The 536,228-nt window shown below is 39.7% G+C and overlaps 6 protein-coding genes, 1 non-coding gene and 1 pseudogene across 13 annotated transcripts; 4 read left to right on the top strand and 4 right to left on the bottom strand.

Annotated features, from left to right (window-relative positions):
• Window positions 1–3,610: 3,610 nt before the first annotated feature.
• RNF152 (ring finger protein 152) lies at window positions 3,611–14,357 on the bottom strand. 2 transcript variants are annotated; one of them, XM_053467172.1, is made up of 2 exons: window positions 14,169–14,357; window positions 3,611–4,664 (listed from the first exon to the last, which is right to left on the bottom strand). In XM_053467172.1, exon 2 carries the CDS (start codon window positions 4,527–4,529, stop codon window positions 3,918–3,920), a length of 612 nt encoding a protein of 203 aa, XP_053323147.1. In that variant the 5' UTR covers window positions 4,530–4,664; window positions 14,169–14,357; the 3' UTR covers window positions 3,611–3,917. The 2 variants fall into 2 exon arrangements, with proteins under 2 accessions (XP_053323147.1, XP_053323148.1); XM_053467173.1 differs by lacking the exon at window positions 14,169–14,357 and adding an exon at window positions 13,153–13,477.
• Window positions 14,358–100,279: 85,922 nt separating this feature from the next.
• Window positions 100,280–205,962, bottom strand: PIGN (phosphatidylinositol glycan anchor biosynthesis class N). Its single transcript, XM_053466434.1, has 29 exons — window positions 205,882–205,962; window positions 197,652–197,910; window positions 197,218–197,339; window positions 194,396–194,494; window positions 194,019–194,125; window positions 193,277–193,401; window positions 187,659–187,789; window positions 185,583–185,699; window positions 185,043–185,083; window positions 180,662–180,721; window positions 180,180–180,272; window positions 179,848–179,903; window positions 164,676–164,754; window positions 159,822–160,004; window positions 154,177–154,316; window positions 151,489–151,588; window positions 150,961–151,053; window positions 149,150–149,241; window positions 136,546–136,657; window positions 125,103–125,211; window positions 124,180–124,282; window positions 123,327–123,429; window positions 120,729–120,815; window positions 116,513–116,568; window positions 115,364–115,439; window positions 113,684–113,757; window positions 109,174–109,216; window positions 104,736–104,788; window positions 100,280–100,494 (listed from the first exon to the last, which is right to left on the bottom strand). The coding sequence occupies exons 2-29, from the start codon at window positions 197,870–197,872 to the stop codon at window positions 100,371–100,373; spliced, it is 2,799 nt and encodes a 932-aa protein (XP_053322409.1). The 5' UTR covers window positions 197,873–197,910; window positions 205,882–205,962; the 3' UTR covers window positions 100,280–100,370.
• Window positions 205,963–217,540: 11,578 nt separating this feature from the next.
• LOC128498565 (small nucleolar RNA SNORA35) lies at window positions 217,541–217,670 on the top strand. The gene has a single exon (XR_008354779.1). It is a non-coding gene; the product is annotated as a small nucleolar RNA SNORA35 (small nucleolar RNA).
• A 19,390-nt stretch (window positions 217,671–237,060) lies between these two features.
• Window positions 237,061–284,936, top strand: RELCH (RAB11 binding and LisH domain, coiled-coil and HEAT repeat containing). 5 transcript variants are annotated; one of them, XM_053466141.1, is made up of 30 exons: window positions 237,061–237,592; window positions 243,282–243,371; window positions 245,966–246,037; window positions 246,151–246,206; window positions 248,668–248,781; window positions 249,558–249,746; window positions 250,161–250,252; window positions 250,942–251,247; window positions 252,155–252,230; window positions 254,282–254,377; window positions 259,059–259,171; window positions 259,816–259,906; window positions 260,552–260,623; window positions 260,903–261,043; window positions 261,320–261,484; window positions 261,920–262,067; window positions 265,943–266,099; window positions 266,773–266,896; window positions 267,020–267,068; window positions 267,892–267,971; window positions 268,750–268,856; window positions 269,278–269,377; window positions 271,850–271,932; window positions 272,582–272,645; window positions 273,076–273,214; window positions 274,278–274,394; window positions 277,277–277,365; window positions 278,995–279,065; window positions 283,483–283,599; window positions 284,004–284,167. In XM_053466141.1, exons 1-29 carry the CDS (start codon window positions 237,073–237,075, stop codon window positions 283,595–283,597), a joined length of 3,636 nt encoding a protein of 1,211 aa, XP_053322116.1. In that variant the 5' UTR covers window positions 237,061–237,072; the 3' UTR covers window positions 283,598–283,599; window positions 284,004–284,167. The 5 variants fall into 5 exon arrangements, with proteins under 5 accessions (XP_053322116.1, XP_053322115.1, XP_053322114.1 ...); XM_053466140.1 differs by lacking the exon at window positions 283,483–283,599 and having other exon boundaries at window positions 250,164–250,252; window positions 284,004–284,936; XM_053466139.1 differs by lacking the exons at window positions 271,850–271,932; window positions 283,483–283,599 and adding an exon at window positions 272,285–272,367 and having other exon boundaries at window positions 284,004–284,936.
• Window positions 284,937–298,101: 13,165 nt separating this feature from the next.
• On the top strand, window positions 298,102–331,260 carry TNFRSF11A (TNF receptor superfamily member 11a). Its single transcript, XM_053467578.1, has 10 exons — window positions 298,102–298,531; window positions 312,011–312,095; window positions 319,784–319,909; window positions 321,073–321,216; window positions 322,350–322,443; window positions 322,642–322,727; window positions 326,939–327,037; window positions 328,480–328,532; window positions 329,513–330,143; window positions 330,430–331,260. The coding sequence occupies exons 1-10, from the start codon at window positions 298,451–298,453 to the stop codon at window positions 330,831–330,833; spliced, it is 1,803 nt and encodes a 600-aa protein (XP_053323553.1). The 5' UTR covers window positions 298,102–298,450; the 3' UTR covers window positions 330,834–331,260.
• LOC128498159 (uncharacterized) lies at window positions 309,523–309,641 on the bottom strand (annotated as a pseudogene).
• Window positions 331,261–386,516: 55,256 nt separating the features above from the next.
• On the top strand, window positions 386,517–413,216 carry ZCCHC2 (zinc finger CCHC-type containing 2). Of its 2 annotated transcripts, XM_053467647.1 has the most exons (14): window positions 386,517–387,364; window positions 395,925–396,030; window positions 396,885–396,961; window positions 400,755–400,826; window positions 401,254–401,366; window positions 402,185–402,276; window positions 402,917–403,000; window positions 403,209–403,254; window positions 403,834–403,969; window positions 404,504–404,559; window positions 404,811–404,899; window positions 407,135–407,263; window positions 410,982–412,457; window positions 412,899–413,216. In XM_053467647.1, exons 1-14 carry the CDS (start codon window positions 386,702–386,704, stop codon window positions 412,964–412,966), a joined length of 3,207 nt encoding a protein of 1,068 aa, XP_053323622.1. In that variant the 5' UTR covers window positions 386,517–386,701; the 3' UTR covers window positions 412,967–413,216. The 2 variants fall into 2 exon arrangements, with proteins under 2 accessions (XP_053323622.1, XP_053323623.1); XM_053467648.1 differs by lacking the exon at window positions 407,135–407,263.
• Window positions 413,217–434,184: 20,968 nt separating this feature from the next.
• Window positions 434,185–493,744, bottom strand: PHLPP1 (PH domain and leucine rich repeat protein phosphatase 1). Its single transcript, XM_053466213.1, has 17 exons — window positions 492,114–493,744; window positions 467,798–467,994; window positions 465,135–465,260; window positions 459,205–459,371; window positions 455,254–455,400; window positions 453,926–454,156; window positions 452,029–452,231; window positions 451,622–451,682; window positions 450,550–450,645; window positions 449,100–449,255; window positions 443,724–443,924; window positions 442,985–443,147; window positions 440,466–440,596; window positions 439,830–439,949; window positions 438,416–438,610; window positions 437,389–437,617; window positions 434,185–436,443 (listed from the first exon to the last, which is right to left on the bottom strand). The coding sequence occupies exons 1-17, from the start codon at window positions 493,132–493,134 to the stop codon at window positions 435,247–435,249; spliced, it is 4,641 nt and encodes a 1,546-aa protein (XP_053322188.1). The 5' UTR covers window positions 493,135–493,744; the 3' UTR covers window positions 434,185–435,246.
• Between the last annotated feature and the right edge of the window lie 42,484 nt (window positions 493,745–536,228).

Raw genomic sequence — 536,228 nt, 5'->3', positions numbered from 1 at the left:
AACTGACTGTGAGCGAGGTAGTTTTTCATCTGTATCAATATTGTTCAACTAGATAAAAGTATAAGTAGATAAGTAGACACTAGTAGACCATTAGTCCTGAAGAATCAAAATTATAAAGAAGGAGTTTAACCCCTCTCCTCTCTTGCCTAACAGGAAAAATCTTGGCTCAAGCCAATGCTGGCTTGTCCAGCTATATGATTTACTTTTTAAAAAGTAATGCTCACAAGCTGGACAAATATTATTCACATTAGGTCAGTGGCCAATCTAGGATGATGGGTTTTTTTTCTTTGAACTACAAGAACTAGATTTCACAGACCTTGGAAAACAAGTATAGTCATACATGATAGATGAATTACTGTACATATTACAGTTTATTTTAAACCTCAGCTTTAACAATGCTATTTTATTAGAGAAACATGGATTCTTAAGAACGGCAAGCAAATGTCAAACGTACAAAGATTATTTGTCTTTTATTGTTTGGGTTCCGACTTTGAAATAATTAAATTATTATTTTTCACATTGTTTACTAGTCCACTGCCTTTTAAACTATGGCATTATTTAACAAACTCTTAACTTAATTGTCACGGATCTGGATAGCCTGACCGACTACCTCCGCTGACTTGTGCTCCCTTAGCCTGGGACAACACACTCTTTCTCCGGTTTCCCAGTCACTAGCCGAGACTCAGTGTAGGGTATACCCAAAACGAAGACTGCTTTTTTTCATACACAGGGCTGGATATATCCAGCAAATCACACATTAGCATAAAACAAGATATTGGGATACAAACCACCCCCTTAACCTGCCTCCCAGAGACAACAGGGGCAGTAAAGGGATTAACAATACAATAGGGGTCCCTACCTCCACTATCTATAACTGGCCGAAATCAGTTCCAGGAATTGGCCTGGGTAAATGTCTGTAGTGGTGAAACTGGGGGACAATATTGTAGTGCATCATGTGCCTGACATTAAACTGAAACAATGGTGGTCACTCCCTGGTTGCGGATCCTGGCTGTCTGCCAGAGATAATCCCCTCAGCAAGTGATGAGATGATATCCTGCTGGGGGTAGACACAGAAGTCTTTACAAAGTCAGGGCCCATAGTCAATAGGGAGGAGGCTGGCTGTCAGGCCTCTCCAGTGGCCCCAGTGATGGAGAGTTCTGTCACATTAATAAAATTGCATTAAAGGCATACCCCGCTTTAATAAGAGTGTTGCAGCCAATACCGTTTATGTACGCTTGATTGGTGAGATCAGACACACAACTGCATGACGCCTGCACGTCAGTTCATCTTATAAGTGTCTTTTCTGTCTTATGAGCGTTTCATGTTTTGTGGTGGAAACGATCTGACGATTGCAGTGCACTCCACGCATTAAAAAAGCTAAAAGGGTAGTGCTTAACTTTAAGTACATTTTCGTCCTCATCACTTGGCTGTTAACGCTTAGGATGATTGAAGATTAGACATTCATTCCATAAATACTTGAATTGGACTCAACAGTTTAAGCAGAAACAGAAGACGCATAATATTTTTAAATATTTATACAAGTACCTCCAAGAAATATAAAAGGATCTATGTGCTTGGAATAGTTATCTAAGATTCTGCATGAAATGTGGTTCTGTAACCCTTAACTTCTGGAATGAGACAAAAATACTGAAAGTGCTAAAAGCTGCATTGACATATAGTGTACTCCAATAAATAAATAAATATGTAACCAATTAATGTTTTAATTAGACTAATAAACATGTAGATGAGCAACTGCAGATCATGGTCTTTTTAAAGAAAGATTTTATTTAAAGAAACAAAATATAATTAAAAGAACCAAAATATTGACAAAGTATCACGCCTGCTACAAAATATGTAAGGAGTCACAGCTTCTTCACACAGTAAGATCTGGTCTTTATAGCTTATAGCTTTCTCAGTAAATGTTATTTTTATTTATACAGGTCCAACACAAGTTTATCTGAATTATGAATATTCATCAGTTCTCATGAGCTGAAGCTGTTGGATTTACCTTATTTCTTATGGAATCCTGCATGATTTTTAAAGTTGAATTCTATATTTTTGGGAGATCCTTTTAATTAAGCATACCTAATATTCCTGAAAATAAACTACATTACATTGCTGCTGGCTTTACTATTTATTTGGATCAGCAAACATGAAATTCATGAACGCTTTAAAGCACATTCCATATAGTAAATGTTGTAAACCATGTATACTCTACATGTGGTCTACTCGTATCTCAATACAAGGCTAAGTTAAATAATTCTGAAATTCTTTTTTTTTTTTTGCTGAAAGTAACGGAACACGGATAATTAGAATTCTCAGATTATACAATATAACATGATTAAGACATGAAAGCTGAGAACTTGCAAAATTTTACAATTTTATTACAATGCTTAAAAAAGAAATACAAATGCATGAGAACTTCGTTTGCAAGCAAGACATTTATTATCAGTCCATTGGTTGAATAAAAAAAGTGAAAGCATTCATGCTCAGGAAAAAGTGTATTTTGTATGTAATTATATAGTTAAAGAAATATAAACTTATATATGAAGAATCATTAACTACAAATATGTTGATGTTTTCTGTAAGAACCTTAAGCTGTCAATGGCAATGCTAAAACAATTGATACAATGGGGGTTTCCTCCTTCTAAACTATACAAAAAGGTACCAGATCACCCCAATACATGAGGTCACTTAGTGTTGGCCCCTGTTCTCTGCTATCTATGTTAACGAAAGGTATGCATATTCAATGCATAAAAATGTAAAGGTAGACACATAGCTCATATGGAAAGCACGGCATCTCAAATTGAATAGATATACCTTCAAACGTGCCCCTAAAAGTTGGTCTCATCAGCCTTCTGAGGCCCTGATGAAAATTTCCTGCAAAATGAACACATCTATTAAAGTAAAAATTGAGAAATGTGTATATTTTAAGGCTATGATTTTTGTGTGAAGTCATATACGCTGTACTGGTCCAAAATATATTATTATGGCCATGGACCCATAAATTCTATATTTAGACAAATTACTGAAAATACCACCTCTAACAACCTAAGTGTTTCCATGTTCTTTATTTTAAAGTCCACAACATAGAATCTTTATTGTAACATTAACATAGTCATTTTATTGCAATGAGATGGGTACTTAACCATCAGAGGTTAACAGATGTGGTTAAACATGCTTCACGTATATTTAAACATTGATAGACTACAAAAAAATGAAATTACAACTTGGGATCAACCTTATTGTCCAAGACATTCCACCTCATCTATTTCATAGGCACCTGAATACAGGCTGTTTAGAAAGAAATACACTGAGGTTATTTCTGAGCAATAAAACATCCAGAGTACCACTTACAACGGATCATCAGCATACAGCAACCATGTGGATTATTAAAACACCTGAGAGGTAGCCAGATACATATCACTGTGTGTATCAGATAACCATTATTTTTAACACATCTGTTTAGCCCCATCTTTATTTGCTTATAAACAATTCAAAATCTATTCTGGAAACATCTGTCTGGAAATGATCTAGGCCCTCTCTTTGAATTCATCTAAAACTAAGGGTGGCATATAAACATTTTGGGCTTTCTAAAGACCTAGTCCAGAAATTGGTGTTCATGGCCATAGCATATCCTCAAAGAATAAAGTCTTTGCTGCCCTACCCATCGAAACTATCACACAAGTCCTGTTTGCGTAGAAATGATGACTGTGCATGCAATCTTCATTAACGCTAACCACACTGCTTGGTGTGGAGAACCCACTCATAGGGCTTATTACCTAATATGGAAGTTAACAGGTCCCCACCCTTGTTTGGGTTGGATTTGCCCCCCAGTTTACAAGACTGATGTTTACATTTTACTTTGCCCTATTTCTAAAAAACAAATATGGCACAGAAGATAAATGGAGTCCAACTCAGCCGCAGGAAATCACAGTGAAGCGCTTTGAAATGCAAGACATGTTGTGAAGAACAATGCCAAGAAGGAAGACCAACACACATGCAACCAGAATCACAGTGCAGACTCCCGACCAGGTAGAGCTTTTAACCACCCCTCTTCTTTCGTGTTCTTCTTCCAACATATCTTGTTGAAGGCTACTTTGCAATGGATGCTGTTCCATTGGCATAGCCACAACAGTGACTGGCTTTTGTTGATTTCCTGGTAGAAGCCGACATCCAATGTCACCTGGCAGCAATGCTCTTTCCTTGCTGACAGGCAGTGGCCACATGTAGCACCCATTACTAGGCAATTTAATGAACACTGGTGTGTTTTCTGAAGTGTGAGGAATCGCAATCACAGCAACAACATCAGGGTCATCTGGAAGCTGAGACACAGAATATCCTGGTGGCAATTTTGTAACGCCTCTGCACCAAGGGCATCTAAGGTCTTTCTGGCTAGCTCTCATTTGCTGCAGGCAGATGGAACAGCATGTATGTTTACAATCAAGCAGCTTTGGCCTTCTTCGAGGGCTGTAATAATTGAAACAAATTTGACATTCCAGTAGAGAATCTTGTGAAAGTGTCTCCATTCTCAGGTCAAGCAAAGTTGTAAGGCTGTTTGGATACTCAGATAAGATTATCAGGGCTGTGGTAGAAAGCTGTAGTACCTAACTTTTTGCGGTATGGGATTATTTCAATAGTTGAGATGTACATCCAGGTAAGGTCTATAAAAAAAAAAATGAAAAAAACTGTTACTTTCGCATTCATACAGAAACATAGCAAAATCTACATTAAGAACTAAAAAGAAAATATAATCAAAATAAGAAAGTGTTTATAAAGTCCAACTTTATAATTCTCAGTTTCAGATTTATACAAAAAAATATTTTAATGATGTTTTCCTGTGGCATTTATTCTCTATTTCTTTGAGATACCGGATCGTTAAAAATGAAAAAAATTCCTCAAAATCGAAGACTTGAACTCTCTCTACTTTTTTTTACGGTCATTGACCAGGCCAAAATATTCTCTACGTTAATTAGCTGGTTGAATAGATATACAGCGAAAAGCTTTCTAAAACATGCTGTATAGTATGCGGTTTAAAACAAAAAACAAAAAAATTCACTGAAACAGCTGGAAAAATGTAACAAGGAACAAATTGAAAAGACAAAAAGCAGATTTCTATTGATTGCGATAATAGGTTAGATTTGCAAGTTACAAAGAAAAAAAAATTTTGTGTGCAAAAAATCTATAAATAATAGTACGATGTTGATCAACTGGAATACACACAGTACTTTTATTTAGTGAACAAAATAGTTGAAACACTGAAATAATCTAGTTGTTTTGGGGGGGGTCTTATTAATAACAAAAATAAATATGATTAAATCAAACTATGATTATTTCAAATTGAAAGTTAGTTACCAGTTTCCACAGCACATTAATATATGAAATGTACTTTGCTACAACTATTTGTTTGTACCAAAAGAAAAAAAAATGAAGGATATAGGTTTCTGTGTCTTTTACTTGAGTGAATGTGCTCTAGCAAATCTTTTATACACTAAGACATTACATACATATATATATATATATATATATATATATATATATAGCACAAGCAGATTATGTAGCACTGTTACAATCAGTGGGATAGTTTAAAGTCACACACAAAAAAAATGGTACAAAAGGAGAAGAGGGTCCTGCTCTTGCAAGCTTACAATCTAGTCAGTGGTAGAGGGGGGAGTGAAACAGTGGAAGAGACCTGCTTGAGTTCATAGGCTCTGGATGATCTGTTGAAGATGATCATTCAGATGACTTGATTAGGATGATGGCTGAGAGTATTAGGAAAAAAAGGTTGTACTCTTCTCGAAATAGGTGGATTTTCAGAAAGCTTTTGAAAGTCAGGGAAGGGAAGGCGTGCAGGAGGAGTGAAATCCTGAATATGGGAGAGAGAAGAGGTAATGACAGAGAAGACAGATACCAGGTTTTGAACCAGTGTTGTATGTCTAAAAAAAAAAAAGGACATGGTTTTAAAAACTGTATTTAAGATAAAATAAATAATACATTGGGAAATCAATATAGCCATAATGTCAAGCATGTGAAACATTCATTCAATAAAAAAAATTGGCATAACTAACTTTGATCTTGGTTCAAATTCACGTCAGTTAGTTGCAAACTCTTCTATTTGTATACCCTATCCTCAGCGAGCTGCTGCACTACTGTCATGGGGTCACATAATGCAATCACCCTTTTTGAAATTTGAGGCATAAAGAGGTAAGTCCGGGACTCCGGATTTACCTCTTTATCCCGACTTGTGAAACATGCTTCTGGCATCCCGTCCATGGGTGTGGACTCTATGTATATCGAACACAACCAATATCACGCTTGTATTATTTTCTGGGGTGACAAAGAATCATTTTATTTCACTTCAAAGCTAGTGTTTCTAATTCTGTAGAGTCAAAAAGTATAAGGCAACAGGACAGTTCGATGACAGTCTCATCATTCATATATCTTTTATAAGCAAATCTAGAGGTCACTGGACCTTAAGTGGAATCTATTATACCAAGTCTAATTTATTTCCTAATGAATAATTCAGTACACATTGCAATGGAATACATATTTAATTAGACCTGCTCTTGTAGCATCAAGGTTTACTTCTTACTTCCATAACTGTTTTTCACCCTTGAAAAATATACCCTCCAAATTCTTTAACTGTTTCTCATGGTCAAGCAATTATGATTATCAAATAAAACAAAGAGATACAAAATAGATTAACATAACTCATTTGGAGAGTGAGTAGTGCTAAACATGTTTATGCGTGCATGATAGATCAGATATTTTGTTGTTTTGGAAGTGGATATGCACTTTAACAATTAGCCTACCGCCAACCTATGGCTCTTCTGACCTATGTACACATACTGCTTGTGAACCTGCCAGCGGGGGAGGGGCGCAATTAGCGCAGCCTGTTTCCAATGCTATTTACCTTTCTTCGTAACTGCGCTTCTGTGAAGGCAGACCTTCCAGACTTGTTGACCTAGAATCTGATGTTTGTATATAAACCTGCAACATGTAACCTGACTCTCAACTTACTTTTTGCCTATTTATAATTATAAAATACCTGATCTTTGTAGTTTTTGACCACTTGTTACATGAAACTTGAGTTTCATTACAATGTCATGCCGACACCAATTCCCTATGGGGCTGCTGCTCCTCATTTGGCCCATCCCAGTGAGTAGCGAATTATATAACTGAGGTCACATTTCTTTCTAGGGCAAACCTCCTACGATTTCTTTAAACTATTTACATAGCAGATATTTAGTTTACGGACCTGCCACTTTTCCAAAAATACTACAAATCAGCTTACCTAGTGGCATTTACAGATTGCAAACAAAAACGTATGTACTAAACCCAGCCTTGTGGATACCATGAGTACACAACCGTAACCTCCTGTCCTCAGGAACGTGATTATTCCACCCAATTATTTTGTTCTTCTTTGTCACATTATCTGTTGATTACCAAGAATAAACAACTATATTTACTGTTTGGAAGACGAGAGTAAGTTTTACTAATGCTATCTGTTTGCAGTTAAAATGTAGTATGCACTACGTAAAGTGCTTTAGGTGCACAAGGAGATTAAAATTCCATTGCTTCCCTGGGCACAAAAAAAAAAAAAAAAATATTGTTCAACCATAATCCCACATTCATTGCAAAACCTAAACCTTATTTACATAGTCAGGAACTATATGTCAGCCTGACCCCCCCCCCTTGCTTGAAGGAGGTTAAAACTTAGTAGGTAGAAAGGAGGCATGAGCTTGGCAGGGCCCAGGGATTGGAAAAAAAATGACCCAAGGTCCTAGGGAAACAGCACAACTTCCCAGGCCTGCTAATCTATTTTGTCAGCCTGCCTTACCACGTTGGCCACTGAAAACCTATGAATTCTACCACTACAGATCTCACCTTAAACCAATAGTCATTTAAGGTCATGGTTATATTTTACACATGTGAAAGGGTTTTGCGTTTGTAAACCATGCTCACATACCACTTCATTTATTACCTCACCCCAAGCACCACAAACCATTTCAGTTTGTAGAACAATAGAAAACAGAATCTCTCAACAAACTCATTTCCTGCAATGTTCAAACATACCACCTGTTAAGCGTGTAGATTTCAAGTGAGTTTAAGGCTTTAAATGACTGAGATTTCAACTAAAATAAACTTGACATAAATGAAGCACAAAAATGGCTATGTATTTATCGTCCTTTAGTGTGGCCGGACGCTGCAAAAGCATAAGTGTGTGGCAACGTGGGTCCACCAGATGGCATCACATACATCATTTATAAGCCACTGGTCTTAAAGCGCCAGAGCCGATTTGAATTTTCAATCTGTTCCTGTTTGCTAACACGCCATAAGGCAGTTTTCTGAGATGTTTATAATAAAACATTTCAACCAGACTGCCACAAAGCTCAGCTTCCTTTGATCCATTTCAGCATTAATCTAAACCACCTCTTATTTATAAATGAGCTGACATTAAGGAAAGCAGAGGTCAGTTATTTGCTCATATAACTCATCTTCTCAAGACAGGAGAGACATGTTAAGGTATTTTTATTACAAATACCAAAAAAAAACTAACTGCAATATTAGGAATGTTAAGGGATACTGGCAGTTGTTATGGTCCATGGAATAATGATACATTTATTGCACTTTGAGCAAATAAGCTTTATAATATATGTCACTGTATTTTTTCCCTGCAATTTTTTAAAAAAGAAACAGAAATGTAATAAGAATTTTCAGTTTATGTGGCAAAAACATATTGGCGTCTGCTTTTGTGTCACATGACAACTAAGTGTCTGCAGCAAAACATTAATGAAAAGGCCAAACATTGCCTGCAGTAAGAGGAAAGTGACCCAGGGAAGCAGTGCCTTAACTGGAAACTCCGGGTCAAACCCAGATAGTTGCCAGGTACAAACACGAGGATATGTTGGGATTATGGGATTTATTTTTTAAAGTAAAAACACTAGGATATGTTGGGATTATGGGATTTATTTTTTAAGGTAAAGATCAGCTTCAATACCAATATAGTGTGCCCCATTGACCCACTACCAAAGCAGGTACACACAAGAAGTCACTTTAGTGAAGCATAGCCTGAGGTCCTTGAGATCATATAGCCTCTGGTATGATAAGTAAACGTACAATTAAAACAAATGTTGATGTTAAAAATAAGCATAAAACTATTATTAGAAGAACTATAACATAATATAGAATCCAGAAATCAATGAGTTTTTATATTTTTTATTTAATTCTAGTGCAGCTTTTTGATTATGAGGTGCTCTGTGTGCCAGAGAATAAGTCCCTGTAGTCCATCTAGATCTTCTGATATTAATTAGATGCCTCTGCAGAGATCTTGAACACAGATTCATAACATACTGAATATACTTTATATGCCCACATTCCTGGAATCAGAAGACAAAATTTTTCCCAGAAATGCGAACACTGCAAATGGAAAACAGATTAAAAGCAACTTCAACCCAAATAGAGAAATGTCCATCACTTTCCTATCCAGAAAATAAAAAGATGAAAAATATAGATAACCAGAAGAGGTAAAGAGAATGCTTTTTGTTTTTGTGTATTTCTTTGTAAGACATCAGTCTATATATTACACAATCCAGCCCTAAACTACAAGACAGCTGAGACTGTGATTAGAATGTGCTCACAGACCACTTCATTTATTAGATAATCCTTACGTTCCGCAAACCATTTGAGATTACAGATCTGGAATAAATACTAAGGGTGTAGAAGTTGCAAAGGACCTAGATCATCATGCCAACAAACGTGTATATAATGATAAAGACAATAACTGTAAGCGTGTCCAATACATCACCCCATTGTGGCGGAGGTTAATATAGAGGTTGTCCGTGTGCCACTGCCAGGCTTTGTAGCTCTGCAGAATCTTATACAAACTATCTTTAATTTACAAAAGCTACCATATAAGCAAATGTGACCTCATTGATAGGGAATTATATTATTAGGTGAAAAAGGTTACGAGAAGCGGCCAGTGCAAAGGATCAGTACTGCGCAGCACTGTACCGTGAATGGAGGAATTACGTTTCTATGTATTAGACACCCCAGGTCCCAGAAGAAATACATACAGGTTCTGCATTATCTGCGCAAGACACTAAATACCTACGTGTTCTCTGTTGCACATACAGTATATAGTCTGCTAGACGAGATTAACACGCAGCTCCTGCGTGTCTAGCACAGGTGTCAAACTCTAGTCCTTGAGGGCCACGGGCAGACCAGGAATTATGTGTTTTGTTGCCTAAAAGGAATAGTTTAATAAATGTTTTGAGATCAAGGAGACCTGCGTTCAAGGTGGGATATCCAAAACTACGGCCTTTTTTGTGACCTGGAGTTGTACACCACTGGTCTGCGTAACACTTAACCAGAATTTATCCTTTCTGTGCCTCTCTTTTTGGGCGTCTTCCCTTTCTGTACAAGCAATTTAATACTTATCTCGTTATCTTTCTGACGTGTTTTAGAGTGCTTTGTAACTAGGCCACTAGACTGGACAGCCCCCGGCATGAATGTTGCCGACTTCCTGCTCCGTGTATTTCCTCCATTTGGTAAACACCCCGAAGTTAATACATTCCATTCCCACTGCCTCGGGGGAGAGGTGGGGTACAACAATTTACTGTTTCTTTTTTTTTCTTGGCTCTGGCAGGCAAAAGGGAGGATTTGTTTCAAACAATTTGAAATGGAGATTTTCATTTAATGATCAGTACTAGAATTTGCAGAAGACTTTTTTTGTAAGGCTGGGTTTTAACCTTTGCTCAGTACCGACTCTGGTGTAAAAATGGATTAACTATACACATCCACTTGGACGTTGACTTGTTTTAATAATCTATATTGACACATTGTCATTCTTACTAATCTTGTCTTCTGAGCATAAAGTCAATAAATATATGTATAAAATAATAAAAAAGTGTTAAAACCTACCAGAACAAACTTTGTTACAGCAAACAAAACAAACAAGACCTATTTAAATGAAAAAGGCACTTCATTGTTGCCATTTTTATTACAAAACAAACTTTTTTTTGTTTTGGTGACATTCACTTGTGTGATTTTCTATGTAGGTCAGCAAATTGTACTCAACAATAGCTCCAGTGGAAATTTACTTTGATCTACACCTATCTCAGATAAATAAAGCTATATCGTTGCAAATGGTGACCCACTTAACAGCCTAGCATTATCTCCAGATTATTTGAGGAGGAGAATGCAGCTGGTAACAATGGAATTAATTTACATTTACCAAGGGTTTTCATGGTTTTTGTTTTCGATTTCTTTTGGTATGCCAATTTGTCACCGAAGAATGGACGTTAAAGTGATTTTTAAGTATTTATGTTAATATGCATTCATTTGCTGAAAGAAAAATAAATAAATAAACCACTTACCTTTAGGAGAAGCTGCAGCACCACAGTTGCAGCTCACCAGCCCTACAGTGGTACAATTTTTGCACTAGTTTTGGCTGCTTGAAACTGGCAGGAAAACAGGATTGCTTTCTGTGCAAGCAAGGAATGGTCTCACTTGGGCCCCCTCAAACTCTCATGACAGTGCGGGGGCTAGCCGGTGTTGGGTATAGCACAGATGTGGGGGGGGGCAGAGAACAAATACAAATGCATGGGGGGGGGGTCTGCCAAATGTGGTAAAGGGGTCACTTAGATATCATATGCATTTAAGTAAATATAATGGCTTGAGAATAAAATGTAAGTATATAAAAACATCAATACCTGGATTCACTGAAATATTATTACTGGTTTAATTTCATAATGTATGTTATGTGGTCTAATTATATTATATTATATATATATATATATATATATATATATATATATATATATATATATATATGAGAATATTGATTATTTAGTGAACAGGCTGAAATTGAGTTCCCGTGTTTAAGCATGTCCAGTGAGGAAAAACACGCATCCATCACTGATGCATGCTCCAGCAGGCTAAATGAGACAATAAATTGTGTTTTGCAAAACAATGGAACACTAATGGCTTAGTAGTATGTATGGTTTAGGAGGACTGATCTGATGTCTAGCTAATTATTGGATTATGAGCATTCTTAACTGAAATAACCTCTGTAGGAAACACTCAAAGTTCTTGTATAATGACAGGGAAAGCTACCACAGCTGACCTTGCAAAACTAATTGCAGATTTTGCCATTCATCTTACATTAGCGATGCACCCCGGAAATAATCCCTACAATCAACCAGCACATACAGTGGATGACCTAAAAAAAAAAAGTGATCCCAGCTTGACGAACGCTAAACGTGTATTTAACAATCTATACCAGCAAAGTCTCCTTTTCTATAAAGACATATTTCTTATAGAAATAAATCCCTCTAATAGCTAAACAGAATAGACATAATCATATGGTAAATGTTATCAACACAAAAACAGAAAACAAAGAAAAATATGCAACTATAGCAGCTACCCACACTGCACCCATACATGAAAACAACATTATTTTATTCCCCAAAACTGTAGGGTTATTCAAAAGTGGACCATAGGGGCAATTTGTCAGTCCTAGCCTACCAAATACATTTAACAATAACATCCTCAAACATGTACATGGTTGCAACAACAGGAAGAATAACCACAAAAACTCCCATAATATGGTAAAGCAATATTGAGCAAGAAACCGATGACAGGCATAGAATTTAAGAGACTGGCAGCTTTAACACAGGGGGTGAAACAAACAAATGTTCTCATCTCCCATGAAAGTGCATGGAAGACTTTCCCTAGGCTGATTGTGTTATTGTATCACACACAACAATAGCAGAATGCCATATGATCAGCATTCATTCACAAACAAAAGCCATCCGGATGTATTTTGGCAATAAGATGTACACAGAACAAGCCTGTATATCTTTTACTCTAACCAAGAAAATCCCTGCTGAATTCTTCAACCATGAGATCATACAAACCCTCCTTCGTTTTTTTTTTCTATGATAGACCCCATATGGAAACGGTGACATTCCAACAAGCCACACTCAGCAACTAGAAAACGTATACAAGCCCCCAACAATTTTTAACATAGAATGAGACTATTTGTCTATTTCAAACAAATATATATTAAAAAAAAAAAAAACACATCCTGAAATGGCTGGATTTTGCTGCCTGCTTATGATTGCCCCCTTGATTTATAGCAAACATTACCTGGATGTGTCAGTAGCTGCTGCTTGGCAGTGCCTGCATGATGATATCAGCTGGTAGTGCAGGCAGGAGGCGACAAGCAGGAAGCCAGGGAGGGCTAGTAAACGCTTTGTTCTGCCTGCAGTGAATCACAGGCAGACAGCAAGCCCAATCACAACATCCACCTCCATGCAAGTAAATATTCCTTGATCTGGTATACCCTCCCTTCTGGGGTGTGTAAGCAGACCACCCATCGGCACAAACGATCCTGTTCACCCCTAAATGCAACAAGCACTGGCAGGGAAGTGGCATCTGCTTTCAGTATGCAGTGAAAAGAGTTACATTGCCTTCCCCTTCTTCTAAAGCATACCTTACCATATCCTAACTGCGGTAAACAGATGAGCAGAAGAGGAGATACCCAAACGTACACATAGCTTTGCTAGGAGTGCCATGGGCTGTTATCATAGCGGATTTTAGGTAAAAGAGTAAACATGCCGGTGGATGAAAATACAGGCAAGCTACCCTCCAAGGGCAAATGTATAATTGTATTACCTCGACTTTGACAAGTACTTTTTATTAGTTGTTGTGAAAGGTATCTTGAAACACAAGCTGGCCAAAAAAAAAGCATTCCAGAGCTTGGCTCACTCCAGCTGCAGGGGACTGCAATTCCCACAATGCTCAGCCACGGCACAGGGGTTGTGCACCGATGCCCATGCCCTTTCCAGATGTGCGGGTAATTATTCCAGCACTGATCAGATCTGCAGAAGGAACAGGCGAGTGTGTGTGTATGATCAGGAACACACATAGGCTAGTGATCAGAACAGACCAACAACGAGGCTAACACCAATCCTGCCCTGTTTTAGGGTATTAGGAGGAGGATGGACAAACTGGTGCAGCACAACAAGCTGGAAAGCAGCACAATTGCTCCAACACCCCCAGCCAAACTCTGGGCTTCAGACCGCCTGCATAATACAGCACTTTACACGCAGGGCTGCTGATTCGGATTATTAGAGGAGCGATGGTTGTTAGAAAGCACTCACCTGATTGTGAAATAACACCCTCAAGCCCAGCACTATGGCAGGCTCCTTGCACCGAGCTCCCTGCACTAAGCTCCTCTTGCTCTGGGTTGTGTCTGCCTGGGCTGGTCCCGTCTTCGCACGCTACAGATTATGTAGAGGAAAGGGGTGTTGCTTTTTTGTTGGTTTTGTTTTGCAAACTTACAGAGTAAAACCAGTAATGAGAAGTGCATTCAGAACCAGATCGTGTCCCCCCCCAGCCCTCCTCCTCCTGCCTGCCTGCTCGCCACAGCTGCACTTCTACATATTGTCTGATGATTTGCTTGACAAGCCGCTAACCGGTATTTTAAGGTTATGGATGTTCATAACGAGGAAGCAAAGCATGTTCTGCACCACACCCTAATATCTGCTAGTAACCCTTAATTAGCCTTGCATGTGCTTAACATGTGCTTAAGGGCAAGGTAGTCTCAAAACAAGACAGTTATGGCGGGTCATGCAGAATGCTGCACTGCTTTTCTCTTACCAGTACTATGGTGGATGAGATCTGACATTTGAAAATGGGACACTTATGAATCCTACAGGCAGCAATTATCAAAGACTGGCCTGCGGTATGGACAATTCAAAATTGCCAGTTTTAAATGGCTTTCCTGGCAACCTTAGAAGAACTTGGGTATGCCAGCTTTTCACAGCTGGGTACTTGTATGTGTAGAGAAGGAAATAGATAAGGGAGAATAGCAATTAGAATCACCAATCTGGTTTTCGCTCCACGGCTACTTTTTCCAGTGGACATTTGCCCAGAGCCATCTCAGAGGGAAACCTGTTAAACCTACCATCTATTTAGACAGGACTGGGTGAGCAGTTATTTCTTAGATGCAAAGCTTCAAGATCTTAGCATTTATTGTTCATAAAGGGACGGTCAAACCTGGAATGGGCCAGACAGCCATTTGTGAACAATGTGAATTTGTGTGTGTAAGTGAGTGTTAGCATGAATATGTGTGTGCAAGTCTGAGCATGAATGTTTATTTGTAAGTGAGTGTTAGCATGAATGTGAATGTGTGAGCATGAATGTGTAAGTGTGTGAGAGGGACTATGTGTTAGCTTGAGTATGTGTGTTAGTGCAAGTGAGTGTGTAAGTTTGTGTAAATATTTGTGCCAGTGCATATAAATTACCAGGGGGCTGATGGGGCCATTTGGCTTTACCTGCCCGATTGGACAGAAAGCACCAGCCCTCCCCAGTATGTGTATTTTTAAAGATGGTTCTTATGCAAGGCCTTTCGGCTGCCAAGAGAGGTAATGTCAGACCAATGCTCAACCTTTTTTAAATTGCATAGATCTGATATATTTCATTGTCTGGTTTCCACTAGCTATGCAAATATAGTAGCAAGCAAGTTTTCTGTTGCACATACCACATAATAATATGCTTCCATAAGCGCTCAACCAATTTTTGTGAAATTGGGAGATTTCAGGGGTTAAGCAGGACTACCAGCTTGTTATTAAAGTGGTCAATGGTGGCTTAATGTAACCATTATGTAGGGTGTCACGCATATATCAATGTGAAAAAGTAAAGTAATCAGCAGACATTCTATTGAAAAACGCCAGGGGATCCTTTATGTGCTCCTTTTATGGAATTTTTTAACAAATATGCATTAGGACTTGATTGTGGTCTTTGACCTCCTGCCATTGTTTGCCAAATGTTTTGGGATTCTATATTATTTGGCCTCTATTTTGGGCTTTGGGCACCATGGACTGAGTGTTGCACTGAATTGCACCTTTTTGCTACTTTGCATAAGAATTGGCCATTTCATACAGTGGAGGGCTGGTATCATTCAGCCTGGGGTAGAAGTTCAGCCAGGTTGGCCAGTATTCAAAGCAGCCAGAACCACGTTTGTAAAACAACAATGCCCTTTGTTGACTATTCAGTCTGATCTGAAAAACATTAACCGAAAGAAAATGCATAAAAACAAAGAACAGATATAGTCAGTTAGTAAATTCTCTTAAATGCCTTGTTACTCTTGTGGCAGTATGCGGAATTCCAGGTATAACACACAATAAAGCGTAAGGCAGTGATCCAACATCTTTAAATCAGACCAGCTGAGAGGGCAATTGCTCTCTGCCACTTTACCAGCCCTTCCCTTGTTTCACATGACTCGGATAGAACCATACCTGGAGATTGCCGGGTGAAGCACCGGTTCTCCGGGTCGCCCCGCTCCTCGACCATTTTCCCTTTAAAAGGGGGTGTTCCCCTCCCACTGACATCAGTGGGAACTCCCACTGACATCAGTGGGAACTCCCACTGACATCAGTGGACAGTCCTGGCCGCGTCCCGCAAGGGAAGTCTCCGGGTAGCCGGAGATCAGAAGTTCCCAGGTATGGATAGAACTCGTTCTTACTGCCATGTAAATGATTTTATCCCAAGCACCACTGGAGCATCAGAGTGTTTGACGTTGGCCAGTGGCCCACCAAGCATGTGCCCAGTGTGCCAGATGGTCAGTCGGGCCTGATTGCAAGGGTTACAGGGGATAACATAAATATGGATCTTAGGCCTCATCCTAGGCTCTCTTGTGTTCTTTAAAAGGGCATGATACTTAATAACCATCAAACCACAGTACCTTTTCTTGTTTAGTTTTTAATCATTTTATGTTTGGTAAGAGCGTGCATGTCAGTATGTAAAACAAGTGTGTTAAAAGCACATTCTGTTTATGGTAAAACACAATTTTACCTGTCACAACAACATGTATAAATTTACTCCTTTGTGTGTGTGTGGGGGGGGGGGAATTAATCATCTGACCTGACATACAGTAATTCCTTCGATTTAAATGGTTGTAGATGAAATTGTGATGAAAGCATAAAAATTCTCTTTATTTTTTGTAAGTTTTATTTTTAATGACAAATGGTCTTTGTTTGGTACACCATCTAATCAAGCATTATTTCTGCATAGAGCACATAGTTTACCATATTATTTCATTTGTCCAAATCGGAACAGCTTTGTTGGGGCATGGTTAAAAGCAGATTTGAGACTTGCTTTGGAGTAAGCACGTAGGTGAGAAACACATCAAGTGTGAGGTCTGATCTGCAGAAGCCTTTGTCCTGTTGCTGTCTAAGGACGCAAATAAAGTTTTTCCTCTTTTAAAATTACCTCACCGACTGTTGCATTTATGTCCGCTTCTTCCGGATGTCCACCCACCTACCTTACCCATCCACTAACCTAGGGGTGCTCTGCTTCAGTGCATTCCAAGGAGGCCAGATAAGAGACCACTGACCTCTATCGATTTTACAGCATAGTGGGACAGTAAGTGGAGATCGCCAACCAGGCACACCCACCGGAAGGTCACTGTAAGGACAGGAGAGACTGTTAGCAATCACACCCCTATCATGCCAAGTCAGCCAGTACATGCTGAAACCTAGCTAGCTGCCCCCCTTGTGTATTGATGCTTCCAGCAGTATGGGGTCTGCACATCACTTACAGCCACCCTGTACCAGAATGTACTGGCTGACTTGGCATGATAGGAGTGTGATTGCTAACAGCAAGCACAGTCCCATCATGCCTAGGTACCAGCATTTACTGGCCAAGTCATATTGCTATTTTTTTTTTGTCCAATTGTGGTGTGTTACCTACTTTTATTAAACATGTGGAGGTGTCATTTTCGGTTTTGGCTAAGTGAACTGTGAATGTTTTCGTCCAGAATTTTCATTTTGGTGGATCCCTAGAATAAATAGAACTATTTTGTTTTTAATTATCCTGAATTTGTAGTCACAAAACTTTCTAGGCCCAGAAATCATTGAGAGGAAAAGTAAAGGTTTTGTATCATTTACTTTATTTTAATCTGCATATTTTATTAAAGGCCATATTTTCTCACAGTGAAAAATGAGTGCGGCCCTCGCACATATACAATTCTGATGAAGTGGCCCACTGCAGAAAAAACTTGGACACCCCTGGTCTAGACCCTGCTGGTGTCTCTTATGGCTCCCCCTGGTGGCTGATTGTGCACAGTGAGATCAGCAATGCAAAAAAAAAGTGACATGACTGGCATCTGTAAGGTATAAGAGAGATCCCCAAACACTCTATCCATATTACACTGGAAACAATGTAGAAAAAAATACCGTATTTGCTCGATTATAAGACGAGCCCCCAAAATCTGAATATTAACTTAGGAAAAAAGAAAAAGCCTGAATATAAGACGACCCCAAAGGAAAAAAGTTTTACCAGTAAATGTTAATTCATGTAAACTATTATTTTTAATAAAAGCTATGATTGAGAAAAATATTTTTTTTGTTTTTATTTCTTGTATTTTCCAACCTGTCCCCCAGTTACGCACATCTGCCCCCAGGCTTGCCACTCCAATATGGCACTGTGGCCCATGATATGCCTTTTAACCCTCTATATGCCACTGTGCCCCACGGTATGCCTTTTGACCCCCTATGTGCCACTCTGCCTCCAGAAATGCCTTATACCCCTATATCCCATTCTGGCATTTAGGGGGTTAAAATGCATATTATGGGGCAGAGTGGCATATAGGGAGGTATAAGGCATTTCAGGAGACAGAGTGCTCTATTAAATGCCCCCTTAACGCCACTCCAGAAATGCCCTATGCCCCCATTTAACACACACACACACACACCCTATACCCCCATTTAACTAACACACACACACACACACTCTCTCTCCCCCCCCTTCCCCCTCTCTCACCCCTCTCTCCCCTCTCACCCCTCTCTTACTGGTGCTTCCAGCCGGGGCAGCGGGTTGACGTCGCCTTCCACTGCAGCCGGAAGGAGGTGGAGTTGGCAGCGGGGGTTTGTATGCGTCCGTCGCGTATACTTTCCCCGGCTGTCAGAGATCAGAGTTCCCCGCACCGGTGCGGCACCAGTGCGGGAAAGTCTGATCTCTGACAGTCGGGGAAGGTCTACGCGACGGACGCAGACAACCCCCGCTGCTAGCCACACCTCCTTCCGGCTGCAGCGGACGTTGTCTACGCGGATCGCGTAGACGTCAACCCGCTGCCCCGGCAATACCGCAGGAAGCACCGGTAAGTGTGTGTATGATGGGGGAGGGGGGTGAGACAGGAGGATCCAGGTCCCCTGCAGCGGTGCGGGGGATCTGGATCTTAGTCTCCTAATCAGACCTCTATTTGAGGTCTGATTAGAAGACGACCCCGATTAGAAGACGAGGGGTATTTTTCATTACCCTGAAACCTCTTAAGCCAGTAGTGTTAGAAAATATAATTTAGGGTATTATGTAATCAGGGGATATTGCTAATCATAAATTGGGTCATTGTTAAGCAACAGCACCTACTGTGTAGGACACTGTATGGTAAAAATGTTAAAAAATGCCGGTCATTATGGTATGTAAAACCTCCAGTCCTGAAAGGGTTCATTTAACTATATCTGTATCTTTTACCGACAACATCTGAATGGGTCTTGAAAACGTACATCTTACTCTATGAATGTTGGCCCATTATAAGTATCACAAGCATCCTACGTTTTTACAGTACTCTTGAAAAAATGGTTTCTCACCAGGGACCGTGGTTTCTTGTTACGCCGCTGGTTGAGAGGGTTCGGATGATGTGTAGAGGTTGTTGATCGTTCAGATGGCTTGATTAGGATGATGGCTGAGAGTGTTTTCAGAGAGCGGACAGATAACAAATGGGGTTGTGAATTGTGGGGATGGGATGCCTTCAAATGAGGAAGGAAAGGAGAGAATGGCATGTGAGCTGAGGTATGGTGATGGCAGAAGGGAGGGAGGGAGAGATCTTGACTGTGGAGGGGTTGTCAAGAGGAAAGGGAGATGGAAGAGGGGAAAAGAAGAGTAAAAACATGTTGGGGTTCAAAGTAAGGATTAGGGCGATTGGGACAAGCGATTAGGTGAGTTACCTGTGGATTGCACAAGGTGACGGTGTTGCAGTTTCCAAAAGTTCAGCTCCAGTGTAACTCTTATCTGTCCGCTTATGAAGAGTCTACCAAGGATGAGGCCACTGCAGCTGTAATTCCAAGTGAGGCCTAGGAATTTATAGGGCTACCTTACAAGTGATCAGATACAGGGAATTATATTTAGGATGCAGATGTTTCAAACGTTGCCTTAACAATTGCTATTAAACTATTATTAAACTACAGCAGAGTATGAAGACAGGCATGATAGGGACATGCCAGGTGAAGACAAGGGGTTACAGCAGGAGATGAGGAGTTCAGGGGCGGATTAGATGCATTTAGATAGTTATACCTGTAAGAGAGGGAGATGGTTGAGATTAATACAGATTACTGGTAAATAGTTGGATGAAAGCATGAAGAACAGGCATGGATGTCTGGATAGTCCAGCATAACTCTTATTTGTCCAATTATAGAGTCCACTTGGCATTTCTAGTCGCCAGGGTGACCTGATGCCAAGCCGCAGCAGGTTACACCAAAACAGCAAAGTTGTTTAAGTTGCAAAAGTCCTGCCCTATGTAAAAATTAAGTGGACACTTTAAGATCCTCTACTCACTATGCACTACCATGTGGTCCCCATGAGCAGAGAGGTCAGATCCCTGCTGCAGATAGTCCCATGCTGGATAAATATTTAGGCAGCAAGTATAAGGAGACTCACTAGAAAGATCCGGCTTCTGACAGTTTTAAAACTAACACCTATTTCACAGTTAAACTAATGTTTATCAGGCATTTTCACACATAACTATAAAATGACTGTTACCACAAAAAAAACCCCAATAATATCAGTGTATAGGACATCCGTGAGAAATAATGTAGTCAGCATGAAGAATCAGCAATTTAGTGTCCTATATGTAAAGTTTAGCTTCTGGTCTAAGGTATCAGCCTGTGGGCAAACAATGCTTTTTTTCTCTAGTGTTAAACATCTGCCAAAAATTAATTCATTCTTAAATATTCTAATGCTCTTTAACGCAAGATCCTAAATTTACACATCTCTGTTTGTAAAAGCAAGATAATTAGGCTTATCATTAAAATTCATATGCTGAAAATTCTAAGCTCATTCCTCAAAAAAAAATCAAATGTTGCCAGAGATTATAAACACTTTGTCAACTTTTCCATTGAGGAATTTATTTACTTATTTATTTTGGAAGTCATTAGCTATACAAATATTCTCTCACAACTTCTTTTTATGTTTAAAATCCCTCTAGGACAAACGAAGTTTAGCAGATATTTCCCAACAACTCATGCTAAGAGGTCACATCCAGATGTTACACTGCCTCTGGAGATGTTCCTTGGGCTACTAATTCTGTAGCTGGCGGCTTGTCAACAAAATAATGAAAACCATCTGGGATTCAGTGAGATATACTTCACAATCACTGCCTAGTGAAGCTGGGAATCTGTATTGTTGTTGAGTGTCTGTCATCATGAACATTTTCCCAGATATCGCAGTCCCTGGGGAAACGGAACACAATGCTATCTAATGTTGTCCTTTCAAAAATGACAACATTTAGGTTGGCAAAGTTACATACAAATAAATTAAATGAACTAGGTTCTGAAGATTTCAAGGTCACAAATTATCTTACCATATGTGATTTCAAATTTTATAAATGTTCAAATTGCTGATACAGAGGGGTAATAGGATAAGTAAGTAATAGCTAGGTGTTATGTATCCTTGCTTTGAAAATAGTATAAATCATTTTAATTTTGATGCTCGTATTAAAAAAATGCATCATGTTTATGGTCCTCAAGGACTGGAGTTGTGCGCCCATGTTCTAGAATGTCATTGGCCAAGGTGTAATAATACTGAGAGGTTGATTAGTAAGTGGAATAGCCTTCCAGTAAAAAAAAAAAAAAAACACTTTTGTTAAAGACAAAGCTAAGGTTTGATATTTTACAGCATGACGACAAATGGGCCTACAACACAGGCTGGTAATGCATAACCCCCAATTTTCTTTTTTTTAAAGAATGGTACTACAATGAGATATAAAAAGGGAATAACACAACTGGAATGATTATGCTGAATGTTCTTAGTATACTTGACTTAATGCAGGTTTGAAAAACCGACCAACCATAACATTAGGACCACCTTCCTGATATTTTGTAGGACACGATTTTGCTGCCAAAACAGCCCTGACCTGTCTAGGGATAAGACAGATAAGTGACGCACATAAACCCGGCCATCCACGTCATGTAAAAGAAAACGTGATTCATCAGACCAAGCCACCTACTTCCATTGCTCTCCGTGGTCCAGTTCTTAACCCCTTAACGTCCATTGCCGGGTCAGGCACGTCATGCAAAACAGTCACTTAACGACCTATGACGTGCCTGACACGTCATGGGACTTAAACAAGCTTAGAAAGTGATCAACGATCACTTTCTAAGCTTAAACGGTGTTGCTGTAATGCCTCGATGTCGAGGCATTCAGCAACACCGAGATCGGCATGATGGGCCATGTCTGGCCCCTCCCCGGGGCGTCAACAGCCGCCATACATTGTATGGCGGCGGACGCCCGTTTTAAAAGCGTTTAGGAGGCGATCAACGATCACCTCCTAAACGTCAATGGTGTCGCTGGAATGCCTCGATCAGGAGGCATCCAGCGACACCAAACACTTACCTCTGGGTGGGCTGTGACCGCTCCGGAGAGCGGTCACAGCCGCAGCTGCACGTTGTCTTCGCCATCCGCAAGATGGCGGCGGCCCGGGAAAAAGAATAATAAAGTTTTAAAAGTTGGCTAGACGGTCTCCAGACCCTCTAGTGAACTCTGGCTCCACTTGCAGGTTGAATACAGGTACTGCATTCAACCATACAAGTCAATGGAGCCCAGCTTTCTAATCACTATGTGATTAGTAAAATATTATTAAAAAAAAAAAAAATATTAAAAAAAAAGGGAAAAAAAGAAAAAGCTTAAAAAAAACATGGTAACATTTAAAAATTATTATGCTTTAGAGGAACTATCCAGTTCCAGCAAAATGAAAAAAAAAAGTCCAAAAAGAGTAAAATAAATAAAATAAAAAAATAAAGTTTATTGTTATGAGCAAGTGCTAAAATTAGCGCTGTATCTTCCCAAAAATCCTGACATGGAAAAATTTAAATAAAAGCATTTCAAATACCCAAGGGGTGTCTAATTTAAAAAAAACTAATGGTTTGATGGGGTAAATTGGAGTGGCCGGGCTCAAAGATAGGGCATAGGCACAGACTGACCGAAATGGGGGAAAAAAAGCGCACTTCCAAAATGTGGCATTTTAACCCCAAACACCAGACAAACCCATACATGTGGGGTATGACTGAACTCGGGAGATGTTCCTGAACACATATTAGGGTGTTGTTTGATAGTGACGTATACCTAGAGCTATAAATTTATACCCAAAGTACAATTTGTGTGAAAAAAATACAAAAAAAAATACTACCACAAAGTGTGGCAAAGGCTGGTGGTAGAATCTGATGCATGGAAAGGGTTAAATACTACCATTTTAAGTACCTTGGGGTGTCTAGTTTTCAAAAATATATGGTTTTATGAGGTAAATTGTAGTGGCCAGGCTCAAAGATAGGGCATAGGCACAGACTGACCAAAATAGGGGGAAAAAAGCGCACTTCCCAAATGTGGCCTTTTAACCCCAAACAGCAGTCAAACCCATGCATGGGTGGTATCACTGTACTCGAGAGATGTTGTTGAACACATATTAGGGTGTTGTTTGATAGTGACGTATACCTGGAGCTATAAATGTATACCCAAAGTACAATTTGTGTAAAAAAAAATACCAAAAAAATACTAACACAAAGTGTGGCAAAGGCTGGTGGTAGAATCTCATGCATGGAAAGGGTTAAAATACTAGCATTTGAAATACCTTGGGGTGTCTAGTTTTCAAAAATATATGGTTTGATGGGGTAAATTGAATTAGCCGGCTTCAAAGATGGTCCTATTAGGACATGGGGGCAGAATGACCAGAGGTAAAAGTTCCAAGTTAAAAAATGTGCACTTCCTAAATGTGGCGTTTTACCTCCCAAACAACCCAACAAACCCATGCATGAGGGGTATCACTGTACTCGGGAGATGTTGCTGAACACATATTGGGGTGTTGTTTGAAAGTGATGTATACCAGGAGCTGTAAATCCATACCTGAAGAGCAATTGTAGCGATAAAAAAACACAAAATAAATTACTACCACAAAGTTTGACAAAGGCTGATGGTAGAATTAGTGCATGGAAAGAGTTAAAATTGTAGCATTTGAAATACCTTGGGGTGTCTAGTTTTCAAAAATATATGATTTGATGGGGTAAATTGCATTGGCCGGCTTCAAAGATACCCGAAATGGCACATGGGGGGAAGAATTACCAGATTTGGAAAAAATGGTTTTGAAATAGCAAAACGCTACTTGTACTTATTGCCCCATAATGTGTAGAAAAAAGCAAAAAAACATAAAAACATTGGGTATTTATAAACTCAGGACAAATAGCAGAATATATTTAGTAGGTTTTTTCATTAGCTTTTTTGGATGAGTAAAAGATTTTTGGGGTAAAAGTCAGAAAATGTGTTTTTTTTTTACATTTTTCATCATATTTTATTATTTTTTTATGGGAAATTAGATAATATGATTAAAACAATGGTATCTGAAGAAAGCCCTTCTTGTGCTGAAAAAAACAACATATAATTTGTGTGGGTTCACTAAATGAGTGAAGAGAAAATTACATCTAAACACGAACACCGCAAAAGTGTTAAAACAGCCTCGGTCCCAATGGTACAAAAGGTAAAACACAGCCTGGTCCTTAAGGGGTTAAGCACACGTGCGCATTGTAGGTGCTTTTGGCAGTGGACAGGGGTCAGCAATGGACAGGGCTACGCATCCCCATACACAACAAATTGATGCAACAACCTGACACCTTTCTATCAGAATCAGTATTAACTTTTTCAGCAATTTGAGCTACAGTAGCTCATCTGTTGGATGAGTGAGCCTTGGCTGCCCATGACCCTATCGTCGGTTCACAGCTTTTCGTTCCTTGGACTACTTGTGACCGCTGCAGACCGGGAACACCCCACAAGAGCTGCAGATTTTGCCCTTTTCTTCTGCTTCTAACACATCTACTTTTGAGGATGAAATGTTCACTTGCTACCCAATATATCCCACCCACTGATAGGTGCCATGATAACTAGTTTATCAGTTTTATTCACTTCACCTGTAAGTGGTTATAATGTTATGGCTGATCATTGTATGTGTTTCAGAGCCACAGTAATTGTACAGAGTCTTAGCCAGTAAAGAGATTATCCAAGGTTCACCAGCTGAACAAAGTCCAAGGTCTCAACTCAAAGGTTATCCAAGATTAACATAAGCCTAATGTACACCCTAGAGGCAACAAAACAACTGAGCACTGAAGGGTTGATAGAGTCATTCTATTTTAATTACTATTATCTAGTTAAGAAACTATACCCATCTAAGAGAGTATGATTTATGTCTTAAAGAGGAAGTGTCATCCGCATAGCTTTTAGCATTATTAATGAATTTAACCCCTAGAGTGCCACCTACTTGCTCTATATATATATATATATATATATATATATATATATGGCAAAGTGGACCTCCCTGGGCGTCGGACGTATCAGTACTTTTGGTATCTCTGCCCCATCAGCAGCTTTTAGCATTTGGAAAGTTGTCCTGAGTGAGGGAAGACCTTCTCTGACACAGCAGGACACTTTGTTTCTCTTAATAAGCTTAATGGTGGTCCATATGTGATTGTGCAGCTTTAATTACATTATCTGATCACTCTTCAGTCCCCGACCCTCCCCTGCAGCATGATCGCTTGATGACAGCAATTGTGCATCGTTAATCATTTCAATGCAGCACTCACTTCTAAGCTGCTCCTATGGCGTACCAACATTGAAATAGTATATAAAAAATAAAAATAAAATAATGATAACAAACATCTGGTCACTACTGACCAATATAAGTGATCTGGTCTTTATGACACCTCCCATTAGTGACGGCTGTCAAATAGAGAAAGGAATCATCCAGGTCATACAGTTAAAAAAATGCACACACATTAATAAAAAATAAACATTTAATTTTTAATGTTTTAATTTTTTTTTGATTTAAAAGAATTTTATTGACACCCAGGCACAGCATGTGACAATATAAGCAAACACATATAGATCAGAACAAAGCGGCGCCCGGACGGCAGATTTTTTGTTTTTTGCGGTTTGTGTAGACATCATCATACGGTAACAAATGCAACACGGAACATGTGCAAACATAGAGTAATACCAACAGTACAAGTATTGCAAGAGATCACGAGCCTCATCAAACCGAGGTGGCGAGGAGGAGACAATCGAGGTAAGAGGACCCGGAGCTGGTGACATAATAAAAACTAGGACCGTGCGTGGAAAACAGAAGCACGGTAACGTGTAGTGCAAATAACCAGGGGGAAGGAAACCCCAACAGGTAACGGTCCATCCCATAGGTAGAAACCCCAGACGGACATGTATTAAGCTGCCGGGCAGCTAGAAAGAGGGGCAGATTGGCCCAATTGGCAAAGGGTCCCAGAACAGGAACCGGGGGGAAAGGGGGTACCACGGTGGGAAGGAAGAATAGGCAAACGGGGGACACAGCACAGTAACCTTATGAAGGTACTGAACTCCAAAAGAAAAAGGCGGAAAGAAAAGAGGGCGGAAAGAAAAGTAAAGAAGAAGAGAAGAGAGAGAGAAAAAAAAGGGGGGGGCGGGGCAGAAGAAGAAGGGGAGAGAGACCTAGACCTCGCAGTGAGCCGAAATGATACCTCACAGAGCAGTGATCCGTCCTGTGGAGCCGTCAGCGTAAGCGGAAGACATCCAGGGGGTCCACACCTTCAGAAATCGTTCAGTAGTGTTATGTATATAAGCAGTGAGTTTTTCCATGTGCATAATATGCCAGATCTTAGATAGAATTTGAGTTCGGGAAGGGATGCATGTATTCCAATTTTTTGCGGTAGAGAGACGTGCAGCCGCACATATTCTGTGGATGAGCCGCTGAGTGCGTCTGAGCAATTGGGGGCTAGGGTGGTCTTTGTTGAGTAAAGCCGTCAAAGGGCACCTGTCAACCCGTGTTCCTACAAGTTCGCTGAGAAGGTCAAAGACCCAAGTCCACATGTCTACAGCCAGAGGACATGACCACCACATGTGGAAGTACGAGCCCCTCTCTCCACAACCTCTCGTGCAACCACCACAAGAACCAGGGAAAATCTGGGCAACCCGGGAAGGATGGAGATACCACCTGCCAACCACCTTGAACGCGCCCTCTTTAATGAGAGTATTAGCGGTAAGCGAGAACGTGTTAGCGTATATTTCCGTCCAGTCCGACTGAGTCAGAGGTACCTCGAGGTCTCGCTCCCACAAACGGCAGTGAGGAGGAGCGTCAGGGAAGGCATGGGTGATAAGATGAGTGTAAAGCTGCGAGATCGCGCCCGGACGTCTCTCCCTAGCCCAACACAGTCGTTCGAACGGAGTCATAGGAGGTAAGGAGTGGGGAAATTCGAGCCCCATCAAAAAAGATCGGAGTTGAAGGAAGCAATAAGCTTCTGTAGGGGACATCTGTAAGGACGTAGTGAGTGTTTGTGTAGTGTGCAAGTAGCCCCGGTGGTAAAGGTGACCAACCTTTGTAAAACCATGGGACCTCCACCAGTGGAAGGATGCTAGCGTCAACCCCGCAGGGAAGGCGGAATTACGGAACAGAGGAGTAAGGACAGACGGTGTGTGGTGCAATTTGTGTCGCGTTTTAAGACGGTCCCATAAAGAGAGGGAAAAAGACAGCGTGGGGCTATCGAGATGGACCAGAGCAAGCTGCGCCAACTGAGCTGCTTGGAAATAGGACAGCAGGTGAGGTACCCCCAGACCCCCCGCATCGCGCGGCTGATAAAGGTGGGAACGCCGCCACCTCGGCCTGGCACCCCTCCAGACAAAGCGAAAAATCTCCGCCTGAAGAAGTTCCAGGTCCAGAGGCACCAGAGGGATAGGGAGCGAGCGAAAGAGGTAAAGTATTTTAGGTAAAAGCGTCATTTTGACACTATAAACCCTACCAAGTAGAGAAATGTTATAGGGCATCCATCTACGGAGGTCACCTTTCAAACGCTGCAGCATCGGGAGGTAATTAGCTTTATAGAGGTCAGAAAGTTGGGCAGTCAGGTAGACCCCCAAGTAGCAAAGCCGATGAGGTTGCCACTTAAAATCAAAATTGAGGGCTATAAGTTTAACGGTATGGGAAGGTAAGGAGATGTTCATCGCCTCACATTTGGAACTGTTGACCTTATAGCCCGATTTGGCAGAAAAGCAGGACAGGAGGGCATATAAATTTGGCAGGGACACCAGGGGGGATGTGATGGAGAGGAGCACATCATCCGCGAAGAGACTGACCTTGTAATGGGAGCCCCCCACTTGCACCCCACTAATGTCTGGATTCAGACGGATAGAAGCCGCCAGAGGCTCAATACAAAGCAAATAGGAGGGGAGAGGGGACAGCCCTGCCGCGTACCATTTTGGACAGGGAATGGGGGAGATACTGCCCCCCTGGTGTCCACCACCGCGCTAGGGGAGGAATAGAGACCTCGCAGAGCAGTGAGAATACCCCCAGTGAAACCGAAAGCCCTGAGCGTCGCCCACATATAGTCCCAATCAACCCGGTCAAATGCTTTTTCCGCGTCAAGCGAAAGTAACAAGGCTGGAGACCGAGCCAACCGGGACGCATAAACGACGCCCAGGGCGCGACGAATGTTGTCAGGGGCCTCCCTACCCAACACGAAGCCCACCTGATCCGGGTGGATCAGGCGTGGCAAGCAAGGGGCAAGCCGCAAAGCCAAAATCTTGGCGTAGAGTTTAATGTCCACATTTATGAGGGAAATGGGATGATAATTGGAACAAAAGGAAGCGTCCTTCCCTTCCTTAGGGATCACAACAATTTTGGCAGCATCTCAGGAGGTATCGGGGAGCCCGAGAGGAATTTATTGAACAATACAGCCAAATGCGGGGATAAAATGTGTTTGAAGCGTTTGTAATAGGCGGCCGTGAACCCATCAAGACCGGGAGCCTTAGCGCCCTTCATGGTACTTAGGGCTAGATCCACCTCCTCCTGAGTGATCTCTGCAGATAAATGGAGCACTTCGGCCGGGGAGAGGGTTGGCAATCGAGAGTCGCGTACGAAATCCTGCATAGATTGGGCAGTATGTGGTGTATGAGAAGTTTTATGACCATCATAAAGTGAGGTGTATATTATGACCATATTAAAGTGAGGCGTATATTATGTGATCGCGTGGCCAGGCGGAGACGCCGCGCAAGCATGGTATCAGGCTTATTGCCCTTTTCAAAAAGAATTTGATTCGTCCAGCTAATGGCCTTCAGAACATCAGCCGAAAGGATCAGGTTAAGTTCTCCCTTTTTGGTGATTAAGGAACGAAGGGCCTGGGGGTCCACAGTGGACTTATGCCTGCGCTCAAGGTCTCGTATCTCGGTCCTAAGGGGGGGATGCACAGCCAGGGGAATGGCAGAACTCAAGGCAAGGCAACATAAATACAAATAAAAAGACATAGAAAGATATATAAAAATATACAAACAGAGATAAAAAAAAAAGGAAAAAACAGTATAGCTCTCAGTCCCTTTGGGTAAGTAGCGACGGAGTGGAATCTGTAGCGTTATTGGCGTCCCCCAAAGCAGCCTCGGGTGGTGGAGAAGACGAAGCAACTGGAACAGAGCGAGGACGAGGATCCATCAGGTGCTGCAGGCGAAGGACTTCTTGGGTGGCTGTGATCCCAGGTGTTTCAGAAAGTCCGGGCCATCAAAGGGGTCTCGAAGAACATGTAGAGCGGAGCCATGATGTGCAATAAGGCGAAACGGGAACCCCCATCTGTATTTAATACCATTGGAGCGAAGGAGTTCTGTGATGGGTTTAAGTACCTTCCTCTTTTGCAACGTTGACGGGTCGACATTCGCATAGAGATGAGCTGTAATACCGTGGACGGTGAGCCATTCCGAACCGCGCGGAAGATGGCCTCTTTCGTCGTGTAGTGGTAGCACTTGAGGATGATATCCCTCGGATTATCTGACGGTGCAGGTCGCGGCTGTAGCGCACGATGAACCCGGTCCAGATGTAGATCCTCAGCCGAGGCCTCGGGTAGTAGAAGGCGGAGATAACGGTCAATAAACTCAGGTAACGGAGCCGTTTCAGGCACATTACGTACCCTAATGTTACAGCGTCTCGACCGATTATCCAGGTCCTCAACCATGTTTTAATTTTTTTTAATGATTATTAACTGACAACGACCTGATCACTGATTAGTGACACTTTAGGTCACTGATCAACTTTGGTGACCTTACCTTTCATTTTTACAATAAAAATGTGTAATAAATAATAATAACATTTGAACCTAATAATTTGCTACCTGATCGCTGATCATGATCCCAATTACTACATCTCCTGAGTACAATGTACAGAATACCACCAATGCATGGGTGTGTTGGGTTGTTTGGGGCCAAAAGGCCACATTTGGCAAGTGCGTTTTTTTCAAATTGGATATGTGGTCATCCTGCCCCCATGTGTTATTTGGGACATCTTTGAAGCTGGCCAATTGAATTGACCCCATCAAATGATATATTTTTGGAAACTCAGCGCCCCAGGCTATTTCAAATGACAGTATCTCAACTCTTGTGGTAAAACTTCTGTTTTATTTCACACACATTGTACTTCAGGTATGAATTTATAGCTCCTGGTATATGTCACTGTCAATCACCCCAATATGTGTTCAGCAATATCTTTTGCCTATAGTGATACCACCCATGCATGGGTTTGCTAGGTTGTTTGCAGGTTAGAAGGCCACATTTAGGAGGTGTGCATTTATTTGGAATTTTGACATCTGGTTAGTTTGTGCCCATGTTCTATTTTGTAATGTTACCCAAACTCTGGAGTCATCCAGGCCATCTGAGGCTCCATATGGAGTGCAAAAAGGGTAGCCCTGTTGCTGTTGCCTTTGACACTGCCTCTCTGAAGCACCGGAACTGTAAGCAAGATAATGCATCTGCAATTATACCCTCACCAGGAACATGACATACTTTAATTTTAGACACTGAAGGACCAAATGCCACAAAAAATCCAAGACAGGTGGAGAACTAGTAGAGCAATTAAATACATGAACCTGAATCTAACAAAATGTGTCAAGGTAATGAGGAAGTGAAAATGAACTTGATACCAGACATACCACCAATTTGAGAAAGGAAGCAAAGACCTCAAAATAATATCAAGATATTGCGCAGCCCATAGGCAAACACACATCTACATAGTAGCTTCCTTGAAAGAAGCAACCAAGCAAATGGAAGCACTCTGGATGGGTTGACAACAGTCTAAATGCTGACTTAATATCTGACTTGGCCAGTAAACAAATCTCCCCTGCCAGGCGGACCAGCCCCATTGGTCTATCAAAAGAGTTGTAATGAACCCTGCTCTCTTCCTTTGCTACACCATAATTTATCAAAACAACTGGATAGGACAGATGATGAATCATCCAAAAATTTCCGGTCTCCTTCTTATGGACCAAAGGCAGTAGGGAGTCTCTCATGTTGTGAAAAGCAGGATACCTAAAGGGGCCCACCATGTGGCCACATTCAAACTCTTTGTTTAATTTAGCAACCACCATTTCCTGATTCAACACAACTGACTTCAAATTACTTGACATTGCCATTGGCTGGCATTATCCTTCCCTCCAGACCTGGAGCCACTGTCCCTATTCTTTTTAAAACAATGTGAGCGTTCATGTCGGAAACACCATGAGCTGTACCATCTGCAGAGGACTTTTTTTTTTGCTCCAGGCATTATACAGGACCCCAGAGCGGTGGCTCCTCCCTGAAAGGACAACGGCCTGCTAGGTGTCATTAACAGCAGCCACTGATTTCAATTCTGAACATCAAACCTCATACCTGACCACACTGCTGTCTTTTGGCGGAACTGCTGCTTGTACCTGTACCTGAACCTCTGTTTACCATGTAAGCCCCCCTAGATAAGGTCCATACATACAAATAAGGATGGCTCCTTATGGGGCCCTTTGTGGAAGTGCATATAAAGAATGCTAGAAAAAACTGAAAACCGTTTTTCAGGGTCAACCTGATCAGATCGTTTTGGTCTGTCAACTGTTTCAGGAACCAGAGACAACACATCCACAAATTCACCTCTACATTTTTTTCATCTAAAGTAACACTCATATTTAACAGTGCAACCTCACACAAGCTTGTCTGTCTGGGCAGAGGGGAAGGAGAACGACCTGAACCATCTGCAGCTGGGGTCGCCATTGTGGGAAGAGGAACAGCTGGAGCTGACCCCCATCATCCATCTATCTATTAAACCCTTGAGGACTCTTACCAGTTCAGTCCCAGCTCATATACTCCTACTCACATCATGCAAGGCTGTACTATATCATTCAGATGTTCCTTAAGCACTCACCCTCCACGGGTGCCACAGACTGAAGGTCTTTATGGTGTCTGCTGTTACTGGCTTCCGCATTGCCAAAATGCCATCTATCCCACAGTGTTTAGAAGACTCAGAAGGCTCTGCATAAGATATTTTACCCTTACATCAGTCATTATCTTAAGAAGATTCACATTGATAAATAGCACCAACTAGATGCTTGACATGAAATTGATGTTACAGTGTGAATTTGGTTGGATGCCCATTGCAATGTGCTTAGCTAAAAGTGTTTGGAATGTGCTGCATCTGGGAAAACATGCTCAGAATCAATACAGTTTGTGTAATTTGCAGCATATTCATGCAAGGCACTATATTCTCAGCCATTAAACACTGAAAACCATTGTCTCTATGTGGAGCTGAAGTAATTACTAAACTGTTGTTGAATTCAAATGTCAAGATGCTATAAAGTGGGAGTAAATTGTATTTTTTTCTAACTTCTTAAATACAAATCAATGTTATTTTATGTGTAATTACCTTGTTGGATATTTTTCATGCTAGTTTACCAGGGAGGGTTTTTTTGTTGTGAGGCAGCACCTGAAAACAGGGATTGTCTCACCATGCTTTGCAGGATCATGGGCTGATTCAATCAATGGAGATCTATGTTGTTACAGAGTGTCAGAAGTTGGCTACTCAGGTAAATGGTCCCAATGACTTCCATTGCTGAAAAAAACGAGCTCCAGGAGTCCGCTAAGGTGAGGACAGGGTTCCAAGAAAGAGAAGAATGAGGTGAGGGAAGGACAGCTGCACAAATGATGAGAGAGAGAGGACAATTAATTGTATAGCGTCAGCATGGGTGGGTATGTCAGCACATGCATATTACTGTAAGGGGCTAGTGTCCATAAGCAAATGGTGTTAGCATGTTTGTTATTGCAACATGTGTTAGATTATGTTAATGTTAGGGGCCACCAGCCCAAGACTCACCCTCAATGAGCTCTGACAAGAAATACTGCTTTCCACAATGCACAAGGTATATTTTTTATTAACCTGGAGATAAGTAATAGCAACCTAGGGTTTTATCACTTGTACTGTTTATGATCATCATAACTTAATTGTTATGGCCTTATTGCATTGTCCTTAAACTAGATTTGCTGGCCACTGCAGGTATGTATTCAGCTCACTCAAAGCATAGAACAGACTTAAGAAATTCTGCAGTCTCCGACATTAAGCTGAACGTTCAGTAAAGCCAGGGAAGGAAGACATGATGGTTAAGATTGGCTGGGGTTCTCAAATTGTTTTTCCTTTCAACTTCCACTCGTCTTCTATCTGCCAAGCTAGGCAGTCTGGTATCTACCGGAATAATTCCTGTTATACTGTAATGGACCCCATGGCCAAGTCGGCTCTGGAAACGTGCTACTAGACTTGGAAGTGACTTTGAATCATGGACGTATATCGTAACTCTGTAAACCATAGCTAATTTCCGGGCCTCTGGGGAAAGCAGCACTTTATCACGCCTGCTTTCCAACAAGCATTGGTGGATTATTCACATACCCCTAAACTTTGCAGGGTGGGCTACCAGGAGTTCTCTTTCTTCTGGCTTCACGTGGAGACATGGCTGGCTGGACATGGGACCAAGCTAGCCCCAGGTTGCCTTAAGTGCACTGGGAGTAAGAGGACAAGTGGGTGGGGAGTAAGAGGACAAGTGGGTAGTTGAATGTCATTCCCCTGCCCAAAGTGACTCAGAGACCCAAGAAGGCATTGCTTTATATTGAGCATCTGCTTCAAAGATTTTCAATCCTGTTCAAAGATGCACATCCTGTTCTACAGTTCAACCTCAAATGCGCACACACAAATAAATACATCAGCTTACCTCACCCTCCATTCCCTCTCACACAGTGCTGTCTGCTGCAATGCTCTCATGCACCGTCATGTTCTAGAGCCTTGTGAGCTTCCAACTCCTAGATATTTCCTTATGCCAGCTGATGAGGGAACTGCAGACAGCCTCGGAGACATGGGTCCAAAGTACACTTCAGCCTCAAAGTTTCCATTTGCCAGAGACATGACCTCTGTGGCAACTGGATTCCAAGCCAATCCTGCAGGAGTTGGCCAAACGGGAAATTTCCAATATCTCAGTAGGCCAGTCTAGCTTTTTTATGTCTCTGAAATTAATTAAATTTGGTCTACATTTACAAAATTAACAATATCTAAATATACATGTTCATTATACATTTGTTTAAGATGCCATTATGGACTTATAACAAACATTTTTTACTTGTGCAGAAGCTAATATTATAACAGATTTTTTTTAATGTTGCTGAATGGGTCAAATTTAGGAGAAAGTGACTTACTTTACCGTAGTCAATACAAAGTAATCAATTACATGAAAAATCTATTTTTGAAGCTCGCCATCTCCCCCTTATAAATATAGACATCAGATTATATAGCTGGGGTCATATGGATTTGTGATTAATGGTCTCTTTTTAACCTTCTATTGATTATTTGAGAAGTGCTGATGCAAAAGTTGGTTTACACTTTGCTTTAAAATGTCAAAAAAATATTTTAATTCACTGTTTGAAGGTCATTAATTAGGAAGATATACAAGGCAGACTAATACCATTCTGATAGAAGCGGCACAATTACCATATAGTCCTAAAACATATTTATAATAGGGAGACTGATCACATATATGCAAGTAAATATATCTCACTGACATCTATCAATTGTAATATATAGTTTTGTTAAAAAGGTTAAGGTATAATTAAAGTTGCTGATGTTTTTTTCACAATAATTTGTATGTGTTATTTCACACTGATGGGGGCAGAGGAGGATCATTGGCATATTATTTGGATGCCGTTAAGAACTGTCACTGTAGACCCTTAAATTAAAAATTAAACCCTTTGCATCCATTGAATGACATTATTTTAATTAAGCAAAGCAGTCCTATGAGAACTAATCGCACTGTCTCTGTCACACAGACTACAGTCTTCACATGCATGTGATTGGTGTGATTTGCCGATCATGGTATTCATACCATTTCACATCTCTCTTTCCTTACCTTATTGTGATGGTGAAGAAGGGAGGATGTGAGACATTTGTATTAGAAGTTTAGAAGGGAGTTATGTAGGCATAAGAAAAAAAAAAAAAAGGAAAATCATTTCTACCACTTTTAATGTAATGTTGTTCCACTTACCTATCACCTCTTAGTATGAACCTGTGTGCATTGGTGTTCCCGTTTTTGTGGATAAGCAAAATGTAAAACTGCTCACAGCTGGCAGTCATTGTCGGACCAATTTAAGAACAAAACTCATGCAGGAAATACGAGTGTATACGACTGGTAGGTAGGTACAGACAGGCACACAACAGACAGAAAAGCAGGACTGGGACTGGCAAGGCTGATGCTGAGAAAGAGCCAGGCAGATACCGAAGCCCTCTGGCAGCGCACACGGCTTGGAAGCCCACTGGCAGGGCACACAGCTTGGAAGCCCACTGGCAGGGCACACGGCTTGGATAGGTAGGTGAGTCTGGGACACGTCAGGGTCTGGTACACAAAGCTGGATCGTGAACACAGCCAAGGTCATACACAGGAGATCAGAACGAAGTACACAGAACTTCAGCTGCAAGCAGACTAACAGGAACCAAAGCCAAACAATGCAAAGGCCCAGACCGAAGGGCAGAGCGGGTATACAAGGGCAGGGCTAAACTCAGGTAATGTGGCTCTGCTGTCCCAAGTAATTAGAAAGGGGTGCTCCTGAGAGGCAAGGGTGGCCACTAGTGGCTGCAGGTAGATATTACAATGTTATAATTATCACATAGCCCAGGGTAGCAGCGTAGAACTCTGACACCATCTGGGTGATCATAACATTCTTTTGTTTACTACAAAGCAGTACTCTACTCCAACATATTAAAACTTTTCTAGTGGGTAGGCTTGAGTTGCCTCTGCCTGATACATAGTTAAATCCACTTTCAAGAAATCCCCCACATTAACTATACATGATGAAGCAATTATTTCAATTTCTCACAGTGATTCGTCCTTTTGTATTGCAAAGCGAAGTTTGCTAATCTGAAATGTTCAACATAGTTTAGTGAGTAAACTCCAGAGTTTTTGATCAGTTTAGAGCTGGCTGCAAACATTCTATAAAGAATCCTCCAGCATTATATCAATAATGTATTAAGATATTATAACATCAAAGGCTTCTGCTGCCTTTCAGTTTACCAGTTTGTCGCTAAAGAGAAAATGATCCTGGAAAGATCTTGTGGAAACTCTTCTTCAAGAGATGATAATACCGTATTTGCTCGATTATAAGACGAGGTTTTTTCCAGAGCAAATGCTCTGAAAAATACCCCTCGTCTTATAATCGGGGTCGTCTTCTAATCAGACCCCAAAAAAATGCTGGCGCCATGCTGCTTACCGGTCGCGAGCAGCGTCTCTTCTGTTAGAAGCAGGGCAGGAAGCTTGCAGCGTCCTCACAGAACTCTATCTCCCCCCTCCCTCCTCTGAGGGCGGGGCCAGAGAAGTTGCTACAGCCGGTCCCCTGCAGAAGTCTGCGAGTGGGAGATCTGCAGTTCAGGTGAGGGGGTGGGGGAGGGTTTTTGAGTATGTGTGAAGTGTGTGTGATTAAGGGAATGAATGAGTATTTAAATGTTTGTGAATGAGTGTGAGTGTGTGTGTGATAGCATGGATGTGTAAGGGGGGTGGGGGTTGTAGCATGGCATATGGAGGCTGTAATCCCACTGCTATCATCCCCAGGTTCCAGCATGTACTGGCTGCCTTGGCTTGATAGGAGTGTGATTGCTGTTAGCAGTTTGATATATATATATATATCAAACTGCTAACAGCAATCACACTCCTATCAAGCCAAGGCAGCCAATACATGCTGGGTTAAAAGGCATATCATGGGGCTGAGTGGCATATAGGGGGTTAAAATGCATTTCTGGACCTCCAGAAATGCATTTTAACCCCCTATATGCCACTCAGCCCCATGATATGCCTATATACCTCCAGAAATGCTTTATACCCCCCTATATGCCACTCAGCCCCATGATGTGCCTTTTAACCCCCTATATGCCAGAGTGGCATACAGGGGTATAAGGCATATCATGGGGCAGAGTGGCAAATAGGGGGGTATAAAGCATTTCTGGGGGCAGAGTGGCATAACTGGGGGGGGCAGGTTGGCAAATAAAAGGAAATTTAAAAAATATATTTTTCTCAATCATAGCTTTTATTAAACATGAAAATAATTTACATTAATATTTACTGGTAAAACTTTTTCCCTATAGGGTAGTCTTATATTCAGGCTTTTTGTTTTTTTCCTAAATTAATATTTTGATTTTGGGGGGTCGTCTTATAATCGGGGTCGTCTTATAATCGAGCAAATACGGTACTTTCCTGTTTGTTACAGATAATTGAAGAGGGGGCCCTGGCACTTTAACTCCTTTGTGACACCAGCTGTTTTAACATTTCTGCGGTGCTTTTGTTTAGCTGTAATTTTCTTCTCTCATTTACTGAACCCCAAAAAAATATATTGCCAATGGAATTTACCTATATATATATCAAACCATATTTTTGAAAACTAGACACTCAAGGGTATTTCAAATTCTAGTATTTTAACTCTTTTTATCCACTAATTCTACCACGGTCTTTGTCAAACTTTGTGGAAGTAATTTGTGTTTTTTTTCCCCACACACTTTCTACTTTTGGTATGAACTTGCAGCTCCTGGTAAATGTCACTGTCAAACAACACCCCAATATGTGTTCAGCAACATCTCCTGAGTACAGTGATCCCCCCCCTCCATGCATGGAATTGTCAGGTTATTTGGGAGGGGGAAAAAACACCTTTTGAGAGGTGTGCATTTTTTGGAATTTGGACATCTGGTCAGTCTGTGCTCATGTCTTATATTTGGGACATCTTTGAAGCCAGCCAGTCCTATTTACCCCATCAAATCATACTAATTTTAGGACTTGCTCATAAAAAAAACATTTATACCGGTATATTTATATATTTTGTTTAACATTTTGTTGGAACTGGAAGGCTCCCCTAATGGGGACATCAGTGGTGAAACAATTTTTTTTTCTTTTCTTACTTTTTTTTAATTTATTTTAATAATCACATTGTGATTGGAAACCTGGGCTCCATTGACTTGCATGACTGAGTACAGTTCCTATATTCAACCTGCAGAGGGAGCGCAGAGTTCTCAGGAGAGCCTGGAGAGACCCTCTTGGAAACTTGTTTATTTTTATTAAAGTTCACCGCCATCTGGCAAGAGGTAAAATCTCCCAGAGAGCTCCACAGTGCATCCTGGGGTGGATTTTTGGTGTTGATGAATGCCTCGCTATCGAGGCATTTCAGCGACACAGTCGAAATTAAGGAGGCGATCAACTAAGCTCTTTTAAATGAGGTGTCTGTCGCTTTACAATGTATGGCGGACATTGGTGTTGCTCAATGTGAGGACACTGAGGCATTACAGTGACACTGTTTGGGTAAAGAAAGCCATGTGTCAAGGGGTTAAGGCCAGCAGCCGTCTGATAAGTGCAGGCTCCATCTGCAAGTGCGTGTTACATTTATATGCTGGCCACACACTGCAGCAACTGACCTGTCATTGGAGTGTGTGGCACTTTCAACCAGTGGCCAGGCTAATCCTGTAGGTAATTATAAAGACGATGGCTTTCACAGTCCAGAATTCTGCAAGCATATGGAGTATATAAACAACCTCACTAGAGCCTACATTCTTCCATGAAGAGGTATAATACGGAAAACTAAAGGCACTGTGTAAAACATGCCATGAATCAGATACATTTTGTTCTGGAACACTAGTGTTACCACTACTGGGGTGTTTTATAAAAGCCAAAGAGCCTGAAAAGTATATAGAAAAAGAGGAAAAAATTGTTTCCAGCTCTCAACCAACCAATTCAATAATGAATATGTTACAACAAATGTCATCATCTCTACATATATACATCAATAAATAGCAATTGAACAATATACTACTTGATTATGTGTTCTATGCTACTGTAATCACCGCATCCTGTGCTCATGCTAATTGTTTCACACATTAATAATTGGTTTCACAGAGAAACTATTATACATCTATCCATGCACTGCTCCAGGCTTTTAAGATCCCCTAGCAAAAATATTTGGTGGTGCCCCATCCCTAACATATTGGGAAATATTATTTCATGCAAATTAAACAATACAATACTTAAATATTTTTGTGCAAGATGTTTTATAGAAATCTTAACATTGTGCTAAATCTGGATCACACCTCCCTGCAGAACAGGCTATACCTTCTTCCCTTATAATGTGCTAATAGCTTAATTATACAGTATATATAACATTCACCACATGAAATTCTGTATAGAAATGTGGAAGGACTAAAATTATAAAGGGTTACCTTTTAATAACTTAGAGTTTGTTAAAGAAATCTTACTTAACTTTTGATTTTCACTTTTAGTATATATTTGTTCAACCACAATTCCCCATTTTTAGTGTAAACCTTCACCGTAGACCTTTATTTTGATACCACTATGCGGTGTGTATAATCCAACATTTAGTTGGAAGTCCAGGGGGAAGGTCTGTAATGGTTCCCATGGACTGCCTGAGGTTCGAGGCAATTCTCTGCACCAGGAGCCATCGGTTAGCAATGTGCATAGATGCACACACATCTACTAAAAGAAAAGGTTTTAAGGTACACACTCCTTGTTGCCTGCAGCTCCATCACAGAGCAGCAATCCTATCATACCCTGCAATGTGCGGCAATCATCCTCCCTCACTGCCACTGAGCGCTGACTAGTAATGTCATTTCCAATGCACAATGCCAGTGAGGGAGTATGATTGCAACACGTCACTGGGCTTGATCGGATCACCACTTTGTGGGACAGGTGAGATGTATGGACTCATCGCATGCCAGGGCCCTGGAGAAACTGCTTGGTGTGTTCTGCCATTAATCCAGACCTGCTTGCACTTTAATTCAAGTATGTGTGAGGGGGAGAGAGAGATGGAAAATTCAACTTTGGGCTTTCCATTAGTTGCTTCAAATTCAGTTTGATCTGATTTTTAATGTCACTTAATTTGCAAAACTCCACATTAAAGAATTTTGGGAACACTTTAATCAGACTTACTCAAAAAAAAGGGCTGACTTGCCCCTTCAAATATTAGTGAAAATCTCAATATGAAAATTGTCATCAACCCTTCCATATGTTAACCAAATCAGTAGTATATAGCACGCTGGGACAAAGAAAAATATATATTCAGTACATGATAAAGTTATATATTTAGCATGTTTACTTAAGCCAATGCTCTATGAAGCTCCACACCAAATGTTAATATGCACCAACTGTTTAAATTTATGATTGAAACACTATAAGCTCCATAGAGATTCAATTCAATACCGTGATTGACAAAGCTCCCTTTATCTGTAGCTACTTAGACCTATTTAAATTATTATATGTGCTATAGTAAAAAATAATATATAGGAAAACATTATTAAGTGACTTCACCACCAAGGAATATATATTTTTATAGTTATCTTATGTAGAATATATAAATCTGTATTCTCCACCCAGAATGAAGCAACATCTGTTAACACATCTGTCACTGATAAGGCTTTGTAATCAAAGTTTAATGAGGTATGCCCATTATTCATTTTTTCTGCCTTATCCCAGCACAATATTTAAAAAGCGATTTGCAATATATTTTTACATTAATAAAGAGACATTTGCCTGCAAATGAGTAATGGCTCTCAATGTGTTTGCTTTAAGTGAAAAATGTACTATTATGATTAATCTATCCTAGTTTAAGATGGCTTATACCACAAAAGAGGCACTGGAGAACTATTGCATCATAGAAGCAAACACAAGCATTGATGGATGCTAATGTTAGAGTTCCAGGGATATCTGTACACTTCACTGAATACTATGTTCTCCAAAAAGTAGTTTAATAATCTTAGTTCAGTGCCACGCCTTTCCATTAGGACAGCACCATCATCCTCTACACAAATATTCTGAAAGTTTGCCTTTGCATTTTGAATACAGTAACAGAAATTTAATAAAATATAAAACAATAACCAGCACTTTACAGTTTGAATGAAGTAACAGAACACAGACATCCAAACTAGACACCTCTAAACCAATCCCAACAAATCTGAATGTTTGTGAATGAGTGTGTGTGTGTGATGGCATGGATGTGTAAGGGGGGGGTAGCATGGCATAGGGTGGCTGTAATCACATTCCTATCATGCCCAGGTTCCAGCATGTACATGTACATGCCTGGGCATGATAGGAGTGTGATTGCTGTTAGCAATTATATATATATATGTATGTATGTATGTATGTATATAATATTGTTGTTGATGTTTTTTGTCTAATTTTGGTGTGTCAACCACACTTTTATTAAAAGTAAGTAAGAGTGTAAACAATTTAAATTTAACATTTGCAGAAGCATATTGTGCGTACAAAATTTTGGCTCTGGGAAAGTTTTTGCACAAGAGAAATTTTCTGCGCACACCACCTAAGAAAAATTAGCAGGAACATTGCTCATAAGTGATATGTCTGCCCCCAAAACAGCATTACACAAAATGTGTCAGTGACATCCGGCACTCTGACATTAATGAAGCAGCTGAGCAATAGGGGCAAAGCTGTAACAAGCTGTGTGTGTGCCTGAGGCAAGAACAGAAAAGTGTGCCCTATATCTTTACCGAGGTTATGTTGAGCATTTCGAATATAAATGTTTGCGCACATCTCAGGAGGGATTTTGTCCCACTCCTCTTTGCAGATCCTCTCCAAGTCATTAAGGTTTAGAGGCTGGCGTTTGGCAACTCTAACAGTCAGCTCCCTCCACAGATTTTCTGTGGGATTATGGTCTGGAGACTGGCTAGGCCACTCCAGGACCTTAATGTGCTTCTTCTTGAACCACTCATTTGTTGCCTTGGTCTTGTCTTTTGGGTCATTGTCATGCTGGAATACGGTACATGGCCCCATCCATTGTCCCTTTGATGCGGTGAAGTTGTCCTGTACCCTTAGCAGAAAACCACCCCCAAAGCATAATGTTTCCACCTCCATGTTTGATGGTGGGGATAGTGTTCATGGGGTCATAGGCAGCATTCCTCCTCCTCCAAACACGGCGAGATGAGTTGATACTAAATAGCTTGATTTTAGTCTCATCTGACCACAACACTTTCACCCAGTTATCCTCTGAATCATTCAGATGTTCATTGGTGACCATGGTGACTATGGTCCCAGCTGTCTTGAGATCCTCCCGTGTAGTTCTGGGGTGACTCTTCACCGTTCTCATGATCATTGAAACTCCACGAGATGAGATCTTGTGTGGAGCTCTAGACTGAGGGAGTTATTTTGTGTCTTCCATTTGTGAATTATCGCACCAGCCATTTTCACCTACTCACCAAGCTGCTTGGCAATGGTCTTGTAGCCCATTGCAGCCTTGTGTAGGTCTACAATCTTGTCCATGACATCCTTGGACAGCTCTTTGGTCTTGGTCATGGTGGAGAGTTTTGAATCTGAATGATTGATTGCTTCTGTGGTCAGGTGTCTTTTACACAGGTAACAAGCTGAGATTAGGAGCACTCCCTTTAAGAGAGTGCTCCTAATCTCAGCTTGTTACCTGTATCAAAGACACCTGGGAGCCAGACATCTTGCTGATTGATGGGGATCAAATACTTATTTCACTGAGTAAAATGCGAATCGATTTATAACTTATTTGAAATGCATTATTCTGGATTTTTTTGTTGTTATTCTTTCTCTTGTTGTTCAAATAAACAGTTTTCGTTACTACTACAACTACCCTGAAGCTTTGCTTAGTACAGTCTTCACACAGTCAATCTTTCTTTAACTGCTTCACAACAAAGCCAGTACATGTACAGGCTCACAATTAAATGCTTTCAAGTGCCTTGAGTATTGGAAGGAAAGCCCCCCCAAAAAATGGTCTAAAACAGATCTTAGGAAGCGATCAGCTGACGTGCCTCGATATTGAGGCATTCAGCAACACAACTCCCCTACCCCAATGGCCTTGCGATTGCTCCGAAGAACAACCACAAGTGCCATCAGTAAGTGACATTGCTGACACTCACAAAATGGCCGCATCAACTGAAATATTAATAAGTTCACAGAAGGTCTTTCCAGAGGTACTGAATTCAACCATGCAAGTCATTGGAGCCGAGCTCACTTATCATAATGTGATTAAAAAAGGGGCACCACCAATTCCAACAAGTCATTTCCAAAAGTCCAAATATATAGTATGGAAAGAGTTAAAATATTGGCATTTTAAATGCCTATGGGCAACCCAACAACCTCATGCATGTGGGCTATCACTCTACTTAGGATGTTGCTGAAAACATATTTGGGTTGTTGTTTGAGAGATACATATACCAGGAGCAATAAATTCATACCTAAAGTTACATGTGTGTGAAAAAAACAAGAAGAAATGTACAACCATAAAGTTTGACAAAGGCTGGTGGGAGAATAAGTGCATAGAAAGAGTTAAAATACTAGCATTTGAAATACCCTGGGGTGTCTAGTTTTCAAACATATGTGGTTTTATGGGGGTAAATTAAAGTGGCCGGCTTTAAAGATGTCCCATGTAGGCAGTAGGAGATGGGGACAGTATGACCATATTTGAAAAAAAATGTTTTGAAATAGCAATATGCTACTTGTACGTATTACCCTATAACGTGCACAAAACAAACAAACAAAACATAGTAACATTGGCTTTTTATAAACTCAGGACAGATATTAGAATTTATTTAGCAAATTTTTTCCATTCGTTTTTACAAATGAGTAAAATATTTTTTAAATAAAAGTGAGAAAAAGTCCTTTTTTAAAAAGAAATTTGCCCGAATATAGGCCACACTCCCCCCCAACTTTAAGTCTTTAAAGTGGGGGTGCGGCCTATAATCGGGGTTTAGCGCAGGAATGCGCAATTCGCATCGCCCGACGCCCGGAACATGCAGTTCTGGGCGCCGGGCAGGCAGCAGGGTTAGGATCCAGATCCCCTGCAGCACTGCAGGGGACCTGGATCCTACTCTCCGTGGACATCTACGCGATGCGCTGAGGCAGCCACCCCTGCCAGCACTTTCCACACGGGGAGTGCCGGCACGGGAGGTTGTCTAAACACACTCTGGAGGGGACAGAGTGGCAGCATATCTGGGGGGACAAAGTGGCAGCATATCTGGGGGGGCAGAGTGGCAGCTTATCTGGGGGGGGCAGAGTGGCAGCTTATCTGGGGGGGCAGAGTGACAGCATATCTCGGGGGGCAGAGTGGCAGAATATCTGGGGGGGCAGAGTGGCATATCTGGTGGCGCAGAGAGGCATATCTGGGGGCAGCGTGGCATATCTGGGGGCAAAGGGGCATATCTATAAGTAAGGTGCATTAAAATGCCTATTGGTTTTCTGTTTGTATGTAACATATGTTGACTAACTGCATAATAGATACCATAAATGTTAAAATACAGTGTGTTAGTTAGAACACTGTTCTACTATTCCCCTAATGTGTATTTAAAAAAAAAAAAAAAATCTAATTTTTTCTTTAAAAAACCACCTAACTTTTACAGTGCGGCCTATAATCAGGTGTGGCCTATAATCAAGCCAATACGGTATAATCTAGACTTGTGCATTCGTCTTGTGCGTTTTCGTGTTCGTTTCCGAAGACACGAAGAAGAGAGCGCGGTAAAACGTTGACTCTTCGTGATCGTCTTCGTCTACTAATCTCCCCGGTCCCTTCCCCATCTAGCCTACCTTATCTTCGCGGCATCGCAGGAGTTGACAGAAGCTGAAATCCGCAGGTTCGCCGTCAGGGGTTACAGGGCAGTGCGAGTGAGCCTATTGGTTGCCTGCAGGGACCTCCTCTGGCATCAACCAATTGGTTGATGCCAGAGGTAGATGAGCAACTCTATTGGTCGCCAGCAGGGGGGGTCGTCTGCCATCAACCCCCTGCTGGCGACCAATAGAGTTGCTCATACGGACATTTAAACTCCTGGCGCCAGAGTTGCTGCGGTACGCGTTAACCCCGTATTAACCCCTTAACTGGAAAAAACAAAGAAAAAATGAACACAAAGAGAAGACGGGAACGGGCGAATATTCGCGGAATACGGAAAAAAAATTTCACAAAGACGAAGAGCCCCCTGGTGCCCAAATCTAGTATAATCTGTGTGGGTGCACTAAAACAGTTAGCCAAGCTTCACTGCTTGATGAACAAAACATGGAGCACATATGTAGATGGACTCACCAGCCCAGTAACTTCACTTCACTGATGGTTTCAGGCACAATTGTCTCTTCTGTGCTATCACTAACCACAAAGCAGCACCAGTACTACAATGAAAGAAGATTATTTTAACATTTCAATTAGTGTTACCAGGTAGTTTAGCTTTAAAATTTTAAACAGACCACTTAGAGCAAGATTAATTCATCAACCTGAGAGATCTCTTCTTTCTACTAGACTAGGTTAGGGCCTTTTCACTATGCTATTTGATTTTTCTACCTACTACTATGCTATCTTATTTTATATTCTACCTGGCACACGAAGCTAAGTAACAGCTCATTTACAGCTAAGTATAATAATTTTTCATTTCTTGATGAATTATTAAATAATATAATATACTAGTAGTCTACTAGTATATGAAATTATTTATATTACCAAATTTGTTAAGTTTAACTAACTTATGGGTTTGACTGAGTGTCCTAAATTATTCTAAAAAAATAAATACATTAAAAAAAAACAGGGAAGACAGGCCAGGCAGACATTGGGAGGCAAATTGTCAGCTCAACAGCACTAACACGTCTGACAGAAGGACTGAAGAAAATCCTCTTAGATTAGACACTGTGAAAAAGAAACTTAATTTTCACTCTGTAAAATACAGCACAGCAGTGTCACATAAAGCAGTCACAGTGAAATGAATGGGATCCACCCCCCCACGCAGTCACAGTGAAATGAACGGGATCCACCCCCCACGCAGTCACAGTGAAATGAACGGGATCCACCCCCCACGCAGTCACAGTGAAATGAACGGGATCCACCCCCACGCAGTCACAGTGAAATGAACGGGATCCACCCCCCCACGCGGTCACAGTGAAATGAATGGGATCCACCCCCCACCCCTGCTCTGCTCTCTTATATAAATATGAATAGGCTGTCTTCATCATTACTAGTCTGCTTTTATTTTCCATTGGAAGATTCAGCACAGCCACTGGACATGCCCTCAGCATGATGTGACTGGAGTGAGCTGATTGGACAAATGAAGACCAGCTTAGTCAATGTCACTCCTCTTAGTGAAGAGAGAGAGATTCTCCTCCTCTTAGCATAGTTAAAATGGCAGCAGTGGCGATGGACAAAGATTTTCGTACTGGGCACATTTGTTTAATTTTTCTTTCTTCCATTCTAGCATACGTTCGTTTGTTATTCAGATGATTGGACCAAACAACAAAATTCGGCACACGAACGAATGCGCAAGTCTACTCACCACTTTCTCTGCCGTCTACTTCCGTGTCCTTGCCTCCGTGCCGCACAGCTTTGCATTTGATCTTGCATCTTCTTGTTCTTTTGTCTTCTTTGACTCCTCCACAAAGTCTTAGTTTGCTTCTCCATGGACAACGGGACAGAAACATGACCTCCTGGTGAACTTCTGCAAAATGGCCACTCTTCTGGGCCCATCCTCTTCCCTAATCCTTCAATTGCCCGGACTAGACTTGTGCAAATGGACAAAAAAAACATTCAGACAAATTTCTCATTTCATTTTTTGCCACTCAAACCAATTCGGGTCATTGGATCCAATCGATAGTGCTGTCTTACCTTGTTTGAATGTAGCCTTCTGATTCAAACACAATGGCTTTCAATGATGATGATGGGGAGATTGATACAGATGTCAACTTGCCTTCATGGATTAAGTCTCCTAATGCATATGATATAATGTCCACCCAAGTCCTTTGTGTTAAATTCAGATATGTGAATGGCAATTTATGCTGGAGTAAAAACATGTATCCAGCAGGAATTATTAGGGGGAAATAGAGTTGTCCAACAACACAAAGAATGGGCAACTGATTACTCTTACTCACCTGCTCTCAGGCTCTCACGGCGGGCAGACACATCGCAGCGTCTACTCTCCTCCCCTGCTCGCTGACACAGAAGCGATCAGGGTTTCTATAGCAACCCGTCCCCACCGCTGCTGACGGAAGCCAGGGGAGAGGAGGACGCGCCAACAGGTTGCCACGGAGAGGCGTATCCTCCCCACTGCCGACAGACGCCGGCAGAGCAAGAGACGCGTACAAAATGAATAAAAGCCCTGCTCTCCCAGAAACCTTTGCTCAGGTATCAGTTGAAGTTTAATCCTATATCCAAGTGTTTCTCTATTTGACCCTTCGTGTACCAGACCTTGTTTTGTGACTTTGACCAGTGTTACTTGCAGCCTGCCTTGTGACCCTTTGCCTCGTGACCCGACCTTGCTCCTGGATTCTCCCTTTGTACCTCACCTGGATTTTTCCTGTAGTTTGTCTCCTGCAATTAGGAACCTATACACTCACCAGCTCACGTTGAAATCTGTCATCTGCTCATGTAAGCATAACAGATAGCATGGATATGTAAGTGTGTGTGGGGGGGGTTGTAGCATGGCATAGGGAGGCTGTAATCTCACTTCTATCATGCCCAGTTTCCCAGGTTCCAGCATGATAGGGCATGATAGGAGTGTGATTGCTGTTAGCAATCATATATATATATATATATATATATATATATATATCATATTGTTATTGATTTTTTTGTGGGATTTTATTTTAAGGTGGGGGAGGGTTTCAGTCCAGAATTTTCATTTCGATGCATCCCTACTCTAAACTAAGCCAGACACGGAAGTGGTAGGCCTACACCACATCAATGTTTGGCTTTGTATATAATGATAGGGGTTATGCTGCATTATTGTCAATGTCTGGCTCAATTTATAGTTATAGGGATTATGCTGTACCACCGTCAATGTCTGCCTCAGTATACAATGATAACAGTTATTCTGTACCCCCATCAATGTCTGTGCCAGTATATTATGATTGAAACTATGCGGTTTAAAGTATGTGGGGGGGGGCACATACAGGATCCACACCAGGTGCCAAATACTCTAGGTATGCCCTTGGTGACACCAAGGCTATATTTTATTACTTTAACCCCCACTGCACAGGATGAGGGACAGGGGATAACAGGAACTCTTTGAGAAATATGGGGTCTAGGGGACTGAGTTTGTTTATTTTCTCAAAAGTTGGGATGTTTTTTTTAAGATTTTTAATCTTAATGACGTGCAGAAGAGGATATGTAAGAGGTCATTCACATTGCATGCTTTTGCATTTACTCAGTCTGGACAGTCCAGTTATCAATTAACATTCAACTTCTTAGTAAGTAGACCAATTTAGGGAATCAACTGTGTCTCTGAAATTTTTGTGGGGTATATTTCTCATGCAGCAGGGCATTCCTAGCATTAACAACCTCCACTTGTATGGAACTTTGTACAGTTAAATGTCCTCCTTGCGTCCCACCTCTAAGGTATACTTTTTCTTGACCCTATTGTATGTTTCTATTCATGTGAAATAGTCACTTTGATGTGGAGAACCCACAGCTATGAATGAAGGTCAGAATTTTGGCCTCCATAAACACACAACATATTTTCTTCTATAGAATTGGTCTCATTTTAACTTGAAAAAGCCCTTGTCTAAAATGCTATCAGGTTATACAAATTTAAAAATGATCTGATCCTGACAGGTGCAAAAGTAGCAAGCTTAACTGTAGCTTCAATGATTCTTTTCTTAACATATTGATGTTCTTTTTCGAACACAATGCACAGCTGTGACAGGACACACAGTGAGCCAAACATAGTGATAAGACCATTGAAGACATAACTATTGATTTTTTTTATCTTTCTGTTATCCTTCATTTTGATTTTACGTTGCTGTTCAGTATTTGTCATCAAAGACCTAAAACCCACAGGGAAAATCAAACGAGTAAAAGGAACACTCAGATGAATTTCTTTTTATTGTGCACAAGTGTGTCTTGGATTTATCCCCCAAATGCCAAAATCCCCCATCTGCCATTGTACTTTATAGTGTCTAGCCAACTGTATAAAAAGTTTGAAAAACAAAGATAGGTCTAATTTAAACCAAACAATTTGTGTGGAGAAACTTTGGGGGGTTTATTGTCTTTTTGTTAAACCTTTTACTCCTCCAAGGCTGTGCAGGTACATCCACAAAAGATATCTCCTTGCCACCGCCACCACCACCACTATTTTACAAGAGCCTGGACTCTCCCCTGTTAGCAAAAAGCCAGCAATGGTGGTTTACTACTATTTAATATTTTTTTAATGTACCCCAATGTCCTTTAGCCCCACCACAAGTAAAAACATATTTTAAACAATTCACTACCCCAAACCCCTTTAAGCCAGTAGTGAAAAATACAATAGTGGGTAATATATAAATTATAAATGTGGCCATACAGAACATTACAAAAATTATGTATGTAGTGCATTACTGTAATCAGTAATATAAATTGCTGAATATAAATTGGGTCATTCTTCAGCAGTGGCACCTATTGTATATATTTTTAACATATTAGCATTATTATGGTTTAAGTACTTTTAAAAGGAGGCCCTACTCAACAAAACAATGTATAACATGTATGGGTACATCACATACAGAAAAGGACAATCACAGTTTAACAAAAAATCACCTTAATTTTACCACGTAAGAATATGTTTTGCTATTCTTTTTGTGATGTACAAATTCTAAACCATTGACATGTCTATTTAAATGAGTTTATGTTTCTCTAAAAAATAAAATACAGTGTAAAAAAATGAAAAAAAAAATATACATACAAACTTAAATACAATGTAAACAAGTGAGTAATAGTTGCTTGAATTAAAGATATGGAAAAAACCAAAAGATATCCGCACTTTATTGCAAGTAAAAAATGAAACCGTTCTTAAGTTTTATTGGGAATATTGAGAAATAATATGCTCATAAATCATTTATGCCTCATACACATTTATATGCAGTTGATGTGGACTGGCACTGAGTTGTTTTTGTTTCAATCTGTGGTCACACATCAGTAGCACCTATGAAAATGTTAGCTAATGTAACCGTATAATAAATGTAAAGGTCAAGCATGAAGTGCCACATTCTAGATGCCAGTAATATCATGTATTGCCTTTTTAAAGCATTAATGGTTTATATTAAACTTTATAATATTACTAGTTCACTAGGCAACCTTGTGGCATCATCATGGTGGCATCCTTTAATTTATGATCATAAAACTTAAAATGTACAATATAACACAGATTATAGTGTTTGCCTACAAACTAGATTCTTTAGTTGATACATTTTTATTGAACCAACATAGAAAAGTAACACGTTTTTTGTGTCCTCAAAATACAACAAAATCCATTTTACATAGAGAGAAAAATTGGTCTTTTAATAGGCTCTAAAACAATAGCAAAATATGTAAGTAATGTTTTATTTTATATTAATTAAGATGTAAAATCTATGAAACAGAATGTAATCCTTAATTACATAATCTTTGTATAACGGCCATATTTGGGAACTCTAGCAGTCCTTATGAAAACAATTGCTTCTCATAAGGTAAAGTATTCTAAATGAAGTCTCCTGTATGCAAGCAGGGATTTTACCCATTATATATCAATGACGAAAACACCAAGGATACTCGCATGTCATTTATTCAGAGTAGAATATTAACCAGGTAATGATCATGTGACCCAGTTTACAATGTATTGGAGGATTTTATACTATTGATTACTTATTTGGTAAAAACTGATCTTTTTTTTTGTTATTAAAAACCAACATAGTGGTGAGGTTCCTGATTTGTCATTACAAAAACTCCAGCATCCCATTAGCTAGCTTTCAGATCTTTAGCACATTATACATTCCATTTAATTGTACAGGCTATTATTATACATTTCACACGCACTTGCATAATACTAAAAACATATTTACAGACCAACGTTTGTCGGGTAAATTTTGGTTCCCATCTGATATATTTTTTCTGGTTTACTTACTAGAAGGTTAGTTTTAGTTAATGCATTTAGTTTTTAAGAATTCATCTGAAGTTCTGAAAAATAATTCCGATGTTCTGTACCTGATTTATAATTAGGCTATTAACTAAAGTATGAGTAAAGTTAAGTAACATTTTCAAGGCAAACTCACATACTTACTGGACCTTAATCTCAACTTGGCTGATCCCAGCTGCTTCACAAATAGGTTATGTTGCATTAACCCTATAACTCTACTGGTGACGCAGTTTCTAACATATCACAGAAAATTATGTTTTCCATGACTATATCTCAGTCTGGGCAAGAGAACAAATTAAAGGATTGGAAGCTCTCAGGTATGGAGACAGGTTTTCCAAAATAGGCTTATACACTTTGGAACAAAGATGCCTGCATGGGAACATAATTGCCATATACATGTTCTCCAAGAATAATACAAATGGACACTCATAGAGTATATTTACAAATAGATGAGTATGCCAGTAAAAAGTAAAATCACGATATATCAATAAAATGTGACCTCTATGATTTGCATATTACTGCTTTCTCTAGAGGAGCTCTTGGTTGGGTGCAACAGGTGCAGGCACCGATTTTGGGGTGACCCTGAGGTAGGTGGGGCAGCTCTGCGCTAAAGATAAGCACCCTCGGGCAAGGTAAGAGGAAGAGAGGAGACCTAAAATGTAGATGGTAGAGGGATGATGTGTGTTTGTAAGTGTTTTCTGTAAGAGAGAGTCTTTGTGCATGCATGTGAGTCAATTGTGTTAGCTTGTGTATGTTATTGTATAGCGTTAGCATGATGGTGTGTATTAGGATTTGGTGTTAGCATGTATGAGTGTATGTGTGGGTTTCTGTATGATGTTAGTGTCCATGTTAGTGTATGGTGTTTCCTTGAGTGTAAGTTTGTATTTAGTGTTAACATGAGAGTGTGTTAGAATTTGGTATTTTTGTGTGTCAGCACATGATGTTACACACAGTAATGATGAGTGTCAGGGTTGAACCTAGAGTTAATAACACCGTGGAGAAGGGTAGAGGGAATGGGAGAGTGTTAGTGTATGGTGGTAGAGTGAGTGGGTGTTAGAGTTTACATGTGTTATGAGTTATTGAAGGGAGGGGGCAAAAGAATACTGTACTAAGGTGACATTAACCCTAGTATCAAGCCTGGCTTTTTTTTTACCTAGCAGCAGTGTGGTAATGTACATATCATAAGACCAAGGTCAAACCTAAATATATGTCACAGGAAGGTGAGCTTCCCTATAGCAGGTGGTGGCAGAGAACCAGATAAAAAAATAAAATACAGTGGGTATAAAAAGTCTACACACCCCTGGCAGGTTCATGTGATTTTAAATAACGAGACAAAGAAAAATCATGTCAGAACTTTTTCCACCTTTAATGTGACCTATAATGTAAATATTTAAAATGCAAAACAAGCTGAAATCTTTGAGGGGCAAATGTTTTTCTACAAAAAAAACACACAATAACCTGGTTGCATAAGTGTGCACACCCTCTTATAACTGGGGCTTTGGCTGTGTTCAGAATTAACCAATCACATTCAAACTCATGTTAAATAGAAGTCATTACACACCTGCTATCATTTAAAGTGACTCTGATTAATCACAAATAAAGTTCAGCTGTTTTAGTAGGATTTACCTGACATTTGCTTAGTTGCATCTCAGAGCAAAAGCCATGGCTGCAGAGAGCTTCCAAAGTATCAGGGGGATCTCATTGTTGAAAGATATCAGTCAGGAGAAGGGTACAAAAGAATTTCCAAAGCATTAGATATACCATGGAACACGGTCATCATCAAGTGAAGACACTATGGCACAACAAAGACATTACCAAGAACTGGACGTCCCTCCAAAATTGATGAAAAGACGAGAAGAAAACTGGTCAGGGAGGCTTACAAGAGGCCTACTGCAACATTAAAGGAACTGCAGGAATTTCTGACAAGTACTGACTGTATGCTACATGTGACAACAATCTCCCGTATTCTTCATATGAAAGGGCTATGTGGTAGGGTGGCAAGACGGAAGCTTTTTCTTACAAAGAAACATCCAAGCCCGGCTGAAGTTTGTAAAAACAAACATCAAGTCCCCCAAAAGCATGTGGGAAAATGTGTTATGGTCAGATGAAACCAAGGTTCAACTTTTTGGCCATAATTCAAAACGTATGTTTGGCACAAAAACAACACTGCACAACACCCAAAGAACACCATAACCTTTTTTCTTCAGATGGAACCGGGTCCTTAGGGTGGAGGGAATTATGGACAGTTCCAAATACCAGGCCATTTTGGAACCTTCAGGCGTCCTTTAGGAAGATGAAGATGAAGAGGAAGTTCACCTTTCAGCACGAAAATGACCCAAAGCACACATCCGAATCCACAAAAGCATGGCTTCAACAGAAGAAGATTAACGTTTTGGAATGGCCCAGCCAGAGCCCAGACCTGAATCCAATTGAACATCTGTGGGGTGATCTGAAGAGGGCTGTGCACAGGAGATGTCATTGCAGTCTGACAGATTTGGAGCGCTTTTGCAAAGAAGAGTGGGCATATATTGCCACGTCAAGATGTGCCATGCTAATAGTATTAGTTTAAGGGTGTACACTTATGCAACCAGGTTATTGTGAGGTTTTTTTTTATTTATTTTTTCCCCTCAAAGATTTCAGCTTGTTTTGCAATTGAATTGTTCACGTTATGGGTCACATTAAAGGCAGAAAAAGTTCTAACATGATTTATCTTTGTCTCATTCTTTAAAATCACAACAACCTGGCATTTTAACAGGGGTTGTAGACTTTTTATTTCCACTGTAGGACAGAATGTGGTAACAGACAAGGGTGTAAGAGATATAGTGGTCGGTCCCGTCCATGGTGAAGGCAGGCAGCAGAGATGCAGGGTCGAAACAAGAAGCCAAGGGTCGAAAACCAAGGAAGCCAAGGATAAAGGGAAGGTAGCAGGAGCGGGGAGAGTAAGTAAGTGGGACCTCCGAGCACAATTACAATAGTGTAGTTTGGATGGTCAAGAAAAGACATAGAAAATACCATGCAGTGTGATAGTGTGCATCTGTCACATGAAATGTAATATTTGAACAATGCTAAAAGTTCAATGAAAACTTTTTCGTTTTGACATAAATCTATAATTGAGCCTCAGACCAGGTTTTTAGAGTAGCTAAATCCAGGTCTCTCTATAGAGAGAAAACTAGAATGTTTTTTATCACATCAACAGGCTGACCTTTGTACACAAGTCATGTGCTGTTCAAGCCATTTTTCATGGTCAAGCTCTGAGCACGGTGTGCATCAAGCTGTCATGTTAAAATGACTTTTTATACACTGAACTTTGAGTCCAATAAGCTAAGCTATTTATTGCTGCCTGTTCGGTTAAATATTCCCACACAGATATGAAGCACACATTTGTCATTTAGTGTTGTTGTGTGAAACATGCAATCATTCCCTATGCTGAATTTCTAACCTCTTGTATTGGACAGGTGCAATTTCAGAGTGATAAGCATTTTAGTATAAAAAAATCTGTATTACAGATGTGCTGACACTGGTCATTAGATATTTTTGTTACTCCACTGGTTAAAAAAATAATAATAAATAATAATAAATAATTAATAATAAATAAAGTAGCAACAGTTTCTGCTTTAACTATATATCAGCTAGTCAAATGTTACCTCTGTGACCAGTGGTGGGCTAGGTTTTATGTTCAATACATTCTGAACGCGCTTAGCTTATATGTTCACATGTACAGTTAATTAGAAGATTGACCAACTGATACATCGTCAGTTAATCTGGAGATACATTAAACTCTTCGTATCCAATAGATCAGGGCAGCAATGGCGACCCTCTGGTGCCCACAACAGGCACGCAAAGCCTTCCGGTGTGGCACGCGGCTAGGTTGCCGGCTGACAGGGCCGGCCTTTGGGGTGTGTGGGAGGAGAGAGAGGGGCACAGAGTGGTCGCTCATGAAAAAGTTTTCAGCAACCGCTCGGTGAACTGTTTCCTCCGCTCCCTGCTGCCACCTGCATCGATGCTGCCCTGACTGCAGCGGTGGGCGTACTCCCACCACAAGACTTCAGCAGTGTAAGTGAACTACAAAAGGAGAGGGGATCGATAGTGAGAAGGGGGGTAGATAGTCAGAAGTGGGATAGTAAAAATATTGAAATAAATAAAGAGTGAGAATGAGTGAGAGAATGAATAATTATTGTGTGGATGAATTATGTGAATGAGTGAGAGAATTAATAAATTAATGAGTGGATGAATTGTGTGACTGATTTTTGAAAATGCATTCATGAATTTGTGTACATGAATGAGTGAGTGACTCAATTTATTTTTGTTATACACTGAGATAATTTCAGTGTAAATACTAATGTTATTTAATAAAATCCTTTTTCATGAATAGACCATTGTTTTGTGTGTTTTTCTGCTTGTGCAGATATCTGCTGACATTCTATGTTTCTATGCTTAAAAAACAAACATAATTTATATGGACAAATTGATGCACACTGTTGTGTATAGTAATTTTAATTTGCAGTGTTGGCACTTTGAGGTCTGCAGCTTGGTTTAATGCAGATAAATGGGCACTCGGGCCCAAAAACATTCAACATCACTGGACTAGGGTTGCGAAAAGGCCAAGAATACTAAGTGGGGATGAATTGTTTGAGCCTGCTTGGCTCTTGCACATATTCCTCCAATCTCGACAGACCAGATGGCGCCAGGCACTCAGCTCTCAGCAGGCTGTAGCCTTACCCAGCTATTTTTACAATGTGTACGTTGTGGGGGACTAATTAGCAACATCACAGATGTAGGTCAGATCAGGTTATAGCAAGGGCAAGACTGGTCTATGGGCATACTGAGAATTTCCCCAGCAAAATCTATTGCAATCTACGGCTGGCTGTAGGGTCACATAACTCCACATGGCCTCCTATATATATATATATTACACCAGCATCATAAGGGAGTATAGGCATGCTTTAAAATAAGCTGCTTGAGGAAGAGGAAGTGTATGTGAGGAACCTTAGATTAGAACCAGCAACCCAGAGCATGGTGTGTTTGTGTGGGAGATTGTTCAGTTGCCCTCATCCCCACCAGCTCTGTGGTTACTGGAATTTCTGTCTCACAATGTCCCCTGTAATCCTTATTCTAATTCCTTTGCTGGAACAGTGTTTTCTGTCCCTTATTGTTGTGTTCCTGTGCTTGTTGGCATTGGTTATTCTTCAGATTTAACCACTGGCCTTAGGCTCGGTCTTGTTTTGCCCTTTTGGTTACTTTGGTTGTTTGAATTGTATTACCTTGAATTTGACCATCAGCATGGCTGCAATTCTCCCTGGTGCCTGTCTTGCCAATATATTGGGAGCTCCCAGTATCTTCCTAACATCTGGCAGATCACGTCTCAGTCTCGTGCTGTCAGGTGTGCTCCACGCCCTGTCTTTAGACAGACCCCCCACAAAAGACTAAGGTTGTTGCAGACAGCCATCTGCTATCACTGACTCTACCAGCCCCGCTTAAAACTCTGACTGCTAGTGTGATTGATGTATGGAATAGAAACATATATATATATATATATATATATATATATATATATATATATATATAATACGGTATGTAAATACATGTATTGGAAAAAAAAAGATGTAATAATTGGAATAATTGGTCATGTTGTGACACATGTAGTATTTGTGATATGTGATATACATATCCTTGAGTGTGTATCAATTGATTGAGAATACTGTGTATGTTGTGCTGGGAGTGATATATGTGATTAAATGGTCATCAGTGTTTTTGAGTTTGTGTTTGCATGATTAAGGGTAGTCAGTAGGTTTGAGCTGAAAGTGGTCAGTATGAGTGATTGTTTTATGCTGTGGGGTATGATGATGGTCCTGGATGCATGATGATGGTGGGGGGGCATTATTTATGAGCATAAATATAATAATTATGGCGCTAGGTTCCCGCAAACACCTGCATTATGACATTTGAGGCTGGTTTTCAATTATTTCCAGGGATGTTTTTTTATTTCTGTCTGGCCCTGAGCAACAGGCTTTGCAGTAAACATTTATTACATGTCCCATATGACTTCCAAGAGCTTGCTAACCTATGCTATGAGTGAGGGATTTCTCGAACATTTATTCTTAAGTGACACAGGAAATGTGCAATTTATTCTAAATTAATCCAGAGACTGGGTATAATACTAATATTTTTCTATCCATCTGGCATGCTTCGGTTCACATTACTTTTTGTGCCTTCAGAATATAAAGCTAAATTTAGAAGACTCCTTGTGTTTTAGCTTTTCCTTCTATATAGGAAATCTATAAAGTGTCACATGCTTCTGTGCTTTGACGTGATTGCAAATGTAGTAAGTAATACACATCCTGTTCTAGGTGTGGATTTGTTTAATATACTTCTCGGGACAAGATAATGACTAGTGCCAAAATGCAACCTTTAATCCAGCTTTGTTCCAAACCATATAGACTAATCTAGTAAGGTAATACAGGTACAACCTAATCTATTTTCTATGGCAACAGACTTTTATAATTGAAAAAAAAAATTATATTATTACGCAGTGCCACGGTTGGGCACATTTGTGTAGCTGCAGATATAATGTTCTGGTATTATTTTAATATATTTATTGCTCTGTATTATACATATCCCCTGTGCACCTTAATACAGATAAGTGTTAAGACACTTGCGGTAGGCTAAAGACGCCTTAAAATGAGAAGCAATGGCCCACAATTTACTGTGTTTGATATTTAATACGTCATTTCAAAATTTATTGTGTTAAGAACAATAACTTTATATTGCCATTTAACTTGTCCAAGTATTATTTTCCATGCATTTTTCCTGGATTTTAGAAATGGAATGTTGATTTTTCTGCAGCATGACTATTTCATTTTATAACAGTTTAGGCATGAAGGAAGATATTTATATCAACAGCAGGGAGACTACAATGGTTGTAACTGTGTGATTATTCCATATTTAAAAGGTTACACAAGAATGGTTTTTCATAACTATTGCCCTACATATCTCACTGCTTTGCATTAGATTTTGAGAGTATGTGCAAGGTTGCATGCACAGAAATGCACATGTGTACTGTTCTAATTGGACTGAAGGGATCTCATTGAATTTGAACAAGTACACAGATTTGTCTCAAAATTAATATACAGAATGCAAGAATTTGGTTATTTTAAACATCTAGCTAAACTGACTTTAATTACTTTAAAATGTATTACCTCATCATAATAAACATATACATTCAAGGTCTGCAAATTACCTTTTCAGGGGACATTCTTATCTCCACGCAAAGAAGAGGACACAAATGACATTAAAAATGCCCACACAAACACACAGGGGCAGTCTGGCCTAATTCTTCATGTTAGAGTGAGAGTGTATGTGTAATTATGTGTTAGAGGGAGTGTGTGTTAGCATGATTGCTATGTGTGTGTGTGTCGGCATGTATGCATAAGTGTGTCTTAGCATGAATGTGTATGTGTGTGTGAGGGAATGTGTGCTAGCATGAGTGTGTAAGTGTGTGTAAGTGTAAGAGTATGTGTGTGTGTTACAATGTGTATGTGTGAATATGTATATGTATGTGTATCAGTGTGAGTGTGTAAATGTGTGAGAGTGTAACGCCTACCTCGAAAAGGGGTAAATGCCTAAGGGGGAGTCTGCTATGAACTCACTCCTGGACTGTAATTAGTGGTTTCAGGTGACTGACAGCTATTTAAACCCCCTACTTCCTCTGAGCCTTTGTGTGGTACTGACTTACCTAGTGTTTGTTCTATTTCCCCCTGCTGATTTATCTGACCATTGCCTGTTTATTAACTATTCCTGACCTCTGCCTGGATTGACCTCTGCTAGTTTCTTTTGACCATTCTTTTTGACTCTGGACCGTGACCTGACTACTCTAATCTGCTTATCCGTTTGCCTATATGCTGTGTGGATCGATCATCTCTAGTCCCACAGCTACCTGCACTTGAGGGCTTAACCATCAAGGAAGGGTAGTTGGAGGGTAAAACACTCCACCACTTCCTAAAGCACACTTTATTCCCTTCTCTACACCCAGGATCCTCCGCTCCAGGACCGTTAGAGAGAGTGTGTGTGCCAGGGTGTATGTGAATTACTAGGCTTACCCGGCTGGAAGGCCAAAAAGTGCCAGCTCTCCACAGAGAAAAAAAAAATCTATACTGTAGTGGTGTTTTTTTTTATCAATTATCTGGATTTCTTTGTAGCATTCTGAATGCAGAATTTGTCCTATATCTACTCTGATGGCAAGGTTGTCTCGTAGAATCACTGTAATGTAAAATATGTATATTGAGAAATATAAAAAATATTCTGCAACTAATGAGTTATCTTAATTATTTGATATCATTCCAATACCCCTCAAACATATAGGAACAACATATAAGTTATCAACAACAACAGAATGTTCCTTAAACAGAAAACATGGACATGCACATTTTTATACACATAAGAAAATTTCTTGTGATCTTTTTATCGGCATTTTAATAAAAGGGGTGAAAAGTTAATCCATTTTTGTTGGTTAGAACAGGGATTTATGCAATAAATATAATCTGCAAAACTGTGCCAATTTTATGCTACGATTTGTTTTAGCTGTGTCAGTCATTTACAACGCCATGTATAATTTGTAAACCAGTTTACAGTGCCAAAGCCAATCAGTGCTTGAAATGTGCCCAGATGAGAACAACTCTGAGATTATTGCATTTTTCACATAGTGCTGAAGGTCAGGCAACATTATAGTTCCTGTTTTTGAGTTTCAGAGCTCAGGGCTAAATCACTGACCCGTTACTGAAATGGAGAAACTAAGCTATTTTACTCCTAAATAGTCAATACAGATACTTGTTATTTTTTTTAAAAAATGATGCAGCTGACAGACTAAATCTTATGGTACATGTAAGTGAAGAAATGTTGTGGAAAGCAGAGTCTATGATATTGTCAACTCCCAATCTTAACACGTAGAGCTAGAATCACTTGCTAACAAGCTCTGGAAATAAATTGAAAGTAGAGACAGTAGTCATCGAGAATATCACCAGTAAAAAATAATCCAAGGTAGAAGTGATATCCATTGATGTGGATTCAAAACGAGTATGGAAAATAGCTTATTTAATGCTGTAAATTTACTTGGAGTTCAAGTTAACATAAAGACAATCAAAACACTATGAAACTGCAAAGTCTGCAACTAAAAAATATATTTTTTTGCTTGGATTAGCCTAAAAGAACCTATGGAAATCTGGATGGCAAAATCTGTTGAACAATGTGTTCTCCATCAGTGTCCTATACAAGCTGTGTCTAGGTTATTGCTCCTCTTAACCCCCATTGTTTCCCTTCCTGACACCTACAAAGAGAGACTAGAATTTATGGTTGGTGTCTTTGTATAATAGCTTTCAACATTTCAAAAAAATCACATGCACTTTTGTTATGTGTAAAAGTTGATCCTTGTTTTATTTCTGTATACTTGTACATACATCTATACAAATTTTTATTTGGAAACTAAATGTAATGGTCCAATAAGCAGTGATAAGATTACAGTCCAAACTATGCACAAGATATTCTGTACATATCTCATTATCTGTTGTAGGATTAAACAGCATGTTACCAGTTCACAGTCACCAACTATTGGTGAAAATCTACAGGCAAGCTTTGTACTTGAATCAATATCATCAGTACAGTTATAATGCGTTTCAGTCTTCACCCACTGCTATACATTGTAATGGCTACTTGCTCTCTCAATACAGAAAAAATATGCTAAAGGATTCTGCCCCTCCAAGGAATTGCCTTCTTCCCTTTACTTAAAGTTCATAGCAGGGAAGGGCTCGATATCTTTCCTTCCCAAGCCTTTATCTGTAAACACTTAGATATGTTTTCTGGGTGAACTGATCCATTTGAAGACTTCAGAATAAACTTGAGTGTGCTGAATAATAACTATAAAGAGTAAAAGCCCCATTTCTTGTGTTATTTCATTTTATTTTGCCTTCACATAGAATTTGAGAGGTGACAATTATTTTATTTTTCTTTCTGTCTTATTATGGTCATAATTCATGTAATATATGCCTCCTTATTAGGGCATATATTATAGGTAATGTATACATGAAAATATTTCTAAACCTAAAGTAATCTAAACCTAAAGAAGTAACGTCTTTCTTCTTCCTCTTCTCTCCTTTACTCTCTTGATTCCGTCTCTCCTTTCTCTGTTTTCCTTCGTCTCTTGGATTTTCTCTCTTCTCTTACTTTTCTGACTCTTCACCCATCTCTCTTCAACCTACTCCAGTATTTTTCCCTTAGTCCTTTCCATTCTTTATCTTTCCCTCACTGTTCTTACATTTGTTTAGAACTGGTGTTTCACTGATTCATTTTAACAGTGAGAATAATTGTGTTCATACAAGGACACACACACAAACACAAATATACAAATATATTCACTATATTGAAATAACTCCAGTATTGTTACTGCAATTTTGCATCACTGCAACTTATCCACCTAGTTGATTACCAAAGTTGGTGGAATGCACATTCTACAGAATGCTGTGAACTTCTTGGGCTCTCCATAGTCTGGGCCCATTTTCCCACAAGCTTAACTCAGCACTTCACAAGAACTGTATGTCCCTGTGGAGGTCATTTGCTCGACATGGAAGTAAGATGTTGGGGAGAGCCAGGCAGGAGGAAGCAGGGCTAGCCATAGAGGCACAGCCTAAGAGAGTTGTGCATAACATAAAATCCCAATAGAATTTGCAATGCCCAATTTATATTACATTCCATATCCTTTCTAATCCACATTGACCAAATTGGACTGCATAAAAGTATAGTTGGGGTGTTAATCTCGTATAAATAGCCATGATGGATAGCCATGGATAAATAGCCATGATAATTTATGTTGACTTATGATTTTGTAATTGTTTTTGGAGCATTTTCATCAAAATTCTGTTTTCCTCATCATTGGAATTATATGATGTCCTTTCCTTAGTGGGTTGATCTAATTATACTTGAGAAGTATCATAGAGTCACATATTAACATATATTTTTTATGGTGTCATGAAAAATAAGCAAGTTATTTGGCTATGAAGTCTGCATGGATTCTGTTTCCCAAGAGCTTATACATTGAAAGTGGGAGCAACAATACAGTTGGAGTGTGGTTTTTGCTGACCTATGAATGCTAATATTATAATAATGGTATTGAACTATTGATTGAAGAATATATTAAATACTATATCATTCCATTGAGTACCAGGCTATTTAAGTGATTTAACCCTCTATGTACTACATTATGGGACAGCAAATTACAATCTGCACGAAGCAGCAATCGGCAGACACTGACAGACACATCTAGTGACATTGCATGGTAATTATCCAAAGAACTGGATAGTTTTTATGAACTTATCCATCAGAGTAACGAAGGTAATAGATCGGCAGTAGCAGGGCAATGAGCAAGCACTTCCAGAAAGAGACAACCAACCTAAGTCCTTTTTTGGGACTTTCCCCCAAAAAGGTCCACTATTATGAACTGATCTCTCAAAGTAAAGAAGGTGATAGAGAAGCGAGTGAGGGGAGTATGTATGAATGAATGTCTGTTAGAATGAGTATGTATGAATAAATAAGCGTTTGTTAACATACATGTGTATGTGTGAGTATTAATGTATATGTGTAAGAGTTTGTGTGTGTGAGCATGAATCTGTAAGTGTTTGTGCTGGCATGGATGTGTTTGTGTACGTGTTTTTGTGTTAGAATGTATGTGTGTGTTAGCATGGATGTGTATATGTAAATGGTTGTGTGTTAGCATGGATTTGTATGTGTAAGTGTTTGTGTGTTAGCATGGATGTGTAATTGTATGAGTATGAATGTGTATATGTAAGTGCTGTGAGAGGGAGTGAGTATGCATAAGTGTATGTTAGTGTAAGTATGTATATGTGTGTGTGTGTGTACATATGTGTGCCAATGTGCATTTAGAGGGACAAAAATGCATGCCATCCCTCCCTTGATATACATAGTATGGGACTATATTTCCCCCAAAATTGGAAAATCTTTATGATCCATCAGAGTAGGCAAGGGGGAAGAGGAGCAGCACCAGAACCTTGCTTTCAAAAAAGCCATCTGTTCTACCAGATACCACAAGGGCTGTGTTTTCTGAGGGTTCAATATGTTGTTTGTCACAGAGAAACTTTGGATGCTGGTGGGTGCCAGATACCAGCTTTATTGCCCCCATGATTTAGAGGGCTACTAGTGGATGGCAGTGACACTAATCTGACTTTGGGGAGCTTGGGAGGTACCTACCAAATAATCAAGGGCTTCTGTCCAAATGACAGCTGCTCTGGTGGATGTAGTATTGCTGCTCTGCATGGGTACAGGGGATTCGGGACAGAACATCTGGTTAACGCTACTGCCACTGGGACTTTGTGTTTCCAACTACTGCATCTTTGCTTTGCAAAGCATGCCCCTTTTGTGCAGCATCTCACGCACCCTATGATCAAGCATGTCCCTCCAAGTTTTAAAATTATTATTTTTATGAGCCAACATGTCCCTTATCCTTGGGTCACAGATGGGTGGCTAGCATGTACTCATAGTGTCCATGATAGCTTGCATGCGACCTGTCAGCTCTTGATCAATTTCAACCGTCTGACTGATGTCTATCTAACAATAACCGACACTATTATTTGTTTCTGGCTGCTACTGACATGTTAAAAATTGTGTCAGCAAGATAATATGACTAAGCGTGTTCCTTCTCCTTGTAAATGCAGATTGGCGAGTGTAAAAAGTAAACAAAAAAATCCCACAAGCTGTGGGAAAAATCAATGCAACTGTCCCTCCACTTGGCTACTACTTATTCTGTACCCTCCAACACACTTTCTGTCACGTTCTGCCCAGGCTGCGGAGCTGCATATCTGTCCTGCTGTAGTTTCTCTGCTTTGCTTTGATCCATTCCTGGATTTCCTTTTGCTTTGTTCTATTTTCCATTCCTTGCTTCTGCTCCGGCTCTTTGCTTCAGCTCTGCTTCCTTTATTAGGTGTGCCCCACCTGTGTGTTCTGTTTGTCTCAGTCTGCAGTCTGCAGTCTAAGGTATGTCTCAGTGTTATGTGTTTGGTTTACATGTGTGGTTTGTTTTGTATCTTGTCTGCAGGGATTAGCGTTAGGACCCACCGTCATTGGAGTACTTTGGCGTAGTGGTGGGCTAAGCATACTATGGCCATATCATGTGACGAAATCTCCAATAGTTATCTTGTAGTCCTAGGCTAGTTTCTGTATTCATGGTTGTGTGTCTTTTATGTACCTTTGCCCTTCTTCCTTGAATCATCTGAGGATTCCGGTTCCTCTCTCCTCTCCCCATGTCCCAGTTAAGATTTCCTATCCTTGCTTAAAGGAAGAAGCGTCCGAGGGTTCCGGCTCCTCACTCCTTCCCCTGTGTTCCTTGCCTTCTTCCCTGTCCTTTGTTGTGCCCTGTACCATGTATGTCTTGTCAGGTTATGTTTATTCCTTGTCCGGTGCCTGTTTATCTTTACGCTACTCATGTCATGTTTCTAGCCACTTCTCATGTATATCCTATATCATGTTTCTTGCCTGGTCTCCCTTTCCTCTGCTGTGTTAAGTGTCTGCTACATTAACCCTTTGCTTAGCTTTCATTCTCCCAGCCTGCAGCATCCTGCTCGTGATCCGTGTGCTATGCTTCATGCCTGCTCCAGGGTGCCTGCAGGATTCGTTTTGTTCTGGACTCCATCTGCTGCCATATCAGGGCGCTGGTGTTTGGCTACACTTCCTAGGTGCTCAACGCCTGGGTGAGTGTGGTCACCCTGCACCAGGCCCTGCCCCAGACTCCACTGCTGCATCGTGACTCCTGCAAACAACCATCGGGCGCGCTGGGTCCTTCCAGTCACCAGCTTGGACCCAGTCCGTGACACTTTCCCTGTTGAAAGTGTGCCGCAACTGGGTATAATGACACCAAAACAGACAAATAAATGAACAAATGACTGATGAATATTCAGGGATTTCATGTTTGTTTTGTTGATATTGAGCTTCATACGAATCCAAATGCACAATTATTAATTCAGAGTTTTACAGTAAAAAAATAAACTTTAGTTAACAGGAATGTGAATGATGCTTACAAAGCACAAATCTCTACAGCCAGCCATTATTCAGACCTGATAATTAACTCTCTTTGTTAGCTTGGATTAGAAGAAGAGGTTACACATTTTTATATCTCAAGAAAAACACAGTTGTATGATTGATACATTACATTACATTTATTTATAAAGCATCGGAGGATCCCGCAGCGCTGTTACAGTCAGAAGAACAATTTAGAAACACATACAATAACACATACAATAACAAACTGGTGCAAAGGAGAAAAGGGCCCTGCTTTTGCAGGCTTACAATCTAGTCGGTGGTTGAGGGGAGTGAGAAAATAGGAGAGGACTGCTTGGATAGGGATGAGTTGATCTAGTTCCGATGATGTGTTGAAGCTGTTGATTGTTCAGATGGCTTAATTATGATAATGATTGGGAGTACTGGGAAGAAATGTTCTACGCTTCCCTGAACAGGTGGGTTTTCAGAGAGGTTTTGAAAGTTGCATACGAGGCAGAAAGTCTGAGGGAACTGGGAAGGGAATTACACAGGGGGGGGTGCGGCGCGGGTGAAATCTTGAATACAGGAGTGGGAAGAGGTAACAACAGTAGAAGATAGCCGTAGGTTGTGAGAGGAGCGAAGGGGGTGGGTAGGGGTGTATTTGGATAAGAGGATAGAGATGTAAGGTGGTGAAGAATTGTTGAGGGCTCTATAGGTCAGGGTAAGAAGTTTAAATTTCATTATGGAGGGTATGGGGAGCCAATGAAGTGATTGTCATTGATAAATGTTTATTCCTTATCATTTCAATGAACATGAAAGAGAAAGTCATAATGAGTGAATTGTTAAACCAATGAGTGAATAATATATTGTGAAAGTCAATATCTATTAAAGCTTCAATTAAGAAAATGCTTTATGTGTTATAGGCATGTCGGACCATAGACTGCTGCCTTGGTGTATATTTAAGACCGATTTAAGGATTTACATACTTTCTCTGCAGTTATAGACTGTCCTGTCCTTGTGGACAGTCCAAAAGAGAAATAAATTTACACCACTCACTACAATACAAAGACAGCATTCCATTTCATTTAGAATAAAACTGATGATATATAGGAATTATTAAAATTACTTATTCAGTGGATGAAGGTTTAAGCTTCTGTGTCAGGCACTGATGTTTCAAAGCCTCCACCAATAGCTTCAGAACTTTCCTTTCTGGGTTGGTCAGTGGTCCTGGGTAAAATGACCGCAAGAGGCCACTCCAATTCCTCATTCCAACATTCTACATTCCTGATGTTGGGTAAGTACTTCCCATGTGGATGTTTTGAACATGTTTTATCTGCTACACCAACATAGCATGTTACACACACTAACTATTGATTTTGGTTGTTTTTTTCTTTTTACCCTGTGTTAACATTGGATACAGCAACATGCATATTGCCCCCAACTGGAAAATTAGAACAAACATTATTCTGCAGACCCTTGCTTTGGTTACGATCTTTGGATAAGATCTTATCATCCCCCCAAACAATTTAATTTAGTTTTTTCATTTTTTCCTGCAACTAATTTACAGTTCTTACCGGTTGCTATCCAGTTGATCACAACACAAGAGGGAATTCCAGGCACTGTGATTGGTTGCTCCCTGTTCCAGCTCTCTCCTGATTGGTGCCAGTTAAAGTGTTTAAGCTAATGTATTTATGTATTGTTCTTTTCAAGATGGTCTCAGGTATAAAGTTGGTGTTTGGTGTACAATAAAGGAGATTCTTAGTTGCTCAAGCCTAAGACCATGTCTGTGATTTGGGGACAAGGGACACTTCATCGTGGAGTGTAACTACTTGGTTACTGGAAGTCTGGGGTATTCTGAGGGGACCATAGGAGATCGCTGGAACTACTGACGGCAGAGACCATCCGTCTCTACAGGGTCCGTCACAAGTACAATACAATGCTGTTGGGTAGGGGCTTAAACCTAAGACTCCAAAAAAATAAAAAAACAAAAGATCTAGGCTAGAAGGTGAAATTACTTAACAAAAATAAATGCCTAATTAGTTTCAGGCAAGTTCTACATTAAAAAGGTTGCACTTGTTATTCCTCGGTTCATAATTTATGTCCAATGATTTATTATTTGTTTGCTGATTCTATTGCAGGATGTACACAAATGTAACATTAGACATATAACATGTCCTCGGGTATGCCACATGGAGGCTCAATGAATATCAGCTGTCAAAACGATGCACCCAACACAAATATAAGCTGCTTATGTTAAAGAACATAATATACCTGGAACTTTCATAGATAGGTCATTAAGTGTGGTTGAATTATACAGCATAGCTCTGAAGTAAAGGAAGCTTGAAGAGTTTAAGCAACACAAATAAACTAGGTCTTTGGGGACTTACACAGCGCTATTATGCAATGTGTTAACCTCAGCAAAAAAATAAAACACAAAAAATCCCTATAATAATAAAGCAAATACCGTATTTATCGGCGTATAACACGCACTTTTTTAACTAAAATATGAAGCTGAAACCCTACCTGCGTGTTATACGCCGATAAATCCTATGTTAATGACCTGCGGGGAGCTGCACAATCTTCCCCTGCACAGCTCTCTTGCACGCCCTCTCTGACGCCGGGAGCCCGGGGATGACGTCACTCCGGCCCCAGCATCAGCACAAAAAGTAAAACACTGGAAGATAAAGAGGACCCATACCAGATCTCCCAAAAGGTAGGTAGTCTGGATGGGCCTCTCAAGTACTGGCAATATTGGCAATATATAAAATTCATGTGTGTGTGTGTCTGAGTGTGTGTGTGTCTGAGTGTGCATGTGTCTGAGTGTGCATGTGTCTGAGTGTGTGTGTCTGAGTGTGCCTGTGTGTCTGAGTGTGTTTGTCACTATTTGTGTGTCACTGAGTGTGTGTCTCTCAGCTTTGCTGACTCACTGAGCTCCTTCTTTTTGCATCACTATTATAATAAATGTTATAATGTAATAAATATTATTCCAACATTAAGTTCAGAGCTTCCAAGTCATTTATTTTAATGTTTTTTTACTCAAATTTCCTTGTTAAAATGAGGGTGCGTGTTATACACCAGTGCGTGTTATATGCCGATAAATACGGTAATTTAAAGATAATGGTTCAAAGGTATATAGCTAGAAACATATTGCTGATACTTTTCTGTGAGAAATTAAATAATGTGGCCTTTAGATGTTTTATCAAACCCAAAATTGACAGACGAATTTTACGAATAGTTGTCCAAATCAACATGAATATATAGACAATATCATATAATGAAACATTTCAAATGCTAATTACAAAATCTTAAGAATGGCCCTTGCTCCTTGTAGAATATTTGCCCCTTTAGAATTCTTGTTTTTTACAGTGGCAAGATACAACAAGGAATGCCTAGAGTGCGCATCGTGACAATCCCTAAACCAGTGAACTCACCAGATGATAGTGCCATGTACCATACAATTTTGCTATCTATGTTAGCAAACAGGTGAGAAGATTTTCTCGTGTTTCTGCTAAATGTGTCATATAAAATGGGGAAAATCATTAATTTTACCCAGCTTTCTAAATTAAATAACACGCCATGCTTATTACTATGTTACAGACTGGGGTCTAAACCAGACTGTAGAGGGTCAAGGAGGGACCTAAGGGTTAAGGAAGTTAGGTAAGGAATTCTGCACAATCAGCTCAATAAACTTAAAGGCTTGAGTTATTTTATCACCTTTTTAAAAATCTTTCTGGCTGCAGATGTTAAGCATGTCAATGCATAAAGCCCTTAAAAAGTGAGGCTGAATTTTAATACCTGCTGAATGATAGATTACCATTTCAACAGCACAACATGCAAAACAGCTGCAAATCTTTATATAGCATCAAACACTTTTATGAATGTTTATTCTGAAAATATAGTTATCGTCTGCATTTTTATGGAATGAAAATATTCCCATAAAACATTCCGCTCTGGAACAGTCAGCGTGTGTTTTACAGTGAAGTGATGTTTGTAAAACAGACCCAATAAAAAATACAATCCTTTAATGGGTTCTGTAAAATTTAGAACCATCATGAACACATAGTTAATATGAAGTAATCTTGCTCTAATAGGCTATATGTATGACAAATAAAGTCTAATATAGCACAAGTTGCACAATCCCATGCATCCAAATGCTTAATTGCCTGGTGTGACCAGAAAAAATGCATTCCTAGCTCCATGCACTATGGACCAATTATTGGTGAGATCCCAGGTTGATTTTATTATCACTACGCTATTGGTGACCTCTTAATTGATGATTTGAAACTGTGATCCTGGTCCATTAGAGGTCTATCTAAGTTTTGTCAGCTCTTTGACAAGTGGCACTTAGATTAGATTGCTGTTACAGTCCAAACCTGAACCATGGGGTTCTCCTACACAGACTACTCATCTTCTTATTAATATAAGTATGCAAATACGCAAATATAAGTACGCAAGCTCTAACATGAATACAGGCTATCTAGCATTGATTCAACTTATATTGGTTTAAAAACTCAAACACAAGTTAGCTTTGGAACATGACTTGGGCACAGAAAATTTTCTTTGGACCAGTGGCAGAGATCAGAAGAGCACATAAGAGGATTTACTCACTTTACAAACAAAAGATGATCGTCCATAACTGTCTCACACATTTTCAAATGCAAGTGACCAGAGCTGGAGTGGCTGTATTGAGTGAGAGGGGACGGATTTGCTGGGAGTAACGCTGATAATGACACTATCTGTTGTCCCATTACATTTACTCCCTTATAAGCCCCCAACGTAAGCTTATAATACAATATAATACAAGGGAAGGAGCAATAGAGTGAGAGTGTAATATATATATATATATATATATATATATATATATATATATATATATATATATATATATAATTTACACAACATCATTGTATTCCCTCTGTTGTAGTACTCCACAGCAAAATCACATCTGTTAACAGTCGCTCTATAACATGTTCAATGCAGTAACATGACAGTAGCAAGATGATAAAGTGGAGATGGGCATCTACATTTTAGGATCCAGACAGGGTCAGATTAACAATGGGGCAAGTGGGACAATTGAATACCCCCAAAGAATAACTTCACTGCAGCCAACATTTCAATCTACCATAATATCCATGAAGAGGTTGCTTAGTGCAAAAAGCACTAGTAGCACTGTGATGGACCCTGTTGAGCACTGTGATGGACCCTGTTGAGCACTGGGGGCAACATTTGCTACAAATCAGATACCTTCTGCTCAGGAACTTTAATTGTCAGCATACTTGTGGGGAGACTTTTATAACGTCAAAGTGCCTTAAAACTATATCCAAAAAGGAAAAAGAGGATTTTCGGCTCCCAACCAATCAGCACAACAAATGACAATTCTAGTGGCCACAAAACTGCCTACCCAGAGGCCCTGAATGGCTTAATTTAATAATTTAAGCGAATGGAGTAACATGACATTGAGAGATACCTACATTTGTTTTGATTTATAATTAGCAATTAAATCAATATATATTTTACTGAATATTTCTGTGTCTTCTGTACTTTCAAAATTTCAGCAAGATGGCTTTATTATTATTATTATATACTATGATCCCCATTTGCAGATGTTAATCATTTCAGAAATGTAATACATCTATCACAATGACATGTCTCCAGGTGTTGCCCTAGGCTTCTAGGTGCCCTAAGCATATATATTCAGGTCCCATGGAAGAAATTCATATGTACAAAAGAATGAACCCAATTCTTATGCAATTTTATGTTAAATATAGTTAAATAGACATTGCTACATATGTCACTGCCACTCAGGTTAAAGGAGGAGCCATGTCAGTTGGAATTCTTTTCAAGTCTCTTACTTTAGCTCATAACTATTATCTAAAATATCCAGTCGCATTATGCAGGAAAAAGACAGAACAGTAAATTCAAATGAATTAAAAAAAAGAAAACACCATCAAAAGTAAAATAAGGAAAGTTTATTGTAGCTCAAAGAACGCCAAAGCTCAACATAGATGGAGGACAGGCGGGGAACAGCTGCTCTTTGGGCTGCACAGATTTAAAGGCTTTAGGGCAACATTTATATATCTATCTAGATATCATGGACCAGGCAGGAAAGCAGCAGTGTCACATTATGTTACATACGTGAAAATGTGGCTACTAACACAGTGAGCAAGCAGCAGACCGAAATCTGCAGGAGAGGTGCGGGAGAGAGGGGGTATATATCTTTGTATGTATGCGAGCATGAATGTGCATGCATAAGTGTATGTAACCATGGATGTCTATGTAAAAGTGTATGTGAGCATAAATGAGCATGCATAAGTGTATGTGAGCATGGATGTCCATATGTAAGTGTATGTGATCATCTATATATGAGCGTATGGATGTCTACATGTGTGTGCGCATAGATGTATAAGTCTGCGCATAGATATGTATGTGTAAGTGTGTGTGAGTATGTATGTAAATGTATTGTGAGATAGAGTGTGTGTTAGAATGAATGTGTAAGTGTGTGTTAGCATGTGTAAATGTGTAAGTATGTGTACATATGTGTGCCAGAGTGTATATTCGAGGGGTGGGCAAGGGACAATGATGGCACATTGGAACATGTTACTTGGTGAGGTTAGGAGACTCCAGGGCAATTTTCACACCAGGGCCCTGTGGTTTTTAGTTATGCACCTGGCCAGTAATCATTGTCTTCTGCTCTACTCATCTTGAATATACCACCAATCCTGTACGGTAGGTTTACTTGGGGCATACCAGAAACATTTTATTTGTTCAATAAAGCTCTAGGTATGCAAGCAAATGAACTTTCCTAGCTTCATCAATAACCACTAGAGGATCATTTTGATGTGCACATGTAATGTATATTTGATATGTAGCAAATGAGTCATGTAATTTTCACTGAGGGGGGGGGTCCCTCTATAAAATAAAGTCCTCTATAGCAACAGCCTGGACAAATCCCAGCAAAGGTTAATAGTTGCAAATACTGTCCATTCCACCATATCTCTGTGTAGATCTTATCAAAAGCACTCCCAATGATTTATTTAGAAAAGGGGTACAACTTACCATATATTGCGGGCCACATGAACATGTAAGTAAATACACAACGTGTCGGGCTGCAGTTGATAAATGATTTAAACGTAAAAATCTATTCAGACAGGCAAGATTTGAAAACCTTAGTAGGGCAACGCAGTCAACAGTTGTATACTGTTGTTTATAACCAGGGGAGTTGTTTAGTTGGGACATTGACTGGACTAGTACTATTAGCACATGGATAAAGTTATTTGTAAATGTTAACATTTTGTGGGTTTTTTCAAATTGGAGGGGTAGGTATCCAATGTAAGCAATCAATTTAATGCGGTTATGCGGGCTTGTCTGCTTCCTGACAATCAACAATATCGCTGAAATAAAGGGTGGAGGCCTTCAATTACAAACACATGTCGGGCAGTATTAGCTGGGAGATGGTCCAGCTGGTTGGTCCCATGCCATGAATACCTTTAATTTATTTTTATTCGATATAAGGGAAGGTTTTGGACAGGACCTAGTTACTAATTGGCAAGTAGCAATTTTAGGTTTAGCTGTATAATGTACATAGGTAGTTTTATGATATGTTGGATCAGTTATTATGTATGACGTATTAAGTCTTCATGGAAGACTTGCAGCCAAAAAGCCATACATCTGAAGTTAAGACAAGGCCAAGTGGCTCAACTATTCACAGAAAACACAGGAACTGAGGTGCAGAAAAAAGGCAGCAGGTGCTCTGAACAGATGAGTCAACATTTGAAATATTTAGCTCTAGCAGAAGGCAGTTTGTTTGCCAAAAGGCTAGAGAGAGATAAAAGAATGAGTGTTTGCAGGCTACAGTGAGGTATGGTGGATGTTCCTTACTGGTTTGGGGCTGCATTTATACAAATGGAGTTGAGGATTTGGCAAGAATAATGGCCTCCTCAATGCTAAGAAGTACAGGCAGATACTAATCCACCATTCAATACCATCAGGAAGGCATATGATTAGCCCCAAAGTCATTCTGCAGCATGACAAATGTTTGGAACAACCTACCTGCTGATGTGTAAATTTGTCTAGAAGAATTGATGCTGCTCTGAAGGCAAAGGTTGGTCCCAACAGATATTGATTTGATTCATATTTTTCTGATTTTCACTCACTCTGAATTTTGTTAATTGATAAAAAATTGACTATTAACATATCTAATTATTTTTAAGGCATTCTTACTTTACAGCATTTTTCACACCTGTCTAAGCTTTTGGCACAGTACTGTATTTCAGCTATTTGCGTATAAACAAATCCGTGATTGTTATAAAATTGCTTTTATATCAGCTTAAAACAATAAATTGTTGTTTTCTTAAGATTGTGGCACAATATTGTGGTATCTTAGTATTGTTTTAAATATTACAATACCTGGGTCCAATCAGCAACCCCTCAAGACTTTTGTCAAATGTTAACATATAGTAGTGTAATAAAGCTGTAAAACAGTCAAGGTTTATCTGTAAACAAATAAAGATGAGCAAAATATTGACAAAAACACATCAATAGCACCATCCTTCTGAGGTGAAGCATTAGGAAATTACATAATCTCCTGGCACTCGGCAGAGAGGATGGCAGGTGTGGACTAGAGGACTGCATTGGGAGGCGGGTCCCGCGGGCAGCAAAAAACTTGCGGGCGCGGGTGGTCTTGCTGGTGTTGCGGGCGGGAGTGGGCGGTCAGGCACTGTACCTGCGGGCCCCGGTAATCCCGCGCAGTCCCGCAAGGCTGCCTTCGAGTTGCTCTCTTACAGTGTCTCCTCTCTTGCTCCGCCCAGGAACAAAGTAGAGTCACGTGATGTGACATCACTTCCCATGACTCCGCCTTGTTCCTGGGCGGAGCAAGAGAAGAGACGCTGTGAGGGAGCAACTCGAGGGCAGCCTTGCGGGACTGCACGGGAAATCTGCAGTTCATGTAAGGAGGTGGGCGTGATTGGCCACAGATGTGGCGGGAGCAGGCGGGATTGACCACAAAGTGGCGGGAGCGGCAGGATTGGGCACACATGTTGCGGGAGGGGGTGGGAGTGGAACACCCACATTGCGGGAGCGGGCGGGATTGGACAAAAAATCAGCGGAAGCGGGATTAAAAAAGCAGTCCCGCGCAGGGCTCTAGTGTGGACCTCCACAGGTCTCAGGACAGTACCCCTGCTTAACTGGGTATTCACCTCTATGGCCATCATCCTTGACTACCACAAGACTCAGAGCAGGATTCAGTATGCTATGGAGAGTGGGTCGGCTTGGCACAGTCCCCAAAAGCGTAACCTGGCTGATGCCTTAGTATATACTGCTTTCACCCTTAAAATATGATAATAATATTGAAACACTAAATTGCTCCTTTTTTCATACCAGCAGTGACTGTTCTGCAGAAGTAAATCCTGGCAAAAGGAAAAAGCTACAAATATGAGCCCACAGTTCACCATATTTGCCACACCATCCCTTTTGCTATGTGTTGTTTCTTCCCCTGGTTACTTTGCCTTCCTCATGCTTAACATGTTTTACTTCAATGCTCTTTTGCCCTTCAAATCCTTGCCCTCGTTTCTCCCTTTTGTAACCAGCCCATTGAGCGGTAGTGCTCTGTTAGCCTAATAGATCGATCTGCTCCCTGTTAGGCCACCATAGAGCATTGCTCTCACTATACTGTGTCTGTCCATAATGTCTGAATTCATATTAATATAAACATTAACTTGTTTTGTTTTTTTCACTATAGTCAAAAAACACTAAAGGCGCGGAAATAAAAATTAATTCATTTCAAACACCAAATTAAAGTACTATAAATTGTTTCCATTTTACACCCACACATTTTTTTGATCAATGCTATTATACTGTACTGGGTTTATTTGTGCTCACCCAAAAAACAACTGCAAATAATATTCTTATTTTACATGTTAAAACTACACTAGTTATAGAATCTGTTCATTTTTACAATCCCCTCAGTAAATTATTCAGTAGAATGCAAAGGTGCAAATTAGGAAGCTTTTTTTTGCCTAAAACGCATTTAATATTTAGTGAATTATACAACATTCACCAATATACTTCACTGGAGGGAAAGATTAAAGACAAAGCTGAAATACAATAAAATGTTTCATGTTTTTATGTGAGAGATTATTTTATGTAACATATGTTGTATATATTTGGTGAAAAAAAAACTCTTCAAACAGTATGCTTCTCAAGGTATTCATAAATCCAAACCACCAATTCTGGCTTTAAATTTATAGTTATTCTTACACATTTAAAAATTGTACCTTGCCATATGTTCCATTGCAGTTACAATTTGCAGCCAGGTTGATTGTATCATTACTTATGCACAGATACTACAGGTTTTTGTAGTGCTGGAATATCCATTAGGCACATTTGGCATGTGTTTTAGGACTCTTGAGCTCTGGGCCTTTCTTATATTAGTAAGCATGCACATGAATAAGGGTGTAACTAGAAACCACAGGGTGAAAATTGCCCTGGGTCCCCAACTTCACCAAGCAATATGTCCCACAGTGCTACCTTTGACCCCAAAACAGGTCATCAGTTCCATCTTTGCCCCAAACAGCTTGCCTGTGCCATCTTGTTAGTGTCTCAATCAGTTTGTTTGTGCCATTTTTGTCCCCAAACAGGCTTCCCAGTGTCCTTAATCAGCTTGTCTGTGCTATCTTTGTCCCCAAACAGCTTATCAGCGCCCCACAGACAGCTTGTTTGTGTCATATTTGCTTCAAATCAGCTTGTCAGTGCCCCTAAACATCTTGCTGCATTATATTTGCTACGAAAAAAGCTTGTCTGTGTCACCTTTGCCACCAAACAGCTTGTCAATGACCTCAATCAGCCTGCCCGTGCCACCATTGCCACCAGACACCTTGTCAGTGCTCCCAAACAGCTTGTCCTTCCCATCATCACCACCAAACAGATTGTCAGTGCCCCAAACAGCCTAGCTGTGCTATCTTTTGCCACCAAACAGCTTGTCAGTCGCCCCAAATAGCTTGTCTGTGTCACCGTTGTCCCCAAACATCTTGTCAATACCAGCTTGTCTTTTCAATTTTTGAGCCCAAATATCTTATCAGTGACCCCAACCAGCATGCCTGAGCCATCTTTTGCCCCAACCAGCTTGTAAGTACCCCCAAACGGCCTGCCTGTGCCATAATTTGCCCCAAACAGCCTGCCCATACAATACTTGCCATGCAACAGCTTGTCAGTGTCTCCAAGCAGCCTGCTTCTGCCATCTTTGTACCTTAACAGCCTACCTGTGTCCCTTGTCAATACCACTTACCTGCAGGGTAAGTATATGGAACATAATACTGTTCCTTTAATAGGAAGCTCATGATATACTACACTGCCTTTACTTGCATCATGTAACTGCAATCATAACAAATTAAACAAGATATTAATTAAAAGTAAAACATAAAATTTGCATTGGTTTTTCTATTCTATACTTAATAAACTATAAATTTTCCATGCAATCCTGATGTTTTTTTCAATAATAAAATGCAGCATCTTGACACAGAATGCAAAAAAGAAATGAAAATAAAAAATCTAGATCCATTAAGATCCATAAATCATATATCATAAGTCAGCTACTTGGTTTTGAAAACTGTTCAACATTCCGTAGTTTGATTAAGTGTGATGCTTGATGAATATGTCACATGTATTGATGTAGTACGTGCCTGCTTCTAGTTAAGCTTAAATCTGTAATATAGGTTTAAAAGCAAGTATGATTTATTTATACTCCTTCAGTGGTCCAGTGCTTTGGAGATTTTATATGCTTCAGTACCCACCACATAAAATATTTATTTCTTGACAATATATGTACAGGACCATTCCCTTACCTTACCACCTTGCAATGTATTGAAGTAGAACAAGGAGGTGTGACATCATAATGTTGCACTCTGCTTTAATATGCCACAAGGTAAACCGATATATAGGAGATGCGATTGAGTCCTATATTGCAAAAGCACATAGCTCAATCCATTTCACAGTTCAGTGGTCTTAGTCAGGATAAATTTTATGATCTCCCTAGTTGGCCCATACCGACAAAAATTGTAAAGTGTAACAGCTCAGCTAGATATCAAGTGCCCAATAATATCCATGTAGAAATAAAATGCTAAATTGGTAAATTCTTTTAAATATTTTGAGATATTAGAATTCAATTGAATAAAATATTTTGAGATTAAGAATTACTTTAGGCGAGTGTTGTATCCCAATGACCACTTCCAACAAACAAACATAAACATCAAAAATAAATGCATAAATTAACCTCTTCTTTACTGAAGGTGTTTACTGCCCACAACTTTTTCAGCATTTTTACACTAAATTTCTTTAACCATTATTCTCCTTTTTAATTTTTGGAGCACCAACACACAAATTATATATTGTTCTTTTCAAGGACACATAGAGCTTTCTTTTGATTTCATTGTTAGATGTATATGTATGTTAGATGTATATAGTCCAACATTTAGTATAAATAATACATTAAAATAAGGAATATTTTACTATGAAAATGGTTCTCAAACCAGTTAAAATATATATATATATATATATATATATATATATATATATATATATATATATATATGTAAGTGTCCTGAATTTGAAAAAAAAAAAACAAAAAAACAACATGCATAGTTTTGGGGGGGGTTTTTTGCTAGTTACATGACATAAAATAGAACATGTCAGTTTCCTTTTCCACACTTAAAATTTTTATATTTTATTTTCTGGAAACCTATGTCTCATTTGGGACACTTTAGCAGCCCACCAGTTCAAAATACTGCCCAAAAAATATATACAACCCAGGGTATTTCACAAGGAACATATAGACACTTATCGTGCACCCATTTGGCCACAAATTCCTGACAAAGGGATCTTTGCACAGATTACATGCAACTGCAGAGACCTGCATGTATTCAGCTTTATCTCTAGATTACAGAAATACTTCACATCATCATTTTTTTATCGAGTTTACTGGACACAACATGCCCATTCGTTTTTTCTTAAACATGGAAATACCCCACATGCACAGTTTTGTTTTTTTATATATTTTCTGAAATCTACAAGGCGCACAACATACTACATTTTACTGTGCCACAGCACACAGAATAAGGCAAGGTAGGTTAACAGAGAATAAAGGGTGCAAACACAGTTTAGATGACATAGTGTATAGTGTATAGTGTATCTTAACTTGGGCAGCATTAGGATAATGCACAATTAGCCACCTTATTTGATTCTATATTTTAAAAGGTGCTACTTTGCTTGATTTAACTTGATTTTAATATTTATAAATGTGGTTCAAGGACAGGGGATGTGGCTTCAACTTCGAATATGGCTTCATACAAGGCATGTCAGTAAAGGTCTGCTTGTGTACATACATGCACTCTCCCTCACACATACATACAATATTGACCACAATGTAATTTTTTATGTCCCACTTTATTCCTCATTAAACCCATATACCTTGTATTAACATATTCTAAAATTAAATGAAGTTCTCATGGAAAGCTTCTGGCCAGCTCAGCACTGGAAGCTTAAGCAGTCCAACAGCATCTATAGTTGATTTAACAAATCCTAGGAGTAGAGGTCACCTGTTGAGAACATTTCTCTGTTGTGATACCTTGTGGAGTGTGGCCAGAGGTGGGATGGCTGAGTCAGAGACGTCCATTGATTGTACTGCTCCCTTGGCTGGTCAGGGGACATAAGATGATCTCATTAACTGGCCAAAGATCCTCAGTGCACAAATTTATGGGACAGTGGGGCCGGCTGGCGAAACAGTTCCAGAAATAGGGACTGTCCTGAGAACCCCCCTCCCCATGACAGCAAATCGGAAAAGCACAGTAGATTGTCCACTGTGCTTGTCATTCCTATGTTGCCTTTTCCTATATGTGCCATAAGCAGAATTTCTTCAAGAAATAAAAACACAAATTAGTTTTAATATACAACCTTTACTGAATATTTAAATTGATTCCTAGGATCAAAACCACACTGCAGGGTTTTTTCTATCAAAATATAAATCAAGATTTTGACATTTCTTAATAAAACTAATAGAAATTCAGTAACAATAAGCTTACAGGTGGAAATGTAAACATTACATTTATTCCAGTATTATTAGCATAGCTTTATTCTGATCTAATTGAATCAGATTTTGATGTATTTTGTTCTGCATGTGTACAGTGGCTTCAAAGGATTTATGAGCAAAGCAAAATAGCTTCCTTTGCTGTTATGTCAACAAATGTGTTCTTCAATGTCAATACCATAAAAGTAAATGTCAGCCTCCGACTCGCATATCGGTGCTACTGTTCAATCCTGAACGCTTTGGAAAGAACCGGCCATGTCTGATAGAAGATGAAATTCAGTTCTGTCTGCTTATACAAGATAAAACACATCATATGATACTGTGGAGAAATGTACAGCTGTATTTCTACATTACAATGTCAACACATATTCATACAACAACACAAAACAATGTAATATGAGCGCTAAGTGCAACTGTATGAATTTAACCCTTTTGTTAGCATATCATCATTCATTTAAACTGGGAACACTCATTAAAATATTTAACTAAAGGCTGTTTTCAGTTTAAACCTCAGATCAGTGACCAAGTGCAGTAAAAGCCCGGTGAAACACGTGGGCACATAACACATCTGCAATAAAACATAAGTATATAGTAAAACTTATGTTATTACTTGGAAACATCCAAAACTGATTGGTTGGTGTGTTTTCCTGCAGAAATTGTCGCTAGACAACATATTGTCACAGTCACGAAATGAGTTCTACATTATATGGGAAGAAGGGTACACACAGTTACAACATCTGCAGGGCATTTTACTGCAGGAAAGATGGACATGAAATCAGATTACTACATGAGAAACTACTTCTTTATACCTGTTCCTTTTTTAGTGCTGTCTGTTAACAGAAGCAAAATACACACTAAAGGATTTCTTCCTGCCAACCATAGTACATCATTAAAGTGTGCTTGTAATCCACAAGTGTGTAGATGAGAAGGTCCACTAAAAGTAAGTATCACACTTTAAATATATACCGACTAAGAAAGGTTCTTATCACATGCCATATGGGTATGCTCAAAATCCTTGGGCAGACTAGATGGTTATTTTCTGCTGTCAAATTCTATGTTTCCTCTCCTCTTTGCTACAATATGTAAGCGTGCACTTTCATATCCAACAAGGGATCCATCTCCCACCACTTTTTTTAGACAGCTCTTGTGGGGTGTTCCTGTAGTGGTCAGTACCTATCAAAAGTGTTCCAAGGAAGGAAAAGTGGTAAACTGGCGACAGGGTCATGGGCGGCCAAGGCTCATTGATGCATGTGGGGGCAAAGGCTGGCCTGTGTGGCCAAATCCAACAGCTCAAATTGCTGAAAACTTTAATGCTGGTGCAGATAGAAAGGTATCAGAACGCACAGTGCATCACAGTTTATCACAGCAGTGCCTATGCTGACTAGACCACGGAGCAATGGAAGAGGGTGACCTCGTCTGATGAATCATGTTTTATTTTACATCATGTGGATGGCCAGGTGCTTGTGCGTCACTTATCTGGAGAACACATGGCACCAGGATGCATCCATGGAGGCCCCACTTCACAACAGGACTTAAAGGATCTGCTGCCAACAACTTGGTGCCAGATACCACAGCACACCTTCAGAGGTCCATGCCTCGGCGGGTCAGGGCTGTTTTTGCAGTAAAAGGGGGAGTACACGATATTGGACAGGTGGTCATAATGTTATATATATCTTTTGCGAGTGCTGACATTTTGTGGCTGCTTCCACATCACATGATTTCAATTGATGCACCAAAATCGGATCTTAATTAGCTTTACAGATAAAGCACAAAAATCTAATCTTTTTTTGTGCTACATAGAGCACCTAAGGCAAGTTACAACTTCCTGCCTGAGCTATAATTAAGCATACAGTGGAACAGACTACCAGAGCTTTCCCTTCTCTGTGGGAGTGGCTTAGTAAGGGGCCCGGGCTAACCAGCAATTTTGATGGGGCTAGTCCTGCATGTGACGGGGCTTGCTATCCATAGGGCAGGGCTAGACCCAGTCTTGAGTAGGAGGGAAATTCTGAGGAACAGCATTTATCTCAATTTACACCCGTTTTTTTCCCCTTAAAGATGTGACATTTGCCATTTAAAAACCACATTACTGCATAAAAACTATATTTTGTTCTACATTATGCTGTAATAATTGCCGCTGACACTGAACCACCTAAAATTAGACAAATGTGTTGTTTATTATAATGAATATTCAGTATGCCTTTCCTAAATATAAATAATCACCAACTGATGATCTAGCTGTAAAGTGTATACGCAGCAGTATTTTATTTAAAATAACTGCCAGAGTTTGGTAACATTTGAAGTTTCCTTTACCTTTAAAGAGAATATTTAAAGCATTCTCATGAATTGCTAATTTTGTCAATTTATACTGGATGTGTGAGCTTCTGTGTTTGGAGATGTTCAGCAGGTTTGAAGGCTACAGACAGTAAGTAGGTATTTATCTGAACAGTCCTTATTTTAGCTCCTGTCATACATCCTTGCTATTAGCTGACTTGCTCCCATTTTTATGTGGATCTCAGAGAATATTTGAGTAATATTTCAGATTTTTAACCCCTTAATGACAAATGTCAAAATGCATTGTTTTCAATGGGTTTTGGGACCGCCCATTGTCCTTAAGGGGTTAAACTAATTACTTGATGCATACTCCCAACATTTAAAATGGCAAAGAGGGGCTGTCTGGAGTTTGTTTGTATACAAAAGAAAATATTTATTTTTCGCTGCTGCGTCACATTATTAAATTGCTGTACCAACAACAAGGAAGCCACAAAAATAAAATATATAAATTATTTGTTATTATTAATAACCTAATTAATAGACTAAATATTCTCTAGACTTGTGCACGGGAACAAACATCAATTCTGACAGAATTTTGGTTTTATTTTTGAAACATTCATTTTCGTGCAACAAACTTTATTTTCCAACCATTTCACTGAAAGCAGCACCATCTCAAGGTTCAGGAAGAAATCCAGATGTGTTTTCTAAATACCGGACCACCACTTCCAGAAACAGCAGCACTGCACCAATGATTACACAAATCCAGGAGCATGCTATGGGACTGAAGTTTTCCAAAAACGAGACCATTTTGATGAATTGATCACTAAGATTAAGGAAGGTGACAAGACAGCAGCAGCAGTAGCCGTAAGGCACTGGGTAGACAAACCCAGCCCCACAAGACAGATTAATAGGACAGTAAATTTTCCCCAAATTAGAAACACATATAATAAAAAATTGATCGCTCAGAGCAAGGAAGGGGATTAAGCTGCAACAGAGGCACAGCCAAACAGACACATCTAGCAACTTGGTGGAGTACTGAATTTCCCCAATAGTCAAAGAATTACAAGAATTGATACCTCAGAGTAAGAAAAAGAGATTAAGCTGCAGCAGCAGTAGAGCATATGGCCCTTGGTGCAGGACTACATTTCCCCAAAATTCAAAAAATGAAATTTACTGATCCCCCAGAGTAAGGAAAACAAGAGAGGAGCAGCAGCAGCAAGGCACTGGACCAGGGCAAGCGCTGGCAGACAGACAGATGCATCCCCTTAGTGCAGGACTGAACATTGAACAAATTCCCTGATCCCTCAGAGAAAGTAATTGTCACTCAGAGTAAGGCAGGTAAAAAATGGAGCAGCACGGGAACCTTACTCAATTTGAATATTAAGTTCTGGGTAACTTAAATTGGAAAGATTGACTTTCAGAAAAGCCATCTGCTCTACCAGGTGTGGGGAGAGTTGTGTTCTCTGGGGGTAGAGTATGTTAATTGTCACAGAGAAAACCCTCTCACTTTGGGCACTGATGAGTAGGCTTAAAAGTAACTTCTGGGCCACTTTGTGTCCCAATAACCTATGGGTCACAGAGGGGGTGAGTACTCTGGTGTGTCCATGATGGCTTTCATGGGACCTGTCATGGTCTCATGAGCCATCATGGACACCCCAGAGTACTCTATCAGCCTACCGATCGGCTTCTCCACCTCCACATGTAATTTGTTGTCTGGAAATGCCTAATTTTGTTCCAAGAAGCCATGCATTTTTTGGTGAAAATATGTAAGTAGAGGGATGACCTGGCCCAAAGTGGCACAGCTTTGGCTTAAATTCTCAATCACATCCCTGAATGGCTTCTACTGCTGTGCCTGCCTGTGATCTAATCCATTGCACCAGCATCTTCCTACTATTTTATTCCCATGATAGTATTTGTGATGGTTGTGATGGTGGTGTTGGTAGTGATGACAATGCATGTAGGGGAGCCAGTGGCAGAGTAGAAAGGGCAACATTACTAACAGGGAAATTATGTGTCGCTTGACTCCGCCACATCTGGCTCATAATCTAAATCCAGGTCATCATCATAAATGTTGATGATGACCATATCCTTTTCTATCCAAGCACAAGGCAGAGTAAGGTCCACTCTTGGTGCAAGAGTAGACCTTCTCTCTTTTTCCTCACTTTCTTCTGGACCAAAAATAGATGTGCTGCTATCATCTGGCAGTGCCTAATCATCTTTGTTCTGGGGATTGCTGGCAGTGCTTGCGGTGCTGGTAGCACCAAAAGAGGTTGTGGTGGCACTGGCAGTGGTTTTATTCCTTACAGCTTACAAGCTATTTTAGCTCTGGATCCCACCATGTTCCCATCACATGACTCCTTAGTAGACATTTGAAAATTGGCCAAAAACAATCTGGACACATTTTTTGATTTGTACAATACATTTTTGCCACTAAACTATTAAATTAACTTGTAGTATGGTAGATGAGCAATAATTGAGAATCAATCTCAGCTTCTGCTAACAGTGACCATTACTGACTGCCTCACACTCCAACACCAGCTGTAACTGCTACTAACAAGTTAAAATGGTGTCAGCACGCATATATCTACTACTTGTCTCTTTCCCTTTGTAAATGCTGATTGGCCAGAGTGAAAAAAAGTAAATAATTTATTTGTACCCTTATACACACAGTCCCTTCCCACTTTACCTTATAAAAGAGAGCCAAAAGCTGCTTGTATTGATGGCGGCTAAACATGGTAAACAAATGGTTGAATCCTAATGAAATGTTGGTGCTTTTGTTTCATTTCCATATATTACATTTCTTAGAATATAGGGTGAAACTTATCTTTTATTAAATCTAGTTTTACTTTGCATGATTCCACATCAAAAGACTTTAGAATAACCTGATTTAATAGTCCTCATCCACTTTAGGAATATAGTTAGGTCATTCACCTTCAATTACATCTAGGAAGCAAATATTCTCGTAGAGAACATTATTGTATCTAAACAGAATGGCAGTCACTGTTGCAGAAACTAAAATAAAAGATTGAGATGTATACAACACCCTGAATAACAAAATGTATAGGTCAACTTTATTGGACTTTTTTTCCCTCTAATAGACATGTTGACATTTACAACATATACACTAAAATTACTTAAATTGTCTCATTCAAAAATGTACTTCCCATACCTTTGACTTGAAAAGATGTTGTCTTCAGCTTTTCAAACCCATTGTCTAATATACAGAGAGATTATCATTAAATTGCACAAGACTTAACCGTGGCACTCACAAAAACACTCAAGTGTTCTTCTAGGTAATTCTTTCACTACATTCTGATTGACAGGCTGTCTAAACAAATTTGAGATGTTCTAGATATCTTATTAAGGAGGCTTTCTTATTTGCTACAGCTGTATCCTATGAAAAGACAATACCATTGCTATCGTTAATGCTTGTATACAGTTTTTTAGACCTGAATTTTTAGAAGTAATTTCATTAACTGTTTGACTTGCTTTATTATTAATACATATATATATTTTTAAAGAAGGAACCCTTTCTCTAGAAGACGATCAAACACATTATGTCGTATATGTTCTAAGTACTTCATAGGGGGAAAAAAAGCTTAAGAAACCACAATGAACATCACAGACCCATATATACAAATATGCAATCATTAATCATGTTACCACTGTTCTTATAAGAATATGAATTGCTGTCCTGGTGAAATATTAACATTTGCTTTGTATTACTTGCTCAGTATTTTTTATGTACAAGTAGTACAATTAAAGGAGGACTATCACATCTGAGATAAATCCAATGAAACCCCAAAAAAATCTACCCATTGGCATTTTTTATGTTCCATTGCAAGTAATATTTATGTTTTCTATGTGTGACATCCTATCTGTCTCCTTTACACATAAGTAAGGTCTTGGTATACTATTTTTATTTCAGTTCTCAAAATCCCACACTCTATATTGCATTGGAATTCTTCTGGAGTAGAGCCGGCCCTGTTTGGAGAATTACGACTACTGACCGATAGCTAATGGGAAAGGAGTTGTGTTCATCAATATAAATGAGAGGTGAATTAACCTGTAGTTGCACCCCCTCACACTAGACCCTTGGCGATGCCGTGGAATTAGTATGGAGAAATTCATATTGGGTGCCTTTATATTGTTTTATTTTTGTTCAGCTGTGCACTTTTCCATGTTCCTTCTCTCCAATGGTGTAGCATGAAGTATTGTAGATGTTCATGTGGTAGTAACAGCTTAGAGGGACATTAACAGCAGTAAAGTCTTTTTTTGTTTACTTGGGCAATGTTGATTTTTTCTCTTGTTGGGGATATAAAATGGCTGTGTACTAAAATGTCCCTAGGTTAGTGCCCCTACATGTTGTAATAGAGGGATGGGGGGCTGGCACCTTCTTCAACTGTAAGGCCAGTATGTCTGTTGAAATAATAATATTCCTTGGTCAGTGGTTAGTGCCCTTTTATAGCACGTTTTAGATGTTTATGTTAGATGTTAGCAATGTTTTGGAAGCCTATGAAAGCCTATGTGTTTTTGCTGTCATGAGGATACTAAAATTCAATAGGTCTCTATAAATGTATTCTGCAGCTTTTGCCAGGTCTCTGCTAAAAATCAACACTTGTCTAAAGGATCAAAGGTACTGAGTAGGTTCTTAGACCTTACCAGGGACAGACTGAGGATTAAAAAAGCCAATATCTGATAAATAACACCAGCACTCTTGCAACGTGCGACAACATGTACTCGGATGGAGACCGCACATTAAAGGACTGGATATGGTGCACAAGAGACAGTAAAGGTGAATAGTGCCATTGGGCATCAGCATCATGGATATTTGCCTGGTTTGGCTGATGGCCATACTGTGCCTGGAACTCACCCACCGCTCATTTGAATTTTGGCCTTTTTAATATGATATAAGACTTTGTGGAGGCAGCGGCTGGTGGTGCTGTCCTGGGTTAAGGTACATATTGCCCTGGGTACATGTGAAAGGCTTAATTGTGTTTTCAGACAGGCACACACAGTACAAAGACCCTTGGTTAAACTGGCTCCAGTTTCTAGGAATTGAGAATAAATGTTCTCCACATTTTCTTATCTCTCCTGTCTCCTTCTACTTTTTTCCCTTTTGCTAATAGATTCTCCTCTCCAACTATATGTGGAACCCATCTTGCTATGAGACAGACGAGGCACTTGTAAAGACATCAGGCCACTCTTTCCATCCTATCAGATTACCCTTAAAATATCATACTGTTTAATAGGATAATAGTTATGAACCAACCTCCCTTCCGGATCTACTCTTCTTTAAAACAAGGATTTGGACTGTTTTTTTAGTTGTAATTTACGTCACATTGCTTTTGTAAAATGTGAAATTAAAAAAAAAACGTCCGAAAATAATCCCCGCAGGAGCCGCACTGCTTAACTGTGTGTCTTACTGTGCAAGCAGTGTCTCTTGTGCGGGCCACAGGAAGCAGGAAACCAGAGGAGTCACATGAATTCATCTCATATCACATGACTGCTCCATTCCTCCTCCTAGTTGGCGGGACAAGAGAAGTTCGTGCAGAGAGACAGAGAGAGAATCAGCAGGGCCCCTATGGAAGTCTGCGTGTGAGAGATCTGCAGTGCTGGTAAGGGGGTGAAGGAGGGTGTATGAATGAGTATATGAATGAGTGTGTGTGATACCATGGTTGTGTAAGTGGGGGGAGGAGCATGGCACAGGGGGCTCTAAGTGATGTGCAGCATCAATACACAAGGGGGGACAGCAAGCCAGGTTTCAGCATGTACTCCTATCATGCCAAGTCAGCCAGTACATGCTGGAACCTGGGTATGTCTGAGCAGGACTGTGATTGCTGAGTGTTGGGGCAAAGTGTGAGTGCTGGGGCAAAGTGTGAGTGCTGGGGCAAAGTGTGAGTGCTGGGGCAAAGTGTGAGACTGAGTGCTGGGGCAAAGTGTGAGACTGAGTGCTGGGGCAAAGTGTGAGACTGAGTGCTGGGGCAAAGTGTGAGACTGAGTGCTGGGCAAAGTGTGGGTGCAGGGCAAGGTGTAGGTGCTGGGGCAAAGTGTGAGTGCTGGGGCAAAGTGTGAGTGCTGGGGCAAAGTGTGAGTGCTGGGTAAAGTGTGGGTGCAGGGCAAGGTGTGAGTGCTGGGGCAAGGTGTGAGTGCTGGGGAAAAGTGTGAGTGCTGGGGCAAAGTGTGAGTGCTGGGGCAAAGTATGAGTGCGGGGCAAAGTGTGAGTGCTGGGGCAAAGTGTGAGACTGTGAGTGCACGGCAAAGTGCTGGGGCAAAGTGTGAGTGTAGGGCAAAAAAAAGTCCTGGCTCCTAACTTTTTTAGCTGGCTCCTAGATTTAAAACAAATTTGTCAAGCCCTGTCCTAATGGATAAACTAGCAGCAATAGTTCAAGACAACCCCCTTATCTTTGTATAACAGATGGTCTGGATTAATAATCTTTGATTAAGTATTTTTAGTATAGTTTTACAGCTACTAAGATACCTCTATTATACTAAAATGGCTCCTTGTAGTTCTTGCCCAACACATCCCAAGTGGTGGAACAGGGGGGGTTAAAGTACCAACTATAATGACTTTGGGGCTACAGGGGTACATCTTGCTGCAGTAATTATGTGATTATTGAATATACAAACTGACAAGTTTGACATTGGGATTTACCGTAATTTCATGTATTTTGTTTTTTATTTGCGATTTTTTTTATTTACATTGATATCTGTCCATTTTAACTTTAGAAATGTTAATACTGGATCTTCTTGTATGCAAGTGTTGATCACGACGCAAGTCACGATCAGGTGAACTTTTACTTGAAAATATCCCCTGCATTAAAATATTCAACTTAAGCTATTCCTTTATGGGGCTTACTTAGCCTTTTTTGTAAAGCTCACTGCCTCAATAAATAGACCTTTGGTCTAAGATGCATAGGAAAAGCCCTAAGGAAAAAGTCTTAGGCTTGTAACAGTCTGCTCTCCTTCAGTTGAACCTACAGATACTGAAACTGCAAGTACTTTTGCAAGTTTTGCTCTAAAGCAAAAAGCCCTAAGAGACAAACCTAAGTGAAGTCAAAAAAGCATTCAGGGAAGAGCAGCTTCAAGCAAAAGTCAATAGGTTAGCCAAGGTCAAAAACGAAGAAATATAGTCCCTGAAACAAGCTCACCATAGCTTGAGTGAGGAATGAGGAAGAGGCTACTGTGACAGAATTAAGAAGGTGCCATGAAGCAACTCACCAAAATACTAGAAAAGTCACTGGTCACAAGATGCCTGTACATCAAGGCTTTGGGAATGCATTGCTGCATGGGCACAACTGCGAAGATGTCAGAGGCATGCTGATTTGTGGGACAGAACCCAACACTGACTGCAACCAGCAGTAGGAGACCTGGGCATGGGATGTATGTCCCTAGCACTTTCACACTAGTGAGCTCAATTGGGTAAATTGCAATCTCAGACTCAAACAAACCCTATTGAAAAAACTTTAAAAACACAACTTTATAAAAAAAAAAATCTTTTTTTTTGGGGGGGGCAAAAAATAAAAACATACATACCCAGACATATAGAAGAGTTATGTATGTTCAATCAAATACATACAGATATGGTAGTTTTACTTTCCCAGGCATAGACTCTCACCCCACCTCTTAACGGTTTCATGCCCTATCATAAAACACAACTTTTTTTACAGCAACTTTTTACAAATAGCAAGTCTGGCTATTAAATTAGAGTAAATGGACAATGAAACTTTTGACTTCTGTGCTGGTAAAGTAAATGAAGTCATTCTTTTGCTGAGACATGAAACCCTAGTCAAGGATTTTCTTCCAATTTTCTTCTTGTCACCATTTCAGTTTTTCCAATTTAGATAATTTGTTGTCAAAAGAGGTCAGAATGTGGCTGTAGATGCTATAGATCTTTATGCTAAGTAGTCATCTATGCTTCTCTCTTTCGTTTGGTACTAGTGGCCTTGTGTGCTTTTGGTGACCATGATGAGAAAGGCTATAAAGCGATAGTGATATACAGTCAGTTATCTTACATTTATTAGTATATGGAGAGAATATATTAAATATATTAATATATTTTTGAAAGCATTCATACTTTACAACCTTGCATCTAAAGCAAAGTGGAATCACACAAATATTGATTTTATTTAGATGTTTTTCCCTGTTCACTCACTTTGCATTTTGTTAAATTATAAAAATATTTAACATGTCTATTTCTGAAAGCATTTTTTACTTTACAATATTTTTCCCACATGCCTAAAGCATTTCACAGTGCTATATATATACATACTGTATATATGTGTGTGTGATATGTAGTTGGAGACATTTATTACCAGTGAGATAAAGCGAGAATGTATAAAAAAAAATTATACGACTCAAATTTGTTTTAACTGTGTAGCATAGTTCCTGTTTTGAGGGAACGGAACCTAATGTTCTTCAATTGTTGATTAATGCCTATTGAGTAATTCAAGACAATTCATGTAGCTGGAAAGGCTTCTACAAGTTGAAATAAATGGAGATTTATTTGTAGATTCCTTTTATATGCAGCTTTTTTTGTTTAATAAGACCTTGCAAATTGGAAAGCATTCTTTGTAATTGTGAATACTGAAATTCAAATTAGAGACAGTAAGGAGTAATTATCGACCCATTTCTGGTTTGGCGAAAATTCAAGAACAGCAAATGTTTCAGCCTAATAGGAACATCAATAAAAATAACATTCTCCAAACTCAAAAAAAGGGGGAACAATTTTATTTTTTTGTCCAAATAATATTATAATAAAATATATAGAGGTTATTGAGTACCCAAGTGGACTCTTTAGAAGAGGACAGATAAGAGTTACACTGGAGTTAAACTGGTGGAAACTGCAGGGAACTGCAACACCATCACCATGTGCAATCAGCAGGTAACCCACCTTATCTCTTGTCCCAATCTCCCTAGCCCTTACTATGAACCCTTAAATGTTTTTACTCTTCTTGTCTTTTCCCCTATGCATTAAGCAGATTTTATCCCTGACAATCCCTCCCCAGTCCACATCTCTCCTTTTGCCATCATCCTACCTTAGCTCATATGCCATTCTCTCCTTTCCTCCTACCTTCCCCACCACTAAAAACTCTCAGGTGAAGGCATCCCATGCACACAAATTACAATCCCATTTGTTATCTCTGCTCTCTTAAACCCCACATTTTTTGAGAAGTGTACAACATTTCCTCCTTACACTCTCAGCCAATCATCCGGATCAGATCATCTTAACATTATCTACAGATCATTCAGACCTTATTAACTCATCCCCATCCAAATAGTAATCACCTATTGCTTCACTTAACCCTGCACTACCAACTATGTTGTAAGCTTGTAAGAGCAGGGCCCTCTTCTCCTTTTGTACCGGTTTCTTATTGTTTGTGATTTTAAACTATTCTACTGATTATAACAGCTATAATCTGCTGGTGCTATATAAATAAATGTAATGTTATGTTAAGACAGGGAAGACTGTGGGAATTAGTGAGCTAAATTAAAGGCAACAGGGAGTACATTCAAAGAAAGGACAGGTTACCAGTGGAGTTCCTGAAAGGTCAGTCTTAGAGCTTCTTCTATTATAATCTATTAATCAGTGACATTACTAGTGGTATGCAAGACTAGATACGTCAGTTTGCAGATGACACAGAGATTTGTAGCAAAGTTGACACAACAGGAGTGACCCTTTAGTCCCCTATGTACCGGTACGTCCAAAAAACGCATCCCAAGAATCCCCTATGGACGTACCAGTATGTCCTGCCCTTCTTGTCAGCCTGGACTCCCCCCTGACAGTAGAAGCAAGCATCGCCGGCTTTCAGGTGCAACGATCTGATGTAACAGCTTCCACCGGAAAACCATTACATTTTTAAACGCTGATCGCACGATCGGGCATTCCCTTCCGGGTTGCATCACTGCTGACGTCACCCGGAAGGCAGGACAGCATATCCCCTGCAGAATTATTCGATCGCTCCGATGAGGCACAGACACTGTGATCGGTGCAGGGGGAAAAATGAAATGAAGGGGGAAAAAATGGTTAGTGATTTAAAAAAATCAAAAAAAATCACTAAAATAATACAATAAATAATAATTAAAAAAAAAAAAAACAATAAAGTGAGCTAAGTGATGTCATTTTGACATCACCGGCATTAATGACATGTTCAAGAGGTCCCTAAGAGGACCGCTAACCATTTTTTAAAATATATATATATATATATATATATATATATAAATAATAATAATAATAATATATATATATATATATATATATATATATATAAGAAAGATAATAATAAAAAAAAGAAAAAAACCCTTACATCCCATTGCCCTAACACAACATCGACCCAGTATAACAGTGCCCCCTTTCACAACCCCCAAACCCGTTAAGCCATAAGCATAAAAATTCTACGAATAATGTACACCCTATAGTATGTTCCCTATAAGTGCTGGGAACGTATGGAAAATCTATATAAATTAGGTATTTCTGAAATCAGGACACCTGAATTGATAAACTTGGAGGGGATTTTCCATCACTTTACCTAATTTTGTGAGGATTCAGATGGAAAATGTATAAAAAATTAGGTGTGTCTTTCTAATTTTCGATAGTTTTTACTAAATTTCTCATTCTAAATTTTCAGCTAATCATCTAACTATGGTTTTAAAAGAAAGTGCTATCTCTCCTAAAAACAATATATAGTTTACATGGGTACACTATTCACAGGAAAAGAGAATAATCGCTGAACCGGCATAGCGCAAAAATGGCAAAATTGCTCCAGGATTTGAGGTACCAAAAACCCCTGGGATTGAACAAGGTTAAGGTAGAGATGAGCCCATGTACACCCACTCTTTCCCCTGGGCCACTAACCCTAGCCACCATGCAATGACACACATGTGCATGTTAAACACCATGCACTAACACACTCTAGGTTTTGGGACCTAAAATAAACATTTAAGTTTATTATAATGCATTTAGAACACAAAAATCAAAAGACAAAATATACACATAATGATACTTTGCTGACAACTATATCAGAAGAATGGGACTTGCCGATTACTTTTTCATCTCATTTAAAGGATAGGAAGCAGTGTAGTAAAGCAGCAGGAAAAGAAGTAGCTGCTACTTTGTCAGACATATCAGTAGCAGAAACAGCAGGGATCCGGTCTTCTCTTCTCTCACTACTAAACCAATTTTGGTGATCTTTTCGGTGTGAATATTTCTATATCAGTGTCAGGCTCCATTCAGGCTGCGGAGCTGCTTCTCTCTTGTTCCCCCCGTCTCGCTAGATTTCTCCCCTTTGCTGTAATCCATTCCTGGATTTTCCATATGCTCTGTTCTGTGCGTCTGATTCCTTGATTCTAGTCAGCTCTTAGCTTCAGCTCTGTTTCCTTTATTAGGTGTGCCCCACCCGTATGTTACGTTTGTCTCAGTCAGCAGTCTAAAGATATGTCCTTCTTGGTTCTGTGTTTAGGTTCAATGTTTCGTTTTAGTTTATTCGTAATTCAGTAGGCAGGGTTTAGCGCTAGGACCCACCGAATATTGGAGTACTTTGGCGTAGTGGTGGGCTAAGCATACTATGGCCTTAAGATGTGACTAAATCTCCAATTGTTATATAGTCCTAGGCTAGTTCATGTATTGATGTGTATTTCTCTCCTATGTACCTTTGCCCTCTTTTCCCTGAATCATCTGAGGATCTCGGTTCCTCTCTTCTCTCCCCATGTCCCAGTTAAGATATCCTATCCTTGCTTAAAGGAGAAGCGTCTGAGGATCTCGGCTCCTCATTCCATCCATTGTGTTCCTTGTTCCCTGTCCTTTGTTATGTCCTGTACATTTATGTTTTGTCTGGCTGTGTTTCTTGCTCGGTCTCCCTGTCCCTTGCTCTCTCTGTCCCCCTTGCTTGCTATGTTTCTGCTAAGCTTCCATACTCTCAGCCTGCAGCACCTTGCACATGATTCTAGTGCTATGTTTCATGCCTGCTCCAGGGTGCCTGCGGGATATCTCCAGGTTCTGTTCTGGTCTGGACAGCATCCACTGCTATGTCAGGGCCCTGGTATGTGGCCGCACAACCCTAGGTGTTCAACACGCTAGAGAGTGCAGTCGCCCTCCACCAGGCTCTGTCCATCTCCACTACTGCGCAATAATTCCTGGACACCATCTTTGGGTGCCCTTGGTCATTACAGTCGTCTGTATGGACCCGGTATAAAATCTTTTTATTTTATACTTTGCCTTAAAGATTGCTGTACACCAGCGGAACCCATCCAACTTGAAGAAGCCGGAGCACTTTTGCCTTGAAGAATAGGCAAAAATCGCAGTGACTAGATGTGCCAAGCGTATAAAGAGTTTCAGCTATAATTGCTGCAAAAGGTGGCTCCACAAAGTACTGTATCGGCCCGAATAGAGGCTGTACTTTTTTCACCCGCTTTAAGTCTTTAAAGTGGGGGTGCGGCCAAGAATCAGTGTTTAGCGCAATTCGTATTGCCTGAAGCCCAGGACATGCAGTTGCGGGCGCCGGGTGGGTGTTTTTTCTTTTTCATTTAGCCCTGCTGCGGGGGACCTGGATTGTCATCTCTGGCACCGGTGGGCGTCTGAGAGATGCACGCAACCCCTGCTGCTTCCGGCACTTCCGCCGGGGCTTATATGAATTACAGGGGGAGGACCTTAAAATGGCTATTGGTTTTCCAAATTTCTGTTTGTATATAATATATGATAAAATACATGTATTCCTGTTCATTATATAAAATACTGCTTTACCATTCCACTAATGTGTATTTTTCCCCTAAAAATGTTTTTTTCTTTAAAATAGCACCCAACTTTAAGGGTGTTGACTATAATCAAGCCAATACGGTATTTACTTTGGTGGGTGAATAGTTATGCATGCCCAAGCTTTCTGGGTTTTTTTGTCTTATTTCTTGTGAAACTTCGAAGTGGTAGGCATGTTGTGCAAATCAAATGATACGAACAACAAATCTATTTTAATTCCAGGTTGTAATGCAACAAAATAGGAAAAATACCAAGCAGGTGAATACTTTTGCAAGGCACTGTACTCTTACAGCATGCAGAAAGCCTACATATAAACACAAGATCTGCAGTACAGATCTATTTTTCCTGTTTTTCAAGTGCATCAATTAGTTTTTCATTTTTTTATCAGGTGAATTTAATGCAAAATAACCTTTTTGTCTATATAAAGACACCACTTTAATTAATCAGCTAATGATGTTATTATTGGGAGAAATACAGCACATCATAATGGAATTGAGTTTTATTTCCCTAGAAGCATTTCAGCTTGCCATGTAAATCTATTTATGAGAAGTACATTCAAACTTTTTTTTTCTCAAAACTACTCATCAACATGAGGAGATCTGGTTACCCCTAACATTTGTGGTAGTTTATGTAGTTCTCTTGTCCTTCTAATTTTTTTTTTATAACAATTCCTTGGCTATTGCAGACACTTCCCCCCACTGCTATACTTAGGTCCAATATTGCTATAATAAGATCACAGTCATGGCAGAATTCTTTTATTTATTTATTTTTGAAAGCTTTAAATTGAAAAATTGCCTTGCATTTCATATGCGTATGTGCATTTGCAAAAGTGGACCAACAGGACCGCTATTACAGTGATTTGAAGAAAATACAGTGTGCAAGTTTCTTGTTTACATGTATGAATAATTCACACATGAAAACTGGATACAGTACTGCACAAACAATTGATTACCTAGCCATATTTTTTCAGGCCAGCAAGAATGGAGTTAAGAATGCTAATAAAAAATATGTTGTGGGGATTTGTTCAGTTTCTATATATAACTGCAGTGTGTTAAAACACATTGCATAACAGATTCAGTGCTCTAGGTAAAGCTCTTAGTTATTAATGTCAAGAGTTGCCTTATTTCCCCTAGAAAGAAGAAGCCTCTTTTTTGGGCTGGCATGGGAAAAAAATAAAGTCACATAAGTTTCAGGACCTCAAAGTTCCACAAATCTTAAGTGACTTCACATATTTTTCTGTGTTGATCCAGTACAAAGTTACCGCCTCAACTAAAGACAGCTTTCTTCTACTGGACCTCTTTCTTCTATTATCTATTGATTATATGCATTTTTTCACTACTTAGTCACTACTGACAGAGGAGCGACGTATTAACTATATCAACTGCAGAATTATTCTACAATGAATAAAGAAAAGCATTGCTTTTTGTGAACAGAGCCTTCTTTAGAAGGATAAATAAATCCTCCAATAACAGACTGCAGAAGTAGCACCTATGTACAGCATGCACTGAGAATGCCATTAATCACTGCTGTGCAGTGAATTTCAATGATAATCAATTATTTTAGATTGTCCATGCATTTGAAATGCATTCCCAGTCCTCTTTTGAAGTGGCTTAATTGATTTTTTTCCCAATGCAATTTAATCTACTAATTGATAGAATTTACTATGCTCTTTTTGGTTTAAACAGAGTATATTCTAAAACAGAACATGAGAAGGTATTATCTACTGGCACGGATAGTTATACCATCTGTAGACTACTTGCCCAAATTTCCATTAGTTACAAACCTGACATAGGCAGGGGCTTGGTACTAATGTGTGCAAATGCTTCTAAGGCTACAGTGGGTGCAAATTTCCACTGTAACAGTAGATGGTTTTTACTCCTTCAGTCCCAGTGGTTTTTGGTACCTTAAGTCCCGGAGAAATTTTGTGGTATGTCGGTTCAACCATTATTTCATTTTCCTGCGAATAGTGTACCCATGTAAACTATATATTGTTTTTTTCAAGGAGAGATGCCCTTGTTTTGATACCATAGTTAGCTAAAAATTTGGGATGAGGAATCAGGAAAATCTAATTTAAAAAATATATATTTTCCCCTCTGAATCCTCACAAAATTACAAATGTCCCCTCCAAACTTATCAACTCAGGTGTCCTGATTTCAGAAATACCTGATTTATATAGAATGTCCATACTTTCCCAGCACTTATAGGGAACATACAATAAGGTGTACATTTTTTTTTTACAAAGCCGTTGAATATTTACATTAGATGATGTGATTGCAACTCTAATTTTGAACAAATAAACCAAAATTACCCACAAAAGTATATATTTCTATAAAGCAGATAACCCAGACTATACTATCAGGTGTATTTGGCCACCAATCACTATCAACATTGGCCGCAGAAATTATTTCCTGCGCTTTTTTTTGGGTTCTTAGGATTTTTTGCACAGAATCTTGTGTATGTTTTATGCAGAGAAATCCAGACTAAAGTGTTCAGCTGCGTCTCCTGATTACGGCTATACCACACATGAATTGTGTTTTGTTATGGATTTATGGATATTACAGGGTAAAAGTTGGACCATGCACATTATGGATTCCACATTTTGTCTTATTTGGACCTGTTTAGCACCCCCTAATTCTAAATATCCCCATAAAAATATATATTTCTGTAAAGCAGAAAACCCACAGTATCTCATCAGGGGCATTTGGACATTTTTCATACAGCCATTTGGCCAAAGTTGCCTGTAGCAATAATTAAATTAAATTTGCACTGTAATCAGTTGTGGGAAGAGTGGGAATCCCTGCACCAATCACACAGTGATCTCAATGCAAGTCTCCATAGACTTGCTCTGCATCATTGGCCAGTAGGGGGAGCAATCTAATATCCCAGCAGGGTCTAGACAGACCTTGCAGGGGATATCCTGTCCTTTGATGACCTTCCTGATGAGGTCAGCAGTGACATAACCAGGAAGGCTTTCCGGTGCTTGCGCGGCAGCCAAAAGCCACCTAGTGAACATTTTGTCCTCAAAGTTGACGTGTTAGAAGAAGGAAAAATTGTGATGACTGGAAGACTGGGTAAGAGCATATCCAAAACTGCAGTTCTTATGGTGTATTCCCAGTCAGTACCTATCAAAGGCTGTCCAAAGAAGGAAAATCAGTGAACCGGCAACAGGGTAGTGGGCGGCCATAGCTCAATGACGCACATGGAGGACGAAGACTGACCGTGTAGTCAAATCCGTGAAAAAGTTAATACTGGTTCTGATAGAAAGATGTCAGAACACATAGTGCATCATATGTTGCATATGGGGTTGCATAGTATAAGGACAGGACCACGGAGCAATGGAGGAAGGTGCCCTGGTCTAATGAATCACATTTTCTTTTACATCACGTGGATGGCCAGGTGCGTTTGTGTGGCTTACCTGGAGAACACATGGCACCAGGATGCATCTATGGAGGCTCTACGTTGCAACTTACAGGACTTGAAGGACTAGCGGAGTGCATGCCTAGATGTGTCAGGGCTGTTTGGGGGGCAAATGGGGGACCTACACAATATTAGGCAGATGGTCAATATAATAATATGTTAACAGTAATGTTATGGCTGATCGGTGTATGTTAGAATGGGCTTAACTATAGGTCCACCCATTTTTGCTTATACCTTACCCATGTTTAAACATTTTGCACCCACATTTGCACTTGTGATTGATTGATTCTGCCCCAGAGTTCCCTAAAAAGAGGCTGCCATCTTTTTAGGTGTTTTATCTTAGTTTGTAGGAATGTGTGGGCACCAGAGTGCCTGGGGACACATGAGATTTAGACATAAATAGAACCATGGGTATTGTTAAGGGGCCACGCCCATGAGCAACAACAGTGCAGTATGAAAGTAATAAGCCACACAAGACCACAGAACATGACTGTTAAGTGCTGAATTGTGTAACCTGTAAAAATCAACATCAGTACAAGATCAGTTTATGAGGAGCTTTATGACATTTGCTTCAACTGATGTGCAGCCACACACAAGCCTCCTGCAATCCCCGTCTGCAATGCTAAGCACTGGAGTGGTATAAAGCTCCCTATCTTGCATTCTGATTATCCTGAGTTTGGCAGGCATGAGGAAAATGCTGTTTGCCAACTGCAAATATGTTTTGGCTCACATTTTAATTGAAGATCTGGGTGTTTTTACTTGGTGGCAGCAGCTTGGGTCTATAGTAAGGTCCATACAGAAAACCTTTTTTGTGATCAAGTAATTTAACCAGCCTACATACAGCCATGGCATCAACTGCACAATATTAGTGCCCAATTGGGCTGAATGGAAACAATTATTTGTTCCCAGATGAATGGATACATATTGATGGCCATTATTTTGGAATCAGATGTTCAAGAGCAGGTATTAATCTTGTAAGAATGAGGCTACTGATACCTCGGGGTATGTTAACTGCTACACAAGTGATTTAATTCCTGTACAGGTCCAGCATTCATGCATTTTTCAATTTTATCTTCAAGCTTCATAAGCCTAATTTATGAAATCTGCCTGTATCAGCAACAATGAAATACAAATGTTCAAAGTTGATATAACAATTAACAAAATGTGTCAATAAACACTATGGTCATAATCATACAGTTTGACTGCCTGAAGGTAATACGTTGGGCATAGATTTCTTCTGCTAAGAAATGTACATTGAAGACATTGAAATACTTTCCCCATATTTTATAGTTGTATTTTTATATTGCACTCCTTTTTGTAATGTTTAACGGTTTGCATGCCATATATCCAGCCATACCAATATTATTTTTATTAACTCCAAAAGAGGCTTGGTAATTTGGAATTTCCGTCTTCGACAAGGGTTTAAACATGCCTTCTCCTTCACCATTTCCATAATCCATGACATCATTGGTTGCTTAACTCCCAACCCTACAAAATCTAAAACACATTGGAGATGTATAAGTAACATTCTTAGTTTATACCTCTAAACACAAGTCCCTTATTTTTCTCTTTGCCACTGCATTGGATAATATGCCAATGTTCCATAACTGGGTTTTATGTCCACAGGAAACTAAACTAAATAATCCTATTAGCCAGCCTGGTATAAGGCTGACTATAATCTAGCACAATAAAGTAGCATCAAAGCATCCCTGGGACTTTTTAGTTTAGAAGAAACTCTTGTCTTTTTTTAATTCATAACCCGGGAGAAGGCTCAGTCTGGCTGTATCATCAAATTTGTTTATTGAAATAGAGAAAATAATATTTCAGACACCGTGACACATTAAATAACCAGATAAATATGACAAAAGGACATAAAAAGAGTTTATTAATGTTGCATATAAATCTAGGGTGTTGACACATTTGTTTGTTTAAAACAGAAACCATCAACATTTCAAGTTTTCCATTAAAGCAATGACCAGCATTTAATTTAGGCACATATATAAGATGATCACATATGGGATACAGTGGTATGGGTCATATCACTGTTCCATATATCTTGTAAATACAGTATTCCTCTTAACCCCTTAAGGACAATGGGCAGCAATGGGAAAACAATGCATTTTGAGCCCGTACATGTATGGGCTTTGTCATTAAGGGGTTAACAACACATTAAGTGGAAAGTATAAGTATGACAAAGCTAAAACTGTTACAGAGCCAACGTTTTCTTTCTTATCCATGAATTCAGAGCGAAGCAAATATACTCTTTGCTTATGTTGACATTCTCCAACTGTAGATGTACCAGCAGCCATATTTTTTCATCAAGTGCAATGGTGCTTCTTCGTTCTCCATATTACAATTTTCTTTGTAGTAAGAAAGTGAGCCAGTCCACTGAGAAGCATCATGAAAATGGTCATACTCATCACGATAACATAATGGCTGATGCTGTAGATAAAACAAAACAAAGGTCCAATTTACTAATTAGAGCTTAGTGCTATTCAATGATTGCCAAGGAAAACTTTAGAGTTAACAAGTGACAGATCCGCATCAGTATGAATTTCTAGTTACACCTCTGGTTCCATAACTTTCAAATAGGGTTTTCACGCTTTGAAAAGTACTTTGCTTAGAGCATTTAATATCTAATGGAAACAAAGGTCTTTTAATAAAAAAAAAAAGATTGCTCTTAGAAGCTGAAAATCCAAAGTCTCAATTACAGAACAACATTATCTATTTACACAAAGTTATGGGCACCAAACAGCTGGAGCTGAAGCAAAGTAAAAAAGGTTATAAACGTAACCGTTCAATCTCAACGGGCTTCACCCAAGGTGAAAAAGAGTGGCTATAACGACTGATCAATATGCAAGTCATGAGCATTGCAAGATCAGTCAGTTAGCCAGATCTCCGCACACAAATGCAGTATTGAGTATTCCACGCAGATATTTAGAAAGTCATTTTGACAGATTACAATGCATTAGGGACGAGTTAAGTGTCAGTGATGTGCAGCATTCTTAATTGCTTTAATTATATCTTCATCTGTTTATTTAGTGAATGCAATAAATTATATTATTTTTTTTTTATTTGCACTTGTTTTCCATCTCTTGTATTTATAAAGTTACCGTAATATGCTCTTTACAGTCCAAAACCTTGAAGGTATGTTACAAACACCCATTTACTTCATTAAAATCTTGCTTAAAATTACACACTCGCACGTCTGTTTAATCATATTATATTAATAAATTAAGGTTACCATGAGTGGTATTCAGTACACTAAATTTCTATGGTCTTTTTAGTAAGTATTGAATAATGGCATATTTTAGTAATTTTAGCAGTGAAGAGGGATTGAACCACTAAAAGGTTTCCATCAGGAAACATTCTACAAGGAACAGGTAGGCTGAAGGACCTCATTTTATCTAAATTTTTATCTAAAAATTGAGCAGTAAAGGTCAAAGAATTAAATTTATATTCCTTTAAATAGTCTGAGCTCCAGTGTCTTTTTAATCACTGTTGGTGGTTTTATAATTGATATCAGGATGTTTTATTAATGTATAATAAATACCCCTGATCCTCTATGGGTACTTTAATATGCATTCTTCCAAAACAAAAAACAAAAAAATAACCTAAAAGTTGCAGTCCTGCTGCAGCAGCTGCTCTCCTCCCCTGTGATCCATTAATCGCTGTCAGGAAAGTGCTCCCACTGAAATCAATGGGGGGCTTTCCACACATGTGCACAGGGGTCTCAACAGTCCTCTTTCCCAGCCAGCCCAGAACACATCCCTTGTGGGCATCTAGGTGGAGTGTGTGGAAGGGGGGAAATGCATATGTGAGCTGAATCCCTGCATGCAGTTGCAAAACAGACAACGCAAATTCTTTAAAAATCTATCACAAAACTCATGAAAATCCCAAAATCTGTCAGTTTGATGCAATTCTTCACCCAGAGCTGAAAGAGTCTCAACTCCTTTACTTGCAGTTGCTTGGTAAGTTTTATGTAAAATACACGGCCACTTACCACCAATAATGCACAAACATATTTCTAGTGAAATCACCCACATAATACTATATGTATTAAGGTCCTACCTATAACAAAACTACAGAGCAAATTTGGACAAGTAAACAAATTTGATTCAAACGTAAGTGGTTCTAGGGAATGGAACTCGTTCATGATTGTATCTTATATGTGCTATTTCCAGCCAGTACCTGTAGAATATAACACTTATGTCTTGCAGGATTTCTGAGAAGTTTTCATTATATTCAATTTTCTATATCATATAGATGAACTGACTGAGTATTATCATGAGCGAAAAACCCATAATTTGTAATATGGTGTGCACATACCTCTGTTACTCAGTTATTAGCCACCTAATTGATCTTTAATAGGTAAAAATGCATTTACTGAACAGAAAGCAAATAAACAAAAATCAGATTACTGGAGAAAATAAAATGGTAAAAATAACAGAGCAGCCTTCATGATGTAACTGAGCAAACTTAATTGAAAACAGATGTAAACAAATCAGTTTAGAAGCCATGATTCATACTGAACGTAGTGGGATTAATAAAGACGCAATATATATATAATATAGTATAATACTTACTGCAAGGTATGGCAGAAATCTGTAGTGTTAAAGGAGTATGTCCTCTGTTAAAGTTACATATCCCCAAATGCTACTTTTTGTGACCCAAATCCCTTGCTCTTCCCTGATGTCCCTCTTTAAGATCTCAGAATATTTACTGGCTATGAGTACATCACTGTTTATCTACAGACCTGAAAATCACAATAATTTGTATACAAACAGGAAATGTGTAATTTCATCAAAATGTCCTACTTGCCTAGTCACTACTGCCAACACGACAGCAACTCAACTTGACTGCAGTCCAGTCCAGTTGATGCAAGATTAAAGTAATCTCATTAAATTTTTTAAAAATAAATATTTGTAAACAATGTATGGTAAAAACAGATAGATAGACAAAACACTTACAGTGTCTTCCACAGAACAGTATAATAAATGCGTATGGGAAAAGGTATCAATAGTTCTTTGACCACCCTAGTGCTCCACTGGCATTATCCCATCCAGTGTAACCAAAAGAACATGGGCAAGCAAAGGAGTCCTAAAACTGTATCTGTTATCTGCCAGGGGCAGCCTAAGTAATATTCACATGAGCATAAAAAATATAAAAACATACTTTAGCATAGAAAATCTATGTTGACCCCCTATTAACCCCTGCTAGAAAACCGTCAGAAGAGAAAAATGAGCATGAAGAACGTCCATGAATATTCACGCGAAAAGAACACGGGGACAGGTGAATATGCGTAGTGTACAAAGGTTTTTTCCCACGAAGACTTGGACGATTACCAAGTCTATTCATTATTGGTATTTATCTCTTATTACCCTTTTCTCTTGCACATGTGAACCAGGGCTAGGGCATGAGGGGAATATCTAACTGAATATCTAAGACTGGAGCACACATGAAGTACGTGGTACTCTATCTGAGATGTTCCACTTTGTTGCTGCCTGGGTGTATAAACATCACCTCTCCTAGAGAGGTATCATTGGATATTATGGAGATTTAAGCACTGCGTAAATTGTTGGGGCTATATAAATAAAAGATAATAATAAATGGTCGAATTCTAAGGTATAAAAAGTAATGTGTACTCCTGTTATGCATTATTACAAAGGTTAAAGACTGTTCATGAGCAAGAATTATAAGCATTCCCCAGGTTAGGCTTACAATTGTCAATAATCAGAAAACGCACACACACTTACAAAATCATTTTCTAATGTGGTTATCAATTATCCTAAGCCTATCCTCCGTTTGTTGCCACTATTACTTTTCTAAGCAATTTGTTTTTGATCTCAGATCTTGCCAGAGCTGCTGAAAAATAAAATTAAATGAAATCATTCACTTTCCGAAAAACATAAATGTCTAAGGTATAATCTTATCGCTGGCACTGTTAATAGAACTGCTGAGTTTACTAAAAATATATGTCTTTGCTATGACATACTGCACTGTGTATCGGTACAAGATGAAAATATATATAGAAGAGTGTATTTTAATCTGAACTCTCTGCTACTTTTCTGATGTGCCTTCCCGATAAAAACACTGGTTGCAAATGCCAAAAATGTAAGCAGTCTCTAGGACACAGAAGATAAAATTTGAGGGATCAAAGGACAGAGATACAAGGATTCTAAAGGCAAGAATTGTTTGGGCATCCCAACCATCGCTTGCACTGGGCTTCTTATCCAAAATATAGGATATTATAATCATTCTTGAAAGGATACTTTGGTTATGTGAATTATTATGAAATAATGGCTTGTAAAAAATGATAATGATAAATTAAGGGACAATCGATGACCGTCTTGAAGACTGTCCTTTGTACTACCTAGTTTGATGTCCACCTGGTGGAAAGTGGGATATGGAGCTTACATTTACTTTACTTAACTGCTCCTGTCTTATGTTCTATGTGGTTAATGGGGCAGAATGTGAACAGACTACAACTGGCAAGCATTACACACAGACACGGTCCAAAGTGAGTCATCTAGCAAACTGACAGTGCTGTTACAGTCCCGAGAGCTCAGCCATTTGCTGCGATCATTACAACAGGAATAACAACAGAAAGTAATATTTGCTTAACACAAATGCAATGGCTTATATGCAATTAATTAGCTAGGAAACCGTTTATTTTACTGTACCTTGTTCCAATGTCAAGCCAACTTCCATAATCTTTAACCAGAAAGAAAAAATGCTGCAACAAAAAGAAAAAGAGTACATTTAAGAATAAATACAACACTGACTAAATGACATACATATATTGCATTATGCGGAACTGCTCATAACTATTTGGGAGTTTTGCAATATAGGTTTACATGCAATAGTAGGTAAGCAACGCGAACAAGAATATATATTTTTATTTTTACATCACTTTGTTTTTAAACCCCAAGCATTAAAAGGAGTTTATTGTAGATATCCATGGAAAAACCAGGGTTGGTAGGGCGTGTTTTTTGTTCTTGTATACCTTTGCTGGATTTTTTGTTTGTGTACCATTCTGGGTCTTGTGATGAGTATATGTTGAAAAGCAAAGGGATACCCAATCGTGCCTCACTGTTGAGCCCCAAAAAGGCCAAAAGGTACCGGGGTTGTTGGTTCTATAGGGGAGACTAAATTTGCCTCACCTATCGGGTCTAGATTGCTCGTGTTTGTGGGATTACTTTGATATGCTGGTTGAGGTTTTATCTCCGTAATTGGACAAGTTAACTATTCGAGACCATAGAGCAGGCTATATATTTCATTTCCTTTTGAGCTAGCCTCAGGAGCGGAAAAATTTATGAAACTGCAAAATATCTGTATTATTCAGTTTAATCAGTACAATATGTTGTATATAATTGAACCAGCCATTTCCATATTGTAGTGGCTATTATAATAACTGGTTATATATATATATATATATATATATATATATATATATCATATGTGACATGGGAATAAAATAAACCTATAACTTTAGAGCAAAAGTATATTTTTAAATTCCGTTGATTACCTTTTAGTTAGTTGGACTTACGTAAAGGTCTTTAATCTCCGTACCTATGAACTTATTGGGCTTCACCTGGATTCACTGGCTAAAATTATTATTGTAAACCTCTAGCCCAGCGATGGTAAAGTTATGGCACACATGCCACAACAAGCCTCTGTTGTGGTATGCCGACAGGTTGCCGACTCACTGCACCCTTGCGAAGCGTGCCGGGATATAATGTCATATCCCATTCTTTAGCACTGAAGCCTCGCACACTGCAATGGAGCACTGAAACAGAGGTCTGTAGGAACAGACTACTGGCTGTTTCTAGGGATGAGATAGAGAGAAGTTGGATATAGTGAGAACGAGGAAAGATGAGGAGAGATAGTGGCAGCAGCATCAGCACTATATGTGTGTGTGTAAATATGCATGTGTGTGTGTGTGTGTGTGAATATGCATATATATATTCAGATTACAAAGGATGGTTGCACAGTGTTTGCTGGCTTCTCATATGGAACCCATGTACTGCTGCCACTGCCCTTTTTTCCCTTAAGATATGAGAAAAGAAGAGTTAAACATAAAACCTACTTACATCTAATAACTCTTCTCTAAATACACTCCTAACCAGTCTCTCCCCTCATCAAATGATCTCCTTCTATCCTCTCCTCTGATTTTCTAGCTCTCATGCATGCTTACAAGATTTCTCAAGGGCTGCCCCTATCCTCTGGAATGCCCACCACAGCCTATGCATCTTTCCCTCTGCCTTCGGCACTTCAAAAAATACTCATGTGGCTGGTCCTTCCTTAACAAAAGGCAATTTTACCTTTTACCTATTATATACCATAACTCCCTTTAGATTATAAACTTGTTTGAGCAAGGCCCTCCTCACCTGTTTCTGTAAGTCAAATTATGTTATAGTCTACTTGTTATGTCCTGTCTACCCATTGTACAGCGATACAGAATCTAATGGCACCAAATAAAACAAAAAACAATAATAAAACAGATGTATGTCTGTACAGTGTGTGTATGTATGTATGTATGTATGCGAGTGTATGCATGTAAGTGAGTGTGAGTATATGCGTGAGTGTGGCAGTTTGATACCTGTAACTTGGTTTAATACACAAAATTGGACACTCCGGGACAAAAAAGTTCAGCATCACTGCTGTAGCCTTTCTGAAGTTGATATTAATTTCTCATCAGGAGACTAGTTTGACTCACTTCCTATTTACTTTAAAGCACATACAAAAAAAGCCTTATATACCATTCAGTACAAATGTGCCATTATAAATGCCAAAAAGTAAAAAATAAATAAAATGAGGCAATCTAGTTAAATAACACTTTTAAGAAGAGCCATGTGATGAGGAATGTTACTGAAAAATATTGACTGAAAATGTTCATCATATTTACTTCTATCCTGAATAGTGGGCATGAATGTATTAATACACCCTCAGTTCATGCATTTGCACTTATACTTGTTAATGAAGAGCCTAACCACAGATTTCATGTTTACATTACAATTTGCATCCAGCTTTAGTCCACGTTGCCAAAATGTGTAATGCTGCGTACATCGGGTATTTGCTATTTTGCGTCTCTGTTCAAAAACACATTCCACTAACTACACTACTTCCTTTTACTCTAGACTCTGTACAGGCATCAACTAGTTTCATATAACTTATTATTTTCATATAAATGATATTTAAACACATTCAATTAAACAAAAACTGTACAGATGCTAAATAACAACAATAACTGTGAATACATTCAGTAAGCTATATGTTAATACAATAACATTTGTATTTGAAGTAGAGGAGTGGTATAGGAATCATGAAAGAAAGTGACCTATGGCCTGCCTCTGATTGCATTCCTTTATGCCTTTAGGCAAACATCAATGTCAAGTTGTTTGAGAGTGCTATAAAGTATGTAAAATCAGAATTTTAATTATTTCTTTTATTTTTGTTTTTCACATAAAATGATTTACTACACCCATCAAATTAAAAAAAGTGTGCTCTTTCATTTAAAAAAATTAAAACGATATATTGTGTGTGGGTACCCCAACTACGAGCAACAGAAGTTATGCTTAAAAAAAAATATATATAGCAAAAATATTCTTGTATTTTACCACCACCTTATAGACTTAAATATTAGCAATGTAATATCTTGTAATATGACATGCATATATTTGGTGATAGCATGATACAGATGTAATAAAGTCATTCATCAAAACTTTCCTGTCTTTAACTATGCAAATTAAGCTTCAGTCACAGAGCTTTGAGCTCACGAGAGCCATTATACATGGAGAGCAAACACTTCTTTAGTCATGGAAATCCAAAGATAAAGCATTCAATTTGTACTGCTCTGTTATAGAAAATCTTAATTTGTGAACAGTGTACATGTCACCAGCGGCAAATGTTGGCATAGGAGCTTAGTTACAACAAATAGTAAAACAAATCCATAGAGTATGCTGCAGGGAAATGCATTTAAATCGTCCTAATCAACATTCAGCTGTGAATTAGCACTCTTTGAGCTGCAGTCTTATTGAGATGTGAAATCTGGTCTGCAGAGCCATGGCTTGTCTAGAGCCAAACAATTAAACAGACAAGTTTCTTTACAAGTTCTTTTCGTCCCAGATACAAATTTTTTTTGTGTGTTTATACTAGTTGAGGTTTTAATGAGGCTTTACCTTGAATGTATTTGTATTCAAATAAAGCAGATGTTAACACACACACATTATATATTGGTAGTGATCTTTGAGAAAATGACCTTGATAAACAAATGGTCTTATGGCATCTTCATTTTAATTGAAAACAAAACACGTTGTAGGATATGTTCACTAAAGAGCAAGGTTTAAGTGATAAAACGTGAATCTAGACTTTTTATTTTACTGAAAACTGCACATAATGGAAGGTCACCCAAGCAAGCTTCTTCCTTCACAAAGGACCAATTTACCTATGGACTAAGGTGTACCAACATGGCTCTCCGTGATGGTGAAATATGCAGGGGTCGGGCGTAAATATTCAAAGTGAACAACTACAGTTATTATCTTGAGGAATTCTGGGACTCACACACATTTAAATATTTAGTGGCTATTTTAAACAGAAAATTAAACAATTTGGAACTTCATTAAAATGATAACAGCTATGTAAGACTTATGTAAGTACTTATTGCATGATAACATTTCCTTTGTCTACTTACCTGTGTTCAGAGATGCAGTGGCGATGCACTCACCCCCTGGCAGAATAAGGGTTAATTTTATGTATACACAGCAATGACTTTAGGTAGATGTGAACAAACCGGGCAATGTGCAATATAAGCCAACCTTAAAGTTGAACCTCACCCAGGTCTTGTATTCTTCAAAACACAAGCCAGACATAACTTTAGCTCTGAAATTGGATTTCTCACAATAAATAAAATATCATTTAAATGCAGTTTTCAACCTTTCTAATACTAATACTGATTACAGAATGGGAAATAATTTATTGAAAGCGTTTTTGCTTATGCTTACTCAATTCTGCAAAACAAACAAAACTACTTCAATGTCCTAACATTATGAATATTGCAAAATGAGTTATTGGAGCACAGCATGTCTGTGTTATTGACAGGTATATCTAACAATAACTTACCAGAGACATAATGTCTGATATCAGAAGAACGATGAGAAACAGGCTGAGAGAGAGAAACAGAAGTGTTAGTTCAGCATTGAAACAATATATTTGTAAAAATATCTTGCATGTATACTTGTCACATTATATCAGGATTCCCTGTTATGGATTACCTTTTTTTAACGTAATGTGGAAGTGACTCTTAATAGAGCCACCTTCAATTTACACGTTATCTCTTCTGACCAATGAATTAGGACTCACTTCAGAACCTAATCCTGGTTAGCTTTATTGCATTGAGACCCAACCAAACATTTGTGAAAAAATGGGTTGTTCTGAAGAGCTCAGTGAATTTAAGCGTGGTACTGTGATAGGATGCCACCTTTGCAATAAATCAGTAAGCAAAATTTCATCTGTGCTGCATATTCTATGGTCAACTATTTTTGGTATTACTAGAAGTATTTAGGAACATCAGCAATTGCTGCCACGAAAAGGAAGACCACGTGTTGGGCTAGGCCCCTTACTTCCAGTGAAATCTGAAATTATAAAACAGGAAATCTGAATGCTTCAGCATACCAAAACATTTTGGACAATGCTATGTTTCTACCTTTTGGGAACAATTTCAGAAAGGACCTTTTCTATTCCTAGATGACTCTGCTCCAGTGCACAAAGTAAGGTCCATAAAGACATGCTTGGATCAGTTTGGGGCGGAAATATTTTTACTGACCTGCACAGAGCCCTGACCTCTACCCCATTGAACATCTTTGGGATGAATTGGAACAGAGATTGTGAGCTATGCCTTCTTGTCCAACATCGGTGCCTGACCTCACAAATGCTGTACTGGATTAAAGGCCATAAAATACCACAGAAACACTCTACAATCTGTGGAAAGCCTCCCCAGAACACTTGAAGCTGTTATAGCTCCAAAGGTGGGACCAGCCACATACTGATATCATTGTCAGTGATATTATGTGGTGCCAATGTTTTAAATATTGAGATAAGTGCAATTAATACCTTATCTGAAATAATACTAAGACAATGGTTTTTGGTTGGCAAACCATGTGGGTATGCTAATTCTGTCTCTTTGCAAATTGGATTGTTAGCGAGAAGCTAACAATAATGTATTAATTTACCCTTACTTGAGAACATGAGGTATCTAAATTAGTTTATGTAAGAGCTTTTCTTGAAGTAATACATGAAAAAAATAACCATTAAAAAACAAAGGGGATTTTTCAAAGAACCCTTAATTGTAAAATGAAATGTTCTCTTAATGCCTCTGAAAGCAACATATTTATTTATGTCACTGCACATATCAATATTCTACAACAATAAACAGATTCACCACAACTTCTAATAAGATTTAATTTCATTGTAAAATATCATTAAATAATAAACAGATGTATTAAACTTAACCCACTGACCTTATTTGTAAATAAACATTTAAATATTGCTCTAGGAAATAAACAATTGAATATATCTCTCTAAGTACTACAATTCACATAGCTTTTAAGAGAAAATCAATGAACATCAAAAAGGTTGGCATCAAAAGCCATATTAATAAAACATGTAAAATGGAATAGATAAGGTTCTTAACAACTATGGTGACTAGATATATGGCGATCCTAGCTATATAAACATTATATATATATGCACATTACCATACATACATTAAGCATTATATTTTAGTTTAAAATAAGTATTTGTAAACCATTATATTTGCATGTTTTATCAAAATAGATTTTTAGTAGGTGTGCACAGAATTCTTATGTTATACAATTTTATTTCCTGTTACAAAACTATGTGGACACTGAATGCTTGTGCAAATGCAAACCTGAAATTGTTTCAAAATAATTTTTACACAGCCTTTCTCTCGTGGCTAATAAAACTGTATTGCCATGCTTTAATATAATACAAATGGCAAGGCAATCTAAGCAGTTATGTATCCAGTTAAGATTGTATTCTACACTTTGAACTACTTTGCTTGGTAAAAAAAAAGATTCCCCCAATGTCCATCAACTTGTGTATTTATTTATGCGTATGGTGTTAGAGTGGCTGTGTGTATGTATGAATGTATGTGTAAGTGTATGACCACCTCTGACCCTCATACCCCACATCATAACTCATTCACAGCCCCAACAATCATTATCCCCAACCAACAAAATGTCCATCCCCTACCACCGCATACAACATCACAATCATCTCCATACTAACCCACCATTATTTTCCCATCACCTTATACCTTTCCTGTAGTACACTCCCCTTCATATCAGTACAAACATATTTCTCGTCTTACTTCTCTGCCTTTGGCCTTTGAGTCTGCAGTGCGGACTTGCTCATTGCATCAACCAGTCAGCGCTGTGCTGTATATGACATCATATCCGGTGCACCACTGACTGGCAGACTGACAGTACTTCATTTGGCACAAATTGGCTTCCAAGGCCACACTTATGATTGGATGGTCGGCCTCAAGACCAGCCCCAGGGGAACTGACCTACCGGGAAACTTCCCGATATCACAGTAGGCCAATGCGACAGAGTTTGTCTTTTGCAAAATGGTGGTCCCCTTTAAAAAATAAACATGTTTCCAAGGGGGTCTCTCCAGAATAGCCAGTTAATGTATAGATAAAGTTAGAAACCCATTCTCATTATGACCCTGACTGTAATAATTTGAATTTATCTCCAGTGCAGCAATGGCATTTCCATATAAAGCTTTGTGATTACATGTTTTCCACCTAAAGCAAGAAATTATATACCTCTTGCCATTACCCAGATGTATGTTTGAGAAGTGACTTTACCTTCTCCTGTTATTAAGTCTAAAATAAAGCAAAAATATTCAATGACACTATCAAATACTAAAATTTAGATATTGGGCTCTTAGGATCTTGCCCTGTTGTCACAGTCTACAAGGGCAGAATACTTTCTATTTAGCCATCACAGCAGCTGGTAGGTTGATGCTGCTATCCATATTATAGTCCCTCAACTGCTACAAAAAATTCCCCACTGGCAACAGCGGGAGCTTTCTATATCAAAACCTCCTTTATGTAGTTTGAGCTATAATCTAAGTCCCTGGTGCCTCCATTCCTGCATATTTTTCTTTCATTTAGTCTCTGTTTTATAACTCAAATGCTTCAATTCCACTGTGTTATTTCATTTGTGATAGCTTTGGCTCTGGCTGCTGCCACACTAAAGTATATGTTCATTGCTAAGTTAACCATAAACGTAGACCTAAGCCATGTTCCAGGTACTGTAAATATGATTATGGATGCTGAAAAGGAGAAAATGAGTTATGATGTGTGCTTTAGACTTTTACAGAAAGAAGGTTATAAAAAAAAGATGCACATCTGAAGAAATATTTAGATCTACCGTATGGTCAAAAGAGATTGCAGGGGGTTAAAACGTTTTTTAAAAAGTTCAGAAATTAAACCAAAAGAATGAAAATAATTCTTAACATTCCTAACACTTCCCAACCTAAACCTTTTGTTGACTTCCAACACAACGGTACTAAAAACGATTATGTGTAAGGGACTATTTTCTTGGGATGTTGTTAAACATAACTTGGATTGTTTTGCCACAGTGGCACTTCTGCTGTGGAAACACTAAGGAAAACAAAAATGTTTATTTTTATGGTGATCTGTTTTTTTTTTTATATATTTTATTCCTAATAAATATTGTGTGTTATGTTTAAATGTTGCAAAAATGTATCAATTATAATGGCAAAATAGATAATACCTCTAACAGAGGGGTGCAGCCATAACAATCAGTGTTATACTTCCTTACAAGTGCACTTATTAACTTTTGATACTTGCAATACAATGATTTTTCAATACGGTAATTCATGTATGCTATCTGAAAGCCATTACTGATTAGTTAAGAAGAAAGTAGATAAAATATACAATTCACCCAAAAAGGCGAGTTGTCATATAAATGTATTTGTCACATAGGCCATTATCAGCCCTTCAAGTGCTTATAACAACATTAATATCAAAATATAATACAAAAGTGTATTTAATTCTTGTAGAAATCAATGTGTTAACAATTAAGGCTTTTGTCATGAATTTACAGAGGTATTTACTACTGCTGCAAAGTATAGCCATCTGTCTGCCTTTATAAGATAACATATTTTAGGGCCTGCAGCACAATGCATGCTAGAAAAATAAAGAAGAAACTCAGGAAGAAAAGAACACAGACATATAGCCTGGTTGGCACAGTGACCAACACGTTAATTTAGGCTACATGGTATTTTTACTTAATGTTAGGGCACTGCTTTAGTATTTTAAACACCCTTAATGGGCTCATTGCATCATCTAACCACATGTAGCTGCCACGAGACATATTTTAACTCTGTGACGCTATATTTTCTGTGTTAATATTTCAGTTTTAGCTGTGAAAAATGTTGCATTGCATTTATCATACTGTGTGCACTGACTTAACTGATCTGTTCTGTAGGAGAAATAGAGATTTTTAGTTTTACTGATTATTTTACCTGGTTAAAAGAGCTCAGTTGTGGTCAATAATTGATTTTTAATTTATCTTACCTTTTAGAGGGAATCTGTGCCGAGATCTTAACTGTTTCAAAAGCACACATGACCAAAATAAAAGGAATGAGAATCTGAAACAGAAAAATCACAACCTCAGAATGTGGGCTTACTTTTTACATTTTTCATATGGTAAGTAACCTTCTCCAAGTCACTGAGTGATGGGGCTGATTGTCATTCTGCAGAATGAATAATGCATTACTTAGAAGAATTTCATATTAATGCTTCACTTCTTGAACAAATTTGGAGGTTACACAGATACCAAAATGGATACAGGATACATTTTCTGATTAATACATGAGAAGGCATAATTTGTGGCTTAGAGCAAGCATGTATTAAATTAAGGAGGAATGAAATACGTGCCAAGAAGAACGTCTTAGGTGAATCCTCCAATCAATCCTCTTAGCAATACCAAAGCAAATTTCGATATTCTGCTTTTTTGACACTTCTTAAAGAGCAGAGTGAAACACTCAAACACCAAAGACATGTATTGCTAGGCATCTATACCAGGAAAACCAAACTGTTATTTCAAAAGGGCCTTTTTGCTAAGCTTGGAAACATTATTTGTTTCAGCAGAATCAGCATCCAACAAACATGCAGAATAAATATGCAGATCCTGTGACAAGTATTGAAAGGTCCTGTACCACTTAGGCAAAACATTTATTGCGCACTCTAATATGTTAAGCAAATACACCTTAATATGTCAGCTGGTGATACAGACACAGCTGTTTGAAATCACAATCAATAATAAACTGTATTTTTAGCTATTGTTAGCCCTTATTTCTAACTGGCAGGGGATAAATCAATTTATGCAGATCTCATGTTTTATTAAATCAGTTTTGTTCCCAGGAACTCTTTAACAGTGATATAGTACAATTCTGTATTGTGACTCATATTTGACATATATCTTAATATTTTTTATGAACTAATAAATGAAAGCAATAATAAAGCCACAATTTCAGTTACAGACAAAGCAATATCAGAAACTGATCTTATGGTCTTGAGGGCAATACCTGTTCACTTTCATGAAGGCTACGGCATACTTATTTTACTAATACATCCTTCATGAATCTGGTTACCATAAATACATTTGACGTTGGTCAGTAGACCATAAAATTGTGTATGTTGTGTTTTTTTTGCATCACAATTTTATCTTTCTTGGAATTCACTTACTTTTCCTGTCTCGGGGGATGCTCTATGACATATCCTGTAATGTAACTAACTTCTGCCTGCCTGGCTGTTGATTTAAAAGCTTTTTAAAGCTTTGTAAAATGTTTTGTAACAAAGTAATTTTAATTACATTTTTTCAAGCATTTCTTAAGGATATAGGCTGTTATTTATGCCCTATCGATTAAAGCACCAACTGGCTCCTTAGTAGACTTATGACTTACTAAGTAAAGGACGCCTAACCTCACATGGCCTTATTAAAGAAGAAGGTACACAGCTATTCTTAGAAGTGTAGTTTGGATTGACCTGAAAAGGCAAATAATCAATGTTTTGCCACACTTTAATCATTATGTGATTGGCCACAACCTAAAACCCAACTGAATGTAATTGAGAACTAATGTTGGATTCTTGAAGTCTGCATTAACAAATAACATGTCTTCCTAAAATAAGTGTTTACAAAAAAGGCCTACATTAGGTTATTATTATGATATTTGAATAGAAATGAAAACTCACCTTCCACATCATCAGACCTCCCATTACAAAGGGGTTAAACACAGTCAGGAAGCAATAGACAGAAGCAGGATCAAAACTGGAGGATCAAATCCAAACCATTATGTAACATTTCACATTTACTCATAACACTGATAACATGTACAATCTAAACTATTGGAAATTACATGAGCTATAACTGTAGTTATTTTGAACTACAGAAGGGATAACAATATGAATGAAAGTATGATACATTTCCACTCAGGTGTAGCTAAGTCCTTGGGGTCCTAGAGCTACATCCCCTTATCCAGCCTTCTGCCTGGTGGTCTATTGGAGGAGTAGTAATGTGCAGTGATCTCCGATTTCCAGTGTACTGCCAGATCTGTGGAGACTTATAGTGCCAGGTTCTGACAGCATAACCCAGAGGGCAAGGCAAACAAGTCATGGTGGTGGATCCAAAAGCTTTGGGACAAAGAGCCTACCACACGTTTGATATGTCTCTTTTTCCATATAGGAGAAAAGATCAAAACAAAATGAGTTCTGCCTGGATTTTGTGTTATTAAATGTGCAAATAAAAAGAATTGTTCATTCGGATTCGTACAAATTGTAAATTTACAGAATTTTGGTAAATTCAGCAATTCGTACAATACCCGAACATGAGGCCAGACCCTCACGAATCGAAGGAAAACAAAACAAAAAGCTCAGAGTGTACGTTTGACATTCGTGGGTCCACATTCTTTCACACTCTAAATGTTTCCCTACCTTCTCTGCAGACCGCTTCCGCATCATCTTCTGCATCTCCTTCTTCTATCTCCTCCCTTCTCTTCTATCTTCAATGCTTAATTGTCTTTCTTCGCATCTCCTCGGACATAACCCATCAAAATCCACCAGAGTTGCAGTAATGTCACCCCGATCCTTCAATCAAAGAAGAGGACGTCACCAAGAAAAAGATGCAGAAGAAGATGCGGAAACGGTCGGCAGAAGCGGAGGAGGTCGGCAGGCAGAAGGCTGGATAAGGGGATGTAGCTCTAGGACCCCAAGGCCTTAGCTACTTACTTGGCTATTTTACTAATACACCTGAGTGGAAGTGTGCATTATAGAGTGATACCTTATTTTTCAAAGATTTATTTTATTATAAAGAAAAACGACTGTCACAGATTTTGTATATGTCACCTGTTTATAGAAGCTATATTTCCTGTGCCAAAAAACGCTGTAATTATGAAGAAGACCTGGCAAAAATGTTAAGGAAATAGATTATTAAACGACCACCCTGGAAAGCAAATTCAATACGCAATGGCCAGTACCGCAATTAGGGGACAGAGTGCTAAGCATGGAGCAATCACTGTAAAAACCAGTGGATTGTTCCTGCAGACTGCTCCATCAGAATTGCTCTGTATAAATATTGCCCATTGTATCAGTATATGACATTTCTCTAATCAAAGAATATACGATAAAAGCATCTATATCTAAAACGTCTGCTGTCATCATTCTTAAGGTACAGGAACAAAAATCATCTTTAATTCCTGGCATACCTTGTACAGTTCAGTTGTGCAGATACTTACTGTGGGAGACTATTAGTAGATTATATTATAATTTAGATGCCAGTTTGCAGGTTTTACCTGCTTACCTACTAGCTATAATATTTGGCACACACAAATAATGCAGATCTTGAGTACTGAAAGATAAGATGGCTGCTCCAATAGTATACACACAATGTAATACATGTATTATTATTATGTAACACCTAATGTACTGAATTACAAAATATAATTTTGTATTGTTCCAAATAAACTGGGGTGAAAAAATGATTTATGTTTAGAAATACACTCCACAAAGAACAAAATGATCATGTTTTTTTCTTCTTTTTCTAAAACGTGCACTTAGTATAGTAATTAAACCTTAAATGCAAATTACGTGCTTTGGATTGGGCCATAAAAAATTCAGAACATATTATTCAATTATCCTAAAATAAATATAATATTATTACTAGTATCATCATTTTATATAGTATCAGCAATTTATATCATGTTTTCCATGAGGTATGACATACTCAGAATGACTGAAACAGACCAAGACATGAAGCAAATAGCTCCTTGGTTATATATTTCATGCAGTGCAATATTTTTGGGCCCTTAATTATCGTAATTGTGATTTTATATTGGCAGAATTATATTAAGAAGAAAAAACGGAAACATGTTGCTTGCATATCTTTTCAATCCCGATCACACATTAATGTTTGGTAGAGCCACCTTTTGCTAAAACAAGTGCTTATGGTTTTTTTTGGTAAGTGTGTGCCAGCTTTGTACACAAACTTGGTCCAATTTTGGTTCATTCTTATGAATTGCACCAGGTTATTCAGTCTTGGACGTTGCTTGTGGATTACAATTTTCAAGCAGTGTCACAAATTCTCAATGGGATTGAGATCAGGACTTTGATTGGGTGCATCAAGGATGTTCATGTCTTTTGCTCTTCTTCCATTAAAATGTTCCCTTGGCCTTGTGCTAGAAATCGTTGTCCTGTTGAATTGCCTCCCAAACTATAGTTTTTTTTTTAGTCTACAAAAGTAAGTTTTCTTTCAGCATTTCCTTGTTTTTTGTATGAGATCCCCTGGGCCTGCTGATAAGAGGCATTGATGATTCTGCCAGCATCATACTTCACGGTTTGCTGTTAGGTTTGCACACAGATTAATTACATCCTCGTTAGAGCAATTTCTTCAATTTTTTGTATACTAGGAGCTACCAGAGAACAGGGGTTGAACATTTATGCAAGTAACATTTTATTTATTTATTTTTTTATCAAACTAAAATCAATGTCACCCTGAAATAATTGGTTTTCAGATTCAATGTCTTACAATAAAATATCATAAAGAACAAAATTTCACTTGTAATTCAGTAAAATGAGAGCATCAGCAATGCATCAATGCAAGTAAGCCAAGGTACTGTACATGACAATACATACACTCACTGGCCACTTTATCATGTACACCTGTTCATTTGCTTGTTAACACAAAACAACAAGTTCAAACGAAGCATCAGAATGGGGAAGAAAGGGATTTAAGTGACTTTGAGGTGGCATGGTTGTTGGGGCCAGACGGGATGGTCTGAGTATTGCAGAAACTGGTGATCTACTGGGCACAACCATCTCTAGTTTATACAAAATGGTCCGAAAAAGAGAAAAGAATCCACTGAGTGGCAGTTGTGTGGATGAAAATGCCTTGTTGATGTCATACGTCAGAGGAGAATGGGCAGATGAGATGACAGAAAGGACACAGTAACTCAAATAACAATGCGTTACAACCAAGGTATGCAGAATATCATCTCTGAATGCACAACAGATGGGCTACAGCAGCAGAAGACCACACTGGGTGCCACTCCTGTTAGCTAAGAACAGGAAACTGAGGCTACAATTAGCACAGGCTCACCAAAAATGGACAATGGAGACCGGAAGAATGTTGCCTGGTCTGATGAGTCTCGATTGCAGCTGTGACATTCAGATGGCAAGATCAGACTTTGGCGTAAACAACATAAAGTATGGATCCATCCTGCCTTGTGTCAACGGTTCAGGCTGGTGGTGTAATGGTGTGGGGGACATTTTCTTGGCACACTTTGGGCCCCTTAGTAACGATTGAGCATTGTTTATACGTGACTATTACCTGATTATTGTTGCTGACCATGTTCATCCCTTTATCACCATCTTCTGATGGCTACTCCCAGCAGGATAATGCACCATGTCACAAAGATCACATCATCTCAAACTGGTTTCTTGAACATGACAATGAGTTCACTGCACTCCAACAGCCTCCACGGTCACCAGATCTCAATTCAATAGAGCACCTTTGGAATTTGGAGGAATGGGAGATTCGCTTCATGGATATGCAGCCAGGAAATCTGCAGCATTGCATGATGTCATCACATCCATACGGACCAAAATCTCTGAGGAATGTTTTCAGGACTTTGTAGAAAGTATGCCACAAGGAATGAAGGCAATTCTGAAGGCAAAAGGGGGTCCAACATGGTACTAGCAAGGTGTACCTAATAAAGTGGCCAGTAAGTGTATGTAAAAAAAAAAACCCAGAGTATTGTAGTATGCAATGATATTGGACAAACAAGACAAGCTTTTGAGAGTGTTCCTCTCTTCTTCAGGTATGAAGCAATACTAATCAACATGACAGAGGTTACCACTTAAAACAAGTGATGTTGTCAGAGAAGGAGAGAGTGGGAGTTGAGTGGCGTGTCATAAATTATGGTCCTAGGAGTGATAACTGCAAAATACTTGAGAGATAACCAAAGGCTAGAACAAATAAGCATAGGATAACCAATAAACACATTAACACATCAGAGGTGATTGTAATAATTAGACATGCATTGGACATTAAGATGTATCTTTGTATAAAGTTATGGTAGTGTGTCAGGTTTTTGATAGAGCTTCTGTGCAGATTTATTCTGAGAAGTAGCTTATGGCCAGTTTCCCAATGTAGCACCCTTTGTCTCATGTGCATTAGTATGATTTCTTAATACAGTATGTTTTGTTGTTGTGGCTGGCTGTGACATCCGTGGTTACAAGTATAGTATTAGCAGGAAGGTTTGTGAATTAGCTCAGTTTACTGAGACAATCTGTGGTGTCCTGTATACATAAAGCTCTAAAACTAGGGGCTTAAGAATATTTTCTATTAGGCCAGATATTGGTTCAGTAAGTGTTCCCATACCCGTCATTATGGGCTCTCCTGGGTTACCTGGATTGTGGATTTTGGGCAGCATGTAGAAGGTCACCAAGGATTGGGAGGCACAAGATTTTCGAATCCTTGATGTACATGTTTTGGTAAAGACCTGATTTCTTCTGTGTATTCCTGGTGGGGTCCTGGTTAAATTTTTCGTAGTAGTAGTATTCAGACAATTGTCTGTTTCCATCTGTAATCTAGCCCTGGCTGTTCATGATGACTATTGACCCCCCCTTGTCAGATGGGATGATGATGATGTTTGTATTATATATTAAATTATTTCTGGAGGTAGGAGGTTGTATGTGATTTTGTGTGGTAGCGAGGGATGCTACTCTTGTGCCGAGCATTTCAATATAGTTGTCCTATTTCATATTAGGTCCTGCTGCAGGTTGCAGCCTTTGTTTTTTTGTTTAAAAGCTTAACTTTTAAATATCATGTTAGTCCACTAAAAAAGGTACCATTGCATTCTGCAATCCTTTATTTTTTTTTTTACATTGTGTCTACTGGATTAATATGGCTAAACCCATTTACACACACATACACACACACATACATATATATAATATATATATATATATATATATATATATATATATATATATATAATTCCAAAACATTGGGATTCATTAATAGCATACATCTTTTAATATGCAGTTCATCAAAAAAGGATACCAAGAAAAAAGATCTTCGAATGTCATCGAGATTCAGTCGTCGAAGCGGAGTTATATCAGTACTACAAGAGAAGTCAATACTGCTAAGCTGTGAATAAAAAAGGAAGAAAATCAATGCATTGTGTCATTACGGTCATTTTTAATAATGGAGGGCGTGATATACAGAGCAGGCAATAATTCAGACACGTGTCTGAATTAAATACCAAGTAAGAGTGATCGTGACAGAGAAGTGCATACTAATTCATTTTGTATTGCACTTTTTATCTGGGAAAAAGCTTTATATTTTTAAAGCTTAATTAGGAATGCATACATAATCACTTCAAACCTTTTTGTTTGCAATTTATTAGATTGTTATGCACAATGGAAAATTATTTAGTATTGGTAAGTGACTGCAAATTAGACATACAAATTATCACAATGCAGCCTTTTCTATTATTTAGTGTCAACATTTTGAAAGTGTTCTCATCTAATATAGTTTTCTAACCATATAATTGTGCATGTGTGAAATACTCATTTAGTAGTAGTAGTAGTTATATTATAGAGTAGTTAGTTTTGTAGAGCAAATCAATGCAATAATGCTTGGTAATATTTAATCAATAGCAGATATTAATGCCAAGAATAGATAAATAAATAAAACACCAGGCACTTAACCCTCCACTAGCTGCATTGTGAATCTTTGTGTTTCCTTATCACATTTTTTTTTAAATAGTAATTCATGCACTCAGTATTTTGTCTACTTTTGAGAATACTCACAAGCGCATGAATTACTATTTTTTGTTAATTTGTAAATATTAATGCCAGTTTAAAGAAGGCTAACTTAGGCCCCTCAAAACATGGCCTTAGACCCCTTAAGATCTAAGCTCCTGGTTTAAGGGCCTACAGGACACACCTGGTGGTTGGTACACATAGAATATGACACAAAATAAATAAACGTTACAACAGTCAAAACCTTTTCCAAATGTTTGTGGTTCCCTAAAATTAAAGATATTTGCAGAAAAGCTAAATTATGATCTCCGGTTGTATATGAGAGCTATAATGTAAAAGAACAGAAACATATAAGAGGAGTAATATAGTTATTTCTTTCGGAAACAATCGAGGCTTCAATTTTCACTGCGGTGACTGCTTTGAAAAATACACTAATTTTTGTTTCGGCTTTTTGCAAGCCTAAAACTATTCAGATGTAAATGTAAATATCATAAAAGAATGAGTCTGCGTGCATATGGCAGCTACAAGTCCCAGTGAGACTTCACTGAGCTATTACATTCTTGTAATGGGGAGGTGGAATGACTTGCCAGAAATAAACATACACCTTTATTTAACTGTATGGCAAAGAGTCAGCTGGGCTGACTTAGGTTAGACATTCACTACTTTGAGCCAGCTATGGAAGGAATTAGGGTTTTCATTGTTTTACGATTTTCTTTTTTTCTAACACAAACTGACGCAGGCTTTTAGAAAATATGGGACGAAAATTAAGTTATGGTACACCGCCAACTGTGACAATGACAATGTTACGTTTGTATTTCTGACATTATATGAGATGAGTTATATATGTGTAGTCTGAGTTGGTTACTTAAGTAGTAATTGACATTTGTCAGTCTGCACAATTAAATTACTTTTGTGTGGTAAATTTAATGAGCCTGCTCTGTAATAAATCCCTGAAATTTATTAAGAATCGATGAATCTATAGATTAGCCATATCGTGAGATAGGGTAATGATTCCAATGGTAATCGAGTTTTGTTTAAAATGCTCAAAGCTAGAACATTTCTAATAAATTTGATTTGGCATTAAGGGTTAATTATTCAATCTAAAATAATCTGCACATAAGCTAGTTGTTTTAGCTTTCTAAGGATGACATCTCACTGATTTTTCTACAGCAGAAGCTCACTAGGGTTGAATTTGCACAATGCACGTTTATTTTTATTTTTTACGCTACATTCAATAAATGGTTCCCTAAGACTTCTACCACTTTAGGAATTGCATAAATAAAGTACCAGCAATGAAAACATCTAACTTACCTCTTTCTCACCAAATTTCATTACACAGGATTTTAAGGGTTACCTCAATCCATTATGGATACAAGGAAACAATAACCTTGTTCTAAAAAACTACCAAATAAAGTGACCCAGTAACAGATTATTAAGCTCCTTCTTTTTATACTTATTTCTTTAGGGGGGTAGAAAACCAATTTTTTTCCTGGTGCTTCCCAGTAATATGCAGCAAATGTAAGATTTGTTTAATTAACTGCACTCAAAACCCTACTGTATTTAACAGACCCAAAATTGTACGGAGACTATACTAATGTGTTTTTTAAAGGAAACATGACAGCGTGAATAAAGAATATTTTGAGAAATTTGTCAAGCAGAAATCTTGTCTGTGGATAAATAGTGGGCTAAATAAAAAGGTATAATGCAAGCTACTACACACACAACAAAAATATTGTCTTTATGAAAAGTCTTATGCTTTATAACCGTTCTTATAGAATCGTGAGAACCGTTGTGAATTGTGAGCCCTAGCTTGCTCACTATTTCTGAGTGAATGTGTATAAATAAGCTGAGATTGAATAATTTAAGTAAAATTGTTGATGCTGAAGTATCGTACCTTTTGTTTGAAAGAAAGATTGTGTTTCTGGTGATTTTCTTGCTCCATTAATATCCAGACAAACATCAAGCATGACAGTACTATGGGAAATAATGCTTCATACCTGTGGCACAAAGGGGATAATCTCTAAGAACCATTACTGGAACACATCATGTGATTATTAAGACCAGTTCTAAAGCAAAACAGTATATTCCTTTTGTACCAGTTTGTTATCGTGTGTGATTTTAAATCATTCCACTGATTGTAATAGCAATAGAATCCAGTGACGCTACATAAATAAATGTAATGCAATGTAGCGTGCCTGAGGTTCGAACAAACCCTCGTCCACAGCGTTCTCTGAGCCAGTGCTGGAGCTGACTGGAGGTGAATGTATAACATACACAAATATGTAATCCGCCAAACACATTTTCTGCGTGACATTTAGCTGAGGCTTGGGGAAAGGGGCAAATATATATGAGGGAAATCTAGGGTCACCCCATGCATTTACTAAATAGAAAACAAGAAAATCTAGTGGCCATGCAGCTTAGCTGGAGTGTGCTTTTAACATGTGTGACAGAAAAACAGCTATATATTACTAACAAGTCCTGTACGAGACAGAAATGTATACCATTATTGATAACTACTGTGTTAGAGCAGACCTATATGCTATTAACAAGCTTTATGAACAGACCCTGTACTACTAACATTAGAGTAATACTAAATCAAACTATTATTCTGTCATGTATTACAACAGAAGCGCAAGAACAAATCCTGTGAATTACAAGTTGTATTAATATGTGTTGCTCCTAACATTACTTGTGCAGTTGGTATACACATTTTTAGCTGTGTAGTAGAGCAGAAATAGAAATATTACCCATTACTCAGCAACAGGTAGGTTGACATGAATGAAATAAAAATGCACAGGAGCCTCTGGAACAGAATGGTGGCACTAAGCAGTGGCACGACCACAGCGGACACTGCAAAAAGAGAATGAAACTGGGTTAGAACTTCATACTTCTTCAAAGGCACAAACAACACATAAGCTTTATCGCTCTTGTTGAAACCAGTGGAGGAACTTTCAGAGCATGGTCAGACTCCATCTGCAGTGTTTGCTGAGGCAACACAGGAGCTGACTGGAGATGAGGATATCATGTGCACTGAGTTGTGTTAAGCCAAACACATATGCTGCACAGAAAGTAGCTTGGGGTGGGAAAATGCATATGGGGGATCTCATAAGCATTAATATATCAAAACCTCATACTAAGTATTTTTACTGGATACTGTAAAACATATTACTTGTTATTCCCCCATCATCGTATGACAAGGGATGATGCAAAAAAAATTGTCGATTTGTAGAATCGCTTATAAAAGCACCTGTTATATCTTTCAGGTATGTTTCAGTTTAGAGCCTTTTGTTTAGTCAATGTAGCAATATTTTGTACGGCTTAACTCTCCCGAAGTACAACGGAGACGCTAGATATTATTATAACAGAGGAAGTGGAAAGTCTCAATTCCTCCTAACTGATCCAACCCCAACCATCTTGTCAGACTTCAATATCTGTCCATGTAGATATTATCAAAACAATTATTGATTATATAAGGAAAAACGTAAAATAATAATAAAAAGTTGGACTTCTTTAAAACAGACTTTGACGGTGCCCTGACCTCTGTTTAGGGGACCTTCAAGAATGCTTTGGCGTCCTTGGAAAGGCTTACAGTACTTTTATTTACTTTTTTGTTGATTTTATTTTTCAGGAGCTTGTGTGCAAGCAAAATATACATATATACTGTCCATACCTAGTGTAGCCCAGCTGAGAATCTGGTTAATCACTTGTAAGCCTTGCTTCATTGCCAAGCTAGAATGGGTGGTATTCACTATATAAACAGAAACCGCAAGGTTCAGCACCTAAAAAGCAAAGAGATTTCAGTGAGCACTGTGTGTATTATACATCACCAGTCTGAAGTTTATTCTAAAATAAGCACCTGTTGCAATATGAGATAATATACAGAATAGAAACGTCTTTCTATGTTCAATGTTATTTAATGTTATTATGAATTTTCACTATATCCTTACTGTAATAGCGATATCAAATCTGCCAATGCTCTCTGAATAAAATGTATCGTAATAATCTAATTTGAGTCTCTTTGTTTGTTTGTATAATAATTGTTAATTAAGGGTAGGGCCAATAAACGCATTTGTTTTATCTGGAGAATCTTTTACTCATTAAAAAAGCAAATAAAAAATGCAATAAAACTATTCTAATATTTGTGCTGAGTTTAGAAATACCCAATTTTGTTTTTTCAAGTTATAGATCAAGTACGAGTAAATGTAACTATTACAAATCTGGACCCATGTCCTATCTGGGATAACTTTGAAGAAGACCAATTCAATTTACCCTGATCAAACCATATATTTTTGGAAACATCATGGTATTTCAAATGCTGGTATTGTAAGACTTTCCACCAGCCTTTGTCCATATTTGTTTTAGCCACTTTTTGTGTGATTTTTTTTTTTTAACACACATTGTACTTCAGGTATGAACTTGCAGCTCCTGGTATATGTCACTGTCAAACAACACCCCAATACGTGTTCAACAACATCTCCTGAGTACAGAGATACCACCCATGCACTGGTTTGTTTAGGGGCTAAACGGCCACATTTTGGAGATGCACATTTTCAACTTGGAATTTTGACACCTGGTCATCCTGTGTCTACAATATGATCTATTTGGGACATCTTTGAGGCCAGAGCATTTAGTTTACACCATCAGACCACATATTTGAATACTAGACCCCCTAAGGGTATTTCAACTGGTGATATTGTATTACTTCTACTTATCCTACCACCAGCCTTTGTAGTAATTTTTGTCACACACGCTGTACTTCAGGCATGAATTTACCTGGTATGTGTCACTGCTACTGCCACAGCATATTTTTTACAACTAGACACCTCAGGGTATTTCAAAAGGTTTTTTTAACACTTTCTGTGGCAGGATTTTCGGGAAGACACAGGATGCTTTTTGTAACTGGGTGGTTTCCTTATGGAGTCATGGTAACATCAAGTCTTTTTTTATTTTCAAATTTTATGACATTTTTTTTTAAACTATTGATCTACATGGATGCTGCATGGTCTGGACACACCATCTGGGAACTTTTTTTATGGTGTGCTGGACACTGCCACTTTGTGAAAAGAACCATGCCTCTTAGTATGGCATTTGTGATCTCTCAAGAAGAAGTAATCACACATGGACCTTGCTTTTTAGCTTTGTGTTCATGAATGACTCAACATTGAGGCATTTCAGCAACACTGGCTGAGTTTAGAAATAAAATCACCATATGTTTTATTTTAAAGGCATACAGCCTTTCAATACGGTGACTGTGGTCTTTCCTGAGAGCCGTCATATGGGGCCCCTACATTTGTCGAGGCATTACTGCAACACCAGCTGACCGAAGAAACACGGTGGTGGTAGTGTAACCATCTGAGACGGATTTGCTGCTTCAGGACCTGGGTGACTTGCCATAACTGATCAAGGAAATATAAATTCCTGAAGAAGAATGTACACTCTTCAGTTTGTCCTAAAAAATAAACGTAGTTGGGGTATGCAAAACTTCCCTTGTTGTAGTTGTGATTCTATCTGCATCAAATGTGCTTTAAAGAGGCCACTTATGGATTATCAACCGAGACACCACCAGAAATTGAATCTATGACATATTGACATTTGTTTAATACATAATATGGCATCTTTTAAAATGTGTGCAATAAAAAATATGTTGGTCTACCTTTGTAAACTGTTTCCTCTTGGCACACTTTGGCATATTACATAATTTCCTATTTGTACTAGTTTTAAAACATGTTAGAAATCTGAGCAGCAGTTTGGAATGGGTAAGGTAAATTACATGCTGGAATAAATCAGTGACATAAGTGTTCATCTTAAAGAGATTATGGTTGACTCAATGATTGCAAGGTTCCCAGGTCCTGTGGCAGCAAAACAAGCCCAAATCATCTCCGCTACCGTGCTTGACAGTTGGCATGAGGTGTTAGCGGTGATAAGCTGAACGTGTATTTTGGCCACACATCTCTACTTTGGTCTCATCTGGAAAGGACATTTTTCCAGAAGTCTTGTGGTTTGTTCAGATGCAATCTTGCAAACCTAAGCCATGCTACCATGTTTTTTTAACACACACCAGATCTGCAAACCGTTAAAACTTTGGCTTTTATAGAAATGGTCACACTTGCAGATGGTTAATGAATCTTTTTTTCATCCAAACACGTCCTTAACTTATGATATAATTAAGGCCAGTCACCTCTTGCCCTGGCTCAGCGAGTTCTGCAAGCTGAATTATGTTGTGACCATGTGCAAACCTGTGGAAAGCAAAATCCGTGGCAAGAATCATCGAACCACAGCTGCAGCTTGTATGTAATGCATGTTAAAATACTTGTAAAGAAGTTTTTTTTTATATCGTCCCCTATTGATTTTTTTCTGCTGATAAATATTGTGGCGTTGTCTCATCTGTGATATTCTGTTGCTCTTTATTTTCTCCTGCTAATAACCTGTTAGTTCTCTATTTAGGAACGATTCCCACTGTATGGTTGAATCTTCCATAGGAGATATCCCATGTGTGGAAGGAGTCCCATTCATAAACGGAAACACAAACAATTGCTAGATTCAGTATATATATATATATATATATATATATATATATATATATATATATATATATATATATATATATATGTATATATATATACACACACACACACAAAGTCCAATAGTATACTACTGCACACCAACCAATTTCTTGCAGCCTGGTGCTTGGTAGCCCAGCAGAGTAACATACAAAAATACACAAGTAGTTACCAGCACTCATGTCTTTTTAAATAATGCAATGATGCTCCATTAGGGTCAACGTTTCAGTCTTTAATGTCCTGATGAAAGTCATTAAAGACTGAAACGTTGACCCTAATGGAGCATCATTGCATTATTTAAAAAGAAGACTTGAGTGCTGGTAACTACTTGTGTATTTATATATATATATATATATATATAAGTTATGGTGAATAAAGGTGATGGAAAACCCTTCCACTTAAAATTAAGGGGGTAGTAGAAGCATGTCTGGTGCTACTACCCCCTTAATTTTAAGTGGAATGGTTTTCCATCACCTTTTCACACCATAACTTATGTAATTAGTATTTCTCGTGCTACCCTAAGCCTCAAGTATTAAGCCAGTAAAACAACCTCATGCTGACGAGTCCCATTAAGGACGAAACAGCTGTCCATGAGTGGTGATCTGGCTACTGCACCTCTTACCCGAGTTTTGTCTAAAGGCTGCCTTGTACAGCGGGCAATTACTTTCAAGGGATCCATGTATAAAGTGGCTATAGAGGGAAAAGGTGATCCATTGTTGACCTTATTTGCATGCACCTACCCAGAATCCCTTGTGGTTGTGGCAGCACCATGAGATTTCTGAGGGAAAAACAAGCCTTCTGGCATGTCTGGTGTCTGTAGATGAGTGTTTTAATAATGATTCTACTACCCCCTTAAATATATATATATATATATATATATATATATACACATACATACACATGAAATCTATGACTTGTAATGTTAGAGGTGATTAAATTTGCCCTCCTAGGGTGGTTATGCTTACGTATGTGATTGTAACTTCTCTGTGAGCAAAGCAAAATGGATACCTAAATGTGTCTTTTAATCTGTTTGCGACCCTCAGAAGCTGTGCCAAGACGTACTGATACCTCCTAACTTTGTTGGAGCTCCATCTCTGCTACACTGGAAATCAAGCTGCCTGTTCCTGACTGATCGCGTGCGCTGGTACACCATTATATAAGAAATGCCTGATCACGTGATCGGTCTTCCCTTCCTGTAGGTGTCAATACTGAAGTTCCATGGTTCCAGAAGTTCCATGGAGCACAGTAGAGACTCAGCATGAATCTCCAGTGTGATCAGCATAGACAGAGCTGTACTCTAAGCATGTAGAGACACATAGCCACATAGTCGGCACAGTAACGCAAGACAGAGAGGAGTCAAACAGGCCAGCACAGTAATCAGATTTGCCAGGAAATAATAGGCAGAACAAAGTTAGGACCAGACATACTTTCAGATTTTTAACAGAATAAGCATAGGAATATCTCTCTCAGTGCACACAAGATGCTGTGCTTCTTTGCCAACACTTACAATAATCTAAAATGCAAACAGTTACAAACATAATACTGATCGCTGCCTTATAGCAACTTTGCACTAACTCATACTTGACCTTTCATTTTGACAGTTAAATGGTTTATCATTTTAAACTTGTTCATATAAATTATAAATACAAAATAAGGCTCAGACAGGGTTAACATTATACAAAAAAATAAAAGGATTAGTGGAATGATGTATCATTTAGAAATTGTGTCATGAATTTGCCTCTGAGATATGGAAGGGCTAAGTTTATTAATTGCTTTTAAACTCTGGCAGCTGCTCTAAAGGTTCCCATGAAATCAAACATGAAATAGATTTGGTTCAGTAGAATCCTCTGTGGACTTGACCCGAAAATTCTATTTTTAGCAGGCAGTGAGCAATGTGGAATCGCAGGCAATGCGTTTTACTTTTAATTTGTGTTCTATATATGTATAAAACCAGTAACTTATGGGATCAGTCAAACAGAAGGTTATTCCTTGAGAGACATTTTGTTTTTCAGGTAACTAGAAACTACAGGGCCCTGGTGCTAAAAATTGCCCGGGGCCCCCAACTTCAACAGCTGGTCTATGCCATCATTGCCCCCAAACAACTTGTATGTGCCTTGTTTGTCCCTTGCACCTCCTTCCAACATACTCTGGCACACATATGTAAACACATACACATTCATTCTAACACAGACTCCATCTCAGCCCACCTACACATCCATGCTCACACACACTTACAATCCATGTTCACACACGTGCACAATTGCACATCCATGCTCACACACGTGCACAATTGCACATCCATGCTCACACACGTACACAATTGCACATCCATGCTCACATATATATATTTCTATATATATATAAATACTGTGCAAATGTTTGTGAAAAAATGCTGTCAAGTATACTTTCTAAAATAGACAGGTTAATAGTTTATTTTTATCAAAGTGAGTGAACATTAGAAAAATCTAAATTAATATGTGGTGTGGCCACCCTTTGCCTTCAAAACAGCATTCATTCTTGTAGGTACACTTGCAAACCGTTGTTTCAAGAACTCAGCAGGTAGGTTGTTTCAAACATCTTGGAGAACTAACCACAGTCCTTCTGTGAATTTAGGCAGCCTCACTTGCTTCTCTCTCTTCATGTAATCCCAGACAGACTTAATGATAAGATCAGGGCTCTGTGGGAGCCATAACTTCCAGGACTCCTTACGTCAAAGTTAGTTCTTAACAACTTTGGCTGTGTGCTTGGGGTTGATGTTGTTATGCTGCAGAATGAATGTGGGGCCAATCAGATGCCTTCCTGATGCTATTACATGATGTCTAAGTATCTTCCTGTACTCAGCATTGAGGAGACCATTAATTTGACCAATTTCCCAATTCCATTTGCAGCCCCAAACTTTCAAGGTACCTCCACCATCTTTCACTGTTGCCTGAACCGCTCTGCAGCCCTTCGGTGAGCAAACTGCCTTCTGCTACAGCCATTTATTTCAAGTTTTGGTTCATCAGTCCAGAGTGCTTAATGCCATTTTCTGCACCCAGTTCCTGTGTGTTTGCATCGCTCATTCTTGTTTCCATGTAGCTTTTTGGCTGCAAGTCTTTCATGAAGACCACTTCTGACCAAAGTTCTCTGGACGGTAGATGAGTTGTACCAGAGTCCCACTGTTTTCCACCAGTGCTGAGATTATGGCATTGCTGGATGTCATCGAATTGCTAAAAGAACTAAGGGTGATGTGTCTTTCATCTGCTGCACTGTTTACTTTGCCAACCACTGCGTCTACCGTCCTCAGCATTACCTGTTATTGTGATTCTTCTTCAAAAGGAACCACTGCCTTTATTGTTCTGTCTGAGAGAGACCTTGCTGATTGAGTATATCTACCTTGTATGTTTCTGCTATTCTCAGTCTTGCCATGGTGTATGACTTTTGACATTAATCTGCTGTTAGCAACCTCATCTTGTTAGTTAGTTTGACCTGTCCTCAACCAGTTTTATTCCTCTTACACAGCTGTTTCTGTTTTAGCTGTTTTTGTGTTTCAAACTATAAATATAATGATCATTAGCCTGTTTGTTATAACTGTTTAATCATACACAAGTGCAAGTATACTAGAAGAACTGATGCTGTTTTGAAGGCAAAGGGTGGTCATACCAAATATTGATTTGATTTAAAATTTTCTTCTGTTCATCCACTTTGCATTATATTCCATGATATAAATAAAGTATTAACATGTCTATTTGTGAACGTATTCTTACGTTTCACACCTGCCATTACTTTTGCACAGTAATCTATATATACAGTATAAGAACCCTTATCACCCTATTTAAAAAGCTTTTAAAAAACTCTCTGGTTGCATTTCCTGATTATATACGTTTTTAAAACTATACCTTATTAAATACTGTCCTTATTGATGAAATGCCTGTTATTGAGTGCTATAATTTTCAGCTTCACATATAATTATTATAATTCATTGATTTATATCGTCTGGCCATAATCTTCTGCTCTGTACGAGTAATCAGGACATAAAAAGCAGTATGTCACATAAGAATTTTGACTTATCTAAACAAAGATCAGGAGGGCCCTGACTGAAAAGGCTTACAATACTACTGTAATCAATGGCAGGCTGGCCCGGGGAACATAGTGGAACAATCCCCATAATATTTATTATTGTTTATATTTTATAATTTACAACCAGTTTGATCTGCCAATACATTTCTGTCATTATATAAACAGTATTGTGAGTGCTAGGGCTGTTATTTACTACACTGCAATACACTCATACTTGCCAACAAACACGAATGCCCTCTTGGGTGGTGCTAGACAGTGCCACCCTCTAGCTTTAACTGTACCCACATACCTAGGAGGATGACATGCTTTGTAAAAGTGTAGCATTTGAGCTCAAAGTTGAGCTCATAGTTGAGAAGTATAATGTTTGCAAAGTAGTAACTAGAAAAAGTCTGCAGGGTTTTCCTTTGCTCAGTAGATAGAATCAATAAAAATAAAAAAAATAAAAAAAATGCGCAAAAGTCGAATCACAAGCTAGCAGAGGTTGCAAGAAATCAGTCATTGCAGAACTGCTGAAACTGGTCTTGGTTGTCTGTGCTAGTGTCACAGAGCAGGGTAATCAAAATCCGTTGGTATATACAAATTAATGGGTCAGGGATTGATGTTTTGGGACAACACTGAACAGTGGTATTATACACTTGGATGTACTGCTATTATTTTGCCATTAACAACATGCTTTTTAATACATGTCATGATTATGGCTCAGACAAGCTTTTAATTACCAACCTACGCTGTGCTGAGACAAGCATATGCTGTAATCTCACACAAAGCTGAAATAAATCCTTTTGCATTGCAACAGTAATCATTATACAGAACAGCTATGTAGTTTCAATTATTAATTTTGGCAACATGTTTTCCCCCAATGACAATATATAGTGCTGTGAAAAAGTATTTGCCCCTTCCCCATTTATTCTATTTTTGACAGACAATGTGAGTAAATACAAAATGCAGCTCTTTCATTTATTGAAGGTAAAGGGTTAATCAAAACCTGTTTCACCCATGTGAAAAGTAACCCCCCCCCCAAACCCAATAACCGTTTGTGCCACACTTTGCGGCAACAACTACAATATAACGTTTGAGATAACTTGCAATGGGTCTTTTATATAGCTGTGGAAGAATTCTGGCTCACTCTTTTTGGCAGAATTGTTTTGGTTCATGCCACATTGGAGGGTTTTTCGAACATGAATTGCCTTTTCAAGTCAGGACTTTTTCTATGCCACTCCAAGTGGCTTGCAAAGCAAGCAGATCCCTTCTTGCAAAAAAAAAACTGCCAATGTTGGCCCCCCATAATGAAAAGTGACGTAAGGAAGTTGAAACCACAACTCTTCCTCCACACTGGCCATTTAATAAACAAACCTGTAAGTTAGCAAACCAGAGGCATAGTTTACTGAGAACTCTAAAAAAAACATAGATCCAAACTTGCTGTTAGGGATCAACGCAGCCTTTGCTCCAAACTAGGCCTTTGCCTGCTTGCTACAATGGTTATGTAGTAATGGCAGGATGTACCTGGAGAGATGCAGTAGAACACAGAGAAACTGCAGTGGTGGAATAACCTTAAACAAGGCACACCCGCCTTCAGACTTAATGCTCTCTGCTTTTCTCCTATCTTCTTGCGTGAAGCATGGCAAAAAGTTCAATGAGAACGTCTCTTGAATAGGCAGTCATTGAGTACTTTTAATTACAATACCCAGCCAAGGGCATAACATACGTAGATAAGAACACTCTACAAACTACTCCATATATGCATTTGATCGGTATTTCAATGGCTCTCTCACAAGAGCATAGTCATAGAGTGAATAGCCTGGTGTATGTTTGTGCCTGGGTCTGTTAGTGTCTGTGTATGTGGGTAAGTTAGAGCATAAGTGCCTGTGTGTATTAGTGTGTGCCTTGTGGTGTGTGGGTGTGTGAGTGTCTGTGCTCACATTCATGCTTACACACCTTTACACACATTATTTGAACCATCCCCTTGGTAAGACTTCTGGTCCAGCCCAGGGAGGTGGGAACACAGTTGAAAGAAAGATGTGTTGCATAAGGGAGTGAGTAAGTGGGTAAGGGAGGGAGTATGGACTCATGTTAGAGAGAGAGAGAGCGTTTGTATACATGTGTATTAGCATGAATTTGTATGTCTGTGTGTGCACATAACAGTGTATGTGTCTCTTAGGGAGTATATGTAAATGTGTGTTACTGTATACTGAGTGTGTATGAATAAAATTGTGTGTAAGTATGTGTTCTAGTGTAGATATATGAGTTACAAGGATCCAATGAGGCCACTTGGATTTACATGCCCCCCCCAGGACCAGTAGGTGCAGCCCTATTTTTTTATACCCTTCTCCTCTCTGTTTTCTTCCCTTTCCACTTTTCTTTCGTGTCTCTTCCATCATCTTTCATTCCGTGTTTCTTTTATCTCCCTGTCCCCTCTCTTCTTTCTCTTTTACCTCTTTTCTCTTTAATCTCATTTTCTCTGGTCTCCCTCTCTCCTCTGAAATAAAAAGGTATTCCCATACAATGCCTTAGTGGAATATTATCTCCCAGATGTCTATTTGTTCTCAAATTTCCTTTACCTTCTTGTGTTTACCTGATGGTGTTTATCAGGTACACACAAGTTGGCAAGGGTTATAAGTCATGAAACCACATAGACATTGCAATCATTACTGGTGACCAAATTATCACACTCAATTTTGTTTGGACTACATGGCTCTTTACATATTGTTCATGTGTCTGTCGGGATCAATTTTCCTTTACCAAGCTTACAGCTATAAATTTGTATTGAACCGAAACCGGAGTCACTGAATCATCGTCTCTGGTTATGTCATTCTCCGCGATTCAGTTTTAAAGAAATAGCTTTGTCATCAGACACAGAACTGTCAGGCCAATCTAATTTACCCATTTATCTACTTGTTGCAGCACCACCTCATTTTATTTGCTTCTTGCCATTTTCTTATGTTCAAAGAAAACATAAATCAGTATTAAATATTTATCTTCTTTCACATCATGTCTGGGGGCCCAAATTGCTCAAATGTCATGGTATCCTGTCAGGTCCGTACCTTGCCTCATCCTCTGGCGCACCGTGGCTCACTGCTCAGCCTGCATCATCCTCACTCCCGCAGGACGTGTACTTCTTTGGTCGAGAACTGCCTTGTTTGGCATCTCGCCTGTGGGTGGTCATGTGCGCAATGCACGTGGTGTTTTAGACTCTCGGATGTGTCAACGTATGCACAACTGAAAGATCTGACGCTTCGGAGTCTATTCTGTGGACCTTTATAAGCCTGCCCTTTTTATCATGCTGGTGCTCAGTTATACTCATAACTAGGAACTTTTGGTCTCCGGCAACCCGGAAGCCTTCCCTTGCCGGATGCAGCCAGGACTGTCCCGGAGGATTCAGGTCTTGTCCCGGAGAACCGGTGCTTCACCCGGCAATCTCAGGGTCAAGGGGAGGTATGGTTATACTGTGCATCCAGAGAGGCAAGTTGCTCTCTGGCACTCCCTGTGTCCCTGTATTTATGCTGATGTCTGGCCTCCTGACTACTGGCTTAACTAACATTTATCCTGACCTCTGGGATCCTAAATCCTGGCTGGGCAAACATTATCCTGATCTCTTACCTCCTTATTTCTATATCACTTGTGTTTGTGACTACTCCCAAAGAGTTTCAACATCAGGCCTTCCCTATACCTTGGTTCCACATCAGTTTAAGTATGTTTACCTGACAACAACTCATATATATTAATTTTCACATGTTTCAAGTAGGATCATTCCTGCAAGGGAATTTCCCCCTGTGGTATTGCAATGCAAGTAATGCACTGGAGACTTTTTGCTCCAGGGCATGAATATTCTATTCTTTTGTATATCTCACTGCACTCTTACTTCTTCATGTTTACCTTACTATTAACCATATCATTAAGGTACTTGTTATACAGCCACTAAGTAATGTGCACCAGATAAGTACATAGCTTGTTGCATATGGTCTTAAGACTACTTATCACATCGAATTTGTCCCTCTAGTTACACAGTGCTCAAGAAGTTAAGTTTTAAAATGTGTTCACAACAGAAAATATAATCTTATACGGTGTGAGATAACCGTTGTTTAAATGAAGAGCTTTTTTTAGCTTTGTGGTTAAAATAGCAGCCAAAATTCAGCATGGGTAATTATGTAAACTTTTTTCTTTTGAACTGTTAAGGAAGTAATTTTCCAATGCTTACTTTAAATAAAAGATTTGCTTATTTGCTTCCTTAACAGTCAAAAGGATTAAAGCTATTTTAAGAGCCGAGTTTCTACTGAATATATTTTCGTATGTTAACCTATAAACAACATAAATCAGTTTATTTAACATAACAGTGTATATAACAGTAAAACATATTATTTTTTTGTGCCAATTCAGCTTTACGTCTCTTTGCAAGTTAAAAATTTTAAATACGCCAGGAAATTATTATTACAATTATAATATAACGTGATTAATAATATAAGTGCAATGGTTGTTATATGCTGATGCTTTGCTGACCTGGCAGATGTAAATGACAAGATCTTGCTCTTCAAAATGTCTCCCTTTGTTCTTCCAAAGGAACCAAAGGGAGGCCAAGGAAATCAGAAGTGCAACAAGTCCAGCAGAAGTGCTGAAAAGAAAGATTAAACTTGAATTAGTTTACATGAAAGAACCAGACAAATAATAGTATGCTAAGACTACTTTTTTAGCAACTAAAACACTTTAGCTTTAAGGCACGCTCTCATTAATTTGGAAATGTTAATTGCAGAAATTTATAACATTTGCAAATCTGGTAAATCTGCTTTTGAGAGTTATGGTTCCAATGAGACTTATGATCATTCTGGATGATAACTATGAATTTGAAAGTCCACGAAGCTCCCCTCTGCTCATTTTTATTCAAAAATATATATTCATAGAAAGTGTGTTTGTTATTATTTTTGTTATTTATTTGGAAGGGGCTGTGACAGTTGTACACCCTCTTCAAAGTATATGGTTTTACATATCAGGACATAGTAACAATCATCTGTTCCTTAAATGGAGAAGCCATGTTTGAGAAACTAAGTACACCTTATGATTCAATGGCTTATAGAACTTGAAGTAATTGTTTTATCTGTCTTATGTTTATCTGTCTCCATCGTTTTGGATGAATTTTGGCCCACTTCTTTTTACAGTACTGCTTCAGTTTATTTACATTTGTGGGCATTTGTTTATACAAAGCTCTTTTAAGATCCCGTCACAGCATTTCAACCAGGTTGAGGTCTGGGCCATTGCAACACCTTGATTTTTTTCTTTTTCAGCCATTCTGTTGAAGATTTGCTGATGTGTTTAGGATCACTGTCCTGTTACATAACCCAATTTTTAGACAGACAGGGCTGGTGCAAGGATTTTTGCCACCCTAGGCAAAACATAATTTTGCCGCCCCCTGGCACCACCCCCACAAACCTCCCCCTAACTGGCTGACTTGCTCCCACTCCTCCCCATAGCGACCACCAGCTGGGATGTCTACTCCTGGGTAGACTGGCATCTGTCTTGAATGTTTTCCACTTTTGAATAGTCTTTCTCACTGTAGAATGATGGACTTTATTTGTTTGGAAATGGCCTTATAAGCCTTCCCAGATTGATGGGCAGCAATACTTGCTTCCCTAAGATCATTGCTGATGTCTTTCTTCTTTGGCATTCTGTTAACACACACCTGAATGCTCCAGACCAGCAAACTGCTAAAACTTCAGCACCTTTGTAGAGGTGGTCATGCTTTGTGGTAATCAATTAATCAAGGGCATTTTGATTAGCAGCTTCCACCTTGATTCCTATGGCAGTAGTAAGGGTGTACTTAGTTTTTTAAACACAGCTTCTCCAGTTTGTTTTTATTTTTGTTGAATAAATCACAAAAGGGTGTAATATGTCATGTGTTATTTATCTGAGGTTGTATTTACCTAATTTTTAGACCTCCTATGAAACAAATGATTCTTATTATGTGCTTATATTTAAAACCATAGAATTCAAAGAGGATGTACTTTCTTGTTCACACGACTGTACTTCATAATCTTTGATCCTCTCATGTAGCATGCAGGGACAGTAAAGTGTTTTTGTTTTACTTGTGGTAACCAGCCTCTGCACTAAGCTGCCAATTCTATCCTCCATCACTGCTCACAGACAGAGATTGGATACTATTTACGCTCTAGACAACACAATCTTCCCTAGTTAGAGGCTCAGCATCAGCAAGAGTTCAGATCAAAGTAAGAATGAAGAAAAAGAATCAACTCAGCAACTGATAAACAGCACCCCCCACCAGGCAAACAAAAAGGAGGACCATATGGATAACAATGGAATTGTGTCTATGGACCATTACATACTGTAAATCTATCCCATGTTGTCATGCAATAAATATACTTGATATCTAACACGACTATTTATTTTCGTCTATACCAATTTGATATTTACTAATATTGTCACAGCATCAGGTTATGCAACATAACCAAAAATACTGGTATGAAAATGCCATTTAACACATCAATGCACATCTAAAAACAGTCAAGCAGTCAATAGCTTTTTCTCCTTATATGTTACTTATAGCAGGGACACGGAACACTAGGTTTTGTGTAAGACATTTGGCCAAATCCACCAGCGACTTCAACATCAACATGCCAATGTTTGACTAATCCTCAATACCACCCAATGACATAGATGTTTGCATATATCACATCATTATCCTGGAACTTTACAGCAATAGGTCAGCCACACAGGATTTAAAGTCCTAAATAATTTCTTAAACTCAGCTCGCCGGTCAGGGGAGATCCTGTGATATCTCCAACTGGTCCATAATTATCCCTGTTGCAAAAGTGTGCCACAGGAACGTCTCTTGAACTTGATACCTTTAAGTTCATTAACACAAGGCATTTACAAATAGAAAGTAAATTCTTTGTAGACAAGGACAGAGTTTTCATTCAGTCGGTAACATAGCATGTACAAGTACTATTTATTTTTTCCTATTTAATAAAAACTAGGATTGAGAAAAAAAGTTTGTTTTTATTTCCATTTATTTGCCAACCTACCACCCAGGTATGCACATCTGCCCCCCAGATATGCCTTATTTTCCCCTATATGCCACTCTGCCCCCGTGACTTGTCCCCCGTGCTTCAGATTCCCTGGTGTCTAGTGCTGCTGCTGTCAAACATTTACCGGCTGCCAGAGAGGAGGATCCAGGTCCCCTGCAGCTCTGCGGGGATCCTCCTCTCTGGGAGCCGGTGAACGTAGGTGAGAATAAGGCATATCTGGGGGGCAGATGTGCATAACTGGGTGGTAGGTTGGCAAATAAAAGGAAATAAAAACAAAATATTTTTTTCTCAATCATAGTTTTTTTATTAAATATGAAAAAATAAATAGTTTACATGTGAATTAATATTTACTAATAACTTTTTTCCTATAGGGTAGTCTTATATTCAGGCTTTTTTTGCCCCTAAATTAATATTCAAATTTTGGGGGGTCGTCTTATAATCAGGGTCATATTTTAATCAAGCAAATACGGTATGTAGCATCTCTTTCATGAAAAATTAGTCAATCAAGTTGGCAGTTACAAGTATTCCTAGTACAGCACATTTTTATTTCCCTAAACAGATCTCGATCTGTGAAATGTAATTAGCTGTACATACAACTTAGGTGAATATTGACTGTAACAGACAAAGTAAAAATGGCTTAAGTTAAGCATTAAATAGGAAACATTTCAAACATATTACATCATAGGAAAAGTAAATATAAAACTCCATATTTAAAAATCCAATTTAGTATGATGTATTCAGAGTAGTATTTGGATAATTATGGCCTAAGCTTAATTGAGAAATACAGGTATATTGTTTATCTGAGATGCCATATAATCAAGCAGCTCGCTAGACTTAATAACCAGATGATGTATATTAAAATATTTCCATCATCTATTCATCAAGATATAAGCTTCATCATTCCCTGTGCTGGTCCCAAAAGGAATATATAGTATTTTTTAGGGTCCTATTCCTTAATTGCATTGCAATAGGGCTGCAACTAACTATTATTTTCATAATCGATTAGTTGGCCGATTATTCCGATGAAAAAATAAATGTAAATTTTTCGTTTATTTAAAATAACTGGATGTTAAAAACAAACAGCAGAATAAAAAAAAACTTTGAGAAAAATGCATTTCTTGTTTTTATCTCTCAACCTGGTGCTCCATCATAGAAGTCCAGGCGGAAGTGGAGGACAATAGCGGAGGATGCACGCCGGCTGTCAGAGAGAAGGATCTGGGTCCCCGGCAGCGCTGCGGAGGATCTGGATCTTAGTGTTATTATCCGACCTATGTTTGAGGTCTGATTATAAGACGCAGGGTATTTTTCAGTGCATTTGCTCTGAAAAAAAACCCTCATTTTATATTTGACAAAATCAATTCAACTAATCGATAATTAAATTCGTTGGCAATGATTTTCATTATTGATTATCGATTTTATCGATTAGTTGTTGCGGCCCTACATCGCAATTTACAATCATATTAATTTAAATCTACTGTATTATTACAGTATTATCATTGCAACTCTATTTTTCAGTGCCATTAACACAGTTAACAAAAAGATGTAGAATAACATTTTGGTTGTTAAATAGTATTCATGATCACAACGGAATCTTAATGGAAATAATAGTATTTCGAGCTATTTTCACAGGGAGTTGTGCACTTGGTTGTTAAACAGTATTCATGATCACAACTGAATCTTAATGGAAATAATAGTATTTGGAGCTATTCTGATGCATACCTTGGATACCACCTATACTATGGCAAATCCAAATGAACACAGTGGTTACAATGCCACATATCACTAAGGAATGGTTCAGATGCACAAGTAAATCAGTACTGAACAGCACCATGTAGTTGTAGTTTGACAAGAGACAACACTAAAATCAAGGTGATTTTATGAGGTGCAACAATAAAATGGGGACATTCAACTGACATTCCCCAAAGCCTATTTATCTTGAAAATGAGGCTTTGAAGGTTAACCCTGATGAATTTCACTTGGGCATAAATTTGCCACATCAGGGCACTGAGCTGATGCATAAACCTGCCAAACAATCCCGTATTGGCTTTCAAAAAAGCTTTATAGTAAATACCTATTCATACGCAGGCTGATGATGCCAAACTAAAAATGGATATCATCTTGTCGCAAAGGGATTTTGACAAAATAAGAGACTAGACAGAAGAATGGCACAAAAAATAGGAGTGCACAACCTAAAAAGCATAACTAATTCAGATTCCAGAGTTGCTGTTAGAATAATAATGACTGATAAGCACACAAAACAAAAAAAAAATTCAGTGCATGACCAGTGAATAATAATGGAGATTATGCCACATTATATAGTCATATATTGCTTAGCCCACCACTACAAATGATAGATGTATTTCAACACAGGAAAACTTAAAATTATTAATTTGGAGATGAAAAACAAGAATGCTAATTAAGATTGGAATGGTTGCTTATTGGACACATCCACTACGGAGAAGAATTTGGGAGCACTTGTCAACAATAGACTTTCCACCTTTGCAATTGCTGCAAAATACATCAAGTTGTTATCCTATATTACCACATCCTGAAAATACATTACAATTTTTCACTGGCCTTCTTGCAAATTCTGCATATGCCTGGCCAAAAGCTACGTGAGTAGAAAACAAATTAATCATCAGACAGCAGTGAGACCAGGACTGCGCAACCAGCTCTACTTCCTTACATTCACTATTTCCATTAGATATAGTATATACAATGTCCACAGTCACAGAAACTTTTTTTTTTATTTAACTCTGCTAACAAAGTTAATTGTTGTAAGCAGATCTGATGTCATAGCTGCAAAATATTAATCTGTATACCAAAAACACTAAATTAACATTTAATGGGGGAAAAACCCCAATGCAAGTAAGTGGTAGTTTCATGATTTGGGATTCAGTAACGTATTTTGACCGGATGTAATAAATCCACTTAAAATCATTGTTCCATCACATTTTCCTTTTAGATGCTTACTTATCTCTGATCTAAAGTTGATGTACCATGATGTACCTGTATCTCTCACCTAGCATCCCATCCAGTTTATGACCACAGATTATGTTGTTGGGCACACAGCCACCCCTCCACAGCCACCCTTTTTATCCAAAGCAAGATCAAGCAGACCTAAATCAAAACACCCACGACTACTATATAAAGCTATATTAAAATTGCAAAATAAACAGTATCCGTATTCAAGGCCAGTTGAACTAGCAATGCTCTGCCCCAGTAAGCAAAAGCATAGTCCAAACGATGAACGGCAAAGCATGGTGGGAGATTAGTGGCCTTGAAAAAAAAAGCCTAACTGTTTAGTATGGGCCAAACAATACAGAACTTTCAGAGTGGAAGATGGGAAAAACATCCTGTTTGCTGCTGAATAAAATTTGAACTGTGTGGTTGCGTTCACGTGATGAGACGACCACATGAGAGACTAACATCACAATGTATAAAACCTAACATTAAATATGGTGCACAAAATATTAAGGAGTGGTGATGCTTCGCCTATTCTGGAGTTGGTGGTTTGCACAGGATCAACTACATTTAGACCAAACAGACATACCACTCTATTCAACAGAAGCATGCCATTGCTTCTGGTTTAATGTTGTATAGATGTGGATTAATTTTTCCACCATGACAATCCTAAACACACATCGGAGATGTGCCATATCAAAAGTCCAAGGAAGGGCAAGGAGTGTTAATTTCCATGGCTTTCCCAAAGCAGCCACAGACCTCAATAATTAATCGCGGATCTTTGAGACCATTCGAAAGGGGAAACTGAAAATGTACCAAGACATCCTTAGAGACTCTCTGGGATAGAAACACAGAACTTGACAGCAGATAAGAATCATTTGGCCCATCTCATCTGCCTGTTTTTTTTGTTAAGACTTAGACCATATTTTTTCCAACAGAATCCTGTTATGAAATCAGCAACAAGTAATGTATTCTAGTAATGTATGTCTAGCATTCTCTGCAACCCATTGTATTAAAAAAAGGACTTATTAAATTGTTTGCTGGTTTTCTTCCATCATTGGGATGCTAAGGGTGTTTTTTATTTATTAATAATTAATTTTATCTTCTGTTTGCGAAACTACTACCAACACTTCACAGTCATGCAACATTATCTGGATATTACAGATGTTCACCCACCTACATTGTCAATGAAGAACAGTTAACACAACCCTAGAGAAAAGCCTTTATTTTAAGAGAAAGCCTGACTTTACTATCATATGTTTAATCTACGTGCTGCCAGAAGTCTCCAGTTAATTTTTTCATCTGTTAACTGCATGGTTCCAGCCGTGTTTCTGCAATCTATTCATCACTTAAGTACATTATTATAGATTTTATTTTTGTTTTGATTGTTAAGCTTGAAGCACTAACAGTGTGACAAAACAGATTTTTAAGTTAACTCTTCTTTTACCAAAACTGAATAAGAATTGCATGGTCATATAAAAAGGCCCCTGTCTGATTTCCTGGGAATTGTTGCATAATTTTGATCTTGAATTCAGATACCTGCACCCAGTATGAAAAATGAATCACCCAGGCAAAAAGTACTTGAAAGTACTTCTCACAATATATATATATATGTTTCAGGCAGGCGTAAAGAAATTCTATAAAGTAAAAAATCTAAATCAAATCAATACTTGGTGTGACCACTCTTCAAAACAGCATTGAAGGAATTCAGCAGGTAGGTTGTTGCAAACATCTTGGAGAACTGACCACAGTTCTTTTGTTTATTTAGGCAGCCTTACTTGCTTCTCTCTTTTCATGCAATCCCAGACAGACGATGATGATGTTGAGATCAGGGAGCTGAGGCGGCCATGCCATCACTCCCAAATATCCTTGTTCTTCTATTTGCTGAAGATAGTTCTTAATGAGTTTGGCTGTATATTTGGAGTCATTGTCATGCTGAAGAATAAAGTTGGGGCCAAGCAGATGCCTCCCCAATGGTAATGCATGATGCATAAGTATCCACCTGTACTTCTCAGCAATGAGGAGACTATTAATTCTGACCAAATCCTCAACTCCATTTGCATAATTGCAGCCCCAAATTTGCAAGGAACCTTCATCATGCTTCACCTTTGCCTGCAAACACTTTGGCGAACAGTACCTGCTGCCATTTTCTGCACCCCAGTTCCTGTGTTCCTGTGTAGTTGAGGTGCCTGGTCTTGTTTCCACATCAGAGGTAGGGCTTTTTGGCTGCAAGTCTTCTACGAAGACCACTTCGTACCTGACTTCTCCAGACAGTAGATGGGTATATGCAGCACAACAATAGTAAGGTAGGAGATTTCTGCACAAGCCAGCAAATAAAGGTGCAAACTCCTCAATGTGCAAAAATATTTATTTATTGCAAGTTTGTAATCCACCGGAAAGCAAACCAATAGAAAATCTGCTTACATAGGAATACCCACTCTGAGATCTCATCAGGTAGTGAAAAAAACAGACAGGAAGATGTCTATGTCTGTGGCTATTTCAGTTGCCCAGGAAGTAGGCCTTGATACAATTACATCTTGCAGCCTTTCAAGTGTGTCTAATTTTACATCAACAATGGCCTCTGAAACTGGGGTCAATGAAGATAATCTCTTATGTCTAGATAATGAGTTACATCAAAATGACAGTAACATTTCTAATGATAGATTAACATTTAGAGATGCATGATATCTAACAGATACTGGGCTCTAGTGGTCCGCTTAGATATAATCCGAATTTTAACGATCAACCCACCTTTAATGTTTTTCTTTTTAAAGCATTCGAGGAAAATGACAATTTCTCTGGTGAAATGATAAAAATATACTAAGTCAGAATATGGACACAGAATACTATCGCAGAGAAGCACAGTGATAACGTATGTTAAGTATGCAACTAAATTATTTTCGCAGGCTCTTTTAACAGCTCAGACTATGGGCGGATGTAGAGATCAATCAGTAACAAGGACCTGAACAATACTCTAAAAAAAAATTACAATTGTAGCGACTTTTTATCATGTCTAAAATTTACAAGTCACTGATTAACCCACCTGGGTGTCCAATTATTTCAATGGATTAAGGGTTATCTAATTGGTGGTTCATATATATTTTGACCATCACCCTCATTTTTTGTTGATGTGCAATTATTATTTAATATTTTTTTTTTATATTTGAAATAATATTTGTATTATTTGTATTTCCTTATTACACTGATCTGTTGAATGTCAATTAATAATCACATATCTGAATTGATATGCTCTTTATTTCTCCAATTGTATTAACATCCAAAGGATGTGCCATATTACACCACAAGTGAGACTAGCCATGGACGTTAGAAAGCAATCAGCAATTGCTTCCTACGCTTAATTGGTGTTGCTGACATGCCTCAATATGGAGACATTCAGCAACACAATCTCCCTACCCTGAACACCTTGTGATTGCTCCGAACAGCAAGCACAAGTGCCATCAAGTGAGTGACATTGCTGTCACTTACAAGATGGCGGGGACAACTGACAAACAGGTACAGGTACTGCATTCAACCATGCAAGTCAATGGAGCCCTGCTCACTAATCACAGTGTGATTAGTAAAATAATAAAAACTAAAAGTAATAAAAAGTAGCAAAAAAAAGAACAGTAAGATTTAAAAATAATCCCACACTGATATACCCATCAGGGGAACCACCCAGTCCAAGTATATATAAATAGACATTTACATGGGCAGAGAATGGTCAATTAAGAAAAATGCACACCTCAGAAAGGTGGCATTTTACCTCCCAAATAACTCGACAAACACATGCATGGGGGAGGTGTTTGATACTGGCATATACCAGGACCCATACCTGAAGTAAATTATGTGTGGAGAATAAAAATACAAATAAATTACTATCATAAAGCTTGACAAAGTCTGGTAGATGTAAAATGTATGCACAGCAAAAGTTAAAATACCAGCATTTGAAATACCCTGGGGTGTCTAGTTTTCAAAAATAAATGATTTGATGGGGTAAATTGCCCTGCAAGCAACCCAATAAACCCATGCATGGGGAGTATCACTCAGTGAGATGTTGCTTAACAGGGGCATATAAAAGGAGCTGTAAATGCATACCTGAAGTAAAATGTGTGTGAAGAAAAATACAAAAATGTACTACCATAAAGTTTGACAAAGGCTGGTGGTACAATTGGTGCATGGAAATTAAGTTAAAATACTAGAATTTGAAATAGCCTGGGGTCTCTAGTTTTCATAGGTTTGGAGGTAGTAAATTGAACTGACCAGCTTCATAGATGTCCCAAATAGGAGATTTCAAGAAAAAAGCCTCTACTCTCATTCAAAAGCAAACTCAACCATGTTGAGTTTGGAAGTCACTGAAAATGGGATTGGGTTCTATGGTCAGATTAAACGAAAATAGAATTTTTGGCAATAAACACATATGGAAAAGCGCCTCATTCCCACAGTTCATTATGTTGGTGACTGTAATGTATTGGGGCTGTTTCTCTGACAGTGAATATCTACAGATATCAACAGATTAGGGCTGCAACTAACGATTATTTTAATAATCGATTAATCGGCCGATTATTTTTTCGATTAATCGATTAATCGGATAAAAAAAAACAATATGCAAATTTTTCGTTTATTTAAAAGAATTTAATGAACTGGATGTTAAAAAACAACTTAAAATTTACATTAACATTCTTATTTTGTTATGATGTAATAAAAAACAATATTTTCAAAGTACAAGAACCCAAACACAATATTTATGAAACAAAATAACCCCAAACATTCTGAAAAGAGGTGGACTATTACTGTTCAAGAAACTTTGCCCCAGCACTTTGCACTTTGCACCCAGCACTTTGCACCCAGCACTTTGCACCCAGCACTTTGCACCCAGCACTTTGCCCCAGCCCTGGCACTTTGCATCCAGCACTTTGCACCCAGCATTCAGCACTTTGCACCAGCACTTTGCACCCAGCCCTGGCACTTTGCACCCAGCACTTTGCACCCAGCCCTGGCACTTTGCACCCAGCACTGGCACTTTGCACCCAGCACTTTGCACTGTGCCCCTGCACCCAGTCTCTAACTCTGCCCTGCACCCAGCCCTGCCCCCACATTCTGCCCTGCCCCCACACTCACACTCTGCCCTGCACCCACTCTGCCCTGCACCCACACTCACACCCTGCCCTGCATCCCCACCCCCACTCTGCCCTGCACCCAGTCTCCCACTCTGCTCTGCACCCACACTCACACCCTGCATCCCCACCCCCACTCTGCCCTGCACCCAGTCTCCTGCCCTGCACCCCCCACCCCCACTCTGCCCTGCACCCCCACCCCCACTCTGCCCTGCACCCCCACTCTGCCCTGCACCCCCACCCCCACTCTGCCCTGCACCCCCACCCCCACTCTGCCCTGCACCCCCACTCTGCCCTGCACCCCCACCCCCACTCTGCCCTGCACCCCCACCCCCACTCTGCCCTGCACCCACACTCACGAACCGCTCTGTGCGAATGGAGCCACTCGCACAGAGCGAACCGCTCTGTGCGAATGGAGCCACTCGCACAGAGCGAACCGCTCTGTGCGAATGGAGCCACTCGCAAAGAGCGAACCGCTCTGTGCGAATGGAGCCACTCGCACAGAGCGAACCGCTCTGTGCGAATGGAGCCACTCGCACAGAGCGAACCGCTCTGTGCGAATGGAGCCACTCGCACAGAGCGAACCGCTCTGTGCGAATGGAGCCACTCGCACAGAGCGAACCGCTCTGTGCGAATGGAGCCACTCGCACAGAGCGAACCGCTCTGTGCGAATGGAGCCACTCGCACAGAGCGAACCGCTCTGTGCGAATGGAGCCACTCGCACAGAGCGAACCGCTCTGTGCGAATGGAGCCACTCGCACAGAGCGAACCGCTCTGTGCGAATGGAGCCACTCGCACAGAGCGAACCGCTCTGTGCGAATGGAGCCACTCGCACAGAGCGAACCGCTCTGTGCGAGTGGAGCCACTCGCACAGAGCGATTCGCTCTGTGCGAGTGGCTCTGTGCGATCCGTGCACATAGACATGAAGAATACTTACCTCCGGAACGCGTCACATCCGTCACGTAGCTAGAAGGCGGAGACTGCAGAGCGTGTAGCAGAAGCGGGGAACGCTCGCGGAGGTAAGTAAAAGGAGCCGAGTGCTCCAACAACGAATTGATCACTCGATTAATCGATAACGGAAATCGTTATCGATGATTTCCGTTATCGATTATTATCGATTTTATCGATTCGTTGTTTCAGCTCTACAACAGATATTAAATTAACACCTGGCTGCCCTTTGTCAGTAATCTTAAAATGGGCCATGGTTGGATCTTTCAGCAGGACAATGATCCAATACATAAAAATCAACAATAAATGGTTTACTGATCATAAAATGAAGGTGCTACCATGGTCATCCCAGTCCCCCGGCTTGAACCCCATAGAAAACCTGAAGAGGAGAGTCCACCAGTGTCAACCTCGAAATGTGAAGGATCTGGATAGATTCTCTACGGAGGAATGGTCTCAGATCCCTTGCCATGTATTCTCCAACATCATTAGGCATTATAAGAGAAGATACATAGCTGTTATCTTGGCAAAGGGAGGTAGCATAAAGTATTCACTAAAAGGGTGGCAATCATTTTGCCACACATATATTTAACATTTTAAATGCCTGTGTTGTGTTTGCAGTGGTTTGATATGCATGAGAGCAGAGTATTTTTGTGCATCTTTTGAAGAAAGGATCAAAAGATTAAACAATAAAGACAATTTTAGCCTCCTTTCACATATTTACCAAGGGTGCCAATATTAGTGGAGGGCGCTGTATATCTCAAAATAAATACCAAGTTAGTACATAAGAAACAAGCAGAAATAAAAAGCTTTGATACCAGTTTTCTAGGCCTTTTTTTATATATATATATATATATATATATATATATAGACGCTGAACAATCAGCAAAAGCCTACAAACGCAAGAGGTTTGTTTGATTACAGACATGGGATTCCATGTCATCAGAGAGTTCCTCCTCCCTTCTACAACAGCTTATGTATATGACAAGGTTCACTGAATCAGTGCGTACTAAATGTGACACAGGAAGACAATACCGATCTTACACCAGAGTGATGTTAGGCTCTCTCCCAACAACAGGCATCAAGGGAAATAGTGCTAGCAGCAAACACAACACAACCCAACTCAGGGATGTTATCTGCAAACATAAAAATGGAGAAGAAGAAAAAAAGTAAATACCAGTACTGCAGGAGATTATTTACAAAAACAAAATGGACACAATAACAAAATCAATTGTGCTCTTTACAACACTCACTACTGGAAGCAATATCTACTGGATAGTACTAATGCCAGAATTACGTATAGAGACAAGTAGCTTTTATGCAGTTAAAAGGGAATAAAAGCTTTTAAATGATTTATCTTTAAAAGAACTGCTGGATCTTAAATACAGAAGCAGCCAAAGTGTATTAGGCAAAGGCGTGTTTTTGTGCATAGATGCAGAAAGCCCATTTAGTTTCCCAGTGATTGAATGATCCTAGTGCATTCAAAGCGAGGCTATGAAACATCGGAAAAGAAACATTGAACTTATCACAAAAAAGAAATTGACTGTGCACAAAAACAGCTTTAAGACTGTTTACTTTGCTGACTGTATTATTCCTGCTAGGAGTGTGCATGTCTACGGCCATGGAGCTAGCTTCTGACCTACTAGGTTAACTGGATAAACCCGTCTTGTTAAAAGGCAACCGTGTACCAAGCTGCAGCTGTAAACCACCGTTTACCAAAAAAGTCTACATGACTATTAAATATTTTAATAATATATAATTTTTCCCTCTGTATGACAAGAAACATTGTATGCTAAGGACTTTCTCTCCTTGTTGCTGATTACTGGACCTCTTACTTCTTGCGAAGTATTATTCGCAAAAAAATATTATTTTTATAATTATTGATTTATAACGTACCATTATATTCTACAGCACTGTACAATGAGTAAAATAACAACTTTCCCTTACAGAAGCAAAAAAAATAAAAATCTAAAAAAGGTGCCACCACAATCATAACTCCTAAGATTTTGCTGGGTAAAAAAAAAAATTCCCTACATGATTACTTTAGCTGTTGAAGAAAGACGCCGGACAAGTTTGCAGTATTTTTCTGGTATAATCAAACAGTAGCTAAAGGACATCATTTTGTATTACTGATGATTCCAGGCAAGTGCCTCTGTGGTCACAAAAGTGGCAGAGCTTATTACAAGCATTTTATTGAGTGTGCTGACTGAAGGTATTAATATCTATGGATAGCTTTGTGCCTTGGGCTGTTTTGTTACAGATAAAAAAAAAGAAATAAACCTGACAGGAAAGAAAGCACTTTTGAAATCATGACTAACATCACCGCAAGTACAGGTAAAGAAATTGGCTAACTTAAGTGCAGTTGTTACAAAGTAGATACAGGGGGAAAATGTGTAGACATAATGTATGTACATATTGTATATATAAATATGTTTTATAATCATAACTACATATTATGCGCCTCTATCTTAAATATTACCAGTAGACCCACAATGTAATGTGTTATTTTTTCTATTCTGTTGAATTGAACATTTATATGACTAAATGCAGGGTCCCATATGTAAACTCGCTCTTATTCATAAATTACTGGTATGGAATCTGCTGATGTTCTTTAAATATGATGTAAAACTATTTTTGACAGGAAGCTAACACAAAATCAGGCAATGATAGGTTGTTGCCATAGAAATGTTAAAGTGTGTTTTTCTATGTGATTGAACCTACAAACGGAAGAATAAAATGACGGCTCTCCTTTGGTTAATTTAATTGCAATAAAAAGTTTTGTAAGCGGAACAACATCTTTGAAATATACAATATATGTTTGCAAGAAAAAATAACTAAGAATAAAGAAGTATTACCTTGGATTCAGCAGCCATCTTTCTCATCCCTGGCCAACAAGCAAAAGCAATCAGACCCACCGTAAGGACAGAACGGTAGAAGAAACTAAGGACCTATATTAAACAGACAAAAGAGAAAATCTATTCAACATTTTAATGTGTCATGTAATACTTCAACATTAAGTATGACCAATGCTTTTTCATTTGTCATTTTGAAAAAGTATCTTAACTACATCATCTTAATTTGGTGCGAAACACATTTTCTCAGTAGATGCATCATGTTTTCTACGAACGTCATTAAGACTGCAGCAGGAGAGTTGGCAGGACAATTTAGGCTTTGACTCCTTCATTACTGATTATGAAGTACCGACGCTAACAACCTTCTCCAGCAAGAAAGGCTGATCCGGCCCTGTATAATGCATAACGTTCTCCTGCTGTCTCTCCTACCAACTCTTCTTTTAGTTGAGAGGCTAAATTTTCAGCATTTCATGTGTGTTTAAAGTAGTAAAAACAATATGTTTATCTTTGTTTCATGCATGTATTACTTACCAATATTTCAACTCCTACAGTAATAATTAGAAGAAATCCCAGTGTCCTATGCAATGGAACAGATGATACGTACTTCATGACGTTGTACACTATCCCCATTCTGAGAAATAAAAAATATAAAACATTAACAAATTATTTATTGTTTTATATAGCCCCATCATTCCTCAGCACTGTATAATGAAAAAAGTGTATTTATTTAACATAGAACTGTAGAATTTGATGTCAGATAAGAACCATTCAGCCCATTTTTCCTGATGTAAGGGATTCATACCCCCATCTGTCCTTGGTCTGGTCCCAGCCTATCCCATGTTTGAATGCCCTCACATTATTAACCTCTACCACTTCTGCTGGGTGACTATTCCATTTATATACTACCCACTCAGTAAAGTAGAACTTCCTTACATTATCTCTAAACCCTTGACCCTCTAGTTTTAGCCTATGACCTATTATTCCAATATTGATCCTCCTTTCAAATAAGCTTTGTTAAATCCCTTTAAGTATTTAAACGTTTTTATCGCATCTCTCCTCTCTCCAAGCTGTACATCTTAAAGATCATGTATTAGTTTACTGATAATTTCTAATCTGCAAACCAAATACCATTTTCATAGCCCCTCCTCTGAGCTCTCTTCAATGCAGACCTTTCTACCATCTGCAAAAAGACATACCACACCATTAAGTGCTTCTGTAATATCACTAATAAAATTATTTAAAAGCACTGTTCCTAATACTGATTCCCCAGGTACCCCACTAGTGACAAGTCCTTCCTCTGAATATACACCGTTAACTACAACCTTCTGCCTCCTGTCACTCAACCATTGGATTATCCATTCAGCTAGTCTGGCATCCATACCCAACGACTGCAATTTATTTAAAAGTCTTAGTTACCCAGTCAAAATAAATGAGGTTAGTTTGACAGGATCTTCCTGTAGTAAACCCATGCTCTGAAGCAAAACATTAACTTCTATTTACTTAACAATCCTATCCTTTAGCATGGTCTCCTTTAATTTTCCAACTGACGTAAGAGGCACTGGTCTAAAGGCCGAGTCTTCTCTGGTACCATTTTTGTAAAGTGGTACTACAGTCGCCATTATTATTTATTGGTTTAATTGTTGACTTTTGAGTAAGCAACTCATGGCAGACACAGGATGTTGAAAGCCAAAAGATTTAAGTTCTTTTGAATCATTCCTGCCACACTGCTTCGAAAAAAAAGCAATTTTAGAATAAAATTAATGTATCTGTGTTTTAACTGGCAAAGGGTTTGACAAACAAATGTGCCATATTTTACCTGTGATGCATTACAGCCAGTGAGGAAACAAATGTTAATGCTTTGAATCACCCCTTAAGCACTGCCATGTATTATCAGGAAATGTAATGAGGAAAAAGGCAACGCTAACTCTGAGTCTGGCATGTCTTCTAGACACCATCTAAACATGATCAGCTGAGCTCAGCAACAAGCATTTGGGCTCATGCCACAAGACACAATTAGTTAATAACTCATACTAAACACAGTTGTTCTATACGACTTCTTCATAAGGTCATGGGCACAACTGAAATCATAAAAAGAGAACATCTATTCACAGAAGGGATTTTTACAACCAACGTTTCCTCATTTATTCGTAGCCATTGTTTTATTTAGAGTCAGATGTGCGCAACCAACTTGGGATTGAGCTCATGTATCAAAGTCTCCTCAAATTAACACCAAAGCAAACCATAGGGCACGTAATGCAGTGGACTTTTTTTTATTACACCAGCATTTTGATTAAGTCAGTGTTTAGCAGTCTCTACAACTCCCTGATCTCAGATCCAGAATTGTGAATCCCTGGCTTCAATGTCTTGGACAGCTCTATAAAGCTTTTGAACTTTTCTTGTATGAGTCAGAAGATATGTCTACATTTTCCTATAGCTTTATTTATGCTACCATAATCAAATCCCATAAACCCCCTATACTACAGGAGTGAACATTTCAAAAAGCCAGAGTGACACTTTTGTTTTGGCGTGTGTAGAGGTGCGATGCGATCCAGCCGACAGATGGCTTTTAGAATGTTTTTATTTCAGAAATTCAATAAAAGTACTAAATAAATAAAATACTATTGAGTCTTATTGTGTCTTTTAGGACTATAAAACATTGTAATAAACTCATACACACCAAACTTTCTGAGTTTGTAAAAAAAAAAAAAAGAGGTAGGTCAGTGGAGGAAAGAAAAATGATGCATATGGTTCACAAAGATGGACTATCAGGTATGCTTGCCTGGAGTCTCCTCTTCATACAGCAGCCACAAGACAGAAAATGAGAGCTATACCCAAAAGAGAAGGCCCTTCTACACATGAGTGGTCAGAGAGTAAGAGGAACCCACATAAGTAGGCAGTGAGGCTAAGGCACATTAGAAACCTTATGAAATGTGCCTATAGTTTATGCATCATAACAAATACCAGAGTTATCTAAAAGTGCTCCTACATCAGCAATTTAATTATATGTGCAACTTAAGACTTTTCAATGCTTAAAATGTCATTCTATTGAAACTCCACCGAACTTCTACTTTCTTTACTTCAGAAATTGTTTGCTCCCAAGTTCAAACGTAATTTATGTTGCAGAAAATGTAGCTGCTCTTGAGGATTGTGACTCAGAAGACAGGAAAGTTAAAATAAGACAAATGTGCATTGTTAAAACTCATTTGAAACTCAACCTACTCTTTAGAAACAGCATGCCAAACTGGAATGGGTAAGAGACAATAAACATAGTAGGTCCAAGGGCATGACTGAATCATCAGGAAGAAGGCGATAAAAAGTCCAAGCGCAGTAAATCCGTAACGTGAATGAGATGGTGCTTCCTGCAAGAGAAAATCAATGGAAAAATATTTAAACCAGTAAAATATTTGGAATTGTCATAACTACTGTCATTTATTTACAAAAAATTGACAGGTTTTTTATCACTATACTGTATAAGAAATACAATAATTACAATAATTAGAAGGAGAAATGAAAGCTGAAAATCTAAAAGCTAGAAAAACAGGGCCATCTTATATTTAGGCCTTTTTTTCTTTCATTAAGATCCAAAGTTTGGGGAAACATCTTATAATGTCATCAAAGAGTCAAGCAAATATGGTATTGCTTGTAAAATCTACAGATTTTACATCTGTATTCTGTGAGATGTTACACCACATGCTTTGTGCAACAACACAGAACCGTTAAGAGATAGCATTGTCCATTGTCTTAGTATGGTGAAGATGACATACCAAGACAATTCTATGGTTCCAACTTTGTGGGAACAGTTTGGGGAAGGCCCTTTTCTATTCCAGCATGATTGTGCCGCGGTGCACAAAGCCTGGTCCATAAAGACATGGTTGGATGAGTTCGATATGGGAGAAGACTGGCTCGCACAGAACCATGACCTCAACACCATCGAACACCTTTGAGAGGAACTGGAATGGAGATTGCAAGCCAGGACTCCTACTTCAACATCAGTGCCTGGCTTCACAAATGCTCTACTGGATGAATGGGCAAACATCTTGTGGAAAGCCTCCCCAGAAGAGTGGAAGCTGTTATAGCCCCAAAGGGGGACCAACTATATCTTATTTATGTGTTGGTGTAATGGTTAGGTGTCCCAATATTTTTTTTCCATATAGTGTACATACACATAGGCTGTACAGTTTGTGTGTTCTCTTTCTACATACAAAAATAGCTTAAAATATAATTGAATCTATACATCTGTTCTGACCAGCATGCTGCCTAGACCAGAATTTCCTTATATATTTAAAGGGTCATTTTTCTAATTTTTTTTTTATATATTTGACTGGACTCCTCATACACAATGGGTTGCTTTCCTACTAGAAACATTACTGTAAATAAAAACACCCTCTTTTGCTGATGTTTGCACCCTTAAGCATGATAAAGCTGCAGAAGAGCAATGCCTTCCAATAACACTTAAGAAACAGGTAGCACACTCAATCAAAGTGATTGCCATGTGGGGTGCTTAAAACTGTACTGTGATGTAGGGTAATATATAGAAGTCAATGAAAAGAATCCATTAGCAGGTTTCCAAAATTAGTACTAAAAACAAACTTTATATTTGAAGAGCACTACGATTTTGCCATTAAAAAATACCTGAATTTAGTTGGCGTCATGAAAAATGTGTGAAGATGAAAGAGACATGAATGATGACAACGAAATTAACGGCATAACTAAGTTACTTAAAGAGCAAAGCAATGATTTACCCATACTAAACAGCTGCAAACAACAGTACAGTCGGCAGCTATTTCTTATCTATAAACTTCCAGAACGCACACTTCTGACAGTCTGAATAATTGAAGAATGTAAGCAGCGTGCCTGGGTTTCGGGAATACAGACCCCACTATGCATGTCTCTTATGTTAAAAGTACATTCATTCCAATTCACTTGTCTGAAAATGCAATTTTTTCTGTACATTCTTTTAAACTCCAAGATAAATCGCCAACTTTCAAGAAACAAAACTTTGCACATCTACTTAATTTTATATATTTTGAAATCTCCTTAAAAAAAACATGATTATGGTGGTTGCCAAGCAGAGGAAAATGTATTTAATAAAAAAAGAAACGTGTTTGTTAATTGGCACAGATCTGGATAGTCTGACCGACTACCTCCGCTGACTTGTGCTCCCTTGGCTTGGGACAACACGCTCTTTCCCTGGTTTCCCAGTCACTAGCCAAGACTTGGTGCAGGGTATAACCAAAATGAAGACTGCTTTATTTTTCACACACATGGTTGGATATAGCCAGCAAAGCAAAATTAACATAAAACAAGATATTGGGATACAAACCGCCCCCTTAATCTGCCTCCCGGAGACAACAGGGGCAGTAAAGGGATTAACCATACAATAGGGTCCCAACCTCTTCTATCTATTACTGTTCCAGTTCCGGGGTTTGGTCGGAGTAAATGTCTGTAGTGGTGGAACGTTACTAACTTAAACAACATTGACTATGGGCCCTGGCTTTGTAAAGACTTATGTGGCTATCATCTCATCACTTGCTGAGGGGATAATCTCTGGCAGACAGAATATGGAGGAGGCTGGCTCTCAGGCCTCTCCAGTGGCCCCAGTGATGGAGGGTTCCGTCACATTTCTCCCCCTTCCGAAAAGGACTGACCCAGGAGGAGACCCCAAACGGATTGACTCCATAGTCAGTCAGTTCATTTGGCCCATCAATGCCCTTCTAAAACTGGTGCTCCTGCTGCCGTTGGGGAGATGGGCCGGCTGCTGCAAAAATATAAGGTTTGATGGGGTAGATTGAATTGGCCAGCTTGAAAGATGTCCCAAATAGGATATGGAGGCAGTATTTTCAGATCTGAAAAAAATGGTTTTGAAATAGCAAAACGCTACTCATACTTATTGCCCTTTAACTTGCAAAAATAAAATAAAACAAACAAAAACAAACATTGGGTATTTCTAAATTTTGGCAGATTAAATTTTTCAATATTTTTTTATAGTAAATTAGGTGATATGATCAAAAAGTCTACAAAAAGTCCTTTTTACGCTAAATGAACACTGAAAAAATGTTAAAACAGCTTTGACCAAGAAGAGTACAAAAAGAAAAAAAAAGCCTGGTCCTTAAGGGGATATACACTATGGTTTGAAAGTTTGGGGTCACTTCGCAATATCTTTGTTTAAAGGAAAAGCAAATTTTGTCCATTAAAAATACATCTAATAGATCAGAAATACAGTGTAGGCATCGTTAATGTTGTAAATGACTATTGTAGCTGGAGCTAGCGTAGTGTTAACGGAATCTCTTCATAGGCTTACAGAGGCCCTTTATCAGCAACCATCCTTGTTGTGTTCCTCCTTGTGGTAATCCAAGTTTAAGTTTAAAAGGCTAATTGGTCATTAGAAAACCCTTTCTCTACCACATTAACACAGCTAGACATTTTCTATGAAAACACGAAAACAGCTAAGTGACCCCAAACAGTAGTGTAAACATCTCACAATTTGCAATGTTTGGACAGTCTGATAATACTGGGCTAGTTTTAAGGCGACTTTTACAGCAAGAACAACTGTAGAAGTTGCGGGTGCCTTCAAAAGAAAAGTTAATCACATTGAAAACATCCTTCTATTGGGAGAATAGATTTAACACATTCATTTTGAACACTGCAAATCTTACTTAGTGAAACAATTTAAGGCATTTGCTCGCCAGTCTGTCTGTTACTCATATTTCCCAAATGCATCTGTCATCTCAACACATCTAAGCTGTTTGTAATTCAAATAGTTTCTAATGTAAAATAACAACCAGGGACTGTATTAAAACAAGGCTTTGCCACAAACACGCTGTTATCTTAAGCTTTGTGTAGCGTAGCTGCCGTGGCCCTGTTCTTGTCTGTTCTTCCTGCCAGCTAAATATCTGTGCTGCAGTTTTACACCATCTTTGGGTACTGCTTAATTTAAAAATCAAACTTTATTATACAGAGTCAAATTTTATCTATTTGGGACATAGAGATGCATGGCAATAAATAGTATTTCAAACAAACTAACAATAATTATGTTACACCGTTTGTGTAAATGCTGTGACTCTATAAGGGATACTGCATCCAATGGAATATATGCCAAGACCCCCATAAACCTCACAGTGAACTGTTGGAGCAAATTGTTGTTACAATGCAAATTGAGCTGGAAGTGTGTTGTTTAACATTGTCACTTGTTTCCTAAATGTGTTACACATTACTCAATTGTGGTCCTTCGTGAGTAATAATGGACATAAGGCAAAATTATTTCCATATTCCATCAGGTGATTTACCCCATACCATAAACGGGAAATCAAAGAAACAAAAACAGTGTAGTATGTATGTAGTTGCAAGTCGTTCTACACCATATCACCCATGTAGCAAATACCCCTCTTAAATTGTGTATATATATATATATATATATATATATATATATATATATATATATATACACACACATGTATTCACTCATGGGTCTTCATCCATGGTTTTAATATATGTTTTCCTATTGCAAAATAACCTCTGAACTGATGATCACTGAGGTTCCTGAGGAATGGTCTGATAATGTTATGAGGTGCAATGACTGGATGCTGCATGCAGGCATATAATGGAAGAATAACAGATTTTGGAACTTCGCTACCTTTTTCATAAATCTATCTTTAACGATTTTCACACTTTGGGCATGCATAAAAAAAACTGACGCATCCAATTGTTATAAATGTTTAGTTTAAACCATAGGAATAAGTGTTTTACTTCATTTCTCCACTCCTCCCACCCCAAGCATTAGAGCACATGCATGTAAACTCTATTATGTCCTTCAGAAATATTCAAAGGAATCTCTAAAAACAAAGAATTTTTTATTACTTTTATTGCAAACTAGAAAGAAATCCACTGAATATCGTACCAGATACTCAAACTTTGTCCACTGTTTTCAAGGACAGAAATTTAGAGCTTGTATGTGCTAAAACAAAAAACGTAACTGCGTAGGAGTATCACAAAACAAAATACATGCCGAGGCCATAATAATTGCTGTTCTGGGAGACCTATGGAGAGACCTACTCTGTTTCTTGACACTTAAGCAGTATCAAGCAGGCTAATTTTCTAAACAAGGAATGAAGAGTCATTTTTTTGGAGAAAACACAACTTGTGCTCCGTTACTTGTGAAATCTAAAAATAGCCAACTTGACCTAAATCAACATTGGGAAATAGCTTTAATTTCACAGGTGCAGAACAATTTATACTTAAAAACGCAAGAGAACCGAACCGACTTGGAATTCATAATATGAATTATATATAAGATCCAAGTGAACACAAAGTTGACATTTTTAACAATACATATTTGTTTTAAATGTGCTGTTTAAATAGAATTCGGGGAGGGGGGGGATAGGTGCATGCATCTTAAGAATCAGAGTAATTGGTATAATCACTAGGCATTGAGGCCCCTGCTGCAGATCTCGGTGTTGCTGAATGCCTTATCACCAAGCCATTAGAGCAACACCGTTTGGGGGGGCGATAATAGATGCTTTTTTTGCCCCTTTATGATGTGCTGGGCAAGTCAATTGTACTCAAGGGGTTAAATCTACCCTTTCTTTTATTACATGTGCAAGATATACAGCAAGCAGAGCCATCAGGAAGTATTTGTAAAGGAATTTAGTAATATTATTTCCTTAGTTTTTATATTAGTAATATTCCTTAAAAACATCACAGGTGTAATTGGCATCGTGATTAAACACAGATAGTGGTTGCTAATAGAACGAGAGAGTTACAACCCCAAATGCTACTTATTTAAAAGACCCTGGTTCTGAGACAAACAAAAAAAAACACAGTTTAAACTCATTTTTTTATTCAGAAATTAAGGAAATGTTTCTTACCTTGTTAGAATTTGAAGAAGATTGAATCTTATCACTTTGTGCTTTTATAAGCGTTACAATTATGTAAGAGATCCAACCAGCAAACCCCATGACAACACTTATACCAAGGAAAAATCTGTCGTAGGTGTGATAATACGAGAGGCCTTCTAAAGCAAGGTCGATCAGAGATCTGCACAAAGTCATCTGAAAAGAAGATGAAAGGTTCAGCATACGTTAAAGATATGGATTCAGTTCATATTTATACCACATACTTAATTCACAGATCACTCTTGTGAAAAATCATCAGGAAAACTGTGGATACTAGACGGGCCAAATGGTTCTCATATGTCGCTACCTGGTATTAAGCCAAAACAGAGCTCCTGATCTCCCAGACAAGGCCATGCTAAATAGTGAAACGTGTTTCGAGTCTGTCTTTTGCCCAGCTGTGGACAGATGAAGGAGCCAGAAATGTGGTCTGGAGACCACCACAGCCAAGGCCATATACTTTTAGAATTACTGTACACAGGGTTCATACTAACTGCATTAATAGCTGCATTATGACCTATCACCATGCCCATATTTTGAACAGATAAGTCTTTCTTACCGTTCTCTTATTGGGCTGACAAATAGCGTAACTGTGATTAGGTATACTTGTATGCAGAAACAGGAATAATGCTGGTATCTAGCCCAGACTGTTTCTCTGTTTGGTTTGATGTCGATTAATTTATTTGAATAGCATTTAAATAAACATTTGGTTTTTAATAGATAAGAGTTTTCTTCCTGCCATTTCTATTTACTTTTCAGTTTTTGGGTTACCACCAATTAGGAGGAAATAAGACAGAAATCGGGACCATTTCTGAAATATATCACAGGCTAGAAATGCATTTTTTAAACATTTATTATTTGCTTAATTCATCCTTTTTCTTGCTATTAACCTGATAAAACTAATTCTTGCTCCACTAATCTTATACCCCATGTCTATCATGGATCCACATTTACTGTGGATTAACTAAACATTTTATGTTAATCATCTACACCACTGTCCCAACTAATTATGTCCTATGTATTTAAGATTTTGTCATTTCATGGTATAAACTTCTGTATTGAAGGCTTTACTTTGTCTACTAGCCAAATAAGCATTGTGAGAAACCAGGAATTACCACATTGCTCTTTCAAATAATCCACAAACTAATTCAGGCCAACTAGGGGATCAACATTTCTTAATATCCTTGGTGTGGAATTAAGTATTAAAATTTAGAAATTAAAATTAGCTGGGCATTTTTACAAGATCAGAATCCAAGCAAACTAAGTATTAACCTAAAGTAATTACCTTTAAATCACTCAGGTAACATTTATTAACATTATATATATTATACTGCCATTAGACAATAAATAAAACAGAGCAATGTAAATTAACATCTGCTCTTATGTAGGGTCAACTGACCCTTTTACAGGAGAAGCTCAATGGGCTTGGAACTTCAAAATGCACATGTAAACAGGAACTTTTACTCTGCAACTCTCTTACAAACTTACCTGCAAACTGGCTTTAGCTTATAAATGAAGATAGAATGAGACACGATGGACAAGGTTATTTCTAGGATTGTTAATTTAGTGGAAAGCAAAAGAGAGATAAGTGAATTTTCCAGTTCTAGGTCATTTTTGTCGGTTATATTAAAAAAAAGTTTGTGTAATTAAATTTATATAGTATATAATGTAGGTTATTTCACATTTCCTTACACAGAGGAATGTTTGTACCACATAATCCCATTAAACCAGCTGCCTTAAAATTCTTATGTGGAGCAATTTATTTGCAGTACTGTGAAAAGACAGATAAGCCCCGCACAGAATCAGCCAAAATTGGTAACTGTAAGAAAATAAATAGATTCTTGGCCAACTGCAATCAGAATACTCAGTGCGCCTACACATGGCCAACATATTCATAAATGTGTACTTATCTACTCTTATATTAAAGGCATTAACACGGACCCTTATACATTATTGTATCATATTAACAAGATAAAGAAATCCACAGTAAACAAGCCAGGAGTAAGATATCATATTCCAACTTTCACTCTTGTGTTTATGTCAAGGCATACAGACATAAGAACCAGGTCTGTCCCTTTCATTTCATTATCAGTATCTAGAGGGTCTCTTGTTATTTTACCCTTTGCCAGCCAAGGGGACCATCATGCTAACTGTACAAAAACATGTTTTAGAGAAATGTTTTTAACTTATCTAGTAAATGAATAGTTTGCTTTCTTCAAATAATTAAATTTATCTTTAATCTTTGTATTTGGACTATATATCGTATTTGCCTGATAATAAAAGACAAGCCTTTTTTCTTCTGAAAAACCTTGTCTTATAATCAAGGTGATTTTCTATGCAGACCTGGGATCTGCGTCACCGCTACACATCCAACTAATCCTTGGGGATGTCACTCACTTTCACCGACGCTCTCTCATACCCTCACTCTCACATTCTTTCCTGCCCTCTCACACTCTCAGTTGCCCTCCCTACCATCTCCGCCGACCACTTCCATGTCCCTCTCTCACTTTCCATGACTCTGCTTCTTCTCTTGCTTATTTTCGTTCTTTTTTCTTCATACACTCCTCTGCCCCTCCCGGTATCAGCTCCGTTATCCAGGTACTTCTGCAAAAGGGCGGCACCTCTGCACACATCTTCTCCCATGATTGGGGAACAGAGGAGAGGCTGTCTTCATGGTGTGCGCCGTGGCTCTGCCCTTTTGCGGAAGTACTCCAGGAGGGCAGAATATCTCAGATGGATTCGAGAAGAAAGAGGGGTGCAGAAATGGGAGTACACACAAATGGGAGAAATTGTCAAAAGCTGCTTATGCTAGTGTTCAATGTGTCCCAGAGTAACTGGAACGGTCCTATAAATTTAACAAATGCCACACTTTACAGGTAGACCTTTTCCAGGACAGTGGAAAGGCTTGGAATACACATTATGGTTGCTGGGCTATATGTACATTGATATCTTCTGACATCACAGGGGTGAAGACAAGAGTAATCATGAAACATAAAGATGCAGTATGCAGAGAAAATCCGGTGCATGTAGGGTCACATGTTTTTTTTAAACGGGTTCATTTCACTCTGCCAGGAAATTCTGAGTATTTGGCTCAGGCTATGTTACCTTTAAACTAGGCTTACATACCTGAAGGACATTTGTTTTGCGTGGGAGAACATGAATCTGTCTAGTGTTTTTACCATCATTATAATGTTACTAGCACTGGTATTAAAGTTGATGTGCCTAAACTTTTGTCCTTCTCTCCTCTTGACAGACTGCTGGGTTTATTCACTAAAAGGAGATTATGGTTTTTACTCCCTCAGTATTCATTATGAAGGACCAACACTGGTATTTTTTACAGTAATAATTGCTGAGCTGGCCCTGTATAATGCATACTTCAATAGGTTAGGAGACTTCATTGATTTAACTATACAGTATATTATATAGGGCCAGTAAAAATATTTTTTGCAGTAAAAGCTCACATCAAAATGTATTGTAAAGTCAAGGAGCTGAAACCACAACTCATGTGAACTCTCTTGACAACTCCCTCTTTAGCAAGTAGATCCATCTATCTCATCCTGACAGACCCTTCTCTCCTTATCCTAATACACACTATCTCTCTCTCGCCTTCCGACATACCTCTCTGTCTATATCTCTCTCCTCCTATCATCTTCCGGGGATATCTTTCTCTCTTTACCCCTGACAGACAACCCTCTCTTCTATGCCCCCCCCCCCCATTTTATTATTATTATTATTAATTGTTTTATATAGCACCATCAAATTCAATAGTGCTGAACAATGTGTGGACATGACACAACAAGTAGTATGTAACATAACAATTTGACTTACAGAGACAACAGGTGAGGAGGGCCCTGCTCAAACGAGCTTACAATCTAGAGATCACACGCTGACCTCTCTCACAGTCTCTGCGTCTCACCCTGGGAATTCTCATTTACGCTAAGCAGGACACCATCCAATAATGGTGCGCAAATTACACTATGATTTGACCTTTGCTTGAAGCCTTGGAATGACTAGCATTTCCCACGGTGACAATGCTATACATAGAGATATTAGGTTCTAAAGCACTGGATAGCAATGGAAATACATATTCCTTTTTCTAGATACTTATATCCTCAACATACATTTCTATGTTTCTGTCTCCATGAAAGTATCTTTGAAAAGAGGAGAAATGCTAAAATAAAATACTATAGTCAGAAGCTACAGAGTCAGAGGCTCGGATGTACAATTAGAAATATGATCAACATTTAACCCAGAGAGTGGTAGTGGAATAACTTAACAGCTAAACATATGGGCTGAATCTAAGACAAGACCAAGGACCAAATGGGCTGCAATACTTGTAGTCAATTCCTATTTATATTATGTATTTCTATTAAACTATACTTCACTATCTGGGCATGTTGGTTGAAATACAAAAACGACTTGAGTGGTTTCCAGCAATTTCACCATTATACTAACTGAATATTGTGGACCACACAGCACTGAACTAAAATTCTGAACCAAACCTACATCCAGTAACAGAAAAGGGCGTTCACCAAATGATAGGACACATGTTCTAACTAGGTCAGCATAAATATTATGCCACGCATAATAGGCCAAGGCACAATCAAATGGTTAATGGAGATCAGAAGAAAAATCACATGTCACTTTCCAGGTGCAGAACAAATTGCTACGTCTAGCTCTGAATGCTCTGGTAATTTGGTGCTAAATAGATTTGCAGTAGGAGTTTTCATATGATTGAAATGCCAATCTTTACCACAAAAGAAACACAAGGACACATGAAAGACATTACTCAAGAAGGAAACGGATGCTGACTTTTGATTATACACTTACCGCTTCTTTATAATGCCCTTCCTGAATGTAAGATTTTGCTTTCCTCAATATGTCAAGCTGTTTAGACTCAGAAAGCAAACTGTAAATAAAAGAATATAAGAGCGTCACATGCATAATGTGTTTAAGGCAAATCAACAAAATGTGGCAACACATTTGATAAAGATCACAATAAAAAGTCATTCCACCTTCTTTAACATGTTATATAAAAATCTACTTTTGAACAAAAACACTTCCTTTACAGGGAAAGTAAACCCTGATGATATATTTTTAATTATAGCTTTATTTTTACTCACTTCAGCTATCATACGTACTTTAATGCATATGATGGCTGCGTGGACAAATTTACATGGTCCCTGTTTTCCAAATGCATGGGTATTGTGCAGAATCCTCCCTTTCCACACACCCGGCTAAATGCAGGAGTGCCAGCAAAGGCTCAGAGAGCGCTGCGGGCAGGGGTCTATTGAATAGACCCCCATAGGCCCATGCTGCAAGCATTCCCTTTGCTTTCCGTGGAGAATGATTCCACTGATTGGCTTTACTTTAATATATATTCTTCTTTAGACTGCCCCTTTAAAGAGTTATTGTTACATCTGAAATTCCTTTTCGAATGATGTCACAATTTTTTTTTTTTAAGATTCTGTGTTTTTGGGGGTTTTACACAGGCACAGAACAGTAATTTCAGATCCAGTGCAAAGCTAGAAATGATATTAGAGACATTTATGCAGTTTGCATACCATTTGCGTTATTTTAGCATTTTGTGATACCATAACCACTGCTAAAATAAAATCAAACAAAAAGAAAAATAATCTCAGAAGTAGAAAAGAAAAGTCAGTGAGGTGAAGGGAGAGAAAGAGAATCTGTGGAGCTAGTTCCAAGGGATTTGCATTTATCAATTCGATATGGGTTGTCAAATTGTACTTTCACCCCAAAATTGTCAGGGTAATAAATACTGGCATGTTGTGGTTATGGCAAGAGTGTGGTGTGACCATACAACACCAAGAGTTTTGTCTGCCCTCATCAACGCAAGTCGTTTTGGTAGCCATTCCCTTTGACAGCTGCACCAAGTCCACCACACTGCTTTAGTTGTCCATTCCACATATGTGGAAAGATGCACTGATTTTCAGTGGATAGGGATTAAAGATTTTACAGCATTGAGTAAATGAGTGTTAAGCATTTTTTGTACTTGGATATAAGCATGGATGTGTGATACAACAGGACTGCTGCTGGGGAGACTGGGGCAGAAATATTATGAATTACCTGCATGACTAATCTCAAGTACTTCATTCGATTGGGGCAGGACTCTATAAAACCTTGTCAGTAATTTCTTTGCTATATCTTGGATCTTGCTATGAATTGAACGCTTCTATGTCAAACTATAAATCTTTTTCCATTGTTTTGGCTTAAATTCAATATTAAGCTTTTTTCCCCATAATATTGCGTAATAAGGTTCTCTCCGCGTCGGTAAATCATTGATATTTTCATACATGCTAGATACCAGATGCAAAGGAGTTTAAGGGAATATGTATAGGAGTTAAAATGAGGTTAGGTCTTTGGGTATCTGTCCGATGTTTTATAGGGAGTTTACACAATGAGCAAGTTGGTTGGGTCAAAGTTGAGCCAGAAACGATGTCTGATCTACGTGGCAGTAGTAGAGAGTTGCGTCAGCTGAAAAGTAGACGGAAAAGGGTTCATGCCTGGAAGGGTATAGAAAGATTTGCCTGGAGCCAGATTAAAGATCTCTCCCTGATAGAGTCTCAGTTATACCATGCAGGTCTGTAAAGACCTCCTTGGAATTGTATCGTTCTGCAGTAGGCAACAGAACAATGTCATATGCCAACATTCTGTGCAAACAAGATGTGCATGGCAAGGGAAGGACCCCATCAGTATGGTGTGTATGGGGAGCAACTGCAGGCATTAGGCTTAGGGCAGAAACCCTATAAATACACGTGTATACAGCATTTAAGAAAATGTACTCACAAACAAGCTAAATACCAAATTGAAAGAGAAATTTACTTTTGTCCTTTCATAGTGACATTGCATAACCATCCAGCACCAAATTAGGGAGTCAAACAAAACAGTTTTAAAGAATGATTTCCTTTGCAATGAAATAACCCTTACACAGGTAGATTATTTTTACCAACACAAATACCAGTAACAATTACACAACCATTATGCCTTAATTTAAAAAATACAGTAATCAGTTAATCTAAAATGAAGCGATGTTTAATGATAATGCCACTGCATACAATAAAGTAAAGTACAATATGAAAAGTGCAGAGAAGTGATTTTCCAAACCGCTGGGCTACTTAACATGTGGCAACATTTCCACAGGGAATGCACATTTGACTTTGTCTATTGATGTGATATGTGAAGAGGTTAATGGACTGAAACTACATTACATTTTACAGTGTACAACATTAACATCTTATGCATGTGTATAGAAAGATTATTTTCATATAGTAAGATCATCTGTTCGCTTGACAGTTGTTTAATATCCATTCCCCCAAAGAGTGCCCCATCGCAAGCAATTATTACTGTTAACATTTCACATAAACATCTGCACTTCAAGGATAAAATTCTTACTAATGATGGAGAGGAGGAAGCTGCAAGAAGATGGTTCATTCTGGGACGGGGGAAACAACGCACATCATTTACTATTCCTATCTATGGAATTTCCAAAGGTGCATGATTGAATACACACATGCAGCTGAAGATATGCAAATATACATATCTTGATTACAAGGGCTTGGCTGAGAGTAATAAAGTGTAAAATAAATCAATGCAAAATATTCCTTATTTGTTTTATAGGCATACACGAGTAAAACGTGTTTAATTTGTATCTGTTGCTGTACATAAAAAAAGAAACACAATTAGAAAGAAAAATAATCCTTATTTCCAAAATGTTTGGTTTTGCTTCTTAGAAAATAATCATGTCAATGTTTTAACTATACATTTTTGTAGCCTAGTGCTGAATTTCGTATAAGACATTTTATTATTATTTTACACTTGTTTGCTGGTAGAACCAATAATGTGAAGCACAGGTTTTTGGAAACAATTAGGGCTGCAGATTAAACAATACAATGCCAACTATTTGTAACCTACAAATTCAACATGCTGTCCGTTTACGCACCAAAAAGTAACACAATGACATCACTGGTTCATTGAATGACCCCTCTCTCCTCTTAGAAGCTCCATAATATTAGAGGCACAAATATAGGGCTACAAAAACTAATCGATAAAATCGATAATGAAAATTGTTGCCAACAAATTTCATTATCAATTTGTTGAATCTATTTTATCGAATATAAGGTGAGGGTTTTTGGAGAGCAAATGCTCTAAAAAATACCCTTTGTTTTATAATCCGACCTCAAATAGAGGTCAGATTCTAACACTAATATCCAGATCCCCTGCAGCGTTGTCTGTACCGGCCAGCAGCAGCGGGGGGTTGTCTGTGAGCCATGTTGCCAGAGGGGAGGATCTGGATCTTCCTCTCTGGCAGCCGGTGGGTGTTTGTGCGATGCGCGCTGACAACCTCTGCTACTGCCAGCACTTCCACTGGGGCTTCTATGATGGAGCACCGGCGTGACGTGACCTTCCGGTGCTCAGTCATAGAAACTCCAGCGAAAGTGCCGGCCAGCAGCAGAGGTTAGACAAACCCGTATTATTTTTACCACATTCTTATCTGCCAACAAAATCTATTTCTATGGACATATCAATCAATCCAGTACACAACTACATGTCCCTAGACTGAGGAATGTATACCCTAGCTGGGACTGGAATGCCACATCCTTGAGAGCATAAAAAATGTTAAAGGTTATTGACACAAAACCTGCTTTTTCTGCTGTGTTGGAAAACTAAACTGGAATAAATAATGGACATTTAGAACGTGAAACAACTGAACAAATTGTTTAAAGAACTCTAAGCTACATTTGTTTTGCCCCAAGAATGGACATCTACATTAAATTGTTGAAGACCAACATAAAAAGCCATGCACTGGAAGGTGTAGCAATAAGGTTGTGATGAACCAAAGATGATACTGTGATATCTAGAGCCATTTCTGCTGGACCATTTGTATCTATCCCTGGTATGGAGAAAAGGCCTGCTCTGGCTGTTCTGTTAATTCAGCACATTTCAAGCCCAGCTACCAAATGCCACTAAGAGCTGCAAACAAAAGAAATATCTAGATGTACTCCATAGCTCTTGTGCTACAGATAAATCCCTGGACATTCTGCTTAAGCTAATCACAAAAAGAGGTAATGATGCTAAACAATGCAAAGGCAGCTGGCAATAGTAGCAGAGCAAACAGAACGAGTCAGTGCTTACACAGTGTTACACACAGGAGAAATAAAGAACATGGCAGCAGATAAGAGTCTTTTGACCAATTTAATAATTTTAATTTAATGGCCTACCGTAACATCTAATCAAACCTCGTGGTCACCTGTCTGTGCCACAGGCACACAAGGCACATCTCCGCAAGGTAGCGCCCCACTTCATGGTGGGGGAACCATGTCTGCAAAGTGTATCACACAGAAAAACTCAGCAGGGCTTTGGTAGGCAGTGTGACTAAATGTTTATAGAAAAGGAACAGGCAGGTAAAAGGAGCCTGGTTTATTTCTATATAAAAAAATTAATGACAATATCATTGATGAATGAAATATTAACAGAAATGGTCATTCTATAATGCATTACTCACAATTTTAAAGATAAACATAAATGGCAGCGTTAGACTGGAAGATCTCATAAGCAGATATTTATCTTATTTCAAGTAACAAACATTGCCTGGTTGCTTGTAGCTATGATGCTATTTAATATGCCAGTGTTTTATTAATAAGACAATATTGTGTCTTTATTGGAAAAAAACACTCATCCAACAGATGTCTGTTTTCTAAAGAAAATGTTCTTGCTTATTAGAGCATCATTGATTAGAATAATAAATTGAATAAACTATGTGAAATCTGTGCAAACAGCTTATGTTATAAATAAGGTTTTTATAAATGAAACCATTATTTTCATTGAAATATTCCATTGTGCTTACAATATATTTAAAAGATATTATACATCCTTGTACAAAGGGAAAAGCTTCCTATGTTAAACCAGGCAAGGATTGTGAAGATTCATGTTCTTCACACCTAACCACTGCCGGTTCTGTCGAAATAAAGAAAGAAGGTTGTAAATCTGGATCAACGCAAAAGTTTGACAGAATCTATAAAATTGTTTTCATTGATCAGGGCCAGGCCCACTCTTGTGGGTTCTAAGCTGATATGGGTGCCACTACCAGCTTCTCTCCTGAGCATGAAGGAGGATTAGCACTAGGAATAAAATTCAGCTAAAGCACTAGAAGCCCTAGGGCCTGACCTGACAATGATAAACGACAATCACAACTGCCTTATAGTGACAAACATTCCTGACATAAAAAAATGATAATCTAATTCAGTAAATATAGGCAATTTGCTGCCTTCCGTATATGTACCATATGTTCTATAGAAAACCGCAAGAAGATCTGTAAGCACTAATACGTTATGGGCATAAAGGTCTGAGATTACATAATAACAATTTCAGAAGTGACTACTGCCTATAGGAGAAACTGGTAGATGCATCCCAGGATATAGAGAACATCTCCAGCACCCAGAAGATTCATAACCAAAATCCTCATCCAATTTTCATTTTAATAGCCAGAGATGTAATAATGCATGTCTGGTTTAATATAGACCTCAATCCCTTCTTTGATATCATTACTGACTCCATTAGCCCGAGCATTGTTTGGATTGGCTAAGGGTGATGGAAATCACAAGGCAAAACAATGGGATGATAAAGGGAGAAACTTAATGAAATGGTTTCATGGAGAAACCAATTGAAATGATTAAATCCTCTGAATACGCCTAAAACCTATACATTCCTTCCAAGCAGAAAAGGTGGTTAAGTCAAAATGCAGAACAGCTTGGCTAATGTGACACTTTGATTAATGAAAATGAAGAGGAGAAAAAGTCTGCTTTAGAAAGAGCCCACACAGGCTAGACAATTTACCATTAGCAGCAGCAGCAGCAGCAGGCTGAAACACATCCAACATCCTCTAGCAACCAAGCCACTGCCAATAACACTGATGTCATTTTCCTTTGTTTAAGAAATTATTTTAAATACATTTTGCATGGAACATGGACATTTCCTCATCGTATAGCTTGATTTACTTTCAGCTAATGTTATTACAGTTATTAACTATTAAGAATGAATGACAAGCTGTAGTTTATGACAATTTGGGAGAAAAGTTCAGCTTGGGGAAATCAAGTCTTGATCAATGGTGTGTTCATTTTAATAATATGGACATGAATAAAATGAACATATGGTGTCATTAAAGGGAAACTGTTACTAATTTGTATATATATGTAGGATGGATGGATAGACAGAGGCGCATTCCAGGCAACATATTCAGGGGGTTTAACAATCTTTCAGTTTTATAATGACTATATTTTTCTTGAAAGAACGGCCAGGGTGGCCCCATGTAATACATAAATAAATTTAACCAATATCTTAAAGTCACCATGCTGGTTTATCTATGCAAAAACAGCTCTCCCATATTTGAAAGAAAGCCTTACAAGGGGTGACTCTTCATAATAATGCAAGCCTAATCCTAGGTGGTTTACAGGTTGGAGACATATAAGCCAGAATCAATCACACACACATGCAAAACCTCTTGGGAAAGTTGCTGTACAGAGTGGAGTGTTGATGGGTATTCTATGTGTTTTATCCCTCTTCAAAGGCCATTTTAAACCTGAGTGGCATATTTTCCATTTAATCTATTTATAATATTGCACTGTATTATTCCCGTATTTTTAGTTTATTTATTTGTGAAGAATCGATCCAAGGATTTCTTTATTGCTTATTGGAACACTGATGGAGAGCTGCATCTGCGCTGAATCTTTCTTTTTTGCCTTTCTCTTGTACATATTTGCAGGTTCCTTAGGGTTTTAATTGATTAAAGGCCTCAGTGGGTTAAAATGCAGTGCAGTCCCACTGATCCAGTTCCTTGGTAAGCAATACAGCCATGTAAAATTAGATAAGATTTGCCAAACTTTGACGGGTGCTTTGACGTGGTGGTGAACTGAGCAATAAATGGCCATATGGTGTGACGGAATCCTCAATATTTATGCCTTAGACAGGTGATTTTTGAATGGTATGCACGTGATTCTTGCTTTGTTTACTCTGGAACAACCTGAAATAACCTGCAAAGCTGGAGTTATGAGTGAGTTATATACAAAAGCACTTAATTTTCCTACAAAATTAAGTGTAAAGTTATACCTGCTTATTACACACAGGTGCATATTAGCTGGGATTTTTTAGGATACACAGTACAATCAAGCTTTGGTTCTGAAGATATTACACTATTTTAATTTTTTGGTATTTCTGCTCAATATATTTTTCAAATAAAGCACCCCTGTACAAATAACATATGTAAAATAAAGCACTCGTGTATGTGTATGGGGGCAATTTTATAGCTAATTCAATAAAAGGCTTTCTTGGATATGCCAGATTGGGGCAGGTTCTGTGATATACTGCTAGTGTACCATAAATGTCTTAAAGACCATGGACGTCATATAACATCCCTGAGATACCCCGAGATATCACGTTCAGAAAATGATTAGTCAGTTTACATCCACAAATGTAAATAGGTTTCATAGGATGATTAAATAAAGCATTTCACTTACTCTAGCTTTAAACTCTCTAAAACTTGCCTGTTCAGAGATGAATGCAAGATATCCTCCAACTGCCAACCACCCTTAGGAGAAATCATCCATTCCACCCATAAGCTCTCCATGTGACTTTCACTACGATCAAATCAGTCTCACCCAAGCAGTACTTGACTTTGTATCTCACCCCCCCTTAATCTCCATATAGTTTGTAAGATTGCAAGAGCAGGGTCCTCCTCTCCTTTTGTACAAGTGTCATAACATATGTTAATGTTATTATGAATTTTGTATATTGTCAATATTACTGTTAATTTTCACGTCTCTTCTTCACCTCATGTCCTAAAAGCACTATGGAAACTGCAGTAAAAAAAAAGTGCATCTGTCAAATTTGTGACATGGCCAAGCCCCATCAACAAATCTCCCCAAGTTACTTAGACCTTCAGTAAATTTATTTTTTCCAGCAGAATAACAAAACGCAAGTTTCCTACAATGTTGAAATGAACTCTGGGGGAAGGCTTGGTTATAACTTATCGTAGTAAATGATGTACAATGTGGCTAGCTTAAAAGTAATCGAGTCAGTCAAGCATGCACTCCTAAAATTGAACTTGCTGCCTGCAAGCTGAAGAATTACTCCAAGTCCAAACTATGTAAAAGCATTTAACTATTAAGGCTGCCTCAAGATTAAAAAAAAAAAAAAAAAAAAAGAAAAAGTTAAAAGAAGGATATCCACCTGCAAATGATGGTTGCTGCTACAAATTAATACCAGCCAAGAATCCCTGTTTAGGGTGAATAGTACCTATTAGGACCAGAATCCACATGCCTCTCTTTTCTTCCCTTTGTGCCTCTTATAATATAATGGCTATATGACATGATCAATCAAACTTTCTCAAAATCTATGAACACTTGTTGCTTACCAAAGAAAATTACATAAACAGCTCAATAGGTCACAAATGCACATATGTCTTGGTAAAGTCCTGTCCCTAGCCATGCCACTAGCCATGCACCCTAAACGAAAGTTTGGCAATGTGTAATATTGGTATGGTATGTAACCCATCCATATTATGAACATTATAACAAATCAACACTTACATAAAATGTTGCATTGTGGACTGAACACTCTTCGGAGAAATTATGAGCCAGACAGACACAATTTAGGAGGCAAGAAAGAATGTTTATACATATCACTATAAAGTGGAACAACAGTTTAGAAGCCATGGCTACCTGGCTCCTGTGATTTGTCAATCCCTGCATTATATGGTGTATGATTTAAATGATCTGTATGAAGGCACAATATATGCACTAGTAAGGTGATATACATGTTATATTTTGCATTATCTGTGCAGTTTTTTATAAGGATTAAGTAAGGAATATATGTGAGAATGTATGTGTTTCTACTGTCGGTGCTATCCAATAGAATGCCTCACCCAGTCAAACATTCTGAAAAAATCTATGCAGGCATTTCATAGTAATAAAGTAAATTCTAAAAAATTCTCAAGCTGGACGACGATGTGGTAAGTAGGGTGCCTCAGGGTTCTGTCTTGGGTCCAGTTCTCAACTTATTTTCTAATGATCTTGCAATAGATATTGGAAGTTACTTGTCTGTGATGCTGATAACACAAAATTAGGTAAGGTTATAAAGTCTGACCAGGATGTAGCTTCTCTTCAGAATGATTTGGATAAACTAGGGGACTGGGCAAATAAGCGGCAGGTGATATTCAATATAGATAAGTGTAAGGTAATGCACTTTCGTACCAAAAAAAACATGCAACTTAAAACTTTAAAGGGCAGTGCATCGGGAAAAGCAGAAAATGAGGACTTAGGTATAATTGTAGACCATAGACTCGGGAACAAAGTACAGTGCCAGTCAGTGGTTGCAAAAGCCAGTAAGGTATTAGTATGCATAAAGAGGAATATTAAATCACAAGATGAAAATATAATTTTACCTCTTTATAAAGCAATTGGGAGGCATCACCTTGAATATACAGTGCAATTTTGGGCACAGTTTTTAAGAAGGATGTTATAGAGCTGGTTAAGCATTACATAAACGGCTACAACTGTTAAACGGGTATTGGCAAGTTGATACAGTGAGTAATCTGATTGCCACTATGGAATCAAGAAGGAATTTCTTTCCCTGTTGTGGCATATTTGGTAATTGCACCAAGTAGGTTTTTTGCCTTCTTTGGATCAACTTTAGAAGTGGGTATGTGTGAAAGGTTGAACTTGATGGACTGAAGTCTTTTTTTAACCTACTATACTGTACTATACTAATGCCATAAAGAATCAGCTCAGTGTAGCCACTGCGCGAAGAAATTCATCCAAAATATCACATTACCAACAACGATGGCAGCCTCCAACAAAGTATCAGTCTCTCATATGGTTGCGGAGGAATTTCTAGCCGCTCTTCTTTACAACGTTGCAGTTCAATAAGGCTTGCAGGCACCTGTTCATGAACAGCTCTCTTAAGGTACCCTGCCTCAGTAAATTGAAATTGGGTTGAGGTCTGGACTTTGACTGCATCATTGGAACACCTTAATTCTTTTTTTAGCCATTCTGTTGTTGATATGCTGGTGTGCTTGGGATCATTGTCCTGTTTGCATGACCCAATTTCTGCCAAGCTTTAGCCATCAGACAGATGGCCTCACATTTGACTCTAGAATAGTTTGGGATACCAAGGAGTCCATGGTCGACTAACTACAAGGTTTCCAGATTATGTGGCTGCAAAACAAGCTCAAATCATTACCCGTCCACCATCGTGCTTGACAGTTGGTATGAGAAGTTTGTGCTTATTTGTGGAGTTTGGTTTTCATCAAATTTGGCACTGTCATTTACAACATTAACAATGCCCACACTGTATTTTTAAACCACTTTTGAACGGTAGTGTACATGTGATAAAAGTACTTTTATCAAATGTATTTTGTGTATGGTTATGCTACAATATCTACACAGGAAAACCAATTGAGCAACAGTAACGTAAAAGCAATACTGTGTAATTTACTAAACTGAACGGCCTGAATCTTAATCTGTTAAGATTTACAACGTGATGCTAAATTGGAGAATGAAAACAACACCTTGGTCCAGGGATCCTCATTTTGAAGTTTCGATATATTCTATACAGAATATCAATAGACTCCACCATAGGAAGTCTAAGTTCTCCCCATAACTTTCACAACTTATCTTTAGAGAAGCTGTGTGAGTTTCCTAATAAACAGTACACAGTAGTGATTAATAGCTCAATTAACGTATTCTGTTGTGTGGGTTACAGTTTATGTATCTACATCAATGTATATCACCTTGTATAAAAGGTACATAAAAAAAGTATTGGAAAGTTCTTGTCTGCACAATAGAATTCTGTTATCTACAACCTTTCTAAGCAAAGTCCTAGTCCAGAAAACCAACTACCAAGCCTCAATGGTGTGCTTATTTGGCATCTGGGGCAGATTCTATATTAGACCCCTGCCAACCCTCACACTTTAAAAAATGTAAGAACACCCACACCTCACGCACTCACACTCTCACGGCTCTCCTACCTTCTCCGCTGACAGTTTCTGTGCCCCGGCCCCCTTTACTTCAGCTGTTCTTCTTCTCTTGGCTCTTCTTTTTTGTCCACATCAGCTCTGATGATCAGGTTTCACAGAGCACTTCCTCAAAAGTGCAGAGTCTCTGCAAAATACCCTCTACCCAGATTGAAGGAATAGGGTAGAGGCTGTCCACGTGGTGCATGCAAAGGTACCGCCCTCTTGTGGAAGTACTCCGGGAGGCCTGGTCAATGGAGCAGATACCGTGGAGAAGCAGACAATGTAAGAAGACAGAGGAAAAGAAGAAGAGGCAAGAGAAGAAGTGGAGCTGCATGAAAAGAGACAGGTACAAGGAAACAGTTGACAGAGAAGGTAGAGAGACATTGAGACAGAAGGAATTTCCAGGATTCTTGGGATCTCTGTGTGTCAGTGTGGCACCTCGCTGAAGAGAGGCACCCGGGGCAGCCCCCCCCCCACGGCTACATGTTCCAAATATGGCAAATTTACATCTTGTTTTTCCACACCACACCTCTGGCACACTGGATCACAACTTGGGTAAATCTGTGCTATCAAAGAAAATAACTTTTTATGCATTTTCCTGAAATCTCAAGGCAACACCTCTTATTCTTAAAGAAAAATTTCCCCACAGCTGGTCAATAAATGAGACCCAAAAGATTTTCCTACTGCCTGCCAAAGGGAAGAAGTAAATGCATGGTATTGGTATAAATGGGACAAGCTCCTAGCTGGAGTGGTGAGCTGCATACACAAAGATTTCATTTTTTTTTGCGGAACACATTAATTAATACTAAAGGGGGGGCATGGCTGGGGCACTAATACACAAGGGGCAAAAATATAAAGGGGGGGTTAATGACAAAGCAGTGTAGAAAATATTTTTTTTTATCCTTCTGTAGTGGCTTAGCCTGTCCTGGTGTGTTTGTGTGTCAGTGCCTGTCCTAGTGTGTGTGTTTGGGTGTCAGTGTGGCAGAGCCTGTCCTGGTGTGTGTGTTTGGGTGTGGCAGAGGCTGTCCTAGTGTGTGTGTTTGGGTGTCAGTGTGGCAGAGCCTGTCCTGGTGTGTGTGTTTGGGTGTTGCAGAGCCTGTCCTGGTGTGTGTGTTTGGGTGTTGGTGTGACAGAGCCTGTCCTGGTGTGTGTGTGTTTGGGTCTCAGTGTGGCAGAGCTCGTCGTGTGTGTGTTTGGGTGTCGGTGTGGCAGAGCCTGTCCTGGTGTGTGTGTGTTTGGCTGTCGGTGTGGCAGAGCCTGTCCTGGTGTGTGTGTGTGTGTGTCTGGGTGTCGGTGTGGCACAGCCTGTCCCGGTGTGTGTTTGGGTGTCGGTGTGGCAGAGCCTGTCCCCGTATGTGTGTTTTCGGTTTCCTGGCACTTTACCTTCTGTAGGAATAAATTGAACTATTTAACTTTACTTATCCATAGATAAAATCAGTGAGAGGAAAAGTAAAGGTTTTGTGTTATCTACTCTGTTTCAACCAGCATATTTTGTTAAAAAGGATTAGTGGCACTAAATGTTGGCTTCAGGCATCCCGTGTATGATGACTGTTTTAGTGTACTGATTACTCCCAATCCCATCACATAAGATTCTATCTAGTATTATCTGCCTCACACTGATGTCATCTTTATCCAGTACACATGGATGCCGAGGAGTTAAGATTCTGTCTGTATTATTTATTTCCATAAAATGGCTACCAAAATCCTCAGCACCAGGGCCATGATGCTCTTACTCTGGCCCTGCCTCCAGTGTGCGTCAGACATCTTAAATCCAGCTTGTACCCACAGTGTGTGTTTTAAATAGTTTGGGGACTGACTTTGTTTTACTGTTTAAGTAATTCAGTATTGATAGAATGACATAAAAGTTGATCAAAAAACTTTTCCACTGCTTTTTTTTTTATTATCGCCAAATTTCTCTCAGTGAAAAATGAGTGCGGCCCACGCACACATACATTTCTGATGAAGTGGCCCACTGCCGAAAAAACCCCTGATTTAGTGTTACCAATGTCTCCTGGCACTTGATACTGTTAATATCTACCACTAGGAGACATGTTTATCAACTCTGGTAAATTAGTTGTGCTGTTTTTAGTAACAGATTTTTTTCATTAGTTATTCATGCTTAGGAAAAAAAAACATTTAGAATGGGGTTGACAGCCCTTTTATTTCAGGTTAATCCTTTGTCAGGTTATAAAAGAAACTCACAGCAGAGTTTACGGCACAAGACAGAAACCAAATCTTATTAATCAGCAAGTTAATTATTTTCAGGTCTTCGAGGCTCTCAACGCATAAACAAAATCATTGTCAACAGAGCAAAAAACACTTGGAAAGGAAAGTGTTGTCCTTAATTTTAGGTTTACATCTTAAAAGGGAACTCCCAACATTTTTTTTCTACAAGTACACATGAAAACTTAGTTTTTGAAAATATTGTAGCAGTTTTCATAAATATTATATTGTTTTCTACTTTAAGAAATGTCTAGTTTTTAGATAATATATTACATTTTCTGGCTCTTTCAAGGGGAAATATATTATTTTCTTTAAAGAGAGTGGCCTCATAGGTACATTGTTTGATCAAAGGTATGTGGACACCTGACAAGACCTATATAAGCTTGTGAACATCCCATTCCAAAACTATGGGTATTCATTTGTAGCCCACATCCACCCACACACATTTCTGCAGCTATAACTGCCTCTACTCTTCTGGGAAGGCTTTCCACAAGATTTTGGAGCGTGTCTGTGGGAATTTGTGCCTATTCAGCCCACAGGGCATTAGAGGTCAGGCACGGATGTTGGACGAAACAGCCTGGCTGGCAATCAGCATTCCAATTAGTCCCAAAGGTGTTCCAAGGTGTTAAGGACAGGGCACAAAGAGGCCTAGCCCAAACGCTAACAAACAATTCCAGACCATTATCCCTCCTCTTTCAAACTTTAAAGTAGGCAAAGCGGTAGGTAGCTTCCGAACACAGTGGCTCCACTCGTGGTCTACCTCTTCAGGGATGAACTGTGGACCAGGGCAGAAATTTCACTAACTGACCTGCGGCAAAGGAGACATCCTATGACACTGTCACGTTTAAAGTCACTGAGCTCTTCAATATGACCCCCTCTACTACCAATGTCTGTCTATAGAGATGATTGCCTTGATTTTATACACCTGTTAGCAATGGGTGTGACAGAAACAGTAGACAATAATCTAGAGGGGTGTTCACATACTTTTGGTCATATAAGTTATACGCAGCCCAAACTCGTAATCATCATATGTATTTATTTATTTAAACACTAGGATAAGATGTAACAGTGTCAGTGTATTCACAGAATATCTAGAATGTATTCCAGTGGAAATGTCAATTTAGCGCCTACAGAGCAACTGCACTTTATCATCAATAAAGGTTTAATATTAGACAATGATAACTCAAGTAAGCACAAAATGCAGTTTTTAAATGTTAAACTCTACCTGGCCCTATGTGAAGAAGTAATGGCCCCTTAGTTACTAAATCAATTTAGTAGTAATGGCCCCTTAGTTACTAAATTCAATTTCAGCAGATACACCAGTACTTTTTAATAGTCGATTTTCCTCCACTTGCATATAAAATAGGTGCTCCATTTCCCACAGCCTTGCAGCAAGGGGGGAAAGTTACAAACTCACCATAAAATATCAGATTTAATTCATCATTCATTTATGAATTGCAAGTTTTGAATGCCCAATGTCTTAAAAAAATAAATTCTTGCCATGTGATACAAAAGCAAGCACAAGATGGGCTGATGTCATAGAAGACAAATCTTCTTAATAGTTTCTGTGTTAATGCAATTAAAATATAGTAGGAAGGGATAAAACAATGCATCTGCTAAGATCTATGTTTTTAACATATTATAGCAATTCATGTATTGTGTAAGATAGCACCTTCAAGTGTCACATTTGTGTTTACCCAACAATAAAGTCTGTGGCATAAAAACAATGACAATGTTGTAGATGGTACTCACCTAAATGGTGAAAACAGATATGATAAAGTAGTTTCTTTTTTCTGTAACATCTTGACCTAAAATATTTGATTATCATTTAACAATGATTCGAGTAATGTTTGCAAAAACAAGTATTCAAATTGTTTACATGGTCTAATGTTTCAAACATTCTATTGATATGTCATTTGTTACATTACAGTTACCAACAAAATGCTACCTTTAACAATCCCTTTCTGCTTTTTCCAGTAAATGGTACAGCATGTGTAAACTCAATTTCTCTATTTACAGGTATCATAAAACAAACTCTTCTCCTCTGCATCAGATCAAAAAACGGCGTAAGTGTATAAGCTTACCTTAAACTGCTCCAGTATTTGAAGACTATTTGTAAGCATACTGTTTGTTTTGAAGAGATCACTGTTGTTAAGATAGTCCACAGGCAAAATCCCCTATAACAGCAAAGGAGGAAGAGTTTTCACTTTATCAATGATATGTTTTGGGTTTTTTTTATATTGTTTTGTATGCCAAACAATGTTTATAGGTTCCATTTCATTCAATATATGTGGATTATAGGAACAAAATAAAATAATAATTACATATGGGCAACTTGGAATCATTCACATTATATAAAGTCCTACTTCTAATGTAAATCTTTGCAGTTTTAACAGCAGTGAAACCATAGGAAACAAAGCTGCTAAGAGACACTGAATGAACATGGCAATACTGCTGTTTTTTGGGAGGGGTGACGTTATCAAAAGCATAACTTGTGTTGGTCTCAGAGAAGAAAGAGACTATAAAAGATACTTAATGGGCTATGTTGTACAGTATTATGCATTACCACTGAATTCAGAGGGTAGGGAATGCCGATAAGGGATGCCATCAGGGGTGCTACATCAGCCTGTAAAACAAAGCAACACATCAGGCAGAATGCAGGCAAAACAATGTAGTCTGCACATCATTTATTTAGTTTAAACATTTTCTGGTTTTCCTATGTTTGAGACATATTTCTGATTCCTCCTGACAGAGTCTCTTCTCACCTTCTAATCTCCTTATGGCTTTCATCACACCCTGCGTTTGTTACACTCACTCTCCTATAACCTGCCAGCTCTCCTGCATTCAGACGATACCTTAGATTTTTTTTTTTAGATGACCTCCTTGAAAGCTCTAACCAAACCTGCCATACTTCCCACTGCATCTAAGCAACCCCCAAGTGTCTGCCAAGTGTGTGTGTGTGTGTGGGGGGGGGGCTGATTTAAGGTAAATCCAGTGCTAAGCCACACAATACATCTCTATCAATGGACATTTTAGACATTTTACACATAAGATACAAAAGAAAACAAAGCAAGGGGGAGAACCCCACTCAGAAACAATAGTAAAAAAAGTAAATAAAAAGAAGTCAGCATGACTGTTAAAATTTAAAGGGAAAAGTCTGCAGCTTCCCATCCTAATGATAGAAATGTGCTGTCCTGGCACATCCTGGATATTAATGAATGGAGATGTCACCTCTGTAGAAGAAAGCGTTCAATAATTGTGAGGGCTGTGATGTATAACAAGCAGGAGCACCCGCCTGGTACAGATCTGGTAGGATGTAACATTTTCTGTCTATGTGCGGCAATGCACAGAGTTTATGTGAGAATATATATATATATATATATATATATATACATATATATACACATATACACACACACAGAGGCGTATCTACTGAAAATAGCGCCTATGGCAAGCACTGAAATTGCGCCCCTGTCCAAATATCTAAAACCCATTTACTAGCCCCTGCTGCCCATATATATATATATAAATATTAGTCCCTGCTGCCGATAGCAGGTACAGATCAACACACAAACCCAGATCAATTGAAATTCACTTGTGATCTCAGCACTGAAGGAATATATCAAATAAACAGAATCAGACATACAAGTCCTGTATTTGCAGGTATACAATAATAATATATGAAACGTAGCATCGCAGGTATAGATCAACTGAATAAAACATTAACTCTGTATTTGCAGGTATACATAAATAATGTATGGAAACATAGCATAGCAGATATGGATCTACAGAATAACACAAAAACCCAGCTTTGCAGGTAAAGATCAATTGGAATTCACATAAAAACACGGCATTAAAGGTATATTTAAAACCCCCTAAATTACAGGCATAGATCACAGGTTGCACACCCCAAAGCCAGCCCTGGCGTCCACACTGCCCACATAGAACCTGGCCAGCACCCAGATAACACACATAAGATTTGCAATCTTTGTCCCCAAATAGCCAAGCACAAGTCAACTTTGTCCCCAAACAGTCCGGCCAGTGCCATCTTTGTCCCATATACACCCTGCCTGTGCCATCTCGGCCCCCAAGGCTCAAACCTCCTGCTAGTGCCATCTTTGCCCTTCCACAATTATAAATCTATGATACACACAAACACTTTTACAGTCACTCACTAATTCACACTTTAATTCAGACAACTCATCCACACATTAACTCATGCTCTCCCTCATTCACTCAATGCATCCACACATTAACTCATGCTCTCCCTCATTCAGACAATTCATCCACACAGTAACTCATGCTCTCCCTCATTCAGACAATACATTCACATATTAACTCATGCTCTCTCTCATTCACTCAATGCATCCACACATTAATGCACACTCTTTACTTATATCTACCTCCTCTCCCTCCCCTATCACTTTCTATCCCCCTCTCCCTCCCCTATCACTTTCTACCCCCCTCTCCCTCCCCTATCACTTTCTACCCCCTCTCCCTCCCCTATCACATTCTACCCCCCTCTCCCTCCCCTATCACTTTCTATCCCCCTCTCCCTCCCCTATCACTTTCTACCCCCCTCTCCCTCCCCTATCACTTTCTACCCCCTCTCCCTCCCCTATCACTTTCTACCCCCTCTCCCTCCCCTATCACATTCTACCCCCCTCTCCCTCCCCTATCACTTTCTACCCCTCTCCCTCCCCTATCACTTTCTACCCCCCCTCTCCCTCCCCTATCACTTTCTAATCCCCCTCTCCCTCCCCTGTCACTTTCTACCCCCCTCTCCCTCCCCTATCACTTTCTAATCCCCCTCTCCCTCCCCTGTCACTTTCTACCCCCCTCTCCCTCCCCTATCACTTTCTAATCCCCCTCTCCCTCCCCTGTCACTTTCTACCCCCTCTCCCTCCCCTATCACTTTCTACCCCCTCTCCCTCCCCTATCACTTTCTACCCCCTCTCCCTCCCCTATCACTTTCTACCCCCTCTCCCTCCCCTATCACATTCTACCCCCCTCTCCCTCCCCTATCACTTTCTACCCCTCTCCCTCCCCTATCACTTTCTACCCCCCCTCTCCCTCCCCTATCACTTTCTAATCCCCCTCTCCCTCCCCTGTCACTTTCTACCCCCCTCTCCCTCCCCTATCACTTTCTAATCCCCCTCTCCCTCCCCTGTCACTTTCTACCCCCCTCTCCCTCCCCTATCACTTTCTAATCCCCTCTCCCTCCCCTGTCACTTTCTACCCCCTCTCCCTCCCCTATCACTTTCTACCCCCCTCTCCCTCCCCTATCACTTTCTACCCCCCCTCTCCCTCCCCTATCACTTTCTACCCCCCCTCTCCCTCCCCTATCACTTTCTACCCCCCTCTCCCTCCCCTATCACTTTCTACCCCCACTCCCTCCCCTATCACTTTCTACCCCCATCTCCCTCCCTTATCACTTTCTACCCCCTCTCCCTCCCTTATTACTTTCTACCCGCCTCTCCCAACCTTATCACTTTCTACCCCCCTCTCCCTCCCTTATCACTTTTTTACCCCCCTCTCCCTCCCTTATCACTTTTTTACCCCCTCTCCCTCCCTTATCACTTTTTTACCCCCCTCTCCCTCCCTTATCACTTTTTTACCCCCCTCTCCCTCCCTTATCACTTTTTACCCCCCTCCCTCCCTTATCACTTTTTAACCCCCTCCCTCCCTCATCACTTTTTAACCCCCTCCCTCCCTCCCTACTGCTGAGCGCCGCAATATGACGTCATATTTCGGCGCCCAGCAGTGAAGCAGCGGGCACCAGCGAGCGGCTGTCTTCTTTTTTTTGATGCGGGGGAGAACGAGGGGCGCCGAGCGGTTGCTAGGCGCCCCTCTCTCTCCTCCGCATCAGTGTTTAAAAGCCGCTCAGTGGTGCCGGCATTTCATGCAGAGCGCCGCATTATGCCGGCATATTGCGGCGCTCTGCATGAAATGCCGGCACCGGGACGGGGGTAGAGGGCTCGTGGAGGAGAATGAGGGGCGCCGAGCAGTTGCTAGACGCCCCTCTCTCTCCTCCGTATAAAAAAAAAACGGCATTTAAAAGCCGCTCACCGGCGCCCCCTTGAGATGGCGCCCATGGCACGTGCCATGGCTGCAATACCCTATATACGCCTCTGCACACACACACTCACACTGTATAATGCCAACTGGCCAACTGTGATTGTGAGGAAAATGTTAATCCACAGTATTTATACTAACATTAAAAGTAAGCACACGTGTTAAATAATCTGCACCCACTTAAATATAATTAAAGCAGGATCTCATGGCAATGGCATACGAGTCCAAATAATCCATTCTGAAAACTTCCATTTTAAAATCTTAAGTAGAAATGATCTAAGCATTCGGCAAACTGTGAAGCTAAAGCAAGCAATCGTCTTGAGGTCAAGACAATGTGGCGCTCTTCTGGCAGAGGCATGTTGGCAAATCTTGCATGTTCATGAGCTGTCATGTTTTGGTGCTATGGTGACTTAAAAAAAAAAAAAAATTATACTATGTTTCACCAGAAGTGCTTTTTAAACAGGACCCCCAAGTTTGTCAGCATTACTGCACTATTATTAGTTTTATAGCACATACTACAGAACAGTAGTTAGACATGGGGCAAGCCATAACATAATGTGATGCCGATCCACTCACACTAATAAAATATATATTAATCACTATGTGTCCAGCCACGTATAATAACTTCCAGCAGATAAAGCAAACAGAAAAAATATAAAAATAGAAATCCGCACATGGAGCGACAGACCAAGTCAATGACGAACAAGTTGCTAATCAAAATAAAAAACTTAATTCCATATAATTCTGATTATACAGTATACATTTTCCCTAAGCTTACTCGGAGGAAGCCTGGACAATCTTTTTCTAGAAGCCTCTCCTACTCAATATCCCTGATTCACACAGCTTCAGAAAACAAAACAAAAATCTCATACCTGGTTGACATCAAGCCTCGCCAAACTTTCCAACTTCCACTCTGTAAAACATAATGTTATCCTAATATATCAATTCTGTACCAATCAAATAAGAATTCTTGATGCTTATTTTTTTTTATTAAAAAAGTTTTCTACCTATATATCACACAAGACATGGGTGGCACAACTAAATAGTCACTCGTACACTCACTCCCAACTACAAAATAGTTCTTCAGAATGTAGGTCTTCAGGCTGCTGAATACTGGTATATTTGTTCATCCACTATATATGCCACTTACATGCAGCCAAAATCTACCGATTAAGTAGGTTAATCATTTTGGATTTTAAAATTTTCAATTGTACAATTAACAATATTCCTACTTCCTCAACTGAAATAAAGTCTTAGTTTACATTGGACCAGACTCAAAATAACTCCCTAGTGAAAATGTGTATACATACATACATTGATTAATGCTGAATCTAATTTATATTTTCAGAACATTTTCCCAATTTCATCAAATCATTCATAGGGTAAACGTAGTCATAGAAAACTGTGTTTACGTTTTGAAAATGTGTCGTCTGTGTATTGCAAAGAACTACTCCTTGGATAATGGACCCCAGCTCCCCAAGCAACCAATGGCGTTAATGTCTCCGATGGATGTCCTGCTCCATGTGATCCTAGAGAGAAAAATACTTTTCAATCCAATACATTCACTTAGGAGAAAACAATCAATGATACAGCAGCACAGCACATTCTAGTTAAAATTAAAAATAGTTTTGTAATGTTATTTTCCCTACTAAGTAGCTCTCTAGTTCTGAGTTGGGATTCCCACAGTCCCCTCAGTTTCAATAAAGTAATATACCTGAAGATGGTAAGCTTGCGAGCAGGGTTCTCTCCACCTAATGTATTGGTTTCACTTAGTCTGTATATTCTAGTCTTGTCATACCCCTTTAACCCCTTAAGGACCAGGCTGTTTTTTACTTTTTGTACCTTTTGGGACTGAGGCTGTTTTGTAAATTTTTGCAGTGCTCGTGCTTAGATGTAATTTTCTCCTTACTCATTTAGTGAACTCACACAAGTTATATATTGTTTTGTTCAAGAAGGGCTTTCTTTTTTATCATATTATCTAATTTAAAAAAAAAAAAAAAACCTTTTCTCATCTTTTACTCATCAAATAACGCTAATGAAAAAAGCTGGTAAATAGATTCCGCTATTTGTCTGGAGTTTAGAAAATACCCACTGTTTTTATGTTTTTTTTTGCTTATTGGGCAATAGGTACAAGTAGCGTTTTGACATTTCAAAACAATTTTTTTCCAAATCTGGTCATTCTGCCCCATGTGTTATTTCGGGTACCTTTGAAGCTGGTCAATGCAATTTATCCCATTAAACCATATATTTTTGAAAACTAGACACCAAGGTATCTCAAATGCTGGTATTTTAACCCTTTCCATGCACTAATTCCACTACCACCCTCTGTCAAACTTTGCAGTAGTAATTTACTTTGTGTTTTTTTATCACAAAAATTTGCGCTTAAGGTATGGATTTACAGCTCCTGGTATACATCACTTTCAAACAAGCCCCAATATGTGTTCAGCAACAGCTGAGTACAGCGATACCACCCATGCATGGGTTTGTCTGGTGTTTGGGGGCTAAAAGGCCACATTTGGCAAGTGCCCTTTTCCCCCCCGATTTTATTCAGTCTGCACTTGCTCATAATAATAAACTTTCTTTTTTTTATTTTATTCTTTTTGGACTTTTTTTTACATTTTGCTGGAACTGGATGATTCCTCTGATGCATAATTATTTTTAAATGTTTTAAATATTTGTGATATCACATTGTGATTAGAAAGCTGGGCTCCATTGACTTGCATGGTTGAATGCAGTACCTGTATTCAACCCGCAAGTGGAGCCATACAGTGTATGGCGCATGTCTATGCCCCAAGGAGGGGCCAAACATGGCCCCTGATGCCGATCTTGCTGTTGCGGAATGCCTCGAGATCGAGGCATTACAGCAACACCATTTAAGTGAGTGTAATGAAATGACGTGCCTGGCACGTCATTGGTCGTGAAGTGAGCGTTTTTACATGACGTGTCTGACCCGTCAATGGACTTTAATGGGTTAATATATGTATTGTAAGAAGCGCTGCGTACATTGTTGGTGCTATATAAATAAAAGATAACAATAGACTTACCTTATCTCCCTAAATTATACAGTTAAAGGGACACTCCAGCCATAATTAAATGTGCCATAATGCATATGGTAGCTGTGTGGTCCCTTTTGCAAATACATAGGGTGCATTCTGCCCCCATATGCATTTGCTCCTTTCCCCATGCTTCAGCTAAATGCCGTATAGGAGATGCATTCAGCCAACCACAAGTCACCGCACGTGATGTTCTGAACGTTTTGTTGTGTTTTAGTTAAAATTTTAAACCCATTAGAAACTTCAGACAAAAATTACTGACGCTGCTTTCAATAGCTAACTAATAATGCTATTTTATTTCCTTTAGAACACCAAATGTATTTTTAGTGCTTTGTTCATTTCACATAGTTAAACTAAACCGGTATGAAATAAACAGGAGTTTCAACACATTGAGTTAAAAAAAGAAACATGAATCAAGCATGTGGATTTACTCACCCCAGTCAGTCATGCCATGGTCAGAAGTGAAGATAAATGCAGTTTTATCATCATTTCCATAAAAAGCTTCGATCACTTCCACCATTTCTTTGACTCCTTTATCAACTTTTCTTACATTTTCTTTGTACTCCCTTTTTTTGGAATTGATCAGAAAAACATTCATTTAAGCAACAAGCAGATAAGACAGGAAGAAAGACAGAGCAATAGCTTCACCTTTCAAGCGTACATTTGGAAAGCAACCTAGATATTAATTTTCTGTCTTGGTGAGAGATCAGACTTTGTATGAAGACGAGTTTGACCTTCCCATCTCATTTATTTGCTCGATGCTTTATTCTCTGAACAATAGAGCTACATCTCCAGGGGTACAAATGCCTCTTCTTATAGATAACGAAGCAGCATGTTAGATGATGTGTGGTCATTTAGATGTACTGTATATAAAGTGAAAGACTGAAGGTTTATTATGAGATGGTTACAACAGACCACCATTGTATTTTTAAACCGGTTGCGATAACCATAATACGCACATTACATAGAAAAGAAATCTATTTCAAGGAAGTTACCATGGGAGCTGCTTTCTTTTTATAAGAAAAATACATAACATTTGATTTTAATTATTATAAAAATCTTAATGGATTTCATTTTTAATTTGTCATCTTATAATATAGGCTATACTGTACATACCGGTTATTAACATTTAGGACCTCCACTAACCACTCAACATGGCACACTATTAGCTGGGAGGCAGGGTCTTACAAGATGTTTTTGTGATTACGGCATTAAAGTAGAAAAATATAATTTACTTACACAATTTAATGTATAAACACATGTTATGCTATTTACCATTATATAAATACTTTTAGGTTTGGGGAACACTGTGTGCATGCTAAGGCGGGCGACCCCACGATAGTCTGAGCTGCACTATAAAATAGGAGGCAGAGAGTGAATGTTAGTGTATGGTGTTGGAGTGTGAAACAGTGTGGGTATATGGTGTGTGTATTAGCATGTTGTGCGTGTGTGTGTTAGTTACAGGGTAGGCTCATGTTTGAGTCCCAAAGAGTTCCATCTAAAGAGTGAGTGGATTGGGAGACACACAGTCATCTATTGTGGTACACTTTAAGAGAAAAAAATTACCGTATTTTTCGCTCCATAAGACGCAGTTTTTTTCCTCCCAAAGTAGGATGAAAAATCAGCCGCGTCTTATGGAGCGAAGATGCAGGCAGGGAGGGGGGGGGCATATACTCACCAAAAGCGCACCGGGTGCCGCTCATCAGGGGGTGCCAACTTGCCGGCACCCGGCACCCCTCCAGAGACGGACAGTAATGTCCGCCGCTGGAGGAGCAGGCTTGCAAGAGAGCGGTATCGGAGGTCTGTTAAAGACCTCCGATACTGCTCCCTTGCGATCCGCGCGGCAACTGCTGCTGTGGGCGCGGCTTCAGTGCCGCCGGGATCTGACAACAAACCCCGGCGGCACTGAAGCCGCGCCCACAGTGCCCTCTGACCCGGAAGAAGACAGAAGAAGAGGAGCGAAGAGGAGGATTGCTGTAAGAAGAAGACTGCTGTAAGAAGAAAAGAGGTAGAAAAGAAGGTAGGAAATCATTCAGTAAGACTGAGTGACAGTGAGAGTGGATTGGTATGTGTGGAATCTGTGGATTGGTATATGTGTGGATTGGTATGTGTGGAATCTGTGGATTGGTAATGATGGTTCTTAATGCTGCTGTTGGCTATTGTTCATGTTAAGTTATTCAGTTATTGTAATAAATATTTTAGCCCATTTTTTAGCTCAAAATATTTTTTCCTTTTTTTTCTCCTCTAAAATCTAGGTGCGTCTTATCAGCAGGTGCGTCTTATAGAGCGAAAAATACGGTATATAAAATTTAAAAAGTCAGTGATATCGATTCCAAAGGAAGACCTACAAACTTTATATTCAATAGGAAAAATACATAGAAGCACAGATCTTGATGGCACATACATTTCACTACTGTAAAAAAAAACTAAAACCTTTAACGGTACTTGACTTTGTCTTAGATTCCTATGGATATTTAAATTCCCTCACTTATTAACCTCTAGCACTACTGATGTAATGCCTACATGTACAGAGAGAGACAATTGTAAAGAAATCTGTTGAAAACGACTACAAAACCAGTATCCAATACGGACATTATATACACTGGGGAAATCCATGTAGTTGGAAAACCTGTGCATCAGTTTGCTTTATACAATTGTACTGCTTCATGATACGCTTAGCTGCACAACACGGTCTCTATTGTAAAGACCGTACACTATATTAAACAAAGCTGATGAAAGAACTTCATTCACTTAAACCTGGGGACCTTACTCAACACTTTCCCATTATGTTCACTACTGTATATACGCAGAACAATGCAGTTGTGAGGAATTAAAAAACTAAGCCTTGTAATCGCATATTTCTGAACGCAGCATGACTAAAAACAACCTAAAGAGCATTAAACAAAGTCATAATGGATTAATGATCAGACACTCAGAGACGTGAATGCCCTATTGTTCTGATAGTGTTTTCTATGGGCAGAGAGGCAAACTAAACCCATGCTACAACTAGAATCCAGAAAGCTGACCATTCAGAGTATAATTATTATTATATGAACCAGTCTAATCATTTCTCTGTTCACCAGATATTTTTACTAATGTATTTACACTTCCCTGCCTATTAGTTTTATGTTCCTGGAGATTGCTGGTCCTTGCTCATTTTAAGTGATTTTAATTATTCTAATTTAATTGTGTTAGTTGTTAATATATACGTGTATCACCTCTGCCACGAGCATATTCAGTTCTAAAGAACTTATTATTATTAAGCACCTGAACCATGCAAATTAGTTAAAATTACATTTTATTACAAATGCTCTGATTAAAGGGGATGTAATGGTAACCGCAACATTTGCAACAGTGAAATTAGTGGTACTTCACACAGTAACAATCCACTGCACTGGGAGTGAAGCTATTACGTTTTGTGCGCATGAACAGGTGCTGGAGAATGTGGCATGCATTACTATGTATCCAATGCATTCTCCCCCAGTGACACGTTTTAGGACTGATCAATGTCAGGCTAGGGGGAAGATATCAGTTACATAAATAACAATATCAAAAGACATTGTTTTTAGGTCACATGCTTGTACAACCAGAAAGAGCTTAATATTTTCACTCAATGACATTTTTACGTATTGATTTATATAGCGCCATCTTGTTCTACAGTGGTGTTATGCCTTGTTTGGCCATTGTACAAGTAGTGTATCACATAACAATTTTTACTTGGACAATCAAATATTTTGGGGCGCTCTGCTCAAACAAGCTTAAAATCTAAAGATTACCTCATTTATTTCAGTAGCAAACTTTAGATCTTTCATTGCTTAACTCAAAATGTTTAAGTAAATGGGAAAGAACAATGCTACTTTCTGTTATTATCTAGACAGAAGTTAGAAGTTTAAGTAGTAACTGTGAGAAGGTATCACCCACAGCTGGTTAATGGGGAGACATGTAGCACAGATCGCACCTGCAGCCCTTATATTTAGATCACAATTTGTAGCAATATCACAGACTTTCACCGTTACAAAATGATACAGAGTGCAAAGTCTCCATTATCAATTTCCTACTCATTCTTTTTTTTACCACTAGGTGTTATGCATCCTATCGTGGACTAGATATAATATCTTCCACACCCCTTATACTACACACGAGCATTACTTTTTGAAGAAACACAGCAGGGTTTTGGATCTGTCTTAGCCAGTTGCCAAGCTTTGATGTCAATACTTAAAGCACCAAATTAAGTGCAAAATTACTATGGCCTTTTACATCAGACAGTTCTAAAATAAAACAAGTAAGCTGGAGGCCAGCAGGTTGGATGCCCAATGGCACAGACTATTATTATTTATTGTAATATATATATATATATATATATATATATATATATATATATATATTGTATCAAGGGCCCTGGAAACCCCATCATACTTGTGCCTGGATCTGTTTTTTTTTTTTTTTTTTACAAACACTGATAGACTTTAAGAATGGGATTTTAAGGATGGGGAAAACATTTCATTTCTCTGTAGGGTAAACTATATTTGCTGTAGAACTATAATAAAAGTCCACGTAATAGCTATATTTTGAAGACCTATGATTTCTTATAGATTGTTTTCCATGCAAGTCTTTTTTATTTTTTATTTTTTTTAGCACTTATTTTAGTTGAGAATAATTGCAATTTTTCAAACCACAAAATCAATGTCATAAAAAAATGATGGGTCTAGTTGCATTTTTATTGACAGCAATACATTGTTCCATGAAAAAGAACAAAGAAAGATAATTTGGCTGCCAGCTATGAATAACCCTATAATTGTTCAGTGTGTAAAAAGATTATTTACAAAAAATACAAACTACAAAGTCTGTTTTAATTAAACAAATACCTTAGCGTTTTATGTGCGATAAGTGAATTGTACAAGTTCTTGAAGGAACCAAGAAAAAAGGAAGAAAACTCTTACAGGTCATAGAGGAGTTTAATTACAACTGTCTAGTTAAATTGTGTTTATTTGATGAGACTTGATCCTATCACAATGTTCAATTTTATTCAAGTTCTGTAAAACTGCCTTCTTGGTGGATATTTTCCCACAGACCAAGAAAAATAATAAAAGGACACCAATATGCATAAAGAAGTCTCGGATCCAGCAGAGTAGGGAATTGTTTACAATGACACAGTAAAGCTCTGGAATGTATTGCCAAAGGAGTGGATGCCCAAGGCGCATGGATGCTTTCAAGGCTACAGTGGATTCTTTTTATTTTTTGGTGAGGAAGTCATAGGTATGGATGTAAGTTGTTGGCTGCCCTTGGATTTGTTAACAAATTCTCTTACCTTTTTTTTGGGCAAAGATTTATTTGGCGACATGTGGATCAACATACACTTTGAAAGGTCAAGCTAGATAAACATATGTCTTTTTTGACCTAATTTAATAATGTTAAATGTGGATACAGTACGATTGTTACTTAGGCTTCTCCATCATCCTATTTTCCAAAGCAAAAAAAAAACAATGATGGTACAGTTTCTGATAGACACAAATCACGCACGCTTGGCCACTTAACAAAAAGGATAGTGGAGGGAAACCACCAAGATTGTAAATTCTAAAGCACTGGCGTCTTATTTGTTATAACACAAATCACTACTCGAACTCTGATGCTTCTAGGCAAAGATATTCCTCTACATGTTTGCTGTGATTTCTTTGTGAGTTCAAAGTTATAATCTAGTTAAACTTTACTTTTATATGTCAGGGTTGGATGGGTACATATGACCTTTACAAGAAGTCCATATGATTACTATTTTTACTATAACGAACTATTTTTTTTGCTCCTGTGGTATCAGAAGATCTCGAAAACGTCCTTTGGTTGTTTAAGGTCAGGTTTTACCACTGAGTTGAAAAACAGACTTGGCTGTCATCAGTTAATAATTAGGCCCCATCTATCGTTAAAACGGTCGCGTGACATTGAACACAGTTGCAAAGTTTGCAGATACTTTCATATTCTTTGGTAAAGCCCACTGAGTGTCTAAACTTTAAGTTTATGGTTGATCTTTACAAGCATAACGAAAGGAAAAACACGCATACCTAGAACCAGGCCGATGAGCATGACCATTGGTATCCAAACCCAGGAGATGCAGGAAAAACACAATCTTGTCCTTATTCAGCTTATTTAACAAAGTTTGGTTATTTCGGGCAGAATTGAGGAAAGCCTAAAAGAAAACAAGCATATTTAATATAATTAAGTTGGCCATTAACAGCTAAAAAAAAGTTGACATTAGAACCTGCCATGTGTTCTACCATCAGAGGATCTCCCCCAACCAGTCCCACTTAAAAGTAGGACAGTGTCTGAAAATCAAGACTACCCAACAAAACGAGGAGTAACAAATACAAATAGGATTTTCTGGTGAACTCATTTTGTACATGCATCTTAATTGAAAAAGTAATCCTGTTACCCTGTACCATATGTTACAGGTTTCATTTATAGTGCTTAGGTAAATAGAAAGTCAGCTGAAACCGATCAGAGGGATTTATTAATTAATGCCAGTGCTTGCAGGAGCAGTGCCATTTCAACTCACTGACTTCATTATGCATTATGAAGGGCCAACACCAGTGGCTGTTTCCTCCAAAATGAACCGAGCTGGCTGTGTAATATACGTTGTTCAATCAGTAAAAATTCCAATTGGACAACGCATTTTGCAAGGCAAAAGTTCATAATTCATAGTGACGTCGGTGAATTAACATTGATATCTGTAATTATAGTCACACATGCTTAATTCCTTTTGTACATGAAATAAAAACATTCCTTGAGTAAACACACAAACATTACCTTCACATTTTCAAAAACCCAGGTATCCAGCTTGGAAGCATCCGCAGCTGCAAAGTCCTCACTTTCTGCCAGGTAACAATGCGTATAAACATGGTCTCCACTTGCACCTGAATTACAAGAGGCATACCTTATAAAATCAGCAATAATACCAGTTATGCCCAACAGTCGGCATAACTGTGTTATAATGGGATATAATTCTCATATATCATAAGTCTCTGCTTGGTGCGTATATATGCAAGGTTTTATTAATAATTCCTATTCCGGTATGAAATATTCACAGTACAAGTCTTGCCAGCATGCTGTAAAAGTGTTTCATGAATATTACAATGAATTCATAATTCAGACAAAGCTTGGTAACTGCGATGAGAGACAGGTACCTTTAGCAAACATTGGTAAGATATCAGGACTACCCCAGCTCCACGTGTATGTACTCTCATTGAACACAGAGTCAAACTCAACAGGATTTTCCTTCCAACCTGCAAACACAGGACATAAGCAGAACAGGAGAAAAAAAAATGATGTTAACTACATTAGACATACAGATTTAATAGATTCAATTACTTCCTATACAACCTACAAAAGATTCTCCCCTACAGATAACATTTATACAAGGGAGTTACTCAGTCAGTGGCACATAATACCCTTTGGGGTATTTCTGTAACCAACAGTCACACCGATATTCATTTTTGTATGTAGCAATAACTATTACAAACAGTGTGGTATTCAGCGTCATTAATTATAAAAGCCAAACTCTGGGTTAAGTTATAATAGAATAAATAAGTATTTCTCGTGCATACAGCTATTAATACGTTGGTGAAACAAAATAAGGAAATAGGATGGCAGACCAGCAATGATCGTTAGATAACTAAAACGGCCACGTGCCTACGAAAGTATACTTTTACATAGAGTTGGAAGATACAAAAGCTTTACGTTTGTTAAAATAAACCTGCCAGAGAGAAATGTAGCCATCTAGACGAGATAGTCTTTTTGTCTATGAGCAGACCTATTGGGCTATTAATCAATACGAGTACTGCATCGTGCTGTAGATAAATGACGGTTTATTTTAAAGAGTCCCCACTCCCCACGTCAATTGGTTTAAATACATTCCTTGCTTGGTTACTCACATTTCCATGTCAAGTTTTACCATAGCCTTCACTTTATCTCTCATACACAGTACTGCCCCAATACCTAACTCTCTGCAAAGCCCATATTATAGAGGCTGAAAACATGAGCTATTTTATTGCAATCTTTGCAGTGTCAGTAGTTTGGCTTCCGATTATTTTATTTTCGACTCCTCCACAGACAGGGGATGAATGAAAGGTTACATGGTATGTGTGAGAACACCCAATGAGTAACAGGAGCTGCATAAGGCCCCTGGGCTAATCTGAAATCCCAAAGCAGTATGCAACCACACTGCAAAGATGGCGAACACCATGAGCCTCACTCACATCACCTGTGAGTTAACAAGCTCGTTTTGCTACAATGTCATGTCGTCATAAAATTGCAATAACGAATCTCAATCTGAGAGATTAAGGCTTCCATTCCATGTGCAGTACAGATGCCATCCAAATTCTGGGAGCTCGTTCAACTCAATGGAAGGGAAGTCAATTTCACAGCATTCTGAATTTTGGCCAAAACACAGTGCCTTTAGGACCACTTCAATAACGTAGCCTGGCTTCCATCATATAGTTAGAAGCAGATGGCGCCCACTTAGCAATGCATCAACAAACAGCAATTAAAGCCATTTGCTTCTATAATTTTGCAGATTATCTTTTTTCTCTAAAAAGCTGTATTGGTTTGTTGGTATGTACTTCTAGTTTACAACCACACACTAACTTAAGGACAGTTACTTTCGCTCAAGACTTGAGTACACTCCTCCTAAACCTTAAAACTCAGTATGTTCATTCATAAATTACATCCGCAAACAACCTTAACCCTGTTTGTGAGCTTTGATTAATAAGTTCTGACAGCAAGGTACATCATAGCAAAGCGCTGAGAAATTTGATGCCCAACCTCAATTTATCTTATACAAGATTAGGTGAAACCAGTGAACAATAGAAATACTAAGATATAATATACAACAATACATGTCAATCATTTAGTAATACATTTCATTCAATAATTAATAATACAATAGAGCAAGTTCTTTAAACATGGCCTTGGGACCCGTCACTGGGTTCTACCAGTGATCTCACTCTTTTCAATTTATTACTGGATTAATGTAAGTAAATGCCCTGTATATTTCATACAATGACACATTGTTGTTAAAAATAACTTCTTAGGTAATGAAAAACAAATAAGGATCAGGTTCCTCTGATATGTGTTCAGTGCAAAAAAAAAAAAAACACTGGTTAAGAAACAGCTCAAGAAATGCACATCCAGTGCCAGAGGCTGCCGCGCTACTGTTGCTGGTCATGTGATGTTGTGTCATGTGATCCTACTGAGCTCCTGGTTCACATGAACCCTATGAGCCAGGATGCAAAACCTTGCCATCATGGTGGTCTGGCACCTGTTGAGTATCATTAATGTTTTGTGTGAGCTACACAGCAGGGAAACTGGAACACGCTTAATCTGAACTGCGCAAATGAGACTTAATACATTCTCTAACTAGCAGACTGAAATGTCAGTGTAACTGGGAGCTCTCAGGGTTTTGCCCCAATCTCAGAGCGAAGGGTTAGATTCTTAGGTCACAAAGACTGGAGCTGACGCCTTCCTATCCTATACTACCGGGATCATATATAAGACTCCTAATTGGTGCTTTTGCCACCAGTATGATATGGTTGATATCCCTGCTTGAATACGAGGGCTGGTATTATAGTCGTTTGGTGAGTCAATACAAAGCTTCACGACAGGCTATTAAAGGGGTTAACATTTTACGAATCTCAGAGTCAACTCATTTACAAAGTTCCGGTGGTCTGGTGTCAGCCACCACTGGCATGTAGGGAAACAGCATGCCACATCTTGGGATAAAATGGGCTAAACTGGGGATTAGAAAATGAGTTGGTGATCAACAGCAATTCTGGTGAAAAATGGAACTATACATAACGCCTCCTTTTTCAACTCAAAAATCTTAAATATTTTCATTTCAATTACATTTTATTATTTTTCTCAAACAAACAAGTGATAATAGCACCAGCAAGACTGGCTCATACATGAAAGACAAATGCACCAAGTGTGTGTCACTGGCCATCAGGCTTACCTTTTGCGACTGCACTGACATCTTCATAGAATCCAGCAATAAGCGCCACATGCCCAGGCCTAGATTCTGTAGGGACCCGCGTGTGAGATACACCCCAACTTCCCTTAGTTTGTATTATGTCTCTACATAAAAAAGCAAGAATAGGGCATTGTATACTAAATTGTTTAGTAAAATGTTTCAGTAGGAATGAATAAGAGCATGAAATTGTTTACAGAATGGGGGAAAAAAATACACCATAGTTATAAAGGCTTTTGAAAAAAATCAAGTTTTATTTGCAGTTTTGGAATAACCAATAACATAATGAAACAAGGTGATCTATTCACTAAAGGGAGAGTTTTGATTTCAACCCCAAGGATCTCTTGGAACTATAACATTTTACACAAACATTGTTGTCTCTTAATTAGGCATTGAAGATGTGGGCTAATTGACCTTACCTGAGGTAAGGTGCTCTAGAAGTACTGTTTTCATCCAACTCAAAAAATGTGTCAGCTCGCAAGCCATCAGCCACAAACAGCACCAGGCGTTTGGCAGGAGGAGGCAAGGGTGTCTGCTGCGGGGTCATCCCATGGATCAGCGGGGATGTAAAGTAGATGTCAAAGATCGAGGCAAAAAACACAAGGTGCACGAAGAGACCCGCAATGAAAAAGAGCAGCATTTTCAACAATTAAATGGAAAAAACCTTTGTGGCAAAACCTAACAATGAGAAAAAGAAGAAACAAATTATTAAGGTTATTAGTAGATTACAGATGCTACAGAACGGCTAACAGACGCTATGTTTTTTTAGCTTGGATTTTTTTTTGACAATGCTTACTGCCTGCCAAGACAAGCAGACAGACAGATAAGGGACAGACAGAAAGATTTGTATTATTAGTCTGCTGATTTAAATGGAAGGCTCTGTTGCAGTACTAAGTATATAAAACTTATTATAGGGAGCTTAGGTTACCAAACGCCAGTTTGCCTCTGCTTAATATGGAATTTGCTAAACATGAGGAAATATACAAGCAGGTTATGGTTTGTACATTTGGAAGGAGTCCTAATACTGGATATTGCAAACACCTGTTACTATTTCATCTGATAACCCAGGGCTAGTGGATTAGGACTAATTTGGAACGAGAGCAAACTCATCAACACAACGCTCTGTAGAACAAGCAGAAATATCTGATGCAGCACAGCACTGCCACCTAATGTCACATTCTGTAATTACAAGGGACAAGAATAAACAGGATCGACGTCTAAAGATGGTTAATAAACTCCCATTAGAAGCATATGCAGAAAATGCTGTGGTGAACAGATATTAGCCAGGGCAGTGTACCTCTGTAACAGTTTATTCTTTTAATTAGTAGAAAAATACACATGGGTATTAACTCAATAGCTACATGTGTAAGACATACTGTATTCCTGGTAGCCACTAGTAAATACTAGTACATGGAATAACCAGTGGCAAACCATAGTGCGGTGTTGTTTTTTTCCAGTTAGTTTCTGTCTCATAAGTACAGTGAAATAATATGTGCCTCTTAAGCTCTCCTGGTATTTAGTAAAAGTGCTGCTCCACCTACTTACTAAATGCTGCATTAAAAAAACATCATGCATAGAACTGTTGAATGTTAAAACCCTTCCCAGAAATAATTAACCATGTCAAATGTTGGACTACTCTTTGTTTGGACCACTTGTTATATGAAACAAAAGCAGGCACTCGTGGCTGTTGCCATAAAAAACATATTTACATTTTCTGTTGTTTTTATGTGAATAACCCTTTCACGACCACAGACATGGTCCACCTTTTTGTACCAGCAGGGCTAAATCCCTGCCCTGCCTGGTTTCCGCACTGATAGCTGGGGCCAAAATTTGTGGCCCCATGCTCTAACACAGCGCTTGACAAACCCCAGGCGCCAGGTCACCCAAGGTTTTACATGAATCGGGTGTAGCAGGTGCCATGAGGCACCAGTGGGGTCACATAATGCACGCTACAAGACACAGCCCCAGGAAAGCATAGCGTGCCGGATTTGCAGAAGATAGGCAGCGCCTGAGAGGGGGAGTAGTGTTTGTATAGATATTATAGTGTCAGAGTCAGTGTGTGTGAATGTATAGTGCTGGAGTCAGTCTGTAAGTGTGTGTGTGTGCACGTATGTATACTGTCTTATCAGTGTGTATGTGTGTTATATGTATATTGTATAGTGCTAGAGTTATTGAGTGTGTAAATGTATAGTGCCAAAGTCAGTATGTCTACTATATTGCAGTGCCAAATTCAGTGTGTATGTGTCTATGTTAGAGTGTGTATTTTCATATATATATAGTGCTAGCCAGTGTGTGTGCGCATGTGTATAAGTGTGGTGCTAGCGTGTATGATATTTGTTATGTTACAATATGGCATTAGCTTGAGTGTGTATATCAGGATATAGTGTTAGAGTGGTGGATGTATTAGTTTATGGTGTTAGCATGCGTGTACATGACCGTAGAATGTTAGAGTGTGTGTTACTGTAGTGTGATAGTGTTTGTGAGCATAACACACTGTGTGTAATTACCATATATATTAGTGTATGGCAAGGCTCGACAAACCCCAGGTGCCAGGTTGTGCAATAAATGAAAATAAAAACATGATTGGTGGGGGAAGCTGGCTCCTAACTCTTTTGGTTGGCTCCTAGATCCAAACCAAATTTGATGACTCCCACTCTAACTGAGCACTGTTACATTAAACAGATTTAAATTCCTTTTTCATATCTAAGATGCAATTAGTAAAGTGGAGAGATTTTCCATTCCAGATTCAGATTAAAATTCTTGATGCAGCTTTACTTACCACTGGCCAATAATATACAGAAAAGTAGGGCTGAAACAACGAATCGATAAAATCGATAATAATCGATAACGGAAATCGTTGTCGACGATTTCCGTTATCGATTAATCGAGTGATCGATTCGTTGTTGGAGCACTCGGCTCCTTTTACTTACCTCCGCGAGCGTTCCCCGCTTCTGCTACACGCTCTGCAGTCTCCGCCTTCTAGCTACGTGACGGATGTGACGCGTTCCGGAGGTAAGTATTCTTCATGTCTATGTGCACAGATCGCACAGAGCCACTCGCACAGAGCGAATCGCTCTGTGCGAGTGGCTCCATTCGCACAGAGCGGTTCGCTCTGTGCGAGTGGCTCCATTCGCACAGAGCGGTTCGCTCTGTGCGAGTGGCTCCATTCGCACAGAGCGGTTCGCTCTGTGCGAGTGGCTCCATTCGCACAGAGCGGTTCGCTCTGTGCGAGTGGCTCCATTCGCACAGAGCGGTTCGCTCTGTGCGAGTGGCTCCATTCGCACAGAGCGATTCGCGGGGGTGGGGGTCCACGGTGGGGTGGGGGTGGGGTTTCAGGGGATGCAGGGTGTGAGTGTGGGTGCAGGGCAGAGTGGGGGTGCAGGGAAGAGTGGGGGTGGGGGGTGCAGGGCAGGAGACTGGGTGCAGGGCAGAGTGGGGGTGGGGATGCAGGGTGTGAGTGTGGGTGCAGGGCAGAGTGGGAGACTGGGTGCAGGGCAGAGTGGGGGTGGGGATGCAGGGCAGGGTGTGAGTGTGGGTGCAGGGCAGAGTGGGTGCAGGGCAGAGTGTAAGTGTGGGGGCAGGGCAGAATGTGGGGGCAGGGCTGGGTGCAGGGCAGAGTTGGAGACTGGGTGCAGGGGCACAGTGCAAAGTGCTGGGTGCAAAGTGCCAGTGCTGGGTACAAAGTGCCAGGGCTGGCTGCAAAGTGCCAGGGCTGGCTGCAAAGTGCCAGGGCTGGCTGCAAAGTGCAAAGTGCTGGTGCAAAGTGCTGAGTGCTGGGTGCAAAGTGCTTGCTGGGTGCAAAGTGCCAGGGCTGGGGCAAAGTGCTGGGTGCAAAGTGCCAGGGCTGGGGCAAAGTGCTGGGTGCAAAGTGCTGAGTGCTGGGTACAAAGTGCTGGGTGCAAAGTGCCAGGGCTGGGTGCAAAGTGCAAAGTGCTGGTGCAAAGTGCTGAATGCTGGGTGCAAAGTGCTTGCTGGGTGCAAAGTGCCAGGGCTGGGGCAAAGTGCTGGGTGCAAAGTGCTGGGTGCAAAGTTCTGGGGCAAAGTGCTGGGTGCAAAGTGCCAGGGCTGGGGCAAAGTTTCTTGAACAGTAATAGTCCACCTCTTTTCAGAATGTTTGGGGTTATTTTGTTTCATAAATATTGTGTTTGGGTTCTTGTACTTTGAAAATATTGTTTTTTATTACATCATAACAAAATAAGAATGTTAATGTAAATTTTAAGTTGTTTTTTAACATCCAGTTCATTAAATTATTTTAAATAAACGAAAAATTTGCATATTGTTTTTTTTTATCCGATTAATCGATTAATCGAAAAAATAATCGGCCAACTAATCGATTATTAAAATAATCGTTAGTTGCAGCCCTACAGAAAAGCCAATTTTTCAAGTTGTTGTGAGTGTTAAAAATTCTGCAGTATTTAATACCATACATTACAGTATAGGCTTCACGTGAGTTACACAACAGGGCATGATTGGAAATACACCACAGCGAGCATCCAGTAAAAGATACTGAGATCACGTGCAAATGTTTTGTGTGTGATGGAGATATTGCCAAACATTATGGTATAATGTGTTGCAGAGCTTTGGGGCAGAAATGTAACCAGACTGACTTTAAAAATGTTATTTACCCCCAAAAATACATTTTTGTTCTCATGTAATAACCAGATTTATTTATGGGGTATTGGTTCAGTAAAATGTGTAACTATTTTGACTTATACATTAACTAGTGGCAGATCAGACTCTAAAGACACTTTCCTACTTCTTCAACTAGGTGGTGCTTAAGTGCACGTTGTATGAGCACTTTAATTTGTTGGTTAATGCAAGTATATATAGATTAATATAATATTACTTTACAAAAAAAATAAATAAGACAAGCCGTTTTATATTGAGTTATAGGAATTATAGGAAACTTTCCAATTATAGCAAAGTGCTTGATATTACAGGTGCTTTCTTAATTATCAATGTTCAATAATACTTAGTGGAGGATCAGTTGGGCAGACAGAATACTTTTATCCTCTAAGGATATGCCAAAATAAGCTAAACTGCAAAATTAACTGAATACAAGTGTACACACACTCAAGTGTTAGGATTACGAAAGGGACAATAAAAATGTATGAACAAGCAAACAATTTTATGGTTGCTTTGATAAATCATAGTAAGATAAGGGATATTAAAAGAGTGTTATGACACTGCCATTGTTTAGGTAAACAACCCTAATCCTTTCCCTTGTGTTTCCCCATCTGGATTATTGTATAGCCCCCTTCTCTTGTTTAGGGCTGCAACAACTAATCGACAAAATCGATAATAAAAATCGTTGCCAATGAATTTCATTACCCATTAGTTGAATCGATTTTATCGATTATAAGATGAGGATTTTTTCAGAGCAAATGCTTTAAAAAATACCCGTTTTATAATCTGTGAACCAGTCTGTGAATCTTTGAGGGCACTATGGCATATCTGGGGGTATAAGACATATCTGGGGAGGGCGGAGTGGCATATCTGGGAGGCATGTGGCATATCTGGGGGTATGTGGTATATCTGGGAGGCACTGTGGCAAGCCTGGGCTCAAATGTGCATAACTGGGGGGGCAGGTTGGGAAATAAAAACAAGAAATGCATTTTTATCAAAGTTTTTTTTATTCTGTTGCTTGTTTTTGACATCCTGTTTATTTATTAAATTATTTTAAATAAATGAAAAATGCACATTTATTTTTTATCCGATTCATCGAAAAAATAATCTTCCAACTAATCAATTAGGAAAATAATCGTTAGTTGCAGCCCTACTCTTGTTTTTGCAACACTCTAATCCAGACTAATTTTCCTTTCCCACAGCACCATTTACTCAATTGGCTCCCTATACCCTCCAGAATTAATCTCAAACTCCTTACTTACAGAGCCCTTGACAACTCTTTACCCTCTATATCGCTGCCCTGTTATCCAAATACTCTCCTAACCAACACTGGATTGGTGATGATGGAGCAGCTTTGGCACTTTAAGGCCAGAGGCCACCTGATGACACAAGTGCAGCAGACAGCTGGACACCGCAGAATCTGATCTGCCACTGGAGAGACAGATCGAGTGAGTGTTTGGCACGGTCGGCCAGAGGCCCGCCAGGCATTTGCCGCTGTGCTAGCTGGCAAGTCCAAGCCTTCTCCTAACTGCACTCCTCGTTCCTGCCATGATGTATCTCTTCTACTGTTATTACCTCTTCCTACTTGCGTAATCAGGATTTCACTCATGCTGTAACTGCTTCTCTGGAATCCCCTACCGCATTATATTAGGTTTTTTCCTATTTACTCTAATTTTAAACTCTTAATAAAAACCCACCTATTCAGAGACACATACAACCTTTCCGCCTTAAACTCTCAACCAGCATCCAAAGACGCCACCCTGCAAGATCAACAGATATTGCCCTACTACAATCAAGACATCGTCACCCAAAGAGTCCTCCACCGTCTCATTTCCCTCCCTACCACCCAATAGCTTGTAGCGTAACAAGGCACAGTTCTCCTTCTGTAACATTATGTTTTAAGTAACATGTGTTAATGGTATTGTCTTAAATGTATTAAATATTTTCATTGCCCCTATTCTTATAGCAGTGCTGTGTGAATAAATGTAATGTAATCAATTATAAGGGTACATAGTATTACTGTGAGTACAATTATGAAATAAATATTATTTTACCAGTATATCATGCATGATTAGACTGTGAACACATACATCAATAGATACGACACGTAGTTATAGCAACTAGTTACATGGAATATCTATTAATTGTCTGTATATGTAGCTTCTCGCATTATTAATATTCCAAGGAGCTGAATGGCTGGAATCGTAGCAATGTAGCTAAAAGTACAGTAGGTGGCAGTACTCGCCCGACTTCAGCTTTCCATGGAGGTTCCTTCTGAATTCTTATTCTATTCATTAGAAAGCAATGAAGAGGATCAAATTGCTCTAATAATATATCTGTAACTAACAATTCAAAAAGCCACCTTGGTGATCAAGCTTTAAGTACTCTTTAGGCTGTTAAAGATGCTTACCCAGCTTTAACTGTAGGGCCGCAACTAATGATTATTTTCATAATCGCATAGTTGGCTGATTATTTTTTTGATTAACAAACAGGATGAATTTGATAAACAAACAGGATGAATAAACCTGGATCCTCCTCTCTGGCAGCCGGTAAACGTCTGCACTATGCTCGCACACAACCGGGTGCCCCCACTAGAAACTAGGGAGTCTAAAGCACGTGGGACAAGTCTCGGGATGGACTGGTAAGTCGGGGGCGGGGTGCAGAATGGTATGTCAGGGGGCAGAGTGGCATTTAGGGGTATAAGGCATATCTGGGAGGCAGTGTGACATATAGGGGGTATAAGGCATTTCTAGGTGGCAGATGTGCAAAACTATGGGGCAGGTTGGCAAATAAAAGGTAATAAAAACAAAAAATGCATTTTTCTCAATCAGTTTTTTTAAATATGAAAAATAATTTACATGTGAATTAATATTCACTTATTCTATTTTTTTTCTAAATGAATACACTACATCTAAAACATAACATACCTTATTTTTTAGTTTCTTAAATCTATACGGCACTCCCACTTATTACAGAGGAGAATAAAAAACGCCTTAAGTACCATAATGATAGAGAAGGCAACCATTAATTCGACTCCATGCCACTTACCTATTCATTCAGTCAAATTCAGTTTACCTTTTAAGCCACTTAGACAGCCCTGGTTGGGGGAGAAAGATGTAAAATTCACATTCTAAAACAGGGTAAACAGAATGAGGTAAATAATCTTACAGGTCACAGGTCCAGTTTAAACAGGGGGTTTCAGCCTTTCATTAAACAGTGCTGTGTATGATGTGACCAGGAGAGAAGAAAAGCTACATTCCTCAGGTAAAACAAAAGCCCTACACCATTTTGCTTTAGGTCTCTAATGTTCCTGTGCACCGAATAGACTTCTTTTTTAAACTTTCTATTAACTTGTTCAGTGCTGAGCTGGACTCAGGCCACTACCAGACATCTCAATCTCCAGTCCAGAAGCAAAGGAAGAATAAGCTTTTGAGGTTCCATCCCAGACAACATTTTCTGAGCAAGCCCAATAAAAATATGTATAATCTTCAACTTAAAAACACTATACATTGTCCTTACTTGTGTATAACTGAGTATACCTCTGAAAGGATACCATTCCAGCTATATCACAGATGTTGTTCCACTAACACAAATGTTTATTTATTGATCAGGTTATGAACAAACACAGGCATAGCTGCACAATAAGCTTGCCGCTGTCAATTATGCAAGATGGCTTTCAGTTTCTTTGATATTCAGTACTTCTAGTCACATTTAGATAACTGCGATAACTTGTCATAGCATTTTTATGCTATATACTGTTGCATTAGTGACCTTTACCTTTTATTTCCTGTACACCTAATAGGTGTATGGGACTAGCCAACCAATTACAGCAGTGCGACTGAATCCCCTTTGGCTGACTATAAATCTAGGTCACATCCTTATTCCTTTCTGTTCTGTCACCTGTCCATTCAAACCTTCCTGTCTTAGTACATACTGCGAAGCAGTGTCTTTTTCCATTCATGGCCATATTCATCAACTAAACCCTTCAGTTAAGGCATTAGGGTATCCGAAATCACCACTCACCCTCATCACACACTATACGATCGTCTGCCACAGTTTCTATTTCAAATTTCTTTACCATCATGCTGATGTTTTCTTCCTGGTCGCCTGGTGATTGTGTCGGTGAAATCCTGGGGCATCATGGGAAATGTAGTTTCCTACTACGTGAAAAATAGCTCTGTTACATTACATGCAGCAATAACACAAGCCACACCGAGTAGTTCTTCAGTCAGGAATATGTTGTCTCGGAGATTCTTTTTTAAATAGATTTTGCGTTTAGTTTTTCTGACGACCTTATCTTACTTACTGTTTTTATAGAATATTTATCACTGATAAATTTATATTATGAAGAGAATCATTTATTGACCCTTTAATGGAAAAGCATAGCCATATACCAGGAGTGGCCAAGTTTTTTCTGTAGTGGGCCACTTTGTCAGAAATGTATGTGTGTGTGGGCTGCACTCATTTTTCACTTAGAGAAAATATGGCCTTTTACCTTTATAATGCATATTTATACAGAGTTAATTTGGGGATAATGAAAGAAGCAGTGGACAAACAGTTCTTTGATCATTCTATGAATACTAAATTACTTAAACAGTACAACAAAGTCAGTCCACAAACCATTTAAACCAAGTTTAGCCAAATAAAACTGCACAAGGCTTGAGCACACCGCGGGTAGAAGCTGGATTTAAGATGTCTGACGCACACTGTAGTAGACAGGGCCGGATTAAGAGAATCACGGTCCTGGTGCTGAGGATATTGGTGGCCATTTTATGAAAATAAATAAAACAAACAGAATCTTAACTCCTCGGCATCAATGTGAACTGGATAAAGAGAACATCAGTTCTCGGCAGATAATACAAGATAGAATCTTATGTGATGGGTTTGGGAGTAATCAGTATACTAAAAAAAAGTTATCATACATGGGATGCCTGAAGCCACAATTTATTATTTTTGATAAAATATGCAGATAAATAGAGCAAATAAAATCTTTACTTCCCCCCCACTGATTTCTGGGCCTTGAAAGTTTTGTCCTCTGAAGTGACTACAAATTCAGGAGGTCGTTTTATCTCTGGATAAATAAAACTTACATTGTTCTATTTATTCCTACAGTAAGTAAAGTACTCTGCCACACCAACACACACCAGGACAGGCTCTTCCACACCAACACCCAAACACACACACCAGGACAGGCTTCGCCACACCGACACCTAAACACACACACCAAGACAGGTTCTGCCACACCAACACACACACCAGGACAGGCTTTGCCACACCAATACCCAAACACACACACCAGGACAGGCTTTGCCACACCGACACCTAAACACAAACATACACAAGGACATGCTCTGCCACACCAACACCCAAACACACACACACCAGGACAAGCTCTGACACCCAAACGCACACCAGGACAGTTTCTGCCACACCAACACACACACCAGGACAGGCTCTGCCACACCAACACCCAAACACACACACCAGGACAGGCTTTGCCACATCAACACCTAAACACACACAACAAGGCAGGTTCTGCCACACCAACACACACACACCAGGACAGGCTCTGACACCCAGACAAACACACTAGGACAGGCTCTGCCACACCGACACCCAGACTCACACACCAGGACAGTCCCTGCCACACGGACACCTACACACACAAACTAGGAGAGACTCTGCCACACCGACACTCACAAACCAGGATAGGCTCTGACTCACCGACACCTGCATCAGGATTAGTTAATCCACACTGCTTTGTTGTTTGTGTGTTTGCCCCCTTGTGTGTTGATACCCCAGCCAGGCCCCGCTTTAGTATTAATGTACCCCCCCACACACACCCTTGTGTATTGTCCCATGTGTATTTCTGCCCCAGCCAGCTCCCTTTGTGCATTTATGCCCCCACACCCTTGTGTATTGATTTTTATGTAATGCCTCAAGACTCCCTCCATTGTATATTGATGCCCCCACCCCCTTTTGTACTGGTTAATGTAATGCCCCCCATGCCCACGTGTATTGTAAACAGCCACCCCCCCCCCTTTTTGGATTGATTTATGTGATGCTCCAACCACCCTGTTGTGTGCTTATAACACTCAGCCACCCTCTTTTTGTATTATTTAATTGTTGCCCCAAGGCAGCCCCCTTTGACTATGGGTCCCCTTGCATCTATCTGTTTTTTTTAAATAATACACACTGCTCTCCTCCAACATGCTCTTCTCCCCATCACAAGGAACTCTTCCGTGTGAGCCCACCCCCCCTTGAGTGTCACGTTGCATCTTCAAAGGGACGGGGCGAAGAGCCTTACTAAGGCACTGGGGGGCATGATGCCTGCACGCCAGCCGCTTCAAAATCATAAAGTTGTCGGCGGAGGCATCTCTGTGTGTTGGCCCACGGACCAGCAGGCCACATGTTGGACACCTCTGCCATATACCGTTACAGTAGGCAAATACATTTCAGGAACACCACAAATCTCTTCTTGAGTCATGACGATACCTGGGAACTCTCAGAGTTTTACCCTGAGTCTCAGGGTTTTTGTCCTAATCTTAAGGTGAAGGGGCAAATTATCAGGGTCACCCAGTCTGGAGCTGACTCTTTCCTATGTTACCCTGCTGTGCTAAAATATAAGACTCCCAATTAATGCTTTTGCTCCAATTTGTTATAAATATGCTTTAAATTGTGACAAGTCAAGGTTTCCATGAGGGCTGGTATTCGAGCCATTTGGGTAAGACATATGGCGAGTCACTACATAGAAAGTCTCAGGGTCAGCTTATTTAGAAAGATCCCGGGTATGGTGATGACCAATGTGTGTTTCACACTCCAACGACCAGAGCTTTTTTTGCCATATTCTTATTTTCATCTATGATTCTACTTTTCTGAGTTTTATCAACCTACCATGCATAACCAGATCACAGAACAGACTTGTCAGAGAGCAGCTCAAGTGGTCTCATTGATGATTATGATTAATTTATCAGCATTTACAAGGGGAAGGGACAAGCGTCAATATATAAGTGTGCTGATGCGATTTTAACTTGCTATTAGCAGCCACAGACTGTTGGAAGTTAGTAGTGTGAGACAGTCAGTGACAGTGTTAGATGTAGCTGATAATGAAGCTCCTCTAGCTACCATACCACAAGTCTTAACCCCTTAACGTCCATTGCCGGGTCAGGCACCTCATGCAAAACGGTCACTTAACGACCTATGACGTGCCTGACACGTCATGAGACTTAAACAAGCTTAGAAAGTGATCAACGATCACTTTCTAAGCTTAAACGGTGTTGCTGTAATGCCTCGATGTCGAGGCATTCAGCAACACCGAGATCGGCATGATGGGCCATGTCTGGCCCCTCCCCGGGGCGTCAACATCCGCCATACATTGTATGGCGGCGGACGCCGGTTTTAAAAGCGTTTAGGAGGCGATCATCGATCACCTCCTAAACGTCAATGGTGTCGCTGGAATGCCTCGATCAGGAGGCATCCAGCGACACCAAACACTTACCTCTGGGTGGGCTGTGACCGCTCCGGAGAGCGGTCACAGCCGCAGCTGCACGCAGTCTTCGTTATCCGCAAGATGGCAGCGGCCAGGGAAAGAAAATAATAAAGTTTTAAAAATTGGCAAGACGGTCTCCAGACCCTCTAGAGAACTCTGGCTCCACTTGCAGGTTGAATACAGGTACTGCATTCAACCATACAAGTCAATGGAGCCCAGCTTTCTAATCACTATGTGATTAGTAAAATATAAAACAATATATATATATAAAAAAAAGGAAAAAAAGAAAAAGCTTAAAAAAAACATGGTAACATTTAAAAATTATTATGCTTTAGAGGAACTATCCAGTTCCAGCAAAATGTAAAAAAAAAGTCCAAAAAGAGTAAAATAAATAAAATAAAAAAATAAAGTTTATTATTATGAGCAAGTGCTAAAATTAGCGCTGTATCTTCCCAAAAATCCTGACATGGAAAAATTTAAATAAAAGCATTTCAAATACCCAAGGGGTGTCTAATTTAAAAAAATGAATGGTTTGATGGGGTAAATTGGAGTGGCCGGGCTCAAAGATAGGGCATAGGCACAGACTGACCGAAATGGGGGGGGGGAAAGCGCACTTCCAAAATGTGGCATTTTAACCCCAAACACCAGACAAACCCATACATGTGGGGTATGACTGAACTCGGGAGATGTTCTTGAACACATATTATGGTGTTGTTTGATAGTGACGTATACCTAGAGCTATAAAATTTATACCCAAAGTACAATTTGTGTGAAAAAAATACAAAAAACAATACTACCACAAAGTGTGGCAAAGGCTGGTGGTAGAATCTGATGCATGGAAAGGGTTAAATACTACCATTTTAAGTACCTTGGGGTGTCTAGTTTTCAAAAATATATGGTTTTATGAGGTAAATTGTAGTGGCCAGGCTCAAAGATAGGGCATAGGCACAGACTGACCAAAATAGGGAAAAAAAGCGCACTTCCCAAATGTGGCCTTTTAACCCCAAACAGCAGTCTAACCCATGCATGGGTGGTATCACTATACTCGAGAGATGTTGTTGAACACATATTAGGGTGTTGTTTGATAGTGACGTATACCTGGAGCTATAAATGTATACCCAAAGTACAATTTGTGTAAAAAAAAAATACTAACACAAAGTGTGGCAAAGGCTGGTGGTAGAATCTCATGCATGGAAAGGGTTAAAATACTAGCATTTGAAATACCTTGGGGTGTCTAGTTTTCAAAAATATATGGTTTGATGGGGTAAATTGAATTAGCCGGCTTCAAAGATGGTCCTATTAGGACATGGGGGCAGAATGACCAGATGTAAAAGTTCCAAGTTAAAAAATGTGCACTTCCTAAATGTGGCGTTTTACCTCCCAAACAACCCAACAAACCCATGCATGAGGGGTATGACTGTACTCGGGAGATGTTGCTGAACACATATTGGGGTGTTATTTGAAAAAGATGTATACCAGGAGCTGTAAATCCATACCTGAAGAGCAATTTTAGCGATAAAAAACACAAAATAAATTACTACCACAAAGTTTAACAAAGACTGGTGGTAGAATTAGTGCATGGAAAGAGTTAAAATTGTAGCATTTGAAATACCTTGGGGTGTCTAGTTTTCAAAAATATATGATTTGATGGGGTAAATTGCATTGGCCGGCTTCAAAGATACCCGAAATGGCACATGGGGGGAAGAATTACCAGATTTGGAAAAAATGATTTTGAAATAGCAAAACGCTACTTGAACTTAATGCTCCATAACGTGCAGAAAAAAGCAAAAAAAACATAAAAACATTGGGTATTTCTAAACTCAGGACAAACAGTAGAATATATTTAGTAGGTTTTTTCATTACCTTTTTTGGATGAGTAAAAGATTTTTGGGGTAAAAGTCAGAAAATGTGTTTTTGTTTTCCATTTTTCATCATATTTTATTATTGTTTTTTATGGGAAATTAGATAATATGATTAAAACAATGGTATCTGAAAAAAGCCCTTCTTGTCCTGAAAAAAACAACATATAATTTGTGTGGGTTCACTAAATGAGTGAAGAGAAAATTACATCTAAACACGAACACCGCAAAAGTGTTAAAACAGCCTCGGTCCCAATGGTACAAAAGGTAAAACACAGCCTGGTCCTTAAGGGGTTAAGTAGTGTAGTACAGAAAATTGACAAGGGTGGGTTGGCTGGGGAAGCTTTACAACAATAGTTAATATTATTGATTTACAGGGACTGCAGCAGAAGGGTTTTTTATGTGTTTATTTGTTTGTTTTAAGGCTGCTTTTTTAATGTAAAAAATAATTTAGGGGCCAACCATCTAAATAATTTTCCTATTACTTCTTAAGTTGTGCTTTTGTTTTTTCAATATCTTTTTTTTCCTTTTTTCATCACAGGACATAACAAAAAAAACATAAGTCCATACGTCCATAAATTTGCACCTCATTATAAACGTAGGTTGCGAAAAACCTGAACATGTATCCATTATCACTATATTATATTAGAAATCAATAATTTAAAACCACTTTTACAGACAAACAACAGGTATCTCAGGAGTCAGACTTATAGGGGGGGACTTATAAAAGATCTACGGAGGTAGGGGGAGAGACCCAGCACCCAATCTAGTGGCTCATTCAACTCTTAAGGCTATCAAACTCTTCACTTTCGTTTTCCAAAACGAAGATTTCCAAAGTTTGAATGATACAATTTTTCAGAGTTACTTTGATAGTCGATTTGTATTAATATTGATTCTATTGAGGGTGCTAATTGTGTTTTACATGCTCTAGCTATGCAAATTTTAAACGCTAAAAAAAATATTAATTAACAATAATATAAGACTTCTCTTTTTAAACAGTAGGTCCATATGGAATAAAAAAAATGTGGGGTGACCCTAATGTTTTTTCCAGATATAACATAGTAAATTATATCTAAGGTTTTTTTTTAACATTGAAATCAACATTTCACACTCCCACCATATGTGGAGGTGTGTACCTGGCTTTTTGTTACAACCCCAGCATAATTCAGTTATGTTTGGGTCAAATTTAGCAATCCTAACCGGAACCATGTACCATCTATGAATTATTTTATAATTAATTTCTCGGAAGTTAATACAATGAAGAGCTTTCTTGATTCTTCTCCAGATCGAAAGCCAGTTTTTTAATGGAGGGGAAAAGGATAATTCCATTTCCCATTTACGGATTGAGCAAGGTTTGCTTTGATCTTCCTTCAGGTTTAAAACACCAAAATTGTTTTAAATAATGTTCTTTGAGGGATAACTGTTCAGGAGTATATCTAACTGTGAAATATTATCTGATAAAGGATTACAACTAAAAAAGTTTTTTATCCTCAAGAACGCTTCCTGATTAGCCAACTCCTTCAAACCACTATAAGTTTTAAGCTCTCCATCCACGAATAAATCAGACAGTTTAAGGATACCTACATTCGGCTGGGTTTTTTTAAATTTAGATCTTGCAGATGTAAAGATAGTACACCCAGGGGGGCTAATTCTGTAAGTGTTAAAAGGGATCAATTTTTTTTCTATAAAGCGAGTTAAAGATATCCCTAATTATTCCACTCTAAAGAAATGGATTGTTATTATTATTTCTCTATCTCAAGCCATCTGGTTTTACCATTTTTCTTTAGTCCCAAGCCAAAAAATGTGAGACGATAGATGCGTCATATAATTTGAAAACATCAGGGTATGCTAAGCCCAAATTGTCAGTTTTTCTCTTTAACAATGAACCAGGTATTTTTGTTTTTTTAGCTTTCCACATATAAGCCGCAAACGTAGAATCAAACCCTATCAAGAAAGATCTGGGAACCCGCATAGGTAGTACTCTCATCAAATTGAGAAGTTTAGGGATCACATAGGCCTTCACTATTTTCACTATTTTTCCATTTCAATATCAAGTTCTCAAGTTCTTTTATTTTATTCTCGTAGTTAATTATTTGTGATATGTTTGAGCATAACTTAATGCCCAAATAATCAATCTCTAAATCATTACAGTATATCCCCCCAGTGTATGATAGAATAAGGGCGGAAAAAGTATACCTATTGATTGAGTTTTAGTCAAGTTAATTTTATAATCAGAGAGTCTACCATATTCCTTCATTGTAGATAGAAGTTGGGGGATAGATGTCATTGGTGAAGACACTGTCAAATGAATGTCATCCGCAAATTATGTGATTTTGTATTTGTAGGTTGTGATTTTGTAATATACTTATACTACCAGTAAAACCTTTTATTTTTTGACAACGCAAAATAATAACTCAGTAAATATTTGTCACAAAGTTACGTATTGGTTGCACATGCGTGCAGTGTGTTTTAGTTCTTGAAATAATAATACTGTTCCTGAATTGGCATGTTTACACTACCAGCATCTTCATTTTGGACAACACAAACTAATAAAATATTAGTGATAATAATACAATATTGGTGAAAATAACACAATATTGGTGAGGAATTAGGCACGGGACTGTGCATGCACTCTTGCACCGTGAAATACTGTTCCTGAGTTGTACTCTACAAGAATAGTCTCTTAATTTTGGACAATGCAAATAATAAATTAGAATGTTGGCAACAAAAGGCAGGGCTGGTGATTCGTGCATTTGTGCAATATGTTTTAGTGTTTTAGCTCTTGAAATACTTTTTGAGTTGAGTATAAATTGCACGTTTACGCTACCAGCAAAGTAGATTCATCAAACGGGTGAAAATCTTCCTTACCCGTGTAGGCAGTACGTAGCGTGACCTCTTCGCAGGTGCAGCCGCTCCATTTCCCCTCCAGCGTAAAGTCAAAGAGAGAAAGAACGTGAGCAGATTTTTGCGGCACGCTCTGGTAAGAAATAATCCAAGTGTATCCAGAGATGCCATAAAAACCATAAAACTTTATTGATCCTCTTGTATAATCATAAAAGCAAAGCAGAGTCCTCATCTACCAGCAAAACCTCTTAAATCTGGACATCACAAAATACATTTGTGCCCTTTATTAATTAATAGTTTAGTTAGGCGTGCTTAAACAGGGAGTTGTGCACTTGCAAGCAGTCCTTCAGCAGTACTCTTTTGCAGCTGCCTGAGTAGCCAGTTCTGTCCTGATATATATACAGTCACATATTGTTTTCGAATTTTACCATCAACTACAATCAATTTGAAAATGTTTGTGAGATGGTGAGATTTCACTTTTTATGTGTTTGGCTGAGGTGGAAAAAGTAAGTCAAAGTAGTGGTAAAATATTCTCCACCCCACCTACCAAAGTGAGGTGCAATTTTAGTCACTACCAAGGACTCACAATGGGGTTCTTGTGCCTTGGTGGGATCAAAAGAGAAGATTGCTTCTACAGTATTCAATGGTGAAGCAGGAAATAAAACAACTATCAGTGCCACCACTTCCGTAAGCACTGGAATGTTTCTAATTCCCCGGAGTGAAAATAAGCAGGCACGGGATAGCAGCAGATCTATGTTTGGGCCAGAAGAAAGTGAGGTAGAAGAGGGAAGGTCAATTCTTATAGTAGAAGTGGGTCATATGCATGACAATGGCATGCATTTGGATTACAAGCCAGTGGAAGAGTCATCAAGTGACACATCTTCCAGTAATTTATCTGTTAGATGTGTTGCTCCTTCGAACAACAGCATAGCTATGCCACTGTTTCCCTATATGCACCATCACTAATACTGTCATAGGAACAAAAGTTATTACCACTACTGCCTTACTGTAGTTAAGGTAGGGTTCTAAGGGACAAACTTGGGGAAAATACCTCCAAGATTTTAGGAACATCACTTGTTCTACACGCTACACCAGGGAGATAGCAGGAGCTTAGGGAGATCAATGCGTGGCTGTGAAAGTGGTATAAGAGGGAGGGTTTGTTTTTATGTTTTTTGAGAACTAGGCAGACTTTATGTTCAGCTACAAACTCTTTAGCAGGGATGAGATGCATCTCAATAATGAGGGTGCTGCAGTACTGGGGGAGAAGATGATTAGAGAGTTGCAGGGGATTTAAGAGTGTGGAAGGTGGGTGAAGATAGCATTAAAAGGATAGCTAATGGAGGTTCAGGGCAGGGCTTAGCTTTGTGAAGCAGGGAAAGAAATGGTGGGATTCGCATATTACAGAAAAATCTGAACCACAGCATGTTTTGACACACAGGTTGAAAAATAGTAGCTTGGTAGTGATGCATACAAATGGCTGTGGTTTAACCCCTTGATGACAATTGCCGGTCCGGGCACGTCACGGAAAAACAAGTCGTTTACGACAATTGATGTGCCAGGACCGTCATTTGTTAAAACGGGGGAAAAAAACGATCTGTGATCGATTTCTTCACTGAAACGGTGTTGCTCTAATGCCTTGACATCAAGGCATTGAGCAACACACAAAAAACATTCTGGGCCCCGTACAATTGCTCCTAGGAGCGAATAACGGCTTCCTTCGCTTAGCTAGTGTTGCTGTTTAGCAAAGGAAGCGACTCACGATCGCTTCCTAAATGCTTAACTTACCTTCCCGGTACCGGCGTCTTCACAACACACGCGGTGTTTCAAGATGGCGGCACACATCAATCCGGGGGGCGGCGCCTGCTGTCATCATCGGGGGGGGTGTTGCTGGATGTCATGGACATCCAGTGATTAACACCGACAGCAGTCAGATCACTCATAAGAGTGATCATGATTTTCTAAATCAAAGGCAATGTTTTCTAAACATTGTCTTTGACCAGTTATTGGATCTGCCTCTCTCCTTCACTTGCTTCTAGTGAGGGAGAGAGACAGATCTGTGTGTGATAGGTATTCTCAATAAAAAAAAATATGTATATCGATCCAAAGGCTCTTATAAGAGCCACCCATTCACTATTAACCCCTTCATTGCCATCGATCACTGCATAAACAGTGATCTTGCATAGTGGCAACTGTTTTTGGGGTTAATTTTTTTTTAACATTTTTTTTTTTTACTTTTTTTAGGTGTTTTTTAATTTTTTCCACTGCCATTTATTAGAGCCATTAACCCTTTCCTTCCCCACTATTTTTGCTGCAATTGTAACCATGCAGCGCAGGTATACGGCTGAGGAGGCGTATGCCTTTTTGGCCACAGATTCTGAGGCCACTGATGTGATGTATCTGTGGCTGTTAGGTCCCCTGCCACACGTAGTTGTGGCAGTGCACCAGAGGCATGGGTAGTGCCTAATAGGTACAAGCCAGCTATCCCTCCTTTTTCTGGAATTCCTGGCATCAATATTGATGTTACAGGATTCACTCCACAGCAATTTGTGCAGGTTTTTTTGGGAGATGATGTCTTGGGAGACATTGTCGCACAAACTAACCTTTATGCCCAGCAGCACCGTGCTGCTAGCCCTAATTCTTTTTGGGCAAAACAGCCATGGACTCCCATTGACGTGCCATAATTTCTTAAATTCTGGGCACTCACAATGTTAATGGGCATTATAAAAAAGCCCTCCATCCGCTCCTATTGGAGCACCAGCCCCATCTGTAATACCCCCATTTACGCCCAGACTATAGCTAGGCAAAGGTATGAAATGATTCTTCATTTCATGCATTTTAATGACAACAGCCTGTGCCCCCCTAAGGAGCACCCCCAGTTTGATAGGCTCTATAAAACCCACCCCCTGATTACCCATCTCGCTGCCAGGTTTCCAGAGGTTTATACACCTGGAAGGGATATCTGCGTGGATGAATCCCTCATGAAACATAAAGGAAGGTTGGAATTCAAGCAGTATATTCCTTCCAAGCTCTCGAGGTATGGAGTGAAGGTGTATAAGCTCTGTGAGAGCGAGACAGGGTATACTCATGCCTTCCGGGTATATGAGGGTAAGGATAGCCACCTTGACCCTCCAGGTTGCCCAGAACATCTGGGCACCAGTGCCAAGATTGTTTGGGACCTACTATTCCCCCTTATGAACAAAGGCTACCACTTTTATGTAGATAACTTCTATACAAGCGTCCCTTTGTTCAAGCTGCTGCATTGTTTCGATACGGTAGCTTGCGGTACTATGCGGCAAAGAAAGGACACTGCATTTTAGTGTCCAGATTGCCCTGGAAAACCTGTACTCTGTGTTGGTAACTGCTTCAAGTTGTATCACACAGTTTCCCATTTTTAATTATTTTTTTTGTTCCTGCTCCACTTTTTTATTTATTTTTTTTAATTTTTTGTTTTCAGATTTTATTTGCTCCACCATTTTTTAAGCGTTTTTATTTGCGCTGACAAGTGTCCCCTGTGTCTATTCCATGGCTGAGGGATCGCTTAACGGTGCTAGATCAAATCCCTTCTTGGAGATAGGCCAGACTTTCTTGTAACCTGTCCCTACTGATAGTTGGGTACAAGCATTTTTCTTTATCCAGGTGTAAGACTTCCAAGTTGAAAAACTGTTCCAAATGTGGCCCTTTTGCCCCCAAACAATCTGACAAACCCATGCATGTGGGGTATCAGTGTACTCAGGAGATGTTGCTGAACACATATCCGGGTGGTGTGTGACATATACCAGGAGCTGTAATTTCACACCTGAAGTACAAAGTATGTGAAAAAAACACCAAAAACAATTACTATCACAAACTTTGCCAAGGGCTAGTGGTAGGATTAGTGCATGGAAAGGGTTAAACTATCAGCATCTGAAATACCCTGGGGTGTCTAGTTTTCAAAAATATATGGTTTGGTGGGGTAAATTTAATTTTCCGGCTTCAAAGATGACCCAAATACCACATGGAGACAGAATTACCGGATTCAGAGAAAAATGGTCTTGAATTAGCAAAACGCTACTTGTACTTATTGCCCCATAACGTGCAGAAGAAAGCAAAAAAACATTGGGTATTTCTAAACTTGGGACAAATAGTAGAATCTATTTAGCAGGTTTTTCAGCAGTTTTTTATGATGAATAAAAGATTTTTCAAGTAAAAGTGAGAAAATTTGGTTTTTTTCGTCATATTTTATTATTTTTATTATAGGAAATTTCATGATATGAAAAAAATACTGGTGTCTGAAGAAGGCCCTTCTTGTCCTGAAAACAACTATATATAACTTGTGTGGGTTCAGTAAATGGGTTAAGAGAAAATTACAGCTAAACACAAAAACCGCAGAAACGATAAAACGGCCATTGTCACGAAGGGTACAAAAAATAGAATCAGCCTTTGTCACGAAGGGGTTAAGGAATAAGATCCATACACTTACTTCATTGGTAACAAGTGATAACGTGGATTAAGTGGCTGTCACTGAGATCTGGTACAATGAGAAAAATGATTGGGATATTTCTATTCCAGGAAACATGTGTAATGAAAGGATAAAGATGTCAGAAACACAGCAGGGATTGTAAAAAATAGCTTAAAGGTTAATCTTATACAAAGTAATAAAGAGAACCTAGAGACAGTTTGGGTAGTTCACATTGGTGTTATAAACACCCTGTACACACAGAGAAGCTTAAACATCTGCTACTTGAAGAAATTACTAAAATGTCATTGATAGGCGAGGTTATGATAATTGGGGAGGTTATTCTCCCTGATGTAGATTGGATAAACCAAACAGCAGCGTCAGCCAGGAGTAGAGACTATTCTACATTTCTTACAGGCAATTGGTAGAGGAGCAAACAAAGAAGCAGGCTATGATGAATTTAGTATTTACTAATGGACTGTTTATTTCCCGATGTTTTACTGTAGTTGGGCACCAGTAATCTGTTACATAGGAATATATTTTCTCGGAGATTCTTTTTTAAATAGATTTTGCATTTAGGTTTTCTGATGACCTTGTATTAATGTTTTTAATAGGATATGTATCGCTAATAAATGCATATTATAAAGAGAATAATTTATTGACCCTTTAATGGTGGTACGAAATGCAAGCATAGCCATATACCATTACAGTAGACAAATACATTTCAGGAACACCACAAACTTTATCCCTAATCTTAAAGGGGCAAATTCTCAGGGTGACCTGGCATGGAGCTGATTCCTTCATATGTTACCCTGCTGCACTAAAACATAAGACTCCCAATTGATGTTTTTGCTCCAATATGTTATAGTTGATATTCCTTCTTGAACACAGGTGACTCGATAAAGCGTATCTTTAAATTGTGTAAAGTTAAGGTTTCCACAAGGACTGGTAGTCAAGCCATTTGGGTAACACATCTGGTGAGTCACTACGTATAATCTTCGTGATCGGCTATCAAAGGGTTGATTTTTCTAAAGTCTCAGAGTCAGCTTATTTAGAAAGATCCCGGGTATGGTCATGACCAATGTGTGTTTCACACTCAAACGACCAGAGCTTATTTTGCCATATTTTTTTTTCATCTATGATTCTACTTTTCTGAGTTTTATCAACCCATCTTGTATAACCAGATGGCAGAACAGACTTCTCTGAGAGCAGCTCAAGTGCGCAGGCATTAACACGTTTTCAAAAGTACATGATTATATATGACAACCAGAATTATTTAAACAGGCATGAAATCTCCGCACAGTCTCCCTACTCTGTCCTCCGTCCATTCTATTTTCTCATATTCCCATGACTCTCCTTCCTCCTTTACCCTAAGTCAATTTTTTCTGAAGAAACTGAAGAGGAGATACCGAGGAGAGTTCCTGACAAAACAAACTGAAACAAACTCCAAAGCCGCCGAAATTGAATCTACATACATTCTTTTCACCTGTTTTTGCGCTTTTAAGGAGGAAAAGTGGGAAGGGATTGTGGAGGGTACATAATAAATGAATCAATAGGCCAAAAAAAAATCTGTGGGATGGTCTCATTGATGGTTATGATTAATTTATCAGTGTTTACAAGGGGAAGGGACAAGCATCGAAATATAAGTGTGCTGATGTCACTTGGAAGTAAGTAGTGTGAGACAGTCCGTGACAGTGTTAGGTGTAGCTGATAATGAAGCTCCTCTAGCTACCATATCGAAGTCTGAAGTAGTGTAGTACAGAAAATCGACTAAGGTGGGTTGGCTGGGGAAGCTTTACAACAATAGTTAATATTATTGATTTACGGGGACTGCAGCAGAAGGGTTTATTTATTTGTTTGTTTTAAGGATGCTTTTTCAATGTAAAAAATAATTAAGGGCGAATCCCTCTAAATAATTTTCCTATTACTTCTTAAGTTGTGCTTTTGTAATACATATATACTACCAGTAAAACCAGTGGTGTGATTCAATTTTTTTAGTAACCATTTCCGAGATTTTGTACTAAAAAATGAAAACCTCACACACAGACTCAAGCAGTCTCTCTCACACACAGAATCAGGCAGTCTCACACACACAGAGACTCAGGCAGTCTCACTCTCTCACACACACAGAGACTCAGGCAGTCTCTCTCACACACACAGAGACTCAGGCAGTCTCTCTCACACATACACACAGACTCAGGCAGTCTCACACACACACACACAGAGACTCAGGCAGTCTCACACACACACACAGAGACTCAGGCAGTCTCACACACACAGAGACTCAGGCAGTCTCACACACGCACACAGAGACTCAGGCAGTCTCACACACGCACACAGAGACTCAGGCAGTCTCTCACATGCACACAGAGACTCAGGCAGTCTCTCACATGCACACAGAGACTCAGGCAGTCTCTCACATGCACACAGAGACTCAGGCAGTCTTTCACATGCACACAGAGACTAAGGCAGTCTCTCACATGCACACAGAGACTCAGGCAGTCCCTCTCGCACACAGAGACTCAGGCAGTTCCTCTCGCACACAGAGACTCAGGCAGTCCCTCTCGCACACAGAGACTCAGACAGTCCCTCTCGCACACAGAGACTCAGGCAGTCTCTCTCGCACACAGAGACTCAGGCAGTCACACAAATAAGTAACATCTACTGTAAAAAAGGCACTTTGAACAATTTCAAGCTGTTTAGCAAATATATATATATTGTGACAAACCCTATGGCATGAGGGCCATACATGTCACTTTTAGGGGTCCTAAGCACAGCGCAATCAGAGTCAGGAACAGCAGCTTTGAACAAAACAGCGCTTTATTTTAACCGCTTAAACCCCAAAAACCAAATCATAAAAAGAAAAGCTAGCTCCCAATTGGAGCCCTCTCTAACTGAACTATGCTGGTCCAGACTGACCAGCCTAATCACCCACTACCTGGCTGAACCCCACCACTGAGTAAAACCTTTTATTTTTGGACAACGCAAAATAATAACTCCGTTAATATTTGTCACAAAGTCATGCATTGTCAGCATCTTAATTTTGGACAATGCAATGTAATAAAATATTGGTGAAAATAATGAAATATTGGTGAGGAATTAAGCAGGGGACTGTGCATGCACACTTGCACCGTGTGTCAGTTCTTGAAATACTGTTCCTGAGTTGTGTGTTAGTTATTCGCTACCAGCAAGGTCTCTTAATTGTGGACAACGCAAATAATAAAAAAGACATTTTGATGACAAATTAGGCAGGGCAGATGCATGTGCATGCATGCAATATGGTTCTTAAAATACTGTTCCTGAGTTGAGTTTAAGTTGCACATTTAGACTACCAGCAAAACCTCAACTAAATTGGTGCCATTTCATTATTAATTGTTTAGGCAGGCCAAAACAGGGAGTTGTGCACTTGCTGCATGTCTAAGCATTCCTTGAGCAGTACTCTTGTCTGCAGCTGCATGAGCAGCCAGTTTTGTCACATATTTTTTTTCCATTTTTACCATCAACTACAATCAATTTGAAAATGTTTGTGAGATGGAGTTATTCCACTTTTTATGTGTTTGGCAGAGGTAGAAAAAGTTCGATGACCCCTGGTGCACCAGTCCCAGTTAGAGTGTGGGGATGGGTGAAGCTAGCATTATTGTAGCTAGTGTAGGTTCAGCACAGGCCTTAGCTTTGGGACGCTGGGAAAGCAATGATGGGAAATGCATAGTTAAAGAAAAAGGATAACCACAGTATGTTTTGACACACAGGTTGAAAAATAGCTTGGTAGTGATGTGTACAACTGCCTGTGGTTTAAGGAATAAGATCCCAACATGTAATGCATTGGTGACAAGTGATTATGTAGATTTAGTAACAGTAATGGGGGCATGGCTGTTACCATGCCCCCCAACTGTCCCGATTTAGGTGGGACAGTCCCGATTTTGGCTCTCTGTCCCGCATATCCCTTCCTCTGTGCCGCTTTGCAGGGGCAGAGGAAGGGTGAGGCGATAGCGATACTCACCTCAGGTGCAGGTGTCGGGGGTGGGGGGTGCACAGATGCCCGATCAGCAGCTGCAGCCTGCAGGACTAGTTAGGAGATCACAATCTCCCTCTAGGCTCAACATTAGGGAGCGCGAGGTCTGTCACTTTAGATCTCACTTTACTGCTCCCTCATCACTACAAATAATGCAGCCGGCGCGTATTGATGAGGGAGCAGGAAAGCGAGGTCTGAAGTGACAGACACACCTCGCTCTCCCACCACAGGATGTAGGATGGAGTCAGAAGGATGAAGGATGGAGGAAGAGGTAAGAGATGGGGAGAAAGGGGTGTAAGAGCAGTGTACGTATGTGCTTGTAAGCATGTGTATGGGCTGGTGTGTGTAAGAGCAGTATAGCTATTTATTAGCTGGTGTGTAAGGGCAGTGTATATGTGCGTGTAAGGGCAGTGTATATGTGAGTGTGAGGGCAGTGTACATGTGCGTGTAAGGGCAGTGTATATGAGTGTGTGTAAGGGCAGTGTATATGTGCGTGTGAGGGCAGTGTACATGTGTGTGTAAGGGCAGTGTACATGTGCGTGTAAGGGCAGTGTATATGTGTGTGTGTGTAAGTGCAGTGTATATGTGTGTGTGTAAGGGCAGTGTACATGTATATATGTGTGTGTGTCAGGGCAGTGTACATGTATGTGTGTGTAAGGCCAGTGTACATGTATATGTGTGTGTAAGGCCAGTGTACGTGTATATGTGTGTGTAAGGGCAGTGTACATGTATATGTGTGTGTAAGGGCAGTGTATGTGTATATGTGTGTCTAAAGGCAGTGTATGTGTATATGTGTATGGGCAGGTGTGTCTATGGGCAGGTGTGTAGGGGTCCTGAGAGGGAGGCTAACATTAGCCTTTTTAAATTAAAAAAAAAATCTCTGCTGCTGTGGACTACTCTTCCAATGCTGCTCAGCCAGCATTATGGTGGACACCTGGCTGGCTGAGAATCATAGGAATTTTAGTTCACAGCTAGCATCTGCAGTTTTACTGTTGCTGCACTTCCCATGACGCTCAGCCAGCATCATGGAAGTAGTATGTCTGGCTGAGCCTTATGGGAATTCAATTCCCATAAGGAAGTGTTGGTTATTTTTAATATGCATGACTGTGATGACAAGTGGTGATGCAAGTAGGACATTTTAAAGTGAATTTGCTTGTATTGGTGAGTTCCGCAAGATTACTTTTTTAAAAAAGTGTCCCTCTTTCACATTTTGAAATGTTGGGAGGTATGTGTTACTGAGACCTGGTATAATGAGAAAAATGATCGGGGTATGTTAGTGTGTGTCTGTACTGGTCCAGGAAGATCCCTTTGTAAGCCGTTTTGAACTAGCACGGAGGGAAACAGGCACGCAGCAGGGTCATGTTATGTCACATGACCCTGCAGCGAAACCGAGGCAGACCAAAAGCTGCAGGAAAGGTAAGGAGGTGCGGGTGGTAGGGAGGGGTTATGTACGTATGTTTGTGACCATGAATGTCTATGTATCAGTGCATGGAGTATGTGTTAGCATGAGTGGTGTGAGAGGGAGTGTGTGTGTTAGAATGAGTGTGTACGTGTGTGTTAGTGAGTATGATTAAGTGTGTGTGTTGGCACACACAAGCTGTTTGGGGGATAAAGATGGCATAAATAAGCTGTTAGGGGGCACTCATAAGCTGCTTGGGGCCAAGGTGGCTCTCACAAGCTGTTTGGGATACTTTTGGTCATGTTGCTTGGTGAAGTTGGGGGGCCCGTCCCTGGCCCCTGTGGTTTCTAGTTACGCCCCTGTGCATACCTCAGCATTTTCCTCCCATTCTTCTGGCACCTAAAAAGCAAAAGAGTAATACGTGTAGGTGGATCGTTTGATTACGTACATCCGTATGATGCTTTCAATGTTCATCGTACTATTTGGCCTACACAAGTTGAAAACTGGTAATTATCACATGTATCTGAGAGCTAATCATGTGTTTTACTTCTCATACATTCATCCAATACGTTTTCTAATCAACTTTCGAGTTCCCAATCAAGAAACTAGCGAGGGACTGCCTGGGAATGTGAACCCAGGCAGGATTTTAGGGAAATTAGATGGATACTTAAGCAGCCCCTCTGGGCCAGGTCTATTATCACTTACTTTTCTTTGTTTTCCACGCCCTACTGCTCAACCTGCTTTGAAAGAGCCATGGAAGCTGAGTCCTGCTACCTTCAGAATCAAGCTGGATCCAAAGTCCACTTGGACAAGTCAAAAAGAACTGGTGAGGTGGTTCTGGACTTTAGGCTGTCCCCTCATTCTTCCCGCCCTGCCTTTCCAGTCCCTTACCTTAATTCAATTCCCCGTCCTCCCTTAACTCTCCTCCCTCCCCCTCTCCTCATCCCTCAGCACCTGCTGCTTTTCCTTCCCTTCCTGTGTCCCATACTCCTTCACGCCCTACTACCTTATACCCAGAAACGGGGATCCGCTTATAATGTTATAATTAGCCCCACACCACAGGCTTATTTGCCCGCGGAAGAATGTTTTTTCAATATCCGGATGAAGATGTGGATAGCATCGCAGAGGTCGCCCACTTCTTTGGAGAGGATCCACGAATGGGACTTCTCTTAGTAGTGGTATACTGCATAGTTTACTATACTGCTACTCTTAATAGTGGTTTACTCCATAGTTTACTACACCATTTGCAGATGTGGGTTTTTTTGTTTGTGGTAGGTGCTACTTTTCATATTTTATTAGGAATTTTTAAAAATTTTTGCAATTGACATTAAAAAAAATTATATTTTAAAAATTGTTCATTTTTTAATTATTTATTATAAATTTTTTGTTATTTTTCGATTTTATTATGAATTTAATTTATGGATATTTAAGGATATTATATTTAAATTGCATTTAAGTAAATTATATTTATACATTTATAAATGGATAATTTATGTAATATATGAAATGTGGTACCTCCATATATTGTGTAATTATATATATTATATTTTAATGTATAATTATATACACCATTGATACCTATGCTATGAAAAACTTTCATACCTTTTAACTGGTTATTATCACATGTATCTGAGAGCTGTTCTATTCATGTGTTTTAGTTCTCATACATTCATCCCTTAAGCTGCCTTATCAACTAGCAAGTTTGCAATTAAGAAACTAGTGAGGGACTGCCCGGGAATGGATTTTAGGGGAATTAGATGGATACTTAAGCAGCCCCTCTGAGCCAGGCAGGATTTTAGGGAAATTAGATGGATACTTAAGCAGCCCCTCTGGGCCAGGTCTATTATCACTTACTTTTCTTATTTGTTTTCCAGGCCCTACTGCTCAACCTGCTTTGAAAGAGCCATGGAAGCTGAGTCCTGCTACCTTCAGAATCAAGCTGGATCCGAAGTCCACTTGGACAAGTCAAAAAGAACTGGTGAGGCGGTTCTGGACCTTAGGCCGTCCCCTCGTTCTTCCCGCCCTGCCTTTCCAGTCCCTTACCTTATTCCCATTCCCTTTTCCGCCCTTAATTCTCCTCCCTCCCCCTCTCCTCAGCCCTCAGCACCTGCTGCTTTTGCTTCCCTTCCCGTGTCCCATACTCCTTCACGCCCTACTACCCAGTCCTCAACCGCCGCTAGACTGCAAGGTTGGTGAGCCATCTGTCTGGTCCAGACACGCCCCAGACACGCAGATATTAGAACTGAGCCTACTTAAGATGGCACTGACGCCAATTTTTCCTCAAGTCTTGCATTGCGAGACGTCTGCTAGCGTCAGAGGCATTTCCAGTCCTGACAGACCAGAAGTGGAGGGAACTCCTCCATTTATACCCAGAAACGGGGGATCTGCTTCAAATGTTATAATTAATCGCGTGATCGGGCATTTTAAAATGCGCGATCTGCATTTAACGTCCCTAAACCAAAGTTTAGCCGTGTACCCTCAACTTGATTGTAGTCACCGGTAAAGATGAGCAAAATGAAAATTTGTAACTTTGATTGTAAACAGAACCCAGGAACAGTATCGCAGGGGAATCGCAGGGAGGAGAGTGAGAAACCATCTTTCTCAATCTTCTCCCATGCTGAAACACTAATCAGCAAAAAAAGAAAAAAAATGTTAGTGATTTAAAAAAAAATCACTAAAATAATACAATAAATAGTAATTAAAAAAACAATAAAGTGAGCAAATTGATGTAATTGGCATTAATAACATGTTCAAGAGGTCCCTAAGAGGACCTCTAACCATACTGCATTCCCATTGCTCTAACACAACATCTAAAAAGTATAACCTTCCTGTTAAGCCATAAGCATTAAAATTCTACGAATAATGTACACCTTATAGTATGTTCCCTATAAGTGCTGGGAAAGTATGGAAAATCTAAATTAGGTATTTCTGATATCAGGACATCTGAATTGATAAACTTGGAGGGGATTTTTCATCCCTATACCTAAATATATTTCTTTCAATATGCAGATGAAGACACAGAAAGCATCACAGAGGTCTCCCGCTTCATTGGAGAGGATCGGAGAATATATTCCTAGTAGTTATATCCTGCATATTCTACCACATAATTTGCAGATTATGCTGTGCTTGTGGTCTGTGAGACTATTGTGGCAAATGAACAACAACCTGGCACAGCAATATTTGGACAATGGATTATGAAGACAGTGAGCTTGGTTTTATGCAGAGCATACATCAGGAGTCTCGCCCCATTCTTCTACAACTTAAAAAAGTTACTGTGTAGGTGGATTGTTTATTTACATCCATCCATATACTGATTTTACTATAAATCATATTATTAAGCCTACACAAGGTGAAAAGACGCTTATTATCACATGTATCCGATATATCGATTCTAATCATGTTTTATGCTGAAAGTTCTACATGTCTATGTAATGTAGTCAGTTTTTTATTTTTGGTTTAGTAAATAAAAATAACCCTTCAAAAAATGCTTGGTGTACTTTATTTCTGTCTGGATGTAGTATGTTCTTGGAAAACCAAAATGTAGTCGTGTACATCTAAACCCTTAACTTGAAAATTCATAGCTTTGATTGTTAACACAACCCAGGAACGCTACAAATTTTATCAAAGGGCCTGAAATTTGCACCTGATCAAAATCTTAAAAAATTTATAGATTTACAAAAGTATATCAGGAAATTAACAATTAAAAGGCATTTTTTAAAACAGCCAATGGGAGAAGTGCAAGGTGATACAGAAAATATTTTTAACGATTTAGCAAGTTTCAAACCTAAATCACATTTTTATCCTGTTTTTAACAGAGGTCCCCACTTAGAGATTTTTAATAATATGGTCCAAGAAGATGTTAGGAAAATTAATAATTGTAGAAAGAATGAAAGAGATGTATTAAAAAAATTGGAAGAAAAAAAATAATGTCGTAATCAAAGAAGCGGATAAAGGAGGTGGAATTGTGTTGATGACAAAAGATTATTATTTTAAAGAAGCGTATCGTATATTGGATGACACACACACATACCTCAAATTGGACAATGACCCCACAAATGATTTTCAGAATGTTTTAAAAGATCTTTTGAGAAATGCTGTGGATGACGACATCATCTCGGAAAAAAATTACCAGTTTTTATTTAAAGAATTTCCCATCACGCCGATTTTCTATTTCATTCCTAAAATTCACAAGAATTTATCTACACCCCCAGGACGTCCAATAATAAGTGGCATAGATTCCATTACAAGTAACTTATCAGCTTTTATAGATAGTTTTTTACAAAAATATGCGCAACAATCGCTGTCTTACATAAAAGATACAGCGGGGATTTTGAAAGAAATGGAGAATATAGAATGGCAAGAAGGTTTTAAATGGGTCACTTTGGATGTAACTTCTCTTTATAGTGTTATTAAACACAACCTGGGGTTACAAGCGGTTAATACATTTTTGGAGAATGATGATGACATTTCCGTCAATTTTAAAGGATTTTTATTGGATTGTATTGAATTCATTTTAAACCACAACTATTTTTATTTTGACGGTAAATATTTTTTACAGACCACTGGCACCGCCATGGGGACCAAGTTTGCCCCCAGCTATGCCAATATCTTTATGAGACATTGGGAAGATGACTATGTTTGGTCTGAACATGGCTGGAGGGATAACTTGGTCCTCTGGCGTAGATACATTGATGATGTCATTCTTATTTGGAATGGGTCGGAAGACGATTTTATTGATTATGTGAATTTTTTAAATTCTAATGATGCCAATTTGTCTTTTACCCCTGAATTTAGTGCATTGGAGATAAATTTTTTACATGTTACGTTTTTTACGGAAGGCGTTAACATTAAATCAAAGTGTTTTTTTAAAAAAACAGACGGCAATGGCTATGTTCATAAAAAAAGTTGCCACCATAAGCCCTGGCTCAGAGGCATTGCAAAAGGACAACTTGCCTGGGTCAGGCGAAATTGCACCAATGAAAGTGACTATAGAAGACAGGCCAATCATATTAAAACAAAATTGATTAAAAAAGGTTACAATAAAAATTCAATCGATAAAGATATTAGAATGATGGCAAAGAAAGATAGAAATTTACTCTTAACCTCAAATAAAATCAAACAAGACCATAACTCTAAATTTGTTTATGCCTTTATCACTGAATTCAACACAGAATATAACAAAGTAGAAAAAATTTTAAAAAAACATTGGCCAATCCTGTTGAGGGATCCTATTTTAGAAACCATTTTACCAGAGAAACCCCCAATTGTTTTTAGGAAAACAAGAAACCTAAAAAATATTTTAGCACCCAGTTATGTGACAAAGGAGAAAGAAAAGGAGAATAATTTGCACCGAGATGGTTTTTAACTATTGTTGTAGATGTAAAGCTTGTAATTTGAAAGGTGTCCAAATAATTAAAAGCTTTACAAGTACTTCCACAGGGGAGAATTGTGTGATAAAATCACATATAGATTGCAATACAGAATTTGTAGTGTATTTACTGCAATGCCCCTGTGGTAAACAATATATAGGAAAAACAAAAAGAAAGTTAAAAGTAAGAATTTTGGAACACCTTAACAATATCAGAAAAAAAGTTAATAACCACTCTGTAGCAGTACATTGTGCAAGTTGTCCCAAATTCAATTTTAAAGACTTTGTTTTTATTGGTATTGAAACAGTCAAGGCACATTGGAGGGGAGGAGATAGGAATAAAAAATTAATACAACGAGAGTCATACTGGATCCATAAATTGGAGACTATGGAACCAAGGGGTTTAAATGCGGAGATTGACATAGTAAGTTTTTTGTAAAAACTTAATTAAGTATACACATACAAATATAAACAAACATACACTTTTTGTATATCAATAGTAATTATATACACTGTGTTAAACAACATCTATATAGTTCTAAATAATTTAGTTTAATAAAACGTAATGTAAATAGTTAAAAAATAACACACTTTATTTTAAACGATATAATGTGCACCCAGCACAATACACAATTTATATTTATTTAATTATATTTATGTATTTATACATCATACAACATACAAATAAAATATTTATTCACATTTTTTAATTCACATATAATATATACATTAACACTTAGTATAGCACGTATTTAACACATAAGTATACATACTTATTCTTTTTTTTTGTTTTATAAATAGTATATAAATTAGCATATATATTAATTTAGAATATATACAATTAATTATTATATATTCACGCACCAATGTAACTCACACACATAATATTAATATAGTTGTACACAACACATTATTTCATTATTTACATTTCACTCACACTAATTATTTTACTGGTAACTCACGATTAAATACATGACTATATTAACATGTAACATCTATATACAACATCTACATACAAACCTGGTTTATATTTTTATATATGTATATACATTGTAATAGTGTAGATACTTATTTCTGAATGAAGCAATGAATTTTCTATGTCAAGAACTAATAGTGGTTAACCCTAAAATATCCAGGGATGGTTAGGTAATTTAGTTAAATTTCCGTATTTGGATATTTGCAAAAGCTATAAATAACATGCATATGTATTTGCATGTATATTATTATTTCTGTCTCCTTTATTTTAGATTTTAGTATTGTGCAAACAATTAACTATTTAAACTGGACATTGCAATAAAAAAGACGGCATTCAGAAATAATGGACACTACCTTGGAACATATTTTGGAACGCAAAGGGTTACTACCTGGAAACAAGAAAATTTGTGTTCATCTAATTGAAACAAAGGAGGCTTGAAGACTTTAGACCAATAGAAGAACAGATTGGATGATTTAAGGAGAGGGCGGGCAAGGGTTTTTAGTTTATATTTTGTTAGCTTATGTTTCTTGATGTATTATAACTAGTCCCTGATGAAGTCAACATATGACGAAACGCATTGGACTTAGTTTCTTAAAACATTAAGCATTTTTAATGGGCTATTTTAAATAAAGAACTTTTGGAAGATACCCTGCCTGCCTATCATCCGTTTGTATCCAGCAGATGACCGGTTTTTAAAACTTTGAGGTGGTTTTAAAAAGTTCCAGTAAATCTTCAGGATTCCTAAGATACAGGCTATCTTTAAGGCGCAGTTCCTACTACAATCTTGTGAGTGTGGCACAACTAGTGGGGGCTGTTTTAAACCTTTTAACGTTATTGCACCATTTGTGGTTTTTATTCTTTTTACAGAGTATTTTTAAAGCTGTATCCCCAGAATTTGTTCTGTTTTATCCAGGAACGCTACAAACCTGGCTACTTGTCAACAAAATGTTATTATTTACTGTATTGCATTCTACTAAATAAAGAGGCTACACTGGTAGTGTAAGCGTACAACTAAAGCACAACTCATTAATTCCAGAACTGATGCGTCTCCTGCCCTGCCCAACTTGTAAAAATGTTTTTATTATATTAATTTTTTGAGTTCTACAAAATGAAGATGCTTTGCTGGTGGATTAAGCGTACAGCTGAAGCAGAACTCCAGAGTTTTTTTCTTCCAGAACTGGTTCACATATATATATGAGAAACTGTATATACGTCTCAATTTTCTCTGAGCGACAGACCCCCAATACCCCATTTTATAGGACCTCAGAACGTTTGGCAGCCATGAGTGTATCGTGTGCTGTTCCACAGGCCTAAAAGACACAACAATGTGTATAGAAACAGTGGAAAGTTTGTTTCGAAATAAATCATGTTTTATTATTCCTTTTACACAGTATTCCTTTTTCTGTAGGTAACCAAGCCCCATAAGCAATCCTTGTAAATAATGCCCTACCCTCTTTGCTCATTTAAAATGTCATGACTGAAGTATAAATTATTATCTGGTAACATTCTACAGTTAAGCAAAATGCTACCCCATGAGGTGAGCTTGTACATGAGGTACCAAAAACCCCTGGGACTGAAGGGGTTAAGTATTGAAAATGCAGCACAAAATTGTCTTAATGCAACATGAGTCATGTGACCATCTTTGGTCTAATGATTCTATTGGCTTAGAAAGTCTCCTTTATGATGTCATAAAGAATATGATGTCATAAAGCATATGTCAGCAGATGTAAGCAGTCAGAAGTCAGTGGATGTGTCTAGTGACAAGTGATTTGATGTAAGCTGTGCAGCTTGTATTATGGAAGGTGTTTGGTTTCTTTGTGTACTTTTAACATCAATCATCACAAGGAGCTCAGGAGCACCAGTGACCTCACAAACTGTGAGAAGGGGAGCTGAAAAAGTTCCTGACCCTGCCTTACAACAGCCTTTAAATCAGGAAATGATAAGGCACCAAAGCGAAATAGACCAAGAAGTCGCCAACACCACCGGCGTATTTGCCAGGGGAAGAAATTTCTTTCAATATGCAGATGAAGACACGGAAAGCATCGCAGAGGTTTCCCGCTTCATTGGAGAGGATCCGAGAATGACGCTCAAAATGAAGAGTGGGACTATTATGAAGCTGATGCTCGGCGTGATATTCCTAGCAATTATAGCCTGCATATTCTACCACGTCATTTGCAGATTATGCTGTGCTTGTGGTCTGTGAGACTATTGTGGCAACCGACCAACAACCTGCCACAGCAATATTTGGAAAATGGATTATGAAGACAGTGATCTTGGATTTATGCAGAGCATACGTCAGGAGTCTCGCCCCATTCTTCTACAACTTAAAAAAGTTCAAAAGTTACTGTGTAGGTGGATTGTTTATTTACATCCATCCATATACTGATTTTACTATACATCATAGTATTAAGCCTACACAAGGTGAAGAGACGCTTATTATCACGTGTATCCAAGATCGATTCTAATCATGTTTTATGCTGAAAGTTCTACATGTCTATGTAATGTAGTCAGTTTGTTATTTTTGGTTTAGTAAATAAAAATAACCCTACAAAAAATGCTTGGTGTACTTTATTTCTGTCATGTGCTGTTCCACAGGCCTAAAAGACACAAAGATGTGTATAGAAACAGTGGAAAGATGGTTTCGAAATAAATCATGTTTATTACTTTTTCTGTGGGTAACCAAGCCCCATAAGCAATCCTTGTAAATAATGCCCTACCCCCTTTGCTCATTTAAAATGTCATGACTGAAGTATAAATTATTATCTGGTAACATTCTACAGTTAAGCAAAACGCTACCCCCATGAGGTGAGCTTGTACATGAGGTACCAAAAACCCCTGGGACTGAAGGGGTTAAGTATTGAAAATGCAGCACAAAATTGTCTTAATGCAACATGAGTCATGTGACCATCTTTGGTCTAATGATTCTATTGGCTTAGAAAGTCTCCTTTATGATGTCATAAAGAATATGATGGCATAAAGCATATGTCAGCAGATGTAAGCAGTCAGAAGTCAGTGGATGTGTCTAGTGACAAGTGATTTGATGTAAGCTGTGCAGCTTGTATTATGGAAGGTGTTTGGTTTCTTTGTGTACTTTTAACATCAATCATCACAAGGAGCTCAGGAGCACCAGTGACCTCACAAACTGTGAGAAGGGGAGCTGAAAAAGTTCCTGACCCTGCCTTACAACAGCCTTTAAATCAGGAAATGATAAGGCACCAAAGCGAAATAGACCAAGAAGTCGCCAACACCACCGGCGTATTTGCCAGGGGAAGAAATTTCTTTCAATATGCAGATGAAGACACGGAAAGCATCGCAGAGGTTTCCCGCTTCATTGGAGAGGATCCGAGAATGACGCTCAAAATGAAGAGTGGGACTATTATGAAGCTGATGCTCGGCGTGATATTCCTAGCAATTATAGCCTGCATATTCTACCACGTCATTTGCAGATTATGCTGTGCTTGTGGTCTGTGAGACTATTGTGGCAACCGACCAACAACCTGCCACAGCAATATTTGGACAATGGATTATGAAGACAGTGATCTTGGATTTATGCAGAGCATACGTCAGGAGTCTCGCCCCATTCTTCTACAACTTAAAAAAGTTCAAAAGTTACTGTGTAGGTGGATTGTTTATTTACATCCATCCATATACTGATTTTACTATACATCATAGTATTAAGCCTACACAAGGTGAAGAGACGCTTATTATCACGCGTATCCGAGATCGATCCTAATCATGTTTTATGCTGAAAGTTCTACATGTCTATGTAATGTAGTCAGTTTGTTATTTTTGGTTTAGTAAATAAAAATAACCCTACAAAAAATGCTCAGTGTTATTTTATTTCTGTCATGTTCTGTTCCACAGGCCTAAAAGACACAACAATGCGTATAGAAATTTCGAAATAAATCACGTTTTATTATTACTTTTTCTGTAAGTAACCAAGCCCCATAAGCAATCCTTGTAAATAATGCCCTACCCCCTTTGCTCATTTAAAATGTCATGACTGAAGTATAAATTATTATCTGGTAACATTCTACAGTTAAGCAAAATGCTACCCCCATGAGGTGAGCTTGTACATGAGATACCAAAAACCCCTGGGACTGAAGGGGTTAAGTATTGAAAATGCAGCACAAAATTGTCTTAATGCAACATGAGTCATGTGACCATCTTTGGTCTAATGATTCTATTGGCTTAGAAAGTCTCCTTTATGATGTCATAAAGAATATGATGGCATAAAGCATATGTCAGCAGATGTAAGCAGTCAGAAGTCAGTGGATGTGTCTAGTGACAAGTGATTTGATGTAAGCTGTGCAGCTTGTATTATGGAAGGTGTTTGGTTTCTTTGTGTACTTTTAACAACAATCATCACAAGGAGCTCAGGAGCACCAGTGACCTCACAAACTGTGAGAAGGGGAGCTGAAAAAGTTCCTGACCCTGCCTTACAACAGCCTTTAAATCAGAAAATGATAAGGCACCAAAGCGAAATAGACCAAGAAGTCGCCAACACCACCGGCGTATTTGCCAGGGGAAGAAATTTCTTTCAATATGCAGATGAAGACACTGAAAGCATCGCAGAGGTTTCCCGCTTCATTGGAGAGGATCCGAGAATGACGCTCAAAATGAAGAGTGGGACTATTATGAAGCTGATGCTCGGCGTGATATTCCTAGCAATTATAGCCTGCATATTCTACCACGTCATTTGCAGATTATGCTGTGCTTGTGGTCTGTGAGACTATTGTGGCAACCGACCAACAACCTGCCACAGCAATATTTGGACAATGGATTATGAAGACAGTGATCTTGGATTTATGCAGAGCATACGTCAGGAGTCTCGCCCCATTCTTCTACAACTTAAAAAAGTTGAAAAGTTACTGTGTAGGTGGATTGTTTATTTACATCCATCCATATACTGATTTTACTATACATCATAGTATTAAGCCTACACAAGGTGAAGAGACGCTTATTATCACGTGTATCCAAGATCGATTCTAATCATGTTTTATGCTGAAAGTTCTACATGTCTATGTAATGTAGTCAGTTTGTTATTTTTGGTTTAGTAAATAAAAATAACCCTACAAAAAATGCTTGGTGTACTTTATTTCTGTCATGTGCTGTTCCACAGGCCTAAAAGACACAAAGATGTGTATAGAAACAGTGGAAAGATGGTTTCGAAATAAATCATGTTTATTATTACTTTTTCTGTGGGTAACCAACCCCCATAAGCAATCCTTGTAAATAATGCCCTACCCCCTTTGCTCATTTAAAATGTCATGACTGAAGTATAAATTATTATCTGGTTACATTCTACAGTTAAGCAAAACGCTACCCCCATGAGGTGAGCTTGTACATGAGGTACCAAAAACCCCTTGGACTGAAGGGGTTAAGTATTGAAAATGCAGCACAAAATTGTCTTAATGCAACATGAGTCATGTGACCATCTTTGGTCTAATGATTCTATTGGCTTAGAAAGTCTCCTTTATGATGTCATAAAGAATATGATGGCATAAAGCATATGTCAGCAGATGTAAGCAGTCAGAAGTCAGTGGATGTGTCTAGTGACAAGTGATTTGATGTAAGCTGTGCAGCTTGTATTATGGAAGGTGTTTGGTTTCTTTGTGTACTTTTAACAACAATCATCACAAGGAGCTCAGGAGCACCAGTGACCTCACAAACTGTGAGAAGGGGAGCTGAAAAAGTTCCTGACCCTGCCTTACAACAGCCTTTAAATCAGGAAATGATAAGGCACCAAAGCGAAATAGACCAAGAAGTCGCCAACACCACCGGCGTATTTGCCAGGGGAAGAAATTTCTTTCAATATGCAGATGAAGACACGGAAAGCATCGCAGAGGTTTCCCGCTTCATTGGAGAGGATCCGAGAATGACGCTCAAAATGAAGAGTGGGACTATTATGAAGCTGATGCTCGGCGTGATATTCCTAGCAATTATAGCCTGCATATTCTACCACGTCATTTGCAGATTATGCTGTGCTTGTGGTCTGTGAGACTATTGTGGCAATCGACCAACAACCTGCCACAGCAATATTTGGACAATGGATTATGAAGACAGTGATCTTGGATTTATGCAGAGCATACGTCAGGAGTCTCGCCCCATTCTTCTACAACTTAAAAAAGTTGAAAAGTTACTGTGTAGGTGGATTGTTTATTTACATCCATCCATATACTGATTTTACTATACATCATAGTATTAAGCCTACACAAGGTGAAGAGACGCTTATTATCACGTGTATCCGAGATCGATTCTAATCATGTTTTATGCTGAAAGTTCTACATGTCTATGTAATGTAGTCAGTTTGTTATTTTTGGTTTAGTAAATAAAAATAACCCTACAAAAAATGCTCAGCGTTATTTTATTTGTCATGTTCTGTTCCACAGGCCTAAAAGACACAACAATGCGTATAGAAATTTCGAAATAAATCACGTTTTATTATTACTTTTTCTGTAAGTAACCAAGCCCCATAAGCAATCCTTGTAAATAATGCCCTACCCCCTTTGTTCATTTAAAATGTCATGACTGAAGTATAAATTATTATCTGGTAACATTCTACAGTTAAGCAAAACGCTACCCCCATGAGGTGAGCTTGTACATGACATGTCAAAGCTCGTTATGTCAGTTTAAGACAATACGTTTATAATGCACTATTTAGCAAATGCATGCGTGTAGCTAATAAAGAATAACTTGAAATGTAGGTAAATATATAACTGCTATATAGCGCCTCCGACGCTATTGTATGAGTAAAATGTCTTCCTGTGTGTATATTTATACACAGCGAGGTCTCCCCGCCCTCTCACATAACGCTCCTCCTTGTTAGAAGATGGCGGCCCCTGCAGCAGGATCAGGCCTGGGTGGCTCCTCCGCTGTTACCTCCGGGGTCACCGGTGGCTCCGCGGGTGTTGTGGGTCCCAGCACTAGCAGCAGCAGTGTTAACCCTTTCTTGAGCGACTCAGAAGAGGAAGCAGAAGGAGGAGAGGAAGAAGAAGAAGAGGACGACGAGGAGAAGGATGTGTCCCCCTTGGATCCTCGCCCGAGCACCCTAACTTCTCCCCGATGTCTCTCAGAGGACGTTGAACCCCCAATCCCGCCACCCTCCGGTTCCCGTTTCTGTGTGCCTCCGGGTGATCCTGGCCGGGTACCGCTGGACGCGGTGGCCGCTCAGCTGCTTCGGGATCAGCTGCTGCTGACAGCTCTGGAGCTGCACACTGAACTGCTGGAGAGCGGACGAGAACTGCCCCGGCTACGGGATTATTTCTCCAACCCCGGCAATTTCGAGAGACCGACAGCAGGTGCACTGCCTGGGACCAGCATCAACAACCCCAGTACCGGGGGACAGCTCAGTGAGTGACAGAGGGGCGCGTTCATTTCACATAGGGGTGTGTATGGGAGATTGGATGCTAACACCCCATGTTATTTGCATGCGCTAGGCGTGGATGTGAGCATTGTCTGCGTGGGGTGTTATTATACTGACGGTGTGGGTTTTATGTCTCATGTTCCACGGTCTGGCCAAAATAGCTTGTGTTTCATTAGATAATGACCGATCAATGGATGGCATTGGACGGGGCAGCTATATGTTTCTAGTGGGGGAGGCAATACGGTATGGATGGGTGTCTGGAATGTTACAGGGCTGTACATGCAGTGCAGGGAAAATGACATTAACATTGCATGATGTGACGTTTCATACCTTCCTGTGTGGATTGTGTAAACTGGTGTAGTTATTGTGTCATTAAATGGGGCTTCTGTTTTCCTCCATTGTGACAGTTGTGCTCCATACATTGTATATGATGTCTACAGGGGCAGACTGACCCATGAGGCACAAGGTACGGGGGTCTAGGGGTAGGGTTGCCCCCCCCCCAGGGTGTGTGCTCTTCCAGAGGAGGTCTATACTGTCTGCTGCTGGAGAAGCAGGACCGGTTAGGGAGATCATGGATCAAGGCAGCGGGAGGTCTGTTAATGCTGTTAATGCAGATCCTGGTCCTTAGCGCCGGTTACTGATGCTGAGCGCCGGCATATGATGTCTGCGCGGTGATGCTGATGGTAAAGATAAAAGTGCCATCTGTACGCAATTATCTATCTCAATACATCATTTGATGTTCATCATGTGCAATAAACTAAATTTGAGTAAATGGGTTACCAAGCAACTGGCGCAAAAGGGCGATGGGATGTGAATAATATGTCAGCAGATCAGACTACATCATACTGGAAAATTCACTAGTTCTTCTTTTTTTTTTTTTTTTGTAAATTGCCCCATGGCCGCCATGTGATTCTTTCTGCCAGCCATTCCTATTACATTATCTCACTGTATTTCCTGCTTGCTAAAGTAGTGACTCAACCAGTCCCTGCAAGTCAGGATCAGGAGGTTGCCATTTAGTTAAGGGCTTCCGCTTTACCTGTTTTAGTTTGATGGAGAGATAATTGCTCTAGTGCCCAAGACCTTTTTTAATATTATTATTAATATTATTTTCCTTCTCCCCAGCATTTGTTTTACACCATGTTTATCCTTTTTAAATTTTTTGTGCGTCCCACACAAATGTATTTATTGTATTTTTTTCAAGGACATTTAGAGCTTCCTTTTTTAGATGTAAATAGATTAAGACAATGAAAATATCTTACCTCCAAACCAGTTCAGTTGACCGAAAATATAAAATACCACAAAATCTAATTACGCAAGTGTCCTGAATTTGAAAAAAACCTGGAATGCATTTTTTTTTTTACAGGACACAATACGGAACATCCCCGTACCCTTTCCCCAAACCCGGCAAAGAGAGCCGCGACATTAATTTTTGTTGCCTTTTTATCCACCAACCTTTCCATGTTTTTTTAGGACTGTTTGCACAGACTACATGCAAGGGCATAAAATCCCCCCAATATGTATTCAGCCGCATCTCCAGATTACAGAAATATCCCGCATGCATAGGTTTTTATTTGTTTTAAAATGTGCATTGTGAATTGTACAGGGCACACTACATGACATGCTCTTTTCGCTGTGCAATGGCACCCAGAAACTAAAAGGTTAAATGACAATATACTATACAATATGGCATTTTCAATACAAGTGGCATTTTCACCGGCCTTCTGCGTGTGTTGTAACATGTATAGGCCTGCGCCAGCAGTAAGCAGAATGGATATGAAGCAAGAAAAGAAGAAAAATGGGAAGGCAGCTAAAACACCTAATTAGGTCCGTTCCCAAATGGCCCTGGAGTGTTATTGAAGCAATTTGTCTATTAGCGTTGGGCTGTCTGTCATATTGAAGAATCTCTGCAAATGGCAAATAACGCAATTTTAAACTGTTTTTAACATTCCATGTTTTTTTTTTTTTATTGGATGATATCTTTTATGTCAGAAAATACAGTTTTAAATATACAGTTTTAAACAGACAAAATACCATTCCACTGACCTGGAAACTTTGCGTTTATAGAATCCACTTATTGGAACATTATATGATGTTTGAAAAGTGGTTTTATCACCATAGCAACAAATGGAATGTTCCCGCTGATTGGTTGCTATTGTGTTCCTTCCTTGTTGTTCGATAACTGTTAACATAGAACACACGTAAGCATTTCTAACTCCTTTTTAGCATTATTTACACTATATTTGTGGTGGCGTATTTTATGTAGGAAAACATTTCCTTTGTTTGTTTTTTTCTTTTTATGAGATACTCATACGGTACGGTCCTGCCAGTCACAGCCAACTGACATTGAACCAGCAGGCAAAGAAAGGAGTGTCCAGGGAGCAAAGTCCTTCATGCCTTTACTTGAATTTCTGATTGTTCTTTAATAAGAGGTTGTGTAAGCTTCTCATGTTATAATAGATGCATGAAATAAAACCCCATGAGTGAGGCTCACCCGCTTATGCCCAGCAACACGTTTCACACTCACCTGTAGACACGTTCTCTGTGATCAGCTTACCTCCTTCCGTGTGTGCTACCCACACATGACTACCCGCCATGTTGATGGGCAAGTGATCCAAGACTGTTGATCATGCACCCATCAGTAGCCAGGCCTGGAAATGCCCCATAGTTTTAGTTGAGTGTATAGCTTCCTTAGCCTTTATTCCATAATTCTCTTAAGATTCTCTTTAGTGGCTTTTCCATATTTCCACACACACCTGAATTGCAGCTTCCATGTGGCCATTTGCAAATTTCTGCAGCTGAGCATAGCAATGGTGGCTCTTCAGGTAAGGTTGGCAGATGCCCTTCCTTTCCCCTCTCTAGCCTCAATTTAGGTACCTGAATTGGTGGTGGTATTGAAGTAGGTAGAGGAACACCTGGAATGTTTTAGTATCTCTCTCTCTCCTCTGTTTCTTTTTTCTACCTTTAATTTGTTCTGTTCCCCACGTCATTTCAAGGAAATAATATACTGTCGACGTGCTAAACCGCAGAGGGAGCATTGTTTATGGGTAAATCCACCTTGCCGTTCAGTTGTCATTGTAACAGGTTTTTTTATTGAAGTATCACGTAGCTTTATTGTTTGAGTAATCTGGTGTAGGGTGCAGCAAGCAGTTGGCCGCATCAATAAAGCCAGTCATTTATTGGGGTAACTAATTTCATTTTTGTATTTTGAGTTTATTCTCTACATGGAGCGTTTGCAACCCTAGTACGGTTCTCCAGCATGAAGGGCTAATCTGGCCCTGTATAATGCATTATTCAAAATATAAAAAGGAAGCCTAACTCTCCTTGAAAATAGATGTTTTTGTTGTAAAAACTCAAAGGTTTTTGGGTGCAAAATAAACTTGTTAAAGAAGGCATTGATATTCGATACCTTTCCCAGTTAATAAGAATGTTTGTATATATTGTATTTGCAACCCTATACTCCGCGTTTAACTGGGGACATTCCTTTAGGAATTAGAAGGCTCTCAAGTGACGTTTCGAAATGACAAACAATGACAGTATGTTAAAGTATATTAACTTATATACTCACACCTTTCAGAGGGCAGGCCGTAGTCTTTATTCACATATCACGTAGTATAGTTGACCGTTCTATATATACAGTGCCGTGCAAAAGTTTTATCCGGCGTCGAAACAAATACTGTACAGTAAGAATGCTTTTTATAAAAAAAAAAAAAAAAAAACATTTCAATAGTTCTTTTTTTTTTTTTTTTAAATCGTTTCGCAGAAGAAAAATCTAAATTCGAATTAATGTGCTGTGACCACCCTTTCCCTTCAAAATGGCATCAACTAGGTAAACTTCCAAACAGTGTGCGTGTGTGTGTATGTGTATATATACACACGTGTGTGTGTGTGTGTGTGTGTGTGTGTATATAGTCTTCTAAATCAAGCTGTCAGCATGTCATAGGGAGCCCGATGAGGCAGTACACACCTGACTGGGAAATGTGACAGGAGGGAGACGAGACAGGTGTGTGCTGCTGCCGCTGCCATGGAAACTGGAATTCCTAATGCAGACAGGCGGACTCTCCGTCTGTCGTTAGTCAAAGACGCCTTTTTTTGTTTAAGAGTTGTAAAACCTGCAAAGTGGCTGCTTTCGCAGACAGGTCCGTTTTTTTTTTTTTATAACAGATTTTCTTAAATATAACCCCAAACAGCACTAATGCATATTAAAATATTTAATCGGTTAAATACGCATGAATCAAAAATTCGGCTGATACCCAGCAAGCACAGTTTAAAACGTCTATCTACGGCATAAATATTTGGGGATTCTGTCACACTATATGACCATTTATTGCTCAGCCCCCCACCACATCAAGGCACCCTAAGTTTGGGAGTCCTGTTTGATTTTACATGGCTGTATTCCTTACCAAAGATCTGAATCAGTGGGACTGCTTCACGTTTTACACCCAATCGCTGGGTATGTGCTAATTGCTGCTTTGTTTTGTGTGCTCATTGGCCATTATTATTCCAGCAACAATGTTAATGCCTTTTATGCAATAGGTTTTGCGCCCCCCCCCCCATTTTGTTTAAAAGTTAAATATGCACGTTTACTTGCACTTTGTGCTTGTGCTCTGCTTACAGGGAAATGCCTCCTATAGCAAAGTGGGGTGTGGGGTTGGAAAAGCAGGCCAGATGTATGGAGAAGATTCTGATGGACATTCATTATAAGCCAGCTCAGCCATCATATGCATTGGTGATGTGGGTGCTGGAGCATGCATATCATCTCTAGACTCCAAAAGGGGTGTTTATGAACAATTCTGAGCTATAAAGTACAAGATGTGACAGAGCAACTGGTACAGTTAAAGTGCGTTCTGCAATCGCCTGTCAAACGTTCAAGTGATTACTGCAGCTCTTTAGCGTTTGCTAGTTGTTGCCAAGGGGTAAATCCTCCATAGTGTATTATCCTATATAGGATGAATCAGTCAGGTTCAGTGATGTCAGTTGTGCCGTCCAGCATTGATTTTTATTATTTTTGCTTATCTCCTTTCTGTGTAGTTGGACTCTTATGTGTTTTTATATTGCTATAGGGATAGCAGACCCTGTTAATAGACTACCATCCTCTGATGATTCTGGCTTTTTTTTTATTCTGGCAGCTGAGTATCGTTTTCTTTAGGATGTAGCTGCTAGTAGAATAATGATCCGGTGGGATACCACTAGATTTGATAATTTTTACCCCTTTTTGGGAAGGGCATTCTAGGAATTCACTTTAATATGTGTAACATAATATGCATCAAAATACATTTATTGTTCTTATTTGGATAACAACCACACGTCATAGATTGTAGTTGCAGTGTTAACCCTCTAAATTGATGTTTGTTCATCCGTTTATCCAAGAGAAGTAGTTTCACATGTGATCTGCTGCTCTCTGCTATTTTTAATAGAAGAAACTCCCCTTTAACAGCAGAACCCTCTATCAATAGAGAATGAAATCATACTGTTTGCTACGGGGCCAGCGATCGATTGCAGCCATCTGTAAACAGGCAGTGCTGTTTTCCCCAAAATTTTGGTTAACTTTTCCTTTAAGGCATTTTTGAATGCTTAATAGAGTAGATACAACATCCTCGTCGAGATTCTTATTGGATGATGTATTCGCCAATTAACAACTGTAATATTTGAATGGGCTTTTGGTATTTATATTTCAGACCGAGCTGGCAGCATAAGCACCCTCGATTCCCTGGACTTTGCACGGTACTCTGACGATGGGAACCGGGAGACGGATGAGCGGGTGGCAGGTAAGTCGAAGATTAACTCACCGCTCTTAATAAACCTTTATTCTGTCTGCTAGCAGTGTATTGATTGGGAGTCGGTTATAATTAAGCCAGTGCACCTAATCGCAACCTGCGATAAGTCCCCTTTATTAATATTTTCCTGGCTCAGACCAGAGTTTTCCTAAAAGTCATCCTAACTTGACCTTAACTATACATCAGCACTAGCGTTAATGAAAGATATTGAGAATGGACGTGGGCTGTATTCATTCATATGGAATACTTTGTTACAGCACCCCCTTGATAAAAAAATTTACTATTTAGATTACCGCTTGCCGCCGTTTACAGACTATGTGTGTGCTGAGAAAACTTAGCAGGGCATGCCGGTTTATTGGATACTAGAACAGAGAGGTACATTGCGTTAGGGTTTTAGATAGAGATACAGTGCAGCACTGGGACCTTGCGAAGAAAGTGCACAGAGCCAGTTTGCCTCGTTCAAGTTGATCAACTGCATCTGAACTTGTGATACAGTTGGTATTGTAAGGACGTGATAAATGTTCTAGAAAACTTGTTAATGGAAGATCTGCATAGTTAGGTATACTTCCCAGTGCTTTGCATGCATTTAAACCAAGAGAAACTAGATTGTATAAGTCATTTAAGATTGGATGCAATTCCGTATAGGACCAGCTAGTAATCATTTTCAGGACAGTGTCTGAAATACACATATATTTGAGTCCATGATCACTGTTTTAGTGCAATTTTCAAAGATCTTGCACATTCATCACACATTGGATATGGGTAATGCAGACACTATGCTGAAATGCTTACTGATCCACAAAGTTAAGTTCAAAGATTGGAAGCTTGAAAGTTAAAACTTGTAGTTTTACACACTGTGTTTACTGCATATGTAATAGATAAGGATATTGGATAATCACAAACTACCAGTTCTATCTGAATGCCTTTAGTACATGAACAGTACAGCTCATCCTGACTAGCTCAGAATGGCAGCATCTATACAGACATACACTTCTGCATATGCGCCGATACCTACTAGGAGATTGCGTAAAAAAGTCAATTTCTTCTTCTTTGGAAGCACTATCCATTTGTACTCCCCAAAAAACACACACCTTTGATTTTTAAGTCAGGTTGAGGATGAGACTGTCCATGTACTACACAAGGATACTTCCAGATTTTCACTCTTAAGGCTTTGTCTGCATGATCTATAACTTTAGTGTGTACTTGGTTAATACAACATTTTCAGTCTTGGAAATACGCAGACTGTTTTAAATGAGCAAAGGCAACTGGTAGATGCAAACGCAACTATCGAGTGGAGAACAAGCCCCAGTCGGCGAAGCATGCAGCAGAGTGTCTATGTTAATGTTGGCCTTCTCCCCTGAAAACAGGACATGGTCCTTCTGATCATTGCACTTGTGCCGAGCCCTTTATTCTTGCCGTCTGACATGGATTTTCATTGCTTTAATTTATTATTTCTTGCCTGGTTTCCATAGCATAACATCTGTATCTTCTTGTTTTTAGTTTTTATGTCATTTTTTATTTTTTCCCCTACATCTGTCAGTTTGTTACTTCTGTAATGTGTGTACCACGTTAACTGGCTGCTTTGAACTTGGAATATTCACGACTTGGCACACGTTTAGGTGTCAAAACATACCTGAATTAAACAAAAAAAACCAAAACACACATTTGGTAACATTCATGCAAACCGATTGCTGCTTTTTTTTAGGTGAACAAGCGTTTTTTTTTTTACTAAGAAATGTAGTTATTGTAACTTCCTAACAGCTGCTGCTGGACCCCTGGCAGGTAGAACATCTGCGTGCACATGAGCGGCTCCGTGTACATGCAGAGGCTGGGGTCTTCAGCCAGACGTAGGTTCGGGCAACCCCTAGATAATGTTGCTCCTGATATATGAGGCATCTTCCAGAAACTATTAAAACTATTTAACTATTAAAACTATTAAAAAGTCTAGGACGATGTCATTCTGCTTGTAATTACATAGTAGTGCAGTCTTCATAGGCAGCAGTAAGGTTACAGAATGAGGGTCACAAAGCCGCGGATTACACATGACCCATGCACTGAGCTATTGGATCTGGAGTTTCAAAGCACCAATGGTTGCCAGTTCTACATAGATCTTATTAAAAACTGGTTATCTTTTTGATGGGACACTTTTGGCAATGTAAAAAAGAATTAGGTTGAGTTAATTTACTCTGTACATATGTGCAATTTATACTTGATCATTATAGTCTTGAAGTTTGATCCCTCGCTTGTAATGTGTAATTAATATCTTGTGGCTAGTGCTTTCTTGGAAATAAAAGGCCGCATCTTGATTTCTTGTCACTATGCATAAACTCCTTGTCAGACAGCTTGAAGTGGTCTTGGTTGAAATTGTTTCATTTACGCAGCTAAATCCGTGATGTCCATTGGTTTTCTTTTAAACCAACTCTGCTGCATGCTTTCATTAGTTCCATTTAGACTGCATGCTTTCTGTTTCAATACAAACTGTGTATATATATTTTTTCCACACCCATCCTTGCTTTTTATTTTTATTTTTGTTTCCCTTTTCTTGGTTGGATGCCTGTGTGTGTTTAATCCAAACCCTTGTCCAGTCCTGGAGTTTGAACTACGGAAAGCCAACGAGACCATTCAGGCTCTCAGGGTCAACCTCACTCTGGCTTCAGGTGGTGTACATACAACTTTTTCTCTTCCTAGTTTCTTTCCGCATTATCTTTTGTTGATAGTCGTTATTGATGTTCTTTTCGGAATGTCATTTTGCTTTATTTCTGTGTTGCAGAAAATGAAATTCCTTTACAGGAACGAAAAAACTATAAATCCAGTCCTGAAATTCAGGTATGTTATGCACCCTTTACCTGTACTCCTTTTCTAATATATATGTATGTGTGTATAGTGACATTTTAAAGCCTCATGCAAATCTTATGCGATCATGTGCAAATTATATGGATGAGTCCCTTGGTTGGAGCATTTGAAGAGCTTGGTGTTTTTTTTGTTTTTGTTTTTTTTTACCGAAGCCTGCGTGTCAGCAGGCTTCGGTATGGGATTTGTATAAAGCCAGCATCAGGTACATGAGGTGGACACTAGAGGACTGCATTGGGAGGCGGGTCCCTGCGGGCGGTCTTGCTGGGGCTGCGGGGGGGGGGAGCGGGAGGTCAGACACTGTACCTGCGGGTCCCGGTAATCCCGCGCAGTCCTGCAAGGCTGCCTTTTTGCTGCTCCATTACAGTGTCTCCTATCTTGCTCCGCCCAGGAACAAGGCGGAGTCGCGTGATGTGACATCACTTCCTGTGACTCCGCCTTGTTCCTGGGCGAAGCAAGAGAAGAGACGCTGTGAGGGAACAACTCGAGGGCAGCCTTGCGGGACTGCTTGGGAAATCAGGTAAGGAGGCGGGCGTGATTGGCCACAAATGTGCCCTTAAGAAAAAATTACTGCAGTAATTTTTCTGAAGTAATACTGCAGTTTTTTGGACATGAAAAAACTGCAATACTGCACTTTTACTGCAGTATTACTGCACATTTACTGCATTTGTACTTCACTGTACTGCAGTTTTACTGCAGTTATTTTTGTACGGAAGTACAAATGCAATAAAGATGCAGTACATTGAAGTACAACTGTAGGTTTGCAATATAAAAAAAAAAGTGCAGTAAATGTGCAGTAAAACTGCAGTACAGTGAAGTACAAATGCAGTAAAACTGCAGTACAGTGAAGTACAAATGCAGTAAAAGTGCGGGCGGTAGCGGAACACCCACATTGCGGGAGCGGGCGGGAGTGGGATTAAAAACAGCGGGAGCGGGATTAAAAAAGCAGTCCCGCGCAGGGCTCTAGTGGACACTTAAACTTCCTCCAGGGACAGATTTAGAGAGATTGTGGAGGGGGGAGTTAGTTCCCCTGTACTCCCAGGGCAAGGAGAGGCTCTGAAAAGTCAATCCCTGAGCCAAGTTTGGTATTACCTGCTTGGACCTGGGTGTTTTCTCTGGAAGAGGTTTAGGCTAGTCAGCCTATGGCCCAGCAAAATACAGCTTCATTGGGATCTAAGCTTTATATTTAGGATTTTTAATTTGTTGTGCACCAATTAATAACGCTGTTCACAGATATTTAGTGCTCCTCAGTCTTATTACCCTATAGGACCATTCTTAAGATTCCAAAAAGTTAAGTTTATGACCACCAGTGAAAAGGGTTTGTTACATATAATCAAGCGCTTATATGTATACACACACACAATCTTTTAATATGAATTCCTGTGTATGACAGACGTTCCACTTGGTTGAATCTCCCTGCATCAGGAATTGTTAAAGTGGTACGGTAGGCGTCTATGTTGCTTCCTTGAGTAAACCGGTAACTCTAGTACAACATTACACTAGTGTCTTAATGGATGATACTTCCATTGAGTTCTTGTAAAACTTTAGGGTTTTATAAGCAGCCTTTTCCATGCTTGACAATGATCAGTTGTGGTCTGCATGCTACCCTGTCCAATCCTAAGGGAGATATTTGGCCATACACATCTCCTACACGGCAAATAACATGTGTTGTGAATAACCCCATGTATTTGCCACTCGGCTATCATATGCACTAAAGTGACCCTTTAAAACCTGTGAAAACAAGAGTCCTAGAACAGGCTGTAATGTAACCATTTAATAATTTGCATTGTCTGAAGCCGCAGAAGCCTACTGTATTTTTATTGTTTCCTTTTGATGACATTGTGCACTAGACAGAACTCCCATGTCATGGTCACTCTTTAGATAACGTCAAAAAGACCAGTGTAACGGAAGCAATATCCCCAGGGCTGCTCTACAGGAAACTTGCAGAAAGATAACTATTTTGTAAACTGTAGCTTTTTTTTTTCCTAAAAAAAAAAAACAAAACAAAAAATAAAATTATTTGAGCAAAACATGTACTTTAACAATTGTTTGCCAATATTTAGAATTGATATTTAGTCTGGTATACAGTTCATCCTCCCTCCATTTGCAACTCATGTTAGCATTAATGGGACTGTTGATTTGTCATGGTTTCATAGAGTAAATGTAAAGTTTGGAAATCATCACATAGCAACACAATGATTAGAACACTTTTCTAGTAGTCTCTTAAAAACACCCTACGGTGATCTAAAGAGTAAGGCTACAAGTATTGAAACTAAATCATCTTATGTCCTTTGTAATTTTTTTTTGGGGGGGGTTGTTTTGTTTAGGAATGGGGGATCTGCGATGTTATGAGGCACATACAAGTTGCAGTGAAGATTACTTTTGCACAAAAGCCTATATTTCTCCTGGATTCTAACCTTTAACTTGTTTCTTTTAGGAGCCTATTAAGCCTCTCGAAAAAAGAGCACTAAATTTCCTTGTGAACGAGTATTTATTGAAAAATAACAACAAGCTTACTTCAATCACCTTTTCGGATGAAAATGATGATCAGGTACTATGCGTAATTATTGTACCCGTATGTGCCTTACTGGTGTTAGGATGCAAAAATTAAAAAGTAGCTTATTTCTCGATTTAGAAAAAATATTAAAGCTGTGTGTTCTCTGTTGCTGGTGTCTCAGTTCTACATTTTTTCCCCTCCATTGTCTGACCATGCCTTACCCCATATACTTTGAGCTATATACTGTATAACTAAGGCTGCCCTCAGGGTTTACAGGGCCTGGGCCAAAGAGGATTTATGAGCCCCTTTTTTAGGAAGGGGCAGGTGGGGGTCCAGCGCTCCTGCATGCTCATCTCTGCGTGAACCCCCTTACCCCATCCTAAGGGCGGCCTTTATATGACATACTTTTTTATTGTTTCTAGTTCTTACCATAGTGCCGCCTAGTGTGTATTTAGGACAGATAAGCAGCAAAAAAGAAAGGTGATATTGAATACAGTAAACTTTGAATGCCTCCCGGAATACATTCTGATATATTTGTACCTAGTGAGCCATTATTCTGACATCTTAATTTCTTTCTGTGTTTCTTTCTTTATTATTGATCTGTTTCCTTAAATATTCTCCTATGACATTAGTGAATCAGATGAGAAAATGTCTAACTCGACTTGTTTGTAAACCTGCACCTTTCAATACTTTTTCCCCAGTTGAGCATACAAAAGCAGGTTTTTTTAAAGAAGTATTTAATTGAAATATAAAATGGTTTCCAAGCAGCAGGTTTCATATTTTAAATCAATACCTCACACATTCTCTCTCTCTCTCTCTCGCTGTTTCAGGACTTTGAGCTATGGGATGATGTAGGGTTGAACATTCCAAAGCCTCCTGACCTGTTGCAGCTTTATCGGAACTATGGAAGCCACCATGCGGTGTCAAAAGATACGGTAGACATTGCTGTTGAAGTTAGGGAAGAAGATCTAGAGCCTGCTGTAATTGTTGAAGAGGTTGCAGAGCCACAAATCATAGAGGTGAGACCCTTAGTGTAGATCAACTAGGGAGTGTAGACCAGTCCCATTGATAAGCAGTGTTCTGAGGGATATAAAACTTGTCAATATAATTTTATGAAGTTCTTAAGGGGCCTAAACTGCGTCTGTGATGCCGCACTCATCCCTCAGTCTTACTGTGCAGAATCTGGAATGCACTTTGGGAGCCCTGTAGCCCCCCCAAATGATAGACTTTACTTTTCCCTGCAGTTCTGTTGCTTACCTATTTTATCTAGCTTGAAGAATTTGAATTTGGCTATATAATGAGGTTGAAAAGGCAATGGGATGCTCCAGTCCCCAAAGATGGATGTATAAATATTGATATGTTTAGTTAATGCTATTGCACTTTGTAATTAGATGTTTTTATAATAAAAAATGTTTTTATCTTTATATGTTTAGCAGTCTCCCATAGTGCAAGAACTAGAAAATAAGATTAGCAGGTGCAATAACGAAAAGGCAGCGTTGCTGGGTCAAATTCAGAAGCTTGAGAGGTATGTAACAATGGGATGACGGTACACATCAGACCACATGAGCTACTTCTATATAACCTTGTTTTAACTATATTTAACTAAAAAAACAAAAACTATACATAGCGAAACTTGTATCCAGCAGCAGCCTTTGATATGAACTACCTCAAACAAAAACAACACGAATACTTTGTGACCATGTTAGATGGGACTGGTTAAAATAAGTAAGGTCTAGCATGGCAGATTGCCATTTACAATGCATAGTGAGCTCTGTGAGATTCTCAGTAATGTAAAATTGAATCCACTAGGACTGACTTGTACCTTTCTCATAGGAGGAACTTACTGGGGTAGACTCTTATAAAGTCAGTGAGTAAAAAAGGTTTTGTCTTGTGCCAAATCAGAGCAGTCAATAAGGCCATAGATGATCAAGGACACTGTACTACTGCTTTTGGTAGCATCACAAACCGTTTGTTTTTTTTTTGCTTATTGTACCATTGCATAGAAAAGAGCAACTTGGCTTCTTATTGGCCAGGCTCATCTGTATCCCATAACTATTTCAGCTAAAGTGGCCATCTTTTTATAAGGCATTATTGCCTTACGGTGTGTCTTTTATTTACAACTCGTGAATAAGTCTTAATATACAGATAAAGTTTGTTGAATTGCTTAATGTGTTCTAATGTTTACCATTAAAAATGTGATGGATTCCTTTCCAGGGAAATTGAATCTCTGAAAGCAGTTTCTGTGTCAGAGGATTTTCCTGCCGTCCTAGCTGTACCCAACAGGCTGCATAGTCAGGCATCAGAGGAAAGTGATCCCTACATAGACATCCGAAGCTCAGATCAGGATAACAAGTTTGATAGGACAGAAGATGACCAGTCTTCTATGCCAGCAGAAACTGAGACAGACTCCCATCTTTCTCAAGAGATTCCTCCGAGCCCGGACATGGCAAAAATAAACAAGAAGACATTCCTGTTTGCACCACCAAGTAGAGAAGGAGTGAAGTTTGATCAGCCTAATAGGTAAATGACCTGCTGGAAGATTTTTTCTCATGGTGTATTAATGTGTGCGTTTTTTAATTTGTTTAACTGAAAATCATTCCAGAGCTGAAAATTGTAGTGTAGAATAGCCAAATTGGTGTATGATAAGATTCCGGGTAGGAGATGTGTGAAGGATGAACATGATATACTTGCCTCCAGTCAGCTCCAGCCCTCAGCTCAGGTGAGAGCTGCATGTAGGGGTCTGTTGAGACCTGAATGCACATGTGTGGAAAGTGCTGCCATTGAATATAATTATAAACACTTTCCTGCAATTCAGCAACAAGATACAAAGGAGGAACTTTGAGTCACCCCTTCAATCAGTGCTTTACTCATCCCATAGCAACTACTGCCATGCTTGTTCTTGATGTTTGTCATTGAATGCCTACTTTGTTTAACTTAATTACCTTTTTTATCTCACTCTCATCATCATCATCATTCTCCAGGAACAATGCTTTTGTTTTCTCTCTTGTTCTCGTTATTTATTACTAGAACCCTTCTTTCAACACATTGTGTTTTTATTGTTCTGTTTTTACTTTATTATTCCCAGTTTTCATCACAGGCACTTTTCTCTTTCACCAGTTTACTCGCCTAATCCCTGGGCCCTTTTTCCTTTCTTTATCTTTATCTTCCCTCAAGATTGTAAGCTTGAATATATGTATTGTATTAAGCGCTGCGTAAAATGTTGGCGCTATATAAATAAAAGATGATAATAATAATAATCTTCCAGAAACCTCAATAATCTTATTTCTAGCATTTTTAATATGGAGTCTAACGCAAATCTTAAGTTTTTTTTTTTTGAATTGATGTTGTAAGGGGTAACTAGAATGTTTTCTATTGTGTGATTTCCATGGCCGTCTCTATTTTCTAAGAGTCCTGCTTCATATTACAGGAAATTGTCATCTGCCTTTCTTCAAGCACTGTTGTCTTTTTGTCGAATGTCAGCAGACAGTCGATTGGGTTCGGAGGTAAGAAATAATACCATTTACTTTTGTTGTAGGTTAAAAGTGGCATAGAAACATAGAATTTGATGGCAAAAGAGAACTTTTTTCTTGCTGTGAAGACTCAGACCTCATCTTAGTGTCAGAATAGATTTTTGCTTCTACCACTTTTGTTGAGATTCTTTTCTACTTCTCTACCACCCTCTTGGTAAAGTAAAACTTCCATTATGTTAAATCAGATGCAATATACCCGTGTTACACTATATGACCAAACATATGCGGACCATTACCCCTTATTGGATATCGCATTCCAAAACCATGGACGTTCATATGGAGTTGGCCCGCTATTTGCAGCTATAACAGCCTCCACTGTCCTGGGAAGGCTTTCCGCAAGATTTTGGAGTGTCTGTGGGATTTTTTTTTCCAATTCAATCAAACGAGTATTTTTATGAGCTCAGGCACTGATGTTGTATGGGAAGTCCTCGCAGTTGGCATTAGAATTCATCCCAAAAGGGTTCAGTGGGGTTAAGGCCAGGGTTTCTGTGCTGGCCTACAATTGTCTAAGATGTATGCTGTAGCACAGGGCTCGACAAATCCCAGACGCCAGGTCGCCATGGCGACTCAGAATTTTGTCCTGGCGCCTAGGAGTTTGTCAGCCTCTTACATCCACAAAAAAATGCCCCCGTGTCACCACGCGGGGGCGCTGCTGCTGCTGTCTGCCCAGGAGTCTGGGCAGACAGCACAGCCACTCAGAGCCCGCCCCCGAGCCTGTGATCACTCCCACGGAGTGATCCTGTAGGCTGAAACCGCGATTGCAGGGAAACCTACAATAGCGTTTTCAGCTGCCACAGGCAGCTTCAGGAAAGGGGGTTCAGTGTTGATTGGGTCCCCACACAAGTGTGGGGACCTGACACAACACCCCCCTGCTGCCTGATCGCTCCATGAGAGCGACAGGGCAGCATTAACCCCTTCAATGCCGCGATCGCGGCATTTAGGGGTTAATTCCCGTTTTTCAAGGGGCTCTGCTGCTGGTGGTCTGTCTGGAAGTCCAGGCAGACCAGCAACAGCAAAAACGAGCCCCCACAAGCCCTTTGATGACTCCTGTAGGCATGGAAGCCTACAGCAGTCATCAGAGACTCCCCCCTGCAATGGCTGGTCTATAGACCAGCAATTGCTTCCCAGCTGCCAGAGGCAGCTTCAGTGACGGGGGAGAGGGTTCTTTGGTCTCCACATGAGTGTGGAGACCAGCCCCAACTCCCCCCTGCTGCCTGATCGCTCCATGAGAGCGACAGTGCAGCGTTAACCCCTTCAATTCCACAATTGTCTATAACACATTCGTGGCATTGCAGGGGTTAACATTTGTCCCCACAAGCTTGTGGGGACTAAATATCAGTCAGTACTCTGCTCCAATGGAACATCAGCATTGAAAGTGTTAAAAAAATATATATCAAAAAAAATAATTTAAAAACCCCCCCAAAAAAACAGCACTGACCTGAAAGTCCAGGGTGCTTCCAGGTCAAATGCTGTGAGTTTAGTAAGTGGGCTGATGATGATCAGATCACTCCTAACCAACTGTTAGTTTAAAAAAAAATCCTGGCGCCTAGATTCACAACAAATTTGTCAAGCCCTGCTGTAGCATCCACCAATCCTAGATTTGTCCATGTAACTTAGATAAAGAAGCATGTTTCATCACTCCAGAGAACATGTTTCCACTGCTCCTGAGTCCAGTGTCAGTGTGCTTTACACCAGGTGAAACTTGGCATTGCACATAGTGATCTTCAGCTTGTGTGCAGCTGCTCTGCCACGGAAACCCATTTCTTGAAGCCCCCGACACACTGAGCTTGTGTTGATGTTACTTTCAGTTTGGAACTCTGTAGTGAAAATCGCATTGTAGTGGAAGAGGCGCAAGGTTTGTTGAAAGGCTTTAAAGTGGCCTTCTGGCAAAGGATGGGTTCTTAAAATGCAAAGAGCTGTAGTAAATCAGGTTTGTGATGAACTTGTTGGCATGGCATGGCTTAAATTTTGATTTGGTGATGGGTATTTGTTCTTGCCTCTCACAAGCTGTCTTTTACTCACAGGTATCGCGGATCTCAGACAGTGAGAATGAAGTCCTACTAATGCTTGGCCGCTGCCTTCCTCATATTGTCCCAAATGTGCTTCTTGCAAAGCGAGAGGTACGCCCTTGTCTGTTTGCATATAAATTGTCCTGACTCTGTGCCACATCTTAAGCTTTGTAGATAACCACTGAAGGCCCTTGACATTGTTATTTCTGTGCATGCCTCAACTCTAGAGGTTGGTTGTGCATCTGTGTCAGGTGAGTTAAGTATCTCTGCATGGTAACCCTACTTGATCCCTCTGTGCGTCGGAGAAAATAAATCCTGCTAGTGTTAACTTTGTACTGCCCGAGCACATCAGTAATGCTTGTTAAAATGTTATTACAATTCCCTTTTGTTACCCGATGTCAATGCATAATTTCAGGACTACAAGGAAGAAGAAAAAATGTTTTACGGACACTATTTTAGTTTTAGTTTTCATTCTTTAAATATGTATCATATTCCTATGATTTCACTGATCAGTGTCTTAAAAAACAAAGAAGTTTAGAACCTGGTAATTTTAAGGATGTCTTTATTAGGCTATGTCCCAAATATTATCAGCCTACTTACTATTCTAGTTATGTGCTATGAGGTCCTTTGTACTAGTCTTATGTTTGTATATATACACAAGGGATGCACTGAAATTAAAATTCTGAACCGAAAATTCAGCATTCACTTAGCCGAAAATGACCCCCCCCTACCTAAAAAAATAAAATAAAATATATATATATATGATTGGTAACAGCAATCACACTCCTATCATGCTCAGGCATGATAGGAGTGTGATTGCTGTTACCAATCAATCAAAATAGGACAAATCAATAACAATTACAGCCTCCCTATGCCATGCTATCCTCCCCCCACCTACACATCTATGCTATCACACGCTCATTCATTTACTCATTCACAATCATTTACTCGTTCATATACACATACTCATTCATTCCCTTAATCATGCATGCTAGCTCATACACCCTCCCCCACCCCCTTACCTGAACTGCAGATCTCTCACTCGCAGACTTTTGCAGGGGCCCTGCTGCTTCCTCTGTGTTGCTTGCACTCTGTGCGAACAACTTGTCACGCACAGGGGAAGAAGGAACAGAGTAGAGTCATGTGACGTGCATTCACGTGTCTCTCTGCTGGGTTCCTGCTTCTCCTGGCCAGTTTAAGAGACGCTGCTCGCACACTGTGTGACCAATGCACAGGTAAGCAGCAGGGTTCCTGCAGACGATTATTTTCGGTCGTTTTTCTTTATTTCGGCATTTTGCCTATATTTTCGGCCAATATATTTCGGCCACCGATGTATCGGTGCATCCCAAATACATATAGTGCTTTAAATTCAACATGCCCCTGTTATAGTATGTTTTATATTTTGGTGTTAATATTCACAGTTTAAACCAGTACGGTGTTCCTCTAATCTGTGAAATTATACTATGCATTGACATCTTTTCAAGGGCTTTATTTATTGTACTAGAAACTTGCACTGATCCTGTAATGCATATTATTATTATTATTGTGATTTATACCATTCTCAGTCACATACAACCAGTGTGGTCATTTATGTGTGAGTAAAACATGCCATTAATCCACTGCATCCTGTTTAGCTGCATTTCCGTTCTTCATTTATTCTTCAGCATCTGTCCTCTCCATTGACTGTATGTTCACTCCTGATAGAGGTCCTGTTTTTAAAATCAATTAATGGCGAAGGTAGATGCGGTACTCTGTATATAAGCCTTCAGATGTAGCCCAGTTCCTAACATGGAAGCCCAATTCCTGATACGGTAGTCAATATTTGGATCAGTGCTGGATTTCTGAGAATGTATTGCTTGGCTGGGAGCTTTATTTCCTCTTATCCCTGATGTAAGAACCCCCCCCCCCCCCGTGAAACTTGTTAATATGGTAGCAATGCAATTTACCTTGAGCGTTTCCAAGCATTGTCAATCTTCATCTGTCTCGTACTATGCATTTATAGCAGATAAAATATACTTATATGGTTTTGTACCTTTTAAGTGTATTGGGGTTTATTGTTGCAGGAACTGTTTGTTGCCTTTAAATGAGTCATTGATCTGGAATCTGTCCGTGTATAAATTCTTTCCCCATTGTACTGAAATGCTTTGTGGTATCCCCTGCATCCAGTTAGACAGACTGGTAGAGGAACCAGGCTTATGGCAGGTGACCATTTAAAGGGGAGCTCCCACAATTTATTTTCTTTTCTGTGGCATATTTGTACTGTCAGTACGGTACGTAGCAATGTGTGCAAAGAGCAGCAACCCTTACATAAATGAAATAACTACATGGGAGATCCTGATTCCCCAGCTTGACCTGCAATAAATCTAGCAGCGGCTACAGTCGCATGTCCCTTTCCTAGCTGGAATTTACACACTAAGGAGTGCCTGAACTGACATCATTGGCCGTTTGACCCCATTATTTATATGCCCCTATAATAAATCGCCTTGCACAGTTTCTTTATTAATTTAATAACGCTCATATTATAGCACATATAAGATCTAATTAAAATGTACAAGATGTAGTAGAATTCTATTCTCCTGTCTGTACAAATTAAGACTTATGAGTATATACAGAAAGGAAAGCAAGAAATAAAACCACATCAAATGAACCAAGGTTAACCAAATTTAGAGATGGAAAGATACCAGATGCTTAGGGTGGTGGTGTTTTCCAGTCTACAAGGTGCTTGCAGATCATGAGAATTAGCTCCTGAAATAGCAGAAGATCATGGGTAGGTGAGTACTCATGTGAAATGTAGAAATAATTTACTATTTTTGTCATTTTTTAACAAATACTACTTGCATAGTCTTTACAACCTTAGGGCAGTAAACATTGATATAAAAACAAGATGGGAGTTACTGTTTAAATACATTGCAGCTCACTTGGTAAACTTGCCTTCCATTAATATTCATAGTACCCTTCATCAGAATCCTCACACAAATTCTTTAAGGTCTGTTTTTTGCCTGTTGTGTGTACTGTGCATTAGTCATTGTCTACATTGTCTTGTAATTGTGTTTTTTTTTTTTATTCTGCAATTTATCAAGCTCTTGAAACAGTAAATTGTGTGGCAGAGAAGACTTTTATTTAGATCTTTTCATCTCGCTCATGCCTGGATTTTATATACTTCTTGGTTCACAGATGAACTGTATATTCCTACATTTCTAAACGTAAATTGTGCAAAGACTTATAAGTATCTAAAACCAAAAATAATTCTCGGTAAAACTTACAGATCTGTTTATTACTGTCCATTGTTGAGTATAGTCTCAATTAACTCAGTTGTTAAGCCCTTGACTTATAATGGGCGTCATGCCGTTTTTCCCTTTATAGCGCTTGCTTTACCGGGTGAAAAGGGCCGGCCCATCCAAACTCCTTCTTAATCTCATTGTACACATTTTCTATCCCTGGCATATAATGGCATCCCTACATCTCCCAATATTTCAAATGGGCCTTTAGGAGACTTATGTGACTTTGTGAGGTATCAGCAGTTATGTGACTTAACATAATGTGCGCAGTTTAATGTATATAAACCAGGTTTCCCCTGTTTCTATACACACTATTGTGGTGTTTAGAGATATAGAACACCGATACTCATAACCACTAAGCATTCTTACCTCCTACAAATGAGTGACTTCAAGGGAGGAAAGGAGGGCAGAATGGTTTGTGTTTTAGGTGGTTTTCCTCAAATGCACTGGCGGGACATTACCGTAATTATTATATTGTACAGTGTTTATTATTATTGTGTGTATTTTGCATCTGAACCCACAGGATGGCAGCATAAGCAAAGATGTCATGGTGAGGGGTGAAAGTCGGCTCGTAATAATTCTTTGTTGACTCAAGGATTCAACCAAAGTCCCCAGGGCTTGCACTCATTATATTTACATTATATTTAACCCATCCACATTTATTTTTATTTCTTTGTTGCTGGTGTGGAGATACGTCTTAGAGGAATCTGCGTAAACTTCATATTTTTCTGCCTAGTCTGTCCTTTAATTTCTAGCACAGCTTCTTCTTTCATTTTGAACTTTCATTTGGTTTCCAAAGCTGTTATTATAACGTAGTACATTATACCACAGCTATGTTAATTTCTTTGTTTGTTTCTGTGGATAAACTGCCAGAAAAAAAACCCTCACGTGCTCCCAAGAAATTGTGAAATAAGTTTTATTATGCTCAATAGTACTTTGAGTGGAAGCCAAATTTTGCGGGAGCCCCGGTTCTGGTCCATGTGTTCATGCAGCCCTTAGTGTTAAAACTCCCAGCTTTTTGGCACAATTGTGTGTGTATGAAAGTGCGTCACCATATACCACAGCAATAAATTTGTCACCGTAAATTTTGAATATTAAGACATTTGATGGGAAACTTTTATAAGCAACACTTTAGGAAGGGTATAGAGCAAGGAACCAGGCAGTTCATGGGCTTAACATGTTTTTGTTCTCCAGAAAAATGAATGCTCTTGATATACACATATCCATATACAGATAACTATTGCTAGATCATCCAGTCAATAATAATGTTTTGGGCGTTCCCATATGTGTCTATTTATCACCAGTATCATTTGGTGAGAAATGTCTCCTACTTTACAGTATATGAGCCACAGATGAGTTGTTTGTACATCTGTCAGGTCAATCTTACAACAGAACACAATCCATGGTTTACTTCTGGGATCATGCCTGTGCATCGTAATTCACTGTGTATACTGTATTTCTGCCATTGGCTCATCTCTTGACTTTTTCCTCTTTTCATTCTCTTTGATGTGCAGGAGCTGATACCGCTTATACTCTGCACAGCCTGCCTCCACCCTGAGCCCAAAGAAAGAGACCAGCTCTTGCATATACTGTTCAATTTAATTAAGCGGCCCGATGATGAACAAAGGTATGTGTGTTCACAGTGTGATACAATAATAATTTTAATAACATAAGAGGATTGTGAGCATTGCGAACATTTAATATGCCCCCTACCTGTGTCAGAAGCCCAATCTAACATAAAGCTTTACAGCTGTTAAGTGCAGCTTCCATGATTCCCTAACTAAAAGAAATTCAATATAACCCCTTAAGGTCAAGTAAAAAAAAACAATACCATCTCTTATTAGGATATTTCAGTAGAGTCTGTCACTGTGCCTCGCAGTTAATTTCTAAACATAAATAGAAAATACAGTCTGTCCCATTTATAATGTCTTTATTAAAATAATCTAAGCACTGACTAATATCAGTTGAAGTAGCGGCAGCCATTCACATGTATGATAGTAAAACCAGTGCTCAGCTAGCATACGTGTGATCGACTGCTGCTACTCATTGATTTCAGTGGGAGCACTACTCGGCAAGAAGTCGCCGGTTTCTAAGGAATACCTGCATCGATTTGCTTGCAGTTTAATCCATTGGTGACCATGCATTTAAAATATGAGGAAACCTACATTTCATGTTTGGCAAAATATTAACAAGAGACAGCCGGTAATCTAAAGTTCGTTTCATTATCAATTCTGCATTATCCTCAAACTACTAATAATTCTTCCCATGCAGACAAATGATTTTGACTGGATGCGTGGCATTTGCCCGTCATGTTGGACCAACTCGAGTGGAAGCAGAACTTTTACCACAATGTTGGGAGCAAGTAAGATACTTTCATTGGGTAAAATAATTAGCTCACGGGTAGCTCACATTCCCAAAATGCAAATAGTATCTACAAATTATATAATATATATATATATATATATATATATATATATATATATATATATATATATATATATATATATTGTTTTTGATATTCAACTTAATTGGCGGTTGTAAGAGGAATAATTGACACTACTTAGATGTTACAATGTAACTTATGTAAAATATGGTTAGGGATTGGCCGCTGTGTAAATGGGTTCATGTGTCTTAATCCTTTTAATAAAAATGAGAGGTTCTGGATATTTTCCTAATAAATATACAGTATTTAATAAAAGGTTAGAAGAGCTTGGCTCATTGGTTTACATTCTTGATTAAATACATGCACAGTTGGGAAGAAAAAGCAAACCATGGACTACAAACAAATAGTCTGTCTATAAGCAGGATAAACTGGCATTTCCTAAATGTTTAGTATTTTAAGGTCTCCTCTAGCCATACTCGAGAGCATATATGCTTTAGAAGACTTCCTTAATGGGGTAGATCCGGAATAGATAAGATAGCTTGTGTGTAGGAATGTTTTAATTTGTGATTCGATTTTCCTTTCCCTAATGACCAGGAATATTAAAGATCTTGTTCATTCTTTCAGATTAATCATAAATATCCAGAAAGAAGGCTTCTCGTGGCAGAATCTTGTGGGGACCTGGCTCCTTATCTCCCTGTAAGTTGTCTTAATATAATCCACCTGTGACTAAGAGCGGAGAACGTTAGAGCTGTTTATTGCTTGCCCTGATGTATGGAGAAATTGCTTGGTAGTGGTAGTTCCATAACTTGTGTACACTTCACCAAAATGTAATTAGTCTTCACATAGGAAAGACCAATTTATGTCACAGTGAGAATTGGGCCGAGATTTTGGGAAGCTGTATTTAGCTACTCTATTAATGAGAGTGATTGCTTTGTTTGAAAATGTTACCAATGGCAAGAAACGCTGTACTTCCAGAAGGAGATTAGGAGCTCACTCGTGCTGTCAATGCTGCAACAAATGTTAATGGAAGATAAGGCTGACATGGTACGGGAGGCTGTGATTAAAAGCCTGGGGATAATTATGGGATACATCGATGATCCTGACAAATACCAACAGGTATGTTTTGTTAAAACTTTAAGCCTCTTTTTTTTTTTTTTTTTTCTTCAATCCTTTAGAATATGTGTATTTTCATTGTATTTATGATACACTTAAAACTTGAGATATGGCTTTGAGTAATGGTAATTAGAGGTGATCTTTTTGTGTTCTCTTACAAGGAATCATGTTTGTGAAAGTAGTTTAGCCAGGCAGGAATATAGGTACATGCTTATCTGTGATTTGTGTATCTTCAGATTAGTGTAGCTGTAACTTTTTGTTTTTTGTTCTTCCCATCAGGGTTTTGAGCTTCTTTTGACTGCTTTAGGCGATCCTTCAGAAAGGGTTGTGAGTGCCACTCACCAAGTGTTTTTACCAGCCTATGCTGCATGGACCATGGAACTGGGAAACCTTCAAGCTCACCTCATTCCTACACTCCTCAGCAAAATTGAAAAACTCCTCAGGGTATGTGACAAGGCCTTGTTGGCTGCATTCTTCTTAATGACCTTATCTACCTCTCTTATTTCTAGTCTAATGCATACACAGATACTATCCCGTTTGATGTCATTTTCACATTTTCAGAATAAGCTTTTACTTTTGTATAGTGTACATGGTGGATTAAAAACAAGATCCAAACATAGAATTTCAAGAAACTGTAAATGCCAAGATGTGTAAATACTTTTATTCCATCCTAGCCTGATTGCATAGAATTGCTAAAATGGAAAATAATTGAAATAATGACAGGGCAGACCTGCTAAATTAAAAAAAAAATAAAAAATCTATACAGTAGCCTAAAATACTGCCATCGCTGTTCGTGTAACAGATTATTAGTGCCATTGTTTATGCTGCCCTTATCTTTATAATTTACTTATTTAAAAGATGCACTTTTTTTCCTTCTAGGAAGGAGAACACGGACTGGACGAGCATAAGCTGCACATGTATCTGTCTGCCTTGCAATCCCTTATTCCTTCGTTATTTGCAAGTGTGTTACAGAACGCACCGTTTACAAGTAAAGCCAAGCTTCAGGGTGAAATACAGCAAATAGAAGGTATGCGTAAACTGTGATTTAAAGGAACAGTCACTACATTTTGTTTCAGTGGCCGGTGAAACAAACATGTGTGTCGCCTCTACCAACCTGTCTGCTGTACATGTGTGCCCAAGTGTCGAGGGTGAATGTTTGCACCCTTTGAGCGCATTCCAAGTTGACCTTTATTTGCCATGGCGTGCTAGTCCGCTGAACGGGAGAATGCATCATCAAACCTTAATGGTTGGGGCCCAGGTTTTCTGCAGATTGTTTCTTAAAAAACTCCGCAAGTTACTGGATGACTTGGGGAACTTTGTTAGTAGTCAATGGCAAGGCTCATCTTGTTTAAAATATCCACCATCTCCATCTTTGCCAGGGCATGTTTCCGTCTGCCAGACGATCTTTGTGGTCTGGAGCTGTGTGTCTTACATAGCCCTTTGCAAACACTGGCAAACATAGACCTTTTTCTGGTGAGCTCTAAGTAGGACGGCAGTGGTTGCAAAACAAAGATTGATCTGAATTTTCCAGCTCCTAGCCTTCTTCTGTCTACTAGCACTTAAAATAGATTTACTGCCTTTGTGACTGTCTGACTCAACTGTCCTGACATGTGAGGCTTCGTAATATCCTCAGCCGCTATCCTCTCCACTCATGTGTTTGGTTTTTTTTTGCTGCTTTTATACCATTTGATTATATGCATTGCTTTTAAAATGATTTCCGCGTTATTCACCCATGTGCCCAGTGTGCCTTATCCCTGCTTAACTGTATGCTGCCCCCCCTTTTTTTTTACTAAGTTAATTAAAAAGTTTTATTATAAGTGACATACAATGTACATTCTGCTACATTTCCACTTGTATACTGCATTCCTGTGCCAAGTTTAAAACTTCTTTACACCAGAGGACATGTTGCCTATTGCTTCCCTTGTGTTCTTAGACTACAGCATTTTTTTTTCCCCCCAAAACTATATATATTTTTCGGTACGCCCAAATATTTTCATATCATTAACAGTCTCTGTAACAGTACCAGCAATTACTATTCAGAATGAAGAAGAAAAAACAAAAGATGAACCGTATATTTCAATGGATATTGTGATATCTTTCATATTTCAACATCTGCAATTATCTTATACATAACACATTCTCAATAATCAGTTTGCCATTATCTTACATCACGTTAAAAATAGTTTTGGTGGTTTGTATACGTATTATGGGCATACAATTTTCATGAATAATAAATAAACCATTTCATATTTTTTAAGGGTTGAAGCTCAGTTTAATACGAATAACTAACTTTAACCAAACATACTTAAGGCTATGTAAACATGTGATCGCAAGGTTTTTTTTTGTCACTTACTGACACATTATGAGAACCTAAGGAGGGAGAATCGGAAGGATTTAAGTTGTTTTGTTAGGGGCTTAAATGTATTTATTTAGCTTCCTAAGGGAACCTGTATGGCAACCGATATCTTTAGAACACCTGTAAGAATATATGATGCCACTCACTGATCTTCAGCCCCCTTAAGATAAGATGGTGATAAATGGCTCTGCTTCGGTGTATAACAGCCCAAGCATCTGGACATCTGGTATAAACGACGCTCTTTCCTTCAAATCGGCAACAGACTTATACACCTTGCTCTCCGCGGAAATGATGCTTCCAGCAGATGTTCCTTAAAATCAATCCTTTATTTATGTAGCACTTAAAATTTTTATGTATTTATAATAAAGAAGGATTGCTTTCAAGGAACATGTGATGGAAGCCCTTCATTTCCGTGGAGACCTCCCTATGCCTCTCATTACATTACACCCAGGAATTCTTTCAAAATATATAATTTCCACTACTTGCAGAATATGCTCTCCTAAAAAAAACTTTTTTTATATATTGGCAAGATACCACACCTTTGTAATTTGGGTAATAAGAGAATTATTAACAGAAGTGATGGCTGCAAATATACCATCAGTAGGCACATGTCCAATAACCCATTGTTAAAGCTGCTGACACTTAGATCACTGCAGTCAACTTTCTAATCTAAGTCAAAGATTTATGTGTGTTTTTTGATGAGACTGCGTATTTTAAAATGCTACCTGTGGACCAATTTAGCCCTACACCCAGACAGATGGTCCTGAACTAGTATTAAAGATATTCATTAAAACGTTTTTAATAATAATAAGCAACAAAATAACTTGAATAATCTCTAGATCTCTAAAATTAAAAAAACAGCATATATTTAAGACTGGTTTGATCCCAGTAATATGAGAGCTGTACAGGTAGTCACACTGCTGGCACCAAACATTAAAGATCTTCATTCCTTGTAGACGTTTTACGTCTCCTGAACTCACTTTGCCTCCTAAAGTGGTCAGACCCGATTCTCTCTGTGGAATCACTATTAGGTTTGCAGCTAGATATTCAAATTACTTTGAATGAACTCTTATCGAACAGTATAACTACATAGCATGTTAACCTAGAAATGCAGGTGGATCTATGAAACCAATCTAGATATGGAGTATGGACTCACAATGTTGTCTTAGACGTTGATGTGATACACAGTGGTCGCTCTTGGGATTGATGTTAGGGGTTATGTATAAAAGTGACAATTTAGAAAAATTGTAGCACAATTACTTGCACAAACTAGTGGAATACTGTACATTTTGATATTTTCTATTGGTTGCTCGTTACAGCTATGGCTCATTTAAAAAACAGACATGGCCAAAAGTCTGGTTAAAGGAATAATTACTGGTATAGCTTTTACAAACAGTTACCACAGACTGAAGCTACAATGTGGAAATCCTTGAGCAGCGAGGTATTGCAAAAGATCAGTGGCCAGCCCATTACATTGGTTTTTTTTCTTCAGAAACTGGTTCCGGCTTGTGGTTTTGAGTCAAGGGTTTTTTTTAATATAAATTTAGAGAAGCAGTTGTTCATACGTGTCATTTTATTATGTTATCTAAGCAGTGTGGTACATAAGCGAATATTCAGTATGGAAACTAGAATACTATGTATTAACTATGTATTATGGCGTTTTCTATTCCTTACAGACTGACATTATGCAAGACATTGTCTGAATTTCGTTTCAGCTTCTCTCATAGACATACCGCTTGTTTTGCCCCTTTTTTTAATACACAACTTGTCTCTCAGTGCATTCCATTCTTTTTTCTTAATTTGTCTTTATTTCATTTTGGCGTTTTTCCTTTATTTAACCAATTCACAACAATGTCTGTCAGTGCTTCCAATTGTTTATAGATTATCAAGCATGATGATCTATTGCAGACAGTGGCGTCTCCAGCTTTCATATTTCAGTGGGCGTTTGGGGGGACAGGACCAAAGTGGGGGGCAATTATAAAACACTACATAAACACTAATATGTATGTGTTTTGTGCGTGTATAACTGTTACAGACACGAGTAAACATCCATGCTCCTACATACCCATGATCGCACACACACATACACACCCGTACCAGTAGGAGAAGGGACACGAACACCAAATTCACATTAAATCACAGTTAGAATAAGAAACCACCCTAATATAATATGAGGTGAATTTGCCTTTACTAAATGTTTGTTGCGAAATATACATTTACTTGGTTTGAAGTGAAAATAATATATAAGACTTCTAAACGTTATTGATAGTTATATTTGTGAGTTCGATCACAGCTCTTTTTCAGTGCTTTAAGGAACACCACAGTCTGCCAAATCAGCACGGTTACAAAATGTTTTATTGACTGCTCCTAGACCCTCAATGTCTTTTAATATTCTTATATTGCCATATAATTTTTTGTATTTCAACATACTATTTTATATTTATACTAGATCAGACAGTTGAAGCTTTTTCCAAGCCTAATGTTGTCCCTTTTTTAAGAAACGTTCCCTTGGCTTCACCCTCACTATTTGTGTCTTTGTACTTCAGTCACTAGGTTTCCCCGACCCGTGTCCCCTCTTCAGGATGTTGCAACCATCATTGGGAGTCGGGAGCAGCTGGCCGTGCTCTTACAGCTGTATGATTACCAACTGGAACATGAAGGGACCACAGGCTGGGAGAGTTTACTCTGGGTCGTTAATCAACTGTGAGTAGATTCCCTGCGTGTAGTAGCACCTACTCCTTAACACCATCCATAATTACAAAACAAATCTGAACATTTGGCTATACCCATAGCATAACGGCGCTGTTCCATGTGTGCAAAACATCAATAGAACCTTTGCAGATCTGTTGCTTATCATCTTTGCTAATAATCCTTCAGAAGAAAAGAATTAAACATTCAATGAGCTGTTTCGGGTTTTTTCAGTCTCTGTGCCAGTGTCGCAGGCAAAATGACAGCTAAAAATATTACATGAAAAATGATTTCTGGGAAGGGTTTGGTCAGTGAACAGTTTAATGTTTCTAAAGCTGCATTTACATCCACCAGATTACATGGAATAGAACCTTTTCAGATGGTCTTGAAATACCAGAAGCCATCTGGTTCTGGATCAGTACCAGTACCATATTTTGACAAAAGGCTTAGTAATGAAATATTTGTATTGAAAATCTATAGAACACAGAATGTGTTACTAAGTTCTAAATTGAATCGGCCCATGGAAAAATATGGTTCTGATTTACAGCATTTTGTTAGTAGCCTGTACTTGTGTTTTGGGGGGGTATTTAGTGTTCCTGAATACTTCTAATATTGCAATTATCATAAAAACGCCAGTATCAAATCTTACTACGTCATCAAATTCAGTCCTTTTCCTTTCAATTCCTAGACTCCCTCAGCTTATAGAAATAGTTGGCCGAATCAATGTGGGGTCCACAGCCTGTGTTCATGAGTTTTCAAGGTTTTTCTGGAGACTGTGCAGAACTTTTGGAAAAATATTCACAAACACCAAGGTAAAAATACATTTGTGTTTAACTTGTAGGAAAATATTCACCTTCCCAGATGATGACTCTTGGAGCAGGGTCTGTGTAATGTATTATGTGATTGTTGAAACTAACTGTCCCAATCACCTTTAGGTTAAGCCACAGTTCCAGGAAATCTTAAGACTGTCTGAGGAAAATATTGGTAAGTGCTGTATATTATATATATATATAATATATAATCTGAATGTGTACAGTGCAGTAACTTCACTAGCTGGCTGGCAGAAATTCTATACTTTTTTCCCGTACTGGGACTGGTCTAAGCCTGTTCTAACATAACCTTGCTAAGATTTTAACGCTCATTTATAAAACGCATCATTATTAATCTATAAATGAAATAAAAATAGTGTGATCTTTCTATTTACGACCAGATAGTTTTGATCCTATACTTCAACTAGGCGTCAGAGGAGCTTCACTAACCAGACCACCAGGTTCCTTTCTGTATTCCAATCCAAGAACACTTTAGTTTTAAAATAGCAATTTTAGGCAAAATCAAGAAATGATTGCTTGTTTTGGAGCATTGTGTGTTATGATTAATATTTGCCTTTAACGTTACACCCACTTATAGGGACACATCTCAGAAATAAGCCATTGCGTAATATCATTACTTTTCACCTGTTTTTTCAAAAGTGAGCAGGTTTTCACTTTTCCTACTATGTTTATATTTGTTGGATGCAGGTTTATGTAAGGTGAAAGGTATACTTTACAGTTCATTTACTTTGAATGTTTATTATGAAATAATTCAATTGGGATGTCAGGAGGTTGACTTGCAAATACATCTGCTAGACAACTACCAATGCAATGTCAAACTATCTCCAGAAAAAAAATACTTTTTACATTTTTTTAAATCTAGTCCAAAGTGAGAAATCACTTTTCTCAGACTAAGTTAGTATTTTTGAATACATTCCTTATAAACATGTTTCCTTTGGTACTATTATCATTTAATCTTTATATGATTTTTGGCTTAGATTGTGCCGCAGGGAATGGAGTTCTTACAAAGGCCACAGTTCCTATTTATGCAACTGGAGTGCTTACATGTTATAATCAGGTAAGCCGTTTGTATTGTACATAATTGTTTTTACCTACATAGTGCTATAGATACTCTTGAGTTAGTGATACTTTGTTTCCTTGTGGCTCAGTGAGACAAATAATGTTTGCCACGCTGGTATTTTTTCTTTCGCTGAAATGATTAATTCTTTCAGCTACCTCACTTGTTTTATTTACCGCGTCCTGGCAGGCAGCCCCACTACTCATCTATGCCTAGACACCTGGGGGCCCGTCCATTAAGCCTGGAGCAGAGCCAAGTGGCTTAAAGGAACAGCTTAACAAAACATTGAACATGATTGTTCCTTTAATAAATCCCCTAACCATACTCATTGGTGCTGTGCAAAGTATGCTGGTAGTTTATTATTTGATTGAAGACCTTTATTAGACCTTTATTACACAACTTGTAACTGTAGCCTAACACAAATCTGATGTGGGATGCTATAAGAAGCCCCCCCTTCCCTTTTTGTGTAGGTGCTTTACTTGTAATTTCACATATAGCTATTTAGGCCTAGAGTTTGAAGCAGCATTTACAAAATGAGTGGATTTTGGGCTTGCTTTGGCTTTTTTGGTGGGTCATTTTTGGGCAGCCCTGGATATAGTGCTTAGTGTATTTTATTTACAAAACAGCCATATTTCTGGATTGAAGGGCCAGCCAGATGACTTTTGGACTTTTAGAGATTAATTTTATAAGGTTTCCATGTGAGCACATTATCTGGCCAAGATTATCTGATGTTTAGGTTATTAGTAAGTCACTGTCTGCCATAACATGCATCTTACAGGAAGAAGACCGTAAACTGCTGGTTGGTTTCCTTGAAGACGTAATGACCATGCTTTCATTATCACATGCGTCGCTAGATAGCTTAAAGGCATCGTTTGTGGAACTAGGGTAAGGAAAAAAATTTTTATTTGTATTATTCCTGTTACTGCTAGATTACATATAATGGGAGCAGGAACAATCTTAACTTTTTTTTTTTTTTTTTTTTTGTGGAAATTTTCAACACTTTCTTTCAGGAATCAGTTTTATGCTCTTGTTTTATTCTTGGCTGCTAGATAAATTGTCTGATATCCATCCCTCTTAAGAATCTGGATCCTTTGGTTCCCTTTATAACTTTGCTTTGGTGCTCACTGCTTCTTGGTGCATTGGGACAACAAATGTGTTTCTGCTTTCTGTGCTATTGCATGGGATTAATAAAGATACTTTTCTAACGTTATATGAACGAGTTCTCCATTAAAGTTATTTCCTCATGCTCACAAGTACAAGTATTTGCCCCACGTACGAATTCGTAACAGTTTTGCTTTCTTCCTAGCACAAACCCTGCGTACCACGAGCTGCTGCTAACTGTGCTTTGGTATGGGGTTGTCCACACGTCGGCACTTGTTAGATGCACTGCGGCCAGAATGTTTGAGGTCAGTGATAATCCCCCTAACTGCTGTTGAGAATGTTATTTAAATATCTGTTAATGTATTGTTTTCTCATTGATAAAGTGTGCTGTGAGATGAGGCAGAAAACATTGTGATATTTGTGTGATAAGAGCTTTTTTTCTTTTTTTTGTATTAATTATTAAAATATTCCAGATGCTTGACCTGTACTGTGAATTTCCATACTAATCCCAAAGACTGCTATCACCCTTTCAAATTCAGAGAAGTGAGCTCTCACCCCTAATTTACCTAAACTAACAGGAATAAAGTTCAGATATCTGCCATATTTGTCAAGAGATTGTACATGATAATGTGTACATGATAATGTGTACTTGTCATGCGACCTGCATAGCATGCATACTATGCAGGTCGCATACTGTCAAATATGACAGTCTGCACCTGGCGAAAGCGAAATCATGGCAGTGTAATGATAGATTTGTGTCATTAACAACAATTTCTTTTCGAGATAAAAGGGATTTTCCAGAATCAATTGTTAACGCAAGAGATATCGAAGAGCCTACCGTGTCTATTTTTATTTAGACGATAAGGAAAGCAGATATAGGTCTGCTTTGCAACATCTCATAGAAATTACATTCTGCATTAAATCCCTGCTTTGGTTGGTGGAACAGAATTACACAGTCACTCGTTACGAGAAAACAATGGTGTGGTTGACTTCTCAAACCAATTTTGTGACCTGTGGTTATCCAATATATCTAGATGGAAAAGCAAACTTGATCATGTTTCTTTTCCTGATCTAATAAAAAAATGTAAACTCCAAATGTATTAAATATTCAAAAAATATGAACATTCTGCATGTTTGAAGTTAGATTCACAGACCATCACCATTGTGTGGGGGGGGGGTATACTCTGTTGCCCCAAATTTTACTGCTGACTAGAGCTGAAACAACTAATCAACTAAATCGGTAATGAAAATCGTTGACAACTATTTTCATTATCTGTTAGTTGGCCTGGGTACAGCACTAACTATTATTTTAAGGTTTAACAGTTAGATGCTACTTCGGAGGTGAGTGAAGAAGACTCCCGGGTCACCTCATTAAATTTATTTTAAATAAAAAAAACAATTGGCATTTTTTAGCACATTAATCAAAACTAATAGATTATGAAAATAATCGTTGGTTGCAGCCCTACTGCTGGGATGTTGATTTGAGCATGGCAAAATATAAATTTCATCTGCTAAACCTCAAGTCTTAGTCTTCAGGATAAGGCTTATGTCTATCCTCACTGCCCCCATATATAAAGAGGTATTCTTACGTGATCTCTACTTTTTGGCTTTAGCTTTTTTGCTTGCCTGTTTGCATTAGAGGACATTGATATTAATAGAAGAGGTTATGTCACTCCCCTGGCTTGTGTGGCAACCATGAGCTGGTGGAAGAAACAGACCTCTTCACAGCTTTTATCGTGATGCTGCATTATTAATGTATTAACCATTTTACTGGCACGTAAACCGCGTATGTGTTGGCACTTCAGGGTCCCCATGAGAAAATGTATTAGAATTGCAGATCTAACTATAAAATATGATTGGGAAAGGGTAACTTTGGGCAAATTAAATTTAGTTTCTCTTACATAACCGATCTGGCACAATATATCAAGGTGCTCAGGCACACAAAAAGCATGGTCTTTGGGATTTGTATGCAGAATGCATGCAATTATTTTAAATTAGAGTCTTGATTCCTTGGATTTCTGTACCCATTCGTTAACAATCTGATGTCACCATTTAGGTAATAATGGTGAAGCTAGTGAAGGATTGCTTGACGCAAAGGAAATACTCTTTTTGTTCACTAGTGTATTGGATTATATAGCAACAGGGCTTTGATATTGTCGGCACAAGTCGAGAGTTGTATAAACAACTTCAAAAACGGCTGAGGTTATTTATAAAAAGTGATTTTTGTGTGAAGTTTGAAGTAACCACTGGATTTGCCCAATCGCCCTGATCATTCCGTTGGTTAGTATGGTGCTGATGCTATATTTCAAACTTTATATCAAATTCACTTATAATACATTCCCCAGTGTATTTTCTGGATTACAGGGGATACTTTGTATATACTGCTGAAATCTTTTTGGGGTGTAGTTTCTGTCCTTGGTCACTATATTTGTTTTGCTACATGTAGAAATTGTAGTATAAGCATTTTATTTGTTATGACGTACCAAGGAGAGTAGTATGGAACTGGATATTTGCAGATTAATCCAATGCATTGAAAAGATTTGGTTGCTTGCCTTTTCTTTTTAAGAGTAACATCTTGGTTCTTATTGTGTTTCTTGATCTTCTCCTTCTTTCCCTGCCGATACAATGCTTTAGTGTGGAAATAGTTGCCTAGCTTTTTGATTTTTTTTGTTTGCATTTTGTTTTTTCTCCCCCTTATCTCTGGCTCAATGTCATTCCCTCCGCATTTGACTCTGCTAAATCTGCAACACGCGTGGCACCGCTCTCCGGTAAATCAGCTTTTGGTGAAAGGGGTGAATGAGACTTTGGTAGCTCAGCGAGTTGTGCCTGCTCTCATTACTCTCTCAAGTGATCCTGAAATGTAAGTTTTCTCGCTGCTTTATATCGAAAGCATCCTCATTGTAAGAAATAACCCATCAGTCTGTGAAAAAAGTTGTAAAGTATTGTAAATGTGGTAAAGAAACAAACTGGTCCCTTTTTATTGGTCTCCATAGACTTTTGGGTCATGTCTTCCAAGTGGTATGATGCTTATTATCTTTATTTTATTCTCTCTGGGGGGGGGGGGCTATCTGTAAAGTTCTTCTGGAACAAGAAAGAAAGAAAGAGAGAGCTGAGATAGGTGTATCTGCCCATCCGCAGCCACTGCTAACTCCTAACACACGTTCCTGTAACAGTTTACCAGACCCTTTTTCATTGCATGTTGACCGTTACAGCTGATTCTACGAGGCATGCGTGAAACCTTAGTTGACAAGCGAGTTGCTCCGGCTCTTGTTACCTTGTCCAGTGACCCGGAATTGTGAGTTTCCCTGACTGTTACCATCAGTTGTCACCTCTCTTCTTTATTCATGGCCTTTTTCACGCTTCATTAGATAAATGAGGTGATAAATTCTTGACAATGCAGTGAGCTAAAGCATAGTATAGTTATCTTTTCTAATTCTTTTTTTTTTTACTAAAAGCTTATTCCCGATTAATTGTGTCATCTATTTGCTTATTTGTGCATTCTGTTGCAGCTCTGTAAGAATTGCCACTATCCCTGCCTTTGGTACAATAATGGAGACAGTTACTCAGCGTGAGGTAAGAAGTTTCCACCTCTGTATGTTTAGCACACTGTAATGTGTTAAGCTTCAGTAGATGGCATACAGTGTGAAATGCGGCCTAATCAAATCCTTTAAAGCATTTATTCTTAAACTGGTCCTGTGTTTATTCTGCAGGTCCAAGCTACTAAACAATCATTAAGAATGATGAGGCAGATGGGGCCTGTTGGACAGTGTTGTGTGCAGGGAGGGGGCGGGTCAGACAGTGTTGTGTGCTTGATTTGCCATAGGTCACTTCTAAGCTTGATTGCAGTTTGCTTATTTTATTCTTCTTTTCTCAACGCTGGAACTTTTTATAATGCACATGTACTGTCGTGTGAACAATATATATTTTTTAATATATATATATATATATATATATATGAGGTTCTGTTTTGTTTCAGTTTCTGTTTTTCTAATAACTATTACAGCTTTTAGAGAGAGTGAAGATGCAACTGGCTTCATTTCTGGACGACCCTCAGTATCAGGATCAGCACTCCCTGCAGACAGAGATAATAAGGACGTTTGGGAGAGTTGGACCAAACGCAGAGCCGAAATTCCGTGATGAATGTGAGTAACACCTGGCATTAATCTGCAATGTTGTAAAGCTCTATTTCAGCAGAACTGTGGCTGAAATATGCATATAGCTAATGTAGAATCTAAAACAGAGCTTCACAGGAATAAGGTACTTTGGTTTCATATGCAGTATTTCGGTTGTGTAATTTAGGTTTTCCCTGCAGTGCACCTCCCGCTAGAAATGTTCCTTTAAGGAGGAAACACTACAGATTTTACATCCCAGCTTCCTTCTGGTCTGCTGCATAGAGCCCTGCGCGGGACAGTTTTCTTAATCCCGCTGTATTTCTGACCATTACCGCCCGCTCCCACAACGTGTGTGTTCCGCTCCCGCAGCATGTGTGTCCAATCCCGCCCACTTCCGCAAACATTCTCATTCACAGATACTCATTCATTCCCTCGATCATGCATACTTGCTCATACACCGTCCCCCACCCCCTTACCTGAACTGCGGATCTTGCAGTGCTGCTCGCAAGACTTCCGCAGGGGCTTCTGCTTTCTTCTGCAGGAATGGAGCAGGGTCATGTGATATAAAAACACTTGACTCCGCTGGGTTCCTGCTTTCCCAGGGCGAAACTAAAGACGCTGTGTGTGTGTGTGAGCAACGCAAAGGCAGCCTTGCGGGAGTGCGAGGTATTACCGGGACCCGCAGGTATATTGTGTTACCACCCACAACACACGGAATACCGTCTGCACCTGCAAGTTTTTTGACTGGTCCTGCAGGACCCACGTTCCGATACAGTCCTCTACTGCTGAACAACATATACATTGTTTCAGTCATATTTGAGTAGCTGATGCCCCAATCATTAAAATGAGATTTGATCTCCCACCCACTTTCATAGCCGTGTCCAATCAAATCTGTGTGAGGTTATCTGCCTCGCTCCTAGAGTTGTCTGCATAGATTTGTGCAACTTTGCTCATTGGATAAACCAGCTAGTGTTTTATAATGTGTACCATTATCCATTTTGTCATGTTTCAATGAAAGTTAATTTTTTATTTCACTTATATAAGTATAATGCCTAACCAAAACTATTGGTAACCGTCATTTATTTTATTTTAGTTGTCCTTCCTCACTTGCACAAGCTAGCTATGGTCAACAATCAGCAGTCTGTGGATTCCAAGAGACTGGACATTGCCACGTGCTTGTTTGAAGCATATAGTGCGCTCTCCTGCTGCTGTATCCTTCCTGAATCTGAATTTTTAAGAAGCATCTAATAGTCTTCTGTAGTATCGCATTCTGTATGAGGACATAAGCTACATGTCAAGTAGCACAGTTGGGAGTACATGTAACTTATATCTGCAGGATCAAGTCCATTCTTCCAATGATAATTATATCCACAGGGTGTGGTAGTACTAAAATGATGATTGTGACACTTTAGGTAACAATCCTACCTCGTAGAATCCACATAGCCCTCCATTGTAGTATAAAAAGTTATGTTTATTTTAAGCCATTAAAAACAATATTAAGCAGGCATAATACACTATCAACACAGCATACTTCCAGCATACACTGACCAGTTTTGGCACCAAAAGTACCATTCCCAAGGTGAATTAACAGTCACACCTCATGGTCATTATTTACACCTTCCCCTTAAAGGGTTATCTGGTGAAGACACGTGTCTAATCTGCTGGGTCAAGCCTTTTATATTTTTTATGTTAAACCTTCTCTTGCAACTTTAATGCGATCAGCGTCTGCAGAAACATTATAAAATAGTTAGGATCTCCCATATTCTACATGTTTTAATGTAAATCAGTGTGTATGATGTATGAAAAGTACTGTGGCCACATAACTTCCTGGACACTCTGAATTTAAATTTAGCTTGCATTGTTGAGCAAGACAAAATCTGTCTCTACATAAATGGTAAGCTTGTATTAATAAATGAGAAGTTCCTGTGTTGCTTCCTTCCCGATTCCTTCCTCTTTTTCATAGTTATCCAGTAGTTATTCTAAAGCATCCAGATGTACGTTAGGGGTCCTTTTTCCAGAAAGTGTTTTGCAAACAGGACTGAACTCTGAGTAAAATGATCTTTCATTACTCTAGATCAGCTTTTCAAATACTCAAAGTACAGTTCTTCTAACATTTCTCAGAACAGACTAAATGACCCAACTCTCATTGCCTCGAGTCTCGCAACTGTGTCTCGGCTCATAGTAGAACTTGGCACGTTGACGACCTTTGCACATACTAATCAATGTCTAGTAGGCTTGTGCCAATGGACCAAACACGATTCGCACAAATTTTTTGTTTCGTTTTTTTTCTCCATTTGTTTTCGGGCAGCAAATTCAGTTTCCTGCTCTCTCATTTTGGACTTTTTGCATTTTTTTTTCTCCATGCCGAGCAGCTCCTCTTCGTACCTTGAATCTTCTTGTTCTTCTATCTTCTTTCTTTATCTGCTGCTCCAAAAAAGTATTTGTTCTTCGTCTGCTGCTCTGTGGACAACTGGACATGACCTCCAATGAGTTTCTGTCAAAATGGCTGGGCTTCGGGGCATATCCTCTCCCCTAGTTGAAGGAACAGGGAGAGTGTGTGCCCAGAGGCCCTCCCCTTTTGCCGAAGTAACATCACATTGAATTTCTGTCAAAATGGCTGAGCTTCTGGGCACATTGTCTCTCCCGATTGGAGCAAGGGGAAGAAGATGTGACGAGGAGTGTGTGTGCCTGGAGGATTCAACCTTTTTCAGAAGTTCACCATTAGGGTATTTTACCGGAAGTTATGTCCTATTGTCCACGGAAAAGCAAACAAAGAATGAAGATGTTTTTGGATCAGCCAAGGAAGAAAGAAGACAGAAGAACAAGAAGATGCAATATAAGAAGCGGAGCCACGCTGCATAGAGACGGAGAGTGGTTGGTGGAGAAGGTAGGGGAGACATTCAGAGATGGTGTGAAAAAGAGTACCGTATTTTCCGGCGTATAAGACGACCCCCAACTTTTGCAGTTAAAATATAGAAGATTTTCTCGGGTTCAAAAGTCGTCTTATACGCCGGAATATACTGTAGGTAAGTGAAAGAACCAACAAAATTCAGAGCCCTTTGCGAGTGATGTTTCAATGTGTCCCTCCTAGTTTTCAGACTTGTACCAAAGTCTAATTTTTAGTAAATAGGCAAAAAAAGGGTGATGTTAAGAATTATTTTGATGAGCTTCTGTGATCTTGACAATTTCTGAGTGCATAGAGAAACATTTCATTCACTATAAACTAGGAGGGACACTCACTAAGAATTATTTTCATGAGCTTCTGTGATCTTGACAATTTCTGAGTGCATAGAATGCAAAAAAACAGAATGTTGCAGAATCTTGTAATACCTTTTTTATTGGACTAACAGTATTTAAAATCATAGACGAGCTTTCGGGACTTTATCAAGTCAAAAGCATTTCTGCGTGCATAGAGAAACATTTAATTCTCTATAATTATATAATTTATTTTTTAAGTCCATAAGTGTGTCACCTCTGTTTTCACAAACTTAAATTATTACCATTGTGAGCCATGCAGTTGCTGACTGGGAAGATGGGTCACGGTGAGAAGGCTGCTTGTACATTTGTGAGGACCTCTATCTTTGATTGGAGCCATCTGTATGTTCTGGGACTTCTCTATATTAAGGCTGGTCAGTAATCTGTCGGTCTTCTTTGGTAGTTGATAAGCAAAACTATCTGAAGGGTAAGGGAAATTTCCAATACCATGCGGACTCTTTATTATGTGTTGAAATACGCTCACAAAGCAATCCCTGATTGTAATTACACATCTGTTAAGGGCTAAAGAGGCAAAGAACCCAGTCTGTTCTAGTGACACAATTAGTCATGTGTGATCTGCCTCTAGTGTCAACACTCATACAGTGTTAGCTGAAATTTACTTTAGTATTATCGGCTCTAATAATGTATTTTCATTCTTTTGTCTTTTGGGCAAAGGTTAACTTTCATATGGCTATAATCCAGCCATGATAGTAGATTTACTGCGTGTTTATTTGAATGCATATAGATATTTTTTAAAATGCATTGTTTTACATATTATCCAGCTACATAGCTTTTACTAAAAAATAAGATGAAGGATCCTTAACGGTTTCTCCCTAGTTATTTCAGAGGATATATTGGTGAATCAGTTTTTGCCCGGACTTAGGTGTTTACGAGTTGACATGGAACATCTTTCCCCTGAACATGAGGTGAGCGGTAGTGTTTATATACCGTATTTGCTCGATTATAAGACGAGGTTTTTTCCAGAGCAAATGCTCTGAAAAATACCCCTCGTCTTATAATCAGGGTCGTCTTATAATCAGACCTCAAATAGGTCTGATTATGAGACTGAGATCCAGATCCCCCGCAGCGATGCAGAGGACCTGGATCCTCCTGTGTTAACCCCCCCCCCCCCCAATTTACCGGTGCTTCTGAGTCCCCGGTGCTTAGTCCGGGCTGCGTGTAGAGCTCTACGCGATACAATCGCGTAGAGCTCTACACGCTTCCCGGACTAAGCACTGGGGACCCAGATGCAGGGGACCTGGATCCTCCTGTGTTAACCCCCGACCCAACTTACCGGTGCATCTGAGTCCCCGGTGCTTAGTCCGGGCTGCGTGTAGAGCTCTACGCGATATAATCGCGTAGAGCTCTACACGATACAATTGCGTAGAGCTCTACACGATACAATTGCGTAGAGCTCTACACGCTGCCCGGACTAAGCACTGGGGACTCAGAAGCACCGGTAAGCTGGAGGGGGGGGGCATAACACAGGAGGATGCAGGGGACCTGCATCCTCTTGTGTTATGCCCCCTCCAATTTACCGGTGCTTCTGAGTCCCCGGTGCTTAGTCCGGGCAGCGTGTAGAGCTCTACGCGATTCACGTAGAGCTCTACATGCTGCCCGGACTAAGCACCTGGGGCTCAGATGCAGGGGACCTGGACCCTCCTGTGTTATGCGCCCCGCCCCAACTCAGAAGCACCGGGAGTGTTAAATGGGGGGTGTAAGGCATTTCTGGAGGCAGAATGCTCTGTGAAATGCCTTTTAACCCCTTTAATGCCACTCTGCCTCCTGAAATGCCTTAAACCTCCCTATATGCCACTCTTCCCCATAATATGCCTTTTAACCCTCTAAGTGCCAGAGTGGCATATAGGGTTAAAAGGGATATCATGGGGCACAGTGGCATATAGGGTTAAAAGGCATATCATGGGGCACTGTGGCATTTAGAGGGTTAAAAGGCATATCATGGGGCACAGTGGCATATAGGGGGTATAAGGCACTTCTGGGGCAGATGTGCATAACTGGGGGGCAGGTTGGAAAATAGAAGGAAATAAAACCAAAATATTTTTCTCAAGCATACCTTTTATTAAAAAAGGTGTTTAAATGAATTAACATTTACTGGTAAAACTTTTTTCCTATAGGGTCGTCTTATATTCAGGCTTTTTCTTTTTTTTCCTAAATTTAATATTAAGATTTGGGGGGTCGTCTTATAATCGAGCAAATACGGTATTTTATGAGCCTCTGTCTAAATATTCTGCATGCGTGTTTGTGCATCTTTTTTTCTCATGTTCCTTATTAGTCATAAGCAAAAATCAGGCAGAACTTTGTGTTTTGCCTATAAGTAGATGTGTTGATTTGTGCTGAGGAACCTCTGTTGCATCAACCTTTAATCTGCAGTTCTCATTTTTTTTAGTAAATGTTTTAGCATAGTTTAGCTGGGGCAGAAAGGTTATTTCTTATAAAACCGTTGGGGATGGTTTAGCAAATATAAAAATGTGTCCTTTCTTAGTTTGCAGAATGACACCATGGAATTAATGTTGACTTTTGTCTCTGTTCGCTAGGTTATTTTAAGCTCCATGATAAAAGAATGTGAACAGAAGGTGGAGAACAAGACGGTCCAAGAGCCCCAAGGGTAGGTGCAGGTTCTATTCATTTTGAATCAGCTGTATGGTAATGGTATGTGTATTACTTCCTTAATACTGCTTGAATTGTCGATTACTTAATTCCTTATATTATATAAAATATGTGACTGTTTATATTTTGTACAAAGTTTCATTTACTCATTTAGGTTTTGTTTGTTTTCTTCTGATTTCCGTAAGAAAATCATCTTTTGAAAGGAATTGAAAGTAAATGTAGAAATAAAATGGCTTTGTGTATTCTGGATAAGTAAGTTCTGATTGCTCAGGCCTAGCAATTTTAAAAAAAATAAAATAAAATAGAACATGAAAACATTAAAGATTTTGTGTAACAAGAGTGATCTATACAAAGTAGGGATCAAGAATGTCTGAAACCACGTTTCTTCTCGGTAAGCAGATGTTTCATCAAGATTCTGCAGCCTGACATAGTTCACATTTCCTATGTATGAAGTCATTTTGTAGTTTACATTAATACATTAAATATATAAACATTCCTTCCAGAGCAGCAGGAAGTAAGAAAAGGTCCCTGCCTTTCTAAAAAGCAGAAGGGGGTGGCATTTGAAGCGCATACCTTTTATAGCACAAGTACATTAATGGATATGATAGCCGTGTGGTCCCTTTTAAATTTTTGTGTTGTATAATCTGCAAACATGTGGGGGAATTCTGCATCTCCTTGCACATTTTATACTCTCCTTCGGTCGGCGCCAGCACAGGCTAGTGGAATGCTGGGGACTAGGCTTGCAAATGTGTGGAAAGTCCTCCCATTGACTTCAATGGCGGCATTTTCCAGCCACTGATTAGCAGCTTCAGGCAGTGGCGAGGATAGACGAGTAGATAGGGACCCTTAGTGCTTTATTTAATTTTTTTAAAAGGTATTTAGGATGCCGCCAGGTGCAGTGAAACAGAATTTTTTTGTGTGCAAGTACACCAATAACTAATATTTTAATACTAGTGATTTAAGGACCAAACCTTTTGAGCCTAAACATTCCAGAAAAGACTTTCATTCTACACATTCACATTCCTAGGTTTTCTAATGGTTAAGTAAGCCTAAACTATATAAAACCGCAATAAGTCAGCCTGCAGTATACCCATCCCAAAATACTGCTGTATTAGGTGCCTCCTCCTGTAAGGGTACAGCCAAAAAAAAACAATTTAGTGTAGGAAACAATAAAACTGACATCGTTCAACAGAAATGTGTGTGTGAGATTCAATATTTTGTCCTTTGTCCATTTCTTTTACATTTGTGTTATTTTTGTTATAGCCTTGATTTTTATTATTTTATTTCTGCCGTAAAGACTACCACGTGCAATAATGTACTGATATTTCTGATATCACGGTTTGCTAGATACAGGTTTTTTGTTTAGCTGTCAGGCCATGTACCGTCATATTATAGGTTTAATGTCAGATCCTTGGGCCATATTTACTTTTACAATTGAGTACATCATCTTTATTTGATGATGTGTGGCTGTTGCTCTGTAAAGGTCCCTGTGATTGGGAAGTTATATGTATGGAAATGTATAAAGAACTTTTAGAATTGTTTTTCAAGCTCTTGTGATCTGCATTTGTTGTGCTAAATGCCTTTTTTCTTACAGAATGCTGACCTACTTATTCTATCCTTGCAATTTTACATCCTGGGTTTATATCAAGTGAAATGTAAACTGGCAGCTTAAAATAGATGCTCATTCAGATTTCCTTCCTTGTGCACAGTGAAATGGCATCCTGTGTTGGTTTCAGCGGGGACATTCCAGCCATAGTATTTATTAATTCACATCATATGAGTGTCCCCTTTAAATTAACCCCCCATCCCCATCGGTATGACTGATATACCAGGTCCGTCATGAAAAAACATGGTTCTACAATTCCCTTGAAGTACTAGTCCTTGTGAATGATGCATTTTGCGGTGGCACTGCTGTTGCTGACCGGTCCATGACCAGAGCAGCCAATCTACAGCCAATTACCCTTGTTTACAAGCATGTTTTTAAATATATTTTTAATTTTTTTAGTTTTGATAGTGGGGGACTTTGGTTTAGTTAAGGGTTAAAAATTTTTTTTTTAAAAAAGTCTTAAAACGTAGAGTGGTTTTAAAATATGGGTTATTTGGAACCACAATATATTTTTGGTATTTGTCTGTATTTGCACTAGCAGTGCATAATTGTATATACCTGTGAATGACCCAAAGTGGACGTGCGAGTCGTTATCAGGACCAGCTTTAGGTGTTCGGGCACCCTGTGCGGCTACCCCTGTGGTGCCCTTCTCCCTTTATTGCCCCGGGTCCTTTTTGTCCCCTTCTTTACTGTACCTCACCTTTTTTCCTCCCTCATGTAGGTCACGTATAAAACAAACACATGGAAACACAGAATTGCAGGTATAGATCAACTGGCTATCACACACAAACTCAGCATTAAAAGTATAGATCAAATAATGCATGGAAATCCTAAATTGGAGACATAGGACACACATACCCCAAATGTCAGACACGGAACCCAGATTAGACACATAGGTCTTGCCCCGGAACCCAGATTAGACACATAGGGCTTGCCATGTTTTTCCCTCAAACAGCCTGCGTCACTTCTGCACCTCAACACTTACAGGTTGCATGCTAACACACAAGCTCTTACACATTGCATGCTAACACGCGTATGCATGCATACATACAAACTTATTCATACTACTTACTTTTGCATCTTTGTGTTGAAGACACAAACTTTTGCTTCTAAAAACAGTTCTAATAAAATGCACATATTCTTTATATTATTGTATATACCTCTCGACAATGCTGTTTATGCACAGCTATAGGCCACTCCATTTCTTGACTTGGACACCCTTGATATATATATATATATATATATATATATATATATATATATATATATATATAATATGTATGTGTGTGTGTATATATATGTATATGTGTATATACATGTGTATATATATCTCTGTATTTCTATAAATTGTGTTTTTGTATGGGAAAAGAGTGAGCCTACCTGGGCGCAGATGCACGTGAGGAGCTAAATGCCGCTTGTGTGGAGGAGTTTGACTACTCATGCTGAGCCACATACCCCCCCAAGTGTCCCTGTTTTCGATCCTTTGATCTCTCTGTCCCAGGGAGTGGAGGTCTGTGCTACTGCGCTGATCCTCTATGCCTAACCGCTCTGGAATCTACCACTCCTGCCTCAGGTCCCATCTCTCCTCTTATCTACCCACGCCCCCTGATTTGGACACCTGAATTGTTCCGGTTATGCTTATCCCCCCTTTTGTTGAGCCAGGAGTTTGGTATTAGTTCACACATATTGGTGCCTGGATGCAGTATTTCTTCAGTGCCAGTAATCTTGGGCTCATTCATGACCCCATATGTTCATACACACAGTAACACCATTCACTAACACACACTCTAACAACATATACTTACACATACTCACACTCTCCCTTTCCTATCATTCTCTCTCTCACTTCTCCTTCTCGTCCCCTCATCCACAGCTCTCCCCCTCAAGCGTGGTGCCTTTTATTTTTCATTACATGTTTGCCTCTGGGCTTCTTCTATAACTGGGTTGCCAGGGTTCGGTTTGTTTCTCATATAGTAACACCAGGGATGGTTTTTCTAAACCTACTTGTGATATGAAATGTACAGACACAGTAACATTATAATGTAAAAAAACGTTATTCAGCGAGAAAGCTATGATTAGCAGCACTTATTGCAGGGTCCATTTAAATTAACAAATTGTCTTTTACAACGGGAAGTTCCCTCTCTTTAGCCACACGCGTGCTGCTTCCCTTTATAACATCTTCCTCTTTTATATGTTTTTGGATTCCATTTTAAGTAATTCATCTGCTAGCATGAATTGGTAAGAATTGACTCTTTTAAAAATGCTTATAGTTTTTACATACCTTATTGGACATTTTCACTAAACTGGAAGTTGTGGAGAATTGTGAACATTTGGTAGTCTCCCATTTTATGCCAAGCACAATTTTTAGGTTAGCCATTTATATTGGTTAAACGGGACCAACTAAAACGTTTAGGTTTTGTTTTTAATCTGATTTTTGATTTGGCCATCGGTTTGATTATCGTAAATTTTATTTGATATTGTCATTATGATGATTACTTGGGTTTTAATCCAGTACATGCATATTTTGTATATACAGTTCTAATGTGTGTTTCTTAGCCAACCGTGGTAGTTATGGATGTCATTTTAGATTCTTTCTATTTTTTATGATCGTATTAAATTACCAAAGCCAAACGTTCCAGGCTGGTGCTAGAGCATGTGATGCTTGAGAGATAAAGCTGGCTGAGAACGCTCTGCATTACTCCTTCAGTGCTGTCAGTTCCTTCTCTTACTTGTTCTTAGCTTCTTACTTTGTTGTCCTCTCTGGAACGCACTATGCTTCTTCTCTCAGCTTTTCTTGCTCTCATTCCAGAATGCTCTCAGCTTGTCTTTTTCCGGCAAATCTGTTTTCCATGTCGTCATGTGCACGTGCTCCAGCCTGGAACGTTTGGTCTCTGTCCAAGTCAGGCGCTGAAAAGAAGGGTTAGAAGTGAGTTTTTCTATTGTTAAATTGTGTGAGTTTATTGCATTTTTACTTGATTTTGTTTTCTTTAATCTGAGCTTTTCAAGTCACAAGCTGCCCGTTAGCGTCACAATGAATAAACCTGACTTATCTTTTCTGGCATCAATTTTAAGGAACAGAGTTGGATTTTATTGGCGCTTCCTGTTGTCATTTTGAATTCGTTTTCAATGTATCTTGTCTAGTGCAATATTCTAAGTGTAGATACTTGATGTAACTTGGATGGCTTGGTAAATTATTGTAATTTTTGTTTTAACAACCTTTTTGTCTTTTCTGTAGCCAAATAGCAGTTACAGGCATTTATACCAGTGATCAGGGCTGGATGAATTCTTTAAAAATATATATATTTATACTTTAATGTATCTCTTTTTCAGTTCCATGTCCATTGCTTCAAGCCTTGTGAGCGAAGATACAAAAACAAAGTTCTTGAACAAAATGGGTCAGCTGACAACTTCTGGTGCGATGCTAGCAAATGTTTTTCAGCGGAAGAAATAAATTGCTTTTCCTACCAGCCAATAAAACACTAAAATGGACCACATACTCCTTGGCTCCTCGTACTTGAAGTACTTGCCTTTTTCTTTCTTTACCTGTCTTATGTTTCTGTAATATATTTTATCTAAAACTCCAAAGATATTTGCACTTCAATAAAATATCAGCATGTCTGATTTTTTTTTTTGGATGGGGGATTAACTCTGTAGTTTAACATTTAAATAGAATAGTTAGTCTTTACCATGTCTGTCTGTGTTTGATTTTTTTTTTATATATATATATATATACATATACACATATAATATATATAGTGAAAAGTATTTTTTCTGATTACAAAATAACTGTTCACGATTCTGCTGTACTGCACAAATTGCAATGGTACTTAACTAATTTACATTTAAATTAATTGCCATGAAGTAATAAAGTGAAAGATAGCTATGTATTTAAATTATGGAAGAAAAAAAAAAAATTTTTGTTATTTTTAAATTAACAAGAAAAGCAGAGACCAGCGCTACCCTGTGCCTTTTTTGGATTCAATCCTTGTGGACTACACTGGAGTAAAAGTCATATGAAACACTACAGAATCCATTTATATTTGTGGGTTTATTGTTTCCATCATCTTGTAACCATGTATCCCACTACAAAGGTCTGATTATTTATTGCAAGAATAAATGATATAACAATTTCTATGTGCAGTAACGGCACTGGATCGCAATGTGCTAAAATTCATCAACATATTAATACCTCACTGTTGAAAAATATGTGAGTCTCCAGAATACCTTTTTGTCTCTACAAATAAACATCTTGTTTACCTAAAAGTGGCACAATTGTATATTTCTAATGTTTAATCACTTATTTTTATATCAGTGAGCGTACATTTAATTTATTGAACGTGGAAAAACGTGATAGTTTATCCGCTTTACACTAAATAGCCAAATCCTGGCATATGAAGCGGATAAGAGAATTAAGTGTGACGTATATGTACGGCTGAAACAGTGTTAACGAAATGGTTTTTCCGTTACAGTGATAATTCCAATTTGTTGTGCTGCGTAGTAGTTTAGGAAAGAAATGTACAATTTCGGAGCCCTTATAATCCAGTTGTAGGTGATAAATCTCCCTTAAAACATATGTAGTTGACTCTTTGTAGTTACTAGTTTCCCCTTGCTTCTTGCAATATAGCAGTTGTATATTTTATGTTTAGATTGACAGATTTACTGAAGCCTGCAGTACTCATCAGTAAGGGGCAGTAAATATTTAAATGGGGATTAAATGCTCGGGATTCTGTTTTTCATTCCATATCATTTTTGTTGTTTTTATTCAAAAAAGGTAAAACACTGCTGGCTTACTGTATTGTCTGAACCCGAAAAGGATACAAAGCTTTCTTTTTCTTCAAGTTGCGAAAGACAAACTATCTTACCTGTGAAAACATAATACAAATACTGAGTGCACTGTTTTTGTTTTTTTTTCATAAATATAATTTTTCCTCAGTGAATTGCAAAATAATTCCACAGAATTATTAAATGGCTCTAAACAAATTTTATAAAAATATTCTAGTAATTTTTCATATGTATATATTTTGCCATAATCCATTGTGTCTTTACATCTTCTGTTGTGCCATGTGAGTAAGTGGCCTGAGAGATTGAAGGAAATGATATTATTACCAATAGGCAGCGATTCTCCATGTGCTGACTATTCCAGTCCGAAAACATTCATGTTTGTCGGCGAATCTATCCCGATATATTTATCCTGAACTTGTTTTCCCTAACATATGCTCATCTCTGAGCATGCGCTGTATGATAGAGGACTGTTTTTCATAAGAGCTGTATAAGTAATCTAGTGAATTTTTTTTTTGTTCTGTTCAAATAAAGACATAAAAAAATGATGAAACTGTGTTTTCAATGCACTATATATGTGGCCTCGCTAATTGTTACCTTAAGCAATGGCACTAGCATCCCATGGAGCGCATCTGTTGCAACTAATTTGTTCAGTCTCTAGTTTTAATTATATTAAATTTAATTTGTTATATATAAAAGGGCCACATGTCCCAGACCACATCCTAAACAAAAATGCATATTAAATAAGGAAAACTGACCTAGCCGTATTGGTCCATATGGTGTCTTTTGTCAATGGTGATAACTTTTTTTGGGCAACAAGTAGATTAAGTAGGGTTGCATAAGCTTTTGGGAACACAAAAGTCTCTTCTTGAACTGATTCTGAACTAGTAAGAGACCCCTTAAGAACACTTTCTATGTTGGCCCAATGATGTGTGATCTTCAAACTAAAGACCCCTGTATACACTACTCCAAATATCATCATGCCAGTTGGTGGATATGATCTGCCACTGTTTAATCAGACTGTTCCTTAAATAAATTAGCTGGAAAAACATGTAACTAAAAACAATGGATGGATTTCATGCTTCAATAGAAACTAGACGAAAAGGGAAGTTTGGCAGAGAGGCGGTATTCAAACCAATTTATTCAAAGGTTGTAAGATCAACAGATCACATTATCCCATCACATCTCTATGGCTTGTTTACCATAGTGTCATGCAGACTATTACATTGATCCCTGAGATAGTTTGTATATGTTGCATCTGGTGGCCTTTGAAAAGATAAGATAAGGAATTAGATAAGGGTAGTTGTGCCACCTTCTGCCACAGATATTGGTTTTCCTTCATTAAAATAATGTTTTTAATAAAATAACTTAATTTATAGATACCACTCCTATGCCTTATGGAAAGATAGATTGGTCAGGAAACAGAATGAAAAAGGCATGTGGAGGTACAGACAGAGAACATACTCAATGAATAACACATACCTCTCTCAACACTCCCAATTTTCAGTCACTGTCCTGCTTTTGCCGGCAGGGGACGCATGGGTTGGTTGGAGATCCTCTGATCTCCCCTGACCAGTCCATGTGATAGATCAGTGGTGGTCCGTGATATAGCACTGACAACCATTGAAGCACCCACATGGCTTCCTCAAGACTATAATGTGGCAAGGTGGCTATTCTGATAATGAGGGGGGTTGCTGTCCTGCACCCCCCCCTGCTGTTTATCATACCCCTCAATACAGGTGTTTCAGATTTGTACACCTGAAATGTTGTGGGTATGAAAATGTGTATAACTTGAGCTGGGAAATATAGATAGCCAAGTAGGTCAATTACATTTAACTAGTGCTAATAAGTAATGAGGAAGCCCTTATTGTAGTTCTGATCATCACACTTGTGTTCCCAGGATTGTGAAAGCTTGCCTAGTAAAAACCAATAGTTTCATATCTGCAATACAAAACCAGAGGTGAGTCCGCATGCTTTAGTTTTTTCAAAAAGGGGAAATAGTCATTCTATAACTAATCTAAGATTTCCAAATAAAAACCGCTGTACAATGTGAAATTGCTTCAACAAAATATTCCATGGTGAATTGTTGTAATGATATTTATCTCATGTTTACAATTTAATAAGGCATACAGCACATCTCTAAATCCCACCTGTTGTTGTTTTTTTTTTTTGCGTTATTCCTAGTTAAAATTGCTAGTTTATGTTATTCGCTTTTCTCGCATTTTTATACTTTGGGTTCTCCATTCTAAACAGAAATACAGATAAGTGCTGCATTTTCTCTGCTTCCTCTAAGCTACCTACCCTCGCATACCTTTTTTTCGCTGACAATGCCATTTTCTCTTCTTCTTGGGGCTTGGCACATCTGTATATCCGTGTAACCTGCCACACTTTGCTTTTATCTGCTTCCCTACCGTCCTGTCCCAGACTCTGCTTTTATTTTATTTGTGGTAGTGTTCTGTTTTTACAATCCCCTGCCACTTCTCTAGAAACTTTAATTGACCTTCTTTGCACTGAAAATAGCCCATATTGTTTGCTTCCACTGCAGTCTCGGTTGAACAATACCAATGTTTGCATATTTTCTCATGTCTAACAAATTGTCTACAATTTTAAATGTTTTTGTGTTTGAATAAATTCTGTCTAATAGAACAACGATCAATGGACACAGCTCAGCTGCCATCATTTAAACATCAACCAGTCAGCTGTTTTAATTTTGAATGTAAAAATTGATTTAACAAGAAATAAAAACTCAATGGTAAGAAAAACTCAATGTGACAAAGAACAGAAAAAAACAATGAATGTTATGGCCCATTTGACCATTTCCCCTTAGTCACCCTGTTGGGGTCTTTCACAGTTTCTCTTTCCTTAACTCTCATTGTTAATGAGATGCAATAGAGTATACTGGCCTAGGCTAGCTTCTTAGCTAACAAGGTCCATTGCACGTCACTACTTAATGGACCATTTAAACTGGCCTATTTACACAAGACAGCGCCGCCTCCCTAGTATGTTGTACCTTGTGCCACGAGCCCTTTTGAGGTGGAGTTTGCCTATATAAAGCCATATCCTGTAGGCTGTGGTACAACATGAATACATACCTACCAACAGTTCTGGTGTTTATGGGACAGTTGCAGATAGCTGCCCCACTGTCTCATTGTTTTCAGAAAGTGGGCATCATCTGAACCAATTGATCTGCCTTTAAGTGACCAAGGGAGCTGTGTGTTGTTGCAGTACCAACCTATCTTGTAGTTCCCACCTTGCAAAGTAGCTAGGGCTGCTTCTGGAACTGGCCCCACTCCTCGCCACCTCCTGCCGCAATCCCTAAATTTATCCCCCCTCCCTGATTTCGACATTTTGAAACATTGGGCAGTATATGAATACAGCATTGCCCCTTTTTGCGTGTTGATCAAAACGCCATTGAAAAGTCGGTAGAGAAATAGTTATGTTGCTAACCAAACATTGGCAAATATACCTTACTCTGGTTTTCATCTCAAATCCTTTTTGTGCAAGAGCTCGCAAAATAAACAAAAGGCTATAGCTTTCTTTCGGTAAACAGTGGGTCGCTTAATCCTGATAGGGAATTTCCAGCCAGTTATTTAACAGTTACTTATCTTGATTATCTTGTCGTTTTGACAGTCTGAATGCAGCTCTGTAAGTAAACCGCCTATGTTTCCATAAATTTTAGTGTAGCTCAGAAAACTGGTTCTGTATACTTGCTTACCAAACGGGGAGTTAACAGGGTTGGTCCTAGGCTACCTTGCCCAGGCTACTAAAGGCACATAGCTGGTGGAGGAGTAGACTTAGAGCCCTGGAAATAATGTATCAAATGTTCTGTTTAGGACAATTATGTACAATTATTGATTATTAGCAAATCAGAATGAATATTGGTTGTGTTATTAGACCAATATTTTGTCTCTTGTTGAGATCTCTGTAGGTCTGCATAAAATAATGTTATGGTCAGGGTAGTGGGTATTTGAGGACCCTTCCACAGCTTGATTGTCACCAAGGGTGTCCTTCTGTCCATCATCCGTCAAGCTGGTTGCTTATGAATTTTCAATAAATGTGTGTCCATCCCTTACTCGATTTGTACTTCAATTATAGGTAAGCATGTCAAATACATTGAGTATGTAAATGAACATAGCAGGCAGTCTACACAAGATGCCTGAGTGTTGTTTATCACCCTGGATAGATAAAACACTATTCCAACAATTTGCCAAAGTTTTATTTAATCCTTTCTTAAATACTTTTATATCATATATCATAAATTACATACAAAGTCACCAAACATGGGGACAGTTTTTTTTTTTAGTGCTGACTTGTGATGTTACATTACGTGACCCCACTGAGGATTCTCATCCAGCATACAATTACCCAGGCACTGTGACTATTGCTCGTATGCGGTCGATAGCACTAAAGCATCGGGGCGACTTATGGGCATAACTGGGAACTTTGAGGCTCTGGCTACTCTGAGCCCTCCCTCTATGGGGGAGTGGCTTTGTAGGGGCCGGGTTATCGGCATGAGGGTCAAGGATATTACATTTTTATAGGGGTGGGAGGGGAATATGATGCGGAGTGCGCATGCCTAAACACTGCTGCAGTGAATGACAGAGATTTACAGCCATCACCTAGAGATGCAAGAAAACCTAGAGAGTTTCCACAAGCAACATGTCCCACGGTGCCACATTTGTCCCCAGATTATCAGTGCCATCTTTGCCCCCAGACAGCTTGCCTGTGCCATCATTGCCCCAGACAGCTTGTTAGCGGCCTCAGTTTCTCTGTGCCATCTTTGCCACCAAACACCCTGCCTGTGCCATCTTTGCCCCAAATCGGCTTGTGCACACACACAAACACCTGCACAAGTATACATACATATTCATTCTCATACGCACTCTGTCTCGAGCATTTTATGCTGTAACTACTAGGTAACCATAGCTCTTAGATTTTTACATCTGGCTCGTAGTTTTGTATGATGTTAAAAAGATTTTAGATGAACATATTCCTTCCTGGCACCCTAAAAACTAAGACAATTGGCTAATGTGTCTGTCTTCTATCTTCTACATAGCATTGCCAAGCCTTGTGTCAGTTTGTGTGTTTTCAATTCATTCTAGATTGTAAGCTCGTGTGAGCAGGGCCCTACTTGTTATGTTATGCCCTGTTTACCCATTGCACGGTGCTGTTGAATATGATAGTATTTTATAAATCAATAAATAATAACGTTTCAAATTCTGATATCATGTACATTTATGTATGGATACCTTCCCATGGTATATGGCAAACCTTTTGTGCTGTTATCATAGTCTCATATATACCCTTATTCATAATCTAAATACAAATGTAATATGGAGCACTACAAATCCTGACCGCACCCTATTGGAATGGGGGAATCGCATGAAATGTAATTCTTGACAAATGTTACATTTTAAAATAGGATTTCCCTATGAGAATCACCTCAAGCCAGTATTAGGGGGTTTCCCAATGTGCCTGATCTTTGTGTTAGTTCACGTGAAAGATTTTCATACTTAGTAATTTGGATACATTGCCAACACTTTGAAGGCTATAGGTATGTATCAATTGGTATTTATTTGAGCTATTGTTGTTAGTAAATTGCTGCACTTTTGCAGGTTTACATAACACCCAACGGTCCGGATGTTGTCCCACTGTGCTGCTCCATTGCGCTTTTGTGGCAAGTAGGGAGCATGGGATGATTGGGGAGATTACAAGATCCCTCCTGACCAGCCCAACCAGCTGTAACATTGACGTCTGTGCTTTTGTAACACAGACCACAGCCCTCACCACGCCTCCTAATGAGGGACTAAACCTGTGCGCTTAGATATGATGTCATATCCAAGTGTTCTGCTTCAATGTGTTGCCAGGTAGTAAGTTAAATTCATGGTTCTGCCCATTGCAATGCTTCCAATCACACCTTCACCCTCAACAAAAGTACTCTTTCTTGGGCACCTGACATGGGGGTATCCATTTGTTTATTAACGTTATATAAGTACTTTGAATCCTGAATAAGCCTTGAGTTTCATGTAGCCCAGAGCATATCTTCAGCAAAAGAAAGTAGAAGAGATAGGTCAGCATTGGCTTTTGTTTTACTTTCATTGTCTCTTTGGGACCTTACATGCAAAGTTTTGATCTGGATAGCTATTAAGTCTGTTACATGAGAAGTGCATGTAGCCAACGCATACTCAACTAACCACTTCATTAGTTAAAGAGGACCGTGCGAAACTGAGCCACTGTTCAGGACACCTGGTAGCCTGGGAATAAATCAGAATATTGACAATGTTGAACACCTGATCTGTTGTTTTCTTAGTCCAGCATACTATCTCAAGAAACCATTTCATACTCCAGGTGTTCCTTGTCTCCTGTATATTTCACAACTTTTAGGCGTTCTTTATATTAAGGAAAACAAGCTCGTAAATTAAAGTGTATACATCGGTGTAATCCGAAGCTTCCCATGTCAATAATGACAATGAGTTAATAAATGATTTCTTGAACCTCCTTGGTCCACTGTTAAGACATGATCCCCAAGGAGTTTGTACAGTGTACTGCTGAAATATGACACAGATTAACAGCTGCTGTGGTGTCATGTTTATATGGAATCTAACATCTGAAATAATAAAATAGATTTTATGCCAAAGGAGAATGAGTTGATGGATAATTGTTTGTGTAAATGCAATCAAGTATCTAAGAATTGACATTTTGTTGGTGAATATGCCAGGCCTGGTGCCCATACCTGGTAACTTCTCGGCTCCTGCTACCCCGGAGCCTTCCTTTGCGGGACGCCGCTAGGACTGCACACTGACGTCGGCAGGCGGTCCCGCTGACATCAGGTGAGTTCCTGCTGACATTGGGGGCGGTCCCACTGATGTCGGTGAGCGTTCCCGCTGACGTCGGGGGGGGAAACACCCCCATGTAAAGGAAAAATGGGCAGGGAGCAGGGCGTGTCAGGGCCCCGCTCCCGCAACCCGGAGAATTTGGGTATTGGCCTGGAGAACCGGAGGAGCAGCGCTCACCCGGCAATCTCCGGGTCAGTTCCCAGGTATGCAGGTGCCCCATGGGGTTTTTTTTAGATCTGGACTTTTTCAAAGGGGCTTTAAATTTGCTCTTCCACTAAAGCAACGCATTAATTGGATTCTCTAATATGTTAAGCAAATAAACCCTAGTAGTTCTGTCATTTATTTTTCTTGTATATGTGCAGTGCCAATCACTCTTCCAAATTCTATACCCCAGGAGTTTTAAGCAATGCCTACAATAAGCACATACCTCCGGAGCCAGTTAAACAATGGGTATAAGAATGGTCATGTTCCACTAATTTCCATGAGATCGGTAGGGTTATTGTGTAGTTGGTAGCAGGGATAACAAAGCAAATAACACCTACCTTCTCACTAAAGCCCGTCTCTGCAGCTATGGCAAACCCCTTTTCCCCCAAAGGTTGATTCCCATGTGTGCTGGAACCTGAGAACTAAACCCAAAGGCATAGACAAACAATATAACATAGCAGCTCATTGAACGAGTGGTGTATGAATACACAAAAATAGTTCACAATTGGTGCAAAATTCTTGTTGCGTCACATGCACATATGCATGACACTGACAGAAAGCAGGGTCTGTGAACTGGGGTCAGGAGGCAGGACTGCCATCAGTAATGTTGGGGCCTCTTCATGCACCAATCTCCAGGAAGGGGCTATCAAAAGACAATGAGGGGTGCATGAAAGCTCTGTTGAGCCAGACACTTGTGTTTGCCTGGGCCCTATACATGGTCCTGTTAGTAGCTCTGTGATGGTGGCCCTGCCTAACAAGTAGGGGCCTGACAGTTGTGTAATGTTCTTTCAGTCTCATTTCCTTTTAATTTAAATGTGTATTTTTATTTTGTTAAAAAAGCAATACATGCTTCTGACATAAAACCTATAAGCATTTTGTTTATGTATCCTGGCAAATCATAATGATAATTCATGAGCCATTTAAAAAGGCAGACATCTAATAAGTTCATTCATGAATGGCACTGGGGATTTCCAGAGGTGTGATCGGCTTATTTTATTTGGACGTTAAGGATATCGGTTTTAACATGTGACGGTCCAAGTTCCACGTATATAAGCTGCCATAAAACACTTATGTGTGCAAAGTGTCCAACAGCCCTCTATGTGGGTGAAACAGGCCAGCCATGGCATAAAAGGTTTAATTCACACAGATTCCACATCAACAACAAGAGAGCAGAGACACCAGTGGCAGAACATTTTTGCCAAAATGGACACAGTATCAGAAACATCAGACTGGCTGTATTAATGGGACTGTTCAAAACTCAGAGGGAGAGAAAAATATGGGAGGTTAAATTAATACTCACATTTAACTCTTTAAATGCTGGCCTCAACCGGGATAGGGAATTTGTATCCCATTATCACTTTGTAGATAAACCAACCAGACAGGCACACAACCTGACCCCATTAGAGTTGTGAATACCTCCTGACACCTCCTTTTATGACTCCAATCCACCTCTGATTTTAACACTATTGACTGATCAAAGAACCTTGCCTTAGACATGTTGATGTTATCTGCTTCCCATTCTTAACCATGTTATTTGACTGATACTTAAAGAGAAGTCTTTCTCTTTGTTGTATAACATGCCTGATGAAGTGACCCGAGAGGTCTTGAAAGCTTGCAATCTATATTTACTCAGCCAATAAAGGCAGTGGTGGGATTCTTAAAAAATGATCGGTTCGCGCGAACCGTTTCTTAATTACCCTATTATAGGCCGCAATTCCCCCCACACTTAAAGTGGTTGTGCAGCCTATAATTGTGTTTAGGATCCAGATCCCCGTGGCGCTGCAGGGGACTTGGATCCTCCTTTCCGGCAGCAGCGGACATCTGTGCAATGCAGACAACCCCGCTGCCGCCGGCGGCTCCACCTACCCTCCTCACTAAACGGGGCTGTCACCGCCCACGAAGGTCACTGAGTTGCGCTGGCCATCTGACTCAATTCTATTTCGGATCAACAGGGGATGGCTTCTTAAAATGCCACCCCTGTCGATTTGAAATAGAAGTGAGTCAGCCGGCGCCACTCAATAACTTTCGTGGGCAGCACCAGCGCTGCTCAATGACCTTTGTGGGCAGTGCCAGCCCCGTTCAGTGAGGAGGATGGGTGGAGCCGCCAGCAGCAGCAGCGAATGTTTGACAGCGGGAATCCAACAGAGTGCACATCGTGGGTCTTCGGTCAGGTAAATTGAAGTAACTGGGGGCATGCTTGGCAGTGGGGGGATGGAACAAAGATGGCAATGGGAGACTGGGGCAAAGGCAAACTCTGTCCCGAATTTCCTATAGGCATCTGTGTCACTAAATACCTTTCCATAGTCCCATGTTTAGTGACAAAGATGTCTATGGGAAATTGGGGGCAAAGGCACATTCTGTCCCCAGTTTCCTATAGGCATCTTTGTCACTAAACATGGGACTATGGGAAGCTATTTAGTGACAAAGTTGCCTATGGGAAACTGGGGACAGAGTTAATTAATGGGATTAATGGTAATTAAAAGTATGCACTGGTGCTTTTTAGATGCTTGAGATTTTTTTAATGTGACAAATGCAATTGATAAAACATCAAAGGAGGCATCATAGATTTGTAAAAAAAAAATACTTTTTGAAAAAAAGGTGAAAATGGCATATACCAATTTGAGTCAAATAGTTTCTTGCAGTTTTCACCTTGTTTTCAAGAAGTAGATTTACAAAAATGTTTAGTGGCTCTTTGTTTTATTAATAGCATTTGTCACATAAACAAGTTACAATTCACAATCAATTATCTAGCGCCAGTGCATACTTTTCCAGACTTCTATTGAACACTTTAATTAACTGCTTTTCATTTATATATATTTGCTAAACAGCTTGAAATTGTTCAAAGTGCATTTTTACAGTAGATTTTACTTATTTATGTGTGACTGTCTGAGTCTTTGTGTGCGAGAGAGACTGTCTGAATCTCTGTGTGCGAGACTGCCTGAGTCTCTGTGTGCATGTGTGAGAGAGACTGCCTGAGTCTCTGTGTGTGAGACTGCCCGAGTCTGTGCGTGTGTGAGAGACTGCCCGAGTCTGTGTGTGTGTGACTGCCTGAGTCTGTGTGTGTGTGAGACTCAGGGCCGGCCCTATAATGGGGCAGACTGGGGCAATTGCCCAGGCGGCACTTTAGAAGGGGCGGCACTTTGCCGCCCCAAGCGCTTTTTTTTTTTTTTTTTTTTTTTTGAAGCGGAGGAGAGAGGGGCACCGAGTGGTTTTCGCTTACCCGCTCGGCCCCCCTCTCTCTCTCTCCTCTGCGGCGAGTCTCCCTGTTCGGTCCCGGTGCCTGCTTGTAATGCAGAGCGCCGGAAGTGACGTCAATTTCCGGCGCTCAGCATTACAAGCCGGCACCGTGGCAGAGCAGGGAGACTCGCCGCAGAACTGTTTAAAGGTAAGTACCGGGGGGGGGGATCGTAGATTATGGCGTCGGCGAAGTTTAAAATGCCGCCGCATTTTTAAACTTCGCCCCAAGCGGCGTTAAGTCTACGGCCGGCCCTGGTGAGACTGCCTGAGTCTGTGTGTATGTGAGAGAGACTGCCTGTGTAAGTGTACGAGAGACTGCCTGAGTCTGTGTGTGTGTGTGAGAGACTGCCTGAGTCTGTGTGTATGTGAGAGAGATTGCCTATGTTAGTGTACTAGAGACTGCCTGAGTCTGTGTGTGAGAGACTGCCTGAGTCTGTGTGTGTGTGAGAGAGAGACTGCCTGAGTCTGTGTGTGAGGTTTTTATTTTTTAGTACGAAATCTCGGAAGGGGTTACTAAAAAAATTGAATCCCACCACTGAATAAAGGTATCATTCAAACTCCACTTGTCTCCTATAAAACATTTTAAAAACAATGTTCAATGCGTTATGCAGGAAATACATTTTAAGAGAACCTACCATAAGAATACATGTTACATAAAAAACGTGAAGCTAAAGTGTGAAAGTCCATTTCCTCCTTGCTGGTCTGGAGGCTTGTGCAAACATGTTGTTGAAGATCTTGTTGACCTTGTGGTGTCACATATAATTACATCCTCCCTGGTCCATATGCTTTAGTTACAATGAATGTATCATTGGAATATAAGGTAAAGTAGTTTAATAATTCAGTTCATGCAGTAAGTGCCAAAATAAAATTTAGGCATGCTATCCTTTCAGGTTGACTTTGCTTGGTTTCATCACATCTTCAAGTGACAGGTATACCCTTTCTCTACATTATTATTTAATGTGGCTTCAAACCTCAGAGTTGCAGTGAAGATAGGCTCTAAAAGAGCTAAGCAGGATGGGAGGGAGAGACTATGTGTTCTAGTGTACGGTATTAGTGTGTGTGTGTGAGCAGGTCAACTGTATGGTTGTGGAGTGTGTGTGTGTCTTAATGGATAGTGTTAGAGAGTGAGTGTATGGGTTACCAGGGGGGTGCCAAAGAAATACTGCAAACAAGTGCCACTAACCCTAGGTGGATGAGGAAAGGTGAGTCAGAACTGAGGAGATGGTAGGTGAGAAGCGTATAGGAGAGGAGAAGGTACGTAAGTTATACGGAGGTAGGAGAGGAAAGATGATGTGAGAGTAAGTAATGGGATTATAGGTTAGTTGAGGAGGAAGAGTAAATGAGAGAAGGGAGATAAGCAAGAGATGAAGAGAGATGAAAAGGAGGAAGAGGAATGAATGAGAGTGAGGGAGAAAAGATTGGGAGTGAGAATGAAGGGAAAAAATAAACATTTTTGGCAACACCATTTCAATGATGGGTACACAAACTAGCATTTATTCAATGCCAAACCTTGTCTCCGGAAAATACAAGTTCTTTAAAAATAAGTTTGCCCCGCTATGTGCTTTTGCATCAGACATGGCATCACCAATGACATAGTGATGACAAAAGAAAGATATCAGCAGTGACATAATTATATCACAAATGCAGGGGGTAATGTCAACTGTACCCCCAGATGCACATTTACAACACCCCGCAGTATAGCAGCCATCCCTGAGCCCTCTCTAATAAAAGGGGTAATTGGTGACAAAGGCCGCAATACTGCGCACTCCTGTGTTTCGCGATCAGTCCTGCCATTTTAATCGACCAACCGTTTCTTCTGGGCACACAAATCGATGGTTTTTTTTTAATTCTACTGTCCATTTCAGTCATCATTTAATATACTTGGAACCCGTCATCTGGTAATTAAGGGGTACAATGTGATGATATGCTGGATTTTGGTTGTAACTATTTAGTGCGTCAACGTGAACATTTAACCCTTTCACGGCCAAGGGTGGACATCAAAGACTGCAGGTTTCTTGCCACAACTCAGAAAAAAAGGAACAGGAAAAAGGTGAATAAGAGTTGAACCGCGCAGTGTAACCATACAAATAATATACATTTTGGTTTTCCTGTCAAGTAGGGCTTTCATTTTATAATAATAAATGTTTTCATTAAATAGCACTGCTGCCATCCCCTGAGCAGACGATCTAGAGTGCTGGCTGAGTGGGTGGCAATGGACCGGGAAGTAGATCCACGCTTGTGTGAAGTTGGGACACTGTCACGCCGAGATAATTACACAGTGGAAGTTTTCACGTGCTAAATAGTAAAAGATTCCGTAAAATCGAAACCTAGCAGAACCCTCCTTCTGTCAGCTGGAGCTGCGCTGCGGTGACGGGCTGCAGTGCCGGCCGAGGGCTCTCGTACTGAGTACAGCTGGAGAGTCCACCCCGGACGGGGCAGAAAAAAGCGCTGCAAACAACACAATAACCGGGAACACCAGCAGGAACCCACAATCACCGGGCACACCAGCAGGAACCCACAATCACCGGGCACACCAGCAGGAACACACAATCACCGGGCACACCAGCAGGAACACACAATCACCGGGCACACCAGCAGGAACACAGCCAGGGCTAGTGGCGAGGATGAAGAGCCGCTGATATAGCGCGGAGGGTACGGTGATACGGCTGTGGGGGAGCAGTGTGAACAGCCCCTGGCGGAGGGACCAGAGGGGGCCCCACAATGGGGAAAATAGTCCCCTTCGCGGGGCTCTGGATTATTGGGGCGCTTCTTCTCAGAGCAGCGGTGCTGTGCGCCGGCCAGGTAAGCGCTACTCTAGTCACTAGATACAGAGATTTGTATCGCCCGCTTCTCTACTGATCACAGTGTTTACGTTCAGAATACGGTTGCCGGCTGACTGAGGATCATAGGAGTCACAGTCCACTGCAGCTTATTTTGTCTGTTGCTGTTACTGAGAATGATAACAGTAGTGTTTGATTTTGCCCTCAGCTGGTTTCTCTTGCCTGAGGCTGATTAGAGTTGTAGTCGGAAGGGTTAATTGAAAAAGCAATGTAAGAGCATTTATGAGAAAATGGTTAGAGAGAGACGGGCACTGATCTACGAAGTGTGTCCGGACTTGTCTTTATTATGGGAAGCAGAGTGGAGATTCCCCCTTTTCCGAATAATTTACCAGTTGAAGGCATATGATTTACTAGAATAGCTTAAGCATGGAAACTCCCTGCTCGCTATCACTGTGCAGGCAATACTCCCAGCCAGCCGCCTCCTACACAATACTCCCAGCCAGCCACCAACTACTACACAATACTCCCAGCCAGCCACCTACTACACAATACTCCCAGCCAGCCGCCTACTACTACACAATACTCCCAGCCAGCCGCCTCCTTCTACACAATACTCCCAGCCAGCCGCCTCCTTCTACACAATACTCCCAGCCAGCCGCCTACTACTACACAATACTCCCATCCAGCTGCCTAGTACACAATACTCCCAGCCAGCCGCCTCCTACACAATACTCCCAGCCAGCCACCAACTACTACACAATACTCCCAGCCAGCCACCTACTACACAATACTCCCAGCCAGCCGCCTCCTACACAATACTCCCAGCCAGCCGCCTCCTACACAATACTCCCAGCCAGCCACCAACTACTACACAATACTCCCAGCCAGCCACCTACTACACAATACTCCCAGCCGCCTCTTTCTACACAATACTCCCAGCCAGCTGCCTACTACTACACAATACTCCCAGCCAGCCGCCTACTACTACACAATACTCCCAGCCAGCCGCCTTGTAAACAATACTCTCAGCCTCCCACCTACTACACAATACTCCCAGCCAGCTGCCTACTACTACACAATAGGCAATGAATGATGAGCTTATATTCTTCAAATGAATTTTAGACAGAAATGAGGAAACTTTTGTTTTGTTAATTGTAGCTGACATGACTATTGTATTTTATTTTGGGGGTGACTTTAGGGCATACATAAATCTAAAAGCTAGGGGCACTGGGGCTCTGTCAAGTCTACATATGGTGCCCTGGGTTGGCCTGAGCTATCCGCAGGGAGATAAATGCCAGGTTGCAAGCTGAAAAAATATCATAATGGGTTTTAGTCATGGGATACTGTGAGCGACTTGGATATGGGGGATTCATGAACCCAGCGCTACGGAATTGTCTCATGTGGAATGAGCTTGGCTAGCCCTGGATAATTCATAGTTACACCAACAAGATTTCTTCAGTCTTCTTACACATTAAATTATACATTATACAGGGCCTGCTCAGCCCATCTTGTTGGAGAAAGTTGCCAGTGTTGGACCCCCGTAATACATAGTGACAAAGAGTTACTACCACAATCCTGCCAACTCCCCATTTAGTGAACAGATCCCATTGCAAAGTCCAAGTTCAGACAACTAATAAAGCGTTCTCTGAAAAGTCAGCTGCGGCTGAGAAGCCACAAGTTCAGCTGCAAATCCTTTTGAAATTTGCGTCTTTTATAATTTTGGGCTTAGTGAGTCAACCACCTAGATTTTCCAGGACATGATGAAAGTCAGCCATGACTGAAACGTCGACTTGACTTTGTTTGAATAAAGAGAAGTTGTTAACTTAAAGACCTAGAGTGCCGACTATGCTTTGAGAGTGCTTTGTATGGAAACTGCTGGTTACTAGCACCAGGCTTGGAATATTTGGAATGGTGTGCAATGGACTTTGTGAGTAAATATATATATATATATATATATATATATATATACACACAAACCAAAGGGAGCGTCTGCACACTCAAAAATACTGTTAGTATACACAGGCTTTTATTTGCCCGGGTGCTCCAAAAATAGCCAGATATATGTAACCAAAGAAAAATGGGCACTCCCGGGTCTTTGTAGTAAAGTGCGTTTAACACCAATTTATTTAAATCAGCACGGCCGACGTTTCGGACCACCTCAAGTGCTTTATATAATGTTGATGTAGTTGACATTATTCCTAGAACCATGGGATCATGTGTTAACAGGTCCTTGGGCCCTTGTGTTCTTCTATAAATGTTTATGAACAAAGGAGGAAAAGAGGATTAACTTTTAACTCTTGTTTCTCACTCAAAAAAATCTTTGTATTTGATTTTTTTATTAAATCTCATTTGAAAAAAAAAAACGTTTTAGTTAAAGGGTGCACATTCCCTGGAAAAAAATCCAATATTGTTCCTGTATCTATAGGCGTCCACTGACATTTTACCCTGTGACTTACTCTTTAACATTAACAGTGGTAGGGGATCACGATTCAGTTATCTGTTAATATGAATAGTTTTTGGAATTGTAGTCTCTGCAGGTCTGAGACTCTTTATGTCAGTTTATGTGCGTCACCGAAACTCCAAGAGAGGAACTGTGGGACCTTCTTCAGTATGGAGGTCTCTGGTAGGAACTCTACTCACTCCTGCTTAAAGTTGGCCCTGTAAAATAGTATGCTTGGAAAGGTTCAGATAGGCAAGCAACATTAGAAGAACTGAATTTGCTGCCTCCTTTAGGCTCCCTTTAATTTCTGACAAACTTGTATGGTATTGTAAGGTTGTATTTGGTGTGGGAACTCAGGAACATAAGCTCCAAGGTAACATGTCCTCCTTTTAAGAACAACAACAGAGAGAACTCAAAAATGTCAATGCCTTTGTAGGGCGCAAGAAAAAAAGAGAATTCAGAAATGATTCCAAAACAATAGTTTAATTTTTAAACATGAATATACCTTTAAAGAAGTGAGTGGGCGAGAATACTACGCAAACAGTACAAAACATGTTAGAAGTGGGAAGCAATCCAAGTAACCAGGGCAGATGTTTTTTCCTGCTTGGACGACACATGTTCCCGTTTCCCTGCCACTATGACCTATATTCAGCCTTACTGAGGGTGGAGTACGTAACCAGTGAAATGAATGGAACTGTCAACGTGAAAGGTCTCTTTAAGATTTGATATTCAGATAACACTAGACTATAAGCCAAATCTGTTTTATTATGTACAATGGTGTGAAGTATACTTTTGAATAGTGTGAAGTATAGGGAAAGGGACAGCAACACAATGTACACACACACACCGGTGTGTGTGTGTGTGTGTGTGTGTGTGTGTGTATATATATATATATATATATATAAATATATATATATATTTATATATATATATATATATATATATATATATATATATATATATATATATTTATAATAAAATAAAGATTTTAGTTGCTGAGGATGTTTACTGGCAGCATAAAAAGTCGAGGTAAATCCAAGAATATCAAATGATAAATCAGTTGAACTACCATGTATCCAAAACATTCTCTCAGCATGCCAGTCCCTCGCCTGCACAGTGTTTCTATAAAAAAAAAAAATAAAAAAAAAAATTCTTATCCTGCAATGTAAATAACTCAAGCACAGGGAAAGAGAACAAATACATAGACAGAATTGGCAATTAAAATGCAACACTCAGCTACCATTTGCATTAATAATACAAAATGTTGCCTCTTTTATATTTGATGCTAGGTAGATAGGTTACAACAATAAAAGTTGTTTTGAAAGTGTCCATGTTATTTAATTAAACTTACAAAGGAAACAATAAAATGACAGATCTGCTAAGGTTTTTTGCTTGGCATTCTGGACAGTACGATTAATGAAGGTGCAGATAATTTTTCTTTTAAAAATATAGACATTGTATTTTCATATTTTTTTCATATACCTTTTTTTGCATGATGATCAAAATAAACCCTAATCAGGTTGTTTTAAATCATATGTTTTGGAAAAGGAAATTATTTAAATCAAAACATAGAAAAATACATTTTTATTAATTGTAAATTTTAGTCTCTGGGCAGATAATGATGATGATGATAATAATAATAATACGGTAATTAAAAAAACCCTCTTTAGTTACCTTGCTTGTAGAAAAATTAACTGTAAATCTAAAAATGAAAAGGCAAATAGTTCTCTTTCGCACATTATCTTCAGATTCTTCCCTGTCCTGTAGGTTGAATGTTTCTTTCTTATCTGTGCTAGATATGTACTTAAACTGTGTTCTGTTGGCAAAAACGTTCCCCATAGAGATACAAATCCACAGTTTGAGGACCATAAGTATCTTTGGATATTTATCTTTGATCATTGACTTCATTTGTGTCAATAGAAAAATCAACCAGACATTTCTTCTGCATTAAATAAAATACATTTCCCATAAAGTATCATTAAATTAATTATATGTGAATATTTTTGCTATATATATTATTTGCTAAAATACACAAACATATAAACAATAATGTTTGGTTGTGTTAATGCTAGAATCTCAGCGTGGACTCCTCTCAACATATAGGCATTGTATACTGCCTTTCTCTATTGGAATTACTGTAAAATGTCTTAGGACACATGCGTATTTTATAAATGTGTGTACTATACCAGAGACATTACGGTACCCACCCTTTATTTACTGTAACAGGATTACATTGCCACAGATTATTGTTATAAATTCAAATTTTATTTTGCTCAGAGCACAACCAATGTTTCCAAGTGCCTTAGAAATACATTGAGAAATGCAAAGTAAGTCATCTAATGCAACTATGTCAAATTTTCTTATCAATTGTCATAAAAAATACCTTATTTTGTAGACTTTTTCTTTTCGTTTTTAGTCCATTAGTGTGAGAGAATCAAAAATGAATAAAATGCCAATGAAAATTTGCCTCATTTTCATTTTTTTCTTTGGGGGTCAGTCCTGATTTATTTTAATATCAAAATTGCCAAATCTCGTTTTTAATTAGAATTTGTACCAATCCAAATGCACAAGTCTACTATTAAATCTCTTTTCCCCCAATACTTTAAGAAATATCAGAGGACCTCCCTCATTGCAGCCTACAAGTTGTATATATATATATATATATATATATATATAGTAGAGTAGAGGTTGTAGCCGTATTAGTCCAGTGGTGTCAATATCAAATAACAGATGGCATAAGTATCTTGTGATAATACCTTTTTTATTGTCCAATATTTTTATGGTGAATCACTTGATATTTACTTGGGCCTTGAAAATAGGTGGTCCATGTTACTTACTCTCAGAGATAATAAATCCTTGACTTAACATTCAAGACTCATTAAGGGTTATTAGTAAAAGGTGATTTGGGTTCAGTGATGGAAAAAGATAGTCTTATCACCATAGCAACCAGCAGAATGGCACAGACTGCAGAAGCACTCCATTGGTTGGTATGGTGATAAGTCCAGTTTCTAAACTTTGCACTAGAATCTCTTTTAAGACCTGACCCGTAATGTCCTCATAGACCTATACTTTTATTCTTGTGTTTCTTTTTTCATTGCTCTTTGCATATTGAAAGTCATTTATAAGAATTAGAGATGAAAAATAGTCAACCTTGTGTTGAGTTGTGTTGAATAAACTTTGGAGTCTTATAGTTAAGTAAACAAAAAGCACTTATTTCTCCTTAAATCAATGGTGCGTTATTCAAAGCTTAAAAAGCAAGTAAAATATGAATAGGGTATAGATACCATGTCTAAATATTATGTTATACAGTGTGTGTTTCTGCAGTTGTGTGTATGTAGACTCCCTGACACAATAATTTACAAATTTCAAGGTTTAGGTGTGGATGTTTGGCCTGTTGAGTGCTGAGATTGATAGCATCTCTGTTCTGACTATGATTAATACATTCTTTACTGTCAGAGAATGTCAAATTTTGTGCATTTTAAGTAACTTCAACCCCCATGTCACTGTATATGGCAATACCCTGACATTATAGATTTTCTGTTTTGTAATATAACTCAGATGGGACAAACAGTACAAAGAACACTGGTGTACATTAGAGTTTTTGAAAGGAAAAGCCATAATGTTTTTAAGATTTATCCTTTGGTGTTAAAGATGTCTAATGAACTTTATTCCATTAGGCCAGGCTAGTTGGCTCACTAAAATAATTACCACTGACACGAAATATAGAAGCCATATTTTATGTATTATATGTACTTTTCTCGGGTATATATGTACTTTTCTCGGGTTTATGGCATCTTTTGATTTTGGTTTGCTTGGCTGTCTTGTGTGCTTGGCTGACTCCTATGCCTTTTGCCCATGTATGGCCTATTTGTTTACATTCATTTTTTTTTGCTTTTCTGTTGGTGCATAATTTGTACTTTAGTTTTTAGTATTTACTCAGAAAGAACTAGACACCTTTCTTGTTCCTCCCTATTTAACCCCAGCGTGTGTTTCGCGTGTGTTTCGCCTTCCTATGTGTGCTTAAGCGAGGTCTATTATGTACTGTCACCGATGCGAGCTTCAGATATGTACAATATGTTACTAAAGGGGTGGGAGCTGTTAAGAAAAATTATTTCATTTCCATCGTTTTCACTATTCATTTTCGTGTACAATTTTAGGGCAAAAATGTTTTTTTTAAATGTGATATTATGTACAGTTTGTTGTCAACTAGGTGTCTACAAATAGCTTCATTTGTTCTGAATATGTATGTTATATAGATATCTTTCCCTAGATAATGCGTACCAAGGCCGGACTGGATAGGCACAGCCACACAATATTTTCTTCTGCATGCATGGCATATCTGGCCACACGCTGCAGCACCTAAAGTTTGTGCTGTTGGGCAGCGGCCCACCTGGAATTTGCCTAGTGTGCCAGATGGCCAAGCCGGGCCTTCTGTGTACATTTTTCTATCATCACTCACATTCGGTCCCCTGCCAGATGCAGCCTCTTGCTCCTTAGAAACATCCTAAGAATTAAATTTAAAATCCATGTACTAACATATAAGTCCCTCCATAACACTGCTCCTCCATACATTTCTGCCCTCATAAAAAATACTCCACTACTCTATCTTTACGTTCTTCCCATGGGCCAAGGCATTCCTCCTCACTCATAACCCCTTCCTTTTCCCATCTACAAGACTTCACTCGTGCTGCCCCATACCTCTGGAACCTACTTCCACCGAACCTTCAGCTTTCACCCTCCTTCCCAACATTTACGAAAAACCACTAAACCCACTTCTTCAGAGAAGCATACCATCTTAGTTGATAGAACTTCCCTGTCACCTATACAACCCCCACACTACCTCTTACCTCTTTCTCTGTACCTTATGTTTCTCCTCACCTCATTCCCTCAAGATAGAGGGCAGGGCCCTCTCTACCTAATGTATTGGTTTGTTTTAGTCTGTCAGTTCTAGTCTTGTCATACCCCTTGAATATATATATATATTGTAAGAATCGCTGCGTAAATTGTAGTCGCTACGTAAATAAAAGATAATAATAATAAATACTCTGGCTGCACCTGCTCATCACCTGATTATACAGGGTACCTGCTTTTCATTACCTATAACAGTGATTATACTTTACACTTAACATACACACTCTTCAAATCATTATTTAGAATGCCCCCATGGATTTGCAAAAGTGACACTATGAAAATCTAAAAGGAATCACTCAGCTTTCATTATGCATTGACATCTTCAAAAGCAATGGTGTACCAGATACGTCATGAAAAGATTGTCCTACAGGACCCATCACAAATCTGGTATGTTATTGGTTAAAATTGCTCCCACGTTGCCGAAATTGCAGGGGCACCGCCGCATGACATCATACAGCAGATACCCCTCTCTTCTGTGCATGTGATCGGTTTTACAGCCAATCATTTGCATTAATACCATCAGATAATGCTTGAAGGCATTGCCTTTCTTCTCTCTATTCTCTGCTTCTCTAATTCTTACTGATAATGAGCTAGATGAGCTTATATTTACTTAGGGTTAGGGTTAAGTAGAAGTTACAAAAGCACTACTTTTCCCCAAAAAATAAAATAAAACTTCAATCTACGCCCAGGCCTCTTTTACCCATTTCCAGTAGTCTATGCATAAAGTATTATAGTGAAGTTATAACATAAGTATAGGTGGGTGAGCACACCAAAAGTGGCGAATACAAACCAAAGCAGTAGTTTTATCATCAGAGAGCGGGCTCTCTCACCACCAGCAATGAGGAAGTGGACTCATAGTATGTACTCATAGTAGGTACTCATGGTATACATATAAACCAGAAAGGGAGCTTGTTTTTTTACATTTTTCACTTTTACTCTCATTTCGTGTTGTACTCTTGGAATGTACTGTGAATGTTGTAGGCAGGTGATTTCCCAGCAATTCTGTTTACTTTTATGTTGTATTTTTTTTTCCAAAAGTTCAATGACTTCACTTACTAGTGATCAAAGAGGCTTATCTAATCTTGTAGTGTTATATTTGATTATTATGGTTCTTAAACCTGCTGCACATTGTGTGGGTGGAATGGGTAGGGCTTGCACCTAACAAGCCAATATAAATGATTGAAAAGGCTTAAATTCATTCATTTGTGATTTCATACCAGAAAATAAAGTCCAACTGACAAATTCACTAAAGCCAAATCGTGTTTGTACATACAAAACAATCACTCCCGATTTCTATACAATACACTCAACTGAGTTGATGTATGTTGAAAACAAGCAAGAATCTTGCCGATTCGTTAAACTATTAGTTGGAATTATAAAACAAATGCAAAATCTCTACCTTCAACCTTACCGCTAAATTTCCCAGCTAGAGAAGACAAGGTCCTTCCAGGTAGGTCGGCAGTAAAATCACTGACCAATCCCATTGACAGCCAAAGGGTGCAACCTGTTTGGGAAATAATTTTTCTTACTTAAGTGTTGATCACCTATCGCCCCAAATCAAAAACTAAAAAAAATTCCAGAGGATTAAAAAAAGTCCATACTCAAAAATGGGACCATTCAAGTCAATGGAGGATTCAATATATATATATATATATACATACCGGTATATACACACAAAGACGGGGGGGTCCATAGGACAGTGCATAAAAGTCATCCCAGTCAAAACTGGACACTTGGTTTGATTATGAATGTTATTTACTAAACCTGTGGTAATTGCCTAGTATAAGTGTCAGCATACAGCACTAAAAGTACGGTATTTGGCACTATTTGAGAAACAGCACATATCGTAGAATCTTGATTTAATACATAAATCCTGGATAAGAATAAGGATCCTGAAGATATATTTCCCAGTGGCCTGAAGGCTTTTTTTTATCATTGGTTAGTACATTTACCACAAAGCAAAAGCATTGCCTGAGAATGCTGCTGGTAACTACAATTACTGTGGATGCCAGAAAGGACATGTGCAGAACATATGTACTCCACAGACAAACAAATCACAATGAAGATGTTAGACATTTTACAAAAATAGACAAAAATAGAGTTTTGGGACACTGAGCTTCTTCCTAGTTAAAAGAACTAGAAAAATTACTGAATACATTTAAAGATGCTTTTAGTACAAGAATACCAAAATCAATCTTTCTCCTCGAGTGTATGTTGAGAATGTTTAAATTTATTAGATAATATAGCTACAAATATGCTGCCTTGATAATATGATGGTACTGTATTAATTGTACATTCAAAGGCAGCTTGGTACAAAACAAAACGTAAAAACAACAAATTACGACAAAAACAATAGACATTGAGTCTGAAGGAGTCGCAGGGGAGGAGAGGGCCCTTATTGCCAACTTTATGTATCTATATTTAGTCTCATAACGCTCAGGATACCATATGATTCTGAAATTCTCTGAGCCATATTTCCCACATAATATATCTAGTAGAAAGGGGTCCTAATGATCTACTGAGAGCTTTTTCCATTTTTAATTGAAACATTATCTGGTTTTTGATGGCAGACCATCGTGGAGTACTTGTAGATTTCCAACCTCTTGCAATCACGATCTTGAAAGCCAAATAATTTATTATTAAATATTTCTGTGCTCTATTTAGATGAGGCCAATTTAGGTGGAGTAGTACTACTTCTGGGGAATGATTCAGTTTAATTTTTGTAAATTTCTCCACTATAGAAGCCCCAGCAGAAGTGCCGGCAGCAGAGGTTCTCTAAGCGCATCGCAAAGACGTCCACGGCTGCCGGAGAGGAGGATCCAGGTCCCCTGCAGCGCTGCGGGGGATCTGGATCCTAACCCTGCTGATTACCCCCGCAGCAGGGATAAATGAATGTCCCGGGCTTCGGCCAACACGAAACGCACATCCCTGTGCTAGACCCCGAATATAGGCCACAAAAAAGGTGCGGTCTATATTCGGGCCAATACGGTATATATATATATATATATATATATATATATATATATATATATATATATTTATATATATAGTTACCCAATTATACCATTTGCTGTTTACTTTCAAATTTAAGGAATTGCTTTTTGGAACCATGGTTAATGCCCTAGTAGGGTTTACATGCCTGTTGGCTCCTTATTGTATTATTCACTGGTTTGTCTTTTTCTTTTTTGATAGCAGGCATCTTAACTGGATATTAAGTAATCAGTGTAGAAATAGTATTTTCTGTACATCCATGGTCACTAGTTTGAGGTGCTACACAGAAACAAAGGTTGGAATACAGAACTCAGTAGTGAGATGGTGCACGAGCCAAGGTACCACCAAGTCCTTCAATAAATCCAAAATAAAATCAGAGGCTCAGCACTCAAATGGTGAGTTTATTTCACACAGGCAATGTTTCGACACACAGGTCTTTCTCAAGCCTTAGAAACATAAGTGCACACACTCAAATATTTATGCAAAACAAGTAATTAAGAGGTCGGACACACCCGACCGTACATAACAATTTAAAGTGACAGTGCAAACTGACCAGTCTATATATAAAGTGAAATAAACAGAATCTAAAATAGATAAAGGATAATGCTTAAATTAATAAATATACATACGAATGTCATTATGTAAAAATATCTTTTTCCAAAATAATTAAAGGCCTACAACACCTGGTATTCCCAAGTAGTCTCCCATCCAGCTACTGACCAGGCCCGACCTTGCTTAGCTCCCGAGGTCAGAGAAGATCGGGTGTATTCAGGATGGTATGGCTGTAAGCTCGCAAAAATGGCATTAAATCTAATTTCCTATTGAGTCCATTTGGAAATAATGTATCCAATTCATCAATCCACCATGCTTCACGTTGTTTAAGAATATTAACTCGATCACCCCCTCGTTTAGGTCTAGACACCTAGACACATAAATTGACGGACCTTAAATTTTGTGTTATTGAACAGGTGTCTAGACCTAAACAAGGGGATGATCGAGTGTCACTTTAAATTGTTATGTAGGATCGGGTGTGTCCGACCTCTTAATTACTTGTTTTGCATAAATATTTTAGCGTGTGCACTTACGTTTCTAAGACTTGAGAAAGACCTGTGTGTCGAAACGTTGCCTGTGTGAAATAAACTCAACTTACAATTTGAGTGCTGAGCCTCTGCTTCTTTATTTTGGAAAGTTTGAGGTGCTGTGACTGGTGTTTTTCTGCACTGTGGTTTACTTCTTTCTGTGTTATCTTTTTACGCTTTGTTTTAGGATCTAAATATATATATTGAATAAAAATTACATTTCATTTACAATAAGCCACATTATTTTGCTATTTGTTCTGAAGCGTTAATCATAAAGACTATTATGATGTCCTGACAATTGAGACTGTCCCATCAAAACAGTACTGTTGGGTGGTATGTAAGTTATTTTAGATGGATTAAGTAGTGGTTATCATTACAATATTTGCATTTTTTACATTTAAGCAATGTCATTAATTTATTGGAATGCTCAACTTCACATACTGTGACAAAACCTGTAGCATGAGGGACATACATGTCACATTTAGGGGTCCTAAGCACAGTCCTCTAGGGCAATCAGAGTCAGGAACACCAGCTTGTAACAAAACAGCGCTTTATTTTGAACTGCTCAAACCCCAAAAACCAAATCATAAAGAAAACCTAGCTCCCTCTAACTAAACTATGCTGGTCCAGACTGACCAGCCTAATCACCCACTACCTCAACATCCCAGCCAGACCCAGCTACGCCAGGCTCTGGAAAACCTGGACAGCACACAAAATGTCCAGGCAGGTGATGCCTCACTTGGCTCAGGGATGGTCTTCTTATTCAGGGCCTCTCCTTGCCCTGGGAGCGCAGGGAACTTCCTCTTCCCCCAACAGTCTCACTGAGTATCAAGCTCCAGGGGTTTTTAATGCCCAGCACCTTTGCCTGATGCCGGCCTCATAGGAATCCCGGACCGGATCCTGCAGATTTCTTGCCTCCTGGAAAACCCGGCATGGCATTTCCAATTGCTCCATCCCAGGGACCCATATGTATGATCTGCATAGCAGCTGTACTCAGATGACATGCCAATCAACTCCTTGGGGTTCACAGTCTCACAATACAGATCGATTTTAGCTATCGTATTCTTGGAATTAAGATTCTAAGTTCTGATCCCCACCACCCATTACAGTAGTTATTTAATTGACACAGCACAGTTGGACAAGCTAATAAATTTTCTTCCCCGCTATTACATGGCCTCCCACATTGGCACAATAATGGCCCATTTTCTTACTGTATATATATATATATATATACATACATACATATATATATATATATATACATACAGTATCTCACAAAAGTGAGCACACCCCTCACATTTTTGTAAATAATTTATTATATCTTTTCATGTGACAACACTGAAGAAATGACACTCTGCTACAATGTAACGTAGTGAGTGTACAGCCTGTATAACAGTGTAAAATAACTCAACACACAGCCATTAATGTCTAAACCTTGGCAACAAAAGTGAATACTCCCCTAAGTGGAACACTGACATCATTGTGGACCTGGTTTTTAGCAGAATATGGATAAACTCAGTTCCCACGAGTTCAGATGGACTGCAGATGCAGTGTCCACTCTTCCGAGAGACTACACCATGACCTGTTACCACTTAAGTTGTCGTTTCATATGCACAAATGATCAATTTAGTAGATGACTTTCTGTAACTTGAGTTTTAGAAAACTATGATTGTATTCATATTTTCACTTGGAACTTAAAAAAATGCATTGGGTACAGAGATAATAGAGATGTTGTCTCTTCCATTGTAAACCAAAGTATCTATGCACCCAATACATTAAGGTTTAGTTCAATTAAATTAACTGAATCTTACCAACAAAATAATAATAATAAAAGAAAGAGAAGTGAAATACTAAAAGGAACAGAGGCAAAGTGGACTCTAAAAAATGATGAGACATTTCATCCATAACCTGATTGCTATTTAAAACTTTGCCTACCTCAGTTAGAAGCTAGGGATCTAGATAAAAATGTATAATCTTATGATGTTTTGAAATGTACAAATCCTTTTAAATTAATATACTGTGTTACTGTCAATTTATTATGGAAAGGTGGTTGTAATGGGTTTGATCTGTTCATTTGCAGGGCATTCTACACGATCATAACTACACATGTGACCCAGAAACTCAGTATGAACATAAAGGACGCTGCTGCAGTAAATGTCAACCAGGTAATTACTTGTTTTGGCCTTTTTATTAGATTATATCATTTTCTGAAAACAAAGGGATTGATTCAATGACCTGTCTAAAACTTACTCCTAGTTGATACAATTGGGTGTACACAGTGTTAGCACAAAAAATCGATATATTTCTACCTATACATTCTAGAATTCACAAGTAACTATGGTGAGCACTGTATGTAGAACATGTTAACCACAGGGGGGAAAAAAGGAACTAAGAAAACTAAGTTTTCCTGCTCTTCCCCTTCAAGTTAAAAAGCCTACATAATAGACATTGCTATATAAAAAACTGTGGACGTTATACTTTAATTAGTTAAATGCCACTAAATTTGGAGTAACATAGACATACATATTACCACATAAGTGTAATTACATTTTTTTGTGACCTTAATATTGGATGATACACATAATTAGCTGTAAAAGCATAAACAAATATATTAATTCCACTGAAAAGAGAAACAACTGCAAACAATAGCTCTACCACATTTGGTTTAAGGAGCTTCTGCTGTGGCAACAACATGCAACTATTAATTACCAGTTTTCTTTGCTCTTGTAGTGATTAAGGTTTTGTAAACAGCATACATTGTTAAAATATCTATCATTTTGATGAGTTAGCTATTGTATTTTTTTTTTACCATTTATTTATGACTTTCATTTTCTGCAAAACTCTAGATTTTAGATGGGTTGCTGAATTAAACCCAAGGAGTTTGGAGCTTCAATGTTGCCATGTCACATTGGCAGAGCAAGTAGCTTTAGAAATGTGTTTTCTTTCACAATCACATTGGAGGTAAAGGGACTAAATGAAAAAGGCAAGGCATTGGTGATAATTGGCTCTTAATCTGACAAAAACATGTTCTCGTCAAAGCAATTCAGAGAATAAACTCCATGTAGTCTAGGGTTGTGGTACTAACAAAGCCTTTCCATAGGACTGACCAAACGATTGAAACATTAACCCCTTCGCGACCTTTGCCGGTTCAGGACCGTCATGACAAGAAGGTCACTAAATGACCTTTGACGGTCCTGAACCGTCAAAAAGTTAAATAAGCTTAGAAAGTGATCAAGGATCACTTTCTTCGCTTAAACGGCCTTGCTGCAATGCCTCGATGTCGAGGCATTCAGCAAGGCCGAGATCGGCATCGGGGGCCATGTCTGGCCCCTCCCCGGGGCGTCAACAGCCGCCATACATTGTATGGCGGCGGACGCCCGTTTTAAAAGATCAACGATCGCCTCCTAAACTTAAATGGTGTCGCTGGAATGCCTCGATCAGGAGGCATCCAGCGACACCAAACACTTACCTTTAGGTGGGCTGTGACCGCTCCGGAGAGCGGTCACAGCCGCCGCTGCCGGTGATCTTCGCCATCAAGTAAGATGGCCGCCGCTCTGTAAAAAAAACAAACAAGAAAAATTTTGCTAGATGGTCTCCAGACCCTCTAGAGAACTGGCTCCACTTGCTGGTTGAATACAGGCACTGCATTCAACCATGCAAGTCAATGGAGCCCAGCTTTCTAATCACTATGTGATTAGTAAAATATTCAAAAAAAAAATGGAAAAAAAAAAAAAAAATGTGCTAACATTTAAAAATAATTATGCAGTGATGTCACTAGATGAACCATCCAGTACCAGCAAAATGTGTAAAAAAAATATAAAAAAAGTATTAAAAAATAAAAAAATAAAGTTTATTATTTTGAGCAAGTGCTAAAATTTCTCAAAAATCTCAAAGAGTTAAAATAAAAGCACTTCAAATACCCAAGGGGTGTCTAATATATAAAAAAATGGCTGATGGGGTAAATTGGAGTGGCCTAGCTCACAGATAGGGCATAGGTACAGACTGACCAAAATGGAGAAAAAAAGCGCACTTCCCAAATGTGGCATTTTAAATCTGAAACAACCCGACAAACCCATGCATGTGGGGTATCACTGCACTCAGGAGATGTTCCTGAACACATATTGGGGGGTTGTTTGACAGTGACATATACCAGAACCTGTATATCTATAACTAAAGTACAATTTGTGTGAAAAAATTACTATTACAAAGTTTGACAAAGTGTAGTTCTATAATTGGTGCATGGAAAGGGTTAAAATAACAGCATTCGGAATACCCTGGGGTGTCTAGTTTTCCAAAATATATGGTTTGAATGGGTTAAATTGAGTTAACCGGCTTCAAAGATATTCCAAAGAGGAGATGGAGGCAGAATGACCAAATGACCACCTGAATTACGCATGCCCCAAAAGTAGCCTTTTACCAGCCAAACAATCTGACAAACCCATGCATGTGGGGTATCGCTGTACTCAGGAGATGTTGCTGAACACATATTGGGGTGTTGTTTGACAGTGACATATACCAGAACCTGTATATCTATAACTAAAGTACAATTTGTGTGGAAAAAAAAATAAAAAAAATTACTATTACAAAGTTTGACAAAGTGTAGTTGTATAATTGGTGCATGGAAAGGGTTAAAATAACAGCATTTGGAATACCCTGGGGTGTCTAGTTTTCAAAAATATATGGTTTGAATGGGTTAAATTGAGTTAACCGGCTTCAAAGATGTTCCAAAGAGGAGATGTAGGCAGACTGACCAGATTTGTTAAAAAAGATTTGGAAATCATAAAACGCTGCTTGTACTTATTGCCCTATAACGTACAAAAAACAGCAAAAAAACATAAAAACATTGGGTATCTCTAAACTCAGGACAAGTAGTAGAATCTATTTAGCTAGTTTTTTTACTTGCTTTTTTAGGTGAGTAAAAGATTTTTCAAATAAAAGTCATAAAATGTCTTTTTTTTCAATTTTTCACCATGTTTTTTTTATTTTTTTTTATAGTAAATAAGATGATACGATCAAAATAATGGTATCTGAAGAAAGCCCATCTTGTCCTGAAAAAAACAATATATAACTTATGTGGGTACACTAAATGGGTGAGGAGAAAATTACACCTGAACACAAGCACCACAAAAGTGTCAAAACAGCCTCGGTCCCACAGGGTAGAAAACGAAAAATGAGCCCGGTCCTTAAGGGGTTAAGGAGCTTGAAATATGTTTAAGCACAAACATAACATGCTTTACAAGCTGTGAAAGAGTAGCACCCACAAAGTATTGTACAAAAATATTTTTAAAAGCTGTGGCTTCATAGTTGAACACCTTTCATAGAGAATAACAGGTCACACAGAACATGGGATACATGGTTGTCCATCCAGGTCAAGTTTGCCAACCATTTATCGCATATATGGTTGACCCCCCAGAGGTTAAATCTGCAAACATGCATTTCTAAGAAGAGTGTGAATGGTAAATGGAAATTTTCAGTTCCCTCACTGTAATAGGTATTCACCGTAAGAAAACATATTTCCAGCTAGACATTTTCCAATATGTCTGGGACTGAACAGTTGAGTAACTGGAAGTCTCACCAGAAATAAACTGGTTTCTTCACTGTAGAAGCCACAAATTATAGACTGTCTTTCAGCCAGTGATACTCATCAGTGTTTTACTTTGTTGGAGATTTCGTACTTTACTTATCTGTGAGATTAATACATGTAACCATGAGTTGCAGGTCTGATAAGAACATTTCTCTTTACCATTATGCTAATAAAGTAAATTACTCCTGCTGCAAGGGCTGAACTATGTAGTTAAACTGGTGAGATAAATTATTTCAAGCAGATTTATTGCTTGTCACATTACTTGTGTAATTATCCGGGATCCACCTATACTTGTGTATTATCCAGATGCCACCTAGTGTATTGTCGGGGCATCACCCTATCTTTTACAAACGATAAAGTAGGGAAGTAGCGGAGGTTGCGCACATCGTGCACTAAAATCCAAATCCCCTGCAGCACTACAGGGGACCTAAACCCTGTCTGGCAGCCGGTGGGGGTCTGTGCAATGCGCGTAGACAGCTGCTTCTCCCCTTCACTTCAATTGGGGCTTCCATGATGGTGCACCGGTCCGGAAAGTCACGTGACGCTGGCGTTCAGTAATAAAAGCCCCAGCGGAAGTGGAGGGGAGAAGCGGAAGTGAAGGGGACTCAGGGAGAAGCGAAGGATGTCTGCGCATTTTGCACAGACCCCCACCGGCTGACAGAGGATAATCCAGGTCTCCTGCAGCGCTGCGGGGGATCTGGATTCTAGTGTTATAATTTGATCTCCATTTGAGGTCGGATTATAGAAGGAGGGGAGTTTTTCAGAGCATTTGCTCTGAAAAAAACTCGTTTTATAAATCGATAAAAATCGATTCAACTAATCGATAATGAAAATAGTTGAAAACGATTTTCATAATCGATTATTATCGATTCGTTGTTGCAGCCCTAATACACATCCTATTCCAGTTTGATTCATAACATTTCCAGTTGACTGGGCATTCTCAATTATTACCCTGATGGTGGAAATTGGCTTTTTCAATGCTTTTACTATTTTCTCATAGCCACTTCGCATTTTGTGAAGCTCGACAACTTCTTGTCGGTCATCACAGCTATATTCTTTGCTCTTATCAATTGTGATGAATGACTATGGGAATTTGGCCTATGATTTGGAAATCATGGTTGAACAATTTTCTGTTCCTAGTCATCCAGATGTAATAAAATAAAATATCAATGGGAATATAGTTCAGATCTTTTCCTTGTATGAATTCATAGGGGTGCCAATAATTGTGCCACGCATATATTTAACTTTTTTGTATTTTTGGAAAAAAAAGATGTATTGTGCCATGTCTGTTGTATTGTAGTGCCAGATGGAGTGTGTATGTGTGTATAGTGAGTGTGTATTATATATATTTATACTGTTAGCCAGTGCGTGTGTGTGAGTGTTGTATGTGTATGATAATGTGATATTAGTGTATATGGTGGTGTGTATTACAGGTACATGCCCCAGTCTATAATAGAGGAAGCAGTCATCTACAAACAGAGCAGGTAACAGAAAAAAACTGTTATTTCACTCATTGCTTCATGCATGTGTGTTGGTAAATATTAAAGGCCTTATCTTTAATAGCTTTCCGATCAAAAAGCTGAGAAAGTACAAATTAGTCATTGTTCTTATCTTTTGGCTGATTAGCATCTTATCTTGAGAACAAAATGAAACCAAAATATAATCACTGCTTATAGGCAGTGATCAGTCTATGGTGTTAGGTAAAAAAAAAAAAATAGGAACCATTAACCAACATCACAGGTGCCACTCCAATGGTAACCACCCAATAAAAAAATGAAGGACACAAACACACTTCTTTAATACAAAAGTATGTGTATTTTCGTAATAAAAAAAACATTCTGAGGAGCGCTAGCCAGAATGATGAAAGGGTGATGGGAGTTTTAGTCCCCAAGGGCTAATGAAGTTTTTACGAGTTGCTTTTTGGAATGGAGAACATTTTTTTACATTTCTACCATTTCATCAAGTAATGTAAGCTGTTTATGGGTTTCCCTAAAGTGTAAGCTGTTTATAAGGCTGTCATCTAAATCTAACTATAAAAACTACAAAATGTGAGCTTGCCAAATAATAAAAAATATTCTTATAGATAATTCACTATTTAACTGCTTGCATGGGTAGGAGCATCCTATTTTTAACTCAGGCTCCAAATACGGAGCGCCCAACTCAGGTTTGGTATTAGCAACAGTCATCCCACGCAGCTGAATTTAGGGAGTGCCAGGCAGTGGCTTATATTTTTTCTTGGGAGTCAGGTCCGAATTGGCCGACCTTAGAACACATGACTAGGACCAAAATTGCCTTATTGGGTCCTACAACCCTAAAAGCTACAGCAAGGCAAAAATATGGTCTATATTCTATCTAAAATATGAAAAAAGTGGGAGCACCAAAGTATATTCTTGCCTGGGATGCCATTTAGTCTAGGATTGGCCCTTGCCCAGCAAATGATTCTTGGATAATTAACCTATAATATCTTTTCCCCCAGCTCCTAACTCTTTAACAACCTGTAGCCTTGTTATAGCCCTCCTTGTAGATCATGGTTTTGTGAAAATTTCTTGTGTATGGAAATACATAATAAAGATTGGTATTGCACACTAAGTGCTCTGCTTACAAAATTCCTCCAAAACCTTTTTCAGGAAATGCTTGAATAAAGTAAACACTGAGCGTAATGGGTTTTATGCCAACTGTAACTTCCTATGTGACTGGGAAAATCTGAGTTCTGGGACATGATGTTGTTCTCCAGATGTCTGTCGTGTATTCTACATTCTATACAAGCTCTAGCCTTCACAGCATGAAAGGTGGTCACTGGGCACTTTAATCGAACAAGCCAGTTATAATTATGATAATTTTAATGACATCATGTGTTTCTCCCTCTCCCTTTTTTCTCTCTGTCTTTTTGCTAGAGTAAGGGTAGAGCTGACTCATGTTGCTCGTCTCTTTCATAGGCGTTTTTTAAACTTTGTTCTTTAATGCATATGATAGCTAAGTATCCCCTTCAAATTATCACTTTTCCCCTAATGTAAATGCATAGAGGGATTCATTAGGACCCCCGTCTCTTCCCCATGCATTTGCCCTCTTTTTCCCAATCCCAGCCTTTTGGATTGCAGGAGGTGCTTTTGGTAGAACACATCTCCTGTTTACCAGTGCACACAAGCACTATACTCACTGCTGGCCTGCTGCACTACTGGTTTACACAAGAGTTCCAGAAGGACTAGCAAGGTCTGCTGAACATATGCATGGAAAGTGCTTACATTGATTTTAATGGGGACACTTTCCTGCCAGTCATTGGCTGCTCCAGGCAATCAAAACTGGTGCGAAAACACCGCCAACAGAGGGTGCAGACTACTTTCAAAGTACTTTGATATGCATTCTTCATCGATGGGGCTGTATGGGACACTGGAGATTCCTTTTAACAAGGTATACAATGTAAAAATTTTAAATAAAAATTAAAACAGATACACACTCAATTACACAAAGGGATTTTAATACCCACGAGGATAGTCTTGACAATGAAAGACCACTTGCTAATATTATGCAATACACATTTAGCTCTACACAAAACCTTTGGAAACACTTCAGTACAGTAACTAAACATATCTGATTTCATGCCAACTGAAACCTTCTAAGTAACTAGAAATCATTTAATCCAAGGAAGTCAGTTTTTGACTCTCTAGCTGTTTTAGGCATGCATGTTTGTTCACAATCAATATAGTTTGGTTCACTCCATATTAATATTTGTATGTAAATCATTGCTTGCGAGTCATTTTGTTATTGAGAGATTTCATGTCATTAGAGAATTTGTCACAATTGCCATTATTCCTTCTTTTATTATGCCAGTAAATGGTGATTCAACCTGGTTTGTCTTCTTTTTCAATGTGTAATGAAAGGACCCTGTTCAAGAGGAGAATACTGAGTTTATTCTTGTTAACTGAACAACTCCCCAAGTTGGGTCTTTAGTGTAATTCTTCCACTGCTTCTCGGCACCCACAAGTTCATTTTTACATCTGTAGTTGCCATGTTTGATGGCGTTTGGCAGGAACTTGGCACTGCCGAGGTCAGCTGACAACTCTATTATTGAATAGACTCCTGTGACATTAAACTGTCCCTTTAAGGATAAGATATGCAAAAAAAATTCTAGGAACTAAAAAGGATTTCCCATAAATATGCTTTGAAACCATAAAGATTCACCTATTTAAACATCTAGCAGTTTTGTCTGCCAATAGATAAAAACGAGATATATAATATGTTTTAAACATGCTGTTTTATTTATATAAATAGGAGAACACATGATGTCCAGATGCACTTCCAACACAGACACGGATTGTAGAATCTGTGGCCTGAATGAATACACTTCTCACTGGAATGATGATATAAGATGCCAGCTACATGTACGTTGCGATGATGGTAAGTGTTTGGCTGATGAATATTTTAATGACTGACCCAGCATGTGCTTCTACTCTGAAATAGTTAAAATTCTTCTGATACCTCTCTAGATACAGGCAGGTCAACTTCATTGGTTAGGCTATGGTAGTGAAATCTGTTTTTCAAGTGATGTACCTAAATCATTTTTATACATAACCTCCAATATGTCTTGCAGTATAGATGAGTTCCCCTAACAAAAAAAATTAGATTACAAAACAAAACCAGGCCAAGTTCTCCCATGACTACTACAGTAGCCCACATGGAAAGATAATCCTGGTTCCATTTACTTTTTGGCCTTAAACCACTCTTTAAATAGACATTCTCACATATTATAACTCTCCAAGGAGCCCAGAAATTACTTGCAGTTTGGCTCCTCTGTGACCGACGTTCGAATGTGACATTACTTAAGAGAATTAGAATGCAGATCTAAAAATTTCCATGTGAACGCTTTGCTTTGAGTGTATCTTGTTTTACTTTTTTTTTTTAAGTTTTTTTTTTATAAATGTACGATCTTCCAGCAAAGATTAAATTAACTTAAATTAAATATTTCTGTATTGACTTACTAGATTCATTTAGTTAATATATTATTGTTATATGTATCCAAATGGATCCAAGTACACTCGTAGTTTGCCTGATATAAAAAACCTGTTTTGAGAACATCCATCAAAGAAAATTCAACTTTAGCTCTAGTGACCAAAAGAGGTAGAACATTTTGGCTGAATTCAAATAGCTAAAGATAACCTCATTGTTCAACATTGCAATAGAAAAGGCTTTTGAGTAGCCTGATGTCCCTTTGTGTCACCAGTCCATTTAATGTAAAGGATTCCACAAAAAATGTATGCAGATACCTGTTTTTAATGTAGAGGGTATAAATATTATCATATAGGGACACTCTAGCCGTAATGGCCACTTTGGAAGAAATGATTGCTGAGTGTCTCTTTATTATCATTTCTCTCCCTTGCAAATGCATGGTGAGTTTCTGCAGAACCCCCCACTATGCAGTTGCCTACCCTTCTAAATTGAACATATCTCCTGCTGGGGACAATACACTGGCCCTTAAAGTGTTCCTAATGCATGACTCGTGCACACTCAGTGCTGATTTGTTTGCATGTTGGGACAACACTGAAAATGTATTTCTTTGATAGGGAAAGGATTAGAGGTGCTTTATCATGGAAACCGGACGTCACCCCGGGAATGTGTATGTAAGGAAGGATACCACTTACACACTGGTTATGATATTTGTATGGAAAATACAGAGTGTCCTCCTGGCTTTGGAGTAAGGTTTCCAGGTGAGAATGTGTACATGTTTTTCTAATTGAAAAAAGTAAAAACCAATTCAGAGGAAATCTACTGTAAGGGTAGTGAAGGTTCACCACCAGTGGAACCCAAGTGTAGTACGCAGAACACTGGTGTAGGGCCACAAGCAGTAAAATCCAAAGTTGGTTTGGAAGAAGGTCAGACAAGAAGTAAAGTCAGTACAGCAGTCCAGTCCGGGTAGGTGGCTAAGTTTTAGGAAAGCAAAAAGTTAACAGGAACAAATACATTGTGCAGCTCTGAAACAAGTAAAGCATTGAGACTTGTTCAGAACCTTGAGGATAAACAAGTCTTGCTTTGGTTAGCATGTGGATGACTGACTACATGGCCTCCAAGCAGGTAAGCATGTCTAGAAACTGGAAACAGTGAATTACGATTAAGTTATAGGAATGTATTACTTTACTTTGCCTTGTTTTTAAATTGACACCATGAACAGCACTGTGGAATACGATGGTGCTATGTAAATCGGTGAGTTATGCTTCACTTAATGTGCTATAAATAATAGGTGAACAAGGTATCTAAAACATTAATCACACTTACATATGTATTTGTGACTGAATTTTAGTTACTGATATTTATTTGTTTTTTCATTTTAAGCTGTTCTTTACTTTCAAGTTCAGTGCAAGTCAAGTGTAAATGGGAGTTGGAAGTAGTGAATAAACCCGTCTAACTGATGCTACTGATAACTTCCCTGAACTGGGGGTTGGTGTTCTCTCAACCTTTACTATTATTTATGTATTGGTTTATAAAGCACCATCATATTCCACAGTGCTGTGCAAGAACTAAACAGAATATAACGAATAGTACATAACAAGTTCACCTACAGAATAGTACATAACAACTTTAGTTAAGGAGGGCCTTGCTCGAGCTCATAACCTTTAGTTACTTTATTTGTTGAATTAACAATTAGTCAACTAAATGTAGGCTATGCTTTATGTCAACCACGTACCAAACGTATCGTGATGTTAGTGCAATTAATACAGATTTTTGGTAAACTGATGTTATTTTGTATTCTGAAAGTATACAAATTTAGAATAGTTTTATACTAATCCCAGGTGTTGCTTCCATCTTCATCGCAACATATACATTTCTCTTTTTCTCCCTCAAGTTCAAAAAAACCAAGACACTGTATGCATAGCATGTCCTGTTGGGTATTTCTCCAACTCTTCTTCATCCAAAGAAAAATGTGAACCATGGACAAAGTAAGTCATTTGTATTTTATGTAGAATTTTATTTTTAGTTGACTGGAAACCCAGAAGATGCAGGTTTGGTGCTTTATGTGAGGATTATGTGTGAATAATATATTAAAAGGTGTTGTGGCATGTTTGAGCATTTGGGTATAAGCATGTTGCTTCCAACACAGAAATATTCTATAATATTGTTGCATCTTTCTCTTGCAGCTGTACTGGCCTTGGACTTGAAGAGATAGTGCCTGGCAGTAACCAATCAGATGCTGTGTGTAACCGTTCCTTCGATGTATTTCAAAGTAGGTGTCACATGTTGCTACAAAATATGGGTTTAATATGTCTTTTATAGCACTGGAGAGACAAGTAACAAGTTTCATTATTTCACCCTTTAAGCCTGCGTTGACCAGGCTTTCCCTTTATGAGGCAAGTCTATCATCAAAATGTATAATTGTTATTATTTATTGTTTTATATGGCGCCATCATATTTCGCAGTGTTGTCCAATAGGTAAACAGGACATAACAAGTAGTATATAACAATTTGACTTACATAAACGAGGGATAAGATGAGCCCTGCTTAAACGATCTTACAATCCAGCGGGAGTTAAGGTGTTTTACACAAGAGGTAAAAGTGAAGCTGTTATGGATGGACCATGCACATTAGTATACTGTCCGAAGGCAGGAGCAGGACTAGGATAAGTGGGCTAAGGAAGTTGGGAGGAAGGGCATCAACTCATAAGTTTCTAAGCATCCCTAAAGAAGTGGATGTTGATGGATTTTTTGAAGGAATCGAATGCAGGGGCAAAGACAAATAGCCTGGGAGTAGGCATTCCAGAGGATAGGGGCAGCCCTTAAGAAATCTTGCAAGTGTGCATGAGAATTAGAAATCAGAACAGAGGACAGATGGTGATCATCAGAGGAGCAGAGCGAGACCAGGTTTGATTGTATTTGGAGATTGAGTAATGAGATGTAAGTATGGGAACAGGATGGGAGTCAGGATTTTAAAAATATATCCCGAAGCGCACAGACAGCCAGTGAAGAGACTGACAGAGGGGAGAGGTGCTGTTAAATCTATGAGTGAGGAAGAAAAGTCTAGTAGCCGCGTTCATGGTGCATTGTTGAGGGGCAAGACAGTTATGAGGGAGACCAGCTAAGACAAGGTTACAATACTCAAGGCGGGAGATAACGAGGTCATGAAAAAGAGCCGTAGTGGCATGTGTGTCAGGAAGGGACAAATGTGAGCTATTTTTTTAAGATGGAGACGGCAGATTTTTGAGACAGACTGGATGAATGGGGGGAATGAGAGGTCAGAGTCAAGGGTGACAACAAGGCAGCAAGCATGAGAGGTTGTGGAGATGATTGCACCATTGACATTGAGGGAAATGGTTGAGTGCATATTAGCGTTGGAAGGAGGGAAGTAGTTCAGTTTTGGAGAGATTGAGTTTTGGGAATTGTGCAGACATCCAGTTAGAGACAGAGGCAAGGCGGTGTCACCCACTCCTGGTGCCCCACTACCCTTACCTCATGTCGGGGGAAAGTGGTAGCGCCGGTCACGTCGGAACACTCCCCCTGCTGCACATGCGCCACTGCCGCTAGTTTATAGCAGCAGCTGGCGTGTTCTTGTGTTTCGGCTGGGAAGGGGACACGTGTGACGTCAGCATTGGCACGTTGCGTCTGCCGACGCCAGATTTAAAAGTCCAGAAGTCCCTGTCTCAGTACCCTGGTGTGGTCTTCTAAGCGTTGCCTATTTTGAAGTGATATTTCGTGTTACCGACCTTCCTTTGTCCTACGATTTGGCTTTCTTTGCTTCATCCAGTGTATGACCCAGACCGTGTGACTATCCGCTCTGGTATTTGACCTATTGCTCATCTGAGTACCCGTCCTGTGTATGACCTCTGGCCCGTCTGACCCTACGCTCTGGTTTTTGGCTCTCGGCTTATCCACTTGCAATTTTTGTTCGCCTCCTCACTGTTGGCATCATCGAAAACCTGGGGAGCGTTACTAGGGGTATGCTCTGGTATGCCTCTACTGGGAGAAGAACTTCTGCAGTGAGTGCTCTGGTCAATGGTAGGCGTGACAGGCGGTTAGTTACACAATCTAAGAGGGAGGAAGGATGGACGAGAGACAGGGAAAGAATAGGTAGATCTGGATGCAATCAACATACAAGTGGTATTAAAAGCCAAAGGTTGATATTTGTTTGCAAAATGAGGTAGTGTATAGGCACAGCAGAAGGAGTCCTAGAACTGAGCCTTGGTGTACCCCGACTGAGAGGGGAAAGGGAAGTTACTGGGGAGGATGACATGGAAGGTATGATCAAAAAGGTAGGATATGAAGCAGGAGAGAGAGTCACAGAGACCAAGATCATGAAGAGTTTGAAAGAGGGTGGTTTACAGTGTCAAAAGCAGCAGAAAGGTCCAGTAGTATTGGCATAAAGCAGTGTCCCTTTTATTTAGCAGTGAGGCCATTAGTAACTTTAGTAAGGGTGGTCTCAATAGAAGTGAATGCCTTTTCTTAATTGTTCCAAGTTAAATTAGAAGTTTAGCAAGTTCAATTTAGTTGAATGTGCATCAGATAGATGTTTTCTAAAAACACACGTGGATCTCTAGCTAGAGATAGATTAATAAAACATACAATTCTTCTTGAGTGTTGGATTGAGACTCTCAAGGGGCCCTAGCTATGTGTGCTTATCCAACTGCACATACAAAGTAAATTTCGTCACTTACCGATAAGTGGCTTTTCTCATTTCACATGGCAGGAGCTGATGCTCTAGTACGGCTCTATATGACTGCACTGAGCACTGGCTTCCTAGGTACAGTATCTTGAACGGTGGGGCTGAAATGATCAATTATCCATTATCATGAAAGCATTAGGGGCCTCCCAGAGCTTGGGGTGCCCTAGCCAAGTACCTAGTATGCCTAATAGATAATCCACCATGATGTGACCTGCCTACATCTAAAGCATCACTGTATCTAGTTTAAACTATTTTTATAAATACCGTATTTGCTCGATTATAAGACGAGGTTTTTTCAGAGCAAATGCTCTGAAAAATACCCCTCGTCTTCTAATCGGGGTCGTCTTCTAATCAGACCTCAAATAGAGGTCTGATTAGGAGACTAAGATCCAGATCCCCCGCACCGCTGCAGGGGACCTGGATCCTCCTGTCTCCCCCCCCTCCCCATCATACACACACTTACCGGTGCTTCCTGCTGTGTTGCCGGGCCAGCGGGTTGACGTCTACGCGATCCGCGTAGACAACGTCCGCTGCAGCCGGAAGGAGGTGTGGCTAGCAGCGGGGGTTGTCTGCGTCCGTCGCATAGACCTTCCCCGACTGTCAGAGATCAGAGTTCCCCGCACCGATGCCGCACCGGTGCGGGGAACTCTGATCTCTGACAGCCGGGGAAAGTATACGCGACGGACGCATACAAACCCCCGCTGCTAGCCACACCTCCTTCCGGCTGCAGCAGAAGGCGACGTCAACCTGCTGCCCCGGCTGGAAGCACCGGTAAGAGAGAGGGGAGAGCGGGGGAAGGGGGGTGAGAGAGGGGGGGAGAGAGAGTGTGTGTGTGTGTGTGTGTGTGTGTGTGTGTGTGTGTGTGTGTGTGTGTGTTAGTTAGTTAAATGGGGGTATAGGGTGTGTGTGTGTTAAATGGGGGCATAGGGCATTTCTGGAGTGGCGTTAAGGGGGCATTTAATAGAGCACTCTGCCTCCTGAAATGCCTTATACCTCCCTATATGTAACTCTGCCCCATAATATGCCTTTTAACCCCCTAAATGGCAGAGTGGCATATAGGGGTATAAGGCATTTCTGGAGGCAGAGTGCTCTATGCAATGCCTTTTAACTCCCTTAATGCCACTCTGCCTCCTGAAATGCCTTATACCTCCCTATATGCCACTCTGCCCCATAATATGCATTTTAACCCCCTAAATGCCAGAATGGGATATAGGGGTATAAGGCATTTCTGGAGGCAGAGTGGCACATAGGGGGTCAAAAGGCATACCATGGGGCACAGTGGCATATAGAGGGTTAAAAGGCATATCATGGGCCACAGTGCCATATTGGAGTGGCAAGCCTGGGGGCAGATGTGCGTAACTGGGGGAGAGGTTGGAAAATACAAGAAATAAAAACAAAAAAAATATTTTTCTCAATCATAGCTTTTATTAAAAAAAATAGTTTACATGAATTAACATTTACTGGTAAAACTTTTTTCCTTTGGGGTCGTCTTATATTCAGGCTTTTTCTTTTTTTCCTAAGTTAATATTCAGATTTTGGGGGGTCGTCTTATAATCAGGGTCGTCTTATAATCGAGCAAATACGGTACATCTCTGCGTGAAGGAGGTGTTATATAAAATGCAACTCTACAGTGTTTCAGAATTTTTAGTCAAGTTTTTTTTCTTTTGTAAAATACATTAATAGTTATTGGCTTTTTTTTACCTGACATTATTGGTAAATACCTGGTCATTTTATGCTTCTGTTTTGGGGGGTTTTTGTAACTATTTTTGTTTTGTCTTTTAGATTTCCAGGTTATAATTTGTATTTCACTAATAGTGGTTTCGGTGCTAGTGACTGCATCTGCTGTCTTTGTGTGCTGTAAGAAGATGAAGTCATCAAAAGGTATTGAGTGCTGAGGGCACAAACTAGATCTGAGAATAAAATGTAACTTTTATTAGAGAACAATAAATTTAATAAAGTATTTTCAAGAAATAAGCTGATTTAAAATTGCATTGGTGGATTAATCATCAGAAGTTTCACATGGCTAGTATATAAATGCAAGCAAACTTCCAGGTTGCATAAGTGATCAAAATAAGGAATTGATCATTATTAATACTTTTAGGACTGCGCTGGTCTATGATCATAGATAAAATCCATGTTTTATGTTTTCATGTCTTTATGCAAGACATCCATTAAACATTCACAGTGCTGGTGGAAAAGTAAGTGAACCCTTGGGTGTAATAACTGGTCCAACCTCCTTTGGCAGCAGTAACCTTCAGGTAGCTGCAGATCAGACCTCCACAACTTGAAGTAGGAATTTTAGACCATTCTTCTTAACGGAATCATTTTTTCTCACTTTTATTTGAAAAATCTTCATATTCATCTACAAAAGCTACAGTATTTGCTCAAATATACAATATGTCTACCTGTGTAAACTCTTTCCAGCATTATGTAAATCAACAATTCTTCTTCTGAGACTTCTTTTTTCTGAGGCATGGTTCACATCAGCAGATGCTTTCTTAAGAATAGCATACTCAAAATGTTTTAGTGGTTTTTATGTCAAAGTAGCTCTAAAACACACCTCCAACACCAATCCATTGATTGGACTCCAGGTTTGCCAACTCCTGACTTCAATTAGCTTTTGTTGAAGTGGGTAGCCCAGGTTTTCCCATTCTTTTTCAAACCCACGCTGTGATTGTTTGAGTGATGTGCTCAATATGGACAAGAACAATACAGTAATGTTTGTATTATTAGGTAAAGCAGATTGCGTTGGTTCAGTAACTTCGATTAAGCTCATAAAATAGTTTAAGACAAATGTATACATAGGCTGGCAATTCCAAAGGGTTCACTTTTTTTGCCACTGTATACATAATGTTCACATTAGGCTTGACGGATTTTTTTTTTGAGTGATTCACTCAGTCTGAATTAACACATGCTACAGACTGTGCCTGTGTAACAATTTTAGCTAATTCAGTTCAAATAATAATTACCTGATTATTGGTTATTCATAGTTGTATAATGTGGTGTGTGCAGATATCTGGGAACAAAAAGTTATGACACTTGTCATCCATTTGCTCGCTTTATAGCTCCTTAACTTCCCTTAATAGGAGTTTGTATTGGTTTTCCTTTCCTTTCTAAAGATAAAAATATTCACTTAATAGGAAACATACAAGAGAAGAAAATATATATCATGTAATAGCTTGTAAAACCAACATACACCCCTAAGATTCTCTGCTTACTACGTTGCTTTGATTTAAGTTGGGTATTGCATTACTAACTTATTTATATCTTAAAAATATGAACATTCAGCAGTTTAGTAATTTTGTTTGGTTTTCTTCCTACAGCAGATTTATCAAAGTGGATGAATGAGGTCTGCACCAGGATTCAAGGAGCAGAGGTAAGTTATCTGGTGACGTATTTACCTTGAGCACTACCTAGGGGCACCTTCCCAAGCAGTTCGTGCCACACCTGGGATATGACATCATATCCTTGCACCCTACCTATTAAAAGGAGCACAGCACCATGTACTGCATACTATGGAGGTTGTGCCAGCCTGGAGACATTTTAAACAGTAAATGAACAGAGCAAATAAGTAGTGTCAAGTCTGATGATAAGTCTTTTTTGTAATGCAACTTTTTGCATATACCATGCAATCCACTTTTCATGTTTTACAGTTAGAAAGTATAGATCCAAAATGAACACTGAGTTATACACTGAGTAGATTTGATAGGGTTGAAGACGTAAAGCACAGGGAATGCATTTGTTTCCCTAATACTTGTTATTCCATTTCAGCATTCTGTAGTGATATTACAGCTGAAAAAAGTAACTATTTTTATTATTATCGTTACTGTTACCTTGTATTTATAAAGTACTAACAAATTCTGTAGTAGTTCATAGTGTGCGTAATATAATTTTAAATGAGCAAAACCAGAAGGTTTGAAGTGCTTTGTTCCATTAAGCCTCTGGTAGCGGTTTTATCTATTTTAGTGCCAGGATAAACAATGCATTGGGGTTTTTTTCACTTAAGTCAGAATTATCAGAGCTTGCATGGGCGTTCTGGTTTCAACTTTACTGTGCATTATGGAGGGCTAACCCCAGTGAGCTTCTGATGCAGGAAGAGCTTGGATGGACCTGTATAATGTATCAGTGAGATGTCCACAAAGTCGCCTCACCTATTAAATAACACATTATACAGGGCCTGCTCAGCCCTTGTAGCTGGAGAAGCTTGCCAGTGTTGGCCTTTCATAATGAAAAGTGAAGTGAGGGAGTTGAAGCCACAGCTTGTTCAAGGTATCAGACACAAATATTATTTTTAAAATTATTACTGTTTGAGTTTACAACCAAATTGCCAACACTCTAAACTCATATTTTTTTCAGCAAATATCCCCCTGCATTGAAACCAAGACCAATATTAACAGTACTGACAGAAAAGCTGCAAATGATAGGATTCACAATCCTGTTGAGCAGAGAATATGTATACCCATTAGTCCAGACAGCATAAAAGTATGTGGGCATCTCCATGGCAAAAGTGTTCCTACAGAAGATGAGTACACGGAAAAACATAATTTGATGGATTCTGAAGAGGGAAGTATGAATACTGCAAGTGACTCAATGGCAGACACAGAGGACACCTCGTTAGAAAGTGATACCAGCCATTGCTGCTCAGAGACAAGCTGTCAGAGGTTGCTGTTAGACAGACTTCAAAGTATACCACATGAAGAATTGATCTTTAATCCTTATTTTACCCAAGACCTAAATGGCCTCATACATGCTAATGGACTCTCCAGAGATGGTCTTGAAGCTACCACCGAACCCCAGGAAAGTAGTTGTTTTTATTGTTTCTGTCAAAGTATGCCTGGAACCTATTCTTCGTGTCCTGCACATAGTACCTCAGACAGAAACTTTGGGGATGATGCAGGTACATCTGCTACTGAAACACAGTGTCCTCAAGGCACTAGGAGCACTCCAGGAGGGAGCCACTCTTCAGAAACACCACCACCACCATCTGGTATGAGAGTCTCCTAATTCATTTTTTATTATGCTACATTGGAAAAACTTTACATGCTAAAGGACATAGGAGAAGCTAAGATGGAAGGATGTAAAAGGGGGTGTTAAGATTGAGACAGTTGAGGGAAAAAGTAGAAAGATGGAGAAAGAGGTGCACTGTGCTTTTTAATTTGGTGCAACGTTAGTCTATTCAGCAAGCTAGCATGCCAGTAGCTCAGAAGGGAGTAAGCATTGTGTAATAACAATAATACAACAAATGCAATCTAATTCACTATTTTCTTTTCCAGGCAAGGTGACAGGAAATAATAACACAACTGTTATTTCGAATGGCTCCGTAATGAACATTAAAGCTGATGTTGTTTTATTGGTGGTTAGTCCAAGTTCTCAGGACGCAGCCACTGTGGCTGAAAGCAAAGAAGAAAACATACGAAATCCAGTGCAGGAGGAAAGCCAAGGCGAATGTGACAGTTTTGTAGTAAATACCCAGCCCCACATAGGGAGGTATGCCGACTTCCTACCCAACCTAAACACAAGTTCTGAGTCATGGAACACCTCTCCAGACCACTGCACAAGCATTGACAGCCATGACACTTTAGATAAAGGACAGCATAACTTTGGGTTCTCTCAGAATACAACCGTTCTACCCATTCAAGAGGAGGGGAAGCCAGAATTTGATGTGTTTGAAGTATGAAAGCAATATCTATTTTGGTCTGAGGAATTAATTCTATGACAACAAAGCTGGGTAATAACATAGCCACCATATGAACGTCAGAAGAATTACATTTATGGACTGTACATAGTGTACATAAATCTCCTAGAACAGTAGCTTTTTTCTACAGTGCAGCTTTTTCTATTCTTTGTTTTATTTGTATATATTAGGTGCTATCAAAACAAGTGTGGATCTACTTTGCATGAAAGAAGCTAAGAAACGGTGATTGGGAAAGTGATAGTTATGTGTGATTATTTGCTTTTTAGCATTTTGCTAAGCCTTTGTTCAATGCCATTTTGAAGCTGCAGTGATCAAATGGGAAACAGTCAACATTAATGAATCCTGAAATGATCTAACACATATGGGAAACTCCTACGGTCAGTATCTGTGCTTCTAGAACAAACATTTTGACATATATATATATATATATATATATATATATATATATATATATATATATATATTGTTCTTTTGTACTTGCGTGCACAGAGCAATAGGAGGTTTCACCAATATCAGTGATGTAAAGGAATTTACAGTCTGCTCTGGGATATTTATTGAAGTGTATTAACAACATTATGAAGTTTGTTTCTGAGATATTGATAAGACCTATAAAAATGAAACCATTGGCATTGTGAAAGACTATCAGTTTGATGCATGTATTATTCCGGTGAACAGATGCTAAGGTCAAAAGAAACGCTGCCGCATGTCACAGTACATATGTATAAAGTATAATAATGTGATTTAGAAATAAGATTATTGATTTCTAAGCATATGATATATTAACATTTTTATTAAAAAAAATATCTGAGCCCGATACAAAGTAAAATCCTGCTTCTTCCCCATTTTCATCACCCTTCGTCTACCAACACCACCCTCTTCTTCCGTAGCCCCCTTTTATGGTTCTCCATGTTCATATCCCTCTGGTTATTCCCCAGTTTGCCTATTTTCCTCTCCCTCAATGTCAATTAACTTCACCCTTTTCACCCATGTCCATTTTCTTCCCATGTGTATCTGTCTGCCATCTATTTCCACCCATCATGCCAACAATTTTCTTTGCTGTCTTCCTGGGCCTTATGCCCATTTTCCTCCCTTTTCTATCCCTTGTATATTCTCCTGTCTACCTCCCCACTATCTACTCTCTTCCTAACTGCATTCAAGTCCACATTAGTTATCTCTACCAGCGCGTAACATCTGCCATCCTGGAGTGGGAACTCCTTAGTAATGTGTACTGATGTACAGTACTGTTGCAACACCCCAGGTTGGTGTAAGCAAACATTACCGTCAGTTTCCTGGTGCCAAACCCAGAAACAGTGCAGTTTACAAATTAATAGCACCATGATCAAGTCCCCATGTCCATTACCCATCTTCCCTGTCACCATATATAAACCCCTGAACATCTACCATTCTCCCTCTGCCCATGTACAATTTCCCACCCATGCCTTATACATGCATTACTACACCATGCCTTCTCTGCTGGTGTTGGTCATAGATCATTTGTAACCGTGAGGATCATTTGTAAAGGTGCTTTAGTCATAGAACAAAAAATGTTGTTGTATACTTATTACTCAGGAAACCGTATCAGAAACTTAATGCACGTTGACTAAAAAAATTCATCTGGATTTTTCAGATTGCCTCTTCTGAGCAGATCCAATCCCTTGGAGAATATATTACTGTATGAATACAATATAAGGTTTATTCTGACCTACCACAAATTAGGATTCCCTTCCAAGGAATCTGCGTTATTCCTCCAAAGTATTTTCATTTTCTAATTGACTTCTTGTAGAATTTCATACAACGATCTGCATCTGTAAATAGAAAACATTTAACGTAAGGATTTCCTATCCTCCTCTTAAGTTAAGAAAAGACTAAGGGTTAAATCGGTACATTGTGATTTATTTCAGAGGCGTATATTGTAAATACTTGCTTATGGGATATTTACTACTAAAATAACTGCAAACAATTATTCACGGTTTCGGCGTACATTAATATACTACTACAACTTTGTATGCCCACATGTTGTAAGCAGAGCCGGCCTTAGGCGTTGTGGCGCCCTGTGCGGACTACTCCTCTGGCGCCCCCCCTCACTACCCCCCTCTCTGCCCTTCAAACTACCCGCCCTCTCTGCCCCTTTAAACTACCCCCCCCTCAAACTACCCCTCCCCTCTACCCCTTCAAACTACCCCTCCCCTCTGCCCCTTCAAACTACCCCCCCCACTTACCTTGTTGCCGGAGTTCTGCGGTAAGAGCGGGAGGCATCCGTCTTCTCGCTCTGCCGGCATTTCATGTTGAGCGCCGGTATAGTCCGGCGCTCAACATGAGATGCTGGCACCGCGACGGAGTCACGGAGAGTAAGGGGTGCCGAGCGGTTGCCGAGAACTTCACGAGCAACCGCTCGGCGCCCCTGACCGGGACTTAGATTAAAGCATCGTTTTTTTTTTTTAAACTTTATTTAACATCAATGATGTTAAATAAAGTTTAAAAAAAAACCAAAAAAAAAACCCGATGCTTTAATCTAAGTCCCGGTCAGGCGCCCCTGCAACCATGGCGCCCTGTGCGGTCGCACAGGTCGCACACCCCTAAGGCCGGCCCTGGTTGTAAGTTGAGCTATGATTGACAAAGGTGTTGACAATATGACAGGCAGAGCAAAAGTGTTAGCCATGTGGTTTGATCACTTGCCGATGATATGTACTTTGAAAATAAAAGTGATTTGTGCAGACTGTGTATGTATTATCTTAAATGATTGGTTAATGTGGATAGAAATGACATGTATCCTGTCAGGAGCAGAATACTCAAGGGTTCAACCTCTGGGGAAGGTCGAAGTGATTAGGGAGCAGTAAAGCTAGGTCTGAAGTGACTGATGTTGAGCAGACTAGAGGGAAATTGTGATTTCCCAACTAGTCCTGCAGGCTTTGCAAAAGAGGAAGCAACAATCCTATTACTGCTAACGTCAGAGGACATTGCTGGGAGTAGTTCTGAGCCATTAAAACGGATGCTTATGGACAGAATCTTTTATGTAACCGGATATTTTATACTTTATTTGAAGAATTAAAATATTTATTGATTTTATTTCTCTTGTTTGTGTGCCATCCTTATCTTTTAACTGGATGAGGTTCCCTTCTTAACTGGATGAGTGCCAAACTCTCTTCATATCTGGGGATTGAATGCAGTAACAACACTGCACCACAAGGGGGCACCTTATGTGAAGGCAACAGGTTGTCGCTACCTAAACGCAAGAGTCCATCTATATCAAACTTCCATATGTGTGAAATTAACAATACCACAATACTGCTTTTTCTTTTCTATTTGTTTGTTTCTTATGTACCCAACTATTGTAAGATACTGTATATTGGAAAATTTGAAAACTGTGTATCCAAAGGAAGTATATCTATTTCCTGTGTGCAGACACCAGGGTGGATTTTTATTTACTATTTTGTGTAACTTTTATGATTACTATGTCTGGTGTTGCTGATAAAAATAAAGAGATTTTGTGCTTTAGAAAATGATAATTACTGCTAAAAAAAGCTGTCTAGGTAGCACTGGCTAAATTATTCCAAGCGTTGGAATTCTTTAAATATGATAGCATCCCAGCAGGTACATGTTTTCATAGGAGAGGGTTGATATGTCATTTAGATTCCTAAAGTGGTTAAACAAAATACAGGAGAAATATATTTCAAGCTATAAGACATGGCTGAGGCTTAGGTGCTATATGAGAAATAATTACTTAATTAAAAGGTAGAGCATACATGGTATATCCCTCCAACACAAATAGTTTAGGTTAATGTATTAAGAGGCTAGAAACATGTGCGAGAGTAAGGTTTTCCTGAATAAAAAAAAATATTATTAGAACAAGAAGAAAACCTAATGGTTAATTTAATAAACAGCAGAATAAAATTAAAATATCTATTGGAAATGTATACATGGCATTCTCCTCCAGCACAAATGGTTGATATTATTATTATTATTACTACAAGGAGGTTACTAATGGTTACTTCAGTGAACAAAACAAACAGTTGAATCAAATGAAAATAGTTATTGGAAATGTTTGCTGATAAGTATTTTCATTAAAGGCTAAAAAGAAAAATGAACACTTTATGATCATACCATACAACATTCTGAAGAACCTTGTGGACCTGCTGGTTGCCTTGCTATGAGGCCACTAGGTGGCGCTAACGTTTGATTATTACAATGGGCTGTGGAAGTTTCACAATTTCTTTAGAAAGAATGCCACCCCAAAAAGATGTAAGGAAAAGACTTCTGTGACTTATTAGTGAATGGTGCAAAATCATTTAATACCTTTAAATTCAACTGGTTACATCAACAAATTGTTTTGCGTTGAACTTGGTTGTTAGCACTATAGACTTTAAAACATACGCCTTTTTATTAAAGTGCAAGACAAAGCCACATGTCATTATTTCAGATGATTAGCAATGGACACAGGGCCAGACTTGGGATGACTAAGGGACCCTGCGTTAAGGACATTAGGATCCATACAGCTTTATGTTTTTAAATTCATGCAGGCTTGCATATCCTGTCCATGGCAACATCCGATCTGCCAGTGGAGGGGCAGGTCAAGTATAGAGTGCTATTGGCAAGATGTGAGTATCACGCAAGAAGCTTTCTATAATGCTTGTTATACAAACCTTGTATAATTGAAAGGGACATATATGAAAATCTGAAATTTTTAAAATCCCTCTTCTTTATTGATAGGATATGAGACAGGTCACCCTCAGACATACACCCCTCATTACAATATAAATTAAATCACATTAAAGCAGAGGTCCCAAGTTTGGAAATTGGGCTTCAGGGAGATTGGTAGGCTGTCTGGGGGCTCTGAAAACAAGGAGAAACCCCAATTAAACATACGAAAACAAAGCAGAGCGCCAAATGTTTGTTTGCATTTCATTGCTTTTTCTCATCTCACTCACTCTTACTCATTATCTTTCACAATCACTCTCTCTATCAATGTCCCCCTCCCTTCTTCGCTGACGGCCTCTGTATCCGTTTCTCTTCTTCTCTTTCCTCCTCTTGTTCGTCTGTCTTCTTTCTTCATCCACTTCTCCCCAGTATCAGCAATGTTAACAAGGCCTCCCAGAGCTTTGCCTCAAAAGGACGGACCCCCTGATTGGAGGAATAGGAAAGAGGCTGTCCCTGTGGAGTGCCGGATGGCTCGGCCCTTTAACGAAAGTATTCCAAGAAGTCAGAATAATGCAGATGGGTTTGTGGAGAAAGAGGTGCAATGGTGTACAGCTGGTTAGATAATTCTGCATCTCCCATGGCACTATTTTACATAGTTTTTTTTTTTTTATTATTTATCATTCTATGTTTCACAACAATTACAGCTTATTTGTGGGAGATACATTGGCATCACCGTGGAAGGAAATCTTATTTTGTCTCCTTGTGCTATATCCTGATAGAAATAGCTAAAGATAACTAAAATGCTTACACACCAACATCTTTACATACCACTACACACGAAGCAAAAGGACTTCTGGACTTCATGACTGCAGCCAGGCTCACTACTGACCCCGGAGAACGCTGTAATAATGCTCAATCCTCATATGCTTTCTTTATTTCATCTGCTTATCATTGTGATACCATACAAACAACTTGTATAAAAAAAACTGTTTTAGCATAAAAAAATTGAAACATTATGAAAATCAACACACATTTTTAAACTTTTATCCACCATATATATATATATATATAACAATAAATAGACCTGCACTCCTACCAAAACATAAATATCATGACAAATACTAGTTTCCCTAGTTTAAAGATGGTGCCTGGTGCTTAGCTGTTAAAATAACAATAATCATATGGTAATAAAGCCAGCACTTACGGTCTTCAATAATACTTAGCTTTTATTGCAAGACTAAACCACCCAGCAAAAAATATAAAAAGTGCATAATATTTGAAGATTGATAACCCAAAGGATATTTTGACACTTCTTACACAGCTATTTATTGTCTGATAAAAAGTGCCAATATATATATATATTTTTTAAAAATTTTCACAAACATATTGCAGTACATTTCTTCCCTAAGAAATACTTAGTTTGAATTCAGCATTCTTCCCTAAATATCACATGTACAGATAAGTCAAAATAAAAAAAATGAATATGAACATTTGTGTGTGTTTCAAACTTACTAAAAAGGGCAGATTAAAGGCAAAAATTACTCTCAGAACCAAAATTCGGTAGACTCTTAAATATAAATCAACCCACAATTGACAATACCAGTGCATTAGCAGACTCTTGTATGCACAATTCAGCCTGGGATTTGAACGCCTCGCTCAGTGGCATCCCCACAAATTATATTTAAGGAGACTAAAGACCAGTTTCTCTTCCCATACAGCTCCATGGAAGTTCTAAGAGCTAACAGGATCTTCGCGTTTTCACTCCCAGACTATACTATGCATTGTGAAGAGCCAACATGGATATGTTTCTACAATAAGAATGGCTAAGCTGGCCCTACATAATACAAAACTTACGTGGGAGAGAGAAATCTCACTCATTTAACTATGCACTGTATCGAGCCAAACCCTTCTTCCAGTAGAAGCTCCTTGAGGTTGAATAGTTTTATGATGCGTAAAGTCTGGGAGTTGAAATGTTAGCCCTCCTGCAATACTACATCTTTTATTCAAGTAGTTAAATTTAGGTGTCATCCAACTATAGCTTATGTTGCCTTCCTAAATTGTTTTTATTGATTGTGCAACACTGCCATGGTATTAACAACTAAATTCTTTAGAACAGCAAACCTCGACTGAACCTTGTTGGGGACCTGTTTGCCATAATGGCACACAAGCCTGCTAAAGAAATTAAAAATAGGATACAGGTGAGAGCGCTACGATAAGGACTAAAATATATATATATGTATGTATGCAACTGGCAAGGACGAAAAACAAAAAAAGTTTTAATATGGTCAAATGACTCCAGAACACATTGAACATACAATCTCAAATTACATATATGTATAGTGAAAATATAATGTTAAAATACATATAAAACAACATGCAAAATAACATACATTAATTTAGCAGTCACGCGTCTGGATTTAAATATCAAAAAACGGAAACGTGACGCGTTTCGCTGCTGAAAGGTGTACGGAAGTCAAGATAGTCCTCGGTTACTAATCAAAGGGATGAATTGAGAAGACCAAAGCTTGTTACGTAGGGACCCTTCTTTTAAGTCAGACTTAATGCGTTTCAAATGTCTGTCTCCTATGTTAGGGTAAAAGTTTACTCTGTATCCTGCTGGATAAAAAGTAGCAAAGTATATTTGATTTATGCCTCTGCATTTTTGTGGAGGATTAAGGAAGGCATCTTCCAGGTTGCAAATACAAAGGTATATGTCTGCTGAAGAAATTAACCTGTCATCAAGAAATAAGGGACAAGAGGCCTCTTGGTTGGCCCTCCATGGCCACTGCTTTCTTCATGAGAATTCCTCTTCTTATTTTGCTGGACTGAGTTCTTGTCACAGCGCTGCCTGGACCTTCTGCACTGAGCCATTTCCTCGTAAAAGTCATGGTAGATAGAAATCTTGGCTCCAGTCAGATTATTTATCCGTTCCATGTGGCTGTGGAACTCTGGTCCATGGGAAGCATCCTTCTCTGTGATCATCAGAAGGGCGTGGATCATCTCATGAAGAAGCGTTTGCTCCAGATCTCTCCTCGACCTCAAACTCAGCAGGGGTTCACTAAGATGTATAGTACACAAATTTCTGCTTTTATAATAACGACAAAGTCCAGAAGCCGTAATCATCCTCTGATTCCACTTCACCTCCATGTGGGTTAACTTTCCCCAGAAAAACAGATGATTCAGCTTCAGGACAAGAAGGGCTTTCTTTAGATGTAATTGTTTTGATTGTGTCATATTATTTACTATAAAAAAATATAAAATATGGTGAAAAATTTAGAAAGAATAAACTTTACTTGAAAAATCTTTTACTCATCTATAAAAGGTAATGAAAAAACCTGCTAAATAGTTTCTATTTGTCCTGAGTTTAGAAATACCCAATGTTTTTATGTTTTTTTGCTTTTTTTCTGCACGTTCTGGGGCAATAAGTACAGGTAGCGTTTTGCTATTTCAAAACCATTTTTTCTAAATCTGGTAATTCTTCCCCCCATGTGCCATTTCAGGTATCTTTGAAGCCGGCCAATGCAATTTACCCCATCAAACAACTAGACACCCCAGGGTAATTCAAATGCTAGTATTTTAACTCTTTCCATGCACTAATTCTGCCACCAGTCTTTGTGATAGTAATTTTTTTGCACACACATTTTACTTCAGGTATGAATTAACAGGTCCTAGTATATGCCACTGTCAGAGCAACATCTGAATATAGTGATACCCCATGTGACTGGGTTTGCCTGGCTGTTTGGGGGCAAAAGGGCCACATTTGGGGCATGCACATTTTTCAATGTTGAACTTTGGCATTTGGTGATCCACTGCCCATGCCCTATTTGGTACATCTTTGAGCCGGGCCATTTCAGTCTGTCCTATAAAAACATATATTTTTGAAAACCAGACACCCCAGGGTATTTGAAATGCGGGTATTTTAACTCTTTGCATGCACACATTTTACCACCAGCATTTTTTCAAAGTTTGCAGTAGTATTTTTTTAGTGTGTATTTTTCCCCACACCCCAATATGTGTTCAGCAACATCTCCTGAGCACAGTGATACCCCTCATGCATGATACCCCTCATTTGTCTGTTTTTTGGGGGCCTAAATGGCCACATTTGGCCTCCTCACTATCTACCCCCCTCTCCCCACTATCTACCTCTCTCCCTCCGACTATCTAACCCCCCATTATCTACCTCTCTCCCCCCTCACTATCTACCCCCTCCCTCCTCACTATCTACCCCCTCTCCCTCCTCACTATCTACCCCCCTCTCTATCTACCAACCTCTCCCCCTCCCTATCTACCAACCTCTCCCCCTCCCTATCTACCCCCTCCCTCCTCCCTATCTATCAACCTCTCCCCCTCCCTATCTACCCCCTCCCTCCTCCCTATCTCTCAACCTCTCTCCCTATCTACCCCCTCCCTCCTCACTATCCACCCCCTACCTCCCTATCTACCCCCCACCTTATCTACCCCCTCCCTATCTACCCCCACCCCCTCCCTATCTACCCCCTCCCTCCTCACTATCTACCCCCTCCCTATCTACCCCCCACCCCCTCTCTATCTACCCCCTCCCCCTCTACCCCCCCTCCCTCCTCACTATCTACCCCCTACCCCCCTCCCTATCTACCCCTCCCTATCTACCCCCCTCTCCCCCCTCCCTCCTCACTATCTACCCTCTCCCCCTTTGTAATTAAAGGTTTTGGACTTACCATCCAGAAGTCTTGCGGTGGGAGAACGACGCCTCCGTCTTCCTGCTCTGCCGCTGCTTCACTGCTGAGTGCCGAAATATGACGTCATATTTCGGTGCTCAGCATGACATGCCGGCACCGCGAAGGAGTTAGAGGCCTCGCGAAGGAGACTGTGGGGGGCGCCGCGTGGTTGCTCTCCTCTGTGTAAAAAAAAAAAAGTGACGAGGCTGCCTGGGATCCGGGACATGTGGCCACCCTAGCCCTTGGCACCCCCCTGACGAACAGTGGCGTCGCTACAGGGGGGCAATTGCCCCCCCTAGGTTAATCCTTGCTCCCCCTGTTGCCCCCCTGCCGAATTTGGAATAAAGTCGCAATGCGACTTTAAATCCCGTCTTTTTTTTTTTATGCGGAGGAGAGAGAGGGTGCGGCCCGTGTAAGATCGGCAGCCAGGGCAACCGATCTTACGCGGGCCGCACCTCGAGCCCTGCTATTTACCTGTGGGAGGGTCTTCTGTACTGCATAGAGGAAGCGGAACCTAGCAGACTTCACGTGACATCACATGACTCTGCTCCAGTCCTGCTTCCTCTGTGCAGTACCAGAGAACGCAGAGGGAGGCCGCGCCCTCTGCTGAAGTCTGTGAGCGGCATCGAGGAGCTGCAGTGCAGGTAAGGGGGTGGGGAGGGTGTTTGAATGAGTATGCGTGATTGAGGGAATTAATCTGTGAATGAATGAGTATATGAATGAATGAGTGTGTGTGTGTGATAGCATGGATGTGTAAGTGCTGGAACCTAGGCATGATGGGACTGTGATTGCAATCACACTCCTATCATGCCAAGTCAGCCAGTACATGCTGAAACCTAGCTAGCTGCCCCCCTTGTGTATTGATGCTGCCAGCAGTATGGGGTCTGCACATCACTTACAGCCACCCTGTACTGGCTGACTTGGCATGATAGGAGTGTGATTGCTAACAGCAATCACAGTCCCATCATGCCTAGGTACCAGCATTTACTGGTTGCCTGGCTATGATAGGAGTGTGATTGCTGTGTGGGCAGTGTGGATGCCAGGGCTGGCTTTGGGGTGTGCAACCTGTGATCTATGCCTGTAATTTAGGGGGTTTTAAATATACCTTTTAATGACGTGTTTTTATGTGAATTCCAGTTTATCTATACATGCAAAGCTGGGTTTTTGCGTTATTCTGTAGATCCATATCTATATCTTTCCATACATTATTTATGTATACCTGCAAATACAGTGTTTGTATGTCTTATTCAGTTGATTAATACCTGCAATGCTGTTTCCATGTATTTATTTGATCTATACCTGCAATGCTACGTTTCATATACTATTGTATACCTGCAAATACAGGATTTGTATGTCTGATTCTGTTTATTTGATATATACCTTCAGTGCTGAGATCACAAGTGAATTTCAGTTGATCTATACATGCAAAGCTTGGTTTGTGTTATTGTGTTGATCTATACCTGCTATCGGCAACTGGGGCTAATATTAATATATATCGGCAGCAGGGGCATCAATACACAAGGGGCAAAAACACTAAGGGGGTATAAACGACAATGCAGTGTGAAAAATCCATCCTGATGTAGACGTCTGTGATGTAGATTGTGTCCTGCTGTTTGTGTGTGTCAGGGTTCATGGAGAGAACCCCAAAGAAGCAACTCACCTGAGTACCCGCCAATCGCGGGTACCAGCTCCCACGCCGCCGCTCTAACCGCCATCCCCGTTCCTGCTCCGTCGGCTGCTCCTGCGGCTGAATCTAAGAGCGTGCGCGCGCGCCCCCACCTTCCTTTATTCACTCCTGAATGGAGAAGGCGGGGAACGCGCGTCAACGAGGTCATGCACAGGGGTGGGGCGACACCTAGTGGTGGTTTTAAAAAGCAGCACTGAGTTTTACTCAGTGCTCAATTATTGTGCCAGCTAGAGCTATTCATTTGCTGTGCTTTCTATGCTATCCAGTTTTGACCTTTGGCTTTCGTACCACTACTTTGCTGCCGTCTCCAGTCCCGACCTTTGGCTTTTGTACCACGACTTTGCTGTCGTCTCCAGTCCCGACCTTTAGCTTTCGTACCACGACTTCGCTGCCGTCTCCAGTCCTGACCCTTGGCTATTTCATAACGACTACGTTTCGGATCCTGCATACTGGGTCCCTCTCCTCAACCCCGACATAATAATTGAGCCACTATGAAACCCGCAGGATTGTCTGAGACTCTCGCTGGCCTTGCTCAGCAATTGGCCACATTTTCACAAACTTTACAGGAGATCCAGACTGAGGAACACCATTTAAGACAACAGGTGCACCATCTGCAGCTGCAACAGAATGCACCTGCTGAACAAGTTCCAGCCACACCTGCTACCACTGCACCTCCTACTGCACCTCCTATTGCAGAGGGCGCTACTGCTTTGAAACCTCAGATACCGTTACCTGAGCGACTACGTTTCGGATCCTGCATACTGGGTCCCTCTCCTCAACCCAGACAGTGTGTTTTTGGTTATCAGTGTAGCAGAGCCTGTCCTCGGGTGTGTGTATAGGTGTTGATGTGGCAGAGCCTGTCCTGGTGTGTGTTTGGGTGTTGGTGTGGCAGAGCCTGTCCTGGTGTGTGTTTGGGTGTTGGTGTGGCAGAGCCTGTCCTGGTGTGTGTGTTCAGTTGTCAGTGTGGCAGAGCCTGTCCTAGGGTGTGTGTGTTTGGTTGTCGGTGTGGCAGAGCCTGTCCTGGTGTGTGTGTGTCTGGGTGTCGGTGTGACAGAGCCTGTGTTGGTGTGTGTGTTTGGTCATCTGTTTCCTGGCACTTAACTTACAGTAGGAATTATTTAATTTATATTTATCCAGAGATAAAATGCCCTCCTGAAGTTGTAGTGACTTCAGGGGACAAACGTTCAAGGCCCTGAAATCATTTAGTGGAAAAGTTATTTATTGTGTTATAATATTTATTTCAAGGATTAGTCACACTCAGTTGTGGCTTCAGGCTTCCCATGTTGAATGATCAAGTATTATTTTAGCCCAATAACAAAAGTATAATTCCATAGCACATTACTTTTGGAAATTATGAATGCCCCCCCAGTTTGACTGTGGTATCTTGTGTGCCCCCCCCCTATATAGTGTTTCTAGAGTCGCCACTGCTGACGAGCGGCACGCTAGGTACGCTACTGGAGTATTTGTATTAGCGATATTATAAAAGGTCTTAGGTAGCAGTTCAAAGTTTCCTGGGAATCGCCCGCGATGCAGCCAGGCAGAGGCTCGATAGCTGCGGCTGCTGAACCCCAGTCCAAGGACAGTAATAGAAACCCGTGGTTCCAAAGTGAGCTGACTGTAGGAAACCAGTCCTGCCTGTTCCCTACCTACTATACAACAGATCCACAAAAAAGTGCTCTGGTGGGACTAGAGGAGTCCAAAATATCAAGGGTCAAATGTCAGGGGGCACTTCCATAGGTCCTTGTTACTAAACAGTTACAGGGAAAATGGTCAGGCTCAGGGCAAGGAAAACGGGGATTACACTAGAGCTGAAACGTGCAAAATAAGAACCCAGCCAAGAGCACGTTGGACCTCTATTGCATAAGGATCCCCTTCCCTGCTGCCCAAGGTAAGCCACAGGGAGGGGGAATAAATGTATAAAGTTTTTTTTTTAAATACATTTTGCTTAAGTCACTTGTGAAATATGTTCAGAGTTTCAGAAATGAGTTTCAAGACATGGAAAAAGCAGCTAAGACTATCCTGCCTGATAGTGAGCGCAAAGCATTTTTTGATGAGGCCAGGACTGAAGATGTTCTTCTTGAAGGAAGCAGAAAGTTTCAAGTTGAAACTTTTAATGTAATTATTGACACACTTGTCAATTGTGTGCATGAAAGAGGAGAGCGATATTCTTCAATAAACAGCAAGTTTGGATTTTTGGATGACTTGGCTTTCATATCAGTTGAACAATTAAGAAAACGTGCATCTTCTCTACAACTAGCTTATAATGTTGATTTGGAAAGCACATTTACAGATGACATTGTTGCATTACAGAGTTTACTACATTGCTGCCTTTCCAGCAGCAGCATAGAGGATAAATATTATCCAAATTGTGCATTCTGTAGCAAATTCTCGAGAAAGAAACATCATCTCAGTCTACCCAAATGTCAATATAGCCTTTCGTCTCTACCCGACATTACATGTCTCCGTGGCTGAAGGAGAGCGGTCCTTTTCCAAGCTAAAACGTATAAAGTCAGTGTTACGTTCCTCAATGCAAGAACAACGCCTTAACACCTTAACAATAATGTCCATTGAGAGTGACATTTTTAGGCAAATTGATTTTGAAGACATCATTAATGAGTTTGCAAAACAGAAAGCAAGAAAAAAAAATCTTAAAGTTGTTTTGTATTTGGAACCTGATAATACTGTCTTTAACCTTTGTGCAGCAAATTTACATATTGAAAGTGTTCATTTTGGCGCCGTAATAGGAGGGAGCACTAAGTTAGCACTTAGAGGTATTCCAGGTTTTTCTTTGGATGCACTTGGACATCTGTATACCACCAAACAGTATAATAAATTTGTTCTATTCACAAAGTGTTTCAAGTTTATCTTTCTCAGTTATTTTTGCATTTGGTGGGAAGGCAGAAGGACAGGAGGGGGGCCCACTATTATATTGTTTGCCCAGGGCCCACCAGAGCCTTGAATCGGCTCTGCTCATAAGTATGCATTTGCCACTTAGCCAACCCTCCAGGTACCTGCAGAGCAGATGTCTTCGGCTAAACCCAGCTCCTAAAACATGATATGCCATCAGTTCTAGCATTCTGGGGTGTGGTGGTGAGAACACTGCCTGGGATACTGGAGTGCTTCTTCAATTCTAATTTATGGTGTAAATTCCCTGTGTTGAAATACGCTTATTAAGTGAAAACAAGTGTCTTACATAAGACTTGGGCAAGCTTTCATAAGCTTCAGTGCCAGATTATTGACTAGAAGTTAATTCACGGGTGGTTCAAGAATTTAATCAAGCAATGTTTTGGTTGTGGGCCACCAACAAGTTCACAAAACATCCCTGAATATATACTTCATACACCCTTTGCGTAGTTATCTTTGGCTAATCATTTAAACCTTTCAACTTTAGGATTAGAACAACACCTTGGATACTTACATTATACACAACCAGGGGGCATACGTTCACTTACCATGCTATATTGTTGAATAAGGAACATGTGGTTGTATGGTGTAACAAATTGTTATCAATTGAGATGAATATAAATAAAGACAAATGACAACATTCTGGATGAACAAGGCCGTGGTCTTTTATTTAGTTTACAGCAGTTTAAACAATAACCAAACCAACCGCCCTATAAGCCAGCCAGCCAGCCACAATGAATAGACATTTCACAACCGTCACAAATGGGTAATTAACAGCCATTTGTGGCCCCTTCCACCAAAACCACGGCCTTGTCAACCATATCTTGAATATTCAGATTAAATATATCACATTTCTGACAAATGTATACCATCTTTTTTATAAAGGTTTTCACAGCCACCTTCCAATTCTATATGTCTAAAACTGAAACCACCTTCCATAATCTATTTAACTTGCGCCTCACTCTTTCTAATGCTTTGAAATCCTGATGCTGTAACCAAATAAAACATGGTACAATTTCAGACCATACAAATACTATACCCATAAACATTTAGTTCCTTAAATTGCATCAAAAGCTGAATAGATTTAACCATTCAAATATCATTACCCCAACAATGTATGATATTAGCATTGGGCCATGGAAAAACATTCACAAAGCCCAAAATATTATCTTTTAACTGAAAAACACTAATTCCCCTTACACCTATCGAGTATAAAATAATTTCATTTCAGCTGAAACCCAGATTCTTGCCATAACACCTTTCTGCAGCTCTTCCTTTTGCCCAGAAAATAAATGAGTGTCACACAATCCATATCACTATAGGACGAACACCTGTAAAGAAAATAACATTAACACAACAGTACAATAAATTCACAATTAGCCTGATGTATAACTTAAAATGATTAGAATCCCATGGACCCTACTTTTAATCATCCAAACTATCTAAACAAATGTGAAGAAAACTTTTCATGCTCCAAACCAAACAATTCTGTAAAACTTTTCTGAACTGGAATTGCGTAATAGACGAACCCAACCTAAGAATCAGCCAATTACCCCTATAATCTGGCCTCCTGCTATTAAATAGCTTTGTTGGTTTAACTGGACAAATTACATTTAACCACCCTATTCAGTTTAACCCAACATCCTTTACCTTCTTTATCTGTTTTTGATAATCTTAAATATATCAACAGCTTATCATTGCATATAACATCATCATATTGAATACCGGATCCCCCTTTTTTGTTTGAAGCCACCAATTCGCTGATACGGAATGCACCAAAGAAGGCTATAATAAAAGCTGTCCTAAACAACAGAGCTTCATAATCTTCCCAACAAATATTATGCACAACCTTAACCCCTTAAGGACAATGGGCGGTCCCTAAATCCATTGAAAACAATGCATTTTGAGCCCGTACATGTACGGGCTTTGTCATTAAGGGGTTAACCAAGGTCGGATTTCTATTGTCTGTTATTTTCTGTCGACTATTAAAACCCTTCAAAACTTGTTTAGTCAAAAAGTCTTTACCGACTGGCTGCTTACCTGCCAATTTCATAAAAAAGAAAACTCCTAGAAGATATCAATCCTGCTACGTGAAAAACCTTTGTGTATCAAAACTAGAACAAGTTCTTCCCACGTACCCCTCAAATTCATCTACCCCTCTATCTCTCATAAAACTCAGCCATTCTTTCCACGCCTTAGCATTAATATCCCAAGTGGCCTTGGAAAGAGAATTATATAATAGACTACTTAACTTGAAGTTAAACTCCATACTCTCACAGGAACCGCTATGCCCTCTTTCTCCGCCTGAGATCCAAAGACCTGAAAACCTTCAAATCAAACCGAGATAAAGCATCAGCAATATCATTCTTTTGTCCTTCAAAATGCCTAGCCTTTAACCAAATGTTGTTGCTCAGGCACAGGAACACCAAATTCCTAAGTAGATTAATTACCGGTAACGATTTAGCCCTTAAAGTATTTATTACCCAAACCACTCCCATATTATCACAATTCAAAATAATTATTTTCTTAGCCCAGATTCTTCCCCAAATTATTTCTAAGCAGCCCACTTCCCTTGCCAGAATATACCGAAACCAACTGAACCTGCTGCATCTGTAAACAACTCCAACTCATCATTATCAACAAAATCGCAATATCAATAACCATACCTACAAAATTTAGACGTGGTAGGCCAAACCATTTTTTCTTTTGCCAACGGAATACCCAAATATTCAGATATCTCAAAAAATGAAAAAACCCTGTGCAAATAACACAGGGTTACATGTGGTTGTTGGGGAGAGCTCTTGTGTGGAAAGGGTTAACTTTCCAGGGGTCAAGTAAAGGACAGCCTGGTTTGGGCTTTGCATGCGCTCGCGCCGCTTAGTTTTGCCCGCCTTTTTTGTAAAGAAGGTTCTGGGGGCGGCTCGCGCCGCTTAGTTTACCTCGCGCCGCTTAGTTTGCCTCGCGCTGCGGCTAATATGACAGCTCGCGCTAGGATTTGGGCGGGATTTTGCGCTATATAAGCGCGTCCCTGAGGCGTTCGTCTCACTACCCCAAGCAGCGTTAACCGACTGCACTGACCTTAATTGCGTCTGGTGAGCGGCGGTTTTCAGCAAGGCTTCGGGGTGGCAGCATGGAAGAGCTGCTGAATTGCCTTCGCGAGCGAGCCGGGAGAAGAGGCTTTGAAGAGTGGCTGCAGTCCTGTCTGTCGTCTGCTCCTGGCACAGATGAATTTTCTCCTGTTGCGGTCATGGCTGAAGCTGGAGACGTCGCGGAGGAGGAGTCTACGGCTGGTGATGATGTCGCGGCTGCTGCTCGTCTGGTCCAGGTATCGCGAGATAGAAGACTGTCATCGCGGGATCATGAGGACGCGTCTACGTCATTGCAAGGCGCCGAATCCGGAAGTAGACCGGGTAAAGGATCATCTCGGCGTTCCCAAGCTGCCAGGGCTGTTAGAGGCAAACAGCCCTGCAAGAAGAGAAGGTACCAGCAAGAAGAGGAGGGAGACGGCCGTCAGAGTCAGCTGGACTCCGGATGCAGGCGTCATTCGCTGGCTGCATCTGTTCCTGCTCATCAGGAGGAGCTGGATCAACCAGGACCTTCCTCTGGACCTGTCAATACGGCTGTGGGTGAGTGCCCAAGAGGCGATATTGACAAATTAAATGCGGTGGTGGGCTCTTTAGTGGATATCCTTAAGGGATGGCAGGGCCCTAATCCAGCGCAGGCGTGGGGGTCTAATGTTGTGAGCAGTCAGAGATGTTTGGTTAATGAGGTTAACATGAAAGAGGCTCTATCTTGTGAAATGTCACCTCTGGGCTTTCATTTGTCTAAAGCTTTAAAAGAAAAGATTTGGAGCAACGAATACATTGATATTTTGTCGCTGCTTCCAGCATCTAAAGAATTTCTGGTTAAACAGGATAAAGAGGAGGACAGGAGAAGACCTGTCCCTCGGTCATTTAATAACTGGTTGCAGGCATTTTGTATTTTTTCTAGCGTATACTGTGAAAAACATAAAGACAGCAGTTCAGGTTTATTTCAGCACCTTGAGTCTGTCCTTGAAGCATATAAAAATTTCGGGGGAATGTCATGGTTCAATTATGACGAGATTTTTCGTCAGAAGTTGGCGGTACATAAAAATCTAAAATTTGGGATGAAAGACGTGGGGACATGGGTGAGCATAATGCTCCCGCAGCGTTATAATTATACGAACAGATTTCAGTCAGCCCATGTTAACCAGTTACGGCAAAAAGGGGTATGTTGGGCTTTCAATGAGGCTCAATGTAAATTTATGAATGCCTGTAAATTTAAGCACGAGTGTGCTGTTTGTGGAGGTAATCACCCTGGTTCCAGGTGTTTTCGGAGGAACAGTGCAGTTTCAAACAGGAGGGATTCAATTTCAAAAAGCAGTGACGCCGGTGAGGGTGGAAAGACTGCGCCTTTGTTTAACCCCTTAATGACAATTGCCGGTCCTGGCACGGCACGGAAAAGCATGTGCTTTACGACAATTGACGTGCCAGGACCGGCACGTCTTTAAACGGGTGCAGAAAGCGATCTACTATCGCTTTCTGCACCCAAAAAGCGTTGCTGAATGCCTCGACCTCGAGGCATTCAGCAACGCCGCGATCGGCACGAAGGGGCCATCTCTGGCCCCTCCACGGGGCGTCAACATCCGCCATACTTTGTATGGCGGCGGACGCCCGTTTTAAAAGCGTCTAGGAGGCGATCGATGATCAGGAGGCATCCAGCGACACCAAACACTAACCTTTTGATGGGCTGTGACCGCTCCGGAGAGCGGTCACAGCCGCAGCTGCCGGCAATCTTCGCCATCAAGGAAGATGGCCGCCGTCCTGTAACAGGAACCACAAATTTTAAAAGTTCGCTAGATGGTCCAGACCATCTAGAGAACTTTGGCTCCACTTGCAGGTTGAATACAGGTACTGCATTCACCATGCAAGTCAATGGAGCCCAGCTTTCTAATCACAGTGTGATTAGTAAAAATAAATTAAAAAATAAAATAATATTAATAATAATTAGAAAAAAATAGTAAAAAAACAGTAAAATGTAAAAATCATTTCCCACTGATGTCACTATCAGGGGAACCTCCAAGTTGAAAAAAAATGTTAAAATTTTTTAAAAAAAATAATAATAATAAAAAAAAATATATATATATAAAAAATATATTTTTGTGAGCAAGTCCTAAAATTAGCATATTAGCTTAAAACAATTCTCGCATGGAAAGAGTTAAAATACTGGCATATTAAATGCCCGTGGGGTGTCTACTTTTAAAAAATGTATGATTTGATGGGGTAAATTGAATGGGCCAGGTTCAACAACGTCCCAATTAACACGGGGGGAAGGATGGCCACACATCTAATTTCCAATTAGAAAAATGCACACGTACCAAATGTGGCCTTTTAGTTCCCCCAAAAAATGACACACCCATGCATGTGGGGTATCACTGCACTCAGGAGATGTTGCTGAACACATTATGGGGTGTCGTGTGACAGCGGCATATACCAGGAGCTGTAAATTCATACATAAAGTAGGTGTGTGTGGGAAAAATACACACACAAAAATATTACTGCAAACTTTGAAAAAATGCTGGTGGTAAAATGTGTGCATGCAAAGAGTTAAAATACCAGCATTTAAAATACCCTGTGGTGTCTAGTTTTGAAAAATATATGGTTTTGTTGGGCACACTGAAATGGCCTGGCTCAAAGATGTACCAAATAGGGCATGGGCAGTGGATCCCAAATGCCAAAGTTCAACATTGAAAAAAGTGCATGCCCCAAATGTGGCCCTTTTGCCCCAAAACAGCCAGGCAAAATCATTCATGTGAGGTATCGCTGTACTCAGGAGATGTTGCTGAACACATATTGGGGTGTTTTGTGATAGTGACATATACGAGAACATTTTAATTCATACCTGAATTAAAATGTGTGTGGAAAACCAAATGCAAACAAATGACTACCACAAAGTTTGACAAAGACTGGTGGTAGATATGGTGCATGGAAAGAGTTAAAATACTAGCATTTGAAATACCCTGGGGTGTCTAGTTTTCAAAAATATATGGGTTTATTGGGCACACTGAAATGGCCCGGCTCAAAGATGTACCAAATAGGGCATGGGCAGTGGATCCCCAAATGCCAAAGTTCAACATTGAAAAAAGCGCATGCCCCAAATGTGGCCCTTTTGCCCCCAAACAGCCAGGCAAAATCATTCATGTGAGGTATCGCTGTACTCAGGAGATGTTGCTGAACACATATTGGGGTGTTTTGTGATAGTGACATATACCAGAACCTGTTTATTCATACCTGAAGTAAAATGTGTGTGAAAAACCAAATGCAAAAAAATTACTACCATAAAGTTTGACAAAGACTGGTGGTAGATATGGTGCATGGAAAGAGTTAAAATACTAGCATTTGGAATACCCTGGGCTGTCTAGTTTTCAAAAATATATGACTTGATGGGGTAAATTGCATTGGCCGGGTTCAAAGATACCCGAAATGGCACAAGGGGGGAAGAATTACCAGATTTGGAAAAAATGGCTTTGAAATAGCAAAACGCTACCTGTACTTATTGCCCCATAATGGGTAGAAAAAAGCAAAAAAACATAAAAACATTGGGTATTTCTAAACTCAGGACAAATAGTAGAATCTATTTAGCAGGTTTTTTCATTACCTTTTATAGATGAGTAAAAGATTTTTCAACTAAAAGTTAGAAAGTCATTTTTTCTAAATTTTTCACCATATTTTATAATTTTTTTAATAGTAAATAATATGATACAATCAAAACAATGTCATCTAAAGAAAGCCCTTCTTGTCCTGAAAAAAACAATATCTAATGTGTGTGGGTTCAGTAAACGGGAAAGAAGAAAATTACAGCTAAACACAAGCAGCGCAGAAATGTTAAAAAGGCCATTGTCACAAAGGGTACAAAAAGTAAAATCAGCCTTTGTCTCGAAGGGGTTAAGCAGCTACCCAGACAAGCGGATGGCTGAGTTATTATTTCATGGTTTTAATAGTGGTTTTAAGATTCCGTTGTATGATGTGGATAAGTTTGTCTGGGTGGATAATCTTAAATCTGTTAATAGGAATGTTCAAATTGTTCGAGATAAGATTGAGAAGGAGATAGCATTGGGTAGGGTTGAGGGTCTTTTTAGGTCTCCGCCATTTGAAAAATTTAGGTTGTCACCTTTGGGGCTGGTGCCTAAGAAGGAGTCGGGTTCTTTTCGTCTGATCCACCATTTATCATTCCCGAAGGGAGGTTCATTGAATGACCAAATTAATGTGGAAGATTTTCCGGTTAAATATGCATCGTTTGAGGATGCCTTGTTGTGGGTTAGGCGTTGTGGTAAGGATGCTGTTTTAGCAAAACTTGACATAGAGGCAGCATTTAGGTTGTTGCCCATTCATCCGGTTTGTTTTAGTTCTTTAGGTTTTCAATTTGAGGATAAGTTTTATTTTGATAAGTGTCTGCCGATGGGGTGTGCGATTTCATGTTTTTATTTTGAAGCTTTCTCTAGTTTTTTAGAATGGTTAGTTAAAACGGTTTCGGGTTGTAGTTCAGTAGTTCATTATCTAGACGATTTTCTGTTTATAGGGAAAAGAGGTTCGGGTGAGTGTACTATGCTGTTAAATTCTTTCATGGAAATTGCAGAGTTTTTGGGTATTCCTTTAGCCAAGGATAAGACTGTTTTTCCTACAACATCGCTGCAATTTTTGGGTATCATCATAGATACGGTTAGAATGGAATTTAGGCTGCCTTTGGATAAAATTAGTAGGTTAAGAAGGGTGATTGATGAAGTTTTATTGGCTAAGAAAGTTACGGTTAAAAAGTTTCAGTCATTGTTAGGACGGCTTTACTTTGCAGCTAGGATTATGCCCATGGGCAGAATTTTTTCACGGCTTATGGCTAGGAGTATTGCTGGAAAAAAGGTTGGTTATCATAGGGTGAGGGTTAATAAGCAAGTCAAGGAGGATTTAAAGGTTTGGAAGTTTTTTCTTGAAAATTTTAATGGTTCTACTGTTTTTCAGAGTGAGTTTGTCAATACTAATGATTTGGAATTGTATACTGATGCTGCGGGTTCTGTTGGATTTGGTATCTACTGGCAAGGGTTGTGGGCTGCTGAGAAATGGCCTTTATCTTGGTTTGCAGCGGGATGGACAAAGAATTTGGTTTTGCTGGAACTTTTTCCGGTCGTGGTGGCTTTTTATTTGTGGGGTGAGCATTGGGTTAATAAAAGGATTTTATTACATTGTGATAATATGGGGTAGTATGGGTGGTGAATACGTTAAGAGCAAAGTCAGTACCAGTTATCAATTTACTTAGGCATCTGGTGTTTTTATGTTTAAAATATAATATTTGGTTGAAAGCTAAGCACATTGAAGGGGTTAATAATGGTATTGCTGACGCTTTATCCCGGTTTGATTTTAAGGTTTTCAGGAGTTTGGCGCCCATGGCCAACAAGGAGGGAATAACAGTTCCAGGGGATGTTTGGCGGTTAACATCGCCAAGTTAAGTTTTTATTTATACAATTCTCTTTCTAAGGCTACATGGGATAGCTATTCTAGAGCATGGCAGGAATGGATTCTGTTTATGAAGAATAAAGGGTTAAATGAGTTTGATAATAATTTAGAGTTAACGTTAGAGTTTGTTTTAAGATTGATTAATTTGGGTTTTTCGCGTTCTAGGATTGATGGTTATTTATTAGGGGTTTCTTTTTTCATGAAGCTAGCAGGGAAACAAGCGGTAGGAAAAGAATTTTTAGTTAAGCAAGTATTAAAAGGTTTCGCGCGGAAGAAGAGGAGTGTAGATGTTAGAAAACCTATTTCTTTTAGTTTACTGCAAAAGCTAGTGGCTGTCGTGCATAACAATTGCTGGGACGAATATGAAACCCTATTATTTAAGACAGCTTTTATCATAGCTTTCTTTGGCGCCTTTCGCATATGCGAATTGGTGGCAGCAAATAGTAAAGGTGGTTCGGGTATTCAATTTGAGGATGTTTTATGCAGGGATAAATTGCTAATATATTTAAGATCTTCTAAGACAGATAAATCGGGTAAAGGATGCTGGGTTACATTGAATGAAGTAAGCAATTGTGATGTTTGTCCAGTAAGAACAGCAGATATTTTCAATAGCAATAGGCCTGAGTTCAGCGGCAATTGGTTAATACATCGCTCAGGGTTGCCGTTAACCCAATTTCAATTTAGAAAAATTTTAAAGAATTGTTTAGTAAGTTTGGGTTTAGGTTCCGAAAAAATTTCTTCGCATTCTTTTCGTATTGGGGCTGCTACAGAAGCGGCCCTGCTAGGGTTGGATAACTCTGTAATTAAGAGGTTGGGTAGGTGGGACTCTAACCGTTTTAAAACTTATGTCAGACCGCATTTGATGTATTTTGTATGTTATGTTAACATTGATTTCTTTTCAGGAAAGCGTCCAATAGTGGTTTGGATAATAGGCCATTCTTTTGTATTCTGGGCACATCGGAGAGCTGCGGAACGATGCTATGGAGAAAATTTGGGGTTTGACCCTGCATCAATCGTTATCTATTGGATGGGTATAAGGGGTTTAAGTATCTATAAACTAAAAGATAATATTTTGGGTTTTATGAAATTGTTTCCATGGCCTGATGTTTTGATAATACATTGTGGGGGTAATGATATTGGGAAGGTAAGGTCTGTACAGTTATTAATGGATTTTAAAGATGTTATTGAACAGTTAAAAGATGTTTAGAAAAGTTAGTTTGGTCTGAAATCGTTCCTCGTTTAATTTGGTTAAATCATAAAGAGTTACGCGCCTTGGACAGAGTAAGGCGCAAATTAAATAGAGCGATGGAAAAATTTATGGTTATGGAGGGAGGTTTAAGTTTCAGACATTCGGAATTGGAAGGTGGATGTGAAGGCTTGTACAGAAATGATGGTGTTCATTTATCATTTATCGGTTGTGACATTTTTAATTCAAATCTTCAGAGCATGGTTGAGAAGGCCGTGGTTTTTGTGGAATGGGCCACAAATGGGTTTTAGTATCCATTTGTGGCGGTTGGGGTTGTTTCAGTGGTAGGCCGACCGGCTTTGGGGCAGTCGGCCTTGTTTTTTAATTTATTAACTCTGTGGTTTGGGCCAAGAGTTGTGGTTATTTATGAAGTTGATACTAAGTTATTGGTTGAGTGTTTATATGGTAATTTTGTTATAAGCTAAATAAAAGACCACGGCCTTTGTTCATCCAAAAAAATTGTGTCTGTGTTTATTTATTATCTGGTTACATTGTAATACACCATACAACCACATGAATTAAGCAACATAGAACATTACTTAGAACCTTTCCTAGTCAAAAAAATGAACAACCAAACTAAACAACGCTACTTCCTTAACCAACCAAAACACAAAAAAGCTTCAATATAAAAACATGATATATTCTTCAACAGATTTTAGATTATTAACCCAAACAAACTCATTAACATCATAGAACTCTAAAACCTTCAATAAAACCCTCAAACAGCAGATTTAGCCATCTGCCTGTATGGATATATGTTTTCCTGAAGACAATTCAGCACCTCTTCCATGCTGCCACCTGTGGTTCTCCTGGAAACTGCTGCTCACCAGACTCACAGGTCAGTGCAGACAGTTACCGTTCGCCTTGGGTGCTGTTCTGTTGCCTCAGGGACGCCCTCTTTTATAATTTAGATTCCCACCCAAATGCTAGTGTGAGCTGCCCGCAAGCGCAACTTCGTGCAAAAGCGTGGGCAAACTAGCACGAGCTGCCCGCGAGCGCACCAAAACATTAAAAGCGCGGGTAACTAAGTGTCGCAAGCGCAATCCAGGACATTCCATGGTGTCCTTTAGTTGACCCTAGCTAGTTAACCCTTTCCTTACTTCCCCCCTGAACCACATTTACCCTTGCTTTAATATCTAGAGTAAATTAGAGTATGAAACTGATCAACTGATCACCATGAGCTTTTATGCTGAAATGGTATTGCAGATTCTAATGGGAACCAGGTGGTCTACTGGGACATCTTTGGGTGCAGTCACAACATGACACACCAGTCACAATGCACTTGGGAATGGGCATAGTTTATATAACTGGCAAACACAGGAAACAGCAAAGGATTAACAGTGTAGAGAACTGGATCGGGTGTTGCGGGCGGTCAGACAATGTACCTGCGGGTCCCAGTAATATTGCTCACTCCCGCAAGGCTGCCTTTGCGTTGCTTGCACACAGCGTCTCTTCTCTTGTTCCGCCGAGGAACCCAGCGGAGTCACGTGGATTTACGTCACGTCACATGAACTCTGCTCTGTTCCGGCGGTACAAGAGAAGAGACGCTGTGTGCAAGCAACGCGAAGGCAGCCCTGCGGGAGTGCGCGGGAAATCTGCAGTTCAGAAAAGGGGGTGGGGGAGTTTGTATAAACGAGTATGCGTGATTGAGGGAATGAATGAGTATCTGTGAATAATTAGTATATGAATGAGTGAATGAATGTTCGTAAATGATGTTTGCGGGAGCGGGCGGGATCGGACACATATGTTGCGGGAGTGGAACACACACGTTGCGGGAGCGGACGGTAATGGTCAGAAATTCAGCGGAAGCGGGATTAAGAAAACAGTCCCGTGCAAGAGCTCGTATTGTATGTGTTTTTTGTTATGTGAAATTTGTTCTACCGACAGTAACAGCGATGCCGAATCTGCCGGCGCTTTATAAATAAATGTAATGTACCTCTTGCCTTGCCGGTGCACTTCCAGTTTCCTGCCTGAACTGACTGTCACTAAGTTTAATTTCCTGCTAGTTGTTAGAGCACCTATAGATGGCGCCCAAGAGAAGGACTAAAGCTAAAGTGGAGCGCAGTCTAGAACTGGATACATCATCAGCCTGCGTACGGCCATGCTTTGAATCCGAACCTGCCCCTGCATCGAGACTCCTACCTGATTCGGCACCCATTGTCCTTACATTATCATTCTATGGTTTACATTTCTGGAATGTACTCATATATTTTTGTGGGGATACTGATCTTAAAATAAGATGGAGAATTACACAAACTGGTGGTATATCTCAATGAGCTACGGGTGATACTGAAACTCTTTTTCCATGAGATGATATATAATCTTCTGTCATAGGAAAATATAAAGACAGACGCTGGCTAAAGTTTTACAAGCACATGGAGTGTGGAACCAATATTTATATCTGCCGTGACTTCTATGAAGAGGTTGCAGAAGAGACTAATGGCACTGTGATGGACACTGTAGGGCATGTGGGCCAAAATTTGGTTATGTAAAATGTGCCCTTAATAAGCTTGGGAACATTGGTGGTCAGGCCATCAGCATATCTGTGGGGGAGCTTTATAAAAGTCAAAGAGCCTGAAAACTATATTCAAACAGGAAAAATGAAGGTTTCGAGCTCACAACCAACCAGCACCCCAAATAACAATTCGGGTGGCTATGAACTGCCTACCAAGAGGTCCTGAATGGATGAATTGTATAATATTTTTAAAACAGCCAGCATCTATGCATATTTACATTTATATTGATCAATACATAGCAATATCATTTTCACATATAAATCATACATCAAGAATTGGCAAACCTTTGCACAGGATCACTAGCACCTGATCATCTTGTGGAAGGACATTTACGAGAGAGCCTGAAAACAATGTGCCAATAAGAAAAAACTGAATAAAAACACCTGTTTAGATAGATAGATGGATATGTGATGCATTAAGATTTTATTTCAGCTGTTGCATTGATTGGCCTATTAAAGAGACACTGATCTAAATATTAAACGCTACGTTAATCTAGCCTATTCACTATACAGGTATTATGAGTGCAAGTTCACTTTTTTTCTGTCACATCTAGAAGACCAGCTTGTGGACTTTGCGCACTAGTGGTCACGTCTATGACATGCGGTGGGGGACAGGGCATGCTTGCCATAATTTAAATGCCCATAGTTGCAGCATACAGACTACCTAGTGTGGATGTATGATTGTGTCACAGTTTTGGCATTCCTGCTTCCTGGCAATCTGAATCCTGAAGCTGTGTATGACTCCTGGCTTGTTTGACTACTCTCTGCCTTGTTGATCCACTTTCTGTATCATTCCTGGCTATCCCTGACTACCAGCTACATGTACCGATATTAGCTACGTCTAACTACCCACTTAATGTCCCGAACCTGGCATTGGCTTGTTACCTGTCTTTAGTACCTAACTTGGCATCCCTTAATCAAGGTGAATATCTCCTATGTGTCCTTGGGTTCTGGTGTTGTGACATTAGCCTGTTGAGTCTCCTACATTGGCTAGGGATCTAGAACATGGAGTTTAAGGGGGCACAAAAATGCTATAATTTGCAGTAGGCACGGATTGGGACAATTAGTACTGTGAAGAAAAGAAATGTGGGCAGATATTTGCAGCGCACTCCAAATAGAAATTACGTAAATCCGTCAAAGAGCGCGCTTAAAACCAAAAAGCTTTATTAATCTTCTTAGATAACCATACAAGCAAAGCAGAGAGCCCTCATTTTACGTCTTTTGCCCATATGGGCTTAATCATAGAAAAAAATATGAATTTTTGCGATGTTTCACCATTCGCCTAAGATACTCAAAGATAATATTAATCTACCCGGTCGCCCAATAATAGCAGGTATAGGATATATAGGAGAAAATCTATCTAAATTTGTGAATCACCATCTACAACCCCTGGTTAGAGCCCTTACCATATTTATGATTCAAAACTTTTATTAGCACAACTTGCAACCACTTGACATGCCATCCATATATTCAATTATCCCTCATGATAAGGGTATAGCAGCTGTGGAATTTTCTCTTTTTACTACTGTTGTGGTTATTTTTTTGATCTTATCGACTTTCTAATAACATCCATAAGATTTTTACTAATGCACAACTATTTTATTTTTGAAGGGTCTTTTTATCTCCAAAAATGTGGAACCACTATGGGCGCTCTTATGCCAATCTTTTTCTTGGTTGGTGGCAAAGGTTCCACATTTTTGGAGATGAAAACCTGTTTAGGGAATTTATTATTTGGTATGCTAGATATATTGATGATCTGGTTTTTTTTGGTCTGGTGATAAACTTCTACTCTCACAATATGTGGAGAGTCTCAACAATAATGTACTCAATTTACGTTTTTGTAGCATTTTTGGATTTGTGGTTGTCCCATGATTGAAAAGCCCTGACTCTATTTAGCAGTCAGGGCGGCATGTGGTTGTGGGGATAGAGGGGTCAAGTTTAGGTCAGGTTGTATAACAGCTTAGGGTTGAGGTTACATAATAATAAAAAAAAAAAATGAGTGTAGAAGTTTCTGGATGCGCTCGCGCTGCTTAGTTGACCGCGCCCTTTTTGCGCTCGAGGGTAGCTCGTGCCACTTAGTTTAACCGCGCTTTTGTGATCTTGAGGTAAAAGGTGTCTCGCACAGCGCTAAGGGCGGGATTTTGCCCTATAAATAGAGCTTCTGAGGTGAGTGATTTCATACCTGCGGCGAACCGCTAGCTGACTGCACTGACCTCTTTGTAGCGGCTGGTGAGCGGCAGCATAGCGGGAGCGCCAAGGGTTTGAAGAATGGAAGAACTTCTTCTGAGGCGCCCGCCCTCCCACCCAAAATAATAATAAAAAAAAATTCTGCCGTGGCTTTTATTGGGGTTAAGGTTGCCCCTTTTTTCTTTAAAAAAAAAAAGTTAAAAGTTGTAGGAAAAAGAGGGTGAACCAGTGGTATTTTTGACTGTCCTGGCTTTAGGGCGGATGGTCTTTGAGTATTGTGTATGGTGGCACTCTGGGGCTTGGGCCAAGAGTGTATTATGGTTATAAGGTTGATGTTGATATTAAGTATTCGGTTTATGTTACAATGTAAGCTAAATAAAAGACCACGGCCTGTTTTCTCCAGTTCAAGTTGTCAGTGTCTTTATTTATTTATTGAGTTTTGAAGTAAGGTTTTATATACCGTATTTGCTCGATTATAAGACGAGGTTTTTTTCAGAGCAAATGCTCTGAAAAATACCCCTCGTCTTATAATCGGGGTCGTCTTCTAATCAGACCTCAAATAGAGGTCTGATTAGGAGACTAAGATCCAGATCCCCCGCACCGCTGCAGGGGACCTGGATCCTCCTGTCGTCGCCCCCCCCCCACCCCACACACACTTACCGGTGCTTCCGGAGGTGAAGTTGGCAGCGGGGGTTTGTATGCGTCCGTCGCAAATACCTTCCCCGACTGTCAGAGATCAGAGTTCCTGATCTCTGACAGCCGGGGAAGGTATTTGCGACGGACGCATACAAACCCCCGCTGCCAACTCCACCTCCTTCCGGCTGCCGCGGAATGAGACGTCAACCCGCTGCCCCGGCAATACAGCAGGAAATTGGAAGCACCGGTAAGTAAGTGTGTGTGTGTGTGTGTGTGTGTGTGTGGGGCATTTCTGGAATGCCTTACACCCCTATATGCCACTCTGGCACTTAGGGGGTTAAAAGGCATATTATGGGGCAGAGTGGCATATAGGGAGGTATAAGGCATTTCAGGAGGCAGAGTGGCGTTAAGGGGGCATTTAATAGTGCACTCTGCCTCCTGAAATGCCTTATACCTCCCTATATGCCACTCTGCCCCATAATATGCCTTTTAACCCCCTAAATGCCAGAGTGGCATATAGGGGTATAAGGCATTTCTGGAGGCAGAGTGCTCTATATAATGCCTTTTAACTCCCTTAATGCCACTCTGCCTCCTGGAATGCCTTATACCTCCCTATATGCCACTCTGCCCCATAATATGCATTTTAACCCCCTAAATGCCAGAATGGGATATAGGGGTATAAGGCATTTCTGGAGGCAGAGTGGCACATAGGGGGTCAAAAGGCATACCATGGGGCACAGTGGCATATAGAGGGTTAAAAGGCATATCATGGGCCACAGTGCCATATTGGTGTGGCAAGCCTGGAGGCAGATGTGCGTAACTGGGGGACAGGTTGGAAAATACAAGAAATAAAAACAAAAAAAAAATATTTTTCTCAATCATAGCTTTTATTAAAAAAAATAGTTTACATGAATTAACATTTACTGGTAAAACTTTTTTCCTTTAGGGTCGTCTTATATTCAGGCTTTTTCTTTTTTTCCTAAGTTAATATTCAGATTTTGGGGGGTCGTCTTATAATCAGGGTCGTCTTATAATCGAGCAAATACGGTATATATAGATATCCCTTACAATCACATGTGGAAGTGACCACAGCTGGATATAGAAAACCTATTCTTTATTATTCAAGCTTTAATCCCAATCATGTTATACCTAATATTCCTTATGGTGATTTTTTGAGATTAAGAAAACGCTGCTCTGAATTAATGGATTTTGATAGGCAGGCTGAACAACTATTTATAAGATTATAAGAGGTTATCCTGCAGATGTCCTTAATAAAGCGTATATCAGAGCCAGACAAAAGGATAGACAAGAACTGCTGTTTGATAAATCCAAATAACAAAAATCTATACATATGTTCTCTGATACTAAGGTTGATTCTCTTTGTTTTGTAACAGAGTATAGTACGGAATTCAATAAGATCAAAAATATTTTCAAAAATAATTTATATTGAAAACAGGTAAGAAATATCATGGATAAGGGAATGCCAGGTCATGTTTGTTCCCCTCCAAAAACGTTGTCTTTACAAAAGATTTTAGCACCTAGTTGTCTTCAGTTAAGATATAAATAATAGTTGGCTTAATATGGTAGGTATATTTCCATGTGGGGTCACTAAATGTATCTGCTGTAAATTTGTATCTAAATCCAGGTTTTTCACTCATCATACAAAGAAACAGAAATTTTCTTTTAACTGTATTAACTGTAATACCAAGAATGTCATATATACAGTATGATTACGTGTTTATTTTGTAACATACAATGTATAGGTCATACTAGCCGTCGTCTGAAATGTTCCATTAGGGAAAATTAGGCATTACAGGTGGTGATATTGAGGCGCCTTTTAATCTTAGGGAGGTGTTCCGGATATTTAAATCTGGCAATAAGGTCCCCTTCGGTATAATCCAATATAAACCAAACTGGAAAAGCACTAAACTATATAAAATAATATAGGTTGCTCCAAATACGGGGGGAGGCTTACCTAGTCAGCAGACTTCAGATCCGGCATCCAAGCCAAAACCAATGCAAAACGAAGATGCAGAGAAAATAATCCAACGCTGCAGAACTGAACTCAGATTCACAAAACTCCACCAAAATCCATACTTAAGCGGACTTTATTAGGTAGCTACAAAGATGGGGGGGGGCAATAGACAGGGAATAGAAAAATAACGCGTTTCGAGCCTTATGGCTCTTGAGCATTTCCTGGTCATAGGTCACCGCCAGACCGGGACGTACCAGGTAAGTAATCGATGATGCGCAATCCAGCGTCGCTATAAACGCTGGGATCGCGAGGGGCGGCTGCTACTGACCGCTGGGTGTCCCCAGCGATCCGTAGCAGCCACTCCCCCTCAATTCCGTGGCTTTGAAAAAAAAACTGCAGTCTTCAAGGGAAGACGCAGTACGCAAACGCCAGTCCTGAAGGGGTTAAGCACATATATAGACCTGGAAATAAAGGTTTAAAGGAGGAGTCAAATCACCAATATACCCTTAATTAAATAACACAATGCATGAATGAATGATCATAAGCTGTATAAACAATTATATAAACAAATAAATAAAATACAGATTGAGAGAATATTGATAAAAAGTAGCTTCAAAGTTATGAGCTAATATGTATTAGGTATTATGTGTGACAATAACCATAATTATCAGTTTACATATAATTATACCTACCTTAATATTATGTCTAAGGAGTACATATGTGCTCCAAACTAGAAACCACTAATGAGATTGACTGCTGGTAAAACTAATTCACTTTATCATCATCTAATAAGGCTTTCACCACATAGTAAAAGTGCACATCCTGAATTGCCACAATGTCAATAGGTGTCCCAAGAGAGCTATAGACCCTGCCAATATCTAAACTGTAGGAGTCCATACACGGACATACACCATACATATCTATTCCTCACTACTAGATTTGCGGTTTTTCATATCTGAGGTTTCTCCGTTTAATGGTTGTGTCCCACATTACCCTTCACGCACTTTGTTATCCTACATTTCATATTTATGCAGGCACATCAGTGTGCTTGTCTTGCTCTCTGCTTGTTTATGTTGATGTTTTTCTTTAATTTTATACTTGCATATTCTTTACCAACAGAGCCCACCTATCCCTTCTGGGTTAGGATATAGGTTAATATCCATTTGTCTGGCTCTTTGGCTCACTACTAGATGCCTCGGCATCAGGCTTACGGTTTGCCCTGATTCGTTTTATTATGTTTTGTTCATTTCTGTTGATTTTGCTCCATATTCTATGACTCTCGTCCGGTGGGAAACATATTGCGTAAGCTTTCCTCTGCCTCTGCTTATTGTTCGGTTCCTAGTATGGTCTCTGATCGCATTAAAGTCACTTCCCTAAATGTTAGGGGACTCAACAAACCTCAACAGAGATCTAAACTTTTATATACACTGCAGTCTTTTAAAACTAACAGAGTTTATTCAGGAGACTCATTTCATTAGCTCCAAACAATTTTCACTGACTAATAAATTCTTCTTCTCCAGTTCTTCTTCCTCTAAGACTAAAGGTCTTTTGGCGTGAACCAGAGGGCAGAGGCTTTTTCCTTAAGGGGTACACAGAACTACATAAGGTTATACTGGCCAATATCTACGCCCCAAATAGAGAACAAACCCCTTTTTTAGTTAAACTTCTTTCCAGGTTGGCAACTTATCAGGAGGGCCTTACAATCTTTTGTGGGGACTTAAATATGGTTCTTAACCCCAAGCTAGACTGCTCTACGGGCAGATCCCATATACCATATACCAAAATTAAACGGGTTAAACGCATGCTGCTACCCATTTGGCAGACTCCTGGAGGTCCCAACATTCCACCACGCTGGACTATACATTTTACTCCTCACTCCATAATAGATACACACGTATAGACACCCTCTTTGTATCGCACTACCACCTTTCTTACCTGCACTCCACCTCAATCGGTTCTCAGTCCTTTAGCGATCATGCGCCTGTCCACTTGACTCTTTGTATGCCTTTATCTCCTAAAAAACAATGGTGCTGGCGCTTAAATGAGAACCTCACTGACAACCCTACATGTCGATGAGTTCTCTACCCACTTACAACACTATTTGACGGAAAATGATCTAGGAAACGTCCCTGTTCAGACACTCTGGGAGGCCCATAAGGCCGTGATACGGGGACACTTATCCAATTCAGGGCTAAATTAAAGCGAACAGACCAATTTTCCATAGTTTCACTCAACCGTCGGATAACAGAATTAGAACTTCAGCACAAATTTTCTTTGGCTGAGATTTTGGAACAATTAAAAGCTCTTGGATATCGTTTATCAACCCTTATTGACTCTCGTGTGAAAGTAAACACGAGAAGTGTCTTTTACGAGTTGGGGGACAAACCTGGAAAACTTCTGGCAAGAGCCCTGCAGGCAAAACACGCTGCTGTTTTCATACCCAAAATACACAACTCCTCTGGTAATTTGCATCATGAAACAAATAAGATTACTGCTTGTTTTCACGATTTCTACAGTAATCTCTATAACATATCCCCAAGCCCAGACTCAGCTCCCTCTTATGAGGAGCTTTCGAGTTCCTACCTAACAAAAAACTTACATCTTAAACTCTCACATGACGCCAGATTGGTATTAGACTCCCTAAATACATTTGATGAACTGACAGGGGCGATTAAATCGCCGCCTAGGGGTAAAGTTTCCAGGACCTGACGGTCTCACCCCCCCCATTATCAAAAATGCACCCATATTTTAGGCCCACATATGTCTTCTCTATTTAATGCATTGGCTAAGGGCTCTCCACTGGATCCACAATCGAACATAGCCTATATTACGGCAATCCCTAAGCCGGGAAAAGACACTGAGTTATGTGGGAGTTACAGGCCAATTTCCCTCATTAATACGGATTTAAAGATATTGGCAAAGATCCTTGCTGCTAGACTTTAACCTTTTATACCTCATTTAATTCATAATGACCAATTTGGTTTTGTTCCGGGCTGAGAAGCAAGGGATAATGTAATCAAGATTATAAATCTACTCACCTTGGCCAAACACAGTGAGACCCCCACTTCTGCTGATTTCCATGGATGCCGAGAAGGCATTTGATAGGGTGTCATGGCCCTTCTTATTTAAATTACTTGAAAACATTGGTCTGGGTCCCGGTTTTGTTCAGCAGGTCAAGGCATTGTATGCGGGCTCATTGGCGTGTATCCAAGTCAACGGTATACTTTCAGACAGGATAACCATTTCCATTGGCAGGGGTGTCCCTTATCTCCGCTTCTATTTATCCTCATGCTAGAACCTCTGGCAAATGCCATGAGAAGTAACCCACTTATTAAGGGGATAACGAATGGAGATGTGGAATACAAGCTAGGCATTTACGCCGACAACATGTTGTGCAAGTCACTGACCCTATAATCTCCATTTCCCATGTTGTCTCGGAACTCTCCCTTTTCCACACACTATCCAATTACAAGATTAATCTACAAAAATCAGAGATACACGGAATCAATGTACCCCTTCTCAAAAATCTCGAATATCACAATACCATCCCTTTAGGTGGGCAGATAATCACATCAATTAACTAGGAGTCAACATCTCTGCTAACCCTTCTGACTTATACGCCAAAACTTTTCGTTGTTACTTACTGCAATTACTACCGATATCAGAAGATGGTCGTATGCGCACATCTCATGGTTTGGGAGGATGGGAGTTAGTAAAACATATTGCCTTGCATATTATATTTTACTCAAACGCTACCTATTTTTGTTCCAAAATCCTTCAAACTTGTCGCAGGATCTCAGTGGGTCTTTCCTCCTTTTATTTTTATTCCTTTTCTCTTACTGTACCGATCTAAACGAAATAGACTCTTACTGGTGATTCCCGAGTACCGCTCTAAATAGCCTGTTTTCTATCTCCGCCCATTAGGAGGCTCGTTTGAGGACTGCCCCAAACGAAGGCAGGACAGCCTTGTTTTTTTCATTGCAACTTTATCAACACAAAAAAGAGAAACCATGGAAAGCATACGATACGCGATGACATCAACATATAGGAAACGGACAATACGCGCTGACATCTACATACGGAAACGGCTATAAAAGAGCAGGAAGACGGAACAAGACCACTTACCAATTGATCACACTTCTCCTGAGGAAGCCAATGTGGCGAAACGCGTCGCAGGATCAAATTGGACTATATTATACCCTACTTTTGGTGGACTTTCTACATACACGCCTGCATATGCACTTTTGTGCATGAGCTAACTGTGATTGCATTTTTACTGGTGAATCCGATTTTTACCTTAAGATATTGCACCATTTTACTTTGTTTTTTAGATTCTACACGAAGATCATTAAAGATTTTATCATACTCCATTCTGATGGGTCTGAATCATCTATTTCACTTGTGAGTGCAACACATCACTTGCATCTAATATTGATCAAACACTCTACACGATATTGTATTGTTTTTTCCCTTATATGTACCTGCGCCCCACATATTTTGGTTCGTAGATATTGCTTTAATCCAAGAAATTTGGATAATAAATCCACAAAAACTATGGAAATATAAACTCTTCTCAGAAATATTTTTTTCTAATTTAAAGGGGAATACTAAAAAAAAAGAGGGGTTGCAATTATAATTTCTAGCAACGTTAAATTTGAACTGATATTTCACAAAGACGATATCCAAGGTAGATCGCAAATTTTAATCTGTAAAATCAATGACATATTATATACACTGGTTAATATATATGCACCCAACAAGAATCCCTCTAATTTTATGAAAAAGTTAGAAGAGTGCAACAAATAAAAAAGGAATACTATATATGGGGGGTGACTAATTGTATCATAGATCCCGAAAAGGATAAAAAAATACCCACAATATGAACTCTAGATCCATATATAAAAACAGAAACAAGAAATATGAGGTTTTTTTATAGAAAATACCGTATTTGCTCGATTATAAGACGACCCCGATTATAAGATGACCCCCCAAAATCTAAATATTAATTTAGGAAAAAAACAAAAAGCTTGAATATAAGACTACCCTATAGAAAAAAAAGTTTTACTAGTAAATATTAATGCATGTAAACAATTTTTTCATATCTAATAAAAGCTATGATTGAGAAAAATATATATTTTATAACGGCTAACAGCAATCACACTCCTATCAAGCCAAGGCAGCCAGTACATGCTGGAACCTGGGGATGATAGGGGTGTGAGTACAGCCTCCCTATGCCATGCTACCACCACCACCCACCTTACACATCCATGCTATCATACACACACTCATTCACAAACATTTAAATACTCATTCATGCCATCACACATACTTGCTCAAAAACCCTCCCCCACCCCCTTACCTGAACTGCAGATCTCCCGCTCGCAGACTTCTGCAGGGGCCCGGCTGTGCGAGCAACTTCTCTGGCCCCGGCCCCAGAGGAAGGAGGGGGAGGCAGAGTTATGTGACACTCTACTAGCTTCCTGTTCTCCTGCTGCTAGAAGAAGAGACGCTGCTCGCGACCAAAGCACCGGTAAACAGCCTGGCAACCTAATCGAGGTCTGATTAGAAGATGACCTCGATTATAAGATGAGGGGTATTTTTCTGAGCATTTGCTCTGATTTCCTCGTCTTATAATCGAGCAAATACGGTAATTCATTGTACGATATATGGAGAGTCCTTCATCCCAGAGAATTAGACTTTACCTTTTTCTCGCAGCCACATATGTCTTATTCTAGAATTGATTATATATTAACGGAATCAGATAATTTAAGTTCAATAATAAACTTTAAATCCTTTGGAGAAATTGCGGATGGCTCTAGTTTTCCTCCCGAGATGCTACAGGCCTCCATATGTCTGATATTGAAGCCTAATAAAGATCCAAGTAGTGTATCGAACTATAGACCAATATCACTAATAAATATAGATATTACAATATATTCAAAAATATTGGCAGAAAGACTTTAAGATATACCTCCCAGAAATAATCCACTTAGATCAAGCTGGATTTATCGCAGGCAGACATTTAACTGCTAATAAGAGTTCAACATATACTGCATTTTTGGCATTAGATGCCGAAAAGGCCTTTGACCGAGTGGATTGGAAATTTTTATCGGAAACTATGGAGGCCTTTGGCATATCGGGTGGATTTAGAAATAGAGTTCTAAGGCTATATAAAAACCCTACAGCCCAGATAATAGGACCAATGATAACTTCAAATTGCTTCAAAATTAATAATGGAACAAGGCAAGGTTGCCCCCCTTGCACCCTTATTATATGCCTTATCGATTGAACCATTAGCACAGTCGATAAGAAATTCTGTTGAGATAACAGGAATTAAAATAAGACATAACGAATATAAGATAACACTTTTTGCAGATGATATTATATTGACACTTCCACACCCGGACAAATCAATAAAATATGTGTTAGATATGATTGAGGAATATGGTAAACTTTCTAATTACAAACTAAATATTAATAAAACTCAGATTATTTCTATTAATCAAACCGAAGAACAAGCTGTATTAATGAAGTCATACATAAATGTGGACTGGAACATTAACACTCTTGATTATTTAGGCATAAAAATTAAATATAATCTTAAAGAAATGGTCAGAGATAACTATATCACACTAATAAAGAAAATGGAAAAAAAATTAAATGAATGGAAAGGACTCGAAATTTCCTGGTTGCGGAGGATAAACGCATTTAATGCGTATTATTTACCTAAGATACTATATTTTTTAAGAGTGATTCCTTTAAGAGTCCCCTATTCTATTCTCTCTCAATTTCAAAAATGAATTTCAATATACATTTGGCAAAACAAGATTCCAAGAATTTCCTTTAATAATTTAGCTAAAAGTACACAAAGGGGAGGCCTCTCGGTACCTAACATAAAATAGTTACACAAAACTTCTATGACTACTCATCTTTTGCTTTGGGATAGATCAGAGAAAGATAATACTCCATGGTTTGTTATTGAAAAAGAGGCTATTAAACTTTTACAACCAACAGATATTATCTGGATGAACCATGAAATAAATATGTTAAAAGCGATAATATAGTGATTAAAGATCTAATTATAACAGCAGATAAACGGAAAAAAGCTATGAAAATGGATAGGGGACTTCGCTCCACAACTCCAATTGAAGTTTTAACAAACTATATAAGAGATTTAGATTTGAATAAATGGAGACATACAAATATAAAATATGTATCAGATCTATATAAGACAGATACTTTTTTTATCTTGGCCTTTATTAAAAGAGAAGGGGGATTTACCAAACTCGGAAATATTCAATTTTATGAGAATAAAACTTCCTACAAACAGTGGGTGTTATAATGCTTGTTTATGTATCCTGTACGTATTTATATATGTATGTATGTTTGTTATGTATATATTTATGTATGTATTAATGTATGTTTATATGTATTAAAATAATAAAAAAAACAAGCACTCCATAGTACAGTTTAATGCATTGGCAACGTTCAGTGCACAGGAAAACAGCTGTTACCAACTGTGCACTAGGAATAACTGAAAATCTGCCATTAACTTAGGCCAAAGAAAGCCTAAGTCAGCTGCATAAACAGTCAGAGGATGTACTAAATTAAAGATATTATATCGTATTAGTTAAGATGCACCCTTGGAAGTCATTGTACAGCAGCTTGGCAGTAACTTAATTGTTCATGCAAGATATATATTCATTGTGTGAGGTTTAAATGTGCCACTCATGTACTGATACAGTACATGCAAACACAAAATGTTGTGTTTGATGTCTTGCATCTTTAGGACTTAACCGAGAGTAAGGTTAGTGTAATTAAAGGTTCCCTCTCAGAAAGAAAAATACCTGGTAACAAGCTTATGCCAATTTTAGTAAAAGCACACAAATGTGACTGTATAGAAAAATTTTCTTAAACCTCTTGATGCGAAACATGGTAGTAAACCGTATCTGCGCACAGACCTCCGTTATAAGCAATACCTTATTGGCCCCAATAAAAAACGCACTTTTGTCCCCCACTTTAAGTCTTTAAAGTGGGGATGCGGCCTATAATTGGGGTTTAGCGCAGGGATGCGCCATTCCTTTGCCCTGACGCCCAGGACATACAGTTCCGGGCACCGGGCAGGTGTTTTTATTCTCTTTAATTCTTACCGGTGCAGCAGGGTTAGGATCCAGATCCACCGCAGCGCTGCAGGGAACCTGAATCCTGCTCTCTGGCAGCCAGTAGACGTCTGCGCAATGCCGGGGCTTCTATGAAGGAGTGCTGGCTTGACATGATCTTCCGGTGCTCCACCATAAAAGCCCTAGCGGAAGTACCGGCCAGCAGCAGCGAAGGTTGTCTACGCGCATTGCACAGACGTTCACGGGCTGCCAGAGATGATGATCCCCTGCAGCGCTGCAGGAGACCTGTATCCACCTCTCTGGAAGCAGGTGAATGTCTGTGTGATGTGCGCAGACAACCTACGCTGCTGCTGGCACTTCTGCCTGGGCCTCTATGACGGAGTGCCGGCATAGAAGCCCCGGCGGAAGTGGTGAACAGCAGCAGAGGTTGTCTACGTGCATGGGGATGCATTGGTAAGTCGGTGGGGGTCAGAGTGGCATATCTGGGGGGACATAAAGCATATCAGGAGAGCAGAGTGTCATATCAGGGGAGCAGAGTGGCATATCTAAGGGGCAGAGTGGCATATCTATAAGTAAGGTGCATTATGACTTAAGGGGGGACCTTAAAATGGCTATTGGTTTTCCAAATGTCTGTTTGTATATAACTGACTGACTGCATAATAGATACCAAAAATGTTAAAATACATGTATTCCTGTTCATTACATAAAATACTATTCTACCATTCTACTTGTGTATTTTTTCTTTAAACATTTTTTTTCTTTAAAATAGCACCAGACTTTAAGGGTGTGGCCTATAATTTAGCCAATATGGTATATGTGCTAACTTGATTATACTGTGATACCATAGTTTACCAATACCCTAATCATTGACAATAAAATGGTCTGCTTAATATGCAGACATACAAAGGGCTACAAATGTTTAAAGAATCATTACATGAAAGTAGTGCAAGCGTATCCTGAAATTAATGACTATGGATTATGTCTAAATATAGTGTCCTAATGAAATCTGGTGGGTAAAATATTGCATTTTTCATCATTTATGGGCAACATGATAGACTTAGAAACCATATTCTCTATATAATGGAAAAACCAACAGAGAAGTGATAAGAACATTTAAATATGTCAATGAATTAAATAAAGTGGGACACATTTCAATAACAGAGGAGTGAGTGCAATAACTAAAGGGCCTGATATAAATTTAGATTGTAGATGACTAAGGGGTAATGTGAAAATATTCTACTTTATGGAAAAGGTGGTAGATACATGTACCTGGGATTCACTTCCAGGGCACAGTAAAGAAATTTAAGAAATCTTGGATGTACACAAAGATATCCTAAAGTATTTATAAATAAATAAATTTAGAACTGGCAAATTAAATGAATCAACTGACCATAACTATATTTAGGTAAGACTGGAAACATTCTCTGTAAATGTAATATATGTGTACAACTAGCACACCTGGGAGCTTCCCAGGGCTGGTCCAGATAATGCGATGGAAATTTCTGCATATGGGGATATCGCTAGCTCTCATAGGCTGATGGGTAAATGTTACAACACTGTCCTAACACAGAAAAATAATGATAATCACCTACTGTGGCTCTTATCTTCTCCTAGCAGACATTACCAGACCAAGCACCCTGAAATCCAACCAACCAGTCACCTATCTGTGCAGGTTATGTGCTCTGTAGCAGTCTACAAACTCGGGATGCATGGAATTGTTCATTGGCTTAGAACTCAGACGCGGTTCATCAAATCTTTGTGGTGCTTCCACACCAAGCAGATATTTTACCAGCTAGGGCACTCGAGGATGAGCTATCCAGGGATACCATATATGTGGGGTTTACCGCTGTATAAACATGTATTTTGGGGGTATACTCGGTTTAGGTTAGATTAGCTGCTCTTGATCTAGGTATCCCCCAGACACAGAGGTGTCTGAGTGGGAACTGCATTGTTTCAGTTAACGACCCCCTGCTGGGGGTCTGTGTATTAATGTGTTCACCCTTCAGCAAGTTTTGGCTGATGTTTGGGTGGGGAGCTATATATCACTGAACGCTCTGTGCAAAAGGAAGAGCCTTTGGCGGAGATGCACTGGTTGAGTATTGGAGCTTCACCACAGAGGACAAGGACCTAGTGAAACTGGCGAGGGGGGGGCAAATATGGTGGGGAACAGATTGAGCCAAGCACCCCCTAACACCGCCACTTGCAGATCAAAGGCTGAGGACTAGTAATTATCTGTGCTTTCCAGAGTCTCAGGTGCAAACTGGTAGTTACCTTTACTGAATTGTAACTAAATAATTTTATTGTTTTATTAACTTGAGGTATAATCAGTAGCCTAAATTACTTTAATAAAATTGGTAATAAATTACCAAATGTCACTCCAGAGATTTTGCAGGTTGATTAATTAAAAAATGCTAGTTTATATAATCAATTAAGTTAGCTTCAAGTTTGCCACAATTATATTTTTACTATGAAACTGAATTGATTGTATACATTTAAAACAGCTTCAACAGAATTTACAGAATTTGGCTCAGGGGCTGTATTGGTACATTTATCTACGACAGTTACTCTATCCTCTCCCTGACTGCAACCATGTGTTTCAGCTACTGACATCAGAGGAAATGCAATTCTCAGCAAGAGATGATGGAAAACATTTTTGTAATATACTTAATAATACTAAAAAGAATAAATTGTAGATCCTACATTAATAATTTACAACCCAAGCAGAGTAAACAAGCAAGTTTTAGTAACTATACAGAACATGTATGTGAACAGTGCAAGGCTTATGCTTTTGGGAGCCACTTGAGTGATTCTTCTTTTTTGCGTGCTATATTAGATCTCCGTTGACTGCAGGAAATGCTGAAAATTTCACTACAACATATTGCTTTTTCCCCAAAGAAGAGTAAAGCGTTGGATGACAAAATCTGTCTTTAGTCTTGTTTTGGAAAAAATGCCTACACTGGCACAGGCAGGGTTTTCAGTGCAAGAATTACAGATCTGTTTCAGTTTCGTTTCCCAGGAAGAGAGACTTTTGTTCTTGGATAAGCAATGTTCTCTTTTTGCAGCGGCTGGGCTGATTCTCAAATGAATTACTGATACAGTACATGCAAACACAAAATGTTGTGTTTGATGTCTTGCATCTTTAGGACTTAACCGAGAGTAAGGTTAGTGTAATTAAAGGTTCCCTCTCAGAAAGAAAAATACCTGGTAACAAGCTTATGCCAATTTTAGTAAAAGCACACAAATGTGACTGTATAGAAAAATTTTCTTAAACCTCTTGACGACAATTGACGGTCCAGGACTGTCATGACGTTGTAGTTGCTGTAATACAGCAACACTGAGATTGGCATTAGGGGACGCCCGTTTTAGAAGAACTTAGGATGCGATCAAGAAACATCTAAAGAAAGCCCTTTTTGTCCTAAAGAAACAATATACCGGGTATAACTTGTGTGGGTTCAGTAAATGGGAAAGAAGAAAATTACAGCTAAACACAACCACTGCAGAAATGCCATTGTCACGAAGGGTACAAACAATAAAATCAGCCAGTCACGAAGGGGTTGTTGAAAGCAAATTTATGTTGCAAAGGGAATGTGTTTGTTGATCATATATGTTATTCATTTACATCTGGGACTGTGACTCATCTTGAATTTGCACTGCGGTACAATATACCTCAACAAATGTGTGTTTGTCATTCAAAAACACTTGAAACTGTTTTGTTGATGAGATAAATTATCATTGCTTTGTAAAATGCTATATATACATATGTCTGTTCATTTTCTGTACTTTTGTCATCTGTTTGTCAATGTGTTAAATTGTTAAAAAAAAAGTTATATACAGTGTTAGGAACATAACAGGTTTCACCTGGAGTCTCAGGGTAAAAACACTGCTTCCCTGAGCTCTGGGGTTTACAATCTCCAGGGAAAAGAGGAGCTTGGCTTAGTCCAACCCCCACCCATTTTGTGTCCATTTTTCTCCAAGTATCAGTGGAACTAGCCCTGCCCCTTGTCTGATCACACTCACTCACTGCCTCCTATAACCGTTAGTAATATATCCTGCCCGGCCCAAGGGCGGCAGGTCCAGAGAGGAGGCAGCCCCCATGGCACAAAACTGGGGGGTCAGATCACCCTCTTGGGCGATCAAGCCCCCAAGTCTCCCAACACACAAGCGGCCGGTTATAGGGAAGATCTTTGATCTCCCTAACTGGCCTATATACATATATATATATATATCTCATGTCATATCCCGGCACTCCATTTCCTAAAGGCACACAGTGCCATTTATTGTACTAGAGGCGCGGACCACAGAGGTGGAGGGGACTGGGGGTGCTGCCCTACATCGGGTCTAGGGCAGCCCCAAAAGGTGAACACAGTCACTGATTTCCATTTGTGATTAGAGTTTACAATTGCTAATATAAAACAGAAAAAGTCAGGATTATCCGTTACTAATCTGACTGGCAAAAGGAATAAGAGTGCATACATTTTCTTTTGCAGATAGATGAATTCTGAATTTAGAATTGCCTTTAAATACATTACTTTGGAAATATGATTAAATTATGTCTGCACAATATTTTCCACCGTTCAGTCACCATGAGTTTATTCTCAGCAGATATCATGAGATCACCCATGTGTGTGATGACTCATTGCTTTCAAATAGGATGACAGTAGCATTAAAAAAGGGATGGTCATCTCATACATTGTGTTTGACTACATGAACTGGGTAAAAAAAGGCAGTAAATAAATAATAAAATAAAAATAAATCTGTTATTTCCAAAACAGTTTATGAGCCTAAGAGAGAAGAGAAATGTATGCAAGTTATGTTAATCATTTACTGTATTATCACAGACTGATATAATATCATATGCTCACTAACACTAACTATATCCCATAATAGCTTATAAAATGTAGTGGTGGAGCAACAACTAATACTACTCCATACCGCCAAACATTTCAGGTGTCCATATCGCAAGGAGGCCAGAGGGGAGCTGCAACAACACAGGCCTTCACTGATTTTACAGGGACAGGTCAGGGGAGATGAGATGATTTCCCTAACCAGCCCATGACCCCCGCCGCCTGCAACTGCGTGTGTAGTTAGGCTCTCTTTAGGTTGGCACTGATAAGTTAGTAAATGGCTGTCAAAATTAAAAGACCACCTGAACTCATGTGATAGAGAACACAAGCACATCATACCATCTCAGTAACCTGGACTCTTACTTAGATTATCTATTTCATATGGCCAGGCATGTCTGGAGGTACACTGAATAAACATTGACTTTAGTAGATCTATCCATGAAGATCAGTTTTTCAGGAACTTGTAAAACTAAGCATTTCAAGTCATGTCATATGAGCGATGGCGAACCTGTGGCATGCGTGCCGCAACGTTCTGGCACGTGCCGAGGTTCCAGACTGACAGCGCCTGCCTTTGGGGTGTGCAGATGGAGAGAGGTGCCGATCAGTCACTCATGAAAAAGTTTTCAGAAACGTCTGGGTGCCCTTCTGTTTCCTCTGCTCCCTCCCACCACCTGCCTTGGTGCTGCCCTGACTGCAGCGGTGGGAGCGCGAGCCCTCAGTCCTCAGTCTTGGCCGTGGTGCCGGCATTTCATGCTGAGCGCCGGAATATGACATCCTATTTCCACGCTCAGCAGTGAACACTGCGGCACAGCAGCGAGACAGAGGCCTTGCACTCCCATCACAGGACTTCAGCAGGGTAAGTGAACTACAAAGGGGTGGGTGGATAGTGAGAAGTGGAGATAGATAGTAAAAGGGGAGCTTGTAAAAATATTTAAATAAATAGTGAGAATGAGTGAGAAAATTAATAAATGAATGAGTGGATGAATTGTGTGAATGGGTGAGAGTATGAATTAATGTGTGGATGAATTATGTGAATGACAGAGAACGAATATGTGAATGAATTGTGTATGAATGACAGAATGAATGAAAATGTTTGGATGAATTGCTTGAATGATTTTTTAAAATGCATTACTGAATATGTCTAAATGGTTTGTGTTAATGAGTGAATTAATGATTTTGTGAATTAAAGAATGAGTGAGAATTTCTATGCTTAAAAAACAAACCTAATTTATCTAGGCAAATTGATGCACTGTTATGTAATTGTGTACCAAAAAAGCATTCTTTCCATGTTTAATATGCAGTGTTGGCACTTTGTGGTCTGCAACTTGGTTTGATGCAGAAAATTGGGCACTCCTTTCAGTCTCATTTCTTTTGTTCCTGAGTGTAATACAAAAACATTTTGGAGGGAGATGTTGTGTTTCCAATGGTAGGGGTTTTTCTGATGTGAAGTGCAGTTTAGAATGCCTGATGGGCACTAAGTTACACCATGGTATTGTGGAACAGGAATGATTCTTTGGCTCAACATCAATGGTTGTGGAAAGATTTAACCTCTAGATGGTCTATGGTTAGGATTGCACAATTGCCTAAAGACTCCAATAGCCTGTTCATTCAGTATAAGAGGCCTAAATTCAATGTTGGTATACCAATTTATGTAATGGCAGTGACGACTGGCTTATAGGACTCAAACGGATATTACTCGAATTGATCTCTCTCATAATTATCATCTACTACTACTACGAGCTGTAAGGTCTAAAGCTATAACAGTAATAACAGATGAAGCATGTATATTCTTAAACTCAGTAATAGTAAATTAGAAGTGAAAATATCACAAACAGAACATCCAAACCACTGCACGCTTCCCTGATTAGGATGGATACACTTCTTAAACCTAAATGCTTATTAATCACGCCCCCAAGCCAGATAAAAATCGGATGAGGGCATTCCAGGGTGCATCTAGTTAATTTAATTTTTATATATTTTGGGTATTGATTTAGTGATATAAAGTGGTGGGTTACTTTGTGGGAGAAAATTGTTTTATGTTTCCCTGAAATCTCCAGGTAGAATTTGTGTACTTTAATAGTTAATTTGCATTATTAGATTACTTTTGTCAGTTACTCTTACCCTGTATATGGGCTTCATTAAGAAGCCCCAATACGCTCCAACCGGAGCAAACATAGTCCTTTCTACCTTATATTCCCCCAGGGAATAGAAAAAAAATTAAGATTTGGATGCTGAAAAGTCCAGGCCTTAACCCAATTGAAATGATGTGGCGGGACCTTAAGAGAGCTGTGGATAAAAAAATGTCCACAAACCTTAATGAAAATGAAGTAAAGCAACATTGTAAAGAAGAGTTGGGCAAAATTCCACAACGATGTGAGAGAATGATAAAAGGTATACAAAAAATTATTTCTGCTAGATGTTGTACCTATGTAAATAGTGCCCATAACAGAGTCAGTTACTTAAGACAAAAAAGGAAAGATGAAGCAAATCTAAGATAAGCTTTGCCAAATATATAGTATTGCACGTATTTTATGTGTAAGGGTCTCTATACTTTGATAAAGAGTTTAATGTGATTGTGTTTGCTGCTAATCTGCTGACTGATTCAAATTATGTTAATCTGAAATACCCCTGTGTATAGTGCCTGGGAAAATGGTATATCCGGTATGTAATGTTTTGTCAAAGTATGAAAACATTTATATATTTTTATCACCAGGGCTGGCTTTATAACAGGCTTCCTAACCACAAAAACTGTAAAAAAAAAAAAATCAAAAAAGATGAGAGGGGCATTTGTATAAAACATAGAGATGCAAACAGGTGGAGCCGTAATCAGGAAAGAGGTGAAAACATTAACTCCAGACTTCAGGTTTTGTTGGAATTGTTTGCTAAGATACACAAACCTTTTAGAAAGTATTAACTGACAAAACCATCTCATTTGTTATTGCCTCCCACATCTAAACCGCCCTTATTCTTTGTTTAGCTATTTGTTAACATGAAATCTTTCTCTAACATTACAGTATGCCCTCAATGCAATTTATAAGGTTCAATAAAAGAAAAAAACCCATTAATCTAATCACCTTCCATCATTTTGTATTGTATTCTATTGTGTGCCACTGGCATTAAATGTCTATGCAACATCCATGCAAGATTACATCCCCACACTGGTACACACTGTTTCAAAAGTTTGGAAATTGTCTACTAGACTTGGGGGCCAGCCAACTCTTCGTGTTCTTCTTTGTGGGGAAAAGAATATTTGTATTCGGGTGAATATTCGTGTACCTTCTTTGTGTTTTTAAATTTTTTTTAAGAGGTTAATACAGGGTTAACGCAGTAACGGTATGCAGCAGCTCTATTGGTCACCGGCAGGGGCCTCCTCTACCATCAGCCAATGAAGGACAACTGCTCCAATAGAGTTGCTCGTACAGACCTTTAACCTGATGGTGGAACTTGGTCTTGGGAGGTTCCAGGAGTCTGGCCTTCATTGGTTGATGCCAGAGGAGCTCCCTGCCGGCAACCAATAGAGTCCCTCGAGCCAAACTCCTGATGCTGAAACTTGGCCTGGGGAGGGGACAGGAGCAACTCTATTGGATGCTGGAAGGGGCCTCCCTCTAGCATCAACCAATTGGTTGATGCCAGAGTAGGCCCCTGTAGGCGACCAATAGTCACTCGCACAGAACTTTAACTCCTTGCGCGATTCTACGGATTCCTCCTCCCGTTAACCCCTGCGATGCTGCATACATAAGGTAGGCTAGAGGGGGAAAGGACCGGGGAGAATAGTTTGGACATATTAAGGAAGACGAAGATTCTTCGTGTTGTGTGTCTTCATGTGCATTTTCCCGCCGTCATCTTAGTTTCTTTGGTATTTGAACCGAACAAGTTAAACTCATGTTACCCATGAACCATGCTGACTCTAAGCAATGATATTGTTCCATAAAAAATTTTTCCTGTATAGCCTACCTATCAATCCTTAAAATAGTTTTCCTGCAACAAATTTGAATTCCATGTTAGGCGCTTTTAATTTAATTTTTTTAAAATCATGGTATCATATTTGCTTTCCTCCATAATGTTTCTCAATTACTAAACTTAGCTACCATAAATGTGTTATATTTGGTAAGTCCTATGACCAAATGACGACTTCAGTTTTATCATTATACATAATATATAGTTTGTGGGGATCTGATGTGTCTACTCATTTGTATATGCATAACTAAGCAGGATGTTTAATCTATTCACAAAGATGTATAACTGTCATCTGATAAATTTGGAGTAACTTACATTAGCATGGGCAAAAATGTCCACTTTTATGCAAGCTGTCACTATAATTTTTTTTCAGTTTTATCAGAATAAAACATGCTTTTCAATTTTAGTGTACAAATATATGTGTATATATATATATATATATATATATATATATACATAGTGTAAGAATTTACATATTATGCAGGGGGGAGAAAAGGTTCAAACTCTCCTCACTGTGAAAACATTATGATTGAGTTGGTTTGCAATGTGCTCTTGGCAGATCCAGAAGAAGACACACCTCATATTTTCCATGCTAATAAATTTCGAAAGTCAGCATGCCAAACCTGCATTTTAATGCACAAACTAAGCTCCAATAAGCATAAAATCTAAAAACTCATAACAAATTCACAGCGGACTCGCATGTCACTGTCTAGAATTATTCAATCGCTCCGTGGGCCTTGTCTCTCATGCAGTTTTATGGCCCATGTCTTTAGTTTAGCTACCATCACCATAAGGAGTCTGTAAAATGCAAAAGTTTTTTGGACAATGCGCCAGGAAAATATATCATGATGCAGGAAGTAATGATAGTAAGTGAAATTAGATATAAAAATACTCCAATTGTAGAACATAAACCAGAGCCTGATAAGAGCAGAAAATCTAAGCCAGTTTCTGATTTATAGTTCCAATCCTTCACCTTAGAGATCTGACTGGATGGATGAGGCAAAATTTGGCGACCTGTAATTTGACACATACAGACATGCTTTACACCAAAATGGACAGAAAAATACCCATAAGTAGCTGCTGTCGCCAGGAAATTTTAGATAGAACGATATCATATGCATAGTCTAGCCAGTTTCAGGGGGGCGCACTCATAATAGGACGATTAGTTTCTTGAATGGAAAGGATAACGTTTTTGATTTTGAAACTGAAATGCTCCAGTGGTAATTTGCAATCTGGTTCTGAGTGACTCTTTGGAATGGTTCATAAAAGAATGAACATGTTTAATTATAGAAATGCAAAATAACATAAGCATTTATTAGCCTTCGGCTTAAAACAAGAAAATACTTTTTTTTTAAATACATTGGCAGAATTTACTACAATAATGAGCCTGGTGTGTCTCACAAGTTCATTTTCCTTTATAATTTGCAGTTGAGGGCCTAGTTGCTGAAGTCTTATTGCATAGGATGAGAACTTATTATGTTAAGAACAATTAACTTACCAGTGAGTTTACTCATAATTATCTGGAGGATCTGTACAGTAACAATCAGTGCCATGTTAACATGTGGCAAAAACAACTCGTATTACTTATCCCTAAAAAATGGCCAATCCTAATACTGCATCAGGAACACCAGAAAATAAATCCACTTACTGGAACATTAACGTGATCGCAATGATATAATACAACAGGGGGAAATGCAAGACCAAGAAATGAAAACCAATGTATAATGAAGGATGTAAACTGGAGGAAGATTAGGAAACAAATATTCGCTAACTCAACGTCCCCATTGAAATAAGGAAGGCGTTTCTCAACTCATGGTAAAGCACTAGACTTTTTGGCCATTGAAACCAGAGGTCAAGAGTCAGGGATGTTACATTTCAGGCTTACTCAGACTTAAATGAACACCTCAGTTGTATAAGGCTGGAACTGTAGTAGAGTCCCTTGGAGGAACTGAAACCATATTTAATTTGTTTGTCAGTATTGGTTCCCATGTGGCTAATTTTCATAGGCACACAGACTGTAAATGCAGACGTCTACCTGGCAGACAATTTGTACCATATGAATAGCCAATGTAGCTTCTAAAAACATGAGAAAAGAAAATCTGTATTTCCAATGACATACTAATCAACATCATGATGACTAACCTTTTTTATTACTGTAATATGTCACCAGTATGAAAAAATAGGCTAAGTACATACACACATATATATTAATTTGAGGAGTTTTATTAACCCGCAGTTTCTTCTGCAAAATAATAAATCTTATTTCTTAGAAGGTGTAAAAACAAGAACGCAATTCAAACTATGCCTCAAGTGCATTACGAATGTGCAAATTAGGCCTCTTGAGAACTGTTCTTGAATCTTCTGAGACAACTGACATCTAAAAAGAAATCTTAAACAAAGCATCTGGGACTGCCATGTCTGGTATGAGGTGCAAATACTAGACTACATTAAAATTCTATTAAAACATTGTCTATTAAAATTATTTACATTGTTTTAATGTATTTTATTTTTTTATTCCACCTGATGTCTTTAATCGAGAGTCAAAGTTCAGGTAAAAATTTAATTATGTAGAATAGTGGGTAGTAGACTTGCACATTTGTCTTCGGGCGGACATGAAATGAACACGAAGAGTGCGTTTTCGTGTCCGTTCCGAAGACACGAAGAAAAGACAGCGGCGGTAAAACGTAGACGAAGACACACACCACGAAGATCCTCGTGATCGTCTTCGTTTACTAATCTCCCCGGGCCATTCCCCATCTAGCCTACATTATCTTTGCGCCATCGCAGGAGCTGACGGAAGCGGAAATCCGTAGGTTCGCCATCAGGGGTTACAGGGCAGTGCGAGTGAGCCTATTGATCACCTATAGGGACCTATCAACCAATTGGTTGATGCCAGAGGAAGACCCTGCAGGTGACCAATAGGCTCACTCGCATGGCCCCTTAACCCCTTAAGGTGCAACAAGTTACGGCACCAAGATTTTAAAAGTCTGTACGAGTGACCAATAGTCGCTCGTACAGACTTTTAAAATCCTAATGCAGCAACTTGTCCAGCAGATACCACTGGTCTCCCTGTTCTATCAGTAACTGCTGGCGACCAATAGAGTTGCTCGTACAGACTTTTAAAATCCTAATGCAGCAACTTGTCCAGCAGATACCACTGGTCTCCCTGTTCTATCAGTAACTGCTGGCGACCAATAGAGTCGCTCGTACAGACTTTTAAACTTCCTGGTGCCGTAACTTGTCCGGCAGATACCATTGGTCTCCCTGCTCTAGCAGTTAAATGTCCGTACGAACAACCAATAAAGTAGCTTGTACGGACATTAAACTGATAGAACAGGGAGACCAGTGGTATCTGCCGGACAAGTTGCTGCATTAGGATTTTAAAAGACTTTTAAAATCTTGGTGCCGTAACTTGTTGCACCTTAAGGGGTTAAGGGGCCGTGCGAGTGAGCCTATTGGTCGCTTGCGCTGCCCTTTAACCTACGGATTTCCACTCCTGTTATCTAACGCAGCATCGTTGGTTAATGCCAGAGGAGGTCCCTGTAGGCGACCAATAGGCTCACTCGCACTGCCCCGTAACCCGTGACGGCGAACCTATGGATTTCCGCTTCTGTCAACTCCCGCAATGCTGCGAAGATAAGGTAGGCTAGATGGGGAAGGGACCGGGGAGATTAGTAGACGAAGACGATCACGAAGATGTTCGTGGTGTGTGTCTTCATCTACATTTTACCGCCGCTGTCTTCTCTTCTTCATGTCTTCGGAACAAACACGAAAAAGCACTCTTCGTGTTCGTTTTCATGTTCGCCCGAAGACGAATGCACAAGTCTAGTATTCAGTAAAGAGTGAGTTGTAGGTAAATTAAGGTGAGATTAAATATTTATGATTTATCTACATGATTATTGAAGAGCCAATGCCAGTAAATGTGGGAAAGACTGTACTGATGCTATGTAATTCATATTAAAAGCCATGCCACCTCTGCGGGGGGTTTGGTTTGCCATGTATACATACTATCTAGTCTAGTATGTATACATACGATCTACCCCTGCTGAGGACGCTAGAGTGGAGTTACTGCCCGTCCCACAAGTTACGGGTGGCAGATGCTGCTTCTGTTCCGATACAAGTCCTCCCATGGCTGGATCCATGTGTTGCTCGGAGGGAGGCCGGAGGTAACCCTTTTGTTTTAACTAACCTTCGCGGTTTTACTCACTGCGCATTGCAGACATCGGACGACGTACCCCTCGCCCCATACCCCCCTTCAGCACAATCCATATTTTACCCCAGGCTTGACCAGGGGAGCTTTCCTGTTGGTGGGGTCTGAGGAGAGCCCGACACTGCAGTCTTATATGCTCGGACCTAAGATCCAACCATTCTCTGCGCTTTTTAGGGATATAGTCCCTACTGCCTTACACACTCTTGTTTTTTACAATTGAGGAATTATATTGTGTCTATCCCACAGAAGCACGATCTTCTACGAAAGCTCACCCCTTTTGATCGCTACATACCTTTCCACCACATGGCATTTCTCTTTTATTTAAGGTTCTTATTCTGGTGGAGGATGACCCCCTGCCCACTTTCGTGGGGAAGTGGGAACAAGCGCTTGATATATCATTGTCTAAATCAGAGTGGGGTAACATTTTTCGGTTGAGACACGGGTGCTCCATCGGTACTATGGCACAGGAGCTTTCCTATAAACTTCTCACGCAGTGGTATCGTACACTGTCGTGACTCCATGTCATGTTCCCCGACCATCCTGATATGTGTTGCCGGGGGGGACTGGTTCTGCATATTTGGTGGGAATGTCCGCTTATTGTTCCATTCTGGAGGGAGATACATGCTATCCTTCCTCAGTTTACGGACTACTGGCCCCCGTTCAGTCCTTAATTAATTACTTGTTGCATCACGCCTCTGTATTGGTGGCTGTTTACAAGAAATCAGAGGTCAGGCATTTATGAAAGGCGGCCAAGGCCCTAATCCCCCTGCATTGGGGTAAGTCCTCGCTGCCTTCCTTTAAGGAATGGGTCGAGAGGGTGGAGAACATGCAGGTTCATGAGGAGTTGGTGGCCAGAGCTACGGGTCACAAGGAAAGACACAGGAGGACGTGGTTTTATTGGTCCCGTTATGTGGCTAATCCTTCGACGCGGGCCCTTTTATATTAAAATCTTTGGTACCTTGGGAATGTCATGCCTTCATTTGTTTGTTTCACCATGCTGTAACCATATGTGATTTTGTTTTCCAATTCATATGTGTGGTCCTGCTGCGCCAGGGCTTTGATGTATGCTGTTATTTTTTTATGTGTTACCTGAAACTGGCCCCTCCCCGCTCCCCCCTTTTTTCTCCCTTTTGTTTATTTTGTCTCCAACATAAACAATAAAAATACTGATTTTAAAAAAAAAACCATGCTACCTACTCAACTATGCATCATACTGGCATTGATTAAAGGAAATCTTTAACAGTATTTTAATAACTCTTTTTTCTGCTAATTTTCATACAGTTGTTTGGGATATGTCATTTGTCAGCAATCTGATGGAAACAAATAGATTGCCTTATTCTATTGTGGTAGACAACAAAGCACACAGTGGCAAACATTGTGGTACATTAGAAACTCAAAAGGAACCGTCTGACTTTTAAAGGTCTGCTCTGAAAAGGACATGACAAGGGCTTCCAGAGCTCTATTATTACATAATCAGCATATTTGGGAACGCTGGGAATGACCTCAGGACTAACTTCCATGGGGCCAAAAGGGCTGACTGCCCTAAGCGCTACAAGGTGAGGTGGTGGCACTTAACCCACCTGGTTGTAGCCCTCTTAGCTGTGAAGACCTTCTCAACTTAAGTCCTGGGGTTTTCAGGGCCTCGCTTAGGTGAGCACAGATGATTTGGTAAGTGTCTGAGCAACTTAAAGGGCTACCTGTTTACATTGGCAGATTAAATTATTTTATTAATGGTAATATAACATGAAAAAGTATTATTTTGTTTCACTAGAAACCATACTTTTTCTAATCGGGTGATGTTGCTTATTTGGAGCAACTCTATTGAGAAAGTTTTATGAGATTGTGTATTTATGTATAAGTTCAAAGAGATATTCTAATAGTCACACTGACACCAGATAGACCCGCTGTTCGATTGATCTTTTTTTCTGATACCTACTTAAGCATGTACATTTTAAAGTTATGTCATAGTCCAATAACTTGTTTTTAAATATTAACTTAATTAGAATGCAAAAAAACATTCCTAACTTAATTAGGAAACTCATGCGGAACTGCACATGACAACCTAGTAAAACAAATACATACTGTCTGTATCCAAAACAATTTTTTTTTATTAGAATTACTATTAGCACTCCCCTACATCTTGCTTTAATTATCCTATTGCTATATTTTCCACCTGTAATGCATTTTAATGCTACCTGGGCCATGTTTGCCTCTCACTATCTTTGAAAACACATCTGGAAAATACAAATGCTATTTTTAATTAGATGCATAAATATTATATATACAATATAAGAGAAACCAACGCTAGAGCTATGCCTACAATTATCACATTTAAAAAATGTGTGCTATGCCTTATTTTTAAATTGACATTTTACATTTAAGGGTGACCATGATCCTGTTCGAGGAGCATTTGGGCCTAGAACCAAGGCAGTTCTCTGGGAGCGTGAAATAGAAAATAAGTGACTAAAAAATACAACGTAAGTATTTACATGTAAGAAGCTTTTAATGTTTGTATTAAAACACCACTAGGCTATATGTTTTACTACCAGTAGGCCTATTGTGGTAAATTTTTACTATGAGAAATCTGTTGATGCATGGTTTATGCTTGAAAAATGTATAAACGTGAAAATACTTCTAATTTTACAGAGATGCTCTTAAAACTTTTAAGAAATCAGCATTTATTTCTTGAGTTTCCAACCCGCTCTTTTTGCTGACTGGAAATGGCTGCTAAACCCTGAAAGCACGGTCAACCGAGTAGTACTACTCAGTAGTGGAAACAAGAACTTCTTACAGGCACAATAAGCTTCCATACTGTTCTGAGGAAACTGGCAGTGAGGATTAACACATGAATTCTTTCCCGGCCTTCTACATATTTAACAATACTCAAGTGTATTTCTGGTCTAGTTACAGGCCTGTTTTTGGCGCATTTCTCCATAAACACTTTTTTTGTGTATTGTTGAATTTTAGAACTTTAAGAAAGAGCCTGTTTACAGTTGCTTTGTATATACACACTAATTAAAAGTGTCTTGTGACTAAAAATATTGTTTAGGTCATAGGTTTTCAATGTCACCAGCAGTGCACTTGCACAGCATGACCTCTGTCGGCTTAGTCACCCTGAGTTGAAATAGCCACGGTTATGGTTGTGTAAGCAGAGGCTGGAAACGTGCGTTGTTCTGGAGACTATACAAAAACCCTGACCTAATAGTCGCTTGGCGTACGGGAGTACTCAGACCCACCAATTATTTTTTTGTATTTTCAAATTAACAATAAAAATATAAAAAACAAAAATAACGTTTGCACAACCTAACCACAGCAAACCCCACCAACGTTACCGTACCGTACACCCGAGCGGGACGCAGAACATTAAATAGGGGTAGCTGTCAGACACGCCCACATAACGGCGGGTTGGGTGGTGATTCGGCGGTGAGCCTATCACACAGCGGGGTTTCCCTAGCCGAAGATTGCCGACGCAAAAATGTTTTACGTCACACGACAGGCACAGGCACAGGCAGTGGATCCCGGGGAAAAAGACGGAGCGTTCTGGAAGTCGGCTCTGGATCCTCCCTCCTCACGCCCAGGCTTGGTGCCCTCACATCCCGGCAACGGCTACTCCTCTGCACACAGAGACGCAGCCTGACCCCCGGCACAGAGCATGGGAAGCCGCCTGTGAGTGCTGGAGCTCTTGCATGCTGCCTGTGAGTAGCAGCCGATAATGCTGAACATGAAACTACCCCAGAGGAAGAGCAAGCACAAGGCATCCGACGAAGAGGAAGATGAGGAGGAGCGGCTGCCAACCGCTGGCATATGTTCCGAGCCCTGTACTGGCCCGGCGGGCGGCTCCCTGCAGCGGGAGGCGGTGTACGAGTGGTTCGTGCAGTGCCTGGGTCCGGCGGAGAGGCTAGAGATGGCCTGCGGGCTCATGGATCTCTGTAACCCGCTGGAACTGCGCTTCCTGGGTTCCTGTCTGGAGGATCTGGCCCGCAAGGACTGCCACTACCTGCGGGACTGCGAGAGCCGAGCTAACGGTCTGGGCGGAGAGTCTTCAACCGGCATCCAGCAGGGGGACCTGTCCGACCCTACGACTCGCTCGCGGCTCATCGTCTACCTGGCCTTGTTGAACTCCGAGAACCGGGAGATGGCAAGCAGACTATATCGCCTCTTACTGTCTCCAGCGGCCGGGGTTGAGGAGCTGCTAGGGTGCTGGGAACAGGAGGACGAGCGGGATCCCGAGGATGCGGACCCTGCCCGAGAGGAGCTGCTGCTTCTCTTCACTATGGCCTCACTACACCCGGCCTTCTCCTTCCACCAGCGGCTCACGCTGCGGGAACAGCTGGAACGGTTCCGAGAGTCTATGCACGACAGGAGCCGGCTGCAGGTAACAGGCTGGGCCGCCGAGCGCTGCTGTCACGGAGCACATGGGCCGTCTGCCCCAGCATGATTAACCTTTCATCTGCTGGCAGAGGTGGGGGGGGGGTGCCAGGCCCTGTGTACCCGTACACGGCAATGAACTGTGTGTATGTGGCGTTCATTATAAGGCATGTGATGCTCTTCTAGCTGATCATCATGATCAGTGTCACGTAAGCTCTATGAATCTCACACGTCTCTTCTTCAGGTGTGATCTGTTATCTTTTATTTGTATAGCAACCAGCAATTTACACAGGGCTTTTTACAACCCATACGTTCATACATTGGGTAAAGAGGGCCCTGCTCTCAAGCTTACTCCTTCACTAAATGTGTCGCTAGCCCCGATGACAGTTATATGGGACCATTATGGAAGCATCCTATGATATATGTGTATATATATATATATATATATATATATATATATATATATATATATATTATACAGCGGAGCATATACCTAACCCGATCAGGGGTCTCCTTGGGGGTTATTCACTAAAGAGGGAATTGTCGTGAGAGTTGTAATGGAGGGCCAACAAAGTTTCTCCAGTGAAAGGGGAAAGGCTGAGCTTGCCTTGTATAATTCATTGTATGGAGGCTTATTTAACTATACATTATACAGGGCCGGCCAAGCTCTTTCTGCAGCAGAAGCTCACTTGGTTTGGCCCTTCATAATGTATTCTTAGTCTCCTTAAGTACCTTTCTCATCTGTCGGTTCTTAAGTCCCTCTGCTGTAACTTATATCATGGGAGACGTTGACCATATATATCAACGCAAAACTAAAGCAGTTTGGTATTGAGGATTTTGCTTTGGGTCAGCCATCTACTTTGTTGATTCATGGCATGATTTCTGTCCCTGGGTTGCCAGCGTTTTTACATAATGTTTTTCAGCCTTCGCCGATTGTTTATTTTTGTTGATTACGAGAACTTTGGGGTGTTTTGGTGACGTTTTCATGTGTCTTCATGCCTGGGGATTTTATCGATGCTGTTTTTAGACATTTGATTTGCAATTTGCCTTGATATTTTTGGCATTTCTCGCGAGTGACATTAAAACAGTAGCGCATCCCTGAGTGCATTCTGCCTGGACCTGCATGCAGGTTGGTGACAGCATTAGGGAATCCCGTTTAGTGATGTCATCATGACATCAGGGGTTTCCCTCATTTGTAAACTAAGCTCTTAGGGTCTGCAAGGACCTCAAGGATGACCTCTATCCATGAGTCTCAAAAAGTGGAAATATGAGAATACTGTTAATAATTCTATAAGACACTGACCCACTCCTTAAAGATGAATAAAAATCCTATTTCCCTGCCTGCTGTTACCTCAAATAATAATAAAAAAGTGTGGCCAGGGCAGCAGTAGATCGTTTAATGTGCGATGTGTCATCCCTGCCCCTTATTTAGTATAATTATTTCTTAAAAAGTGACACACCTTATAGTAGTTTTACAGAAGCTAATTGAATAAAATAATGTGCTGCATTTTATAACACAAGGTAAGATAATGCATGTAGTGTTCATGGATAAATTTTAAATGAGAAATTATATTTCGACAGTGAAAACTGTTTTCAAGCGTAACAAATGTTTGTTAAAAGGCTTTAAGAATAAAGAAAAACAAAATGTTGCCTTTTGTAGGCAATATCCATACCTTTTGTGTACACCTCTGCAACCCATGACATACCAGTTATGTCATGAAAAGATGGCCCTTACAGGACCTATGACATACCTGGCACATGATCCGTTAAAATCGCTCCCATGTCACACTCCATGACCCGAGTGGTCAGTCTACAACACATCCCTTCTACAATCAGCCATATGCACAAATGCTGTCACGTCTACAGATGTAAAATTTCTGTGGGGAAAAATAGGAAAAAGGTGTAATTTTACAAAAATAAAATGATTTTGTTACACTGGGGACATGAAATGCAGTCTACAGAAGTATTATGCTAGTAATAAAAGTACAGCTTATTCAGTAAATAAACTAAATGTTCTTTTTTTTAAAAACTTTTTGTTGCAAATTTCAACTATACGTGAGAACAGGTTTCCCTCAAATGCAACAAAATAAATGAAGAAAGTGTCCGCACAAAAAACAGATCTATATGAATTGGATGGGGAGAGCGATCACAATCAGATTCGCACCTTAGCACCAACTGCAAATGGAAAAGTTAAGTAACTGGCATTATTTGTGCCAGTCGGATGTGGATACATTGCATCTTTCTTAATGTAATATAGTTTGAATGCCATGTCCTATACATACTATTTATCACTGTAAAAGAAAATATTCCACACTCTCTTCTGTTTGCATTTTTCTAGGGAAAAACAAAAAATGGCTTTGGAAATCCCCCCCCCAACCTTCCCATCTCTAGTCGCATCGTGTTACTTTTTTCTATTTTTATGTTTACTTTTTATTTTTATACTGTATAGCTAGTGGGGAATTCGACAAGTGCTACTGACGCCTCCCGCTATGCAATCTAGGGCTGCAACAACTAATCGATAAAATTGATAATAATCGATAATGAAAATCGTTGATTAATCAAATCGATTTTTATCGATTATTAAAAAGAGTTTTTTTCAAAACAGAGCAAATGCTCCGGAAAACTCCTCTCCTTATATAATCCGACCTCAAACAGAGATCGGATTATAACACTAGAATCCAGATCCCCTGCAACGCTGCAGGGGACCTGGATTCCCCTCACTGTCAGCCGGTGGGTGTCCGTGCGATGCGCACAGACAACTTCCGTCTCTCCCCTCTGCTTCCGCTGGGGCTTCTACAATGCCACGTCAGCATCACATGATGCTGGCGCCCCAGCGGAAGTGAAGGGTAGTAATGGAGGCTGTCTGTGCACATCGTGCAGACCTCCACCGGCTGACAGAGAATCGAGGTCTCCTGCAGAGGATCATCCTCTCTGTCAGCCGGTGGGGGTCCGCGCGATGTGCACAGACAGCCTCCGTTACTAGCATTCACTTTCGCTGGGGCTTCTATGAAGCTGCAGTGAAAGTGTCTGTCGGCAACGGAGGTTCACAAAACACCAGGGAGTCGGGAGAGAGGCAGAGCGGTGTGAGAGGGGGGAGGAGGCAGAGTGGTGTATGGGAACCACCCATCTTGGTGTTGCTGAATGCCTAGACATCGAGGCATTACTGCAGCAACGTTTGAGCGAAGAAAGCGATCGCATTTGTTTAATGCCATGCCAGACGTTCACTGGCTGCCCCCACTAGACACCAGAGAGTCTGAAGCACAAAGGGACAAGTCTTGGGATGTACTGGTAAGTCTAGGGGACAGTTTGGCATATAGGTGGGTATAAGGCATATCAGGGGGCACAGTGGCATATAGGGGGTATAGAGCATATCGATATTAGGCATATCAGGGGGGCATAAGACATATCTGGGGGTAAAAGTATATCAGGGGGCTCAGTTGCATATAAGGAGTATAAGGCATATCGGGGGCAGAGTGGCAAGCTGAGGGTCAGATGTGCATGACTGGGGGTAAATAAAAGAAAATATAAACAAGGCTTTTTTTCTCATAGTTTTTATTAAATATGAATTAATATTTGAGTGACAGGAGGCAGTTACTAATAACTGTATTAAAACCTAGTTTGAGAAACACTGTGTTTGGGTTCTTGTAGCTTTTATTATGTCAGTAAAATAAGAAGGTGAATAGAGAGAGAGAGAGGCCATTGTGATAAAGAGATGAAAGTGTAAATCGTAAGTTTTTTTTTTTTTATTATTACATTATTTTAAATTAAAAAAATTTGCATTTTTTTTATCCGATTAATCGAAAAAATAATCGGCCAACTAATCGATTATTAAAATAATCGTTAGTTGCAGCTCTAATGCAATCCAGCGCCCTGCTTGTTGCATCTTCTGCTTACCTTTAAGTCATCAGAAATAATTATTCCTGAGTTCCTCTCTTCTGTTGTCCCCAATGCTATATTCTGCCTTGGGATTTTTACGTCCCAAGTGCATTATTCTGCATTTATCAACAGTACACTCTGGCTACCACACTCTTAACCATTCTTCTAATTTACTTCAATCGTTCGCCATTTGAATTGTTCCACCAGGAAGGTCTACTATAGTGGTCATTTGTATCATCTACAAAAAGACATACCTCACCATTAACACCTTCTGTAATATCACTAAAAATCTTAAAGTACAGGTCTCAGTACTGATTCCTGATGGACCTCACTGGTGACAAGTCCTTCCTCTGAATATACACCATTAACTACAACCTTCTGCCTCCTGTCACTCAACTATTGCCTTATCCATTCAACTATTTTGACATCTATACCCAAACACTGGTATTTATTTAGAAGTCTTCTCTAATGGCGGGTGTCAAATGCCTCGCTGGAATCTAGAAAGGTTACTGAGTAATCCAGTCAAAAAAGTACATTTAACAAAATCTTCCTGCAGTAAACCTGTACTGTTTCTGACCTTGTGTACTATTTACATCCGGATATTCAACGATCCTATCCTTTAGCTTTGTTTCTGTTATTTTCCCAGCTACTGGCGTACCGGTCTTCCTTCTGACCCTTTTGTGAGTACATTCCGATATTCTGGAACTACTCCTGTCAGTAGCGACTGGTTAAGTCTAATGGTTTTACCAGGACCCCCTGAAGCTCTTTAATAAACCCCTGGGATGTACCCAAACTTATTTGTTTCACTTCCACCTTAAATACTTGTTTTACATGTCTCCCTATTTCTCTCTGCTCAATGAGGTCCCCTCATCTTCAATGTAAAGACTGAATGTATTTAAGCAGCTGGCTAGATCTTTATTCTCATTTTATATAAATCCGTTCATTTGTCCCTAAGCGTAGCTTTATGCTGTCATCTTCCTCAGTTTGAGTCTGTTCTTCTTCACATCTGCTGAGGACCTCAGTGGTTTCCTTTTTTCTTTTAGGGCATCTCTTAAATAGGTCCTTTTCTCCTGGACTCCATTTAAAGATGTCCAGATCTTTAAAAGGCTCTCCTTCATATCCTTCCCTTTTTGAATCGTGGTTTTAGAGTTGATGGAACACAACCTCTATCCTTATAGTAAACCACACTGATTGTTTGGCCTCCAGTCATCATCGATCCTACGGTGAGATCTGAAACACTTATTTTAAGGTTTATGGGTGCTTGGGGTTGGTGGATCACCTAGAAATAATACTTTTAATGCTAAATACATTTTGGAGCTTACATGGGAATTTTGTGAAAAGACTTATCGCTATGTGATGAGGGATGAATAAAACAAGGCAGTATACCTGCTTATGATGCAGATTGTATAGATTTTTCTCCGCTAATAGGGCTTTTCCCCCATTCATACACGCAAGACTTTTTTTTTCTATTAATTTTTAAAAAAAAAAAAACGTATATTCCTATATCAATTTTCTATTTTGTTTTCTAATTTTTTAGGTTTTAGTTCATTTAACCCTACCTAACACAACCTAATAAGAATTAAAATTACAAAAAAATGAACCCCTTAGTGTTGGGTAAAAAATTTAAAAGAAAACCGTGCCGCAGTTGCCAATATATTTTTTAAGAAACTCTGCCGGTTTCTGTAGAAAGAACATACCTGTGTCGCATGAAGGGTAATAATTACTTGAAAAAGAATTTAACTTTTTGCTACAGTGGTTTAAGCCTATACCTTGAGCTGTGAGAAAATTAAGCAAACATTGCATTTTACATTCAAAGACAAACCAGAACTAAAACGGAACCTTCCTCTCTGTTGTAAATCAAGTCCCCTACGGTGCTAAAAACTCCAAATAACCTTTGGCTCTCGGCTCGTAGTCTACCTCAGCTGGCTTGTTATGCAGGCTGACGATGAAGGGATGTGTTCCTGACAATCTACGAGGTGCTAGGTCGACGGTACATACTAAAAGCTGACGGCCATAACAGGCCAGTAACTCTGATTCAGGACGCTGCCAGCTTTTTGTCCCTTTCTATAATAACATATGGACTGCTGTATTCTATGTAGTGTAGGAGTCTGGAGGGAGGCTTTCAGCCACGCTGTGTATTTTTAAGAGCATGCTTTCTAATGTCCAAGGGTGGAGGGTGTTGGTCATGACTCGGCCCCCTGATCTTTCCGTTACGTCCATGTCTTCCCTGGGATGTGTAATTTCTGAAATGCAACAAGCAGATGCAGGAGGGGAAGCCTCTTGTATGAAATGAATATACACATATTTCAGTCGGCTTAGGTGTGTAAGAAAATGGCTGTTAGTGTATTCTTCTGATTAGGGATTTCCGCAGCAGATGGCGGATTTTCCTTTCGGCGCATGATTATATGAAATATTTCTGTGCTTGAGAAATTGCGATGAAAATTGGAACACACTGGCAAAGTAACAGAGTGACCGGAAACCTGCAGAAGAGTCTGGTTATTACATTCTTTGTTATGCTTTAGTTATTCTAATACTACCTGTGGAAAGTTGCTTCCGTTTGACGTCCGTGGCAATTACGTGACCCTCTGCAATAGACCTTTATTTCGAATGTGTGGGTTTGTTACGAGAAATGGGACTAAATAGATGAGTAGTTTAATGCTTTTTGCGTACTTTTCCATGTGTGTGTCACGTGTGTGTATTAAAGTGAATGACGGCAGTAACGTCCCTTTTAAGAGGTGTAACAAGCCGAAGCAAAACTATTAGTCAGACCTGTTTTAATTTTTTGGTCTAAAATAAACTAGGCTTGTAGCCAATCAGTGGCAGGAAAGTGGTCTGATTCAAATCCAATTAAAAGACTTTACACATGCAGACCACAAACATTTTAAAGACGCTACACATTAAAGTGCATGGGATGGCTAGAGGTGTCCCTTTAAAATGCTTAATACGTCAAAGCAAAACTGGGTTTTTTGCCTCAAAAAAGGACAAACCCTTGGAGTACTAGACGAAGATTTTGTATCTGTTGCCATCTGTTCACAGTATGCACCTTCTTGTAGCTTCAAATGATTAAGTGATCAGCACAGAATGTGCCCAGGCGTGCATGCTGTGCATACCAAGACAAGCCATGTCGGCACGGGAGGTTTTTGCTGGCATCTTGCTACTCATTAACCCCTAGGGGGAAAATACAAAGGAAGTAACTGAAAATGTTTGACACTTTCATCTCTGAAAACTGGTGACAAGTGCAGCTTAAAAATATATTTGGAAATGTATTAATATCCTACAATCCTACTTTTTTGGAAGACCTCAAATGCTTGAGCTGTTCCAGTTGACTAATGGAAAAGCATCCTAAGCACATTTTGATCTGTAAAATTTTCAGACTGGTTATACGGAACCTGTAGTCTTCCCAAAACATAGTGTAGTGTTTGTGAAAACCCAAAAATAACATTTCTGCAGTGCTCGTTTTTAGCTGTAACGTTCTTCTTTCCCGTTTTTCCCAGGACAAGAAGGGGTTTCTTTAGATGTCATAATTGTGATTGTATCATATCATTTACTATGAAAAAAAGTATAAAATTTGGTGAAAAATTGAGAGAAATGACTTTCTGACTTTCGCTTGAATAATCTATGTATACTATGTGAGTATTTTAAAATGCATTCTTCCAAGGTAAAAAAATAATAATAATAAAAAAAATAAAATAAAAATAATCACTTACCTGACCCAGAACTTCCAGCCATGCTGCAAAATCTTTCTACACTGTTTGGATGCTTAAAGCTGTCAATCACTGTCAGGGATATACTTCATCTGAAATCAATGGAAAAAAGTCCTTTCCTTTTTCACCGGTGCAGATGTATACTTTATTCCCTTTAAGAACTTGTCACTGGAGGTTAAGCAGGCAGTCAGTGACAGGAAAATGCTCTTATTGAAATAAATTGAAAGACTTCACACATGCTCACTGGAGTCTAAACAGACCCCTACACACAATATTCAGCAGAGCCAGGGCTAAAGGGTGGGGGGGGCATGCATCTCCTGCAGGGTATTTACCTGGGGTAGTGGGGAACCGGGCAAATGCATATGATGGCTAGAATGTCTATTTAATATGACCAAAAAAGTAGTTCCTGTAATCTTTTCCTCTGTCATTTTTAGTGATCAGACCAACCCACATATTCAGAATTCATTCAGCTGTGTACTCAAGCCCTTTCATCATAATTTTATTGTATCTAGTACAATAAAATAAGGCCATTTACTTGGACATGTTATGACAGGGTTCGATCACGAATGCGTGGAGAGTACGTGAACACACCCTCCTATTGCCTGTGCAAGGATAATATAATATACATGGCCCAAGATGCTGTAACCTTCCACCTTTCACAGAAGCAGAGCTCTATGTGCTTTTGCTTACTTGCAGTAATCTATATATAATTGCAATGACATAAAGCTCTTCTGTCCACAGAAGCACAGTCATTTAAAAGAAAATATTCACATTATTTCATTAACTTAAATGTTTTTGTGTCACTGGACAGTTGCTTTCCCTTCGAGGGTAAGCCCATCATAATGCATAGCTAAACCTGCTAGATGAAATATCTTCAATTGAATGAGTGGTGGTTTAGTGAACAATCCATATTGCCTGTACATGATCCTATTAGTGTCTATGCTATACATATATAAATGTTTTTTTTTTTTTTTTTTATTTCTCCAGGAGAATGTCCATGAATATTTATCGAGCACTGAGAATCGGAAAATGGAGAACAGTGCTCCCGCTCACAATGGGGTTACCATTACGTCTCACAAGCTCCAGCGAGAAGGTGACTATTGCATGTAATAAACGTTGTAGAGTAAACTCTAGCTTCTTAGTTTATGATACTTTTTGGAAATTTAGTTTTCTGGAACCTAGCATTTCACCAAGTCTTAGGAGTCATGTGTACCGTATTTGCCAGTTTATAAGATGACCCCCCCCCCCAAAATTTGAATATTCATTTAGGAAAAAAGCCTAAATACAAGACTACCGTATAGGAAAAACATTTACTAGTAAATATTAATTCACATGTAAACAATCTTTTTATATTTAATAAAAACTATGATTGAGAAAAATTCATTTCTTGCTTTTATTTGCCAACCTGCCCACAGTTATGCACATCTGCCTCCATGCTTGCCACTCTGCCCCCTGATATGCTGATATGCCACTCTACCCCCAACCCCCCCCCCATTTACCAATGCATCCCCAGACTTGTCCCCCATCCCCCATGCTCCATGCTGGTGTCTAGTGGGGGAATGCGATGTGCATAGAAAACATCTTCTGCTGGCATTTCCGCTTCTATGATGGAGCACTGGAAAGGTCATACCAACAGCGGTGGATCCAGGTCCCCTGCAGCACCTTTTGAGGTCTGATATATAAGACTGGAGTATTTTTAAGAGTATTTGCTCAGAAAAATCTTCTCTTGTATTTGCGGTACTATGCATCCAACAGGGATTAGATGTAACAATATATGTCCCTGTGTCGCTCACAATACTTGTATCCAAATCAAGCATCTAAATAGGTAATGTGACACTGTTCATATTGTTCATATTCATCATTGAATTAGCTTGTATTGATCCAACTGAAATACAGAAGATTACCAAACTACACTGACAAACTGTTTCTCCTATAAATATTTTTCAGCTGTACATATTGAGAAAATCACTTTTAAAGGTGTACAGAGAAAAAGGGCTGACAAGAATTTAGAGTACACTTTTAAGGTAAGTGTGTTGTGTGCCATTTTCTCTGTGGGTTGTGTTGCTTGCTTCGTAGTGAGAGACATAGAAAAGTTTCCCATTGTGGTGTTAGATACACGTGCTCCGGGCTATCAATGTTTGATGTTATCTGATCTGTGGCGGGAAGCTGAAACTGCTTAGTCATATGCTGATATTTTTTTTTTTTTTTTTTTTTTTTTTTTTTTAATTGGTTGAGAAATCCTCTTAACTTGGATAAATCATTTGATTCCTCGGTGAAAAAGCTCACACATACACTTTAATGCAGGGGCGTCCAAACTGCGGCCCTCCAGCTGCTGCAGGACTACATCTCCCATAACGCTCTTTCAGCTAAGGGGCTGGCTGAGGAGTATGGGAGATGTAGTCCTGCAGCAGCTGGAGGGCCACAGTTTGGACACCCCTGCTTTAATGCATGGTAGATACGTGGTCTGTTATGCAAATGCATGGAGGGAGATAATTCTGTAGAATCCCTCCAAATTCATTTTCCCCTTTCCCCTTATTTTTTTTTTAATAAAAAAATAATGTACATATGCATTCTATAGAGACTATGCTGTGGCTGATTTGTTCAGAGATCTTGATATGTAACTTTCAAAGGCAGGCTAACTTTGTTTTTAAAATGTCCTGTTCCACTTAGTTTCCACTTTTTTAATAATAAAACACAAAATATAACACAATAGTTCAGGAGGGTATCCGTACCCTCTTTGTTCCCAGTAAAACAATGACTGACTAAACTATTTCCAAATTATTTAACAATGACTTGGAATTCAGCAGTACATGATATATGCTTCTAATGCTACATTCAGTTGAAAATGTGAGTAGGAGAAAGCGCACCTTAAATTGTAAGTGAAGAACCATTCTGTAAAAGATAACAAAGGCAATAAATTCTGCAATTTGTCAGACATGAGTATAAAGACAGTGTTCACATGCGCTAACCCTCTTCATGAATGGAAATCTTTGTTCAGCCTTTAGTACCAAGAAGAGCAAGGCTTCATGACCTGGCTTATGTCTCCTTACACTGCTAAGCTGTACTCTGTTTAATACAGTGATTAAAAATAAGGAACACATGGCTGTTTGTAACCCACTTTATTCCTACACCCTCGGGAGGAGTCGTCATTATTCCGCCTATGTAATTATTTCACTCAAGCTACTATTTGTGGGGAACTGAATTGTTATGACAAGAGTCGGGAGGACATCACCAAGGCATGAAAGATTAGATATGCCGATTCTGATGCTTATTGACATAGCTTCTAATGTCCATAAACTGAAATAATCCTTTAAACCTCTCCAACATTTGCATTGTATAGCACAAGCTATGGGTAGGTCTAATAAACTAGGTATGCAGATATTATCTCTGTATTTCTTTATTGTTAACATGGTGGTCCTGTTGTGGGAGCCCGAATTCTGTTCCCAGAGACCTCTGTGTTGCGTTGTACACAAGGCTTTATTGTTGTGCTTAGTATTAATGATTGGCGCATGTCGCGAAGAGGCGCTGACACAGAGGTCTGTAGGAACAGATCTCCTCAAACTACCCTGTTGTTCCTCCATCATCAGGTTGACTGATGCTACAAATTGTATGGACACCTTGCTGCCCCCCTGGCATATAAATTTGATTAAATGGAGGAATTGTTTTTTTTTTTGTTTTTGTTAAAATACATTTTCCTGTTTTGACCATGCGATAATAGCTCTGTGCTAATGAAATCAGCTACAGCAGGCATACCTTTTGAGTGCAAGTACATAGAGGAATTTTGTGTACAGTAGAATATGCTTGGAAATAAGCTTCAAACAATTTCTTGCTATGGAAATTTAGAGCCACTGCTTAGAGGGGAAAATGAAACACAAGTGTGCTGGAATTATCGTATTATAAAGCCACTAAAGGAATGGTCTAAAAGCTTGTGGTGTGACCAACATATTGACGTAATGCTCTTATACGGTTAATCTCTTGATTCTGCTGTGGGTTGATGCGTCTAATCTCGTGTTAAACTTCTCTTCGTACTGTGCTACTCCAGTAAACCTTAGTTCCCTTACCATATTCGTTTATTTTCCAAACAATGTGACATACAGATATGGAAGGTGAAACACTTGTAAGGGTAGGTTTCCACTTGGGCTTTTGTCCGGCGTTTTTTTTCTTGATGAAAAACGCCAGGAAAACTGCCAAGAAAACTGCCACTGCATTTACCTGCGTTTTGGCGTTTTTTCTGCAGTTTTTTCTGGCGTTTTAGCCTTTCTGTGGAAATTGCTTTTTTTGACCTTAGGCAGTTTTTCCAGCCTTTACAAGTTAGAAGTTTCACCCAGCTAAAAGGGATTAGGATAAATGGCAAGTATCTGTCCTCTCCTGATGTCATTTACTTGGTAGACCCTTTTGTCTCTTTTCTGTGGTTTGTAAGGCATGCTTTATTCCGAATGTCTGCTCCTCTGGGAAGATTGGCCCCAAATGATGGTGCAAATTGTTTGCTGTTGCTTTTGGCACGCAGGATCCAGTCGCGTATGTTTGTTTGTAACGGCATGTTTGTTCCAAATGGTGTAAAATTCAATATGAACCAGTCCAGGACTTTGTTTTGTGTGAAACTGTTTGTTTTCAGCCTATTTCTCGTAGGACACACAGATACTGGGTCCATCCTCTGCATTGTAACTGTGGAAAAAACGCCATAAAAAACGCCAAGGCAATAAACCCACATGGCTTTTTCATGGCGTTTTTTCTCTCCCATAGACTTCTATTGGAGGAAAAACGCCAAGATTTCTTGCAAAAAACGCCAGAGTGTCAACATGCTGCGATTTTGAAAAACTGCCACAGAGCCCAAAAAAGCAGAAAAACGCCAAAGAGGACTGAAAAAACGCCAAACAGAAAAACGCCAAGTGGAAATGGCATTTTGCGCTTTCCTATTGAATTACAGCTAACATCTGGCTGCAGCCGTTTTTCACAAAAAAAACGCCAGGTGGCGCTATTGGCGTTTTATAGGCGTTTTTAGCAAAAAAAAACCAAGTGGAAACCTAGCTTAAAAAGGATTTTTTTTTTCTCTACATACTGCCCTTATAGTTTGTTTAAGAGCGCTGAACTAGGTTGAATGGGATCAGGTCTGTATAATGTTAATCCCATTTGACACTTTTAGCATAGGCAGGGTGGACTATTGACTATAGCTCCATGTATTTATACCTGGAGCTGTCACAAGATCCCACTTAGCCCTAAATTAGGTCACGAAATTTCTGCTCAGGCCCTCTGTAAACGCTATTATGTGGATGTCCAGGAGCTACTCTACTCACTGTGGGACTGCACATGGCATGTAAAAAGCTGCATATCAGGAGCTTAATGAAATGGGTTTCCATGTCTGAATAGCTGCACGCAAGCTGAAGATCAATGCCAAGTGTTGGCTAAAGTGGTGTAAAGCACACCTCCAATGCACTCTGTTGAGTGGAGTGATGAATTGTGCTTCTCTATATTGAAGCCTGATGGATAAAAAGCATGCAAAGGGAATTTTTACTGTAGATGGGTTTACAGATTTTACAATTAAACCATATTGTCAGACTTAACAAGCATCAGAACATAAATAGAATGGTTTGCTTGTGGCAACAAAAACTGTATTTCGTAATGCACGTTAGGTTTGGTTTTATACACGTTATTAATGACATCGGTAATTAACTCTAAGGTCACTGCTGTGTGTTGCGCGCTACCTAATATTCTGATTGTGTACCTTGGTAAATATGAAATAATTAATGTAACTGCGTGCCAATGTTCTCAATCAATGTAGATGATTAAAAAATGTCATTTTCTATCCTATGTTTCTAGGTTACCTGGTCAGACCTCTCAGTGACATCTGTGACCAAGTCACACCAGGAGCTACTTGAATTCCTTTTAATGGTAGGCGTTGAAAGGGGTCCGTGTGTGTATATAATTATAACATTTCTTTGTTCCTGCAAACCTCTCATATGTATGCTATGTGTATATAGACTAGGCTTCTACCTTAGCTTGTGACTTTGATTACTGCGTTAAGTCTAATCCAAATTGATCAGCACCATGGTGTCCATGAGCATCCAACAGGATTGAGATGCCGTATACATTACTATTGGGCACACTGTTTGGTCATAGAAGAAACCTGTGGTGCCCACCCCTCTTTCAGAAAGGCAGAGACATTTTTGAGATGTTTCCCCCCCTGCCCATGAAATACGTTTTAGTTGCTCTTAATTCTTGCATCCCCACCACCCTTTTCCCCATGTTCTTGTTAGTAAACCAGTACTGGATGCCTAGAAATAGTTTAGTTAATTATAATGCTGCTTATTTTATATAGCTTCCCAAGGAACTGTCCAGTGAAGCTTTTGATAAGACAATTCTGCATGCGCTAAATCTTGGCTCCCAGAAGAGAGATGATCGTCGTTCCACAGACCTGGAGCCTATTATCAGGTGAGCCATCTTAGTATCTGTTCTAATTATTTGCTGTGGTCTGTGCTTTGACAATAATGCACATCTTTGGTGCTTTCCAAATTAAAACAAAGACCAGGTCTTTCCTGTTTTGGTTATCCCTCGCTTGTTAAATTGCTGATTGATTCAGACAATGCTTGTAAGGTGGGTTGAGGGAAAAAACGAATTCTGGACAGCATATGGATTAGATAATACTGGCCTGTGCCACAGGCTACCACTACCTGCTTCTATAAGGTAAACCTTTAAGTAGATGTCTCCATTATAATTACTCCCACTGCTGTGTTTCAGCATTTTTATGTCACTGCAGAAACCTGCAAATGTTGTCCTTTCATGATGAACAGTGATGTCAGGGGATTAAACCCACAACACCTCCCTTTGGTGAATAAACCCATTTGAGGTTCATTAATTGAACCAGACGTTGCTGGTTAACCATCCATTGTGATTAAATGGTTATACATTGTACAAATATTCAGTTAGGCAAAGGTTTCATACACTGCTTGTAAGGTAGTTGAACCTGATATCCTTTTTAATCCCTTTAGTCATAAAGTCGACAGTTCAGCACATATAACAGTTGATGGTGCAAGCCATGATTCCAGTCAATTATGGTATATTAAAAGATGTGAAGGCGAAATTTCCCCCTTTTAAAGAGACACTCTGATGTCCTTAACGTATATTAACGTCTGTAGGATGGATGACTTGTCCCTTTAACGAGACTAATTATATGTGCATGTTCAGTGCGAGTTGTATTATTCATTATACCATTTTTATTGTACTATACTATTTTTGTGTTCTCTTTGTAGGCAGATATTCTCATCTCAGTCGCAGACCTTCTTGCAAAATCAGCGAGTACATAAATTCTTCCAGGTGTCCATAGAATCTGGACGTTCTCACAGTAAGCAAAAATCTGTTTGCAGTAGAATCTGTTCCTTAAACTATTATCTTGATATGATCTGACTAAAATCCAACACTTGGGAGCTCTGGTTTAATGGGTTCTGTGTGTGTGTGTGTGTGTTCACATCCCAGGATCGGGTTTGGAGATCATGATGACGGATAAAGGTTCAGGATCTGTATGAGACCTGATATCTTGGCTGCATTTTAAATTGAGAGCTAATCAAAGGGGTTTTTGTTTTTTTTTGTTGGTCCAATTATGTGTTTAATTCATATTTGGCTGTATCCAAAACATTTGGATTTAATTTTTCATCACTAAAATTTAGTTTTTTCTAAAAATAAAATAGTCGAAAAAATTTTGATTTATGTTTTTTTGTACGTCCACAAAGTATACTTCTACATTGAGGGGTTTCGGAGTCTCTCTTGGTAGTAATGGGTGCACGTCTGTAGCAGCTGACTGCTGTATTGGGAGGTGTGCTCTTGGCCAGCTAGCATTTCTCTTAGTAAATCCATGCCAAACTTCTGGTTGGAGCCCACACCAGCTTGCCCAGGAATACTATCTGGGTAAGTTGATTGGACTGTAGTTAATTATCTGAGGTAGAGGGGTGCATGGCAGCTGATAGTGTCTCCTTGTTCATTTGCAGATAATTTACTGGCTCCTGCTAAGGCATGCAAAAACACAGAACTTTTCAAAGAAGATAGCTCAGAGGCTTCCAGTCAGGATGAAGGTAAGATCTGCACATGGGCAGACTAACTTCGCGTTTACATTTCTGGCATTTGTCCCAAGCATGGTTGCCATTGGATAACATTACACATGTGTGTTTCTGTGAGCAGACTTGTAATGGGACCTTGTAAGTCCAGTTGTCCATAGATCAGTAAACCACTAATGATTAGTCTGACAGACCGGTGCTCTAAGATCTTCCTCTTTCCTCCTAGATGTACTGCAGCACATGACAATCCACAAGAAATGTCCCGTTTCAAAGTAAGCTGAAACCTCAGTGGTATTTTGTTAATGGTATAGACATGTTCTGTGACTTGGTTAAACCTGCATAGCTTTTCTTTTTTTTTTCCTTTCTATTTGCCATCGTGTGTGGTCACATCATCTGTGGCTGTAGTCTTCTAAACATTTAACATTATTTCAGAGATGCTAGAATTATTTGTATTATGTGCAGGGTACTCTCTGATTTACAAAATTAGATCAAAGGCTCATGAGGCAGGGAGCTGGATATCAATATCATATCTATCTCTATAGCAAATTAACAATATTTTTGTCGTCTTAAATGTGTTTTTTTTTTTCTTTTCAACACTGGCTAAGTACCGAAATGGGAAAATACTAAATAAGTTTGCTGTGATGGGTAAGATTTCTCCTGTCTTGAAAGACAGTCAACTCTGTTTTCCTTAAGATTACCTGCCTCCTTGGGAAATAACGTGCTAAAACAGCACAATGTAAATCCCTGCCCTCAGGGCCAATGATCTAGTAATAACGTGTGCAGTTATGTGTTTGCGTCTCTGATTATGCATTGACTAAAGATGCGGTGTGTCTTTTTACTTGTTTGTGCAGCACTGTGGCTCCCAAAAGCAGTCCTTTGAACCGGCTTCACATGCAGCATTGTGAACAAAATGGCGGCATGGATTGGAGGAAAAAAGCCAGTCCTGAATCTCCACATCATGAGCACTACAAAACCTCAGGGCACCAGGTGAGAGTGCTATCATTGTGTGTGATATGGAAAGTGGTTCAATTAGTCATTCTCAAGCAGGCAGTGTTTAAGCCATTCATACAGAAGCACATGCTGTGCTCTGAAAACCTATTTTTTACTATTTAGTTACTGTGTAGTTGGACTAGAGCCCATGTGTGTAAATTTAGCAGTGTGCCTGCTTTCTTATGTATATATTTTAATCAAGTGTCGGGAAAAAAGCAATACAGAATACTGAAAAAATACTTATCTATATAGACTTGTATATGGGAGGATTAGCACTGTAACCCAAACTACATGCATGATGGGCCTGTCTAGATAAGTATTTTTTCAGTACTCTTTTTTTTCGGCGCAACACATTTTTTACCACACTTTTTTGTTTTAAGTTTGAAGAGGTTTTTTTTTTGTTTTTTTTTGTGATGGCTCCACTTTAATTGGAATCTGGCGCTGACTCATGTTTTTGATATGGTTCTATATCCCCTTAAAGACAATGGGCGGTCTACCAAAGTCTTGAGCTTAAAACTTCTTTCTTTTCAGCATATCATTGAAAAAGGTCGTTCGTTTGGGGCAGGCACGGTGTCCTCATCAGAAAGGTAAGAAGGCAGCTAGTTTTCTGTCGTCATGACTCATTCTATAACAGCTGTTAGCTTAGTAAATACAACACGATCGACATTTGCTCTATATTACAATGGGAAATTGAAAACAGTCTGTGACCACTGACCTTACATGTACTACGTACTTATACTATGTCACAACCTTTAAATATGTCTTTGCCTGTCGCCTAACATGCATCTCTAACATCCTTGTTGGGTCTTTGTGAATCTTTATTTTTCATTTTACACAGAAATGTCGTGGAGAAGATTGACAGCAGATCAGTTTGTAGGGCGAACGGCAATAAGTCAGCTCAAGTTCCGAGGACCGGTGTTTTGAAAGGTACGCACTATTATAGGGGTTTTTATTTATTATGCTCCTGTAGCTATTTAACCTTATATTTTTGCTAGGTAGCAAGAGAGCACGTTTGTTTGGAAATAATTCTCACCATTTTTACATTTTGTTTACAATTCTCCATCAAGTGACCTGCATCGAGTGCCAGCTGCAGTTATGCCCATGTCTTTTTTCCAGCAATTTTGAATTAGATGAGTTTGTGCTAGGTTAATGTTTTAATACTGTATGTGCCTGTATATTTACCAAATACAATGGAATTCTATCTTTCAGAATTATTCTCTGATTAGGCCATAGGACCCCACACCCATACTGTTGGATGTATATTCTAATTTAACAGGGTTAGGTGTGTGTGTGCGCAGTCTGTGAAGTTATATGCTAATGGTTGAAAACAAGTAATTGGACTTTTGTTACCCTGAACACTGAAATGGGTTGATACTTAAGCCATTTTATCTTTTGGACCCGTCTTATGCGGCAGGTTGTCACATCCTGGCTCTGCATTTGCTGGAGTTATGTTGTGATGCACTTTTGATCTTGTGTACATTTTGTTTATTTTATTTTTTTGTGAAGAACATTTTTGTTTCTAAAGAATTACTAAAAGTAAAACTAGACATTTAAACCAAATGTGATTTTTACAAAGATTGGGTTTTATCATGGAGAATTTTTCAATGTATAAAGGTTTTCATTGTTGCCTCTGGTAAAGATATATCTAATTCACATTTCATATTTCCTTTTCAATAAAGTACTAATTGACCTATTTACCCCCCCCCCCGAGGTAAAATGAAAATCAAGACCCTGCTTGCCGTTTCTTGTAAACCGTTTTCTTTCAGTGTTCTTCATCTTGTCATGTGTTTTCCTTCCAGGCATGTATGTCTGTAAAAGGAAACAAAACAGATTGTGAGATTACACCTTGCATGTAGTGTAGAATCATTCCCTGAATCCAAACTATTAGCATTTTTAGTCTCAAGTCAAGGTGATGCCTTGTCGCATCTGCCATAGGATATTAATTTAGCAGATCTGCAAAGAAGACTGTCAAGTATAGACTTATTTGTTTGGAAGCTACATATTTTTAAATACTTCTTACTCCTTGTCATTTCATGTGCCTGTTCAAAGTGATTCTGAAGGGAGTTTCTCCTTTGTTTATACTCTGCTCATAGAATGTTACGGCAGATAGGAAGCATTTGGCCCACCTAGTTTTTTTTCCTGATGTAAGGACTCAAAACTCCAGTCAGTCTGGTCCCATAGCTTTATGCCTATTCCATTCATGTTTAAAATAACTCGCTGTATCGGCGTCCACCACTTCTGCTCAGAGACTGTTCCGTTTATCTAGCACCCTCTCCTTAGAGTAGAACCCCTAGTATTTCAACGTTTCTGTTACATCCCCCCTCTCTCCTTTCCTCCAGGCTATACATATTAAGACCCGTTAATATTTTTTATCCTGCAAACCACTTAAGCAATTTTGAAACCCTCCTCTGAACTCTCTAATATGTCAGCATCTTTCTGGAGATGGGAGTCTCCGGAACTGTACACAATACTCTAGGTGAGGCCTGACCAGAGATCTGTTAAGTGTAGGACCTCCTCTTTTCAATGCCTCTTGCTTTGCAACCCAGCAACCTGCTTACTTTTTCCACATTAAAGACAGTTGACACTTTCATAAATGGAGGGTATCTGATATCCTAGATCAAGACTCCCCATAGCATTCTTGGATGCTACCTGGTAACTACAAGAACAGTGAATATTTACAGTGTTGCACATTAAATAATGGTATTGAACCATTATATTCCTCAAGACTATACTGTGGGTGCATTCTACCATAAAATGTATAGGGTACCAATCTTCAAAACGCCAGCAGTGTTGTGACGTTGGTGGTGGTGTGCTTGAGTTTCAGCTGCGAAGGCACTGGCGACTCTGTGCCACATGTTTTTTAATTTTTTCTTTCTGACCCCTCCCTCCCAACTTTTAGTGCATTGAATATGGATCAGTAACCCCATAACATTAGGTATATGCTATACACCATCACAATGGTATAAATATGACTTTATTTTTCTTGGATTTATGGAACTACCAAAATATTACTTTTTTTATATTCCCTACATGTTACTCTTGTAAGTGTGGGTATTCTTCTGTTTGGTTGGCATATATTTAGTTTGATTCATGTTCATGCACAGAAGAGTAGTAGGTGGCCAGAAATGGTTGAAAGAACATGTCTGTCTTTCTTATTTCTAGAGCCCCCATTGGAGGTTGGGTCTGGGCATGAAACTTGTGGAGAAACCTCTTCGGAGAGCTACAGTTCCCCCTCTAGTCCTCGCCATGACAGGAGAGAGAGCTTTGAAAGTGAAGAAGAGAAAGACCGAGGTTGGCTTCTGAGGGGTAGTTTGTAGTGCTGTTGTAAAGACAGTTCTAGGAAAGAAACTTAAATAAGATGAGGAAATGTAATTTCAAGAGATTATGGTGCTGCAAACCAGACAGTACTTCTATAAGTTCTTCAATATTATCCTGTCCTATGCATGTAAAGTCAACTTGTCAGCTCGTCGTTGGTTTAAGGCAGGTTCAACTATAAAAGCATCTGTGTGATGTGCCCACATACAGTGGCAAGAAAAAGTGAACCCTTTGGAATTACCAGCATGTATGTATGTATGTATGTATAAATTTATCTTAAAGTGTGATATGATCTCCATTGAAGTTACAATAATAAGCAAACACCATCTGTTTTAACTAATAACACACACAGTATTGTATTCTGTTCTTGATCGTATTGAATACATCATTCAAACATTCACAGTGTGGGTTGGAAAAAGTATATAAACCCCTAGCCTAATTACTTCAACAATAGTACATTTTTTTTTTTTACCAACATGAAATCATAACCCCAAATGTTGAAGTATGATGGAGGGAGCATCTTGATTTAGGGTTGCTTTGGTGCCTCAGGGCCTGGACAGCTGAGGGGCCAATGACTTCCCAAGTTTATCTAGGTATCACGCAGGATAATGTCAGGGTGGCTGTCTGCCAGCTGAAGCTTAGTAGAAGTTGAGTGATGTAACTGGACAATGACCCTAAACCAGTGATGGTGAACGGTTTTGGGCCCGAGTGCCCAATGTTCTGCATGAAACCAAGTTTCAGACCTCAAAGTGCCAACACTGCATATTAAACCTAGAAAGGAACTTTGTTTGGGCCAAAATTACTATACGCAACAGTGTGCATCAATGTGCCCATATAAATTGTTTGTTTTTTAAGCATAGAAACCTGGAATGTGTCGGCAGATAACTATTTGTCCCATCTATCTGCCCAAGCAGAAAAACATGAAAAGAGGGTCTATGCGTGAAAAGGATTTTATTAAATAACGTTGGCATTTGCACTGAAACGGTATCGGTGTATAACAAAAATAAATAAAGCCTAACAATTCACAGTACTTGTCTACACGAGGATCAAGACTTTTTACATTACTAAACTTTTTAGCAACATTACTAAAAGTAAAGAGCGAAAATAGAAATCCCTGACGCATCTGAAATGTAAGCTTTCCTCTTATTGATTTCAATGAGTTTTCAACAGAAAACAGCTGATTGATGAAGTCACAGCCAGTGATCATAAACAGATTATCTCTCTGTCCGCTATAAAATGATTTCATGGGATACTGGAAGTTAAAAGGCATTTTCCATAACTCAGTTCTTGTATACTTGTATATGCAAACACCTGGAAACCGCATTGCAGGCGTGGATCAACTGAATAAGACAAACAAACCCTGTATTTGCAGGTATAGATCAATTGGAAATCACATGTAAACTCATTACAGGCGTATATCACAGGTTGTACAACCCACAGGCCAGCCCTGGCCCACATAGAACCTGACCAGCACCCAGATTACACACACAGGACTTGCCATCATGGTTCCCAAACAAACCAGCATGAGCCATCTTTGCCCCCAAACAGACCAGCGTAAGACATCTTTGTCCCATAAACACCCTGCCTGTGCCATCTTGGTCCCCAAGGCTCAAACACCCTGCTTGTGCCATCCTTGCCTTTCCCCAAATCATTATACATCTATGATACACACACAGATTCATTAATGCATTTTCCAAAATCATTCAAGCAGTCCATCCACACATTTATTAATTCATTCTCACATTCATACACAATTGACTCATTAATTCACACAATCCATCCTCACATGAATTCACTTACTCATTCTCACTCTTTCTTTTAACATTATTACTAACCCCATTTCTCACAATCAACTCCTCCCCCTCATCACTGTCCTTCCCCTCATCACTGTCCTTCCCCTCTTCCCACCACCACACCTTCTTTAACTATGGAGCAGGTTGGCAGATAAAAGGACATAAAAACAAAAAATGCATTTTCTCAATCATAGTTTTTATTAAATATGAAAAATAGTTTAGATGTAAATTTACTAGTAAAACTTTTTCTTATAGGGTAGTCTTATATTCAGGCTTTTTTCTTTTTTTTTTCTAAATTAATATTCATTTGTTTAAAGGGGGGTGTCTTATAATTCAGCAAATACGATATTTTTCCTACCAGAACTGTGAATGTTTAATGGTTGACATGAAAGATTATCACTGTTATTAATTTACATACATTGAGATTGTCTATACTTGTGTCTTAGTTGTAGATCAGATTTACATTTTTTGAACAACTAATGCAGAAAACCAAATTCCTAAGGGTTCATTTACTTTTTCTTACCACTGTATATATTTTAGCCCTTGCTTTACATCTTCCTATCCTACTATAAGTGAATAAAAATGACCACAGAATGTATACTGTATAGCCTCAATTAGTAGTTTAGACAATGCCCTCTGTTACTACACCTTACCTTAGCAGTTAATGTATGAAATGTTTTGAAGGTGCAATCCTGTATTTTCTTTAATCTTTATTTAAAGAGAATTCCATGTACATTGCATTTCAGGTTTTGTAATCTGCACTGGCTTCTGTCTTTGCCTATATATTGGCTGACTTAGCTTTTTTTTTTTTTTTTTTTTTTTTTTTATATAAAAATCTTTCCGTAGATCTGTCAGCATACTGTTTCTGTTTGCCGACTTATTTTGAGCCATAAAAATAAAATTAACTTGGCAATTTTTTTTTATTTGTTGATCTCTTGCTACCCTCCTCGGAGGCCTGCGGGTTGGTCTTTTTTTTGTTTTTTTTGCCTCTGTCAGTTGCCTCTGGGCTAATTAGCAGAGCAGGCACAGGGATGATATCAATGTGTTTCGCTGTGCCATAGAGGTGCATTCCTGGGACCAACCAGATCTCTATAATCGCATACATACAATTTCAATACATGTGAATGCATATGGTGAGACTTATGTATTAACTGGCTACTTGAAAATTACCTTATTTAGGATCATCTGAAAATCAGTATGGTGAACTGTGTAATGCTATAGCGAGACTGTACACATTTTAGTCGAGTTCTTTCTGCTTTCTTCTACTCTTTACTCTATTTACGTATCTCTCGAGTGTTTTTTTTTTTTTTTCCATGGCAGAAAAGTCTAGATTTTTTGTCGCACTCGGTTCTCTGAGCTGCCCTATGTTTTGTGTCGGTGGGCATCAATGGGCCGGTTAAGAAGTCGGGATCTCCCTTGATCGGCCCACTATGCACCTCCTTGCGATGTATTGAAACTGTGTCATCATATCCCAATTGTGTGGCTTCGCTGCCACACATGCCACAACAAACATGTCCCGGTTTGGATGCTTAATGTTCTGGGGGGTAGCTAATGGTAATCTCTATCTGATGTGGCTACTTGGGAAAACCATTATACAGTGCCGTAACCCTTTTATTATGACAATGATCATTTTCGGCTCCTTAAAAGGCCTTTTAGTTTAGGAGAGCAGCTTGGACTACTTTATTTGTGTTTCTCGTTCTGCAAACATTTGAGCTCTCAAGACACTTCAGGGTGATCAAGGATAGGGAAAGGGGTGTGGATTCTACCTCATTATGCTCGTTGAAGTGTGATAATACCAGTATTAAGAGGTTTACTGTTTACATAAGAAAATATACAGACTGTTACTGTTTTTTTTCTTCACAAACCTAACTTGATTTTTATTTATTTTTTTTACATTTCAGATACTGATAGTAACTCTGAGGACTCTACAAAAAATGGCGTTTCCCGTTTTAGCCCGTTTGGTACTGTCAACCCATCACCCTCTGGTCTGTCTGCACCTGTAAGCTACAGAGGTGAAAGAGTTTTGGATGAGTCAGTGAATACTTCCAAGTTTCCTCACATTCCTATCTTGCCTGCATTACACTGCGTGGTTCACAATGGTGCAGAGAAAATGGAAACTGTCATCTCCCCCACAATCGCGACAGATATGAAAGCAGTAGGCGCACTAGTCAGTTCGGTCTCTATGTCCCCAGGGAGGGAAGCGTTTCACCAGTGCACGCTTGGCCTGCCATCTGGTGCCTCTCCTATTGGGGAGTCAGAAAAGCATGCCGACATACTGACTTCATCTCTACATGGGTCACCTGCCTTCCTCCCACGGAACTGTCAGCCCAGTAATCCATCCTTGCACTTACCAATTCACAGACTAAAAATGCCATCTCAGGGGCAATCAGAAACCTGTACAGTGAATGGATCGACGCAGACTGGCTTGAGCCTTGGGTCTCCAAATGCTGGCTTTGTTTCAGCTCACAGTCCTGGAGGGTTTCCAGCAACAGTTTCAGACTCTCTTTCTAAACCCGTTTCACAAGTAGTAGGTCTCAATCAGGGAGTGCCACATATAGATGCAAATGTTGGAACAATGCCTCCACCAACAAATTTAAAGTTGGTTTTGCCAGCCAATAACATCTCTCAGTCTCTGCCATCAGTCCCTTACAACTTGTCTGGGGCACCCCTTGCAGGTGTATTGGCCGCTCCAAACACTAATGTGCTAAATTCTTCTGCTGTTCCTCCCCAGTCTCAGCCAACCAATGTTGTTATGGGTCAAGTACAAGCTGCCATTCCACCTGCTGTTCCTACTCACACCCCTGGGCCAGCACCAAGTCCAAGTCCTGCGCTAACCCACAGTACTGCCCAGAGTGATAGTACTTCCTTTATCAGTACTGCTGTCGGCAACACCAGCACAAACGGCTCAATCCCGCCACCACAGCAGTTGGGTCCAGGTCCTTGTGGCTCGTGTGGGCGCAGATGTGGCTGTGGGAATGCTGGAGGAGTGCCAATGGGCAGTTACTATTACACCAACCCATTGCCTGGGCAGGTGTACAGAGTTAATCCATTCTTTTCTTTGCCCTCAATTTGTAATGGCACCTACCTCAACCAAGCACATCAGAGCAGTGGAACACAACTTCCTTTCTTCCTGCATCAAGCTCCCTACACAAATGGACTGATGCATGACCCGGTACTGGGGGGACAGGCGAACTATGCCATGCAGCAGATACCCGGTTTCCCGAGATTTTATTCAATGTACCCAGCACCTAATGTTTTAGCCAGCTCTAATGGATCAGGGCCCAAGAAAAATGGGAATATCTCTTGCTACAACTGTGGCTTAACTGGGCATATTGCACAGGACTGTAAACAGCCCCCGATGGATGCCAATCAGCAAGGTAATGGTTCTCAAAGGACTTATCTTCCCCCCACATCTGTTTAGATTTTCCTGTGGGTGCGTATCGTTCTACCACCTTACACTCTCCAGAGATGCAGTGCTCTGTTTTGATTGTTCTCAGCACTGCTCAAGAGTGGCCTTAATTTGCTTAATGTTTTTTTGTTTTCATTGGTCACACCTGATTGTTTCATTGTGCCCGGTAATTCGTTATTGATATCTGTCACGGTTGCTCAGAAAAGGCAATATTCTTTTGGTATACCTAATATTGACCATATGTGGTGGGGGTGGTGGGGTTATTTATTTCCTTACCTATTATTATACGTGCCATTTTGGTTTTCATACTGTAGCACTTCTAAGCATTTTGGTGCCTCTTTTTTTGTTTGTTTGTTTTTGCCTCACCATGTTACAATCATTGACTTAGCAGTTCTCTTTCCTGTTTTAGGAATTTACAGGCTGAGGTTTGCATCTCCCCTCCCCCCTTCCCATGATACCCTGGATTCTGCTGACTGAAACCAGTCCACAAAAAAATGTAATAAATGACTGTGTCTACCTGTAAACGTTTACGGTATGGAAGTCTGTTCACCTTTAATGCTGTTTATTGATGATAAACCTTTTGCCACCACTTTTAAAGGAAGGAAGAAAGAAAAAAACAAAAAAAAACCTGTTAACTGTGCCATTAAAAGTAACTCCTGGACGATTATGTGTATTTAAACTGCTTCTGTGCATTATTGGACACATCTTTACATAAGAAGAAAAGCAAATGAACTACCAGTGCTATGGTTCTGGAAATTACCCTACAGGTGAAAATGAAGCTTGCTACGTATATTTTGCGGATTCCTCCGATACCGTTTGAGGACTTTTCTAAGCGTTTTCACTGTGTGCACAACGTATGGCTGGGGGTGGGAATTAAAATTTGGGAATAGAATAAGTAAATTAAAATTCATATCTACTAAGATGTATATTTTCAAAGAATGGAAGAGACAGGCAGGTGGTCGTGAGAATCTTAAATTAAATGAAGTCTTTGGTGCGTTTATTTTTTTTAATTTTTTTTTTTAGGTGAACATGCAAAACTCTTGCAAAAACTTTGCGAGGAGAGCTGTTTAAAATGTACATCCTGCTAGGTTTTCTTCTCTAACGTTTTCTTTTTAATGATTTACATTTTTTCCGGTTAATAAGGCATTGAAGCAAAGCCTTGCTCACTTGCAGGATGTAGGGGCTTAGAAACCTATGTTTAGGTTTCATATCTGTATTGCTATCCTGTATAGTAAAAAATTTAGGTTGATACAGTGACTCATAGTGTTGCTTTGGAGCCAATCTGTGACCTATGTTCTATTTAACAATATTTATATAATTTCAAGATTTATTTTTTTTTTCTTTTTGAAAAACCCAATTGTTACTATTTTTTAATCTACCACTGAGCATGCGTCATAATGTGAGAGGTTAAAACGTGTTAATATCATGACGATATATTTAATGTTGCTGTTCTATTTTTATTTCCTTTTTTTTTTTTTTTTATGAATAGCAAGCATATGCACTATAAGTATTTTCTTCCGGATAATATTTGATTCCTCCTGTGCACTGAGGTTATCCAGGAGATAAGTGTAAATATATATATGTGTGTGTGATATGTTTAAACAGCAGTGGGTTACCAGCACTGTAAAATTCTTGGTTTCTTGCATTCCTTAAGAAGCTCCACTTTCAAGGGGGTTTTCTGTCATTCACATGCCTAGGTCTGCTACTTCAGTACTAAGTGTTCTGACTGCAACTGGAGTGTGTGCTGATGAATTTAAAAAGGAAAATGTGTGTGTGGTCACAAAGATTATATCTCTATATATATTTATATATATATTAAGCAAATCTGGAGTGTAAAAATAATTACGTTACTTCTTGTAAAGCCACTTTATGAATTACAAGACTTGAGGAAATATTTTTTTTTTTCTTACTAGCAAATATTTTTATGCAACACCATGAAAATGTGAGGTTTCAAGGCAGATAGGGATTGAACAACATGAAGATAGTTCATATAAAGCTTTAATTTAAGAAAAATATTTTATTTGATCCAGGTATTTTTGTCAAATGACTAGAAATGCAAGTTGAACTGTTTATATGGGAAGCAGAGGAGAAAACCGACTCTGTTTTGAGTGACAGAAGAGACAAAGGGTTAATACAAGGATTGAAATACTGTACTGTAAGCAGGAGGTGTTACCTTCGCGTCATTTGTATGTTTACCATATACTTTGATATTGCAATTGTTCTGTATTTGAAAGGTTACTTATATTTCTAGAAACCATTTTGAATTTTATGCAAACTTATTTCCTTGAATTAACAGCAATAAAAAAAAAAAACACAAAAAAAAACAAGGAAAGCTTAACTTGTCCATGTTGCTAATTTGTTACATTTGAATATAACATTTTTTTTAAGTAGGATTTTTCAAAATAGTTGTATTTCTGGATGAAGCTCTGGTGATCTTGGCTGTGGAGGCTTGAAAGATGGTGGCAGTCCTCCTTGGGTGCCAAATATCAATGTTCCTCCCCTGAGCGCTCAGTATGTTTGGTGGAAATGAGTGTATCGCGGTAGTCTACCACCCAACGTGGCACATAGTGAATTTTAACAGAAAACAAATGGGTTGTGTGCTCAATACATTCACTGTGCACATAAAAAAATTTATCCACCTTTATATTAGTTACAAAGATGTACCAAGTTTAACATGAAAATACAAAAGAAATATTACCACTTTTATATCGATAAAATGCACTATATATATTTTTAGTCTTTTACGTTGAGCATCTTTGTGACTAAGTATAAAGGTGATATTTATTATATGTACCATTGTGTTTCGGGCAGGTTGAGACACCAGAGGGGGACTGCGGCTATTGAAGTTAAGGGTGCGGTGCACACATCCAGATTTTTTATTTTTGCCCTATAATGGTACACGTGTTGCAAGTAATGTGTTGGTCATTCTCCATCAGGCTGGTCCTTGTAGTTCTAGTTTTTATACTTTGAAGCCAAAAAACCTGAATATAGGTTTTGAAGATTTTTTGAACTAAAAAATAAATGTATTCCTATCTCTGGTGATCCTTTTCACACGTATTGAATCTTAAACTTAATTCCACAGAGCGTGCAAATCGGGGAACAGACAACTTTCTTACTCGCCAGAGTTTGCCACTGGCCCTATTCAGGGTAATGTGCCACAGGGAAATTTATGCCGAGTGTTTCTCCAGTTGGGCTGTCTGGTCACAAATAAAAGTGATAAATCCTATAGTGATAATATTCTTTGTGATATGTGCATGGAATGCCACAATGTTATCCCCACAATTAGTTTTAATAAGCCTAGTATTATACCTGTAATTAATCCTGCCTTATGCAGACAACTTGCTGCTGTAAAGTTTTGCAACTTCATATACCTTTAATTGTGTTTAATATCTATATAGATTCATGTGTACAGCCTGGTGAGCAGTGAATGTTACATGCTTCTGATACATTTAATGCATCTGTACAGAACTGGCAGCCCTTGGAAGGGTACTATGTGGCTGGAGTGGAGATCCCTGCGATGAGAATGCCTTTTACCCTCCTAAATGCCACTCTGCCCCATGATATGCCTTTTTAACCCCTATATGCCACTGTGCCTCCAGAAATGCTTTATACTCCTATGTGCCACTCTGGCATATAGGGGGGTTAAAAGGCATATCATGGGACAGAGTGGCATATTGGGTGGGGGGGCACTTACGCACTAATATACCCAGTCAATTACATACCCACTTTGACATTTACCTACCCCCTCAGAAACTTGCCTACCCAGAGATTAACATACCCACTCTGACACTTATATACCCAGACACTAATATACCCACTCAGACATACTTCCAAATCTCCCCAAACGGCTCTGCTTCCCCGGCAGCGGCCGGGCTATCCCGTGGCAGAGGAGGTGCCCCCATGCTGAGGGCATGCTAGGCTGGGGAAGGTACGCGTGTAGACAACCTCCGCTGCTCCCCGGACTTTTGGCGGCACTCGATGATAGACGCCCGGTGGAAGTGCCGACAGCAGCTGAGATTGCCAGACAGGAGGATCTGGGTCTTGGTCTCATAGCCAGATTAAGAGACGGCCTTGAGTATAAGATATATTCGAGCAAATACGGTACTATGTGGAAATTTTATTTAGTGCTGCTTCAACCCTTAGCATAGACCCTTTCCCTTGATTGGAGGGACAGGGACAGCCTGTCTAAGAGGCCAGAATATTGCAGAGTACTGGATAATGGAGCTGATGCCGGGTAGAGGCAGATGAAAAAGCAGACAGGAACACAAAAGCGGTCGTCGGAGAAGATATGGAGACATTGGAGAGGGAGCTTGAGAGCAATGCAATGCAAACACAAATTCAGAACAAAGATTTTTTTTTGTTTGTCATTGGGGGTCCCAGAGCTACTGTGTCCCAGGAAATAAAGTAGTAAAGTAATACAACTTTTTTTAATTTTCTCATCATATCATTTTACACAGTAAACAAATCTTTCACAAAAAATGGTTCTTGCACCTCCTTTTACTTATGTAAATTGACGAGTGCAAGTATGCATATGAGTAAGTGGCAAAAATGGTGGTTTTGATTTTGTTTCCCCCACTATGATTGGTTTTTTCCCCCTCCTCCACTCTCAACAAGATCCAAAGTTTGAGGGGGTAACCAGGATTGTCTTATAATCAAGCAAATACAGTAACAAAATCTTAATAAACCATGGTAATAAATGTGTAGCTGCACAAACTACCCTCCTACTAGTAACACATATGGTGTGATTGACCCACTGCCTCCATGTGTGATGGGTTTATTCTTTAGGCTGGAAGCTTGTAGCTGATTTGGAATATTCAACATGCCTTATACGTATTGGCTCAGATATAGGCCGCACCCTAAATGTTAGGTGCTTTTTTTTTGAGAAAAAGTTTTGTAATAGATATGCTGCCACTCTGCCCCACCCCCCCGGGATATGCTGCCACTCTGCCCCCCGCCCAAGATATGCTGCCACTCTGCCCCCCGCCCAAGATATGCTGCCACTCTGTCCTTCCCCCCTCGAGATATGCTGCCACTCTGCCCCCCCGACTTACCAGAGCAGACTCCCGGGTGCGCAGGACATCTACGTTATACGCGTATACAACTTCCGGTGCCGGCACTCAGCAGAAGTGCCGGCACCGGAAGTTGTAAACACGTATTGCGTAGGTGCCCCCCCGCACCCGGGAGTCTGCTCTGGTAAGTCTTGGGGCAGAGGTAAAACGCATCGTGTGGACGTTCACCGGCTTCGGCGATGCGCGTAAACAACCTCCGCTGCCGGCACGTCTGCACGATGTGCTTTAACAATCTCCCTTGCCGGGACTCCCCTCATGGGAATTCCCGGCAAGGGAGATTGTTAAAGCACATCGAGCAGACGTGCCGGTAGTGGAGGCTGTTTACGCGCATCGCTGCTGCCGGTGAACGTCTGCACGATGCGCTTAGACAACCTCCCGTGCTGGCACTCCCCCCGTGGGAAGTGCTGGCAGGGGAGGCTGTCTGAGCGTATCAGAGAGTAGGATGCAGGTCCCCTGCACCGCTGCGGGGGATCTGTATACTAAACCTGCTGCCTGCCCGGCACCCGAAACTGCATGTCCCGGGCTTCGGGCGATACGAATTGCGCATTCCTGCGCTAAACCACGAATATAGAAACATAGAAAGTGACGGCAGATAAGAGCCAGAAGGCCCATCCAGTCTGCCCAACCTCTGAGTACTCTCCTTTAGTACTTGCCCTTATCCTATATCTAGCTTGGCATTATGCCTATCCCATGCTTGCTTAAATGACTTTACTGTATTAACATCTACCACTTCCACTGGGAGGCTATTCCATGCGTCCACTACCCTTTCCGTAAAGTAATATTTTCTGATGTTACCATTAAACCTTTGCCCCTCTAGTTTATGCTTGTGTCCTCTTGTTGCGGTTTTATTTCTTCTTTTAAATAAACTTTCTTCCTTTACTTTGTTGATTCCCTTTAAGTATTTAAATGTTTCTATCATATCCCCCCTGTCCTGTCTTTTTTCCAGGCTATATAGGTTAAGATCCTTTAACCTGTCCTGGTAAGGTTTATTTTGTAATCCATAAACCATTTTAGTACCCCTTCTCTGCACTTTCTCCAACATATCTATATCCTTCTGGAGATGTGGTCTCCAGTACTGTACACAATACTCCAAGTGAGGTCTCACCAGTGATCTGTACAGCGGCATGAGCACTTCCCTCTTCCTACTGCTAATACCTCTCCCTATACAACCAAGCATTCTGCTAGCATTACCTGCTGCTCTACTGCATTGTCTACCTACCTTTAAATCCTCAGAAATAATTACCCCTAAATCCCTTTCCTCACACGTTGAGGTTAGGACAGTACCAAATAGTCTATACTCTGCCCTTGGGTTTTTATGCCCCAGGTGCATTACTTTGCATTTATCCATGTTAAATGCCAATTGCCACAGCTCTGACCATTTTTCCAGCTTACCTAGATCGTTTGCCATTTGGCTTCTTCCTCCAGGAACATCAACCCTGTTGCAAATTTTTGTGTCGTCGGCAAATAAACATACCTTTCCATCAACACCATCTGCAATATCACTAATGAAAATATTAAAGAGAATGGGTCCAAGTACAGATCCCTGAGGTATCCCACTGGTAACAAGACCTTGTTCTGAATATACGCCATTGACTACAACCCTCTGTTTTCTGTCACTCAGCCACTCCTTAATCCATTCAACAACATTGGGATCTAAACCCAGAGATTGCAGTTTATTTATAAGTCTTCTATGTGGGACAGTGTCAAAGGCCTTACTGAAATCCAGATACGCAATGTCTACTGCACCACCTTGATCAATTACTTTAGTCACCCAATCAAAAAAATCAATAAGATTTGTTTGGCAAGATCTTCCTGAGGAAAACCCATGTTGTTTTTGATCTTGAAAGCCATGTGACTTCAGATGTTCAACAATCCTTTCCTTTAACATGGTTTCCATTAATTTTCCCACTACAGATGTAAGACTAACTGGCCTGTAGTTGCCCGACTCCTCCCTACTGCCTTTTTTGTGTATAGGCACAACATTCGCTACTTTCCAATCCCCAGGGACAACTCCCGTTACCAATGATTCGTTAAATATATCAGTTAACGGTTTTGCTAGTACACCCCCAAGCTCTTTTAATAACTTGGGGTGTATCCCATCAGGCCCCATCGACTTATTTGTCTTTACCTTAGACAACTGAAGTAAAACCTCCGCCTCGATAAACTCACATATTTCAAACGATTCAGTCTTTTTTCCCAACTGAGGTCCCATTCCATCATTCTCATCTGTAAAAACTGAACAGAAATATTCATTGAGGCAGTCAGCTGAACCTTTATCCTCTTCTACATATATGCCTTTTGTTTTTAGTCTAACTAATCCTTGTTTAACTTTCCTTTTCTCATTTATATATCTAAAAAATGTTTTATCTCCATTTTTTACTGATAGGGCAATTCGCTCTTCTGCCTGTGATTTGGCAGTTTTTATAACTTTCTTTGCCTCTTTCTGCCTAATTTTATAGATCTGTCTATCTTCCTCACTTTGGGTATTTTTGTATCTACTAAAGGCTAACTTCTTGTCTTTCACGATTTTGGCCACTTCTGCAGAGTACCACAGCGGTTTCCTTAATTTTTTACTCTTACTGACCAACCTAATACAATTTTCTGTTATCTTCGATAAAACAGCTTTTACAAAATCCCATTTCTCCTGAACACCATTTAAATTGTGCCAGTCTGATAATGACTCCTCTATACATTTTCTCATTTTAGAAAAGTCAGCTTTTCTAAAATCTAAAACTTTTGTTTTTGTGTGGTGTGACTCAGTCACTGTTCGTATATTAAACCACACAGACTGATGATCACTAGATCCCAAACTTTCACCTACAGAAATATCTGTTAACAAATCGCCATTTGTGAACACTAAATCCAATGTGGCCTCCTTACGAGTTGGTTCTTCAACCACCTGTTTTAAAGATAATCCCAATAAGGAGTTTAGAATATCCACACTCCTGGTACAACCAGCTACTTTCGTTTTCCAGTTCACATCAGGGAGATTAAAGTCACCCATGATTATAACATCCCCCTTCACTGTCATTTTAGCTATTTCCTCCACTAGTAGATTATCGAGTTCTTCTACTTGTCCTGGGGGTCTATAAATCACACCTATGCGAGTTACTTTACTTTTGCCAAATTGTACTGTAACCCAAGCCGACTCTAAGTTCTCTTCACCAACTTGTATTAAGTTAGATTTTATGTTATTTTTCACATATAGGGCCACCCCTCCCCCTTTCCTGCCCTTTCTATCTTTTCTATATAAAGAGTACCCCGGTATTGATATGTCCCAGTCATTTTTCTCGTTATACCATGTCTCAGTAACAGCCACTATATCAACATTCTCAGTTGCCACAACTGTTACAAGTTCATGGATCTTATTCCCTAAACTGCGAGCATTTGTAGACATGACCTTTAGCTTGTCATTTAACACTGATGCTGCAATCGCTTTCTGTCCTTGCTTTGGGGGGCAAAACATATGCTTCTCCCTATTATCTTTATAGACCAAGCCCCCAGATCCACCCACCTGGTTACTAAGTAAATCGCCTTCCCTTTCTATACTGTCTAACCCGGCATTTATTCCCCCCCCATTCCTAGTTTAAAATCTCCTCCAACCGTCTAACCATTCTCTCCCCAAGCACATTGGACCCTCTTGCATTTAGGTGCAATCCATCACGACTATAGAGATTGTACCCCAAAGCAAAATCAGCCCAGTGCTCTAAGAACCCAAAGCCCTCCTTCTTACACCAAGACTTCAGCCATGCATTTAGCTGCCTAATCTCCCGCTGCCTTTCTGGTGTAGCGCATGGCACAGGTAGTATCTCTGAGAATACTACCTTGGAGGTCCTTTTCTTAATCTTACTACCCAAGTCCCTAAAATTATCTTTTAGGACACTCCATCTTCCTCTTACTATGTCATTGGTGCCAATGTGCACCAAGACAGCTGGATCCTCACCAGCCCCTCCCAATAATCTATCCACTCTGTCCGCAACATGCCGAACCCGGGCACCCGGGAGACAGCAAACCATTCGGTTGCTGCGATCAGAGCTACAGATTACCCTGTCTGTTTTCCTGATTATTGAATCCCCTACCACCACAACCTGCCTGGGCTTTCCTTCCTTTCGGATCCCCTGCACATTGGATGAGCTGCTCTCCCGGCTGTTAGGGAGAACAGCTTTTTCCGCAAAGCCTACCTCTGAGTCTGCCTCCCCAACATGCTCACTTAAAAGGGCAAATTTGTTGGGAGGGAGAGACTCTGGGCTGGCTTGCCTCTTCCTCTTCCCTTCCCCACTGCAACCACGTCTTACTGTCACCCAGCTATGTGCCTGACTCCCTTCTGACTGATCTCCTCCCTCATTGCTAGGGGCCCCATCTAAACTTTGCTCAGTGAGCAACAGACTCCTCTCAAGGTTGTCAATCTCTCTCAGTGTTTCAATGTGCCTCTTCAGAGCACCAACCTCAGCTTCCAGAGAGACCAATTGATCACACTTACCACAGCGATATGGACCCAGGAACTGCTGTTCCAAGCATGCATACATATGGCATGATGTGCACTGAGTGAAATCTCCAAGCTTGCTCATTCTTTATAAAGGGACGCGAGTATAGAATTTAAACAATTGCTTTATGTCACTTACCCTCCTTGCTCTTGCACTCGTGTTGCACTAACTGCCGTGGTGCACAATATGGGCCGCACACCCACTTTAAAGACTTAAAGTGGGGGGGGGAGCGCGGCCTATATTCGGGCAAATACGGTAATATACACGTGTATGTAAAACAACAATAATAATAATAAAATGCAAGGTTAGACATTAAGATTGGGAATTTAGTGTTAATGGGCTAATAACGTGGATAGGTTGAGTGGTTGGAATAAAGAGATCAGCAGATGGGAAGAAAGAAAATAGAAAATGTTTTATGGTGGGTACAATCAGTTCAGAGTTAAGGAGAAATTTAACCCTTTCATAAGAGGACTCCCACCATTCTCAGCCACCCAGTGGCCTTGTCATTTTTGGTCCCTTAAATTCTCCGAAACGGCAATTTGGAGGATGTTGCTAATTGCGCATTCTTTTTCTTCCCTCCAGCGTTTCTACATCCTATGCAAGAAATCCACAGCAGTGTTGCAAGCTGTGCACGAAAAACACATATTTGTGCCTCTGGGAGTTTAGTGGTGAAATGGCTGCATGAAAAGTGACAAAATGTCAATAAAATACACTGGGTTGTCAGCTTTTCAGAAAAGTGTACTTTTGGGTTTTATTCTGCATCCGCTACGGTGCCAGCATACTTAATTTAAAAACCACACCTTTACTGTTACTTCCGAAATATCCTATATAGATTGGGGGGGTCTGAACAAGGATGGATAAATGTTTTCCACTGTAGATATGCAAAACAAAGTGTCCAGAGAAGGATATAGTCTCATTTGGGTTAAAATGCAGAGCAGTCCCCCTGATTCAGATCATTGGTAAGCAATACAGCCATTAAAAATAATTAGGACTCCCAAACGTGGAATGCTTTGACGTGGTGGCGGGCTGAGCAACAAATGACCATATAGTGTGACAGAATCCCTAATAGTTCTGCCTGAGACAGGGGATTCTGTGTTTTAATCTTTTCCTTTGTTGTGTGTACATTCCTTATGACCCTCCTATATGCCACGCTGCCTCCCTGAAATGTCACTCTGCCCCTAGAAATGCCTTATACCCCTATATGCCACTCGGCCCCCAGAATTACCAATGCATCCCCAGACTTGTCCCCCGTGCTCCAGACTCCCTAGTGTCTAATGGGGCAGCCGGTAAACTTCTGTGCGATGTGCACAGACAACCATCGCTTCTGCCTGACACTTCGAGTGGAGCGTCCATGATGGATCCCCAGAAGGTCATGTGATGCATGGCTCCGTTATAGAAGCCCCAGTTGAAGTAGAGGGCAGTAGCGGAGGTTGTCTGAGCACATTAGCAACATCCTCCAAATTGCCAGAAAGGGGGAACCAGGTCCCCTGCAGCGCTGCAACAGATCCTCCTCTCTTGTAGCCGGTGAGCGTCTGTGCGATGTGTGCAGACAAACCGCTGTTGGCTGGCGCTTCCGCTGGATCTTTTATGATGGAAGGTTATGTCACGTCGGCGCTCCGTTATAAAAGTCACGGCGGAAGTGGAGGGCATCACACAGATGTCCACTGGCTGCCAGAGAGGAGGATCGAGGTCCCCTGCATAGCTACGGGGATCTGGATCCTAGCCATGCTGCTTGCCTGCAGCACGGTAAATGAAACAAAAAACCACCAGCCCGGCACCCAGAACTGCATGACCCAGGCGTCGGGCGATATGAAAAGCACACCCCTTGCTTCCAGTTATCTTTTTGGGGGTAAATTATTATTTTTTATTGTTCTGTGTGTATCGGCAGGCATATGTAAGGGCAGTGCATATGTGTTGAGGCATTGGACAGCACTAGACCTCTGAAGGTGTGCTGTGGTATCTGGAACAACAATGGTGCAGCAGGTCCTTTCAGCCCTGTAAGTTGCATCCTCCATGGATGCATCCTGCTGCCATGTGTTCTCCAGGTACGCGATGGACCCGGCTATACATGCGATGGGAAAGAAAATGTGATTCATCAGACCAGACCACTTTCTTCTGTTGCTTCATGGTCGGTTTTTATGCTCGCATGCTCGGGCACCCTGTGCTCGGGAACGTTGGTGGTCACACCATCAGCTTACGTTACTTTTATTAAAGTGAATGGGACTGAAAACCACATTCAAAAAGGGAAGAGGAGTTTCAGTTCACCAACCGCCACCCCAAATGACAACAGTGGCCATGAACTGCCTAGCAAGAGGGCCAGAATGGACAAATAATTCATTGATATGTTATAACATCTATACATACTGATCAGCACATGGTTCTTGTGCTACTTTGTTACTTGGAGTTCTACCAGTTCCTGATTGTATTATATACCAATTAAATTGTTTAAAACCCAAGTGAACATTTCTATTGAATTCCTTACTATACATATATATAAGTGCACAATTTCTCATAAAGACAGGCATCTTTTGGGCTACATTCATCCCCACCAAACATTCTCAGCGCTAAAGAAAGATGAACAGGCGGTATTGGCTCAATTTAGGTCCAAAAGAGGGACCCTTGGGAGGTATGATTTATGTGATACGTTATTTGCCATTAACCATTACATTTCCAAAATTACACAACATTTTATTTTCAGTTCAGCAACATCTATCTGACAAAATTACATGTAGCTGCTGAAGTGAGTGTGGTGGTAACGGGTAGAGCAAGAAGTGGCTGAAGGGAATTAAATTAACTTGGCAGACATCGTATGGCTTTCAGTACGTTGGACAAACACGTCAATCAATAACCTGCTTTATAATAACGTCAGAATTTCCTATCATACGATTAATTTAAGATGTGTTGAGTCTCCACATACCTCTAAATCATTCTGGATCCTAAATAGAATATTAAATAGTCCCCGGACCCGGCTTCTTAGTAACTCTTATAAAGCTTTAGTTAAGTCATTAAGTTTCTTGTAGCTTTCCCTTCCTGCCTACCAGGCATGAGATGTAACCTCTGGGAAGACTTTTCTTTTCTCTTTTGTTGGCTGAATTGCATTTTAGGTATGTATTTCACTAAAAGACATGTTTGTTTTTGTGTTTTTTTTTAATTGTATGATTGTATGTAAAATCTTTGAATCTTCAATAAAGAAATTAAGTTGGAATAAAAAGGTTTAGACAATATAGAGGCTGATGTGTTTGGAGAGGATTATTCATTTTGTTTAATCACCCCTTCTCACTACCTCGACCCCCTCTGCCCCCCCTCTCACTACCTCCCCCTCTGCCCCTTCTCACTACCCCCCCTACCCCTTCTCACTATCTACTCCCGCTCCCTACTTCTCATTATCCTCACTTACCTTGTTGCCGGAGTCCTGCGGTGGGAGCGGGAGGCATCCGTCTTCTCGCTCTGCCGCGGTGCCGGCATTTCATGTTGAGCATCGGAGTATGATATCTTATTCAGGCTCGTCGCCCCTGGCCGGGACTTAAATTAAAGCATGTTTTTTTTTAAAAAACTTTATTTAACATGATGGATTTAAATAAAGTTAAAAAAAAAAAAAAGAAAAGAAACGACGTTTTGATTTAAGTCCCGGTCAGGCGCCCCTGCTGCCATGGCGCCCCGGGGGGGGGCTGCACAGGTCGCACACCCCTAAGGCCGGCCCTGGTGGATGCATTCTATATGAGTGAGTAGGTGCCCTTACATGAACTTATAGCATAAACAGCTCAAGAAACAACAGAGGTCGAAAGAGCCATGAACTGTGAGGACCGTATTTACTCGATTATAAGACGACACCCCAAATTTGAATATTAATTTAGGGGGAAAAAAGTCTGAATAGAAGACTTCCCTTTAGGAAAAAAGTTTACTTGTAAATATAAATTCACATGTAAACTATTTTTTCATATTTAATAAAAACTATGATTGAGAAATGCATTTTTTTGTTTTTATTTCCTTTTATTTGCCAACCTGCCCCCCATTTATGCACATCTGCCCCAGACTTGCCAATCTTCACCCCAGATATGACCTATACCTCTTTATATGCCCTGAGAAATGCCTTACACCCCCTATATGCCACTCTGTCCCCCAGATATGCCTTACACCCCCTATATGTCACTCTACCCCATACATGCATTATAACCACCCAGATATGCCTTAAACCCCATATATGCCACTCTGCCCTCAATATGCCTGACACCCCCTAGATACTTTATACCACCATTATGCCACTTTGACCCCAGATATGCTTTATGACCACCCTATATGCCACTCTGTCCCCAGATATGCCTTATACCACCTATATGTCACTCCGCCCCCATATATGTCTTATGACCCCCAGATTTGCCTTATTCCCCTATATGCCCTATAATTCAGACCTCCGTGCACTCTAACCACTACATGGTTGATGCAGAGCGTGGGGATATGACGTCACCCCGCACTAAATCAAAAGAAGATGATGTAGGATGCAGGATGATTGAAGATGATGGAAGATGAGAAAAGTAAAAGATGGGAAGAAAGGGTTTTAAGGACTGTGTATATGTGTATATAGATAGAATGTAGATAGTGAGAAGGGGGAGAGGGGTAGATAGTAAGAAAAAGGGGTGTGTATATAGTGAGAAAAGGGAGGAGAGGTAACTAGAGAGGAAGGGGTAGTAAGTAAGAATACTGAAATAAAGAGTGAGAATGAGTGAGAGAATAAACTATTGTGTGAATGAATTGCGCGAAGTGTGAATTAGTGAGTGACTGTAAAGGTGTTTGTGTGTATCATAGATGTATAACAGATTTGTAGAAAGGCAAATGTGACGGTTCCTAGAGTCACCCTACCTAGGCTTTGGGGGCGTTCGTGAGTGAGACCGGGAATTTCGCACCGACCGCCTGGAACTATTTCTGGACTTGTCATCGCTAGCAGTCGGTGGACATTTCACTCACGTCGCTTTCCATTTCTCCTACTGGGATCAGGTCGCTATTTTCACTGTATCATCTTTACATCCCTCGGAGTCTATCCTGGAATTAGCAGAGGGCTGAGTACAGTTAACTCCGAAGGCCAGTGGTAGCTATGACTGTTTCCTATGGAACAGTTTGCGGCTACCACCTCATGTGCGGTCCGCTGGTTCTTCCACTCGGTGGTCCCGGGACTTTGCTGGACTCTAGGACGTTGCTATTTTCACGGATTGTGAAGGGGCAGTGTATGTGCTTATGTGTGTTTATGGGCAGGCATATGTAACTGCAGTATATGCATATATGCGTGTTAATGGGCAGATGTGTGTGTGGAAAGCCAGTGTGTATATGTAAATGTGTGTTTATGGACAGGTGCGTGAGGACAGTGTAAATAAAATAACCTCTGTAAAAAACAATAGCTGGGGGGCACAATTTTCCATTCTTGCCTCGGGCGCAAAAAGATGCTAGCTACAGCTCTGTACATCTCACAGAATAACCTGACTGGATCAGGCCCTTCATATTTCATAAGTAGTGTCAGGGAATGTAATGAAACTTCTGCAAACTTAGTAAATACACACAAGTGAGTGGGGGAACGTAAGTGTTCAGATAGTACAGCATCTCCCCCTGCTGGTATTGTTATAAACTGCAGCAGTGTATTTTAATGCAGATGCATTCACCTTTTAAATCTATATTGCATACCTAAATCCAGTTTATAGCCCACTCGTCAATATTAAGTATACATTCTGATTGTGACAGAACTGAGGGCACTGGAATAAAAAGTGTCATAGTGCCAGTAAAGGGTCATCCCTAGTGGGGACAACATCATGTAACGACCATGAGGGCACTGTTTCTTCAAGATGACTTCCCATCCAGGTTTTAAAAAGGTTTAAAAAGCCAATAATAACGGAGATGCAGAGAGCAATCCTTTTCCATATATACATTGTACTAATACCCCGTCATGGGGTCACTGAGAACACAAAGTATAGCCTGAGTCACTCATATATATAGTGGTCCAAACGATGCTTGAGTAGCACTGCTGTGGGTAAAGGCCCAAAAGCCAGGGCAGCCCAGAGTACAAACTCATCCATTCCCCTTTTATCAGCACCAGGACAGACAGAGAACAAACACTGCTACGGTTATATTATACAGAATCCATCCTATAAGCATCTGGAGTGTACGCTTCTGCAGGCACATTCTTCTAGGCTTCTTCTGGGAAAAAAAACACATCACATATTCCAACTAAACGAACAGGTCAGATTAAAATTGGTGGAGAGTTTGTATTGCTTTTAGGTGTTTCCAACTGATATAAAATATCTTGCAGCTTGTTGTGCTCTAGCAGCCTGTAAAAACTATTCTTGCTGCTTCGTGAGACGCCATATTGGTAATGAAGCTTACATAGGTGGTAGTGCATCTGCCTGTGAGTTTTATAGTAACCGCTACATGACGCAAGTCAGAGCTGATGGGAGGTAGAGTATATTAATCCTAATATCAACATTTTACACACATTCCACAGAGTTGTCTAGTTTCTGTGTTTATAAAACAAAACAAGATATGTGCGTGTCTAGAACATTTCCATTCTCCACGGGCTACTGCTCTAAAATAAAAGGACAAGAATTGCTAAAAATACTGAAAAGCATGCAAAACATAAGCTGCTATTACTCCAAGCTGTAGGTGCTTCAGCTCCAGTGAACCAAAAGTCCCAGCCCTGAACAGAAAGGGAGAGCCTGGTAATTGTATTTTTTTGCACAGGGAAGGGCCTATACATAATTCTACACGGACAATTACATTTTTGTGACAACTTCATTAACAGCATGCTGGCTAGATCCAGTTCATAGCCGTTTAAAGCATTATTTGGAAGGTTAAAAAAAAACTGGCTGAATCTGTAACAATCTGGATAGGATACAAGGTACATGTCAAATATTTCACAGGTATGCTGCTGTAGTGCTGATCTGACTCACGCAGCCATGAAACTCTCCAAGATGTTTGGTGGGGGGTTACCATGGCCTTATCAAGCAGACGTTCCATCACCTACTGCTCCTGGGTCACACACATACCATATGGGTAAGCGATGTGAATGCAAGAACCATAAGAATGTGTACATATATATTACTGCCAAAACAGCCCTGACCTTTCAAGGTATGGACTCCACTAGACCTCTGAAGATGTGCTGTGCTATCTGACACCAAAATGTTAACAGCAGATCCCTTAAGTCCTGTAAATTGCGAGGTGGGGGCCTCCATAAATTGGACTTGTTTGTCCAGCACGTCCCAAAGATGCTTGATTGGATCAAGATCTGTGGAATTCGTGGGCCAGGTCAGCACGTTGAACTTGTGTTCCCCAAACCATCCCTGAACCATTTTTGCTTTGTGGCATGGTGCATTATCCTGCTGAAAGAGGCCAACGCCATCAGAGAATACCGTGCCCAAAGTGTATACATGGCCTGCAGCAATGCTCAGGCGGTACGTGTCAAAGTAACAAACACATAAGCGGCAGGACCCAAGGTTTCCCTGCAAAACACTGCCCAGAGCATCACAGCGTCTCCGTCGGCTTAGCTTCTTCCCGTAGTGCATCCTGATGCCATGTGTTATCCATGTAAGCAAGGCACCCGGCCATCCACGTAATGTAAAAGGAAACATGATTCATCAGACCCGGCCACCTTCTTACATTTCTCAGTGGTCCAATTGTTAGGCTCACGTGCCCATTGTAGGTGCTTTCACCAGTGATCAGGGGCTATGCAGCCCCCATATGTAACAATAGAACCAGCATTAACTTTTTTTTTTAGCAATTTGAGCTACAATAGCTCATCTGTTGGATTTTGCATTAGCGAGCCTTGGCCACCCATGATCTGTCGCCGGTTCACTGCTTTTCGTTCCTTAGAACACTTTTGACCTCTGCAGACCGGGAACACCAAACAAGAGCTGCAGTTTTGGGCATGCTCTGACCCATCACAATTTGGCCCTCGTCAAAGTCACTCAGAGCCTTAATCTTGCCCATTTTTTCTGATTCTAACACATCAACTTCGAGGACGAAATGTTCAATAGCTTAACACAAATAGCTAATCAGCCAATCACATGGCAGCAAATCAATGCATTTAGGCATGTAGACATGGTCAAGATCAAACCAAGGATCAGAACAGAGAAGAAATGGGATTTCAGGGACTTTGAACGTGACATGGTTGTTGGTGCTAGACAGGCTGGTCCGAGTATTTCAGAAACTGCCGATCTCACGCACAACCATCTCTAGGGTTTACAGAGAATGGTCCAAAAAAGAGAAAATATCCAGTGGGAGGCAGTTGCGTGGATGAAAATGCCTTGCTAATATCAGAGGAGAATGGGCAGACTGGTTTGAGATGACAGAGAGGCAACAGTAACTCAAATAACCACTCATTATCCCTTGATGTTGTATGAGCAAGGGATCATACATGTGTACATCTGCTGACATGGTGTATATGATCCAATACAGCAAATGTGAAGCCCTGTGCCCTGCACTCTACAAATGTGGGATCCCCACTTGATACCTCAGAGTGTGAGCTGCAGTAAAGGTAGGGCTTTTTTGCACGAGGTAAGAGAGGGAGAAGGACAGAGGGAAAACTGTGAGCTGCATGGATGACAGGAGAGAGTGTGTACATGTGTAAGTAAATGTGTGTTTATTAGTGTGTCAGCAGTGAGCCTAAGGTTGGTGGTGCAAGGGAAAGGAGGGAGATAGTATGTATGAGTTCGCATGTTTGTTAGTTTTGAGGGAGGCGAGTGAAATACTGCACCCAGGTGTCGCTAAATTCAAGCTTACCCCTTCCCTAGTCATTGAATCACCCCCTTGACTCTTAGCAAAAGCTACAGGTCATTAACCCTGTTTGTGGTTGGTATGGGCTCAGCAGAAAATCCCCCAATGGTCAAAGGGAGATGTAATCCTAAGAAATGATACATGACTTTTCTTCAGGGAGTAACCCTACCACCAATAGCAAAAAATAATTTGAACTGTGCCCTCTTTGAAGGCACCTGGGTCATCAGCACAGTACAGTACACCTCTAAATTTAGGACCTATTGCTTTAATTAGCACCCCGAACCGGTGTCATTTGAGAAATGGTATTGCTACATAAAAAAAATAAAATAAAAAAAAATCCACTTTAGTGCGCAGACAGAATGGGGCCTTCTCTATGGAGGTGTGCATGTTCGATGATTTTCTATACAACAGTGTACAATCTTGTGTCCATATTTCCCAAATTTCCCAATACTTCTCTCCACTTAGACATTAACATAATCATTTGCCCTATAATAAAATATACTTTTCCTCCGCTGTGTACTTGTAGTCTATAAACGTATTTACATATTATATCCCCACATTTTGATATCACACAATGTACATAAAAGCATGGGGACGTCCATGTGTCCGAGAGGTATGCATTACTGAACCCAGAAGGGAAAGGGTGCAAAGGCCATGTGCTTAGGGGCCCTGGCGGTCTTCATCAGACACTGCCTGAAAGCAGCAATTATGGACAATGTGTGTTGCTGCAGAACACTTAAGCATAGAGGAGCGCTGAGCAACAGGTAGCGCTCCAGATCAGCTGTGCTTGGCTCATGGGCAGTTTAAGAGCCACATACTAATGGTGTCATGGCTAGTTTATTGCTTCACAATATGAAAGTAGAAGAACCTGGTGAAAGCGCCTGTAAATCCTGACATCTCTCCTCTGTGCAAGCAAGGTTTCCTTAGCCATAATACCCAGAGGTTAAAAGACGTCATGTCTGCGCATACTCTGCTACAGAGACAAGTAACAACTCTTAGCTGTCACAATAAAACATGTTTTATTAGAAGTCAGTCTGGTGTACTTGCTTGTAGCAATCAATTTTGGCTCGAGACACTACAGCAGGTGGTGCGCATGAATCTAGAACTGCGCTTCTGAATAAAAAACAAAAACCATGTGCGGGCTGTTTTACAACGCTTGCTTCATTTTAATACACATTAACATACTCAATTTGGGGAAAAAAATGATGCAAATAGCAGTGACTCCCCGTAGTGTCCATAGTTACTTCTAAACTATTAGCAATACTAACTTTATTTGCACTCATTAGGTTCCAGAAGTGAATTATTTTTCTAGGTTGCCTTTATTTATTGCGTTTCACTCTCATTGCCCTGTTATATTTATCAGCAGAAATTGTATTCACGGGAGAAAATAGAAACATGATGGTTTTTCACCCCAAAGTACTTAAAAGCTGCATTTTTACAATATGAAAATAGCGATCCATACGAAATAGGCCATACTCTTCTATGAACCCTTCTATTACCGCCCTCCACTCTATGTTGCCCGATACATTACGTTTCAAAGCGAATAAGCTGCATGCAAGCGTCTCCCAGCTAGAATTAAATATAAAATGATTTATATGGCGCATGCACCTGCTGACACATACCACACAGCCGACTGCACGAGACTGAAATTGTACGCTCATCACCTTAGGTTTCTGAAGTCCAAATTGTTGTAATGCAATACTTTTCATGTCTGGTCTGCCTACCGTACTGAAAGTTATAGTATTATATAAATCAATAATTGAAAGAACAATCTCTACATAAGGGCTCCAGACAGTATGTGTGTAATAGCAGTAACTTGCTCTTATGCATCAAGCAGGTGGTCATTAGATACCCCGTACCAGATGTCTTGAATCATACCAAAATAAACGGCAATGGTTTAAACACAGGATATCAAACTGCAGCCCTCCAGGGCCTTACCCAGGCCAGCCAGGTTCCTTAAGCTTGATCACTGGCAGCTCAATCAAAACAGATCAGACACAATACTGGACTTTTTGGGGGTTCTGGAGTTTGACACCCTTGTTTAAGAGGTAACGAGCACCATAAGAATGTGCATGTGAACTACCGTATTTGCTCGATTATAAGACGACCCCCCAAAATCTGAATATTTAGGAAAAAGAGAAAAAGCCTTAATATAAGACGACCCTATCGGAAAAAAGTTTTACCAGTAAATGTTAATTCATGTAAACTATTACATTTTTTAATAAAAGCTATGATTGAGAAAAATATTTTTTTGTTTTTATTTCCTTGTATTTTCCAACCTGCCCCCCAGTTACGCACATCTGCCCCCAGGCTTGCCACTCCAATATGGCACTGTGGCCCATGATATGCCTTTTAACCCTCTATATGCCACTGTGCCCCATGATATGAGTGGCATTTAGGGGGTTAAAAGGCATTGTATAGAGCACTCTGCCTCCAGAAATGCCTTATACCCCTATATGCCACTCTGGCATTTAGGGGGTTAAAAGGCATATTATGGGGCAGAGTGGCATATAGGGAGGTATAAGGCATTTCAGGAGGCAGAGTGGCGTTAAGGGGGTTAAAAGGCATTTCACAGAGCACTCTGCCTGCCCCCACTTAACACCCCCCCCCCCTTACCGGTGCTTCCAATTTCCTGTTGTATTGCCGGGGCAGCGGGTTGACGTCTACGCGATTCGCTGCAGCCGGAAGGAGGTGGCGTTGGCAGCGGGGGTTTGTCTGCGTCCATCTCGCAGACCTTCCCCGGCTGTCAGAACTCTGATCTGTGACAGTCGGGGAAGGTCTGCGCGATGGACGCAGACAACCCCCGCTGCTAGCCACACCTCCTTCCGGCTGCAGCGTAAGTTGTCTACGCGGATCGCGTAGATGTCAACCCACTGCCCCGGCAATACAGCAGGAAATTGGAAGCACCGGTAGGTGTGTGTGGGGTGGGGAGTGTTAAATGGGGGGGGGGGAAGGATCCAGGTCCCCTGCAGCGGTGCGGGGGATCTGGATCTTAGTCTCATAGTCAGACCTCTATTTGAGGTCTGATTATAAGATGACCCCGATTAGAAGACGAAGGGTATTTTTCAGAGCATTTGGTCTGAAAAAAACCTTGTCTTATAATCGAGCAAATACGGTAATTTTAATTAATAGCAGACCCTTTAACAATCTGAAAACTACTAAAACTACTGACATGACACCGTTCCATGGCTTAACATAATTGCAACAGGCTTCAACTATGCAGACTAACCTGTGGTAGAATGCGTTACCAGTGAATTGGCAATAAGGAAATGTATTCAACCACAGAAGCCAATGAGATGCTGACCACCACTTTTTAAAAAAAACAAAAACAAAACCCCTCCCCCACCACAATGGGTGCCAAAAACAAAAAGTACTCAAAAGAAGACCAGGATTATTCATTGTAAAGTCTGATGTTTATTATACCAAAAATGATGACATGTCCATTTGCATTCGGCATTGATATAACTCTGGGCAGGTTGAATCATCTAAAATTAGCTCTGTACAATCATGCTGGATTGTGGTGGCGAAACAGGACACAAGGCAAGTTGGAAGGAAAGGTTAACATGGTCTATCTGAACATATTGTAATTCATAGATAAAGGAAATCCTCCAATTCCTGGTTGTGCCTTGCCAAGACTACAACATATTTTAATTCCCCCAGTGACGCAGTGATCAGCTGAGAACATTGCCCTCGATGTGTGTATCCAGCAAAACCTCCGCACAGCTGCAGCACCACAGGGTGAATCATACTGGAACACTATACAATATGTAAGCTATATACAGTAACTCTTTAAGTGCAAGCGGACAGTCTCTGCCAGCAGTGAAAGAGTCATTTTTCCTAATCAACTGTTCTCTCAGAGAAAATTAGTGAAACTCCGTGATTTAAGTCACCGGAAAGAGTAAGCAACTCCTAAGAGTTAAGTCATATTGATCTACAAATACCTAGCACTTTCAAAACCCACATTCTACAAAAAAAGGCATTCATTTTTCCTTTTTCTCATCCAAAAAGGCGCATTACATTACAATTCTTCAGCATGGACACACTGCTTCATATCCTCAGTAAACAAAACTATTCTTTTTATTTTTTTCTTAAAAAATATTACAAATCTGTATTTGTTTCTCTGCAATATATTAAACATTTTTTCATCAAAACTTTTTTATCTTCAAACTCCTTTGATTTCCTTAAACATATGATATGTTATGGAAAACAGTGATTAAAACTTTTTGTTAAAGCGTCTGTAGCTGGTGATTATTAAAACAAAAAGGTGGGGGAGTGAACGGTGAGTCTAAAGAAAAGAAGAGCAAAAAGAGGACATAAGAAAGATTTAGGAAAGGATTAAGTGTGGGGTAAGAGCAGATGCTTCAAAAAGGTACCTAAAAGTTTGATTTTTCACATGTCACTGGAAGAGCTGAGAAAGCTCAGGACTTTTAAAATGAAGCATAGAACCCAAGGGTCATAGTGGTGTATCATCATAGTCTTGCAACTGGTCCATTTGATACTGCCTATGTTGCTGCAGCTGTTGTTGCTGTAGCTGTTGCTGTAATTGCTGCTGTTGTAATTGTTGTTGTAATTGTTGCTGCTGCTGTTCCTGATGTTGTTTCATGATCTCTTTTACTTCCTCTTCAAGTTCAGGTGGTATAATAAACTGGTCATCAGGATCAGGCTGGGCTGGGGCTGCAAAATAACCGCCTGCCTTTCGTAAAGGAGCATCAGCCGCAATCTCAATCAGGTTGTGGCTTCTTTCTAGAGGTGCTACAGAGCCATTGCCTCTTCTCTGGCGACCAAGAGTGTTAGAAGAGAAGTCCTGCCTTCTCCCTGGCCCCCCAGGGTCATCTTCATTGGCGCTGATAACAATGCCCTCATCAGCGGTCTCTGGAAGAACGGTAGGTATAGTCTGTCCTCCGTTCTTGGTTCGAGAACAGTGAATATCAACTTCTACTTCAACACGGCTCCCATTTGAGAATACGCCTTCAATGGGCTCCTCATCTTCGCTGTCCAAACCATTGTCAGAGAAGGCACTGGAGAAGGTGGCACTGGACAACTGCCGCTGGAAGGAGCTGGAGAGACAGACAGGATGTAGTGTACATCGTTGTTCAATTGGACACACGGCAGGTCCAACTCCGTTCTCATGAAGTGACACAGCAGGCGGTTCGTCAGACGCTGTGGATCCTACTTCGCTGCTCATTTCTGATGTGGAAATTTCACTGCTGATCTCTGAGGCCAGACCACTGCTGGATGATGGCATACCTAGGCTATCTTGGGCACGGTCCTTGATGACAACATTGACAGAGGGGGTGAAGATCCCAGGACTTGGAGGTGGTATCCCACCATTCATTTCACAACAGCAGAAGCAGTCCTCTGTGACATTGAGTTGGACCACCACAGCACACAAGCTAGAGCTGCATCCATAGCTCTGAGCCAAGCTGCACAATTTCTTGGAGGCTGCCAGCGCATCTGGTACATTTCTAACGGCTTCCACAGCCTCCTCTTCTGATAGGCTATCCCACAAGCCCTTGCTCCCAAGAATGAAGAATTCATCTTGAGGAGTAAGTGCAACAGACTGAACGTGAGGCCTAGGGGTAACACTGGGGTGAAGAAAGGTGTATCCCAAAATACGAGTACAATCAGTCACTCCATTCACTTTCCCATCCTGCCATGTAAAAGAAAAAAAAGGAGTTAATACTTGCAGTTTAACTTTTACATTCTAAACAAAACAAAAAGCTTCATGTGTGAACAATGTTCAATACAAATCTTGGGGTAAATAAAACAAATAGGACAAGGTTGTAGAAACAAGAGTTAACAAAAGGTCTGGCTGCCATTTTAAAATGTGCCTTTTGTTCCAGCCAGCTGCAGCTCCATGTTATTTATGCTCCAATTACTTTTTTGCAGTCTATGGACGGGGCCTTATTTCTCGGAATGGGGAAAAGAAGGAGAAATCGTGTTAGAGAGGACAGGAGAAGAGGAGTATGAATAAGAATCCTGGGTTCCTCCTTGCTCTGAATCCGTTACCCTTTGCCACAGATTATCGTCCCTTTACATCCACTTAGATTTGTATCTCTTGTAAAATGCCCAGAAAAGTATATTCTGGTTCTGAAAACCTGAAAGCTTTGTTATCTCCATGCAATGTTTAGGCCTGGGATGGCTGTTTTAAAGATGACAACGGATTACATTCACCATGTGAAATGATCCCTTCTAAATAATTACAGCTGTGCTCAGAATTTGTTTGATAAATACTACGAAAAGCAATACCATTCATTGCCAAGTTAATAATTAGCTACAGTAGTGCTTTTTTATCAAGATTTTCCTACAGATGAATCACAACATTATGTTGATATCAGGTTCTACCTTAATTAAGTACGGTTTCTGTCTATAGTAAGACAGAGATCAGCGTTACCAAAAACACAATGAATGTTTTGATTCACTGCTGAGATCCAGTGCCGCCTTCTCTTTATGAAGCTTTGAGAAACCTGTGATTATCCTTCCGCATGCTGCGGTACACTGGGATACTCATTAACTTGGAAGGGAGCGACATTTTAAAATCACGTGAAAACAAATGCCATCTATGGGAATGTGTGCTGCGGGCTTATGTGCTCACCTCTGTGATGATAGCCTTGTGCTGTTTCACCCTCTTCAGTTCTTCTTCGCAGCTAACCGTGTAAGACTTGGACAGGTTCAGTGGCTTCCCATCCCTGCACAGCACAGTTTGGCACTTGCCCACATTGGCAGAGGTCAGCGTGAAGCAGCCTGTGGGGTCCATGGGATCGTGCTTTATGTGGCAGAGAACCGCTGAGCCTCCCATCTTCTGCCCCGCCGTGCCCAGCTTCCTACAAATCAAGCAGATAGGACTGTCAAACATGGGTGCAAGGGAACAAAGTCCTACCCAACAGCATTAAAGAAATCTACATACAATCAGTAATCTGCTATTTAGGCCAGAGTAACCATGTAACTTCTCATGTGCAAATGTCTGAAATTAAAGTTACTAAAATGGTGCCTGGCATGGAGGACACGAAAATTATCAAGAAATACTAAGGGATCTCAGAAAAAACAGCCTCCAAGAAAAGGGGTAGAACCTAATACATAGGCATAAGAATATCCTGAATCTAAGACAAGACCAAGGACTGGTGAAAGTCAGAGTCTTTACAGCAGGAAAAGAAAAACACCAGAAGCCCAATGTCTAAAGCATGTAATCACTACTCCATATCATCCATGCAAGTCTCCCAGGGGTTTAAGGATCTCAGATATAACCTGTGAGGCCCTTCATACAGTAAGTCATATCTGTGGGGTCTCAACAGATTAGCAGATATACATTACCGGTGAATAGAGCCTTAACCATTTGGTCAGAGTGGACATACTTTTCTAGCTACTATTAAGGTAGGACCTGTAGGTGAATGCAACCTACAAGTATAAAGTCTAAGAATGTTCAGTGATGTAATTGGGCATTGAGCTATTCTCTGAGCAGAAGGTCACCAGGAGTTGGGTTCTACCAAATCCATAGTAGCGGCAGGGAGTTGACACCACAATGTTTGGCCAAACTCTTGCTTTAATGAATAAACCCCACGATACAGAAAAAAAAAGTTGACACATGCTAGTTTAAGAACAACCAAGAAGAGATGTCAGGTCACCTTTGCATGACAAGGAAGGTGTTCCCCATGTACTCCTCCTCGCTCTTTGTTTTTTGCAGCTCATCAGCCAGAATGTCACTCATGGTGCACTGCAACAGACTGGGTACCTCTGCATTCCGCTCCCCATCAAACACACCATACACAGCTTCCCTGTTATCACAGAAGTTGTTGACCAACACGGATGCCACACAGAGCCTGTAAATAAGGAATTCAAAAAAAAAAAATCTTTAATTATGCTGAGCAATTTCAGATGCATAAAAAAAAAAAATGTTTAAGGCCAACCATGTCTATGGCCAATGGAATTGAAAGCCAGCAGTATAATCAGTACTTTTAGTGCCATCAGTGAGAAACAAATAGTCAAATAAAATTAATACTTTTTTTTTATTGGGCCAGCACAGAAAAAAAAAGTTTAAAAGCAATTTTCTTGGAGGTCTCTTGCTCAGATGAAAAAATATTTTTATTACATTTTTTTCTCCATTGGCACTAAACATTGAATGAATTTCATCTAAAGGCACGGCTTTCTTGTGGGCTTATACGGCAATATCCATCTTGATTGTCAAGAGAACAAAAGTCTATTCAATGTCAAGAAAAGATTTTACTATAAATTAAAATCAACACTTAAAACATTGTCAAAGGAAACATACACATTAGGATCATAATATATATATATATATATATATATATATATATATATTGTATATTATATATATCTCCAACGCCTATTCTCAAATACCAGTAATTCTGCAAGTGGAAAGGAATTTATGTCATAAGGGCAGGTGGCAGGCAAACGGTTAACATTCTGCAAAGCTGACATAATCTTTTAAGCAGCCACTTGAAAGCAGAACTTTTCACCATTGAACGCAGTGATATGCAGAGCTCTCCATCCCATAGTGAACACTGGTGTACAATGGCAGAATCCTGCATCAGTTACAGCAGCCCCATGGCAACTAACGCCAACAAAGGACACAAGAGAAAGGGCCGGTCTCAATCGGACATCATGGTCTGGTTTGTAAAGTTCAAATCTAGTTTCACATGAGAAACTGAGGCTTTCCCACGTGTCGAGTCATGAGTGAGTGCACAATGGCTCCGACTGTGAAAACTTCGATTTTCGAACTAAATTCGAATGTTACGTGTTTTTTTTTTGGTAGATCGTTCAGCTTCTGTTAGTTTTCCTTGGTCACAGCACACATGTATGTCTTCTCCCTAACCAGGTCTTCTATAAATATGTGTTGGGTATATATATAAATCAGAACACGGTACGGCCTCTGGGAAGTAGAAGGATGCTCTTTATTGTTCATTTTTAGAGCACTGTAATACTCTGTTTAAAGACTATGTAATAGTATGAATTTGTGTTTGTAGAGCACAATGGGAAAGCCCCACGGCTCCACATGCACGCTGTCCCAATAGTACGTACTTGTTCTTCATCCCGGACGCCTCGGTATATCCGTGACTCCAGACTGCTGGTGCACCGGATCCTTCACTGGCAGAGAATCCACACGAAGGCTGATCCACCTTGAAACATCGTATGTTGCTACTGATGGATGCAAAAAACACTTTTTTTAACCCTATACATAACACGCTTACGCTACAGAGGACAATTATTGCATGATCAAAATAAAAAAAATCGTCCTGACTTAATACTTTTTAGTGGCGACAGCAGTCCCAACACGTGCTTCTAACACAACGGAGATCTTACTTTGCTAGGCTGCAGTCATATCTATAGATATCTATATTTCAGGATATCGCTTTTATCCCCTTTTTAAACATCTTTGTGGGCAACATTTTTGTTGTGTCAGCGCAAGTCTAAATCCTTATATATAGCAGACCTGTGACTGGTGCAAATTCCACATAAAGGTGACCTTTTGTGATTAGCTTCCAAGGACTTTGCACAGGGATAAAGACACGGACCCTTTTACGCATATAGTGGCGAAATGTGTTGTACCGTAATGCAGCATTTATAGCATAGTTAGAAGCGAATATTTATTACTACATTATCCTGGGCAGAAGCAGCATGTTACCATATACTTGTCTGCCTACAACGCATACTTACTTCAACAGCTCCAGTGTTTTGTGGTCCAAAAGCAGGCGGGCGTTTCCAGTGAGGTCCAGTTCTTGTAATTTGGGAGGCAGATTTTCAGGCAGCGTTATTTCAGACAGTTCGTTACAGCTAAGGTCTACACACTAGGAGACAACAACAACAAAAAATATTATTCAACACCGATAATCATGAAGTAGGGCCGACCCCATGATAAATGCAGATAAAAATGACACTGCATGGGGACAGAATAATACGACCTGAATGCCACAGCAAATGGCATACAGCTGGATAATGACAAACAAATACAAACCCGTCGGTCTAAATTACAGGTACAACGTGATTTGAATGTGTGATAAAGACCAAGCTAAACCAGAACTGCTTCATGGAGAAGGTGGCCTCCAATGCTAAGGCTACAAAAAGATGCCAAGTGTGCATACATAATATAACAAAAAAAGTTGCCCGATTTGGCTCCCTTCTGTCCAACTGAAGCTTTGGTACCACCAAGCTCCTTTGATTGTTTCAGACATTTACACATCTCCTCTTTTATGTATATTTGTAGAACATTATATAGTGTGATTAGACAACATGCACCTCCTGAGCATAGGTTATAATAAACCTCCATACTGAGTGGACAGAGGTAGACGAGCTATAACCAAGAAAACCTCGACCGAAATCCTAAGGGTCTATGGTAAGTAGAATTTCTAGAGCGGTCTTTAGTTGAGAAAAAATACAATTAATGTCCTTTGAAAGGCCCTCCTCTGTTAATGAAATGCTCCCTTTCTTTTTCCGTGGGGGAGGGTAATTAAAGATTAGTACTCATGCCTTGAGTAAATCAGGGAGGACAATGCTTTCATCCATTGCCTATAGCACTAACTCTGTTCCTGGAGCTGCCAGAATAAGCTTCCTGTCCGTGGGAAAAAAACCCACTAACCTTGAAAACAGGCTCTGGTAGTTTGACAATCTGTACTTTTCATGCTTCAGCAGGCATGCAAGCTACTTCAACATGATTACAGAGAACGGAAAATACAAGAAGATCCGACTGCCAAGAGAATTCGCACGTGAAGCTACCAGAGAACTTCAATGTCACGCTACCAAAACCAGTGTATAGTATACAGATACATGCACTGGTTATATACGCTAACATACACGCACCAGAATACTTTATACTTTTATAGGAGTTATTGCATCACACGTTATATCATGCACGCATAATACACATCCGTTAATATATGCACGGAGGATATAAATTCCAGCTAGCATGTAGTATTCGTTACATGAAAGAGGGTGGTGGATGCATGGAATTGCCTTACTACAGAAGTGGTAGCTAATACAGCTAGCGAGTTCACACAAGAATCTGCAATCCTTAAACGGGAGCTCAACTGTGCCAACACTTGAAGAAGGTATTGTACCAGCTATACTACAGCGACAGGGTAATACTAAAGAGAATTCCCCCTCTGCCGCCATCTGAAAAACAAACCTAGAACAGAAAATCACCACGGTAAAACGAAGTGTAACTTTCTGCTGTTGCTGGGCAGCGAAGAGGTTAATTAGTACGAGTGCATAGTCATGTTCAAAGGGTATGTAGTTAATATTTTGTCTACGATCATGTTTTGTAAAGGTGAAAGGTCAACTTGAATAACCAATTCACCCAGAAGTTAACTTTTAGCTCGCGTCCCCTGATCCCATTTCACCTATTATGGGCACCTATACTCTTTCATTACTTTTCTGCCAACCGGCTTATGCTCTTCTGAGATGATGCGGAACAGAACCGGCTGTTTCTCTGTGCGCTGCTTCAAAATATTAGCTATAGAGTATCCATAGCTGCTTATTTGTGTGCGTGTGAAAGGAATCAAATGCTAGGAAAGAGCTCAATGGACTAACAATGTATTTAACAGCATTACAGAAAGTAGTATCAGTATTATATAATGTGTGGAACAAGTGTTTCAGGTCATTAGTAAAGAAAAAAAAAACAAACACATTTACAATTAATAATCTGAAATGAAATCCAGCAGGATTTAATAAAGTAGACGATGTATAGTTAGAAGGAGCTTAAATAAAGGAATCATCATTAGGGCTGGTATGTAGTGTTCATTAAAATGGATGCATTCTCTCCTAAGAACAGCATTTTGAAATCCTGGAGCTTTGAAGCTAATTTTTTTTTTCACTTTGCCGAAGTAAAGACTGCACCAGTGCATTTTAATTTAGCTGCACGCATATAGGGAGGGGGGGGCACTGCTCTCCCCTCCCAATTCTAGCAAAAATAGGAAACGGACGACAATGTATATTATCAAAAGCATATACTTGTTTTTATCAAAGAAAGCCCAAAGCATATACTCAAGCTACACAGGTGGAAGTCCTGCTCTATCTTAAAGAATGGGTGGGGTAGGTTAGCATCCTTGAACAGAAGGGTCATCCTCACTTCACCCATTCATGGTCCTGAAGCTTATCCAAATGATTAACATATTAACTTTATTTATTCCACTTTTTTGGCCCTGAGTCAGGTGTAAGTACAAACATAGAAAGATCCTGACCTTGATTTCAGTGAGCTGCATGACTTCAGGGAAGACCTCCACGCAGTTGGAATGGGCGACCACTGTGTGCATACGTCTGCAGTTCATGATGGTGGTAGGCAACGCTTTCAGCTTATTTCCGCTGATATCTATTTCCTCTAGCTCTTCCAGCTTGGCCATTTTGCTGCAGAGGTAAAAAAGGTATACTTGTCATCTGGTTCACAACAAAGTAAGTGTAGGTTTTGTTTAAGAACGTTGTATATTAAGCTCCTCCATCCTTCAGCCATCTTGGAACTGTGCAGCTCTGCATGGATTACCAACTGGCCGGCCAGCTTGCCGCACCACTAACCTAGCGCATCTGAAAAAGGCTACAGATCAACACTTTAGGGTGTTTTTTTTCTCTTCTTAGATGACCCTGGTTTCCTGGAACTAAGTACAAAAATTGTCCGGTCTTGTTTTAAATTTTCGTATACATAAGAAAAGCATACCTACATAGGACTTGGTTGGTGTTTTAGAAAGAATGATTACTTGCCTCAATTTCCTAATAAAATAACTTGTTCATGTGAGAATGTCATAATACTAAAGCAAATTGTTAGTCTAATTTTACCCGCTAAACAGAAGAAAATTCTTCTTGTAGAAGATTGAGGATGATATCTAAAAGGTCACACACAGCCATGCCTCGTAACACAGGTCTTCATACCCGACCCAGATTTAATGTCCTGAACAAACCTCACAAGTCCTGTAACAGACTCACACACACCTTGCTGGAAAGGTCTGCAGGTGATTGAAGGCCATGTGTAGGATCTTCAAACGTAGATGTCCTGTTAATAAGGGCACACACTTGTCTGTGAGGTTATTATTAGTCAGATACAGCTCCTGCAGCACGCTCTGGGTCTCCTCTGACAGGCACGAGGCTGGGAGCATTTCCAAGCGGTTAGAAGAGGCATTCAAGCATCTTAAGCTGCAAGAAAACAGAAGAAAAATAGATGTGTGATGTGTTAAATGTAAGGTGTAGATGTCCCAAAAACAAGTGCAAATTGATCCTCAACAACATGTAAAATAGTATTCTATAACATGTTGCACGGGGTATATCGGCCAGCTAGTAAGGCTCTGTCATGGATTGCGATGGAAAAGAAAAAAAGGTTTTGATCATTAACATGAGCACTTCTCATTAAGATCTTTTGAGCAATCCAACTTCTGGATTCACTGCTGTTATCTCCTTAGGCTGGTCACAGGATGGGTAGCTCATGTCATATGGGTGTGAATGCTTTGTAAGTTCTCTGCTCTAGACAGACGTTATGTTCGCTATCAGCAGTAGCAGCGTTCAGAAGAACACATTAGGAAAACCGCAGCTTACAAAAAAATGCCATTAGGAGAAAGTAAAGAGCTCCTGTGTATTGAATATAAAGCGGAAGCATGACCTGTGGTTTATTGTTGGCAATATAACATAGCAGGTAATTCTATGGAAGTCTGAGCAGAGGCTGCTGTGGCCTTGTACGAGTTAAGCCAAAGATATACGCATAAGTGACGTTCAGGAGAAAGTCTCTGCTGCTTGTTGGAACTTGCTGCCTGCAATAAAAGATCACATGGTTCTGTGAAGAGCTCGGTCAATGAGTGCACTTAAAGGAGTGAGCTAGGCCAGCTGGTTTGTGCAAGCAGATTCTGGAGGGTTCCCAAAAGTGCCGAGCCAGGAAAATCACGCCTGACTGCTACTGTATGGGAAAGGAAGCGGGCAGGTAAAATCGGGCTGTACTCTCACTAAATTTTCTCCTCGACAAGGCAATTAGCATGCTGCCGGTGAGCGAACCCCTGCAACACGGGAACATCTAATTAACCAACCCACATAGCTACACTCGACATTTAATTGCCTCAAACTGGGTGAAAGAACAGACTGTCCCGGAGGCTTGAAATGTGTTTATTCTGTGCCAGCTTCCTGCAACTTCAAGAAAAAGTTGATTTTATTCCCCTGCAGCTCTGAAACTGAAAAACCTTTGACATGACAAGTGCATTTTTTGGCCAAGAATTTCATCGCTCATTAACATTTGTGCTAATAAGTGGTCACCCTTTGACACTCAAGGACAATGGACACAACAGAGAATGCAAGCTACACAATTCCTGACAGTTTGCGTGGCGTTAGATATGTTTATATTCCTTGCGTTGTGTAATCACCCCACCTCCCGTCATTATTGACATGAGTATGTTTGACAAGTCTCCCAAAGAAAGAGAAGCAGGGATACCAGGGAGCTTGCGGAAAGGCTCAGACCTTTCAAGGTTATTATCTGAACGGACACAACATTCCATTGGCCTTGAGGACCAGTGATGAACATTGATGCTAATATTGCGCAAACAGGACAGTATCTATTACATACTACAACAAAGTAAGGTTAAGTGTGTGTTCTTTTATTATCAAAATATGGGAGGTGCAGAAAAAAAATCTATAAAAAAAAAAACTTGCGTGATGGATTTCATTACGCACACATCAATATTTTCTCAACAATAACATGTCATTATAGTCACGTAACATCATTGCGAATGAGTTCTAGTTACTACCACCTTCCTCAAAAGCAGCTGCTTCAAATGCCTGTATCGTAACGCCATCGGTATTCATACAAACTGGAGCGACTCAGGGGCAAGCAGCTCAATCTGGATTCAGCCCCATAGAAGCCAACACGATTTTAAAGTTCTTCCAGACACTAGGTTCAGTCCTTTCTGAGCACGACATGGGTCATATTCACACGAGCGGAGTAATATGCATGATTCCAGGTAAACCAGATGTATTCACCTGTGTGAAACAGTCTCCTACAATAAGGGTCTCTTTAAACCTGCCACCTTATGTGCGTTCCACAGTCTGGTAACACAACAATCTGCATTCTTCAGGGGGTTGGAATTCTGCATACAGGTCAAGCAATACTGCATGACATACGGCATGACAGAAACCAGAAGGAAGAAATCATGCTGCATCTGAATGTGCAAACATAGGTGGCGCTGCAGTACCAGCAAACTCGGCAGCTGCCGAGGCCGCCGCTGATCTACAGGGCCTCTATCGAAAGAGCAAACTGTGCCAAACGCGACACACCTATCACTATCCTACTATGCATTATACTAAAAGCATACGCTAGCTGAATAACACGGCTTCACCAGGCATTATAAAGTGCAAAATCCAGCACGACCTCCTGCAGGAATGGCTGTGTTAAGTATGTGAGATGGCATTCAACATTAGCTGTGCATTATACAGGACAAACTCAACCCTTCTGACCTTAAATAATACATTTAGTTATGCTAAAAGCTATGGTTCCACTTTAAAGGTTATAACAAAGCAAGGGACAGGGACTGGTTTATGTGGCTCATGAGTGATCAGATTCAGATCTACATGTCACGCGTGGTCACTAGATATAAGATCATAGTGGCAGCTGTGTAAGGTGTAATCTATGCTCATTAAACACTTCATAAAGAGAGATCACAGAAAGCTAATAAACGATAACAGGTAAAGGTTTCTGTTTATATTGGGTGCTGACTGGGAACACTCAATATACACACTAAATGGACTAAAATATTGGGTCACCAGACCATTACACCAACAGGGACTTTTGAAATCACATTCTAAAGCCAGACATTAATATGTAGTAGTTCCCCCTTTGCAGCTTCCACTCTTCTGGGAGGGCTTTCCACAACATTTTGGAGTGATTCTGTGGGCTGTTTTTGCCCGGTCATCCAGTAAAGAGGTCAGGCACTGATGTTGGATGAGAAGGCCTGGCTCGCAATCTCCTTTCCACTTTATCCCAAAGATGTTTGATGAAGTTAAGGTCTTCTTCTGTACCAAGCTGATCCAAGTAGGTCTTTAGGGACCTTGTCTTGTGTAGAAAAGGGCCTTCACCCAACCTGTTCCCACAAAATTGGAAGCATAACATTGTCCAATATGTCTTGTTATGCTGATGCATTAAGCTTTCACTTTACTGGGAGGGGCCCAACCCCTGATGAACAGCCCCATACCATTATCCTTATTGCTGCTGTTCCTAAACTCTTCCACCTCCGAATAATACCACTTACAGTTTACCGTGGAATATCTAACAGGGATGAAACCTCACGAAACGACTTATGGAGACAGAATGACCCATTTGTGTTTATAAATGCAGACTGCATGGTTAGGTGCTTGATTTTATACACCCGTGTTCAATAATTAAGAGGTGCGTCCTAATAGTTTTGTCCATATAGTGCACACACACACAAAGTTAATTTCATATGATGCCCTTTCATTACAACATATGTAAGTTCATGCAGATAACAGTAAGACAGAATTCTGTAAGAGGCTGAGATCTATAGGGGGATTTGGGTGTTACTGCCCATTACCACTTACGCCTATTGTTTTTAATAAAACAGAAAAATTTAAAATTTAAATTGTGAAATGTATCATCCCAACAGGGAGTGACAAGATTATAACTGGTTTATTCTTCCCAGAATGCCTCTATTACTATTACAGACTATAGAAAACAAGGAATGCAAAATGAAATAAATCAAAAAATAATTAACTTGCTCTTTCGTTCCACTGCAGAAAACAGGCAGCTTTTCACCGCATTTAGATTCTAATTCTTTGAATATGAACAAATATAGAATTGTTTCCCCACCGTACAGTAAGAATTTGTTCTTTCCAAAGGAGGTTAAAAAAAAAAAAAAAACACGTCCCATTATTAATTAACCTTACAACCCGGCTGACTATGTTGATAAGATCTGCAGATCACCTGATCGGAATTTCCAAACAACTACTGGACTGAGATTAGGGGAAAGAATTTTATCTTCGGGCTGTGAAAAAGTAAAAATAAAAATTCTCTCTCCATTAAATGACCAGATAGAAATAAAAATCAGTCTAACTTCATAAAATGCCCTTTTCTTTTGCTCATGCAGCTTGTTTGATTGTCACAGAAGAGGAATATATATCTATAACTTACACATACACACCAGACTGAACAATATCGGTTATTGCAAAATGCAATGTTGGACGTTGCCCCAGGGCCACTTCATGTATTTGTGATGGGTGATTCCTAATTATTAGTCTTAAGTCAATTTTCACTAACGCTTTGTAGCTCTGTGTTTAGTTTTCCATAATGTAATTTAGAACCACTTAATGCCATTAAACCAAATGAAAAGGATAAATGTGAGCACTCACAAGAAAAAATATATATAAAAAAACAACACAACGGATAGATTAATGACGGCTAACTGCGGTCATTATCTATAAAGGGTCATAAGTCAGCTGTCACTATATTTTGGCTAAAGACATCTTCAGGCATGCTCGCAGCTTGCCATTTCATGTCAGTCGGGAAGCAGTATACATTAGACTTGTGCATTCCTCTTCGGGTGAACATGAAAACGAACACGGAGTGCACTTTTATGTTCGTCCCTAAGAAACGAAGATCGCGGTGGTAAAATGTACACGAAGACGAAGACACACAACACGAGGGGTTGACGGTGGCAGAAATCCGTAGGTTCGCCTTCAGGGGTTAAGGGGCCGTGCGACCAATAGGCTCACTCGCACGGCCTTCTTAACCCCCGGGGCGAACCTACGGATTTCTGCCACCGTTAACCCCTGCGATTTACCGTCAGGAGTTCTTCGTGTTCGTTTTTATAACTGTTATAGGTCTGTATAAGCGACATTATTGGTCGTTCGTACGGACTTTTAACTGTTGCAGCAGGGAGACCAGTGGTCTCTGCCAGCCAAGTTGCTGCGCCAGGATTTTAAAAGTCTGTACGAGCGACTCTATTGGTCGCCAGCAGAGGGCCCGTCTGCCACTTCATTGGTTGATGGCAGAGGAGGCCCCTTCAGGCGACCAATAGAGTTGCTCGTGCAGACATTTAAACTCCTGGCACCAAAGCTACTGCGTAGCCCTACCGCGTTAACCCCGTATTAACCCTTTTTTTAAAAAAAGAAAAAAACGAAAAAAAACGAACACGAAGAATGCACACGAATATTCGCCCGAAGAGAAGACAGGAATGGGCGAATATTCGCGGAATATAAATATTTTTCCCCCCAACGAAGACGAGCACGAAGAGTTGGCCAGTGCCCAAGTCTAGTTCACATAAAGCCTCATTTGTACATGTACAACCCACACATAATCACCAAACCAACCAAGGCTCCTCTCACCTCTCTGATTTTAGGAACAAGTTTGCCGGAAGCTCTGTGAGCTGGTTATGTTGCAGGTCTAATACCTCTAGCTGCGTGCATTCGATGTGATCCGGAAGTCGGACAAGGTTGTTGTAACCGGCGAGCAGCTTGCGCAGACCACTGGTGCAGAATAACCTGTGAACAGCAGAGTTGTAAGGGGGGGAAATATCAGTCACATGGTCACAAATTAAAGGGTAGGATAAACTAAAGCAGCTCCAAACATTTTAAAATGAGTAAATAAAAAGGAAAGGGGGGTGTTAGGGTAAAAGATGGCGGACCCGAATCCTTGTATCACACAAAACATCAAGCAACAGGTACACACATGTGCCGGTAAATTATTATACAATGCGCTTGCTATACAGGAGGGGAAACTTTTTGACAGTTGTCTTCTTTTTTTCCTAGAGAATCCAGACTAATCTTCATCTGCCACCTGCCTCATGCTCCTGGGACTGTGAGCTTTAATCAGTAGATGCCAGTGTCCCCAGCTGACCGATCACTCAAAGTGTGTCAAGTTACATGGCAGCTGACAGTCCAGCGTTCTGAAACTACCCACCGCATATTAACCAGCACGGTGAGAAGACGCATTAAAGCAGGCGCCCCAGCATGCCAGGCCGTGTTTCCCACAAACGGTCATTTCAGAGTAGACCCTGTGTTTAACTAGATCGCCAGCCAAGAATTATGCGGAAAGGAAGACTATTAATTTAACAGCTGGCCTATCCCTTGATACTGGATACAGAAAGCTCAAAAAAAAAAAAAAAAAAAACCCCACAACATTACAGCCTACATGAACGCTGCAAATGGTAAGAAACTTTCATTTTATTTCAATATTAAATATGTAGTGATAAAGGACTGACAATACATAAGTGGGATACATCAATTCACACCAAGTAGGGCTCAGTACATCCATTTAACAGGCATGATTTACATGCTATTGCGCACGTGCCTTGTACGCCTGGCAACACAAGGGGTGTAATTAGCTCAAGCGAGGGTGTCATTTAACGATGTGTTTGGTGTGCGAGTGGGGTGCCCGGGTTTGCAAACCACAAGAATGGACTGACAGAGGGGTCATTGTATTCAAGCCGGATAACTGCGCTTTACACTTGTGTGCCACAGACATCCAGAAGATAAAAGCAGAATCTCTATTATCGATATTGGGGGGGGAATAAAAAGACAGAATACCTTTAGGACAGACGCTCTAAAACAGAAAAGAAATCTGATTCTTAAGAATCCTGTCTCCATTTACAGACATTTACAGCGGCAATAGTGATTCCAACTGTGTGATTTCCTAGCCAGACACAACCATATATTGTGAATCACAACTCTGACCAGTCCATTGGCATTTTTGCACCATAAAGCTATATACAAAGAAGTGAAGGGTGCACTCCAGCTCTTTAAAAAAATAAAATGGTAAATGAAATCCAGCACTCACCCAGCAGGAAGCTCACTTAGGTGGTTGTGGCTTACATCCAGAACCTCTAGGTTCTTGCTGTCAGTAACCCACTCCGGAAGGCAGTCCAGATCATTTCTGCAAAGTTCATCAAGACAGTTTAAGAAAAATGCTTTGAAAAAAAGATTAGCTCAGATCTACTATGTCAGGGGAAAAGTGAGCAGGAAAACAAACCACTGTGTAACAAAATATTTCTTTTTATTCCTAGAGTATTTGACTTTTTTTTTTTTTTTTTTACTTTACTGCCCTACTCCCAAGAAAATCTGGGTGAGCACAATAAAACTAAAAAAATATAATGTGATTGCATTTTGTAACAGCAAATATAAATAAGTTAAACCTCTAAAGAGTTTTTGCAAAAATGTATGAAAAACAATGAGATCACTGCTACATTATGCATTATGTAATCAGATTTCCAGCCAACATGTGTTCAGAAATTAATTTGTTTAATAAACAAATCCGGAGAAGAGTGATGTAGGGCAAGCAGTGATATATGATTCCTGGAGAAAAAAAAAAGAGTTTTTCCCCCTGATATTACAAAAAAAAAAAGCCAGATGCAGTGTTCATGTCTTACATATGAAAAAAACATTTAATAGTAATTTCATGTTATATTTACATGACTACAGTTTATCCATTTAATAGAAATATTTTGAGATAGTTTGGGGTTATGATAACTACGCACTGGTAGTTAGCCTCTCGCCAATAAAAGGATTGTTTAGTGCTTATTTAGCAACTTAAAATTATCATGAAATTTGTACAGTGTGGCGATACTATACATATACATACATACATATATATATATATATGTATATACATAGATAGATAGATATATATATATATATATATATATATATCTATATATATATGTAAAATAGCACTATAACTACAATGCTGTGGAGAGTCCCTCTAAATGTCTTCAGGATTTGTTTTAACATAATCAGTAAGCACATATTATGAGACTTCCTATAAATCAAATGGAATGAAGCGGGATGGATGACATTTGAAATACATAAGTGTCATTTTACTTAATGCATGTGTTAATGTAAAGACTCTTTACCTGGAAATATCTATGTAGGTTAGATGACAGGGGGCTGGATACACATCAACATCAGCGAGCTCTGTAATATCAAAAGTTTGGAGCATTATCAACTTATACCCGAACATGTTGAAAAGCTTAAGCTTTACATATAATTTAAAATTAAAAGTTATATGAGAATTGAGGTTAAAGTTCAATATACCCAGTATCAACAGCTTATCCTCCTCATAACCATGCATGCTTATTGAGGCTACAGCTGGCATATGCCAACCACAGGGATATTAGTGACTCAAATAACTCTGTGGCAAAAGTAATAATTCTACTATAACTGTTGCAACCAGAAGACCATTTATCAAATTTTGAAATAGAATCATCTTTTATGGATGTCAGTCTTGAGTAATAAGTGTTTAAAAAAAAATTATATTTACCATTACATGAAGCATAGAGAGCCTTTAAAAAGTAGCCACTAATCTTGAGCGAGGTCAAATGGTTCCTCTCACAATGCAGGACTTCTAGGTTACTGAAAGCGGTCACATCAAGTTCAGTCATCTTGTTATCTCGCAGATCCAACTGGGTTATATGAAGTAGAAAGTCGGGTTCGTCTACCAACAATTTCTTGATTGCATTCAACCTAATTAAAAAAAACAAACAGTTTTTACCATATTGGTTCCAGATCATATCTATTGCAAATATTCAAACCTTAAAAATTGCATTGATGGGCAAGAATGTTCATAGGAACATATGGAAAATGAGTATCCACTATCCAGGCCTCACGTTTAAAAGATATACTACAATTTTTTTTTTTTAGGTTTAACCCATATGTAATGCAGGATACTATGTCCTTTTAATTTCTTTAACTAGTGTCCAACAATCCAAAAGAAGTACTTTTAAATTGCTCTCCCAGGCAAGTAATACTAGCCGTGTTTGTTAGGTGCCCTTGCTACAGAGATGATGGCTATAGAGACGAGGCTAAAAGAACAGTGTAAGCTATGGTGGCACCTCCATGTATAGAATGTACACAAAGCATACACTTTCATAGGTTAGCAAATTAGCTTTCCAACAGCTTGCACCAAACCATGAATAGCATCTCCTCCCTACCACAGCCCTATAATTTTCCTCAGAGTCCCTGGGATGTCCCTCTATGTAACGCACAGTTTATAAAGAGAAGGGCGAACCTACAAGAAGGGAAGGCTGCTTCCCAGGAGGCATATGCTCAAAACATCTGTTCTTCAGATCTGCCAAGCAAGTTCATCACAGGTTTTGGTTTCTAGTGAACACACGATGGCCAAGCATTTCAAACATGTTCTGTTAAAGGAGATACATTGACAGATACAAGCTGGCAGCCGCAAACCAGTTGCGACATCACCACATACGTGGCCAATCTGTTTCTCTAGGATCTTATGAGTCAAGCCGTCTATGAAGCACTCACGTTAACCTTTAATAGTGTAACTGAATCAATGACTTGTTCTCTAATAAATATCATGCTCCCAACAATACTCTATATATCATACATTAGATTTTCGGCAGACTCCACAAAAACATTAAAAAAAACTGTATAAGACACGCATACAGAAGGAGAAGAGGGTCCTGTTCTTGCGAGCCATGAGTAGAGTGAGGAGGAAACTGGACAGATGGTGAGGGACATCAGTCAAGCATCCCAGACACACGTCTACAAACTGTATGCCTGAACGTTGACCTATCGTGTCACAAAAAAAACTCACATTAAAGTTACACGCTCAGCCTTTTCCCAGGGCAGTTTATTTTTCCAAGCAAACATCAGGGGCACAATGTAAACGATAATCAATATTTGCTCAGACGTGGTATATTTGTTAATAAGATCCTTATCGATTTAAACAGCAAATTTACCACAACCTTTGCAGTAGACATTGTTACACAAGCCACAGAAGGCCAGACTTAGAAAAAAATATACTTCTCGCCCACATTTGCAAGGCCGATTTAGAAAGATACTAGAACTGCAGCGATTCAAACTAGAAGCTCAGATGTAGGTCAATTCAACACACAATCATTTTCACATGCATTCCCATAACTAATAAATGATCATATAAAGATCAGAAATAGTTATATTGCATATTTTGCATAATACAGATAGTTGCCAAATAAATACATATATATATGTATATATATATATATATATATAATGGTTTTTTTTTAAATTTTATTTTATTTATTTTTAACTTCAATATTAGAGGGCCCGAGCTTATAAACCTATTACCGGTATGCGGTTGGTATTTGATTAGGCACCTTCTGACGATATGGATACTGTATTGTCTGGTTACTATACCCAGTAACTTATATAATTCATACCTTAAATCAACATGCTTTATCTGAGGCATTCTTCTCAAAACCTGCAGCTGCAAGACCTCCAGAACATTTCCGGACATGCACAGCCTGTCAATGGCCACCATGTTTTCCAGCACCTCAGGAACTTCTGTGAACTCATTGAAGGAGAGGCCTAGATAGCTTAGCTGCTGCATGTTTGCAAGTTCGGCAGGGAGCACTTGGAGGTAGTTGCCATCGAGAAGGAACGTCTGCAGGCTATAAAATTAATTAGAAGAAAAAAAAAAAGCCAACAACTTTACATTGTAGATATATCATTAGGAAATGGCATGACAAAACCCCCCCCTCAAACATTCTGAACTTCTAGAACAGAGATGTATAAGGGGACAAAAGAGGAACGTGTTTTTGAACAGGGACACTAGGGAGGTATGAGCCCTCATCAAAAAAAGTTCAGGAAAAAAACAAACAAAAATAAAAGAGCTTGAAATAACATCCCGACATTAGTTACAAAAGGGTTCCCTGATGTATACAAAGACCCCAAAGGCATCTGTAGTCCTTTTGTACTGCTAAAAAGGGTGGGAAAAATAAAAACTCCAAAGTACATGCAGAACGCATCGATAGGCTATTTCACAAGTGTCATTCTATGTTGTCTGCTCACTTACGGAATCATATGCATTAGTAGGACTTTGCAATTAGAGTGAGCAGTTAAGGCTACAGTGCCAGCATCACATCTCAAGTAGACAACAGTTCACAAAGATGGGTAAAAAGATCTTTTTTGGGTAATATTTTCCTGTAAATGGTTAAATCAGATGATAATCCCATCTCAAGACAAGGAAATTAAAATATCCGAGTGTACTTTGTTTATTGGCATCAGCCGACTACTATTTGTAAGCAGATAAACTTTTTTCCCTCCATTTTCAGCAAAGTTAGTAAATTATAGTTTACTGGTATTGATATCATTCGAGTGGATACACAAATGGGAAAATGGGAAATTTTGGTTGAACTAAATGAAAACACTGAAACGGTCTGTGTTCTTAAGGGGATAACAATATCTTGCCATAAAATATTATTCTAAAGAAACAGTTTCTATCCTTACTGACAGCATTTTAAATGTCCCATTCTATCTAGAGGGAAGCCAACAAGGAAATATCAACAAGTTTCAAAAAAACATTAAGTACAAATATTAAATTGACAAAAACAAATTTCGCAATAGCCTAGATGAATAAGTATTCCCAAATATTTGGAATATTCCCAAAACAAAAACATATTTTGTCAAAAAAATGGTCATAGAGACAAGTACTTTTTAAAGTTTTTTTTGCCAACATATAAGATGCAAACACTTAAAAGATACTCACTTGTTCATGTCGCCCACACCTGGGGGAATGGCCTGAAGTGCATTGCATGAAAGATTGAGTTCTGTCAAAGTGGGAATGCTGCAAACAGCCAGGGGAAATTCTCCCAAATTATTGTTAGAAAGGTTGAGGCTCTTCAACTTGGTGAACCTAAGACAAAAAAGGATTGTGATTTATAATATAGAATGATATACTGTACATAACTGTATAATATACACATTAAATGGTCATGAATTAAGCATGTTGATCAGGGAAAGACTATAAATACAACTCAATCAATATTGCTTTTAAATGCGGACTTTACAAAGTCTCAAACTGGGGCGAAGAATGGTCACTGAGGATTATTAAACGACCCCATGGCACTAAAAAGGTTAAACGTTCCACGTCCACCTCTGCTTTCAGTCTACAATAGTGCGTATTCCACAAGAAGTGTTTCCTATTCACACGCAAACAGAGGAAACACATGAGAAAAACTTTGGGGGGGCTGCCGGGTGGGGCAAGAAGAACTGTAATTACAACGGAAATCCACTTCTCATTCAATGGATTTGAAAGATTGTGGGATTCCAGCACATGGAAGGCAAATCTGTAAACTGTGGTCATCAAAAATAAAAAAAAAATAAGGATACGGTGATGTAATGTCACAAAACCCAGCCACATCGATTACTGGGTCCTGTTCAACTGCACAGAGCTGCAGCTTGTTGGCACTGCTAACCAAAGTGTCCCTGGAAGCTGCGGTTCCCCTGTTTGATTCAGGGAGTCTGTATGTCCTCGCCATTTCCCCACTGCACTTTTTGTTCAAATATAGAAACAATCCGGGAAGGAAGTGAATAAAAAAAATAAAGAATAAAAGTTTGCTTAATGTGCATTTATAGCCAGTACTTTTCTCGTTGCCTGACAACCACAGGGAGTCGTGAAGAGGAAGGCAGGCTATGTCTGGAAGACAAGGAGAACGAAAGCACAAATGAATGGGAAGATAGACAATGAATAAAAGGATCTTTGTCGCTTTCAGTTGGATGGAAGGAAGCAGTCTTTCAAAGAACAAACGCCTTGGGGGTTTTTTGCTTTTCCCAAACTGCCCATCTGAAATCAACTTCCAGGGCCTGGCAGCATGTCCTGAAAGAATCTGTTGCCATACACCTAAGTGTAATTGGCGTTGAGATGCTACAATCCTAAACCTACAGAGACACATCCACCACATGTGGCAGCTATCACTCAGCTACAGTGGTGGAATACGAAGTCTTCCGGCCAATGGATGTGATATTGTTTCTGTAAGTAAGGGTTGTTATGCGAGACACTACTTGTTACACAGTGCACACCATTGAAGTCAGTTTCCTCCAGAAAGTCGCCCACCATAGCCCCGTTACTGTAAGCCAAAATTGATTACTAGGGATGGTAAGGGGTTAAAAAGAAAGATTGACATCTGTACGCATATGCTGAAAGACAGGCCTGTAGGCAGGTGCTACTTGTTTATGTAAACAAAAACGCATTATTGTATTTGCATGACAAAAATCAAGGGTGACGCGTTCAATGACTTAGACAGCCACTGATGAATTACACAAACAACTCTTACCATTCTCAGCAAGTGATAGCATACAGTGCCTTGCAAAAGCATTCACCCCCTTGGCATTTTTCCTATTTTGTTGCATTAAAACCTGGAATTAAAATGGATTTGATATATAATTTGATCTACATAACATACCGACCACTTTGAAGATGCAAAATATATTTTTTTATATTGTGAAGCAAACAAGAAATAAGACAGAAAACCTGAGTGTGCATAACTATTCACCTTCCAAAGTCAATATTTTGTAGAGCCACCTCTTGCAGCAATTACAGCGGCAAGTATATTAGGGCACATCTCTATAAGCTAGGTACATCTAGCCACTGGAATTTTTTCCCCATTCTTCAATGCAAAACTCCTCCAGCTCCTTCAAGCTGGATGGGTTCCTCTGGTGAACAGCAATCTTTAAGTGATACCATAGATTGTTAATTGGATTGAAGTCTGGTCTTTGACTAGGCCATTCCAAGACATTTTAATGTTTCCCCTTAAACCACTCGAGTGTTGCTTTAGCAGTATGTTTAGGGTCCTTGTCCTACTGAAAGGTGAACTTCCGCCCCAGTCTCAAATCTTTCGAAGACTGAAACAAGTTTCCCTCAACCATGGGGATGGAGTTCTGGGGGTGTTGAGGTGTTGGGTTTGTGCCAGACATCGTGACTTCCTAGATAGCCAAAAAGCTACATTTTGGGGGAGTCTCCCACATGCCTTTTGGCGAACAGCAAACATGTTTGCTTATTTTTTTCTGTAAACAATGGCTTTTCTCTGGCGACTCTTCTGCAACACCCAGCTCTGTGGAGTGTGGACCAAAGTGGTCCTATGGACTGATGCTCAAATCTCTGCTGTGGAGCTTTGCAGCTCCTTCAGAGTTTTCTTTAGTCTCATTGTAGCTTTTCTGATTAATGCCATGCTTGCCTGGTCCGTGAGTTTTGGTGGGCGGCCCTCTGTTGGCAGGTTTGCTGTGGTGCCATATTCTTTCCGTTTATTTATTTTTTAAAATAACCCAACCCTGATCTGACAGTCTTCACAACTTTGTCCCTGACCTGTTTGGAGAGCTCCTTGGTCTTCATGGTGCCACTTTCTTGGTGGTGCCCATTGCTCAGTGGGGTTGCTGACTCTGGGGCCTTTTTTTTTTTTTTTTTCATCAATTTGGACTGTTGTGTACGTCCATTACATGCAATCCAAATAAAAAAAATACAATTCCAGGTTGTAATGCAACAAAAAAATGCAAGGTGGGGTTGAATATAGTAAGCCACTGTACAATCAAGTTCACCAACTACCTATTGGCTTTTCTATTTAAAAATAAAACCATAAAATCACTTTAGCACACTATTAATGCCGGCACTCACACAATGTATAAGTCATCTCAATAAAAAGAACATAAAAAAAGATTGTAATTATGTAGAAATCTAGACAAACTTGCCATATGAGCTACCAAAGCCCCAGATACTGCCCACTGAATTTCCATTGATTTTTGTTTAATATTTAAAAAGGGCATGTTGGCTGTGCTCTTTCCTCACTGGATGCCCTGTGGACTCCTATGAATCTTATTAAGCACAAATGCTTTACACACACATACATACATACATACATAAGGGCACTATAGCTAGAGTTTACAAATACAATAATTTTTTTGAGCTTTTTTATGTATTATATCATTGGAAGAGAAAAGAACAAACATGTAAAGGGAAACCTATCATGCAGTAATGTTCATGACACTTCATCTTATTAACAGAAGGGGTAGAATTTCATATCAAGGACACTTGTGTTTTAATTCCCATTGCAGATGACTTTTTCCAGTAATATCTTGAAATTATGCTTGTATACTAGGGCAGCTTGCAGAACAACCAACCCCTTGTGCTTTATAAATACCTGCAAAGGTCCACACACATACATGCAATTTATCCCAGGGCTGGCTTCAAGCATGACCTAGATTAGGAGTCTAGGAAGAGCCTCATTTAATCAAATCATCTCAGGCAAGGTGGTCAGCTGCAGGACAGCAGAGGATACTAAATTATAGAAATTTGCACAACGGACTGGAAAAGCTGTAAATCTGCTGCGAGTGAAAGGGAATGCAAACACACCAGATAGAAGTATCTATAAGGTGGCGGTAGAGAAGCGGTTCCCCAGATACTCGTTTTACCATCCTATTTTACATGTTCTCCATTAGTTTGCCTTAAATCAGCAGGCTTAGATCACCTGCACAAACGGTGACACAGCAAGAGAACTGTACACTCAACATAAAAAAACTCCGGGGCATAACACCGTTTCTTGCAAATGACTGCACTCCTTTATCAGATTGTCTGCAGGAAGAAACGTTCCACTGTCAGCACATCTCTCTCCCCGCACTCTCCCAGTCCTCATAGTAAAAAAAACCTGGGTCATTTATAATATCTCACCTCTGGAGATCATCAAGTGTCCCTTCTGCTGTAGGTGCAAGACACAGCCGGAGGGCATTCTGTTTCAGGTTGAGATGTGTAAGATCTTGACTGTAAAACAAGCTCTCGGGCAGATGTTCCAAGTTGCAGCAAGAAAGGTCAACAGAACTGATGCGCTGAGATGCAATCTGTAATAAGAAGTAAATACTCCCGTAAGCTTAATATGTGGAACCTCATAACGCTAATCAACCAGTTAATATTTTAAATAGAATTCAGAAGAATTTCTTTGCAACACTATAACAGGTATACCCTGGAAACACCAACAGCAAACACTCAGAATTGGAGATGGCCTCTCTTCTCTAGCAACTGCATGCTGTTGGAGATTGTAAATTAATCCTGCCTCGTACGGGAAACACAAAAAGTGTGGATACATTTTCACCACGCAAGGATGTATACATGGTGATTCTATAAGATCCATGACCATGCTTGTGAGTTTAGGCTAGAGGACTCTGTTGGAAACGTCCTGCTAAAGGTTCCTTGGCACTAACTGTAAATAAGAAGTAACTGATAGGTACCTTAATATACCATGCAATGGGTTTGGCATATATTTGGAGGACTGCACTAGAGCACAACTTTAGCAACAATCATGACACCACAGGAACTGAAGTATGATGATGTAGCAATCCTTGGGTGCAAAATATAAACATCAGGTCATCTTGCCCCCAATAAAAGACACAATTCAGATGAAACAGGCCAACACAAAAGAAAATACAGTAAAAAATGTACACTATACCATGACTTAAAAATTATGTTTAAGGAACAGTAACAGTATTTTTCTAAAAAAAAAAGCTCATTATATGCTGCAGCAAAGTACAGAAATGATAAAGTGTACAAAACTTGGACACAGCATATAAAACCCAATACACTGTTCTCTCCTTATCACCGACCTCAAGCAATTAGCCATGTCTAACCTAAGGGCAACCCATAATACTCCTATAAACTAATTATTCTTTGGTTGTAAGAGACATGTAATATTTGTCACTAAGTCTTGTAAATCATAACTATCAATTATTTCTATGTTTGACAAGAGTACCCATCTACCCATGATCCTCTGCTACACGGCGCATGTTTAAATGCTGCCAGACCTCCACACGCAAGGAAAGTATTGTTACAAAAATAGCAAGTTGTGTCCCTTTCTGGCAACGGGGTGGCGTGTCTGACACCAGGTTAGGCTAGTAAAAGGGATTGAGGCTACAGGTAAATCCCACCGATGAAAAAAAGAAAAGAAAAAAAAAAAAGATCTCCCCATTAAAATAAGAAAAGTAATTGAAAGGGCAGCCTCAGCAAATCACGATGACTATTGACCACGCTGTTCCATTAGTCACGTGGCAAGCAGCTCAGGCAGCTTATTTGAAGTCTAAACAATATAGTTATTTTCTTTCCATACATAAAGTTGAATGTTAAGACGATAATACAGAGAAGAGCTGCCTTCTCTACGTATTGTGCGTGCCACAAGGCAACGTGACACACGGCACACGCTAGCCTTTCTGGCCACGGAAATTGCAGAAGACAATGCTATTACTGTTCTGCCGGTTGCATAAACTGAAGCCCTGCCACCGGCACCACACCCCTGTGCCTCCTGAGGACACACTGTGAGGCCACAATCTGCACGGGGCGTTCGTTCTTCAAGGGCCGCTTGTAGGCTCTTTGGCCAGGCAAGCAAGGAAAACACTGCGGGAATCCAAGCCAGAGATGAGTCGAACACAGAGTGCACTGCCAAATAAACAGCCCAAACAAACATCACACAATAGCATAGCCCTGCTGCTAACAAAGGCCCTTTAACAAGATATCTGGAAGGAAATTAAATTATCACAGTCACTGCCAATGGACTTTAAGGATTAACCAAGGGTATATTCAGTAGCAAGGTACATCGTGCAGGTTTTCAGATTCGGTTTTGCATTAGGAAGCATTTGGTGAAAGAAACAAGTATTTCCTCGCTGAATGCATGCTGCCTAGTCTTAAAGGGGAAGAAAAATAATCTCCGAGCATAAAATAGCGTTTTCTACAGGGATATAGGTTCTCATGGATAAAGATGTTTTTTCTTTCTGATTTTGTGTCAATGCACTTCCTAGAGGCTGCCATTATTGTCAGTCTTTTCCCCAGCACAAACACCACAATGATCTGATTCTATATGGCAATGCTAATGAAGTCTGTTTCTCTATGGACATTCATTAATCAGAGTCCGGCTGTTTACTAATGAGACTGTTTACCATAGGCAGTACGCTAAAGAGTCGGGTTGTTGGTCTTTTAGAATGAGCAAAGGTAACGGAGCTAGAACACAAATGGTTACAACGGTTTTAAAGAGAAAACTGCACAATATTTGTGAAAATGTATTTTCAATCGGATACTAATCAACTTAGTTCCTAGTAACTTACAGGACACTAGTAACTTACAGGTGACACTGCAGCTAGCACTCCGTAAGGTATATCGGTCACGTACACAAAGCGGGCGAAGCTAAACGTGGAATCAAGCTGTAGGTAATCTGAGCCCTTAAGACACCATGCGTCGCAATACAGCCTTCAGGCACACTAATGACGCAATAGTCATTAGTTTGTTTATTCAGTATAGTTTCTACAATTCTACATTGTGTACTTGAAGCATATTTCTGACAAATCAGCATAGTTCTTCTATTTGTAAAGAAGCCATAAACATCAAACCGAGTTAGGACAATGCCATCAATGGCTTAGTAGAAGGACACCATTTGACTGGACTAATTTCAGAGCAATGTTGAAGCTTGGTTAATGCCCGACAACGAGACCCCATTGTGATATGGCACATACATTTAATATGGCATTTAATCTTGTGAAATGCCAAGATTCAGAGGCTTTATGTTAAAGATCACTAACTGCTACACTCCCCGTTCCAGAATTAGCTGGCACAATGGTGTGAATCTCAAAGTAAACTGATTCCTATTATCTTTTGAACCCCCTTCACATCCCTGATTCCAATAAGCGGTTAAGTTATTAATTCTATGCACTGTGATGCCAGGTTACTTGCAACTTCGCACTTAGTAAGATTTTTAAGACACATTTCATAAACAATTGTTATTCATCCAGCATCTTGCAGACTAAGGTGGAAAAAAATATTAAAAGCTTAAAAAGGGATTTAAACAGAACTAGATTATCACATTTATTTGTTAAAACCAGATCAATCGAAAGACAGAGCCAGTTAATAATTCTATTAGCAGACACGGTAACATGATTAAAGAAGATTAGTGAATGTAATTAAAATAATTTAGTGAAAAACCAAGAAACAACTAGTGAAAAATATATTTGGGATTATGAGGCCAATGGACAGGTAAACACACACAATGGAAAAAGGTCCCCTGATGTTAGATGACAAGGTGAAAAAATGGCCTCCATTATCTGAAAACCTCTAACTGCCTTAATAAGATGATGGAACACATTTGCCAATCTGGAGCACTGTAATAACCAGTACTTCACCCATGGTTTTCCATTATTCAGGCCGCATTAGAATAATTGGAATTCCATTTGCGAGCGGTAACACTGTAGGGTCTCGCGCACGCTCGGCTCTTCTCTGTAGAGCAGTTGAGTAAACGCAGGCCGGATCCCCGCAGAGCTGAAGAGGGTGGTGGATTAGCAAGTTCTGCTCAATAGCGCAACTGCAGAACTAGGTCACATATGGAAAGTAATAAAAACGTTTATAGGAATAATAATAGTAATAAAACAAGGTTAGGGAGTCCCGGGGTGGTACTGAAGACACGCTCTTGTATGACTTATCTGCGACACAGCTCTATAAATAGCAGCGACATCTAAGAAATGTGTAGACACTGTCCATGCAGCAGGAAGGATGCGGAAGTGTGCTTACAGTGCAGTTTTATCACACAAAGTGCATACCATACACAACTAAGCAGTTGGTGAACAGACAAGCTGAGCGTCTAAAAGTGGATTCATTTACAGAAGAAACTGGCCCGTCAAGTTTCCCTGTCTCAGAAGAGCTTAATTGCACTTCAGGAATGTTTTTGCGCACGTCAGAAGCACTGCCGAAGTGTATGCTTTATGCATTATTATATTTACAAGAAGGCTGTTTACGTTATTTGTTTAGTCTTCTTGTAAAGATCAGCCCGGTGCCTCCAACTCACCAGCTTCACGACACGCTCCTCTTGTTCTATTACTTTTATAAATGGAAATGCCTCAAATCTTGACTGTCAACGAATGGCCAAAGAAGAAGGTCTGCACAGAAGTCAGCCAAGTATGGACAAAAGCGTATTGGTTTACCAAACGTCAGGGCTGCTTTATACAAGGCCTTGCTGCGGTGGTAACGGCTTGAAATACCTCGTAGTAACATAAACCTCACACAACGTAAATAACTAGAAGCTCACTAAAGATCACAAAGTAAAAAGCACCACAGCTGCAGAAACGCACAAGGTATACGGCACATCATCTCCAGCACAGAAGGGATTCTGCAAGTCATTAATAAAACAGAACACATACCAATAAGCATATGTATATCAATAGAGAAAAGTTACTGGCCAGACAAATATTAAAACAGCCCATAAACAAGCACTGCCATGCATACAAGTCATAATATTATTATTCTTCTTCTTCATCATCAGAAGGCCCCTATTATGCATTTGCTCTGTTTCCCTACTGCTCATCTACCTGTCACCTCCAGCCAGCTACAAAGATGGCTCATGTGGGTCTACAAAAAAGAAGAAAATACCTTAACAGAGGGAGTGGTACATTTGAGCTGTAATAAATGTACTAAATCATGTAAATACACAGACTGGGGCAGTATACTGTCCCTTTAATGCAATCACTGCAGAAGGTGCATACCCTATCAGAATTAGGTTAAAAAGCAGTGGTATTAAACCAAAGAATAATCAGATCCTTCCTTTATATGCGGAGTCTTCCAAAATTGTTCATCTGGCCACAATTCACCGACATCTCACTTGTAATATTATTCACAGAAAAAAAAAAAGACGGAGAGAGAGATGTCTGACATATACAGAAAGAAAAAGCATGCAACGCTTCAGGACAGCAGAGACATTCACAGCCACAAACATTCAGACACGCACTAAAAACAGCGATAGGCCCATTACAGCTCAGGGCAATTGGGTTTTTCCCCTGATAAAAGGTTGAAGTTAAGTGACGCGCCAGGCATGATTTGGTGCCGTGTCACTTTATCTGCATTGAAGATACTTTAATGTTACAATTTTAGTAATACTGTGACAATCATATGTTTTAATCTGTATTAAATAATGTGCGAGTCAAATACTGTCACAGTAGGCATATCGGCGATTACCACAGGTCTCAAAGCTCAGGTTTGCGGTCTGCTACAATGACACATCCATTAACATTAGTAATCGACTTGTGGTTTATAAAATTTCCTGAGCGGGTAAATCAACACGTTATAGCATGACAACAAGGAATTCTGAAACTTTTAATTCTCTCTCCCCCAAAACGTGTCCATGCCACATAAGAGGAATCAAAAGGTTGAAAGCTATATACAGCATATAGGAGAAACAGGTGGAAAAAATAAAATATATACACACTCAAAAATATATATATATATACATATATACACACACACACACTATAAGTATGTGAACACCCATTACCAACTTCAGGTGTTTCAGTCACACCTATTGCTAACAGGGGTAATAACATCCAGGTAAGTAACTTTCACAGCAAGCTCTTATCAACTTCTTATCAACTCGATTTATTTTTCCAATAGGTGAAACCCTCGTTACGAAATGGTAAAGTAGGCAGCATTTGAGTGCCTTGCGTCACTCGTTTACAGTTTTACTACACTTCCAATGAAGTTGCTAAATGTAAGTCAATTATTATTAACCTCTTCCAAGTGGTATATTACAGGAATACAGTTCAGTCCCCATTTACTTGCATTACACATACACACTCCCTCCTTACCTTGGAGGCTTGTCGCAGCCATCTCAAGTAGTCCGTGAATGTGTCAAAACAGATGTAGTATGTCTGACTCTGAGGTCCGGAGGAGCTGAATGCCAGGCAGTGCTGGTGTTTCTTTACCTCTTCCACCTGCACCGAGATAACAAACCGCTATTAGCAAAAGGATTTCCAAACAAAAATACATACATATATATACACACACACTATACTCTACTATTTTATCTAAGTAGCTATGTCTGCCACGATCATGGATTTACATCTTGTAGCTTGAAAGATTTTCTAACGTGAATGTAGCTTACACTTTTACATAGCCAAAGGGAGTAATTCATCTCAGGTTTCATATTGTACCTCAACGCAATATAAATGGGGGGCATTTCCAACAGAACACGGGGAAGTCAAGAAAGTTCATAAGCTTTTTGAGGCACAGAAAAGGAAGAAACAACTTTAAAAGTGTGGGATTCCTACAGTGGTTAAGCAGATGATAATAACCTTGCGTGTATACAAAGAGCAGCCATCTTTACCTTCTGTTCAAAAGATGTCCACAATTACCCTCCCCCTCCCATTAGGTTAATCCTTTACTTTCATTGTTTAGTTACTGCTCCCCATTGCTTTTGGTTCTGGCTGCCTTCATAACAGTATTAAGGGTGGAGGACTGCAGGACAGGCATTAGCAGAAATGCCAGTCTTGCCACAGATATCAGGTTAGATGAGGTACAAGTTCCTAACGTTCCCTCCATGGACAGAAAACAGAAGTTTGAGCTAGATGTAGCTTAAATTAACACATTTTCTACTGCTAAAAGCTGCCAATGTGACAATTCCTCTTAACCCCTTAAGGACAATGGGCGGTCCCTAAACCTATTGAAAACAATGCATTTTGAGCCCGTACATGTACGGGCTTTGTCATTAAGGGGTTAAAATAACTTTTCTCCACTGTGCCTAGCTTGCACTGCTTGTTTTTCAGTGTAACTGCAGATTACGTTTAGTTCAGTTGCCCAGCATGAATGAAAGATGCCATCATTAGGAGAAACAGCGGAAAGCCTTTGACAATTAGGTAATACAGCTGCTGGCACACAAGCGTTATGTTAGTGGTGGCCATATGTTTTATTATGTATACGGAGCCATAAACGTATCTGTGGAGGAGATAAAGTCCTGGTTAGGTAAAGCAGCCGTGGTTTGAAAAGGACCTTATCTATATCACCAATCAGCCATAACATTATGACCAGACAGGTGAAGTGAATAACACTGATAATCTTGTTATCATGGCACCTGTCAGTGGGTGGGATATATTAGGCAGCAAGTGAGCATTTCAACCTCAAAGTTGATGTGTTGGAAACTACACCTCTTGTGGGGTGTTCCCGGTCTGTAGTGGGCAGTACCTATCAAACACGGTCCAAGGTAAGAAAGGGGGTGAACCGGTGAAAGGGTCATGGGCGGGGCTTGGTGCCAGATACCACGGCACACCTTCAGAGGTCTAGTGGAGTCCATGCCCCGACGGGTCAGGGCTGTTTTGAAGGCAAAAGGGGGACCTTCACAATATTAGGAGGATGGTCATAATGTTATGGCAGATCAGCGTATTACTGTGTTACTGTGCTGCTTTCAATATATGAGAAGTTTTAAGCACCGCACAGTGGTAATCAAGTAGTTTAGGCTAGCGCCAATTGTTAATACCATCACCTATATTCTGGAGAAGTTTTAGGAACAGTCCCGATGCCAGAGTGCCTACTGAAGCCCGTCAGGGAAGATGTGTCCAAAGCCCTTAGGTGTCTCACGGTGATCACTTGGAGCACCATGAGAATAGCGCACAAACCGGATTTGGGTGAATACCGCTGCAGCGTACATAGCTACCCACAGCTTCAAATCAAAGCTTATGTCCTGAGCCGTCAACTCCCCAGCAGGTATCCTTTTTAAAATAGTACTGGAGGCAACATTTGCATTAAATCAGGCACTCTGCTCCTAGACTCAAAAAAAACACACAGAAATGCCAGCTAAGGTTACATCAGATGGAATGAAATGGCACAACCATGGCATAGGAGGCTGTAGTGCATGCTCTAGAAATCCTACAGCAAGGACTACAGCCTCCTATGCTATGGCTGTGCCGTCTCATTCCATCTGATCAGGGTTTAGAAATCAGGGTTTAGCATACTTCTAATGGATCAAACATTTGAGAGCCATATGAGATGAAGATCAAGCAATATTGTTTGCTTTGCATTCTCAGGGTGTGATTTTTTTCTTCTCAAAGAAAAATCCAGCTGGCACAATGCGGATTCAAATAAGCAGTAACTTCAAAGTGTGCCCTTGGGCAACACAAAAGGGATTTAAATTATGCACTTGTTGCACAGGTGACTTAACCAAAATGACCAAGAACAGCTGCACCACCTGTTTACTCACTAGTTTACTAGATGGGAAACCAAATCATCCAAATAGGGTTTTGTACACTGAAGGCCACCCATCTTCTTCTCAATCAACAAAACAAAGGGGCAGATCTTACTTTTTTCTCTTCAGAGATCAGGAAAACAAACCCATTGCAGCTGGGTTTATGGATTAATCTGTGCCACTCCCAGGCTAACTACTTATTAGAAAGGATCCTTGGCAAGTAAGCAATATTTTCCAAGGTCTTTCTTATTCTCCAAATAGCACACATCGAGCATTAAACAGAAACAGACTCACCTTTCCACCAATTAGAGGGAGTACGTGCATTTTCCCAGCCTGGCTGTCCTTCACCGATGACACAATAAGGCATGTCCCACACAGAATAACTTGCCTTCTTGTCCAACGGTTCACAGGCAACTGCATTTTCCCTTTCCGAACATTGTAGGTTCCAGAGAGCTGAGTTCGTTCAGAAATACTTGTTCCATTTGGCTTTCCTTAAGTTTAAGGAGAAAAAAAAAAATACATGTTAAAGAATGCCTTTTGCAGAAAACCGTTTCTGAAACACTGCAGATGCCCCAGACGTGTAATGTATATATTTAACCCCATACACACTCCAAAATTCCAAAAGAGAATTTGCGGGCTATGGAAACATTATGGAAGGTGGTTTATGATGCTGGTGGCAAAAGACACTATAACACTTCATGAAGCTGCTCTGCGAGTCTTGGCCGAATTAACATTTCTGACAAATATACCCTTTCAGCACTAATTCAATCTTGTGCAATATTGCAAATTGACATTTGCACTACAGATTGTTTTCCAGAGAACCGTGGAAACTGTAAACTGAAATATAATGTGTGGATTCAAAATATAGGAACAACTCTAATCAAAAAATAATGAAGGCAACTCCAAGACATCGTGTGATTCAATGAAGGAAAAACTTGAAGGTTTGTACCACTATTTAATATACTCTGCGAACCCCTACGTTATATTCATCATATGTACACATGATCCTGCAATATAATCTGAAGGTTTACATCTGATAGATTTGCCAGCCATTGAAACAAATCAGTGATGTAGCATAACAGGACCTATAAGTGAAAACACGCCATAACAAAAAAAAAAAAGACTTTGATTGCAACCGGGCAAAATTGCCCAACCCCGGAGGCCCACAAGGCTTTGCCAATGAAAGTACTAAGCCAGTCTAGGACCATCTACATGTGCAGCAATGTTCTAAGATACAATGTCCATATCCAAACCATTTCTGCATCCACTATACATACAGGCAAAGAGCTTCCTTTTTGGAGAAGAAGAAGAAGAAAAAGAATCTACGTGATAAACTCTGAAAGGTCTTGCAAAAGCTGTTAAAACCCCTTGCTTGCAATGAATATTTTTTCTTGAGGTGTAATAAACCTCATTCACACCAACCACCCATGAATAATTTCACAGTAGTTCCAATTGCTTTAAAAAAAAAAAATAGATAAAGTGCTATAGATAGAACATATCCTGAATTTAGTTTTTAAATCGGTGAGGCTATCAACATCCCAACTGCAAGTAACCTTAGGTGCCAAAAGTCAATAATATGTGCAACTACTAGGGACAATATAAACCTGGAAATAAAATATCTAAAATCATAACCCGACTCAGCGCTTCATTACATAGTTAAATGTTTAATCATTCTGACCTTCACTCTTTTTTTCTCTTTTAGGAGGTCAGGATATTTAATGAAGTGCTTTGAGAACTATTATGCTTTCTCTGCGCTTCATGAAAGCACGTTTTGTTAGAAGCCTGAGATATTTTGCAACAACTAGCGATTAGCATATTCTAATTGACTAATTAGAGAGAACTAGCGTTCTACTGTAAACACGAACCTGGATGACGCGAGGTTATGTAGACAAAATGTGGTAAGGCTAGAACACGGGAGATTAGCCAAGTGAAACACTAACTACTGAACTTAACCAGGTCTGCAAAAAACTGCAGCTCAGCATGTTATGGGCACCTCTTTCAAGCAGGGCGATAAGATTTTCTATCTGTCAGAGTACAGTATAAACAAGTAAACCAAGATGAACTTCAGCCCATGGAGTGAACGGGCGCAGTGCCAAGTGATAAATGAAAGCCAACACAGATGGAATTGCTCGACCTGTGTTCTAGCAGAAGCAACACGAGAACTCTGCAGAACCCACCGAGACATTTAAAAAAGGGACATTGAAGCACAGAACTATTATGTACACGTACAGGACAAGTGTATAAAACGATGAGTTCTTCTGCGTTACATAAACTTTGTGGTATGTGGTCTTCTACATGAATAACTTGACAAGTCTGTTTTCCTGTTCACCTATCTTTTATAACTCCTCTGCTACATTCATCCATCCCATATTTTCAGCTTCTCCACTACCGTCGATTCACTTCTACTCAAGGCTACTTGGAACAGGACTAGTGCACAAAATCAAAACAGTATACCTCCCATCCAATACAATTTACCCACTTGTTCATCTGCGATGAGGCCGCTGGGCTGACAGAACAAAAGGATGTTATTTTTGACTAGCAGAGCTACTCAAGCATTCCCTAACAAGCTATTCAGGAGTTCAATACTACTTGTCCAAATGGATTAGTCGCGTTAGCAATAGAGCGCAGACTTTTGTGAGGGAAGGGGGTGGGAGGCTTTTTAAAAAAGCGCTTCATTAGCCTCCGATACATATAACAAAACATACTTCAGACAGAGTGGTAATGAAAGGCTCTATGGGCTGCAATAGTCATATTACCCAGGCATGGATATTGTATATTACTGCATATACAAAAAAACAGGGCAGGTAAGCGTAGAAGTAGAGAGCTAGACAAACAAATCTGTGGGGGCTCCTTGATATTTTTTTCAGGAGCCAGAAAGAGGTACAGTTATAGAGATAATATGGCACAAACGGTTAGGAACCAGATTTAAAAACATATGAGCCGTAGCCGGTCTTCCAACAGGCCACAAAAAAATATTTTTCTGGGGCTGTATGCTACAGGTGTACGTCATTAGACACCTGGCCACAAGAAGAAGAAACCTCTGGCTTTGCTACAGGAGTAATCCCATTCATAATCAAACCTAACTTATACAAAGACATAAATGAACATTCATCCAAAGGCACAAAATTGATTAGCAAGATGGCTGCATGTAAGAGGGCGCATGTAAGATCCATAAATGTCCAGGGGTTGATACATATGGTTACTGAAATTCATAGCTACAAGTTCAGGGAGAAGAAACATGCATGTTTTTATCTCGCCATGCCAGAGCAGTGGACATGTGTAGACACTCAACGTGGTATGTGTTTAGGCATGGTATGAAATGGCTGTGTGACTTCATATAGTCTGCCTCAGACAGACAAGAAAGCACAACGCGAGAAGGATCTGAACGCAGATAAGCACTTATTAGCAGGATGAGGCTGGCCCTGTGAAGTTTTTTGCTTAAATTTATGTAGTTTTAATTCATCTTAAGGCTCAGGAGAAGAAAGGGTGTGGTCAGATGAAAGCGTTCGACACGCACTGTGACTTTAAGACTGTAAACAGAACCCCACCCAGGAGCAGTGTGCATTACAGCACATCTACAGACAGCTCCCAGGGAAAACCGGGAATGGCTGTAATGGACATCCGAAGACGGACAGAGCCAACGCCTACAAGGCAGCACAGAGCATGCATTACAACAAAACGTTCTCTGACCCAAAGCTTACCCATTACAAGTTATCATCCAACATACTCAAGCACCCCAAGACTACAGTCACCAGTCCCCCTCCGTGAGGAGTTTGTACAGCACTGCAAATTCCCGACCTGCTTCCAGGCAGGTTCCGGTGGAGGCTTATTAAATAAAGTATTTAACAGCAAAGGGGACTTAAATTAATAAGCTGTAAATGACGATATCAAACCAATTATCCTTCAAGCAGCCACTAGAACTTCTGGGCCAGCAATTGTGAAGATATATGCTGGTCCTTAATAGCCTTTAAGAAAGATCAGGAATGTGCAAGTTAAGACTTAAGGGCCACAAACCCCAAATGATTTAGTATAATAAACACCACAACATACCATGAAGCACACTTGCTCCAGCTACTGGAGTACTTTAAAAACGGGTGGCTGCTTTTTACAATCTATACATTACATCGCCTCTTTAAACCTTCAACAGATCATCATAGAAAGCTACATCAAAACAAAGGCGATGCCTGGTCCATTTTAATGATTTGGAAGCTTTCAAGTCACAAGTAAATTAAATAATTAGAAAAAATTAATACCACCACTAATGCTTAGTGTAATGTTATATTGAATTTGCTTCTCTGACCTTTATCCAACCTCTCTTGGGTGGTTTAGGGTCCCTCAAAAACACAAACATGACTTTACAATGTGTGCCTGGCTGTAGGGGTGGGAGGAGTACTTCAAGATGAAAACAAAGATTACAAGTTGCTCTGGAGTCACGCAGCTTAAAGTGGATCTATCACTTTTCCTAAATGCTACATTTTGCTGTTTTAGCCAGTAAATAATACTCTTGTTTGGTTTTTGGAATACAAAGAGTGGGTGCACATTATATACACAACTGCACATTACAGTCATTTTTAAGAAGAGAAGACCTACTAGGCAGGGCAAATAAGGCGACTCTCTTACCACATACTGGCATCGGTAATGATGCCAAACAGAGCAGAGAGCACTAGGGAAAAAAACAAGGCACGGCCTGAACTCAGCACTCCCATGTGAAAGTAAGCCTGCTGGCCTTTGACATTACAAAGATAATCATTAGCCCAAACTTCAATGGTTCTACACGGTCACCAAAAAACACACCAAGTTTTTACTTTTAACATCTTGTTTCTTTACATTGGTGGTCACTTATAAAATTATTTCGGATAGATCAATGCACATTCCAGGTTCTCTTTAATTCAGTTACAGTGTTTATTAATACTGGAGTCTATTCCAGGTACCTTGATATTGTCGGAAGGGTTAAGCAAACATACTCTGGAAGCTGAAGAAACCCTACGGGACAAAAGTGATCTTTCACAAAGCAACACTGAAGCTGTGAAGTGTTGCACATTACATTTTCAGTGAGGATTAATCACACTTTTTTTTTTAAAACATAGTTACCATTTTAATGGCATTGTCTGTTGCCATAGTAATCAGCATTTTAAATATGTTGGACATTTTTATTTCCCAAAGAAACAAGTTTTCTGCAAGTCAAAGCACTATACATGTGCTAATAGCAGACAATGGGGGAGTTCGTAGCCGGGGTATTAGAAGTAGATAAGCCAGGTTTTTTGTTTTTAAACCAAAAAATTAAAAAAGACTCATCTGCTCTAGAACCAGTCCTGAAGGGTATTTTGTGATGAAAGTGTGTACCATGCTTTCCAAGAGTTTAAACAACTGCACAAACTTGCTAATCGTTAGCAATGCGGCTGCATAGCACCCCTGATCTGGCCGGTTGTGCCTGCTAGAAGCAGGCAATCACTCACACTAAAATCAATGGGTGTGCTTTCTGTGTGTTGTGTATCCGCACATGCGTTCTGATAAGAAGTGCTTGGCCACACATACGTACAATCCATAAACAATGAATCCTTCTATGCGTTTGCACAGAAATATCTGCATGTGGGGAATAAGGGTACCCTCTGCTACTATATGCATTAAAGTACAGGGAAAGTGTGTTCCCTTTAAACAAATATCCATCCCATATTCTGGCCCCTAACTGGGTAAAGAGGCTAGTAAGGGACGTGGCAAACCTGGTATAAGAGTTACCGATGTGGCTTATCAATAGGATACCAATAAATCAGAGTTCACTTAACCACCTCTGTCCTGCTCTCTTCCAGCATAGTATTAAAGTGTATTTTAGCTCAGTTATTTTCAAAACCTGTATGACCTCTTCCAACAATAGGACATCCTCTCCCAGAGGCTACCTTTCATGCTGCCAGGAAGATAAAGGCCTTTTATTTCCCAAATATCCCTATGAACCTTCTGGTTCAAAAATAGAATTGGTCTGAAAATAGAAAGAGGAAATACTAAAATCCACAAAAGAAAAGAAAAAAATACTCTGTAGGCCCAGCCATTAACACACATCCCTATTACTGCATATAAAGCCAAAGGCTACATACAGCAAAATTAATTGCTTTGTAATATAAGAAAAATGAATGAAGATGTGCTAGCCCAAGAGAAAATAAGTTAATACTTTCAATTAGGACAACACAGAAAAAAAAACAAAAAACAAAACAAAAAAAAAAAAACATACAATCACAAGCTTGGGGCCTCAAGTGTCTTCTGGGGTCCTGAAGGCTCACATTTCCATTTACGTCCAACAAAGTATATCAATTTTAACATCGTAAGTAAACCTGTATGAATTGCTGACATTGTAAATTACAGTATTTCCTCACGTATTTAGTAATATTTAACTGTTGTGATTCCTCAGTGATGTCATCAGTCTGTTATATCAATACAGACACAGACGCACAACCCTAAATACACAAAAATCAAACAAAGCTCTGTGAAACCACCCAACATAAACATATTGGTTAAGACTCTGCTCAGTTTAATGAGATGACTATATTAGCACCGTAAGCATATCATAGCATTGTTAGTATACTTTACACACAAACCAAATGTTCCCGGTAATCACAAAACAACAATTTGACTTCCCATTGTATGTAAATTACTGTAAACCTACCACAAAAAAACAAAAGCCATTAAGTATTTTTTTTGTTAATCAAACACCAGCTTGTGTGTTATTTTTTAATATACCAGATTACTTAAAAGGGCACTGCCGTGTTAAGTTTCTCTTTTACTGTGAAAATTAGTCACAAAATATATTTACCCAATATGTGCTAATTGAAAAGTTAGTCCTTGTGACTGGGAAGCCTTTTGGAGATCAAACCAAAGCACAGATTTATGCAAAATAATTACGTAAATATTTATGCCACAAATACCGTCAGAGGTTTCGGGAAGACTAGCTTCACATGATTTTTTTTCACCGTAACAACCAATGGAATGGTCCATTTGCTCCTATAGTGATGGAAATAATCACGTTGTATGCGCTTTGTATCCCCAAAGTGACATTTTAAAATGAGAATGTAACACCTCTGGTTATATGAAGGATTAATGACTGTTGCATCCAACACATTCCAGCATACCGAAGCCTATCTCTGAAGTCCTCCAGGAGTTCGCTTGCAACATCACTTCCACCATGGAAAGTGTACTGGAAACGCAGCTTTGCACACTTTCCATACGGCCAAGCTCAACAAGTCATTGACACATTTAATTAGTACTTCATCAATATGCAGCTATGCATTCAGGGAAACGCTTATTAATTCCGCTTTCTGTTTCTCCACTTGTTAGATTAACCCACGGTCATCCAGTTTCTGCGTTGATTAGCTATTCCTACTCCAAAACGTATCTGCAGTGCGGGCTTGGAAACAGAGGCAAAGCTTTCATTATAACATCAAATACATTTAAATACTGGATGACCACGCGACGTGCATTCCTGAATTTTCCACTTTCCTTTGAGCACTATTCTTATGATTAAAGTGCCTCTGGGTCAAGCTTGGATTTAGAATAGGAATGCAATATATGTAAGACACTCCAGTTGACCAGTGCAGTCGCAGGGAGAATAACAACGATACAAAATCGTTCCAGAATGGCATGCCCAAAGCGCGACCTGTAGCAAATCCTCTAGGAAGAGAAAAAGCATGTGCTATGTGTCAAAAAGAAGTTGTGCTTGGTATATAAAACTGTCCCATCCTGTTGATTCAGCACCTCCGAGTTATAAAGCGTCAAATACACCAGGTAGTAAAGGTGAAAACAAATCCACCGCGGGTTACGGTCATGGCAAGAGCTACTTCATCAGGCTAAGATCAAAGATGGAATCAGATTGTGTACCTGGAAACACAAACACAGCTACGTTCTATATATTGTGCCAATTTAGTTATTGCCTACTTGACTTAAACTTCCGCTTTGTAACTGTGACCTAAGGCATTTGAGACACTGAATAAACCAAGTAAAAGTCATTTCACTTTGTGAACGGTTTGTCACAAGATCATCTTGTTTCCAAGACCACTCTTGGTAGTAGGACCTTGTGTGTGTGGAAGTTTCCTATGGTAAGGAAAGGCTATTAATCATGTTCGAAGCCAGGCCTGGAAATATTTCATTAAAGATGAGGGGGGGAAAAAAAAAATAAAAAAAAAATACGTATTTCGTCTGTCTGCTGGATGTTTTCCATCATGGAATTGTGTACTAGTGGAAATTTCCAGTCCTTTTCACACCAAAAAAAAAATCCATATCAAAACAAAAAAACAATTCTTTTCCGTTACACTGCTGCAAGAGGAGTAAGGAGGAGGATCTGAAAGCGTACGGCGACCAGGGATGCACGTGGGATCAAGGAAAAGAGTGGAGAACTGCGCAGAGGTCATATTTTACGGGGGTTATTTGAAGTAAGAGTTGTATACCTTCAACTCGTTAACGTCACTATACATTTTGAAGAGGTTCTGTATAGTGTAGAACTTAAATCGGTGGGGTTTCTTAAACATCTCCTCAAACTAAACATTAGTCTGGGTCAACTCTGTCCCTTCTTGTAGCAGAAACTTGTCCGGGTTTGCCCTTCAGAATGCATATAGAATATAGCGAGATGAAGCCAGAAGTCTTCTGCAAATTATTCTTCCAGCTGCCTTTTTGGTGAATGCAGATATGTACTTTCTCAGTGACCTGCTTATGGGACTTGCATAGGCATCCATAAAACATAAAATGCACTTATGCAACTTGCTAAGCCTTAGAGATTCAACAAGTATGGAGCAATTTTTGCCACACTGTCTGTTAACCATGCCACGTATAAATAATGCTGTCTTGCCCTTCTCCTGAACTCTGCCGGTACTGCCTACATCGTTTTAGCATTAGGACGCTCATAGCCTTTGTACGAGAAAACAAAACAAGAAATGCAACACCAAGCTCTCCGATACTCTTGACCTAGTTTGATACAGTACAGCATGAGCTGAAAACACGCTAGACAAAGACGGTTTGGCAAAACAAGAGATATCTGCCTTATGGACATTTCTGTACATATGCATACAATTTCCCTTGCTACACATTATAGATTTTAGTTTATATAGGAACCTTGACTTAACACGGACCTGTCATAAATTGCAAATACCTCCTTCCCCTGATCTGAATGTCCATCTACCACCTATTACTACAACTCCTTAATGGCACAAGCAGGTAAAAACAAATGGTTCGAGTCAATCCTGGTTGAGGGGCAAGCGATAAGCTTTGGCAGTTCTCTGCCTCAAACACACTTTGCATTCTTGACAGCTGAAGGAATATAGGACTTCCAATGCCTACACAGCAATCTTCCTTCCAGGTAGACATCTCCTGCACTGTGTCAGACCCACAGCTTGAAGAACAAGCATTCTGCAAGAATGAAGTCTAACAATAAGCAAGCAGCATACAATTTAACTATATGCACACCCATCTTATAACATCACAGGCCTTCGTTTAGCTACTAGTGCCATAAAACTTCAACCAATGTAACCATTTTACTTGCCCTGAAAGTTATGATTTCCTTGTACAGGTTAATGCTCAAAAGGCTCTCAAACCCAAAACATGAGCTGTGTATGTGACAGTTCTCATTTGACGAAAAGGATATGCTTTATTTGCAAAAACCTATTAGAGCTTTTGCTTGAGCTACTGGCCCTGATAAACTAAAGCAATAAAATTTACATGACGACACATTTACCTGAAGCACAAAAAGGCTGGAAAAAGATGTTTTTGACAGTTATAACGGTCTCATTAGCCGTTTCTAGGGGACTGAACAGCTGGAGGCCCTGGGGGTTATAAAGACAATTTAGATAGAGGTTTCCAATGGCAACACGTGGGTCCCAATGACCTGCTCGCTAAAGTGATACAAGCCATTCTCCATGCACAGCAAGACCTCATGGGAAAGCCTATTCCAAGAAGAAATGCCATATGCCAAAGCTCGTTTCTGTACAAAAGTCCTGACTCTCAATCTCATCCATTACAAGTGTATGAAGGCCAGGCTGAATTCGCAAAAAAGTGCACTCAAGTTTTTGGTTCAGCAGAAATATTTTTATAAAAACCAGGCTGTAAACATGTAAAAAAAAAAGCATAAATATACAGTAGGTCCCCAGCAGTGACATTTTTCAAGCAGAAGCAACACATTAGTCCATTTCTCAAGAAACATTTTTATGTCAAAAGACTAGTGCTCTCTGCACATGTGAACTCTGCAGAAGGCCCTACTGTCAGAACAAAGGAAACACACAAGAGATAATCCAATACTTATTGGGACTTTATAAAGAAATGCAACTTATTGAAAGGTCTACAAGCCTGTCAAGCACACAGCGGGTAAAAGACGCTGCTCCGCTCAGACAAAACATTACACAATCTCTATCTATATACCCAGTGTTACATACTTTCAGTCATGTAGGGCTACAAACAGGCCACCGTTTGCTGATGTCCTATCTTCAGTGACGAATCCCTGGTTTGTTTGCATCCACTGAGGACTGGAGTAAGGTCGGTGGACTGAAGGTTTAATCACATGAAGAGAGAAAACCCATTAGGAACGCAATGGCAACAGCATATCATGGCCTGCCTTTCATACTCCTTATAATCAAGTGTTGCAGAGACAAAAACCTCCATGATTTCTATGAATTACAGAAAGTGCAGTGTTGCCCTGCCGAATTTAATAAAAGCATAGGTGGACCACTACCTTTAAAGAATTGTGTACACGACTGCGTTGAGAGGACACACTATGGGACTTCCAGAACAAGCAGCAGACGATCACAATCAAGTCTCACGGGTATATCAGCTACATAAGGGAAAGAAAACCTTGGGTGCAGTTACAAAGGAATTTAACGAGCAAGCACTGGAGAAAAGGTTCTTCTAGAAATAGTTGTTAGTTATTTGTGTCAATCCTTCACGTGTTGCTAAAGAGGCCCTGATATAATTTAGGTGCACAAGGCCATGCCACAGAGATGGAGGCCAGCTTCAGGATACCAGAAGAGGTCAGCGAACTGGATGTCACTGGCTAATCCACATGCCGTACAATAACTCAAGTACTGGACACTTTAACCCTGTGGGGCTTTTCACATTTTACATACACTTTGCAGACACCGACAATGAAGAACTGGATGCTTTTGCCCCACTACCCATTGCTTTTAGGAGACATTTACTATAATTTCTGTAGGTGCTCAAAGTATAAACGCCACATGCACTCATCTGAAGCAGGTGAGCAAAAGTAAACAACATGAAAGCACTTGGCCGACATCCCTCCCTCTGTTCTCAATTACCAAGAAAACACAGGGAATGTGGAATACAACAACTGCACAACAGACTAGAGAAAGAATAACCAGAAACTCTGAACAGCACATGGAGGACAACAAGCAGAATATTTGGTCATTTGGTGTGTCAGTAACACATGGCTGGCCAAATCTGAGTCAGCTTAAAGTTTTGTAGGTACACCTATAAATTATAAAATGGCAAAAAAAAAAAAAGTTAGGAGCCAGACCTTAAATTCTTGGAGCCATGTCCCACTGGCTCCTGGGATCTGTCAAGCTCTGCATTATAAGACATGAGAGCAAACATATAAATGCCTAGAATACCTTTTATTGCTTTAAGTGTGTTGGGACTAGAGGTGCAAAGGGATGCAGCATTTAGGGAATGTTAACGCCAAACAGCTGGAATATTTGGACATTTGGTCCATGTAACAACGTGCGTCTCTCGCTGCATACAAAGACGATACGTTGGGTTACTTATAGTTTATAATGCTGCTGGTCATAGGGAAAAAGAGTGTACAGCCAGCTCCACAAACCAGTTATTTTGCTAGTAAAAATCTTTAGTAAAATAAGAGATTGTTGCACCAGCAGGATTTGTCTCATTCCTGAAATATTTTGTTGTGTGAAGGCATTTGGGTAAAGGAATGAGAGCTTATTACACCTGCATCGCCCCAGGTAAACATCACTGCTGAACGCTACTGCACCAGTAAGCTAGTGACACAGTAAAATCTTCCCAATGCTAATTAAAATATAAAACAAGCTAAACTTAATCTAATTACCCACAAACAATGCATCTAAGAAAAAATAAGAAGTCCACGCAGAAGATAAAACAATATGAACTTTAAATATGAGCAGTTCTTCCTTTTATTATTATTGTTGTTGTTGCTCCTTTTATTGTTCTGGCGGAGGAGGCATTTTTCTCTCTTGCCAGTTCTGTTCTATTTTTTCATTCCAGGAAGAGATCACGTGCAAACCAAGTTTGTAATCCAGAATCATATTTAGATGAAATGGCTACTGAACACAGCATGTTAATCCATATACATTATCAGTGTGAAACAGCCCGTGTCTTCCAAGTATCCACTGAAAGGAAAAAGGTTTTTTAAAAAAAAAAAAAACAAACAAAAAAACACAACTCCTTGAACTTTGTACCTCATCTACAAGGTGCACAGCGAGATAAGCGATACCAACACGGTCACGTGTGCCACAGACTTATGGTCCCCACCTGACTATTCACTCCCACAAGTGCTCTATATCTCAGAAGTTAAGCCTGGGGAACCCTGTTGAAGAATCCCAATCGGAGGAAAAAATGGAAGTGACAGTCAAATCAGAGAAAGTAAACTGCAATAATCTCCAGAATGGAAGCGTCTGCATCTCTGATGACCGCTTCCTAAAAGTAAGACATCCTCCATAGCTGTAGAGTTTAGTGTCTGCAGGCCAATTTATGGCATGCCAGGCAGTGGTGTGTGTGCCCAGCTGAGAGAAGCAGAATGGATCTTTTTCAGGGCTGACTTAAGCAGCAGGGTATTAGAGAAGATGAATTAAAGAGGATTTCTCCAGAAGTCAGGCTCCCGAATAAATGTAAAAAAGGGAAAAAAATAAAGCAAGAGCATAATTTATGCAGAAAATAAAAAAAGTAGGCTACGGATTAACCCATGCTTGAGCACCTCTATATTGCAGTGTTAATTCACAGTGTACATAGTTTTATTGCATCTTTCATACCTGTGCATTCATCTACACATGTCCACGTTAATCTGAATGTGCAAAGGTGTACCATTTTCTATATTAGAAAGCACAGTAAAGTGTGTATATCACACACATGCTATCACGAATTAGTGTGTCCTAAATAGTTAATACTGTATGGAGATAGAAAAGTGCATTGAAACCGAGGACTATAGAAACACCCTAGATCCCATACAGGGCTTGAACACCCTTCCAACGTTCCCTAGCATGCAAGCACACCCTCCCCCTTCCTTCTATCCTCACTCCACAGGCATAGGGCAGGAGTGTAATCCTGTGTCACTCGAATAGTAAATGAAGGTGTGGGTCTGGCAAGTGACCCAAAACAGACACTCAAGTGGCGATCAGGGCCGGCCTTAGATGTGCATAGCCAAAGTGTGCCAGCCCATTAACCCCCTTTGTCACCACTTCACTGTGCCACACCTCTTTTCCTCCCTCATGCAGTTCAGGCATAGATCAAATAATTAACACAAGGAAACAGACCTGGTGGTATAGATCAATGGGGGGGGGGGAGAAAAATAGCATGAAAACTGAACATTGAGGGTATAGAACAAATATATAATGCATGAAACCCTGAAGCACAGACATGGATCACAGGTCACACACCCCAAAGGCCAGCCCTGGCACCCAGGCTGGATCCACAAGACCTGTCTAGATTGGACACGCATGATTTTTCCCCCTAAAAAATATAGGAACTGTTCGGGAGCAGATGGCTTACTCTGTTCAGTGCGTCATATCTTTTGCTGGTAAGGCATCCGGATAACATTTTCTTTTGGTTTAAGACTATTGTCTCTCTATGGTCAGCCTAGACGAGGATTTTTTTTTAATGAATGTTATTTTATTCTATTTTCATGTAGGGAGATAGGATCTTCAGGGTTCCCGTAATTTATAAAAAGCTATAACAAGGTGCAGATTTTGGATGAGTCGGCCTGACACTGGTGACATCAGAGGCTGGCTGCCTGCCCAGTAGATCTCATATTCACTCTGTCCACAGTCTCTGGAGGCCCATGTTAATTGAGTTCTGAGCACAACAATGAAAAGAGAAATCAATTATGCGCACAGCCCAAGTGAAAGGGTAAGAACTCTGTAGTAAATGTATGTATTGTCTCTCTCACAGCTCTGTCTGTCCTCTGGGCTTTATTTTTGCACTCCTTCCACCTCCCAACTACTGACCTATTCTAACAAAGTAGGTACGTTTTGCATAAGTATCCACTTAAATGACCACTGCTGGATTTTTACTTATTCTTCAGATAATTGAGTTTTCAAGCTTGTACGTGTGACAACTGTTGTGGACGAGAATTAGTAAAGTAACCTGGAATGGTGGAGCCGCCTTCAAAAAAAACACTACTCAAGTGGTTATCAAGCAATTAACAATTGATTAGCAGTGCTTAGCCTGCCTTGCATACTCTGCACATCCAGTAAATTTCCAGTATGTAAATAATGATTCAGTGCACATGGCTTGTACATACTTGACATTTCAGGTGCACCCAACAGTTGTCAGACATTGACATATTCAATAAAACAAGTGTTTGGTGTGTTTGAAGGGTACGCACACCAGAGGAGAATATTCCCGCATGTTATTTATAACAAAATCATTGTTATAAGCACCCATATATTCTACATACTGAATCATTGGCATTGACATATTTTTGCAAAAACAAAACATCAGGAGAGGGCCGCCACCTTCTGGCCCCATCAGCCTCTTGCCTCCCCAACATACACAATGGTACACATGCATACTATATTATATACACACACTAACACTAACATACGCTCATGCTAAGTTGCTAACACATACAACCCCTCCCACAAATGCATCACAACACACAGACATACTTACTCTCGTTCGCTCCCTCTAGCACCCCCCATTAACTCACTGGCAGCTTTCTCTCCGGACGCTGCTTTCACCACTGGGTCACATAACATCGCATTACATCACCCTGCTGTGTTCCTGACTTGCCGCGCAAGTCCAATTTGGTCACAAAGACAGTCTGACCTGGACTGGCCATTTCTGAGCAATCCCACTGGGCCAGCCAGCCCCTGGTCCACATACACCGGAAGAAGTCATCTACAGAGAATTTTAGTGGTATACATTTCAGTAGAATTTTCTATAGGCACCAAAGGCTCCCCACAAGCATTGTTACAGACTACAGTGTCCTTGTACTATCCCTAACACATAACACAAAGCAAATGTAACACAACATTTTCCACAGTGACTTGCATGGGAGATTTTCAGCTATATAGACATGTAGATATTCTGGATTACTTCCTGAGCTTAGCCTGCAAAATAAACACTGCATACCGGAGAGGAAGCGGGGCTTACTGGTGTTTAACAAAATGAGTGACATGCCCAGAGCCTGAACTTCCATCACATCTCATATACGACACACCACCTATCGTGAACTAAAACAAAAAAAAAAGCTACAGGGCCTTAGGCAAAGAATTCCTAATTATTCCAATGTGGAGCACTGTGAAACTGACAAATAGCTTTACGCACATAATCTGTGTGACATCTCTGATTGGTACTAATAGCAGACTAACCTGGCGACACAGGCCCAGCTTGGGAAGAAAGCCAATAGGAAGAAAAGCCTAACAGTTCTCCCAAGCTTGCAACAACCCAGTTCCTGCTGAATGTAATTTTACATACAAGGAAACTGGGCAACACAAAGAGAAATACAATTCTACAACAGCGGGTTTTGGTCTTATGATATAACTGGCAGGAGCGGATTTTACACTGCTGTTCATCAATAACAGTGGTTTTCATAAAATGGTTGACCATCCTGATAAATAAAGGCCATGGACCCTACCAGCACAGTTAGATAATCGAGTTACTAAGTGAAACCCCTAGTTGGTTTCCATACAAAACAGACTATATCCAGACATCGATGCCCAGCACCCACCCAATACACAGGGGCTGGCATCTACTGACTCCTGGTATGTGCATCATAAGTTATCGCATTGCCATACAGGCTCCTGGCGTTTCATGCTATTGGTTCATTTTTTCCATTGGGAGATCTTTGCCAAGCCATTGTTCCATATGCTGTGAAGTTATCGAAGGAAAAAAGCGGAGGCAGTTATTGCTGTCCGCTTCTGGGGGTCTTAGAAATGCTTTGATTTGTAGCCATCAGGAAGCTGAATCGTGATCATTCACAGGCTTGCATGAAGTCTGACTCACTGCCAAGTCTATTCATGTCTTTCTGAACGCGGGAATCTCTCTGCGCTCATTGAAATGCAGGAAGCAGTGCGGTGTTTATATTTTTCCAATTCTTTTTCTCTCCCCATTTCTCTTGCAACCGTTCCCTCCCACAAATGAGCAAGATGTTTAAACAAAATTAAGAGGCTCCAGTAGAGAAAACATTGCATAACTTTATCGTTAGCCATTTTTCTTGTGAATTGCCCTCTCCTTAACACAATAGGTGTTTTATATTGTGGTATTGATCGCTAAAACGATAGCGTTAGCAAAGCAGATTTGTTTTTCTACACAAAGTCCCACCAACATCTCTGTGTTTCCAGAGATGCTAAGCTGCTCATCTTGGCACCCAAGCCTGCCTAGGAGAACATGGCAGTATGAGTATGTTGCTGGGCTCGCTGGTGAACCAAGTAAAAGCTAGATACCGGGAACCCAGGAGTGCATACGAGACACCTAGTACTGCCAACTGTCAGGAAGTCTGGTAAGAATGACACGGAGGAATGATGTACAGATTTCACTAAGACATCGGTGAACAAAACAAACAAACAAAAAAAAAACATGTGGCCACCATTTTTTCGCTGGCATGCTTGCTTTCCTCCCAAGGTCTGGGATAAAAGTTGACTCCTGTCCAAGATCTCTGTACTCTTCCAAGACAAACAATGCAGCTCTATACCATTTCCACCATGACACTGGAAATTTCCAAATCCCTGCCAGCTCATACTGTTCATTCACTATGCCACGGCCTACACAAAGTGAACTCGGTGTGGAATTGCTGTCCTTTTAAACACTGGCAGTACAGCCGTGGGAAGCTGACAGGGTTAATATAAATGAACAGTTCAGTTGTATTTGAGCCTTCCTTTAATTCCATTTCTTCTCTGCTCATCCTGCTAAGAACCATTTCTTCAAGTCTCAAGACTTGATAATGTATTTTCTAAATGCATCTATCAATTTAAAACAGCACTAAATTGCCGACAGCAGCTGTTACATTTTTAGGAACCATGGCTACTTGAGACATTTTTTTGTAGCTCGGCCTTGAATAAGGCAATAATAAAAAGGTTCATTTGAGGGGACAAGTACTTTATAAGCAGACAACTGCTGTAAAACCCCCAGAGGAAACACAACGTATAGAAACAAATACATGGCTTCTGAGTAGATTTCCAACATGTGTTAGAAGAAACAAAACCGCCCAATACGGAGTAAAACCGAAAAGGGATACATTTAATCCCTGCAACAACAAGTGTCGGGTATTTGGAAACCTAATTCCGTTTCTGTACCATAACAGCTGATGTCAGGCGGACACAAGAATGAGACTGCACAAAATACTCCCCTTCACAACACAACACGTGAAACACAAACCACACGCTCAAAATCATGCCCTGATTTCCACACCGTACGTATATATTTCTCTAACCACCTTTTTGGCCTCCAGAAACAAGCCCATAAAATGTGCTCATACGCATTGCCATAGCCTATGGTTCCACTTAAGTCCAGGATCTTTCTCCTTCATAAAGTCTAAAGGAGGAGGTGTTGGGCAGTATGCTGAAATGACCAACGTTAAATACATCTGATCAGTGCAGTTTCAGTGTGAGTTCAGGGCCTTTACTTCTGACCAAAGGGGTCAACAAGTACCCACTAGCATCCTGAAACACGATGGTCTGCAAGCAAGGCGAGTAGAGCCTCCACGGGTCTGCTTTTCAGTAGGTACATGTCCCTAATCCAGTTAGCCTGGAGTCTGAGAAGCTGACAAAGTCGTGCATTGTGAGAAAAGGCAGGAGCTCTAAAATGGAAAACTTTATATTTGTAGGCAATAAGAGCTTATTTCTTTTACTTTTTTGGTCATTGTTTTAGCCGGCAGCTGCCAGTTGACACCGGTCAGGTTTTCTGCTTGTGCAATATTGGGCATGTGTGCACGTGTACCGAAACTCTACACAAGGTTCCAGAGACAGAACTAAAAAAGGTCACGGCCAAAAGGCAAAGTTTCAAAACTCTGGCTACCTGGCATCGGCTATTTCTCCAGCTCTGCCTTGAATGTGCTACGACACAACTCATCCCAGGAATTCTTTATATCTCTGCTTAAAAACAAGTAGATTCATTTTTAATTGCTCAAGGTGAGATACGCGAAGACCATGGCCGGTTTGCAACCCTTAACTACAGGAACTTGTGCGTCAATTACCAACGGATGTATTTCTTTATTCACTTGATCAAATGTTAGCATGTCAACTACCACCATTAACTCCCTCAATCCAAGAAACAGATACTTTGACAGCAGATAAGAATCTGCTTAGCCCATCAAGCCTACTATAAAGACTCAAACCTTAATCAGTCCTTAGTCTTGACAGATTCATAGATTGGGCTTTAGGTCTACTCCCTGCATGTTTCAATTCCCTTGGTGTATTAGCCTCTAACACTTCTGCTAGGAGGCTGTCCCATTTATCTACTACCCACTCATTAAAGTAGATCTTCCTTATTACCTCTGACCCTCTAGTGTTATGACCTTTTGCTGTAACATTTGTCCTACTTCAAGGATCATAAAATAGAAGCCGCATGCTCTTCCATGCTGGAACCTTAACTTTGCTCAGACGTTTCGTTCCACATACACATTTATAATATATTGTATTCAGGCCCCTAAAGCCGACTTCAGTTCTAAGTTTCATTTAGATTAACATGCAATCTAGCTAGTCGTAGAGCGCCGTATTACCAAGGAGTCAAAATCTCCAAGTTTAATTGGATAAAAATAAGTGACAAAATGTTCTATTCAACTAAACAGATTTTGCACAAATTCTAATGATCCGCCTTTACGTAATGATTATACTCGTAATTATTACTTTTTGTCTCCTCCTTGTGTTTGTTTCTAAATAATTATATGATTGTTTAAAAGGATATATAAATAAAATACTACCTGTGTCCTCAGAAAACATGCACTGTATGAGGTCATGGAAAGCTATTCAAATGAAATCATAGACAGAAGCCATCTGTAGGTCTGAAGCACTCCAGCAAGTTATTAAACAGTTAAAAGCAGATCTGACCAAGAGAAATGAGCACATTCTCACTTGACAGTAAACAAGATGGCGTGTAGGATTAGTTACAAGATTCTTCACTTCTGCAGACACTAAATAGAAAAGGAATACCAATAGGCCGGGCATGCCAATGGGCTCCGTGACAGCTGCTGCCATACTTACACTGGCTCAAGGGATAGCAAATCAAACAAACAGCAGGGGATTGGAAGAATAAAATGTGCCCCCGGCCCTTTAAAGTGACCCAACCGTCCAAGGATTAAATACAACAGATATGTGGCTTTTTCTGCGTGGCTGTGGGTTTGCAAATGGTTCATTAAATCGACATGACCCCCGGCTACCGGCTCGCTTTGCTGAAGACAGGAAAGAACAAAAAAAAAAAAAAAAAAAAACTTCTGCTGGGAGACTGTTCCATGTATCTACCACCTTATCTGTAAAGAAGAACTTCCCTTAAGCGACATCTAAGCTTCTGGCCCTCTGAAAAGCCACAGCACAGTGATCCAAGCAAAGTTCTGCATTTAACCTATACATGCCCTAAAGCCCCAGTACAGGACATACCAGCTGGTCAGCTGGTTTTAGAGTCGAGCTCTGATCAGAGATGGACACCATTTCTTATAGTTGATAAACTGGAAAGTCGCAAAAAGGGGGGAGGGGGGGTGTTATACTAAATATAGGTGCGTCCTGATTTCTTCACATAGAACACAATCAGGGCTGAAGCATGCAGATAGATAAAGCCCTCTTTCCCTTTTTTAGGCTTAAATGTTTGAACATTATCACGGCCAATACCAAAGATTGTTTTCTTCTTAGAACAATGTTGGCAAAAAAAACCCCCCCAAAAAAAAAAAAAAAAAAAAAAACTAAAATCAAAACAGTCTACAGTAAAACGAGAGCCATACTGAACACCAAGCCTTTTGTGTGTTACTCAACATATGCAAACAGTGAGCTATGAAAAACTGACTAATCAAATGGGTCTCGTAAAAACGGATCTGATTCTCTTGTCACAGCAACCTCCCTGTGCCCAATACAGAGAGAACAGCCCCCCCGATTCGATAACGCATGCCGAAGCACATCGGGACACTCTTCCGAGACAGAACAGATGACAAGGCGTGTAGTAATAAACGAGAGAGAGAGAAGTCAGCATATTAGCTAAGGAAGGTCAGAAACAAGTGATTAAAAAACGGTGAACGCAGTATTATGAGAATCCTAACTGCACCACAATCTGAATTCAAATTAGAGGTCTATAGTAAGAGACGCATGCATATATGTAATAATAATAATAAAAAAAAGCGCATTATAATGTGGCGCATACAATTTAAATAAGAAATTCCAGAAACACTTCAATTTTCCAGAATTAAATGATCTGCGACTAAAGCCAAGTAAACACTCATCCCCACTCAGCAGTCCCTGGAATAAACTAAACTCTAATGCGTTGCGTATGCAGAACAGAGCAGATGTCACAGTGACAGCGAATTCTCAGGCCGGGCAACGTGCAAACCTGGTACATTTGTATAGGTACCTCTAATAAAGCAGCGTGCTAGTACAATGTACCGTGCTGACCGGCGAGTCAGCAGTAAAATCAGGCGTGTAAAACGTAAACATCCGTGTAAAACAAAAAACAACCAGAGATATTCCTGATGATGAATTCCTTTTGTTCAGGACACTTATCTCACCTGCTGTAATAAGAAGAGCTATTCATTTCTTATCTCAGGACGCTGTTGTAAAACAATACAGTCCTTGGGTCAGATCAAACACTTTTCCAGCTATACATTGTTATGTCGGAGTCGTCTCCAAACATATCGACCTCTGTGACAAACATCCAGGGAAGGGCAGGGTAAACTGTTTTATTAGCACAGGCCATGCAGACAAATGAGTAACAGAGTAAAAGGACGGGCTATAAAAGCCAAAGGGAAACAAAAAAAACTCCGGAACTCTCTCTATTCTTCCAATTCTAGAGACATGTTACACAGATTCACCGGGCAGCAGCACAACATGAAATTTAGCCAATTTGGTAACAAATTACCAGCACTCAAACCTGCAATATAAGCTTTGAGTGAACATGAAGCCATAAGTACTATACACAAGCTGAACTGCCACCTTAAAGTAGCCCCGTGGCATGCGAGTCCAAACTGTCACTAAATCCAGACAAAGCGCTTGGGCTGCCACACCACATACTGCAGCACATCCCTTCACTGAAGCTCCCGCTTGACCACTTTGTGATGCTCTGTAGATGAGCGATGTGAGGTGGCAAATGGTCCTCACCCTCTCTAGGGTGCTGCTATATCCTTCCCCACTTTTTGAAAGTACAGAAATGTACTAACAAACTACAGCTAAACATACACGAGACAACAGGAGCTGTGATCCTTACAACACTCATGGATGAGCCATTTGCCCAAGAAGCACGAAGTAAGGAAGCTGTAACGTTTGGAGAAATCAGTTTCTTCACTACAGGCCAGGGACACCCAACAGGTAGATGAATCTGAAACCACTCAAAAAAAAGTGTACTCTCGCCATATGTTTTTATACTTTAGTTATTGTCCAATTGCGTGTACTCACCTACCCAAGATCGTGGGATTTTTCTGAAGCAAGTTGTCTCAACTTGGAAGCCTATTGGCAGATCGCCGCGGCACACGGCACCAACCCACGCGGCATGACACGAGTTAATATTTACGCTACTAAATGTGATTTTGCAAGCCAAATACAGTCTCAAACATAGCAAGAGGCATCTGTATTTGCAACAATACTCTGTCTTCGCATATAGCACTTCAGGCATCAGCTCAGGCTGGTAGCACTCCTTAGAGCCTGAAGACCAGGAAAGAAACTGTAGGAGACACTTTGTTCCCTGCTGGTAAATCACACAGGGGAAAACGAGCTATGGCACATACATGTAAAACTTTATGAAAGACATTTGCCCGTCAATTTAATTTTGTCAGTGATGAAGTTTGATTTCCAACACAGGTATGCACTCTGTAGAACACACTTAAGGCGAAGCAGAAACAGACTGGGCATTACTATTATTCACATTGCCAGTAGATGAAAACCGATGCCCAACTGTTACAAATGATCCTGACAGAATGTCTAAGCACAAAGCCAGGCTATTATAATGTAATTAGCTCAGCCGCAGCAAAATAAAGCTCTGAACGAAGATAAAAATATACAGAAGTGAAACATGTCTGCAAAGAAAATCAAACTCCAACACTTCTCACTTCCTCACAATGCTTCGGTGTTTCAACAAGAGCTAGTGAGTACCTGGGAGACGGGAAAAAACGTGTTCCTCTGGCCTTAACGTCAAGGCAGCTTGAAACACTTTGAAGCCCCCAGAAGGTCCACCTTGGACAGACTTGACTGGTCACTTCAAAATGAAGCTGGTAAGCCCAAGGATGCAACCGGACCCTTCAGCTGCACCTTATTCTTTTACCACCAGCCCTAGCCTTTTGGTTGGTAGCTAGGGGAAAATGTTTATAACGTTAAATTTGCTTGCCCATTTTTTTTTTTATTTCACAAATGTTACTTTATACCGATACATGCACATTGGTACACTTGTTCTTAAGTCACTAAAAGGTCACAGTGGAGCTAGGTCCTCAGTCCTCATTGGTTTAAGAGGTGGCCTGACCTCTTGGGCTCCTACCTCCCCTTGCAGACTTTAGTGGTTTCCCTTTTGAGAGATGGGGGGGTAAGATTCAGCTCTCCCACAGGACTTTAGGATGGGGAGGGAAGGAAGGAAGAGATTGTATATCCTATGAGGAGTGCAGCACCAGAAATTGATTTGGGATCTGGAGCACTCCGATCCACCCTCACCACAAGATACATTTACTTAAATTAAAAGTTCCACATTTCGATCAATAATGTGTTTATTGCCTCATTTCCTAAGATTTTATAGGTTGATATATGTTATTTAATACTCACGTGTGTAAGCAAATATGAAGGATAAGTGGATTAGCGTATATATCCGACAATACCCTGTCTAAGCGTGTAGTTAAACCGTACTAGGTTTACACGTTTATGTCACAGTAACCATGTCACTTTTCACCAATTACATCCTTACATGCAGAAAATATTGATTGCACTTGAGATCAACATACTGCCCAACGTAAAATGCCACACCTGTTAATAAAATAGTAACAGCATATAATAGCCATTTTAAGAGAACACCACTTGACTCTAATCTACGCAACAAATCCTCTCTCTGTTCCATTCAACAACTTCTCCCAACGAATCCAAGAAATTCAACAACTGCTTTGCCCCATCTTTGCATAACAAATATGCCTTCACCCCGTGGCTGTGCCAGTCCACGTAGGATCACACGCATAGAGTACTTGCTTGGGTTTGACATTTTAGGGATGTTGTGAAGCAGCAGATATATTCACACATCCACGCCTTTTTAATTCGGTGCCACTGATGAATGACTGCATGCGTCAACTTTCCATTGCCTAATGGATACGTGCGGCTGCCCACCGTACTGCAGCTTCCCCCAATAACTTGCTACAGCAATCAAAATCCTTAGTGTCTGCTTCACAATATGACCATTTTTACTAGACCGTCTAGAACACCCTGACATTTTGATATCACCCTAAACACAGGGACTTTAGGAAAAGCCTCAGCATGTAAACGCCGGTGCCCATTCGGAGAATACCGCAACAACTACCGATATGGCTACAGAGGGTAGGTAGCCGAGTGCTACCTGTTCACTAACACAAAACAGCATCAATTATAGATTAGATATGCCCAATGTGACACAAGGAGTAGTGAAGTTACCCCAACTCTCCTATCAGCACTCCCTTTAGCGAACAGATCTGCGTTTCGTGTTTTAAGATTAATAGGACGTTTAGAGGAACAAGAACTGATCGAAGAGTTACTTTGGACCAATCGCATTTTACTTCTAAGATCGTAACCTAAAAGATACTTTTCAAAGTCTTCAAACTTACGGCTAGTGCTGTAGAAACTCTGCTATCAAGCGTTTAAAGTAGCTGGTAGGAAGCAGGAGATTAGATACATAGCCCTAAGGTACTAAAACAATACCCCAAGCGCCACATAATATTCCAGTCTAATTATCCTAATACCACTTAATGCACAAAATTGCTGCAATCCAACCAGGGACGTGTTTTGACATTCTGTACGATCGCAGTGCTGAATAAAGGCGAGCCATACTGCCAACCATGCGCCAATCATCAGACACAAATGCCAACCATGACAATGAGCTGTCATAGCTTTACCCAGTGCTCCTCTCCATATTCTGTACATTGTGCCATTGCAGCTTGTGAGCCAGGCAAGCAATGCATTAATATGAGCTAAGAGTAAGAGATCCTCCTGCTTGCCCACCAATGCTGTGCCACTAAGTGCCACCCACGCCCACAACACATGAATCACGCAGGCTTTACCGCAGGTGAGACCCTCCAGCTGATGGCTACCTGCATAAAAACGGACGAGACAGCCGATTTCGGGCTCCATGCCTTCCTCTTGCACCCTGCACAGGTCCCTGAAGCCCAGCTGGAAGAGGTAGTCATTCTGCACTTGCAGGGGCTTCTCGTGCGGCTCCAGTCTCCGGCTACCCTCTCCGTGAAGCTGCACATAGAGGGCCCCGTGGCCCTGCTTCAGAGCTGGCAGGGGCTGGGCAGGTACAGTCACCGCCTGGGAGATCGGGGGCTCCCCGGCCAGCTCCTCAACAGAGGACGACGAGGTGGAAGAGGCAGCCCCGCAGTGGAAGAGCTCCAGCCCCTGGCATACAGTGGGGCTCAGGCTGTCAGAGTCCGAGTTGGGGTGCAGCGCTTCCTCCGCGGGCTGGGAGATGCCATGCGCTTCCCCGGCACCCCAACATTCCCGAGTGAGTCCGATCACCACACTGGCCGGGCAGCCCACCTCCTGGTCTCTCCGAGTGATTTTCTGAGGAGTGCCCACCCAAGCTTCTCTGCCAGGGGCCGCCTCCGCTTTAACATCGCCGGGCGCAGCGGCCGCACTCGGAGCCTGGCCCAGCACCCTCATAACACCCGACGAGCTTCCCCCCGGCCGGAGGAGGCGGGCTGCAACCTCGCTTGCCGGGGTATCCAGGGTGCAGAGCAGCGGCTTGAGACAGGGGGAGGCGTGCCGCTCGTACACATGAATGCAGCCCCTCCGCAGCTCGGAGCGCACCCACTCGCGGTCCTGGGGCTGCAGCTGCACCCACTGCTTGTACTTCATCAGGCTCTTCCTGTCCAGGCTGCGGGTACCAGGCCCGGGGGAGGGGGTGGCAGCACACTGCGAAGCCGACGAGGGGGCGGCGGACACATTCCTCTTGAGCCGCCGCCTCCTCCGGAGCAGCATGGAGTTCGCGCTGGATGACCCGGCTGGGGGAGGTTGGAGACTGGCCGGAGCTGAGCTCCCGTCGGGGACCGGGCGCCTCTTCTTCTCCTCTGCCGGCCCCACTAAGGGGATCCCGACGGCTCCCTGCTCCATGGCTCGTGTGACAAGGTGCGAACGCGAAGCTTCCAGCTATCTATAGAGGATCCTGGATCACTCCACGGCAGACAACACGAAGACTCTACGGGTAATCCCCCGACATTCCACGGGACGAGGTGAAGCATTCCACGGGGAGCGCTTCTAGGAAGCCCCAGCTCTGCCCTGCGCCATCATGGAGATGATGTTGATGATCTAGCATTCCCTCCTTAATTGCTTCAGATAGACAGCCCCCGTCGCTCCATACACCGAGGGTGTGTATCTGTTACCGAGGCTCATCAATATTAAGCAGCTCGACGAGAGGTGGGGAGAGCAGCGCTCACTAATCACTGGACACAGCAGAGCTCATGAATATGCAGTGACAGCGGGAGGGGGCGGGCCCATAGCAAAGCGCGCTAGCTGCGTCACGGCCAGCAGAAGTACTGTGTGCTCTAGCGCCATCTAGTGTTCGAGATATCTGGGTGGGGCGCGCTCACAGCTCACTGACAAATAGTAGCTACACGCAGCTTCCCAAAGCACCCTTTCCTACCGTTACATCCAGTGAGAGCATAATCATACATTCACAACATCAAAAGACAACCAAATTACCCGAAAACAGGCATTTTCATTTCCACTGTGGTCTAATCAACACAACTATCACATTAGTTTCCATGGTGATTGCTCCAGAATGTCTTGTCCTAACCTAACTATTTGAGGTTGGCTCATGTTGAAGGGACGCTCCAACCGTCACTCACACTTTACTGCATATGATAGCTGAATGGTCCCTTTAAATAATCACGTGATCGCCAGCGTAAAAGGGTCTAATGAGACTCCCCCCCCCAGCGCACCTTTGCCAATCTCACCCACGGAGGTGCTGGTTAACTAGGATCTGAAGCTGCAGCTATTTTCTTAAGAAATGTCTTCACAGGACGCCGGAGTATTCCCTTCGCCTAAAGATTCACCAGTTTCCTTCTCAGGCACCTTTCTGACATCAAGGGTAGAATAAAACTTTTTTCCTTGGTGGGCAGTTGGCCGTGTCTTATTTTTTGACTGCTCCTCCTGACCAATGATTGCCGGACATGGCTAATTTTAAACCAAGAGCCCCAGATCTTGTTGAGTAAGCACGTTGTTTTGTAGCGTAAAGGAAAGTGCTGAAACGTTTATGTTGCGTCTTCTTTTTAGTTACTAAGGTTCACGCATATTCCCGGAAAAAATGGACACTTACCCTCCATATTGTAAGAAAAAGCACTGCATTGACAGCTATGATTGAATTATACCTAGCGAAGAACCATTTTATGCAAGATTATATATATCATTATATATTAATGTTGCTTTTGTAAGAGTACTATTGGACCAAGGTTAAGAAAATATGCAGCCATCATATACATTAAATATGGAGTGTCCCTTTAAGAGACATGCAGGTCCTACAGACAAGTCAACATTGTGTACTTTATTACTTTTTTTGTACTTTATGTATCAAAAATATATTGTGTCCACAACATGATTTTTACATAAAATGCACTTCCACACGCCTTCCCATATACACATATACACTGCCCACACACACGCCTGCCCACACATACATAGATACTGCATATACACTGCCCATATACACATACAATGCCCTTAAACACGCCTGCCCATACACACATATACACTGCACATATACACGCCTGCCCACACGTACATACATACTGGCTAACAGCACCCATTTCTCCTCATCATCTACCCCTTTCTCTGCATCAGATACCCCTACCATTCCTCACTATTCCATTATTTCCTCTTCCTTTCTCCTCCTTCTCTTCATCTCCTCCTTATATCTTGTCTTGGGAGTGTGTAGACAAATTGCTACAAAGCACGGAAGCCAAGGTCTGATGTGACAGACCTTTTGCTCCCTTAATGTTGGGTTGGTGAGAGGGAGATCCGCGATCACGCCAGTGAGCCCAGGTTTTTTTCCCTTCTATTCCACCTTTTGGGACAGAGGTACAAGACAAACATCTGATGGCATTCAGAATGCCACCTGCTTATGCCCACCACTCTACATAATCTTGCGCATGTGCAGTAAGCACAATAGCAAACACCACTCCCTAACATCCAAATTCGCCAGGGGAGAAAGTTGTGAAGTATGTCAAAAACGGTCCTGCAGCTGCTCATCGGGCACCGGGCGCACCCTCACAACTGCGGCTCTGACACCACCTAAATTTAAAGAGACCGCACACCAAATGCATTACAGTGCGCATGATGGCTGAAGTGTCTCTTTAAGTTATTAGTCATTTATTTAAAAAAAAAATCTACACTTGTCTACTTCTCCTGGCTTTTACCGATAGCCAGCATGGCTATTACTATTTAACGTAGAGAAAAAGCATTGGGCATCTTGAACAAACATTATTCATTTGCTTCACCTGTACTTCAGCAATGTAAAAAGCATGACTTCTAAAGTACTTTTCATGGATTACTAAAGCGTGCCTATTCTGCTCCAGACTTTAACCTGACCCTCACCGTCTTTATTCACTGTCCATGTTCTGGCCTTTTTCCTGTTTGGTATTTGTTCTGTTCTCTAGTATGTATAAATCTTCCTTTATAAGTGTACATGTATGAAGAGTTTATGACGAGGGGTCACATTCTTCTTCTGCACTACCATGGATTTCTGTTTGCAATGCTTTGTTCCACCACTTTTACTGCAGTGGTTCATTTGTCTGACACTCTGATGTGCCAAAGTTATGTGGCACAAACTGGTCATGGAAGGCTTCCATCCAGAAAGTAAATAATATTCTATATAGTAGTTAGGAGTGGGTGTACAAGACCAAAATAGGCAAGGTGAGAAATTAGTGGAACCAGGAGGACAGAGGCAAGGTGAGAAATTAGTGGAACCAGGAGGACAGAGCTACTGTAAATGCTCCCAGCCACGGTCATCAGATGTAATGGACAAACCTCTGGCAAATCCAGGAGAGTTTTCAGTTGTGATCACTTACTTCTCCTTCCAGCAAATGCCATCTTTCATCCCATGGTTCTGATGTAGCTCCCAAGGGGCTACACAAGGTTTCTTGGGGTATTGCTTCGGCAGCATTGGAGATGTTAATATATGCTCTTGTATGTCTCCTTTACTTTATAAAGGTGTATGACTTTAGATGTTTGATTGTTGTGACTTTGGGGTTTTTTGCATCTTTTTCTCTTCCTTCTCTTTTCCATCCTCTTACCTTTATATGCAACATAATTATTTTATTGGTTATTCTGTTTCAATTATTCACATTTTTCTTCAGCCTAATCTAAATTAAAGAACTACATGTGAGATAGCTTTGATATAGAGAGCCATGTTTATGTAAAACCATCTATTTTATATCTTTATGGCAGTCTTTTGGAATTTTCCAGTGCATTTTATTTGTAAGAATACTGCCATCTACTGGTTAATAAGGGGGATGGAAAAGCATTGCAATGTACAGTATTCACATAATCAGAATTTATTACCGTATTTGCTCGATTATAAGACGAATATTAATTTAGAAAAAAAAGAAAAAGCCTGAATATAAGACGACCCTATAGGAAAAAAGTTTTACCAGTAAATGTTAATTCATCTAAACTATTTTTTTTTTTTTTTATAAAAGCTATGATTGAGAAAAATATTTTGGTTTTATTTCCTTCTATTTTCCAACCCCCAATTATGCACATCTGCCCCAGAAATGCCTTATACCCCCTATATGCCACTGTGCCCCATGATATGCCTTTTAACCCTATATGCCACTGTGCCCCATGATATGCCTTTTGACCCCCTATGTGCCACTCTGCCTCCAGAAATGCCTTATACCCCTATATGCCACTCTGGCATTTAGAGGGTTAAAAGGCATATTATGGGGAAGAGTGGCATATAGGGAGGTTAAAGGCATTCAGGAGGCAGAGTGGCGTATAGAGGGTTAAAAGGCATTTCTGGAGGCAATAAATGCCTTATGCCCCCCATTTAACACTCCCCCGCCCCCCAAACTTACCGGTGCTTCTGACTTCCCTGTCATGTAGCCGGGGCAGCGTGTAGATCCCACCCACTTAAGCTGCAGCCGGAAGGAGGCATGGCTAGCAGCGGGGGTTGTCTGCGTCCATCTCGCAGACCTTCCCCGACTGTCAGAGATCAGAGTTCCCCGCACCGGTGCGGCACCGGCACACCTCCTTCCTGCTGCAGCGGAAGTTGTCTACGCGAATCGCGTAGACATCTACATGCTGCCCCAGCTACACACCGGGGACTGAGAAGTACCGGTAAGTGGGGCGGGGGGGTACAGGAGGATCCAGGTCCCCTGCAGCAGCGGGGGATCTGGATCTTAGTCGTCTCATAGTCAGACCTATTTGAGGTCTGATTATAAGACGACCCCGATTATAAGACGAGGGGTATTTTTCAGAGCATTTGCTCTGAAAAAAACCTCGTCTTATAATCGAGCAAATACGGTATTTATTGTTATTTATAGTTTTATACAGTACCATCAGATTCTGCAGTGCTGTACAAAGGGTACATATACTAATACGAATTATTATATAACATAACAAGATGACATGCAGAATCAACAGGTGAGGAGGGCCCAGCTCAAATGCGCTTACAATTTACTTTCACATCATTGGGCAACAACAACAACAAAAACCACATATTTATTTGGTCTTTGAAACCAACTTTGCCACCAGAACCATAGTGTCAGGGTTAAACTGTCCAGTGGTTATCTATTGAGAGGAGCAGTGATCTGTGATATATTTATTATATATATTAATTTTACAAACAATTCTAAAAGCGTTGAGAGAATCAAAGCATGGCAATGTACCAATTATCCACTCTTCCAATGGATGGGGCAGAAAACAGCCTATATTTTTGTATCAGCTTCTACTTTTGATGTCCTTATCTGTTGTAAAACTCAAGTGCCATCATGTGCACTTTAATGGTAGCGGAGTAGACCTTTATGTTTTTAATGGTGTCCCTCTTACAAATGCATGGGGGGGTTTGTGGAATCCTCCAATCCTGCATTTGCCCCATTTCCACCCCTTAGTTACTTTTCACACAAGACATGTGTTTTGCTTGTTCAGCTTTACTTACATAAGCTGAGTAGAAAAAACATAAGCAGACAAATAACTTCTGATCCAGTAACATCCACTGATGCACAGCCAAGTATCAACCTTTTAGAAAAAATAAAATAAAAGCATTCATAAAATAAGCATATTTCAACAAAAAGGGGATCTACACCTTCATCAAGTACCAAAATGGACACTCCAGTGTGCCAGATTCTCCCTAATCACCGGCATGCTTGCTGAACAAACACAAAAGCTGACTTGATGTAAGTATTTTATTCCACTAAACATATTTCTTGCACGAAAGATAGCAAAGTGGAAATTGCATGTAGAGGATTCTGTAGAATCTCCAATGCATTTGAAAAGGTAAATGCTAGACAGGTTATAACAACAGCTTCTCCTTGGTCTATTATCTTAGTGACCCAGTCAAAAAATAAATTAGGTTACTTTCCCAAAAAGAAGCAGTAAACCCGTACTGTTTCTGACCTTGCAAACCATGTACATTCAGAGAATTAAAATCCTATCCTGTAACATGGTTTCCATTCATTTCCCAAATAATGATGTTCTGGTGTAGTTGACCAAGTCTTCCCTGCAGCCCTTTTGTAAAGTGGTTCTACAATTGCCAACTACTCCTGTCAGTAGCCACTGGTTAAATAATTAGACCTCCTGGTTCTTGTTACAATTCACAATACCATTTCATCATAAGACGTCACAGTGATGAGTTGCTTTTAATGTCCTCTCATGCTCTAGATTGATTATTACCATTTGCTAGTAAGATGTAACAAAGATTTCTTCTGCTGCACAGTTTGTGCACCTTATTAGGAGATATAACATGGTAATTTGTGGTCCCTGGTTTATATACCGTATTTGCTCGATTATAAGACAAGGTTTTTTCCAGAGCAAATGCTCTGAAAAATACCCCTCGTCTTATAATCGAGGTCGTCTTCTAATCAGACCTCATTCTGCTTCGGCCGTGCTGCTTACTGGTCTTTGATCGCGATCAGCGTCTCTGCTATTAGCAGCAGGAAACAGGAAGCTAGCACAGTCCTCACATAACTCTACCTCCCCCTCCTTCCTCTGGGGGCGGGGCCAGAGACATTGCTCGCACAGCCGGCCCCTGCAGAAGTCTTCGAGTGGGAGATCTGCAGTTCAGGTAAGGGGGTGGGGGGTTTGAGCGTGTGTGTGTATGTGTGATTAATGGAATGAATGAGTATTTAAATGTTTGTGAATGAGTGTGTGTGTGTGTGATAGCATGGATGTGTAAGGGGGGTGGGAGTGGTAGCATGGCATAGGGAGGCTGTAATCACACTTCTAACATCCCCAGGTTCCAGCATGTACTGGCTGCCTTGGCTTGACAGGAGTGTGATTGCTGTTAGCAGTATATATATATATCTCCAGAAATGCATTTTAACCCCCTATATGCCACTCAGCCCCATGATATGCCTTTTAACCCCCTATATGCCAGAGTGGCATATAGGGGTATAAGGCATATCATGGGGCAGAGGGGCATATAGGGGGTTAAAAGGCACATCATGGGGCAGAGGGGCAAATAGGGGGGTATAAGGCATTTCTGGGGGCAGAGTGGCAAGCCTGGGAGCAGATGTGCATAACTGGGGGGGGGGCAGGTTGGCAAATAAAAGGAAATAAAAAATATATTTTTCTCAATCATAGCTTTTATTAAATATGAAAATTAGTTTACATGAATTAATATTTACTAGTAAAACTTTTTTCCTATAGGGTAGTCTTATATTCAGGCTTTTTGTTTTTTTTCCTAAATTAATATTTTGATTTTGGGGGGTCGTCTTATAATCAGGGTCGTCTTATAATCGAGCAAATACGGTAATTATACAAGGTGTTGTTCCCATCCTAAGATTGAAAGGCTGGAGTGATTGGCCAGAGATTCTTATTCAATGACAAAAAACATGTGCAATTAACCCCTTAACATCCATTGCCGGGTCAGGCACGTCATGCAAAACGGTCACTTAACGATCACCTCCTAAACTTGAATGGTGTCGCTGGAATGCCTCGATCAGGAGGCATTCAGTGACACCAAACACTTACCCCAGGATGGGCTGTGGTCGCCCGGGAAAAAAAAAATAGAGTTGAAAAAGTTCACTAGAAGGTCTCCAGACCCTCTAGAGAACTCTGGCTCCACTTGCAGGTTGAATACAGGTACTGGATTCAACCATACAAGTCAATGGAGCCCAGCTTTCTAATCACTATGTGATTTGTAAAATATTTTAAAAAAAAAAAATTATTAAAAAAGAGCTTAAAAAAAACATGGTAACATTTAAAAATTATTATGCATCAGAGGAACTATCCAGTTCTAGCTCCAGTTCCAGCAAAATGTAAAAAAAAAGTCCAAAAAGAATAAAATAAATAAAATAAAAAAATAAAGTTTATTATTATGAGCAAATGCTAAAATTAGCGCTGTATCTTCCAAAAAATCCTGACATGGAAAAATTTAAAAAATAAAAGCATTTCAAATACCCAAGGGGTGTCTAATTTAAAAAAAATAATGGTTTGATGGGGTAAATTGGAGTGGCCGGGCTCAAAGATAGGGCATAGGCACAGACTGACCGAAATGGGGAAAAAAATGGGGCACTTCCAAAATGTGGCATTTTAACCTCAAACACCAGACAAACCCATACATGTGGGGTATGACTGTATTCGGGAGATGTTCCTGAACACACATTGGGGTGTTGTTTGATAGTGACGTATACCTGGAGCTATAAATTTATACCCAAAGTACAATTTGTGTAAAAAAAATACCAAAAAAATACTACCACAAAGTGTGGCAAAGGCTGGTGGTAGAATCTCATGCATGGAAAGGGTTAAATACTACCATTTTAAGTACCCTGGGGTGTCTAGTTTTCAAAAATATATTGTTTGATGGGGTAAATTGTTGTGGCCGGGCTCAAAGATAGGACATAGGCACAGACTGACCAAAATAGGGGGTAAAAAAAAGCGCACTTCCCAAATGTGGCCTTTTAACCCCAAACAGCAGTCAAACCCATGCATGGGTGGTATCACTGTACTCGAAAGATGTTGTTGAACACATATTAGGGTGTTGTTTGATAGTGACTTATACCTGGAGCTATAAATTTATACCCAAAGTACAATTTGTGTAAAAAAAATACCAAAAAATACTACCACAAAGTGTGGCAAAGGCTGTTGGTAGAATCTCATGCATGGAAAGGGTTAAAATACTAGCATTTGAAATACCTTGGGGTGTCTAGTTTTCAAAAATATATGGTATGATGGGGTAAATTGCATTGGCCAGCTTCAAAGTTATCCGAAATGGCACATGGGGGGAAGAATTACCAAATTTGGAAAAAAATGGTTTTGAAATAGCAAAACGCTACCTGTACTTAATGATCCATAACGTGCAGAAAAAAGCAAAAAAACATAAAAAAATTGGGTATTTCTAAACTAAGGACAAATAGTAGAATATATTTAGTAGGTTTTTTCATTAGCTTTTTTGGATGAGTAAAAGATTTTTGGGGTAAAAGTCAGAAAATGTGTTTTTCTTATGGGAAATTAGATAATATGATCAAAACAATGGTATCTGAAGAAAGCCCTTCTTGTCCTAAAAAAAACAACATATAATTTGTGTGGGTTCACTAAATGAGTGAGGAGAAAATTACATCTAAAAACGAACACCGCAAAAGTGTTAAAACAGCCTCTGTCCCAATGGTACAAAAGGTAAAACACAGCCTGGTCCTTAAGGGGTTAAAAGGGGGTATCTGACTATTTGTCTTTGCATCACATAAATCAATACTAAAGTGGGGCTGGCTGGGGGCATAAATACAAAATGGGGGGCTCTCTTAAGTGCATAAATACACGTGGGGGCTGGCAGCATCAATACACAAGAGAGCCAGCTGCGGCCATCACATAAATCAAAGGGAAAGCGTCCATGGAAACCCTCTGGATGCAGGTGTCAGTGTGGCAGAGCCTGTCCTGGTGTTTGTGTATAGCCCTTCATAAATTGCATGATGTTATGATTAATTTATTATATATTTATGTAATGCTAATTGATTACAGTGACAAAAGCATGCGGAAATATAACTAATAGACAACAAGAAATGGTATATTATATTTGTCAGAATTTGGTTTAACAAGAAATAAATAAATAAATAAATAAAAATGGGTTGCTCAGTCTTAAATGCCCGGGCCTATTTTTTGTCCCAGTCCGGGCCTGCATATACCCATACATTCTGTTCATATATTTATAGGACACTTTTTACTTGAGATATGTTAAGCATTCTGTGATGTATGTGATATATTTCTGTATAACCCAAGAATTAAAATATGGGTAAGATGCCACATAGAACCGAATAACTCTCACTGACGGTGTCTTGGACACGTTTCTAGAGGTTACTCTGTTACACATCCTCTAGTATGCATCAGGTTTGTGAAGGTGCAGTCACTACATTCTGGGGACATTACATTTATTTATATAGTGCCTGCAGATTCTGTAGCGCTGTTACAATCAGTGGAATAAATTTAAAATCACACACAAAAAAGAAGAGGACCTTGCTCTTGCATTACTGCACAGATTCTGGTAAAGAAATCTTCCTTTATGACCTTACATGTATGAAGAGTTTATGAAGAAAGGTCACCAAAGGTATGCGGCACAAACTGGTCATGGAAGGCTTCCATCCAGAATGTAAATAATATTCTCATCTATATAGTAGTTAGGAGTGGGTGTGCAAGACCAAAATAGGCAAGGTGAGAAATTAGTGGAACCAGGAGGACAGAGCTACTGTAGATGCTCCCAGGCACGGTCATCAGATGTGATAGCCAAACCTCTGAGAGAGTTTTCAGGTGTGATCACTTACTTCTCCTTCCAGCAAATGCCATCTTTCATCCCATAGTTCTGATGTAGTTCCCAAGGGGCTTCACAAGGTTTTTGGGGGACATTGTAAACAGAACTAAAGATGTTAATATATATATATGCTCTGTATTTCATTTTTTTACTCTGTTAAATTATACCTATTTTTGCTTTATAAAAGTTATGAGTTTAGATGTCAGATTGTTGTGACTTGGGTTTTTATGTTTGCTATTCCTTCTCTTTTCCATCTTCTTACTTACCTTTATATTCAAATGCTTCCTCTGACACAACCCCCTCCAGCCAATCAAGCACACTTTTGTAACATGTTTACAAATAAAATGGGGAACAAATTGTGTTTTAGTTGAAAAATGTTAATAGAACATGATTATTTTATTGGTTACTCTAAGCCACATAATATTATTTAGACATAGCAAAATTAATGTCCATTCCCAAGTAATTGTAATGTGCCATTATGTTTCCTAAACTGCAATCATTATTCACACCTTTCTTCAGCATTATCTAAATTAAAGAACTAAATGAGAAGTAACTTTGATATAGAGAGTCATGTTTATGTAAAACCAGCGATTTGTAAAGCTTTATGGTAGACTTTTGGATTTTTCCAATGCATTTTATTTGTAAGAATAATGCCATCTATTGGCTGCAGGGGCTAATATTTATACATATCTTCAGCAGGGTATGATATTAATATATATATCGGAAGCAGGGGCTGATATTTATATATATATCGGCAGCAGCGTATAATATTAATATATATCGGCAGCAGGGTCTAATATTAAGGAATGAAAAATAACTGCCAGTTTAGCTGTTATTTTAAAATCATATTTCAATCAAGGTCTTTACTTCAAAGAGATAAGTGCATATTTTGTAGTTAAAAATGCATGTCTAACGCATATATATATATATATATATATATATATACATAGTGTACATGTAGCATTTTATAATTGCCGCTCCTACTTTCATCCCTGTCCCCCCCCTAAATATGAAAGCTGGAGGCGACACTGATTTGAAAAGGTAAATGCTAGACAGGTTATAACAACAGCTTCTCCTTGGTCTATTATCTTAGTGACCCAGTCAAAAAAAATTAGGTTACTTTCACAAAAAGAAGCAGTAAACCATGTACATTTAGAGAATTAAAATCCTATCCTTTAGCATGGTTTCCATTCATTTCCCAAATAATGATGTTCTGGTGTATAGTAGACCAAGTTAAATAACTGGTTAAATAAGTCTTCTAATGTCTGCCAGGATACCTGAAGCTTTACATAACTTTGGCTGCATCTTATCAGGTCCCATGGATTTGCCTTTTTTTACTTTGTAGATTTTAGTATTCCGTTATGAACACACATGTTTCACATGTCTCCCTATTCCTCTTTTATAACGTCCCTTCATCTTCCTCTGAAGAAATCAACAGAAGTATTTTTTTAGGCAGTTGGCTTGATCTTCATCCTCATTTATATAACTCCCTTCATTTGTCTTTACTCTACTTATCCTCTACTGACATTTTCTCCTTTTCCTCATATATATATATATATATATATATATATATATATAACCTTTCTTTTTAAACTTAATATTTATCTAAAAAAAAATCACACTTTCTTATTAATCTGTCAATGTTCTCCTTGGTGTTTGTTTTAGCACATACAATAACAAGTTTGGACCCCTAAAACATAGCTTTTTTTAATTTTACATTTTAAAAACCAGTTACAGTTTGGTGTAAACATTCAGTGCTACTATGGCAGCTATTATGATGTCATCGGTAAGCTTGGGAATCAAGGCACTGTGATGACATTGTGCCATTCTGTTGTTGGCACCGTTATAACTCTTGTGTGAGAGAGCTGGAGCTATTTCAGAAGATCCCTACTGTCACGGTCAGGACTACTTGCCAAGCCGTGACTGTGTGGAGGGTGTGGGCATGAAGGGGTTAATAGCACCAGGCCTCTGGATTTACTAACTTGACCCCTTAACAAGGCATAAGCTATACCAAATTAACCCCCAAATCCTGCCTGTATCCCCCCAGGTAGTCTGCCACCACTCACGATTTTGATACCGGATTCGTGAGAAATCCGAATTAGAACATCAATCACTATATATCTATCTATATATATATCAACCCACCCCGGGCAAACAACATATATATATATATCCTGTAGAACTCAATAACAATACGGTAACGTGTTATCCTCTCTTAGGGTTTGTGGATATCGATACTAGAGCCCAAAGACAGACTTAGATTTTGAATATTTTAATAACAAAAAGACAAAGATTACACAGTGCCAGAATTACAAAAAAACAAGACATACAAAAGAAAAATAAAACAGCAAACAGTTCTTAAAAACAATGGGACTTAAACACAGGACCCTCACTCACGAGTTTCTCCAATAAGTAGGCCTGTGGGAACTCCTTAAGTCCAGATGGTTTCTTATGATGTTGTTCCGATCAGAGTATATCATGGAGTTCTGCTTTTCGGTCGCTGCCTTGTCCCTAAATCACACTTTGTTTCAAGAAAACCCCCTCTGATCACATGACCGATTATATGACACCTTCCCCAAGAATTGGTTCCCATCTTTGATGTGCCAATAAGTTATGGTGGGGTAAAGGTGATGGAAACCCCTCCACTTAAGATAGGAATGGAATTCCTATAACTCAGGGTCCTTATCTGTAAGGCCATGAATCACCACAGGGGTCCTTTGGGAAGATGACACCTCTAGCCAGAACAGATACAGAGGGCATGTACAAAGAAACACATTTAAATCAACATCAGATTAACTCATGGAATGCTTAAACAAAGAAACTAACCACCTCTGCTGGGTTACCATTCCATGCATCCACTACATTATATGGGTTAATCATGACACCTCCCCCTTTAAGATGGTGGACAGAGGAGGTCAGCACACGCTGATCTACTATGTCTGCCTAACATCTAGTCTCTTATTGTCGAGATAAGCCATCAGCATTCCCATGTAAACTGCCTTTCTTATGCTGCACAGTGAAATTATACTGCTGGAGTAAAAGACTCCACCTGAGCAGTTTGCTGTTGTTTCCTGCTACCCTATCTAGCCAATGCAGAGGATTATGATCCGTTATGACAGTGAAATCACGTCCATACAAATAGGGCTGTAGCTTCTGCAAGGCCCATACCACTGCCAGACATTCCTTCTCCACCACAGCATAGGCTACTTCCCTGGGTAACAGTTTTCTGCTTAGGTACATAATGGGGTGCTCCTCACCTTTGGTATTAACCTGGCTGAGCACAGCCCCCAGCCCATAGTTAGAAGCATCCGTCTGTACCACAAACCTTCTACTAAAGTCAGGGGCCTGAAGCACAGGGGAACTAGCTAAGGCCGCCTTGAGTTTGGTAAAAGCCTGATCGCATTGTGCAGTCCAGTCTACTTGCTTAGGAAGCTTTTTCTTGGTCAGGTCTGTGAGAGGTTTAGCTATGGTACTATAATCTGGGACAAATTTTCTATAGTACCCTGCAGTCCCCAAAAAGGACATAACCTGCTTCTTGGTCTTGGGAGTTGGCCAGGTATTGATTGCTTCTATCTTATCTGGTTCAGGGCGTATGTTTCCCCCTCCCACTCTATGCCCCAAATACTGGACTTCCCTCATCCCTATTTGACACTTCTCAGGTTTGATGGTGAGCCCTGCATTGGCAATGCGACCCAGAACCTCGTTCAAATGGACCAAGTGTTCCTCCCAGGTATTACTAAATACCGCAATGTCATCAAGGTAGGCCACTGCAAACTCCCCTTGACCTTCCAGTAACTGATTCACTAGCCTTTGGAAGGTGGCAGGTGCATTTTTCATCCCAAAGGGCATAACACAGAATTCATATAAACCAAAGGGAGTAATGAATGCGGAGCGTTCCTGGGCCTCAGGGGTCATAGGGATTTGCCAATATCCCCTGCTCAAATCCATAATGGTGAGATATTGGGCCCCTGCTAGCTGGTCTAGTAGCTCATCGATCCTAGGCATGGGGTAGGCATCAAAGGTGGTGACTGCATTTAACCGTCTGTAATCTACACAGAAGCGAGTCGTCTTATCCTTTTTAGGTACTAGTACAACAGGGGATGCCCAAGGACTTTTAGAGTGTTTAATTACCCCCAACCTCATCATGTCCTCTATTTCTTGTTGGATATGCACTCTCACCTCAGGGGACACTCGATAGGCCATCTGCCTTAGAGGGGGTTGAGACCCTGTTTCAACATGGTGGTAAGCCAATGTGGTTTTCCCTGGCACCCCAGTAAATATACTTTCATAGCGGGTTATCACTTGATGGAGCTGCCATTTCTGCTCCGCAGAGAGCTGGGAATTGATCTCTGCTTTCTCTATGGACCCCTGGCTCTTAGCTTCTCCCACCAGATCCACTAGGGGATCACTATCTGATCCCTCCTCTGGTAAGCTGCACACACTTAGGACTGAAGTCTCTGGGTCATGATATGCCTTCAACATATTGATGTGATACCTTCTTTGCCTCCGCCCTGTCTCATCTAGGGCCACTACATAAGTTGTGGGGTCCAAACGCTGCAGAATAGGATGAGGGCCTTCCCAGGCAGCCTGCAGTTTATTCTGTCTGGTTGGGGTCAACACCATAACTCTCTGCCCCACTTCATAGACCCTCTCCCTGGCATTGCGGTCGTACCACCTCTTCTGCCGAGACTGTGCTGCCTTAAGGTTATTATGCACTAACCCTGTCAAGGTCTGCATCTTGTCCCTAAACTTCAGCACATACTCCACTACTGAAGTCTCTGACGTGGGAAGTTTTCCTTCCCATTCCTCTCTAACTAAATCTAGGGGACCCCTTACCCTGCGCCCATACAGCAATTCAAAGGGCGAAAAGCCAGTAGATTCCTGGGGTACCTCTCGATATGCAAACAACAAATGGGGTAAGTACTTCTCCCAATCTTTGCCCTGGGAATCCACAAATGTTCTAAGCATTTGTTTCAGAGTCCCGTTAAACCGCTCACAGAGGCCATTCGTTTGAGGGTGATATGGGCTTGCTACCAGATGTTGCACATTCACCTTTTTGCACAGACTTTGCATCAAGTTGGACATAAATTGCGGGCCTTGGTCTGTAAGCATTTCCTTAGGGAATCCCACCGCTGCCACCAAGTTTGTCACGGTCAGGACTACTTGCCAAGCCGTGACTGTGTGGAGGGTGTGGGCATGAAGGGGTTAATAGCACCAGGCCTCTGGATTTACTAACTTGACCCCTTAACAAGGCATAAGCTATACCAAATTAACCCCCAAATCCTGCCTGTATCCCCCCAGGTAGTCTGCCACCACTCACGATTTTGATACCGGATTCGTGAGAAATCCGAATTAGAACATCAATCACTATATATCTATCTATATATATATCAACCCACCCCGGGCAAACAACATATATATATATATCCTGTAGAACTCAATAACAATACGGTAACGTGTTATCCTCTCTTAGGGTTTGTGGATATCGATACTAGAGCCCAAAGACAGACTTAGATTTTGAATATTTTAATAACAAAAAGACAAAGATTACACAGTGCCAGAATTACAAAAAAACAAGACATACAAAAGAAAAATAAAACAGCAAACAGTTCTTAAAAACAATGGGACTTAAACACAGGACCCTCACTCACGAGTTTCTCCAATAAGTAGGCCTGTGGGAACTCCTTAAGTCCAGATGGTTTCTTATGATGTTGTTCCGATCAGAGTATATCATGGAGTTCTGCTTTTCGGTCGCTGCCTTGTCCCTAAATCACACTTTGTTTCAAGAAAACCCCCTCTGATCACATGACCGATTATATGACACCTTCCCCAAGAATTGGTTCCCATCTTTGATGTGCCAATAAGTTATGGTGGGGTAAAGGTGATGGAAACCCCTCCACTTAAGATAGGAATGGAATTCCTATAACTCAGGGTCCTTATCTGTAAGGCCATGAATCACCACAGGGGTCCTTTGGGAAGATGACACCTCTAGCCAGAACAGATACAGAGGGCATGTACAAAGAAACACATTTAAATCAACATCAGATTAACTCATGGAATGCTTAAACAAAGAAACTAACCACCTCTGCTGGGTTACCATTCCATGCATCCACTACATTATATGGGTTAATCATGACACCTACTGTTATGGATTCTTTAAAAACAGAGGGGAGTTCAGTGGTTGACCCATTTTGGGAGTTTCTGGACCCCACGGACAATATCCGTGAGTTGTTTTTGAAGCTGAATCACCTGTTTTTCTGGGGAAAGTTAACCCACGTGGAGGTGAAGTGGAATCGGAGGATGATTACGGCTGCTGGGCTTTGTCGCTATGACAAAAGCAGAAATTTGTGTACCATACACCTTAGTGAACCCCTGCTGAGTTTGAGACCGAGGAGAGATCTGGAGCAAACGCTCCTTCATGAGATGATCCATGCCCTTCTGATGATCACAGAGAAGGATGCTTCCCATGGACCAGAGTTCCACAGCCACATGGACCGAATAAACAACCTAACTGGAGCCAAGATTTCTGTCTACCATGACTTTTACGAGGAAATGGCTCAGTGCAGAAGGTCCAGGCAGCGCTGTGACAAGAACCAGCAAAATAGGAAGAGGATTTCTCGTGAAGAAAGCAGTGGCCACGGACAGCCTACCAAGAGGCCTCGCATAAATAACTAATTATTAATACTAATAGATAATAATAAGAATTTAATAACATCATATATATGTATCAATAAATGATGATTGAGACCATAAAATATCAGTGTTTTCTGCTACAGTCGTCACAATTTCCACAGGATGAAGAACATGATGATTTTGTTAGTATTATGATGCACATCTACTCCTGTTTATAGACAAATGTTTCACAAATTTACTAATCTTACTACTAGAAACGTATTAGACATCTCTCCACCTATCACTCAGTCGCATCACTAATATATGACTGAGCGATGTGACTGAGTGATAGGTGGACAGATGTCTAATAGGTTTCTAGTAGTAAGATTAGTATATTTCTAATATGTGACTGGAAAACCACAGTTTTGACGGCATATAATTTACCATATTTTTACAAAATGTAGTGTAGCAATGCATCATCATGACAAATCTGTGTCATACCTCGCATGACATCACGTGATTTCCTATTATGTGAAATCTATGTAACCTCAGAGTTGCTGGGTCCTTTATGACAGGTGAAAACTCAAATGCGCATGTTCTTGATTTTTATCTGATATCCGCGCTTGTGATATTTAGAGAATAATTGGGCGGATTTAGATTTTTTTCTTACTACTATATCCAGTATGGAGAAGAAATGGATATTCACAAGACAAGCTTTGCAGCTCTCACAGCAACAGATCATCAGCCACTGAAAGTATTTGGCAATCAACAGCACTGTGATCAGCAATTGGCAACAATGTATTTCATGGCAGTATGTATCAATCCTTCTATATAACGGGTCACTCACAGAGAATGATGTGGAGGATAGTATCTCGTGATATGCAACATAAGGAAAAAAGTACAAAGCCTGCAACTGGGGAAGTTCGTAAAACACAATATTTATTAGAATGTGCTGTACAGCATGTACTCATTGTACAGAGATTATCTTTTTTGTGCAGATCATGCACAGCGTCCACAAGAAATCACCAAAATGGGTTAATTTGTATCTCCAGATTATGTAAATACCCCACACGTAGGTCAGTGAATGATATTTGGAAGCCACAGGGCGCACGGGATAACATGCTCATCTTACTATGGGGCGGCACACAGCATAGGGAAGGGTAGAAACACATAAAATAAAGAATTAAATGCCACACCATACTGAGCAAAATACAATTTATGTAAAAACAAACAAGTCTGTAAGTCACTCCCTCTTCTGGTTCACTCCATCACACTCATCACCAGCTACTTAATTTGGAGACCTTTTTCCCCAAAGGAGGAGTATTTTAATACCAAGATCTTGAGCACTGTTAGACCTCCTGGTTCTTGTTACAATTTACAATACCATTTCATCATAAGACGTCACAGTGATGAGTTGCGTTTAATGTGCTCTCATGCAATAGATTGATTATTACCGTTTGCTAGTAAAATATACCAGACATTTCTTCTGCTGCACAGTTTGTGTATCTTATTAGGAGATATAACATGGTCATTTGTGGCCCCTGGTTTATATAATTATCCAAGGTGTTGTTCCCATCTGAAGATTGAAAGGCTGGAGTGATTGGCCACAGATCCTTATTCAATGACAAAAAAAAGGCAATTAAAAGGGGGTATCTGACTATTTGTCTTTGCAGTTTGGCAAGATGAGAAGTTGAGTGGTATATCTGCAAAAAAGAATAGAGGTGGTGTAACCCACCACAGTGAGTGGAGCGAATAAGCAAATGAGATATAGCTTACCCCTTTGGGGTTAAAGACGATCAGAATCCGGGATGTACATAAAAGAAACAAATAATAGTGCAACGTGTGTGCGACACAAATGAATGCAATAAAAGTAATGGGCTAGAACACTCACATGAGTGGAGCCAATGTGACTGGCTCCAATCGAAATCGCTATGTGTGATTTGGGATCACACACCCATCTGTGGGCTCTGGTGTGGATTACGCTGTGCTGACCGAGGACAGCACTTCCCCTTTAACACCAGCGTAAATGTAGATAGCAGCAGGAAAAACTAATGGATCCAGTAGGGGATGAGTCTTTAAATGGTACTGTGCAAAACTGAGCAATATGTGCAGAGGAGGCAGTATGTGCCAGGAATGCTAAATGTGCAGAATATGAGGTATTTATTTTAAACACAATATAACAAATACAAACACATAATCCAAATGCAACGCTCAAGTGAAAAATAGTCCCCCCTGTGATCCTCCAATAACGCGTTTCGCCTTGGGGCTTTCTCAAACTGGTGGGAATTTGTCCAGGAATTTGGCTACCATACTGAAGCACGGCAGATATGGCATGGGGAACGATGTCACTTTCACTTTTAGATGAACAAAGCAATTTAAAAAAACAAAACAAATATATATTCTAAATGAATTACAAGAATATATTTTAGAAACAAAGGATTCAACAGGAGCAATTCAAATTCTTCTAAAATATGAATTTCCATGTAGTTTTGTGTTAGTTTATTTGGAGAATTAAGACCCAGCAGGCCAACAAAGTACTTCTCTTGCAATCCCAGCCAACTCATCACAGACGATGATAGAATAGGATGTTAGGAAGGTGAGGTCATTTTATACCATTCTGATGTACGATTACAGGTTCCTGATCATGAACTGCCTTGTGACCTCATATATCAATACAAGAAAAACATACATCAGTACCTATAGCAAATATTACTTCATAACAAAAGCCTGACAGCCCCCACACGTCAGAACGATGCTAGGATTAAGTGGCAATAAGAATATCACGCATATATTATGCATTTACAAGAAGGACATCAGAAAAGCTTAAATTGACTACTCAGCTATCACATGTATTAAAGAGTTAGTTTGCCAAAATTCCACTAGACAGATACGAAAGCACATTTTTGCCCATGATTTGTTTTTTTATTACATTGATCATTCTGGCATTCCCCCCATTCATGGGTGTAGGAACCAGGGGCGTACCTAGAGTATTTGGCACCTGGGGCGGATCCTGTATGTGGCCCCCCCCACACACTTTAAAACAGCATAGCTTCTATCATTATATACTGGAGCAGACACTGAAGGTGGTACAGCATTACTGTTATCATTATATACTGAGGCAGAAATTGACGGTAGTACAGCATAACACCTATCACTATATACTGAGGCAGACATTGACGGTGGTACAGCATAACACCTATCACTATATACTGAGGCACACATTGACGGTGCTACAGCGTAATCCCTATCACTATACATTGAGCCAGACAATGACAATAGTGCAGCATAACTCCTATCACTATATACTAGCCCTATACATTGATGTGGTATAGGCCTACCACTTGTCTGGCTTAGTAGTAAAGATGCACCGAAATTAATTCTGGACTGAAACCGAAAATATGACCCCCCCACAATAAAAAAAAATCTAACACTTTTATTTAAAGTAAGTAACACACCAAAATAGGACAAAAAAATAAATAACAATATATATATATATATATATATATATAATTGTTAACAGCAATCACATTCCTATCATGCCCAGGCATACCCAGATTACAGCATTTACTAGCAGACTTGGCATGATAAGAGTATGATTGCTAACAGCAATCACACTCCTATCATGTCCAGGTTCTAGCATGTACTGGTTGCCTTGGCATGATAGGAGTGTGATTGCTGTCAGCAATCATATATATATATTAATATTGTTATTATTATTGTTCACATCTGAACTCAGCACTGAAGGCATAGAATCAGACATACAAATCCCGTATTTGCAAGTATACAATAATAATGTATGGAAACATAGCATTGCAGGTATAGATCAACTGGAAGTCATATACAAACTCAGCAATAAAGGTAGAGATAAAACTACAGGCATAGATGATAGGTTGCACAACACAAAGCCAGCCCTGGCGTCCACACTGCCCACATAGAACCTGACCAGCACCCAGATTACACACATAGAACCTGCCATCTTTGTCCCCAAACAGCCTAGCATGAGTCAACTTTGTCCCCAAACCGCCCGGCCTGTGCCATTTTTGTCCCATAACCACGCTTCCTGTGTCATCTTGGTCCCTAAGTCTCAAACTTCCTGCTTGTGCCATCTTTGCCTTTCCACAAATCAATTATACATCTATCATACACACAAACACTTTTAGAGTGACTCACTAATTCACACTTTCATTCACATAATTAATTCACACAATAATTTATTCTCTCACTCATTCACACAATTTTTCCACACATTCATTCATTCTCTCACTCATTCTCACTGTTCATTAATGCATTCTTGCAAACTCATTAATTATTTCCCTCATTCTCACAATGCATCCACACATTCATTTATTCTCTCACTCATTCTCACTGTTTATTTATTCCAATATACTTACTACCCTCTTTCGCCCTTTCTACCCCTTCTCACTCTCTTCTGCCCTATCTATCCCTTCTTACTCCCTTCTGCCCTATCTACCCCTTCTCACGTGCTTCTGCCCTATCTATCCCTTCTCACTCCCTACTGCCCTATCTACCCCCTATACCCCCCGTCTCACTCCCTTCTCCCTATCCACCCCCTTCTAATTATCTACCCTCTCCCCCATTTGAAGTTCACTTACCTTTCAGGAGTCCTGCGGTGGGGGTGCAAGGCCTCTGTCTCCCAGCTCTGCCACTGTATAGAACGGTATAGAGTGATGAGAGTTATGATGTACTTTAAAGCACAATTATATAATGAAAAAGACATTGGAAATGGTACAGCATAACACCCATCACTCTCACACATTTACCAATCCACACTTACCAATCCACACTTACCAATCCACACATACCAATCCACACTTACCAATCCACACTTACTTATCCACATTTACCAATCCACTTTCACTGTCACGTTCACTCTCACTGAAACTGAATGCTTTCCTACCTTTCCTCTTTTCTCCTTACAGCAGTCAGCTTCTTTTCCTCCTCTTCGCTCCTCTTCATCAGTTCTTCTGTCTTCTTACAGTTCAGAGGGCACGGACGGCGGTGGGCGCGGCTTCATTGTCGTGCGCCGGGGTCTGACAACAAACCCCGGCGCACAGCAGCAGTTGCCGCGCGGATCGCAAGTGAGCGGTATCGGAGGTGTTTAACAGACCTCCGGCTCCCTTGAGTGATTTTAAGCCGGGTTCAAGGGAGATCCTTGAACCGGCTTAAAATCACTCAAGGGAGCCGGAGGTCTGTTAAAGACCTCCGATACCGCTCCCTTGCGAGCCTGCTCCAACAGCGGAAGACATTACTGTCTTTTTAAACAAAGAGGTCAAAGAAAATTACATACAGACGTACACATATACACTGCCCATACACACGTATGCACATACACTGCCCTTATATACGCGTGCCCATACACGCACATATAGACACCTGCCCTATACACACACATATGCCTGCCCATACACATTCATAAACATTGCCCATATACATGCCTCACCATATGTATATGCACACATATCTACCATCTACCATACAATACCATATATTGGTATATACATTCCAAGAATAGCTGCCGGCACTCATGAGACTTGATTTCAAATAAATCTCAAGAAGCTCTGTTTTACAAGTCAACGTTTCAGTCTTTTATTTTCAGACATTCATCAGGACACAACAGAGAGATAACGTGTCTAACATTTATATTGTGTGTAATTACAAATAATTAGAAGCAGAACTTACTGCACCTGTAGTGTTCAAGATCACCGGACTCGGCGTGTGTCGCAACAATGTCCGATACTCGGACGTATGGTCAGAGTGCCGGGTAGTCATGGCAATGTTTACTACAATTAACTAGATAGTCAGCGTTATATACATATATGGCGATTGGGGGAACTGTGTGAGATGCCCATATATAATTTGTGCCTAGTGATGTGATGCCTTGTCAAAAGACAAGACTCATCGATGTCTTAATTACTGTGAAGTTTTATACTCGGGGCAAAACATAAGATTAATTTACAATATAAAGTGGCCATATATTCTATCAGTGACCTAGTATAGTAGAATACATAGTATTCCACATAGAGGTAAATATGAATTGTGTAATATCAAATCATAATGGTAGCAAGTAGGTATAAACTGTGTAATATTAAATCATGATAAAAAATAATTATGTAAACTCATAACCTATGATTTATAATCCAGTGAAAAAAATGTGCAAACCTCCACAAACATAAATTTATACCTGATTAAATCTACTGATTTATGTCTATAGACATTCACGTTTTAATTATAATGTACCCAATATCCATCACCAATTAAAATGATGCACTCACTAGCATAATGTATAATTGCAGAAATTATATCCACCCAGCATATACTATTCATGGATCGAGAAGAGATTTATACAATCAACCCTAAAACCCTATACAAGGGCAATAGTCTTATCTGGGACCCTCCTATAAACTTAAGCCATCTTAGTATCTTTTACTTCTAGATATCAACGCTACTTCTCAAGATATTTAAAATGTATCAATACTGTAGCATGACAATACATGTATTTAACAATAACATTTCAAATTAATGAAGAAAATGTCAATTTTTCATTCAGCCCTGCTGGGACCAAAGTTTTCAGTTGTACAATCCAAAATGTCTCTCGCTGTAATAAGGTTTTACCTCTATCACCCCCTCTTCGGGATTCGGGGACATGGTCAATCGCTATAAAGCGAAGAGAAGACAACGGATGTTTCTTATCAAGGAAATGTTGAGCCACAGGTTTGTCAGAGACCCCATCCCTATATGCTACTCTGATGCTTGACCGGTGTCCTCTGATTCTTTCTCCCAGTGTGCTTTCCGTCTTGCCGATATAAGCCAATCCACACGGACATGATATTTTGTATATCACATATGTCATTTTACAGGTGATTCTGTGTCTAATTTTAAAGGCTTTCCCTGTGTGTGGATGGGCAAATGTCTTGCTTGGTGTCATATGACTACATGTCACGCATCCCGGGCATCTTACACTGCCATAGTTATCATGTTTCTTATTTTTAGTGGTGTAACTGTTCACTGGATCTACATGGACCAACAAATCACGCAAATTTTTATTCCGCCTATAGCTAATCACTGGTTTCTGACGAAACGAATATGTATATAGATAGATAGATAGATAGATAGATAGATAGATACTCTTATATATCTACTTATTTGTTATTTCATTTTTTACTCTGTTAAATTATACCTATTTTTGCTTTATAAAAGTTATGAGTTTAGATGTCAGATTGTTGGGACTTGGGTTTTTATGTTTGCTATTCCTTCTCTTTTCCATCTTCTTACTTACCTTTATATTCAAATGCTTCCTCTGACACAACCCCCTCCAGCCAATCAAGCACACTTTTGTAACATGTTTACAAATAAAATAGGGAACAAATTGTGGTTTAGTTGAAAAAATGTTAATAGAACATGATTATTTTATTGGTTACTCTGAGCCACATAATATTATTCAGACATAGCAAAATTAATGTCCATTCCCAAGTAATTGTAATGTGCCATTATGTTTCCTAAACTGCAATCATTATTCGCACCTTTCTTCAGCATTATCTAAATTAAAGAACTACATGAGAAGTAACTTTGATATAGAGAGTCATGTTTATGTAAAACCAGCTATTTGTAAAGCTTTATGGCAGACTTTTGGATTTTATGCATTTTATTTGTAAGAATAATGCCATCTATTGGCTGCAGGGGCTAATATTTATACATATCTTCAGCAGGGTATGATATTAATATATATATCGGAAGCAGGTGCTAATATTTATATATTTATATATATATATCAGCAGCAGAATATAATTTTAATATATATATATATCTTCAGCAGCGTATAATATTAATATATATCCGCAGAATGGTCTAATATTAAGGAATGAAAAATAACTGCCAGTTCAGCTGTTATTTTTAAATCATATTTCAATCAAGGTCTTTACTTCAAAGAGATAAATACATATTTTGTAGTTAAAAATGCATGTCTAACGCATATATATATATATATATATAAATACATATATCTATATCCCTGTCCCCCCATGTACCCCCCCAAATATGAAAGCTGGAAACGACACTGATTTGAAAAGTTAAATGCTAGACTCCTGTCAGTAGCCACTGGTTAAATAATTCTTCTAATGTCTGCCAGGACACCCGAAGCTTTACATAACATTGGCTGTATCTTATCAGGTCCCATGGATTTGTCTGTTTTTTACTTTGTAGATTTTAGTATTCCGTTATGAACACACATGTTTTACATGTCTCCCTATTCCTCTTTTATAACGTCCCTTCATCTTCCTCTGAAGAAATCGCAGAAGTATTTTTTTAGGCAGTTGGCTTGATCTTCATCCTCATTTATATAACTCCCTTCATTTGTGTTTACTCTAATTATCCTTTACTGGCATTTTCTCATTTTCCTCATATCTATCTATCTATCTATCTATCTATCTATCTATCTATCTATCTATCTATCTATCTATCTATCTATATATATATAACCTTTCTTTTTAAACCTAATATTTATCTAAAAAAATCACACTTTCTTATTAATCTGTCAATGTTCTCCTTGGTGTTTGTTTTAGCACATACAATAACAAGTTTGGACCCCTAAAACATAGCTTTTTTTATTTTACATTTTAAAAACCAGTTACAGTTTGGTGTAAACATTCAGTGCTACTATGGCAGCTACTATGATGTCATCGGTAAGCTTGGGAGTCAAGGCACTGTGATGACATTGTGCCATTCTGTTGTTGGCACCGTTATAACTCTTGTGTGAGAGAGATGGAGCTATTTCAGAAGATCCCTACTGTTATGGATTCTTTAAAAACAGAGGGGAGTTCAGTGGTTGACCCATTTTGGGAGTTTCTGGACCCCACGGACAATATCCGTGAGTTGTTTTTGAAGCTGAATCACCTGTTTTTCTGGGGAAAGTTAACCCACGTGGAGGTGAAGTGGAATCGGAGGATGATTACGGCTGCTGGGCTTTGTCGCTATGACAAAAGCAGAAATTTGTGCACTATACATCTTAGTGAGCCCCTGCTGAGTTTGAGGCCGAGGAGAGATCTGGAGCAAACGCTGCTTCATGAGATGATCCACGCCCTTCTGATGATCACAGAGAAGGATGCTTCCCATGGACCAGAGTTCCACAGCCACATGGACCGAATAAACAACCTAACTGGAGCCAAGATTTCTATCTACCATGACTTTTATGAAGAAATGGCTCAGTGCAGAAGGTCCAGACAGCGCTGTGGCAAGAACTCAGTCCAGCAAAATAGGAAGAGGATTTCTCGTGAAGAATGCAGTGGCCACGGACAGCCTACCAAGAGGCCTCGTATAGTTTAACTAATTATTAATACTAATAGATAATAATAAGAATTTAATAACATCATCTATATGTATCAATAAATGATGATTGAGACCATAAAATATCTCTGTTTTCTGCTACAGTCGTCAAAATTTCCACAGGATGAAGAACATGATGATTTTGTTAGTAGATGCACATCTACTCCTGTTTATAGACAAATGTTTCACAAATATACTAATCTTACTACTAGAAACCTATTAGACATCTCTCCACCTATCACTCAGTCGCATCACTAATATGTGAATGGAAACCACAGTTTTGACGTCATATCATTTACAATATTTTTACAAAATGTAGTGTAGCAATGCATCATCATGACAAATCTGTGGCATACCTCACATGACATCACGTGATTTCATATTATGTGAAATCTATGTAACCTTAGAGTTGCTAGGTCCTCTATGACAGGTGAAAACTCAAATGCGCATGTTCTTGTTTTTTTATCTTATACTCGGGCTTGTGATATTTAAAGAATAATGCTAAACGAAATTGGGCGGATTTAGATTTTTTTCTTACTACCATATCCAGTATGTAGAAGAGATGGGTATCCACAAGACAAACTCCTCAACTCTAAGAGCAGCAGATCATCAGCCACTGAAAGTGATTGGCAATCAACAGCACTGTGATCAGCAATTGGCAACAATGTATTTCATGGCAGTATGCATCAATCCTTCTATATAACGGTTCATTCACAGAGAATGATGTGGAGGATAGTATCTCGTGATATGCAGCATAAGGAAAAAAGTATAAAGCCTGCAACTGGGGAAGTTCGTAAAACACAATATTTATTAGAATATGCTGTACAGCATGTACTCATTGTACAGGGATTATCTTTTTCTGTGCAGATCATGCACAGCGTCCACAAGAAATCACCAAAATGTGTTCATTTGCATCTCCATATTATGTAAATACCCCACACGTAGGTCAGTGAATGATATTTGGAAGCTACAGGGCGAACGGGATAACATGCTCATCTTACTATGGGGCGGCACACAGCATAGGGAAGGGTAGAAACACATAAAATAATGAATTAAATGCCACAACATACTGAACAAAATACAACTTATGTAAAAACGACACATTAATAAATCTGCAAGTCTTTCCCTCTTTTAGTTCACCCCGTTACTCCCATCACCAGCCACTTCTTTCAGAGACCTTTTTCCCCAAAGGAGGAGTATTTTAATACCAAGTACTTGAGCGCCTACCCAGCTCGTGGCCGGATATCCTCAGGGAAGTCCCGGTAGACCCCCTGGTCCTTGTTACAATTCCCAATACCGTTTCAGTATAAAACGTCACGGTGATGAGTTACTATTAATGCGCTCTCATGCTCTAGATTTATTATTTTCCTTTGGCAGTAAGATGTGTCAGGAATCTCCTCTGCTGCACAGTCTGTGTGCCTTATTAATAGATATAACATTGTAATTGAATTTGTGGCCCCTGGTTGTGTATGATACACTGGATTTGCTCGATTATAAGACGACCTGATAATAAGACAACCCCACAAAATTTGAATATCAATCTAGGAAAAAAGAAAAAACCTGAATATAAGACTACCCTAGACCTTAGATTGTAAACTCGTTTGAGCTGGGCCCTCCTCACCTGTTGTCTCTGTAAGTCAAATTGTAATGTTACATACTACTTGTTATATCCTGTCTACCCATTGTACAGCGCATTTGTACATAAATTATAATATTGAAAAAAGTTTTACTAGTAATTATGAATTCACATGTAAACTATTTTTTCATATTTACTAAAATCTATTATTGAGAAAAATGCATTTCTTGCTTTTATTTCCTTTTTCTATGCCAATGTGCCAGCAAGTTATCCACACATGCCCCCAGTTATGCACATCTGCCCTAGGCTTGCCACCCTGTCCCAGATATGCCACTCTGCCCCCCAGATATGCCACTCTGCCCCTAGATATACCTTAAACCCCCTTTATGCCACTCTGCCCCTAGATATGCCTTAAACCCCCTAATATCCCACTCTTTCCCCCAGATATGCCAGTTTGCCACCACTATGCCTCTTTTCCCCCCAGATATGCCTTATACCCCCTGACATGCCACTTTCCCCCCAGACTTACCAATCCATGACCGAAAGTTTTTTTCTGGTACCTAAATAATAGATCCACTACACTTCTCTCTTGTTAAGATGCGTTAGTGTGTAGTGGGGAGTTGAAGATGCGTTCAATACCAAGAAATTCTAACTAACATGGGTCACCACCACTAATGGTCATGAAGTAATTACCTAGCGGAGAGGATGACAGCATTCTGCACGGCACATTTTTACACGCAACTAAATAAATAACATGAGATGTTGTACAATTGATATAGTGTTTCATTTGAATTCTACTTGGATCTACAACATTTAGCTACCGCAACAAAAGGGCAACAATTACAAATGTTATGGCCACATGAAAACAGGCCAGGAGCTGACGCTTTATAAGGATTACTTGTGAAAAAAGTGGGAGAGATCATGTCAGCCAAAATTCAAGCTGTTGGCGGTGCAAAGGGAATTCCTTTTTCAATAACCTGCTATAAGTAGCGTCCAATTTTATCTCCCCAAGGTGTCTTTTTTAATAGTTTTGATTGGTTAAAGTCTTTGCTACATCGTGTAGAAAATATAACAGCACCTGACATTGTATCAGATAACTAAACAAGCCTCTGATTTGCATTAGGAAGATCATCCCAGTATTTTTGATCAGCTAGATCAACGGCCTTCATTATATCACTATTCCTAAAGCCTCTGGACAAAAATCTGCATTCTAGATCATTAGCCTACATTTAATACATTGATTTGTCACTGCAGTGTGTGTGCATGTGTGTTAGTGTCAAGTATATGCGTGTGTGCGTTAGAGTTGGTTGTGGTAGTGTGAGTGTCTGTGTGCATGCACTGTGCAAATGTCTGAATGTGTGTGTCTTGGTGTCAGGGTCCGCAACTCCGGACCCGACATAGCTACTCACCCGAGTACCCGCGGGTACTGATTCCCGCGACACGTCTCCGGCTTCTTCCTCCTCTGCCAGCATGCCTGCCACTAGGCGCGCACACGCCTTCAACAAACTTTATGTGTCCTCAAATGGAGACGCCGGGGACCGCGCACGGATGATGTCACGGTTGGGGGTGAGGTTCCTCCAGGCGGCAAGTTTAAAATCCAGCATAGCTCAGAGCTCAGTGATTGTTTTCCTATTGAGCTTCCTGTGCGTTTTTTTTGATCTCCTAGTGTTATCTTGTGTACCGAACCTGGCTTTTCCTCGACTCTGCTGCCCTCCGTTACCTGACCCTTGGCTATTAAACAGCGTTCCCGATTTTCCTGGTTTCCTGACTCTGGCTTCCGATTTTGACCTCGTTGCTCTCCATTATCCTGACCGCGGCTACGTTCCTGACTACCGCTACTTCATTGCACCTTATAGTCCCTCCCAAAGTCAGGCTTTGGATCCACCCTTGCTCCAGCCAAGAATATTCTCTTGCCTACCCACCCACCTTATACTCCCCTATATGTATATACTTGGCCCCCAGACTTACCAATGATCCCCAGACTTGCCCCCCATGCTTCAGACTCCCTGGTGTCTAGTGGGCAAACCGGTGAACGTTTGGGTTAAGCGCGTCTCTGCTGCTACCCGGCACTCCCACCAAGGCTTTGACAGAGTACCGGCAGATCAAGTCACGCTGGCACTCAGTTATTGTCAGGGTCCGTTCTCCAGACCCCGACGCAGTGACTCGCCGGAGTACCCGTGGCTCGCGGGTACCAGGTCCTGCACGGCAGCTCCGGTCCTCCCTGTCTCCTCTGCATCCCTCATGGCACCAGCATGCGCACCCTCACTCAACTTTATGCGTCCCCACTCGGAAACGGCTGAACGCGCTTCAGTGACATCACACCAGGGTGTGTGGCGTTCTTCAAGCGGCAAGTTTAAAACTGAGCAATAAGCTATGCCCAATTATTGTGCTACCTATACTTACCTTGTTCCTTTGCGATATTTCGTGTTCCTGTGTACCAGACCCGGCTATTTCCTAGTGCTAAAGGTGAAAAAAAGTTGAAAACCAGTGTAAGGAGCAAAGATAAAGTAATAATAGGTTGGAACTTTCCTTTCTTTCCGTGTGTTGGAAACACAGCTGCAGCCCATAAACAACACTCTCCGGGTGTCAAAGTATCTAAGCCAAGGTCCACTAAGGGGCGCTCGTGTATTCCATTCGATATAAATGGGAAAAAAATAAAAACGAAAACAGAAAAAATATATAGTGTAGGTGTACAGATCAATGTAATCCACCCAATGTATCCCGAAGTTTCCACTCACAATATTGCTGTGTTGGTAAATGCGTAACAAAGGTCAACCTCAGGATCCACGTATGAAGTTTATGTTAGGAGACAAAAGAGAGAACCAAGGGGATCCCATAGTGTGGTACTGTTTCAAACGCAGGGAACGCAAAAGTTAGGTATGTACTTACACTTAGAAAAGTTTGTATATGCCCGTAATCCCTGGTCACAGTGTGGTCCCGGTGTGGTCCCGGTTTTGTGTTCCTCAGCCCCGGGAGTGTGCAGTGTGTATCAGACAGTGACTATGGCTGTCCACACCATCGATATAGTAAAAAATCTATTTTTTATTTCTAATTAACAATAAGCTGAATCTATATAGGATACAGTAAATAGCTTAAAGACCAAAAGTTAAGTTATTTTTTAAAACCATGTATAGGTCCTGGTAAAATGTAATAGAATAGTCCAAAAAAGTAACTCAACGCGTTTCGCCAGTTCCGGCTTCATCAGGAGTGTCGATCGTGGTCTTTGGAAGTTCTTCAATGTGTGTACGGCGCCATCTTTGTGCCGTCTGTGTCCCTGCGTCTGACGTCAGTACGCTCTACTTCCAGGATTCATTCATTTTTCGTACGGCCGATTCTTCTCAATGTGGAAGTGGTCATTGGTGAGTGTTTCAGCATTTTTTATTTAGCGGGACAGAGAGAGCCGATCGTGGATTTTTAGCAATGTGTGCCGTAAGGCAAATATGAAGAATAGACAGGAAAAAGGACTGCTGATCCCTATATGTGAAGACAGTGTGTAAATAAATAAATGAATCGCTCGGAATTAAACAAGTTCCGTTCTACATGTACTGTCATTTATATATCTGTAGGATTCCGCTGTAAATATATTTATTGAGTGTTTTTATGTGGTATTGACTCATGAATACAAATGAATAAAAAATAATGAATAAAACATAATAACAAAAAAAATAAAATGCTTTATGAACATGATGATCATTATTGTGTAGGCAAAAAGGCACTAACACAGGCAAGGGTGTAGTGCCAAATGAGGGTTTAAATATCCCTCCAACAATACAGATCCTCCTACCCTCCTAAATAGGGGGAGGAGGAAAAAATGATAAATGTCACTTTAAGAGTGACATGAATATTCATTAGCTTAGCCGTTCGCGCATGCGCATACGGCTCTCACGACGTCAAGATCCCTCAAACTCCCCGCAACGGAACGAGCAGGGAGCTGACCGCGCGGGCTGCGTCTTGGCGTCCATGCCGGCGGCAGCGCAACGGAAGAGGTCACAATACGTAAGGCCCGTTATATGTCCTAGGAAGTGATCTGTTTTTTTAGGGAGAGGGCCACACATCTTGCAATGTCCACATTTGTGGAAGCCCTTTGGTTTAGTGGCTAAAAATGTATGTGGATTAGTGTTGATATTTTGTTTGGATAGTACACTGGGGGCAAGTATCGTCTTTAGGGAACCAGTTTTTTTGAAAATAATTTGAGGTTTGTCGGGCAAAACTCTACCAAGAATCTCATCGTTTTTCAATATATATGCCAATGTTTGTCCAAAATCTTTTTGATTTGGCTTGCGTGTTATATTTTGTAAAGAATGAGAAGCTGTAGTCCTTCTGTATATTTAGATTTTTACTTTTATGTTCAAGGAGTTGTTGTCTATTGATTTCTTGCACTTGTTGTAGGCCACTCTTTAGTTTTTCTGTTGGATATTGTTTTTCGATGAATTTTTTCGTTATCTCATCTGCTTTTATCCTGAAATCCTCATCTTTTGAGCAATTCCTTCTGATTCTCATGAGTTGCCCTTTAGGTATGTTATTAAGCCACTGTGGGTGGTGGCAACTGGCGTAGTGGATGTACCCTTTCTTATCGGTGGGTTTTGTATAGTTTCTTGACATGATCTTATTATTTTCTACAAATAGTTCCACATCCAGGAATTCAATCTGTGTGTTTTGAATGTTAGAGGTAAACCTAAGGTTAAAATGATTGTTATTTATATGTTGTATGAAATTCTGTAGTCCTTCCTCTGTTCCCTTCCAGATGATGAGGGTATCGTCTATATATCTCTTCCAGAGCACCAGGTCTGCACCGTGAGGATTATTATTCCATACTGATTCATTCTCCCACTCAGCTACAAACAAGTTCGCGTAGCTGGGTGCAATAATTGTAGGTAAAAATTATCCTCAAACCAAAAATAGTTGTCTTTGAGGATATAATCTATACATTCAAGGATGAAGGGTTTTTGTTTAGGGTCCATGTTCATATCTCTAGATAGGGTGTTATCTATTTCCTCTATACCTTGTTCGTGGTTTATGACAGTATACAAGGAGGAGACATCCATGGTGGCCCATAGCCATCCTGGGGACCACTGTATATCTTTAAGGATATGTAGTAAGTGTGTGGTGTCTTTTAAGTATGCTGGGATCTTGGGGACATATTTTTGTAGGAAATAATCTACATATTCCGACGTATTACATGTTAGGGAGTCCAGCCCGCTGATGATAGGTCTGCCGGGAAGTTCCTTAAGGTTCTTGTGTATTTTAGGGAGGAAATAGAACACTGGTAGTTTGGGATGTTGTCTTTTTAAATAATTATACTCTTTTTTATTTAGAATTCCCGAATTTAGACCTTCCTCTAGTATCCCATATAGTGTTCTACTAAAATCGTTAGTTGGGTCCTTGCTTAATTTTTTATATGTGGTGGTATCCTCCAATATTCTATTGGCTTCTTTAATGTAATATGTCCGGTCCATAATAAACGTGGCTCCCCCTTTATCAGCTTGTTTAACTACTATATCGTGTTTCTCCTTAATGTAACGTATGGCCAGCTGTTCGTCTTTGCTGAGGTTAAATGATTTGTGTTTTTGTGTCAGTTTTTCCATGTCCTTTATAACTAAGTCCGTAAAGACCCCAATATTTAGATTTAGGTTTAAGGTTGGTGTGGGAGAATTGATCCTGGGTTATTTTGTTCATAGTGTCTCTGTCGTCGGTTGATTTCTCCGATTTACAGAAAAATCTCTTAACAGTTAATTTTCTTAGGTATTTCTGAGTGTCTAAAAATAATTCAAATTGATTAGGACCTTTGGCCGGAGCAAATTTGAAGCCTTTCTAAGAAGGCAGATTTCATTTTGTTCTAATTGTATCTGAGATATGTTTATGATTCCTTCTTCCTCTGGTATTAGTGTCTGCTGGCATTTATTCTCCTTTCCTCTACCCCTCTGACCTCTTGTTCTCTTTGATACCTTCTCTTTTTCCATGGACTTTGTTCTAATGGGATATAACGGTTCCTTAGTTCTATTGCTTCCCTCCGTGGAGGGATATCTTTTCTATTTGTGCCACCCTTTCGGGATGGCTCCCTGTCTGAAAAAGCTTGCTCTTGCTCTATGTTTCTATTTGGTCTAGTGAGGCTTTCCTCTGGTTCTGAGTGTGAGGGTTCTATAGTTTTCATACTGTGTCTTCCTATTAAATTGAGTTTTTGTGTTGTATTTGGGTATTTCCTGACGCTGCTTATGTTCATCATATATCCTGTGTACCAGACCTGTCTATTCTTTGACGCTGCTTAACTACCGTCATATCCTGTGTACCAGACATTGTTTCCGTCCCGTGATTGCCTGTATACCAAAACCGGCTTGCTACCGACTCCACTTTTTGGGCCTTGCCTGCTTCATACCTCGCTCTGAATTCTGTGTCCTACATACCAGACTCCACTATTTCCCTACTCCTGCCGTGCCCCTGACAGTTATAGAAGCCCGGCAGAAGTGCTGGGCAGCAACAGAGGTTGCCTGCGCACATCGCGCAGATGTCTACTGGGTGCCAGGGAGGAGGATCCAGGTTCCCTGCAGCGCTGGATCTTAGTCTTATAGTCAGACCTCTATATGAAGAAGGATTATAAAATTACCTTGAATATAAGACGAGGGGTATTTTTCAGAGAATTTGCTCTGAAGAAAACCTTGTCTTATAATCGAGCAAATATGGTATGTATCAAATCCCAATCAAGTTTTATTGGCAAAAGCAAAGGGCTGTTGTGAATCATGAAAATTAATTTGAGAGGTATTTTTTTTATTACTTTATTACTTTTTATTACTTTATATAGTGGTGTCAGATTCTGCTTCGCTGTGAAAAGGGTAGACAGGACAAAACCTCTGGTCATGTGCCTCTAGGGGGCCCGATGCGACCCCTGCGACCCCAGCCAGAGAGAAAGCTGCAGGAGCAGTGACAGGTAAGCGGGGACGGGAGGTGGGATATATGTGTTTGTATATATTGTGAGATAGGTCTGGGATCGCCCCTCGCTGAGGTCAAGGGACAAGTGCCTGTTTTCATTCAAACCAGGCAAACAGCAGTAAGTTCGTGCAATCTGGGTCAGGTATATTAGAAAGGTTGCAAAGACAAAAGAAATATAACAACACAGCAACAAAAGAAATACCTTGCCTGTCCGACACTTACTATACAAGGGATGTCCCTCACTACCAGCTGGAGAGCTTCTCTCTGCCTACTTAACATAATATGTCCAGCAACCTTTACTCACATGTCTCTCCCACAGACAGGCTTTCTGTGTCCACAGCCAGAGAGAGCTTCCTGCCCTCCTGGCTTCCCTTTTATATCCACCCTCTCATTCACCTAAATTAATCACCTAGCAGGTGGAAGACTCTGGTGTTACTTCACATAGGAAAGGAATCTAGGAGAAACATACCTCCCTTCCACCACCAATCCTACATGAATGTCACAATATGTACAGTATTAGACATTAATGGCTGTGTGTTGAGTAAATTTAAGAGGACAGCAAATTTACACTGTTATACAGGCTGTACACTAGTTTAAATTGTTGCAGAGAGGGATGTACTCACTTTTGTGAGTGTGTGAGCATTGATGTGTACTTGTGTGTGTGTGTGAGCATCGATGTGTACTTGTGTGTGTGAAAGCATAGATGTGTACTTGTGTGTGGGTGTGTGCGAGGATGGATGTGTACTTGTGTGTGTGTGAGCATGGATGTGTACTTGTGTGTGTGTGTGTGAAACCATGGATATGTACCTGTGTGTGCTAGAGAGCATGGTTGTGTAATTGTGTGTGAGCATGGATGTGTAAGTGGGATAAGATCGGGTGTGTGTTAGTGAGTTTATATGTATAAGAATTCCATATGTTTGTGTCAATTATAAGGCAAATATTAGGTATATAGAAGGTATACATTGCTGTTTCAAAGTCTTGCATTATTTTAACAGTTATGCTGGCTTGTAAAGGTAATCACAAAAACATAATAAATAGACTGGATTGTTTATATTTTTGGAAAGCAGACAATTTGGGGTATTTCACTAGGAGCACTTAGCTGTAGTTTTACAGCCATTATATTATTGTTTTTTTTTTCAAAAACTCTTGCACAGGGATTATGGTTTTTTTGTGCAGATCTTGCACAGTCAGCACAAGAAATCACCAAAATGCGTTCAGTTCTTTTGGAGACCTTTTTTCCCCAAAGGAGAAGTAATTTAATACCAAGATCTTGAGGGCTGTTAGACCTCCTGGTTCTTGTTACAATTTACAATACCATTTCATCATAAGACGTCACAGTGATGAGTTGCTTTTAATGTCCTCTCATGCTCTAGATTGATTATTACCGTTTGCTAGTAAGATGTAACAGACATTTCTTCTGCTGTACAGTTTGTGTATCTTATTAGGAGATATAACATGGTCATTTGTGGCCCCTGGTTTATATAATTATCCAAGGTGTTGTTCCCATCCTAACATTGAACGGCTGGAGTGATTGGCCAGAGATCCTTATTCAATGACAAAAAAAAATGTGCAATTAAAAGGGGGCAAGATGAGAAGTTGAGTGGTATATCTGCAAAAAAGAATAGAGGTGGTGTAACCCACCACAGTGAGTGGAGCAAATAAGGAGATATAGCTTACCCCTTTGGGGTTAAAGGATGGGGGTACATCCAGATCAGAATCCGGGATTTACATAAAAGAAACAAATAATAGTGCAAACTGTGTGCGACACAAATTAATGCAATAAAAGTAATGGGCTAGAACACTCACATGAGTGGAGCCAATGTGACTGGCTCCAATCGCAATCGCTATGTGTGATTTGGGATCACACACCCATCTGTTGGTGAAGATCTAATCCAGAGCCCCCACTCTGGTGTGGATTACGCTGTGCTTCCCCTTTAATACCAGTGTAAATGTAGCTAGCAGCAGGAAAAATAATGGATCCAGTAGGGGATGAGTCTTTAAATGGTACTGTGCAAAACTGAGCAATATGTGCAGAGGATGCAGTATGTGCCAGTAATGCTAAATGTGCAAAATATGCAAACCGCAGTATTTATTTTAAACACAATATAACAAATAAAAACACATAATCCAAATGCAACGCTCAAGTGAAAAATAGTCCCCCCTGTGATCCTCCAATAACGTGTTTCGCCTTGGGGCTTACTCAGATTGGTGGGAATTTGTCCAGGAATTTGGCTACTGAGGCACGGCAGATATGGCATGGGGAACGATGTCACTTTCACTTTTAGATGAACAAAGCAATTTAAAAAAACAAAAAACAAATATATATTCTAAATGAATGACAAGAATATATTTTAGAAACAAAGGATTCAACAGGAGCAATTCAAATTCTTCTAAAATATGAATTTCCATGAAATTTTTAAATCACTATACAATAAAGAGAAAAAGCAACAATAATCAATATAACCATCAGAACCAACTAGAAAGTTACAAATCAATAATAAATAAATGAAAAGTTAAATGAATGCAAATACAGTGTAACAACAAAAACAATATACTCAGTGAACATTTAAACCTGGGAATTAATCTGAATATTAATTTTATTGTAGTTTTGTGTTAGTTTATTTGGAGAATTAAGACCCAGCGGGCCAACAAAGTACTTCTCTTGCAATCCCAGCCAACTCATCACAGACGATGATAGAATAGGATGTTAGGAAGGTGAGGTCATTTTATACCATTCTGATGTACAATTACAGGTTCCTGATCATGAACTGCCTTGTGACCTCGTATATCAATACAAGAAAAACATACATCAGTACCTATAGCAAATATTACTTCATAACAAAAGCCTGACAGCCCCCACACCTCGGAACGATTGCCGAGCAAATGCTAGGATTAATTGACAATAAGAATATCACGCATATATTATGCATTTGCAAGAAGGACATCAGAAAACCTTAAAATGACTAATCAGCTATCACATGTATTAAAGAGTTAATTTGCCAAAATTCCACTAGATAGATACGAAAGCAGCCTTACATGATGCAAACCTGGGCAACTGTATTTACATCTTCTAGGTTAATCCTACTGGACCAACGTTAATAAAAGTTTGATGATAGTAGAACATACAAATGGTTCTTATCAGTCTTAATGTGTAAACTATATATAGATCACACACTCGTTTCATTAGTCAAAGCGAAGGGCTGTTGTGAGTAATGGCATTTTATTAGAGAGCTTTTATAACCCTAGTGAGCTTCCTTTCCCCATACATTCAGGGCTGGCCCAAGGCATTAAGCCGCCTGGGGCGAAGTTTAAAATGCCACCCCCCCCATTATCTACCCTTCCTCTGCCCCCCCCATGATCTACCTTATCTCTCCCTCACTATTATCTACCCTATCCCCACCCACATTGTACTTACCTTTCAGCACTCCTGCGGCGAATCTCCCTGCTTGGTCTCGGTGCCGGCTTGTAATGCCGAGTGCCAGAAATGATGTCATCTTCCGGCGCTCAGCATTACAAGCAAAGACCGAGCTAGAGGGCTCGCAGAGGAGAGAGCGGCGCCAAGCGGGTACTGACAACTTGGTAAGCGAAAACCACTCGGCGCCCCTCTCTCTTTTTTTTTAAAAAAAAAAGGGCTTGGGGTGGCAAAGTTGATGCCTGGAGCAGTTGCCCCACTCTGCTTCACTGAAGGGCCGGCCCTTCATACATTCATATACCCATATATTCTGTTCATATATTCATAGGACACTTGTATGCATCAGGTATGTGAAGGTACAGTCACTACATTCTGGGGACATTATATTTATTTATATAGTGCCTGCAGATTCTGTAGCGCTGTTACAATCAGTGGAATAAATTTAAAATCACATAAAAAAAGAAGAGGACCTTACTCTTGCATTACTGCACACATACTGGTAAATAAATCTTCCTTTATGACCTTACATGTATGAAGAGTTTATGAAGAAGGGTCACATTCTTCTTCTGCACTACCATGGATTTCTTTTTGCAATGCTTTGTTCCACCACTTTTACTGTAGTGGTTCATTTGTCTGACACTCTCATGTGCCAAATGCATGTGGCACAAACTGGTCATGGAAGGCTTCCATCCAGAATGTAAATAATATTCTCATCTATATAGTAGTAAGGAGTGGGTGTGCAAGACCAAAATAGGCAAGGTGAGAAATTAGTGGAACCAGGAGGACAGAGCTACTGTAGATGCTCCCAGGCACGGTCATCAGATGTGCCATTATGTTTCCTAAACTGCAATCATTATTCACACCTTTCTTCAGCATTATCTAAATTAAAGAACTACATGTGAGATTAGCTTTGATATAGAGAGTCATGTTTATGTAAAACCAGCTATTTGTATAGCTTTATGGTAGACTTTTGGATTTTTCCAATCCATTTTATTTGTAAGAATAATGCCATCTATTGGCTGCAGGGGCTAATATTTATACATATCTTCAGCAGGGTATGATATTAATATATATCAGCAGCAGGTGCTAATATTTATATATATATCAGCAGCAGCGTATAATATTAATATATATATCGGCAGCAGGGTCTAATATTAAGGAATGAAAAATAACTGCCAGTTCAGTTGTTATTTTTAAATCATATCTCAATCAAGGTCTTTACTTCAAAGAGATAAGTACATATTTTGTATGTAAAAATGCATGTCTAATGCATATATATATATATATATATATATATATATATGTATATATATATATATATATATATATATACATAGTGTACATGTAGCATTTTATAATTGCCCCTCCTACTTTCATCCCTGTCCCCACATGTACCCCCCCCAAATATGAAAGCTGGAGGCGACATTGATTTGAAAAGGTAAATGCTAGACAGGTTATAACAACAGCTTCTCCTTGGTCTATTATCTTAGTGACCCAGTCAAAAAATAAATTAGGTTACTTTCACAAAAAGAAGCAGTAAACCCGAACTGTTTCTGACCTTGCAAACCATGTACATTGAGAGAATTAAAATCCTATCCTTTAACATGGTTTCCATTCATTTCCCAAATAATGATGTTCTGGTGTATGGTTGACCAAGTCTTCCCTGCAGCCCTTTTGTAAAGTGGTTCTACAGTTGTCAACTACTCCTGTCAGTAGCCACTGGTTAAATAATTCTTCTGACATTTTCTCCTTTTCCTCATATTATATCTAAAAAAATCACCCTTTCTTATTAACCTGTCAATGTTTTTAGCACATATAACAACAACTTTGGACCCCTTAAACCTAGCTTTTTATTTTTATTTTAAAAAAAACTGCTTACAGTTTGGTGTAAACATTCAGTGCTACTATGGCAGCTACTATGATGTCATCGGTAAGCTTGGGAATCAAGGCACTGTGATGACATTGTGCTATTCTGTTGTTGGCACCGTTATAACTCTTGTGTGAGAGAGCTGTAGCTATTTCAGAAGATCCCTACTGTTATGGATTCTTTAAAAACAGAGGGGAGTTCAGTGGTTGACCCATTTTGGGAGTTTCTGGACCCCACGGACAATATCCGTGAGTTGTTCTTAAAACTGAATCACCTGTTTTTCTGGGGAAAGTTAACCCACGTGGAGGTGAAGTGGAATCGGAGGATGATTACGGCTGCTGGGCTTTGTCGTTATGACAAAAGCAGAAATTTGTGTACCATACACCTTAGTGAACCCCTGCTGAGTTTGAGGCCGAGGAGAGATCTGGAGGAAACGCTTCTTCATGAGATGATCCACGCCCTTCTGATGATCACAGAGAAGGATGCTTCCCATGGACCAGAGTTCCACAGCCACATGGACCGAATAAACAACCTAACTGGAGCCAAGATTTCTATCTACCATGACTTTTACGAGGAAATGGCTCAGTGCAGAAGGTCCAGGCAGCGCTGTGGCAAGAACCAGCAAAATAGGAAGAGGATTTCTCGTGAAGAAAGCAGTGGCCACGGAGGGCCAACTAAGAGGCCTCGTATAGATAATTAATAATTAATAATAATTGATAAGAATTTAATAACATCACATCTATGTATCAATAAATGATGATTGCATTGATAAAATATCTGTGTTTTCTGCTACAGTCGTCACAATTTCCACAGGATGAGTAACATGATGATTTTGTATTATGATGCACAGCTACTCCTGTTTGTAGACAAATGTTTCACCAATGTACTTATTTAATTACTGTGAACCAGAATCCGTATTATGTGATATCTTTTATCGTCAGAGTTGCACGGTCTTGTTCCTTAGTTCTTGATGACAGGTTTATTTCCTTCGCAAACTTGAGTGCCATTGTGGCAAACAACGGTTGAATGGTCCAAACAATGTATGGTACCAACAAAGGTTCAGATAGGGTTTGCCGTTATAAAGAATCTACAGTTTTGTTTGTAGATTTTTGCGCCTTAACTCTTCAGCAATTTTCCTCTTTAGTAAATTTGAAAACTCAAAAGCACTTGTTTTAGTTTTTCATCTTAAAATATCCGCGCATGTAATATGTAGAGAATAATGCTATACACAACCTAATGGGGTTTCTTGTATTAAAAAAATGTACTGCAGTGTGTTTGTGAAAATGGGGGAAAAAAATACTGGCACTTTTTATCTGGCGGTAAATATCTGCAGAAGCAGATGCTTAAAAATAATCTTTGTTAACAAATTTAAATTTTTTTAATCCTTTTTATATATTTTTGTTATGCGGTTATGGATTTTTCTTACTACTATAGCCAGTATGTAGAGAGGATAGGTATTCATAATACAAGCTCTGCACAACCCCCGCACCCCAACAGATTATCAGCCACTGAAAGTATTTGGTAATCAACAGCAATCGGCAACAACGTATTTTATGGTAAAATGTATCGATCCTTCTATACAATGCTTCACTCACACACAGTTACCCCTCTCTCCTTTAGTTTTATGGCACGAATTATATTTTGGTTTGTTTCAGAAAAATGAAGACTTTTTTTTTTTTTTAGTATGAAAATAATTTTAAAAAGTCTTATCAATTAAGGAAACAAAATACATTTTCTACATAGAAGCTATAATAACTATACAGTGCTAGGGCAAGTGGCAAATGTGTGTGTTTATATACAGTATATATACACTAAAGAACTTGTCTTAATTTTAATATATTTTGGTAGGTATAGTAAGAGTTTCACAAATGATAATCTTCCCCAAAAGCATGTGTGTTTGTTAGCATGTATGTGTACGTGTGTTAGCATGAGTGTGTAGTTGTAAATGTGTGGTAGTATAAATGTCCATATGTAAACTGGACTGGAAAGTCTCGGTCAGTTGCATTCCCGTTCATTTGATTTGATTGGATGCTTTAAGCTTTAAACTGTCTAACAGACACAGGCACTACACACATGCATACACTCTGACTTCACGTTGCATCCTGTCTCACAAGTCTCTACGTGCCAAATAGGCTTGAAGATCCTGGCGCATTAACATTGAGCCTTGAGTTTTCCCTACAGAAAATCATTCAGCCCCTACACTATCTCTGATACACATGTACCAAATGATGGGAAGTGACCAGAAGACTTGTGCACGGCAAGCCAAAATGATTCAGATTAAATGTTTGTTTTGTTTTTGTTGCATTCTTTCTCAGATAACTACTTTAGTTTTTACATTTGAGAAAAAAAAACATTTGCGGGGAGTTTTTTTAAGTTCTTTATAATTTATTGTACGTTCTTTTTTTATGAAGGGTAAACACCCTGCTGCGCAGTAACAACACTTAAAGAATACAATCCACACTGAGGTGATATCTTAAAAATCTTAGGGTTCACTTGCTAGTGGTGATTTATCGTTATTATTACTTAGTGCTGTGCAGGAACAGTGTTTTAAGATGCAACCTCTAGAAACATCTCCCAAACTCCATCCGTAAGAAGAGAAAGCAGATGTCCATTTACTGAAATGTCTTACATTATAAGGGTGCCAATACATTTTATAAATATACATTAATGAGTACAAGTTATAAAGGGGGCTATGATTGTACAAGCGCAATCATCCAGTAAAGTAGGTGGAACATCAGTATCAAAGGCTCATCTCTGAAGGAATTTGGGTTTTGGGTTGTAACTTTTCTTGTACTCCTATAAGAGCCCTAAAATCAAACCAATGAAACTTTATTGAGTGTGGTCTATTAATCGTTCTGACCAAGCTGATCATTTAACAGATTACATGGTTACATTGGTACAGTTTCCTTGACTGATTAGGCCTACATGCCACTGCCCACCACCCACATTTTCCTACTAAATGATGACACCAGACACTGGAAGTTTTGGGTAGGGAGTTGGGCACAGCTTTATTATTTCACTTCCTAGGCCCGTTGCCAATACTTTCCAAACACCCTGCCAGCTGCCAACCCTTCAAACACTGTGAACACCCCACCAAGCACACTTCCGGACCAACAGCTCTCTGTGCTACAACTCTGCGCTGGCCAGGCAACTTTGACTGTGACTAAAGTACAACAGATACACAACAACAAGCAAGACTTATCTGCAAACATGTCCTATGGAATCTGCCCAATACTGTTGTGGCAAAACACCTCTTAATAGTAGATGAAAGTTGAGTGAGCCTGTGTGGGCTCATGTCCAATTACTTGGTCGTTAAGAGAAGAGAACCTGAGCCGCAATGACAAAGTTAGTTAAAATACTTCCTCCTCTAATCTTATTGAGGCACACTCTGGCTCACTTTGAAATAACGTAATTGGATGTATTTATAGTTATTTTGAATATTTTAGCTTTAATGTATTTAATGTTTTTCATTTTATGTACTAACATTACATCTGCTTTTTGTAAAGTTTTAATCACATGATTT

This window comes from Spea bombifrons, chromosome 5 (assembly GCF_027358695.1).
Source record: "Spea bombifrons isolate aSpeBom1 chromosome 5, aSpeBom1.2.pri, whole genome shotgun sequence".
Lineage (NCBI taxonomy): Eukaryota > Metazoa > Chordata > Amphibia > Anura > Pelobatidae > Spea > Spea bombifrons.
The sequence above is the reverse complement of the archived record's forward strand: the minus strand, read 5'-3'. Positions and strand labels throughout refer to the sequence as shown.

What these genes read in the sequence shown, in the direction of transcription:
- RNF152 (XM_053467172.1), bottom strand. Translation starts at nt 4,529, where the DNA reads ATGGAGACACTTTCACAAGATTCTCTACTGGAATGTCAAATTTGTTTC.
- PIGN (XM_053466434.1), bottom strand. Translation starts at nt 197,872, where the DNA reads ATGCTGCTCTTTTTCATTGCGGGTCTCTTCGTGCACCTTGTGTTTTTT. An exon ending in GCTCATCGGCCTGGTTCTAG is followed by an intron (nt 187,790 to 193,276) that starts GTATGCGTGTTT and finishes TTCCAAAAAAAG; the next exon opens with GGAGTACAAAGAAAATGTAA. An exon ending in GCACAGATTCCCTCTAAAAG is followed by an intron (nt 109,217 to 113,683) that starts GTAAGATAAATT and finishes TCTCTCTCTCAG; the next exon opens with CCTGTTTCTCATCGTTCTTC.
- RELCH (XM_053466139.1), top strand. Translation starts at nt 237,073, where the DNA reads ATGGCGGCCCCTGCAGCAGGATCAGGCCTGGGTGGCTCCTCCGCTGTT. An exon ending in GACGGATGAGCGGGTGGCAG is followed by an intron (nt 243,372 to 245,965) that starts GTAAGTCGAAGA and finishes ACCCTTGTCCAG; the next exon opens with TCCTGGAGTTTGAACTACGG. An exon ending in CGGCCCGATGATGAACAAAG is followed by an intron (nt 259,172 to 259,815) that starts GTATGTGTGTTC and finishes CTTCCCATGCAG; the next exon opens with ACAAATGATTTTGACTGGAT.
- TNFRSF11A (XM_053467578.1), top strand. Translation starts at nt 298,451, where the DNA reads ATGGGGAAAATAGTCCCCTTCGCGGGGCTCTGGATTATTGGGGCGCTT. An exon ending in ACATGTACGTTGCGATGATG is followed by an intron (nt 319,910 to 321,072) that starts GTAAGTGTTTGG and finishes TTTCTTTGATAG; the next exon opens with GGAAAGGATTAGAGGTGCTT. An exon ending in CCAGGATTCAAGGAGCAGAG is followed by an intron (nt 328,533 to 329,512) that starts GTAAGTTATCTG and finishes TATTTTTTTCAG; the next exon opens with CAAATATCCCCCTGCATTGA.
- ZCCHC2 (XM_053467647.1), top strand. Translation starts at nt 386,702, where the DNA reads ATGCTGAACATGAAACTACCCCAGAGGAAGAGCAAGCACAAGGCATCC. An exon ending in AGAATCTGGACGTTCTCACA is followed by an intron (nt 402,277 to 402,916) that starts GTAAGCAAAAAT and finishes GTTCATTTGCAG; the next exon opens with ATAATTTACTGGCTCCTGCT. An exon ending in ACGGTGTCCTCATCAGAAAG is followed by an intron (nt 404,560 to 404,810) that starts GTAAGAAGGCAG and finishes CATTTTACACAG; the next exon opens with AAATGTCGTGGAGAAGATTG.
- PHLPP1 (XM_053466213.1), bottom strand. Translation starts at nt 493,134, where the DNA reads ATGGAGCAGGGAGCCGTCGGGATCCCCTTAGTGGGGCCGGCAGAGGAG. An exon ending in CTAAGTGAGCTTCCTGCTGG is followed by an intron (nt 449,256 to 450,549) that starts GTGAGTGCTGGA and finishes TGCTGTTCACAG; the next exon opens with GTTATTCTGCACCAGTGGTC. An exon ending in ACAAGGCTATCATCACAGAG is followed by an intron (nt 436,444 to 437,388) that starts GTGAGCACATAA and finishes TTTACATGGCAG; the next exon opens with GATGGGAAAGTGAATGGAGT.